At 40.0% G+C, this 576,716-nt stretch overlaps 2 protein-coding genes and 2 pseudogenes across 11 annotated transcripts; 1 reads left to right on the forward strand and 3 right to left on the reverse strand.

Moving 5' to 3' along the window:
• The first annotated feature begins 4,446 nt into the window (after window positions 1-4,446).
• On the forward strand, window positions 4,447-183,929 carry CLVS1 (clavesin 1). The gene is made up of 6 exons (XM_004484324.4): window positions 4,447-4,715; window positions 19,607-20,229; window positions 80,415-80,589; window positions 150,719-150,829; window positions 153,708-153,943; window positions 181,301-183,929. Exons 2-6 carry the CDS (start codon window positions 19,775-19,777, stop codon window positions 181,386-181,388), a joined length of 1,065 nt encoding a protein of 354 aa, XP_004484381.1. The 5' UTR covers window positions 4,447-4,715; window positions 19,607-19,774; the 3' UTR covers window positions 181,389-183,929.
• ASPH (aspartate beta-hydroxylase) lies at window positions 183,010-402,523 on the reverse strand. Of its 10 annotated transcripts, none has more exons than XM_058275562.1 (27): window positions 401,149-401,454; window positions 377,763-377,912; window positions 370,458-370,502; window positions 369,007-369,075; window positions 357,297-357,338; window positions 342,881-342,973; window positions 339,724-339,798; window positions 335,846-335,971; window positions 333,428-333,460; window positions 332,442-332,498; window positions 331,881-331,928; window positions 331,409-331,441; window positions 327,582-327,620; window positions 327,176-327,211; window positions 318,872-318,916; window positions 303,136-303,177; window positions 260,786-260,871; window positions 256,012-256,098; window positions 245,373-245,523; window positions 242,143-242,279; window positions 235,257-235,355; window positions 233,136-233,225; window positions 227,061-227,198; window positions 205,472-205,607; window positions 198,298-198,389; window positions 197,440-197,573; window positions 183,010-185,203 (listed from the first exon to the last, which is right to left on the reverse strand). In XM_058275562.1, exons 1-27 carry the CDS (start codon window positions 401,270-401,272, stop codon window positions 185,053-185,055), a joined length of 2,358 nt encoding a protein of 785 aa, XP_058131545.1. In that variant the 5' UTR covers window positions 401,273-401,454; the 3' UTR covers window positions 183,010-185,052. The 10 variants fall into 10 exon arrangements, with proteins under 10 accessions (XP_058131545.1, XP_058131551.1, XP_071063928.1 ...); XM_058275568.2 differs by lacking the exon at window positions 401,149-401,454 and adding an exon at window positions 383,441-383,592; XM_071207827.1 differs by lacking the exons at window positions 357,297-357,338; window positions 401,149-401,454 and adding an exon at window positions 402,013-402,523.
• A 42,699-nt stretch (window positions 402,524-445,222) lies between these two features.
• LOC131273382 (meiosis-specific nuclear structural protein 1 pseudogene) lies at window positions 445,223-445,853 on the reverse strand (annotated as a pseudogene).
• A 51,418-nt stretch (window positions 445,854-497,271) lies between these two features.
• Window positions 497,272-497,861, reverse strand: LOC101430726 (hypoxanthine-guanine phosphoribosyltransferase pseudogene; annotated as a pseudogene).
• Between the last annotated feature and the right edge of the window lie 78,855 nt (window positions 497,862-576,716).

The raw sequence follows: 576,716 nt of genomic DNA on the forward strand, positions 1-576,716 counted from the left end.
TAAGAAGTGAAGCACTATATTAAAAAATAAATTATGGTGTTGACTCAGTGGTTGGCAATATACACTTAGAAAACTGATTTTGAAGCTTGGGAAGATAATAATCCATGTTATTTAGGGTATACCATTTGGTAAAGCTGTCATCTGTAATAATTTAGGAGTAATTTATACAATTCATATTTCCAGGGAAAGTGGGTGAAAAACAGTAGTATGTCTAAGTTATTGTTTACTGCATTTTGCAAGAGAGTAAAGAAAGATGTAACTAGAAATAAATGGAAAGAGGAACTCCAGAAATGCAAGACCTTGCCATGTTGGAAAAGTCAATTGATTTTTGCTTCCAAAGAAAGAGAAAACAATTCACAGAGCATTTGAAGAAAAGTCCATTGAAAGCACAATTTTGGGCAAGAATCACATTAAGGGTGTAGCCTTCACAGCTGCTTTAAAATGTCTCAATGGTTTAGAAAGTCTCAAGAAAAATATCAAATAAAGAATCCAATCTTAATACTACTCCAGAAAGGCCCAAACTATCACCCCCAAATGTTGATGTAGCTCTGAATGTTATAACTAAACCAGTACAATGTGAGGTTTATTAACATCCAGGTCTCAGTTGTATAAAAGCACATGGTCACACCATCACCAACTTCTTAAGGAACTGCCCATGTCCTTTGCTTCCTGTACCTCTCCAGGAAGCATTGAAATGTAAGTGAGCAAAAGAGGTCTCGGGGTGGTCAAGACAGAGAAAGACTGACCAATTCAGGGATTGTTTGTTCACCACTTTTCTAGCTAGCTTAGTCAGTTAGCATTTGAAGGAAATAAATGTTAGAGTTTATAAATGCTCAACTATAAGGTTTGTGTGATTTCTTAGTTCTGCTTCTGCATACTGCCACTCAAAGAACTAGATGATTGCTGTGACCCAAGTAAAACTGAAATTGAAATTCAAATTAAACTGAGAGCATTTGCTATAATTCTCATTTTGAATATGGCCAAGGTGCATAATGGAAAGAGAAAAAAAAACCAAGGCCCTCCCAGACCATGGCTCCAGGGGTCATGGAGAACAAAAGACAAGGAAGCTTCTTCCAGGACTCAATCAAAGAAACCCCCGTTCCCCCTGCTTAGGGGGTTTTCCCCTCATCTGTTGGGTGACTTCAGAATTGCTAGGTTCCCTGACTGCCAGGTCTCTCATTCTCCCCTTTCTGAAGAGGAGTGTTTAGTATAACGCTGTCCTCTTCTAAGCATAAAAGTATATTGGATGTGTTGCAGGGAGGAATTTGCAGATCTTTGATTTTTAGTGTATACGTCTCCAGAAAAAGAGGATCCCTATCTGGATATATTATGTGGAGATCAGACAACTGCATACATCTAGAGACTTGGAACTAGGATGTAGTGACAAAAGGAATCTTCTGAGATGGATTGAGTGCGTTCTTTGTGTGTGAAGAAGGGAGCTAAGATACTTTGATAACCGCAAGGGCAGACTGGGCAGAAACATTCATCCACATGATTGCCCACATTTCCCAGCCCTCTTGCCTACAGGGCTGTGTGACTTGCTCTGGTCAATGCACTGTGAGCAGCAATGATGGGTCCTTTACTTCAAGGCTAGAGCAAAAGAGCAAGCCCAAGTTGCCCACATATTACTATTCTCTGCTGTGGCAATTTGTGGCTTTTCAGATGACAGAGACTTCCTCAGCTTGTCCTTGTGTGACTAGATGGAACAAAGCCCCAGCTTCCTTCCTTCCCTACCAGAAGCTTTTGGTTTGCATTATCAGGCATAAGATTGACACAAAGACATTCTGGGTCCCATGAAACAAAAAGACAGACCCAACACAGTGAAAATGCATGTACTCAGTTAAGGGCTTTTGGTCTAATATAGGAATTTTATTTTATTTTACTTTTTAAATTATCTTTTTTTAAAAGTTAATAGATCACACAAAACGTTACATTAAAAAACATGAAGTTCCCATGTACCCTACTCCCCACCCCCATCAATTTTTTTAATTGTATTTTTTTGAAGATACATAGATCACAAAAAATATTACATTCAAAAAATACAAGAAGTTTAATATAGGAATTTTAAACAGCATAAAAAGAAAAGCATTATTATAAAAATTACAGGGATAATACTCAGGAATATAGAGGGAGATGGTACACTTTGGTGCTTGGGAAGAAATAGGTTTCTAAACTTATTGAACATAACTATTGCAATAATCTATAAATGCAACTTATTAAAATAAAAAGTAATATTCTTTCTCTGGCCAGTGTAAACAAATTTAAAGTTTTAAAAAAATCTTTCAGATTTTTTATTTTATTTTTTTAAATTATCTTTCTGACTTTATTCCGGTAGACTTTCGTTTTTGTGGTTACGCTCCCCACCTTGGTTGGTCTCATCAAAGAATCAGGCAGGAGCTTCCTGGGTCAATGACTTGTTCTCCTAGAAATGAGAGTAATTTTCCTTTCTAAAGGTCTCTCAGGAAGGAGAGTATAGACATATATATGATTTTTTTTTCTATCTCACAGCTTAGAAAAGGTAGATAAAACTCTGCTGAGTTATCACAGATGTCATTCGGGAGTCACTATCAGTAATAAAGAATAAGCTGAAAGGAACACCAACTGAGCAGAAGTATCCAACTTCATTTTAAACTTCAAAAAGGGATTTTTAAATCATAGCTTTCTGAAACACTTGGCTCTTGGTTGCTGTTTCTGTTAGTGGGGATTGAATGGAGGAAAGGAGGAACAGAAAAGAATGATTAACATTAGAATCGCAGAAGAAAGAAGCGTCTTCCAAACTTCTGAAGGGATCAGAATCAAGAAAAAATGAAGAGTATTTGAGTGGAAATTAATTGGAGAAAACGTTTTCTTCTTTAAAAAATTTGCATTTGGTGCCCCTTTGAAGCCATGTCCATGATTCGCTATACTTCTGAAACTACCATTTAATTGAATTTATTTGATAAAAATTCAGAGTCCACCTCGTACCATTTGTGAGTTCTAAGCCTTTAAAAAAATTAATACTACATGGAACTTATAGTTTTATAAAATATTTAAAAATATGTCTGTATGAGGGGTTATGTCATTAATTAATTCATCCTTATTTCCCATCTTCCATCCAACAAATATTTATTGAGCTCTTATGATGTTCTACACGCATTTCTAGGTGCTTGGGAAGCAGTAGAAAACAGAACAGGCAAATTTTCTGTTCTCCTCGTGCTTTCACTCTTATTGGAGGGAGAGACAATAAACAAATGAGCAAATAGCTATTGATGCTATGTCAGAGGTGGGATTCTGACAACTTTAAATACTGTTTAAAAATATTTCACAAGATTTTTAGCAAATATGGAAAATTTAGAAAAAATACAAAGAAGAAAATCAAGTCATTCAACCTGGTAAAAATCAAAGTTTCCTATAATCTCATCCTACAATTATGATAAAAACTAACTTGATAACTAGGGGAAATGTTTTCTTTACTTATAATTTTGTGAGCATTTCTCTTTGTCATTAAATAGTCTTCAGAAATATGTTTTTAATGGCTGCAAATGTTACAGACTATACAAAAACTTTAATGCTTTTATTTTTTTGACAATTTTATGACCATTGATGAACTTTATGTACATAAATTTTTGCTTGAGTATATGATAATAGTATATCCTCAGCAAAAGGGGTCAGAAGTCGAATTATTTGGCCTAAATATATGTATACTTTAAGACACGATGTGACCAGACTTACAGAAATGTTGCACTTTCTCCTTGTTTTCTCAATATGAGGTATTTCATAGATTTAAAACCTCAGTCAATTCTGTACCTCAGTGATATTTTAAAACAAATTTCTATTTACTGGTGAGGTTGATATTTTTTAAAATGGTTATTATGAATTCACCTTTCTTCTGTGAACTCTGTCATTTGCTCTTCCTCTTTTTTTTCATTAGGTTGGTAGTGTTTTGATTTATAAGTTATTTTACATATGAAACATATATATTTTGCAATTTTCCCCCAAATGACCATTTATATTTACATTTAGTTGTGATATTTTTTATATCAGAAGTGTTTTTATGTAGTTAAATTTATCAATCTTTTTCTTTGTGATTTCTTCTATTCCTCTTGCTCTTAGAAAATCTTCCCTATCCTGAGATCAACAAAACATTTTTATGTTTTTCTAGTGTTTTGCTTTTTAATTTAGCTCTTTAACCTCTGTGAAATTTATTTTAGTGTATTGTGTGCGATGAAGCTGTAATTTGAGCCTTTTCCAAATAGTTCACTTTCTTAACACCATGTGTTAATAAAAGATCCACCCTTTCCCCCTTTCTCTCATCTGTCTATTTCGCACACGCACACGTACATACACACATGGGTCTGTTTAAGGGCTTGCACTATTCTGTTTTTAAAACGCTGTTTTTAAGGTTGTGGGGGAAGTGGTGGTTCCGACCCTTGCTATCGCAGATATTGCAAAATTACAATAAATCTTGGCACTGCCTTGACGGAACGGAGGAAACGCAAGGTGCCGAGGCATTTAGGACCCAGGGGAAAGCCAGGCTCGGTATAGAAGGACAGAGTCTCGGGCGCACACGCCTCCTACCAAAATCACAGCCCCGTGGAGCCGGGGCTTTCATTCACAGCTTTCTAGAGAAATCTGAGCTCGAACCTGCCAGAATAGGGGACCTCACCCACCCAGCTCCGCAGCGAGGACACCTGCAGAATCCCGTTCTCCAAGCCAGGCTGGGCGGCCGTGTGAAGGTATTTGCTGCCTTTTCCCTCCGCGCTCTCCCCGCGCCCGCGAGGCCCCGGCTGCGGCGTTTCAGCACCGGGGCGCGTGGACAGCTCCCATCCGCAGTCCCCCGCGCTCGCCGCCCGCGCCCCCGGCTCGCCACCGCCTCCGCCGTGCGTCCCCGGCCCGCGCCCGGCCGCCCGCGCTCCCTTAGACCATCAGCACCCCCATCTCCACCATCACCGTCGTGATCGCCCCCCCCACCCCCACCCAGAGCTGTCACTACAGTCAAAACAACTGGGCTTGTCACTCAGACAAAGCCCGGGATCCGCAGGGTAGAGGAAGGGAGTCCAAGTTTTCAGGCGTAGGTGGGAAACTTCAGGTGCACGACACCCCTGGAAACAAAGAGAGACGCCTGCTTAAGGGAAAGTGAAGGCAGAAGGGGGAGACCCAGGGCAGGGGAACATATGGGGCACTTGCTGGCGAGCAGCAGTTAGCCAGCTGCCTTTCAGCAGATTGGGGGCTGCCTGGTTTCGGGGGGTTAACAAGGCTCGGGGCCTCGTGTGATTCCGGTAAAATGGAAATGTAAGCTCGATCCAGTTTCTGATTTTCCAGTGGAGCATCACCGGGGAGGGGGGTGGGGGTGGCTGATGACTCACGTTCACCCACACGCCCGTTTTCCTTCCTGAGCGTTTACTGCGGAAACTCTGGAATTAAGTTTTTACGGAAATGTTTTGTAAAAGGGGAACCTCAGAGGTTCACTCTGCAGCTAGAATTAAACATTAGATGCTGATGGTAACTTAAATGCAGTTCTCCCTGGAAAGGGCTATTTGTTCAAATATCTCTTCTTGTCTATTTATTTTGTTTCAGTTTTCAAATCTTCAACCTCTTTTTGAAGCAGAGAAGATAGATCCCTTGTCCAAATGGCCAAAGTAGTAATGATATTCAGAGCAGATGGCCTGGCTTTGTTCACCACTAGGCAAGGACTGGCGGGATTTGGAAGGCAAGATCTTTGTGTGCTTTCTTAGTAATCAGGCGATAAAACACCATTTTCCTGTAATAGTAAAGGGTAATAGAGTGCAAAAATTGAAAAAGCATTTCATGTAACTGCGTTCTGCCAGGCACTACTTTTAGAGTGCTATCATTTTCTCTCTCAGTTGATGGGAAGTTGGAACATCTTTCAAATACTTGACTAATTTCAACTTTAATATCCAAATCCAACTCATAGCAGCCATTTGAATTAGCCAGAGTCATCTGTTTTATAAGAGCTAACAAACATCAGAAAATAAGTGCCTGAGACTGGCATATGCAAAAATCGTTTGGTGGGTGCTCATTTAATCAGTTTTCACTAAACAGCAAATCAGTGTGCTTCTTTGGCAAATTGTTTTTCATAAAATCAATATCTTAATTAAAAATTAAGACGTGGGACCATATTTTCAAATGGGAGTAATGTCAGAGCACATGTAACAACCAAATTTAAACTGGAGCACAGAAAATTAAAAAAGCAACCTGGTACATTTATTCTGCCTCTTTAAACAGTGAAGTAAGTTTCCTCTAAACCAGCTTGCTCATCATTAGAAGTGTTGTCAAAAATCAAGACTAGTTGCAAAAGGTATCTTCTGGAAGAAGTTTTGAGGAAGAATCCATATTCAATACTCTTCTTGAATGAGGAAAAGCAGCATTATGTCAAAAGTTACTTACTGCTACTTATGACATAAATAGAAGCATAATTTCACTTGCCTCTAAAATTCACTTGCTTCTGATCTTAAACCAAGAAAACTAGTAAAAATATTTCAGTGGAATAGATTTTAGAGAGGAAAAAACTCCATCATCCAAATACTTCTCTAGGATCCACAGTGAATGAGGATATTTACAGTAAATAAAACCTCTGTAGTGCCTGAGCAGCACATTTAAAAAACCCACTTATCTGTCTGCAAAGAATGGTTCAGTCCAGGCAGTTTTTAAAAGTGTTCATATTTACAATTCTAGCTTCTTCTAACCAGAATCTCAGGCCAGGAATCCAGTGCCTCCAGTTCTATTGTCTTCCTGTGCTTAATACAATTTCCTGAGGCTGGGGAAATTTCAAAACAATGTTGCTTTGGTAAAATTTACAGGCATCTGTCTCAGAAGCTGTGCCTTTCTCTGACCAGAATACTATGCAGAGCTTATTAATTTTTGTATAGTGGCAGTATCCTGGCTTCTTTATTCATGTTTTTCTATTAATGTATATCATATTTTGAATAACAAAACTTTATCATTTTTATAATGGATTTTTAAAGTGAACAGAAACCATGGCATTTTCCAGCAGAGTGGCATCATTTATTTTTGTGGACATGTTTACAGAGGAATGCATCCTTTTATAATAAATGACTATACAGTTGGACTATAAAGTTGGAAGGCCCTTTCTTATGGTCTTCATTTCCTATAAGGTGAAATTCAGAATTCTGCAGAACTAGTGATGTCTGTTCTCTTCTGCAGGCTTTACGTTAGTACACTACTAATTATCCCGGAGAAGTCTGTGTGATGACTTTACTCCCTCACTTATAGCACAGCCATCCTTGGTAAATAGATTCAGGCTGATTTGAATCTTCTCTGCTGTTTCTGTTACAAAATGACTCCAACAGAGGTGGTCCCAGAACAGAAGAGGTATAAAAAATACGAAACTTGGCTATATGCAATCAGCCCAGAAATGCTCTCTTCAAATATCTCTAAGAGAGCTATTCCCCACCCTGCCCCTTTTACATATTTCTTCTAAATTTGGATTGTTTTGGTTGTTGTTCATTTTGTCTAGATTTCACAGGTATAAAGTTGTTTTGGGAGAAGGTCCACACAGTGCGAATTACTCCAAAACTGCAACTCTAACTTGTTTTAGCTTTCTAGGGGAAATCATGCTTAATTTCCAATCCAAGGTTTTCTTACTTTAAGAGAAGTTTATGTTCTTTTGTTTGCTTCTTCATGTACCAGTTTCCCACCCTACCCACAAAACCCATCATTTATTTAGATAATAAGAGCATTATCCTTTTTTTAACCTCTGTTGCCTCCCATATCCCTTTATCACCCATTTATCATTTCTTCTTTGGTCAGATGTTTTTTCTCTTTGTGGACTTGTTATCATGTGAAAGGGAGGATCAGAGACAGTTTCCTGTGTGATAGCTAAATTTCCATGAGCATTCTCCTTCTTGACTTCAGAAGCAGTAGAAATTTCCCCATATGCATTTGAGATGATCCACATTTTTTTTTTTTTAGGTCCTGAGGGCTGGGGAATGAACCTAGGACCTTGTATGTGGGAAGCCAGTGCTCAGCCACTGAGACACATCAGCTTCCCTGAAGTTGTTTATTTTGTTTGTTTGACTTGTTTGTTTGTTGTTGTTTTTTCTGGAGGTACTGGGAACCCAACCTGGGTCCTCCCATGTAGAAGGCAGGCACTCAACTGCTTGAGCCATATCTGCTCTGAGATGATCCACTCTTGTATCCTAGACTCTTTTAGCCAAATCCCCAATTTCTAGATGCTACACAGACCACTGAAGACTGCCTTCTCCAACTCTGCTCCATAGAATAGCATCACTTCAGTTCAGCTTTTATTTCTCAAATATGTTGAAGGAAGTTCTATTCCTTTATGTGTATCCAGTACATAGCGCATCCAGTGCTCACTATGTTGTAGTTTTGGAGGAAGTCAGGGGGAAACTGTGGGCTTAGAAATGGCAGCTGGGGGCTCACATCACAGGCTTCATAAGTAAAAGGCTCTAATCTGATATGAGGTCAAAAGAAAACAAATTAAACAAAAGAGATTTTTTTTCCGTTCTCTCTTCCTCTTTCCCTCCCTCATGCACCTTCTCTTGCTCTCTCCTTCCCTTCCTCCTTCCTTTTGGTATATAGAGCATGTAAGAGTCTATGAAAACAGGTAATGGGTGATATGACAAGATGTCTTGAGTATCATTGCTCCAAGAGGAATGAGTTCTTTGGGAGGGCTTTCACACTCTCCTCTAGGACAATGCATCCCTGCTGCCCACAGACAGTGTGTCCTCCAACCTCAGGCAATTCTTCTCCCTTCTCAACCTCTTTGATTGACTATATATCTTCTAGACCAGTGCTTCTCAAACATTAATGTACACATAAATTGCTCAGGGATTCTTTTACTGATTCAGTAGACCTGGATGGGTCCTGAGATGGATTCCTAGCAAGTTCGCAGATACTACTCACGCTGCTGATCCACGGAAGCAAGGGCAAAGCACAGTTTTCTTCTTTTTTATACCACCCTCACCTTTATGTCTGATTATTAAATATTGGCACTCACATTAAAACAGAAATTGCTCCAGCATCTGCAGTTGAGGAGCGAGGTTATATAAAGCCCCTTTCCTCTCACCTCTCCCTAAGCACATTGCTGCACCTCACTTTCACACTGGGGTTTTCTTAAGTCTGATTCCTGCTGCTGCCCTCATCCCCCCAATCATCCCAGAAGAGTGGTCCTAGCCTCACCGATGCGCTGGGTGAAACAGAGAGGAAAAGGGGCAAGTGGATTTAAGGTCCATCATTGGGTATGACTTGCCCTTCTCACTCTTTCCCAGATCTCCTTCCTTGGAAAAAGAAAGAGTCCAGTCTCAGAAAATACCCTCTTCCTTTGAGAAAAGAAGGGCCAAGTATAGTTTTTTCCCTTCCCATTTTTACTTCTAAGAAGCACGGTTAAGCTGTTGTTAAAATCTGGGTATTGACTGCCAACAACTTCTTCAAGGGATAGTTTAAATGGCATGAAAAATCTTTCCAGTTCTATTTTTCTTTATTTCAGTAAGTGTTTTTCCCTTATAAACTCTCTTTATTTAAAATACAATGAGATAGAAGGTAAAATGTTGCTTCAATTAAAACCTTTTCAACCTAACATGGTGAGGAGGCAGAAAAATCCCATACCTTCCCTAGCAATTAGCTTTCCCTTTAATTCCTTGTGTCATTTCTCTAAAATCAAACTAAAATAATAAAGGCCATATAGATTGCTCTGGAACACAGGACATGATCCTCTATTACAAGGATCTGCTTCATCTGAGTCCCAGTTATTTTAACTCTGATCTGACACCTATTTTGGGAAGAAATTCTCAGTGTCTCTACTTTGATGGAATCCATTCTCATTCCCTTTTTAACCTTTCTTAAAAGCAGGAGCAAATGGGAGCAGGTGACTGTGTGCTTGGTTGCTATTTTAAAAAGAGCCAAGAGAATCTACATGGTGAATGTTTATGTGTCAGCGCTAAGCTCTGGGCTAGGCCTGGGCTAAAGGTGACAGAAGATTGACTGCGAGCCAGCAGTTGAATTCGGGTCACTATATCCTTTCAGATGACTAAACTTCTCCTCTTTATATTCCAAGCCTACTCCCCCTGCCCTGGTGAGGTGCTTCATATCTGCATGGTGGCTAATTTGATAGGAAGTCAATGGAAGGACTTCAGGAAGTCCTACAGGAACTGATGGTCAATATAAAAATTGGTCAGTTGGAAAAGAGACTCCTTTCTGGTTAGCACCAGAGAATGATTAAATCAACCAACCTCTGAGATTTAAATGGAGGCTCTACTGGCAGGAAGGGAGGATACAATCTTTCAGGAAAGATTTCAAATAGAGTTATACTTTTTAAAAAAAAGATTTTTTGCTCCCTGTGATTTCCAGTGTTAGTCTAGATGTATCAGCAGCATCTATTTTTATTTCGATCAGTATAAAATTTCCTTTTGGCATTCCTGGGGGAATGCCTATTCAGTTTAAAAATTTGAAGCAGGGTTTTAGAAAGGTGAAGAGCTATACTAATTCAATGTACACGTAAAACCTGGAAACATAAATTTCACCCTTACTGATGGATGAGGTCGTTGTATTTTCATGTAGGGAGTTTTATCACTGAGATTCATTTTCCTTACTTTCCTTGAAAGAGAAGACTACAAAACAAATGAGAATAGTTTTCATTTTGTATTAATATTAATTTACATTCATGCATACTTAAAATTGTTCATACCCAAAATACTGGGGAACTATACAATTTTGAGGCACTGCTCATTAGTTATCAATGTTCTTCTATTTCAAACAATACTTAGGCTTCATACCAAAGTATTATCTTTCTGACCGTGACAATAATATACCCTTTCCTTCCCAAATTTGGTCAATTTTATGACATTCCTTAGCTATCTTCCTTAGGACTGATGGTGTATGGGAGACAGAGACGGGCACTGGCTGGAGAAGGCAGGGCAGTAATCACAGAACATGAGCTTAGGGTCAGGTGGGTTTGGGTGAAAATCTTTACTCTTCCATCCATACTTAATGAGTCCAAATCTCAGATATTTCCTTTTGCTTAAAAAGCAGAGTAATAACCCAACATTAAGGGCTTGTGTGGAGAATAAATCATATAATACCAAAGCCCTTGGCACATAAATACTGAGCAGGTGTTTGTTTTTCTTTCCAACTTTAACACTAGCTCATTGTCTGACATTAGACAAGTCACTTAGCTGTTCTCTGTCTCAAAATCCCTTTATTTACCTGGAGGCAACATAATTTTGATATCAGCAAGAGTACTACAGTAGATATAAAATGGAGCTTTTCATTTCAAAAGCACTTTTGCCTAAGTCATTTCACATGATCTGTAGCACGTCTCAGGGAATTATCTTTCTTCTACCTATACTGCAGTATCACTGTAACAATAAAAAAATAATTAGTAGAATGCTCTGATCTAACACATCTATACACATACATATTTGTAGGCATGACCCTTCTATTATTCTGATTGTTACCCATTATTTTAATGTGTATCCTTAAGATGATCATGAAACAAATGAGAGCATTAAATTATAAAATAACCAAAATAGATTTCATTAGAAGTGTTGTACTTTCTGAAAGCATTTTCCCACCAAGACCGATCCCTAAAGACTAAGGTGTGTGTTTGTGGGCACGTATGTGTACAAATGCACTAAGACTGAGTTCTGTATAAAGAAATATTCACATAGATATTTTCTAATGCAAACGTGAAATGAAGCCTAAGTTTGGAATCAATGGATGCCCTGATTTCAAATATCACACAACATGGAGACTTTTTCCCCTCATAAAAAATATGCCACTACATAACTTTCTGGTCTATTAGGGAAGTCACAGATTAGAGGTGGAAGTCGCCTCTGCCTTATCCTTCTAAAAGGGTGCTGCTGAATTACTCTTCATATTTTTGTAGCAATCTGTAAATCCAGAATCATTTGGACCCCAACCAGCAGTGGGGCCAATGGTTTCTGGTGCTCACATGAATCTGCCTTAATTGCCCTTAGTGATTATCAAGCACATTTCAAATCCCTGGCACGCTTGGTGTTCTGCCAGGCATGGTGAAGAATCAATCCTTCTTCTGATACAATGACAGCATCTTTGATCTGGAATGTATATAAGGGAAGAGCAAAAAGTATTGATAGCTGGAAAAAGCACAGACAGCTAGATTTTAACACCACGACATCCATCTTCCAATGAAGAAACGAGGATAAGATGGTAAGTAGACATCTACTATTAGGCTACCTAAGAAAACGTGTTAACCCATTTGGCATATGCGGCTTTGTAGAAGATTGAATGATATCCCTGACAAAAGCCATGTTCAAATCTTAACCTCTGGTCCTGTGGGTATGGGCCCATTTGTAAACAGGATCTTTTTTGTTTGTTTCTTTAATGGTGACTTTTGATAAGCAGATATTATTTTGTTGTTGGTAAAGTCTAGTTTCTTTTATGGTTAGTGCTCTGTGTTCTGTCTAATAAGTCTTTGTCTACTCAAAGGTCACAAAGATATTCTTCTCTTTTATTCTAGAAATTTTATACTTTTAGCTTTTATATTTTTAGCATCTACCTTGAACTATTTAAAAAAATTTTAAAACCTTTTATTGTAGTAACAAATATGCAACCTAAAATTGTCCGTTTTAACCACTTTCAATTGTACAATTCAGTGGCACTAATTGCATTCGCAATATTATACTACCATCACCAAAATCCATTACCCCAACTTTTTCATGACCTCAAACAGAAGCTCTGCACCATGAAGCAATGACTTCCTCTTCCCTCCAGCTCCCCCAGTCCCTGGTAACCTATAATCTACTATTTGTCTCTAAGAAAATTTGTTCTTCTAGGTATTTCATATGAGAGACACTATACGATACTTGTCTTTTTGAGTTCAGCTTTTTTTCCACTCAATATCATGTCTTTAGGGTTCATTCGTGTTGTAGCAGGTATCAGAACTTCATTCCTTTTTACATCTGAATAATATTCGTTGTGTGTATATAATATTTTGGATTTCCTCATCATCTATTGATGGACCCTTGGGTTGCTTCTCCTTTCGGCTGGTGTGAATAATACTACCACAAAAAATGTTGTACAATTATCTATTTGAATCCCTGTTGCCCATTTTTTGGACTATATTTCAAGAAGAGGGATTTCCAGGTCACATAATAATTCTATATTCAAGTCTCTGAGGAATGATTAAACTGATTTCCGCAGAGGCTGCACTCTCTTACAATGCCACCAGTGTGTATAATTTCTCTGCACCCTCATCAACACTTTTCATTTTCTGTTTTTTAAATAATAGCCATCCTAGTGGGTGTGAAGTAGTATCTCACTGTGGTTTTGACTTACTTTTCCTCAATGACCAATGATGTTGTTCAGTTTTTTCATGTGTTTATTGGCCATTTGTAGATCTTTGAAGAAATGCCTATTCAAGTCCTTTGCCCATTTTTTATTGGATTATATATCTTTTTGTTGTTGATTTGTAGCAGTTCTTTATATATTCTGGATACTCAACAGATAAGGGGTTGCAATTATTTTTTCCTATCCGAAAGTTGTCTTTTCACTTTCTGATAGTGTCCTTTGGTGTACAAACATTTTTAACTTTGTCCAAATCTATTTTATCTATTTTTCTTTTTGTTACTTGTGGTTTTGGTGTCATACCTAAGAAATCATGGCTAAATCCAAGGTTATGAAGGTTGTCCCTGTGTTTTCTTCTGGAAGTTTTATGGTTTTAGCTATTATGAGCTTGGAATCTATGGATGACATGATTTCAAGTATCACACAACATGGAGACTTTTCCTTTATGCTCTTGATGTATTTACAGTTAATTTTGTATATGGTGTGAGGTAGGGGTCCAGCTTCATTCTTTGCAATTGGATATCCAGTTTCCCCAGCACCATTTTGTGAAGTGACCATTCCTTCCCCAATTAATAGACTTTGTATCCTTGTAAAAAATTAGTTTGCCATATATGTATGGGTTGATTTCTGAAGCCTCATTTTTATTCCATTGATCTATATGTCTATCTTCATGCCAGTAACACACTGTTTTGAGATCTGTGGCTTTGTAGTAAATTTTGAAGTTGGAAAGTATGAGACCTCTAACTTTGTTCTGTGAATAGGACCTTTGAATGTATTACTAGTTAAGGTGTGGCCAAAGTTAATGAGGGTGGGCTTAAACAGATATGGATGAAGTACTTATAAGAAAAGGAAATTGGAAATGGAAAGAGGAAACCAAAGGAGGAAACACATAAAGACATGTCCCCATGTGATGGAGGATTGCCAGAAAGCTACAGACTTTGGAGAAAACATGTCCTTGATGACATCTTCCAAAATTGTGACCTGATAAACTCCTGTTATTTAAGCCAAATAGTGTGTTATTTGTCATAACAGCCATGGCAAACTAAGATAGGCTCATAGAAAAGTAAATCTGGAAAGGATTTTAGGGGAAGAGAGTGAAGTTCTGAGAAGAAAGAACTCTTCTCTCTTGCTTGCTTGAAATGACTTGCTAAAAGCCAGGTAGCTAATATTAGTAAATACTAGAATGTCTTTGCTACACACTAGAGGCAGATGAGCATAGTAGTAAAGAGCATGGCATTTGGAGAAAGATTACTTGGATTTGAGTCCAGTTTTGCCTCTTACTAGGTGTGGTTCCTTGGGCAAATCATTAATCTCTCTGTGCCTCAGTTTCACCATCTGTAAAATAGAGATAATATACTCATTTAATACAGTTCTTCTATGGATTAGATATTGGCTTAGTTTCTGATGGCTTCTGTAACAAAGGACCACAAATTGGATGGCTTAAAACAACAGAAATTCATTGCCTTGCAGTTAAGAGGCTAAAAGTCTGAAACCAAGGTGTTGGCAGGGCCATGCTCCCTCTGACACCTGCAGAAGAGAATCCTTCCTGGCCTCTTCTAGCTTCTGGCGGTCATCCACGATCTTTGGGGACCCTTGCTTGTGGCAGCCTCACACCAATCTCGGCCTCCAGGTTCACATACTCTTCCCCTCACTGTGCCTTTCCCTTTGAATCTTCAAATGGCTTTATCTGTTTTCCCTCTGTCTATGTATCTACATTCCCTTTTCTTAGAATAATTCAATAATTCATATTGAATTATGTCCCACCCTCAGCCATTTTGGCCTTATCTTACCCTATCACAACTACAAAGATACTAATTCCAAATAAAGTTACATTCACAGGACTGGGAGTTGCACATACCTTTTTGAGGGACACAATTCAATCTATACAATATTGTAATATATAGAAAGAGGTTATGCAAGTGGCTTGACACAGAATAACCTCAGCTTTAATAAATAATAAATTACAACTATTATTATTATTAATACCACCAGGACAGGAACCTGCTTGCACTTCTTCATGTGATACTAAGTCTGATTTGCTCTTTTATACTTGTTTGACCAATTGAGAAAAGTTTAATAAGAATCAAATCCTTCATGTAAACAAAGGATTACATGATACCCAATCAGTTAAAAATGTGGCATCCTAAACATAGGAGATTGCCTGATATGTGGTTGAGAGTATAATGTTGAGAAAACGTTTTCAAAAATGTAATAAGGAAGGCTACCTGTTTAAGATGCTTAAAGGGGAGAATCTGACACAGGACAGGCTTCCAGGGAGTGTGCGAGTGCTCATTTTGTCATAGTGGGTTGTATCATTGGATGGAGACCCATACAATGAGAGTGAAGGTATACCCACATTCTGGGGAGGACTGATGTTCTTAAATAGAGGGAATTGTATCTCTCAAGAGAAATGGTGGCTCCCAATGCGTTAGGGCAGTTGAGCATGTCAAGCCCTCGACATTGTTGCAAGTATCTCTGAACATGGCCCTTCAAGCAATGAAGAGTGATTGTCACTGTGGGCCCTGAGGGGAGGGGGAAAGAGGTATTGAATAGATGGAATCAGTGCAACTCTGGGGCACTGGAAGTGTTCCACAAGATTATGCAAGGATGGATATAGGACATGTTAAATTACTCCAGAAATGTGTGGGGGCCTAAAGAACATTCTTGTATAGCACCGCTTTTCAGTGCCCTAAATATTATCAGTTGAAATTGTTATATAAGTAGTGGTCTATTCTGACATCTGAAATGAAGGCTAAACCCTTAACAGGAGATACTTATTTCATTCTAAATATGAGAACTTAGTGACCCAGGATTGGGTATTCTCTCCCAGAAACTTCTACTCTATGCTGAGCACAGAGTAAAGATATAGAGAGAACCAAATTTATTTCAGATAGCATAGATTGGAGGCATAGCTATGTGTGGAAGCAGGCCATGAAAAATGAAATCTCAGCTCTCTGCTTGAACCCATGGCAATTTATCTTGGAAACATTGTTGAATTCCCTGAACTGTAAGGTAAGTCACTTGCTCCAAGCAGCTTTAAATCTTCTGTGGTAGAATGAGCCTCGCTGTGCCTTGCACTCTTATTGCTTTGCTCCATGACTTGGAACTGTGACAATTACCCAGCAGCCTTCAGGAAGGCAATGATTTGAAAATACAATGTGTCCAGGCAATGTTTTTCTAGGGGAAAAAGAAATTTGTAGATGAGAGAGGAAATTAAAAGTCTGCTGTATCTTCCTCATTTAAGGGGAAAAATTCTGGAGGTAGCCAAGTAGAGGGAGAAACCCCACTTACTCTTCACTAATTCCAAAAAACGTTTGACTACTTTGTTTAGTCAGCTTTCTCTCTGTATTTATTTGGAACCTACTGTGTGGCAGGTACTGCTCTAGGCACTCAGGATACAGCAGTGAACACAACAGAATCCCTCTGCTCATGGCATAGTGCTCTTGTGCCAGGCACTGTATTTGATGATACACAGGTGAACTTGTCTGCAAGGAGTTCAGACTAAAGAGGGGAAGAAAAAATGGCAATGAAATGTGAACTGTGGGGACACATATGAGGGGGCCTAAATATGGCTTCTGAAGGTCAGGACAAGGCTTCCTAGAGAGGGCGAACTTGAGGCCAAATGCCGAAGGGTAAAGTGGAATTAATCAGCAGCCATTCTAGGCAGAGACGGCAGCTTTAGCCAAGGCCAACAGAGACGAGAAGGAACAGCAGTTGCTCTGTGTGGCTGTATGGCCAGAGAGGTAAATCTGGAGAGAAGGAGATGGATCCATGATGAAGAGTCTTGGAAACCATAACACACAGTTTTATATTTATCTTAGAACAATGGGAGGCTATTGATTGATTTAATCAAGGAGTGATACAAGCAGCTTTCAACTGCCATACCGACAATGGATTTGAAAGGGTCAAGGTTGGCAGCCAGGGTACCAGCTAGAAGGAAGCCGCAGGAGTAAACAGAAGAGATAAAGTGGCCTGAACAGAGAGAGTAAAACTGGGGATTAAAAGAGGCAGACAGATTTAAGAAATACTGTGGAAGCCATTGCCTGGATGTGGGTGGTAGAGAGAGGCCAGAACGGCTGACTCCCATGCCTCTAGCATGGGGATCCGCAAGGAAAATGATACCATAGACTAAGAGACAGAGGTGGAGGAACAAATCCAGGATGAGCAATTATGATTAGTTCAATTTGGAACATATTGAGTTTGGGATCTTTATGGGACATCTAATTTCAGGAGGCAGTTGGATGAGTAGACTGAAGATCAGGAGAGAGAGAGGGATCAAAGTTATCTGCATATAGACAATCAAATCATGGGGTAGGGACCTGGAAACAGACCAGCACTGAAGTGATGAACGCAGAAAGAGGAAGACTGCGTAGGCATGGCCAAAATGCTGGGAGAAAAATCAGGGCATTTAGAGTCACAGAGAAGAACAGGAGAATGGGTGAGAGACAGTTTTTAGAAAGATGAAGTAGTCAACGTCTAATCTTGAATGGGTACTGAAATTCGTCCGTTGGATGTAGCAGCAAAGAGGGCATTCACTGGTGGAATGCCTGTCTGTCTGGTTTTGCTTGGAACTGTCCCAGTTTATGTCTGTCATTCCAGCACTGTTATTGTCCCCTGGTGTTTAAGCTTGGACATTCAATTATGTGATCTTTCCTGTTATTGAGGACTTTGGCCACAGCAGTTTCAGCAGCATGTCAAGGATAGATTGCAGTGGATGTAGGGTCACTTGGAGGAGGAAGACATCAAATGAGGCCATTTCTTTTGATGGGTCTTTGGTGAGACTATTAGAGAGGGAATTTTAACATCAGATGGACATTGAATTGGTGGATTTTTAAGCTTCTTGCAATCCTAGAAATCTAAGATTGTATATCATAATCCTGTTTTTCTTTTACTATTCTGAGTACTTAAAATCAGTGAGAAGCAAGATTGTTCTATTTCTTGTTTTCATATGCTAGAGAGTGCTACCTTCCTAAAAAATATTTTTACAAAGCCAATATTTTATAAATAAAATTATTTTTATTATTCTGCTGTATTGAAAATGAATGCCCATTTTTTGAACTGTTCTTTCTCTCCCCCAAGATCTGAAAGGCATTATAAAGCAGATATATGTGAGTTGATTGTCTCCCTTTAAAAATTACTGCTAGTCTTCAACCAAACAGGATAATTATTTTGCCTTTTAGGTTATTTTAAGTGATAAAAATTTATCAATAATAATTAGACAGAGAGTGAATATTCTGTCTCTTATTTCAGATAATGTGACCTACAAAGCTAGGGGGAAAAATCCATGCTTCCATGTTTATTTACACCAGTGTCTCTTCTAATTTTTCCAGGTTAGACCAAATCAATGTCTGAAAGAGTTTAAGCATTTATATTTAAAATAGGGAAGGCACAAATAATATGGATATGTCTCTAGATACCATGTAGGTGTAGAAATTTTAAGAGGCAAATCCCAGGGGATTAGAACACTCATTATCATAAGCTAAACATTATCTCTGGAAAACAGAAAAATCACATTGACTGTTTTTTTGTTTGTTTGTTTTTGTTTTGTTTGTTTTTTATGGGCCAGGACAGGTGCAATAAAATTGACTGGTTTTAGATCCTCGTAGGGAGCCAAACAAGAATTTCAAGTCCATTTGCCTTTCCTGCAGAAGAGTGACAAACAAATAGTACGGCCATTTTTTAATGTCCACACATGCGCATACTTTTTCATTGCTACTGAATTGGATTTTTGAATATCAAACTTTGGTCCATACTTGTGCCCAGACTCACCCCTGTTAGAAGACAGCTTTGAGTAATTAGATACCTGTGGAGTTAGGATAGGGTGACATTTAATGGTCCCATTGTATTGCTAAAATGCAAAGGGCTACCTTAAAAAAATTTTTTTTAAGGTGAAGGAAGAGTATTTCTGTGAAAGATACTTGTTAATGGGAAGCAATAAATTAAAGTAGCCATAATTTCTCTGTCATACCTAGAACTGTGCCTTCCCCATAAAGCGGGCTGTAAAGACAGGATGTTAGAGTAATTAAGACAAGAGTAATCTATTGCTCATCTCACCAGATACCACTATGTTAATGAGTTAATGCAACTAAAAAGTTCCCAGACATGTTTAAAATATTTGCATGTTATGCATTCATTCACATTGTCAATTTCTAAGACAGTGTACCATTTATTCTTTGAATATCTGATCTAATCAGAACCCATGGCAAAACAGACTGCTTTTCTAACTAAGCTCCATTTGATTTACCCAGACTTTCTTTGTATCATCTCTGCTTTGTTTCTCTTGTGTGCCTTTGTTTTGCAGGAAGCAATGGCCTCCATTTTGCTTCCCTTTTGGATGGCAACCACCACGTGAATGTCCTCCTGCTTTCCAGGAACAGAAAGAAGACCCTCTATTTGTTTTGTTCGGCAGCCACCTGGTAGGGAAAAACTACTGTTGAATGGGCCACGGTTTCAGCAGACCATCAGGTGAATGGGACCGGCCTCTCTTCTTTCCAAATACCAGAAGTTAAGCACTTGGAAAGGAGATCTGGACGAGATGACCCACTTACAGGCTGGACTCAGTCCAGAGACTATAGAGAAAGCACGCCTGGAACTGAATGAAAACCCAGATGTTTTACATCAGGAGATTCAGCAGGTCAGGGACATGATCATCACCAGGCCTGACATTGGGTTTTTACGTACAGATGATGCCTTCATCCTGAGGTTCCTCCGAGCCAGAAAGTTTCACCAAGCAGATGCCTTTAGACTCCTGGCCCAGTACTTCCAGTACCGCCAGCTAAACCTGGACATGTTCAAAAACTTCAAGGCGGACGATCCTGGCATAAAGAGGGCTCTGATTGATGGATTTCCTGGAGTGCTGGAAAGCCGCGATCACTATGGCAGGAAGATCCTTCTGCTGTTTGCAGCCAATTGGGATCAGAGTAGGTAAATGTAGATAGTGTCTTTACTTGGTTTTTCTTTCTATAAGCATAGTCATTGCATGTTGGGAGCCATATGGTTCAACCGGAAGACGGCTTTCACTTATTAAAATATTTTTTTCACTCACGCAAAGTAAGTATTAAGACCGTAGGTTTAGTGTCATTAAAAGGCAATTTCAGATTTGCTGCAGTGTTTTGGAACACCAGAATCATAGTGTTGGACTTGTAAGAGACCTTAGAAGCTGCAATTCTATTCATCGAAGTGGGTCATTTATTGTAATAAAATTGAAAGCTGGTGGTACTAAAAGAATCATATATTCTTAGGGTTCTCATCATTACCAACAACAATAATGGAAACAGGTTCAATAGGTGGCTTTACATCAAGGGTTCTCAACACATATAATAATTTCTTGGATCCTCTCCACGACTTTAATAGCCTATATTTCTTCAGAGTGCCAGGTCGTTCTATCTGAATGCCTGCTAGACATTTCTCCCTGAAAGTTCTATAAAGAACCCCAAACTCAACATGTCCCAAACTGATGCAGCATCGTCCCCACCGTGCCTGCTCTCCCATCCATTCAGTCTCTCAAACTCGAAATCTAGGCGCTATCCTGGCTGCTCCGGGCTTTAGTCCTCACAGCCAATGAAGTGCCAAGTCCTACCCTTTCCTTCTTAAAAAATCTCTCAGACCTCTTGACTTGTCTTGGTATTGCCCAATGCTATTGCCATAGCTTAGGTTGTCATTACTTCTCACCTATGTCACTGCAGCAGCCTCCTGATGGGCAACCCTGCCTCTTAGCTCGTCTCTTCTGAGACGGTCTAGTCTGCACCGTGGCAGACCCTGATTAAATTCTTCAATGACCTGCAAAGCTCCCAAGTCAAGTCAGTCTTCATGGTCTCCCTTCACCGTCTCCTGCTCTGCTTCATCCTCTCTCCTTCTTCATGTTCTTTGGTTCAGTCAGATTGAAGTGTAAGCCTTGCCTTGCATAGTTATGGTTCTTTTTTTTAAAAAAGATTTATTTCCACCCCCCCCAGTTGTCTGCTCTCTGTGTCCCATTTGCTATGTGTTCTTCTGTGACTGCTTCTGTCCTTATCAGTGGCACCAGAAATCTGTGTTTCTTTTTGTTGCATCATCTTGTGTCAACTTTCCACATGTGCAGTGTCCTGGGCAGGCTGCACTTTCTTTCATGCTGGGCAGCTCTCCTTACAGGGCGCCCTCCTTGCATGTGGGGCTCCCCTACGCGGGGGACACCCCTGTGTGGCAGGGCACTCCTTGCACGCATCAGCACTGTGCATGGGCCAGCTCCACATGGGTCAAGAAGGCCCGGGGTTTGAACTGTGGACCTCCCATGTGGTATGCAGATGCCCTATCCATTGGGCCAAGTCCACTTCACATAGTTATGGTTCTTAATGTCTCCAAGCCTTTGAAGTTGCCCCTCAGTCTAGAGGAGAAACTATATACCCCCATCTACTGTGTGTATTGAAACTATACACCCCCATCCCAACTCCAACCATCCCAGACATAGTCCACCTACTGATTCATATCCATGTTCATGGTTCTTCAGCAAAGTGGCTTTCATCTACCCCCCGACTCTAACCTTGTTTTAGTAATATACCATTCCTCCACTCATCTTAAAACACAGTCCAAGCGACAGTACCACTGTGATCATAGCTAATATTTTAAAATACTTATCATATATGCTGCTACATATACTCACATACACATACTCATTTATATATATATATCTCAATTAATCTACCTCACAACTTTGCATGATATTATTATCCCTTTCTTACATTTGATAACACACCTATGTAAGAAGCAAAGGGACTTCTCAGTGCCACACAGCTAGTGAAATAGGGAGTAGAATGAGCCTTAGTCATCTGCTTTTATAGATGATCATATTAACCTGGATTTATAGCAATCAAGAGCTTACTTGTGTGCTTCCCACCATGACTACAAGCTCCTTTTGGAAAGAGACTGTGCCTTTTTCACATTTATCTCTTTGGCACATGGTGCAATATTCAATAAATGTTGAGTGATAAAGAATGACTATATTAATTTCCAATACTTCATCTGTGATTTGAGCTTTCAAACAGAGAGTATCATTTAAAATTTTCTTTTACTTGGGGAGACATAGAACTAACTTAAAACATACACCAAAACACCCTCAATATCATTAAAAAGCATTTCTAGGGGACCTTCTCCACTGCCTCGCTTCATTTCTCCTCCTCTCATACACGGCTATTTGATGGCTGGTATATTGGGGTAGGGCAACTTAACCTTGGAAAGGTATTTGAATGCTTGAACGTCTTGAAGCTAGAGTTTGGCCATGTCTGCACCTGGGCTGCATTTCCATGTTTCTGCTTTGTCATTTCATAAGCATTAATGATGAATCTCTCACTACATTGCTCTACTGATTAGAAGGATTTCCAGATTTTTACACAACCCATTCGTCCTTCATTCAAAAAACATTTGTTGAGTATGGACTTTGTGTCAGGGCTTGTACTAAGGTACTGAGGACAGGAATGAAAACACATGGGCCCTGCAGCAAAGAGCCCGTTTTCCGGCAATGGTGCAAACATATACATTGCCGGTTACATATACCATATGAGACACAACACAGGACATCAGTGTTACAATAGAGGAACTGGCTTTCCTCCCCAAAACAGCACATTCACATTTGAGATCTTGAAACAGGAAAATTTTGATCATTCTGGAAAATGACCGTGCTGACTTCATTTATGCTTAGCTGTTGTGTTCTAGAACTTCCCTCAGCTAAAAGAAACCACATAGAACACAAAGAAGTGCGTAAAATACCATATTTTTAAAAAGACTTTGTTCTATATATATATCTCAATACATGCTGCTAAGGACTAGGGCTAAACAAATCTCCAAGAGAATAACCCAAAAGTTTATGATGATGATAACCTTTACTTCTCTGTTCCTCAGTTTCCTCATGTGTAAAATAAGAAGCTTGAACTAGATAATCCCTGAGATGCCCATCCAGTTCTAACAATTCATAAATGTGAGGCTTGATTGGCCTGATCCTATGGATGGAAAGAGATTTTAAAATTCACTTTACAGACTCCTAATTCACTAAGCTTTTTCAAATGCTCTCACTCTCTTTGTCTTTATCTGTTTCATTTTCTCCTTTCCCCTGGCCCATCTCTCTTTCTCTCTCTCTCCATCCCCACCCCCAAAGCCTGTTCTACATGAGGCACTTTTCTTCAAACTATATAATAATATTTGTTCAAATCAATTGGGTTTTAACAAGACGGGGGGAGGATAATAAGGCCATCCCATTGATAGTCAAAAGTCATTAGAAACAAACAGACCCCACTTTGAATTCAGATATTGTCATGTCACTTACTGGTTACTTGACATTGGACAAGTAACCTCTCAGAGCCTCAGTTTCCTCATCTGTAAAGTGGTAATGATGACGATGCCTATCTAATAGTGCAGTTGGGAGGTTTGAAAGAAATGCATTTACGGGACACGCTCATTGCTTGGCACATGGAGAATGCACACAACAAACATTAGCTTCTGGTATTCGTATTATTATGTGACACCGTAGTGCAAAAATAATAGAGCACAGATGCTAAATAAATTAAAAACAGAGACAGGAGTACAATATTCGAAATGGAAGCAGGATGATGAGTGCAATCAGCCTGCTCGCCTGCTCTGAGTCCCTGTTTGTTTTCTCCCCAAACATTCTTCCTGTCACACAGACCCAGCCTACTGGGGCCCAGAGGAGCTGGTACAGTTTTGCAGAGTGATTACTTCCTCCTCACTGGGGGCCTGAGATGACTGGGAAGTGATTTGAATGTCTCCTCTGAAAGGCTGACGGAGATTAAAATGGTCATTAATATTTATTAAAACTGTGTAAATCTCATTCATCTAGACCCAGACACCATGAAGCAGAAGCGCAGCACAGTGAGCGATGGGAAGCACTTACCTTCCAAAGCGGGTGCCGGGCGCACTCCTGCTCGGGTTAGGTGGGGGACCGAGGCCACCTGGGAGGGGCTTTGGAGTGCCTGAGCCTCCTCCAGAAATTGGGCTTCACCAGAGCGTTATCTGACTTTGGAATTTGCTGAGGCCCCAGACCAAACCAACATGAGTTAGAGGAAATCAGCACCCAGGTTTGCTCAGAGTCAGTCAAGTTCACATGTCAGCCCACACCCTTGGCATGAAATAGAGACGGTGCTCAGTGAGCCCTTTGATCTTTCTCACCTAAGCTCATAACAGTTCTGGCAAGAACTCACTACTTGTTCCTTTAAGATCCTACCACAAATACATTTATTTCTTGCTTCTTTCCTAGCCACATCCTCCCCACTGGTCATACACCTTCAAATGCCCTGAAGTTGGAAAGAGAAGTCTGAGCATTGAAAGGCACATTTACTTTTTTCTGATTTTAGCTCAGTTTAAATGAGTAAAATGTGGTCAAGATAGTTTACCTTCTTGAGTTTTGATTTCATTCAGGGAAATGGAGATACTATTTGGCTTGTGGGGCTATTGCAAGGAATAGCCCTAGACTAGGCCTGCTCATGGCCAAGAGGCAAAATAGAATAGCAGTAAAATGCACAAACTCTGGGCCCACAGGGTTACATTCAAATCCCTGCCACCGCCATCCCCAAGCAGCCATGTGAGCCCAAGTGAGTTGCCTACATTCTTACTGCTGCAGTAGTAGCATTTTCTCACCTATAAAATGGCTGCGATGATGGCAGTTGATGAGCGCTAGTTGGTGCTCAAAAATGATGGTTGTTTCGTAAGGAAAAAAAAAAAATCAAATCAGGCCAAAATCTAGGATACTGGGTCACAAGATGTACTCTCTACGGGCAGCAGCATTTGATGCCATTACCAACTTTCTTCTACCTTCAAATGTATAAAAATACAACAGAGTCCCCATGCCACTTGCTCCCAAATCCCCTCCCGACAGCTCAGTGGTGTCTGGGAGACCCTAAGTCTCCTGATCTTAGTGCTCCCACATATTGGGTCGACCCTATTCTCAGGATATAGACAAGAATTTGGGGGGATTCAGATGAGAAAAGCCTTGCATTATACCACAATCACATCCATTAGTGCTGTGTGAAGTCCAGCTGGCCCCTAAGCATCTTAATGGGAAAAAATAATCGGAAATTACATTTCCAAGCCTGAGTATGTAAAATCACACTGAACATTATTTTTGTCAGTGTATGGCTTGTTTCTCACAATTAAAAGCACAGATACCAGTAAGCCAGTTGAAAACAGTTGAAAATTTGGGTTCCTTAAGGAAGACGGGGCATTCTATGGAAGAGTTGAGTTAGGGTAATTTTGCAGAGAGAACAGGAGGCTGGTGAACAACTTGATTACTACCTTCAGGTCTATTGAGTTATTATAAGAAGGTGATGATCCAGTAGGTTTTCTCTTCCCAGAATACAGAACAAGAGACCAAAGTTTTGGGCTGAAGCATGACAAGAATTAGTGACCTGAGCTGAGACCTCTGACTCAGGGCTGGAGCAGAGGCGAGGGGGTGAGGCATTGGCCTTGGGTGTGAGAGTTAAGGGGACACACACAAAACTTAGTAATACAAATAAATAATGTTGCAGCACACTCTTTTAAAAAATCAAGCTCAATGCAAAAAAAATCCTTGATGAACAAATTATCAAAATTTTAAAGAAAGCAGGATCAGTAGTATTGATGTTTTCCTTTGGCCTGAGGCTCCAATGAGGCTCTGATTGTACTGAGACCATCTGATGTATCAGGGGAAGAGTTGTCAACTGGCTCCTGACTGTGCATAACATTACATTGTGTAGTTAAACCTTTCTACTTCCAAACATTTCCATGTGCATTTTCTTATTTAATGCTCTTAACTATTTGGGGGAGTTTCAGGAGCATCACTAAGCTTCTAATGACAAAAAAGAGGTTCAAGGAGAAGCTTTCTAACTGTGGAGTGGTGTGACCCATCAGTGGGAAACCTCAGGCTCAGACTCGGAGCTTCCACTTCCAAGTTCATTCCAAAGACACTTGGAGCCAATTGTTCACAGCCTCTCAGTGGTTACATATTTCAAAATACCCGTGGAGCTTTTGAAAGGCTGTAGGTGGATTTCTTGGTGGTGGGCGAGTCTGTGCAATGAGTGCAAATGAGTCAGAGTGAAGGAGACGAGGGTCTAGAAGTAGTGGTTCTCAAAAGAAGCATGATTAAGATTTGAATCTGCTTCTTCTTAAGGTACAGGACTGAGGTGAGCATAGTGGCATGCTTCACATTCCCTCCCCCAGTCTTTGTGACAATCAAAATGACCACCTCCATATTTCCAAAGACATTAGGAGTCCCACTATTGAAAGCCTCTGGTGGGTACTGTCTTAAAAACATCCTAATATCAACATCAACAACTACCATTTGTTAACCACTCATGTGCCATGTACATATATATTTTATATACATAATTTCCAACCTCTACCACAACCCTTCAAGGATCTACTTTATATACGTAGGTAATATATAACAGAGATGGGATTCTTCCCCCGAGTCTTGTCTGAATGTAAAGACCATGCTTTTCCAGTAAACCATATCCATGGTCTCATCCCACCTCTGAGCTCCGAGTTTTCAAAGCCTCTTGCAATCAAAATCTGAGTCACTGGTGTGCCCCTCAGTGATGGACAGGCCCCAGGGTCCAAATTTGAGGGTTTGTTCGCATTCTCCCTTCAACTCTCTCTCCCAGAAAGAAGCACAGGATGACTCAGTGCAGATGATAAAACCATTCCCGAATGGCACTCAGTAAGCAGTGATGTGCACTAGAAGTCAGTGCACCAGAAGTTGAGATGAGTGAGGAGACTCTACCACCAGGGCTTGCCCAGTCCCTCATGTGAGTGGGAAGAAAGGAAGTTGGGAGGGACTCATCATTTTGATACCAGCAAGTAAGAAAGTGGATGGAGCTGCTAACCAATAGGCAAGACCCTTTCTTCTTTGGTGGGGTGTACTGAACTCTCATTCATTCCTTCATGTGTTCATAAAAACCTTGACAGGCTCCAGAAGTCCTGGCTCTGTGTGAGTTCCTGGAAGTCCAAAGGCAGAGTTCCTTTTCCAAAGAGTCCAGAGTCCTGGGACATCTCAAACCAGTGCCTTCCAGTCATTAAATGGAATGGGAAGATCAATGACGCTAGAATAGTTGAACTTCTTGCCTTCTCAATTCTAAACACGAGGACCACTGTCATATTTACTTTGTAACACAGAAAACCACCTGGAATCAGTCGGTTCTCAGGGAGTGGGTGATTTTCCACTCACCTTTTTGAGAGACCTTCAGCTGTTTCTAGCACCTCATGCCATGGGGTAATTTATCTGATGGGGACGCTGGATTCAGCAGCTCCTTCAAATGTCACAGTCGATTGCTGACCTGTAGCAACCTCCAGACGGTGATGGGACAAAAGCACTGCCAGCTCCGTGGTGCGATGCCACAGCAAATGGCAAGCATTAAGCAGGTTATCTCTCCTGATTAAAACCCCCAAGGGAGCAAGTGAGATAGAACTCTTCCAACTATAAATACACCAGCTGATTGAGGTTCGCCTTTGGCTTCTGCGAGAGCATGCAGGAGCTTTTAACAAGTAGCAGGAGGTCTGCGCCTCGTTCAGTTCCATTGTCCTTGGTATATGAACTTGTGGCATGAGAGGGACAGATCTCTGATGTATCAATGGTGGGCAAGATGAGAGGAGACCAGCCAGGTGGATTTAATGCTTTTCACTGGGGCCAGGAGATAACCTCCCTCAACAAATCCCAAGATCTATGAGGAGAGGTCCACAAAAATGTTCAGCATTCGGTTCTTCCCCCAGAAACATTGTCAGAATTGCTCAGCCAGTGATTAGTTTTCCAATGGGTATGGGCTTGGGAGTGAGCCAAAGTGAGCTGAAGAGAGGGAGAGTTTATTACAATAGAAACCAACAATATTCAGCGTTTGCCCTGTGCCAGACAGAAATGCTTTTAGGTAGGAACTATTTATATCCATATTTTACAGATGAGGAAAGAGAGGCTCAGAGAGGCTAGGTCATCTATGCACAGTCACACAGCTGGTAAGTGGCTACAGTGGGCTGCATACTGGACCTAACTCTACAGTGAAAATACCATGCCGCACAGCTCATCACTGGAAATCACTTGCCAATTCCAGGATGGTGGGGGTGTTGTATACGAATCAGACATATGGGTGGTCTCTTGGTGAGCTGTCAGCAAGCCTCCGCCAGTCACTCAAGGTCTCCAACAAGCAAATCCTGTTCTCAACTACCCCGATTTCACAGAAACCAGACAAACCAGGTGGTGTAAAATCCCCTCCAACCTCGGCCCCAATTAACTGACAACAATGACAGTGGCAGGGAGAACAACAAAAACGTTGCATTTTAAGACTCCCAGTCAGAATACGTTGTATAAAAAGTGGCCCTAATATGAGCATGATTTAAATGGAAGAGCTCAAAATTGCCAGTCCTTTCCTTGTCATAAAAACAAGTGCACACACATACACATGGAGGCTGTCGGTTGCCAAACAGAATCTGAGCTTTGCAGCTTACTTAGGCCCATGACCTGGGCAAGATATAGGATTTCCTGTCCCGCAGTTTCCTCATTTGTTGGGTGATCGTAAGTACAACTGTGAGGATTAGACGAGATCCTAGAGGGAAAGGGGAGTCATTTTCTTTTTCCTCCATTCAGCTCATTTTCCCATTTCTACCTCATCCAAGTCTCAAATGCCCAGGGTAGGAATTGTCATTCAGCTGAAGGATCTCGTAAAACAGAATGATCTCTGCTATGTGCTTCTAAAGCGCTCTTTATTGGTGAGGAAATGAAGTAAGAAAAGTTTATAATGTGCCTGGCCTGCTGCTTCCTCAGGCCCCTGAAAGCGTGTCTGCCTTTTCATGTGGGCCAGCCAAACCATCCTTCGAATAGTTCTTTTTAATCCCCTTCTTCCTCCAGAAAAACTCCTTACCAGCCCTACCAGCCCTATTTAATTCCACTCAGGTCAGGGTTCGCCTCTTCTCTGCCCCCGTCAACTTCCCCCTTCCGGGGCGCTCTGGGCGCTGAAGCTGGCTGGTGTGAGGCTGTCAGCCGCGCGGTTGGAACGGGTGGATGACAGAGCAACGGGTCTGCGGCTCTGGCTCCACGAGGGATGCGGGGACAAGAGCCATACAAGTCCCTGCCTTTCCTGGGCTGCATTCCAGGAAAACACCATCCACCATCGGGAGTCCCAGGGTTTCCACAACCTGCTCTAAAGACAGGGGTGGGGTTTGCAGCGGGAAGAGGAGCTGGCTTTTATTTATAGCATATCTTTCCAGCCCGGCTGCTCCTCAAACCTTCTTGCTTATAAACCCAAGAGTTTAAAACACTTGTCCCTCATTCCCCTGTAGACGCGGTCTCCTCTAGTGGTGGAGATTCTGGAGTACCTAGAAATAACTCCCTCCTCCTAAGAACCAGGCGGCCAGCACAGGCGGCCAGCTCTGAGCTTCTCTCAAGGACTTGAAGCCCTCCCACAACCCGGGGCCCTGCCGTGGGCCCCGCCGTGGCTGCTCAGGAGCCGGTCAGGCCTGGAGATGGCCCGTCCAAGGGCGTCCTGAGCCCCCGCGCCCCCGCGCCGGTGCGCTGCGTTCACCACTAGGTTTCCTAGAGGCACAGCCCATCTCCCGCAGGAGCGCGTTGTACAGCTAAGCGCTCCTTTCCTGTACCATCCGAACCTCTTCTGGGCTCTTCAGCGCTTCCCCCAGTTCGCCATCAGACGGGAGAGCATCTTTTGACCACTTTACAAAGAGGGTGGCGCCCCGGAGCTGGGAAGGGAACCCCCCAGCTCGCAGCCGGCCGCCAGCCCCCAGTCCCTGGCCCTGGCCCGCGGCCCTCGCTCCACCTGCCAGCTCGCCTGGTCTGGAAAGATGGTTCCCAGCTAATCGCTCCTGAACGGCGATCTGCGGAGCCTTAAACAGCAGCTGGGAATGATTAAACGCCCCCGCTTGCCTGGGGTTGTAAATCAAGCTCAGAAGCCATTTATTGTGAGTGTGCTGTAAAGCAGGAGAAGTTATTGCTGCTATACTGTAAAATGTAACTTCAGGCAGGAAAATAAAGAGAGGGCGAATTCTGTCGTGACGGTTTTATAAAGCGATGTGTTGGTTTTTCTTTACACCATCTCCGTAGCTCATCATTTTTCTCTCCTCTTGACCTCTGTTTCTTCCCTATCTCCCAACACTTCCTCCCATCCCCACCCCAGTGTCTCTGGCTCTAATTGCAAATATTTCTTTTAAATAGCACCCAGTGTCCTCCTGGATTGGAGGAAAGACTGTTAATATCAATAATGCCTCCAGGCATTGGACGGCTCCCTGGGCACCCGGCTCACTTTTTATTTAATCCTTACAACTCATGAAGGAGATATAATTATCCTAGTTTTATAGAGAGGGTATTTAACCTGCACAAAGTCACACAGCTGCCTAGGGCTTCTAGAGGATTTCTCTTGCCCCTTCCTCACGCTGCTGGATTATGTGGGTTCTGCTGTGGGGTTAGTGGACGGCTCAAAATTGGTTGCAAAATCGCTGCTCAAGAATATTTAATGGTTCCCTAATGAATTGGGCTCAATCCCTTTACCATACATTTTTACCATATCAACCCTTATCATTTGGCATTTCTTTCCTTATTCAAAGGACATCTTCCCCTTGAGTCAAATGGGTCTCACCCAGTGAACGCTCCTCGCTCCCCTCTCCTCCCTGCTCACCTCACGCGTCCCCACTTTGGCTTGTGTAGTTCTTCCTCCTCAGCCTCCATTCCTAGCATGAGGTAAGCCTGGGTGTTCCAAGAGCAGAGATAACAGTCAGCCAACGCAGAGAGACAGCTGGGCGTCCTGGAAAGCATCCTGGTGACATAATCTAACTTAAAGGAGGAGTAAGAATGAGCAGATGAAGAGGAAGAAATTGAAGGATGCTGTTTGCATCAGTAAGCTAGGATCAAAAGGGAGAAAGAGAGTCTCCCATTGGGAGAGTCTTGACTGGTTCCATTGAGCATCAGCGATAAGGCGTTCAAATGGTGAAGAGATGAGATGAGGAAGTAGGCCGAGGTCTTGCTTGCTGTAAAGAAGTAGGGCTTTATGTTGAGGGCAATCCAAGTTCTACTCATCTTTCAAAGCCCATGTCCACACCAAGAAGCCTTCCCCATGACTGAGGTGGCATCGAACTCTCCTTTGTGCTTCCATGAATGTCGGTCTGACAAATCTTTCCTACACGCTTTTCCATTCTTTGGGGAAGCTCTTAGAGACAGGATGCTGGGCCTCCCTTGTTCAGATCCATGGGTACAGCGCAGGGCTCTGTGTGTCCTGGGGTGGGCAGAAAGGCTGGAGCAAGGGACAGTCCAAATGAGGGAGGCTCTTTCTAGACTCTTCCCAATGGCAATATTCTTTCTGAGGTGACTGGACTTGTGCGCCACTTCAGAATGAGGGGGGAAGATCCAGGGAGCGTCCATCTATTCCTGGTGCAGTGCCTCTCAGCGGGAGATAATGGAGACAGAAAGTGTGGCAGAGGCAGCAGAGCATGGAGGGGACTGGGATGGGGGTCCAGCATCGCGGATTCCACAGCGGCTCTGCCAGCCATGTGACGAGCTCTGGGCACTAGTTTTTCACCTAAAAATAAGGATGTAGATAAGTACTTCCAACATTTTTCTCAATTCTTAAATTCTATATTCTACCAGTCTCATTGTGCCCAAGTCCAAGTTAAGGAAGGTTTTACTTTATAGGAAGCTCTATAGTTTGGGAGTCTACCCTTCTGCAGACCTCAGGGAACTGGAGCTTGATGCCAAGCCTGGTTCTTTGTGAACGGCTCCTTACTTCCACTCCAGGTCCCCCTCGCCCTGACGTGTGTGTGTGGATTCCACTGCTAACGCATTTCCTCATGAATTTCTGACGGGTTAATCCATCAGCTTATTTTGTAGAATGCATATTGATTATTACATCACGCCACCTCAGGTAGAGTATTTCAATTTGCTATTTGATCTGTGAAATCTCCCCCACATAATACTACAATGTATCATTTACTGTATCTTTTTGGAAGGGAAGAGGGTATTTGAAGTAGTCCTTTCAAGGATCAATTTTTAATGTTTATTTTATTCATTCTGGAAAAAAAAAATAACTTTAGGATGTGTGAGCTGCTCCCTACGTTTTCTAAATATAATTTAATACTTTCTTCCTGATAAATGGTAACTGTGGTGAATATAAATGTTTGTACCCTACTGTGACACGACCAATATGATGAAGATTCTTAAGGTATATAGGGCTTTGTCCCATGTTACATGGCCCAGACTGTGCTGTGATTTATGAGTTTTTAAATATCTTATGCTTTTGGTTACTTCATTCTCTTATTATTTGTCAATTCAAGTTTTCTGTGGATCAGGAAGCCAGAAACCTAAGCTTGTTGAATAACATGCTTTGGGCGAGGACCTATGGGGAATCCCAAGAAATAAAGTAAATGAGCTGTAGCAGTGCATGAATTTTATAGCATCTCATCTGTATGCTCAGAAATACAGTTCTGCATAATGCACCAGCAGGCAGGGCATGAAGCATTTTCTGTTGCAGCATCCATTTGGAACTGTACAAAATTGAAAGCCTGGGCAGTTCTTCCAAGGTTTCTCCAACCTCGGATTCATGCACCACATCCCCCTCCAATTTCAGTATCTTTCTTCTCCTACTACTCCCCTTAGCCTAACAGAAAAGGACCTGATTATTTCATTAGCACTTGGACTCAAACCCACTCCTACCAAAATGGTGACTATCTTTTGTGTCTTCATTGTTAGACTTTTCTAACTTCAAGATTTTATCAGGCTAAATAAAGTAGCTTGTTCTTCCGTTTCCATTTTACTCTGTCTTCCCTCCATACCTACTCTAAGGCAGTGGGAATCCAAAGAGCATTGTCACTGTGTCCATTTCCTTTGGTCCCCTCACCCCCTTCTCCCTTCACAGAGGGGCCCTCGTGTTGTGTGTGATCATGTCCACACCACATGGCCACAATATTGATGGACGTAATTTTCTTCTGCTTTGCCTCTCCAGTCCCCAGACATCCAGGCGCAGGGCAAGGACAGGAGCACGGCAAAGAACACCTGTTCAAAGACCCCGTGGTGGGGGAGAAACTCATGGGAGATGCTGCCTTCATTTTCCTCCACAGTGACCTGGGTAATTGAAAGTCCTGGATAAGTGAGGCCCATTAACCTGGTTTGTTCTTAGCCTGAGGGCAGAGATCTTTACTCTATAATTGGCTAGTGAGAATACACTGATGCCCTGATATTGTATACACATGTACACAGGTGGGAGAAAAGATGCATAGCCTCCATCAGGGTCTCCAAAGGTTCATGACCCAAACACCGTATGGAATGACCACAGCTAGGGCATCCTTCTACTGGTGAAACCATGAGTGCAATTCTGGGTGTACAGGGGAAATTAACATGCTACTGGGATAGTATAATAGAATGGTTTCTCTACCTTATACATGAAGTATTCTGTGATTATAGGAATAAGCATTCTTGTAGGAGAAAATAATGAAAACGGATATAGTATTAGGGGATTAAAAATCATCCATAATCCTACCATGTAGATATAACCACTATTTACAGTGAGATTTATTTTCCTTATGCATATACACAAGTGGACTTATGCTGTATTTATAGATTTACGAATCTAAACAGTATAGCACAGTGGTAAAGAGTTTAAGTGATCCGACCGGGCTACCTGGGTGTTAATTGGAGTTCCACCACTTAGTTGCCTGAACCTAGGCAAGTTATTTCAACTCTCCATGCCTCGATTTCCACACCTATAAAATGAAGATACTGATGCTATCTATCCTAAAGGGTTGTAGTGAGAATTACTACAAGTAATGGCTCACAAAATGCCTCACCCATAATTAGCACTCAATAAATGCAACTCTTTCTATTTTTCTACTTTAATCATTTAAAATTATATCATGATTGCTTATTAGGCTACTAAATATTCATTAAGCACAAAATAGTGACGGGTAATTCAAACTTGGATTTAATTAAAATTTGTTAAATGACATATTTAACCAATTTTTCATTGCTGGACATTAGACTATTCCCAGTTGTTGACTAAAATAAATGATTGTGCAAAGAACACAATGAACATCCTCATACATAAATATTTCCCCAAAAGCTTTGATATTTTTCCTCCTTAGGATAAATTCCAAGAAATTGAATTCCTGAGCAATGAAATTTGTATGGCTCTCAGTATGGATTGTTAAAAGAGTTTCAGGATGTTGTTCCAATCTCTTTTCCTTCCAGCAGTCTATAAGAGCAAAACTCTTGCCTCAGAGAGTATTTCATTATTATGATATTCTCCTTGAGGACTGCCTTTTATTGGTCTGATCAAGGTTTCTTTGTTCCTGCTTCCCCTAGCCCCATACTTCAAGTTTGGAAGTTATCTATTTATTTTATAGGTTATTTTAGTATGGATTTTAGTATGGATATGCTTTACCTGTAAATTTTGATAAAAAGTCCCAAACTGCTTAATTTCTTTATTCTCATCCAGAATAAAGGAAGAAAGGACATTGGAGTACTTTAGCTTCACTCTGAACTCTCACATGGTTTAAACCAGGGCTGTCTATTTTTTTGTTGTTGTTCTTCCAAGGATTCAACCTCAGTTAACTTTTTTGTTGTTGTTATTACTTGCATTTAATGCCTGTTTAAGTTTACCAAGATGTTTTATCAATTTCTTTGCTCATTGGTGTATTTTGTACCCAACTCCTCTTCCTGAATTCATTTTCATTTTTGCTGAAGTGAGGTTCTGCAGCTAGGAAACTACTTAACAGTCTTTGTGTCTTTGAAAATGTTTTATTTCATCTTCATTCTTAAAGAGTAATTTAGCTGGATATTTCATTCTAGATTAAAATTTATTTTCTCTTAATACTGAAGATACTCATTCATTGCATTCTGGTAGCTTTTAGGAAATGTGTTGTCAGTCTAACTGCCGTTACTTTGCAGGTAATCTGGTTTTTCTGCCTGGTGGCTTTAAAATTTTCTCTTGTTTGTGTGTTCTGCAGTTGGGCAGATGGGTATTTTTATTTTTTAATCCAGCCTGGTACTTGATATACTTTTTGTTTCACTCATTTTATTCATTCTTTTAACAAATATCCATTGTGCATCTGCTACAGGCCAGATGTTTTTCAGATGCCAGAGATAAAGAGTTGAACAAGAAAGTTCCTGCTTTCAAAGAGCTTATGTACTAGTAGAGGAGTTTAGATTCTGATGCTTAAACTTTTATGGATTTCCTTAATTCTAGAAAACTCTCCTTGTGTATCTCTTCAATTATTGGCTTTCCTGAATTATGTTTATTTATTGTCTCCCTGTGGAAACCTAATTGACTTACATTGGAACTTCTCGTTCTATTTTTAAGTCTTTTAACTTTCTTTCATGTTATCCATGTTTTTACCTTTCAGGGAGACTCTTCAGGTTTGCCTTCCAGTTACCTAACCAAATATGGTCTGTTTTTAATTTAATGTCTATACTTTTGGTTAATATAATTTCTATTCATTTATATTTTTCAATTCTCCCTGTTCTTTTCATAATGTTTTATTCTTGCTTAATGCTTTCTCTTTATTCTTATCTCTCTGAATACCTTTATACAGACCTAATTTTAAATTGCTTTCAGAGTGTTCAACTAGCTGTAGTCCTGGGGTATCATTTTCCCCATCTCTTGTGTCTGTTGACTCTATCAGGGCATTGAACTTTATCACATGCTTTGTGGTTTTTGTTATGAGCTCATTTTTTTGGGAATTATTTTTGACAGATACCACAATGTGTTCTGTGCTGTGAGAGCAGCTGTACTGCCTCTTTCTGGGGCTTAAAAGGATTCACTAATTCTGGACCCATTTTTACATTAGTTCCTAAGATTAGGATCCTTACACCAGAATTTGGCAGTGCATCCACTAGCATAAGGACAAATTTTTCCTGTTGTTTACTGTGTTTTTTATTCTGGACCTAGTCAAAAGTCCCCATCCAATATGTCATGTCCAAAGATAGATGTAAAATTTTCTTTATTCCTTGTTCAAAACTAGGATTCCCTATTTCCTAGTTCCTGGCTTTATGTGGAAAGACCAATTTTAGCTCCTCTTTGCACACACACCCAAGACCTTGACTTCCATCCCATCACCAGGAGAAAATGAACCTTTACCTTCTAAGGGATAGATCTTGTTCAGTTATGCCTGTGTGCCCTAAGACTTCAAATCCCCTGCCCTTCTGAAGAGTCCGTCTTCATTTCTTTCACTTGGAGATTTCATTTTCTTTCTTTTGACTTCAGCTGTGAATTAATCTTTTAAAATTATATTTTATCTCACATTTCTTTGTGGTGGTGGAGTTTTTACTTCCTGGTATTCGCCTATTCTGCCATCTTAAGCAGAATTTCTAATATGTAGCAATATGTCTTTGTATATTTACTTTGTATCTATCTATTCACCTTATTTAAGTTTCTTACTTCCTAGGTTCTCAAGCATATAATCATATTGTCTCAAAATAATGATAAATTTCTTCTCTAATTTGACCTATTGTTTTATTTGCTTCTATTTCATTTGTCCCCCTTTATGGAATTTTTATAAACATAGGTTGGGGCTTCTGTATTAGTCTCACCATTATTTTTATTTCTTATATTTTACAGTAAAAATGTAAGTAATGAGATGAATCTGTAGCAAGATAGAATTTTCCTGGCAAAAAGAAATATTCCAGTTAGAAAATTCAGAGTGTGCATTACATTCCAAGAAATCAATAGGTCATGATAAAAACCACTCCTAACCATAAGCAGGAGAGATTTTTCAGTATCAGATAGGAGAAGGAGGAAGAAGAGGAAGAGCAAAAGAGAATTTTATAAGGCATGCAGGAGGGAAAAATCAGATCACTCAGGAAAAGATCCACAACAAAATCAGGTTGTCCTCAGAGCTCTCAGGAAGTCAAAATGCTATAAAGTAATTTAACAAACTGCTACAAAACTCTGGGGAAAAAGCCTCTGAGCCTATACCCAGTCTGATCATCCTTCAGGAGGGAAAACCACAAAAGCATGCCCTCAGCAACTCAAGCACTCAAAATTCTCCTGCAAGGTAATCTTCCTGAGTCAGCTATCAGAAAATCTATGCCAGGAAAATGAAACTGTATGAAAAGCAATGGGCCCAGAAGGGGGAAATCTTGGTGGAAGGGCAGACATTGAATAGAAAAATTAGTAAGTTGCCGAGATGAGTTTAAATGTCTATTTTAAATGTGGCTATAAAATTATTACCAGAAAGGTACGCTTTAAAAATGAATGAAATGATTGCTTTTGTATTCAAGATAATAACAAGCGGGTTTTGGCATCCATAATCACAAAGAAAAATGGAAGAAAAATGAGGAAAATGGTGGTGGCAGGTAGAAGAACACGGGATTCTATTTCTTGTCTTCCATAAGGAGTGCTTTTAAAATTACTAGTGTGTTATTAGTGTGAGAATTAATTTAATACAAGTCTAAGATTGCCTTTGGAAATCGAGCTTAACCATTATTAAAACTGAAGGCACAAAGTTTATCGTTTAAATTTGCTTCAGGAAAAAAATAGCAATTAAAACAATATACTGCAAAAATAAACTACAAAAAACACATAAATAAATAGGAAAGGAAGAAGGCAATCTAGCAAGAAAGGATTACTTTTATTATTAACCCTGCAAATATTTGTTGAGTACCTACTATATTCCTGGTACTGCGTTAGAGACTGGGGATTCATACAGCAGTGAACAAGTGTTGCAATATCCCAAGTGTTACAGACTCCTAAGGAAGTTTACAATCTAGTGGGTGGGAAGAAAGAAGAAACAAGTAAATACATAAGACAATTGCAGATGATGATAAGTGTTATAAGATAAATATACAGAATCAAATGTGGTTTCTTTAAGTAACTGGGGGGATTATGTGCTTTAGAGTGACCTGAAAAAAAGTCACAAGGTTTCAGTGGGGGTAAAGGTAAACCCAGGTGCAAAAAGCTTGAGATGGAAAACAGCTTAGCATGATCAAAAACTGTAAAGGAAGCCACTGTGATAGAGCAAAGTGAGAAAGCAGAAGATGTGTAAAAGACGAGGGTGGAGGTAGGCTGGAGATCCAGGCAAGGTGTAGATGCTCTAGGGCCTTTTGGACATTGGTAAGGAGCTAGATTTTATTCTGTGTGCAATGAGAAGTAACCAGAATATGGCTAGAAGTTGGGGATGGAATGGAGAAGCTAGTGACATGGCCCAAGTCACATTTTTAAGGGAGTTCTAGAGATTCCACTGTAGGGACGCCCTGAAGGAGGTAAGAACACCAGTTAGGTGTTGCTACAGTCCAAGCAAGAGATGATAATGAGTTGGACCAGGGCAGGGTAGTGTCAGTGGAGGCAGAGAGGTGGGCACTTACAGGACTAGACATGACTTGGTGGATCAGATGCAGAGAAAGAAGGAGAGGGAGACCTCAAGGCTGACTCTTAATATTTTATATTGAACAATCATTTGGATGGTATTCCCGTTTCTCTAAAGACCAGGGAAGACAGGTATAGAGGAATGACCAAAGCTTTGTTTTATGCAGAATGTGTGTGAAGCACCTATCTGACATTCAAGTGAAGATGGCAAGTAGCATTTGTAGATAGAAGTCTGAAGTGCAGGAGATGGTTCCAGCCTGGGGTTACAGGTTTGGGACTCATCAATAAGCACATATGAAGTTCTAAACCCGAGCAATTTCATCTAAGCAAAGAATTTAGATTGACCAAGACCTGGAGTACCCTGGCATTTAGGAGTTAGGTAGGGGAGGGGCTAGGTCACTCTGACTCTGACAAGGGATTGATGATAAAGAACTGTGGACTCTAAGTTAGGAAAAAAGAGATGTGAAGGAATTGGAGCCCATGGATAGGCAAAATAAATATAAAAGGGACATCTCCATCACACCAAACTTATTTCCTTTAGTATCCAATCTTTTGTTTAATATTTCTTCTGTTTATTTTATTGTGAAAATTTCAAGTAGATACAGAAGTAGAGAAAGTAGGATAATAAATTCCATGCACCAATGGCTCATGGCCAATCATATTTCATCTATGCACCTGACAGCCTTTTTTCTCCTCAGATCATTTTGAAGCAAATCCCAATCATCATTTAATTTCATTGGTAAATACTTCTGCATGTTTGTAAAGGATAGATCCTTAAAAGACCTTAACCACTATCACATCTTAAAAAAAAACAAACATTAATTCCTTAATATATTAACTGTGTAGCCGATATTCACATTTCTTTCTGTTGTCTTATGACTTTTATTCACTTATTTGAGCAAATCAGGTCCTCATGTTGCCATTTCTTCCTCTCTTCTATTTTTATTCAGCCACAGTGTTGTATAAGTTCACACAATCCTTCTACCAGATTGGCCCCTCTTCACACTAGTCTTCAAGTCCTATAGATGCAATATTCTCTAAGATTCTTTTTGAAAATCATAAATGAGAAAATTTCCATTTTTTTCTTGTTTCTTACAGTAAGTCTACTTCAGAGGCAAAAATATCCCTGATCCTTTTTCTCCTCTCTCAAGTCTTTGCTCAAATGCCATGTTTTCAATGACGCCTACACAGACCATCCAATTTAGAACTGCAATCCCTCCCCTACATTAGCACTCCAGTTTCCCCTTACTCTATTTTTTTCTACTTTCTATGCGCATATAACTTTCTACAATATTATGTATTCTATTTATTTATTTATCTTTTATGGTTGCCCTTCTTTCACCTCAAAAACACCCCTACTAATATAAACTCATAAAAAGAGAACAAGGACTTTTGTATGTTTTGTTCTGTAATACATCCCAAGCACCCAAAACACTCTCTAGCACATAGTAAGTGCTCACGAAATGCTTATTGTGTGAATGATCAAATTCTTCAGTACACCTAAATATCTGGGGACTAATTTTTTGTTTACAGATATGTTCTTCTCTAATACCTATTTAAAGGCATGTAGAATCGAAATACAGTAGAGCCCCCTGGGGCCTGATTTGGATCCTTACCAAGCTCTTTCAATCTTGATAGAAATTTTAAAAAGGCAAAATACAGATTACTCTAAACTGGAATCATCACTCCAAGGATTCTCAGCTAAAATGAGGAATGAGAGACTGAATGACAAGTAAAAAAGGAGTGTATTCTCTGTCTTGGAAAACTTTTTCTGTGTGTTTGATGTGGGTGCCTATGAGAAAGCAAGTTTGCCTATAAGTAAGCCTTATGGACCCCCAGGGCCATTGGTGGGTCAAAATTCTGCCAGCCCACCAAAAGAGGGATTTACTTGTCTCATCAAATAAAGAAAGGTAAGTTGGTCATTAGCTGAAACACAAAGGTAGAGTAGCTTTTCTTTTCTTCTGGAAACAGAGAACTGGCCATTGATAAGTGCATTGTCAGGGTTCTCCAGAGAAATAGAACGGACTGGAGATACAGATAGATGAGATTTATAATCTCTTATTTGTATTTATTATAAATCTTTATATAAGACATACATGTATGAGATTTATATATATATTATATATATATATAAGAATTGACTCATGTGACTGTGGGAATTGGCAAGTCTGGATTCTGTAGGGCACCTCACAAGTTGGAAATGCTAATAAAGGTACAGTTTACATTCCCCAGGAGAAGCTGATTGAAGTTTCTGGCTTTTAAGACCTCCAACTGATTGGATGAAAAGACTCCCACATTGCTGGAGGAAATCTTCTTTGTTGATTGTAGATGCAATCAGCTATAGATGCAATTAAGTGACTATAAATGCAAATCCATGTAGGAAACACTCCCACAGTAACAATAAAGCCAGTGCTTGCTCAACCAAACAACTGGGCATAATAGCCCAGCCAAGTTGGCATATGAAATTAACCATCACAATAGGTCAGAATGACTCATCTCATCTTCCTTGGTACAGTCTTGCTCCTTTTGGAAGCAATACTCTTCTCATTTCAATTAATCAATAAGGAGAATTAATGACCCTCCCCTCCAAGAAAACTCAAGATTTCTGCGTGTGTTTCCATCTAGTTAAAACACTCTTCAAGATTCAGTTTAACAATTGTCTTCCCTATAGATATTTGCCAATCTTACCAAATATAATTGTTTGGAAACATAATTGTTTTCAAACATAAACACAAACATGCATGTGGCCACATTTAGCAGGGGGTCAGGGATCTTCATGTGGGCAGTGGGCTCAGCTGGAATAGGTGAGATGGCTGGACTTCTCTCACCACATGGTTTTCCACCCCAGGTTTCTTCACGTATGGCCTTCTCAGGTCAGTTTTCTAAGAGGGATAGGAAGAAGGCCTAGACTTCCATGTTCTCACTTGTCACTAAGCCAGCCCAGATTCAAAATGGAGATGAACAAGAAGCACATAGCAGTCACTAGGCTACAGCAATTCTGAAATCTAGCTTGGGCCCATGTTACAAGTTTCCCTATTCCAGGGACAGATAATGTTCTTTGAGTAGGGATTATTTCTGCTCCTTTGAAGTGACTTCCTGTCTTTTTATTGTCCTTGGCTCTTAACTCTGCCTTCTGGGCTCTTGATTCTGCCCTGAGACATCTCTCCTTGTTTATAAGAAATGCCCCATATTTGCAGATGAGTAGATTTCTCAGCCTGATTCTTGCTTGTAGAACATTAGGGTCCCAGAGATTTCTTTTCATTTTGAACTGGCTCAGGCTCTTTTAGTTCAAATTGTCAGGGTTTTTATCAGTACAACTCTCTTAAACATTTTTTGAGTCTCCTATGAATCTTATCAGTGTTGATGTCATACCACATAAGCCACATCCATAATTCTCTACTAGGTAGACTTCTGTGAGACTGTATACCCCTGAGTTTCTCAGATGTTCTCTTGTCAAGCTCAGAGTGTCTATTAGGCACTTTCATAAATCTTTCTGAGATTTTAGCAAAGGTCCAAGAGCCACAATCTTGATTTGACCTATACATTGAGGGTATTACTTACTTTGAGTAAATAATTTCTTGCCAGCAGGACAGACTGAAAATATGAAATAGTTTTATTTTCCAACTGAAATACCCAGGGCCTTTCACATTTCTTCTAATTTATGCTTGAAAAAAAAAAAAAGAAGAAGAAAAAGAGTTCTTTCCTTAGCTCATCCCTCCCTTCACATCATATATCACACATAGCCTAAAAGTTCTAATTGGCACTTTCCCCTTTCTGCCTGAAGCGCTCTTTAGCCTGATCTACAAGTCATTAGGTAATTCTCTATGCTCTATGAAACCTCAGTTAACAGTCTTGCCATTGTTCCACCATTCTTTAACATAGGTTGTCCTCTCTCCAGTGTGTGTTAACAACCTTTTCACTGCTTTTCCAGCCTTTACCTGAAACCCACAACCAAAGCCAATTGCCACACACTGTAAGTTTGTGTTAAAGCAATACCCCACATCCAGGTTTTGATTTGGGTCTGTTGTCTATTGTGGCATAGAAAATCGCACCAAAATTTATTGGCTTAAAGCAACAATGATTTCTTATTTCTCCTGATTCTGTGGCTTGGCTTGGTGCTTCTTTGCTGGTTCTGCTTCAGATGCATTCAGCTACAGGGTCAGCTAGGGATGGGGCTCAGCTATGACAGCTGGAGAGGTGGGTCTCTATCTCCAAGTAAGCTTTAATTTTGGGTTTCTTAACGGTATGGTGGTTGCAAAGTTTCGAGAGAGTAACAGCCAAAGCTGCAGTCATGAGGCCACAGCAATTCTGAGGTACAGATTCTTATGCCACATTCTATTTGTCAAAGTCACCTGACCAGCCCAGGTTGCAGAGATGGAGAAAGACTCCACCCCTGGATGGGAAGGCAGTGAAATCACATTGCAAAGGGAGATGTCTCCTGGGATGGGAGGAGTTTGTGACCATTGAACAACTGTCCACAAAAAACAAGTGGTATTAATATTTGTATTCCTCATGGCATCAAGCAGAAATAGGTGTTAAAATAGATACTTGTTGACATGAAGGAAAAACTGAGGTAATTCCAAATCTGATGTTCTTATTTAAAATTGACTTTGCTTCCAGATACTTTCAAAGGCATTTTCTTCTGATGATTTAGTGATTTTGGAATTTCACTCCATATAATAGCTGCAGCCAGAAAAATGCTGATTTTATCTTTAATACTTGAAAATCCTAAAAACATGATTCTGATCAGCTAAAGGATTTTCTATTTAATAACTCTCATTATACAGTATTCAGGCTATTATTAAAAGTGAGCTAAAGTAGATCAATTTATATAGGCGACAAAGAAAATTCACGTACATAATTATATTTTTTTCGTACATGTCTGTGAATTATACCATTAAGAAATGCAAGATGAGAGGTGGAGGCGTCTTTGGGACATGGAGCTGCCCTGGATGGTGCTTCAGGGGCAATCACCGGACATTGTAAATCCTCACAGGGCCCACTGGATGGAATGGGGGAGAGTGTGGGCCATGGTGTGAACCGTTGACCATGGGGTGCGGGGGTGCCCAGAGATGTACTTGCCAAATGCAATGGCTGTGTCATGATGATGGGAGGGAGTGTTGCTGGGGGGGGGAGAGGTTGGGTGGGGGTGGTAGGGTTCAACGGGACCTCATATACATATATTTTTAATGTAATATTATTACAAAGTCAATAAAATAAAAAAAAATAAAAAAAATAAAAAAAATAAAGAAATGCAAAAACATGAGAGAATTGGAGGCAAACTCCAATAAGGTCATTTTTCTTTTTATTCAAGAGAATATGTTTCTCTATATTGCAGTACATTTGGTAAAATTTTTAGAAAGCCAAAATGACTTTAAATCCTAGTAATTTAAAATAGAACCTCATTTTACATTTCTTCTTATTAAGAGAGAGAACAGTGAACAGGAAATTTCCAAATATTTTTGGTACTATTACTTGCATATAAATATTCTCCCTCCTAAATAATAAGCTCTTTAAAGGCAAAGACTATCAGCCACCTTCCCATATCTAGCTCAGGGCATCACACTCAACTGGCCCTCGATAACTACTAGCTGAATTAAATTGATTTGAGCTTCTAGCTCCAATTCCAATGATGACTGTTAAAAGCTTCAACTTTTCTGAATGGCTTATTACTATGTGCACATTGGAAGTCATTGTTTTTCTAAGGTTTTCTGGGCATTTTTCTCTTCCTCATGTAAAAGGGTGTTCCAACATGGTAGAACCACCAAATCCATGGATCTGTGTCCTTCCTCTTGGGACAAGATGAGTCAGTGGCTCCCCCACCGTACTCCCATCACCATTTAGATCCACTGAAAATAGCATGTGTTTCTCTTTCTCTCACCAATTGACTGAGCAGTAGTCTTTCCTGTCTTGATGGGTCTACATGGATTCAGTAGCACCTACCATGTGCCAGGTGCAGCACAGTGAGGAAATCGCTATTCAAGGTTGGAGTCAGGGAAACCATGTTAGCGAGTGGTGACAAAGACAAAACTATTACCAGAAGGAAAAAAACAAAGTCCCTACTCTCGAAAAATGTGTAATTTAATTGAGGAAAGCAGTTTTGCGTAAACAATCTTGCTAATAACGATAAAAGCAGCTACTGTGTCTTACACGACTCTTCGTCAGGGATGTCACATACATCATCTCCCATTCTTCCAAGAAGGCTGCAAATTAGGCAATCAGTGTGCCCAATGTGAAGATAGGGAGGCTGGAGCTCAAAAAGTTTTGCAAACTTTTCCAAGACCACAGCTGTCCTAAGTGGCTAAGTGGATGAAGTAAAACTTCAGACTCAAATTCAATGTCAAAGGCCAGGTTCTCTCTGTGCTGCCTTCCTACCCAGCTTGATAGGACATGGCAGAAAATACTGAAGTAACTGAAATGAGTGTGCCAGCTCCAGCGGAAGGTGAAGATGATGGAGAAATCACTGTTGTCCGTCCTAATGGAGTACGTTTTGTGGCTTTGTCAAGCTTGCCTTGGATGGTGGAGGGTCAATGTGGACCCACAGAGGATGGAATTAACACAGGCAACATCGAGTGGTCCAGGGTGGGTAGCTTGTCAGATTCCTTCAGCATAACTCATGCGCTCTCTCCTTTGAACATTCCTGCTCAATCTTACTGTTTTTTATTTCTTTCCTCACACCCATTAAAGAACTGTTTTCCTTTCTTTGTTTAATGCATTATACAAATCCATTACTTCCACAGGCTCCTCTGGACTTCAAATTCCCTAATGTCTCAGAACCTGTCCCAGGGCATGTTGGTCTGTGATCTGCCTTAGATAGATTTTTATGTCTCTCATTTGTGTTTTCACATTTTCCCATTTATGTTGGTTGTCTCTCAGCAGGAGCTAAGTTTTCCAGAAGCAAAGATTTGTCTTTTGTTATTAACTCCCCTCCATGGTAGTCCTGTACTCTATTACACTGGACATTTGATAAATGATACTGACAGACTAACTCAGAGGGATGCTGGGAGGAATAAATTAAGGCAATAAAATTAATGAATGATGGCGCATGAAAAGCTTTGCTGAATGATGTACTGTCTCTAAAATGGAATTATCACGAGTGTGTCTTTGCAGATTGGACTTGTACATTCTTTTAGGTTTTTATTTGTCTTTATTTTTATTTTTTAAAAATTTGTGCCCCTTCAATTTGACATTTGTTTTCTCTGTTCTTTCTCACCCTTTTTTCCCCCTCTTTTGGTATTTCCTCTAATCCTTTCTTTCTTCTATTTTAATTTTTATCAAGATAATAATGTAAATAGTTTAAAAAGTCAAACAGTAGCTGTCTTTTAACAACAGACAACATTTCTGCCTACCTCTCCCCATCTCTACCCGCTAATTCTGGTTTTCAAAGACAAACCATTTCAATCATTTTACCTGTATCTTCTGATATTTACTTGCGTATTTCTACTCTGTAGACTTCTGAAACCCAGGCACCTGGCATCCCGTGCCCAAATGTTCCCAAGACTCCTTCTAGGCTCAGTGGAGACCTTATGACAAGAACCCACTGGCAAATGGAGAAGGTTCACACTCCAGGGTCCGCGGGCTGACCCTGGAGCAGGTGTGATGGCGGATTCCACAGGCTCCACTAGACCCCTGGGAAAAAGGAGGAGCTGAGTGCGGAGAGAAGGGGCCTGGGCTGTGGGCTAGAAGCTTTCAATTTATTCTTGGCCAGTTGCAGATGTTAGTGGCAGGTGTGTATGTACTTATCAGCAAATGAAGAACTCAATCTCTCAATTGGTTCAAGCACACCTGCTAATATCTTTATCACAGAAATCCCTCCCAGGACCCTTTCTCGCGGGGCTCCATTTGGACAGATTACTCACTTGCTTGGTTCTATAGCTTTCATCTGTAACTTCTCTTCTTCATCCTTTGCTGACTCTTTTGCTCCTCTTTTTTGTTGTCTCTTCTCTTTTCTGGATCCCATGCCTTCTTTCTTGGATCAGTTTCTTGTTTTAGTGAGAGGGTGCTTGTAAGGTGCGTTGTAGATTAAAAAATATTTTATCAGTATCAAGCTTGACATCAACTTTATTCACCTTCAGATTTTTGAAGTCATTGAATCATTGTTTCCAGGCTTCCAATACTGCCAGTTAAAGAGTCTAATGATATTTTAATCCTTGTTCCTTTACATGGAATCCGTCTCTTCTCTCCCGAAGTCACTCTCAGGAAACATTTCTCGGTGTTCTGCAACTTCACATTCACGTGTCTGACCTGGGTCTTCATTTCATTGACTCTGTTCAGCACACTGAGAACTCATTCAATCTGAAAAGTGAAGGTCTTCAGTCCAGCGACATTCTCTTATATTATTACACTGTTAAATTCCTGCCTTCATTTTCTCGGATCTTTATTTTCATAACTCTTGATTTCCTGGACTTCTAATTTGCTTAAACTGTTTCTTCCACATTTCATTTTGTCCTTTTGTCCTACTTTCTGGAGATTTCCTCAACATGAACTTCCTATCCCTCTGTGAATTTTTCACATATGAGATCATAGTTTTAGTTTCTAAGTGTCCTCTCTGTGATAGTTGTTAATAACAGCAATCTTTTCTCCCCACGAATGCATATCTTTTCTTATCTCGCTGAAGTTATTCACTATATTTCTTTTTCCTACGTTTTCTCACTTCTTCCCTGTTAACGCCCGCCCCCCTCCCCACCCTTGGACTTATCGTATTTTGTTCTCTCCTTATGGGGAACTTTCTTCAAATGTTGGTGATTCCTGGCGGGCAAGGCAATCTTAAGAGTGGGCGCACTAAGGAGTGGTCTGGAAGTTCTGCTTGCATAGCAGGGGCAAGCCCACATGGTGAGCTTGCCCAGAAGTCACCATGTGCAGTGCTTTTTCCCCCCAAGTCAGTCAGCATCCCCAGAGAGAAACTCTCTCAATCTCCTGCTGGCTTTCTGGGAGATGCGTGGGGCACTAGGGCAAGCAGTTGCTAGTTTAGGATTGTCACCTTTCTCTTTGCCCCCTTTTATTGCCCCTCGGCCCTGGCATTCCTGAAGCCTTCCTTGTTCCAACCCTCCTATGCTGGGAGGCTTCTGGGCTTCCAGTTGCTCCTTTAAAGGTGTTCCACAGATGCAGAGCTCAGCCAGTCTCCTGAGCATTTCCAGGAATTCACGGTGCCGACTGACTGGCTCACTGCTGGTTTCCTCTCTCTGGTCTAGTAAGTCAGCAGCTCCTGGTGCACCTGTTTGCTGACTTTCAAAATGAGTTAAAATCTCTCTGCTATCATCTCTTCTGTTCTTGGTTTGTGCATTTTAAAAATTTCTTTACTCTTTTTAAAAATGTATTTCTTTTTAAAATATATTTTTAAAAATACTTGTTTTAAATTGTATTTCCTTTGAAATGGTAAGGAAATACACTCATGTTCAATCTGCCTTGTTTACTGAAAAGCTCTAATGTTTATTTAGTTTTGTTCGTATTTTCTTGGTATTTTCCTGTAAGTCTAATAAAGATCATGTAAGTAAGCATTTAAAACACCTATGAGTTGCCTTTAATGCCATCAAAGTTTTTTGAGCCCATTTATTTTTCTATGCATTTACTGATTATGTTTTTATCACATTGCTTAGGAAACAAAAACATTTTAAAAGATCCTTTAAATTATGCCAGGAATAAGTAAAGACATGGGGAAATTGGAAAGTTTAATAAAGTAGCTACCCAGTGACAAATGGTAAATAGTAACTATAATCAGAATCTACCCCCTACACACACACTTGAAAACTCAAAGCCACATCATCCCACAGCAGCACTTGACAGAATCCTGCAATAGGGGATGCTGATGACTGTATCAGCAAATGAAGCCTGCAAGAACAATCAAACCGAAAGGAAATTTTGGGATAAATTAATACTTGCCAACCCTGGAAGTTCCAAACTCACAAAAGCAGCAGCAGGTTAAAATTTTTATCAAGTGCTCACTCCTTGAGAATAAATATCTGAAGAAACAAAATTGCTACCTCTAAGAAGCTAAGTGGTTAATGAGGGACTTACCTGGGCAAAGTGTTGCAGTAGGATGTAGTAAGTGCTGTGATAAATAAATAGGAGGTTGCCATGGAAATGCGGAAGTGAGGCGCCTCCCTTGGTGGGAGGGGCAGGCAGTGAAAGCTGAGCTGGGTCTTATAGGATGACCAGGTCCCAAACAGGGAATCAGGTCTGAACCAGGAACTATCAGCTGAGCTAGTCAAGACCATGCTTTGTCAACTTTATAGACAAGCTTATATGCCAATGGACGAGGGAAATAATGTTTTTTTTCTAGTCGATGAGAGATTTTTCTCGTTAGGGCTGTTTTGCCAGTTTTCTTTAGAGTAGGAGCCTTATTTGTAAACAGCCAGTAAGAATCACAGTAATACCTATGAATTTATCGAGAGTTTCTTTTCCAGTTTAAGGCTTTTGTTGTTTCCTATCATGGAACACCACATTTTTAAAAAGTGTCAAACTCCTTTACTCTTTTTGAGAAACAGACTGTTGCAGAAGCACATTTCCTCTCTTGCTCCAAACACCAAGACAGGAGTTAGAGAGTCAGATACCTAAGCATCCGCAGAGGGGGTGTGTCATTCTCCTTGGCCTTGTATGTGTGTAGGAGTGGCGTTCTAGAGGGAAGTCTATTTGTGTGTCAGAACTCAACCTGGAGACACACCAAACATGGTGGATGAGGAGCCCTTCTGGGAAGGTCACAGGGTCAGGCACCGATGGACAGCTGTCTGGCTTGAGTACCCTTACACTCACACATTCTCACCCTCTGCAAGATGACCGGGGGTCAGGGGCCTAACAGGATCCTGGGCTGTCCCCAGCAGCTGCTGTGACACCACCCAAGGTGCCCTTCAAAGAACGATGTCTGACAGTCTCACCCTGCATGCGTCCGTGAGAATCTCCAGGCTTTAACCAAATTTGAGACTCACATTTCCCAAAGAAAGGATGGGGTTCAGTTTTGCTAGTATCAGATCTTCGTAGCTTTTATTATAACTTTTATTGTAGTTATAGCACAAGAGAGAAACAAACATTTTTTTCCTAAATATAGAGTATAGGAAACAGGATCTGTCCTAAATTTAGAGCTCAGCTCCAGCCTTGCAATGCATCCATGGCGGAGCATATGGCCTCATTCCTTTTCCTGATTGAGGGAACCCCAATACCTACTAAGCATCAGCCCAGCTCTCTGGGATGATGCAAGGAAAATGGTCTTGGGAAAGCATCTACCAGGGAATCTCTTGCCATCTCTGTGGAAGGGAAGTGTGTGGATGCAAGAAAGAGTGAGTTCAGCAGAAAGAGGAGGCCTGAAGGGAATTCAAAATCAATCAGGCATCCTCATCATCCAACAGAGCAAGGGGGAAGAAGAGGAAACCGAGGCTTTAAAAATCAATAAAGCAACCCAGAAAAGAAATGCGATGGGAGATAGGAAGGCAGGGAAGAAGCAGCCCACAAACATGGAAATTCATAAAGATTGACAAAGTTAGGGTGTGCAACATACAAGGATCTGAGAAAGGGTAAAATAATAACAATAACATTAATAATAATCAATGTAGAATGTGATCTACCAGTAATAAAAAGAATTTAAAATTTAAAATGAATAAATTAAAAAGAATTAACATGGAAACATTCTTTTGTTTCAAAAATTACAGAGGGGATAAGGAGTGGCAGAAAGAACAAACTGGGGTGTATTAGCCAACCAAGGGGTGCTGATGTAAAGTACTAGAAATCTGTTGGCTTTTATAAAGGGCATTATTTGGGGTAAAAGCTTCCTGTTACAAGGCCCTAAAGAGTCCAACTCAAGGTTACTTTCCTCACCAAACTCTGTTGCCATGTATTGAAGCAAGATGGTGGGTGACATCTGCGAGGGTTCAGCCTTCCTCTTCCCTCTTTAGGCTCCATGGGTCCAGCTTCTTCTGATCTCAGCTGCAGGTTGGCATAGGGCTTGTCTCTCTTCCTGGGTCTCATTTCTTTTTGGGCTTAGCTGCTCTGTTCTCTTCACAGGGTTAGCTGTAAGTTTTCAGGCAAATGGCTCATCTCTTTTCCCAGGGCTGCGGGAGCAAAGCTGACAATTTTTCTCCTCTTCCAATTCTGTGGAGCTATCTCTTTTCTTGCTTCTGTGTATCTACTTCCGTGTGTGTCTTCTTAATCGACTATCCATTAGTATAGCACACAAAGGGGGCAGGGACTCAAAATGAGTTGCCCTATTGACATGGTAGAATCAAAGCCCTAATCTTAACATAATTTCATCAAAGGCATCTCAGCTGAATCTAATGCAATCAAAGGATTTCATGCCCAGAGGAACAGACCTGTTTACAAACATAATCTCTCTTTTTCAAATTTATAAATAATATCAAACTGCTCCATGGGAACACAAGGTACAGTCAGGATTGGCCTGTTGGTAATTCATTGTTCTAGGGTAAACTATGTGGCTTTTCTACCTTCCATTTCTCAGACTGTGAAGTCAGAACAAGCCTGAATAGTCTTATATAGTAACTAACAAAGGTGATGTCTACCCAACCCATATTTCTGTGTTGACTACCGATCAAGGAATCCCTGTTTCTACTCTGATGCTTTTCCTGCCCAAAGTTTTGGACACTTCTAAGTGGCAGTTGGCCCTATCCATGCGTTGGGGCCACCCCAAGCCAGGTATCACATGCCATAAGTAGGTGGATTATGGAATAATTTCTCCTTGGGGTGGAACCCAAGAGCCTTGTTTTCGCCCTAATACCCATCAGGTTTGCTCTTTCCTTCCAGTTCATTATTGCCCTCCAGTTCCCAGCTAGACTTGAAGTATGGTTCCTGGCTGGGGCTGACTCATTGCCTATCCTAGACTGTCCCTCCTCTTCTGACTCCCCCAGTTGCTGAATGGGCCTGGCTTCACGTGGACTGGCTCCTCCCATGCTCCCTGCCCTTCCACAACCACAACCAAGACCCCGGTGTTCGCCTTCTGGAGTAGGTCCCTCTGATCAGAAACCATTGGCCATATTGTGATTCGTGATGTGGGCTGTTGGCTGAGGCTCTTCCCACAACCATTTAATCAGCTTATGAGATGGGATCTAGTAGGTCTTTACTTTAAAGATGAGGGAACTGCCGGCAAGAATTGTGAAACTGTTCAGCTAAGGATGTGGTTGGGCTGGGATTTGGGTCCTGGTCTGGGTGGCATCTCGAGTTTTCTTGTTCTACTGCATCAGACCAGACAACCAGAGAACATTTTATCCAGCCCTCTCACTTTAAAGAAATAATAATAAAGACAGCAAAAATGGCAGAAATTGATTTGCCTAAGATTATACAAGTGGTAAGTGGCAGAATTGACTTTTAAAAGGTCTCCTCAGGGAAGTGGCTGTGGCTCAACCAAGTGGGCTCCCGTCTACCATATGGGAGGCCCTGTGTTCACTTCCCAGGACCTCCTTGTGAGGGTAAGCTGGGCCGCACCTGCAGAGAGCTGACGGCCCACATCTGTGGAGAACTGGTGCAGCAAGATGATGCAACAAAGGGAGACAAGCAGACACAGAAGAACATGCAGTGAATGGACACAGAGAGCAGACAGCAAGCAAGTGGGGGGTGTGGGGGATAAATAAATAAAATAATAATAAATCTTTAAAAGACAAAAAAGGTCTCTTTACTCCTAGACTAATAGCTGGTAGTCAGAGGCCTTGGCGTATGGCATGGTAAAATGATGCACTTTCAAGAATTTCTAGCTTTCTCCAGAAAGGTCCAGACCCTTAACATGACACACAAAGCTCAGTATAATCCACCTTCTCTTGCTCCACTTTGCAACCCTAGCAATTATCCCAACAGAGGCACAGAGCCTCCATTCTTCCAAATATTTTGTTGAATTGTTATGGATTAGGGCAAAGGTTGTATTTTTTTATTTTTTAAAGATTTATTTATTTATTTCTCTCCTCTTCCCCACTGTCCCGGTTGTCTGTTCTCTGTGTCTGTTTGCTGTGTCTTCTTCTTTGTCCGCTTCTGTTGTTGTCAGCAGCACGGGAATCTGTGTCTCTTTTTGTTGCGTCATCTTGCTGCGTTAGCTCTCCATGTGGGCGGTGCCATTCTTAGGCAGGCTGCACTTTCTTTCCCGCTGGGCGGCTCTCCTTATGGGGCGCACTCCTTGCACGTGGGGCTCCCCTACACGGGGGACACCCCTCCGTGGAACGGCACTCCTTGCGCGCATCAGCACTGCGCATGGGCCAGCTCCACACGGGTCAAGGAGGCCCGGGGTTTGAACCGCGAACCTCATGTGGTAGATGGACGCCCTAACCATTGGGCCAAGTCCACTTCCCAGGGCAAAGGTTTTGAAAGCTAATAACTTCTTCATTTCTGGATAGAAAGAGAGGGCTAACAAATTTGCCACTCTCCAGATACTGTGTTAGACCACTGGTCCTCAAGCTTGACCATGCTTCAGGATCACCTGGAAGCTCATTAAACCAAAGACGGTAGAGCCTCTCCCTCTACCCTGTCCCAACCCCAAGTTTCTGGGATGGGGTCTGAGCATTTGAGAGTCTGCATTTCTAATAAATTACCAGGTAACACTGATACTGCTGGTCCAGGGAACACACTTTGAAGATCCCTAATATAGGTGACTTACCTTCATCCTCTCACTGAACCTTCTGATACTATTATCATCTCCCTTTTAGAGAAGAAAAAATTGAGGCTCAGAAACACTAGATAAATTCTTAAGATCATCCAATTAAACAAGAAAGCAGGATCTTTGCACAGAACCTTTTGGTTCCAAAATCCTCTCTTTGTTCTTTCCAAAAATCACACTCTTGCATTAGCAGCAGATTCTCAAAAGGCAGCCAAATCATGCCTCTACTTCCTGATGTGTGAAGCACACAAAATTCCCTGCACTGAGGGCTGGGCTTTGGAACACTTGGAGGGACCCTTGCTCCATTAATGTACTACCTCTGCCTCACAGAGGCCCTCCTCGCTTGCCGGTGTGTTCGGGCCCACGTGACAAAGCATAGAGCCAGCCCAGGTCTAATGTGGCTTACGCTTCCCCTTTCTCCCAGGGTCGGTGGACTTGGTGAAGAAAGGAAGTGTATCAGGCAGGGCTCTCCAGAGAAACAGAACCAAAGAGCCAACAAGATACATATAGAAAGATTACCTTAAAGGAACCGGGTACCATGATGGTGGCACTAACAAGTCTGAGCTATGTAGGGCCAGCAGGAAGCTGGAAATTCCAGTGAAAGTGCACTTGAAGTCTTGAGTTCAAAATCCAAAATCCGTACAGGAAACCAATGAGCTGGAAACTCAGAGAAGAGTTGTTGTAATCTAGAGCCAGAATTTCATCTTCCTGTGGAAATCTCAGTCCCTTGCTCTAGAGGCCTTCAGTTGGTTGGATGAAGTCCATCCACGTTTGTGGGAAGTGTCTTCTTTACTTAAAGTCAACTGATTGCAGATGCTAATCCCATCTACAAAACACCTTCCCAATAACATCTAGGCCTGTGTTGGACCGAACAACTGGATGCTATCACCTACCCAAGTGGACACATAAAATTAACCACCACAGGAAATGTGTGTGTGCATGTGTGTGTGCTAGTTTCTTCGGGGCAGGCAGGGGAGTGGGGGACTTTGGGGACCCATCAAGAAAGCGCATCAGACCTCCCACCCCTATAGCATCCTGGGTACCATGCAAATGGAGAACAGACCCAGATGGACAAAGCAGCAGGAAGATGGCCAAGGTTTCAAAGTCTAAGGGACTTTGAGTTGTGCCTAGGAGGCAAGTGACCTTTATAGTCAAGCAACCGAGATCCAGGCCGAGTCTGACTACCTGTGTGCAGCTCTCAGAGCTTGGTGAGGTGTTCAAGGGGCCTGGCCTGAGCTGGGTCCCAGGAAGGAGGCTGGGCCACCTGTCCCTAATGGCCACTTGCTTGTTCGCGGAGGGGACCTCATCCCCAAGGCCATAATTGAGGAGTACCATCCCAAATCTGAACAAATGAAATGCTTGGCCTTTATCTCATCAGCAAACGGGTATTCAGAAGAGTAAATCTCAGGCACACGGATGGACCACAGAAGGAAGAAATTAAAGAAACTTCTCTCTTCCTTTTCTGGCAATGTTGGCTTACATTTCTAATTTGCGTACATTTCGATTTTGTAAAGTTTGAAAGCAAACAGAAATTTTATTTCTAATACTCTTTCTTTAAGAAAAAATTTGATCCAATAATTTTTAAACCCTGTCCATTCTGCCAGCTCAGCACAAATATCACAGGCAGAGCACAGGCCCTGAAGAAAATGGCCTTCTCTTAAAAGTACTGTCAATAAAAATATATATGCACTTTAAAATGCACTGAGAAGAATAAATTATGCCGACTGGGTAAATGGTAGAAACTCCCTCCATTTCAGCTCCTTGATAATTTCAGTGTTTGTCATGTCTAGCCTCAAAAGAATGAATTCACCTCCACATGTTGAGGGCCTGAAAATTGCACTGGGACTGAAATTAGATGGAAGCGCGAAGCTGTTAAAGATAATAGGCATGTGCTAAAATGCCCAAATGAATGAACGTTCCTCCAGCCTTCCAGCGTCTGCTCATTGTGCTCTGCAGTACATTCTTCACACATAAAAGGTGTCACAGGTGGCTGGCTCTTCTCTTTGTGGAACATTTGTGAATAGGCACACCCAAAACCAGAGGCATGCTTTCCAGGCTTGGACTCACGTTCATAACCCAAGGCCTTGAATATCTATGAGAGGAACCCTATCACTTCTACACCCACCATCTGTTACTGGCGTTCCGCTGGGCCATTTCTTACAGATGCTGCACGCCTCTGTGAATGCCAGTCCACGCTGATTTGCTCTGAGCAGTCACCAAGACAGGCCTTCCTCCTGGGGTTAGAATTTTGTTTCAGGTTGGGAAACAAAAAAATTATATATATATATTTTATATATATATATATATATATATAAAATTTTGTTTCAGGTAAAAAAATATATATATGTATATATACACATATATATAAACTACATGAGAGACACTCTGGCAGTGTTTTCAACCTTTAGAAGCTGGAAACAAAAGCAGCAGTTATACCAGCAGATTAGGAGAAAGCTACTGGAATCAAACTGATTGCTTTTAAGGGAATTTTGAGAAGCCCTTGTGTAAAAATATCTCCTGCCTCTTCTCTGGAAATTAATGCTGAATTCACTTGGCATGTCCGGGGGAGGGGAGGGTCTTTGAGTGCTGAGGATTTCAAGAGTGGTAAGTTCCAGAAGTCATGCTAGCTTTGCTAGTTGGCTTTCTGATGGAAAGTGAGAGAACTTCCAACCATCAGCCAGTCATCCCTGAACACCCCAGATTCCTGAGGGGTGTGGCAAGGAAAATGCTAAGTGCTATAGCCCCAAATGTGGTGGCTAGGGCCTGGTGTGGCCTTCTCTCTTTGAAGCTTCCAAGGGGCCCACTGAGCAGGACCCCCTCCTCTTGCCCTAGTTCACCTGCTTCCATTCTAACCTCTGCAGAAGGCGAAGACCAGCTCCTCAGCCAGAGGGGCCTCTGCATCCTTGTAATTGCTCTGAGCAATTGACCTGACAGAAGAGAGAAAGGAAAGTGGGCAGAGCAGAGCAAAGCCCTGCCAAGTAGAGAAGGTGTTGGGAGACAGAATCTGGGACTCTTCCTCCATCCACCTCCAGGTGGTCTTAGCTCCTCTCTGGCTTTGGCAGCAAAAAATGTTTCTAGTATTTATTGCCTATAGCCTCTCTACATGGAAGTCTCCAAGGAGAGGAACATGTCTGTGTTTTTCACTCTCTCGTTCACCCTGGCACTTACCACCAGATATACCATGGTTGGTTTCCTTCTTTGTCTCGCTCGAATAGTGCAGAAACGGTTCTTTCTTTGTTTCTGTGGCCCCTGCATCTGGCGCAGTGCTTGCCGTGTGGGATTCAGTTAACCTTGGCTGAAAAAAAATGAGTTCAATGATAACAAATTAGGTTTGAGAAAGCCACTGCATACATGAGACGGCGCCATTTAGGAAAGAACTCTGATACAGTGGAGCAGGACTTTTGGAAGCCCTTCAGCAATCAAAGGTACGTGCAGAGCAGATTTTTCAAACCACCCCATAATGGTGATTTGTTATAGTTCAACTCTGGAAAGGTGGAATAATGTCCCCTGAAAAAGAGGCTGTGCTGAGAACCAGAATGATCAGAAGAAATCATGGTTGGGAGAAGAGTGAAAACAGAAGAAGAAATGCAGGCACAGCATTTTAAAAATCTGAGTTCTAGTTACCCATCTGGTTTTGGATTTGAACATCTGCGTGATCTTAGGTTCTCTACACTGAAGCAGGTCAGAGAGATCTCACTATTCTACCCAATTTAATTAAACAGATATGATTTCAAAGCAACTTTGGGGTTTTATTTAGCATGACCTGACGTAGCACTGATTTCCTTCAAGTATATAAACATGCTTTCTTTGGATTGATTAGCAACTTCCCATTCTAATTTTCTGATGGACTTTGGATTCATAACAAAATGTTTCATTGGTTTCCAAAAGTCAAACATACATGGGATTGATTCACTTGCTGAAATTCCCTTTCAGTATTAAAATGTAAATTTTACTATGGCTCTAGTGGTTAGTGGTTAAGGATCCAACTTTAAAACAAGTCTAAAGAGTGCAAACTATGTGTTGACAGCATTTTAACAAGCAAAGGATACCTTGCTACTGCCCTGGTTGGGGCTTCCCAGGCATTTTCAGAGTAGCTTCTCCAGAGCTAATGATCATGGATCTTTACCACTTCGGCACTTGTAAGTGAGTCTGAGTAATGAGGAGAAGCACTCCAAAAACAAAGAGGAGGCTATGAAAGGTAATGCCCAGAAATGTTGATATAAAACCAACTGTGAGCAACTAGGGGACGGGACTCAGTCTTGGGATCTGTTGCAAAACTGATGCTGAATGAAGAGTGTCTCATTCCTTCTGAATCCCTCTAATTCTCCAAAGCCAAATCTGCCAGGGACGTTTTTAGAGAAAGTTCTTCACTGTGGTGATATGTTTGGGGGGAAATGTTAACATTCTGATATCATCCTAAGAAAGTTCTGTATCAAAGAACACTATACATTTCTTATTATTACCTTTAATTCGCATCAAATCACAATGCTAGGGGTTAGGGGTTTAAAGAGAAATAAGATGCATTTCCTGTCCTGAAGTTTATTGACCATGATTATATATAATCACACACATATACATTACATTACCATATATATAATATATTATAATATCATATTATATTCATTAAAAATATAAAGTACAATATGATACTATCCCAAAGGGCCAAAAAATGCACTGATAATTACTAATGTTTATTATGCACTATGCTAGACCCTCTTCTAAGTTATGTAAATATATTTATTCTTTCACAAAAACCCTAAGGACTTGGCATCATTATCATTTCCATTCTACAGATGAGGAACCTGAAGCACAGAGAAATCACAGACACACAAAAGCTTACATACACACAAAAATACTTGACTAAGTCAGAGCTGATAAATTGGAATTCAAGCTACCCTTAACTACTGTGCCAGACAGCGGATTGTCAGAGAAAGAATAGTGCAAGATTAGTCTCTTCTCACCTGGCCCTGATAGGACCAGGAACTCAGAATTCTGTTCTACTAGTCCTTAACTCAGTAGAACTGCCAAACACATTCTTATAGAGGTTAGATAACTCCAGAAAGTGGACTTTCTTTTACTGTTGGATACCCTCTTGCTAATCAGTTGAAACTCCTTCCTTTGTGGCCCACCCCTCAATTCTGGCATCTTGCTATATATATATACTGGAATTTGTTCAGCTGCCCTTCTGGCTCAGCTGTCCCAGCATGGAGCACAGGGCCTGGTACATAACAGGCATTCCATAAATAAAGGAATGAATGACTATCCAAACTAGTAGTGGAAATACTTTCTCCCTTGTTGAAGGAATCGGCTCTACCTTTTTCCTTGGTTCCAATAATTGCCTTAACTCTTTAGGCATGAGCTATGCTTCCTTGATAATTAGGGATTATTTTTACCCCTCTTAAACTGAGGTTTTGCCAATGGCATACCTGTCAGGTGGTACTGGACTAGCCAAGAATATGCTCTATTCCAAAGAGAGTGAAAACATGCCATATGGATTGGACAATATGGAAAATTACATCCGTGTGACCCACTGTGTTGCCAAAAGGCAAATGTGTGTTTTGTTGGCTTGGATTTGCTCAACTGCTGCTATGCTTCTCTCCCAGTGCCTCTTTAGTAGTTATTTTCTAAACTATCCTTATGTTCAAGAGTTTTAATAAACAATGAATCTCCCTGATTAACCTATATTTAAGGGTTTGTTGGTACTAAAGAGCAAGGACACCTGGTGGCAAATCCAAGCAGCCAAGATGAAACAAGTTCAACTTGATTCTCATTGCCATGTGCTCCCTACATTTATCAACTATGTTTTCATGTATTGCAATCCTTGCGAGAACTATATTGTCCCATTATTGACAATAACCAATATGACAATTACCTGTAAAAATCACCTTTGCACTTTTGTTTTCATTCTCAAAAAAAAAAAAGTAGGTTGATATTTGTAATCCTTATCTGAGTACACTCTATGAGGATGCTTTGACAGGTGGCAGGGCCACTCATAAAGATCACAGAGCATGCTGGGGAAGCTGTCTTCTAAAAACAAGGGGATGCTCGAAACAGGCGCAACGCATCAAAGTCCTGGATGAGAAAGCAGCTCTTTGTTGCATTTGGCTAGTTTGATGTTCCTTAGCATATGAGGCCTGCTTTGTTCCTTCTTTCTGGAAAAGGGGCTTGTAGCGTGTGTGTGTACACATGTTTGGCAGCATGCATGCAAGGATAGTGTTCAGCTGTTATAGGATGAGGACAAGTCTTTGAAAGGCACATCCTTAACTAAGAAAGAATAGAAGTTGAATGGGGAAGAGGTAGAAAGAAGAGAGGCAGGGGAAAGAAGGGATAGAGCAGAGGAAAGGTGGTTGAACAGCTTCCTCTCTTAGCTGAGAAGGGCCAAACATGGAGACATCAGTTATCTGAGGAACGGGATCTTTGGATGTCTTGGGGTTGGTAGGATTCCCTAGCGAGCCGGGACTGGGGAGGGGCCTTAGCTCAGCCAAGGGTGCAGGGATTTCAGGACACTCAGCCAGAGTCAGCTCACATGTGATATTGTTGCAACTTCTTACAAGTGAACCCACTGCTCCAAACCCGTATCCAATATTCATTCCTTAGTCATGATTTTAGACAATAAAGCAGGGTGTATTTAATTCTATTGAATATACTTAAACTACGCATATTTGTCCAATGACCTAAGGGGAAAAATTGCCCATCAAATCTCAAAGAAACTATTTTTTAAATGAATGGACTTGCAATTTCCCTGAGTAGGATGTTTCCCTCAGTACCAGTACTGAGTCTAAGGCAGAGTTTCTAACCCAGGCTGCCTGGCACTTGGCCCACAATAATTAAATCAGAATCTCTGGAGAGGAGAGGGGCAGCAAGAGCACCTGTATTTTGGAAACCTCCTCAAATGATTGTTATGTGAAGCCACAAATGAGAACCACTGCCTTTGGGAAAAGTAGAGTCAGAGATGAGGAAACAATAATCAAAGAAAAATCTAGGATGGGAGTCTTGCAGAGACCCTTCACGCCTATACAGATATGTTTATAGTCACTGAAATATAATAAAGAACTCCTACCAAACACCAGTGATAACCTTTTATATATCTCTAATTAGTTACGAAACAGAAAACAATAAATTTCCATTTGTCATCCCTCTGTCACTTGCAAACTTTCAGGATTGCCCTGACTTGAAGTTGTAAATTTCGTTTGCCTTTTCCCCCTTGATAATTTATATATTCATCAAACATTGAGCTCCTCTTCTGTGAAGATGCTGGCTAGGAGCATGGACAAATAACAGTCCTGCACTCCTGGAGCTTCCATTCTGATGGAGGAGCCACCCACGAGAGTAGTCATCCCACAATTAATATCCCATTTAATTGTTTGAGCACAATTGTGTTAAATATTTCAATGAGATCAAGGGACTAAGAATGGAAAACAAGTGCTTTCTGTATACAGTAGGTCAGATATTCAAGAAGAGATACAAAAGAACCAGGGCTAGTATTGTAGATCAAGAAAGCAGTCTGTGCAAATGTCCTAAGGTGGTAAAAGTCATGGCATATTTGGTGATCGGAAGAAGCTTAATGAAACAGAAGAGCCAGAGTTTGATAGAGAGTGGCATCCCATTTTGTATAATTCCAAGGACTGTTGCAGCACAAAGAGCAGTCCCAGGGTTGCATAAGGTGATGGTGAGGAGGTAGGCAAGGCAAACGATAAGAATCTTGTAGGTGGGCCTAGGACATTTGGATTTTATTCTAAGAGCAGTGGGAAGCAAAAGAGCGATATGATCCATTTAGTCTGTTTCAAAAAAGAAACTCTTTGGCTGTTGTGCTGAAAATTTGAAGGGTTTCAAGAATGAAAGCAGGAGGCTCCTTAAGCAGAGAAGAAGGGGAGATGGACTGGGGTGGTGGTGGTGGAGATTGAGAGACGTGGTCAGATTGAAAAGCTGTTCAGCGATAAAATCATCAAGGGTTGGGGAAGCAAGCAGCTGTGGCTCAATTGATTGGGCTCCCGTCTACCATGTAGGAGGCCTGGGTTCGCATCCCGGGGACTCCTTGTGAAGGTAAGCTGGCCCACGCAAGCCACAGAGAGCTGACACAGCAAGATGACACAACAAGGGGAGACAAGCAAATACAGAAGAACGCACAGTGAATGGACACAGAGAACAGATAGCAAGCAAGCTACAAGGGGTGGAGGGAATAAATTTTTTTAAAATTCAACAGGGGTTGGTGGTGGACTGGATATTGGTGGGAAGAAGAGAGGGGTCAAGAATGACTCTAATTTCTGGCATGAGAAACTAGGTTTGTGGTGGTGCCATCTCCCCTGTGCTGGGGAACAATGGGAGGATGAGTTTGGGTGCACACCAAGGAGATTGTTTTCCTGTTTGAGCTCCCATTTGAATGCTCAGAACTTACTTGATTTTACCACTTAAAGTCACTGAAAGACAATTCGATGCGGTTTGCGATTCTAGGGTATTTGATCCCAAACTCCCAAAGCCTACTGCTTTGAAAATTCCAAAAAGAAAAACTATATAGAAATCCTGAATGAGCCTATGCAAATTCAAGTTTCACATGGAAGGAATCGCCAATTGGTGAAGGATCACTCTAGGAACTTTTACATCAAGCTGTCTTGGATTCTAGAACTCCCCAAATGTAATGTGGCATTACTCTATCTGCACCTTTTAAGTGTCATTCAAATTATCCCTGAACGTCATGATTGAGGCAAATGCTCTTTTTGCCATGCAAGGAATTTTTTTTTCAGAAAGTTTTAATTTTATGTCTTGCATAGACTAATAAGTCTGTGGACTATTCAGTTAACTGAAATGCATTAAACTGTAGCTTCTGTCTCCTTGCCTCCCCACTAGGTGTTTTTGACCACAGAGGAGACTCAGGGGCCCTGTGTGGGTCATTGGGACATCCACGGCCAGAGGTCTTGTTAGCATCCCTCACTCCTTGCATTTTCTTCACTTCTTTTTGTTTCTCAAGTGAGCTATTTCTCTTGCAAGTCTGTGCATTTGGCATTATCAGATCTCGTATCAGAATATGCTTTTCTCCTTATCGTAAAGTACTATCATAATGCATTGCAAGAGGGAAACATTTCAATAAACCATTAGAAGATTTTTGGCTCCCGAATTGCCATTTTTATTGCTCTGAAAACAAGCTAATGCTGTGATATACCGTCTTGTTAAAGGGACACACATATTTGAAAAATCAACAGATGCTAGGCAATTTAGAAAATACATATTCTCATTTTATCCCTCTTATGCCATCATATAGTTTGCTTGTGTACACTGAAATCAAAGGTAAGGCAAAAACGAAGAAATCAATTACTGTATTGAGTAGGGGAAATAAAGCTGAATGGAAGCCTTTAGTTAACTGTGTGATTCCCACTTGTCCTCGCAGTGACAGTGACAGGGGCTGCTGGTCATCTGCTCACTTGCTGGGGACCTTCCTTACTGCTCTCTGCTGTAGAGCTGATAGAGAGGGTATACTGCCTGTCTGCTAGGAAAGGTTGGCTGATGGGAGTTCCTAGAAAATCTGGGGTATATGGAGATTGGGGGAAGACAACTACATGTCCTCATCTCTTTCAGGAAGGTCTGGTTGACATCAGGATGAATCTGATTCAATCTATAACTGTTGAACCAAATATACCCTGAACCTGGACCCTCCTCTCTACTTGTTCAGGTCTACACTCCTCCAAGAATGTCCATATATTCAGAAGCATCTCAGGAAGGTACAAACTGGTAAGGTCTTCTCCAGGAGATCTTCACGCCCTACTGAACATCCACTTTCCCCATACAGGTTGTAAATGAGCTGCGCTGGGCTCAGAGGGAGGTCCCAGGGCTGTTGGATCTGCTCAGGCCCTCTGGGTCCAGCCCCAGTGTTTCTTCACATACAGATGTTTACTGAGTGGCCTTTTTATGCTAGACACTGCTCTCAACTTGGAGGAGTCAGAGGGAGACCATGCCCTTGTGGAGCATCTGTTCTTGAAGCTATCTAAGCTCAGGGCTCTGACGATTATGACAAGTCTGTGACTTGGGTCAGGAGGAAACAAGGGAGGTCAGAAGCTCAACCGTGCCCAGTCTTGGAGTGTCTTTGTCCTCATGGGCTCAAGACTCTTCTCTCCCTCCCACAGAATCTGGGGCAAGCAGACAGAACCATCTGGAATCGGCTCAAATAGTATTCAATGGGTGAATGGTTAAAAAAACAAAACAAAACAAAACAAACAAACAGACAAACAAAAACTGTGGTACATCCATACCATGGAATACTACTCAGCAATAAAAAGGAACAATTTATGATACACTCAACAACTTAGATGAATCTTCAGGGGATTATGCTGGGTGAAAAAAAGTCAGTCCCAAAGGTTATATACCATAAGATTTTATTTATATAACATTTTGGAAATTACAAAATTGTAGAAATGGAGAAGTCAGTGGTTGCCAGTGTTTAGGGATGGGAGTGGAAGGTGGGGTAGGGGTTGGGGGGTGTGGGCACCAGAAGGCCACACGAGGGATGCCTGTTGTGATGGATGTGTTTCGTATCTCTACTGGGATGGTGGCTATGCCAGGCTTCACATCCGATAACATTATTTAGAACTAAATACACCTACAAACATACAAACACAAATGAGTATAACCACATGTGAATCAACATTTACCTCAATAAAAAATATTTTATTCTCCCCTTTTTCTCATAAATATGTAGCTGTTTCCACTCCCTACCCAAGCCCACAACATCCATCTTGATATCGTTATCTGCTGGATCTGGGCATGGCCTTAGATTATTTCTCAGCACAAAGCTTCTGACAGCCACCATCACTTGATCAGCACTGACAGTGAATTCAAAACTACAGGAGCATCATCATCTATAAAATATTTTCTCCAGAATTATTCCCCAGATCTGGCTTCTCCAGGTGTGCTCAGATGTGCACAGGGAACACGGCTGGAGCTTGGCTACATGGATGGTGGTCTCCATCCCTTTGCATGCAGGGCTCGTCCTATGTCAGAAGAGCTTGAAGGTGGGCTGCAATGGGGGGGTATGTCAGGGACTAGGGCTTCCTTTCTTGGCAGAACCACAATCAGGCATGGGGCTCAGAAGATCCCAAGAATTCTAAATTAGAACCTGGACTTCCAGGTCATCATGAAAGTCTCTTTGTCAAGATAGGGGCTAGAACATCCTTCATTGAAGAGCATGTCAGCTTGATTTCTAACCTTTAAATATTTAGACATGTGGTATTGGACCTCCATTTAACTCTTATCCCAGGCTTTGCAAATGTTAGGGGCAGACCTGTTGGTCAATGTTTAAAAACTGGGTAATTTCACATAAAAAGTCCCAGTTTCTAACTTTTCTCAGAGTGGGGTCATGGTCATTTGCAGTGGGCCAGCATCCCCAGCTGCCCCATTCATGCGTCATGTCTGACTCATACAGGCATTTGAATCGTCAGCGGCTATATCCTGTGTCTGGAGCTGGAGCTCCCTTGCTCTTCTAGCTAACCTAGCACCAGCTGTGAACATGACTCTGCACTGAATACAGTGGTGATACACAGCCCAACCCTCAGAACAGCTTTCAACTCCACAGAGCTCTCTGTGGGCAAGTCTGGAGAAGTTCGGTGGAAGTGTGCCGAGGACGACAGGACTCTGTGTATTGAAATCTGGAGGAAAGAAACAGAAACTACATGGTCACAGTTTTCAGTTAGAAGGAACAGGTTGTCATGACTTTTGCCACCTTCCTAGTGTTCCCCAGCAACCATGGCTTGCTCTGTGTAAACAGAGAGAAGTTGGTAAAAGACACTCCTTCAAATCAAAGTCAAAGTTTTACCGGGGCCCAGGTGATTCTGGAAGGTCCCTTTGTCCCTTGCCACCTGGAAATCTATTAACTGTGGAAAGCATCTTTAGCAGGTTGAATGGTGTCCCCCCAAAGTCACGTTCACTGAAACGTCAGAATGTGACCTTATTTGGAGATAGGGTCTTTGCAATGTAACTGGCTAAGTCTCTCAATGCGAGATCACCCTGGTCCCTAAATCCAATGACTAGTGTCCTTTTAAGAAAAGAAGAGGATATAGAGACACAAAGAGAAGAAGTGAAGACAAAAAAAGAGATGGAGTTATGCAGCCACAAGCCAAGTGACAGCTGGGCTCCAAGAAGGAGGAAGAGGTAAGGAAGACTTCTCTGCTAGCAGCCTCAGAGGTCATGCAGCTCTGCCGGATCCTTGATTTGGACTTTTAGCATCCAAAGAGAAAGATTAAATTTCTGCTGTTTTAAGCCACCAAGTTGGTGGTAATTTGTTATGGTGGTCCTAGGAAACTGAGACAGCATCCCACACTCAGAGAAAAAAACACCTGGTTATACACACTTTGTATGCATGCACTTAAAGCAGAACAATCTGTCAATTTTAAAAAATTGAGAAAGGTTCTAAATCCATCCAGTTTTGATTACAGAGAAAGGGAAAGAGAAGATCCCTGAAGAGACGAGAATCTTGGGAGCTGTGCAAGGGGCACCGAAAGAAGAAATCTGTGCTTATAAGAATGCCAAAAGTATGGTCTGTGCCTTAGTTTGCCAGAGCTGCTATGACAAATACAACATGGCATAAGAGTAAGAATTTATTGGCTCTTGGTTTGGAAGGCTAGAAGTCCACATTCGAGGCATCAGTGAGGACATGTTTTCTCCTTGAAGTCTGTGGCATTCTGGTGTTGGGTCACCACAATCTTTGGGGTTCCTTAGCTTGCATTTCTGCTTCCCATGGTGATCACTCTCTCCTTATGTCTGTTCTGCTTTCTGCTGACTTTTGGCTTCTGGCTCCTCCTTGCAACTTTCTTTCTCTAAGGTCTCTAGTAGTATGTATGAAGACCCACTCTGATTTATTTAGTCACACTTTAACTAATAATAAGATCTTCGAAAGGTCATTTTTACCAATAAATTCATACTCACAGGAATGTAGATTAGGATTCAGAACATGTCTTCATTGGGAACACCATTCATCCTGCCATAATTGGGTGGAGGCTGTTTTCTCCCAGACACTTGGGGTGAAGGGAGGCTCCAAGGGCAGGCATTTATCCTTTCTCCAGGCTGCTGCAACTGCAGCATATAGGCTTTCCTCCTAATCAGATATATCAAGACTTTGGGGGGCTTGTCAAGATATACAAGTTTTGACAACAGACCCACACACCCTGCTTGTGATTCCTTGGAGAATAGACTCTGGACTTTGTAGTTAAACTTGCGGTTCCAATCTCTGCTTATCTCTTTGCTGTGTGGCTTCCCACCAGTGACCTTACTGAGCCATGATTCCTTCTCCCGTGTGTGTGCTAATGGCTATTTTACAAGCTTGCTGTGAGGGCAAAAGAGATGAAGGGTGTGGAGGACATGACATATGGAACCTGGCACATATATCAATAGATGTCAGCTCCATTCCTTTCTCTCAAGAGCTATCAGTCCAAATGTAGGTCTTTGGGCCTGAAAACCAAGAAACTCTGTGCCCTTCTGAGACAGTTTTATTTAAGTGACCTGAGCCATATAAAATGAGAAGTTCCTGTTTTGTTAGGTTTCAGGCCTGGAGGCAAAAATAAAAGTCTTAAGACATTTTTTTCTTGACTATTTTGTGTCAGACTAAAATGAAGATTAGAGAAGTTGTCATTCCATAGCATCTGGTTTGGAATAACAAACAAAAGCTCTCCACTGAATCTTGAAGATTTTATGACATCTTGCTTAAGTAATAAGCAATACATGCTACAGTACATTTTCTCTATCAGATTGCTTCAGACTTTCAACTGTGACAAGTGTGTCAGAGAAGAATGCACAAATGAGTGGAAATGAATGTGTCCAATCAGTGTGGAATAATAACTGAAAAGATTTTGTCCTCCTCCATACTATCCTAGTCTTTACTTTCATCCACATAATCCTGAGGTATCAAATCATCTCCTTTGTAAATAATATTTCCCAAATGATTGTCTCCAAGCCGAAATGAGACCTACCTTCACTGTCCTATAGATTGACACAAGTGGCTGCTTTGACTACTGATAGCTCATCAGCACAAAGAGATGGACACAAGCTTTCCCAGAACCGGAGTTTGGGAGTCCAGGGAAGCCTTCCAGGGTCAGGTGATGGAAGGAACCGGAGATCTCCGTTGCAGAGCCACTCTGTAGGGGCACTTCACCTCATCCACTGGGCTTCTTTCTCTCCAAGCTTCTAGCTGTACTTTCCTCTATGGGACACCTAGCTAGATGGCTCACATCAGAGATGCATCCATTAGAAATATATTTATTTATCAATACCCTGTTACTTCCTATGGTAGGAAGCCCTTTCTAAGAGAGTGACATTTGACCCAAGATTTAAAAGATGAGAAAGCCTCAGCCAGATGAAGAGAAGGGGAAGACGATCTCAGGCAAGGGAGAAAGAGCTCAGTGCAAGAGAGAAACAGCGAGGGATATTCTCAATTCCTTAAGTTGCTCAGCCTCCCATTTGAGTCACTGTTTCTTCCCTTGAGTGTTGTGTGTCTCAGAGAACTGCTGTCCTAGGAGTCAGGAATTATTCTGCAACTGACTGCCCGTGTGGTTTCATTGAACTTCTTTATATGAAATGAAGAGGTTGTAAGCTTTGGGGTGAGTTCTCATTCTGTGAGTACTGCACATGGCAGGATGTTTAGCATTACTATCCTTTGCCCAACATATACTGGGAGCATTCTCTAAATATTGTGAAAACCAATAGCAGGCTCCCCTTCCCCATAAACACATTACCAGATGTTCCTGAATCTGGGAGGGAATGATACCACCTCCAATTGAGACTCAGTGGGTAATCACAAGGATTCCTGTAAGCGTTCAGCTGCTTCATTCTATTTGACTTGCAAATCCTTTCTGGAAGAATGAGACTCCATCTAAATTCCTTCAGCACCCCTCCCTCTTTCCCCAGTAATATTCAGGGTGGGGCTGTGGTAGGGTGGAGGAGTTATGGGCTGCAGGCTCTGCCTTCTGCTTGCTGCAGTCAGCAATTACTTACAATATTCATGGGCTGCCTTATGGTCCAGAGAATTACATAGGTGGGTAAGTATGATTCTTGATTCCTGGATTTGGGAGAAGCAGGCAGAAAGCTCCGGGAATGTTCTGGATGACCTAGAACTAGGAAAAACCTCATTACGCATTGCTTAATAGAAAAGGAATGGGCAATGGTCTATTCTTTGTGGCAAGTGAAGATTAAAGCAGGAGGGAAAATACGGGCTCCGTCTTTCCAGAGACTGAGCATTTAAATGTTTTCCACTTTTCGTCTTTGGAAATTAAATTGCTGATCTTTTTTAAAAGTCCTTTTACTTGAGTGTTTTCCAGTTGTCACTAATCTCTGAGATTTTGTTAGGATTTCGTATAGGAACTGCAATCCTCCTTTAGCAAAATTCGAAGTCCTAAAATGTTTTACTCTCTTTGAGTGAATATTGAAAATATATAAATAATGTGTCTGTATACATATATAATATGTTTTCCAAATTCAGCTTTGCTATTCATAATGTAGGATATTTTGGACCTACTTTGAGGATGAATGTATACAGATATATCTTCTACAGTATCTATAGTACCTTTTACAGTATAGCTGATATTGAGGGGCAGCAATACATAATAATCACTAGTTCTAATTTGCTTAGAGAATTATTAAGTGATAATCTGTGATGTAATTAAGTAAAAGACACTAACATTGCTTTAACCAGGTTCATAAAAGAATTCTCCAGAGAAGCATTAGAGCTTCCATGGGGAGAGTTACCGTGAAGAACAAAATTAACCCTCCAAGCATACCCAGCCTCTGGTAGGAAGAGACAATGAATGCTTGGGGTTTGTTTTTTCCTTGTTAAATGAACAATGTTGACTCTCTGTTGATTCTTTTGTGAATGTATAAAACATTATATTTTGTTTTGCTTCTGATTCCATAGAATCAGAATTCCTGGAATCGTAGGGCAAAAATAAGGAGCTTTTTTTCTGACCTGGGATCAGAAATTGGTTCCAGTGGAGCTCCCAGCTCACTGGTTTATGAAGAAGATACCACCACTCTTTGATCTCAATTACCTGCGTGGATTGGGCTGTGTCAGGGTTGAGTGGGTGGGTAGGTGGGCCCTCTTATAGGAAAATCAGTCCCATATCTCGGTTCTGCCACGTCTGGTCCTGCCAATTAATTTTGATAGTCACAGTTCTCTAGACTGCCACTGTCTTCTGAAAGCTCTGAAATTTCTGCTGGAGATAAACACAAAATTCAGTTGAGGATGGAAGTGTAGCTGGGGTAAGCAGAAGGTTTTTCTCCTTCTGGGCTCTGGTAGACCCTGGTTTCAGAAGGATACTCAAGTTGCCTGTTATCATTATTATTTGTGGAACATCACTAAGCATTAAATGAGCTAATCAAGACCAAGAATTCTTTCCATCAGGCTTGTCAAACTGATGCCTAAACTTAGAAACAGTGTAATCAGTGGAAAGTATCTCCCTGAGCCTCGTGGTTGTGAAGGTCAATGGGCAGCCTTAGGTCCTTATATCTCCTTATATCTTCAAAAATGCACCTTCTTTAAGACATCTTGAGGAAGATGAAAAAACTGAAGGTGATTACCAGGTAAAAGAAGGCCAACTTGGAAACCAGCCAACAAGTTGCATTTCTGTCAAGGGAGATGATAAAGCTTATAAAGCTGTCCTGAATATACTACCTATGAAATGAGATTTTTCTTTCCATTACATAATGATTTCCTGTAGCTCCCTCCTTTTAATCTTTCATGAATTTGATTTCTTGCTGCTATTTCAGTGCTTATGATTCAGAAGCTAGAATTTTTAAAAGGGGAAAGGATAAACCAATTTGGAAAACTTTGATCGTATTGCAGACTCTCCAGATTCAATCCATCTCTATTAAATCTTCTGATGTCAATTACCCATCTTTTTCAGGGCCCAGATTCCTAGTTTGGGCGATTAATTTTGGAGCTTTGGGAATTCTCTTGGCTTTAAGATCTTGTTATCTTGCCAAGAAATATTGAAGTTTAGAGTTTTTATTAGAGGTAGACAAGTTTCTGAGTTAATTAAAATTATGAGATGTTGCATACTTCCACCTCAAATCACAGCTGTGCTTTCCATGAAGTTCAGCATCTATAGAGTTGTTTTACTAATATACTTTTTAATTCAAGTTGCCTCACACACTATCATTAGAGTTTGTGGTTTTGGGAAGGAAGTTCTCGATTGCAAGAGTAATTGCAGCATATCACATAGAGTGAAGGAGTTCTGGGAGGGTAAAACCGTTCAAGGCAATTTAACACCATAGAATGCATGTTTTCCTAAGATGTCTTCCCATCTTATTGTTCAGTTTACTATCCTGAAAGTGATTTTATAGTTATAAGGGGAAGTAATGCTCAAGAAAAAGAATAATTGCTTTCAAGTGGTAGCTAGTATATGTCTTTGAACCTTGTGTACGATCTAGAAAGGCTGATAGTATTCTGTCAGAGGAGTAATGTGGCCATCCTCATGAAGTCACCCAAATTACGGGGACATCTGGCTGTTGGTGACCCCTTAGAGCTGATAGGATCCCAGCTCAGTGCCTAGTGCTCAATAAATTATTATGAAATGATTAATAAATAAATTCTTAACCTAAAAGTGATCTTTTATGGTATTTAGAAGATGCTGGTTTTTGCTGTGTTTGTCTTTCCTTCACATCAACTGCAAAGTCATTTTCTCGAATTCTTTGAACAAGAAATTGGAGGCATTTGGCAATCCTACATCTGTTTTCAGTTTCTAGATGTAGAAAGCCCTGGAGTGAGCTTTGGTCAGAGATAGGATGACTGAAATGCAAGTGCTAAAATCAATGCTTATTTAGCTGTATTAAATACTTATTTGCATTCTTGAGATTCTTCCTAGTTTTTGCTTTTCTGAAGCTACTCAGTTAAGGGAGTTACCAGAATAGACAAGCATGAAATTAATTTTTCTTGGTAGCTTAGTAATGGATCGAATGCTCACAGCTTTTTTCCTTTCTCTTCCTGCTTCTCCCTATAGACACCAGTCCAATCCCTCATCCATAGGGTTGGATGAAATTAACCCCTTACCCACTAGAAACCCAGGGTTTCTTAAAGTGGCTTTGGGGAACACTTTTTTCCCAAAAGACTAAGAAATCTCATGGAATATCAAGCCTCCTGTCTGTACACAGCCTCCCAGCATTTATTACTAACTATTCTAGGTTATCATTTTCTCAGCATCATATTTCATGCCTGCACTAACTTGATATGAATGTAGACATGTCCCTCTCCTAAACCAAAATCAAATTTTAAGGCTTCCTTTCCTTTCCTCTTCTTGGGTATACGGTATTCTGTAACACATGATTCTCTAGAAACTGGAGCCATGATGGAAAAAGTGCTTAAGAATATATCTGTCATCAGCACATCCAATCATACATAGAGCAGACATTGAATATTAAGGAAATTTACCTACTGGTGTCCCCAGAGTGGGCTTCCAAGTGGGTGGTTCAGTCTGCCTACTTTCTTGCCTTCACTAAAAGACATGGCACCTGCTAAGAATGATAGTTTATCCCATTTGAGCCCCAGGAATGCAGACCTCACCAAACCATGTGAGTCTAGACACTCATTTTCCAGCCCTGAGTATCCATCGTTGCTCTGAGTGGCCATTCTTTCTGTATAAGAACCAGAAACCAATGAAAGCATATCATCTCAGTTCTAATGTGGCAGTGCTTCTCTTCTCCTTAACCAATCCTTGCCCTCTCTTTCTTCACACACCGTATCTAATCGACCCCTTCTCACATCTGTCTCCTCTCCATTTGGCCCGGTTTAACCTCCCACCTAACCTATTACAGTCACCTCCTCCTGCTTAACTCCAGGTCCTCCAATCTACCCACTCCCTGTGTCCAGTCCAACTTCTGAAGCACAACTGCCATGGCTTCCCTCCTGTCCCAGAAACTTCAGTACTTCCCAAGCAAGCAGAAAGGGTCCTATCTTATTTCTACATTCCTCTTCTCTCACCCTGTGGCATGCGCAAACTTGCCATTGTCAGCTCTTATGCTGTTTATGGGGTTCTTCTGCCCTTTCTCTTCTAGTTTCCTGTGTCCAAAGCTCTCCATTCTTTACAGCCCAATTGAAGACTTTCCTAAACTCCTCAGCTGTAAGTGATCTGCCAGGCAATTTGTAACCCGTATTACTTTCTACCTGATATCATCTTTATTTAAGTGCTAATCAATACCATCATGACCTCATCACCTTCTAGGTATTAGTATGAGCTAGTTGCTCAGCTAAGCATTTATGTAAATTATCTCATTTCATTCTTTCCAGTGAGGTGGGTGCTAGAATCTTCTCTCTACAGGTGAGGAAATTAAAACAGTAACTTGCTAAGATCACATAGGAAAATCAGATTTTGAATCAGTCTGCCTAACTCCAAACCCAATGCTTTTTTTTTTAACCCTATACTTTAAATGACTGCATCATTGCCTCCCATGGACATATTTTTAAAAATCTCTTGTTGGTTTCCATCTACTAGCAGAAAGGTAGAAATATCTTTTTATCCTTTGTTCTTCCACAAAGTAGAGCTGCATTGAATCTTTGCACTACCAACTCCTGACTCTTTATTCAGTACCAGATATTTCTAAAAATTTTAAAGAGGATATTGAATGGTAATTAATTGAATTAACTGTTGAAGTGAGCACATAAATGCATTTGATATTTATTTCATTCTCTTCAATTCTTAAAATTCAGAAGTACAGGGGCCAAATATGATAAAATATTGGTTTTATTTGTTCACACCATCTCTATTTAAACAAAAAAAATGAAATAGAAGGGAAATGACTTTAGGGGAATTAACAGTAAATGATGAAACATACACACACACAATTTATACTATTCTTTTCCACAGAAACACAAACAAGGAAGTACATTGGCAGATTGGAATCTGTGAACTTCAGTTTCTAGTATATTTTTTTAAAGGAAGCTTTAGATTACATAAATGTTGTGTCAAAAATATAGGAGATTCCCACATACCCCACCCATTCTCCCTCCCGTATTTTCCCACCTTAACAACATCTTTCATTAGTGCGGTACATTTGTTACAACCCATGAACACATATTGAAGCATTGCTACTAACCATGGTCTATAGTTTACACTATAATTTATAGTCTGTTTCACACAATTTTATACATTATGACAAAATGTATAATGGCCTGTATCTGCCATTGTGATGTCATGCAGGACAATTCCAATGTCCCAAAAATGTCCCCATGTTATCCCTAGTGATGCCCACTCAGCTTCCAATTGAGAGGGGGCTTAGATCGCACTGGGCAGATGGACAGAACTATCTTGCTTGCAGTTGTAGATACTTTCTGTTTTTTGAGATGGGTGTTGCCCATCATTGTCCTTTTGTTATATCAATACTTTGAAATATGGTGCCTATAACCAGAAATGGAGAAGCCTGCAAGGATTGATCTAGAGAAACAGTCTTTTGTCTTCATGCTTCACTGGAATGAAAGAATCCTCTCTTCACCATTTTCATTGCTATTTTCTCTAATATAGTTCTAATATAATCGGCACCCTGTTCAGAGACAAAATGATCAAGAAACTGACTCTTGTGTTCTGTCCTCAGTCAGCAGAAGTTTGGTTTGGGGGAGGGGTTGGGGCTGAGGATGACTGCCTGTTACTGTTTCCTTATGCTTTTGTCATACTCACAGAGAGAAAGACGTATGAAATGGCTAGTGTTTTTATAAAGCATACACTCTTTTAACTGAGATTCTGAGACTTGAACTGAACCAAAAAACTCAGGAAGCAGATGGAAATACTTTCGATTGCCTCTTATCCGGAACTCCACTCACAGGAGCTTGGCCTTCCATCCTGTAAGATAATTGATTAGTTTACAATGCATTATTCTTTTTATACGATGCTGAGGCTTTGAGAGTCTAGATAGTCTCATATTACAGCTATTAATAAATCACTAGGTAATTCATCATTCTGGAATTACAAAGAAAGTCATGCAAACAAAAATCCAAAAGTTTTCTATATTGAGCCGAATAGGATTAAGCTGGAATAGATGAATATTTGTTTGCAAGGTCCTTCCTTCCTCCCTCCCTCCCTCCCTCCCTCCCTTCCTTCCTTCCTTCCTTCCTCTCCTTCCTTAGCCTTCTTTCCCTTCTCCTCTTCATATTATGTCCTTTATCAAATCACGTGAGTCATAGTTAAATCCAAGCTTCTGTACTTTGGGTGACCATCCCTGCTGAGAAAAGTAATTGTCTAATTTGACTTTCCAGCTAAGATTCAGGAGAGCAAAATCAAGCTTAACCTGTTGCTAATATTAATTCTATTACAACAAAGCCAAATATTTTTGTTAGCATCCCCATTGCACCTAGTACTTTTAGAATGCAAAGCAATATTTTCACTTTTTCCCTGATGATCCCATTGAGAAATAGGATTCATGTGCATAGAGGATGATGAGACAGACTGTCCTGCTAAAATCTGACACACATAGGAATTATTAAAAACCCATATAAAAATGCATCACCTCAGTTCTCAATCTCAGAACAGTTTCCAAAGACCTTCAGGCATAGTGGATGAAAAAATAGGTTCATCCTGACCGCAAGGTCAAGAGATTTTATGTTAGAATTGGCCAAAGAGTTTTAACTACTGATATCAATAGACTTCCAGCTGTAGCATAAAAATTAACATACGAATAGACATTGTGATTTCTGAAATGCCTAAATGCTTGCCCACTGGCCCTTTTGAAGATGTAGAGTTGCTTGCAACCAACAGCCATCATATCCTTTATCTCTACATCTAGTCAATATAACCTGTCTTGTCTTGTATGATTCTAGCCCTGGGGTCTAGGTTCTAGACTCTCCACTACAAATTCAAAGCACAAAGGGGTCACTTCTTGAAACTTAAGTATCTCTGCATTGGTAAGAGCTTGCTATTTTCCACTATTTACATCTCATTTGTATTATGCCACAGACTTAAGTTTTTGAAGTATTAGGTAACCCTGGTAGGTGCTCAAAATCCATAATGGGCCTAGAGGAGCCCCCACCAAATCTTGGTGTGTATTTCTGTCTTTCTCTCCTATTTCTCAGCAAGGTCTGTTCTTTTCCCCTATTTCCCAAGTAAAGTCTTTTTACTGGCCTAACTAAAAATGACAACAACAACAACAAAATAAAAACATAAAAATAAGAAAGAAAGAAAAAAAAGATTAAAAAAGAAAACCAAAATGACAACACTAGAACCTAAAATGAGTCACATTAATAATCTCTAATTGTTCACAGTATAATGATGAAACCTCTGTAAATAAACTATTGCTAAGTCCTGGTTAATAAGAAATTATCCTTTTTGGGGGAAAATTTCAAAGTTTTTTATTTTTTGGTAATGCAGCTCTTTACATTTCTTTGGCAATTTGCAGTTCACATGGCATTTTCAACATACATTTGAGAATATAATTATCAATATAAAATTGATATCATTCATAAATGACTATGTAAGCACAATGGAAAGTATAGAAAAAGATCAAAGAAATGTAAATATCTATTTGTCATCTAATAATTCACTCTGATACAAGTACTAAAATATTCTGATAGAATTGTAATTGCAGGCAATTAAAAGAAAATAAAAATTATTTTTGCTTGGTTATCAGTGTTAGACAATGTATAAATCTAAATGAGTTGACAAAATGAGAAAATTCTGGAAATGTCTTCTCCCATTCTCATTTCCACAATTTGCAAGAAGTAGCTGAATTATTTATGATAATCATTTTGGTTTGCTTAGAAACCTTGAGGGAAGATTCACAGAGAATCATCAGGTATTTTTTTAAGTAATTTTTTTTGTCTAGAACCATTTTAGATACACAGAATTATTGTGAAGACTACCTTGTACCCAGTTTCTCCTATTTTTTAACATTAATTACAATTAATGAACCCAAATTGATACATCCTAATTATAAAGTCCTTACTTTTTCCAAATATTCTTTGTTTTTACTTATTGTTCCTTTTGCATTCCATGATTCTTTGTAGAACACCACATTGCATTTAGTCATGATTTTTCCTTGGCCACCTCTTGGCTGTGACAGTTTCTCAGACTTTCCTTTTTTATTGATGACCTTGACCATTTCGAGGAGTACTAATCAGGTATTTTTGTAGAATGTCCTTCAACTGGGATTTCCCTGATGTTTTTCTCATGATTAATCTGGGGTTATGGGATTTGGGGAGGAAGACCAGAGAGGTAAAATACCATTTTCATCACATCTTATCAGGGGAAAACACTGTCAACATGATTTATCGCGTTGATGTTGACCTTGATCACCTGGCTGATATAGTGTTTTGTCAGATATCTTCACTGTAACTTTACTCCTTTTCCCCCTTTCCAAACTGTAATCTCTGGGAGGAAGTTACTATGCTCAGCCCACAATTAAGGAGTGAGGACTCATGCTCCAGAGGATAGAGTAGCTGCATAAATTATTTAAAAATTTTAAAAGATGGGAGGATTTCACGGGTCTAAAGTGCTGTAAATAAGAAAGAGGAAAAAGACGAGGAAATCCAAGTGAGGAAGCCGGGAACTAACCAAGATGATGACTGCAGTTGAAGTAGTCCATGGGGCCACACTCCCCAGGGGAAGTACATCTCAAGACTCCAGACATGTGCCATTCGAGTCTTCCCTGCCACCCAGTTCCTTAGAAAAGTGAGAATATTCAAACATTTGGACACTGTAATGAAGTCCAGAATCCTTTTACTTTTTCCCCGAGATCATCCGCTGAATACACCACTCCATTCACTGCCAATGTTTATATCCTCTAATAGGGCTTTGGTCTCCAAATGCATAAAATTGTTTTTCCGGGTTTCCCATGGAATGCAATGTTCTTTCTTAAAAGTGGATACATGATGGAGAGATGTACTGTCTCTCATTTATACAGGGAGTAAAATGAAGTGGAGATTAGGTGATTTTCTAAAGATATTCATAATTAAATATTTCAACTTAATCCTTAGCACTGCCTTAAAACTCCCCAAGAGCTACTTATTTCCAAACACAATGGCCTATCTACTTTCTTATTCTCCTTGATCTTTGTTACATTTGACTTTGGTATTGGACAGCAATTGCTGTGTGACAAACCATCCCAAAACTCAGTGACTGAAAACAATAATCATTTATTATTGTTCATCCATCTGCAGGGAGCTGGAGTTTATCTAGGCTGAGTTCATCCTGGTATATCTGCTTCTCAGAAATATCTGCTAGTTGGCTGGGAGGTCACTCGTTGCATGTCTCTCATCCTTCTTGGGAGTCCAGCAGGCTAGAGGGGGCATGGTTTTCTCATGGCAATGGCAGAAGGGCAAGAGAACAAGTGGTAATATCTGAGGTCTTTGAAGGCCTAGTCTCAAAATTGTCACACTGACATTTCTGTCATCAGTTAAAGCAAATCACATCATCAAAACCAAGGTCAAGACTCTCCAGTTCATTGGACTTCCTCAGGTCGGCTAACAGGAAGGTGATGATGGTCAACCACTACACCAGGGAACTGAAAGGGTCTACAACTGCAAGCAGGAGAATCCCATCCATCAGCCATGTGGGCTCTAAGCCCCCTCTCTATGTAGAGGTGGAGTGGACATTGTCATCCCAGGGTCCTCAGGATGGAGGAATGAAATATGAATTAGAGTGAACTTACTGGTATTCTAGTATAGAATTATTGTCAATCTAGCAATGGAAGAAATTATATCATTGATGTGGAGACAGTGGCCATGACAGTTGCTGAAGGCAGGGAGAGGGAAAAAGAGTTGTGATATGGGGACATTTTCAGGACTTGGCATTTTCCTGAATGATATTGCAGGGACAGATGCAGGACATTATACATCCTGCCATAATCCACTGAATGGACTGGGAGAGAGTGTAAACTACAACATAAACTGTAATCCATGCTACGTAGCAGAGCTCCAAAATGTATTCATCAATTGCAATGAATGTACCACACTAATGAAAGTTGTTGATGTGGGAGGAGTGGAGGGTGTGGGGACTGGGGTGTATGGGAAACTCTTATATTTTTTATTGTAACATTTTGTGTTATTTATGTATCTTTTTTAAAAAAAGATTATTAAAATAAAATAAAAAGCAAAAAACAAAACAAAACAAAAAAACAACCAAGGTCAAGGAGCAGCAAATTCACCCTATCTACCAAAGAGCCATGGTTAATATGCTGATGCAGGGAGAAGTGAAGAATTGGGGCAAGTGATACAATCTATTATACCCATACTCTTGAAACATTCTCCTCTTCTGCCCCTCCCTCCCTCCCTCCCTCTCTTCCTCCCTTCCTTCCTTCTTGGTGCAATACCATCCTGATCCTCTCATTTTTTATTATTTCTTTAGTTCTTTATCTTCAGCCTCAGCACTGAATGTAATTTTTACCTAAGGCTCAGTCTTTAGGGCCTTATTTTCTCCACGTATATCTTCTTCCTTGGAAAGTTTATGCAGGACCAGACTTCCTAATGGCCAGATAGTCATTTTCAGTGACCATTTGGCATTTCACAGTTTCATTTGAATCATAACCCCATGTGCATAATCTTTGGTCCTACTCTACTGAAATCAATGTTTCTTCCCAATACAAAACTTCATCTCTGAAGAAGACTTGGGTCTTTAGATAATTGCTTTCATGTGAATGAAAAAACAAAATAAAGCTCTGATGAAGACATACCCTATATTAATAGTAGTATAACATCTCTATTAATGAAAAAGGAACAGGTCTGAAAGAAAATAATAATGATGAGAATATTATAAACCATTTCTGATGAGAAATGGTTAAAGCTACTAAAATTTTTTTTAAATCTAGAGATTATATAGGGGTCATGAAAACCATCTTTAGATAATTGAAAGTACGTAATGTGAGAAGACCTGAGGTTTTTTCCTTTGTATCAGAGCTGCATCCATTGGGAAAGAAAAATTTAGCTCGATATAAGAAAGAAATATTTAGTAAGAAGAATTGTACAGAAAGGGCTGTATATCTTTATCACATGTGACACTCCTCTCTCCTAAAATGTCTCACTCTTCCTTCTCCCAAGAATCCATCAGAATTCTAACCATATTTCAAGACTTATCTCAAGCCTTCTTCCCTCCATAAACTCTTCCCTGACTACTCAGATTTTATTGATTCCTTTCAACTCATGTTGCTAATCTCCCACCCCACTGCAACAAAATTTAGAGCTCCTTGAAAGTAGAGAATGTGGTAAGAAATGTAAGGCTGGGCTTATAATAACCCTTCAGTACATTTTTACTGGTTAACTATTTGATCACAGATTTCCTGATTTTTAATCTGGGGTTATTATGTTTCGTTAAGATTTGAACCAGGTTGGAATGCTTAGAATCTTATTATTTCATTTCATAGGAAGATTGGCTTCTGATTTTAATGATAGCCTCAAGGGAATAGCAGATTTTGCCATCCAAGCTTATATTTTCCAACTCACTTGTGGGAAACACTGAGTTTAGATATCCTTTAAGATATTAAATTTACAGTGCAGATAATTTGCTGGGTGTACAACATTTAACACAGAGCAAATATGTCAACATTTCTTCATGTCTGAAAATTATATAAAACCAAATCAACTGGTGACTGAGAATTACGATATGGAAGAACACACACAACACTGAAGAACTGTCACTGTAGTTTGTATTCAGGTCTGCCTGTTGTCATAGTTACCAATGTACTCAATGAGATTTCCCTTCTGAACCACACTCTATAGACCTTCAACGAAAATAAGCTATTCCCCTTGCTTTATTTTTCTCTATCCATGAATTAAAGCTAAAAAGAAAAATAGCGTCAATTGCACAGGTGGTATTACACTTTTTGCAAAATTTTAAACATACAAAAGGAAAAAATGAGGTTTAATCAAAATAAGTGCATCTGATTGAGGTTGTACCTCATTTGTTCAGTAATGAGGTACTAGGGACACAACTACAATTGCAGCCTATTCCCTTACCCACAGAATATAATGCATTTCAATGAGATGACATCAGGGCTGTGGTTCAGGCTGCCTGTAGAGACCCATGGAAATTCAAAAGAGGGACTCCTCCTGGAGTTAGAGGGTGGAGGGGTCAAATCTAAGGGAGACTTCCATCTCATGAGTCTCGAAGGATGGTCCCTGTGGAATCAAGTCAATGCATTTTTTGGTTGCTCTGGGTACAGGACACCTGATGTTGCTTGCAGGCTGGGTTCTTGGAACAAGGAGGTAGAAGAGAAGCAACGGCACATGTAATGTGTTATCTGTCCCCTGCCAATTGTTCACAAAGAGCTTCTCCTTTCTGCTCTGGCCGTAGGAACTCCTTCACCGACATCCTGCGTGCCATCCTGTTGTCGTTGGAAGTCCTTATTGAAGATCCGGAGCTCCAGATAAATGGTTTCATTTTAATTATAGACTGGAGTAATTTTTCCTTCAAACAAGCCTCCAAGCTGACACCTTCCATCCTCAAATTGGCCATCGAAGGGTTACAGGTAGGTTCAACGAATATCCCATGTGAGACTATGTATGACAGTGTACGTTTTCTTATTATTGCAACCAAGAGAAAAATAAAATTCACCGGTGAATACTCCATAATCTTACCTCAACCTGAATTTCAATGTTTGTTGTTTTTTTAATTATCTTTCATTTTCATTAATAACTCTAAATTGCTGTTGCCACAGCACAAATTACCCACTGGAGCAATTATGAATAAAGCTTGGAGACATTTAGCCTAATCCACCTGAGAGTTCACAAAAATTAAAACTAGAAAACATCTGCTTTATGAGCATATCCTATGCAGAGGTGATGTGGGAGCTTTCCAGATTTTCCAGGAGCATCTCTGTGCCCCAGAAATGTACCCTGTGGATCATCACTTCCCAAAGCACAACGTATCACAGTGTTTGTGCCGCAGTAGATAACTCTGGTGCAAACAAAGGAAGCAGATGCCATGCTCCCTTCGGTTTCCACAACCAGTTGTCAAGACTTTGGGGAAAGATTTCTGTGCTGGGCAGAAGTTTTGGTAGTTAGTGTGTGGGATCCCCTCTACTTTTAAGGATCAGTGATGCTGCGAAGAGTGAAGCCAGAGAGGAGATGCTGCTTAGCATCCTAGGGATACATTTCTATAGAAGAGAAGTGAAGGCCTCTTTCAAGGAGATTCAGAACCAGCTAGATGAAAGTCATGTCCCTTCTTAATTTCTGAGGAGCACAGAGTCAACAGGTGACTACCCTCTCCCTGTAGATGGCAATTATATGCAGCCATGTAAATAACAAAATATGGTCATTGGATGCTTCTCAGATCAAATAGCCATTACTAATGTTCTTCAAAACGATGGTCTAGGAAACCCATTTCATTCATTCCCCTGACTCCAGTGGGGTGAATAGTTGAGGGATCTGTTTTTAAAACTGTGGCTCATTCCTATTTGGTCCCCAGCAAAAGTTTGGCACCAAGTAGGGCTCTGATACACATGTTTGTTGAATGGATGTCGTTTTATGGAAATGGTTTGTTCATTTCCCAGGAGAGGAGGGGTGAAGCAGGCATTACTTCTCAGAAGAGGAAATGCAAGTACACTGTCTGCTTCAGAAATGGCAGATAATACTGGGTTCCTATATCATGCAGGATGTTGGGGGAACTTTCTGAAGTTGCTATTGCATTTTTAGACTCTGAGCATCCTGCCTTGACTTAAAACTCCCAACCATATATGTGCATGTTCTTTGCTCCCAATTACTTTCACTTAACTCAAATTCCCCTTTACTCCAGTCTCCTCTTGTCTAAGCCCCCAAATATCTGATCTCTCCCTCCTTCAAGCTTTTTTCAAAAGGAGTTTTAAAATAAGCTGCAGGGTTTATTTCATGGCCTAGAGTTACACTGTCCATATATCCAGGATTTTCTGTGCTAGTACAAGCATCATGTAATTTTGTTCTTTTCAAAATAGGTAATTCATGACATGCATAAGTAGATGTGATTCAAGTTATATGCCTTTGTACCACTTTTCACAGATCAGGAAGGAAAATGTCCTTTATCTGACCCTATGTTCCAATTTTATTTCTGAAAATGTGTTGATTACATAATGTGTCTCTTGCCAATTTCACTAGTCTGATGTGGGTCTCACCGAGTTAATGCATACGAGTGTGTTTTAAAAGGTAAAGCTAGAGGTAAATGGAAAACTATTGTGACAAGAAATGCTAGGTGGCCTTTGGCAGGACAAGTTGGGTCTCTTCTCGGCTTCCATGTGTCATGTTCCAGGATGCAGGAGGAATTCCACAATGTCACAAGCTTGAGTTAAAGAGTAGTCTCTCCTGGGGCCAGGGTTGGGGGCTGTCCCCCCAGCATCTCACAGAGAGGTGGCCAGGCTCCTTTGTTTCTCTTCCTTTTTATAAGGCAAGGCCAACACTCTTTTTTCTTTTTAAAAAAATCAGTTTTATTAGAATGTATTCATAAACCATACAATCCATCTAACGGGTACAATCACATGGAAGGAAGATTATGAATTTATTACTATACACTACTGTCCATGGTTTGCTTTGATTGTATTTTTGCCCAAATATCACCTTGTTATGAGCACCTTGTAACAGTAACGTTTCAGAGAAAAGCATTCTGATATATGCACTATTAGCCATACTCATTTTTCACACTAGGGTTTGCTATGCTAGATAGTTCCATGTTTCATTTTTTAGCTTTCCTTTTAGGGATATACACAAAGGTCGGCATTCTCGATTGTGAGGAATCACCAGGGCATTCCAGGCATTCTGGAGTCAGGCTGTCGAATGGGGTACAGCATTCTCTGGGACCTCTGTGTGCCCAGCCCCTGGAAGCTGGCTACCTCCTGCCAGGAGGAAAGGAGGCCTCTGGTCCCAGGAGAAGCTGAACATTAGTACGGCGCCTCCATCTCAGGTACAGACACTCCCTTCCCGTGCTGTTTAGCTCACTGGCTTGGCACCTCTGAAGAAGCACTCAGGGACTCTGTGTCCAACACTGCTTGTGCCCCACAGTGGTGGTTGGCTCGGGAGGTCGCTGGCAGCTTTTCTGTCCAGGTTTTCTTCTTGTGGGGCTTTGGGGACATATAGATGCCAAGATCGCCCCACCACTGGCTCTCCTAGTGACCTCTCTTCATCACCGGGATTTTCTTCATCCCCAGAGTAGACATGGATCTCTCTGACCTTTCCAAAAAGTCATAACTGGTGCTGAGCAGAATCTGTCCCTTTAAGGTCCCCGCTATTGTGAAAAGAAGGTTCCATAGGGATCACCGCTCATCAGGCATGAAGGTTCAAGATAAATTTCACAGCACCACGGCATGGGCGGGGCAATAGACGGAGAAAGGGAAAGCTTACACAAGGCCAGTGGCAACAAAAGAGGAGAAGTCACGGCTCCTCCTTCCTCCCATCAAAGCTCAGAGAAGAATGAAGAAGCCAAGGTGCTCTGCTGGACAGGCAGGGGTGGGATGGAGGGCTGGGGAAAGAGACGGAGGTCCCGTGTTCCACTGAAAGGAACATGCTCTTTCTCTCTCGCTGCTGTCCTGCCTTTCATAGGGTGTGAGAAAGTAGCCTCATCAGGGGTGAATTGTCAGCTTTCTCTGTGCTACGCAATCTGGTCTGGGATTTTGACTATTTGTAGGAGTTGTCGAGGTTGACCTGCTCCTCAATCCCTGGAGAATTTGGGACCCTGGGATATTATAGGTCCCTCCCAATAGGGTGTTCCTCCACTCCTGCAGGGAGAAGAGCGTGGGGTGATTCCCAAACGTTCACTGTTCAGGCAATGAGGATCTGAGAATCGTTTTTGGTCTACCCTGCACCTGGCCTCACAAACATGTTCTAGAACTCTGACTTTAGCCCCATCACCTGGTTCTTACTTCTACATAAAGACAGGCTTTCCACAAACCCTTTCATTACTAACAGTCACAGGTTGGGTTCTTTGGGGCTACTGATGTGGACAAGGAGGTATATGTGCAAGGAACTCATTAGGGATGGCTTTTGGGTTCAGCACCTGTGGAAGGGAAGCTATGGAGGAAAGTTCAGCAGAAGGAGAAGCTAAGCTGAGATTCCATCTCAACAAAGGCTTCAGCCAACTTACCCAGCATCCTGATGCAGGGATGAACCTTCAGAACCACTGGGGCCAGTGGTAGGGCCTTCATACTTCCAGACTTCTGTCACGGATGCAGGATGCACCGTGAAGGGGTTGTGGTCTTAGGCAGAGTGGCTCTCTTCGGCTGAGGCAAACTCCAAAGTGCTGCCAACTCTGAGGACTTTCTTCCCAGCAGCTGGGGATTCATGAATAAATCCTTCATCTTGGACAGCATATCACAGCTTCCACCTTATGCAAAAGCTGCTTGGAACATCCTATAATGCAGTATTAAGAGATTTCCTTATTCTAAACCTGAATATAGATATGTTTTTTTCTTGCTTACAATGGTCCCAATTAATCTGAAAGTGGAGGTGATAGCAGGTAACATGGAGGTGATGGGCAGTGGGCTAGCAAATCAGAGACAGGGTCTTTTATTTGGTCTACTAATTGCACTTTTGTGATTGAAAAGGTAATTAAATTGTCTCTGATGACAATCATCAAATAAATGGCACATGCATTGAACTTTGGTTACCCTCTTCATCAGCTGAATGAATGAGTCCTAATAATAATCATAAGGAAGGCTGCTCTTCAAGGAATCATCAGATTTTTGCATCAAAAGTAACCCTGTATCAACCAGGCACGAAATGCTAATATATACACAATCCTCCTTTTAGAGCAATGCTTTGAGTAAATGTCATCATGGTTGAGACTATTATGTTGTCCCAGTTATCCAAATATTCCATGAATATTAGTTGAAAGAACGTTAGTTCAAATACTAATTTGGAGATTGGCTGAAAGTCATTTCCTCTTGCTCTGCGGCTTGATCTCCTAAATGTGTCAATAATGTCTAAAAGAGCTGTTATATCTGCTCATTGTGACTTGTTTAAATTTTAATCAAACCTAAAGTAATATTTCTGCCGCCATTTTAATACAATACAGCATTATTCTCATTTCAGTCAGGGAATTGTGACAGAATGAGCGACACACTGAAGTCCTGCTCTCAAGTTATGCAGTGTTTCCAGAATCAATTTTTGGAATGATTTCTTGTAAAGCACTGCAGTCCAACCATAACAATCAACACAGTGTTTATCAATGTTCAGCCAACCCAGATACTTCCAGAGCTTACTGTGCTGAGGAGTTTTACTTAGAAAGAGCGGTAGCCTTGTGTTATTTGCAAAATATTTGATTCCTTTAAGGACCCAAACATTTGTTAAGTGTTTATAGCATCTACTTTCCACTCCCTGGAGAAGAAGGTCGAAGCAGTCTTCTTTTTTTCCTCCTTCCGTCTCTCCTCATTTCATTGCTCATGTTTTATCCTCTGGCCAGTCAGTTTCCTTTGTCAGCTCATTAACTCTTCAAGGTCTACGGCAGGCTCCCTCCATCCTCTTTTCAAAGATGTTTTCATAACATTCACATCGACTTCGATTCAGACTCTCCCAACCGCTCTGAGCCCGTCTGTTGGAAAAGGGGGCCCCGTGTTTCTCCCCGCTCCGCCAGGCTGGGCCACGTCGAGCAAAGCTCCCAGGCTCACCAACAGCGGGGCCGCCAGACTCCTTCCCGGCCCTTGCCTCACACGGCCTCAGGCTTCTCTTCACTCTGGCCTCCCGCCCACATGCTACTTTTCCCTCCTTTTACCAAAACAGGTGCTATGTTCGCTCCTCCTTCGGGAATCCAAAGAGCCGTAGCCCCTTGAAAGATTAGTGCAGTTACAAGGCTGTTAAACCAGTGGGGCACAGGACAGGCCCTGAGGGAAGGGGTAGCGTTGTGATTAGCAATGTGGCAAGGCAGGCCCAGCAGACACATTTTAAGTGAGCAGCAGCTTCTCGTGGAGTTTACAGTCGGTGACGCAGACCTGCAGACACACTGACTCACGGGGCGTCCGTTCAGCATAAAATACAAGGATGGCAACGGACAGCCAAGCAAGCCTGGCTTCCTGGAGTTTACATTCTACTGCCTTGCTCCTCGAAGTGTGCTGTGCAGACCAGGACTATCAACCTCTCCTGGAGGCTGTTAGAAATGCAGATTCTCAGGCCCCACGCCAGACCTACTGAATCAGAATCTGCATTTCAGCAAGAGCCAGAGGTGATTTGTATGCACGTTAAAGTTGAGCAACCCTGCTCTAACCTATGGTCTTACAGTATCGTACAATGGGTCTCTCCATTAGCAGAGCAGCTGGAGGGCTTGTTACAACTCCAATTGCTGGGCCCACTCCCAGCGGTACTGATTCAGTAGGTCTGGAGCGGGGCCCAAGACTTCACCGCTCTAGAAAGTTCCCAGATGCTGCCATGCTGCTGCTATGGGACCACACGTTGGCACGGGTAAGAGCAGAGTCCCACTGGCCTGGTTTCAATCTTGGCTCTGCCACTTGAAGGCCTCAGGCAAGCCCTTGAATCTCAGTTTCCCTCATCCGGAGGTGAAATGTGGTGTAATAAGAGTGCCTCCTTCACAGGTTTATGATGAAATGAGGCAGTCCATGACAAGTGCCCGGGACCCAGCGCCTGCTGAGCGTTGGTTAATTTCGGGAAGACTGTAGACCAACCCTTTTCCGTGGGCTCTGTGGCTCTAATATACTGATTTACATGAAATCACCAGTGCCTGCCCCACTCCTGCCCCCAGCTTTGTGAGTCTGGTTACCTGAAAATTGGGTCTCAATGGCCTGTTCACTGAACTTGAATGAGAGAGCTCATCCTTGGGCACCCTAGGTAACGACGTAAGTGCAGATTGGGGTCACCAGCCAGGCAGTGGTACTGAAGGTGCCTTTTGACTCCATTCCTGGGGTGCGATCCTTTTAATTATTGCCCAGAAGTCCAGGGATGACTCTACTCCCGAAGCCTTTGCAGTTTGGTGATTAATGGGGCCAAAATGCACCTCTTTCATCCTGTAGGACTCATTTACGGTCTTTTATTGATCCTCCCAGTTTTTATGTATTAAAAAAATATTAGATAGAACTTATGGAAGGAAGGGAATATCTGTATTTCACCAAGGCGGTGCTTAATTCCTGTTTCTAACTGCTCCATATATTGAACACTTTCCCTCTAGGCAAACTTTTTATTTTACTTTCTCAGGCCACTAGGCCATAATTCTGGATTTGCAATAATGCAGGATATTATTAGGCGATATTAGAGGAATAAAATATTTCCTCCAATCCTCTACCTTATTAAGTACCAATTAAATTCAGGAAGATAATTAGGGCTAATGACACTCATGTGATTCTGATGGCAAACAGTATGGGCCATTTAAAAAGGTTCCAATTAAATAGGTCTACCCCTGGCATACTTTTGATAAAGGGTTTTTCAGAAACACATGAGTTATAGACCTGGCCAACCCCTGATGCAGCCATTCAAAATATACCAAGTCTTTACTTTGAGCCAATCTCCAAGGCAAACGAGACACAGTCTCTGCTGTCAGGAAGGCCACCGTCCAGAACGGGGGCAGCAGCCCTATCAGCAGATGATGAAAGCACGTGGCGTGTGCTAAAAGTGTTTTATGCACAGGGTTACTACTATCTCAGAAGAGGCACCTAACCCAGTCAGGAAGAGCCAGGATTGGCATCCTGGGTGCGACCCCAACTCAGCTGATTCTTAAAGGATGGGTGGGAATTAGGCAAGTGAAGGCAGAGTGGGAGACAACCTGGGCCAAGACACCAAGGTAAGACAGCTCAATAGGAGAGAGAATCAGGATAACTTCATGTTCCCAGAGTGCTAATGTGCCAGGCAAGAAGCTTGTGTGCCCATGTGCCAGGCTGAAGAGCTTGATCTCTCCTTGCAGACATTGGGACCACTGAACCTCTTTAAACAAGATGGCAGCATGGATTGATGTTTTACACTGGTTCAATTTGGTGACTCTGTGCAAGGAAGGTTCCAAGACAGGGAAAGCAATTGGGATTGAGAAAGTGTCTTTATTTTGGTTTCTGTGGGAAGTATGCAAGGTTAGGGCAGGGCCATGCCAGTGTGAATAGGCTGGCAATATTGGAAGTGGTACCCCCACAACTGGAGCCAGAGTTATCTAGGCATCACAGGGGTGGAGCTAGACCACCTAGAGATGTTAAAGCGTCAATTTACAGAAGTTTAAAATTGTGGTTAATACACCATGATCTGGGTATTTATAGAAAGTGACTCCAAGCGCTGCAGTCCACTGTTCATGATATAAGAAATAAGGAGAGTAGTCACGGGTGTCACTGATGTCTAAAAGCAGGTCATATTTTTTGGTTTAAGTTAAAAATAAAGCAAACTATTGATGATAAGGAGGACAATGCCTACTATTAGTCTAGAACTTAAAGTACTTCCACATAGTGTCTTATTTGATCTTCTCAACAGCCTTGCAAAATAATCAGAGTGGGAGACTGACAAATCATCACTTTAGAATAAAAATATGAAAATAATTGATTGGAAGAATTGATCAGACATCAGTTCTAAATAAGATTTTCATTGCCTTGGAGGCTAATTAAAGACCCCAGGCTTTTTGTTGTGTCCCACCATGAGAGAAAGTGGACTTTGTTAGAATAAATAGGTTACAGTCCATCTCCATTGTTCCCAAATCGTAGTGTTTATTGCTAAGAAACCAATTAGAATTGTTAACCCTTTAGCTCAAAAAGAAAATTTCAAAGTCTTTGTTTTTTATTTTTATATTTAGAAACCCAGAATTTTGCAAAAATATATCTTAGTTACGTGTCATATACATCCAGAGCACCACATAAATTGTACAGGTGAATTTTCAGAAAATGAGAGCATCTAAATAACCAAACACACATCGAGAAAAGAATACTACCAGGGACCCAGAGCCCCCGGGCTCCCTCCCAGAACCTAACCCCCAAAGATAGACACTGAAATTCCAACACCCTAGATTAGTTTTGCTATAGTGCAGTTTAATTTGCAGAAGAACGAAATGATTTAATCCCTAAGACCAGGTGTTCCTGCCTGTGTTGATCATTCTTTGGTAGTATGACAATCTTTTGGCGTCCCATCTGCCTGTACCTTTTTTCATTAATGAGTTCATCTTATTAATATCTTTATTTGGAATATAATAAATAAAATTATTCTAGGGAAAACATTAAGGCTAAGAAGAATATAAAGTAAGTGTTGCAAAATTGCTGCATTGAATTTATATACTATGTCCTTAAGGGGGTCCCACAATCTTTCACTTAGAGGTGATTTATTCTCATTTACACATGAGTCTAGGAGAGTTTTTCCTGTGATTTCCAAGCCCCACCGCACAGTAGAAGCCTCAAACAAGAATTTGGTTAAGGGGCTAATCCAAATTAACAGACAGACTATATCAAGAAATAACAGCTGATAACCAGGGAAAAAACGCAGAAACCAACAATTTTACTACTGAAACTAGAAACCATCAAGACTGAGGCTGTTTGTCAGATAATATGTGCAGTCATGACCCTAAGTTATTAGGAAAAGTTTATTGAAAAATACCACGGAGCTATATTAAATATTAGACAGATTTTTAAAATTTTTTTCTTTATTTTTAAAGGAACTTTAGATTACACAAATGTTACATTGGAAATATAAAGGATTCCCACTTTTCATCTAAAATAGTTATCATGTAAAATTAAACATTTACAGTTTGAGACAAACCCTTAGTTACTTGCATGATTACGAGCCTCAGAAATTATCAATTCTCTGAGAACATAAAGGTTTTATATATCATGAAAAAAATAGTTTCCAAATTACCAAGGAAGATATCTTTAAAGATTTGACTTGAGATTCTCTGAATTGGGAAAAATAGATGCTGTAAGCACCTCTTAGCCATTGACAACTGTAACATTCTCTAACTCAATTTCTACCCCAAATCCCCACTCTTGGGGGCTCATTATTAAAACAATTTTTAAGGCTGCTAATAATGGTGAATAAACATACGGAAATGCAAAACTGCACACAATCCCCCTCAGAAATAAACGTTTTAAGCTCCCCAAAGCACTATATTAGGATACCTGCTCTTTTCACTTTACTGTACACAGTGAACAGCTTTCCAGTTTTAAAAATATTTTAACTCATTGTTTATAATGACTGCATAGTATTCCATTGTTTAATTATATGATAACTTACTAACCAGTTCCCAACTGCTGAATGTTTAGATTCTCCCCAGTTTTTCTCAGTATGGTATAAAATGCCGCCATGAATGTCCCTTTAGCTAAATTTGGGGGCACATCAGTTACTTCCACAGTATTATGTCTTAGTTTTGCCCGAGTAGCTAAGACAAATACTACACAATGGGCTAAAGAGCAGGAACTTAGAGGCCAGGAGGAGGCCACAATCATGGCGCCTTCTCCCTGAAGACTTCTGCGCTCTGGTGCTGGCTTGTCGCACTCCTTGGGATTCCTTCCTAGAGCCTCTGCTTCCCGTCAATGGCAGTGTCCTTCCGGGTTCCCTGAAGGCCCTGACCTCATTCAGCCAGGCCACACCTTCACTGAAAATAGCATCACACCCACAAGAATGAGGAGTCAGATTAAGAACGTGTCTAAATTGGGGTACATATTTCAATCTACCAGAGATAAGTTTCCAGAGGTGAAATGCATATATTTTTTTGAAGAGTTAGTTATTTATTTCCCACCCCACCCCCCTCCATTGTCTGCTCTCTGTGTCCATTTGCTGTGTGTTCTTCTGTGGGAGAGAGGCGATCATTCTCTTGCACCACCTCAGCTCCCTGTTCTGCTACGTCTTATTGTATCTCCTCTGTGTCTCTTGTTGCATCATCCTGCTGTGCCAGCTCTCTGCGTCAGCCGGCACTCCTGCACAGGGCAGCATTCCCAGGCGGGCTGGCAGTCTGTGAGGGTCAGCTTGCCTTCACCAGGGGGCCCTGGGCATAGAACTCTGTACATCTTATATGGTAAACGGGAACCACATCCGTTTCCCCTGAAATGCGTCTTGAAGTGATCTATAGAAGAGCTTTGAAATTCACTAGCAATACATGAGAATCTGCTTTCCCAGCTAAAACCACCACTGGGTATTATAAACAAGTTTTTGTTTGTTTGTATCCTCCCCACACTGCCCCTGCCACACAGCTTTTTTACTTTAATTTACATAGTCTTTAACTACTACTGAGGTGAAACACTTTCTGTACATTCATTTGTCTTTGGATTCTCTCTTCTTCACATCACCTCCTAGTGCAATTCCCTCATTTTTGGTTGGGCACATTTAAACTTGTTTTGTTATTAATTTGTAAGAGCTTTTTATTAGTTAAGAAAATTTACCTTTTATCACTTAACACAATTAATTTTTAACAATTTGAATTACAATGAAGTGTTCATTTTGCAGTGCTTATTTAAGGAAGTTTATAAAGTTAATAGGCTTCTCTGTTAAACTGCCTTTGCTAAGACTTAGAAAGTCCTTATTTATGCCAAATATTACGTAACGTTCACTAGCATTTTCTTCTAGACTTAGATATTTTAATTCAATGTTTTAATCTATCTGAAATTTATATTTGAAAAGATGTGAGGAAGGGATCTAACTTAACTGTTTCTCCATGCATTTCTATTCATCCTCATACTGGTTGTTAGATAATGCATCCTGAAATGTACATTAGAAGGTGGATACATCAATGCTGAGGGAATATTAAGAAAATGAGTGATCAGAGTAGAATTATTCATTAAATACTCTCTGTAAAAAATTTGAGCCAACTTTTGATAAGCATGAGTAAAATGAATTGGCAAGGATGGGAAGATAAACTCACTTCAATTCAGCAACTATTTATTCAACCTACCATGCACCAGAATTCCAAGCAGACGTAAGTGGAGCACCCAGCTGGCCATCCTCCCAGGACAAGGATTAGCTTGGTGTTGCTTTGGAGCCATGTGGAAGAATAGGAAAAATGAGACTGGCCAGGTAGGCACAGGGCAGTTTTTATAGGGCACAAAGGGTGGGTGGAAGAGTTTGGAAAATACCTTTCTTTCCTAAGGAATTAAAAAATATACCATCATAGAGATCATTTCCCCTACTTCAATAATACTAGCATGAAATTTTGTGTTTTAAGGATGTTTAGGGGAGAGTATTAACAAGTCGAAAGAACTTAGAAGATTAAGCTAATCTCTACTGAAATGTCATTAGTTGAGAACAGTAATCCCTAATGCTTTTATCCCTGGACTCATTAAGGAGTTGGAAGAAATTATGAATAACTTTTTTCATTCACTGAATGAAGTCTTAGTTAAGGTATTCCTGGAAAAAGCCCTAGGTATTCCTAGGGCAAAGTTAGAGTGGATTTAAGACTTTGAAAGGTGGAACTCAGTTCTAAATTTATAGAAGACCTGATTCAGAAGCTATGAAAGAAATTACATCTTGATAGATCTAAAGCATGAGACTATTTTGAAATACTTTTTCAGGTCCAAACATTTATTGTTGAATGCTTTGGTCCATAGTTCTATTTCTTGATTGTTCTTGTGGTTTTCTCCTATAATGCCATCATTTCTTTATGTTTACAAAAATTGAGAGTCTTACATTTAACAGGTTTTTAAAGAAAATTCACTACATATAATAACTCTGTTAATCCTGAGTGTGATTGGTAAGTCATGAATATTATTAGCTCTAAGGATAAACCTAATATCCAATATTTAAGAACTTCCAAGAGCTGCCATACTCTTCTCATCTACTGACTTTTTTCTCCCGTTTCAGCTACCGAATTTCCTGCCTGATTACAAATAAATTATAAAATTTTCTATTTCTGCATTCCTGCTGATACCTCAGCCTGGAATGCTGCCCACCGATTCCCACCCCTACTCTCGTAACTTCTTAAAATTCTAGACGTCCCTTTCGATAAATCTGATGGCATATTACTGAGTCAACTCTCACTTCTTCTGTGAAGATTTTCTCGAAATGTTTTAATTCTTGGTGGTCTTTTCCTTCCCAATGCTCTTCTAAGTCACTGAAAGAGAACTTGGGGAGTATATACAGCAGTGGTTCTCCAACTTTAGCATGCTTCAGAATCCACAGGATAGCTTTAAAAAAACATTGCTGGGCCACCCATGGAATTTCTGATTCTATAGATCTGGGGTAGGACCTGAGAATCTGCATTTTCCATCAGGTTCCCAATGATGCTGATGCTGTGGGTCCAGGGTTACTCTTGGAGAATCACTGTTACAGACAAGTCTTTCAGTCTACAGATAATAAATCAGGAATTAAAATGATTTGCTCAATATCACGGAGCTAATTAGTGATACAACCAAGACTATCATAAACTTCAGGAGCAGGTTTTCAAGGAAAGAATTTGTGACTCTAAATATGTGTAAAGACAACTACCTCTTTTAATTAAAATTGGGTGTACATAACAAATGTGTTTCCCACACTTGTTAGTTATTTCTAAGAGAGTGAAAGTCTTCATCATTTACCTACTTATCCCAAAGAGGAATCTTGACTAAATTCATGAATCCATTCTTTTTCTCATCCATATAAATGGTTGCCAGTTCCAAAAGATTTTATCTTTTTAATAGTTTTCAAATTTTATCTGCTTCTGTCCATCCCTGGAGCCATCATTTTGGTCCAGGATCACACTGGTTCTGTCCTAGGTGACCAAACAGTTTCCTAACTGGCCTTTCTGCCTTGGTCTAGGCTTGCTTCCATCCATTCTGTTTCATAATCACCTTTCTAAAAATCAAATCTGTCATGTTTTATACACCATTTTCTTTTTTTTATTTTGAAAATATTTTAAGTTTCAAAAAATAAAAAAAGAAATAAATGTTGGGAAAAATTGGAAATTTTCAAAGAGTGTGAAGAAAATAAAAATTAAACCATAGTGCCATAGGTCCCAGAGAACCACAGTTCACATTTTGGTGTATTGTGTTTTCATCATTGCTTTTTAGCACATATACACATATATATGCTTTTAAAATTTGATTTGCTTTTTAAAAACAAGTATATTGGTGTATAGTCTACATACAATATAAATCACCAATTTGAAGTATACAGTTAGTGGTTTTTAATATATTCACAGAGTTGTTCAACCATCACCACAATCTAATTTTAGAACAATTCATCATGCAGAAAATAAATCCCATACCCATTTCCAGTCATTCTCAATTCATCATCCTCCATGCCCGCCAAACCATAGGCAACCACTAATCTACTTTCTGCCTTTATAGATTTGCATATTCTGGATGTTTCATATAAATGGAATCATTCAATATGTGGTCCCATGTGATTGTCAGCTTTCATTGAGTATAATATTTTCAAGACTCATTCATCTTGTAGCATGTAACAGAACTTCATTCTCTTTTATTGTCAAATAAATATGTCTGTACCATTTTTTTTTTAATCCATCAATTCATCAGTTGACGACCATTTGGTGTTTCTTCTACTTTTGGTCATTATGAATAATATTGCTATGAATATCTGTATACAAATTTTTATGTGGCTATGTATTTTCATTTCTCTTGGGTATACCTAGGAGTGGAATTGCTAGATAATATGGTTACTTTATGTTTAACATTTGAAGAAATGTAGTTGCACCATTTCATTTTTTCCACAAACAGTGTATGAGGGTTCCAATTTTTCCACACTCTGGTAAATCTCACAGCATCATTTGTTGAAAATCCTATTCTTTCCTCTTTGAATTCCCTTACTACTTTTGTTGGAATGAATTGACCACAAATGGGTTTATTTCTGGATCTTCAATTTTATCCATTGATCTACATGTCTATTCTTATGACAGTGCCACACTGTCTTGGTTACTGCAGCTTTGCAATAAGTTTTGAAACTGTGAAGTGTGAGTTCTCCGACTTTGTTCTTTTTCAAGATTTATTTGGCTATCTTTGGTCCTTGCATTTTTATATGAATTTTAAGCCAAAATTGTTAATTTTTGCAAAAAGAAAGGGGGGAAGCTATAATTTTGAAAGATGCTGTGTAGAACATATAAACCAGTTTGTAGCTATGCTACCTTAATAATATTAAGTGTTCCAAATCGTGAACATGAATGTCTTTCCACTTATTTAGATCGTCTTTAATTACGTTCAACAATGTTTCGTATTTCTCACTATATGATGCTGGTACTTCTTTCATTTCTTTTAAGAAATAATATTTCTTAGACATTTTATTTTTTGATGCTATTGTAAATGAAATTACTCTCTTAATTTCGTTTTTGGATTCTTTATTACTAGCGTACTGAAATACCATGGAGTTTTTTGTATGTTATCTTGATCTTTCCACCTTGCTGACCTCATGTATTAGTTCTAATAGTTTTTAAAAATTGTATTGCTTAGAATTTTCTGTATGCAAAATCATGCCATGAGGTCATAAAGAGTTTTACTTCTTCTTTTTCAATCTAGATGTCTTTTTTCTTGCCTAATTGCCCGAGCTGGAACCTCCAGTACCATGTTGAATAGCAGTGGTGAGAATGGATATCCTTGTCTCATTACTGATTTTAGGAGGCATGCATGCAGTCTTTCATCATTAAGTATGGGATTAGTTGTAGGCTTTTCATAAATGCCCTAAATCAGTTTGGGGAAGTTCCCTTCTACTCCTTTGTTCAGTTGCTCACCATCATGTCTTTTAAACTCCTTCAGTGGTCCCTATCTCTTAGCCTGGGACAGAAGACCCCTCCAGACCTGACCCTGCTTCTCTTTCCAGCCTCACCTCTTGACACTCTCTCTGCTCCATCATTTCTAGCCTCGTCTCCAAAATATTAAGCTCTAGTTGTGATAAACTGGCTGGATAAAATGCCATCAGAGAATTTGTCTAGGCTAGCTAGGATGAAAGAAGGGAAGTGCCAGCTGCACTGTAGATAATAAGGACTGTGGCCATTTGGTATTTAGCACTTCTGCCTTCAGAGCTCAGAGTCCGGGTCTTCTCACAAGAGCCCACCCAGTCCATGTGGTGACTGTTATGCTGTATAAAGGGGGAGATTAAATGTCAAGGTCAATACCAAGCCTTGGCTAGGAGAGTGGGACAGCCATGAGAGGTGCATACCAACCAGTTATCACAGAGTAGAGGGATTCGCCACCAGAACTCTGCTCAGGATAGGCTGAAGAGAGAGGGCAGCTGCTTGAGTTGCCAAGAGTGCACTACTGGGTATGTGTGAATGTTATTAATAGAAAGAGCTATCTGGAGGCAGTGAGCATATGCTCATTCACTTAAAAATGGTTCTGTTTTAATTACTACACAAGCCATAAAACTGGTCTCTCTGCTTTTGGCCTTGGCTGCTTTGCTTTATAGACTCAAATATTTAGTAATTGATTTTATTAATTTTTAAAAATATATTGCTTATTTATTTTTAAAAGATACTTAGATTACATAAAATGTTACATAAAAAATATAGAGGATTCCCATATGCTCCACTCCCCACACATCCCACTTTTCCCACATTAACAACTTCTTTTATTAATGTGGTATATTCATTGCAATTGATAAACACATTTTGGAGCATTGCCACAGAACATGGATTATAGTTTACGTTGTAGTTTACGCTCTCTCCCATTCCATTCTGTAGGTTATGGCTGGATATATAATGTCCTGAATCTGTCTTTACAATGCCATTTAGGACAATTCCTAGTCCCCAAAATGCCCCCATATTACCCCTTTTTCCCTTTCCCTGCCTTCAGCAACTGCCGTGGCCACTGTCTCCACATCAATGATATAATTTCTTCTATTGCTAGAATCACAATAAATCTACAGAAGAATATCAGTAAGTCCACTCTAGTCCATATTTTATTCCCCAATCTCGAGGATTCTGGGATGGTGATGCCCTCTCCATCTCTAATTGAGAGGGGGCTTCGATCCATATGGCTGATGGATGGGACTCTCTTGCTTGCAGACTCTCTCTGTTCCTAGGCGAGTCCAACAAACTGGAGAGTAGTTGTTGCAACTTCACTAAGGCTCAGGGCCCAGCTGGCACATGGACAGCCCAGAGATTCTAGTAATTGATTTTAAAATACTGTCACTTGTTTTCCTTGAAGTGACATTTTGAAGAAAATATCTGCCAAAAACCCAATTCTGAATATCCATAGCTTGTCTTTTAGTTGTTCTTTCACCTAAAAATGGTGTTCATGTAAAAAGTGAGCTCCCAGGTCAAACAATTGCATAAGAGCTTTCCCTCAGAACAACCGTTGCACTTCAGTATGTATCAGAAATACTTCAGGTATGCCTCCCATTTTGTCATGCAGAATATTAAAAAGATATACACATGACGGTTGAGTTTGAATAAATTAATAATTTTTAATGCTTCATCAAGGACACCGTTAAGTGGGACTGGCATGTTTTACTCTCAGTGCATGACCTGGACAATCCAGGTTGAGGCATTAGCACTTCTCCTCACTGTAGCTTTGTATTTGGTGCAAATGGCAACAGCAGGCTTAATGTAAGGCTTAAGTGAAAAAGACAAATAACGTCTTAATATTAATATAAAAATAGTTTTGAACTGTGGTCCGTCTAAAAGGGTCCCAGAAACCTCCACGGAATGGTGAACCACAATTTAAGAACTGCTACTTCATACAAATTCTTTTGAGCCTCTTGAAATCCTTGGGTCAAAATCTACAAATATTTTAAGACTCCTAATACATATCAACAAATTGCCTTGAAGACTGGGTCGCCAATTTACACTTCCCTCTACAGCCTAGGAGAGTCTATTTATCAGTCAAACACTGTACAGAATTATAGCCCTAACAATGTCCTGCTTATAGGTAAGATAGAGTCCAAATTATAACCCATGGCTTTGTGTTGACTGAAATTAAGGCAGTATTTTCTCTTCAATTTCCATTGCTCCTTCTAACTTGTATATCTCAGCCATTCAATACATACCTCACATGAACTCCAAACCCTCTTTCAAAACAAATACCTGTCCTGGTTTGAGTCTTTTGTGGATCCCAGAAAATCTGTTCTTAAAGCAAACCCATTCCTATGCCTGTAAACCTCTTATATATGGTGAGACCTTTTGGTAAGATTCCATTAAGGGACCTTTCAATAAGATCACTTTGGATTAGATTGCTTCAATTAAGGGACTTTGATTAGATTGTGGGGCCCTATGTTTAGACTGAATTCAGTTGGGGGACCTTCTTTGGAGTATTTCAGTAAGGTATGACCCAGGGTGGGTCTCCCCCCTCTTGCTGGAGCCATTTATAAATGGGAGAAACATGCAGAGACACAGAGAAAGAGAACTGCCATTTTACCCTGCCATGTCAGAGAGGACTCCAGCTGCAGGAAGACAGAGAAACCTTGAGAGGCTGAGGGAGAAGCTGGAGCCTGGAATCAGTGAAGCAGCCCAAAGCTGAAGAGACAAGGCTTGGGAAGAGATGAGCCATATGCCTGATCACCCACAGCTGAGTTCAGGGAGGAAGTGAGCCTGGAGGAGAAGGTAGAGAGAGGCTGCCATTTTGTCTTACCACGTGGTAGGAGTCCAAGATCACCCAGCAGCCAACCTTTAGTGAGACAGCATCTCTGATGATGCCTTTATTTGGACATTTTCACAGCCTAGGATGTGTAAGATTTTACCCTAATAAATTCCCACTGTAAAAGCCAACCCATTTCTGTATTTTGCACTGGTAGCCTTTAGCAAACTAAAGCAATACCCACACAACAGATCCATGAGATTAGAGAAGGGAAAGAATAGTGATAAAAATAAATATGTGACCCATTACTTTCCCTCCTCTGTGCTCCAGGAAAACCCTTCTTTTTCACTTAACTCACTAAAACAGAGCCTAGTTATCACCTCTGTTTCAGGTCATTTGTTCTAAAATGTGATCTTTAGTACTATATAGTCATTATAATAAAATTCCAAGACAACATCGTTTCATATATCATCATAGGAATGGAAGAAAACATTAAGATGGTTCCTGATTCCATGATTCCAGAAAGTTCTATGTAAAAATCTTTCTCAATGAAATTATCTTAATCAAGAAAGTCTCCAAAAGACATGATCACTGGTTTTACTTTATATTAGAACTTCATTATTATTAGTGATAAATTTAATAGAATATAGATTTCACTTGGACCACAATCAAAGGAGTAAACTATATCACACATAATAGTCCTTGTCCTGTGTCCTGTGGTAGATTCCACAAAGTCCAAGTACCTGGCAGAAAATTCCAGAGAACATTTGGTTGGAACTCAACATAAGAAGATTACCCAGCACTATGTCTAACACATGTCTAGACACTCAACAGATGTCCATTCCCCTTTCCAAACCCCAGTTCACCATCTATAATTTAACTTCATCAGAAAAGGACATATGTTTGAGGAGGAAATGCTCTTTCTAAATAGGGATTTAAGCCTCATTTAAAAATCAGGGAATCAGCTGTGGCTCAAGCAAATGAGCACCTGTGTACCATATGGGAGGCCCTCGGTTCGTGTCCCAGGGCCTCCTTGTGTAGGCAGGCTCACCAGCAAGCTGCAGAGAGCCAGCTAGCCTGCAGACACTGCAGAGGGCCGCCTGGCCGCAGACGTCGTGGAGTGCTGATGTAGCAAGGCGACACAACAAAAAGAAGGGAGACAAGCAAGAACATAGAAGAGCCGGCCGGGAATGGACACAGAGAGCAGACAGCAAGAAAGCCACAAGGGGCGGGGATTAAAAAAAATAAAAGCCATTAGTACTAATAAATGTAACTAATGATATTTACTGAACTATTAATATTGTAAATATAGCCTGGTAGTTAGGATTTACTAAACCAGCATATCAATAAACTCAAGTTGTTTATACCTTAAAAATCTTTTGCAACATTTATGATAATTGCCTTTGAAATTGCAATAAAATACCTAGAGAAGTAGTTCATTGCTGATGACAAAGGATTTTGTGCAATTGATTTTTAAATCAGTTATTTCAGGGAATATAGATTTGGTGTTGTACAAGTTCCATTGATTCTCAAGAAAAAAACAATTATACGTACAATAAAGAATTTTTCTGATAGCCAAATAAGCCTTTTAAATTAAATAAGTCTTTCAGTGCATATTGGGCCTTCTTAACAAATATTAAAATTAGAAGAGAAATCCTTTTCTTTGCCAATTTGAGTGTTTCAAAAAGCAACGTCTATCTGTAAAGAGATTACTTGATATATTCATTCACTGAATGAGTATTTATTAAATGTCTTTCATTTGTTCAATCTTGTGTACAAAACCCAGTTAGATGTGAGTCCTTATTCTCCATTTATTCATACAACAAATATTCATTGAGGTTTTACTATGGGCCAGACACTGTTCCAGGCACTGAGAACATGGGGGAAGGTAAAGCAAACAAGGCCCCTGCCCTTCTGGAATTTACAATCTAACACAAGTTAACAAATGAATGAACTAAATCATTCCGGACAGTGCTCTCAAGATGCTAAAGCAAGATGATGTGATAAAGTGACAGCGGTTATGGGGAAGCGGTAAAAGTGTCTCTGAAGGGATCAAATCTGAGAGGTCAAATTTGAGCTTAGACCCAAATGCCAGGAAAATTGATCTGTTCAAGGATCCAGGGGCTGCGATTTCTCCCGTAGAGGAAGCAAAAAGTGCAAAGACCTTAAGAAGAAGGAAGTAGAGGGAACAGATTGGAAAGACAGACAAGTGGAGGCTTCCTGCCTCCCCCAACTCCTGGGTTCACCTCCCCAGGTTTGCTTTATATACCTGATGTTAGGTCCTCACTCCTCTTCTCAGGACCTAGAAATCTCCCCTTCCAGCCAGGTAACAGATTGTGTATATATGTATATATACACACACATCACTGTCCATACACCTGCAGGCTTAATTTTATGTCATCTACATAGTTGTAGTTAAAGATTCTTCTGCTTCACACGGAAGAGTTAGCAGATCAAATCATACCTAAACCACTGCTCATGATGGAGGAAAATTAACTCAGGCCCATAAGCAATTTATAGACGGGGCCAGGGTTCATATACCTGGAACCCTGGTGCTATCCCTGTCAATGAAGCGCATCGTCTTTACTTTCTGTCACTCTTGGCCTGACACATGACAGTTGTTGATCCACTTGGGTGTTGTTCAGCAGGTTGGAAACAGTGATCTATAGAGTAAAACCTCAGTGCATGAAGAAAAACTATCATCTCGGAGAAAGAAACACAGAGTTAATGCAGCAAGGGTGGTCTGCAAATTGTTGACAGAACACCCCACGTCCCGAGGCCACTCCTCGGTCAGGTTATTTATCTTCTTCCTCCAGTCAAAGGAAGAAATACATCACGCTTAAAAAAGCCCTAAAGGGAACAGAAAAGAGAGACACGATCATTATAAGAAGCAGTTTCATGTTCTGTTTTTTGTTTCTTTAAGGAGGACTTTTTTGGAGGCTACTAAAATCATATTTCAATATGACTGACAGATATATATAAAATTTTGAATAAGTAATCCATTCACATAGCTTATAAATCAAAACAATATAAAGAGGTATTCAGCAAAAAGTTTCCATTTTATTCCTTGACTTCATCCCACAAGGATAACTTCTTTTAGTAGTTTCTTGTGTTACAAAAACAGAAATGTATGTTCTTAATTTTCCCCTTTTTAAAATTAATTAATTATTTCTCTCCCCTCCCCCCACCCCGGTTGTCTGTTCTCTGTCTATTTGCTGCGTAGTCTTTGTCTGCTTCTGTTGTTGTCAGCAGCACGGGAATCTGTGTTTCTTTTTCTTGTGTCATCTTGCTGTGTCAGCTCTCCGTGTGTGCGGCACCATTCCTGGGCAGGCTGCACTTTCTTTCGTGCTGGGTGGCTCTCCTTAGGGGGCGCACTCCTTGTGTGTGGGGCTCCCCTACGTGGGGACACCCCTGCGTGGCACGGCATTCCTTGCGCACATCAGCACTGCACATGGGCCAGCTCCACACGGGTCAAGGAGGCCCGGGGTTTGAACCACAGACCTCCCATGTGGTAGACAGACTCCCTAACCACTGGGCCAAGACCGCTTCCCAATTTTCCTTCCCCTCTTTAAACAAAGATTGCATACAATATATGGTGTTATAAGCATTGCTTTATTATTTAAACAATATGTCTTGGGGATATTAGCATATAATTTTATAGAGGGAAACTCTTTCCATATCAGTTCGTATTTTCTTGTACTTATTTTCTTGTACTTGTGCATAGTATTCCATTATATTGATGTATCACAATTTGATAAACCCAATCCCCTGTTAATGGAGATTTGGTTAACTCCATCTTGTGCCATTACAACCAGTGCTGTGATAGTAAGTTTGTATAATGACATCTGCAAGATAAACTCCCAGAAGTGAGAATTCTTTATAAATTTAAAATTATTCATTTCTAAATTGCATAAATATGACCAATAAATATGGGGGATTGGGAAGAAGCAGATGTGGCTTAACAGATAGAGTGTCTGCCTACCATATAGGAGGTCCAAGGGTTCAACACCCAGGGCCTTCTGGCCCATGTGGTGAGCCGGCCCACGCGTGGCGCTGCTGTGCGTGAGGAGAGCCAGCCCACGAAGGGATGCCCACACCTAAGGGTGCCACCGCAGCCCAGGCCCCCCCCCACCCCACCCCCACCGCACAAGGAGAGCTGCCTTGTGTGAAACCATAGCCTGCCCAGGTGTGGTGTCACACACACAGAGAGCTGGCACAGCAAGATGATGCAACAAAAAGAGACAGATCCCCAGTGCTGCCTGATGAGACTACAAGCAGACAAAGAACACCAGTGAATGGACACAGAGAACAGACAATGGCGGGGAGGAGAAAGAAAGGAATCTTCTAAATAAATAAGGGGGATGCGCGCGAACATCCACTACCATCAATAACCCACAGCCTTGCCAACAGAAAGTAGCCACAAAATTTTGGATGTTTGACAATCTGGTAGATGAAAAATGTTGTTTCAGTGAAATTTTAATTTGTATTGCTCTGATCATATTAAAAGCAGAACATCTTTTCATGTATTTAAATAGACTTTTAATTTCCTTTCTCCTAATTTTCTGTTCATTTCTTTTGCCCCCTTTTTTTTTTGTTTTGTTTTGTTTCGATTTTGGCTTTATATTTTGAATGAATTGTATGCTTTATTAATATGTATCAATAAAATTGATTTGTTAAAAACATATATACATTTCTCAATAAAATTAATTGGTTTAAAAAAAAACAAAAAACCTTCTAATCCTCATCCAAAGGTTTCATTGTTAAGGTTTTGGTATAAAACCTTCCCAGATTTTTCCACTGAAAGTAGCATTCTATTCTTCCTCCTCATATTTAGGACCTGCTGAGCGACAGAGCATTAGAACAGCATGGTCATCTGAATGGAAGTGACAGGTCACCCAGCAGCCCTGCCTTACTTCCCCACTTTCAGGGTGACAATCCACTCCGCGGGTGGGAAACGGGGGTCCTGAGGCCCCAGGCGTCCAACACAGCATCCATCCTGCCCTCAGGGTCACAGGGGCACCATGGGAGCGCCTGGCAGGTCCTTGGGGCCCCTTTTCTTTATTACATGGTTGGTCTTCTTTTTTTTTTTTAAGAGTTATTTATTTATTTATCTCTCTTCCCTTCCTCCCCATCCCCCCGCCCCGGTTGTCTGTACTCTGTGTCTGTTTGCTGCGACTTCTTCATCTGCTTCTGGTGTTGTCAGCAGCACGGGAATCTGGTCTCTTTTTGTTGAGTCATCTTGTTGTGTCAGCTCTCTGTGTGTGCGGCACTATTCCTGGGCAGGCTGCACTTTCTTTCGCGCTGGGCGGCTCTCCTTACGGGGTGCACTCCTTGCGCGTGGGGCTCCCCTACGTGGAGGACACCCCTGCGTGGCAGGGCACTCCTTGCGCGCATCAGCACTGTGCATGGGCCAGCTCCACACGGGTCAAGGAGGCCCAGGGTTTGAACCGTGGACCTCCCATGTGGTAGACGGATGCCCTAACCACTGAGCCAAGTCTGCTTCCCTGGTTGACCTTTTTCTTATCGATTTATAGTAGAGAGCTTAACATGTTGTGACATGAATTGCAAGTGTTTCTTATAGTTTTTGTTTTTTTAAAAATAATATTTTTTGATTTTTAAAGAAGCTTTAGATTATATAAATGTTATATAAAAAATATAAAGGATTCCCATATGCCCTTCTCCCTCCCCTTCCCACACTTTCCCACGTTAACAACATCCTTCATTAGTGAGGTACATTTGTTAACAATTGATGAATTTATCTTTTGATTTTACTTGCAGATTTTTAAAATGTTTTGTTTTGGTTTTGCTAGGAGAGAGTTTTTTGTTAGAGAAGTTGCAGGTTTACAGAAAAAGCATGCATAAAATACATCTACCTATATGCCACACTATATTCTTTTTTTAGAGAAGTTGTTGATTTACAGAGCAATTATACATAAACTACAGGTTTCCCATATATCACCCTATTATTAACATCTTGCATTATGTGGAATATTCGTAACAACTGACAAAAGAACATCTTTATAATTGTACTATTAACTATAGTCCATGCTTTACATTAGGGTTCACTGTGTAGTACAGTTCAATGTTTATTTTTCTTTAATTTTATCCTAGTAACTTATATACAACTTAAAATTTCCCCTTTTAACCACAAATATATAATTCAGTTCTCTTAATTATTTTCATAATGTTATGTTACCATCACCACCATCCATTATGAAAATTTTCCATCACTTCAAATGAAACTCTACAATTTAGCATAAATTTCCCATTTCTTACCCCTAAGCTGGACCCTGTTAACTTATATTCTAGTATCTGACTCTGTGAATTTGCTTGTTTTAATTATTTCATATCAGCAAAATCATATTATATTTGCTCCTTTATGTCTGTCTTATTTTGCTGAATATGATGTCTTCAAGGTTAATCCATATTGTCACATATATCAGAACTTCATTCTTTTTACTGCTGAAAAGTATTCCATTGTATGTATATTCCACATTTTATTTATCCATTCATCAGTTGAAGGACACTTGGGTTGCTTTCACCTTTTGGCAATTGTGAATGATGTCACTATGACACACCATTTTATATTTCCACCAACAATAAATGAGTGTTCCTATTTCTCCATATCCTCTCCAATACTTGTACTTTCTAATTTTTTTAATAGTAGCCATTCTAGTGATTATGAAATGGTATCTCATTGTGGCTTTGAATTGTGTTTCCCTAGTGGCCGGTGAAGTGAGCATCTTTTCATGTGTTTTTTGGCCATTTGCATATATTTTTGGAGATATGCCTATTCAAGTCTTTTGCCCATTGTTTAATTGGATTTTTTGTTTTTTGGTGTTGAGTTGTAGAATTTCTTTATATAGTCAGAATATTAAACTCTTATCAGATATGTGGTTTCCAAATATTCTCCCTCATTGTATCAGCTGCATTTTTACTTTCATCATAAAGTCCTTTGATGTGCAAAAGTTTTTAATTTTGAAAAATACATTTATGTCTTTTTCTTTTGTTGCTTCTGCTTCAGATGTAAAGTCTAAGAAACCATTTATATAGATATAGATATATGTTTACATCTAGGAGTTTTATAATTCTGGTTCTTATATTTTGGTCTTTGATCCATTTTGAGTTGATTTTTGTATATGGTGTGAGGTAGGGATCCACCTTCATTTGTTTTGCATATGGAATCCAGTTTTCCCAGCACCTTATGTTGAAGAGACTGTTCCTTTCCCATTGAGTAGATTTGATGCACGTGTCAAATGTCAGTTGGCCATAAATGTGAGGGCTGATTTCTGCACTCTCAATTTGATTCCAATTGTGTATATGTTTGTTCTTGGGCAGGTACTATGCTGCTTTGATCACTGTGGCTTTGTAATAAGTTTTAAGATCAGTAAATGTGAGTTTTCCAACTTTGGTCTTCTTTTTCAAGATGACTTTGCATATTTAAGACCGCTTATCCAGCTATATAAATTTCATGATTGATGTTTCCATTTCTGCAAAGAAGACTCTTGGAATTTTAATTGGGATTACACTGAAACTTTATTTTTTTAAAAGATTTATTTATTTATTTATTTCTCTCCTCCTCTCCCCCCCCCCCCAGCTGTCTGCTCTCTGTGTCCACCCACTGTGCGCCCTTCCATGACGACTCCCATCCCTATCAGCGGCACTGGGAATCTGTGTTTCTTTTTTGTTGTTGTTGCATCATCTTGTTGCATCAGCTTCCCATGTGGGCAGCGCCACTCCTGGGCAGGCTGCACCTTCCTTTGTGCTGGGTGGCTCTCCCTATGGGGCGCACCCCCTGTGTGGGGGGCTCCCCAGCCCAGGGTACACCCCCGCATGGCACAGCACTCCTTGCACACATCAGCACTGTGCATGCGCCAGCTTCACACTGGCCAAGGAGGTCCAGGGTCTGAACCACGGACCCCCCATGTGGTAGGCGGATGCCCTATCCATTGGGCCAAGTCTGCTGCCCACACTGAAACTTTAAATCATGTTGGGTACAACTGACATCTTAACAATATTTAGGTTTCTGATCCAAGAACATGGAATTTGACATCTAAGGGAGCGTGATGAAAGGTCTGAATCAAAGAAAGGTAAAAGCTAAGTACTGTGAAGACTGGAAAAAAGCAAATGACCACATATAAATGGAGAATTTTTGAGGAGGATATTTGACTCAGACCTTGGAAATGCGTTGAATTATGACAGAAGCACTGTGTAGGCATCCACTCTTCAGTTATTGATTAATTAACTGATTACAAATAAGGATGTGGTGGTAAGGCATTCCATAGTATTATAGTGAGTCTCCCTTTCTTGTACAAAACCCAAGTGCCCTCAGGTATGTGGCATTTGATCCATATAACAACCAGGGAGGGGCAAGTTCCTTTTCCACCTCTCTTGACCCTCCACTGCTTATGTGACAACCTGGCAGGCAGACAGCGCATGTTCAAGGAACTTCAGGGAGCCTGTTTGACTAAGACTGCGCTGTACGTGAGGAAAGGTCAAGAAAAATACGGCCGAGAAAACAAAACAATTTATAGCTGAGTGAAAGAAGCTAAATTTAAAAAAATGGATGCATACTTTATAATTCAATTTACATAAAATTCTAGGGAAAAACTAAGGCTAAGATCCAGGTTTGACTTACTTTTTAGAGGACCATGAATCTTAACTAAGGAATTAAGGAATATCATTAATTTCTAAATTCCTTGGACCTTCCTAGACCTTCCCATCAGTTTGACCGTAGAAATCCCTAAATTGAAAATCCTTATTCTGCTTTAATTAAACCTGGTTGGGTTTTTTGCCCCCACTAATAATAGATACCTATTATTTCTTCTTCAGTTTGGCTTTGGGACATTATCGGAGTTAATATTTTGATTTTACCTCCGTGTGAATGACTCTTCTGGTCTTGACAATTTGTAATTTTGCTGAGGCTTTTGGATTAAGCACATTGAGGGTATGAAGATTTAACCTTTTGGACAGTCTCAGTTTCCCTGAGTGAGCCTGCCTCAACCCAGCCTTTACATCTCAACCCAGTTGGAGTTGTGTTTCAAACTCCTAGTCAAAGATTCATTTTATGGACAATTCATATGTTATAATAATAATCATAAGATATAAGCCCTTAGCACTGGAACAGAATTGCTTTTGGTTATTCATGGCTAATATAGAGAGTGCCTCATTGATCACAAATATATACTTGGAGGGAGTTGTTGATGATTCCAGAAATGTAGCTGCCATTCTGGACATTGAATTTATGGGAAACTAAATTTCTACTTTAAATCAACTGATTAATAAATTAGTCTGGGGGACCTAGTCAATCTATACTGTGCTAGATACCTAAAAATAACAAGACAAAATAGGAGGAAGGAGAGGAGGAAAGGAAGAAAGAATAAATAAATGATCTGAGTTCCTGCCTCAAAGTGGCTCTCAGCCTTGTAAGAGAGAGAGCGGTGCACTAATACTTGTAATAAAAAGTAAGAAGTATTATAATAAATGTGTGCCCAAGAGGCTATGCAGCTCTGAAAAAGAAATACGTATCTTGGGAGTTCAGGTAATTAGAATAAGGAAGGCTTCATGGCTGAAATGGGGTTTATGGGGGCTTTAAACAATAAATTGGGTTATAAAAGACAAAGAAGAAACATGGGCACTCCAGGCTCATTTGGAATTTACCAGAAACTTTGTTTTTTATTTCCCATACTTCAGGACTTTTTTTTTCTTTTACTTATAATGCAGCTGGAATCTTTTTATGATACAAAGTGGGGATAGATGGCCCATCATTAATAAACAAAGATGTTCTCATGACCTGCCAGGTCCCAGAATTGTTTTCCAAGTGATTGACAAACGCGCTCTTCTGCGGCTGGTGTGGGGTCTATGGTGGGGTGAAGCTTCCAGATTTGTCTAAGGAACCAGCCCTTCCCTTGGCCTCTCCTATTATTACCAGGCTGTTAGCAGTTGAGAAAAGGCGTAGGAGAAAGAGAGGTCGACAGGGGGAGAGAAAGGGAAACACTGCTGAGGTGCTGAGAGCAATACGATTACAGTGAACCAGTGTGCCAGGAAAACCATTTCTGAGTTCTCCCTGGCAGGTAGCTCTCCCCAGGCCTTTTGCACGAGATGTGCAACGTGCCCTCTAACTTGGGCAGCACCTCCTTTGAGGGCTCCCACCAGGAGCCCTAAGAGGCAATTTATTAACCTACTTTATAGATTCATAAGGTTTAACTTATTCTCTCAACTTCACAGTAAGCCACAGACGGAGGCAGAAGCTAGGTTCCACTTGGGTGATGGGAAAGGGGACAGTTAACTGAAGCTTCGCAGGCTAAGGAAACTGGAAACTGAAATACTGCCCTGGGCGACGGCCCAAGGCTTTTGGCCTAATTGTACTCGCTGGTTCTTGCCTCATCTCTATTCAACGACCTTTCCCCCAAACCTCTTCTCTCTGCATTTCTCTGCTCTCAAAGGCTTTGTCCCGTCACACCAGACCCACTGTTCGCGTTATTTAGTTTCACCTTTTACTCTTTTCTGAGCTCAGGAGCACAAGGGACAGCCTGTGCGGTCACCCACACCGAAGCAGGGGCACCTGCCGGAAGCTCACGGCCTTAGGGCTGCAGTGCTCTCAGCCTCACCATCTCCTGATTCCTCTGTCATCAGTTTTCTGCGGGCAAAGTATCTTGTAGAAAAGGGCAAGAAGAAAATATCGTCCCGAGGAGACTTTCAATTGTCCTTCAAATGGAGATGGTTAAGTCACCTCTGGGTGTAGAACTTTATTCCAACAAATAAAAGGAATCAACTCTTCAACAGAGTCCCCCCTCCTAGGCATTACAAATTTCTGGGCAACTGTGAATGACATTGCAGAGCTCCTGAAATACAGGCAAGACAGAAAAGGCCTGGGACCTCAGCGGAGCCTCCGGCGCTCACAGCACCTTCCACTGGTGGCCGGAAATGCTCCAGACGGTGGGCCCCAGGAGCAGTCACCCACCCTTTTCCTCCAGGAGATGAACACACTTCAGAATTAAGAAGGCAGCGTAGCATTCCCCGGATGGGGCGCCAGGTCACACTCTGATGTCTAGGAAGAAAAAACTGTATTTTCAGTTTTCATGGATTTTACCCCATATTCAATTTATACATTTCAGAAAAGTTTATACATGATCAGAAGAACTTATACACTATTTCAGAAAAAAATTATCCACTATCAGAAAAGTTTAGAGACCCCTGGGCTAGACCCCAACAATTGCAAAAATAAAGCCCAATGATGACCCTCAAAACATAGAGGAATGCCCTATTGCCAGGTCTGAGTGGACAGGAGAACCGAGACAATCCTTGCACGGGAGCTAAGAGTAACCCCAGCCCCCCCACAGTCATGGCGACATGCCCTTGAAGCTCAAGATATGGAGCTTGTCATAGGAGCAGATGAGAAATAATCATCTTGTTTTGAATAATTTCTGGGATCAGCAAATCTTGTTCTGGATCTGAAACCCAAATATCAAATTTAAGAAGTACATGTTCATTCAGTGGTGATACTCACCTATTATTTGTTTTTCTTTGAGATTTCAGAACTAGTTTCCTAAAAAGTTCTCCTGAACAAGAGAGATGATAGATAAATAGATATATAGGTATTGATATAAGTATAGGTATGTATATATATATATATATTTCAATGCATAGAATAAAAATTAGAGATACTAGGTGGAAAAATGATGGAATTTTGCCTTGTTTCATCCTAAGATGATCTGTTGCTTGTGTCCAGAGTCTTGGTTTCTATTTTGACTATCTTTCCAAATATGAAAGATTTCTGTGTAATACCCTAGAATGAGTCCCATATACCAATATAATGAGAATTATCTCAATCAAAAAAATGGCCCTGACACAGGTCATCAGCGGATACTGCTTCCACTTGGGACAGGAAGCATGCAAACTTTCTTCAGTGTTGTTTTCAGCTGACAGGATTCCACCTTCTCCCATTCTTTACTCTGATCTGCCAGATGACTCTTGCATACGCTGAGCTGTAAGGGGAGATCCTGCTTGATGGGGTGGAAAATTCTATCAACCAGAATGCTGTTAGTTTGGGGTGACTGGAGGGGGTACTTGGCCAAGGGAGGAGGGGGACAGATTCATCATAGTAGTCCGAGTGGAAGGTGTGTGACTTCCCACTACGTGTGGCAGGGGAGACTATTGGTCAAGAGTTTCCATAGGGCAGGAGAAGAAGGAAATGATCAAGAGATGTGCCTGGCACAAAGAGTGAGGAGACAAAGACTGAGAAGTAGGGCACAATGAGCTTCAAAGTGGGGGACAGGAGAGGCAGAAGAGAGCTGGCTTGTTTGGGAGCTACTATAGGACATGGAATGAGATAAAGAATGAGAGGTATTTAAGCCTCATATTAGGAAATGTGGCTGTGCTTGAAGAGAGTACCCCCTCCCTGCATTTGTGTGCTTCTGTGTGCATGTGTTGAGAAACCCTAAATGCAGATGCCTAATTATTTAGGCAATATTTTTCTGCCAGACTTCTGTTTCTGTGGATGCGATACCAAGCACAAAGTGAACCATGTAAAAGTTCTTCATTTAATTCTGCTTCCAACTGCTGGGCTTTCTGGTTTCCTGGAGGTCTGCCCAAAGTGACAGAATGCTTCTGGTCCCTCACCTGCTGAGTTCCAGGTGCATTTCATTTCTGTGATCACCACAGGACGTCACCACTGTAATACTGCCTGCTATCCAAGCCCCTTCCGTGGGAGAGGTGAGGACCTGTGCAATTGAGGAGTGTATTTGTTGAGGGCACCCATATTGTGTGAATTGATTTTCACTGCATCAAATATTAAAATCCATACTCTAAAGAGAGAAGCAGGTTGAAAAACTACCTAAGCATTTCCCAACTAAGCACTCCCAATTCACAAATGTCTCACATCTACACGCCTGCTTCCTTGCAGTGAGGGACTAGGTACCCTGGTGTGAGAGCCCTGTGACCATAGCAGTAGCTATTAGGGGCCTCTAGATTCAGAAGGAGAAAACTTGAAGACATTGTAAAATGACTTGGTGAAGTCAATGTGATGCCCAGAGCCAGCCGTCCACTGTTGATTCCTTGGTCAAAAATGCCCTTTAATTTAATACTGGAGAGTTTTTATTTTCCTTTGGAATACTGCCCCAAATCCTAACAAGCTTGAGTAGGTTGGTTCTATGGAGGAGAAACAGCTGCAGTTAGTGGGAATCTCATTGCCTTCCCACCCAGGTGATTTGGGATGGAGGCCACTGCTGTCTGTTCTCACCCCCATGACCTAAAGCAGTGACATCCCTGCCCCCAAGGACCCTTGCTGTCCCCCAGACTCAATTGCATTGACCATAGAAATGAGGAATCATTAGACTCATAGGATTATTAATTTCTCTGTGTACTTTATAAATTTAAACGATTTCTTTGATATTTTTCAAACTACGAAAGGAATGCATGCTTGCTTTACCTGATGAAACAAGTGCTAACAAAACAAAGCTGCATTAAGGCAAAGTCAGTTTTCTTCCAACCTCCCTGGCACACAGCCTAGAGTATATTCCTCCACCCCTTTTTCCTAGCTCGTATGAACATAGATAAGTAAATGTAGAGGAATTTTGTTTACACCAAAATATATCTGTAATAGATGCATTATTCTGCAATTATATCGTGCAACAAATTTTTTGTTGTTGTTTTCTGCTCAGTCTATTGCTGTTTTGAGGAGCAGATGGAATGAGATACATGAAAGAGCTTGGTAAACTGTAGTCACCACTCTTGGGGGTTTATGAGACTCTCAGATTATCACAGCTTTGTAGGAGTTCGGTCTATTGACTTCCTTTCCCTAGCGACCAGAGATTGGTTGAATGAAGGTATGGGTGAGTTGAATGAAAATCAATAAAGTCCTAATATTGTTGCAGAGTATGCAGAATTGTCCCCTCTGCCATGCCCTGGTAGAGAGGCAGCTGTGCAAGGGGCTCAGGGATGGAGAAGAAGCAGTACAGGACCACAGGTCCTTGTCTTCAACCCAGAGCCAACACATGACCCGGCTGGACAATACACACGAGATGAATTGGATGAGATGGGAGAGAAGTTGGCTAAATCAATTAACAAATCAATGAATTAAAAAGGAACAAATGAAGTTACCAATGAGGCTGCAAAGAAGGACAATTTATTTAGGAAGTGTTATGTTGAAAATAAGGAAGAAAATAATGAGGGTACATGGGGAATTTTCTCTAAGAGATGCATTTGAATAAGCAATGAAAAAAAAATGTGCTGACCTGCTGAAGGCTGCTGACTAGGGACCTGTAATTGTTTCACCAGCCAGGGGAACCCCAAAGCTGAATCAGGAACTGGGCTCTCCTGTTACCTTCTTACAGTAATATGCTTATTAGTCTTTGGAAACTTCCTCAGGGAATACTCTTTCTGGAAGCAGCAGACTCATGGAGCTGGATACCTCAGTACACGATTCATCTTTCTTTAGATCTCTAGAGGCTCTTGGGTTTTTTCAGCACAACTTTCTGATAATAGAGATTCTTCATGCTATCCTTACCTGTGCATCTGCAAGCATTACATTAAAGACGTAATGCCCAAAGTGTCCAAGACAAGCTTCTTATCTAGAGTTTGCAACCATGTTTAAGCTAGCTCAATAAGATAATGGACAAGTAATGTATCCATTATTCATACAAGTCTGGCACCTTCATCTGATTCTTCTTATTAACTATCTTTCAATAGCTTTCCTACCTTTTAATGCAATGGCATTTAGAGTCAACATCGGAACTCTAGAGTCAGCCTGCATGGATCCAAGTCCTCACTCCAAAGCATATTGCTTGTAAGTTGTTGGGTAAATTAGTTAACCTCTCTGGGCCTTGGTTTTCTCATCTGTAAAGTGGGGCTAAGGATGTTATTCATAGGGTTATTAAGAAATTTAATTGATGCACTTACAAAAGTTCATAGTAGGGTGCCAGGCATGTGGAAACATCCATAAAGATTTTAAAAAGGAGACTTTTCATAGTTGTTCTTATTTTAAGAATGATTTTTATTAATCATGTATTTTTACATTTTAATACTCAAAATCATGCAACTGTATATTCAAGTTGAGATATAAAAAATTTAAAAACCGAGCATATCAAATGTGTTTTGTTTGCTTGTTTCAGGGGGTTGGTGTTTTAGTTGGGCTGCAAATTCTGTTTTGAGGCAGACTCTTAAATATTAACAGTAGCTGGAAGAGTCCCTGGGAACTCCTCAGTGGATCCCAGCTGACATCCTTGCCCACAGTGTGCACTGAAGAGCTGTGAAAATGGCAGCTCTGTCACCACAGCATGTCTCTGTTTAACACCCAGGAAATGGTGATTGCGGTGGTGCAGCCAACTAGGCTCAGTGAGGGGATGGTATAAAGACCTATTTTTAAAGTAGTGAGACATGAGCAAAATGGTCTGCTCTGGTTCACTCAGAGTTAGCAGGGAGTATTTGGGGTAGTTCTTCCCAGGATGGGGTCTTCCACAGACGGGAGAGCTCAGGCTGGTGATTCTGATGACAGCAATTTCTGACCTGAGCTGCACTGATTTTGAGATATTTCCAAATAAAACCAACTATGACACCTAGCACTTTGAAAGTGAGGCAGGATAAAATAGGGACCTAAAGAGGAGAGGCAGATAACCCAATATAAATTTCCACATAAACACCACCCAATAGAAAAGACTGAAACAACAGCCTGCTGGACACACATAGGCAAGTTATCAGGAGGCAGCTTGCAGCATTCACCCATCAGCTGTGGAAGCCTGCTGATGTGCACAAGCAAGCTACAGGAATGCAGCTTGCAGCATTCACCCAGCAGAAAGGAGAAAAACTGGAAACTCACACACTGTCCATCTATTTTCATAAGCCCCTTGTGCAACAAACTCCAGCAGGGCTCAAGAGCAATAGCCAGAAGCCAATTGTCAGTTGTTTTTAGGGAACAGCAACCCCTAAAAATCAAATGACCCAATGAGTCTCCCCTGCTCTGTCTTAAATACACCAATCAGTAAAAACCCTAAGCCCTGGATTAAACAGGGAACTCCAGAACAGGAGGTACACATCTCACCTGTAGCATGCCCACACCCGTGTCTGGGGTTTATGTGCTATCTCTTTTCTAATTTCTTAATAATCTCTTTACTCCCTGGCTTACCCTGTGGCATGTCCTTAAGTTCCTTATGTGACATAGCCAAGAACATAGAAGCCTGGAACCCAGAGCGTTCTGCCAATAAAAAGGTTTAGCCTTTCCCAGTCTGTGATTACCGAGCTATAACTATTACTAGAGGCTCAGCAGGCAGGTCATCCTCTGGTAGATGTAGCACCCAGCAGAAAAAGCTGCTGAATGAGTTCCAGCTGATTATACTGCCATCAGCAGCCTCTCAGTCAATTGCTTTCTCTTTCTCATGGTGGGGGTGGGGGGATCTCCAAACAATAGGAGATGCTATTGCGGGCTTTTCATATTAGAAGCAGATTCTTGTAGTTGAAGGTGAAGAGATAACCAGAGAGATACCCAAATCTTACTTTGATGCCCTGGAGTGATCAGAGGAAGGCTTCATTCTGAAGAGAAGTAGAAAGATTCCGGTAGAGTTGAGAGCACCCTGAGGCCAGGGTCTTAGGGCAAGACTTCCTGCTGTGAATGCTCAGGCTGATGTGCAGACCCACGTTGGAAAGTGCTCGGCTTTCATCAAGAAATATTGTCCAGTTAATGATAGAGGATTTTCTTGCTTGGGGAATGATGTGAGCTGGATGATTCTACCTCAGTTCTAAATGCACGACTCTTTTTTTCCAGCTTGAATTATATTCTTTTGACGAGCATTTTCAGTCAGCTCTGAAAACTTTCAGAAATAGAGTGGATTATGTTCAACTTTCCAATTAGAAGCAAGGAATATAAAGCTTCAAGGACTTTTTTGATAATCTAAATGAATTTCAATGGAAATACATATATATGTAAAACTGAAGATCACACATGTACTAATACAACATTCATTCATTTGTACAACTGCTACTTACCAAGCTTCTTCCCTATGCCACATGTTGAGTTGGGTGCTGGATTTGCAATTTGAAAAGCAAATGTGATCTCAGCATCATGGGCACTGAGATCCAGAGGAACTTAAAACAATTAAATATGTAATTAAAGATTATATTCAGTGCTGTGAAGAAGAGGAAATAAATCAAAGTAATTCGGCATGGTAAAAAAAAAAATTCTCCCTAACTAAGCTTTACTCCTATTAGTCTCAGTTGTTTTTGCTAAGTGCTCTATTTTCTTTCCAAGGCCTAATTGGTACCCAGTGCCTAGGTTTCCACCCAAGGACGCAAACTGCAGTAGTTCCAATGAAGAATAATATAAAACAAAGAAGGTCACAAGGAAAAAGAAGAAAAGGAGTGTGATGAAAGTAAAACACTAGAACAATCATAAAGTGAATCTTCATTAAAGGAAAAACATCTTTTTTAAAAAAGTATTATTATTTTAATTAGAGAAGTTTACGTTTACAGAAAAGTCATTTAAAAAATACAGCATTGGGAAACGGACTTTGGCCCAGTGGTTAGGGCATCCGTCTACCATATGGGAGGTCCGCGGTTCAAACTCCGGGCCTCCTTGACCCGTGTGGAGCTGGCCATGCGCAGTGCTGATGCACGCAAGGAGTGCCCTGCCACGCAGGGGTGTCCCCCGCGTGGGGGAGCCCCACGCGCAAGGAGTGCGCCCGTGAGGAAAGCCGCCCAGCGTGAAAAGAGGGAGCAGCCTGCCCAGGAATGGCGCCGCCCACACTTCCCGTGCCGCTGACGACAACAGAAGCAGACAAAGAAACAAGACGCAGCAAATAGACACCAAGAACAGACAACCAGGGGAAGGGGGGGAATTAAATAAATAAATCTTTAAAAAAAAAAAAAATACAGCATTGCCATATAACCCCCTATTGCTGACACTTTGCATTAGTGTGGTACCTTTGTTACAATGATGAATGAATAGTAAATAGTGCTATTAGCTGTAACCCATTAATTCACATTAGGTGTATTTTTTCCATATGCCACCCTCATAGTAACACCGTGTAAGTGTCATACATTTGTTGTAATTCATGAAAGAACATTCTTATACTTGTACTATTAACCCCAGTTTATCATCCACAACAGGGTTCCATGTTTTACCCTCTAACTTGCATTCTAATCAAATACACAACCCAGACTTCCCTTTCAACCACAACACGTGCATAGTATACCACCATCACCACCAGCCACTGAAAAGCATCTTTGAAACCAATGATCAGACATCTGTGCTCTGGAAGTTTAATGGAAAGAATAAAACCAGAGGAAATCTGCTAATCCAATCCTAGTGCCCTCTCAGGACCTGTTGAAATAACAGGAGACATTTCAAGAAGAAAAAGAGGCTTATTTATATGGGGCAAAGGTCAAAGGAGACCAAGATGGGAGTAGCCCAAACCACCCATCCCTCTGCTGTCTCAGCCCCATCCCACGCTAGACCATGTCCCAGCTGGGGATGCTCCTAAGGAGAGCTGCTAGTGGAGGTGTGCTGGTGAGTGAGCTCTCCGGGGTGCTGAACTGACAGCCACTGACCTCCAGTGCCCACCGCCTGTTCTTACCTGGGAAACTACACGGACCAAGATGCATCTTGAAGCATTGTCAGAATAAGGGGGGTAACAGAAGCCCTTTGCTGCATCATTCCCTCCTGTCTGGCCTCACCCTTCAGGTAAGGTCGCCTCCCACTGGTCCACCCTCCACCCCCACCCCCGGGGCTGTCGCATCAGAATTAGTCTCTCTTTTTTTTGGCTGTATCAGCAACTAACTGTATGGCTTTTTTTTTTTTTGTCTTTATTTATTTTTTAAATGTTACATTTAAAAAATATGAGGTCCTCATATGCCCCCCACCCCCCTCACCCCACTCCTCCCCCATCATCCTCCTCCATCATCATGGGACATTCATTGCACTCAGTGAATACATCTCTGAGCACTGCTGCACCTCATGGTCAATGGTCCACACCATAGCCCACACTCTCCCACAGTCCACCCAGTGGGCCATGGTCTTTTAATTCTTCATTAGTTCATGTAGTCATGACACTTGTTAGAACAAGAATCTAATTGCTTTAACATTAGCAAAGTTTAGTATTACTAAAAATTAAAATGTTCTTGAAGTCAAGGCCATAGAGAAAAGTATCCAATTCACAGAAACTGTTAAATATAATGATGCACTTTAGTTGAAACTAAAACAAATTCCATATGGTTGTTTCTTCTTTTCTAGGGCAGGACAAGCACAGAAAATATTCTATAGAGATTTTTCCCTTCAGGGGATACCTGCTTTCCTTTCTCACCTAATTATAAAATATCTTACAAAGTATAATCTGAGCATGTTATATAATTGTACTTAAAAACATTTAATGAGGGAATGACTGGTGATGGGGAGCTTTGTCCTAAATCTGACCAAAGGCATGTCAGAAAATAAATGTATAATTATTAACCTATTTTTAAAAATGGAAAATATATATTTATGCCCTGAGCTCTACAAAATGGGCATAAATACACTGCCCTCACAGATTTTATACAGGTTCTAAGTATACTGTGAAGTCCATTTATTGGCCAAAACAGACCCACATACACAACCACCTGCAAAACCTAGTATCTATCAATAAGATGGGAAGCAGTCATTTTGCTTGATTTCTTAAAATTTAGAAGAATTCTTTTTTTTTCCCCAAAGAATGATTTGTATTATCTAGTTTCCCTTAAAACTTTTTTCAGGGGAGTGAATGTAGCTCAGTGGTTGAGAGCCTGCTTCCCATGTATTAGGTCCTGAGTTCGATCCCTGGTACCTCCTAAAAAAAATGATTCAATTAAATCAATAAACTCTTATTTTAAGAAACCAAAAACTCTGTTCAGGGGGGTTTCAACTATGCCTTCTTTTTCTCCCAATAGAATTATCTAGTAGACAGCAGAGGCATTCCAAATAATTTAACTATTTGGATATGTTACTATACAGATAAATTTTCCCAAAATTGCCCCAAATTTTCCCATTCCACCACTTGTTAGCAAACTATGCTTGACCAAAGTGTCTTTTAGGCAAGATTGGACTGAACTGAAATGGAAATGGAGCTCAAGCAGTATCAAAGGATTAAAATGGTTAATTTCCGATTATGGGAATAATAATTTTCTATTGGTAGCAAAGGTGTTTACTTTACAAAGAAAGAATAATCCTCAGAGACCTGGAAACATTTATCAGCATTTTGTAGGATTGTAATGTGAGGCTCCAGAGCAAACACCAACTCATCTATCTTCATGGCTCCCCATCTCATGTGCTCATGCATGTTGAATGAAGCATCCATCCCAGTGCTATATACAGACTGTTTTCATTTGTCAAAGGGCTGCAAATGCAAAGTACCAGAAATGGGTTGGCTTTTATAATGGGCATTTTTATTTAGGGTAAAATCTTACAGTTCCAAGGTGGTGAAATGTCCAAATCAAGGGATCAGCAGAGATGTTTCCTCAGGGACCTGCCACATGGCGAAGCAAGATGGCCACTGATCTCTGCTGAGGTCTCTGCCTTCTCCACCAGAATCTACTATCTTCTAGCGCTCAGCTGTGGGCAACCAGGCATAGGGCTTGTCTCTTTCTGGGCCTCCTCTCTCAGTCTCTTGGAGCTTCTTTGCCTTCTGGTAGCTGTAGGAGAATGTGGAGTCCTCTCTCACATGACAGAATGAAAAATAGCAGCTTCCTTTTTCTCTGTGTCATTCTCTCTCTGTGTCTCCATTTCTATCAGTCCCAGCAAGATGGTGGAGAACCAACCTGGGTTATGTCTCACCAACATAGTCCAATCAAAAGTGATCTAACCAAAGTCCCTTAACTGAATCGAATGCAATCAAAGGGCCTCACACCCACAGGAATGGATTAGTACAAAAGCATAATTGTTTTCTTTTTGGGAAAAAGAACTTCAAACTGTCACACAGACATACATGCTGTGTTTTCCATCATAATAGGGAAGATTCACAAATTTATTCATTCAGCTTGTTTTTTCCCCAAAAGTTGTCAGCCATAATCATTTATTTTCCCAAATGGTCTGCCTTTACCATCTTCATGAGTGCCTCTCAGGTAATGCTTTACTTTCACAAAGCTCTTACTCTGAACTCTGGAGCAAAGCCTCCAACCTCCTGAGAGCTGTGGTCAAAACATAGAATTTTCCTTTTTAAATGGCTGCTCTTCAACAAAGAGTCCTAAAACCAAAGATGAATTCCTAATTTTTTGTTCTGTACCTCCAGGAGCAAAGAAACCAAAACATAAGCACATGAAAACTGAAATAGCTTGGACTACCCTCCATCCCTAAAGTATAATTAGTAAATTATTTATTTATTGTAATGCAATAGAAACCTTGTTAACTAAGTAGAAGTCTACGTAGAAGTGACTTTACTTTTAAAACAAGACATATTTTCCTAAATTCTCTTGTACACAAATATCACAGTTATGTCATGTATAACATTGCTTTTGTTAGTAGTTTTCTGATATATTTTCCCCACCAAACTACATGTCTCTCAAGGGAATCTACAGAGTCCCTTTGTCTTTGTAACTCCAGTCCTAACCTAGACATTGTAGGTCTTATCAGATAAATGAAAGCTAAGAAAGTGATGTGCATTTCAGGTACTCTGGAAAGATTTGGGTTCCCTTAAATTGGAAATTCACATAGAGGAAATGTACAGAGAATAAATGCTGAAGATTGCATCCCTACATTTTGCACAATACAAATTGCAATTATCTCTTTCTTTGGGCTCTGAGCTCTTAATCTACATGGATATTAAGACTACAGTTTCAAAGTGGCTATTTATATCTGGGCAAAGGGCTCCAATCGTGTTTGATCTTCCTGTGTATCTGGTTCAACTCCCCAAAGCATCAGACGGCAACTGTAAGTAGCTGTAAGCAGCAGCAGCGATTATGGATGGATTAGGCTTCCAAGTACAATCTAGACCTTGGCGTCTGGCTATGAAATTTCCCTAAGGTCAGCTGTGATTCCCTTTTCAAAAAGGAGTCTTAGTTATAAAATGGTGTTAACATTTCAGAATGACTGAAGGATTAAGTCGGATTTTAGATTATCTTCTCAAACCTGATTCTTATCATTTGCCCCCAATTATGACAAGTCATTAAAAAAAGTTAGTATACCAAATTCTGCTATGCTTCTCTCTTCTTCTCTTTTGATTTCCTCCTTTGTAGCCTTCACAAAGCAGAATTCTCATTAACTGAGTCAATTGTCCCTTACTAAGGGAGTCAATTGTCCCATCCTAAGGGTAGGGTAGTGGTGGGGGGTGGCGGGGGCAGGTGTAATATATTTTATTTAACTCAACATATCCAAAACTTTACCATTTCAACATGTAAAACATATTTTAAAATATTAAAAAGATAGTTAAAGTTTATTTTATGTACTAAGTCTTGGAAATCCAGTGGGTGTTTTATACTTACAGCATATCTCAGATTGGGTAAGACACATTCCAAGTATTCAACAAGACACGTGGCTTGTGGTTACCTAACTGAACAGTTCATCTGATGACAATAGATGGAGAGCAAACTGACAGTATTTCTGGTTCATAAATGTTAAAGGAAAGTCACTATGTCTGGGAAAGAACTCCCATTTTTTCATCTCTGGAAGCATCAGGATTTGTGGTCAAGATAAACCCAGTTCTGTTATACCTGTTTTAACTCCCCACCAGTTTTCTTCTGAGAGAGGTCCTGAGTTTTACTGTTTTTTTTGGAGACAGACTCCCTACATCTGGCGTGGGATATACTCAAGTAGACTCTGAGCCTTTCAAACCCGTCCAATGGCCAATTATCTTGCCACCACTGAGACAGTTTTTTAGGGTCCTAGAAAAACACTGCTACTCAGATTTCCCCATAAATGTTTGTTGGATGAATGAGCAAATGAACCAGTAGCTCACCCACCAATTCCCTCACACATAAGCAAAATACTTTCAGCTCTAGATGAATGAACCCATGTTCGTTTGCTTGATATAGTCCATTTTAAATGCTTCTGCATCTCCAAAGAATAATTTTTTTCTCTAGTCTAAGGTCATGATTTCCATTCAGCTATAATATAAATTCTCTATTTTCAAAAATAAAACAAATTTATTACACTATGCACAATGGGCTGTATTTTGGGTTATTGACTTAAAATGTATCTCTTGAAGACTGAATTGCTAGTGATTTTTAAATAATAGCCTTACGAGATGTAATTCATATACCACAAATTTCACCCTTTCAAAGTGTACAAACCCATGGTAGTTCCTATATTTATAGAGTTGCCCAACCATCAGCACTATCTAATTTGAGAATATTTTCATCATTTCCCCAAAGAAATCCTATTCCCAGTCATTCCCTGTTCTCCCTCTCCCCAAGCCCAAGTAGCTACATTCCAATCAGAAAAAAATCATCATTAAGGCTAAGTTTAAAGTTTTTCCAATTAAAAGAAGTGGTGGACTTTTTGTTGGTGTGATGGTTTATTACCTCTGTGCCATTCACTTATTTGCTCTATAAATAGTTACTATGAACCAAACATAGTGTGTGATTCAACAGAAAATGTTTCATGTATCAGTATACTTGAGAAATGCATGTTTTTATTCAACTGTATTTTGTTTTTATTTTTTAATTTTTGTTTATATTTTCAATTATTAAATGTACAAAATAAAGTTAAAAAAATTTTAAAAAATAAAAACATCGTTATAGAAAAGTGTCTAGGATATATGGTTGGGAGAGGGTAGATGATTTAGATGTAAGATGTGTTTCTCTTTTTATCTTTAAAATTATGGTAGACCTAAGTTTAAATTCCGGTTGCACTGCTTACTAGCTACAAAGCCTTGGATAAATTACTTAACTGCTCTGAGCCTCAGGTGTGGTTCTTTCTTTTTTTCCAAATGATTTTATTAAAGAAATTTTATGTTTACAGAACAATCATGTATAAAATACAGGATTCCCATATCCCACCCCACCACCAACACCTTGCATTGGTGTGGATCATTTGTTACAACTGATGATAGCACTTTTAAATAATTGTACTATTTTTTAACTGTATTAACCGATTTTTATACAGAGATTCTATGTTCTAGGCACTGTGTTGAGTAATGTACATGGATTACCTCATTTAAAACACCTATACATAGGCTTCTGTAGTTTACAGGAAAATTATGCAAAAAATACAGCATTCCCATATATTCCCCACATTGTTGACACTTTGCCTAAGTATGGTAGCTTTGTTACAATTGATGAAAGACTATAAAATAGTACTAGTTAACTATCATCCATAGTTAACACTGTGTATTTTTTCCATATACCATCCTAGTATTAACACCTTGTATTAGTGTGGATCATTTGTTACAACTGATGATAGCACTTTTAAATAATTGTACTATTTTTTAACTGTATTAACCGATTTTTATACAGAGATTCTATGTTCTAGGCACTGTGTTGAGTAATGTACATGGATTACCTCATTTAAAACACCTATACATAGGCTTCTGTAGTTTACAGGAAAATTATGCAAAAAATACAGCATTCCCATATATTCCCCACATTGTTGACACTTTGCCTAAGTATGGTAGCTTTGTTACAATTGATGAAAGACTATAAAATAGTACTAGTTAACTATCATCCATAGTTAACACTGTGTATTTTTTCCATATACCATCCTAGTATTAACACCTTGTATTAGTGTCATGTATTTGTTATAATTAGTGAAAGAACGTTCTTATGCTTGTACTGTTAACTGTAGTCCATCATCTACAATAGGTTTCACTGTGTTATTACAGCCCTATGCTTTATCTTTTAATTTTTATCCTCCTAACATATGCAACCTAAAGTTTCCCTTCTAAAGATGGAGTTCTTTCTCTAGGTAAGCTCAGAATACACAGACTAGGTCTCCTCTCTGCTCTGGGCTACTGTAGGGTCGGATGCAACACCATTTTGTATGAAGATAGTGTCGTAAGTCACAAGTTATATTTGGCCCTATAGAGCTGGGGCTACATAGTTACAGAGATGTATATTATGCCTGTGGCCTACATGTTTATTTAAAGTTAGAACCTGGTTCCAATCAGGCAAGATTGGGGGAGCGGGGAATTGTAAGGGAGGAAGTATGACCCACTTCCAGCACCACCCTTGAAGCCAGAGCAGGTTATGGCCAATGAACTCCAACCCATCATTCCAACCCACTCATGACCGTCTTCCCATGGGTTCCTAATGCCACTTAGAATACTCAAAACGTTCTTTTGATCATTCATGTTTGTTGCATGAATTCTTTCATGTAGGAAATGGTTACCTGCCAGGTGATGTCCACTTATAATTTTGCACTTCCCTGTATATTGTATTTGCCTTATCTTCCCAAATAGATTAGATTTCCTTGTGAATACAGAGCTGGTGTCCCTATGCTTCTTTGTCCCTAACCCACCCCCACCCTTTGTCCTCGTGCCACCGATACATGACGGTCGACGTAATGGGTTCAAATATGAGGCAGAAAGCTGTAGGCTGAACCGACTTTTCTCCTGACTTGCATTTTATAACAGTGTCCGGTGGGAAACTGGGTTCCTGCCAGGAGATGCTACTGTACCCCTGTACGTGGTCTCAGCCCAGGGCCCTTGAAGACTGGGTTGGCTTGACGATTGAGCTCCTGCTGTGTGCCAGGCTTTAGGCTAGGAGATTGAAGGGAGCACCCCTCCTTTGGGCTCTCATCTTACCTCCTGATTGCTATCACTACATTTTCTCCATGGTGTAATGGAGTTTTGTTTTCCATCTCCCTCCCTAGACTGTGAACTCCACGTAGGCAGGGTAGAGTCATACCATGAGCCTCGTACTCATGGGTAATCACTGTTTGTCATGTAAATAACTAAATTTAAAAGGTAGGTGTTACAGTTTTCTGCCCAGACTGAAAAGATGGCACATGTACCCTTGAAACAATGAGAGAACTGGATAGTACAATATAAAGTGCTGATTATGTGAAGCAGAAAAAGCTTCACATAATAAACCAAATAAACTTCAGGGTTCCATATCACTTGCTATAAGCAAAACATTTTTTCAAAGTACAGTCCAACCACTAAAACTAACTTTAAAGTAAATTGGATTTTTATCTGCATGTCTCAAAGAACTTTAAAGAGGGTCTAATGCACAATCAGCAGCAGCACCTCATAAATTCACCTTTCCTTTTCTGCCCATATTCTTTAACTCCTATTACTCTGTAGCCTCTCACTCTCCAGCCCCCCAAAATTCTCCCACACTCAACTAACTGGCACCTATTTTCTGAACATCTCCCCACTTCCCTTACTCTCCACAGCAGATTGACTCAGCCTCCCTGTCTTTTATTCCCTCTTTATCACTCATTACCCCACAAGGATGTATGGCAAAGAAAAGCCTGCAAAGCAAGAGCACTGTTCAAAACCCTTTGGGAGATGGGTGAGCTGGGAGGCGAGAGCAGTGAGGAAGAGTTATTTGGGGGAAGACCATGAATACTCCAATGATAATGTTGGTTCCTTTTACAAGTGCAATAATATTGGGAAATAGAACCTTCCAGGGCTAGTCATTCGCCTTCCTCTCTCTTTGGGAAATGTCCCAAATGTGATACAAATAGCAGGAAGTGCACAGATGTATTTTGAAGACGGTGTAACTCTAGGGATGGAGTAGACACTCTGCTATGAACCCTGTCCTTCCTCCAGTGCAGAATATTAACCACACCGGTCAGAGAAGAGCTGCTCTGCTCTTGGCTTCCTGGTCATAGGTCTTCACTGGCCTTCTCCTGTGGGAGTTTCAGGTGGAAGAGAGGTCTGTATGAATCAGCAAAATACTAGACATTGGTTGGTTTTTATAAAGGGTAGTTATTTGCGATAGAAGCTTACAGTTACCAGGCTATAAAGTATTAGTTACTTCCCTCACCAAAGTCTATCACCACATGTTGGAGCAAGATGGCTGCCAACATCTGCCAGAGTTCAGGCTTCCTGGGTTCCTCTCTTCCCAGGGCTCATTTCTCTCTGGGCTCAGCTCCTCTGTTTTCTCCACAAGGTCAACTGTAGACTATGAGGTTCTCTAGGCTTTGCCTCTCTCCACAAGGCCAGCTGTAGACTATCAGGTGACCAGCTCTGTCTCTTTCCCCGGGGCTTGATTCTCTCCTGGCTCAGCTGCTCTCCTCCTCTGTGTGCTTACTTCCCAGGTTCCAGCTCAAAATTCTAGCATCAAAACTCCAACTAATTCCTCTCCTCTGTCATGTAGTTTTAATTTCCTACTGATGTGGCCCAATCAAAACACTAATCATACTTTAATCATGCCCAGATAAAGACTAGTTTACAAACATAATCCAATATCTATTTTTGAAATTCATAAGCCATATCAAACTGCTACAGGGTCCTCTCCAGGGACACCTCACACTCCTCTGCTGTGCCTAACAGCAGAGTCATATTAAGCCTCCTTATACCAACTTGGCTCTGTAATGGCTCCATTTAGCTGAGGAATCTAAGGAGTCACTGATTTGAAATTCCCTGGAGCAGGTTTTTCCAACTCAGAGGCTAATTTAGTAGTGTTGATAGCACAACATTTGTGTCTCTGTTAGAGTCCAACCAGGAAAACAGAAAACACTAATTATTGAAAGCAGGGCAACAACTTTGTACAAGGAATTGGATATACCACATGGGTGATGGACAATCTGCAAAGCCAAAAGGGGCCAAGCAGCAAGCTAGAGACCAACAAGAATAGAATCAAGAGACCTACCTCAGGTTGAGGAAGAAAGGGTTACTGGAGCCACAGCAGAACTTTCCTGAGGGGCCTACAGCATTTGAGGAACATCACCTGCTAATGGGGAGACCACCCAAGGTAAAACCATATTGGGGGGACATGTCCTGGTTTTCCCTTTGTGGTGGGTTGAATTATGTACCTTAGCATAGCAGTTTGATATTGTTTATGAATTCCAAAAATAGATTGGATTATGTTTGTGAACTGGTCTGTTCCTCTGGGCATATTAGATTGGATTGGATTCAGAGATTTCACTTTTACTTGATTAAATAATGACTAAGGCTTTGATTGGGCCATGTCAGTAGGATGTTGAGAGGGTGGGGACTCACAGGCAGCAACATGGCAGAGGAGAAAGTTAGAGTTTTAATGCTGGAGCCCTGGGAGGTAAATACACAGAGAAGCAGATACACAAGGAAAGACAGAAGTCTCCATTAGACATGGCAGAGGTCCTGGGAAGAGAGATGAGCCATTTGCCTGATAGTTACAGCTGGCCTTGTAGAAAGAGCAAAGCAGCCTAGCCCAGAGAGGAATGAGACCCAGGACTGAGATGAGACTTAATCCAACTTATAGCTGATATTGGAAGAAGCTGGGACCAGCTTCTTAAGAGGAAGAGGAAGCCTGAACCCTTGCAGATGCCTGCAGCCATCTTGCTCCAACAGGTGGCAACAGGCTTTGGTGAAGGAAGTAACTTACACTTTATGGCCTAGCAGCTGTAAGCTTCTACCCCAAATAAATACCCTTTATAAAAGCCACCAGATTTCTGTTGTTTCACATCAGCACCCCTTTGACTGACTAATACACTTAGCAAAAGGCATGTTCTTAATCTCAGTCCATATTCCTGTGGGTGTGAACCCACTGTAAATATGACCTATTGAATATACTCTTTGTGAAGGTATGGCCAATTGAATCAGGGTGGGTCTTAATCCATATTACTGAAGATCTTATAAAGAGAAGAAACCAGAAGCCAGAAATCAGAGAAATCCACAGGGAGGAAACAGAAGCCAGAAATCAGTGGGAAATGAAAGTGAAGACCCCAGGAGAGAGATGGGTATGTGATGGGAGACAGAGATGCAAGCCAAGGAGCAAGGATTATGGCAAGGCAGAACCAGAACACTACAGATTTCAGGGAGAAGGCTCTGAATTTGGACTGTTCACCTCTGAAACCATAAGACAATGAATGCTCATTGTTAAGCCAACCCATTAGGAGGTAGGAGATCGACTAAGACAACTCTCCGCCCCACCTCACCCCCACTTCGGAGTTTCCACTAATAATTCCCCTTGGCTGAACTCAGCTGTATTAGCCAGGGCTCTCTAAGGGAACAGAATTAACCGGAGGTATATATTATGTAACCATTATGAGAGTTTTACAAGAATTATCTCACATGACTATGGGATGTACAAGTCCAAATTCCATGGTGCAGGACACAAGCAGGGATCTCCAATGAAGGTTTTCAATGAATTTCCCATGAGAAGCTTGGCTGACTGACGTAGAGAGGAAAATGCTCTCTTCTGACTGATAAAATCATCACTTCTCATTTTAAGGCCTTCAGTGGATTGGATGAGACATCTCTAATTGTTGAAGGGCACCTCTTCAGTTGACTGTAGCTGGAATCAGCCATAGATGCAATCAACTTATGATTTAAATCCATGAAATATCCTTACAGCAACATTCAGGCCAGTGCTTGCCTGACCAAAAACAAGTCGACACATGAATTTAACCATCATAGCAGCAGAGCCAGCCAGTGGAGGAATCTGGGGGATGCAGCCAGCAGCCCAGGGTGGGATGAGTGTTAGTGATGGGTGGACCAGAGGGCAATGGGCCCAATACCTGTGCATTCTGTATAAGCTATTAGAGATAAACTTGAAAAAAAAAATAACAATAAGGGCCAGAAACAGACATCAGGCTGTAGGAAATGGCCTTGTCTCTTGGGCATGCCTAGACAGACTTCTAGAGAGGGGTCAATGTGAGGAAAGGATCAGCAGAGGGAAATGCTGGGTGTGTTCCAGTTGCCCCGCTCTGCAGATCAGACACGCTATTTCGGCTAATCCTCACAATATCTGCAGAATCCTATGGGCCAGTTAACTGGGCTCTGAGCGATTGAGTAACTTGCCCAAAATCTCATTGTGAGTAGCAGAGCCAGAACCCATGACCAACTGCAGAGTTTCCAGTCTGCCATGCTGTGCCTACAAGGCAACATGACATTCTCAAAGGTTTGCACAAATACAGCCCTTACAGTATCCCATTAGTGGGTAGAGCTGGTGAAATTGTGAAGCAGGAAGAGCTTGCCCTTAGCACTTTTCCACCTCCCATTGCATACCCACAGCCCTACCCTAGTTAGGCACAACGAGTGCTGCCAGCCTTAATCCTCTCCCCCGACTAAAAACAGCCACACCCATAAACACACACCCGTAACTCCTCACAACCTGCTCCCAGAGGAAAATTATTGGGATGTTACCCTGACAGTGGTGCTTATATTTTAACAGGTGATAAAATTTTAAGCCCAAGGAAAGATTCATTAATAATGGATGTGTCAAGTTTCAGAAGGGAGTGGGGATGGGCTGTGCCTCCTGACATCATACCTCCAGAGTCCTGTCTGACCCTACCTGCTGAGAAGGCCAACTCTTGAATTCTTTTCTTTTGTAAATTTGAATGCCTTTAATCCTGAATTTGGGAGCCCTGTTGATAAGCAAGAAAGAGAAAACCTAAACACTATAGACACAGCAGTGTGTGTATGTGTGTGTGTGTGTAGAGAGAGAGAGAGGGAGGTGGGAGAGAGAAATGACACTTTCATTGGGAAATGAAACTTTTATTAGGTGCTAATATTCAATCACAGAACTGAGCTAATGAATAAAATGTTAACATAAAGTGAAGATTTAAAATGACCCTGAATAAGATCCGGTGAAATGCTACATATGCCATTTGAGAGTCTTTTCCCTCAAGTTGTGCATTTCTCATCTCTCATATAAGAACTCCATGGAGGGTGTGCAACTAGGACAGCAAATATGAATTGTGCTGATATAGAAAGACACTTACTTCCCCTTGTAACTGATTGAGACTCTGATAATATTATCCTCCAGGTAAATATATGTGTGTATGTATATACATATGCATATGTGTGTAAATGTTATATATCTAAAAACATTTTCTTGAAGATTATAGCTGATTCTGAAAGTCTCTAATCTGAAATAGAATCATTTAACAGTATAATTTTCAATAACTACAGTATTTCTTGCTGGTGCAAAGTATGAAATACTTATGAGAATTTGTATAATAATAATAATAATAAACAGAAAGCCACTTTGCCAAGTTTTATTATATGGCGGTGGCAAATTTTCTGTAATAGAAACTATTTAATTTTAATAGTAATAATATTCTCTCCCTTGGCCCCTAATATCTGAAGATGCTCATAGCTCAGTTAAAAGCACTGTTGGTAGAATTTAAAATTTAACAAATCTCATTGATGAGCTGGTTTCTTTCCCTCCAGGATCATTTCTATCCCTTTCATTTTTTAAAGCCATTAATATAAGCTGCTCATTCCATGACAAAAAAATTCTCCCAATATTTATAATAGTCAACATTTATTAAGATGGCAGTTGTGCTTTTTGAAAATTAAAGATAAAACAGTGCTCAGGCCAATGCAACATGCATTAAGTGTATAAGGATTGTTGTAAAGTCTACACACCAGTTGTGTTAGTCCACCCAAGGGGTGCCAATGCAAAGTGCCAGAAATCTGTTGACTTTTAGAAAGGGAAGTTATTTGGAGTAAAGGCTGACAGTTACAAGGCCATAAAAAGTCCAACTCAAGGTTGCTTTCTCACCCAAGTCAGTTGTCACCTATTAAAGCAAGATGGTCGCTGATCTCTGGCTGGTCTCTGCCTTCCCCTCCAGGCTTCCTCTTCCTCTTGAGGCTCCGCCGTTCCCTGTTTCAACTGCAGGCTGGCATAAGGCTTGTCTCGCAGGGCTTCTGATACCTGTCTCCTCTCTTCCCAAGCTCAGCTGTAAGCTGTCAGGCAAATGGGGTCGTCTCTCCCTGGGACTTAAGCTGTTTGAGCTTTCTCCTTTCTGTCACATGGCAAGAAAAAAATGAAAGAGTTCTCTCTTCTGTGTCTTCTTTTGTCTGTCTGTCTGTGTGAGTGTCTGTTTATTCCAGACCTAGCAAGGGGTGAGGACTCAAACTGAGTCATGCCCTCTGATGTAGTCAAATCAAAACCACCCCCTAATTGTAACAGGCAATCTAATCAAAGACATCTCAGCTGAATGTAATACAATCAAAGACTGTATCATCCCAGAGGACTGGATGAGTTTACACATAATCTTTCTCTTTTGGGGATTCATAAAATAATCTCAAACTGCCTTACCAGTCAAAACTCTTTTGCAACTACTTCTGTGGTTCACAGATGTAAGAGTGGATCAGAACTCTAGAGATGTGTAAAGGACACTAAATTTTATGGAACGATTAGGGTAGTAGTGTTGTGATAGAATTTTCTTTGATCGGGTAGAGTAAGTGGTTTCGAGACAGTATGGTTCCTGTCAAGCATGGAAGACAGATAAGGAGAAAAAGGAAGTGATATGAGATGATTATTCAAAGTGGAAGGGGAAATAAAACTCTCTCAGTGTCCAAAACCAGAACTGAACATCTGTTTTCTTCCCCAGCAAAGCAAAAACCTCTTATCTAGGTGGCAAAAGGTCAACACCCTCTGTATGTGTGTAATGACTCTTGAACATGCTTGACACGTTCAGAGTAAGACATCAAGCCTGGCTCTTCTTGGGGGGATCACAGTGACCTGCCTGCCGTCCCTGTGGACTCTGATGATGTCAGCACCTGGCTCTCCATGTGACACCAAATCAGAGCTCAATTGTATTCCCATTTAAATGAAATATTATGCTTTATTTTAACATCAGATGCACGTTGGTGGCATTTAAACTCTAATTGACAGTGCAGTTATTTTCCAAGACCTGAGATCAAAAAACTGGAATGGAAAAATAGACTGATTCCTCAGATGACATAATGGTTTAGAGTGATGTACCCCAGAAAAAATATGTTCTTAGCCTTAGTCCTTTCCTGGGGATGTGAACCATTGCAAATAGGACCTTTTGATGAGCTTGCTTTGGTTTAGGTGGCCCAGCGGAATCAGGCTGGGTACTAACATATTACTGGATGCCTTACAGAGAAGGACACAGAGAAAAGCCACTGGGAGCAGCCGGGAGCTGAAAGTCAATGGAAGCTGGGAGGGAAAGGAGAAGACACTGCCCTGTGTATTGTCAGGTGACAGAAAATCCAAGGCCCCCCCAAAAGATTGTGGGCTAGCCTGTGACCCTGGGAGGAAGCAAGCCTTCTAGCCCTGGAAACAGTGAGCCAATAAATTCCTGTTGTTAAACCAACCTACTGTATGGTATTTTGTTTTACCAGCTAGGGAACTACAACAAACAGCTATTCAATTTCTCTGTTGTTACTTGGTTCTAGCAAGAAAATAGTCAATTTCTCTTTCTAAAGACCTAAAGACCATGGTCGAGTTGGGTGAAATACAAATAATAGAGACTAACGTGCAGTTCTGATTTAAAAAGAGAAAAAAATTACTTCCCTGAAATGGCATGCTTGCCCCCATTGTGACTTGCCTAATAAATTAGACTTGTTGAAAAGAATATATTGCAATATTTAATCATTTTTGCTAATCCAACTCTGAAAACATATTGGTTGCTGACTTATACAGAGGGAGTCCAGTAAGTCCCCAAATTTCCCCTTGTGGATTTTCTAGAATATTAGTTCCAGGTTATTAGATAACCTCTAAAAAATGGATTCTGTGATCAAAACCATTTGAGAAATGCATAAAACAAAGTTCATCACGTTTCTTTGCTATTGGACTTTTTCAAAGGCTTTAAGTACGCACATACGTCCCTTCATTTTCCAGTAGGAACCAAGCGGGCAGAATGAGTATTCTGGAGAACTTTGAGAAATGCTAGTTCTTCAAACATGGTAGGTATGCACTCACTGCCAGTTGTTGGCACTCATTCATTCCCTCTGCCTGAAGCACTGTCCTCCAGGGAGCCACCTGGTGGTTTCCCACAAAGCCTCTGCGGCTTCCCTGAGAGATCTCTTTTCCAAGCCTTCCCTGACTGCCTTTTAAAAAATCTCAGTCTCTCCCTCCACTCTCCCTAGCCTCTTTCCTGCTCAGTTTTCCTATGCTGCACCTTCTAACAATTTTCCACTTTTTAATTTTATTATCTTTCTCTCCCAACTAGAACATAAGCTGCTTGAAGGCAGGGACTTTATCCTTTTCATTCTTTGATGCATCCCCTGGACCTGGAAAAGTCCCTGGATAGAAGAGCCAATCAATAAATATGTACTTAATAAAGAAAAGGAAAATTTAAACTAACCATGTCAGAAAATTCCGTAGATTTTTTTATGCTTTATTTATTTATTTATTCCCCACACACACACCTCGTTGTTTTGCGCTCACTGTCTGCTCTCTATGTCTGTTCATTGTGTGCTCTCTATGTCTGCTCGTCTTCTTTTTAGGAGGCACCAGGAACCAAACCTGGGACCTCCCATATGGGAGGGAGGCACCCAATCACTTGAGGCACCTCCACTCCCTGCTTGTAGAGTCTCTCATTGTGTTTCCTTGTTGCATCCTCTCATTATATCAGCTCGCCTCACCAGCTTATCATGCCAGCTCGCTATCTTGCTCATCTTCTTTAGGAGGCATCTGGAACCAAACTTGGAACCTCTTATGTGGTAGGCAGGTGCCCAACTGCTTGAGCCACATACACTTCCCCCCTAGTATTTTTATGTAGTTAATTTGTTTACTCACTTAAAAAATTATTGAAACCTACTGTGTGCCAAGTTCTGTACTTAGTGCCAAGACATCCTTTTTAGTGGAATAAAAAAGAGCCAATATTGTTTGATGCAAATGCTATCTACATTTTACGACAATTTTCAATTACCTCTGTGCTTTCAGTGCCTGGATTTGGCCAATCCACATCTTTCAGTCTTATCTCATAGATTTTGTCTCCCAAACACAATACTTACATATGTCTCGATAAAAGCTATTAAAAGATCTTGATGGGATTGAGTAGGAAATGTGAGGTCCCTTTCAAACGAGGTCGGTTAGCATTTAGACTAAATTCCGGGAAAGGAACTAAACTGGTACAGCTTCCTTGCTGGAACCTATGACATCACAGTCCATTCAGCAATTTCAACAGAGCGTTTTGAGCACCTATTATGTAAATAGATATAACACAATCTTGTTCCTGACCTCTAGGAGCTCACAGTTTGAGATGACAGAAGTAAATAGAGAATTATAATTCTGCATGTCAGTCCTCACACAGAGATGCTCACACAGTTCCGTGGAGCAGGGTATACCAGAAGTGCTAACTCGGCCTGGGCCTTGGAGTTACCAGGGTGTTACAATAAAAACTTGTGCACACTTTGGTTAGAACTCAGTGAGTGTTATTGAATCAGTTCATAAAGTGGGGAAACTCTGATCACCATGAGGTAGAGAAAAGTTCCACCCAACAAAGAGAGCAACCTATTTTCATAGAATAAGCAAGTCCATTGGGAATTTTTATCGGCCAGTGTGGACTAGTTTCCTAACTGGTCTGTGCAGGACGTTGCTTAGGAATGAGGAAGTGGACTGGGGATAACTGATTGGTTGTATTTAAATTTGGTTTTCTAGGCTAGCCAGGCATCTACAGAAAATAGAAACTTGCTTAGGGCTTTGGCTTTGCTGATGTGGGCACTTGCATGTTAGGCCTACTAGATTTTATTTATATGGGGAAGCTGCGAGGATGTGGCCCTTGGACTGGGTTTGAAGAATAGGTAGTGGTGGGGATGGGCTGTGTGAGAGGAGGGGCCACTGGATTTGGGGAAGGTTGGCAGGATGGAGAGAGCAGTGTGTGATTGGAGATGGAGTTGGACTGATAAATAGAGATTAGATCATTGAGGGCTTTCATCTCCTCCAAAGACCCATGGGTTTAACCAAAAGGTTAGGGAAGGTCACTAGAGGGTTCTAACCAAGGTCATCAGAGGTAAATTTCAGGAAGAGTATTTAGGAAGCACAGGGGAGACCAGAGTCAAGGAGACCAGCAGAGAAACTCGTATCAAAATTCATACAAAGAATGGTGAGACCCACAGCCAAAGCAGATGTAAAGAAGAAACGTTTAGGAGACTAAATATGACTTTAGACTGAGTGAGCACTCATGAAAAACATGCACACACGCATGCTGGCGGGAGGTGAGGTTGGTGGAGCCATGGGATATGGGTGTTCTTTTTCAAAACTTGGGTTAATTTCAGTAGGCACCTCTGATTGTGTCTTCTTTAGATGTCTGTCTTCTTAAAAGATGTTAGCATCTAAAACAGTAGCAAATTAGAATAGTCTCTCTTTTAAAATCTCCTTAGAACCATTATCAGGGTAATTTCCTGAATAATATTCATCCGTTGGCACAATTCAGTTGAATTCCATGAACATCTGAAATTTTATTATGGGGTAGCCAGGCTCTTGGTCTTGGTTCTTCCTTTATCGTGTTAAATCCTTTTTAATGTGGTTAAGATATTAGGTTGCTTAAAAGGGATGACACATTAATTAATAGTGAAAAGACTGTAATAGTAAGAAAAATATTTTACACATGTTCAGAACTTTACACTGTTCAGCACATAATCATTATCTCATTTGAACCTCCCAGCCACTCTGTGAACCAGTTAAGAATTACCATCTGTTATACAGAAAAGAGACAATAGGAATATAAAAGTGGAAATTTTAATTTTTATTAAGGTTGTTGTAAGTCATTGTCAGGAAGATCAAAACCTTTAGTAATTACTCAGTGCTGGTAGGTTTTGTGGATCTTCTAAATCTTTTTTTTTCCCCTGCTGATAAAAGTAATAATTGTTCATTGTGAAGGAAAAAATTATAAGGTAGGAAAAAAGAAGGAATAGGAAAAAAGGAAACACCCTATATCCAACCTCAGAGATTAATACTGTTAATATTTTAGTGTACATATTTTATAGGTTTTGATGTATTTTCCCTAATGTTTTAAGGAAGTGTGGCAATATTATATATTATATTTTGTATGCTCTCTTTTCATTCAATTACCTCATGAATTAAATGGGAGAATGGTCACATATTATTTCCATTGTGCGACGATTCTATAATTTATTAAACCATTCCTCTGTGATTGGGCATTTTCATAATTTTCACTGCTTTGGTAAACATTTGTGTGCATGTGTGCGCACGCATATTTGAACGTGTGTATGTGTGATAACCTCTGATTAATTCCTAAGAGTGAAAATACAGAGTTAAAGAGTATGATCATCTTAAGGCTCTTGAAACATATTTAGCCAAATTGATTTCCAGAAATATTTCACCACTTAATACTCCCAAGAATGAGTAAGTTGTTAAAATGAGAGAAAGGAAGTTAGAAAAGGGTGGCGTACTGGCAGTCCTCCTACATTCCTCCGTGAATTCGCCCTTCCACAGAGTTCCAGGAGCCTCCCACCCACCTGGCCCCTCCCCGCTTAGTCCTCCAGCACCCCTCCCCCCACCTCTGCTGATGACCTTGCCTCTCGTTTCACAGAGGAAACACCAGCAGTTAAAGAGAGTGGCTGGCCACTTGGTCTCATCACTAAAGACCAGACCTTAATGAGCCTGATCCTTTGTATTCTGTGTCGTCTGATTAGCATGGAGTAAAGGCTACAGTGTTTTTTAAGGCACTTTACACTGAATTCCAACCCCACATCCTTATTCAAAGACCTTACGCCTGAAAAAAAAAATCAACCATCTCATATGCACAAGTGGTTATTTCTTTTCTACTAGATAATTACCATCAACTTAAAAATAGAGTGCAACATATCCCATCTTAAAAAAAAAAAATCACCCTTCCTGCCACCTGCAATCCATATAGTTCTTTGGCTACTGCCCTGCTTTTCTGCTCTCTTTTACAGGATAAGTCCTCAAAGCATTTATTTCCACTTACTCTCTTGTATTCTCTCTTCAACCCATTCCAGGCAGGCTTTTGCTCCGTCTATACCAATTACCTTCCTGTTGTCCCATCCAAGAGACACTTCTCCGTGTTCATCTTATTCGAACTAACAGGAATCCTTGACACAACTGATCTGTCAATTGTAAAAACGCTGCAACATTCTGAGACTCCCTCTTCTCTTCGCCTCCAGTGCATCCTGGCCTGGCTCTTCTTCCGCCTGACACAGCTGGTCAGGATTCTTCTCTCAGTCCTGCCCTCTAAACACTGGCGAGGCTGAGGGCTTGGTCCTGGGCTCTGTTCCCTTGTCCAGCTTCATGCACTTCCTGGGAGACCTCACTCAGCTCATGATTCCTCCTTGCACAGTTAGCATCAGAGCTCATGACAGAAAAGGCTACACTGCGTTTGGTTTTTACTAACAGAATGAACATTTATTTCTCACTCCCACAAAATAATGGTGCCCCTGGGTAGAAGCTGTCCTGGGCAGCGAGCTAGCAATCCTCCAAGAGGAGGCTCCTCGATGGAAGCTCCTTTCTCATTTTGGGGCTCTACGGTCTTCTAGGACCTTAGTATCCTTTACTGACAACTGTATAGACGAAGGAGAAAGGACGGGGAAGATTGTACTGCCATTGCATGTCTGGCTCGGAAGTGGCGGACTTGCTTCCATCTACATCGAGTCTCTAGAATGTAATCACATGGCATGTCCCTGAAGCAAAGGGGCTTGGGAAAGGTAGTTTAGTCCCTCTCCCAGGAAGAAGAGGAGAGCAGGATATTCGTGAACAGCAGCTCACTATCACACCGGGGGCAGGGGGAGCACCGCAAAGAAATTTCATGACTTTGTCGAAGGACAGACTCCTCTCTAATGTTGATTCTGGAGATGGGTTATTGATAGCCTTAGAAATGGAGAAGTGGTATATATTTAGTGATTAGAAAATGAAATAGGCTGAAAAAAACAACAACAAGGAAGTCCCAAGCTACCTCAAATCTTCTGGAAGACTGTTAAAATGAGTGTAGCTACACAATAAAATGTGCAATGTGTTCCAATAAGACTGGAACAATATGGAAATATTTAGGTTCATCTGTGATACTTCCAGAAGACTTATTAAAAATACTTGTTCGCTCAGTTCTTACAATAGCTTTCATTCTCTTTAAAAGACAATATTGGGAAGGGGCTGTGGCTTAAGCAAATGAGCTCCCATTTACCATATGGAAGACTGGGGTTCGATCCCTGGGACCTCCTGGTAAAAAAAAAGAAAAAAGAAAAAAGGCATCCCAGACCTGCATGGCACAGAGAGACACAGGTCCCCATGTGGCAAAGCGACACACCAAAAAGACAATCACGCAACCAGATAAAATAAATAAATGAATGAATGACAATACTTTTGAACCATGAGCTTGCCCTGTTGTCATAGTCATGGAAAGAGTGTACAGCTAAAACAAGAACAAGAAATCTTAACTTGGATTTGAAGCATGTGCATTCTTAAGACTCTACATGAAGGTGTTTAACAGTCCATAAGTTTTACCAATGTGTAGGGTTTAAATGAGCCTATCAGTAGAGCAACATAGTAGAAAAGATGGGAGCTTGCACTATAAAACCTGACAGGCCTGGGTTTGAATTCTACTCTGCTTCTTATTTGCTTTGTGCATTTAGGAAAGAATTTTCACTACTCTAAGTGAAAGCTATATTTCTTCATCTGTAAAACTGGGATAATATATTAATGGCAACTACATAATACTGACATGAGTATTAAATAAGATATACAAAAAAGTGCTTAGGCAAATTCTCTGGCACATTCTAAGTGCTCAATAATTCTTAGCTAATAAATTACCTTTACTGATTTTAATGTTTTCTCTTAAATGATATCTATTAACTTTTTAAAAAATGTATTATACTTGCTTATTGAAATGTTACAGACCAAAGATGCTTGTGTGGTTAAAAGCTTAACATTTGCTAAAAGCTTTGCTGTGAACGACTTCAGCGTTTCTTGTATCATACTCCCTTCTTCCAGAAATGCTGTGATTTTGTGATATGCACTAAACGACAGGTTGAATCATGTGAAGCCTCCTGTCTGTTCTGGCATTGATTTGCTGGGCAAATCAGTGAGTCTACCTATCTGGGTTTCTCCATAAATGGGCTTTTAAATAATGAACAACAATCATCTGTTTACCACTTAGGAGCCCTTTGGGAAACTCTTAAATGAAGATGAAGTATTTTGTACTCACCACAATATATTTGCCATTTCATAGCCAAACACAAACCCTCTTTGAGGTCACCATGGTCAGGGAAGCTGGAGGTGATTTTGTGGCCAATAAAACTTAGCGTGCCTGAGCTGGGCTGGACGGGTTTTCCTGCCAGCATGCTCTCACAGCCGGAGCAGTCACCTGCTCGGTCACCTTGCCTGCCGGCTGTGGGCTCATCGGTGCCAAACAAGGAGACAGTTCTCCTATCTGAAGCTCTAAATAGGAAGAACACAAAAGCAGTTGGGATTATCTTGTTTTTCCTATTATTAAAGACTTTCCTACCAGGCACAAGGCAAATATCGAGGTGATCAAGATATTTTAAAATTTAAAGTCACATTTTCTATCGTTTTGACCAAAAGTTGACAGGTCTGCACCAAGAAATGAATTTTCACTATTTTTCCATCTTTCCTTCCTTCCTTCCCCTCCCTCCCTTCCTTTTTTTTCCCCCTTCCTTTTTTTTAAATTACCAGGGCCAGGGATTGAACCCTGGACCTTGTATGTGGGAAGCCGGTGCTCAAGGTATTTGGTTTTCATTAAGAGATCACCTTCATGCTTATTCTTGGAGGAAGAAGGTGTTGAGCAAAATGTAGGGACTCCTCATAGCAAATAAACTCTTTTGAAGACTTTCAAACGTGAGTACATGTGTTTAATCCTCACCAAATCCTTTGGTAGCTCTTCTATTTAAGGCATTTTAATTTGGCCTCTGTAGGACATCCCGGCCTTCCCCTGATCCTCAGCTCTGGTTAACTAAGCTATTTCATAGCTCTGCCTCAAGAACCTACCAGAAAATCTAAACCCTGAATCCTAAAATTCTGAATCTTTCCTTCAAATAAAGCGTGGTTGTTTCCCCGTGTCTCCCATAAGCAATGCTCTGATTGAAGGTAAAGAGTGTAATATATGCATCCCTGGATCTCCTGCATTTTACTCCTAAGAAGAGCTGAATAAATGCTTGTGGAACCATTGAGCAGAATCGAATATGAGAGGGGACGGTTAAGGAATATAGTTCAGATCACAGCCAGGAAAGGATGCAAGCCTGATCTTCTTGGCTGGGCCAGTTTGGCAGAAGGCCATTTTTCCTTAATGTGGGAGAATTACCAGAGTTCAAACCGTTTCAGGAACTGCAGAGAAAACTTTATCCTGATCCCAAGCCCCTCCTAAACTCAAGAGAATACGAGGGTGGTACAGCTTGTCAGAAGTCAGCAATGACTTCTGGGAGCATGTATTCTAAGAAAATCCCATCACCCCTTATCAGATGGAGCCGCTGCCTAACTGCCTTCCTAATGAGCACATTCTCTTCTCTCTCATGCTCGCTACTGATATGTTTTAAAACAGGCATTTGGTGCGTAACTGCTATTGCATGAGCTCTCCATCTCCTTGTGAATAGGTGGATACGTGACTTCCACGCTAATGGCTACCCCATGGTTCGTAGGTACCCATCATCATGAAATATAGGGTTTTTAGAAAGCGCTCTTGGCGTCAGTGAAGCCCATTTATGCAGCAGAAAATGATTTTATATGCCCGCTTTGGTGTGGGAGATGGGGGTCATTAGTAGGACAGGGATGAACTGAGTAGATAAAGCTTAACTTATTGTGTGTGTGTGTGTGGTTGCACCATCTGCAAGATCGAGGCACACGCAATACGGGAACGATGGGATGGAGTACTAAATGGAAGGAGGCAGGTCTAAAAGGCGGCTCACGTGCTCATCCTCTCCTTTTTCTTTTTCGGTTACTAGGAGATTCTTAGTATCTGGGGGAGCTGGCTGTGTCTGTGAATTTGAGTTGTCAGGTTTTAGTTTCCCTGTGAGAGCAGGAAAGAAGAGGTGAGAACAGAAGAGAGTGAGAGAGGGCTACAAAAGGGAACAGAGCTCGGCAAGCTTCGTAGGACAAGGCGATTCTGAGGTCAGTTGCCTTTTCAGCCCTGTTGTTAAGTATGCTACCCTGCCGGCGTGACACATCTTAGAAAACAGCACTAGTAGGTGCTTCATTTTCCAGCAGGAAACTGAGTCAACTGCCACCAACATCTGTATCTGATTGTCCAAGAAAAAGAGAGAAAATAGCTTTGTCTTTGCCACTCACTTCCAAATCCTGATCAAACACAAGAAAAGCAGCTGAGCGGTCCTTGAAAACTGCTAGTGTGAAAATGAAGTGCCCGTTAAAAGATGAAGGGCATTTCTGCCATACTCGAATCACATAACACTGTCCAAGATTCCCACAGAAAACAAAGAAAAGTCCCTTAGCGAGAATATCCTGAAATGTAACTTGGGTTCAACACTTTATCTTCGGATTTTTTTTTTCTTCAGCACTAGCACTTCACATACAGCATCTAAAAGATTAGCTTTAGACATGCTTCTTCAGTACTTTTTAAAAACTGGCTACTTCCATTTTGGGGAGTTTTGAACTTTTCATAATAATCATGTATCTTTTAGTTTTTTATTAAAATTTTATTTGAGATAATTGTAGTTGTTATAGATAATACAGAGAGATCCCATGTACTCTTTATGCAATTTCCCTCAATGAAAACATCTTGCAAAACTATATAATATTAAACACAAACAAACAAAAAGCTATATAATATTATCACAGCTAGGTTATTGAAATTGATACAGTCAAGATATAGAAAGTTTCCATCACGATAGGAATCCCTGGTGTCACCCTTTTATAGTCACACCCACTTCCCTTAAGTCCTGTCCCCCCCTTAACCCCTGGCAATCACTAATCTATTTTGTTTCTATCATGTTGCCATTTCAAGAATGTTATATAAAATAGAATCATACAGCCTGTAACCTTTTGGCATTGGCTTTTTTTCAGTCAGCAGAATTTTCTGGAGGTTCATCCAGGTTATTACGTGTATCAGTAGTTCATTCTTTTTTATTGCTGGGTATCAGGCCATGGTGTGAATATACAGCAGTTCCCCCACTGCAGAACACCTAGGTCATTTCCAGTATTTGGCTATTACAAATAAAGCTGTCGTAAACATTCATGAACAGGTTTATACATGACCTAAAGTCTTCATTTCTCTGGGATAAATATTCAGGAGTGAGGGAAGCAGATGTGTCTCAACTGATAGAACATCCGCCTACCATATAGGAGGTCCAGGGTTCAATCCCCAGGACCTCCTAACCCATGTGGTAAGCTGGCCCACACACAGTGCTGATGCATGCAAGGAGTGCTGTGCCATGCAGGGGTGCCCCTGTATAGGGGTGCCCCACACACAAGGAGTGCACCCCACAAGGAAAGCCGCCCCACGTGAAAAAAGCACAGCCCACCCAGGAGTGGTGAGCTGACACAGCAAGATGACGCAACAAAAAAGAGACGTGTTTCCCAGTGCCACCTGACAATGCAAGAAGACACACAGTGCATGGACACAGAGAGCAGACAATGGGAGAGAAGGGGAGAGAAATAAATAAAATAAAATCTTTAAAAAAAAAAAATTCAGGAGTGCAATTGCTGGGTCACATGGTAGTTGCATGTTTAGTTTTAAGAAACTGCCAGACTGATCCACAGGGACTATACCCTCCCACTGGTTATGTCTGAGTGACCCAGAGTTTCTGCATCCTCACCAGCATTTGGCGTTGTCACTACTATTTTACTCAGGTAGGTATGTGGCAATATCTCATAGTTTCAATATGCACTTTCTAATGCTAATGATGTTGAACATCTTTTCATGTGTTTATCTTCTTATCTCGAATTACCTTCTTCAGTGAAATGTCCCTTAATGGCTTCTGTCCATGTTCTAATCAGATTGCTTGTTTTTTACTATTGAGTTTTAAGAGTTCATTATATATTCTAGCTACTAGTCTTTTTTGGATATGTGGTTTGCACAGAGTTTCTCTCAGTCTGTAGCTCTCTTTTCATCCTCTTCACCTGAACTTGCACAGAGCAAAATTTTTAAATTCTGATGATATCTAATTCATCAATTCTTTTCCTTTTATAAATCATGCTTTTAGAGTCAAGTCTGAGAAATACTTGCCTAGCTCTAGAGCTCAAGGATTTTTTCCTGTTTTATTTCTCTAAAAGTTTTACTTTTATATTTAAGTCCATGATCCATTTAATTTTTAAGTTGCTGTTCAATTTTTTTGCCTATAGATGTCCAATTTCTCCAGCACCATTTGTTGAAAAGGCTATCTTTTCTCTTTTGCAATGCTTTTGCACCTTTGTCAAAAATCAGTTGAGCATATTTGTGTGAGTCTATGCCTGGGTTCTCTATTCTGTTCCATTGATCTATGACCCTACAAATATATGATCTACATTCTTCCTTCAAAACCACACAGTCTTAATAACTGTAGCTATATGATGTGTCTTAAAATTGGGTAAACTGATCCCTCCCACTTGTTTCTTCTTTTTCAAAATTGTTTTATTGTTCATTTCTTTGCTTTCACACATAAAGTTTAGGTTAATCTTGTCTCTTTTGCAAAAAAAAAAAATTCTTGCTTGCATTTTGATCTAAGTTGCCCTAAATCTGCCAATTTGGAAGGAATTAACATCTTTACTGTATTGAGTCTCCCAATTTCTGAACATGGTATGTGTCTCCATTTATTTAGATCTTTCATTGTTTTCATCAGCATTGTGTAGTTTTCAGTATACAAATCCTATTATATTTACACCTAAGGATTTCCTCCTTTTTTTCTGAACAATTGTAAATGGTATTATATTTTTAATTTTTGTGTCCACATGTTTATTGCTAGTATAGAGAAATACAACTGACTTTTATATGTTTATCTTGTATCCTGAGACCTTAATGAACTCTCTTGGTAGTTTTAGGAGAATTTTTTGTAGATTCCTTGGGATTTTGCACCTAGACAGTTATGTAAACTGCAAATAAAACCATGCTTGTCTTTTCTTTCCAATCTTTAGGGTTTTTATTTTATCTTATTTATTTTGGTTTAGTGCAGTGGCTACAACCTCCAGTACTATGTTGGATAAAAGTATGGAAAGTAGACATTTTTATCTTGTTACTGATCTTAGGGAGAAAGAATTCAGTCTTTCACTATTAAGTACAATGATAGCTGTAGGACTTGGGGCAGATGCTCCTTATCAGGTTAAGGAAGTTCTCCTCAATTCTTATTTTTCTGAGTTTTTATCATGAACAAGTTGTTGAATTTTGCCAAAGGCTTTTTTTCTCCATCAATTGATATGACAATGTGATTTTCCTTATGTACCTTGATAATACGGTGGTTAATATGGTTAATATTATGGCTAATATTGATAGATTTTTAGGTATAGAAACAGCTATACATACATGGAATAAACCCCACTGGGTCATAATATAATGATTCTTTTATACATTGCTGAATTTTACTTGCTAATATTTTGTTAAGGATTTCTGCATCTATATTTATGAGGGATATTGATCTATAATTTTATTTTTTTGGAATTGTCTTGTTTTAGTAACAGCATAATATTATTAGCTTCATAAAATGAATTGGGAAGCATTCCCTTCTCTTCTATTTTTTTGGAAAAGAGTGTGTAGAATTGGTATTAATTCTTCTTTTAAGGTTTGGTAGAATACTTTAGTAAATCATCTGGTTCTGGAGATTTCTTTTTATGAGAAATTTTAACTATAATTTCAATTCTCTTAATAGTTATAGGACTATGTACATTTCTATTTCATATTAGGTGAGGTGTGGTAATTTGTTTTTCAAGGAATTGGCCCATTTCATCCAAATTGTCAATTATATGAGCATAGAGTTTTTTGTATTATCCTTTTGATATCTGCAGTGGCTGTAGCAATATCCCCCATTTTATTCCTAATGTTGTTAATTTGTGTGTCTTCTCTCTTTCTTTGTCAGTCTTGCTAGAAGTTTGTCAACTTTATTGATAGTTTCAAAGAACCAACTTTTTTTTCATTGATTCTATTGTTTCTTTTAGTTTACTGATTGCTGATCATCTCTTTATTATTTCCTTCCTTCTGCTTAGTTTGAGTTTATTTTGCTCTTCTTTTTCTAAGTTCTTGAAGGTGGGGGTTCAATTTTTGATTTGAGATTTTCCTCTTTTCTAATGTATGTAATAAATCTCTAACAGCACTGCTTTAGCTGTGTCCCATGATTTTGACATATGGTATTTTCATTTACATTCAATTCCATGTTTTTAAAAAAATTTCCTTTGAGATTGCCTCTTTAACAAATGGGCTTTTTAGAAGTGCATTATTCAGTATGAAGTGTTTGGAGATTCTCCTATTGTCTTTCTCTTAATGATTTCTAGTTTGAGTTCACTTGGCCAGAGAACACAGCTTGTCTGATTTCAATTCTTTCAAATTTGTTGGAGCTTGTTTTGTGGCTCAGGAAATGGCATATGCAGGTACACATACCAGGGACATACTATGGGCACTTGAAAAGAATCAGTATTCTTCTGTTGTTGGATGCAGTGCTCTGTAGATATTGATTAACTCCTATTGGTGGAGGGTGTTGCTGAGTTCTACATCCTTGCTGGTTTTCTGTTTGGCTTTCTGTCTAGTCTAGTATGTCTAGTTGTTTTTGAAAGGGAAGTGTTGAAGTCTCCAACTATAATTGTGGATTTGTCTGTTTCCCTTTTCATGTTTATCAGGTTTTGCTTAACATAGGTTGCCACCTATATTGTTATATTTGAAGTGAGTTTCTTGTAGATAGCATGTATAGTTCAGTTTAAATCCATTCTGTCAGTCATTGTCTTTTAATTAGTGTAGTTAGACCACTTATGTAATTATTGATGTGGTAGGGCTTAAGTCTGCCATTATATTTTTTGTTTTCTGTTTATTCTGTTTTTCATTTGTTTTCTTTATCCTGCCTTCTTGTGGGTTACTTGGACATTTTTTAAGAATTATATTTTCATTTATCTATAGTGTTTTTGAGTGCATCTCTTTGTATAGCTTAGCTTTTTTGTTGTTACTACAAATATTACATTTTGTACACATTACTTATCAGAGTCTGCTAGCGTTGTCATATTACCAGTTCAAGTGAACTATAGAGACCTTATTTCCATTTATGTACCTTTACCCTTCCCTCTTTAAAGTATAATTGTCTTAAATATATATTCTTTTACATACATTTAGAACCACATCTGACAGTGTTATAAGTTTTGCTTTAATTTTCAAACATAATTTAGAAAATGCAAGAGAAGAAAAGCCTATTTATTTACCCTCTTTTATTACTGTGTGCTTTCTTCCTTATCATTCAAGTTTCCTTTCTGTTTAGAGGACTTACCTGAGGCATTCTTTAATGGCAGGACTGCTGGGGGGAAATTTTGCTTATATTTCCTTCATCTAAGAATTTCCTGATTTCCCTTCATTCCTAAAGGATATTTCCCTGACTATATGTTTTCGGTTTGACAGTTCTTTGCCTGAAGCACCTGAAAAATACTGTGCTACTTCCTTCTGTGCACCATATTCCTGATGAGAAATCCATGGTCACTTTCATTGTTTTACCCGCACAGGAAAGAGTCACCTTTTCTCTGGATCCTTACAAGCTTTTCCATCTTCAGTTTTCAGAAATTTAATTACTATATCTCTTGGCATCTTTTTTTTTTTTAAGTTTATCTTTTTGAGGTCCACTCAACTGCTTGAATTTCTAGGAATACATCTCTTGCCAAGTTTTGGAAGTTTTCTGTCATTATTTCTTTGAGTACTCCTTCTGTCCTGGCCTCTTTCTCTTCTTCTTCCAAGATTCTGCTTACACAAATATTAGATTGTTTGTTATAGACTCACAACTCCCTGTGGCTCTGTTCATTTTTTTTAAAGTTCATTTTCTCTTCGTTGTTCTGACAGAGTAATTTGTATTGTTCAATCTTCTGAGTCACTAACTCTTTCCTCTGTCCCCTCCATTCTGCTGTTATGCTCATCCCCTAAGGCCTCTATCCATCTGATTGTTCTATTTTTCAGTTGTAAAATTTCCACTTGGTTCTTCTTTATGTCTTCTATTTCTAAGACTCTGAATCTTATTTAAATTTTCTGTGTTAGCTGATTTCTCTGACACCACTCCAGCAGGGGAAGACAAGGAGCTGCCTCATTTCTGCCAGATGGAGGCAGAAGTCCAGTTTCTTCACTTGGTCTCCATTCAGAGGTCTTGGGTATGACTCCTCTGGTTGGTGATCCAAAGCTAATGAAAAACTGCATGTCACTGAGTAGGAAATAATGAGAACAGTGGTTCATGTACATTTGTCTGTCCCCTGGAGCTAGAAGCTGAGATCATTAAAACTGGTCTTGATAGAGTCAGATTTGTCCCTTTTTTCTAATCTGAAAGACACAAGAAACACAGGGTAGTTTTAAATATAAACAGATTTACTTCAATACAAAAAGCTGAGATTGCCCCAGGCAAATTAAATCTATGTCTCCCAATGCCTACATTGGACAACGAACTCTATCAGTTCCCCCTAGAATTCTAAAGATTTGTACCAGAAAAAAAAAAACCTCTAGTACCAAATTGTTTGACACAACATTTTTAGAGCCAGCCCAAACATGGACCAGCTGGTGAGATGTTAATCCATAACTGACACATCGTTCTACTTTTTTGTTGTACTTCTTTCTTTGACTTCTTTCATAGGAATGAGAAGGAGATTGACCTTTCCTCCCTTACCTAGAATTTTGGGGTGCATGTGCCCAAGTGTCACAACTATTCTAAAGAAAAATATTAGAGAGTGATTACAAATACAAGAGAGGGAAGAGGAGGGAGGGAAGGGGCAGAGAGGAGAGGGAGGGGAGCGGGAGGGGGTAGGGAAGGGGGAGCGGGGGTGGAAGAGCCCAGTACTCTGAGTGCTGGTCTCCATTACTTTTGGTCCTTCGCCTACTGGGCACATGGTAGAATTACACTTCCTGGCACCTTTGAAGCCAGGCACGCGTTTGGCCTGTAAAGGGTGACAGATGCAGCTTGTCCTCTCCAATGACGGACCTTAAGAGCTTGGCGTGACTGTGGTTTTCCTGCTGTGGCCAGCAGCAGTGTTCTGGGTGGGGGCGGCTGAGAGCAAACCAAATAGAGCCCCTCCTCCCACCCTCCCAGTGCAGCAGGGGCATTTAGTGTGAGCAAGAAATAAATCTTTATAGTTTTAAATGATAAAGAAGCAGGGATGGTTTGTGACTACCACATAGCATCACCTACCCTGAATGATAGCAACAGTGTGTCTCTAGCGGTGGAATTAGAAGGGACTTTTCTTCTTTCACATCTTCTTGCAGTTTCTATTTTTTTTTTAGGAGGTACAGGGGACTGAACCCAGGGCCTCTTACATGTGAAGGAGGTGCTCAGCCACTGAGCTATACCCACTGCCTTCTAAACTATTTTTAAATTCATAGAAGTGTATTTTTCTCCTAATAAGAAAACAAATAAAATCAATTTATAATAAACTAGGGTTGGGGAGCAGACAAATTTTGCAATTTGAATATGTTCATAAATTGAAACAAGGCTATATTTGTTTTCATGAAAGTATAAAATGTATAGAAATTAATGACGCCCTTTTTGTGAATCTGAAATAGGCTTTGGCGCATACTCTTTTGTCCCCAAGACCTCTGAAAAAGAGGTGTGACGCTGCCACTGAATCAAGCCCGTCATTGGGTGATAGGTCTCTCCAGCTTCGAAAAAAGGCCCCACCTAAGGGTGATGGACCCCCTTGAGGTTGTGTGACAGACAACTCCCCCTTTTTCTGCAGCTTAATAATGGGACCAGGAGAGGTGAGGGGAATGGGAGGGGGAGGGGAGGAGAAAAGAGGGAGGGAAAGGAAAGTGGGGGACCAGCAAAGGGCATCAGCAATGATGACCATTGACAAAACAAGAGTTGTGTTTGCTAAGTTTCCCCTCACTCACCCTTCCCTGCACACTTGCACACACACACGGATTATTGTTAATAATGTGTCTGCATATTGACTTTATTGGACAGGTTTGACTTTCATTTGAATTTTATAGGTGGGGACCTATAAAGTGATCCTGTTTTTACTCTGGCCTGAAGCCAGAACTCCGAGGCACTGGGTTTTACTTGTGTTTATGTGCACAATTCACTGGGTGACTTGAACGAGATCAATAAAAGCCCATACAAGGGAGTGGAGGTAGCTCAAGGGGTTAAGTGTCTGCTTCCCAGGTATGATGTCCTGCGTTCAATCCCCCGGACCTCCTGGAAAAAAAAAAAGTCCATACCTTTGAGCTCTTTAAATTTTTCTCTTTAAATCACCCCTGACACTGTCATAAGAGAGTTTGGTTGTTTGTAATTTTTTGTTGAAAATATTTTACATTTTCCTTGCACTTTTTTAAATTAAAGAAGTTATAGGTTTCCAGAAAAATCATGCAGAAATTTACTGAGTCCCCACACACAATTTTCCATGTTATTAACACTTTGCATTATTGTGGTGCCTTTGTTACAATTGATGAAACAATATTATTATGATTTTACTAGTACCTATATTCCATAATTTACTTCAGGGTTCACAGTTTGTGTTATAGAGTTTTATGGCTTTTAAATATTTTTATTCTGGTAATATATAGGCAACTAAAATTTCCCTTTTAACCGCGATCAAATTATACAATTCATTAGTGTTAATTTATCCACCACGTTGTGCTACGATCACCACCATTCATTACGAAAACTTCCCCGTCGCCCCAGCAGAAACTCGGACCCAATTAAGCATCGAGGCCCCATTCCTCACGCCGCCTGGCCCTTGATAATCTGTATTCTCGTTTCTGACTCTATGGGTCCAAAGACAGTTGTGATGCCTTTGATGACTGAGGTTCTAAAACTAAGAGTCTCTAAATATATTTTAAAGGTTGATAATTTCTTTGTGATTTTGCCCAAGTGCCTCTAGAGCCTTAGAGTTTTCTTCTGCTTTATTAACCAAAAAATTTATACTGCAATAGACTCGCAATAGAAATAAAAATCCTCTTATCAGCCCTATTTAAAAAGACAGTAAAGTGGGGGTTGTATAAATAACCCCTTTATTCTCCTTCTTCTACAGGCCCTCAGAACTTAAGCTTGGCATGTGGGATAAAGGATTACATTTCTGAATAGGAAATTCAAGGATGCCAAAAAGAGTGAGGCTACCACGCAGCACTTACACAAAGGAAAAGCTTTTAGACAATCTCTTTTTTCAAGAAATTTTTAGATCTTCAACTGAATATAAAAGAGAAAAGAGAAGAGATAATCTTATTAAGAACTTTAACATTTTTAAAATCAGTTTTGGAATAGTGAGAGACGATAAATTTAGAAATTATTATAAATAATCTCTCCACCTCTGTACTTGGTGGTTTCACTAAGTTCTTTAAAATACAATCAACAAAACAAAGTTTTTTAAAAAATCCATGCCTTGCAAAGCCAAGATCTTTTATTGGAATTTTCTAGTTGAGCCTTCAACATATTTAATTCTTTTCTACTCTGGGAAATTGCTAGGTAGGGGGAAAAAATTTTAAGTTTCTCTAATGTCTACCCTTAAGCACAGTTCCATGTACTACTTTTGAGATTAGGTCTCTGTGTGGAAGACGCCCAGAGGTCCTGTAGACTCAAAGGATTCTGGGGAAAAGAAAACTCTCTCTCCTTGTAACTAATAAAGACCCAGGCAAGGCATTTCATACACCCAGGGAAGAGCTCAGACAGTCAGGCTCCTCAGCTTTCAACTTTTCTTGCTAGCATTTTATAAAGATGTGTTTTGCAATGAAATCGATTGACAGCAAGCTTAGCAATACAAAGAGAATTTGGACTTTTTTTTTTTCAGTTCCCCTCACCAAGATTAGCCCAGTCTGCGGAGGTCATTCGTTAGAAGCGCAGCTCTGGTCCTCTGAGACTAGTGCAGAATTTGTGGCCAAGGCCCCTTTTTCTGTTTCTCTAATTAGCTCTGAGAATGGCTTCCCAGCTTCTAAAACGAGAGTTTATGCCCTGATCTGGAGTCATCATCTTCTACCATTTGCAAAGTGTGTTGATCTCCAGCAAAAGGGGTCCAGATTCCCTCAGTTAAGGGCCTCAATTAACCCACCAGTCAAGAAGCATCTTTTCTCTAGGGTCCCCCGCGAGCCCTCACGGTGGAGTAAGGGCTGGGGCTGGCCTCCGTGAGAAAGAGCGCCGGTCGCCTCCGGTCATTTGCAGTGCTTTTCCAGTCCTTTCCGGCACAGCGCTCGCCCACCCCGAAAGCTCAGCTCTGAAAGACCTCGTGGGGACAGCAGCGGTGGTTCCCTAAGGCTGAAGAATTCGAGTTCAGTCCCCTTCCTTACCCAGGCCCCTGTAGGGAGGCCCCTAACTGTGGCACCGTTTTAAGATTCTGGACTCAAAATGGGAGCAGGGAGGCAAAGGAAACAGAGGAAACTTGAGCGGCCAGGGAGGAAGTGCGCTTTCCTCCTTTCCCCAGCTAGCCTGTGTCCATCAGAGATGAGAAACAGAGAGTTCTGTGGGGTTGTGTTCCTGCTGGTTTCCAGCTAACGTGCTAATTGGACTGTGTCTCTCTCTTTCCACCCCAGGACAGCTTTCCTGCCCGTTTTGGAGGAGTCCATTTTGTCAACCAGCCCTGGTACATTCACGCCCTGTACACACTCATCAAACCATTCCTTAAGGACAAGACGAGGAAAAGGGTAATGACACTAATGCGTCCTGTGAATTCCAACTGGGGAATGCAGAATGACAGTTACGTCGCATCTCTCTCTCTATCTCTCGCTCTCTTTCAATTGTCTCTGTGACTTTTCTGCAGCCACTGAGCCTTTGAACCTCAGCTGGAGTTTGCAAATGGCCTGGATTTAATTAATAATTCAATAGAACTGGGTTATTTTCAGCATCTCAGTAACAAACTAAAGGAAACTTTGAAGGCATGCAAATACCAGATGCTTTTTTTTTTTTTTTTCACTGTAAGTGCTGGTGGAAGCTATTGGGTCAAGCAGCTTCCCGTTCACAGAATATTTTAATAGCTAGCATTCTGTTTTGTGAATATATTATCACTATGAAGGATGATCATCCTTTTCCCCCCATGGCTGTTGGGTGTTAGCTGCCAACTCCAACACCCTGTCATGACGGGAAAGTAGTCTTCACTGGAAAATAATTATATTCTTAGGAAGGACACTTTTAAAAAAATCTTGGTTGTGTCAGCTGGTGACATTCGGGAAGGCAGCATCTTCCATCGGAGCTGAACTTTTCCATCACACTCCAATTAGCTGAGTGCCTGGACAATCTTTAACCACTCTGGGTCTCAGTTTCCTCGTCTGTAAAATGGGAAAATGGGGGTTCAACATCTCAGACGGGTTGGGGTCATTTAATGAAGCGGCATATGAAAGCAGGTAGCCTAATGCCAACTCGTGCAGTAGAGACGCTGTGACTTTTATTTCCCTTGACCATTCTGTTCCTTTCTCTCTGGTTTCCACTACCTCCTGGTTGGGGAATGCCGTTCTACCAGGGAACTTGGCCAGGGTCGTTCTTATAGCACCTCACGCACACCCCTCCACCCAGGACACCCGGCACTGGGAAGGAGCTCTGGGAATTCAGGGAGCCTGATGAGGTGACGACCCCTCCCCCCAAACACACACACTGCAGGGCTCCTGACTTCTAAGCCTCAGGTGCTTCTAGGGTATGCAAGGGGCAATCTCTCTGCCCCTAAACAAGTGTGGAACTGGGACCTAGAACTCTGCAGCCTCAGGAGGCAGAGACATTCTCTTCTCTTTTGCAATTTTGCATGCGGCTGAGGACAATGCCAAGGCCAGAGAAGTGTCCCGGCCTGTTCCCAGTGTGGTTTCAGGCATCCCACCCTCTTCATATTCTACTCAGGACGGCGCGCGTAGGTGTTCCTCCCACAAGGCAGTGGACTCTTGCTGCTGTGCTGTTGAAGGGAGTTTCTGGAGTCCTGGACACAAAACAGAATATGACAGGTGCAGCATCCAGCCTTTCACTGGCCACTTACCCCCAAAAGAGAGGGCATAAAGACCTGTTGGAAGAGCAAGGTATTGGTAATGGGGACATGTTTGGGAGCCCTGTATGATATTACACATCTTTGTTTCGTAAGTTCCCAACTTTCACTATATACTTATAATTGATGTATGTTCATGTGTAAATGATGTACTTCAATAAAAATTTTTTTTAAAACTGTTGCATGGGTGGGTATGAATGTTTCCTCTAAACTGCAAGGTCAATATTTAGTTCCAGCTTTTCCCTGCTTCAGATACAACGGTCCCCCTTCTGAGGACGTTTGCAAAAGAAAGAAGTCTTAGTCAAGGCCAATCACACCCAATTCCAATGTTAGAAAATTAACATTGTTTTCTGAAGTGCTATAGGATTATTGGGAAGAATTTAACACTTTGCTTCTTGTCTCCTTCATCCTTAAATGATGGTATTACATCATATATTAAAATTGGTCCAGTGGAACAAAGTAGCACGTGTTTATTACTGAAGTCCTGTATTTAAGTATTTAAAAAATCTTGTTAATATTTCATCATGGTTAACTGTGAAGTATGTGTGTGGTTGTGATTGGGTGTATATGTACAGGTCTATGGGTATATTTGGGGTCCTATACTTGGGTTATTAAGCCTGGAACGTAAAGATGTGTCGTGATTGATGTTGTTACACAGACACACTTTAAATAAACTTTCAGGAGTCGATTCCTGAATTGCAGCCAATGGCAATCATTTACTTGTAGCTTATCCATTTGGTGAGTTTGTCTGAAAATAGTTATAATTTGAGAGCTCTTTTTCCCCTGCTTGACCAATTTCCATCATCCTCCCTTGGATGCTCAGAAAAGGCAAACTTATTTGGGTATTCATCTCCAGTCCAGACAAAAATGGATAATCCCAGCAAAAATAGCCCACAACAAATTTCCAGGTCAATGCCGTGGAATAAGGATTGACTTGAGCACCTGTGTTGTGTCCACACCACCCCGAGAGTCAAAGAGGGTATTAAGGGAGTGAGAAGGCACCATCCCTCGCCTTAAGAATTCTCTCTCCCTTTGGGGAAGCAAGATAAAAACAAACCAGGAAAAAAGATAAGTCAGCAGATGGTGATGAGTTAGAGGGAAGGAGGGGGGATCAGAGTGGACAGACGTCATTGGGTCAGATCGAGGAAGAAGATGTAACCTGATCAAGGCCTGAGAAAGATGGAGCCGTCCTGGGGTGGTCCTGAGTGGGAAAAGGGAGGCCGGCGGAGATGACGTGATAAGTATGATTGGTGCTTTGACGATGCCTCACTGCTGCTTTCATCGGCAGGATAATTGGGAGATGACTGTATGTTTCATCTTGAGCCAAGTAAGATCCGATTTGTTCATAAACTTCATTTTTAAGGACTGTTAATTCAGCCCCTTTTTTGAACAATAAATTGGCATTTTATGAAGACTGCATTACAGACACAAAAATGAATGTCCCTTTAAGCACCACGATCATCAACAACATATCCAATTTGTCATTGCGCAATTGAGTATTCGATGAAATACTTGGTCAAATGTTTCCCATCTTTCACTGCTATTTTCTTTCTTTCCAGATTTTCCTGCATGGTAACAATTTAAACAGCCTTCACCAGCTAATACACCCTGAATTTTTGCCGTCTGAATTTGGAGGAACTCTTCCTCCTTACGACATGGGAACTTGGGCTCGGACGTTACTGGGTCCTGACTACAGCGATGAAAATGAGTATACTCACACTTCCTACAACGCAATGCACGTGAAACACACATCCTCCAATCTGGAAAGAGAGTGCTCACCCAAGCCGATGAAAAGGTAAGGCCTGGGATAGCAGAGCCTTCCCGTCAGAGGCCAAAATACAATTTTGATTTGGCCCTTATTGTGGCTTAGGTAATCAAAGACCTTTCTGGGTAGAGAATTGGAATAAAATAGAAAGCAGCACATTCTCAGCCAATTTCACTAGAATTGAAAACAAATGGGGCCTGGCTGGCCCCAAAATATGGTTGTCCCTTTTGCACAAAAGGAACAGTTACATGGTTGTAGCTCTGATTTCTCCTGAGTCTGCTGTGACACAAATGAAATGCTGGACCTTTGAGATGCACTAGATGAAACAACACCTATAGAAAGTGTCCCTATCATTCATTTATTTGGAACCTTTTATTGAGCATTTACTTGGCTCCAGGTACCCATTAGGTACTGGGAGTACAAACATGAATAAGACCTCAAAAGAACAGAAAATCCTCAGGAAAATTCTCCAAATAAGACTTTTTGCAAAGCATTTACCAAGTGGGTGACTTTGGAGATGAGCTCTGAAACTTGAAGGTCAGCAACCCAGGAGTGAAAAAGAAAAAGGAGGAGGAGGCTTCCAAGCAGAGGGGACAGCCCAGACAGAGCTGTGGAGGATAGGCACAGGCGTGTGTGGGAGGGGAGGGGTGGAGGACGGATGGGAGTGGACATGGAAATAAAGTTCACTTGGACTCAGATGGCACCATGACTAATGTATGCAATGGAGCGTCATGGCAGAGGCATTGTTTTAAATGATACACAAGTAATATATGAGTACACTTTCTCGTAAAAACTAAAACCATTATTTTAAGTAGGAAGTCCCTTTCAACACCATCCCTAATCTGAGTCCCAAACCCTCTGCAAAGATAACATTGTTATCACTCTGACCTGTTTTCCATGTATCCCGGTCTTTGCATACCCAAAGAATCTATATAATATCATCTTGTAACATCTCTCCATGTCAGTATAGCTAGATATATTTCATGGTTTTAATGCTACATAGTGTTCCAGAACATGGTAAATCACAATTTATTTAGCGATTTATTGATGGGCATTTAGGTTGTTTTCAAGTTCTTTCTCTATTCCAAGAAAAGGATCAATGAATGCCCTTGATATGCCCTTTTGTTAGTCAGGGTTATCCAGAGAAACAGAACCTACAGAAGTGCTGGGGTGTGCATGTAAAGAAATTTATTATAAAGAATTTGGCTCATGTAATTGAGGGGGCTGGCAATTCTGAATACCATATCGCAGGTTGGAGGATGGAAACTCTGGTGAGAGTGATGTTGAAGTCTTGAGTCTGAAGACTTCGGCTGGAAACTCAGGATGGGGTGGATGGTGTAGTCTTGAGACAGAATTCCTTCTTATTCCAGAGCCCTCGGTTCTCTTCATTTAAGGTCTCCAACTGATTGGTTGAGGCCCACCCACATTATGGAGGGTCATCTCCTTTAGTTAAAGTCAACTGATTGTAGATGTTAATTCCATCCACAAAGCAGCATTGAGGCCAGTGTTTGACCAAAAAACCAGTTGCCATAACCTAGCCACATTGACACATAAAATTAACCATCACAAAAGAAGAAAATAAAATAAAACCAAACAAACAAAAAATGAAAATAAGCAAACAAAAATTAACAATCACAGCCTCTTTCATTCTTATATGAAGAGTCCTCTGGGAAGACTCAGAGCCTTGTATCTGACAGTCATGGGGTACATTTCAAATTTTAGTCCACCCTGCCAAGGGGCCCTCCAAAATGATTGTACCCCCTGACATTTCCACCAGCAGTGTGTGAAAATCTCTTTCACCAGACTCTTGATACTTGATATTACCAGACTATGACTTATCAAACACTGTTAAGCAGAGAAATGACATAAGAATTGTGTTTTATAAAGATCCTGTTGGAATCTGCAAGGAAATGGTTTGTGGAGCAGAGACTTACTTAAAGGCCTTCAGAAGGCTGAGGTGGGACGATGTTGATTTCCCACCACTGATGCTGAATCAGTGGGAAGCAAGTTGAGATAACTCAAGACTCTCCCAGGAAGAACATCTAAGCTCTAGAGATGTTTGGATGAGAGGGAGGAGGAGGAATCACAGTTGAAGTCTCCTTGGGTAATGGGGAGTATGGTGAGGTCCTGAACCCAGCAACTATGTCCAGGGGAGAAGATCTGCATTCCCTGCCCATTGCAAATACCGCTCCACATGTGTGGAGAGCTCTCTCGGCTGGGACTTGGAGAGGCCCAGGTATCCCACTATGCTCCAGATTTGCAGGTGGCCTACCCTGGGAAATGCTGGTCATGGTGACTGTAGGGTCAGTTTCGTGATTCTGTCCCTCTCTATTTCCAGAGACTTTAGGAGGCCACCATATGCTGAGATATGTCTGAACTTCCAAAGCCAAATGGCTTAAATTAGAGTTTGCTGCTTTATCCCTAGAAGATCAGAGCCACAGAGCTATATCTCTTTCTGGTGACCACACATGTGGTTCAAGTTCCATTTCTGAGGTGATGCTAAGGGCCAGAGCAGGTGACAGCCTCCATTATTAGACAGTGTGTTCTGGAGGATAAGGGTTTTGGGTTTTTTATGTCTTATTTTTTATCCATCTTACCACCCCTAATGCATCCAACTCAATGTCAAACACAGTAGACACAGAGCAGATATTGTCACATGCTTGTAGAATAACTGAATAAATTAATATTGAATGAAAACTGCTGTCTTCAAAACCCATCCTTGGTGTCCTTGTCCAATTGCTTTGACCGAACACTCAGCCAATTAACACTGTCTTGACAAGGCTCTGATAGACTCCATCTTCCATGATCTTAGATCCCAGTAGGGGAGATAAGACATGCACCCAAATAGCTATAACAAAGAAAAGAGGGATGAAAACCTGCCCTAGTTTTCAAGCAAGCATCCACTAATTTCAACCAGGAAGAGTATTAGAGATGTCTTCATGGGAGAAGAAGGCAGAGCAGGGTGGGATTTGGGGGGATGAGTGCAATCCTTTAGCTATCTGCATCTAAATTCAAGACTATCCGTCCCTGTGCCTGATGGCTGGCAATCCCATGCACAGCTCATTTCCCCACCAAGTGAATAAATAAATGAATGAACAAATGTTTTTTCGGCCAGTTGCCTCACTGAGTGAAGTCCTCAGTGATGGGAGAAAATTACAGGAACAGAATGGCGAAGTTCATAGGATCTTTTTGACCCCTAAGAACCCTTAGGGACAGGGGAAAATTGAAAACAAAATTGGAAGAGACCTTAGAGGTTATCCCTTCCAATTTCCCACCTGATAGAGTGGACTGTTCTCCAGCAACCCGTACAGAACGTCTGCCAGAGGGTGAAACCACCCAGTGGCTGGCCGGCAACTTACGGGGCAACTTATGGGGCAACTTTTCCCTGTTGTATAGTTGTGTAGGTGGAAAGTGCCTCCTTATTCTGAACACAATGACATCAGTCTGTCTCTTGCAACAGCGCTGGAATGTCCAGAGGGTAAGAAGGGTGTATTGTCTTAACCCCTCCGATAGTTCCCAGCATGCTTCAGGTCTATTTGGTGTTATATGGGTTACTGTGAACTGTCCTTGAGACCCAATCACTTTTTATATTGTGGTTTCTGAATTCTAAGCAGCAGTGCTGACCAACCACATTTTGGAAGCTACGTAGAGTAAAATCCAAGTTATCTGAAATGCTCAGGGCATGAGTGGTTCTAACAAGCTCTGTTTCCAGATAATTGAGGCTCAACATTGTAGGCAGCAAAACTTAAGAAGAAAAAAAAGAAAAAGTAATCATCTTACTTGGAAATTTCTTTAAACATATTATTTTGATATTTTCCTGCTCTTTAATACAATGCCTTTGAGCACTTTTGATGTTGATGGTTTTCTCTGCTCTGACACTAAGTGACCCCAAGTTATATATTTTTAACTTTCTGTTTGCGTTTCTTAATTTCATCTTGTAGAGTCTATATCTTTGCTCCTAGGCACTTTTTGTCTGTAGGAGTGTGTCCATCTGAAGCACCCATTTCCTCCTATCTAATTTGTTGCTTTGAATATATTTTGCTAAGTAGATAACCAAACTTATAAAACTGTGTAACAAAGAGTAGTAAATGACATTTGTATTCATTATGATTACTTTGGCTACAAATAAGACAAAACCCCGGTGGAATTCCTTTCAATAATAATGAAAATTTATTATTTCATATAATGAGAGATCCTAAAATAAGGTTTTTATTTCCGTGGTTCAGGGATGTCAACCCAGGTTCTCTCTATCTTTCCACTGTGCCCAGCATGACTGGAGACTCATCAGGAGTTTACCCCTGAGTCACAGGGCAGGAGGATGCTCAAACCAAAGGTGCTTTTGCCTGCTAGGGAGCTGGAGGGAATGGCTTGTAATCGGTGCATAGATTTTGTGATCTCTCTTTCAATTATGAAGCAATATTTTAAATTAATTTCTGGTTTGCGCCCTTATTTCTGATAAAGTAATTAAAATGATTATAGATATTATTAAGAAGGCATGTGTACACATGCACACATAACTATCTTGAAGTAACTACCAGTTATATATATATACACACACCCATGAAAAAATACATACATGTATACGCACACATACATATTCAAGGTTACCTGCGATGAATCTAATGCAATTTTATTTTAAGTTCTTGATTGATACAGAGTAAGGCACTTGATCAGTTTTCCTGAAGTTGAAGCCGTCTATGTGTAGATTTTTCTTCCGGGTAGGAAGTTTTGGTCACAGTGCTGATTGGATCCAACACTAAGCAGGAAAAGTTACAGTGAGTACTCGAGTAGCAGTCTAGAGATCACAGTTTGCTTCCAGATCATCATTTCATGGTTCCATTAGTTTCTTCTCATCTTAATCCTGATGTTGCTAAGGACAGTAAAGTGCATGATCTCAAAAAAAGAGCGAGCCTCTTTCTTGGTGTTTTTGGACAAGTGAAAGGGAGAAGTCTGAATAACCAGCTTCTGTCTCTGCCCTTGAGCCCCGCGCTGTGCCAGGGAGAGGGTGTGTGCTGATTTTCCAAGCCTGGGTCTGGTAGAGGCAGAGGTTCAATCCTGGACTAACCACAGTAGTACAGAAAAAGGAATGGATAGTTTTGAAAGGATGGGGTGGGAGTAGATTAAAAACTGCACCTCCACTCCATATGGGAATTGCAGGTGCTCTCTGACGGGGCCACAAGGAGAAGAAACCACATAGTCCAGGCCATCCTGTCCTTGATCTTCCGTACATTCTTCTTAGCTCTACTACAGCAGGCAGCCTCTGTTTGCCAAATAAACATCCTCCACACAAAACCACAAATGTGTATCAAATTTCAAAGTGTTATATAAAATTGTGTATAACAATATATTTTATCATTCTCTTTATCATCAGGGACTTAGAAAATTTTAGAGTTGGAGAAAGTCTTTATAGGTCATCTAGAGGTTACCAGACCTTCCACCTCAATTTATTGCCTCTATGGGGCATCTATAGATACGTGTTGAAAGATGTTGGCTACCAAAGAAGATGCATTTATTAAGGAATCACAAATACCTGTGATTATGATGTAATCAGTGTTATTTCACAGAATTATCCAAAGATCTTTAATGTGAACAAAAACCAAAGTTAGTTAAAGTTTTGTTTAAATTTCAGTCTTATAGATGGTAAACCTAATGTTTGCCATCTGTAACTTAAGTTTTGCCATTAAGTTTTTGGAATATTAAAATAATGCAAAAATACCTGTCCCTACCCTCTTAGACATTATTGTTTTATTTTCTTTCGTTTTTAAAAAATTTATCCTTTTGGCCCTTTTTAAGTATACAATTCAGTGGCGTTGATTATATTTACCATGTTTGCTAGCATCACCATCATTCATTACCCAAACATTCCCCCAAACAGAAACTGTACACATCTCACTGTTTAAGTGAAGTAGCTGGGACTCAAGCTCAAGCCTCCCTGAGCTGGGGATTTTTCTGTACATTTGCACTGCTGGTTTCCTCCACAAGCATGGTGTCATACATATAGCAGATGTTGCATACACATTTAACATTTTTGGTTGAAAAATAAAGGTACACAATATAGAGATGTGCCCTTACATTAAGTACTTTTACATGCTTACTAAGTGTTTTTAAAAGTATTTTTTCTACATATAATTACCTTTTTGAAGGTCCTAAGGAGTCTATCTATGTAACTAAACCTATTTTATTATAGAATTCTTTTAGGGTAAAATAGCTGTTAACATCTCATGGTATACTTTTCTCCCAGAAACTAACTACAGTATGGAAAACACTGCTGTAGTGTCTGAAATGTAGCAGAAGGAAATTGATCTAAGTTCATGGACGTCCCACCAGTCTGAATGTTAACTAAGAATGTTCATCTTCGCTCTTTCCCCGAGGCCACCTTATTGGTGAGCTCAGATGCATCTGCGCTTTGGTCTAGCCTCAATCTGGCATCCTGGCTATACAAGGAAAGGGATTGTTAAAAAAAAAATCTATCTGGGTAATGGATGTGGCTCAAGCAGTTGAGTGCCTGCTTCCCACCTGGGAGGTCCTGGGTTCGGTTCCTGGTACCTCCTAACAAAAAACAAAAACAAACAATAAGCAAACAAATGAAAAAGCCAACTCAAGAGAGCTGATGTAGCTCAGTGGTTGAGCACTGGCTTCTCACTTACGAGGTCCTGGTTTCAATCCCCGACCTGGTACCTCAAAAAAAAAAATTCTATCTGGTATTCCAGCCCCATTCAGGTAGCTAATTTACCAAATAAACCCTCATGTCTCAACTGAAAGAGAAACTCCAGACCTGGTGATGGTGAAGCCACCACCCTCCTCAGGAGCCCAGAGATTACTACATGCAGAAAAAAAAATGTCCTCTTCTCCTGTACATCAAGCAAGCTGGATAGAGCCTGATATTTACACCCCGAGGTGCCATCCTCTGCCTGGGACTCAGTGGCACCCAAGCACCCCAGCTTCATGCAATGAGAGTGAGAGAAAGCAGAGCCAGGGTGGCTGAGAAGACATTGGGAGACGTAATCCAACAGGTATGAACCTGAAGCACATCCATTCAACAGCTATTTAGTGAGTGTCTACCTTGTGCTCTTATCTTTCATGGAATTATAAAATGAGTCTGGAAAGCACCTTAGTACAAAAGTGACACTATTGCACCAGTGTGATATTTGGTTATGAATTCCATACCTACTTTCCAAGTTGGCACAAATTAGCAATGTGTCTGCTGCCTTGAGCATGTGTTTAGATTTAAAGAGGTTTATTCCCAGGCTTTTAAATATATATGTATTACCATTCATAGGAAATAAAAGCTTTCAAATCTTATAATTTCCAGGGGTCCTGAGGTTAGCTTTCAGCACAGCTACACTTAGACAAAGATTGTCTGAATCCATGTCATAATTCTTCCTTTTATTTGCTTATTGAACTTTAGCACTTCCCAGGGATCCAAAAATTATTCTGTTTTTAATTAGAGAAGTCATGAGTTTACAGAACAATCATGCATAAATACAGGATTCACATACACCACCCCATCTTGCATTGGAATGGGACATTTACTACAATTGATGATAGCACTATTTTTATAATTGTATTGTTTTTGTTTTTTAACATTAGTTACCTTTGTTGCAATTGATAAAAGATTACTAAAATAGTTCTATCATCCATTATTTACATAAGGTGTATTTTTCCCCATATACCACCCTTACATTAACACCTTGTATTAGTATTGCACATTTGTTACAATTCATAAAAGAACATTCTTATATTATTAATTATAGTCCATTGTCTAAAGTAGGATGCATTGTGTTGTATAGTATGTTTTATCTTTAAAATATTTATTCTAGTAATATATACATCCTAAAGTTTTCTCTTTTAAGGACATTCACCTATATAGTTCAGTGCTGTTGATTTCACTCTCAATAATGTGTTACCATCACCACCATTCATTTCCAAATCCTTACTGTCAGCCTAAAGAGAAATTCTTTTACAAGTTACGCATCAACTTCCCATTCTATAACCCCAATCTATCCCCTGGTAACCTACATTCTAGGTTATATCTCTCTGAGTTTGCTTATTATAATTAGTTCATAACAGTGGGATCATATAATATTTGTCTTTTTGTGTCTGGCTTCTTTCCCTCAACATAATATACTCAAGGTACATCCATGTTGTCACATGAATCAGGACTTCATTCCATTTTATGGCTGAATAATATTTCATTGTATGTATATACCACGTTTTGTTTATCCATTCCTTGGTTGATGGATACATGGGTTGCTTCCATCTTTTGACAATTGTGAAAATGTCACTGTGAACATCAGTGTGCAAATATCTGTTTGAATCCTTGCTTTCCATTCTACTGAGTATATACCTAGTAGTGGGATTATCAGATCGTATGGTAATTCTATACTTACCTTCCTGCGGAAATGCCAAACTATCTTTCTCAGCAGCTGCATCATCAATGTATTCTCATCAGCAATGAATAAGTGTTCCTATTTCTTCACATCCTCTCCAACATTTGTAGTTTTCTGTTTTTCAAGTGGCCATTCTAAATAGGTAAGAAAGGATACCTCATTGTGGTTTTCATTTCAATTTGTCTAATAGCTACTGATGTTGAGCATGTGATTTTTAGTCATTTGTATTTCCTCCTTGAAGAAATTTCTATTCAAGTCTTTTGCCCATCTTTTAAAACTGCATCATCTTTTTATTGCTGAGCTGTATGATTTCTTCATATATTCTAGATGTTAAACCTTTGTTGACATAGCTTCTAAATATTTTCTCCCATTGAGTAGTTTGTCTTTTCACTTTCTTGACAAAGTCTTTTGGTGCACGGAAGTTTTTAATTTTGAAGAAGTCGCATTTATTTATTTTTTCTTCTGTTGCTTATGCTTTGTGTGTAAGGTATAAGAAACTTACCACAAGATCTTGAAGATACTTCCCTATATATTCTTCTAGGAATTTCATATATTTAGGACTTGGATCCATTTTGAATTAATTTTTGTATAAGGTGTGAGATAAGGATCTTCTTTCATTCTTCTGTATATGGATATCCAGTTCTCCCTGCATCGTTTTTTTTTTCTTTTTTTTTTTTATTGACTTTGTAATAATATTACATTAAAAATATATATGTGAGGTCCCATTCAACCCCACCCCTCCCACCCCCCCTCTCCCCCCCCAACAACACTCATTCCCATCATCATGACACATCCATTGGATTTGGTAAGTACATCTTTGGGCACCTCTGCACCTCATAGACAATGGTCCACATCATGGCCCCCACTCTCCTCCATTCCATCCAGTGGGCCCTGTGAGGATTTACAATGTCCGGTGATTACCTCTGAAGCACCATCCAGGGCAGCTCCATGTCCCAAAGACGCCTCCACCTCTCATCTCTTCCTGCCTTTCCCCATACCCATCGTCCACCATGTCCACTTTTCCCAATCCAATGCCACCTCTTCTATGTGGACATTGGATTGGTTGCCTGCATCGTTTTTTAAGAGACTATTATTCCCAGCTGAGTGGACTCGGTAACCTTGTCAAAAATCAACTGGCCATAGATGTGAGGGTCTATTTCTGAACTCTCAGTTTGATTCCATCCGTCTATGTATCTATCCTTATGCTAGTACTATGCTGTTTTGACCTCTGTAATCTGTAATATGCTTTAAAGTAAGGGAGTGTGAGTCCTCCAACTTCATTCTTCTTTTTCAAGGAGTTTTGGCTATTTGGGGCCACTTACCCTTCCAAATAAATTGGATAATTGGCTTTTCCATTTCTGCAAAGAGGTGGTTGGAATTTGAATTGGGATTGCATTGAATCTGCAAATTAATTTGGGCAGAATTGACATCTTAACAATATTTGATATTTAGTCTTCCAATCCAAAAACATGATATGCCCTTACATTTGTTTAGGTCCAAAGGTTATTCTTTAGGCCTAAAAGATCTTAATTGTGTCTCCACTTGCAAAAAAAAAACCAAGCAGAGACTTTCAAACCATTTACTCAGATTAATTTTTGGTCAATGCTTTGGGACCTTGCTTGACTAGCTGTACCAAAGTGGGCCTACTTTTCATTGTTTTCAGCAAGCATTTTCATCCTTATAATACCTTCTTAGATCCCACTTGAAGAAGAAGAACGATTTCATAAAGACGTTGTGGGCCTCTGATTGAAGGGGCAGGGTTTGTGCTTGGAGTGGGTACAGATTTCTGAGCTACAAGATCTTAGACCATGTTGTTTCCTTTTCACCCCTGCCAGGGTGATAGAAGCCAGTATAACCATTTTCACCTGCCAATAGAGTTGACCATGGCCTTGATGATCTTTCAGCCTGTAGTTCTCTTTTTATAGTTGAGCTGATGCAATTGCTGGATAACTACTCATTTCCAGCAGAAGTCGTATATCATCATGAAATAAAATCCACATGGAAAGAGTGGGGCGTGGCCGTATGGGACCAGGGGGGCCCTTGTCTTCCGAATGGTCAGGGCAAGTGGCCTATTTTACCGTGTGGCTTAGGAACCAGATGTCCCATATGAATGTTGACTTCAATAAAATGATGTAATACATCATTTCTTAATAAATGACCCAGAGTCTTTACTGTCCTCTAGGTTGTCAGGTATCTGGTTTCTAGCTCAAACAGGATCAGTCTTCTTAGTTTTGGTGGGATGGGTCACTCCCAAGTCAGGCAGCTAATGCCTGACATGCCATTGCAAATACCGCTCAGATAAGCCATAAATGCCAAGTGCTTTAGGCTAGTTATTGGATTCTGGAGTGTTTCATGGATGCTGACAGGGATTTGTTTGCATTTTTTTAAAGGATGAAGAAAGATAGTTGCAGAACCTCATCTTTGCTTGTACATCAACAGAGGAATATCCTGCCTTTATTTGGCTTTCTTTTCTGTGGCAGAAATAAAGGAGGCCATCTCCTTACAAGCACATCCCATAGAGCCTCGCAACATTAGAGTGAAAGAAAATCTATACAATGAATTTGGTCAATAAGAAAATGAATGGGGCTACTTAAAGCATTGTGTAGAGGGACATGTTTTCTCTGCTTTTTAAAGAATGACATGAAAATTTATGAGATCAAAAGCTCTAAGCTATGGGCAAAACAAAGAAATAAGATTGAATTTGAAGGAAATGAACAGATACAGTGAACCGACTGAGTGTAGTTTCAAAAGCAAAGTCTTTGATTACTCACAGTGCATGTGTGAAAAAAATTCCCATTTGCTGAAGCAGCATGCTCAGATGCAATTACTTGGAAAAGGAGAGGTAGCCTAGGCAAGGAACATTTATTTCTTGTGAACATCTTACTGCTTGTAAATAAACATTTTGCCCCATTCCAAGAAAGCTCATGTTGTTTGTGTCCAACAACTAACCCACCACGAATTTCTCTCATGAGCCTTAATGTTCATATGGCAAAGACAAATACCCAATTTAAATGGAATAGACAGAAAATAAAATAAAACGGCATAGAAATCCCCATGCAAAGTCCCTCTTAAAAACATTGTGCTGCTTGCGTGCAGTATTACAATCCCTTTTAGGTTTATCCAAATCTTGTAGGGGCCAAACCCTGGGATTTAAGTTTTTATCTCCATGCCATAGAAGATCATTACTGAGCTTCAAGCATTTCATTGGGAACGCCTTCAAGACCCCACTAGGATGTGCCTCTCGGGGTTCCTGCTATCCTGGGGACTGGCCTCAGCCGCCCCGTTTGCTTTGCTCTGCTGCTCTTCAAGAGCGCCTCCACGTCCGCGATGCTGTGTCCTGACTCTGACCTGCTTGCTTCACCACTGTGACTTTGAGGCAGTAGTTAAAGATTCTTTTCCGTTCCATTTTCCTCTGCCTAAAAACTCTTCAAAGACTCCTCCTGGGCCCCTCCCGCGTTGAGCCTGCTTCAGTGCCTGACCCCATAGCCAGCGGCTCACGGACACACAGCCCTTTGCAGCCGCACCAGCCTCCTTCCGCTCCCTCCCGTGCCAAGCTGGCGCCTGCTCGGGACAGCTCTTGCCCTGCCCTGGGAGGCTCTGCCCGCTGCGTGTGGCAGACCTCCTCCATCAGGCCTGGCTTCCAACTAGCTTCTTCCCACCCTGCCTTCTAATCAGTGCCCCCCTTCCCACCCTCTTCTCTATCTCAGTTCAGATGACCATTCTGTAATTATTTATTTGTTGGCTTACTGATTTATTACATCTCCTCCTCTAGAGGTTATATGCTCTCTGAGAGCAGGAACTGTGGCTGTTTTATTTCTCAATGTGTATCCCATGCCTCGCATATTTCCTGGCATATAATAGGTGCTCAAAATAGGTGTATTTTGAAGAAGGAAGGAAGAAGGGGAGGGAGGGAACAGAAAAGAGAAAGAAGGAGGGAAAAGGGAAGGAAATAATTTGATTGTAAGTACTCTTAGGAATAGGGTGCTTCGGAGCATGGCAAGGTAAGGATTTTAAACCACCCGTTAAGAAATAAAGGCAGGCATCAGGGCCTTTGTAATCAGTGTTTGATTAGCATTTGAGATGGTCCCTAAGATTACAAATAACCAACTCCTTAGGCTTATTATTTCTGCTAGTTTCTGGATTTCCGTTAAAAATAGATATTTACAGTACTAACCTTTTTGAAAACTGTATTCATTTGTTCATTCGGCAAATATTTCTTGAATACCTACTCTGCACCAAGTATTAATATACTATAGTGTAGAGAGAAGTTAGAAGAACAGGGTCTGGAATCAGATTCTACGGGCTCCAGTTACTAGCTGGACCACCCGAGTAGCTACCTATCTGCGCCCCTGCTACCTCTCTTACCTACCTTACTCATGTGCTATGAGGATCGAATGAAGAAATATCTGTAAACTGCAAGCATTAGCTGCTGGGGACAGAGTGCTTATCAGGCGGACACTGCTTCTGCCCCCTTTGAGTCTGTAGTCTATTAAGAGAAACAAACTCAAGCACATTATTAGACAAACTACTAGTTCATTATCATCACGATCAGTGCTTTGAAAAGTTAGTGTGCCATGAGGGGGCATCATGGGGGGTGCTAGCCTATCCCAGGGGGTGGCTGGGAAGGGCTTCAGGAAGTCACACTTAAGCTGAAAGTGGAAGGATGAAAGTTTTCGAGGCAAAAAGGGACCGCGCGGAAGTGGAAGCAAAATCCTGACTCTGCGTAGGACAGGGCCAGTTCCAGGGACTCCTGGGTTCTGTAAATTATAAGATGCAATTTTTTCACATGAAAAAAAAAGTTTCTGAAATCAGGACATGCCCTACAATTGATGGCATCTTCATTTCAAGGAGATACAGATTAAAAATAATACAAGACCAGAAAGTCTGGAGATGGGAGAGCCAGGGGGACAAACGGCTGGGAGGTGTGCAGATGCCGCTGCACGGCAAGGACGGTGCTTGACTGTGAAAGCGAGGAGAGGGATGTTTGTATCTGAAGGCCCCAGAGGGTTTTATTGTTGTTTTGTTCTGTTTCTCTTTTTTCTCTCTCTCTCTTCATCATCATCATCTTTGTCTTGCTCTTCCTCTACATCTTCTTCTTCATCATCTTCTCTTCCTTGAAAATGGGAGGCTAGCTTCTTTCCGTGCCAATAGCAAGGATCCAGGGAAGCGGGAGAGTTTGAATACAGGAAGGAGAGGGACTAAGAGCTCATGCCAAGCGGGCGAGAGCGGTTAGGGCCCAGAGCCTGATCGGCGGGGATCTCTGCCCTGTCAGGCTTCCCAGCAGAGGCGGGAAGCTGGCGGAGCATCTGAGGCTCTGCTGGCTCCTAGGTCCCAGTGAAGTGGGGAGGTCCCAGGCGTGAGCCTGGAGTGCTGTGGACGAGGAGGCTGGCCTAACGTGGGACGGAGGCGCGTGGGCTGACATTTGTGGAGAGCTCGGGAGGGTTTGAAATCACTTTGTGGCAAACATAGAAGGTGGTGGCCGTTTTAAGGGCTGAGAGTGGTGACGATGGTGTTGCAGGGACCTCCAGATTCCTGGGTGACGATGAGAGCTGGCTGAGACAGAAGAATCACATTGCTGGGGGCATCCGGGGCCGCGGTTTGATTTAAAGAAGTTCAGCTTTTTGTTAAGAGACTGAAAGGCTGGCTCAGGTACTATTTCAGCTTGCAGGGAGGGAAGTGGGACTAGGAGGGACCCATGGATAAGGAGACCTGGGTGTGGTCCTGAGAGGCTAGAGAAGGCGGCAAGGACTTTCTCAGTCCCTGGCCTGCATGACCTAAAGGAAAATGCGCAAGTGTCCATCACCTGGTCCGACTGGCCGCCCCACTGTGTGCCCTTGGGGACCTTTTGTACGTCTCTGTCTCACTTCCCTCAACTATGAAGTGGCAGAAATAACGCTTGCCTTTCCCTTTCCACATGGCTGCTGGGGTGAGATAACATTAGGAAATAGAGATGAGAAGTTTGAAAATCAACTGATGTAGGTATTGAGTACAAGCAAAGTTTATTTAGCACATATTACTTGTCAGTGACTGCAATAGGCACTGGAAATAAAAAGATAAGAAGATTGACCTCCCCCCATGTATCCATTTATTTCTTACTTACTGAATGTTGCTTATGGGTTGCTGCTTTTATGGCAAGACAAATCCTGTTAAATTCTGTAAACTCGGAAACACAGAGCGCTGGTGGAGCCCATGAAAAGGGCCAAGGACTTGTGGGGTCATCTCAGCATATAAGAAAGGGGGTACTTGGTGGAACAATAGCCCAGAGGAGGCCAGATGGAATGGGAACACAAGCGCAGCAGGAGGCTTAGCTTGGAACAGAGTACTAGTGGAGGAGGTGGCATGCTTGTTTTCGCTGTGTATGATTTCCCAGCTCCTACCTTAGAGGTAGATTAAAAATAGATATCATCTACATATTCATTGGATAAAGAAGGAATGAACAGAGTCACTATTAATCATATTCTCATAAGCATTTGCCAACTTCAGGTGTTTTTATAACCCTACTTAACTTGTGGTGTTTAGCAAAATCAAAGGTCAGGCGACAGACATGAATGCATGATTGGAAAACCTGACTTGTACGCTATTCTCAAAATCAGCCAGCACCTTTCCCTTGAACCAAAGCACAACAATGATGCAAATGAAATCACAGTAATCCTTCATGTAGATAAAATCACAGATATGGAGCATTTTCAAAGTTGGCATCGCAGTGTTGCATTGCAGCATTGAGAAGTTACCTGTAGATCGGTAACTTCAGGAGAAACTGCTAGGGAGGGGATATATCTTGCTCCAGGTGGAAGATACAATGAGGTGGGAAAACTGGACCCACTCTAGACACAGAACACTTCTGGAGCCTTATTGTGATGGAGGCACATCCTCACTAAGGCATTGGGACCCTTTCCTTGCCTGCCCTCTCTGTCACACTGCCCTGATTCATCTGCTTCCCAGCACATATGTCTTTCTACAGAAAACCTTCCCATTTGCTGACTTGTTCACTGTCTGTGTCAGCCTGGAACAAATAGGTACTCAATAAATGTTTGTTGGTTAGGTAAGACACAGTTCTGACTATCCTAATATCTTAGTTTTCCAGGGCTACTATGACAAATACCATGCAATTTGTCGGAGTAAAGAATGGGAATTTATTTTTCTCATGGTTTTGGAGGCTAAAAGTCCAAAGTCAAGGTCTCCACAAGCCATGCTTTCTCCTGGAATCTGTAGCAATCTGGTGCTGGCTTGAGGCACTCCTTGTAGTTCCTTGGCTTGCATCTCTGCCTCCATCACATGGCCATCTCTCTCCTTGATCTCCTCCTTGACTTTCTCTGGCTGTCTTCAAATTTCCTCTGCCTTATAAGGACTTCCATTACATGGATTAAGGGCCACCCTGATTCAATTTGGCCTCATTTAACAGGACCTTCGAAGTTCCTCTTCACAAATGAGCCCACATCTTAAATAGTAACATCTTCAAAGGTCCTATTTACAAAAGGGTTCACACTCACAGGAACACAGATGAAAACTGAACTGTCTTTATAGTGTTTCTTATCTGCATGAGAGCTGTTGACCTGACCTCTAGGTCTTGGGTCCTCTGCTGAATGAGTGTTTAGACAGCTGCAGCATGTGACAGACAGGTGTTTTTATATAAATTTCTGTCCCTCACTATGTGTGTCCCTCAAAGGTTGAGGTTTTTTCCTTGCTCATTTAGCATGTAGTATATGCTAAATATAAAGTCATTTTTATATAACTTCTCCATATAAATTTACTCATGTTTATATTTGAGTGGTGTGAACACTGACAAAATGTGAAATAAGAAAGCTGGGTGGTCTCAATTTCCCAGCTTTGAATTGCTGAAATGTTGTCCTTTCCCCCAAATATTTTCCAGTATGAAGTCAGATTTTTCTGATCAAAGAGCTTGTCTCTAGTACTAAATTAGGCACTTTGTGAAATTTTTTTTAAGACTGTAAGACACTGAATAAGGTAGTGAACAAAATCAGGAATTAATTTTGTTTGAATGAGCCACACCTGATAAATTCCCACAATTTTTTTTTTTTTTTTTTTTTTTTCTGGTGTGTGAAAGCAGGCTGCCTTTCTGGAGAACCTAGAAGGAGGAAGGTGTCTAGCTGAACCAAGGTTAGTTTAACAGGCAGAGTCAGCTCCGCAGCAGTGCTTTGAAATTTTTAATATGCATATAAAGCACCTGGGAACTTGTTAAAATGCTGATTCTGAGATTGCACATTTCTAACCAGCTCCCTGACCATGTCTAAGCTACTGGTTGTTGGCCATGACTTGGAATGGCCAGACCCTAGAGGAGGTAGTTTCCCACGTGCCAATGCCAAGCTGAACAACTGCTGTCCCCTGGGTTTGTTCTGAGGGTCCTTGAAAACCAAACCTTTCAGGTCTCAAGAATTTTAAAGTATATATATATAAGTATATAAATAGGTCATTTAAAAAACAGATTTAATAATAGTTTAAAAAGATAAATTATTGGGAGTGGATGTGGCTCAAGTGATTGAGCGCCTGCTTCCCACATGGGAGGTCCCAGGTTTGGTTTCTGGTGCCTCCTAAAAACAAAAAAACAAATAACAAGCAAACAAATGAAAAAACCAACTTGGGAGCCAATATGGCTCAGTGGTTGAGCACCGGCTTCCCACATACGAGGTCCCAGGTTCAATCCCCAGTCCCAGTGCCTCAAAAGAAAAAAAAAAAAATATATATATATATATATATACATATATATATGAAAATGATATGGGGGTAATTATATATATTATTATATATATATAATATATAAATATATAATATAAATATATATATAATTATATATATATATAATTACCCCCATATCATTTTCATATTATAGATAAAGTGATGGAGGCACAGAGAGCTTAAATGATTTGTCCCAGACCTCAGAGTGAGTAGATGGAGAAATGTTTTAAATTCAGATCTCTTCCTTGCAAGTCAAAGGCTCTGCGTCCTGTATCACATCTGTTCTCATACTACTTGTGCGTTCATTCATTCCTTTATTCATTTCACAAGGTTTATAGACCCCCTTCTTTGGGCACTTGCCTTTGTTCAAACTACTGCAGGTATACTGAAAGCCTGCCCCCCACCCCTGCCTGTGCAAATTCTAGTGTTCTTTAGACACAGTTAAAAAGCAAATTCATACAAGATACTTTCCATGCATTCTGCTGTCTCCAAACCCCATTTTGAAATGGGAAGATACAGATACTCAGAAAGTTGAGGTTCAGGTTCACCTAGGAATGCTGAAGAGGGTTCATTAGCATACTGCCATTTGACTCAAAAAGTAGGCCTAGCAAGGTTGTTCTTATGGAGATCACCAGCCACACATTTCAAACTCACCCTGCAGACGTCATGAGACATCATCCTTGTCTTAGCTGTTGGCAGCTTCTGGCACTTCTCTGCCTGTTTCAGGACATGATGTTCATTTCGCTTCTCTGAGGCGTGTGCCACCAATTTCAGAGGGAGGATAACATTTAGGAATGCTCTGAAACTCACTGACAGCTTTTTGTGCCAGTCTCATTCCAATGAAAAAAAAAAATGCCTGTTCGGAGCAGGTGTTCCATATAACTGTACCCATTTGCTGGGGTGTTATCTGTAAATTGTGACTCCAGAAATATCTGCAGGTTAGAAATACATGATTTTAAGGCTCTTTCCCATCTCAGACACCCTGACCTCACATCAAAACATATGTAGCAGCGTATTTCATTCTATAAAACGCTAGCATACAACTAACATACAGTGGTTACTAAATGATTTCAAGGATATAGAATGGGTCTCAGGACTTCCAGACACCTCCCTCTGAAACTGCAGGTTCCTGCTAAGGATTTGGGCATGACACACCAGCTATGATCTTGAGTACGCTCAGACTTACAGGTGCGCGTGGGTAGCTCTCCTTAAAGGAATTGTTCAGTAAGTTACTTGATAAAACTTAAGAATATTTTTGCAGTGTAAACAATCTACTGCTCACTCCCTATCTATTTTCTAAATTTGCATTCTTTTCTTTGGCGTTCATCAAGTGGGAAAAACATGGTTATCCAATAAGGCAGATCATGAGTAACTTATGAAAGAATCACACTCAAGGAAATGTTGATAAAATGACAAACACATCCAATTTAAATAATTTCTCTGCCCAAGAGCTCCAGGCCCTTTATTGTATCTTTATATTTCATAGACCTGTGGAGAATATGATGATATTTATCCTCACTTTACAGATGAAAACAGAGATAGGTGCATTAATATGACAAGAATACATGGTTTTGTAAAGAGCAATGGACCACGTTGTAAATAAATTAAGGAGAATGCCCAGTTGCAGCTGTCCATTGCCACCATGGACTTTTTTGGCTCCCTTTTGCATTTTTTCCTGCTCATTTTCAAGTTCTTGGACTAATTTGTCTTCTGGCACCCGAGCTCTGTTCTCAAAGTCTAATCTGCTGCCTGTCCCCACTTTAGTCAACTTTCAGTGTTGACCAATTGTACTTCTGGACGTGTGCTCCCAGTACAGAGTGTACGCTGTACGTCTAGTAGACAGGACCTGGAATATTATTAAATACTATGCAGATCACCACAGATAGAGTTCTAATTGCATAACCTATAATGTCCTTTTTTTTTCCTGAATGAAGGTCTGCAGTTTTCTTTTCTGATTTCATTCATTGTGCCTAAAATAAAGTTTCTATATATAATAGATGATCATGTTAACTATTGGATTCATCAAAGCCAATATGAGATGCTTGTCTGAGAATTCGAATATTAACATTTCCTGATAGGAATCTATGTCCTTTGGTTTCTTACCAAGTTGTAGGCATTTCCTGTACAATGTAGCAGAGTGTTTAAGAGTGTGGATTATAGAGTCAGGTCTGGATTCAGATCCACAACCAACTGCGGAATCTTGAGCAAATTATTTACCTTTTCTGGGGCCCAGTTTCCTCATCTGCAAAATGGGGTTAACAACACCATCAAAGGATTATTGTCAGAATTAACTAAATGTAATGGAGTGCATTGAGTGCTGGTTGTTTTTGACGATGATGATAATAAAGATTTATGGGATTGGGAAACTCTCCTTTAGTGACAATTCTAAAACTATCCAAATAAAGTGTATATTGAAATCTTTCCCAGTCTCAAACTGATTTCAGATGCAGCAGACAAGAGTTCCTAAATGCTGATTGGAATTTTTGTGCACATCTGGAACACTCTAACTGGCTATAGACAAGATTGAAGAGAGGTTGATGGGAGCTACTCTCTCTGCAGCAGGAAACTGTGACCTGCGTACAGATCATTTGTAGCAATAGAATACTTTAAACAAAATAAAACACTTTGATAGTGACACAGGAAATTAGTTATCAGGTAGCACCTGGCCGCTTTGAATTCAACATGTAGAAACTGATGGAAGTGAAAAATGTTCAAAATGGTAAATCTTTTTGACTCATGAAACCTAATTATATTGAACATATATTAACTTTAAGAAGGCTGTCCATTAACAAAATAATTTCTAGTGTTTCTATATTTAGAAAGAAGTAAAACAAATGCTGAGGTTAGAGGGGTTCTTAAAACTATTTGAACAAATGCACTTAAATTGTATTCAGTCTGAATAGCAAAACTTTGAAAACTAAAATCAAATTAGGCCAAGAACAAATGGTGTTTATAACCTGGTCTGGTAGAGTTCATGAAATCTCAGGGCTAAAAACATCATCTTGTCCAAGACTATAGTTTTACAGTTGAAATGTGGGAGCAGAGAAGCCGCGTTAGTGATGAGGTGTCTTAGTTTGTCAGGCTGCTCTCACAAATTCCACAAAATGGTTTAACTTCATGAGAATTTACTGGTTTACCATTTTGTGGGTAGGAGAAGTCCAAAGTCAAGATATCGACAAGGCTTGCGTTCTCCCTGGTGCTGGCTGCCAACAACCCTGGGGTTCCTTGGCGTGTATCTCTGTGTCACCTCACACGGTGATGTCCTCTCCTTTCTGGCTTCTTTGACTTCTGGGTTCTCTTTGTAAGCCCTCCAGGAATCTGGATTAGGACCCAACCTCATCCAGTTGGGCCACATCTTAACAGAAAATAACATCTCCAAAAGGTCCAATTTACAATGGAGTCATACCCGCGGGGTGCAGATTTGAGAACATGTGTTTGTTAGGGGACATAATTCAATGAGAAGGACACTTAACCCCTAGCCTAGTGTGTTGGTTTGAAGCTGTAGGTACCCCAGAAAAACATGTTTTTAAATTGAATCCATTCCTATGGGTGTAAACGCATTGTAAGTAGGACCTTCCGATGAGGCTACTTCAGTTAGGGTGTGACCCACCTCATTCAGAATGGATCTTAATCCTTTTACTGCAGTCCTTTATGAATAGAATGAATAGAGAAAGAGAGAGAAAGAGTCACAGAAGAAGAAGCTGAAAGCAGTGGAACCTGGAAGAGAAGGGAGAGCCCAGCAGATGCTGCCATGTGCCTTGCCATGTGGCAGAGGAGCCAAGGATGGCCGGCAGCTGGTCTTCAGGAAGAAAGCATCACCTTGATGGTGCCTTCGTTTGGACATACTCCTGGCTTCCAATTGTAAGCTCATGAATTCTCATTGTTTAAAACCAACCCCTTTCATGGTATCTGCTTTGAGCTTCCCAGGAAACTGGAACATCTAGGTCTTGACCACTAGTCTATCCTGCCTGTGAAAGGGCCTGCTATAATAAACAGCAGAATGCATTTGAAGTTGTGGCATAGGGTTAATATTAACTTTACTGTAACATGGTCCCAGAGAACTTATTGAAATTTCTTCCTGAAATGTTATTCATCTTATTAATTCCTTTACAGATAAACAAAAGGTAAATTTTCACCCCCATCTAAATGGCCACAAAGTAATGGAGTCTAAACCAATGAAGTTGCTTTCTAGTTGGAATTCAAGCAACATCAGTAAATACTCAGAAGAGAGCTCTCATATCCTATGAGGCTCTGTGTGTAAGATGTGAGGATTAAAGGACACGCAGAGGGCTCAGACAGTGAATATAGTGATGACAAAGACAACAACATCTATGAGGCTTTTGCTGAGGTTCTCTAAGATGACTCTGAATTTCTAAATGAGGACTAGTGCATTCTTCCTGGCTCAGCCAAAAGGAGGCTCTAGACCAGGGCTGTCCAATGGAAATATAACATGAGTTGCATAGGTAATTTTACATCATCTAGTAGCCAAATTAGAAATTTAAAAAAATAGGTCAACTATTTAAACCCAGCCTATCCAAAATATTATCATTTTAATATGTACTTATAAAAAAACTATTAGAGATATATCACCCTTTTTTCCTGCTAACTCCATGAAATCCAGTATGTATATTAACTTTATAGCCCATCTCAATTCAAACTCACCCAATTTCAAGTCCTCAGCAGCATGTGGTTTGTAGCTCCAAATTGGGCTGTGCAGCTCTAGTTCTACTTAATGGAAGCCCTCCTGCATTAAACCAACCTGCTTCCATCCTTTCTGAAGGTGTATGTATTTTCTCTTGGCTTGTTTTTCCTTGTGATAAGTAGGAGAGTCAGTGCTCTGGGTGACCACTATAAAATATAAATAAGGAATAGACTTTTAAAATGTGCATTGTAGCGCATATAGGCAAGAGCTGTGAGTTGAATGCTTGGCTCACTCTAAAAACAGTTCATTTAAAACGAGTGAGAAAATACTTTTTTGCAGGTTGGTTTCTTTGTATTTCCAGTTCAAAAAGTTGTGGCAAATTATATTGTCAAAGTAGAGAAAGGTTTATTTTTCAATTGCTCACTCTGATAGGAAAGAAAAGAGGGTTGCTGCTTTATATGAGAAATACGTAGGCTATCTTTATCAAAAATGGATTTACTTATCTACTCAATAAATATTAATTGCTCTCAGTGAGCATAATCATTCTGATGATGAAGAGTTTGGAAATGGAACAGAAGAATACGTCATAAATATTTCTTAAGACTCCTCAAGGACATTTTACAAGCCATTATAAATGGGTTTGGGAAAAAGCTCATGTTACATACTTGGAAGCAACTACCAACACACTAGTAATTATTAATCAAATGGAAATTTCCGTGTCACTTCTAAAAATTACAAGGTATAAGGTAATAAGGTTAGCTTTCATGAGGCTAACACTTTCATCTCTTATTTTAAATTTTTAAGATATCTGTCTTTCATTGTTAAAATGTTAGTCTTTCATTTAGTGTTCGGTTACGGGATATGTCAGTACATGCAATTCTTTCTTCGATGTTTTATAATGGGGCTATGAAAACTTTGAGTTTCATTTGTGCTTTGTGGCTAAATTTGTAAATGAAGTCAGTATTTCCAGATCTTCATTTTCTCATCTGTAAATGCGGAAGAATCATAAGAGCGAAAAACTAATAAGGACTTATACAAAGCTGACACCAGCCTGAACGCTTTCCCTCTCTTATTTCCTGTGATATTCATGACCACCTACGAGGAAGGCACCATTGTACCTCCATTTTAGAGGGAACAAATTTGTCCCAAATCAAGTCATTGCAGCACAGGCTGGAAAACTCATGAGTTGCTGCTCTTCTGTTATAGGGAGAAAAAAAAAACAATAGAATTACTTGGAAGAATCATTCACAGATACCATTTTTAAAAATCTCTTTCCCTTTGGAAAGCCTTACACAGGCTCACTAGCATGTTACAGTCTGTGCTCTTCCACAAAACCCAGCCCATCATTGACTTTATGAAACAAAACCAGAGCTGATGAAGTGATGAGATTGGTCTCTGGAAAATTAAAGGGTAGAATCTGATTAAAATGAGGGGTGTGAAGGCCACAACATTGATGAGATTGATGGGCTTTGCCTGAGGTTCCTTACGTCTCTGGCCTTCTAGGATGTTCGGTGATGCCTGAGATTGAACGGCAGAACTCCTGTGATCTTATCTGGGGTCTACACAGCTCAAACCAGGCAATGGCTGTTCAATGGTAAGAGGAAGTCTTGGTGGTTGTGAGCTATTAAGGTCACGAAATAAAGGTTTGGAAAATAGACTTCTGCCAGAAGAGTGGAACTCTCAGTCCAGTTGTGGGTCTACACAGAATGGACTGGTTCATTGTCATGCTTTCCATTTTCATTTTGATTTTCCCTGAATTTAATTGCCTTTGGCATCAGTAAATATTAAACTGCAGCTATGATCCATGATGATATGGAGTGTGGAAACATTTGGAGGGAGGAAAGGGGAAAGGAGAAAGGACAGAGGGAGGTAGAGCAAGGGGAGAGGAAGGCAGGCAAACAAAATGTGGCTATCAAGGCTAGAATGTGCCCTTGGCTTGGGTTGCTGATTACCCACTAAGATGATGGTGGCGGAAGTAATTCGAAACACTCTCTTGCTTGACCTTGGGGTTAAGCTGGCTTTCAGTGTTGGAGAAGGGGCACAAGAGGAAAGTCTGAGATGCTTATTTTAGGAGAAATCCTAAGCTTCTTGTGGGAAAGCAAAAGGCACTGAATGGGGGGATTACTATCAAGAATGATCCAACAATGAAGCCTGCTCCAGGCAAGGGGCTCCTGGATGCTTAATATACGAACACTTCCCAAACACTCTGTTTAGGAGACATGGAGACTTTTTTTAAAAAATCATTCATAGTTCATCAGTCTTCCCAGGGAATATTTTGACTTGGTTAAAGAGATTGAGGGCACAATTTAAGAAGGGCGTTAATTGGCTTTATTTTTGATACTAGATATTTTTAAGGCAACATTTGCTTTCAATTTTTTCCCGCTTCAATCAAATGTTCATTTGTGTGATTGGGTAAATGATTCCATGTTGAGAGAGAAGAGGCTCTGGTCACCTTCTCAGTAAGGGAAAATAGAGATTAGAAACAGCCAAAAAAAGGGTATATCTGGTTTTTCATGCTCAGAATTGTATTGTTACTGGCCATTAACTCAAGGCATAGTTTATCGACTGGAATAAGAAAACCTGGATTCTGGATTCCTGCTATCATACATGTATTGAAAAGAATAACATAGATCTGAATTTGACCACACGTGGAGGGGAGAGTGAATGGCAGTCACCTGAAGAACCATCAGTGAAGTTGCTATGTGAAAGGTAGAGTTTCCTTCCTTCTTTTCCTTCCAGCTCTAACTCCATCCCTCCCCCAGGCTGTCTCTTCTCTTCTGGGATCCCAAGTCTGTTTCCAGGTCAATGGCTGAGTAGCTGATGCAGTGTCTCCACAAAAGAATGCAGGTTCTTGCACATTTTCTCAGTCCCTGGCCTAGAGCAGGAGACAGTTATACACATTTCTTAGCATGAGTGAGTGTGAATAAATGATTTTTACTTGAAAGTTAATTATTGGATCAATTTGTTGATTTTTTTTCCATGGTGGCTCCCAAAATAATGGCAGGGAAATTCTTGAGACAAACCTAATCCTCTCTGAAATCACAGATAATAATTTGGATGGATAACAAACATCGAGGTCTAAAAGGATGTAGTCAGGGTTGAAATGGGCAAATCCAAAAAGATGAAATTTAATACTCAACCACGCATGTTCAAGATGGGCAAGGTACAGCCTGTGCACAATCAGATCGTTCTTCAGCTGTGTTATATGCGTGCCAGGAAGGCTAATGAAATTTTAGGTGACCTCAGCAGCAGTGTACAGGAAGAAGGAAGCAATAATTTCAGTCTATTTTGAAGTGACACCAGGAATATTTTGTTCAATTGTGGGCAAACACCCAAATGATAAACAGATGGAGGAGAGCACCAGGTGCTACGTTTTAGAAACCATGGCACAGAGGAACCTGGCTCACCACGATGAGGGGAGGGCTGGTGTGCACTCAGTCTTCAGTAGGCCATGTATGGAAGGGACGGATTTGCATGTTCTCTGGCGGCTCTAACAGGCAGAACCAGGCTGGTATGTGGAAGTTTCGAAAAGACAGATTTGAGTTCAATGTAAGGAAGAACTTTCTGGCAGAGTTGCCCCTCCAGGGGCATGAAGGAGTGGGTTCCTCATGGGGGGGTATGTTCGCTAAGAGGCTGCGTGGCCCCTTACTGGAGATATTCTGTTCGGTTGTCCAGAACCGTCACTAAAGGTCCTTTAACTTTGAGGCTGTGATCACTTGTAATGTTGTGTAATAAAGGGAACTCCCATGAAAGAAGGAAAATGCAGTTTAGGGTCTCTAAAGTGAAATGGCCCTCAGTGCACTCTCTTTTCTAAGGATCGTGGTACAGCAGGTGGGGGGAGGGGCTGCCCAAGGTGCTGGGGGTAGGTGGCCCTGGCTGGTGGTCCAGCTCCTGTTTTTATTGATGTTTGCCAATATTTGTATTAGCGTCTTCTGGGTTCTTGGTTTTCCTGTTTTTTTTTTTTTGTATCAATCCTCTCACCACCCCCCCAACACACCAGGCCCTTAAAACAATGCATAGGAAATGTCCCAGAAGTAAATGAATCCGGTTCTCCTTTGAAAGTTAGGCTGGGTTTCTAAAGTTGGGCTGAACACATGGACTGTTTGAATGGATTAATATTTAGAGTAGAAACCAATTGTTCTGTGACAACTATACTGCTTTGTTTCTTGATTTCTTGATTTTATGGTTTCTACAGCTCATATATTAATATATCCTGAATGGTGGTAAGAATCTCCGACAGAAAATTAACTTTTGCAGTGAGATGAAATGCCTCACTGAAACAGCTCCTTGGACTTAAGTACACTCCAGGGCAGTGTGGACACTAGGTTATGAAGTTCATCATCCCATTCTCCACCCACTATTTGTGTTACTTTTTTTTCCATTTAAAAAATTTATTGAAGTATATCATTCATAAATGACGGTAAGTGTATATTAAAAGTTGTGAACTTATAAAACAAACATGCATATCATCACACAGAGCTCCCAAATATCACCCCACCGTATGCTACTTGACATTTTGGCCTCTTGGGTTTTTCCCCATCTGTAAAATGGAGACAATAATAGCACCAATCCTCAAGGTTGTCATGAGGATGAAATATTTTAATACAGATAAAGCCTTATAGCAATACCAGGTATGGACTTATCAAATACAGTGTTGCTACATATGTAAATTTTGCTTATTTGAACAATCCATTGCCACTATTTTCTTAATGCTGTCAGTGCTCTTTTTTGGTTTGTGAATATTTGTTGAATGTCTACTGCATGCAGAGCTCTTCCCTTTTCTATAAAATGAAATATAATTTCAGTGTCATCCAAATTATAAACACAGGGGAAAAATTCATTATTAGTCTAATGTAAAGGATATATCAGAAACTACTCCCTACCACAAAAATAATCATGGTACAGCACGCCATAAACTGTATCTAAAATTGCCCGTCAAATACTTTATATCCTTAGCAATAACTGTGTGTGATGGGGTAGGTAATAGATCTTTTGTTTTATAGGCCAGAGAATACGGGTCCAGAGAGGTTCAAGAATTTTCCCAGAGGTACCCCAGCCTGTAAGGCACAAAGTCTGCACTCTGATTCCAAAGCCCGCCATCATGATGATGGTTTCCGTGATCTAAGGAACAAAGGCAACACCCGAAGAATGTATTCTGAAATATTGAAGAACCAACACAATTTGATTTTATGCATCTCAAGACCTTCAAAGCGTTAAGACACTGGGGTCTGATAGGTTAATAATTTTCCCAGGGACACACAACTAACACGGGCAGGGTTGTGACTAGAACACTTGTTTCTTCTACCAATGTAAGATATTTCTGCAAAGATTATAGGCTTCCAAGATGCCACTCTGCATAAAAACGTGGCACAGAACACACAAAGCCAAGCAAAATAGAGATACGGAAAAAAAAAAAAAAAAAAGGAAAGTCTATGTAGTTGTTTTGAAAGTCTTAAATAAAAAGCAAAGGGGATTTTAAAAAATCCCTCATTCAGAAAAAAAAAAAGACTATTCTATAACAAAAAATTTAAAGAAAACTTAAAAAACAAAACCCCCCCAAAAAGCAAAGGGGAATATAAAATCTGAAAGCCCCCAAGTTTCTGGAGTTGTTGCCACCTTGAATTGTTGGTAATTGTGTCTTTTCCTCTCCCCTCTTATTAGGTCTCAGTCTGTGGTGGAAGCTGGGACCCTGAAACATGAGGACAAAGGAGAGAATGAGAACACTCAGCCACTCCTGGCTCTGGACTGAACACCCAGTCACCCAGATGCATCCCACATCGCCAGCCTTCAGTGCCATCAGCCACCCTGGGAGCACGGGTGCAACTGACCCACATGGACACGTGTGTTTGGCTTGACACGGGCCCTTCACTTGCGCCATCCAGTAATGACTCATCGCCCATCAATCTGGGCAGCCAAAGTTGAATAAAGACTTGGGAGATGTATTTTTTTTTTCTTTCCCCAGCGAGGGGATTAGAGGATCAAGCAAGGCACTGATGTAAACACAATTCCCTCTCTGCTCCCCGCCCGCCCCCCCCCCATATTTATGGCATTAAATGGACTGAAGAAAGAAAAACTAAATTTGATGCACACATGCATTAGGACAAGGATTTTTCCTGAGTATCACACAGAGATCCTCTCCAGTTTTTGCAAATTAAGATTAAGTGCATTTTTAAGTAGATACATCAGAGTTAAATTGTGCAGACACAGTTGTCAAGTTCAACGCATTTTGCAAAGCCCTGGGACAAGCATATCTTTAGTAATTTCCATTCTGATTGAATTTTTTCTTTGACCTCATCACCAGCATCCAATTGTTCCCTCTAAGAGCATGTTTTCATTGCTCTGGCCATGTGCAGAGCTGGCTTACCAAGATATCCTGTAAAAGTGAGTTTGACATCACTTCTTTTATCAGACCACCAGCTGACTAGAATGAGCTGATGTTAAAAGAAGACACACACCATTTGAAATATGATTATTTCATCTTAACAGTGTGATTTCCCACAGGCAGCCCTAGAGCCCATTAGTCCAGTGTGTGTCTGAGGAGAGAGAGAAATCTCATGGAAAACTCACGGCAGTGATTAATGAATCCATTCAAGTTGCCTCACTTGGGTTACTACAGCAAAAGAATGTGCTACCAACCCATTTAACCCCACCCTCCTGCAATCAGTTAAATGTGTTGCTGGGAGGGTAAAAATTCAGTTGTGGAGGAAGATGTTTATTCTTGAAGGAATGGCTAAGTATGCAAGAACTGAAAATAAGAGAAGACTAAGAATGCAGGATGAAATGCCAAAGATCATTGTATTCCTTTATTTTCCTTAGAAATGGAGTCCCCAACCACTCTTTCAAAGGGAATTAGATATAAAATAAACTGAGGTCATAGGATATGATATCCTTACTTGTGCCATGTTTCCCAAAACCAATTGTTTATTTTTAGAGATCTCTTAGTCTCGACGTGCCATGGGCATTTATTCACTTGATGAGTTGGTGCTCAGTGTCAAATGGAAAATGTGATTTTACATTTTAAGCATTTGGGAGGGTTAATAATAGCTGAATAAGTGAAAAGAAAGAGGTGATTCACCTGGCCATAATCGCCCCCAATAGAGAGTACTGTTCATTGTAACCACTTTCTCAATGGATCAAATGTCCTAATTTTTCCTACTGGTAAGAGATAACAAGTAATCTTTATATTCCAATACACCCTTGATGAAATACAATTGAAGTAGAATTAAAAATATTTCTCAAACAACTGCAACACAGTATAAATAAAACCAATTCATTTTGTGTAGACACTTCAGATCACAAAATATATTGAAATAATTCACTTAAGTACTTTTCTTAAATTCTACGATGTAGCAAAGAAAGAGGAACTCAAGTGAAATAGGCAATCCATTTTATTATTTGGGTTTATAATCCAAGAATTATTGACAATATTTTACAACAATAACAATAGTTCTGGCTTTTCAAATAACATTATTTAGAATCAGGCTGTAGGGACCCAATTTTTAGTACCATATTTTATTTACTAAGTTAATGAGAGCTAGTTTTTACTCTATCTCATAATTTCAGTAAATGAATGTAAGATGATGATTCAACCATTACAATTTATGTTTGAATTTTCTTTGTGTATGCATTATACACACGAGAACCAAATTCAATAAGCAACATGAATGTTATTTCATGAGCTTTGGATTGTATTGTCCTTCGTCCAATCATTTCCTCTGTTTAATAAATACTGATGGACACAAATATCTTTTTTATTTTTTAGGAGTTTTCTTTTTCTTCTAGATCTTGGTAATTGATTTTGATATCTGCCCTCCCATGCCTCTTCATTTATTTTACTGGGATTTTTGAACATTGGCAAAGCAGAAGGGAACAGGACAACTATTTTGCAGAATTGTGTATTGGACGCTAACGTCCTTAAGGTCAAGCAAAATAGGTCAAATTGAATCTTAAATTACTGTTTTTTAAATGAGAGTATAAAAGCCTTCTCCATTGTCCTGGGATGGAAAAGAAAGCACAAGTGTTTTCTCTACCTGTGAATACAAGTTCATAAATTATGCGCCATTTCTTCAGCGTTTCTGTTCACCTCGGCTTAGAATTCAGTGCATGAATATCATTACATTCTTAGAGCTAACATGTCTAGTTAGCTTTCATTTTAAAAATACAAAATTTAATGCATTAATACTTTACTAAATTAATGACTTGATCATCTTTGGAATGAGTACAAAAGATCATTTTTTCAAATGTTATTTCTATGTTGTGGTTAATATTAAAACTCAACTATGGACAACAACTGCTATTTCAAAGTGTTGCTTCATGTTTAAATGGCAGAAGTTGCTGATGCCAGGGAGATGGAAGAGTCTTCCAAACTTTTCCAAAGAGGAAAGCAATCTTGACACCCGACATCCAGGACAAAGTCCCCCACATTCTTCCTGACCTTCCACTTTGCCATCCTTTGCCTCAAAGACCCAAGGGCTGTTTTTCCCATGATCTACCATAGGCAGGCACTGTGGATTCCCAGACCCTGCCCAGCAGACAGTGAAGAGGCTGTGAGCTGGGTGCCTTAGCAGTCACCTCTCTACCTCATCCTGAGAGGACCCTTTCCTGTTTTTGTCCAAGCCTAATATCTGGCATTAAAAAAATACATGTGACATTTTTATCACTTAATATAAAATGATCCCCTGTCCTTTTCCACCGTAAAAAGTTCCTTTTAGAAAGAAATAAGCTTTTGCCACTACGTCCACCATTAGCCAAGTGATGGGGAAAATAAATTGTCACCCGCTCTAAATGATGACAAAAAAGGAAAACAGACTCCATGTGTAGGGCTTGGTACGGTTCGTAGACACTGGCATAATTACATCTTTCCCTTTCCTATTAGGAAATTAAAATGGCTTCTTTCATATGAATATCTTTTACTAAATAGAATTAAAAGAGGGAAGTGTGAGTTCACAGGAAAATTATCATTAAACAGCCGGGAGAATGTTCACAGAGCTTATCATTAAACAACAAAAAATTAATGACAAAATAGTCTGGCTATCCTAGAAAAATATAATTGCATAGAAAAATTACAACTAAAGCTCTCCATTCACAGTTTCTACATATATTCTCACTGTACTCCAGTTTAGATCTATTCTAGGTGAAAAGAGTATCTTTGGCCGGCAAGGTAGAAGCTATCATATATTCATCATAAATACATATATCTGCTCAGTGCTGTCATGGATGAAATAAACAGGGTATTTTCTAAATGAATTGGAGCTTGACAGATCTTCCCTTTAGTGTCTTCTAACCCTAGGAATTTTTCGGCTACAAGTGAAGGGAATTAAGAGCCTTGGTGTCTGAATAGCTATCCCTACTTCCAGGGAGATAGAACCAGAAAAATAGCTTCTGTCCAGGGTGTCCCAAGCCTGTAAAAGACGCTAAATTGCAGGAAGGCTGCGCCTCTGTTGGGGTGTCAGTTCAGGGTGCCACACATCCACGATGAAGATCAGCCGGAAAGTTGAGGCGTCCTGCCACACTTCGTGCTCAAAGGAGTCGTCAAAGATGAGCACTTTGCCTTCTTCCCAGGTTCTGAAACAGAGAAACATGGACTCTTGAGTATAGCTTTGGATAGTGATAAGTCAGATGTCTGGAGCTAAATCATGTCTTTGTGCAGGAAGTCACTTTTATGATATCTGATCAGTATAGCCAAATAAATGGATATACCTAGCCAGATTCTAGTCTTTCCTTGATGATTAAAAAAGAATTCCAGGACTCTTATGATGAACACTGACGATGTACAAAGGGCAGGGGCTTGGTGATGGACGCATGCTGATCTTACTGCGTGCCCTGAAATCATTCTTGACCAACCCCTAAGGGAGGCTTGTTTAGTCAAGTGAGTACCCAATGCATGTCTGGCAGCAGCTGCACAGGACTTCCGTGATCCACGGCTCTGGAAAAGGCCATCTTCCTGGGCTTACAGAGACCCATCTAGACCGACAGACATGACTGTGTCTCAGGCATCTCTGTGCCCGTTAGGATACAGTGTCCAAACACCTCCAAATAATTCTCATTTCAGCTCCTTCCATCTGGTACAGTTTCATTTTATGGGGAAAAAAAGGAGTTTAGGAAATAATGCTTTACTAAACCCAAGGACCAGGAGACAGATGACCAAATTAGGTGTTTCCTACTTAGGAAGAAAATGGGAAGATCGGAAATTAATTTTGTTTATACTTTCAGTGTCATCTGCTATTTCTAATCAATGCTACCAAACACCCTTTAGGGCTTCCAGTACTTCAAAAGATACATGATAGGGACTAAAGTCAAAATGCAGTGTTAGCCTAGACAAGGTGTTAAAGAGGGAAATATGCAAGGACAAATGCACAGAACCTTTCAAATCCAAAGAAATTGCATTAGCTATGCTAATGTTCTCTTCTTTCTAAAGTAGATATTAATTGGTAATATATTCAATGCTAAATTACATTTCTAAAATGAAAATTTTACTAGGAAATCTTTAGATATCCAAATTCCACTCAAGCGTTTGAAATTTGTATATCCTGGATTAGCAACTAATTAGAAGCATAGCACGGAAAATGCTAGATTGATTTCAGGTTACTCTGTTATTATTATAAAGATGTTTTCCTTAGGAAAATGGTTTCTGTCTTCTTATGCACTTTAATAGGTGATTAATCAATCTTAAGTTAAGTAATATAACACATCACAGTTTCTCGAAGTCAGGACTGTTGACAACTTGGGTTGGATAATTCTTTACTGGGGGGAGAATGGGCTTCCCAATGTTCAGCCTGTTGAGCAGCAGTCCAGGCCTCTAACCACTAGAGGGCAGTAGCACCTCCCCTGCCAAATAAGGACAACCAAAAATATCCTCAGACCTCCCAAATGTCCCCTGGGTGAGTGTGGGGATGAGGGTGAGGGTGGGGGAGGGGTGGGGTTGTGCTGAGAAACTGCATGAATCTGACAACAAAATTTCCAAATTATTTAAAGGAACTAAAAAAGGTAATGTTTGCAAGTTGGGACCAAACTTCTAAGCAGGCTACTGCCTTTTCCCACACTGCCCCACGGTTATGTGCTGTCTCATGCACCCGCCTAATGACTTGCGTTTAGCGTGTAGAAGTCAATGGACTCTTGGATACAATTCCCCTGGAAATTCAAAAGCAATTGAGTTCCATCCAAGGGTGAACAAGGACAGAAGTATACAGAGCAAAGGAAAGGATAAGTCAAAAAGGCATTCACATGTAAAACCAAATGTGAAAAGAAAGGCAAGCTAAGAAAAGAAAAAAAAATGATGATAAGAAAAAGAAGGGCAATGATCTCTACCTAATACAGAGTTCATAAATCCCTTTCTAGGTCTCAGTGTTTTCAGAAGAACTAAGCAAAGTCAACAGGTACCACCGACAAGCCTACAGTCTAGGTAGGAGCAAAGGGGGAAGAGAGCATTCCCTGTGGATCGGGAGAAGGTTTTAGCACTGGAACATGTGGATTTTCACAGAACAGCAGTTATTAGAAGAGTGGAATTTGAGAATCATTGGTTTGTGGCTTTTCAGATATATTAAGCTAATGGTGGGCTAGAGTAAACCATTAATTAACCAATTTTTAACAGGAAATATGGGTTGTTAAGTACAATTGTTTAGGATCATAAAGACTGTATGGGAACTGTGACTTATTTGACTTATATTTGTTCTTCCATTTGCTTTCAGGTATTTTTCCAGAAAACAGCAAAGATGCTCAATTACTTATTATTCCAATGTAGATTCCTTCTAGATACGCTTACAATGATGGCTTTTAAACAGTTATGGGAGCGAGAACTGAGGGTGCAGCGCTAATGGACCTAAGGGGGAAAGGGAAGGCAGTCGGCCCTCATCCAAGTGGGTCTGAGAGGAGAGCGCCCTCCTGGGGAAGGATGAGCACTTGACACACGCAGGGCATGAAGACGGCGAAGGCCTTTAGATCCCTTCTGAACCAAAAGCAGAGACTCTCATTAGAATGCAAAGTAGTCAGCTTTTTAGGCTACTCGATTTGTAACAAAAGCTCTACCAAACAAGACTAAACTAAGCACAAATTACGATATGGAAAAGCTCTGAAGGAAAGGTCTTCAGAGTAGCCTGGAAGAGTTTTTCTGAAGGCCCTGCCTGGCCATTCTCAGGGGCTTAGGAAAGCAGGATCCTGGGGGCTGTGGGCCCACCCCTCCTAGAATTTCACCTTCCCATTCGAGAGAACAAAGACTTTTTTTGGTTTATCATATCTGACCACAAGATATAGCAATATTATATAATCCCTCAATTGATCAAACTACTATAATGATGATAATAATAATGATATAATGGTGGGAACATACTTAATGACTACAATTTTGCCATAAAATTGCCATCGATACTAATAAGGCTAAGTAATGATACTAGGCCATTACAGAGTTTTCCGCCTAAGAATCTTACAGATAATGTTGCAGGGATCTTTGCTTAAATGTTGTGAGGTAGGCAAAGGACATTGTTCTCATTTTCTAGCAAAGGAATAACATGGAGAAATGAAGATGTCTGCAATGACACTGTGATTCAGTGATAGAAGCTGAGTTACTGGACTTGCTTCGTTACTGCCCAGGATTCCTGCCCCCCTTTCTTTTTAAAGATATATAGTCATAAAAAATGTTACCTTAAAAAATATAAGAGGTTCCCATATACCCCACTCTCCATCCCCCTCACCCCCCCCCCACTGCTCCCACATCAACAACCTCTTTCATCATTGTGGCACAGTCACTGCACTTGGTGGCTGCACTCTGGAGCCTGCGGCACCACCTGGACTGCAGTCTACATTGTACTTACACTTCCCCCCCAGTCCACTCAGTGGGTTATGGCAGGATGCACCAAGTCCTGCATCCTGCAGGAGCTGGCATTCTCAGCGTGTACACCTGCCACAACGAGGAGGCCTGCGCGGCATTTAAACAAGGTTAAGTGGAATACAGAAAAGGGCTAAAGAGATCAGGAATAAGGATATGGGACGCAGCTTGTATTAATTCCAATTAATGAGAAATTCCTCACTTCTGACTCCCTTGGGAATCCATGGCTGTAATGATAATGTATGATTGTATGATCACCAGTTCCTCTTCTCTCTTTCCTCATACACAGAGATGAAGCACACTCACACACACTCACACACACACACACTATCTATGAACAAAGTCTGTTTTCAGGGAGCCAGGGCATCTCTGCTCTGGCCCTGCCTGCTGCCAACTAGCTGTGTGCCCACAGCAAAGCCATACCACCTCTGGGCCTCAGTTTCCCTACTTGTGCAATATTGGAGGTGGACAAAGTGGCCTCTGAGGGATCCAGTGCTAACATTCTGTTAACTCTCTGAGCAAAGCTGGGAATTAGGACTTCGGCCTTCACATTGCATTGCCCATGACATATTTAACAAGTTTTCATTTGGAAAAAGGGTATAATATCTGCTTCTTTCTTTATTGTCAAATTCTGAGCTTCAATAACTGACGGCTAACTTCACAAAGAACGACTTGTACCAACAGGCTCTGTATCGCTACAGCCCTAGCTGGCCCCTGCCAAGAGGTCTCTCTCTCTCTCGACCCCACAGGCATTAGAGCTACTCCAGCAAGGCCAGCACAGGGCGGCCCGGGCTCCCACCATGCCTCCTGTCCAACCCCTCTGCTACCTTTCCCGATAGCTTTTTAAATTTTATTAGAGAGGTTGTGAGTTACCAAACACTCCTGCATAGAACAGAGGGTTCCCACATCCCGCCCTATTACTAACACCTTGCACTGGTGTGGTACATTTGTTCCAACTGATGAAAGCAGTTTTGTAACTGTACTATCAACTATAGTCCCTGGTTCAAATTAGGGTTCGCTCCTGTACTGGGCAATTACATGACTTTTTAAATTTTTTTTATTTTTTATTTCTCCCTGTAGCTTTTTTTAAGGAAGTACAGGAGATTGAACCCAGGACCTCGTACGTGGGAAGCTACAACCGCACCCCTTTCCCTGTAGCTCTTGAATTCCCTTTCTTGGCCCTGGATCACCCAGGTGCAGAAGGGCCTGTGGCACATAGCGGAAGGCCGAAAAAAGGAGAAAAAGAAACGGAAGAGGGAGAGGAAACTCAGGAGGCCCCTGAGAGGGAGAGGCTACCCTGGTCGCAACCCCTCCCAGGTATCTCTCATTCCATGGTGGGGGGTGGGTGGGAGAAGGAGAGACGGGAGGGAAAGCTCTCAGGAGCCGGCCCGTGGCCCCTCATCTCCGCCGGCATCCCGCTCAGCCCCACCCAACCACAGCCCCTTCCCCAGCCCTGGCCCTCAAGCCCCACACTCATCCCCGTCTGTGCAGACCCAGGTACAAGAACCAGCTCTGACCGAGCAGGAAGGCTTGGCGCCACGCCCCGTCTGCAGCAACGAGGAAGGAGGACGAGAACAGCTCAAATTTAACGAGAGCATTACTACCTGATACTTTGTAAAGACAGGGCCGAGTGTATTCCATATGGATTACTTTAACATCCAGAACCACACAAGGCATTCTTTTACTCTTCCCACTTTACAGATCAGGAAGCTGAGGCTTAGGGAGCCTATGCAAGATGCCTAAAGTTACAGGGGGAAGACAGGATTTGAACCCAGGTCGGGTGACTTCAGGGCCCTTAACATGCTTTTATGAAAACATTCGATCCTAAAACCTGAAGTTAAAACTCTGATGCATTTTCTCGCGGAAACATCATAATATATGGTCACTGGTCCAAAGACCTAATAATAAACACGATGAGTTAAAGAGATTTGGGGCGGGGGGGCTGGCCCAGGAACCACTACATCATTTAATGTTGTCATAGGAAAATGCATTCCAACTTCCCATCAACCAATTCAACAGATGACTGGAACACAACCAGTTTCAATGCAGGAACTTCCAGTCCCTGTGGAGGCATCCACATTTGTATATGTGTGCATTAATTATATCTGCATGTATAAAAAGGCACACACACTACCATGCTAACCTGAATAGAGGTCAAACAATTCTATTGATGTTAATTCACTACGTTTCTTAGATGAAAGAGAACAGAGGACAAAATTACTACTCAAAAACAAACCTTCAGAAAAACATTCCATTTAGTTAAAAAAACACCATATTACAAACTTGGATGGAAGAGGGGTGTATTTTGTGGAACAGGACATCTCTGGTTTCAAGGAAACTAGCAAAGAAAGATGGAAGAAGAGAAAATACTTGGCTGTAAATGATTTGGTAATTGATGGGCTCCATAATATTCAGAAATGGTAAGACTAACTTTATCCTCTCGGATGCTTTATGAAAAACAAAACAAAACAAACACTGTCCATTGAACAATAATTCTTGATGGATTAGAAAATGTTACACCTATCTTACTTGTTAATATATCAGCCTGACTTCCACACAATCTTCCTAATTGGAACCTGGAGAGGTTAATGAAAATATGTACTATGAAATATTTGAGGTCTGGGGAAAAGACTAGTATTTCTACAGGAAGACAGAGAGGAAGTATATGGCTTATTGCCACTTGATGTCTTCGGTTCTCCACAAAGTGGCAGATGCGTGGTTTCCTGGACATGTGGTTTGCCCAACATTTCAGGCTGATGATTCACAGGCAATAAGGCGGAGTCTCCAGGAGAATTGCCTGCTCACCACTCATGGTTCCCTCCTACCTGGGAAGGCTCCGCTGGAGACTCAAAAGAATGATTTTCTCCCTAGAGTCACCCCAAGCTGTTACACAACAGCCACTCCCTGAAGGTAACAACTCCCATTTGCTGGTGGCATGTTTATCCGCTGACTCAAGTCCACTCAGCTCTGGGTAAGATCACTCATGAAAATAGAGAACTACTATGTGACTCGGCAATCTCACTTGTAGGCATATACCTCAAAGAATCGAAAGCGGGCACTCAAACGGATATTTGCACACCGATGTTCTTAGTGTTATTCCCAATTGCCAAAAGGTAGAAGTAACCCAAGTGTCCATCAACAGAAGAATGGATAAACAAAGTGTGGTATATCCATAAAATAGAATATTGGTACAGAGTTTCTGTTTGGGGTAATGGGCAAGTTTTGGTAATGGCTTGTGGAGATGGTAGCACAATATTGTGAATGCAATGAACACCAATACATTCTATATTTAATTATGATTAAAAAGTGGAAATTTTAAGCTGTATATATGTTACTAGAATTTTTTTTTTAAGTGTGGAACCCTAATTTTTAAAAAAGCTGCTACTGAGCTTACCTAACAGAGGCCAAAACAGGGTCCGCCTGGGGTGACACAAATGGTCCAGAAACTCAGACTCTGTGGCTGCTCTGTCCACTTGCTACCCAGCTGCCTCTGTAGGAAAACCAGCACTGACGTGCTCACTTTGTCAGCGCAGCAGGAACTGAGTCTTGTAAACAACAACAACAAAGCCCAAACAAGTTCAGAGGCTACGAGTCTGTGGCTCAGGGCACACACTTTCAAGCCGGAGAACAAATTCCAGTTCCAGTATCAATATTTACTGAGTGGCCTTGGGCAAGTTACTCAGTATCTTTACGCCTCAGTCTCCTCTGCTGTACATCTGGATTTTAATAATCCCAATTATACGGGATTGTTGTCAGGATTAAGCAAGTTAATATATGGAGAACGCTGAGAACAGAACTTGGCACACAGTAAGTGCAACTGCTACCTACAGCAGCAGCAGTAAGTAGCATCACGAATGCATCTATATTGAAAAGTGACTGGGAAACATCACTGGTATTGGAAGCAAAGATGAAATTTACTTTCTCATTATGCTTATCTGTATTTTTCCAATTATGAACAAGGAACATGTATGAATTTTGTAAATCAGAATGCATTTATTAATTTTACATGATGACTGTATTTACAGTGACAAAAAGCTATAACCTGTGAGCTCATCTTCAGATAAAAGAGCCGTGATATGTTTCGCAGTGATGGAATATTTAAACCTGCACACTGGCAGAACTCCCATGGCTTGGAAGAAACATCAGTCTGATTACTAATACCTGAGAGGTACAATGCACAAATTGTTACAAGTAACCTACTGTTTTAGAAGTCGAGGAGCTCTGAAAAACGGCTTCCCGATACCTAGCATGGGGAAGCCTGATTTCCTGGCGTGTGTTTCTCTTTCCATGTCAACTGTATTTCCACAAGCCCAGCATGAAATTTCCAGATTTCATTCCACACGCCTTCTGTCCTCAGATATTTATAAGCCAATGGTCTACTATTCAGATAGCTATTTTCACTACAAACATTACACAGCACTTTAATCTAATTGACTCACTTCTCTGTGAGAAGCACTGTTTTTTGTAATGAAGTACTAAGCCCAATCCAACCATCCTTGAGCTGAGGATGATGAAGAATGAGAATATAATACAACATAAAGCAAGTACCATAGTGGGGCTATGGAGAATGACCGGCAACCACAAGCAGGAGGAAGGGCACTGACACTTAACGGGCCCTACAAACAGTGTAAGGACCACTGGTAAGAACTGCCCCCACTCAACTTCTCTCTTCCTCTATTAGGCCATGTTACACTAATCTTATCTTTGCAGAAATAGCCAACTGATCAGAATAGAATACAGTTAGTAGCTGTGGTCAGAAGCTAACTGCAAAATCTAGATATCCACAAAATGGAGCTTTCTAATTTTCAGTGTAGACTCAGTAGGATAGTAGAATGAATTAGCTGAATTTTAACTCACTATAGTAGTAAATTCTCCATCTCCTGGTGGAGTTTAGATGCCATTTTCTGTATATACAATGTATGACCAAGCATACATCTAAAGCATGTAGTGCTACAGAGCATGAGCAAGATGCAACCCTCCCTGTCAATCTTATAACCCAACCCCTTAAACTCCTCCTCTACCTCTGCTGTTCAGAGAGGCAGATTTGAGACTTACTCTCCTGGCCTCTGCCAGCTTAATTAAGCTCTTTCCCTTGTGTGATCAACCTTGGTGTGGGCTTCAATTCTCTATGCCGGGCAAGAACCCAGAGAACGTGTGAGTCCCCTTCAGCAGGGCAGAATGTGAAGCATTTAATCCCACCTAGCGCAACTGTAGGTAGGTGAGTGGCAACCACTTTTTAACCATCACTATGAATTTGCAAACTACAAGGTCTGCAAGTGACTATCAGCAGTACCTTACTGTCATGGGAAGTGGGTTGTATGGAGGGAATGGAGGAACTGCCAAATTGATGTTCTTATTCAAGATCACCCTCAGAAGAAGTTGCAGGATTTGGTTTAGTGCCATTTCCTCTCTTCAGTAGGTGAAGACAGTGAACCTAATCATGTTTTGAATTTGAGGGGAGGAGTTGGCAGCTATTTTCATTGATCAAACACAGTCCCACAGGTATACGCTACGACGCTGCTGGCGACGACTTCACCTGTTGGTGGGTTGCTAGGGTAGGTCTCCCAGCATTCTGAGCCCTCTGGGATTTCTTCCTTCGGTCTCAGCCCTGTCCACCTGCTCCGCTTCTTGACTGCCATTCCCATCCTTATTGACTCCGGCCACTGGTGAACAGGATCAGTTCTACACTGTGGGCCTCTCCCCTCCTATTTCTAAGTGGATTTTATCAAGTGATTTTGCTCCAAGTATCTATAAGCAAAATAGACAGGAGATGAAAGAAGGAAGGAAAGAAAGAGAGAGGAACATAGGGAGAAAGGAAAGAAAGAGAGGAAGAAAGGGGGTTGGAAAGGAAAGGAAAGGAAAGGAAAGGAAAGGAAAGGAAAGGAAAGGAAAGGAAAGGAAAGGAAAGGAGAAGAAAGGAGAGGAACAAGTCTTAAAATCCTAAGACCTGAGGCTCTTAGCCGTCCTCATGACTTGACTTACTGCTCTGCACTTCCGCCAACATTTCTCTACCTTTCTCCATACTTCCTGGGTTCTCCCACAATGTCCCTGTCCCATTTCCCTTTGGTATAGGGATCCTGCAGACCCAAAGAAAGGACACTATTTGCTAATAGTTGCCAACTGAGTTCCCAAAGATTCCATGAAATGCATTCCATCTTGGAAGAAACTTCTACCTGTCCACCCATTTCTATCTCCTCCTCTCGGTCCTCCCAACCCTGCCCTCTCCTTCCCCATCTCCTTCTTGGTTTTTCTGACTCTTTTTGCCTTTTAAATGTAGATGTGTCCAAGGATTCTTTTTCTTTTTTTCATCACCCCAGTGCCTCTCAAGCTTCCTCTAGAACTTTCTGCTAAGCCTGACTCTCAAATCTTATCTCTAGACTTGACTTCTCTCCTGCGTGTCAAACCTCTATTACCACTTTCATGATATTGCCATTGCTGTGTTCCAATGGCAACATAAATGAAATGTATACAAAAAGAGAACCCATTATCCTTTCCCTGAACTTGCCTCATGCTTCCCATGCTCCCAATATCTGCTAAAGCATCCTCCTCCTACTGATCAAAGACGGAAACTGGAGCCATCTTGGACTCCCCTTTCCCTTGCACCAGCACAAGATTCACTTAAGTCAAACTTGCTCTCTCCTCTCGATGCCTTTCCGGAGTACTAATTCTACCTCTCATTACCTCTTGGCTGAGTCACTGTGACAGCCTAACTATTAGGACATCTCCTCCCTTTGGATTCCACCCATGATTGCCAAAATAACTTCCCAATAAAGGTCTAAGTCTACTCATCTGGTATTCAAAGTCTTCCATGATTTATCTTCTAATCCACTCTTTTGCTTACTTTCCAATCTTACTCTTTATGTTGTCCACACTCTCAGTTGCTGAAAACACTCAATAGTTCTCCTACCTGCCCTATCATTTCCAGTCTCTGTGCCTTTGCAGATGCTCTTCTTTCATCCTGGGTGGTCCTACCCATCTTACAACCCACCACTGTCATGATTCCCAAGTGTCAGCTACAAGTGGGCTCTTTTCCCACTCATTCACCTATAGTATTTTATCTGTGTCACTCTTATGAATCTTATGACATTTGTTCCTGAGTTAGAGTCATTTATCTGACTGTTTTCCCAACTAGACACGTCCAGCAGAGGGAGGCCCCAACTGATTTACTTCTTCATTTCCTGCAGTGCCTCATGCCACAGTGCCATGTCCATTCACCAAATGAATGGCCACAGAGATACCCAGACACTCATCTTTCACTCAGAACTGTACTAGGGGCGATGAGAAATGGGCAAGAAGACAACCCCTTGGTTTCTGCTCTCCAGGAGCTTCCAGCTCAGCTGTGGAGAACAGGCTAACAGACACTAAATAATAAAAAGTAACAGAAGGTACTGTATCAATGCTAAGGGGCAACAACAGCAAGCTACAGGGGGTATGGGATTTTCCCTTTTGAAGTGATGTATGTGTTCTAGAAATGATGAAAATGAGAGCCACTGAATATACACTTTGGATGGAATGTACAAATCATGGGAGTGTACAACACAGTGAACCAAGTGGTATGTGGTGGACTGTGGTTAACAGCACAGATATGAGAAGTTCTCTCATGAACTACAACAGGTGTGCAATACTAACACATGGTGTTAGTAATAGGGTGGTTAATGGAAAAAATACACCAAATGTAAGCTATAAATTATAGGTAGAAGTAATATTTTGATGATGTTCTTTCATTATTTGTAACAAATGTGCCACAGCAATGCCAGGTGCTGGTGGTGGGGATGTAGGGGAGTCCTGCGCGGTATGCATGATTGATTTGTAAGCTCACAACTTTTCTAATTAAATAATAACAAAAACATTATGTTAAATAATAGAAACTAGACACAAGTACTACATATTATATGATTCCATTTTAATAAAATGTAAATATAAATACATCTACAGAGACAGAAATAGATGAGTGGTTATGTAGGACTGAGGACGGATAGAGAGATTGAGAGGTGACTGCTGAAGGGCAGGTTTTTCTTTTTGGAGTAATGAAAATGTTCTAAAATTGAGTGTGGTGATGAATGCACTGCTCTGTGATTATACCAAAAGCCACTGATTGTACACTTTGGATGGACTGTATGGTAAACAAACAAATGAACAAACAGTAACAGAAGACAGAGAACATGATTATGGAGCACACACACTGCACACAGTCTAAGCGGTCAGAGAAGTTCCATTTTTCGGGAGCTAAATGGGCTCTTTCTGGATAGGTAAGGAGGGTGGGGGAGTAAGAGGATTAGAGGATCGAGGGCAGCGGGAAGGGGCTGGCTCGCAGGACAGTGCATTAACCTGCTGTGACTAGAGCATGGAAAGGCAGGGGAGCAGGTGGGATGTAACCTCCCCACATCCCTGCTGACGCCGGTGCCTCACAGGCATCCTTCACTCAATGCCGCCAGGCTACGTTGGGGCGGCCGCTGCCAGTGCTGTAAGCACCAAGGCTGAGGCTCAGAGATGCCTGCCCACGGTTCCCAGGACTCCGGGCAGAGCTGGGACTGGAGCCAGTCTGCCTCCATTGCACCGTGCTGCCGCTCCAGGGCAGGATGTATAACACGACCAGCATTTTCTCTGGAAGGGGATGCACTGTATTTATGAATAATTCAATGTGGAGAGCAAAAGCACGGGGCCCAGCCCAGGCAGACGCTCAGCACGTCAGCTGGCCCTGAACGTGGATCTGTCCATCCTGGAGGGAGAAGCGAAGGCTGGTCAGCCAGGAAAGTGCTTGGGGAAGACAGAAGACGGACAGCCCAGGACTGCGCAGTACTCCCAGACAAGAGGAGACTCGGAGGGGAGCTTGCCAAAGAGGTCACATGAGCACCTCCGACTCCAGTCCATGTCAGCTACGGAAGAAGATAAACAAATCCACCTAGACGCAGCTTTGCTACGACTGGACACACACCCTCAGAGCTGACGGGTAAGCAGAAAACGACGGGAGGAAACATACTTGGTCTCGTTGGCACACCGGATGCTGCAGCCTTCCTTGGGAATCACCAAGCCCAGGTGCATCCGGAGCCTGCAGTTGGTGGGCCCCGTGTGCGGCCACACGTGAGTTCCTGGGAGCATGACGGAATATTTGATCTGTGCAGAAAACACAACGTTCCATTCAGCCATTACCATGGAGGGGAGAAATTTCTAAATTAAAGTGACAGCACCAGGGAAGCAGATGTGGCTCGAGCAATTGAGCTCCCGCCTACCACATGGGAGGTCCTGGGTTTGGTTTCTGGTGCCTACTAAAGAAGATGAGCAAGACAGCAAGTTGACATGACAGGCTGATGCAATGAGTTGACACAAGAGACACAAGGAGGAAAACATAATGAGAGACACAACAAAGCAGGGAGCAGAGGTGGCTTAAGTGATTAGGTGCCTCCCACCCACATGGGAGGCCCAGGGTTTGGTTCCCAGTGCCTCCTGAAAGGAAGACAAACAGCAAGCACAAACAATGAGGGGGTGGGGAGAAATAAATATATCTTTATGTACATTAAAAAAGTGACAGTACCAAATAATTGTCGGTTTGGATCTGAAAGTCTTGTAAGACTCAGAACATGTATTCTCCTCCCCTTATTTCTTTGGGAAAGAACTAAAAATAAGCACTCTTAACATTTTTCATGAAGTGAGAAACACCAAGTGTTTTCCACCTTCAAATCAGATGTCAACCATAAGAAAGTGCATCATTAAAAAGTGGAAAAAAAACAAGAGGCATTCACTGGGCCAATGGAAATAATCATTTCTTCATAAAGGTCAGGATTTGCCCATTTATAATAGCTCATTGTGCTATTCTCAGTACTGAAAATACGGTAGGTACCTGTCCTCTTCTGCATCCTGTCGTCTCTGGGAATTTTTCTAGTAAAGCACAGGTTTTAGGAGCTCCTTTACAGGCATTTTCATTTCTCCTTCCTAGAACAATAAATGACAAAGCTATCGTTAGAAACAAACCAGAGCAATGCTTTCACTCACCCAGGCTTGACTGTATGCCATCAGTGCTGTCATCCTCACTTTAGGAATGAGAAGGTGAATAAACTCGAGAAGGCAGTGTCTTCGCAGACAGTGGTTGGCAGAGTGTAAGCCAGAATTCCCCACTCAGTGATGGATTAGTTATGACCATGGTAGTCTACTATGCAGAGCACTGCGGGATACTTTCTCCTCTACCCTGTGGTAGGCAGAATAACTGTCTCCTAAAGATGTCCACATCTTAATCCCCAGAACCTGTAAATATGTTTTGTTGCATGGAGAGAGAGACATAAGGGCTGCAGATGCAATGAAGGTTGCTAATCAGCTAACCATAAAATAAGGAGACTATTCTGGATAGAAGAGAAGAAGAGAATTAAATGGAAGAGTCAGTGTCAGAACGATGCAGTGGGAGAAAGACTCAACCAGCCATCGCTGGCTTTGCAGATGGAAGGAGTCGTGAGCCAAGGAAGGCAGGCAGCTTGTGGAAACCGGAAACGGCAAGAGAACCAATTCTCCTTACAGCCAGAAGGAATGTGGCCCTGCCGACACCTCCACTTAGTGCCAGGAGACCCATTTTGGATTTCTGACCTTCAGAACTGTAAGATAATAAATTTGTGCTGTTTTAGGCCACTAAGTTTTGATAATTTGTTCTGGCAGCTAGAGGAAGCTCATATTCCTGCTAAGGAAGGAAAACAGCCTAGATCATATTTCTAATCTAAAAACGTTTTTCTAGGACTATATAAAAGAGTTGCCTGCACACCATATTTTAAAACTGGAAGTGGATGTTTTTTTCAATGTACAGAGCATCCTTCCTATGTCAATAAAGAATAGGAAAAGCGAAGGTGAGGGAGAAGCCTTTGAGAGATGGAGAACGATCCCTGTTGTCATGGTTCCAAATACCCAGTCAAGGTACCGAAAGTGAGTACATCAGCCAACCACATGCTCCTCCATCCTGAAGGGCAGGGCCTTCTCACGCCCAGCTCATCCTGTACCGCCACCACTCGGCCATGCTGACTGAAGCCAGATTCTTAGCAATCAGACTCTGTACCTCAGGCCTATTTTCTATGAGGAACTGTGTCAGTAATACAGATTCTGAGACAGGACCTTAAGCACCCCTGGGCTATACGAATTTCATCACCATCTGCAAGAGATGTGCTTGGAAATACACAGCCTCATTTGCTCTTATGGGGAGTCAAACAATGGATTTTTAAATATATATATAAACTATGCAAGTTTCCTACAGGGGAATGCTGCATCCAAAGTTGAGTTTAATTTTATTTAAAATAATTAGTGCTAGCTGTGTTCTGTACAAAGATAATGATGAACTGGGAATAAAATGAGAGCTAAAGGAAATGCAAATGGATCTTAATCCTTTGGAAAACAACTAATCTATATTAGATTACTTTTTTTTTAAGATTTTAAAAAAATTTATCCTCCCCCTCCTTGCTGCTTGTTTGCTGTCTGCTCTCTGTGTCCACTTGCTGTGCGCATCTGTGTCTGCTTACTTGCCTTTGTTGCATCATCTTGCTGCACTAACTCTCCGCTGGGCACGGGCCATCACCTCTCTGCACGTGTGGGCCAGCTTGCCTTCACAAGGAGGGCAAAGGACATGAACCCAGGGCCTCCCATATGGTGGTAGATGGGAGCCCAATCGATGGAGCCACATCTGCTACCCTGTATTACTTTTTTAAAAAAGATTTTTAAAAATTTATCTCTCCCCTCCCCCCGCTGCCAGTTGTCTGCTCTCTGTGTCCATTCGCTATATGTTCTTCTGTGATTGCTTCCACTTCTATCCTTATTAGTGGCACCAGGAGTCTGTGTTTCTTTTTGTTGTGACATCTTGTTGTGTCAGCTCTCCGTGTATGTGGCGCCATTCCTGGGCAGGCTGCATTTTCTTTTGCGCTGGGTGGCTCTCCTTACAGGGCGCACTCCCTGCACGTGGGGCTCCCCTATGCGGGGCACCCCTGCCCTGCGTGGCAGGGCACTCCTTGTGAGCATCAGCACTGTGCATTGGCCAGCCCCATACAGGTCAAGGAGGCCCGGGGTTTGAACCGTGGACCTCCCATGTGGTAGATAGACGCCCTAATCACTGGGCCAAGTCTGCTTCCCTAGATTACTTTTTTATACGTAATCTTTTTGCCTCTTGACTGAGTAAAAGATTAGATACTACCTTTTAGTTATTAATGGATTGCCCCAAAGGAGTTAAGTGATGTCATCTGAAACCAACATATTCCTGCACAAGCCAGCATAAAGGGTTTTCGAGCCCTAGACTTCCATACCTTCCCGTTTGCAGGCTCTGGGGATGGCGCGGTAGGAGAGCCCACTTCTGGGTTCTTGTCATGTCTGGGCAGTGGTTATGTGAAGCTTGGCAGCCCGAGGAGGAGCCAGAGGGGGCTGCGCTTCCCACAGGTATGGCGGCGAGGGCTGAGCATGTGCCACTTGAGAACAGGCGTGTCTCACCTATGGCACCTCTAGGGACTCACTATTTAGACCCACATCGCTTTTCTACTCTGTAGAGAGGAGATTTTCTTTAGGGGAAGAAAGCTGTGTAGCAGCCTGTTGGCATTCATGGGTGGCCAGTACTAATTCTAAGTGTTCACCTATGATCCTGAGGGTGCGGGAATGCAACGCCAGCTCCTTGGCGCCCACCACGGGCAGGAACCGGTCAGCACGCTTTATTTGCACAGAAACACTGATCTGAGGCCCACGGCCCACGGGGAGGGAGACACTACCAGTGCTGCATTTAACAGAAGAGAAACGAGACACAGAGGGCTCACTCAGCCAGCAGGCGGCAGAGCTGGGATTCGATTCCACCAGGCTGGACCCAGAGTCTGTGCTCTTACCCATGACCGTGAACTGCCTCTCCAGTACCGTTACTACTACACACTGTACGATTACTGTGCATTATAAATATAATAGCATTTATCATTTATTAGGTAACCGTGTGTGAAACTCTTTGCAAAGTGCTCACCGATTCTAGTAGCAACCCCATACATACTAGAGGCACTGTTTTCACTGGCATTTTTCCAGATGAAGAATCCGAGGTCAGATAGCTTCAGGAATGTGCTCTCACCATACAGGTAACAAGCAATGCAGCCAGGACTCCAGCCCGGGGAGGCTCGTTTCCAAAGCCCATGCTTTAGAACGAAACTTACTATTTTGCCGCAGCTGTGCAGGAGCTAATCACTGTACCATGCAAAGAGCATTGTCAGCAATTCACTTCAGTGTGGCTTTAGAGGCTTGGGTTTTTTGTTTGTTTTTAAATTTCTCATCAGGTTTAAAGTAACTCTTAAGAAGTGATGAACTTCGTTTTTTTGGGAAAAGGGACCAGAAAAGAAATGTAATTGCTAATGCCGATCTGAAAGACTCACTTGAACACTTCATTTATACTTGAATAAACTTTATAAGGGATAGTCATGGAATTGGGAATTGAGTTTTAAAGGCCTTGGGTTGTATTCTTAAAGTTCAAGGCTCTGTTGCTAGGATAACAATAGACTCTATTACATAATGACTCTCATTAATTGATAAAGGCTGCCGAGAACAGTGTGTTGAGAAGGATACAGAGGTTCAGTCTGAGTTTATCCAGAAAGGCTACTGGGCTCAGTTAGCACTATTTCCTATGGAGTCTGGGAGAATGACTGCACCTGTGTGGTTTATGGCATATTTTGATGTTCTCTTTTGGTGACATTATTAATATGTGAGAAAATTACATGATCCTTAACATCACGTGGCAATTTAAAAGCATATTTGCAGAGAAAAAAATTATTTAGATTCTCTGATTCTTTTTTCAAAAACTCTAATAAGCTGATCATTTCTTAAAGGAACATAGTTCAGTACTGATTAAGCTACTGAGAGATCTACCGTGATTTCCACTTCTCATATGGAGAGAAACAAGGCTTCCTTCCAAGAACAGTTTCAAGGCCTTCAACTACCTACCAGCACCCTATCCTACGGAGAAGGCCTCTAAGTCTCCAACATTCATTGGCCTCTTCATCCTCTTTCCTTCCCTTCCCCACTGCCCCCTGTGCTCGCTCTCCTCTGCCTCCAAGCTCTGCCTCAGGGAGGCCATCTGCCTTCCAGAATACCACCTCGTCCAATGCAAGTTATGCTACTACTTGCTTTCATAACTATTCTCAAAATTATTAATTGGTATCTGGAAAATAGTTATAGGATCCTTCCCAGAAGCCCGGACCTACAAATCGAAGGCCACAATAAAACTTCCCCAAATAGAAATGTGAGCTATATTCTCTTGTAATAATAATAAAATGCAACTATATACACTGTGGATAGATTGTATGGTATGTGAATATATCTCAATGAAACTGCTTAATAAATAAATAAATAAATAATGTGCAAGAATAGCCAGAAATAGCAGCTATGCACAGCAAGGGAAACATAGAAAGATTTAGAGATGAAGAATTTTCTTGTTTGTCTGTTATTATTATTATTGAAATAATGAAAATGCTCTAATAATGATTGAAGTGATGAATGTACAACTACGATAATAACAAATACCATTGACTGTACACTTTGGATGAATTGGATGCTTTATTAATATCTATCAATAAAATTGATTTGTTTAAAAAAACACCTCAATTTCAACATAAAAAAAAATACAACTAGACATTTGATTTTTTGTTTATTTGCTTGTGAGGTACTGGGCTGGGGATTGAACCCAGGACCTTGTATGTGGGAAGTCAGCACTCAATCACTGAGCCCTATCAGCTGCCTTGAGTAGAAATTAACTTTTAAAGTCCAAGTAACTGGGAAATGCTCATGAGAGACAGACAGATAGACACATACATACACACACACATACCTAAATTACTTTGAGACAAAATGTAAATCAAGATACAAATGCAGTTTTTTGGGGGGTGCAATTACACAAGTAAAAATACCATACATTACAGCTTATGAAATAAGTCCAAAGCTATATCCAGAGGTCAGTACATAGCCTTTAATACTTTTATTAATGAAGAATGAAAATAAATTAAGGTATTCCAATTGAAAGGTTTAAAAGGATAATAAAGTAAACAAAAATAATACAAGTTAAATATAAAAAGCAAGAATTAGAAGACAATCATAATATAATGAGAAGTAAATTTATGCATTTTTAACATGATAGAAATCTATCAAACTTAATAAAGGAGAATAAAAAGAACATGCAAGTTCCATTCATTAGGAAGAAGGATTTTAACAGATACCAAGAAAAATAGAAAAAAAACCCAACAATTCTAAGAGATAATTCTAGATAATTCATGGACTCGAAATATATTAAAACTTAAAAGTCAAAATGTTTCCTCCAATTAAATAATTTTACTCTATTATGCATGTTTTCCTCCCCCCCTTTTCCCATTTATTTATTTATCTTTAAAGATACTTAGATTATACAAATGTCACATAAAAAATATAGGGTATTCCTATATGCCCCACTCCCCACTCTTTTCCTTCTTAATATGTTTAGATGCCTTGTAATACTCTGTACAATTCAACTTCATCAAAGCACTTCTTTTTTTTCTGTTTTTATTTGAAGCAGAGACTACAGTGTCTGGAAATTACTGCCAGAATGCTACTATTCTGAAGCATTCCTTTAGGCAACCCAATGGCTGCCACCAAGCATAAAGATACTAATGCAACTGAGGTACGAGATGTATTGGTGAACTCTGAAGAGTCACCAGAATGGACTCAGCTTAGTGAGATGCCAACAGATAAATTAGCATGTTGCTCACAAACTGACCTCACAGCCACATTAAAATATCCTGTTGGCACTTGAAATCACAAATTTGATCTCTTTTCCGGTGGATGAATCCTTGCAAATATTACTAATAGAGCTCTTCTTTCTTTTATGTGTAAACCATTCTGAAAGCATCACTGAGAATAACCACCGTCCTTATTTTCCTTTACTGCAAACTGACTGCTCACATCCCCTCAATTTATTTGGTGGAGCTGAAGATGTGCAACTTGAGCTGGTTTGTCTTCAAAATGGATTTACTTCTATACAGCTATTGTCAACCCTGGGTTAACTTGATTTTTCAAGAAGAGAGATGGAAATAACCTTTCAGAAAAATTCAATGCCCCTCATTTATAATACAGATCTATATATTAATCCATTGAACATACACATATGGGAGCCCTTTCCTTGTGCCTGGGCAACAGAGTTGCATAGGAACCACTCCCTATTGCTGAAGAGCTCAGACACTAGTTAGTATATCATTGTATATCCTAGTTAGTATATCATTTTAACCACTCTAACTCTTGGCAATTTCAGTGCAGCATGTAACACCATGAACACTTTATGGGAGGAAATGAAGCTCAGGGGAGCTCCTTTTAAAGCACTGGTAAGGAAAGGGTGGGATCCTCACCTGTTTTGGAGTAAATCATGCTCCCCCAAAAGATCCTTATAATTCCTAACTCCATGTCCTGTAGCTGTGAACTCATTTGTGAAGACATCTTTGAAGATGTTATTAGTTAAGGTGAGAACAAACTGAATTAGGATGGGCTTTAATCTGTTATGGCTAGAGTTCTTATAAGGGGAGGAAATTTGGACACAGTAGAAGACAAATAGGGAGATAGATGACCATGTGATGGAGGCAAAGATGGATTGCTGGTGACCCATCACCAGAATGCTACAGACTTTGGAAGAAGCATGATCCTGCCAGCACTTGATTTTGGACTTCTAGTCTCAAATTGTGAGATAAAAAATTCCTGCTGTTTATACCAACTAGTCGGTGGTACTTTGTAACAGCAAATCTGGCAAACTTAGATACCACCAGTACCTATCGTTAACCATGAAAGTCTAGAAAAAAAAATCCTATTTATAATGTTTATTCAAACATATATGTGCATATGCAGACACATACACACACACACATATATTAACAAGTACTCCTAAACAGTTGTTTAAAAACCACCAGTGAATTTTTGTAATCTAGGTATTCTGGGCTGTTTCCTCTAAGTCTGGGAATGCTGATGCCCGCCTGTTATCTGGTTCCTGGCTGCAGAGAACAACCTAGAAGTCAGGAGCTCACCTTGCTGCCACAGTGTGAACTGGCTCCAGTCACCCTTCTCCCTCAGGTTTTCATCTTCGGGGAGGAAGAGGCCTTTGGCTTGATCCATCACAGCAAGCCCTTCATCGCGGATGAGCTTCCAGTTTCTTTCTAAGGACTAGAGGGAACACTCTAGTTTTATCAGACTGAAAATATGCCTGGCAGATAATGATGCTTAAGTTTTTGTTGTCCAATAAAGAAACTAATATTTTCCCTTATTATTATTTCAATTTACTCTGGAACCTCTTTTCAAGGGTATTAAAAAAAACCAAAACATTGTTTTTCAGAACCAAATTCATTTGCATTATAAAAACAAAAATAATTCCTGGAAACCTTAGAGAATAGTCCTCTCCACAATTTGTTTTTAAATTTGCCTTTTTTTTTCAGTTACAACCTAATAAGAGTAGTGATCTTGATCTCATTATACCAGTACCCTACAATAAACTGCACGTGACAACTGCAGCATCCAAACTGGAATACAAACGGCTGACAATTTCACATTTCAGAAGCATTCTTCGTAAAGATGCCACAGAGCATAGCAAACGTTAAACTCTGAAAGACATTGGAAATTTGTCTGTTGGAACATTTGATGGATTAGAACACTGAAAGCAAAACAAAACAAATCAATGTCCTCGTGTTGAGAATTCAACCAAACAAAAATATTTCCTCAATTTCTCATCGATGTGTGTGCTTCGACCCCTGTCAGAAAGCAGCTCGTGACCAGCACTGCCTAAGAGGGGCTGGGCAAGTGCTGGCGTATCAGGGGGAAGAACAAGTGTGCCAGGGCTCTCTCCTTGGGGGAATTCTGACTAGCACACTGAGCTGTAGGTTAGGGTGGGTCCTATTCCAATATGACCAGTATCCTTATAGATAGACTCAGGAGGAGAATGCCAAACGAGAAGAGGCGTGGAAGAGATTCTTCCCTATGGGCTTTGAAGGAAGAGTGGATCTGCCAAAACCTGGATTTGGACTCCTGGTCTCTAGAACTGCATAACAATAAATTTAGGTGTGTGCGTGTGTGTGTGTGTTTTTAAGAGCTACTTTCCTACTATATGAGACTAAATTGTACAGATAAACCAGGATTTTGAAATGTTAATAATTTCAAATGTTACTATGTTAAAATGAGAAGTGAACATGGGTAGGTGGGGAGGGAGATCTACAACAGGTTATTTCAGCAAGAAGTAGGGGTTAGATATACTCAAAGAGGCTCAAGAGGATGGACCTAGAACTAACAATATTTTGACTTAAAAATGAAAACAGCAACCGAAGCTCTCTGAAAATGCATGGAGTTGATAACTATGGTTCTCTCTCATTTGAATTAGTCAGGCCAAAGCTGATGACCAGTTATTGGATCGAGCAGATCACAAGATGATGTGGAAGGTGTTTTTACCCACCCATGCCTCATGAATTCATGATTCCAGGCAGGAGAACCAGTAAGGGGTCAGGATGATGGCACAGCTGGATATTCTCAGAGATTTGGGAGGAAACATGGTGCCAACCTCAGCCAAATGTAGGGAAAATGTTTTATATAGTGTGAAAACATTAGGTTTACTAAAATATTCTAGGGTGAGGGATGGACTTTATGATTATTGATTTTATAAGTTCCCTGCCTCTAAAATCCATCATTAATTTGTGTCACCCTCTGTATCTGCTTCTATCACCCCCCTGCTATTGATGGTGGTGTCCATTTGTTCAGTGGTTGGTCCACCAACTTGTTTCATCATCATTCATCCCAAGTAGATAGTCGAAGACTGTTTTCCAATAAAGAAAGAGAAACTCAAACACCCCCATTTTGGCAGGTCCCCAGAGTGAGAGAATACCATGGCTTTGTCAAGAATCCCTAGATTATGGAAAGGAGAAAAATGCACCTCTAGGATTTTCAGTATGTTCATGTCTTTCAAATACACACAAATTGTCAATACTCACTATGGTTATTGTAAGTTGTTCAAGTTGCTAGATAAATACATTAGAGTCTGGTTAAACTTTCACATAGACAAGAGGAAATTACCTCTCTGGCACATGAAATTACTTTTCAAATGAGACTACTGGCGCCTTATACAGGCAGGCTCTTCCTCTATTAATAGAAGTTTCTTTTCTTACTTCCCCCTCCTCTTCCCTTCCCTTCTTTTTTTGTTTTTGGAGAGAATCAAGGTTTTATTCAGTGACTTATCTACATTCAGATTTTAGAGAAATGTTCATGAATTTTATAACAAGGGGATACTAAGGTGCTCAGCAGAGACTGGAAAATCAGAATTAGGAGTTTCTATTATGCACTGTATACTTAGTGCATTTTTTTTTTTTACTTTTTATTTAGAAATAATGTCAAACTTATAGGACAGATGCAAAAATAATACAAAACCTGAATAGAGAACTCCAACTTACCCCTCCCCATCCTGATACACTGATTCACTGACTTTGAACATTTCCACATTTGTTGTATCATCCTATTCATCTACTTATCAATCCATTAATCCACCTACCTACCTTTTTATTTTCTAAACACTGGCAAGTAGGGTGTATACATCATGCTCCTTAAATACTTACTACTTCCATGTACCTTTCCTAAGAACGAGAATACTCCCTTACGTGAACAGCTTACATGCAGTTATCAAAGCCAGGAAATTAACACCGATATAAAACTTACAGTCCATATTCCAACTTTTTTTCATCTGTTCCAATTCTTTCATTCTTTCGTTTACATCCAAAATATTTATTTATTTTTTTTAAACTTTCATTTCTTTTGATAGTTGATTTTAGGTGCATCACTTGAAACAGCTGATCTTTTGTTACTGCACTAGGGCACAAAGTCCCAGGGAAAGAACGTGAAAATGACTGCATCTCTAAATAAGAAAAGGATTAATCTGACTTAATAACAAGCTGTCTTGTGTATGTGAGATGCTGTCATTCCTGGCCTCCTCCCTGCTCTCTTCACCCCTCCCCCCTGCCTTCCCCCAGGAAGTGTTGCCAAGATACTTTTCCAAGAGTAATAATTATTTTTAAAAACTCTTTTTGTGTTCCCTTGTTCTGCATGGCATGCATGTGTTGAGTGACAGAATGACACTCAAAAGGTGCAAACTGGTGCTGGATGCATCTCTGCGGACCCAAATGCTGAACACATGTGCTGATGCCAACCGACAAATGCCCAGGACTGACCAAGCTCTGCGCAGATCTCCAATTTGTTTTCCTTGTGAAATAGTCACTCATCCTTTTCTCTTTGGGGCTCAATACTTTCTCCTAGAACTGTAGAGCCAGAAGGATTTGCCGTGTTAATCTAGTGGGAAGGTTTTCACTGCAGGGATGACCAAGTGACTCCCGGAGAAGTTAAATGTCTGAACATCTCCTAGGCTAGTGACCAGCAGCGCCAGGGCTAGAAACCAGCTCTGCCATCCACCCCTGGATTACCTATAAGGTCCCTGTGGGAGGAGACAGGGTCCCTGTGGCCGCTGCACTGTCAAGCTGCTTTGGCTGCATGCTGAGCTCCCTGCAGTGGGCTCTGGGGGTCCTACTCCCCTTGGGAGCCTGCCCTACACCTCGGAGGAGCATGAGAGCATCGTGGGGTCTCACAGTCCCTAGGCACTGTCTTTCCTGGGCACCTGTTAGGAGCAGACCCCTGTGACACAATGGAGAAAAATGTGTTCTCCAGGTGCAACGTGCAGATGGCACATCTTAAAGAGAGTTCGCATCCTGGACAATTGGGGAAATGGGGTGACCTAAAAGATCACCCCAGTTCAACCTGGAGACATATAGAAAAAGACAAAGATAACGGCAGTCAGGATCTCCTGCAGGTTTAACTTAAATATTTTCTGACCAAAGCAATGACTGCCCTTGGGGATGGTTTTCTACGTTTGGAAAAAATATCAGAATCATTTTTATGGATATTAAGGAGAAATCTAGGGGTGGGACCTTATGAATGTTCTATTTAAGCACACACAAAGAAACCACATCACGTAACATCCACTTGGTTACAGGACATAAAAACCAAGTATTGACAAAGGACATGTATGTGGGGTGGGTGGGTGTGGGTGTGGGTGAGACAGAGAGAGAAGGAGGGTAGGAACAGAGGAATATCATTCAGTTGTTAGAGCTGGCCAAGAAATTCCAACAGGAACTCAAAGGCGTGTACACAGCAGGCAATGCCTACATTTTTAAGAGTCTCATTTGAAATATCTTTTCCTTGACCCTAAACTCATGCATGTCATAAAATTGAATGGAGAAACTAATAGGAATAGTATTTGAATTGGTGACCTAGAACACAACAGCTTCTAATTCACATATTTTCTTGTGGCTATACTGAGTTTAAGAAAGAAGGGACTTAACTGGTTTTTTTTACATTGCCACATGGCTCCATGAACCCATCAGTAGTATATGCCTTTGTGTTAATGCTCAGCTATATTTGGCACTCTAGTCATCTATAAATGGACTTCCCAGTTTCAAGTCTCATTAATTCCATACTACTCCCCAGTTACCCTTACTCCAAACCCTCTGCTGAGTTAAGGACAATTTTCTCACCTTCACAGACATCTTACTCATCCTATTTGCATGGCACTCTTTTCAACAGCAAATTAGGTGAAGCCCTATGTAGCAGTTTGATATGGTTATGAATTCTAAAAATAGATACTGGATTATGTTTGTAATCTGATCTGTACCTGGGCATGATTGAGTTATGATTAGGGCTTTGAGTCCCCACCCCTTGGTGAGTGGGGACTCACAGATAAAAGGCATGGCAAAGGACAGAGTTGAGGGTTTCTGATATTGGAGTTTTGATGTTGGAGTTTGATGCTGAAGACTTAAGCTGGAGCCCCAGAAAGTGAGCTCACAGAGGAAAGAGAAGCCAGCCCCAGGAAGAAAGAAACCTTGAACCCAGAGAAAAGCAAGCCCTAGGAACACAGGAACCCAGGAAGCCTGAACTCTCTCAGACGTTGGCAGCCATCTTGATCCAAACAGACTTTGGTGAGGAAAGTAACTTATGCTTTATGGCCTGGTAACTGTAAGCTCCTACCCCAAATAAATATCCTTTATAAAAACCAACCAATTTCTGGTATTTTGCATCAGCACCCCTTCAGCTGACTAATACACCCTATTTTAAAAGTCTGGTCCTAAATTGGACCTCTCTCAGAAAGTTTTTCTTTAGAGAAGCAACCAATAGTCAAATTCTTCTCTGTTAAAGTATTTCCCTTACTAAGATTTTTCATTCAATTAATATATCTTCTGGTATTTATCTCCTTAAATCTAAATAATATACTCATAGTGTTGTTTCTTGATGTATCAAATTTAGAACTTGTCAGTTGCCTTTCTATTAAGGAAGAGTAAGATTTAATAATTTGTTGCCCCCTTCCCTACTGTAGCCTCTCAATACAGTTAATCTCATAAAACTTCCATTAATCTGGTTAAATCCATATTCAGGTTTTAGAATATTATGACAATGAGGTATCAAACACAGTTGAGTTGCACTGCAAAAATTAAAAATTTCACAGGCAGCATTGCTGTTTATCCTGTACCCTATCCCCCTTTACTCAGCTTAATCTTCTAACGCATCCATCACTGTTTCTTTACTAACTCTGAAATCTCCTGATACTATCCTACCCTTTGCCATACAAATCATACAGTTTCTCTCCCTTTATCCCCCCTCCTCCCCTTTCTCTCTTTTCTGAAGATGACCCTTCAGGAGCCATCTGTCTCGCTCTGATCTGGACAGGCTGCTGTCTAGCCTTACTGGACAACTGTTATCGTGGAAGTTCCACAGGTATTTACCCTAACTGCTCTCACTGTTCTTTAGAAAGGACACACACTGGTAAAACTGAATTTCTGAAAATATTTCAATTTACTGATTGAAGGCTCGGCTATGTGCAGAATTCTATATAGCAAACAACTTTTCTTTAGAATTTTGAAAGCATTGAGCTTTTTTTTCCCCCAAAGCTTTCAGTGTTGCTGTTGAGGAATCTGATCCTTTTGGCTGCCTTTTTTTTTTTTTAAAGATTTATTTATTTATTTATTTCTCTCCCTTCCCCGCCCCCCCACCCCAGTTGTCTGTTCTGTGTCTATTTGCTGCGTCATCTTCTTTGTCTGCTTCTGTTGTTGTCAGTGGCACTGGGAATCTGTGTTTCTTTTTGTTCCGTCATCTCGCTGCGTGAGCTCTCCCATATGTGTGGCGCCATTCCAGGGCAGGCTGCACTTTCTTTCGCGCTGGGTGGCTCTCCTTACGGGGCGCACTCCTTGCGCGTGGGGCTCCCCTATGCGGGGGACACCCCTGCGTGGCAGGGCACTACTTGCGCGCATCAGCACTGTGCACGGGCCAGCTCCACACGGGTCAAGGAGGCCTGGGGTTTGAACCGCGGACCTCCCATGTGGTAGATGGACGCCCTAACCACTGCGCCAAGTCTGCCGCCCTTAGGTGCCTTTTTAATTTAATTTTTTTCCCTCTCTTCTAGAAGCTTTAAGTGAGTCAGCATTGTATAGTGGTTAGAAGTGAAAAATCTGGAGCCAGGTCTCCTGGTTTAAAAATCTGACTCTGATTTTGGGCAAATTACTTAGTCATTCTGTAAATTAGATTCCTCATCTACAAAAAGGGTAAAAATACAACTAGTACTCTCATTGAGTGGCTGAGAATATTAATTGTGTTAAATAATATGTGTCGCATCGTAAGTGCCTTATAGCAGTGCAGCTATGAGTGGGAAGACTGTAAAACCTTCCCTTTCCTTCTGGCCTCCTGACATCCCATGGAAACATGCCTTAGTGTATGTGCTGGACACTCTGGTCTCCTTCAATATGAACACTGGTTTTTCAATTCTAGCCTACATTCTCGCATTATTTATTTATTTATTTTCCTCTATTTCCCTCTCTTCTTCTGGAACCTCTTCTGCTTGAATGTTGGATATGTTAGACTGAGCCTCTAATCTTCCCAGCTTTTCTATTTTTCAATTTTTTTGTCTTTATGCTTTATCGGGTATATATTCTTGACTTAACTTTCAATATAGCCATCAAATTCTTCTTTCTGTGATAATATATTTTTTTTAATTTCCAAGAGAGGTTCCTTAGTCTTTTTTCTTTTTTTGTAGTACCCTATTCTTGCTTCACATGTATGTTATCTTTTCTTATTGCTCTGACTACATTACAGGTATACATGTATTTTAAAGTTTGCTTCTGCTCTTGCATTTCCTGTTTCTCCCGAGCTACAACATCCTTTGGTTTGTTTTGCTGTTTAATATTTCATGTTGAAGGGTTTCCTCAATGTTCGGTGATCCTTGGCTGTTACTCCTATAAACTGACATACACAGTGGCAGCTCTGTAGGAAAGGGTGTAGCCTATGACTGATTTCCAGGCATATTATCAAGCCTGCTTTTTCATCAGGGATCCTGACATGTCAGCATAATTAAGCCTATTCTTGAGCCCACTGAGTCTCTTCAGTTTCTGTTGTACCTAGTACCTTAAATGCCTTCTTCAGAAGGCCCTTCTGCAATCTGTTAGGTTTTAGCTTTCTCGGATCTTCCAAGTCACTTTTCCTGTTTTCCATTTTCAGAAAACCCTGATGATATCCTTCATCTGCTGTTGTTTCCCCTCCTGTCTTTTGTTTGTTTGTTGTAGGTTTATATCATTTTTATTTTTTTTTAGATATATTTTATTTACTTCTCTCCCCTTTCCCCCACTGTCTTGCTCTCTGTGCTCATTCACTGTGTGTTCTTCTGTATCCACTTGCATTCTTGTCATGCGGCACCAGGAAACTGTGTTGCTTTTTTTTGTTCCATCACCTTGCTGCATCAGCTTTTCATGTGTGTCGTGCCATTCCTGCACAGGCTGCACTTTTTTCACATGGGGTGGCTCTCCTTGCCGGGCACACTCTTTGCGCGTGGGGCACCCCTATGCAGGGGACACCCCTGTATGGCATGGCACTCCTTCAGCACATCAGCACTGCGCATGGGCTAGCGTACCACACAGGTCAGGAGGCCTTGGGTATTGAACCCTGGACCCTCCATATGGTAGGCAGACACTTTATCAGTTGAGCCACAACCGCTTCCCTCATTTGTATTTTTTCATTATCATTTAAGTACATTTTCAAGGGTGGGTGTGGGGTAGACAGAGGGGGGTTAAATGCATGTGTGCAATCTCCTTTTGCGAATTCTTCTTCATTCCCATTTTCTATATTGAGCTAACAACTGATTGTGTTGACTGCTTAAGTTCTTTTCTCTGAGACTAGAAGGACCTTATAAGATGTAATTTGAACTTCTAGTGGAGTTCAGGGGAAAAAAGTTCTATTAACCCTTAAAACTCTCTACCAGTCCCTCAAACATTTCTTCTTTTTTTTTCCCCATCCCCAACTGCCCTGCTGTTTTTTGCTGTCTAGGTCCATTTCCTGTGTGACTTTCTGTGTTTACTTCTCTTTTAGTCTATTCTTCTCATTTTTCTCCTCTAGGATTCACCGGGATTCAATCCTGGGGATCTCTGACGTGGAGAGAGGTTCCTGGTTTCTGTTGTGCCTAGCCTTGACTCTCCCCTTCATCTCTCTGTCATTGTGTCATCACCTTGCTGCGTGACTCACCTGCATGGGCACTGGCTCGCCGCGCAGGCATTGGCACCACATAGGCAATCGGCTTGCCGTGCAGGCACACTTTTTTTTTTTTTTTTTTTTACTATGAGGCCACAGGGATTGAACCCGGGTCCTCCCACGATGGTAGGTGGAAGTCCCAGCACTTGAGCTACATCTGCTCCCCTCTTTCTTCAAAAGATCATCAACCTCAAAGTAAAATGGGCTGTAGGATAGGGACATGTGATAGAGAGGGCAAAGTAAGGAAAAGCTGTCATATCATATTTACCATTTTAAATCAAACTCTGCTAAACCATATAGTGGTTTCTTTCTTTTGGCCTCTTGGTTGGCCTATACACTTTTCTTGCATTACTTGATTGGTATACACCCAAATCCATGAGGTACTCAGATGAAACATGAGGCTAGGCTTGACATGAAGTCACTTTAACTTTATCTTAATCAAGCAAAATTGGTCTAAGTGAGCTTTAAATATTTTCTTCTGTGTAGAAAAATAAAACCTTTCAGAGAAGCTATTTTTTGCTGAAGCAAGTAGTAAATGTTTCAGATTGCTAAACAAAAGGAGATGCTAAGCAAAATTTGCAGATTCAGATTAGCATTAGCTGCCCCTAAGGAAACAAACAACAGAAAGAAGGGGATTGGGAATAGATTTACATCAAAACGGGGTTAAGTAAATTTATAGGAGCAAAATAAAAACCTAGTCCTGGAGCAGGGAGAGCTGTTTTGTTTTTTTTATCATGTGAACACAAAGTGCTACAGGAACACTTAGGGGGAATAAAAAAGAACTCAAGGCTCCTGAGAGTAACATAAGCAAGGTGGGTAAGTAATGGTATGATTAGGTTTTAAGAAAAAGGGCATTGAGAAAACACAGCCAGTGGCAGTTGAAAAGAGGCCCAGAGATTGGTATGTATCTTGAAAGGTTCCAACTCTAAATTAAAGAGAAGGTATATGGCCAAAGATTATTTTAGGCCAAGTTTATGCATTCAACTGGAGTTAGAGTGAATTGATAACAATAGTGCATTAGCACAATGAATACCAATTTTTATCGAATTGGCTAATCATATGCTTATTATAGTTAATTATTTTAGGATTTATATATCTTACTTTTCAGAGAGAAAAATCATCTCATCTAAATCTTAGCCAAAACACGCTTCTGCTTTATACCGTGCTAATAGATGGACGGGTAGCAGTGTCCGCTGCCTGCACAAGACTACTGTGAGAGGTGGGTGTGTTCCTCCCAGTATGACGTTCTCAGAGGACTGTCTTTGTGATAATTTTAATAAAACCTCTGAGCAAATTAGTAGCACTAAAGGAGCGATCTTCCCCTGGCCCTAATGCATTTTAACCAGACGATCTTGCTTTTCAAGCCTGTATAAAAAGATAAAGGAGAGCATCTGCCATTTCTTTCCCTTGCTGCAGGAAAAGGATAACACACGGTGCTTTGTATTGGTGCAAGGGAAGAGTTTAGGAGAACTGCAGTTTGCTCTTTCTGGACAGTGGAGGAAAAAGGGTTTCTTCCCTGGGAAAAAGGACAAAAGATAGTCTGGGTTGTCGGCCCAGGATCTGCAGCTATGAGCAAGCTTATCTCAAGGGGAGGAGAGTCTGCAGAGGAGATTTTCTGCATATATGTAAAATCAATCACTTGATAAAATGAATAAACAAGTAAATTATATGTGTATATGTATATTTAAGACATCGATCCATGTCTAGGTTTACTTAGACATTAAGTATAAGCTAGAGGGTTATTAATTTTAGAACCCCAAATGGAGTACCACCCTATAGGTACAGTATGCAATTAATCTGAAATATCAGGCACTGTACTGTAAGTCCCCAAAAGGACCATAACTAAAGCCAAATTTTAGATATTTTTTTTTTCTCCTTCACATTGACAAATACTGAGAACTCACTGCTTTTCCTTTGCAAAAGAAAATGGCCTTTTGGCTTGAACTAACTTAGACTATGAAATATTTTATTCTTCTGATACACAGTCATATGTTAGGAAATTACTCGTTTGTTTCTATAACCTTAGCAGAGTGGGCTCTTATTGACGGTTCATGTTTAAACAGCACAGCAGACGTCCATGGATTTTTTATTTTTTTTTAGCCTACAAAAACCTTGTAAGAGGAGAAACTGGGGTAATTATTTTGAATTTAGAGATAAAGAAACTGCAGCTCAGAGAGGTTAAGTGACTTGCCCAAGGAGACAGAGCTGAGGGCAAAACTAATCAGCTTCTAACTGAGGAACTCCTTTTAAAAATTTCACCTTTGACTCCCATAACCAGCAAACTCATGAATTCTCTGGACTCCTGCTGTTTCTGTTGTCATTTTTAGTCAAAGTATTATTAAAGTCAAAAAAGTTTAAAGCTTGATTTAGAAAAATAGGATTAAACTATTATGCTAATCTTAAGGAGTTGCTTTCAGCACTTCTTTATGTTACGATACTTAGTTTTATATTAAATTGCTAATCCTCTTTATTTGCAGCTTAATTCCCCCTGTAAAATCTGACATTTCTTCTTTCTCAATCCATTTAGTTTCAAAAGCAGTTTGGTGAAAACCTCCAAATATTTAATCACACGGAAAGAAATGCTGAACCATTAACATATTACTGTATGAGCCTCACTTCCATCCAGGTGACATTATTCATACATAATGGATTTCTTAATTAATAAAGCCACAGTCCCAGTGAGGATGACGATGAAGTGCCATTCTCACCAATCACTCCTATTCACTAACTATGGTCGCACAGTTGGCAAAGCATTACCAGGCTCCGCTCCAAATGAAATCAAACCACAGTATAAGAAAAGGCAAACTTATCTGTGATGCTGTTATACTTGTTTATATCAGAGCAGAGGCTCTAAAAATCTCAGGAAAAAAAAAAGGATGAAAAGGTTTTCCTTCTTTCCAGTGATCAACGCAAAGAGTTATTAGCAAGGAAAACAAACACACGTGGCTATTTTAAACTATAGTTTCAGTTTGTTGTGGCTCTTGTTGCAATTTCTGCGTTAAAGATTATGGTTTCTATGCATACATGTTTAAGTCTCAATTAGCCATGCAACAGGGTTGATCAAAGAGCTAATCTCAAAAGTGGATGAGCAGGGAAGCGGCTGTGGCTCAATCAGTTGGGCTCCCGTCTACCATATGGGAGGCCCTGGGCTTGAGTCCTGGGGCCTCCTTGTGGAGGCAGGCTCCCTGCAAGTGCTGCGGAGAGCCGCCAGCCCGCAAGCACCGCAGAGAGCGGACTCAGCAAGGTGGTGCAACAAAAAGGGAGACAAGCAAAAATGCAGAAGAATGTGCAGCAAAAGGACACAGAGAGCACACAGCAAGCAAGCTGTGGGGTAGGGAGAATAAATAAATAAAAATAAATACACAGAATGCACAGCGAATGGACATGGAAAGCAGACAGCAAGCAAAAAAAAAAAGCTGGAAGAGGAGGGGGATAAAAAAAAAGGTGGATGAGCAAAACTCTTAAGTTATGGGGGATTTTCCATGGTTAGAAGAGATCTTTTCTATGATAACCTAGCATTTTTGTTTTGATTTCTTGGGACGTTGATATCTGTGGTTTGGGCAGCAACCTATTAATTTTTTTTTCACTTTTTTTATTTTTTAAAAGATACTTCGATTACATAAATGTTACAGAGAATATATAGGGGATTCCCATATGCCTGGCTCCCCACACCTCCCACATTTTCCCACATTAACAACATCTTTCATCAGTGTGGTACATTCACCGCAATTGATGATGAACACATTTGGAGCACTGCCGCTAAGTATGATTTATAGTTTACACTGTAGTTTACACTTTTCCCATTCAACTCTGTAGGTTATGGCTGGATATCTAACAGCTGGTATCTGTTGTTGTAATGTCATTCAAGCTGATTCCCAAGTCCCTGAAGTGCCCCCCTATTACACCTGTTTCTCCCTCTCCCTAACCCCAGAACATCCACGGGTCACTGCCTCCACAACAATGGCATTTCTTCCATTGCTAGAATCACAATAAATCCATAGTAGAATACTAGTAAGTTTATTTTAGTCCATAGTTCAATTCCCAATCCTGAGGACTCTGGGATGGTGATGCCCACTTCACCATTAATTGAGGAGGCCTTCGATCCCATACATCCAATGAATGGAACTCTCTTGCTTTAATGAAAATAATCCCCAAAGAGCAAACTGCCCTGGTTAACACCCCCAGTGCAGAGTTGCCAAATGGCAAAGTACACTATGAGGGGGCTCCATGACAATGCAACATAAGGGAAAAACAGATGATACTTTTTACTGAATCTGTCACGTGCCTTTGAGAAAACTGCACACTCTACATTTCACCAGAACATACAATGAGAATAATTTAAATGAAAATGTAATATCTGTAGTATAGTTAACAGTCACTTAAAGGCTAGAATCTGGATAATTATTCTAAAAGGATTTTGGCCAAACACTGCAGGCAGCTACCAAAGGTAGGAGGATTGGGGAATGTAAAATGGTGAGGCTACTTTAGCAAGAGGAAAGCACAATCCCACAGCACTGTATTTTAAACACAAGGTGTCCTTGCTTTGGGAAGCCTGTGATTACAGCTCGAGGCTGGTTTATCTTCTATCCTACAGCAAAGCTTCAGAGAGGTAGGACTGAAATTCAGGTCTCCAGGGAAATGGAATTTTGAAATAAACACTTGGTTGAGAAGGACAGAAGTTCTAAAAGCAGACATCCCTAACTCTGAGGGCAGTATCGGGTCCTGGCAAGGATGTGGACTTTGAAGACAGGAAACCTCAGTTCAAATCCCAACCCTATCGCTATTATTTATTGGGTGTTGGGCATTCACTTCTTTAATTCTTACTTTACCCCTATGTAAATGGGCACAGTAATATCTATCTTACAGATTTGTAGTAAGCACTAAAAATATAAAAGTTCTCAGCACTTTGATTGTAAATAGGAGGCACTTAACACATGGCACCTGTTATATTTAATAATACATAATATTTCAAAGTTGCCTTTCCACATCATTTTCTTTTCAAGTTTGAAAGTAAGTTCCTAGGAAAACAAGGTAATAAAATTACAAATAATAACAAAAATATTTATCGGGCACTTTCAATTTACTTCTTGATTATCTGAACAAACCATGAACAGCCATGAACAGCCATGAATGGCTATTGCCACAGACATTCTGCAGATAGTGAAACCAAAACAGAAGGTAGTATTACTCAAGGGCTTTCTCAATATCAAAGAGCTAGTAAGGTAAGAATCAAAAATTCTGGAGCCTGTACTCTAAACTGCTTCACCATACTGCTTTACTGAAGATTAAGTTAGGTTTCTTCCCCAACATTCAGAAGCCTGTTCATTTATAATACCCCTGAACTATAATATATTATCATCATTTCTCATTTTAACACTTATTGAGATGAAACTCTCATATCGTAAAATTCACTTAAACTTTGCAGTTCAGTGGTTTTCAGATTATCCAGAGTTGTGCAATCATCATCACAACCCAATTCTAGAATATTTTCATCATCCCAAAGAGTAACCCTTTACTCCCCTCCACCCCCATCCCCCAGTCTCTGGTAACCTCTTAACTACTTCTGGTCTCTATGGATTTGCTTACTCTGGGCATTTCATATAAATGGAATCATACAATAGATGGTCTTTTGGGTCTGGCTTTTTTCACTTAGCAAAATGCTTTCCAGCATTTCAATTATGCTGTAGCATGTATCAATACTTCATTTCTTTTGATTGTCAAATAATATTCCATTGGATAGACCATATTTTGTTTATTCACCAGTTGATGGATATTTTGGTTGCTTCTACTTTTTGGCTCTTAGGAATAAGGCTGCACTAAACATCATGTATGAGGTTCTGTATGGACATGTTTTCATTCTCCTGGATACATACTTAGGAGTAGAATTACTGGGTCATATGGTAACACAATATTTAACATTTTGAGGAACCATCAAACTGTTTTCCAAAGTGGCTTCCTCACTTTACATTATCCCTCCTCTTTATACTAATGAAATTTTTAGACATTATAAGTCTGCCAATAAGTATTTTATAATTATTGTTTTAAGGAGTTGTTTTTAAAATGAGATAAGAGAAGAAAGGAGTAACAAAAATACACGTTCTAGGGAATGGATGTAGCGCAAGGGGTTGAGCTCCTGCCTCACACAGGAGGTCCCAAATTTGGTTCCTGGTAACTCCTGAAAAAGCAAAAACAACAACAATAAGCAAAGCAAACAAAAAACCAACTCAGGAAAGCCTATGTGGCTCAATGGTTAAGTGCTGGCTTCCCACATGCAAGGTCCTGCGTTCAATCCCTGGCTCCCGGTACCTCAAAAAAAAAAACAAAAAAAAAACACCATGCTCTCTCTTTTATATTAATTCATTGAGTTTAATTTCAGTGAGTCTCTATATTTTGTTATGTGGATTTGAGCTACTAGCTAGTGTCTTTTCATTTCAGCCTGAAAGACTGCCTGTAGTATTTATTATAGGGCAGGTCTGCTAGGGACAAATTCTCCCAGTTTTTAATTTTATAGGAATGTCGCAATTTCTCCTCCATTTTTGAAAAAGAGTTTTGACCCGATATAAAATTCCTGGTTGCTAGTCTTTTTCTTTCAGTATTTGAATGTCATCTTACTTTCTTCTGGCTCCCATGGTTCTAATGAGAAGTCAGTTTCCACTCTTAATCAAGATTCCTTTTATATAATGAGCGGTTTTTCTCTTTGTGTTTTCAAGATTCTTGCTTTGTCTTTTGACAGTTTGACTACTGTAGCAGTTTGATATTATTGATGAATTCCAAAAAGAAATATTGGATTATGTTTGTAAACTGATCTTTTCCTATGGGCATATTAGATTATATTGGATTCAGAAGTTTGCTTGATTAAGTAATCATATAAACCTCTTGTGCCAGTAGGGTGCCACAAAAGGGTGGGGAACTCACAGATAAAAGGCATGGCAAAGGACAGAGTTGAGGGCTTTTAATGTTGGAGTTTGATGCTGAGGTCTTAAACTGAAGCCCCAGGGAGAAAGAGACAGAGCCGTTCACCTGAGAGTTTACAGCTGACCTTGTGCAGAGAGGCAAAGCCTAGAGAGCCTCATAGTTTACAGGTGACGTTGTAGAGAAAACAGAGGAGCTGAGCCCAGAGGATCCCGGGAAGCCTGAACCCTCGCAGACTTCGGCAGCCATCTTGCTCCAACATGTGAAAACAAGACTTTGGTGAGGGAAGTAACTTACGCCTTTATGGCCTGGTATCTGTAGGCTTCTACCCCAAATAAATACCCTTTATAAAAGCCAGCCAATTTCTGGTATTTTGCATCAGCACCCCTTTGGCTGACTAATAAAACTACCGTGATGGTTAATTTTATGTGCTTGTAAATGTATACGTTTATTTGGGCTATGGTGCCCGGTCCAATGCTAGTCTAAATGTTGCTGTGATTCTGCAGATGTGGTGAATGTCTACCACCAGCTGACTTTAAGTAAAGGTGGAGACCCTCAAGAATGCAGGTGGGCCTCATCCAATCAGGTGAAGGCATTAATGGCAAAAACCGAGGTTTCCCAAAGAAGAAGAAATTCTGCCTCAAGACCGTAGCATAAAATCTTGTCTGAGTTTCCAGTTTGCTGGCCTACCTATAGGTTTTGGACTTGCCAACCTCCACAATCATGTGAGCAATTCCTTAAAAATAAATCACACACACACGTATCCTATTAGTTCTGTTTCTCTGGACAACTCTGAGTAATATAAGCATGATTTCCTTGCATTTATCCCACTTGAAGATTGTTGAGCTTCTTGGATATGAAGATTAATAGTTACCATCTCATTGGGAAGTTTTTGGTCATTGTTTCTTCAAATAATCTTTCTTCTCCCTTTGCACTCTCCTCTTCTTCTGGGACTCCCATTATGCATATGTTGGTACATTTAAAGGTATCTTACAGGTTCAGTTTTCTTCATTTCTTTTTTTTTTTTCTTGCTCAGTGTGGATCATCTCAATTGATGTATCATTAAGTTTGCTGATTATTTCTTCTACCAGATCAAATATGTTATGGAGCTTCTTTAGTGGTATTTTAAATTTTTAGGTTATTGTACTTTGTAACACCAGAATTTTTATTTGGTTCTCTTCTCTGACGTCTATGTCTTTATTGATAGTCTCTATATGGTAAGACAGCATTGTCATAGTTTCCTTTCATTCTTTAGACATGGCTTTCTTTAGTTATTTGAACAGCTATTTTTAATAGCGATTTAAAGTGTTTGTCAAATAAGTACAGCATCTCAGCCCCTCATGGACAGTTTCTAGTGACTGCTTTTTACCCCTGGTATAGTTTCTTGTTTCTTTGCAGGTCTTGTAATTTTTGAAGACATGTTAGGTAATATAACGTGGCATCACTAGAATTCAGAGCCTCCTCCCCCAGCATTTGTTGTTGTTGCTATTGGCTTACTTAGTGATTTTCCTGAATTAATTATATAAATTTTCTATTAATTTATATAATAGAGCTATATAAATTCTATTATCTGTAGTGAATGGACACTGAAGCCACTTCTTGGTTAGTTTAGTAATCTGTTAATGGTTGGTCAAGGATTTCTCCTAATTCTTCCTTCTTTTGTCAAGGGGCCCTGTGGGAGCATTAGGGCATGCCTTCAATGCTCAAACAATTTACAATCTGCTCTAGCCATCACTTCTTCCTTATGCAGGGCCTCAAGGTCAGCCTTTTCAGGTACATGCACACCACCCTGTGCATGCATACGGCCTTCCACATCTCCAAAAAAGTGTCAGAGCTTTTCAAAGGCACTCACGGACACTGTATTCTCCAGACCTTTTTAAGTTTCCTTTTTCCCAGTCTCTTGTCTGTTCCAATCTGTAAGGCCACAAGTAGGTGTGATGTTAAAAAATTGCCACTGATTGTTTTAAGAAATGGTGGCTTAGGGAGAGAGCTTATCATGCAAGTGAGGTCAAATAACAATGCCCTGAGAATGCGGTTTTCCAGGGAGCATGAGATAAGTCAAACAGCGACAATGTCTAGAGGGGGAAGTGTTTGAAAAGCTCCAAACCTGAACTGTTGGCTCTAGTGGCTGCAAGGCTGCTGGTGTCATGATGCTGCCAGTTTTTAAGGGTATCCTGGAACGGGAAGGGGAGGATGGAAGTAGGTCAAGTTACAGTAACATGAACCCTACTGTTCTTACTGAGGTCCTGCAGTTTTTCTTAAATAAATGCTCTTCAGATCGTTGCAAGTCTTTGGTTAATTTACAGGGTTCTGAAAAAGTTGGTTTTAGCAATTTTTTCTCAGTGTTTTTGTTGCTTTCATTCGGGGCAGATTTATGAAGATATTCCTTCTACCCTTCCGGAAGTCTTGCCCCATCCCCCAATATTTTTATAAGCTATTTTAAATACTTTTGAAAACAATGGTTTAAAAGCAAAGTTCAACAGGCATGCTGGATATTTTAAATATCCTCCCCTATTTGCAACAATTTCTAGGAAGGAATGCTCTTGTCCACTGCTTCTGAGGTATCTGTGAGGGAGGATTATTTTCTTCTTTCGGCCTCCTTCCCCCAGTGCAGTAGCAGTAAGAGAATTTCTCTGAACTACAGGCAAGCCCAAAAAGGATGCCAATTATGATAACACTTTATATGTACGGGATGCTAAATAGTAACACGCTGTCTCTGATATTTCTGACACATCTATAAAACTACTAAAAAAATAAGAGGTTTCTAGAAATTCACACAGCAAACATAATATTCAAGCTCCTTTCATATGCCAGAAACTAACAGGTACCTGAATTAAAATGGACATGGTCGCTGCCATATTAGAGCATATAATCTCATGGTGCTGCAGAGATATCAAGAGGCTATTAAAATTAGGTGTGTTAATATTTCAAGTAAATGTACTTTTGGATACATGCAAGTAGGGAATCTAGCGTATCTTCCTAGAAGAAATGACAAGTTATCCAACATCTGAGGATAAACAAGAACAGGCTGTGACAGTGACTGGACAGAAGGAAAAGGGGAGGAGGTAGGAAAGAGATCCAGGAGGAAGGACCACGATGCGGGAAGGTGGTAGAAGGGATATTGTCTGGATTAAAGCCAATACAGGACACTGGTAGGAGATACAGACAGACTGGCAAGCCAGGTATTTTGAGTAAAGCTGAATCGCCAACCAAAAATACAAAGTTGGAAGGGAGTATTAACCATGGAATTAAATCATGAATTAATTTTCACGTTGAATGTTAATGTCTTTACACAGTTGGGAATAGAAAACAGAGAGTGAGAAGTCAGTCTGCTGAGCTGGAATTTGCATGGCAGTTCAACTAGAGTGGAAAGGTTTCTTAGGAAATGCATGACATGAGAAAGACAACAGAGAATGATGGATGGGTCTGAGCACACACCCACAGCCAGCGGGGTCCTGAATGCTGTAAGTTCCCAACATCCTTTGTGCCCCCTGCTTCTTCCTAACAGAACCCTGATTTTGTTCAGGTGCCCATCCTTCCCAAGATAACCATGTGATTTAGAGGAAGCCGATCCAGTCACACCTCCAGGGGATGGTCTGTTGGTTTAGGGATAATATCCCAGGCCCTTGCCAGGGACGAAGCCAGAGCAGAAACATGACTTAATTTGGCTCAGGCAGACTGAAGGAAAGATTTTTTTCCCTGTTAATAGAGAGGGCACACTCTCTTTCTCCCGCTGGAACCCAAAAGGAAGCCTGTTGCCCAGGTGCTGCTGGCAACCAGCTTGCAGGAAGCCAGCAAAAGGACAAAGCCGACTGAGGATGAAGTGCAGAACCAAGACAATCTCCCCCCTGATCTTACGGTATCTGAGGTCTGCCCTACTATTGGGCTTCCAGTTATGTGAGTCAATAAAATTCTTCACTGTTTAAACCAGGTTCAAGTTGCATTTCTGTTACTTGAATCTGGAAACATCCTAAAAGGTAGAGTAGGGTGGGGGAATCCTCAAAAGACACCAAGAGTAAAGACTAGATAGTAGAGGACCATTAGAAGAAGTCAATGTCATACGATCCTAGGAAAGATGGAATTTTACAAAGGAGAGAATCGCTGACAGTGCAAAATGTGGTAGATTTATTAAGTTATCAAGGAAGATGTTCTTATACTAATTTTTGCTTTGGCTATGGAAATGGAAACTTTCTAAGTCAAAATGCAGTCACTGTCACCACACCATGGTTTTCTGATCCACAAATATGCAAAGGCTAAATGATGGCAACCTACTTTACATTTGGATTATGATTATTATAAAGTATGCTTTTATAATTAAATGCAGAATAAACATAGGTAAGATCTGTTTAAAGTAATTACATTGAAACCAACTGAAACTGCTCTTTTCTCCCAAATAGACCAAATTAATCAGCAAAATGTTTATGTCTTAAAGATGCATTATATTCAAGATGTGCTTTAACAAAAACTTATGAAAATATTTAAACATATACCTAAAGGTAGAGAGAATAATAAACTTCCATGTAGCCATCATGCAGATTCTACAGATTTATCAATATTTTGTCACTCCCTCCCTGCCTCAGGTATAAAATCAGTTATTTGAAAATTAGAATATATTTTCTTATATAAACAATGCATAAGTTATAGATTCTCGGACCAGACCACTGGAGTATATTTAACCTGTAAGATAGAAGACATCATTCACATTTTGAATGGAAAAAAAATATTATTGAAACTATAAGTTAATCTATCTCACATTTTATTGATGTATCTAAGAAGAAGAAAAGGGCTTACCTAAGCAAATGTAAACTTCAAATCAGCCTCTACCAAAATCACAAAGTATACAGCCTTATAGTTCAGATTTAATTTACCAATAGAAAAGTTTCCATTTTTTAAAGCCATTAAGTTATTAGAATCACTTAAGTTTTTCTTTACTACATATGTGCCACGACATTTTCTAAAAATATTTATACCTAATATTTATCATAGCCTGAGGACCAAAGTATGGTTGAAGGGCATATGGGGATTACCTGGGCCCTTTCCCAGTGGGTCTGCGAGAGGAAAACTATTTTTTGTTTATACAGAGATCTTATTTGGTCTTTTCACTCTCATTCTCTCCTGGGCACACAGTGGAGTTTTCCAGAGGTTCCATGATGTGGGCTAACATCCAGCCCTGATGCTTATTTGTACATGAAGTAGATGTGAGAATCCCCATCTTTATGAAGTCAGACATTAAAGAAATTTGTAAAAGTAAAAACCATTTCAATCTTCTCACTACATTTTTTTTTGTTTTAAAGCTATGTAGTTCTTAATATTTTTTTCTTTATTAGAGAAGTTGTGGGTTTACAGAACAATCGTGCATAAAATACAGGATTCCCATGCGTACCCCACCACCAGCACCTTGCATTGGTGTGGAACATTAGTTACAACTGATGATAGCACATTTTTATAATGGTACTATTGATTCCAGCTCATGGTTTAACCTAGGGTTCATGGTTTGTATATGTAGTGCCATGGATTTTATTTTAGTTTATTCTGTTACCATATATACAATCTAACATTTCCCTTTATAATCATATTCAGATATATATTTCAGTGTTCTTAGTGGTGTTCACCGTGTTGTGCGATCATCCCCAGCATCCAATACCAAAACACTTCCATAATTCCAAACAGGAACCTGTACATTTTAAGCCTTACATTCCCATTCTCTATCCCCAATGTTGTTTTTTTAAAGTTATGTTAACAGGAAATGGGGACACTGTTATTTTCAAAGAATTCATAAAAATTTAAAATTCCTCTTCAGTTTTAACTTCTAATAAAATAAATATCAGTTGACAGAGGCCACATAAACAAAAACTCCTTGGGATCCTCAGTAATTTTTAAAAGAGTAGAGGGGGAATAAAGTCAAAAGTTTGAAAATGGCTATTCTAGACAAATTTCCATCTTCATCATCTAAAGCAAACTTTTGGTTAATGAGATGAAAAGATTCTTTTCCAAATATCTCCTGCAAATTTCACTGGAAATGAGTTTTACCCTCTCTGACATTCTTTTCCATGATGAGCATTCTCTGATATTGAGTAGGAAACAGACGAAGATTAAGATGGTGTCTAAGTTAACACTCACCTTTACTAAATCTGTATAGCCCGTTTCTTTCATAGTCCACCAAGGCTGAGCTTTGAGCCCATTCACATTGTAGAGTGATCGCTGCCAAACAGATGCAAAATGTCCTCTCTTGTGCCCAAGCTCGTACCATTTATAGGCCTGAAGGAACAGAAAGACTGAGTTCCAAATCATTCTTTTAAATTAGGCATTTTTTCTTAATTTTAAAATTAAAGACACTATAAATAAGGTGTAGCTTTGAGACATTTAAATAAAGAGCTTGCCAGGTTGAGTGCCCAAACCTATTCACCTTGGTGAAGATACTGCTGTTCCATGGGGTTTCCGAGTACGATTACGAATTAATGTGTGCATTCCGTTTTCACTCAGGCTGAGAACTCTCTGGATGCAGGATTTATGCCTCACTCATTTCCACCTCCCCCGGGGTGTCTGTCTAGCACAAAGTTTAGGACTTATCTGTTGAATGGATAAATAATTTAAGATGCCGCAGGGGCATATATCTATATTTTAGCTTTCATTTAAGTTCTACCTTTATGTTTCCTTTAAAAGGAAAAGGATTATGATTTTTAATAATTTCCTCAAAGCTACTGGCAATTACCTATGTCCAATCAATTAACTATGTCCAATCAACTATGTCCACAAGAAGGTTGCCCTCAGCTGACAGTGAATTTTCCATTAAGCAGATGGAAAGGAAGTGTTATTGAGTTGGCAATAAATATAGTGACGGCCCATATTAGACTTTTTGTTCCTAATATTTTCTTCTGCCTTAAGGAATACCATTTGCGGCTTTGAGATAGCTATGTAACACGATATGACTTGCACCCAAGATGCTTTCTCAGGGACAACAGGCTGTTCCACATGCCTCCTTCAAATGGCGGACGTCCTGATCACATGCCTCAAAGTCGCCCTCCCCACAGGCTCCCGGTTCCACGCGTGCCCGCTGTCTTTAGAACCAAAGGCGTTTCTAGCGATTCACTAAATATTAGCGTCTCCATTATTATAAGTCAGCTTGAACAGATATTGCTGAAGAATGATTCAAATATATTTTTTGATTGCTACAAACAGGTAATTAATTTCAGCTTGAATATCTGACTCATAAAACTCCAAGTAGGGGAAACGGACTTTGGCCCAGTGGTTAGGGCGTCCGTCTACCATATGGGAGGTCCGCGGTTCAAACCCCGGGCCTCCTTGACCCGTGTGGAGCTGGCCATGCGCAGTGCTGATGCGCGCAAGGAGTGCCGTGCCACGCAAGGGTGTCCCCCGCGTGGGGGAGCCCCACGCGCAAGGAGTGCGCCCGTGAGGAGAGCCGCCCAGCGTGAAAAGAAAGAGCAGCCTGCCCAGGAATGGCACCGCCCACACTTCCCGTGCCGCTGACGACAACAGAAGCGGACAAAGAAACAAGACGCAGCAAATAGACACCAAGAACAGACAACCAGGGGAGGGGGGGAAATTAAATAAATAAATAAATCTTTAAAAAAAAAAAAAAAAAAACCTCCAAGTAGACTTTAGATGTACAAAAAAAATTAACTTTTACAAGCTGTTTAAAATTCCTATTTAAAAATTTCCTTCAATAGAAAAATGAAGGGCGAGGGCAATAACATGCCATATTTTTAATAATACCTTACAGTTTACTACTTTTTTTCACATATAAACTCGGTGATCTCTCCAATAACCCCAAATATCTTTGTTTTATAAATGTTGAAACTGAGGTTAAGAAAGGCTAAGTATCTTGAATTAGATCCCTTGGCAACCTGTCCACTTTCCTTCTACCCTTGTATCATTAAAAAACAAAAACATCAAAAACTATTTTCTTATTTAATCATCTTTCTCCATAGTATCTCAAAATAAGAATGTATACACTTATCATTCTTATATGCTTTCCTTGAAATACATGTAGTTGGAGCCATAAAGTATCTTAAAATCCAGGAACTGACAGTGGCTAATTATTGTTTTAATTAAAACAAAAGAAAATAAATTAACATTTAAAAATAATTTGACTACCTTAGTTATTTTTGTCCCATTTAAATTTAGGATTCTATTTCCTATGCTTCCTGGTATTAAAATGAATAAGGTTACTAATTAAAACAGATGCCTTTCTTTAAAAAACCTGACAAATACGGGTAAAACTACATATATAAGACTATTTTATTTTGAAATTGAACAAATGTATGTTAACACATGATGTTAATATCACACCAAAAAAAAATAAATGCTACGTGAAAGAAACCAGACACAAAGTACTACATATTGTATGATTCCATTTATATAAAATGAAAAAAAAAATCTGACAGTCATTAATTTTTGAATCACCAGTTATTTATAAGGACTAGGCCTATTGTTATAATAGTGAGGTTAAAAAAAAATTATTATAGGAAAACCAAAACTGCAAATCTTAACTAGTTAGGAGTCAGGAGTCTTCGATGTGAGTCTGGGCTTTCAACTCCCCCTGCAGGAAGCCTGGAAAGTCACTTAACTTACATGTGATAGTTGTTTGAACCCTCCCTAAGGTCTTTCCTGACCCTCAGAATAAGCAGTACTGCACCAAACAGGACCCTTAATTCTGCACCCCTTTGCATTCAACTTTTAGAATAAAGAAAACCTGGACAAATGGTCTATCAGAAATGTTTAGAAATCAAATTTAATCATATTACATAGGGAACCCAATTAATTCAGCCAGGTTGCTTATATGTTTATTCTTACATCTAAACTTCCTTCAAGAAGAACAGCTAGAAAGGTAATGATCAAGGTAGAAACCTCTGAAAATGTCCTCTTTACTCTTTTCCTTTAATGCCCCTAATCAGCAACACTAAAATAGATGGCTGGGACACTTGAAAGCGCTTCATATCAATGTCCTCTATGCTTTCTTTAAATTATACCATGTAGGGATCTTTCTCCCTTTCCCTCTCCCTCTCCCTCGCCCTCTCTCTCTCTCTCTCTCTCTCTCACACACACACACACACAGAAATAGTATATTTCAAAAGATTCCAGCTCAGAGAGGCCAAGACCTTGTCAGGCTGCAGCTGCCTGTGGAGGATCACGGCAGCCAGAGCACGGAAAGGAGGTTTCCTCCTGCACTGCGGGCTCGGTGGGCATGGGATGGGACTGGAAAAGAATCAGACTAACGCAAGAGACAAAAGCAGATTCTCACAGCCACCACTGAGGTGAAAGGCAACACAGGCTGGAATTATACCAACCAGGCAAGAAAAATAATGAGATTCGGGCCAAAGACATGAGGAACCATCCTTCATGGGGAAGCAAAGATCCCAGAACGTGGTTGGAGCAAGGATGAGGCCTGTGGCAGGTCAGTGAAGAGGAGAAGATAACCCAGACGCTGAGGCTGGGAGGCTGGCCGTCTCATTAGATAAGAGAGGGAACCTAGGAGGAGGAAGACACAGTGAGCTGTCTCTGTGGTGGTGGATACCAAGCAGGCAATAAGACTTGAGTCTGGACTTTGGGAAGTAGACCGAACTAGAAAAGTAGATTGGGGTATTATGGAAATGTTGGGAACAACCGACATTGAATTGCTGCAAAACTATCAATTGCTGAACTGTCCTCCTTCCTCTTGCCCATACTAAACACACCTGCTAAATAAAAAAATCATCCTCAAAAGGCACTTTATTGTCAGCCTCTGGAGTGCAGAGACCAAGTTTGCTTCTGGTGACCCATCTTCTTTCGAAGCCTGAAGCAGAAATTCCATGCTTAGAACATACAGCACGGTTGCTTCCCAGTATATGCAAACTCCGAGAATGACAATCAATTGTTTCACACCTAATAGTGTGAATATACTACCATGGGCTTCTATAGGCTTGTTTTTTTCTCCTGTAAAGATTAGTGCTTGTGAACTCTTTGAATTCCAGAACTGTGCTTTTTTTTTTTTTTTCTGCTTATTAACGATAGCTGTGGTTTATAGAACAGTCCCATATGTTTAAATCTCAAGCCCTTGACAAGCATTTAGTGAATTCTTTGCCCTTGAAGTAAAGGCTGTTTTCATCTAAGATGTGAGATAACTCATAGACTTCTTTAATCTGTCTTTGTGCTGAACCCTGAAAGGCTCAAAGATAAATTAATTAATGACAATTACATTTACAGCAATCAGCCATGAACATTTATCCAATATGCAATACTGCAGCAAAATTTTTCTTATCCCTCTCATTCAAAGGAGGTACTGGTCATTTACATCTAAAAGAACGAAGGAACATAAAAATAATGATTACTAATCAGCAATTTCTTCTTCTTCTTCTTTTTTTTTTCAAAGATTCATTTTATTTCTTTCTCCCCACCCCCTCCTTGTTTGTGCATCTTCCTTTTTTTTAGGAGGTACTGAGACCCAAACCCGGGACCTCCCATGTGGTAGGTGGGAGCTCAATTGCTTGAGCCATATCTGCTTTCCCCTCTTCATCTTTTGAGGTTTCATTGTATTTCAATTGTCTGACTAATAGGCTAGAAGGGGAAAGATACAGATAAATAAAAATGCATGATGAAAATACGTATTTTCAATTATCCAAACTGAGATTATCCATTTCAATTATCCAAACTTCTATTACTCCAAATTGGTTCACGCATTTAGAGTCCTTACCTTGTTACAAATATCCATGCTTCCCAGAACCCTCAATTGTCCAAAAGACTGTGTTCTTATTAATTTTAGAAACCAGAAGCTTGGTGGCTCTTCGATGTCACTTTATGACACATATGGATGGTAATGGTTATAAACACCCACGGTCTCACTTCAGTCACCCTTTTATCCATTGACTCCAAAGGGTGCTCACCCCAGAGACACTGCATAGTGCAGGAGAGGAAAGCAGGGCTTCACCGTCCATCAGCATGAGTAAGCCATGGTAGATTGTGAAATCGCTTGAAATTTATGGTACACAATATCATGATCAATGATCTAATATTACGGTTATAGAAGCTGTCATTACACCCAGAAAAGTGTAATCATCACAAAGAAAACATAATTGCTTGAGCAACTACATTTTTTGCATGTCAGTGTCTGCCAAATTACTACAGCAGTAAGTGTTCATCTTAAACTTCATATTAAATATTTCAGAAGGTACATGACAGAGTTAACTATTAGCATCAGTGGGCATTGCAATCAGTTGAATAAAGACTACACTGCATCCAACATCCATGTGGAATCTAAGCCCCCTCTGGACATAAAGGTGGAGTGGACATCACCATCCCAGGTCCACAGGATGGAGGAATAGAGCATGAATTAGAGTGGACTTACTGATATTCTACTATGGACCTATTGTGATTAGTAATGGAAGAAATTGTAGCATTGATGTGGAGAAAGTGGCCACAGTAGCTGCTGAGGGTAGGGAGAGGAAAGAAGAGATATGATGTGGGGGCATTTTCAGTACTTGGAGTTGTCCTGGGTGGTACTGCAGGGACAGATGCTGGACATTGTATGTCCTGCCATGGCCCACTGGGTGGACTGGGGGAGAGTGTAAACTACAATGTAAACCATTACCCATGTGGTGCAGCAGTGCTCCAAAATGTATTCACCAAATGCAATGAACATCCCACAATGATGAAAGAGGTTGTTGATGAGGGAGGAGTGGGGTGAGGGGGGTTGGGGGTATATGGGGACCGTTTATATTTTTTGAATGTAACGTTTAAAAAACAAAATAAAGAGAGGAAAAAATTATTGAATAAAGAAAAAAAAAGACTTCATTCTAAAGATAACTATTTTTAAATATTCAAAATAAAATGGAGAAAATCTAGGCAAGCTATTAAAATATTTTCAAATATTTAAACAATCTTATTGACATCTCTTCATTTCATAATTTTTGAAATACTTTTTCATGGCAACATCCATACACATACACAGACAACACACACCTTGTGATTCTCAGGTACTTTCTTAAATGAACCATAGAGTCAAATCCCCAAGCTTCTTTATAGGACTAAATGGGAGATGGGTTGTTTTGAAAAGTTTAAATATAATTGTTTAAATACTTAAACAAATTGAAATCACCACCTTAAAATGTTTAGGCTCAAAATATTTTTCAATATCTTTTCCCTAGAAATAAAGGTTTTCCCTACTTCTTGGAGAGAACAAGAAGTATACAAATCCATTACCTCCTTGCTTCCAATCCTTTGCATAGCATCCCCCAGGTGGAAATAAAATCGCCCGTCATCAGTGCCAGGATGGCCTGATTCTATTCCTTCCTGTAGGAAAGGTTCAAAGGAAGAGAAATAAAAAGGAACAGACAGTGTTAGCGTCGGTGAAAGAATTAAGTAACAGATTTAATTCATTGATTTATTTGATCTTTATAAAACCATATGAAAATCTAAGAACTAGTAAAAGACATCTCAATATTGAACTCGAGCAGTTAGGTTACTGGTCAACATTCACAATGCATAACCAAAAGGAGATCATCGAGCTAAATTTAACACTATGTTTATCATTAATTAATAGTGGAATAAGCCAAAAAATTGGTGCGCTACTTTGTGAGTCTTCTCGGCAGGAGCAATCATATTTCAATAGCCCAACGAATCTCTCTGACTGGGTATCATCACATGGATTTTGTTCTCCAATTCTACCCATATGCCATCTACAGGCTCTTTGTTCCTGAACCCAAATGTTGAATTCCTCACAAGATGTTTGAAGTGAAAGAGACACAATGGAAAGTTAATATTTCTTTCCACTCAAAACAAATGTGCTCTCGCTTTTAAATAAAATCTTTTTTGCAAAACATACAATAGGCTTCAAGCCAATTTGAATCTTTTAAAATGTAACTATTATTAAACAAATCCCACTCTAAAACCTTTAGCTGATTTTCTCCCACATAAGAACTGAAATTGAGATTGAAGTTTAAAAAAACGAGAAGAGAAAGTAAGAGAATGAATTTAGAAAAGCAAAAGGACAAAAGTCACAGGTATTTAAATGTCAAGGGATTCTTTCTAAAAATCTGCAGCTCTGGGGCTTCTTTGTGGGCGATCCATTGTCTTCCAGGAGGAGGACATGTTCCCCGCATCGTGTTGGAAAGGAGCGGGATGGAATGGGAAGAGAAGCCTCCTCAGGTGGAGGAAAGCCAAGCTCGGGGCTCTTGACTGACCTCAGCACCTAACTAACATTGCTCTCGGTTTCCCCATCTCTGGAGCAGGGAGCGCACTGTTAGACCTTCATTACATCAAGTGGAACACTTTCAATCAGAGACACCCACCTGCCCACAGGTACTGGCAGGTAATGTAAAGTTTTGTGCCAGCCCAGAGAAAGCCAGGACAGACTGAGGGACGTGCTGCCACGGCAAGGGGGTGCCACTGCTCGGCCTTGTGTGCGGAGCTGGGGTCCAGATATGACTTTTTAAGAGAAACCAGAAAAGTGCCTTCCTTCTATAAGATGTTCAAATCCTCAAATAGTGCAAATAATTATAACTGCTTTTTTAAAATGTGGCCAAATAAAACATGGCTGTAAGTTGCTTGCACCCTGTGGGTTGCTCTTTGGGATCTCTAATTTAAGTCATCTGAATGAGGGAGGTCATAAAAGTTAAATGTACTACTTAAGAAAAGGTCCTGTCCAACATGGCAGCTGCTAGCCACATGTGGCTATTCAAATTAAAACCAAATAAAATTTTAAAAATTCAATTCCTCAGTCACACTAGCTGTATTTCAGGTACTCGATAGCCACGTGTGGCTCATGGCCTCCGTACAGGACAGCCTAAAGTACATTGCCATCATCATAGAAAATTCTATTAGACAGCCCTGAGTTAAACCAAGAGTGACTTGGGTAAATGGACAAGGATAACGGAAATGTGAAGAAAAAAATAAAAGCAGATTTCAACAGAACATTTTGCGCTATCAGGCTATTTTAGGTTTAACCTATTCAGTCTGGGTGTGTTACCTCACTTTATGGATAGACAAGACCCCTGGTAAAAGTAGATTCAACGTAGAATTCATTTGTAAAAGGAACATTTAGTGCATTATTCATATTTTAAAGTATTATGTCAATAATTCTTCTCAATCTTTGCCTTAAAAAAAAGAAAAAACTAATCAACTGCAGCTTTAGGAATTTGTTTGTATCTTTTCCAAATTGTCTCTGCTCACTTGTGATATTCCTGTCCAAGATCCTCTCAGCTGCAGTGGGGGACACATATGGAACATGGACCTGATGGTCAGAGGGTGGAGGTTTTGATGATGGAAAGACTCAGCGGGACATGCCATGCATGATCACAATGCACGATTGGGGGAGGAAGTTACCTTTAAATAGGGGATACTCTCAGCAATCTTGTTCTGCGCCTTCAGGATAAAGCCATAATGAACTTTAGCAAAGCCATCGTCAGGTGTCATATTCAGAACCTAAATTCAAAGAAAACAAAAGAGTGCTGTGATTGACTACTAATTACTGTGGAAACAAATTTTAATTAGCTTTGCTGTACTTGGAGTGGATTATGATGTTACAGCTTAAAACACGACAGCAATTTGTCTCACTGCAAAATTACTGGCTTAAATGGCCCCATTTCTACTCAATTCAAAATGCTTTCACGTCTACACAGTGGCTCTTTAAGAATGAAGACACGAATTAGGCAATAGCCATTTAAGCATTGCTTAAACAACACAAATCAGCAAATCTGTCCATCCTTATGTCTTCAATATTGTTTTTAGTGAGCTGGTGAAAATTACTTTAAATTTGCTAACCTTGAAACAAATTCTGAACGGTTATATACATTGTTTTACATACATGCTTTATACAATGCCTCAATTAAGAGAAAACTCTGATTTGCATTTATAAATATATCACCATCCATTCATTCAGTGAAAATCTATTGAGTGCCCACACCGTTTTAAGTACTGTGGGTCAAGTGACGGGCACCTCCATTATTCTGTGAAAAAAACCCAAGTAAATATTTAATATGAACCACCTCCTTGTTTCTTCAGTGCATTTATTATAATTAAAGATAAATGATGCAAAACACCCATAAATAAAGGTTAGCAATGTGAAATCAAAACAATCTTTCAACTTGCAAAGCTGTTTCGACAAACTAATGTATGGAACAAGAGAGAAAGAAGGTCTGAGCTGGGTGCATGTGGAGAAAAGATAACGGCCCTGTTCGTCATCCTTAAGGCTGAGGACAGGGAAGTGGCAGCCAGCATGGGGTCCTGACACAAAAGGAGCAAGTGTGTGCGGAGAGATGTCATGCCCTGGGTGAGTGCACACAGCACCGCTGCCTTTGCAGTCACAGTTTTAACACAGCTTGCATCCAGCCCTGCCTTTCATCCATTAGCAGAATCCTCGGCCACACCTTCCACATATATTCAAATCACTACCTGTCCTCTTCCACCTTGGTCCAAGCCACACCATTTCTTCCCTCCATTCTGACAATCACCTCCCAGCTGCTTGTTACCTGCATCCCAGTCATCTCCAATCTCCTGGAGCCCACTCTCCACGCAGGGTCCAGCGTGAACTCAAGTCCTGGATCAGATCACCTCTGTCCCCTGGTCAAAACCTTCTGTGGGCCCCCTTGGCCAAGCAAGAAGGCAAGGTCCTTGGAATGGCCTCCAGGACCTCCCTTGACCCAGGCTCTCCACCTCTCTGGCCTCCTGTCCACCTCCGTCTCCCCCAGCCACTCCTGGCAGGCACCCTGGATGCCGTGCTGCTCCACGGTAAGCCAAAATGTCCCAAGGGCGGAGGGAGGACCAAGCACCTGGATCAGGGGGCAGTGGTGCCCTCCCTTGCTTGCTTCTTCACCTTCACAAACCGTATGGATTGTAGCTTACATGTGGCTGCTTAAGAGGGTGTGCAGATTTTATTATCTAACCCTCTAAAAATGATGTGAAAGCTCTGAATGAGAATACTACTAATATTGCACAGGCTCTCTCCTTTGCACTCCTTTTTCTCAAACATGCTTCTCCAGACATCCCAATGTCTTACACCATTATCTGGAGAAGTCCTTGCTCAAATGCTATCTCTGTGAAGCCTACCCCTAGCCACTGATGCAAGACTTAACTTCTTTATCCTGACTTATTTTTCTTCATAGCATTCAACACCATCTGACCTATAATTTTTTTTTTTTTTTTCAGGTACCGGGGGCCAGGGATTGAACCTGGGACCTTATATGTGGGAAGCTAGCACTCAACCACTGAGCCACATTGACTTCTGTTGAGTAGGTATTTTCATTTGTTTTGCTTGTTTTTTTTTTTTTTTTCCAGGAGGCACTGGAAACTGAACCCGGGACCTCACATGTGGGAAGCAGGCGCTCAACCACCTGAGCCACATCTGTTCCCCTATGATGTTTTTGACTTCCTCCCACTAACATCTAAGCTCTGCATGATTTTGTCTGTTTTGCTCACTGCTGAACCTCAGGGCCTAGAACACTGGCAGCACATAGTAGATGCTCAATGAATCTGTAGTAAAAGCACGGATGGGCACGTGCCAGGGTTCCTCTCTAACCAGACCTCTGCAAGCATGGACTCTGCATCATCTACTGCCTCACTAGCCTCTGAGCAGCAGCTCCCTAACGCCTCTGGGACTGGACTGAGGTGGGCCTGATCACGTTTCTGCCAGCATAACAATGTAGTAATTATCACAATTATTAAGGCTAAACATAGTACATGTCTGTCTATTGCAGGTACACAGCTATCACCTCAATTAATTAACCAATCTATTCATTTAATAGACATTTTAGAATACCCAGGACCCTTCTAGGCCTTTGGACATATAACCATGAAAGATAGACTCTCTTTCCTAGGGGGCTCTCAGTCAAGTCGGGGAGTCAGAGCCACAGCAGACAACAATAATGCAACATGGTCAGTGCAACCACTGGAATAGGTGTAAGGCATGCATGGCATACAGAGCAGGGACACCCATCTCACTGTTGGGTGGGCAAGGACAAAGTCTGAAAGGTGTTTAGGGATGAATAGGAGTTCACTAATGAAAGGGAAGATGGAGACCCTGGAGGAGGAAGCATTCTAGGCATAGGAGAAAATGAGTCAAAAGGCATAGTGGGTCTGGAACAGCAGAAGGGAGTGTTGCAAAAGTAAAAAGTAAAAGAAAATGGGAGATGAAAGTAAAGACGCGGGCAGGAGCCAAATCACACAGATCCTGTTTGGCATCGTGTGTAAGATAATCCACTGGGGAGTAGAAAGAAATTCAAAGATTTCTACTTGTATTCATCTCCTAAATTTTAAATTATATTTAATATGGCGAGAGCTTCCGGGGCTCTCCTCTCATCTGCATGCCAGGCAGTGATATGTTCAACTTGGCAATCACACTGTCCCAAGGGAGGTGAGAGGAGCAAGAACCTGGAGCATTGGACAGCACTGCCCCCCTTGCTGGTTTCTTTACTTTCATGAACAATATGTATTATAGCCTACATGCAGCTGCTTAAGAGGATGAGCAAATTATGTTATCTAACCCTCTGAAAATGATGTGAAAGCACTGCTTGAGAATAATCCTAATAATATTGCACAGACAGTCCTCACTCTTCCTCTCTCTATCTCTGTATATACACGCAAACACAAGACATATAATGACAAAAAAAAATGGTAGCGTGGACATATCTATCCCCAGTGACACATTACTAGGATTAAAAAACACACACACATACTCATAAATGACATTCCACATTAATCTTATTAAAATATTAACTTTTTTTGAGAGTGAAGGTACTTTGGGGCAGGTAAACAAAATTTAAAAGTAATTTCAATGTTTCATTTCACTTCATTTAAAAACTTTTTTGGGGAGTGTCTAACTTTTATAATGTGTATATTATATTGGTACTTATACATAATACATAAATGTATTAACTTGCATATCTCAGGTATTTCCTGGAGCATTTTTCACTGGTAGGGTATGCTATCAAAAATGTTTGAAGACCACTGCTGAAGGCAATGGGAAACCAATGGAGAGTTTACGCAGAGGATGAGATGGCCAGATTTGTGATTTAGGGCTGACAGATGCTAGAGAAGAGCAAGATTGGGCAGGAGAAATTTGTCTTAGTTTAGGCAAAAGCTGATGACTGCCTGGGATTAAAAGGGAGGAGATTGAAAACACACTCAGAAGGTAAATTTAGCAGAAATTAGTCATTTGGTTCCAGATTGTAAACACCATTAAGGCACATTCTGTATTTGTTTCATTAACTACCATCTCCTGAGCTGGTGCGTGGGTGTTAAACGTGGGCTGATGAAGTGAAAGGATGTATGTGAAGGGGGGATGGGGGAAGAGCAAGGAGTCACGAGTGGGGCTCGGCTTTTCACCCACGGGTGTCCTGGGTAACTGGGGGAGCACCAGAGGCGCCCTGGAAAGCTCCAGATACATGCAATCTGCTTCAAACCATTCTAAGTCAGTCTCCTTGCTGAATCCACAAGCAACAAAATGCAAAAAGGGGACTGTCAATGATTTTTTAAAATGTGCCTAAAAAATAAAAGTCAATATGAAGAAAAACTTAAAATTATAATATTAGTTTGTTGAAAAAGTTTTTTGATTATAAGCAGTGAAAAAAAATCCTAAGATCTCTGAGATAGACACATCAAGGAAAAGCTTGGTTAAGGAGAGAAAACCTTAGAGCTCATCATGAGCTCTAAGTGTTCATGAATTTGTGAGAGGAGGAAAAAAGGGCAAACCCCATGCCTATCGTGGCAGTCTGTTATATGAATTCTAGCAATGTATTATGTGTGTAAACTGGTCTGTTCCTCTGGGCATTTAGATTATATTGGATTCAGAGGTTTCATTTTTACTTGATTAAATAATGATTAAGGCTTTGATTGAGCCACATCAGTAGGATGTGCCCCTTGGTGGGCAGGGACTCACAGAGAAAAGACATGGCTGAGAACAGAGTTTGAAGCTTTAATGCTGGAGCCTCGGGAAGTAAATACACAGAGAAACAGATACTTGAGGAAAGACAGAAGGCTCCATTAGACATGGTAGAGGCCCTGGGAAGAGAGACACGCCATTTGCCTGATTGTCTACAGCTGGCCTTGTGGAGAGAGCAGAGCAGATGAACCCAGAGAGAAATGAGCCCTAGGAGAGAGATGAGACTTATCCCAGCCTACAGGTGATATTGGAAGAAGCTGGGACCACAGAGCCTCAAGAGGAAGAGAAAACCTGAACCCTTCTAGAGCAGCCATCTGGCTCTAACACGTGACAACAGATTTTGGTGAGGGAAGTAACTTACACTTTATGGTCTGGTATCCGTAAGCTTCTACCCCAAATAAATACCCTTTATAAAAGGCAACACAATTCTGGTATTTTGCATCACTAACCCTTTGGCTGACTAATATACCTATTTTCAGCCTACTGATGCATCTTTTAAAAAACAACACCACTTACTTGAATAATTTGGCAATATTTTAGACTTTATGCAGTCTTATGCTTGTGCAGATGAGATTATGATTTCAAAGTTATAAAGGATTGCAGGTAAACTTTAGTTTGAGATAAACATTAACAATGTTTCACACATGTGAGATTTAGTATCAGGTAAAAATGATGGATATACTATATACTCAAGGAAGATTGTGCAAAGGGGAGGAATGACAAACCATACTGGGATAGAGAAAATAGGATGATTTTGGATCCTTCCCTTAATTAGGTCAAATGTGCTTGGCATTCAGTTAATACTTGTGTTTGTAGAAGGAAAGAGGGAAGGGGGAGGGAAGGAAAGAATTCGACAATTCTATCTGTAGATGTCGAAGATTCTGCCTCTGACAGTGGCAGAATAATGAGGGAAGGGCCATGGACAGGTCTGGTACAGTTTGGTGGCTTTTAAAAATCGTCCAACCCTGAAATGCACGATGCTTCCCTTAACCAAACTTTGCAAGAAAGGAATGTCAAGGTTACGGTTTGGCTATTAGTGAATATAAAGCCCCAGATGGAATTCTTTTATGACCTGGAACAGACACTTATGTGGTATGTACGGATGGTATGTATTTTCAGTGCTGTAGGGCCAATCCACTCTGGGTAGATACTAGAGATGCTGCAAACAGCCAAGGCCTTATTCCTTAGCTCTCAGAAAATAAAAAAATTATGAGAAAGGCTAAAAAGACAGCTGCTCCAAAACCCAGTGATTTGCAATCGAGCACCCACAGCAATCACCAAAAGAAATCGCCACTTTGAGAGTGGACAGAGGGTACCATTGCCAGACGCGACAGCATTTTAAACACAGATGGAATTGCTGGCTGTTACTGAGTGGTGCTAGTCTTTTAATGTAAACTGTACCAGTGTGAAACCTTTGACTTCCAGGCCTAAATTAAAGAATAACAAGTAAATGTGTTCATTTTTCTTTTATAGGGATGCTACCATTCTCTGGCCTCAAAGTTTACAGTTACACTGTTTATTCTGTACCAATTAAATTCCCCCATTGCCTGAGGAAGTCACAGTGTTCTAGATTGTATAGTTACTTGTGCCTTAGAAGTTATCTATTAAAACATCCATTTTAAGGTAGAAATCCTTTGAAAGGCATCCTTACTAGATGATTAGAAAGTCAACGAATGCCATTCAAAGGGGCAAGGAATTTACCCCACACACCCAAGAATTCTCGTTTTGTGTCTCTATCTAGACGGAACTTTTAGTGAAAAAAGAAAAAAAGAAAAAGATGATGTTTTTCTTTCCAGTTCATTGAAAACTTCAGCTCCTCCTCCTGTCATAAAGAACACTTTCAGACATTCCTTTCAAAACTGATAATATATGAAGTTTCAAAAATATCACAATTACAAGTTGAAAGTTTTGGTAACAAGTGCCAACTAAAATGTAAAATCTGTTCTGATTGAGGAGGAAAAAAAAACCAGTATGATATAAACCATGCTGTGTAGCAATGCTCCAAAATGTACTCATCACATGCAATGAATGTATCACACTAATGAAAGAAGTTGGGAGGCATCGGGGGTGTGGAGAGTGGAGCATACGGGAACCTTTTATATTTTTTAATGTAACATTTTGTGTGATCCATGTATCTTTAAAAAAAAAGATAATAAAAATAAAAATTAAAAAAGATATATGAAAACAAAATGTAGACTACCTCAACTATAATAATACTTGGTACTTAACTGAAAATAAAGTGAGAGACTGGGCATGTGAAATTTTATTTAGAAATAACATTAGGTAATAATGTTCAAAAGCATTTGACTTAGTTAATAGAAAGTTGTGGTTTACCTCTTCGTAGATCTTCTTGGCATTATCGTTATCACCTATCAAGAGGTACCCCACACCAAGGTCATTCTTTAAGGAAGTATCACTGGGAAACAGCTGAACTAATCTCTGTAAGGTATGCAGGGAACCTCTCAATTGACCTGATTTGTTGTGGAGGAATAACAACAACAAAAAAAGAAAAACAGATTATGTACACCTTTGTAATGAGAATGCAAATCATCAGATTACTTAACATGGAATCCCAGCTTTACTTTATATAATTATGGTTAAGTATCTATTAAGATTTAATTACACAATTGCAGTGCTATCATTTTCTACTACACGGAGATGCCAAATAGAAAATTAAGTAAAAACATTTTAAAGACATCCTCATGTACTAAATTAACCAACATTTACATATTTCCTGCTTAAGAAATTTTGGATACCAAATTTTTATTAAAATAATGTTCTACTAAGCTATTTTTGATTTACTATTATTCATGTTTAAATTATGAATGGAGAACAATGAAAAAGTCTAACAGACTTCAGGGTCTGAACCAATATCAAATTTGAAGAGGCACCGAGGTACCCAGGACAGTGTTTAATTGCTGACGCTGTTTCCAATGAAGAGAATCTCCAGGAAATGACCTACTCAGTGAGCAGAAGAGACATCACCCAGTATTATGGGACCCTCTGGTGGATGATAGGATACGATGCACTACGTGTATCATGAAAACGCCCAGGTTCAATTCATTTTTTGCTGTCTGATGGAAATTTAAAATTTCCAGGCCAATTGTCATTACTGCTTGTCGCGGTTGGAGAGGCACATGGTATAAGGGGAAATGTGCAAATCAAGACTAGTACACATGAATAAAGAATGACCTAAGGGGCTCCCTTGTCCACAAGCTGGGTATTAGCCAAGAGTGTGGGAGGACAATGAATCAGCTAATGCAGTGGTGTGCGCCACTAACAGAGACCAGCTGGCATTAAACATCGCCGGTTTATCCCACAACCTGCTTCCCTCCACCGGCCACTAGCATTCCAATGAAAATTACATTCAGAACTCAGGGATGCTTTTGTTCAGCCATTCATTTCCTCACCAACCAAACTAAGTCTACTTTTCAGGGTCCTTCCTTCCCCTGCCTGCTCACCTTAGGCTTGTACTTTTCTTCTGCTTCTAAACTTCCCCTATTAATCACAACTAAAGGCTCAGGGGAAAATCCCTCCCACTGCCACCTCGCTCTGTCCCTTGTACTGCACATTATGAATTCCTGTTCTATTGGGAGTGAGCTTTACCTACCTCGTCACTTTCACTGAAATCCTCTGCACACCATTCCCTCCTAGCCTGCTCTAGCCAACTTGATTTTGACTCACTGAGGGGAAAGGACTATGTTCAAATATTGAAGGATCCCAGAGGAAGAGGGTGACTTTTATTTGGTAGGTGGTCTTTTCCCCAGGTTCAGGGCCAGGGTGAGGGGAGTGAAGGGAGGGAAGGGAATGAGGCACTCACCTCACTGCAAAATTTAAGGGGGCACCAGAAATTCAGTAATGAAAAATAATACTGTAACGCATTCTTTTAAAAAATAAAAATTTATGCCCCAAATTCATGACATGCAAAACGTCAACGCTTTAAAGATAGACGCAGAAGCAGTGCCCAGGCTAGCCATCCAGGCGCCTGCGGCAAAAGGAAGACTCACTCCTGTGGATCTTGTGCTCAAGGCATGTGCCCGCCACTCGGTCCCTCGAGTCCCGGCCCTGCTTCCTCTGCCCTGTGTTGCTACACTGTTCCCCTGGACTGGCCTGTACTGAACGTAAGTCTAACTCACCGTTTCTTCTAGTTTCTCATCGTCCCTTGAGTTCTGCTTCTGTCACAGTTTTTGGGTGATCTGAAGATGACACAACTACCTGAACTCCATCTCTCGGAGAGTATAAGACAAGTGCCAGCTGGACCCGAGAAACACTCAGCAGGCCCTCTCCGAGTGACGTTGACAAAGCACCCACGTAACTTTCCAGCTGGCTGAGCCTTAGCAATTACACGTGGCATAAATGCTTTCCCCCTGGTTTACTGATGATGCGTCAGGTGGGAGGGAATCACACGCCAGCTTAAAACAAAGCCAGGTTACCTTTAGTCTTACTTGGCTTTGAATCTGGAAACCTGGATCCATTAGAGAGGATGCTTCTTGCTTTTCAGAGCCTCTGAAACTTTATTTTGCCATTAACAATTTTTCCCAGCATATTTCTTGGTAGAGCATCAAACCTTTCAAAAAGTATTTCCAGAATGCTTAGAACTCCTAACATTCCTTTATCAACATTCTTCCACTTACCATTTCAGCCTCCATCCAACAGATGATGATAATTTTAAAGTGAGGAAAGAGGGGAAATGGACTTGGCCCAGTGGTTAGGGCGTCCATCTACCACATGGGAGGTCCACGGTTCAAACCCCGGCCCCGGGCCTCCTTGACGCGTGTGGAGCTAGCCCATGCACAGTGCTGATGTGCGCTGATGCCGTGCCACGCAAGGGTGTCCCCTGCATAGGGGAGTCCCACGCACAAGGAGTGTGTCCTGTAAGGAGAGTCGCCCAGCGCGAAAGAAAGTACAGCCTACCCAGGAATGGCCCCACCCACACTTCCCGTGCCACTGACGACAACAGAAGCGGACAAAGAAACAAGACGCAGAAAATAGACACAGAGAACAGACAATTGGGAGGGGGGGATTAAATAAATAAATATTTTTAAAGAAATAAATAAAGTGAGGAAAGATGGGGAGTAGGTGTGGCTCAGTGGTTGAGCACCTGCTTCCCAGGTTCAGTCCCCACTTCTTCCTCAAAACAAAACCTAACCAAAAAACACTACCATGGACTATCTATGCAACTCCCCATGACTCTACAATTATTTCAAAATAAAGTTAAAAAACAAAAACAAAAACAACCACCAAATCACAATACACCATTATTAAAATAAAGTGAGAAAAAAATTTCACATGGTGGGATGAACCAGTAGCTATCATTTCCTTAGGTAAATAAGCCAACCTCTCAGCATCCTACTGGCCTCATGTGTAAAATGGGGGATGAAAATATTACCTACATCGTCGTCAACTTTAAGGTTAGGATGTGTATTTCCATTTTAGAGATGACCATCCAACACACAGTTGGAGAAATTCCTTGAAATTGGTTATAAAACTCAGGTTTCCTCCCCTTCATAACCTTCAAGATAAAAGCATACCATTCCCCACCACCAACTCTTATCCTATCTCACCTAGAAATTGTTGTCTTTCTGACCGTCGCTTCAAACTCAGCTTCACCAAGTCTGCGGGGACATCGGGCAGGCTGGCCACCTCTTCGTAGGTCTTGATGGCCCCGCGTAACACCTCATTGCTCCTCCTCTTCTCGGCCAAATCATCTTCACACTAGGAAATAAATGCCACAAGACGAGCTATATTTGTAATCTTCTAAAACATTTGTGAATGGTTAACTTTTGAACATGCTTTCAAAGAAATTCAAGACAAAAAAGCAAACAGGCAAAAGAAAGCAATGCAACAGGCTATTTTAATAAGATGAAGAAAGTTAGCTACTAAGCTACAGGGGAGAAGGAACATCATAAAAACAAGATAAATATGTGCTAGCGCTGAGGGAAGTTCACAGCGTATTATAGATAAACATTCTATGGACAGAACTCCAGGTCATAGTTCCTGCTCTTTTGTTAATTCTTCATTTGTTCATTCATTCATTCAGTCATTTATTCAGCAACTATTCTGGGGGCCTTTCTCATGCCAGATATGTTCTAGGCATGTGGCAGACAAATGGAACAAAACAATTTCTCAACTTGCTATCCATCTGGAAAGGAGAGGAAGGCCATAGACACATCATGATATCATATGAGAGAGGCCATCAGGTGCTGTGGATAAGACTCAAGCAGGCTCAGGAGAGTTGTAGGAAAGTGGCTGGTCTCATTGGGATGTACGGGGAGGAAAGAGGTAAGGGGACAAGGCTTGAGGATATCTGGCGGAAGAATGTTTCTGGCAGAAAGGGAACTCCTTGAAGTGGGAGGCTGGAGGAGTGAGGAAGGGAGAGGGTGGGAGGCCCTCAGATGATGTAGGGCCTAATAAGTGGCGACCAATTCTTCAGCACTAACTGCAAGTGAGATGGAAAGACATTGAGATTGTGGGTGGGAAGTGTCATGATTTGTTTTATGTTCAAAGATTGGCTGCAGTATGGAGAATGGACATGAGGAGGGTACAGCTATAAGCATGGAGCAGAGTTATATTGCTTTGGCAGGAATCTAGACACGAGACGATGCTGGGTTTTAGCAATGGAGGTGGTGAGAAGTGATTGGGCTACAGATATATTTTGAAGGTCCGATAGATATATATATAGATGGAATGCAGGGTAGGAGAGGAAAACAAGGGGCAGAAATCAAGGATGAATTCAAGATTTTTGGCTTGAGCGATTTGCTGAATGGAAATGGAATTGCCTTACCTGAGAACGGAAGAAAGGACAGAAGCAGATTGGGAGGGGAGGGACAGGGGGTTAGAATATGGAATCAGGAGTTCAGTTTGGGAAATATTAAATTTAAGAAGAACCAGCAAGATGGTGGGGAGTAAGGCACTCCTAAAGTCAGCTCCTGCTACAGGGCAATTAGCAAACACGCTGGAGCTCTCTGGAGCCAGCTGAAGCACCTTGTTTGGGGGCTCCAGGAGGCCAGAAAAGCATCCTGCAATATCCTTGAAGGAATGGAAGGAGGAGATTGTCCATCTGCAGAGAAGACATGTAAATAGAGTGCTCTACTCCTCGGAGGCCAGTGCCCATCCTCCACTGGAGGCACAAGCCGCCTCAGGAGCTATTCTGCGGCTGTAACTGAAAGCTCCACTTCCCAAAAATGGGGGAGGAGGAGATGGTTGGGCACCAAAACTCAGCAACTGATGAGTAAATTCAGCAGGCCACAGTATAATCCTGAGCACAGCTAAAGTTTGAGCCATCCAAGTCAGAAAGAGGCCAGAAGCTGCCATCTTAACTCCGCACCTGAAACAAGGGGAAGTGGGGCAGACTGAAAATCACCATGCTGGTGGGGACCAGCTTCTTTCCATCCAGGCTAGACTGCAGCACTGGCCTAGGCCCCAGTGCCACCTCCAGCAGGGAGGAAGCTGCAGGGACCGGTGCCAGCCTCTCCAGGAAATTACCAAGCTCAGTGATGATCCTACTCTGGCAGTGCAAGCTGCCCTGGGAGCTATTCTATGACTAGAATTGGAAGCTCCATTTCCCAAAAACAGGGGAGGAGGAGATGGTTGGCTGCCGATGTTGGCTACTGATTGGTACACTTGGATGGCTAAGATATAATCCTGGGAAGAGCTGGGATGTGAATCTGTCCAAGTTAGAAAGGGGCCGGTGGCTGCCATTTTGACTCTGCCCCTGGCCTGAGGGGAAGCTGGACTGACCAAAAATCACAGTGACAGTAGGAACCAGTTTCTTTCACCCAGATTGGCCTGTAGTCCTAGATTAGGCTTCAGCCTTACTTCTGGCAGGGAGGAGGCTGGTGGGCCCTGCACCAGCCTATCCAGGTAACTGCAGGTACCTTTGGCTAGCACAGACTGAATAATCCGAAGTCTACCAGGGCAACTGCAGTCATCCAGGACCCGCACTGCATAGATTGCTGCCCACACCTGCAGCTCCATCCCCAACCCAGGCAGGGGAGAAAGGGCATGAAGCTTCATCGGTCTCTCTGGGCAACTAGAGTCTAGGTCTGCACGACTTGGATTATTCCACACAGCTGTGACTCTGTCCCTACCCCTGACAAAGGAGAAAGTTGAGAGAAGCTTCATTGGTCCCTAGAGCAATGAGGGCAGCTTGAGCTTCCATAGCTTATAACACCAATTACAACCTTGGCTGCTACTGCACAACCAGCAAGGGAGAAAGGACAGGAAGCCCTGAACTAAAGAGAAAAACTGCACCAGAATAAATACTCTAATAAGCCAGATGCCAAGACACCAACAAAAAATTACAATCCACACCAAGAAACAGGAAGTTATGGCTCAGTTCAAGGAACAAGATAAGCCTCCAGATGACATGAAGGAACTGAGAAAACTAATCATAGATGCTCAAACAAATCTCCTCAATAAATTCAATGAGATGGCTACAGAGATTAAGGATATCAAGAAGACACTGGATGAACACAAAGAAGAATGTGAAAGCATACTTAGAAAAATAGCAGATATTAATGGGAATGAAAGGTGCAATAAATGAACTAAAAAAAAAACCATTGGAATCTTATAATAGCAGATTTGAGAAGGCAAAGAAAAGGTGAGCTTAAAGAAATGGCCTCTGAAAGTGAACATACAAAAGAACAGATGAAGAAAAGAATGGAAACAATTGAACAAGGTCTCGGGGAAATAAATGATAGCAAAAGGTATATAAACATATGTGTCATAGGTGTCCCAGAAGGAGAAGAGAAGGGAAAAGGGACAGAAGGAATATTTGATGAAATAATGGTAGAAAATTTCCCAACCTTATTGAAGGACATAGATATCCTTGTCCAAGAAGCACAATGTACTCCCATCCAAAAAAATCTGAACTGACCAACTCTGAGACACATACTCATCAGAATGTCAAATGCCAAAGACAAGTAGAGAATTCTGAGAACAGCAAGAGAAAAGCAATAATGCAAGGGATACTGAATAAGATTAAGTGCTGATTTCTCACCAGAAACCATGGAGGCAAGAAGACAGTGGTCTGATATATTTAAGACACTACAAGAGAAAATCTTCCAGGCAGGAATCTTATATCCAGCAAGACTGTCTTTCAAAAATGAGGGTGAAATTAGAATATTGACAGATAAACAGACACTGAGAGAATTTCTAAGCAAGAGACCAGATTTTCAGGAAATACTAAAGGGTGTGCTGGAGCCTGAAAAGAAAAGATTGGAGTGAAGAGAGTCTAGAAATGAAGATTGTATCAATAAAAGTAACTAAAAGTGTCAAAAGAGTGGTAAAAATAAAATATGACAGATAAAACTCAAGTAGTCAGGAATAAACTTAACCAACAATGTAAAGCACTTATATTCAGAAAACTGCAACTCAATGTTAAAAGAAATTTAAAAAGCCCTAAATAACTAGAAGAACATTCCATGGTCATGGATTGGAAGACTAAATATCATTAAGATGTCAATTCTACTCAAATTGATATACAGATTCAATGCAATCCCGATAACAAATGATACCACCATTTTAAAAAAATTGAAAACATAATCATCAAATTTATTTGGAAGGATAAGTGGTCCCTATAGCCAGAAACATCCTAAAAAGGAAAAGAGAATCCTCATCTCCAGACTTTAAATCATATTACCTAGCTATAGTGGTAAAAACAGCATAGTACTGGCACAAAGACAGACACACAGACCAACGGAACCCAATTGATGGTTCAGAAACAGACCCTCACATGTACGGTCAAGTAATTTTGACTATCCTGTCAAACCCACAAGGCTCAGCAGAACAGTTCATTCAACAAATGGTGCTAAAAGAATTGGATATCCATAGCCGAAAGAAGGAAAGAGGACCTCTGTCTCACACCTTATCCAAATTAACTCAAAATGGATCAAAAACCGAAAATGAAAAGAAGAACCATAAAACTTCTAGAAGAAATTATAGGAAAATATCTTCAAGACCTGGTGGTAGGTGGTGGATTCTTAAAGGAGTTAAAGGGGGAATGAGATGGACAACTGATGTTTAATGTACGTAGAAGTTTTAACTAGCTTTACTGTAAACGTGTGGAAAAGTACAGAGTGGATGGTCACACATAGTGAGTAACAGCTAGTTTATAAATGGGGATGTGACTGAAAATGGTAGTCTAGGTATGTAAATGCCAATTGACAGAATGTTAGAGAATAATTTAGGAACTGAATAGCACAGCAAACCAAGAAGTGGATGAGAATTGTGGGTGATGGTACAGATACAAGAGTGTCCTTTGTGAGCTAAAACAAATGTACATCACTACTGCAGGGTTTTGGGAATGTGGAGAAGCATGGGAAAAATACAGCTGGAGTGACCGATGGACTGTGATTAGCACTAATAATATAATATTCTTGCATCTATGTGAAAGATGTACCGTGTTGATAATTAGGCACTATGGAAAATGTGAGCCTAATGTACATTATGGACATGGTAACAATCAGATGATATTATCTTACCTGTAGCAAATGTTCCATCATTGTGTGTCATGTTGAAGGAGGGGTGTTGTTTTGGAATTCTGCACATGTGCATGATTGTTTTATAAGTTTACAACTTCTGCCATAAAAAATATGTTTAAAAAATAATAATAGGGTATGTTGGGGGGAAAAACACATCAAATGTAAGATAAGGAATATGATTAGTAGTAAGATTTTGACAATATTCTTTCATAATTTTTAACAAACGTCTCAGGACAATGCAAGGTGTTGGTGGAGGGTTGACGTATGGGACCCATGTATGATGTTATGCACGTTTGCTTAGTAAGTTCACAACTTTTACTATACAGTTAATTGTTTATGTATGTTCATATATAAATGATATAAATATAATAATAATAGGGTTGGGTTGGGGGAAAATACTTTGGTTAGTAGTAATATTTTGACAATGCTCTTTAATCATTAGTTATAAAGGTTTAACAACAATGCAAGTTATTGGTGGTAGGGTGACTTATGAGAGTCCTTTATGATGTTATATATGTTTGTTTTGTAAGTTCACAATTATTATACACTTATTGTTTATGTATGAGTGATATATTTCAATAAATTTATTTTAAAAATGCATGGTTGATAATGAAGTGGAGATGCTGAACAGGAAGTTGCATGTAGGAAAATGGAGTTCAAGGGAGAGGTCAGAGTTACAAACGTGAATGTGGGAACTGTCAAGGATGCAGATGGTACTTACAGTGATGTATCTGGAAGCAGCTGTGAGTACAGACAGAGCAAAGAAGAGGCTCAAGACCTGAACCCTGAGGAACTTCAAGGTTTAGAGGTCACTAGAGATGAGGAAGACAAGGGAGGACTAGGAAAAAGGACCAAGTATGAGTGAGGAAGGAAGAAAATAAAAGCAAAAGAAGTGGAAGCCAACTGAGAACAGATTTCAAGAGGGAGAGGAGCAACTGTGTTAAAAGTCAGGTTGGGTGAGTTGAGAGCAGAGACCAGTTCACGCTGGCTTGGGCAGTGAGGCGTCCCTGGAGGCTGTGACAAGAGAATTTTCACTGGATTGCTGGGGACTTGGAACTGAATGGAGCAGACTCAAGAGGAATCAGGACGGAAGGAGGTAGAGACAACTTCAAGGAGTTTCACTGTACAGGGGGGCAGAGAAATGGGATAGTGGCCAGAAGGGAATTGAAGACAGGGAGAGGTTTTGAATTATGGGAAATATTACAGCATGTTACTAAGCCAGTGCAGATGATTCAGTAGAGAGGGAAATCTGATGATGCAGAAGGGGACACAAAAATTAGAATGATGTCCTTCAAAAGGCACAAGGAGATGGGAAAAGGAATCAAGAACAGTTCTTCTGCCTTCCATATGTCCTTGAAGGCAAACCATATGGAGACAGGTATAGGTAATATGCTAGATCATGTGCAAGTTCTCTTTGGGAGCTTCTTTTTAGCTAGTGAAATAAGAAGCAAGAGTACTAGATGGAAATTGAGAATGGGAATGAAATAGTGGCAGTAGGAAGAGAGAGAAGAAACTGTAAAGTGGTCATCAATATCCCATCAGATTGAGTGGACTACAATTTGAAGATTATCATTTGAGGAAAAATTATACCAGCGAGATGCTAAAATAGCATAGATACTTTTTTTCCAGAATAGTCCATTTAAATGTTACCTTACTAAAATAAAGTGTTGGTTATAGTCAACATATAGATGCTTACAGAATCCAAATAAAGCATAAATCCAGAATTTGAAGACATCTTAAGAAAATGATCTGTTCCCCAACCCCATGCTCCTAAATGAAAAACGAACAAGAATTAACACAGATTTGTTTTTTAAAGAAGATCTCTGTGGGTAGCTTTCTAGAAAAGAACACCTCAAAAACAAAACAAAACAAAACAAAACAAAACAAAACAAAACAAAACCACCTCTAAATACATACCAATTAGGATAAGTTGCCCAAGATGATGAAGGGCTAGAATTGAAGCTGTAGGGATACAGAAGTGGACAGACTTAGGAGACATTTAGAATGTCAAACTGATGGGACAAAATCTCTAGATGGGAAAAGGGCAATTTGCCCTTGCTTGATGGAACTATGCTTCTGACCACACAATTCCCCTTTCAAATCTGTAAATGATCTCCAGAATGGAGATCTACCTCGAGAAAAAGTCCAATGTCAACAACCCGTACTGGTCACTCTGACGCAGTAACCTTCCATTGTACCTTCACATGCTGGCTTTTCTGTTCATGCAGGTTTCTTGTGAGTTTGGTTATGATGAATTGACTCCCCAGAATATCTTTCATAGATGAATTCACAGAAACTCAGAGTTCTAGAACTGAGAGTCCCTCTGAGACCACCTAGATCATCCTCTTCATTTTGAACCTACAAAGCTATCCTGGAATTGGAGGTACTTCAAGGTTTATGGAAGGACAAACGCCTACAAAATAATCCTTCTCTAGAAAGACAGTTAAATATCTTTAGCTAAACTCAGTGTGAAAAGAAAGATGATACAATCTATATGCCTTGTCCCCAAACCCTACCCCCACCGACACCAAGGTCCTTTATTTTAGTGAAGTATAAACATTTTACAACTTTCAGAATTGGGAAAATATCTGTTTTAAAATGGCATATCATACTTTAAAATCTCTTGAATGAAAATGATAGGCATTGCTTTGAAAACCAGAGTTGTACAGATTGATTTTTATCCATCTAACATCTCTATATAAAATGAGCTGAGCTGAAAGTGAGCATTTGTTATAGGATGTTAACATTGGAAAACCTTTTGTTGACTCTTAACTAATTCATCCATCCAACCCTCCTAGGAGATGTGTCATTTTCGCCTCAGAGGTATTAATGGTTTGGATGAATTAATAAAGTGAATTGAGTTTATAATTCAAGATTTTGTGTCCAATGTTCAGGGAATTTGGTCAAAATTGATTTTTACAGTGATCCAAAGAAAAAGACAATACCAGTGCGGCTTTACAAATGATAGATACGATAACTTGCATTTAACTTAATGTTGCTTAGTTTTTTAATGTGTTGGGATATTCTAAAATAATTGTTAAATCTACTAACAAAGAATGATGAAGTCATAATTTATTTTATTTTTAAATTAATTTTATTTTTAAACCTCCTATGAATTTAAAGCTTCTTTTAAATTACTCCATTAAAATTTAATGTGACACATCTAAACTGTTCATGTCACAATATTGTTAATATCAATAACATCTTATAGCAGAATAGCTTAACAATAAAAAATGGTGACTGAAACTACATTTTAAGTTTCCACTGTTAAATAAATAAATACAGCAATCACCATGTTTCAAAAGCACTGCATTTATCTAGACTTGGCTATCCACAATCAATATCATATATAAAAATTCAAAAGAACAAATATTTTTGCTATAATTTAATTAGCATTGCATAAATCATTTTTCTTTATAGTTAATATGCTTTCCTTAATCAAATGACTGTTAATATTAGTGATGAAACATTGCTTGCTTGATTAGGGATGATCTTTTGGTAACAAACTCATTCTCTCTTGCTTAGAAATTGTAAAGAATTACTAAGCAAATTGATTTCCAAAAAGGATCCAGCTGCTGTCTCCTAATCCTGGCTCTACCATGGGTAAGAGAAACTTATCTGCATTAAGTTTTCCCAAAATTAATTTCAATTGTCAATTAGTACAATTTTAATTAATTCCTTTGTATTGAGGAGACAGGAAGAATTTGAGCATCTGGATCCCGAGCAGCTTCCACCATTCATTCGGAGGAAACATAATTGTTTCATGTATAGATATGTTACTTCCTATGTAATTGTCAGGCACAAGTATGTGTGGCCCTCTCTCCAAAGGGGTGCTATAAGCTTCCCCTGGGTTCTGGAAAATATTTATAACTCTGCGTTTATTATTTCTTAGCAGGGTTGATGATTTTGTCCAACTAGGCATGGCTGTGGGAGCTTGACTACTTGTCACACGTGTACATCCAGCCCTGACTTTTACTCTTGAGCCCCAGGTCCCATAAATTCAGGGGTCTACATGATGTTTCCACTCGACTGTCCATCAGGCATCACAGACTGAACAAAACCTGGAAAGAACTCTTGATGTCTGCACATCCCCCAAACCTGTTTCTCCACCAGCCTTCCCAGTCAGTAACCAGCCCGGGCATCCCTGAATCCTCTTTCCCTTGCTTACATCTGATTCATCATTGAGTCCTATAAGCTCTTCCATCTGCTCGCCATCCCCATGGCCATGACCATGCCATCATCATCACTTATCAACACATGCATTAGTGTCCTGCTCTCCTTGCTTCTACATATATCCCCATATTCCACTCTCCACCTACGCAATAGTTACAAAAAAACAAACAACCATCAGGTTGTGGCCATGCCTAAAACTCTCCCAAGGCTCCCCAGCACCCAAAAATGAAATCTGCAAGTCCCTGCTCTTATTGTCCCTCTCTACCCTGCCTCCCCAGGCCCCTTCTTCTCTCTCGAGTTTATATGCCTTTGCACTTGCCGTTCCCACTATCTGGACAGCTCCTTCCACAATCTTTGTCAGGTCTTACAGATGGTGCCCACCCCCCCCACCCCCCCGCCAGGGGCCCTTTTTTGACCTCCTGATCTAAAGTGCCAGCTATCTTATTTCTTTCAATCACATTACTGGTAGCCAAAAAAACTTACTAAGGATGCTCCTGATCCCATACCCTCTTTTCCTTATATTACAGAATTATGTGATACGATATGGTATATTTAATACTTTATGGTATTTTCTAAATACATGTTAATTTATAAAGATGTTCCGGGCTTTACTCAAATGTCCCCTTCCCTGGGAGACCTTTTCCTAGCTATTCTATTAAACATTTCAACCCCCTCACACACATCCGAGGCCTGCTCTCTGCTCTATTTCTGCTCTCCCTACCACTTATCGCTGGCAAGGGTATGGATTTTACTTATTGATCTTACGCATTATCTTCCCCCATTACAATGAAAGTGCTGTGGAAACAGGACTTTTATCTGTTTTGTTGACTGCTGTGTTCCTAGCACCTAGAATAGCATCTGGCACATGACAGACTCTCATGAAACATTTTCTGAATAAATAGAATATAAGATCCACAAAGGCAGTGTCCACTTGGCCATTCCCAAGGTCCCACAAGTGCATGTGGTAAAACTTTAGGAAATAAGGTATTGTAATATGGAGAAAGTCAGATAAGGAAAGAGAGGGTGAGGGTAGGACATGGTGAGAAGGTGGCTGGGTAAGAAAGGAGTCAGTTGAAAGAAACCATGAAAAGAAAGTCCATTAACCTTCACATTGGAAAAAAACAGTCTGTCTTAAGTATACTTTCAACCTCTTGGTTATAAAACTGAGGTTTTAAAGTTCTGGGGAACCTCAAATGAAAGTTGTATGGTGAGCCTAAATGGGGCCGAGGGGTGATGGGAAATAACTACACAAGTGTTCATCTTTATTTTCTCTTCACAGAAAAATCCTATGGAGGGGTGGACGGGAAAAATGTTTCCCAGTTCCACAGGACACAATTGCAAAATAATTCATTGTCTTACTTAAAACAGAAGTTCTTGCTTCTGTATAAATAAATATCTTTGCATATGCAAAGATGAGAAATTGGCTCTGAAAAGAAATTAGAAGAAGAAAGAGAAAATGCAAAAAGCAGGGCATGAAAAATTCAGTTACACAGAACACACAGACATTAAAACAGTGAGTTATTCTAAATGGAAGGTTTTAGAATACCTGTGCCTTCCCATATCTCGCTCGTGGACTCTGTGGGTATCTGCGTATGAGTTCTTCAAATGCACTCACTGCTTCTTCAATCTTTCCCTGTTAAGAAGAGGCAATTATTACAGAAACACAATAAACTCAAATATAGAAACCTTATACAATACAAGCAATGTTACCAAAAATTCCTGACAATTTTATCTAAGATTTTTTAAAAAATTAACTGTATTATGGGAGTTATAAAAACTAAAAATGAATATACTTTATTTTTAAAAAGGACAGGTACCTGACAAATGATGTGATTTGAGTTTTTTTAGAGAAATGACATTTTACCTTTAATGTATGTGAACAGTTCCTACATGCAATCCTAAAGAAAGTATTTAGATTGTATATGTATGTGGGGGGGGGGGGCGGGGTACAGCTTGCAGCTGGAATGCTTTGAGTCTTTTAGAGGCTATAGGAAGTCACCTGTGACTCAGAGGCTCAGAAGCACCTGCAGAGGCTCAGAATCACCTGTGAAAACAGTGGAGGCTAAACCCCACACTTGGCCTTGGCATGTCACCATTGAATCTCAGGGTTGATTCGGCTTGTCTGGCTGATCGAAGCACCCACCTGCCTCTGGCCTACCACCTCACAGAGCCAGCAAGGACCCTTTGAAAGATGAAATTTCTGATAGATGTCTGAGCACAACTGCATGAAAATAAATGAAGGACGTGCAATGGGTAACCTGGGTAGGGGGTCTCAGCTATGGGAAGGGCCCTCTTCCTCCTCATCCCAGCCAGTGCTATTCCACAGCATGAAATATATGCTTCCTGGTTTCTACTGGATGGCAGCACTTCAAGGACATTGGGAACCATAGCATAGAGATAGTTTAGCCAAACGGAAACTTCCCAGATACTTGAGCTGTCTGTGAACTGGTGAATCCATTCATCCTGTGTGTAAAAGCAAGCTCGATGCGACTAGCAGGTTTTGACTTTCTGTGTTTCCCTTAAAAATATGCATGTCCTGGGGCCCCTCCCCAACATTAGGAAAGGGGAGGAGGAGGAGAGGTCTTACAAGGCTTAACCCCACGTGTACAACTCATCCCGCACCAGGCCCGCAAGCCACGTCTTGGTTTGTGTACTGTTTTTCTTTTCTTGTTTCTCAATAAACTCGTCATTCCCTTGCCTATGAAAAAAAAGTGCCTGTGAAAATAAAAAATAAAGTACGACCCACTGTTATTTACACCTACTTCTGAAAGGAGCTAGGCAGCATCAACATTAAAGCTCCTTAAAACCAGTCTTTCAGGTCTATATCTAAGAAAGGGGCTCTCTTTCCCCCTCACTTGCCTCCTGGTGAAGCTGAGGGTTGGTGGAAGATATATGCACCATGCAGTGGCTGTGAGTGCAAGTTGCAGCGCCAGACTGGTTAAAATCTGGGCTCCACCACTCATGAGGCGTGTGACTGTAGTGGGTTGAATTGTGTCCCCCAAAATCTGTGACGATGCCCTAATCCCTGGTAGGGCTTTGCAAATAGGGTCTTTGTGGATGTAGTGATGTTAAGATGAGGTCGTACTGGATGAGGGTGGGCCCTAAATCTAATGAAAACTGCCCTTAGAAGAGAAGACACAAAGACATCAGGGAAGAACGCCAAGGAGAGGTGAAGGCAGAGAATGGGGCAATGCAGCTACAAGCCAAGGAACGCCAAGGATTGCCCTGGAGCCGTCAGAAAGAGGCAGGAAGGATTCTTCCCTAGAAGCTTCTGAGGGAGCGTGGCCCTACTGGCACCTTGATTTCAGACCTCTAGCCTCCAGATCTGTAGGAGAATACATTTCTCTTGTTTCAAGCCCCCCCCCCCCGCCCTGCCCAATTTGTGGTATTTCTTACAGCAGCCCTTGGAGACTAATACAGTAGGTATCTCCCAAGGCGGGTGTGAAGATTAAATGTAATATGCCCAAAGTACTTGTTGATACCGCAGATAGCATAGAGAGTACTGAAAAATGCTAGCTATTATTAATTATTATCTGTGCAGGGGCAAGATGAAGGGGCCAGTCATGAAAAAGTCAAAGTGTTAAAACTAATAGACTTTTTTTTTTTAATTTTAGGAGGTATCAGGGTTTGAACCCAGGACCTTTTTCAGGGGAAGCAGGTAGTCAACCACTGAGCTACAACTGTTCCTCAGTGAGAGCTTTTTCATTTATTTGTTTTTTTCATTTTTAGGAGGTACTGGGAATTGAACCCGGGTCCTCAAACAAGGGAAGCAGGCACTCAACCACTGAGCTACGTCCACTCTTTTGGCTCTGCTACAGGCATGCCTTTGGACCTGCAAGACCTTCCTAAGTGGTCATCAGCCCTGCACTCACCTCCACGGGCCAACAGAGTAATTGTCCTTACTTTTAGCCTAACAGAATTTCCCTTCCCCAGGTTCTTACAAACGAATATAGTTCCCAACACTACTGTTCAATGGATATTAAAAAAACTCAAGAATTGTCTGAAAAGCATCTGTTTAAATTTTATTCTAGGATCAAGGGAGTTCATTGAAAAGAGAAGTACTTGGGCCACACATTAAGAACTAGACCCATGAAGGTATTATAGAACTGGTGTGATGTTAGGGAGGAAAATATTCAGTATATCCATATACCCTTTTGGACATCTACAGCAGAATGTTTCTCCCTGGACATCTATTCTTATGAACACAATCGTAACATCTGGTTCTACCCCTCCTTTCTGCCAGTAAAGTTTAATTCCTGGCTAACACTTGGTTAGAGCCTTGTGGTGTGAATTTTCATCTATTGACTTTAATCTGGTATGATTAATTTTCCATTTTTTCTACTTATAATCCAATGAATAATAAATTCAACAAATAAGTTAATATCTTTCAATATACCACTTCGAATTCTTTTTGGAGGGCTTAAACAAAAGTATTAATTTTAAAAAGATGATAATATATGATCTGTTCTATACATTTGGGGATAAAAAAAGTGACCACATATTTTCATGTATTTGAACCTTGAACCCGAGACTTGAACTGAGAAGAGATGGGCTCTGCTGAGGGCTTGACTTAGCAGTGCTAGCACGGGCCTCACCTATTCCAATGCAGAAAGCTTCATCATTCCTTAAGACCAGCTATAAAATACCCCTAAAGACTTAATTATGCTGATAATTCCATCAATAATATGTCTCCCTGTTGTTCTGGAAGCAAGAATTGCATATGTGGCCACTTCTTCCTTCATTTACCCTGTTATATTAAGAGCCACAGTGTTCCATGAGGAAGGTATCGTAACTTCTTCAAATCTACTAGAACCAGAGAACACCCCATGGACTGTTCCTGTGCTTTTTCCCAATGACTTATCTGCTCCTTGATAACGGAACCCTTCTTTATCATTAATTACAATGAAATAAAAATCCCTTCCTAAAGCTCTTTTCTTTGTTCTTCATTCCCAAAGCCGCCTCGGAAATAGGCATCTAACGTTTTTGGATACGGCATTTGGTAAAGAGAAAGTGGAGGGTACAAAAAAAAAAAAAAGTGATTGGAAAAGAAGAATCTTGTTTCATTTCCATTCAGAAATTCAAGTTTCCCACAAAGAGAAAATGCTTTCACTTCATGAAGTTAAACAAGATGGACTTAAGAAGAAATCATTCTATATGGTTAAATTTAGGGGCAGTGAAAAATGACTTTGCTACCATACTATATGGGGTTACTACAATTTTATCTGCTTGGGAACAGGGAAAGGCCAGCCTATGCTTAGGAACCTTGTCTAATGCTAGGTTAGAGAAGTTTACATGCTCGTTGGCATATTTCCAATAAGTGTGGGGGAAGAACATTCTCCCACTTATGTTATTAGCTGGAGTTTTTAAAAAATTGTTTGTTTATTCACAGTCCCATTACTCATCTTCTATAGCCAAAGGCTACTTGATTCAAAAGAATATTACAGAAAAACTAATGGGCATTACACAGAATCTGAATTCAAGTACAGAGTAGAGAAAGAAAAATTACCATGAAAAGCAGGTAGATAATTGAAACTGTGATTAAATACATTATAATAAATTTGTTTGGCCCTGATAATTAGACGAAGTATGATTGAATTAAGGTAAGAAATAAGTTCAATCTAGTGCCAGTTCATTGTGGACAAAAACCCTAATATCTATAAAGTAATGCAAATGACATTTCAAATTAGCTAATGATACAGTAAAACATAAAATAGTTACCCTGAAAGCTGGGGGCATGTGAGGTGAATCTTAAGTGAGCAGAATGTTTAACCCACTATCATTTCATCTAACAGTAACTATCCTGAGAGTACTGGACTAATCTATTTATTCTTTCTGCATCAAGATACCATAAAATTAAAATTGCATGGTGCTTGACAGTGTTAAGGTTATTATTTTTTTTAATCTCACTTGATCTTTATCAGAAGTAAGAAAACTTACTGTTACTTTTAAAATAAGGAAACAAGTTCAGAACGGTTGATTTACCATTTCTTGGCCTTCTGGCTAAGGTCAAGTTGCAGAATGGCTGATTTGCCCAAAGTCACACAATTAGAAGCTAATGGAGATGTACTAGAACCTAAACTGGCTGACCTAAATTTAGCAAGTTCTATTTCAATTTTGTCATTTCAAGGCAGCAGTTCTTTTCCATTTGATTTACTTCATCGAGAATGCTGATGCGCCTGGGGGAAATCCAGTCTGAATATTCAAAGGCTATTTTTTTTTCACATTTGTTTTTTAATTTTTTAACCAACTCAGGAATGCCTGAGTTTATTTAACAACTAAACCATTGCACATTACTGTGCAAAACAAAAAAGTCAACCTACCCTTTTGCGGAGTTTTTCTGCAGCATCGAGTTCAGCTTTAATAGTCTTATCAAATTTATTTAAAAGTTTGGGCTTCTTTTTCTTAACTGAAAGAAAAAAGAGGTGTTTATTTCTTTATTTTCATCTAGAAATAGTCAATAATAGGGATTTACAGGTAGTGAGAAATGCAGAGTTGGTCGTGAACGTGTAACTGTGAGAGCCAGTGCTCTCCAGCTCCCCTTCCTGTCTACCTCCTCCCCCAGAATAGGACAAAGTCAGCAACTGCAAAGCCACAGGGGCCCCCAGAGTCCCTCCTTAGGTGCTCGAGCACACTCTTGGGACTGGGTGGAGATGGGCATCCTGAAACCTGCAGCGATACTGTTTAAGTTTCTGAAATGAGAATGGTTGCTGCTGTGATTTCTTATGTCTCATGACCAGCTTCTTGGCTAAGCCAAGAGGAATACTTAAAATCATTTTTTACTATGTCTACCACTTTTCTGAAACAGATAGAGATAAAAATGGGCAGCTATTATCAAGGGAGGTCAGCAGAACAGAATTTCTTGGTCTAGCAGGCAAGGCCCTCTGGGGTACTAATGACCTACAGCCCTGGCTATCTTCCCCACTTCCACTAGCAGATCACCCCACTTTCATTTCCCAGATAAGCCCAGTGATGTTTCTCATGCTACTTTCTCTAAATAAAATGACCTATTCCAGGGAAGCGACTGTGGCTCAATCAGTTGGGCTCCCGTCTACCACATGGGAGGCCTGGGGTTCGCGTCCTGGGCCTCCTTGTGAAGGCAGGCTCGCCCGTACACCGCTGAGTGCCACCTGGCTTGCAAGCGCTGCAGAGAGCTGACTCATCAAGGTGACGCAACAAAAAAGGGAGACAAGCAAAAACAAAGAAGAGCGTGCAGCAAATGGACACAGAGAGCAGACAGCAAGCAAGCCACAAGGGAGAAGGGGAAATAAAAAATAAGTAAATAGAGACACAGAAGAACTCAATGGACACAGAGAGCAGACGGCACACAAAAAAAGCCACAAGGGGGGATGGTATTAAAAAAACAATGACCTCTTCCATATCTTTGTGTGTCTAAAACCTGCCCATCCCTTAACAACTGGCTCAACACCACATGCCTTAGAGAGTTTCTCCTGGTATCAGTCCGTATAGGGTTCTGCTCTCTCCACCCCCCACCCCCCAGGAAGTCCATGGCACATTTTTTTCTGTGGCACTTTCCCCTTATGTCTTCTATTGTATTATTCATATTCTTACGCTAGTCCTTTTCCAAACCCACAAGCTCCTGCACTGTGCATCACATCTTAATGCAGAAACCAATTTTGTTTTTCTGCTTATTTAACATTTTTAAAGTAGCTGCGACATGCCTGACTCTGTGCAAGACCCTGGAAATCAATGTTCGGAGCCCTCGTCTCCCACGGCTGCCACATCCAGCCACTGCAGCCCCCGGCAGGGCCTGCTGGGGTGGACGGGCCCATGGAGTGCACCCCCAGGGCAAGTGATCCTGCCCGAGGGGCCAGGAGAGGGACAAGGACGGGCTGAGCCTGGAAGGATACACGGGATGCTCCAGATAGAGAAAGGGGCTGGAGGTAGGGACCAGGGGTTGGGGGGGGGGAAAGAGAGAAACATAGCAAATATAACAACACATAATTATAAAGTGTTGTGCCAGAGTTGGGACCAAACATACCAGTCATAAAAATAAAGAGAGGAGACTTAACTCACCTATTAAAAGATTTTCAACTTGGCTTTCAAAGCCAGACCCAATCTCATACTGTGTTCAGGAAACATACTTAAAGAGATTCAGAAAAAATAAAAATTCCAGGCAAATGGAAACAATAAAGAGAATTTCCTCAATTTTCTGACATGAAACCTATATACTTCACTGCTTCTGACCTTCCCTGTCACAGAAGCGGATGAGACTCGTCTTCTGAAGAACACCTCCTCGACACACACTTGTGCTCTGCTTTCTACATCACCTCAGAATGGTCTCCGGCTCCCTGGTCTCTCCTGAGTCTTCTTCAGCATTTAACATGCCAAGTCTCAGCCATCTTCAAACCAACCAACCAACCAACCAAGACCTTGGCCACTCCCTCCACAGTGGCCCCTCTTCACGACCCCCCCCTCAACCCTGGCCCCCTCTCAACCCACCACATGGGCCTGCCCAGTCTCCCTGAAGGAAGGGGAGCTCTGTCACATCCAGGAACTGTGGCCTGAGCCAAGGCACAAAACTTTCCTGACCGTTACTGCTCTCATCTACGCAGCGGGGAGAGCGTTCGTGAGAAGTCAACGCCATACAGCATGTGAAGCGCTTAGTGAGTGCCTGGCACTCAGGTAAGTGCTCTACGGAGAGCTACTGCCTCCTGACTTCTCTACAGATCTGCGTGCTCCTTACCTGACCTTCCTCAGCATCTGTCACAGCTGACTGCGCCTTCCTTCCCATGACGTCCTGATTGTCTGTCTTTCCTGTGTGCCCTTCCCTCCAATCATCCCCAAGATGCTGGTTCTTCAGGAATTGGTCTTCAGCTCTCAAAGGGCTTTCACTATTAGTTATCAAACTGAGCTAAAAATGAACTAGTTCACTTTTTCCTGCTTTACAAAAACTATAAATCCAACTGCCTGCTAACACAGGTGCCTCAAATTGGATAGATCAGAAATTAAATTCACCACCCCTCACAAATCTATTCATTCTCATGTACACCCTGTGTGCAGGCCTGTTCCATATTCACCAGTTGTCCAAATTAGGAACCCCATTAGGGATGCCAAGTAAAGTAAGGGCAAAGAAGGAACAAAAGGACTTACCCAAAGAAGACAAAATGGGAGTGCTATCATTTATCTCGCACTCGGTCTGTGCCAGGACCACGCCGAGTGCTTAACATTAATCGCATTTTATTCTCGCAGCCTCCCAGACACAGGGAAGTTGACCCCACAGATGAGGCCACTGAGCTTCCAAAAGGGGTGGTACCTTCATTCGTCCCCTCTCAGGCCCCCACGGAGAAAAGGAACATGTATTTCTCACTCCCGAGGTTTAAAAAAGGGGGAACGTTTCCTAGAAACCCTTAGGCTCTTGCCCCTGTCCCTCGCCCCAAGGAAGGTGGTGTAACTTTTCTATCTGCTGACCTGGGGAAAGAACAAGCTTGAGCAGCGCAGTCTCACCTCGTGCTCACAGGCTCTTGCGCCACACTGTACAGCGAGAGGCCCCCACGTGGGAGAGCCAGGGTTGCTCTGTGCTGCCTGGACAGGTAGGTGTCCTTCTAGGGTTCACCAGCAAGGAAACTACCACTCCTGCTCATCCACACTCCCATCCTTCAATTCAGTTCTTATTAGCAATAAAGCTGACAATGTGATCTCCTCCCCTTTATTTCATTTCTTATGCCTTTGAAATTTTTGCAGTGTGCTTTTGTTGTTAACTCCACCCTCCTCTTCTTCCCTTCCTCAATCCCCAGGCCCTGTGTTGTTAGAAAAGAGATGCCTAAGGCAGAGGCTGAAGAAAAACAACAAAATGGGCATTTGCAATTACATGCCATTATATATTAGCGTATCTGCTGAGGAGCTAGAAATAGGACTTGACATTCGACTGCAATGTGGATTTATGGTGGTGGGAACTGGTGTCTTGTCATCTCCCTGACTGATGCCTGCCAATTCTTCATTTTGCTTTAGGAAAAGTGCCTGTCAGCAGCTGACGGCGGGACCTTGAGGAAAGGCCGGCACAGACCAGTGCAGAGCCCTTTACCACAGGAAACAGCATTCCTTCCTGATGTGTCTTTCAGGTAATAAAGGTCACATGAAATTTAGTGGTGAAAAATATGTTGGCAATTGAAGACATCCAGAACAGTCAACAGTGAAACAAGATGTTCATTAGATAGCCATACTGTAAGGTTTCTTAATGTCAAAATTTCAGTAATGTCACCAAAGATAGACAATATCTTAAAAATGCCACTCCACCCATTACCAGGTATATGTCTCTCCCATGTTTTCCTACATCTTTAAGTTTAATAACTCCTAACTTGTCCTCCTTTCTTCGAAGCTCTTCAAGTTGTATCCAATCATTATTATTTTTATTTCAAAGGGTGTAAAAAACCTGAGGCAATCTTCCCAGTCGTGGAAACAACACAGACCCATCTCCTCCTGGTTCGGGGGAGGCACAGGCTCTGGCCTCCAGAAGGTTCTTCCCTGGGTTCTCGAGATGGCTCTGGCCAGTTCTAGGCAGGGGACACTGGGGAATTCACCCACACTCCCAGGGCTTAGATTTCTCCTCTACAGAATGAGTGACTTGGGCTGACACCTCTTAAAGTTTCTTTGAACTCAAATCCCGTGCTCCTCATTTTCAGTTAATTTTAAGTAACCATAAAGATCTTTCTGAGGTGACACATTAGGTCCAGGAAGGACTTACTTATTTTATTGAATGCAGATTTTTAAAAATGGTTTAGGAAGAAGCTGTCTATTCTATGTTAGAGCTGATTTTTTAAAATCCTTGTAATTACAAGTGTTTTACCCTTTATCAAAATCACAAAGAAGGGTAAAAAAAAAGCGGCCAGTAGCATTTCGATTCCTTACATCGTGCCATGCCATGCCATGGTTGAAACATCAAGATAAAATATAATGGCAAAAGAAGGAAAATAAAATAATTAAAGGCACGAAAACAGAATTAAATATGCATACTTACGTTGTATGAATATTAATGCTGACTCCCTTTCATTTTCACTTAGTCCACAAAAATGTTTTTATATTATGGAGCATGGGAGAAGCAGACCACCAATAAAAACAAACAGAATCTTTGCATCACTTTATGTCCCACCCTTATTCCTCAAGGTATATATCTCCCACAAGGTGGATGTAAAAGCAACTATTCCGTAAGGGAGCTCCCTGCCTGTGCTCCATGTAGTCCCGCGGGTCTTCCTGAAACCCAAATCTGTCCATGTCACCCTCTGCTTAAAATGCACGGATGACTCCTCAGAAGGTGCAGAAGAAAAACATCCTTGGCGTGCCACTGATGACAGGCTAAGTTACATCCCAGCACACACTCGGTCTTCCTAACCGGCATACCCCTGCGTGTGAACCCACTGTCCGTAGGACCTTATGGAGATTGTATTTTTAGTCACAGTATCGCCCAAATGAATGGGGGTGGGTTTTATTCCAGATCATGGAAGGCCTTATTAGGAGAGCCCAGAAATCAAGTGGAGAATGGAGAGGGTATCGCCACTGGACCAGACGCAGAGATGCAAGCCAAGGAAGCCCAAGGACTGCCCGGCGCCAGCACCAACCTGAGTTTCAGAAGAGAGCACGCCCCGCCAATATCCTGATTTTGGACTTCAGCTAGCCTCAAAACCATGAGCAATGAATACTTTCTGTGTAAGCCAACCCACTGTGTGGTACCTGTGATAGCAGCCTGGCAAAAGAAGACAGCATCCTAGCAAGCCTACCCCAGAGAAGTGAAAACATTGCCCACACAAAGACTCATACACGAATGTTCAGTACAGGATTGTTCTTAACAGCCAAAAAAGCAGCAACAAACGTCCACCAACTGGAGAAGGAATAAGCAATGTGTGATATATGAATACAATGGAATGATGCACCAATAACATAGATGAATCTCGTATGCGTTATGCCCAGTAAAAGAGGCCAAACTTAAAAGGCTACCCGCTGTATAAGTCCATTTATCCAGCACTCTGGAAAAAGAAAATCTGTAGGATCGGTTGTGGCCTGGACTGGGGGTGAGAGAAAGGGTTGAATACAAAGGACACGAGAGAATTGGGGGGGGGGGAGGTGATAAGCTTCTATATTTCAGTAGGAGTGAATAAACAAATCTTTGCATATGTCAAAACTCACATAACTGCATGCTAAAAAAGGTGTGTTTTACTCCATGTAAAAACCTCAATATTTCTGACCTAAGAAATAAGTTATAAGGAAAGAAACAAGTCCTATGATTCTCAATAGTCATTGCAGGTACGACATGCATGAAAAACATCTGGGCATAAAAACATCTATCTTTTTAAAAAGAAAATAAATCAGGTTCTGAGCACACTGTCCTACCCCGCAAGACCTGTTGAGAGATAAACTCGATCTCAATCATGTTTAGGGACCTCCTCCCTCCAAAAAAGGAAACGAAAAATTTGGCCATTTTTGGCCCAACTGGGCATTCAAAAACATTGTATCTTTCTCTTATTATTCTAGCTACCTTACCTACCCCTGACTCCCCTCTTTCTCACTATTCATTCAGCCTCCAAGCACCTGGCAGACTTCCGTGTTTGGCGCTGTACCCAGAGAGCCCCAGGATTCCAGACTGAGACCAGCCTTGCTCATTGGTTGTTCCTTCATTCATACGAGTACTGAGTATTTATTAAAATGCTACTGTGTTCCAGGTATTGTGCTAAGTGCTGAGAATTCAACATCACCTTCCTCAAGGAGGCTACAGTCTTGAAAGAAAGACATATAAATGGCAATGAACATTTAGAGGAAGGAGGGTAATTAAGTGTAAGGTCTGACCAGCAGCCGGCTGATCCATTTGGGAGCCAGGAGGGAAGGCTCCCAGGGAAACTGAGAACTTAGATATACTCAGACAGAGGTAGCTTTTTGGGCAGAAGAAAGGGTATTTATTTTAATAGTTGATCACAATTGGGAAATAGTACTTCTATTATCAGTTTTTCTTACATGTAAAAGACTAAAAAAACAAACAACAACAAGAAATACCTCTTCCTGCTTGGATGCTAGGGTTTGGTGACATTTATATGAATTTTCTTATCATGGGAATCTGGGCTTTCCAGAATTTTGGAAAGCTGAAGGTGGGGATATTGTTCAGAAATCCCAGGTACTGCTTTACTTCCTCCCACAAGCAGGGTTACGCATGAGGGACGCTGAGCCTGCCGCGGAGCCAGGAACGCCTAGAAGAGCGCGGCCAGTGCGCGCCGGCTCTTGGAGCAGGGACACACACCCCAGGGCAGTGCAGAGCAAGGCCCGGGCTTCCCGGGACAGGGAACACGAAGAGCAGCCCGAGGTGGCTCCCATCCCCACCCAGACGAGGGCTCTAGAGGCCTGGGGAAGCCAGTCTGGGGACCCTGCAGCTGTTCCTGTCCTGAGCTGCAGCTTCGGGTGTTTTTGTTGTTGCTGTTTTCAGGTACCAGGGCTGGGGACTGAACCCGGGACCTTATACATAGGAAGCCAGTGCTCAACACCGACTCTCCCAAGTTGGTTTTCTCATCTGCTTGTTTGTTTTGTTTTAAGGAGATACTGAGGATCGAGCCAACCCGGGACCTTGTGCATGGGAAGCTCAAAGAATTGAGCTCCCCAGCTTTGCTTTTTTTTTTAAAGAATTTTATTTTATTTTTTTTTATTCTCCCTTTCCCCCAGGTGGTTCTCTTGTCTGTCTGCTCACTATTTGCTCGCCTTCTCCAGGAGACATCACACCCGAACCCGGGACCTCCCACATGAGAAGTGAGTGCCCCATGGCCTGAACCACATCTGCTCCCCACAGGCTACAGTGCCTGCTGGCTTGTGGCAACTGCTCATTTAGGTGCCTGCTCATTGTGGTGGTTGTGGTATCTGTGTGTCTTCTTTAGGAGACACAGGGACCCAAACCAGGGACCTCCCGTGTGACAGGCAGGTTCCCAACTGGTTGTGCCACATTCACTTCCCCAGCTTTGCTTCTGATACAATTTGACGTAGTGAATTAAGTGAGGACCTTGATTAAAAATTTTTTTTCTGTATGCATGTGTGTAAAAGTCTCCCACCAACCCAAGAGCCACCTGAAATGCTGCAGGCATTCACAGACACAACGTGCATCTTCAGCACTTGGGCAACTGCATTTCCTTAAGCCAGCTTCACTATGCCTTTCACAAACTGGCACCCACTCTCCATTTTCATTTCCTGTCACACACCTGAAAACAGTTTACATTCTTTTATATATTCTTTCAAACATAGCATGTACTTTGACACCGGCATGACTTTTCTCATAGTGTTCTCTCTACCTGGAAAACCCTTTCCTCTATTTCTACCAGACTATACCCTGCATTTCAAATTTGAGACTAGTTTAATGCCATCTCATCTACCAAGTCATCTAAGACATTCTCATGCAAAAAAGAACTTTCTCTGCTGGGCTCATATCACTCTGTGTTTCTATAAATTGGAAACTTTTCAAGCTGTATTTAAATTAGATGTATATATAGCTCTCTGTCTCTCTGACTAGGTAGACAGTTAATTTCTGGGAGGCAAGGACTATATTTTACACTTCTGATTTCCAGCATCTGATTTCCAGCATTTAGTACACTGCCTATCCTGTAGAAAGTTCTCAACAAATGTTTTTGAAGGCATGAATATAAGTAAGCACAAATGAATGAAGACACTGTAGGAGGAGACAGAGCAAAATCAAACTGTGGCCTCAGTATGCCAGCTGTTGGAAAAGAAATCAGGAAATTATGAGCAACCAAGATGGAAGGTGAACTGAGAGAAGCCTGATTTATAAAGAAGCTCTGTACTAAAAGTCTCAGAGGGTAAAAATAGAGAAGACAGAGGAGGAAGAAGAGAAAAGAAACAAGGTACTGTCCCCACTGAAAATATTACGGCATATGCTGATATTTATTTCACGTCTGACTCCTTTTAAGTTTTTCAGTTGGGAACAAAAATGGCAGAATACAAAGAAAACCATCCTATAAGTCCTTGGGCTGCAAAGTTAAACTCAGTGGCTGAGTTGGTTTGAGTCTTTTATGTGAACCCCTGAAAACTATGTTCTTAAAGTGAACCTAGTGCGAACCTTTTATGAGAGTAGATCAGTTAAAAGCCATATGATTCGATTACTCTAGGAGTGTGGAGCCCAGGGTAGATCTTAATCCTCTTACTGGTGCCTTTATAAACAGAAGACTAAAGAGCTACAGACACTGAGAAAAACTGCTGATATAGAAAGAAGGAACCCAGGAGCTCAGAGAGGAAGCCGGGAGAGAGGAAGCCACAGTCGGAGCAGCCCAAAGCAGCTAGCAAGGAGGCCCAGGGGAGGGGGGAGAGGTGTCATCACTGCGCCCTGCCATGTGACTCATCACCCACAGCTGAGCTCAGGGAGAAAGCGAGCCTAGAGGAGAAAGCTGAGACCAGCAGAGCCCCACTGTGCCTTGCCACGTGGCAAGAGCCCAGGATCTCAGCCAGCCGACTTGTGGGGAGAGAGCTGTGTGTGATGCCTTGACTGGCACACTTCCATGGCCTCAAAACTGTAAGCTTTTAACCTAGCAAATGCCCATTGTAAAAGTCAACACATTTCTGGTATATTGCTCCCACACTAAAACAATGCCATACCAAATTCTTTACTGTTAATGATAGTTGACAGTTACTGTAGCTACAGTAAATACACAGGTAGCTCATCCACTACATGTATAGTATATAGACACGTAGCTCAATCAGCTCATCCAGGCTATGCAAACTGTAAATAGTAGAAGCCAACGTGAAGCTTGGGGTTGTCTCAATTCCAATGTCTATGGTCTGAACCATTTGCCACATTTCTGGCATCTAGCCCAGAAGTTAAGAAACTAGGGTATTCCTAAGGGCTTTGAAAGTGATGACACAGTGGAATTAAAAGTATTAGTAGGGAAGCATTTGTGGCTCAACTGATAGAGCATCCGCCTACCATATGGAGGTCCAAGGGTTCAGTACCCAGGGTCTCCTGACCCATGTGGTGAGCTGGCCCTGCGCAGTGCTGCCGCGCAAGGAGTGCCATGTCACGCAGGGGTGTCCCTCACATAGGTGTACCCCACACACAGGGAGTGTGCCCTGCGCCAAAAAAAAAGCGAAGCCCACCCAGAAGTGGTACCACACACACAAAGAGCTGGTGCAGCAAGATGACACAACAACAAAAAAGAGCAAAAACAGTTTCCTGGTGCCACATGACAAGAAATGCAAGCGAACACAGAAGAACACATAACAAATGGACACAGAGAGTAGACAACTGGGGGGCCAAGGGGGAAAGAGGGGAGAAGCAAATAAAACGAATCTTAAAAAAAAAAAGTACTAGTAAAAGTATTATGTTGTGTAAAGAAAGTAGCTGAATTTTGTATTACTTATCTCAAAGGATAAGGATAGTTAAATAATCATAGTAATTTTCCTTCATTGTGTGTCTCAAAGACCAGGGGTTTACCAATTACACAGAGACAGCTTGGCTTAGGAGAAAGATCACAGGGTATAAAGTCTGGAGGGAATGATGGAAGTCTCGGTTTTGCTCCTTCTTAGGGGACTTGCTTAATTTCGCAAAGTCTCCGACTCCTCATCCATGCAAGAAGGCTAATATTTGACCCCACCTCCTTACTGCAAAGGATAGTCCTGGAGCACAAAACATCATATAGATGTTAACCATGATCTCCATCTATAATATCTTCTTTTCACTCACTTTAAAACTCTCTAAGTTAGAAATGCGTACAATACTGTATGTTACTAAATATTTGAGATTTTTCTTTTAAGATTTGCAATATGGTCAAACATTTCCCTGGTGGCGATTCTGGGCAAATGTCAAGTTTACTATCACCATACTTGCATCAAATGTGTAATTCCAAAGGCAACAAAGGACTAAGGAGCTGTGGGGGGAGGGGAGGCGTAAACACTATTCTCTCCTTGTTCCCCTAAGCGTTTTTAAGCAGGACTGCATAAAATATGACAGATTCCTTCTTGTTGCAGGTACCCAAAGGTAGAATTGGATGAAAAAAAAATCTCAAGATCAAAATGAATTAAGGGAAGGAAAAGTAAGTCCAAAATAAGATCCTGAAGGAAATAAAAATAGGCTCTATACCTGAGATCCAGTCTGAAGCTTAGAAACAGTCTTATAATACAACTTTATCACAGTATTATTCATGTTAATGGGCAGTTACTCCAAGACAGACCCTACTCTATATTTTAATCTTCCTATATTAGATTCAGGAATAAGTTTTGCTTTAGTTTTTAACATCAGTGAAGATTTCAATATAAAAATGAAAAATTAAAAAAATCTCTGGCAGTGAGGAAAATCTATATATTAAGGCAAGTGATTAAAAAAAAGAAGGGAACAATAGAGGAAAATGTTCAAGAACAAGAACCCAGTACTACAATTTTTGATGAAATTTTCTCAGCTGGGTGCAGGGGAAGTAAGCCTGTATCTGCGAATGTTCCCCCAAGGCCCAGGCAGGGGGTGCTGCTAGGAGTCTGACGTGGTATGAAGCTGAGTGTGCCCCAGAAAGACATGTTCTTAAAAGCAACCCATTCCTGTGGTGGGAGCCCACTGCAAGTAGGACCTTGTGGTGAGGTGACTTCAGGGAAGGTGCGTGTGGCCCAGCCCAATCAGGGTGGGTCTTAATCCTCCTGCTGGAGTCCTTTTTAAATGAACACAGAGAGTGAGAAAGTCACAAGAAGGAAAAAGGTGAAACGGAACCCAAAAGAGAAGGAAGAGACTGGGAGATGCCACCATGTGCCCTGACACGTGACAGAGAACCAAAGATCACAGGCAGCCAACCCCAGGAAACTACAGTCTTCAGGGAGAAAGTATCGTCTTGGTGACACTTGGATCTGGCCATTTTTCCAGCCTGAAACCAAGAGTAAATAAATCCCCATTGATTACAGCCAATCCATTGCATGGTATTTACTTGAGCAGCCTAGGAAACAGAGCCCTTGGTTCTTTTCTTTCATTTAAAAGTAGGAATTATACAAAGTATTTCTGACTGCTCTGCTTTACTTTGGGGTCTAAAATAAATCTGCTCTCATGTCAAGAGAGAATCACGTTACTTGCTGTTAAGAAACGCAATCAGCAGATGTGCTTCTGGAGGAAACTTTTTATTATCAACAGTGAGAAAGGAAAATTAATGTGTTTGATTCAAATATACCCACTTGTGAGGCTACTTTCTCTAATGCTCTCTGCGCTGTCGACAAATATTATTGGGAGAAGAGGTAAATTTGGGCAACTCTGGAAGCTCTTACCTACCAGCTTTTGCTACGGATTGGTGGGAAGAGATGATAAGCTCTCTTTTTGCCTCCTACAACTAAAGAATAATGGACTTTCGTTCTTCTCAGAATTAAATATCAGCTACATACCAGCAGGAGTTCAATTTTCAAAGCCTAAACTGAACAGTTAACATAAACATTTTTCAGCTAAGAGACACTAATACAACACAGTAAACAGTACATAAAGGACAAATGTTTTCATCCACCCCTCTATTGAAATGATGGGGGATTCAGCTGGGAGCATTCTATGGGGCCAGCAAGTATTTCAGTTTATTAAATGTAGTCTGCCATCTCCCCATAGGGTTATTTTAATAAATTATACATCACTCCCCTTCTAGAGTAATAAACCTTTAACAGATGTGACCCCATATGTTAAATTAGAAACTTCATAGAGGCTAAATGATCTGTTTTCTAGACATAATAGACACCCCTTCAGTGCCAAGGAAGTCCACAGCCTTTCCGACAGCCTCTTCGGGCATTACAGTTTTCATCTTCATGTGCACTGCTCCAAGATCAACCCCAAATCTTACCTTCTGCATGTCCTCCTTACTGGTTAAGTGGAATTAAAGAAATAATTTTTCCCCTTGTTCAATATAATGACCAACCTCTTAATTTAAAAGAGGGGTGGCCTCAAATTTCAAGTCCTAAAGTAACATCACATTTTCCAGAGGAACACTTTTCATTGCCAATTTCACTGCTTTACATCGCAACAATCACTGTTTCAGGTACAACTGGAAACTTGAAAATAACCAAAATAGATGTCACAAAGCCCCCATCCCAAAGTGCATTTACGGTACTCACAGGAGGGTGAGTGGCAGACCTGGGAGAACAGCCACCCTCCCCAGTCTTTATTTCAGAGACAATTCTCACAATCATGATCATCTTGCTTTTGAGTCCTTAAACTTATTACCAGCATCAAACGTGAAAGAGGGAGTGAAATTGTCTGAATTAGGTAAATACTCAGCAACAGGAAGCAGCAGCGGATGGAAGAAAGACAAAACAGCCCCAGAAAGCATTACTGAACAATGCAATAACCGATGTTTGTGAAAATAAGCATTGCAGCCCCATTCATCGAGAAAAGTTAAATATGTGTAACATAAAATTATGTAAGGCAGAGATGCATAAGAAGTATTTTTAAAATTTATCTGCCAAAAGTTGTTAATTTTGTTTAAATGATGCTTAAAGATATTTAAAAATCATTTTGAAATATTTGTTTCTACGAAATACTGATCTCCCAATGAAGTCAAATAGAACAAAAATTTTCAAACCTGGCTGTGTATCAGTATCACCAGGAGAATTTGAAACAAAATAGAGATTCCAAGCAAGCTCAAAGAAAAACCGCCAAGTGGCAGGGGAGGAAGGGGCAAGTAACTATCCTAGAAAACAACAACAAAACAAACATTATATAAAGATTGGTGGATAGCATTGGATTTAGGTATTTGTAAGCAGAGTTTCTGATGCTACCTTATTTTCTGTTTGGTTGTTGAGATGTAAATAAAGGTCTATAAGTTTGACTGGTCTTTGTCAGCATTGATATTAGCTGGTTTTTACTATCATATCTTTTAAGACAGGTAACTGCTTGATACTTTTTCAGATATCATCTGATATTTCACCAAACCCAAGTAGGAATTCCTAAATACAATTTGATAATCATAATAAGAGAAACCCCAAGAATTTCTCTGTGTGATGAAAATGAAAACCTGGTATTAAAGAATGTATTAATGTTAGTTTGTAGGAGTAGTAACAGATACACTAGGATGATCACAAAGTTTCAACACACAACCCAGCTATGAAGATCTGGGTTTCCAGAGAATGAAAAATAGCTGAGCTTATTCAGGCAAAGCAGGATGATAATGTAACAGATTAACTCTGATATTTTAACAAATTGAGAAAACAGGTGATTAACTGGCAAGTTTATCATTCTAGATAAATATGAAATGGGACTAGGAACAGAGAAAAAAAATTTTAACTCAATATATTGAGAAAAGTATAATTTAATATATTAAAAACAAATTATGGTGGCGGACGTGGTCCAGTGGTTAGGGCATCCGCCTACCACATGGGAGGTCTGCGGTTCAAACCCCAGGCTTCCTTGACCCGTGTGGAGCTGGCCCATGCACAGTGCTGATGTATGCAAGGAGTGCCCTGCCACGCAGGGGTGTCCCCGCATAGGGGAGCCCCATGCACAAGCAGTACGCCCCATAAGGAGAGCCGCCCAGCACGAAAGAAAGTGCAGCCTGCCCAAGAATGGCACTGCACACACGGAGAGCTGACACAACAAGATGACGCAAGAAAAAGAAACACAGATTCCTGAGCTGCTGACAACAGAAGCAGACAAAGAAGACACAGCAGATAGACACAGAGAACAGACAATTGGGGTGGGGGGGAAGGGGAGAGAAAGAAATAAGTAAATAAATAAATAAATAAATAAATAAATCTTTAAAAAAAACAAAAAAAATTATTTAATTCAATCATTGCCTTTCTGCCTTTCTGAATAGACATAGTGGAAAAATAACAAAGGTGAAGAGGATGGTATCTTCAAATACTAAGGTAGAGAGCACAGTTTTTAAAATGAAACAAAATTTCTAAATATTTCCATATCACAAATGAAACTGGTTTGCAAGACACTGTATATTATGTAATAAAAGGCAGTGATCCCTAAGAAACAGGACCATGAGGTGCAGCAGTGCTCAGAGATGCACTCACCAAGTGCAAAGAATGTCTCATGATAATGAAGGAGGTTGTTGTTATGGGGGGAGGAGTGGGGTGAGGGGGGTGGGGGGGTATATGGGGACCTCATATTTTTTTAATTGTAACATTAAAAAAATAAAGACAAAAAAAAGTAATTAAAAAAATTTGAGAAATATGAAAAAAAAAAAAAAAAAGAATATCCTAAAAGCACAAAGAAATAATAGACATGTTATATACAGGAAACAATAGTAAGGATAATGACAGATTTCTTGCCAATAAAACAGAAAGGAGAATAGAATGGGGCAACATTTTAAACATGCCAAAAGAAAAAAATGGCAACTGAGAATTCTATACCCAGCAAAACTATGTTTCAAAAGCAAAGATGAAATAAAGGTTTTTTTCAAATGTTGAAAGCTGAAAGACTTAATCATCAGCAGACACACACCAGAAGAAATGTTAAAGGACATCCTTCAGGAAGAAAAAAATTATCCCAGATAGGAATACGGGTCTTGAATGATACTATTGCAAATGGTAACTACATGGGTAGATATGGGTTTTATTATTATTTCTCTTAAAGATAACTGACTATTTAAACAAAAGAAATAATGACGTAGTATGAGGTTTAGAGGATATGTAAAAGGAAAATTATGACAACAATAACAAAAGTTGGAAGGGTAGAAGTGGAAGTATGTTATTCTAGGTTTCTTATATAGTTTATATGAAGTTGTGCAATATCACTTGAAGGAAAGTATAAGTTAAATATGTATACTATAAACCCTAAAGCAACCACTAAAGTAAGGAAACAAAGGGTTATAGTTAATAAGCAGCAAAGAAGATAAAATAGATTAATAAAAATATTAACTAATTCAAAAGAAAATAGAAACAGGAAAATGGAAGAAGTGACAAATAAAAAACACACTGAAAGGTGACAGACTTAAACCTAACTATATAATTGCAGTAAATATAAATACCTCAATTAAATATCTCAATTAAAAGCCAAATCATTTCAGCATGTATTGAAAAACAAAACCAAATCCAACTATAAGCTGGCTAGAAGGAATGCACTTCAAATATAAAAACAGGGATAGATAAAAACAAATGGATGCAAAACGGTAGGCCATGTTAATAATAAAAGAATGCTGGAGTGGCTTCCTTAATGTTGAAATAAATTTCAAAACAAAGATTTTTATTAATGATAAAGAAGATCATTTCATAATGATAAAAGGGTGACGCAATTAAGGGGACATAATAATCTAAATGCTTATGCATCTAGTAAGAGAGTATCAGAAGCCATGAAACAAAAACTGACAGAAGTTCAGAAAAAAATAGGAAAAATAGCAATTACAGTTGGAGATTGTGATATGCTTCACTAAATAACAGATAGAACAAGCAGGAGAATATTGGCACTGACAGAGAAGATTTGAACAGTATGAATGAAGTTGACCTAATTGCCATTTATAGAATACTCCAACAAACAATAGCAAAAGACATATCTTTTCAAGTGCCCACAGAAAATTTTCCAAGATAGATCAAATCCGGGACTATAATACAAGTCTCAAACAATTCAAAATTATTTAAGTTTGTGTCAAGTATGTTCAAATTAGAAATCAGTAGGAAGAAGACTTCTGGAAAATCCCAAAATACAGGGAAACGAAATAATATACTTCTAGTAACCCATCAGTCAAAGAAAAAATAAAGAGGAAAACTATAAAGTATTTTTTACTGGATGAAAATAAAAATGCAGCACATTAAGATTTGCAGGCTACCACTAAAGCAGTGCTTAAGGAATATACAGCACTAAATGCCTATATTTAAAAAGAAGATCTCAAATCGGTGGCCTCAGCTTCCTCTTAAACTAGAAAAAGAAGAGCAAATTAAACCTAAAATAAGTAGAAGGAAATAATAAAGATCAGAGCAAATACCAATAAAGCAGAAATCAGAAATAGAGAAAATCTATGACTTTAGAAACTGATTTTGAGAGAAGACAAATAAAATTGATAAAAATCCAGCCAGATGGATCAGGAAAAAGAGAAGAGAGAAATTAATAACATCAGGAAGAAGTCAGGTGACACCACTCCAGATTCTACAGGTACTAAAAGGGTAAGAAGGGAATATTATGAACAATGTTATGCCAATAAATTCAACAAATTAGATGAAATAGTCTTAGTTCTTGAAAGGTAAAAACTACCAAGTTACTAAAAAAGAAATGAATAATTTGGATATCCTATATTTATTAAATCAATTGAATTTGTTGTTTAAAACCTTCTCACAAAGAAAATCTAGGCCCAGACGTCTTCGCTGGTTAATTCTAACAAACACTCGAGGAAGATATAATACATAATACAAAAATTCTTGAAGCAGAGGGAACAGTTCCCAATTCATTCTGAGTCAGCGTTATTCCAAAACCAAAACCAGACAACATATCATAATAAAAGAAAACTACAGACTAATATCCCTCATGACACAGATGTAAAAAATTCTAAACAAAATTTTAGCAGATCAAGTCTAACAACATATATAAAGGGCAATGCATCATGATGAAGTGAGGTTTACCTCAGGAATGTACACATAGCTGGCTTAAACTTGAAAATCAGTCAATGCAATTCATCATATGAAGACACTAAAAATGAAAAACCACATGATCATCTCATTAGACACAGAAACAAACTTTGACTAAACTCTAAGTGATATAGAAATAAAAAGAAACCTCCTCAATTTTATATATGGCATCTGTGAAAAATCTACCAAAGAGCTACTAGAACATATGAGTTTAGCAAGGCTGTAGGATACAAGATCAATACAGAAAAATCCATTTTACTTCTATACATGAGTAACAAACAACAGAAAATTGAAAATGTAAAATAAAACAACCTATAGCAATATCCAAAAATATGATGTACCAAAAAATTTGTAAAAGAGATATATGTGGATAATTATAAAAAGATGCTAAGAGAAAGGTAAAGATGTAAGAAAATGGAGAGAAATACCATGTTCATGGATTAGAAGACTCAACATAGTAATGAGGTCAATTCTCTCCAAACAGATATACAGAGTCCAGGCACCCTCACTTAATATCCCAGGAGGCTTTTATACTTTTTGGTAGAAACTGAGAAACTGATTTAGAACTTCATATGGAAATGCAAAGGATCTCTAACATAGCCAAAACAACTGTGAAAAAGAAGAACAAAGATGGAAACCTAACATTCTCTGATTTCAAGATTTATTATAGAGCTACAGTAATCAAGACATTGTGATACTGGTATAGAGATAAACAGATCGATGGAACTGAATAGAAAGTCGAGAAATAGATCCACACATACATGAACTACTCATTTTCAACAAAGGTGCAAAGGCAATTCATTGAAGAAGGAGTAGTCTTTTCAGCAATGCTGCTGGAAAAATTGCAAAACTACACATTAAAAAATGAACTGCAATCCACGCCTTTACCAAAAACAAAAATAAACTCAAAATGGAACATAGCCCTAAAATAAAACCTAAAATTATAATACTTCTAACAAAAAACACAGGAGAAAATCTTTATGACTCTGGGTTAGACAGGACTTGAAGAGCAGGATCCATAAAAGAACAAATTCACAAACTGGGCTTCATCAAAATTAAAAATTAAAAAACAAAACAAAACAAAAACCAACATCTATTCTTCAAAAGACACTGTTAAGAAATTGAAAAGGCAAGTCCTAGACTGGGAGAAAATATGTGCAAATCAAATATCTGATCACCGCTTTGTAACAAGAATAAATAAATAAATTTCAAAATTCAGATTAAGACTATAAATAACCCAACTCAAAAATGGGCAAAAGATTTGACACTTCATCAAAGAAGAGAAAAGGATGGGAAATGAGTTCATGAAAAAACTGTCAACATCAATAGTTTAATGCAAATTAAACTAAAATGAAATACCACTACACACGTATTGGCATGGCTTTTAAAGACTTCCCCGGGAGGGTGGATGTGGCTCAAGCACTTGAACGCCTACTTCCCACATAGGAGGTCCCAATTTCGGTTCTCAGTGCCTCTTAAAGAAAATAAACAAACAATGAGGAAACAAGAGGGGGGAGAAAATAAGCAGACAATGAGCAAAAATGAGCAATGAGCAAAAACAATGAGCAGATAACAAGCAAATAACTATCAAACAAAAGAGAGAGCCAACTCAGGGGATCCGATGTAGGTCAGTGGTTGAGCACCGGCCTCCTGCAGGCTGCCCACATCAAGTGTTGGCAAGGATGTGGAGGAACTGAAACACACATTGCTTAGGGAAGCGGACTTGGTCCAGTGGATAGGGCATCCATCTACCACATGGGAGGTCCACGGTTCAAACCCCGGGACTCCTTGACCCATGTGGAGCTGGCCCATGTGCAGTGCTGATGCGCGCAAGGAGTGCCCTGCCACGCAGGGGTGCCCCCGTGTAGGGGAGACCCACGCGCAAGGAGTGTGCCCCATAAAGAGAGGCACCCAGCACGAAAGAAAGTGCAGCCTGCCCAAGAATGGTGCCGCACACATGGAGAGCTGACACAACAAGATGACACAACAAAAAGAAACACAGATTCCCATGCCGCTGACAACAACAGAAGTGGACAAAAAGAACACATAGCAAATGGACACAGAGAACAGACAACTGGGGGGGGGAAGGGAGAGAAATAAATAAAATAAATCTTAAAAAAACCATACACACATTGCTGGTAAGAATGTAAAATTGTATATCCATTTTGGAAAAGAGTTTGAAAATTTCTCAAAAAATTGAACATACATATACTATATGATGCAACCATTCTCCTTCTAGGTATTTATCCAAGGCAAGTGAAAGAAAATGTCCACATGATGAGTAGTACGAATGTTCATATCAGATTTGTAATAGATAAATAATAATAATTTATTAGATTTATAGATAAAAACTGGAAACAACCCAAATGTCCATGAACAGTCAAACTGATAAAGAAACTGTATTATATTGATAAAATGGATACTACTCCTTAATAAAAAGGCATGAAGTATTAATACATACTACAACGTGGATAAATCTCAAAGTAATCATTGAATGAAAGAGGCCAGACAAAAAAGACTGTGTATGATTCCTCTTACATAAACTTCTAGGAAATGCAAACTAATGTACAATGACCTTAAGCAGATCAGTAGCTGCCTGGAAATGGGGCAGAGCAGAAGAGATGAACATAAGGGAAAGAATACAAAAAGGCAGGAGGAAACTTTTGGGGGTCATTAGATATAGCCATTATAATGACTGTGGTGAGAATTTCATGGTTGTGTACATGTTAAAACTTACCAATTTGTACACTCTAGTGGCAGTTTATTGTATGTTAAATACACCCCCAAAAAGCTATTACAACAAGCACATAAAAACATAAAACACAGAACACTATTATGATATCTAAAATGAAGTTAACAATAATTCCTTACTATCACAGTGAGGTAATTTCCCTGGATAGTCAGAGTTCACAGACCTCTGATTGTTTATGAATTTATAATTTTAGAATTTCTTAGTCTGCCATGGGACACAAATAAGGTTCAAAGTCTGCAACTGGCTGTGTCTCAAACAGATAAATCAGAACTCCCAAAGAATCTTTTGAGACACTGAATGTCCAGTAAGAAAATATTTTCATTTTGTTTTTATTTTGATATATCTATTGTCCAATAATAACAAAAGAATACTAAGAAAAGTTGAGGACATCCAAAGCTATGGTGTGGTAGTTTCATAGAAAAAATAAAATCCCACCTAGAATTTGACCATCTGCTCGGAACTGTTAACCTAAATTTCCCCATTGCATTAATTTGATTATTATGAATTCTCAGGAATATGTATGCCAGTTTTCAAAGCATTCTGACAAACATTTACTGAGCGCTCAAATATATTATGCCCATTAGTTTAAGAGAGACAAAAATGAACGGAATACAATCCTTATCCTCAAATAAACTAGGAAACAGAAAGTGAAAAAATATAAACTGATAACTAGAAGAGAAGGGTGAAACTTACCAGGCAAAATAAGAATTAAAAAGTGCTTTAGGAATACAAAAAAGCAAGGCATCACTTCTAACTGGCCCATAAGGAAAGAATTAAGGAACAATCTGGTGTTTGAGCTGGGTCTTGAAGCACCAGTCTAACATGGGATGAGGAAGAAGGACCTGAAAACAAAACTCTCAGGAATAGTGATATTTGCAAAGAGCAAAGAAAATGCTTAAAAATTTTAAACTTCTCATCAGAAAAACTTATATTCAGATGAATCTATTTGCACTTGCATAAAAAATACCTACATCAATTTCATAACACCATGCAATATGAGCATACTGCCACAATCTAAAACCTCACAGACTACTCTCAGCCCCAAAGACAAGATATATGTTAAGATTATTTTTATGAATAATGTGCAGTTTATTTTTAAGCAATGACACACCACATGTTTTGGTTTTTAACAGATGGCAAACTCTTTTTACCAGGGCTTTAAACTTGCACACTGGGAATGAAAACTATTTACACAGTAAACACTTTAGCTGATCCGATCTTTGGACACGTTTAATTAAAGAATGAGATACCAATAGCACAATAAAGAGGACTCGTGGGAGGAAGAAAGAACTTGCTTCCTTGCTGAATATGTTATTTTACCCAAGCAATTTAAAGCATGTATGTAAATTAATGGGACTATTGAGTTTTGTAATAAATCCCGTAAGCATTTAGCTCTTTTTGTTAGCTGTTTTTAAACTCAGTGTTAATAAAGCTTTAACACCCAAGGTAGAAAGAAAATATAACTTACTTTCTAATGAAAAGCCACTAGGAGCATTCCTAAAAGGGCTCTCCAATATTTTTCATACCTTATTCAGTTTGCAGATGTTCATTTTCACATATAAACACTTCCTAGCAAAACAGCTCTGAAAAACCAGTATTCTTCTCTTTTACTTAAGACATTAAGTCTACTGAGACACCATAGGGATCAAGTTTACCAAATACACCAAGAACCTCTCAGAAAGGGAGCATATACAAAAAAACAGTATTGGATTATTGTATTCTTACCACTGCATCTGGATTTAGAGATAACAAACATTTTGTATAAAACATTAATAGGGGGAAAACAGGTAATAGTTCCTCATATCTGTATACCATGATACCATCAACAAAGCAAAATCATCATCAGACCTACACAAAAACTTCACAACAGAAGGAAGCAACATCTCCACATTTCACACACAGAAAAAGGTTAGTTCCAAGGCGCAGAGAGTTCAAGATCAAATGGCACATAAGGACTGGTAGAGATGAGACCAGAACTCCTGGAAAAGAACCTCTTCCACTGCAATGCAACATATTTCTCCTTTTGAACAAGTGGCTTTCCACTAGGAAGAGGAATGGTAAATGCCTACAAATAAAACATTCATAATGGGGGGGGGGGAGATGGCTACTTTAAAGGCTGACACAGGCTGAAGAATATTCTTATTATTCCCAAATGTCCTCTAATGTCAAGATGGGTCCCAATCTCCAAACACCACATTCAACCACACACTTTAATCTAAAAATGAAATGACCGGTGTGGAGCTGGCCCATGCACAGTCCTGATGTGCCCAAGGAGTGCCCTGCCACGCAGTGGTGTCCCCCGCGTAGGGGAGCTCCACGTGCAAGGAGTGCGCGCCATAAGAGAGCCGCCCAGCACGAAAGAAAGTGCAGCCTGCCCAGGAATGGCGCCGCACACATGGAGAGCTGACACAGCAAGATGATGCAACAAAAAGAAACATAGATTCCCAGTGCCGCAGATAAGGATAGAAGCGGTCACAGAAGAACACACAGCGAATGGACACAGAGAGAAGACAACTGGGGGGGGGGGGGGGGAGAGAAAAAAAAAATTAAAAATAAATAAATAAAAATAAAACGAATCAAAATGAAAATGAAAACCCAATGATGGACCAAGGTAGAAAAGTCAAGCGAGTATATCTGTCACTCTGACACCCACTCACTAAGCATGTTTTATAATTTTCATCTAAAGGCAATTAAAAATATTCCCCATTTTCCTCTTTCTTTCTCACACGTCTCTTTACTTGTGTTTTATCATCGCAGGGAAATACCCCAGGAAGTATGTCTCGCTATTATACTTCTCAGGGGGTAAAAGACAATCTGCCACTGGTCTCCTTCCTCACAGCACTCAGAGGTATGCAATTAATGGCACAACAACACACACCCTGCTGTGGCCGGTACTGCTTGACTCTCATGGCTGTTAGCAAGTGCCCTGAAAAAATATACGGCAGAGAAATGCACGAGGGGTTCATGGCAGCAGTTAAACAGCAAGATCTGGTATGAATCAAAGTGACAAGGCACAGTAATAAAAAGCTCACCCAAGTTCACTGGTTTTATATTGAAGCTGTAATTTGCAATTAATGCTCCTTCCACCCTCTGACTAGCTGAATGACACTAGGAATAACATCCCTAATATGGAGGTAAGCATGCACAAGGAAGCCAGTGATCCTTGGGGGAAAGAAGCCACATTTCAGTGAAGTGCGAAAAATCAAGGTTATTACAGAAACATATCTTTATCAAACCTTGCCTTTCATGTAAAGGATATCAATTAAAGGTATCAGGTTGTATAAATAGATTGCATCTGCCCTTGTTTCAAATATGGCTTTGAGTGTGCTTTGCACAATTTGAGCCACGTTTGCCGCTAACTAGCCCTTAAGTTTCCAGATAAATAATACAGATGGTCTTAGAAATAGACTCTAACTAAATCCATTACATGGAAAGGAGCAAAAGGAAGACAGTATCATCAATGGCATTGAAGACTCAGAGGAGAGAGTGGTAAAAATCACTGAGTTTAGGGGAAAAAAAATGAATTAAGACAACTTGCACAAATGGTGGCAGTGTCAGAATTTCAAAAAGACTCTTAATCAATTTAGCCTGCTTTCTAAAGGGCATCTCCCATGATACTCCAGAAGTGTCGCTCTGGGAATAAGGATCCGTTTGCTGTGTGCAGAATACACGTGAGAGTTTTTTCCACGTCAACCTATTACCACAATTGACGAAGTATCTGAATTCACAGGGACTTGCAAAGAAAATTCAGTGAGATAAGCCTTGCTTGCTACTTGAAGGTCAGCTCAGATATCCAGGCCCTGATGAGGACTTTAGCTTCTTTCTATCTTTACAGTTTGGTATTCTTTCCTAGATGCCCCTACAGCATTTTGTTCATCATTTCTACCTCCTTAGACTTATTTGCCCACATGGTCTTCAGGGCCCTGAACACAGCATGGCACACAAAAGAAGCTCAAAGTTTCTTAAATAAGTGAATTATCTCCCTTAGCAAGAAGCTGGTATCCCTTTCCACTCGGTTCCCATTTCCTTTCTTTAAAAAGGGACAGCATGCAGGGGGCTGGCAAAAGTCCCGGTACATGTACTTTCACCCAGCACAATCCCCTGTAAAATAAAATGCTAGAATATATAAATTTGTATGTATGCTTCTCTCCTTCACGCACATACCTGATTGCTTAAAAACTGACTCAAAGGGAAAAATCAGTATTCTCTGATTCTACCATAACCAACTGGATGAAAAAACTTCTGATTTGAAATGAGTTTAGAATTTATAAATCTAGGTTGCTGCCTAGTCTCCTTAAGTGACTAATTTATCTAGCAGGGAGCAACTTGGCAGGGAGGTAGGGTGGGGCCAGAACCATGAGGCAGATGCCTCTAATCACCTCGGTGACACTTTCTTATTTTACTGATAAGAGCTGCAAAAAGTTCTCCCTGGCCACTCACGGATAGGTCCATGGCAATGACCTGTTAAACCAAATGCTCTCCTTGCTCAGGGCACAGCCAGTTCCTGTTCAGAAGAAAGCCAAAAGGCAAGACAATAAATTGGAATGAATTTTTTTTTTGGTTATTAGGTTTATATTTTTCCCCAGAAAATGTTTATCCCATAGAGAAACAAGTCTATTAAATGACTTGTTCCAAAACCCCGAGTATTTTGTAACCCACACATGAGAATTAAATGAGTACCACTGAGCAGTCAAAATCCCAAAGAGAACAATTTCTATGCCCGGCTGTTGTAGGAGGGTGGGCAGAGAGTCCCTGGGTTGGGGGCACTGAGCGGCAGGTAGCCTAGAGGCAGTGGTCTCCTCCTCAGCTTTCTTCCCAGGAAGTATATTTGCAACACTGGAAGAGGCTTGCTTTTCTCCAGCATTTGCGGACATCAATTTCATAGTCGTTGAGGATAACAGAGAAAGCGAGACAAAACAATTTTCTTTAATCCCTGAAGTTTGAACATACGTAGATGGCAACTGGGAATTCGTTCAAATTATTCTTAGTTTTTGCAGTGGTTTGGAGCTGTCTTAAACTTAATCCATTCCTGGGGTCTCAACCCATAGGGACCTTTTGATGAGGCGACTCCAGTTAAGGTGCAGCCCAGCCCCATCAAGAGGGGTCTTCATCCTATTCCTGGAGTCCTTTATAAAAGAATGAAATTTGGACAGAGAGGGAGGAAGCCACAGATGGAGCAGCCAGAAGCTGAACATCAACAGAACCCAGAAAGAAGGGTGAGACCAGGAGACGCCGCCTTGTGCCTTGCCATGTGACAAGCCAAGAACCAAGGATTTCCAGCAGCCAGCCTCAGAACACCAGTCTTTAGGGAGAAAGCATCACCTTGATTACCCCTTGATTTGGACTTATTCCTGGCCTCAAAACCATGAGCTAACAAATTCCCATTGTTTTAACCCTCCATTGGAGTGGTATTTGCTTCAGCAGCCCGGGAAACTAAAACAGTCTTGATTCAAATTTGCCTGGTGTGGCAAAGGAATGGGCCAGTGTGAGGTGAGAGGAGAAGCCACAGATGAAAAAAACATGGGAAATGAAAGCATTCGAGCCCACACCAAGATGAAGATGGGATATCTCATGATCCACCTTGTCATATATTTAGGTTGGTGCAAAAGTAATTGTGGTTTTGCATTGGTGAGATTTGCCATTTGATACTGGCATACATTCTTAAATAAATGTGGTTATGTGCATTTCTTGCTTTATGTTTTTTTTGCTAATGACTTACTACTTTATTTTCTATTTATTTTAGACTATGTAAATGATGTTAGACAAAAAGCAAATTCAAGCAATTTTATTATGTGGGTTCAAAATGGGTCATAAAGCAGCAGAGACAACTCACAACATCAACAACACATTTGGCCCAGGAAGTGCTAACAAATGTACAGTGCAGTGGTGGTTCAAGAAGTTTTACAAAGGAGACGAGAACCTTAAAGATGAGGAGCATAGTGACCGGCCACTGGAAGTTGACAAAAGCCAATTAAAAGCAATCATCGAAGCTGATCCTCTTAAACTTCATGAGAAGTTGCCAAAGAACTCAACGTCCACCGTTTTACAGTCGTTCGGCATTTGAAGCAAATTGGAAAGATGAAAAAGCTTGATAAGTGGGTGCCTCATGAACTGACCAAAAATTTTAAAAATCGTCGTTTTGAAGTGTCGTCTTCTCTTATTCTATGCAATAATAACAAACCATTTCTCATTTACATTGTTACATGCAATGAAAAGTGGATTTTATACAACAACCAGTGATGACCAGCTCAGTGGTTGGACTGAGAAGAAGTTCCAAAGCACTTCCCAAAGCTGAACGTGCACCAAAAAAAATGTCATGGTCATTATTTGGTGGTCTGCTGCTGGTCTGATCTACTACAGCTTTCTGAATCACGGCAAAACCATGACATCTGAGAAGTATGCTCAGCAACCTGATGAGATGCACTGAAAAGTGCAACACCTGCAGCTGACAGTGGTCAACAGAAACAGCCCAATTCTTCACCATGACTAAGCCTGACCACACCTCGCACAACCAATGCTTCAAAAGTTGAACAAACTGGGCTATCAAGTTTTGCCTCATCCGCCATATTCACCTGACTTCCCACCAACTGACTACCACTTCTTCAAGCATCTTGACAACTTTTTGCAGGGAAAACACTTCCAAAACCAGCAGAATGCAGAAAATGCTTTCCAAGAATTCACCGAATCCTCAAGCACAGATTTTTACGCTACAGGAATAAACAAACTTATTTCTCATTGGCAAAAATGTGTTGATTGTGTGGTTCCTATCTTGATTAATAAAGATGTGTTTGAACCTAGTTATAATGATTTAAAATTCATGGTCCAAAACCACAATTCCTTTTGCACCAACCCAATCCTAATACCCCACAGAAGAAGCACTGCTAGCTACCTCAGAGCCATGCTGCAGCTAAGGTTGCTTACCATTTGTGGCTCGTGTGAGTGATCTTCAAGATGGCTGTTTAATAAGTTCGTAATCAATTTTTTTCCATAGTATAGGTACCATTCTTCTCAAACAATCTGTTTTTGTTATTATTATGTTATGTTAAACTCAAGAATCACTTTAAGTGGGATTCAAGTATTTTCAAGTTGCTGAACCAGGTGGTCCCAATAAATTTTTTTAGTTAAGATCCTGGTACACAGACCAGATTGGCCAGGTGTGCGTTGCCCTGTATCAGGCAGTTTTCACCCAGGACTGTGTGCATTAGTTACTAAGGCCCAGATCTATGAAATCAGCACAGCTGGGGGAGCAGCCCCAGGCATTTATTTTTTTCTTAAAGCTCCCCAGTGTGAAGCTAACATGCGAGCCAGGTTGAGAAATGCTGCAATATACACTGGTGCATAAATGGCCTGGTTTAGTTTAGTTTTGTTTTGCGGGAAAAGGGGTGGGTCATTTACTTCATGAGCAATTAATTATTCATATATTAGCTTCAAATGATGTAAATGGAAGGCGAAGAGGAAGAGGCAAATGGAAAGTTAAATAAAGCGTTATGGCACTTGGTAAACCACAAGTGTTACTGATATGGCCGTACTCTTGGACCAACTCCTCAGAGGACGCAGCGGAGGTAAGCGATGGGGCTGGAGGACGCTCTGGCCTCGGCGGAATTGGACACTCTTCCTCCGAATGGAAATCTTGCTTTCTGCCAGCAAGCATCCTCCTGCTAACGGCTTTACTTGAGGTCTGTCCCCAAATTCCTGTGATGACAGACTTCTCTCCGTTGCCTGCAGCCTGATCTCTCTCCACCACCTGTTGTTGTGCCTAAATTTCTGTCCTGTCCTAAGAGTCTGTTCCCAGGTTCCAGCCACTCCCACCCAGTTCTTTGTCACTGCTGACCGGGTTCAGGAGCAGCAAAGGATTGGAAGGTCTGAGTAGATGAAGAGGAAGAACGAAGAACATGCTAGCAAAGTATGAATGATATCCTGTAATGGCAGGGATAAGCAGTGGACCAGCTTCACAGGCAGAAGGTGATAAAATCGCCGAAACTGGAACATAGAGAGGATCTGACATATTTAATTACCAATACTTTCTATTGTCAGTGCATATTTGGTTTTTAAGTGAAAAACACATAAACATATGGCAAGAATTACCACTATAAATGCCAGTACAATCTACCATTGTATTGGAAGAAAGAAAAATGCTGCAGGGAAGAGCTCTGCAATCAGACTAATGTAATTTTCTGTAATGCATTTTTCAAACTAATGTACTCTCCAATTTGAAGTCTTGTTTAAATAAATGAGCATATTCAACTACCCGTAGTGCTGCCTTTTTATGACATATTTTTTGTACTATTTTGGGCTTTATGTGATGAATATATTAATCTTTAATTTGCCTTAGTATACAAATAGAGAATATATTAATAGACACATTAATAAACTTTTGGATAATAAATCCAAATAAGGAGACTTCATCTGACTGGAAGACAGTGTCACATTTTCCATCAATTAAAAAAATTAAGAGCTTCATGATAATTTTAAAACATGCTAATATCTGAGGTTTTTTTCTTTCAGAAACATGTTTTACTTTCTTGATCACATTATCAGAATCATTACACAAATTAGCTTTGCAAAATGTTAAGTGCTCAATGGGAAGCATTAGAATGGGATTTTAATGATAACGAAGAATTTGCTATTATTGTCCTGTGGTGTGTTTGACTGAAGGTTCACTCTGGTGGAAACAGGTGTCCTAAATTATCACTCGTACTACCAACAGTTAAAATCATGAGACAAAAAATAAAAACAAAGTAAATGTGTATTTCAACATAACTTAAAAATTCTAGTACACTTGCTGATACCAATAATATATGCTGAGCTTATTTAAATGACTAAAATTGCTGTAATTAAACTTCTCTTTAAATCAGACTTGTAAAGAGTCAGAAATCTCCTATAATTAACTTATCTGTAGAAGTAATCAGACAATAACTGCTGGTATATTTTAGGAACCACGAAAACTACAGTAGCTGTTGAATGAAATGACTATAATAAATCTTTAACAGCAGTTATCTCATAACCTCCGTTCACAGCTGTAAAGCTTTCCTTTGACTTGTTTTAAATGTGCTGTGGCTACCTTGCCCTTGTACTATATGGAAAATTACCAAGGCATGGTGGTGCAGCCTCAGCCGAACCACCGGCTTGTGCTACAACATCTGGGTGGGCTGTTAGTACTAAGCGTTGAGGAATACTTAGTGTTTAGGGACTGCTAAATACAGTGAACTCATGCAGCTAAAAGACAGCAGCCCTTACTAAACTGGCCATGCAGTAAATATATTCAAGGCAGTGATGACATGTTAAGTCCATGTGCATCAATGTAAAGGACCCTCAGACACTGAATGACTAAAGCTAGGTGGCAGGTGTCCTCACAACCACGTAATACAGTTCTTATCACAATAAGATGAAAGAATGAACTCTTTGAGGAAGGGACATACTTCCCAAGCTTCCAAGTCAAAGCTGTATAGATAAGACCCATCTGAATCAGTACTGCCCAGGGTTTTGGTACATAGTTTGTTATTTTGTATAGAAAAATATATCAAAGCAAGGAGATACTGTGTGAGATCTTCTCAAAGTACTCTAACAGACTAGAAACACGATTTTCTTTCATATATGCATTCATGTACACATTTATTCCCACCATTATAGATAGTAAACAGATAAAGAACAAACTGGGAAAAAGTATTTGCAATATCAAAAACCAACAAAGCATTAATATCAATAATATAAATGAAACCTCTGAAAATCAAGGAAAAAAATAGCTCAAAGGAAAATAGACAAAAAAATATGAACAGGCAGTTCATAGTGAGGGAATCAAGAATGGCTTACAGTTTTATGAGGAGTGCTCAAATTCTCTGGTATTTGCAGAGTATTAATATTTCATTAAGTCAATGAAATAACATTTAATACTCATTGGGTCAAAAAAATTCAAAAGATGGGAAGACACCAAGTAGACTGCTGAAAACTGACTACTGACTGTGTTTGAGGCCATTAGTACTGTAATAATGTTAACTTTCCGATTCTGGTAATCATATTGTGATAATGTCAGAAAACATCATTGTTCTTAGGAAATATACATTGAGAGGGTAGAGGGATATATCGTCAACTTACTCCTCAATTGTAAACCAAACATACAGGCACACACATATTCATATATACATACAAATACACAGAGAAGAGAGAGAGAATGAGAAATCACATGAGAGAAAATGTTAACAACTGGAAAATCTAGGCAAAGTTTCCATAGGGCACATAGGGGTTCTTTGAACTATTCTTAAAACTCTTTTTTAAGTTAAAAATGATAATACGAAAAGTCAGAAAAACAAATGGTAAAATGTCAACAGTTACTGGATCTGCCAGATGAATACATGGGTGTTTCCTGATTCAAATATTCTTTGTATTATAAACAAAAAAGTTGAGTAAGACAAGCACCCTTATAAAACTTATAGTCTAGACAAAAAGCGAGACAAGTACCACGAGAAATACCTTACAAGGGATCCTGGCATGGAGGAGTGTTCAGTGTCTGCTGAATTAATATCCATCTATCTGAATATAAGGGAAAGATTGCTGGGCTCTTACCAGCTTTACCACCTTCAAGCTCTGTGGTTCTCAGCAATTCTCTTATAACCACCCTGAACCTCAGGTTTCCTTGTTTGTAACTTTAAGAATGAACAAACAATTCCAAGGCAGGACTTCCAGTAAGGGTAGATGGAGGAAGTTGTGTGATTCTTCCCACAAACATCAATTATTAAAAAACTGGATAGAAACATGAAAAGAAGTATTTGAAGGCACTGGAAAGGCAGGCAGCAACCTGAGAAGAGCTTCTTCTTGATAGCCTGTTTCAACACTGGGTAGGGATGGTGAGTTTGTGGTTCTCTTTACTGGGGTGTTCGCCAATCACCCCAGGTCCAGCAGTGGAAAACTGCAGCTTTCCCTGCTGAAGGGTCAGGTGGTGGCGTTCACAACAGCCAAGCAGGTGAAAATTTAAAGGTGAAATTTTGGAAGCAAGAGATCCACAGAAGGAAGGAGATCTAAAATCTGAGAATAAACTCAGCTAACTGATAATCCTTCCACCTGGACAGTGACACCAGGGAGCCTGGTGGAAAAGCCGGCAGCAACTAGAGGGGAATGCATTAGTTGTTATCGCTGCAAAACAAATTATCCCAAAACTTAGCAGCACAAAACAATCAAACATTTATTACCTTGCTACATGGACCTCTCCCTAGACCTACTTGTGTATTCTCATGACAGAGCAGCTGGTTTGCCCCAGAGTGAGTGATCCAAAGGAAAGCAAGGTAGAAGGTACAATGTTTTTTATGATGTAGCCTTGGAAGTCACACTGTCATTTTTGCAATATCCTACTGGTTACACGGGCCAGTCATATTCAATGTGAGAGAGTATGAATACAGGTACATGAAAAGCAGGAGGCAAGAATCACTGGGGACCTTCTTTCAGACAAGATACCACAAGGATCCACCCTGGGAAGACAGATCAGCTTCTGGTGATATCTACATTTGTTTTTGTTTTACTGAGTGCATTTTCCGTTACACATGCAGAAAAAGGAAGTGCAAGCCCTACTGGTTTGAGGTATAAAAGGGCAGAATTCGTGGCAGCAGAGCAACTGAAAATTTAGATGGTGAATCCCAGAAGCAAGGAGAAATCCCAGAAGCAAGCCCCAAAATCTGAGTATAAATTCTGCCCTAATCTTTGGCTGACAGCTAAACTATGCAGGCGCAGAGAACCCCACCCTCATCCCCCACTTTGACCAGAGATATGGCTTTTTAAAAAGCAGCTGGAAGCCAAAAAACTGAGCAGAAAAAGTCTTTTTGAATAGTCAAAAAAAACAAAAACAAAAACAAACTGAGCAGAGCCATTAGCTGCTTCACACCCCAGGGGAGACAGAGTTCAGTGAGAGTCCAAGTGAGTTAAATGTCTACTAGATACCATAATCCCAGGGGAAAAAAACAAGCAATTTCAGTGTTATAACACCATATTATATACAGAATTCAATTTTCAATTTAAAAAATTACACGTGCAAGACATGACCCACACTCAGAGAAAAAAAAAGTAGTCAACAGAAACTGTCTCCAAATGTGCCTATAGGCAAGGTTATTTAGATTACAAATATGTATAAAGAATTCAAGAAAAGCATGGCTTAATGAGTGAACAGATAGGGAATCTCAACAGTGAAATGGAAACCATAAAAAGAGCCAAATGGAAATTAAGAGATGAAAATGAACAGTAATTGAAATGAAAAATTTTCAGATGGGCTCAACAGCAGATTTGAAATGGCAGAAGAATCACCAAACTTGAAGAAAGCAATAGAAATTTTGCAATCCAAAGGAAAGAAAATTGAAGAAAAGTAAACAAAGTTTCAGAGACTTATATTACCAAGCAGTCCTACATAACATGTATTTGGAGTCACAGAAGTAAAGTGAAAGAAAGAAGAAAAAATATTTGAAAAGAGAAATAATGGCTGAAAGATACTTAACTCAGAAGATTTCTTTGGGGCAAGAATTAAATGAGAACCTATGTGGAAATAATTTGCTATGTGGTCTACTGTTGACACTTAAACATCATTGGATACTTTGATTTCTGTTTACAAGCTCTTCCTGTCCACCATTTAGACTTTTTTGCATCTCATATTTTCACCATCAGATGAAGAGGCAATTAAATCCCAGAAGGGATAAACCACATATTTTTAAATATTACAGCTATATATTCAACACCTACTTTGTAATTGTTAAGTGTTGTTGAGAGGGGGATGGGATCTTGGTTCCAACTTTTATAAAAAGCAAGTTGTTAAATCTTAAACCAAAAGCACAAGCAATGAAAGGGAAAAAATGGATAAATGGGACCTCCTCAAACTTAAATACTTTTGGGCTTCAAAGGTCTTTGTCAAGAAGGTGAAACTGCAACCCACTTATTGGGAGAAAATATTTGGAAACCTAATATCCAATAAGGGCTGGATTTCCATGCTATATAAGGAGATCACACAACTCAACAATAAAAGAGCAAGTAATCCAATTTAAAAATGGGCAAAAGACTTAAACAGACACTTCTCACAAGAGGAACTACAAATGGTGAAAAAGCACATGAAAAAAATGTTCAATATCACTAACCATTAGGGAAATGCAAATCAAAACTACAAAGATATATCATGGCACACCTCACAGAATGGCCATTATTAAAAAACAGAAAACCACAAGTGCTTGAGATGATGTAGAGAAATAGAACACTCCTTCACTGCTGGTGGAAATGTAGAATGGTACAGCCCCTGAGGAAGATAGTTTGGCAGTTCCTCAGGAGGTTAAATATACAACTGTTGTATGATCTGACAATCCCTCTACTAGGAATATACCCAGGAGAAATGAAAACAGTGACACGAACAGACATTGGCACACCAATGTTCATAGCAACATTATTCACAATTGCCAAAAGACAGAAATAAACCAAGTGTCCATTAACCAATGAATGGATAAACAAAATGTGGTATATGTATATGATGGAATATTATGCTGCTGTAAGAAGAAATGAGTCTGGGATGAATATGCATGGATGAACCTAGAGGATATTAAAATAAGAAAATAAGCCAGATACAAAATGACAAATACTGTATGGTCTCACTAATATGAACTAAATGCAAAGAATAAACACAGGGAGTTAAAGCCTGGACTATACTAGGAGATAAGATGAGGACTGAAGAGGGGTACTGATGCTTAATGTATGCAGAATTTTCAATTAGCTTGACTGTAAAAGTGTGGAAATGGGGGAGTGGGTGTAGCTCAGTGGTTGAACACCTGCTTCACATCTATGAGGTCCTGGGGTCAAGCCCTGAGACCCTCTAGGGGAAAAAAAAAAAAAAAAGGAAATGTGGAAATGGATAGAGTTGATGGTAACTGACATGGCTGGTTTATAAATAGGATTGTGGCTGAAAGGGGTGTCTGGAGACATAAATGTCAATTGAAAGAAAGCTAGAGAATAATCTAGGCACTGAGTAACATGGTGAAACTGGAGGTGAAAGGATTGTGGTTAAAAATACACGAATGTTCTTCTATGAACTAGAACAAATGTACATCACTATTACAAGGTAGTAAAAATACAGTGGTGCATGGGGAAAATACAATTAATGTAACTTACGGACTATAGTTAACAGTAATATTGTAATTTTCTTGCATCAATGTCAAAGAAGATACTATATTACAGCTAAGGGTTAGTAATGGGGGCTATGGGATTTTTTTCTTTTGGACTAAGGAAAAGGTTTACTGAGGTGATGACTACACAAGTCTGTGGTGAGAGCCACTGACTGTACACTTTGGACAGAATGTACAAGGCATAAGAGAGTATAACGTGAACCATGTGATAGAAGATGGACTGTGGTTAACAGCAGAAATACGAGAATGTTCTCTCATGAACTATAACAATGTACAATACTAATACATGGTGTTAATAACAGGAGGTATATGGAAAAAACATACCAAATGTAAGCTATGTATCTTAATGGTAGTAGTCTGATCATGTTCTTTCATAATCTGTAACAAATGTTCCACAACAATGTAAGGTGTTGGTGGAGGGGTGATGTATGGAATTCTGCACATTATGCATGATGGCTTTGTAAGCTCACAACTTCTCTAATAAAAAAAAGAAACTTTTTAAAAAGCAAGTTGTCTAGAAATTAATGGTCAAATTCAAATACATGCTAAGAATCTGTCAGCAAAGGATCCCATGGAACACAGAAATGTGCACTTCTTCAGCTGGGGTAGGAGATGGGGTTGTAGTCAGGGAAGATTTCCCAGAAGAGGTAGCCTCTAAGCTCGGTTCTAAGGAATAGGAGTTTGCCGGGCGAAGAGGAGTTGGGAGGCAAGGAAGGGCATTTCAGAGAGGGGAAGGCCAGAAGCAGGAGCCAGGTCCTGAGATGCTTTATGAGCTGGATGAAGGAATTTAGGTTCTTATCTTCAGTGGGGAACAATTTTGCTAAAATATGCTACATACAATTGTTAAGAACTGGAGGAAAAACTTCAAAGGTGATATGTTAAAAAATAAGTAAAAGGAAAACTTCTGAGGCTTATTATCTGTGTTTGTTCCATCTCTGTTTTCCTTATGATCACAGAAAACTAGAAACCCATATGAGATACTAGCTGCGACATGCTGATTTATTGGCTATACTTTAAGTATAGCTCAGCCTTTCTTTAAGTTGCTTCACAAATGTGATTTCTATTAAGTACAAACATGACTTGTTTTCTAGTGCCATCTGGTGTTTAGTTAGGACACTGATGACTACTTTTAAAAAAGTTAAATTGAAACCTGTAAATCTTTAAATGCCTTTCTAAAGACATTCATGAAATATGCTTAACTGTAATAAATGCTACAATTGGATATTAAGAATTAGTCTAAATGAAAGACCAAATTCAGGAAAAGTGTATGATCCAAATGCAATTTCATCTAACACATACACACAAGCAAACACACAGTCCCTTTCTGAAGTCATAGTATTTCATTGTTCCTCAAACATCAGCAACTAATAGCTCACATTTGTTCTATATTAAATAAGTAAAATGTGGCCTTTTATTTTCAAGCACTTTGTCAAAGCATACCTTTGTAAGGACTTCGCCTTTGACTTCTCTCTCCTCTCACACCCATCCTATCCATTAGCAAATCTTATGGACTATACTTCCAAATATACGTGCATATTGAGTATATGCAAAATCTAATGACCACTCATGACCTCTGCCCCTTCATCCTATTCCAGGTCATCATCATCTCTTCCTAGACAATTGCAATAAGCTCCAAATTGCTCTCTCTCCTTCCCATCTCATACTCCTATAGCCAAAACGAGCATTTTAAGAAGTAAAGCAGGGAAGCGGACTTGGCCCAGTGGTTAGGGCACCACTTACCACATGGGAAGTCCGTGGTTCAAACCCCGGGCCTCCTTGACCTGTGTGGAGCTGGCCCACGTGCAGTGCTGATGCGTGCAAGGAGTGCCCTGCCACACAGGGGTGTCCCCCGCGTAGGGGAGCCCCACGCGCAAGGAGTGCGCCCCATAAGGAGAGCTGCCCAGCGCGAAAGAGAGTCCAGCCTGCCCAGGAATGGCGCCACACACACGGAGAGCTGACGCAACAAGATGACGCAACAAAAAAAGACACAAATTCCAGGTGCCGCTGACAAGAACAGAAGCGGACACAGAACACACAGCAAATGAATACAGAAAGCAGACAACTGTGGGCGGGAAAGGGGAAAGAAATAAATTTAAAAATAAAGGAAAAAAACAGAGGTAGAGTACTTTATATTTAAAAAATAATAATAAGTAAGGCAGATCATATCAATCTTCTGCTCAGAATCTTCCAAGGGTTTCCCATCTCACCAGAGGTAATATACGAAGTCCTTACTATGGCTTTCAAAGCCTTCTGTGATTTGGACCCCAAGCCCACTCTGATCTCAGGCCCCCTCTCATGTTCCTCACCAGCCACACTGGCCTCCTTCTAATCCTCAAACGTGCTAAGCACGCTCCACCTGAGGGACTAGGGCTGTGCTGTCCCCCCAGTGGAACACTATTCTCCCAGACGGCTGCACAGCTCACTCCCTGGCCTCTTCAAATCTCAGCTCAAATGTCATCTACATAGTAGAGCAGTAGCCTCTGCCCACTGCCATTCTCTGTCCTCTTCCTGTTTTGTATTCCTTTTCACATATATTACTATATAAAATTATATTCTAATTTTAAAACATTACCTATCTAACCCCATTCCCCTCACAATAAAATAGAAGTACAATGAGAGTTGGGACTTACTTTAGTGACTGTTTCAGCCTCAGTGCCTAAAACAGCACCCAGCTTATAAGGTACTCAATAAATATGTACTGAATAAATGAAGGAATAAAAATAATTGCTGGAATTTCATATCTAACAATCCATTTTGTGCTCCTCACTTACATTTTGGACTTGTGGAATATGGAAGCTGTGGGAAAAGATGACATCCAGTGGAGAGAAACTGATACAGCAATTTTGCCTAAAACAGATATAAAGGATCTGTTTCAATTTAGGAATCTAGCCTCTCCAACTAAGGGTTTATTTTGGAATAGCCCTATTCCAAACCTGTGGCTCCATCAATATAAACTAAATCTGATTCTCTAAAAGAGGAAAGGGATTGTGTAAGTATTAATCTAATCACATTCCATTCTTTCACTACATCTTCCAGAAGCTGAATATTTTCCTTTTGCTCTTCCTTAACAGTAAGCATTGATACATGAATCTATTTGAGTTGAAAAATAAGTAGTATCCCCAAAGCTGATTAATTTTCTAGATTAGGATTTTCAATTTATGGTACCACTGATTCATTACTCCTTTTAATTCTAAGACAATCCTCCATTCCATTCTTCGTACAGTATTTTAGTTATAAACATCTTTTGGTTGATACTAATATAAACTGCTAATTTTAAATGATCAGAGCAGGATCAACCAAACAAGCCAATCAGTCACACTGATTCTCCCCCACGGGCTCCATGAAGAAACCTGCCTAGAGGCTCTAGCCCCCCACTCCCCTGTAAAATTCCCTTTAGGATCGTAACCCCTGGAGGCTAGACCTGTGCGGGGTGTGCTGGGCCGTGAGAGGAGGCAGGGGCCCTCCACGTGTGAAATGGAGCTTCTGGCGCCTGAGCTGTGCAGATACAGGCTGTGACATGTTGTGGAAGGTCTGAGGCTGGATTAGTATGTGTTCGTTTGGCCTGCAATAAATGCCCACAATGCATCTCCCTTTTCTATACCTTTGTAAGATTAAACCTGGTGGACCTCTGATTTCCTAATGTTCCTGGAGCAAACCAGTTCAGTGTGTGAATGAGAAAGGCATCTGGTTTGCACAGAGACCTGCATGGGCCAGGTACAGCATCCCCCTACGCGCAGAGAAATGTCCAGACTCCCTGCCACGGTCTCCACGGCTCTCCGTGGGCTGCAACCTGCCCCTTTCTCTCTGATAGTGCCTCATACACACACTGCTTATTCAGGGCATGCCTTGAGCCTTTCCTTCCTTCCTCAGGACCTTTGCACAGACTCTTCCACTGTCCAAAATGCTCTTACCCCAAGGCTTTCAGAGCTGCCTCAAGCGCATCCTTTTCTTCCTTCTCTTCCTCATCTCCACTTCCCCCTCCAGCACACCATCCTGCTCTCCTCCTTCCAGCCCAGTGACTGCTCTTACAGTCTTTGTGTCTATTGCTGTTCTCCCCGCTAGAATGGGAACTCTGTGAAAGCAAAAACCTTGTCCACCTTGCTCATGTGTCCAACTGCCAAGAACATAGAGTAGGCATGCAAGTTGTTTGAATGGACAAATTGGTATACTTCATGATGAATGACGGGAAACCAGGCAGTTTTTAAAAATATATTCTGATGTAATCATGGGACTGGATACCCTATCTATTTAGGTGGTAGATGAAGACTGTGGTTAACAGGATAAATGTAAGAATGCTCTTCTTTACGAAGTGTTAAAAATATGGTGATACATGGGAAAATTACAACTGATGTAACTTAAGGGCAACAGTTAACAGAAATATTGTAAGTTTTTGTAGCAATGGCAAAGAAGATGTATCAATTTTAAGGGGGAAATAATGGAGTATGGGATGTTTTCCTTTTGGAGAAATGAAAACATTCTAAAATTGGCTGAGGTGATGACAGCACAACTCTGGGATGAAAATTAAAGCCACTAAGTGTACGCTCTGGATGGACCGTACAAAACATGGGACTATATAATGCAGGGAATCCAGTAGGGGAGATGGACTGTGGTTAATAGAAGAATTATGAGAACATTCTCTCATGAACTATAACAAATATGAAATGCAAATACACGGTGTTAATAATCATGTAGAATGGGGGAAAAATAAAAAAAGTTAAAAAGTTAAAAAATAAATATATATATGTGTGTGTGTGTATATATATTCTGATGACCTGTCTTTCTAGCATTGAATAGCAGCTATTTTCTAAAATATGGTGGTGGATTAGAGTGGTAAAGTCATTTGGTGACAAAAAAGAATAAGACAGTAAATGTCAAAGATTGCTAATTGCCTCTTCTCAATATTTGACATTCCCTTTTTCCAAGCAGAACCAGACCTTCAATTTTAGATTTAACGATATTCTGTCAGTGAAATGAAGTACCTAAGGAACCTACTCCTTCCTGCTTCCTGTTACCTGGATATGGATGTAATGGTTGGAGGTCAACCAACCACTCTGGAACATAAGGCTATACACTAAGGCAACTATCAAAGAGAGGGAAGGGAGAATAGTAAAGATAGGGGGCTTTTGAGAAAACCTGGATTTTACTGAAAAGTGTTCATTTTCCTTACCAATGTAGGACAGAAATCAAGAATAAAGAACAAAGAGGATTTGTTTTTCTTTCTCTCTTTTACACCCCAGGATCTAGGATCCTAAAGAGTGAGCTATGGTTGAACTTGATCCCGGAATATCTACTCCCTTGGTCTCTACAACTTTGGGTCCAAGGCAAACAGGAGTGCGGATGATCTCAGGGAGCTTCTCACAAAGTTACATTTATTCGACTTAAAAATATGACCTTTTTTCTTAAATTATATGTTTCCTACTTTTGGGGGTAGACATACATTTACTTTTCTAATTGATTACAACAGTAGATGTAGGTTTTTTAAAAGACCTGTTTTAGCAAAATAAAAAAACTGGCACACCTATGTTAGATCTCCAAATAGAGAGCAAAAAATCTACAAATGCCTTATCCCATTATACATTCCCAGAATACATTCTCTGATCATGGCATCCTGAATTCCAGGATTTGGATAAAACTAATAGCAGCAGATTGCATTTATTATTTGCAGATAATACTTTCATTTTATCCTTATGCAATAAAGTATACCTTTTAAGGTGTAAGAATTATTATATTCATTTCTGCATGAAGAAACTGAGGGGTAAAGTGTGTTTAAATATCAACATCACTAGCTGCTGAAATTCTCCTTCAAGCTTTGCCACTATCTAGCATGTCATGAATATATCAAAAGGTGGAGGGAAGAGTCTGTGTGAGTGTGAAGACAGAGCTAAATCCCACTTCTTTATAGAATAAAGCCAACTGACAGTTTCCAATATTGAGAAGAAAATGACAGTGTTGATAAATTATTTAGACATACATAAGTAAGTATTAGTAAGCAGCTGCATAAAGTCAAGGAGTGGGACTCAGGTAATACAGGAGAGGGAGTAGGAGAGTATTAGGGTAGAAGATCTCTGTGTTTTTGTTTTTTATTTTAATTAGAAGCCTTAACTTTTAACACTATACCAGTTTATTATTTAAAAAAAAAAATTAATTAAACTAGTGAGAAAAAAGGTATATAATCTAGTTGTCTAGTTCACAACCTATGGGTTGTAAAATTACCTGCTGTGGCAGTTTGAGATTTTACAAATTCCCGAAAGAGAAAGATTATGTTTGTAAACTATTCCTCTGGGTACGATACCCTTTGATTGTATTAAGTTCCATTGAGGGACCTTTGATTAGATTACTTGATAAAATTGCTATAGGGCTTTTTACTGGACTATGTAATAAGGCATGACGAGTTTGAGTCCCCTCCCTTTTGCTGTCTGCTATATACAGACACTCAGACAGACACAGGAAAAGAGAGCTCTGCCAGCTTTGATCCTGCCATGTGACAGAAAAGCTCAAACAGCTGAGGCCCTGGGGAGAGATGAGCCATTTACCTTATAACTTACAGCTGAAATAGGGAAGAGAGTAGAACAACTGAGACTGATATAGGAGGCCTGGAAAGAAACAAGGCCTATGCCAGAAGAAAGAGGACTACGGGATTGCTTAAGTATGAAACCTTAAGAAGCTGGGCAAGAGGAACAGCTCAAGAGGAAAGGGTGAGCCCATAGGGGAAGGCTGAAACCTGGGCAGAAATGGACTGCCATCTTACTTCACCACGTGGCAGCACACCAGGATCAAAAGTGACTTCAGTGAGAAAGCACCTCTGTGGCCTTGGTTTAGACTTTTCATAGCCTTGGAACTATAAGCTTTTACCCCAAATAAATCCCTTTACAAAAGGCAACAGATTTCTGGTACCTTGCATTAGCACTCCTTTGGCAAGTTAAGACACATGCCAAGGCCAGCAACTCCATCAAGTTTTTACACATTAAATAATTAAGAGCTTGGACATCGTATTGGTCAGTCAAAGGGGTGCTGATGCAAAGTACTGGAACTCTGTTGGCTTTTATAAAGGTATTTATTGGGGGTAGAAGCTTAAAGTTCCAAGGCCCAAAAGAGTCCAGCTCAAGGTTGCTTCCTTACCAAAGTCTGTTGCCATGTGTTAAAGCAAGATGGCAGATGACATCTGCCTGGTCTCTCCTTCCTTCTTCCTTTTAAGGCTCTATGGGCCCAGCTTCTTCTGTTCTCAGTTGGGGACTGGCATAGGCTGCTTGAGCCTTCTCTGTTCTGTCACGTGGCAGGACCAAAATGACCACGTTCTCTCCTCTTCTTATCTTCTTCTGTGTGTCTTCTTGAGTAAGTATCCATTTTTATAGCCCACCAAGGGAGGGGACTTAAACTGAGTTACACCCTATTGATGTCATCAAATCAAAGCCACTAATCTTGATTTAATCAAGTAAACATTAAACCTTTGAATTTAATGCAATGAAAGAGAATCACAGGCCAGGGTAAACAGTAAAATTTAATGCAATCAAAGTGTAAACAGGCCAGTTTACAAACATTGTACCTTTTTTGGAACTCAGAAATAATATCAAACTGCTACAGAAATTATATGTACTCCTATGCTGACTACGAATTAAATTAGTGGCATTTCTGAAATTGTAATAATTTTAATCATTAAAATTTTTATCATTCAAGTGATACTAAAAGTATAACTACTATTCCATGATCATCCATATAATTTTCTGTTAAAAATAATCCCTCATTTTGAGCAAGTTTAGGAAATTCTGTGATGAGTTAAAACACTAGGGTTATTAAGTTTATTAAAATGCCTTTGTAATAAACTTTTGGAAGGCAGAGATCATTCTTTCTATATGGCTGTAATTTTGTTGCCTGTCTTTTTTTGGTTTGTTCCTTCCAACATGTCAGAGGTTCTTGAAAAGGGAAATTTTGTTTGCATGTCTTTTTTCCTTGAAAAAAAGAACATATGTAACAAAAATAATATTTCACGTTTCCTAAGTGCTTTCCCTGTGCTGGACATTAATTTAACATTTGAAACATATTTTCACTTATTATTGTGGAAACACATTATGAAGTCTATGCAATTATTATTTCTAATGAGACAGAGACATTGAGAACTTTCCCAGACATACATATAGTGAATGCCAAGATGTTTGTTGGTAAAATCATTGAAATAATATACCTAGTAGCAATTTCCTTTAACTAGTAATATAAAATCATGTTATTCTTGGGTGGTATAGTGATGTTTTCTTATGTATTTTAAAGTCCATTTATTTGATCATCTCACCTTTCTCTTTTTGTTCTGGGTCATCTGTTTTTCTATTTGTTTCTGAAAATTAAAAATAAAACAAAATGAGCATTGTGCAAATCACCATTCAAACACCTGAAAGCATAGGACTACATTTAAATAAACGTGAAGAAATATAATTTAAGAAAAATACTTCTGGGCATACAATTCAATTAGACCAGTCTTAATTCTTTCCACATGAAATTTATTATCAAATATTAAAATGAAGCTCATTTAAATTAGCATTGACGACGGTATCAGGCCACAGGCTCCGTGTTCCTCCTCAGCAAGAGAAGTTTGGACAGGGGGACCTCTGCCAACTCCAAGAGTCTCTGCAGGTTCAGAGGGAAAAAGCCCTCATCAATGCTTGCTCGATACTTTGATTGCATCCTAAAACCCTAAGACGACTTTTCCAATTGCCAAGGTGTGCTTTGAAGGAATGCAGCCTATCATGCACATACAAAAGCAGTCTTGCTCCTCCAAGGACCCCAGATGTCGGGTGGGGGCTCTTGTGCCGCGCCCGCGTGAGTAGCCATCAGCGCGTCTTAACGAGACTCCTACAATCGCCCTTGTCAACATCGCTCGGTTAACCACGGTGTGCTCGTTCCCTCAAAGGGGGCGAGGCGGGCAGGGAAACTAGGCAGGAACCTCCGGGGGCCAAAGAGCACCCACCCCACGCAGACAACAACGGCCTACAACTCGGTGTGTTCAGAACCTCCCATCAGGCCTACTGTTTAACATGGATGAGGAGCAATGTAAGATCTAGATGCTTAGAGTCCTTGCAGGTACTGCCACATTCCTGGGAAGAGTCTGGGTATTTCTAGGAAAATGTGTATGGGGTGTGGGTGGGGCAGAGTTTGGGAGACGGATCAAAAATCAGACACTGTCATTTCCCCACAGGAGACGCGAAAAGGTGTGGGTTCCCTTGGGAGTGTGCAATCAAGGCTACATCCACACATGTGGCCAAATTCAGTCGGGTCCCAGTTTCCCATATTCATTGGCAAAAAGCATTTTTTGGAGGTGAAAAATATACCCGCAGCAGAATTCTGATTCAGGGAGGCAGTTTTTACAGGTCAGGCATTTTTGTTTCTTTGAGATCCTGGGGGAGAGGGAGAAGAGGCAACTACTGTTGACATCGAAAGCGTGCCAGGCATCTTGCTAAGCACATCATCTGTGGATTCTCCGGACACCCTACGGGGAAGGTATTACCGTCTTCTTTGTGCAAATGAGGAAGCCTTGGCTGAGGAAGCAGAGGACCCAAGACCACCAAGTTCAGTGGTTTACATGGCTCCAGAGCACAAGCTCTTCCCCTCTGTCAATCTGCACACCTCTTGAAAGAAAGGAGGAGGTAGGGAAGTGTCGGTCTTAACTTTAATAAAACTAATGGGCTTTACTGAAGTTGCCATGCTTCTAGCCAGTACTGCAAGAGGTATGCAGGATATGAAGAAGACTTCTAGGTCTCCACCAAATGGTCTAAGAACTTGTGATCTTATTAACTATTGACCTAATTATCATAAAATTAGGTGGCTGAACTAGACCAATCAATCTATCCACTCAATGTTAATAGAGTGAGTATCTAATGTCCACCTGGCACTCTTCTAGGCATCAAAGATATACCAATGAAGAAGAGAATAAAAAACCTCAGCCCTCAAGGAACTTTCTAGTGGCATCAGCCATGCCTTTGGGGAGGCTATGAAGGCAACCCATTACCTGGCACATGTCAGGTATGACTTGGAAAAAAAACCCAGGGAGTGCAAGTTTCTAACCTGGCTAGAGAACAAGTGGGAGCTAGTCACAAAGGGGAGATCTCCAGGTATGGGGTGGGGATAGGGGTTTTCAATGAAATTCCGTGTAACTCATTAGAGTTCTGCACACTAATGGTGATGTGTTAACTTTGCTTTATACCATACTCTGTATGGTATGCTTCTATGTATGGGTAAGCTTCCCCACGACAATGAAAATAACCCACTGAGTCAGTACTATAATGCCAGGGATAGTTCTAACTACTTCATATTGATTATTTCATTTATTCCTCTCACTGAGCCTAGGAGGTAGTAAAAAAAAGGTCATTAAGGCTTAGAGAGCCTAAGGACACTTAGGTAGCAGAGAATGACTGATTTTAGAGGCCAACCTCTTTTATCAAGCTTGCTTGTAACTCAAGCTCAGTGTCTTACACACATACCTATTCTCAAAAAGAAAAGATGTTACAAAGTGCTAACATTACCCTTTTTTTACTTTTTTTACTTTTTAACATTAATTTAAGAAACCAAGGAAAACCTTACTTTAAAAAGGATGAGACGTGATCTTTTTAAAACTGTCATGCAATTGTTAAAAAAAAAATTCTCAGTTTTGTGGATTCCTGTGCACTGAACCCTATTACATTCCAGGCACTGTGCAAAGCTGCCTGCTGAGCAACTCTTGTTGGACACAACACAAAGCTACCATCCACCCAGGCCTATCTGTCCTTCTGAGTTCCTTTCCCAAGACCCAGCCCTGAGACCTTCTACCTCATACCTTCTTCAAGCCACATCATTCTCTCTACCAGGATTTCCTTAGACCAGCCCATATCATAACCACCTGGACTATAACTAATTTCCTAACTCCTCTTCTGCCTGCTCTTTGGCTTCCCTCCAATTTTTTTTCACATTCCACCTGCTTCCCAAGTGTTCACTCTAAAATATAAATCTGATGCTATCACTCTAAGATTCTTCAGTAGTTTCCCATGGTTTCCAACAGTCCCTCAATGATTATTATTTTCTTAGAATACACGCTTCCTTTAGAAATCCAATGTCTCCCAAAGAGAGTTTCAATGGTAGTTACAAGGGTCTTTCCCCAAGTGAAAATCACCAAAACTGTAGGATAAAGACCTGTATTATCTGTGGTAGATTGAGTTTTGTACCTCAGTTCAGACATGTTTTAAATTTTGGGTGAGAACTCATTGCAAATAGGATCTTCCAAAGATGTTATTTTTAAAGTGTGGCTAACTTAACCTGGGTGGGCCTTAATCTGGATTATTGGAGGCTTTGTAAGGAGAAGACCACAGGGAGAAGCCGGAAATCAGTGAGAACCCAGAAGAGGAGAGAGAGGACATCACCATGTGTCACGAGGCTCGAGTACAAGCTAAGGAACGCCAACAGTCCCCGGCAGCCACACCAGAAGGCTGCCCTGCAGGAGACAGCAAGCCTTGCTGAGAGCTCGATGTTGGACTTCTAGCCTCAAAATCATGAGCCAAGAAATCCTCGTTTAAGCTAAAACCACTCTGTGATATCTGTGACAGCAGCTCTGGAAAACTAAGACAATATCCCATTGACCAAAAATGTTTGATCAAATTTTACTTCTGATAGTTGATATTACTGTTTTTTTTAATTGCCAAAGACAGCAGACCAATAAGTCTGCATTTCAAACTGCACACACTCAGTGAGGATTCTGATACTCATTACCTCATCCCTCCCCCTGCCCAAATTGCCCCGAAGAGTCCCTTGTTTACAGGATAAAACTCAAACTTCCTGGCATGCCTTCTAGAGCATTCCATGGTCTGGCCCTAGCCTTCCTCTCCAGTCACATTTTTCACTGTCTCTCTCTTAGCTCATCCTAACAAATGGCTTATGGATTTCTAATCACCCACAACTATTCTTCCATCATATTCAGACCAAGCACTACCCTACCCTCCAAAGCCTCTCCTGACACACCATCTCCCATCCAAAGGCTGGACGTGACCCTCTCTTGTATTGCCCTCTACCAGCAATTCTCTTCAAAGGCTCAAGGGCAGGCTCAAGGGCAGATATTAGACAAAGTTCCTCACTGGTCCCAGGTTAAACCACTGCACTATTTATAACCTCTGCACATGCCTATCACAACACTTACATCATTTTAGTGCATTTGTTTTTCTGAATCAAGTAAAAGAAAGACCTTACCTTTATATTCTAGATAACTAACAAAGTGCCTGGCACCTAGTGGGTTTTGTGCTTTCTTTGAAGTTAAATTCAAAAATAACTTGAGCTCCCACAATCCATTAGGCAGGGCTACGTGCGGGGGTTACAAACACATCGCACATAAGAACATACGAGATGAACATGTGGGAAAGATGCTCAACTTCGCTAGTTATGAGGAAAATGAAAAGTAAAATCACAGTGAAATACCAGAAAAGCTAAAATGGAAAGGCTGGAAAGAACCAAGTGTTAGAGAGGACATGGAGTAATTGTAACTCTCAGACACTGCTGGAAGGAGGACAGATTGGTACAGCCACACTGGAGCACTGTTTTACAGTATCTACTAGAGCTCGACCTTCATGTGTCCTATGATCCAGCAATTCCACCCCTAGGTATGTGCCTAACAGAAATATAAACACACATGTTTACGAAAAGGCATCTACCAGGGAAGTGGATAAGGCTCAACAGATAAGAGTGTCCACCTATCATATAGGAGGTCCAAGGGTTCGATACCCAGGGCCTCCTGGCTCATGTGGTGAGCTGGCCCATGCGCAGTGCTGATGCGCACAAGGAGTACTGGCCCACGCAGGGATGCCCCCATGTAAGGGTGCCCCCCCGTGCAAGGAGTGGCCCCTGTGCAAGGAGAGCCACCCTGCGCAAAACTGCAGCCCACCCAGGAGTGGTGCCACACACACACACAGCTGAAACGCAGCAAGATGATGCAACAAAAAGAGACACAGATCCCCAGTGCCGCCTGATGAGAATACAAGCAGACACAGAAGAACACACAGCAAATGGACACAGAGAGCAGACAACAGTGGGGGGAGGGGGTGGAGAGAAATAAATAAAACTAAATAAATCTTAAAAAAAAAAAAAAAGGCATCTACCAGAATGCTCATAGCAGCGCTACTCATAATAGCTAGAAATTGGAAACTACCCAAATGCCAATCAACTGTACAATGTACAAATAAATTGTGGGGTACGCAATGATGAGAATGAACAAATCCAAACCAAACCCGTAAATGGATTTCACAAACAATATTGAAGTAAAAAAACAAGAATACATAATGTATGATTTCATTTATATCCTATTTAAAAGCAAGTAAAACCAATCTATTAGGAGTTAGAAGTTGTTACCCTTACTGGAGGCTCTGACTAAAAGGAAGTAAAAGGGCCCTTCCAGGGTATTAGCAATACTCATTTCTTGAACTCGGTGCTCTTTACAGTGTGTTCAGTTTGTAAAATGTATTGAGCTGTATATTTATGATATGTGCATATCTTCTGTAAGTATACTTCAATACAAAAAAAATTTTTTTAAGGTTCTGTTCTCAAGAAACTTCAAGTTTAGAAGAGTAATGCAGCCTAGTAAAATCAATAAACCTTGATTGTTACAACAAGAGGAAGCAGACTCAAACATTTTGAAAATTTTCAAAGATTTGGATGGTCAAGAGATAACTGTAACATTCAGAAACTGGAGATTAGCTAATGTGAGCTGGGACAATAGAAGGTATATGTTATAGTAGTAAATGCAGCCTGAGAAAGGCTGGAATTTGCAAAGCCTGGCTGAGACTGAGTGGCACACACTGGGGGTCCTTGTGGAACTTCCTCTGTGTAGGAGAATCACGTCTACAACTGTCTGGCATATGCACTGTAACTTAAAGAACTCCAAAATCAACAATTCTTGACCATTTAGGAGGCCCCAGGACCCTTCAATAACAGGATAAAAGGTATCAGCTATCGCCACTCTTACCTCTAATGCACAGAGTTCAGCTATCCGTAGAGTGGGGGGAGGGCTAGAGGAAGGAACAGGTGAACTCTGAGGAGATAGAGCACTGTGGTGGAGTATACAATTGTGGGAGTGTTCTTTTGGCAGCTAAGGCAGGGGAAGGCTACTGGTGCAGGGTGTCGGTGGTGGAGGGATGTATGGGAAAGGAGGCATGTGGAACATGCCTTTGTGGAATATGAATGTGTTCATGTGGTCACAGGATTTATCTCAGTGGGTGGAGACCCACATAATAACCAACTAAATATTAAATTCCTATCCTGGGGAGTCCTGCTACATTCTCTAATAGAGGGGCAAGAATCTCTTAGAGTATATAGGCAGTGCCTAATAAGAGAAAACTGACCAATATGCCAAGCCCTTGATATTAATGCTTGCACTTACAAACCTTAATTGAAGCTTAGCCTAAAAATATCTATTGCCTAAGAATTACCCCCTGAAAACGTTCTTGTTACTTAAACGTGGCCTCTCTCTAAGCCAAACTCAGCAAATAAACTCATTACCTTCCACCCAGGATAGGACATGACTCCCAGGGAAAAGCTTCCCTGGCACCAAGGAATTATTACCAGGTGCCAACCAGCAAGGCATTTGGATAAAGACCTTGACCACAAGGGGAAATAAATAAAACAAAAGAATTTTTGTAGCTAAGAGATCTTAAAGTGAGGTCATTCCAGAGGTTACACTTATGCACATTTCAGGCAGATCTCACTGCCACAGTAAACAAACCTCTGAAAGGGATACTCTTAAGGGTTCTAAAGGCATCTGAACACTATAGGCAAGGCATACAACCCTATGAAATCAGTAGCCCATCAGTGGGCCTTACCTTGGAATATATGATAACCTATTTCCCCACTGTAACAGAGTTAGGTTCATTTATAATTTCCCTGAACATGATTCTGCTACCCTTTTTATTTGAACCTATAATTAGCAGTATACCCATTAAATATATGCCTCCAGAGACTTAAATCTTTGGTCTGTTCATAAGCCGGTGAAGCCCAGAATCACAGCAGAGTTGCAACCAATACGTATTCTCCAGTTCATCAGACTCACCCAGGACAACTAACAAAATGATGATGATGAACAACCCCCAAACCAAAAATCAAAGAATATCTATAACTGCAAGCAAGATGGTTCCTTCCATCTGTCCCATAAGATCTCAACCCCCTCTCAATCTGAAGCAGAGAGGGCACCATCCCAAAATCCTCAAGACTGAGGAATGAACAAACATAAGGCAGGAATGCAATCATGAGTCACAGTAGACTTATTAGTATTATAGTAACAAAAGAACTTGTTACATTGATGTAAAGACACTGGTTACCAGAGGTTCTGAGGAGAGGGGGATGAGAGAAAAAAAGGTGGAACACAGGGCATTTTTAAGGCATTGGAATTGTTCGCATGATACTGCAATGACAAATACAGGCCATTATACATTTTGCTAAAGCCTATAAAATGGTATGGTGCAAAGTGTAAACATAATGTAAACTAAAGACCATGGTTAGCAGCAACACTTCAATATTAGTTCATTAATTGAAACAAATGTACACTAATGAAAAATGTTATTAATAGGGGAAAATGTGAGGGGAGGGTGGTATATCTAGGAATCTCCTACATTTTCAGTATAACTTTTCTGTAATCTAAAACTTCTGTAAAAATTAAGTTTAAAATGTTTTCAATAATTTTAGGGTTTTCATGGATTCCCCTGCAGCCCATCCATAGAGCCCTAAGTATAAACTCATGATTCTTCTCTAGTGGTAGTAAAAAAGTAAACAGAAAACAAAAAAGGTGATATTAAGGAGAAACACACAGGTGCCCACATCTTCCTTCACCCTAACCACTGATAGAGAAAGTGAAAGTTCCCTATTCACCAGAACTTTTAGAATGTATCACCTGAAATAATGATTGAGTTGTTGACAATATTAATTTCTAATCTACATCAGAAGTCTGACTTCTTTCCAAACTTTAACATGACTCAGAAACTCCTGAAGTGAGTGTTTTTGCATACTAATATTAACATTTACCTCTCTTTAATGAGAAGTCCCATTAGTATACACTGTTTGATTAGATCTAGTATCTGATGTACACAATAACATTTAAGGCTCCACTTTTACTTCCAAGAATGCATTTACAAATTTCATAGTGAGGTTTTCATTGACTTCTGAAATAATTACACTAGCATTCCCATACTATCCATACACACCTATGTGACAAAGGGGACATGGGAAATCTTTGGCAAATAAATGAATTCATTAAAACTTTATTTTTCTTATGATACAAACATACATTATACTCATAGATGCCACAAGAAACCTAAGTAAACATGAAGTTTTTTTTATTAACAAAAAAAAGGTTTCCTTCTAGTTCGAGAACCACGTGGCTAAGCAAAACAAGGGGAAGAGCTTTTTTTACTGTTCATCGAACATGGCAGGCAGGTTATTTTAGCCTCTTTGACCCTTAGTTTACTCATCTGCAAGCAATGATACTGATGTGCCAAGAAAACGCAACTCCCTTAGCAGAGAGAATGTGTTCAGCCATAGTGAGAGATGTGCTTATGCTTAGAGTCTTTTTTATTGTTTCTTCCTGGCATGTTGGAGGTGAAAGAAACAACAACACCCTTTCTAGAATCCTAGGAGTTTTTGCCCTGTCTGATTCTACTTTGCTCCCCCAGAAAATGAAAATTGCAAGTGGGAGAGAAGAAAACCTTCCATCCATCCAGACTATTTAATCCACCTCACCTATGATGAAGATCATGTTCTCCCACTGTCACAGCCACGGAGGGTAAGAGGAGTATGGAAAGGGGCAGGGGAGGGCTGACCAGAGAATCGCCAAAATTTAAGGTTCAGAACAAAAGTCCACTTTATAAAGGAGGTCCATAAGGGCTACCTCATTTTAATCTTGCCCCAGGCAACATAGCCTAAGAGTTAAAAGTCAACAAACTAAGTATTACCAATCAAGGAGAGATTAAGAAAGGTGCTAAAGAGATTCCTTTGTGATTTTAGCCATAAAAAATACCTTCATTTTCTAAAATACCGCTAAGTATAAATGAATCTATTTTGCTCTCCAACAAAATAAAAAGTATTGTTATATTTCAAAATAATGACAATGAAGAGAAGAATTCTTCTGCACTTTATTGCACTCAAATAACATTAAACAGAAGACATTTAAGTTACTTTTTGAAAATCCACTGATGTTGCACAGCTTGGCACATATTTGTAAATACAAGGCTCATTAATTAAGATATTTCGAATTGAAAAGTAGTTGAAGTTGACCACAGGATAACGAATCCTCAATTTCCAGAGTTCTAGAGGTGATTATATACATAAATTCAGTAAAACTTATTTTACTGATTTATCAATTGTATGTCACCCCTAAGTTGCCCTAAAAAAATATGGCTTTATAAAAAGTAGCATCCTATAATTCATAATATGAATTAAGAGCTTATTCAAATTTGAGTATCAACTCTGTGTCACCCATACCACAGCTTTAGAAAATTATTGCTTTTCTACCAACTTATTATTTGGGGTTCTACTACACATTGAGTCAGCATGCAGAACTCACTACATGGTAACTATGATCTACAATGATAAAAATATAAAATCTCTTTGATTTTAATCCTACATGCAGGAAAAAAAGTCACCTTATCAAGAGCTGTCCCTGACACATAAATGAAATCACTTCTTATGGCTTTTTAAACTCATGGCTCTTTCAAAATGATATTGTATTCTTTTTAACAAATGAGTATTTCCATTACAGCAACTATTTCTGAGTCAAAAATAAACCACATATTAAAAAAGGAGGAGGAGAAAGCCTTCAGTGTAAAGAAGAAAAGGCTCATACGCTGTGAAACAGCAGCAGGGAGCAGCTGGCTCTGGAAGTGCCTTTCAGACATCCTAAATCCACTTGACTGGAGCGTGACTTTACCTAGTAAGAGCATGGCAGTCTCTAAAATTAGCTAGAGAGTATTACTTAATCGGCCAAAGACAAAACAATCTTTAAATTATGCACCAGAAATTTATAGAGATTTTCCAAAATTTAAATGAACACCAAAAGGAAAATAGCAATGACATGATCAACCCGAGGAGACAAGAAATGTTTCTGTTCTATCCATCAGGCCATTCTTTACCTCTATGTACTAATGAGGGATTTTAGTTCTCGTCTCTCATTTTGAAAAATAAGTTAGCCATGATAACTTAAAATTTCTATCAAACTATTAATTTTTTTCTAATTACCCAGCTAACAGCTTCAAAAATCTCAAAATTTGAGTTTTAACCTGAATATTCAAGACTAATGCAGAAGTTTTGGTGAGATATCAGTGCAGATATATACAACTCAAACCTTCACAGCTAACGTTGATGTCTATTAGTGTTAAGAATGCTAATGCAAAATGCTCTAAACGGCTTCTAAATCGTGTTTAACACAGTTTACACAAATCAGTTCAACACAGTTCATGTTAATTACTAATAATATATATTAAAACCCTGCCAAGACGATTGTTGCTACATCAATATAATTATTAACTGCTGCCTGAAAAACATAGATAAATGCAGATAAAAAATCCACCACAAAAAGAAAAATAATGATAAAGAAATAGACTAGATGCAATTAATGCTATCTTAAAAGGACATGCAGGAATGTAAAATCACATGTAATTTTTGTTTCTTAAAAAAATATACTAAAATGACAGTGGACTACGAGTCATTCAAAACATCTTTAGTGTTCATTCCCAAAGATCTTGATCTGCTCAGGAATTACTTCACAAGATCTATCACAGCCATCTTTTGGAGCATAGGTTTAGGATGGTCCTCTTGTGGTAGTAAGGACAGTCTTTTTGAAGCTTTAAGTATCTGCAAAAATAAGGGGAAATCTAAATTAAAGGACCAACCAGACACAGACTGTGAAACTGCTTCATTTTCATTCTACTTAAAAAAAAAACAAAGAACGACAGAAGTAAATGCCTCTTTTTAAAGGGCAACTTGATAACAGAATGGTGAACTGCTTAGAGAAATCCCTGGAGATTACTTGCAAAGTTGCTGATGAATTGAGGTTCTTTAGAGTACCTGAGAATTAAAATGGAAGAATTTCAATCTTTTGAAAAACACAAGCATCAGATTTCTTTCTCCCATCAATGTTTACACTGTACTAAAAAGAAAAACAATAAATAAAAAATGTCTAGCATGGTATTTGAAAAACTAATAAAGGATGAATTTTCAAGGAGCAATTGGGTACTGTAAACTACATTTGAAATATATTACTTTAAAAAGTTTTCTATCAATTTTTAATGTTATTGGCAATATAAATGGTTAATAGGAAAAGCATACAGTATTTTAAAAGAAGCAAAATTCATTCCTATCCAACTTTTTATAAATAATGTTCTCATTCCAAACTTTGATACCTGATTTATCTTACTATTAGAGCACTGGACTTACGTTACAAAGAGATTAGAAGAGGGGCTGGTGTACCCAGAAGCCCAGACAAATTTTAATATAAGTTTAATAGCTAGACTAGGGTATATTCATTCATTCATTCATTCATCCATCCATCTGACTATCTGTATGTTTCAATAGAAAATGTTTTTTTTTAAATGAGTGTGATCTCAGGTTCTCCTAGAATTTAACAATTAGCTGGACTTTGATAGGACTGATCATTTTTGTAGTCTGTGCAATCAAAAAGTACCTTGAGACTATGGGAAGTTGTTCAAAGTATAATGATGAGTATTAATAAAAAGGCAAGTGAACTAAAGGTCTGGCTGCATTTTGAACTACTCAAATATATGCTCCTAAATATTTAATCAGAGGACCCTACTCAGAAGTAGTTTACCAGGATGCAGGCCCAGTATCTCCAAACCAGGCCTGGCCCCTCCATGGCTGCCATCCCACGGCCCTCTGTACCACCAAGGCTCTCCTGTTCATCTACAAGGACTCGTCAGGAGCGGAGTAACCGGCCTTGATCCCTGCCATCCAATGACTTCCCACTCAGCTTCCCAGAACTCAACACCTCTTCTCTGGTCGCTGTACCACCATCAAGCCCCCCATTTCTGTCTGGATTAGTACAGGCCTGTCTCCTGACATAGTCTCATCACCTCATTGCTGGGCTGATTCCTCGGCTTCCTGCAGCTTTTAGGCCCAAGTTCAAACACTTAAACAAGGCCTGTGAAACACTTCCAGAAGTGATGCCTGCCTGCTTTTCATCTGAGCGTCCTACACCCCTAACGCGGCCCAGCGTCTCGCTCTTGGTTCCATAAGCACTTGCTTCGCCTGCTCCCCACCTGCCGACCCTGGTAACGTCCACCTGTACTTCAGAACTCAGCTCTAAGACAACGCGTGGGACTCCTTCCCTCACTCCCTGCACCCCTCTGCTGCCCTGGGCACCGCTCTCTTTGAGCAGCTCATGACACTGTTTTTGCTTTATTACTCCACTGTGTACCCCCTGGTCTGTGAACCACCATCGGGCAGGGCCAACACTGTCCATCACGTACCTTCACTGCCCGGCACAGGACTGAACCATAGGGGCCGCTCAACAAATAGTTCTTGAAAAAATGAACTATCAAATCAATAATATGCATCACGGGCACTTATTAAATACTGACCCCTAAGAATCCCAAAGACAGTCTTTGCTCTTCCTCAGACATTGGGCGCTGCCAGCCTAAAGCTTGGCTGTTAGACTTAAGTGATCAGGGCTAAGAATGCTGGTTCACCAGGGAGACATGAGGGAAAGTTCTGGAAGCACGCAACAGAGGGAAATCCTTACCACTGCCAGAAAAGTCAACAGTAGAGGGAGTTAGAAACGTCCTCTCCATTTCCAAACAGACAGGAACAGCAGATTCACTCAGAAATGCTGATGCTCACACGTCAACAGTTTGAATGATATGATTTCACAAAACATCAAAGTATAACTATTTTGTTTTTGTGGGTTTTTTTTCCTGGCAGGAACTTACAGAAATACTGTTAATGGATCCAACTGGTCAAAGGGCCTAAGTATTGTCTGGCAGGAAGTTTTACTCGGATAAATGTCATAAATGATTCCTTCATAAATCACTATTCCATTTGTGCTATGTATATTTATGCTTCAATATTGTTAGAAATATGCTGCATAATTTCAAGTAAAAGTGACTTTGAGGAGAAAGCTGAAAATCTGATAAAGGAGTAGGGATTCTAGAATCAATTAAAAAATAAAACAAAATCAGCTATTTGGAATGACTGACTACTATTCTTAGAAACTGCCAATTCATAGAATTAACAGTTTCCATTTTCCAGCCTTGCCATGAGCACACATGAAAAGTACTTATAAATTAATAACTATTAAAGACAGCAACATTTAAATATTAAACAACTTCATTTTCTACCAGGAGTAAATAAACATTCCTGAGTCCTAATGTGTAATAAGAAATAGATGTCTAAGAAAATGATGTCTCTAATTTTATCACAACAAAACTGTTCTAAAAACCCTTTTCAGTTCTTAAAACCTTCTCTAGCAGAGCAGTTAAGAAAGAGCATGGCCTCTGGAGCCAGACTGCAAGGTTCCATCCTGGTTCTAACACTTGTTAGCTCACCGACCTTGGGCAAGTTACTCTGCCTTGCTGTGTCTGTTTTTTCAATTGTAAAATGGAGAAAAAAGCATGTCTACATCTCAGGGTATCTGGAAGACTAAATGAGTTGAATCATGTAAAGTGCCTGGCAGCTGAGCTTAAATGATTATCCTCTACTGTGTGGCTGAAGACAAGGGTGAACTGAGACCGTCCCTGCCTTGTGGAATTACCACACAGAAAAGGCAGGATGATACATTTTAGAAGCAATATTAAGACCATATAGTCCAGTCCTGGAATGATCAGGGAAGGCAAAGCAATCATTACTTAGGTTCTGAGGGCCAGGAAAAAGTTAACTAATAGTCAGCATTTTGCAGAAGTCCTCAGTTTGAGTTTTCTATCAAAAACAAGAATTTTAAAGATTGAGAGGAATTAAGGAGATGGACCCCACAGTCAGTGTTTCTGGAGTTTCTGCAATCAGGTACATAATTAAACATTACTGCAAAAAGAGCCAGCTTATTGTATATAAACATCACTAGTCTAGATTTATGAATATCATTATTTTGCTACTGAATAATTTTAAAAATGGCAATATGAACCAAGACTAGGAAGATAATGGGAAATAAGCAAACCAAGTACAATTATTAAAAATAACTATTGCTAAGTCTTAGGTTCTCTCCTGGCAAAGTCAGATTACGACAGGCCGATCAAATCTGTATAATGTCTAGGGTGGGGGGTATACGGGAACCTCTTATTTTTTTAATGTAACATTTAAAAGAAAATAAAGAAGAAAAAAAGGATGCAACTTCTTGAGCAAGTCTTTCCAAATGTAGCTTCCCTTACTCCACCTCAAAGATTAGGCTAATTAATCAGTAAACAATAACAGCCACAGCCAGTAAGTGCTGGGAGTTCACTACAACCAGGAACCACGCATATTAACCAAATCTTCATTTTTATGTGCTTCATTTCTAACGTAGCTCATTTGAAAAAAATACCTTATTGTATCACCCCAATCCTTGGTATTTTATATTTATGTTCCAAGGAAATTCTTGGGCTCAATTTACAAAACACTGAAATAAAAGCATGGAGCCTTTTGGTCAGAATATTAACTTTCATATCTTCACTGAAGGCACAGCAATATTTTTAAAAAGAAACTGTAACTAGAAATATATCCATGTCTTAAAAACTGATTTTTAGGAATGTTTATAAGGTAATATTATTAAAAGAACAGAATAGTAATTAAAATGCAAATTCAGTAACCTGCTTAGCCTCCTCTAGACAGAAACAGGGCATTATATAAAGCTTCACTCAGCAATAGAGAGGAAACCAACAAGAAAAGCATGACATAAATATCCCTTTCTTTCCCTGTCCCTCTTTTCTAAACACAAAATATATGTATCCAGTAGTTATCATGTAAAAGATCCGTTTTCCCATGGATTCCTTTTCTTGTTTACATCACAACACCAACATATCAGGTTTTCTTAATAAAACAATTCTTTTACATATTATAACAAATATATATGGTATGGCAACTATAAAAACCTAAAAGATTCCAATCATAAAATAAGCAAAGATAAGCTGATGAACAACTAAAAGTATTCTATGGCTACCAAGGTAATTTTTTTTCTTGAAATTCAATATTTCATAAATTTTGGCAGGCACAATTATTTCTAATATAATCAATAGCAATGTTATAGAACTCACACTAGGTACAATATGAAAAATAATTCACGTAAAGACTGAACAAATAAATAGGACACAAAAGGAAAAAAATGAAGACAACTATAGAAACAAGAAGAAATACATTCAAGAAAGAGGTAGGACATGGGAAATCCTTTCTTAATAAAACACTCTTCCCCACTGTGAGAAGAGATTAGTGATTGCAGGTATGGTCAACATCATCTCTAAAATACATTTGAAGGCCCAGGCATTAGCTAAAAGGTTCTTCCCATGCTTTTAAATTCACTGATGACTAGAAAGGACAGGTGGGGGGGAGATAGGGAAAAGCAGAGAAATGAGTTTAATATGTCGAGCTAGAAAGGACAGAGCACGTGGTACGACAAGCCCTGAGAGCAAAGAATGATGCTTTCAAGGAAGCTGGGGAATGGGAGAACGGGGAATAATATCCCAAATGTATGCATTATTAAATTTCCATCTTAGGCCAATTTTGAGACCATATCCTGCATCAAATAGCTTGTGAAACAAAAAGGGAAAAAAAATCTACCTTCTACTATTACGACCACCTTTAATGGTATTTTTATCATTAATACTCCTCAAATTCTGTTCAACAAAAATGTACTAGACTGAATCTGATGCATATTTTCCATCACTTTGACTCAACTGATCAAAACGTAGGAATATTTTCTCCTTAAATTTAAACACAGCTAATCCTTCTGTCAGGACTTTTACCCTTCATAAATTTATTTCATGAAGCTGGTGTTAGCATCAACAGCATATTCTGAATTAAACATAAGGGGAAAGTACAGTACATTTAACAAAACATCATACCTGGTGGTACTTCTTGTTGTTCTTCTGCAGGGGGGATATTTACTTCTAAAATCAAGAAAAATTACAATCTCTTACTTGTTGTTGACCAATAAGTTAACAATAAGTTCTGTGTTTAGTAGTACAGATTACCAGTATTTAAGTATGGGGACTATTTTTACAAACTCTTTTATTCATAAAAACATTACATTTTACATCATCACAACAAAGCAGATATAGATATAACTTAGGGAAATGTTCTGTATTTCTCAAATTTCTGTACGACAAGTACTACAACATTATGTCCCTAAACAACCGCAGAACTCAACTTCCCATCAAAAAAGATACTAGGATAAAACCTAGGTTTGAACCTCAATCAGACTTGATAAGAGAGCTGAGAACAGACACTTAAGCATCTTCTTTCTTCTTTACAGTGTTTTACCAAATGACTCGTTTCAAGATGAATAAATAATGCAAGGAAATAAAATTGAAATAGATTCTTAAAATCAAACTCTATTCTTAATAAAGTTGTTTTTGAAAAGTAATGTTCAAGATAAAATATTCTAAAATACCCAAAAATATGAATGTGAACTTTTAACATCTTATCTTTGACCCTGACTGCTTCAATCCAATTATAACTAAAGATACTGTAGGCATCATAAATTGCTATAAAGACATATTGAACTGATGATTGACTTTATGAAATGATATCAAATGCTAACATCTTCATACAGGAAAAACCATTTAACAGTTTCTTAATCCAGAAGTAAGATGATGACATCTTTCCTTTCGTGCTCTAAAAATTGTAATAAGTTCTGAATAAAAGGAGGAATTTTTAATAGCATCTTCTAAAATTCAAAATATTTATGTAGCTATTTTAATCACTTTTCTTCTTGCATTAATATGTTTCTAATTATAAAATAATGCATGCAAAAAATAGATTTTGGAAACAATTCACAAACAACAATTTCTGAAAATATGGAAATATTTTACATAAAAATAAACCAAAAAAAATTATACATGTTCCCACTAACCACTGTCCTACATTCTTCTTATAGAGGCAACAGAATGAGTGTTTAATAGCATGGTTTTGTTTTATTGGATTATTTTGGAAACAAACTGCCTGGGGTCAAGTCTCAGTTGCTGAAACAAAATAAAAGAACTCAATAAATGTTAGTTTCTGCTATGATTCCAGCCTTTTTACTACCCCCCACCATAACTGATAATATACAGTAATTATAATGTTACCTCATGTCTTCAGTGGGTTTTCTTTGCCTTAGCACACCTATTTTCCTACATCTTAATTACTCTTGCCAAACATGACTTTAAAGGCAAGGTAATATTCTGGCACACAGGTACATTTCTATAACCAGTCCATTATTGTTCCGTATTTTGGTTGTGGCAATTTTTTTATTATTATAAAAATACTGCTTCTAACTCTTTAATATTGTTATAGAATCCTATTGGTTCTAATTTCTGTTCCCTTAGGGTTGACGCATAAAAGAGTAATCACATTTTTAATGGACATTGAAGACCCTAATAAATATATACAATTTTTTAGAAAGGCTACATCAGTTTTTATTTCTCTCAGCAATGGCTGAGGTGTCTGACCTGCTATACTCTAATCAGCACTGATTTTACCAACAAAATAAGAATTGTAATTTTTGTAAATAAGAATTGTAATTTTTATTACAAAGAATTTTAAATGCACTGAATCCTTCAATTCTCGTTCTCATAACATATCTTTTCCTTTACTTCTACTAAACTTCAACATATTCTTCTTATTGCTTGAACAACAAAGAAGTTTCTGACTTTCAATTTTTTTGAAAAAAAATTGTAATTACTACCCAACATTTAAGCTGGAAACTTTCCAAACTCTAAATATTTTTTTAACAAATCAATTTTATTGATACATATTAATAAAACATAAATCCATCCAGTATAAATACCATACAATCAATGGTATTCAGTGTAATCACATATTTATTCTTACTTTCATTATTCCAGGAATAATAATAAACAGAAAGCAAACTCATCACATCTCATTCTCTCTGTGCTTCCCCAGCCCTACATAGCTGTTATTCTGTTTCCTTCTCTCTAGCATATTGGTATTTGTATTTTGTAAAAACAGCCATATATGCAATATCATTCATATTTGTGTTTTACATGAGGGTTTACGATCTTATACAGTCCTGTTACATTTTTCAGCTTTACTTCTAGTATATACATGACCTCAGACTTCCCTTTCAACCACTGGCATACCGATATAATAGTTCTACTAGTTACAAACACTATGATGTGCTTTTACCATTTCTATTCATTTCCAAAGATTTACAAACAACGTTTTTACCAATTCTACAAGGATTAACCCTCAGCTTTCTAGTCTCTACCTTCTATTTTCTAGTGACCTATATTCTAATTATTAACTCCATGAGTTTACACAACATATTTAGTTCATAATAGCGCAATCATATGATATTTGTCGTTTTGTGTCTCGCTTGCCTTACTCAACATAATGTCCTCCAGGTTCATCCATGTTGTCATATGCTTCATGACTTCATTTCTTCTTACCACTGCATAATATTCCATTGTGTGTATACACCACAATTTGTTTATCCACTCATCAGATGATGGACACCTGGATTGTTTGCAACTTTTGGCAATCACGAATAATACTGCTATGAACATCAGTGTACAGGTATCTGTTCGTTCCTCTGCTCTCAGTTCTTCCGGGCATATACCTAATAATGGTATTGCCAGGTACCATGGCAAGTCTGTATTCATCTCACTGAGGCACTGCCAAACAGTCTTGCACAGTAGCTGTACCATTCTACATTCCCACCTACATTGAATAAGCATTCCTATCTCTCCACATCCTCTCCAACATTTAGTCTTCTGACTTTTTAACAACAGCTAGTCTAATACGTGTGAAATGATAAATCATTGTAGTTTTGATTTGCATTTCTCTAATTGCTAGTGATGTTGAACACTGTTTCATGTGTTTCATCACCATTTGTATTTCTTCTTTAGAAAAATGTCTATTCAAGTCTTTTGCCCATTTTTTAATCAGGTAGTTTGTCTTTTTACTGTTGAGTTGTATGAGCTCTATGTATATCATGGATATTAAACCCTTATCAGATTTTGATTGCCAAATATTTTCTCCCATTGAGTCAGTTGTCTTTTCACCCTTTTGACAGTCCTTTCAGATGTTAAAGTGTTTAATTTTGAAGAGGCCCCATTTATTTTTTCTTTTGTTGCTTGTGCTTTGGGTGTAAGGTTTAAACCACCTACCACAAGATCTTGAAGATGTTTTCCTACATTTTCTTCTAAGAGTTCTATGGTTGTAGCTTTTATATTTAGGTCCTTGATCCATTCTGAGTTAATTTTTATAGAAGGTGTGAGATAGAGGTCCTCTTTCTTTCTTTTGGATATGGCTATCCAGTTCTCCCAGCACCATTTGCTGAATAGACTCTTCTGGCCCAGCTCGGAGGGCTCAACCATCTTAGCAAAAATCACTTGACTATAAATGTAAGGGTCTACTTCTGAGTTCTCGACTTGCTGAACTCTAATCAGCACTGAAGTTTACCAAGTTTTTTAATCACTGCTACTTTAATAGGTGGAAATTTAATTCTATGTAATTTTTATCAGCTCTATTGAAGTATGATTTTCATATAATAAAATTAATCGATTTTAAGTGTGCCATTCAATGAGATGTGGTAAATGTCGGTAGAGTTAAGTAACCACCACCAAAATCAAGACTTAGAACATTTCCATTACCTTAAAAGTTCACTTGTATCCCTTTATAATCAAACCTCATTCCCAACCCCTGGCACGTACTCATCTATTTTCTGTAACTACAATTTTGTCTTTTCTAGACTTTCCTATATAGTCTTCTGTGTCTGGCTTCATTCACTTGTGTGATGTTTTTGAGATTCATCCATTACGTTGTATGGATCAAGAGCTTGTTGCTGTTAATTGCTAAGTATTAGGCTGGTGCAAAGTAACTGCAGTTTTGCATTGCTGAAATTTGCCGTATGATACTGGCATACATTCTTAAATAAATGTGGTATTGTTAGACATCACTTTTTTTTAAAGATTTATTTATTTATTTAATTCCCTCCCTCCCCCGGCTGTCTGTTCTCTGTGTCTATTTGCTGCGTCGTTTCTTTGTCTGCTTCTGTTGTCATCAGCGGCACGGGAAGTGTGGGCGGCGCCATTCCTGGGCAGGCTGCACTTTCTGTCGCGCTGGGTGGCTCTCCTTACGGGTGCACTCCTTGCGCGTGGGGCTCCCCTACGCGGGGGACACCCCTGCGTGGTGCAGCACTCCTTGCGCGCATCAGCACTGTGCATGGGCCAGCTCCACATGGGTCAAGGAGGCCCGGGGCTTGAACCGCGGACCTCCCATATGGTAGACGGACGCCCTAACCACTGGGCCAAGTCCGTTTCCCTGTTATACTTCACTTTAATGTGCACTTCTCACTATGTTTTTTTGCTAATGACTTATTATTTGTTGTTTATATTTATTTTAGACTATGGAAATGATGTTACACAAAAAAGCAAATTTGAGCAATTTTCTTATTTGAGTTCAAAAGTGGATCATAAACCAGGAACTGAGGTGGCACAGCTGACAGGGAACCTCCCTCCACATCAGAGGTCCCCAGAATCAAATCCCGGTGAATCCTAGAGGAGAAAGACGAGAAGGCAAGAAGAGAAATCGATACAGAAGATCACACAGCGAATGGACACAGACAGCAAAAAAAACAGCAGGGGAGGGGAGGGTCATAAAGCAGAGACAACTCGCAATATCAACAACCCACTGGCCTAGGAACTGCTAAGGAACGTACAGTGCAGTGGTGGCTCAAGAAGTTTTGCAAAGGAAACGAGAGGCTTGAAGATGAGGAGCATAGTAGCCAGCCATTAGAAATTGGCAACAACCAACTGAGAGCAGTCATCGAAGCCGATCCTCCTAAACTACACGAGAAGTTGCGGATGAACTCAACATCAACCATTATAGAGTTGGGCATTTGAAGCAAACTGGGAAGGTGAAAAAGCTAGAGAGGGGGATGCCTCATGAACTGACCGAAAATACAAAAAAACTGTCATTCTGAAGTGTCGTCTTCTCTTATTCTGTGCAACAACGAACCATTTCTCAATAGGATTGTGACAAGTGATGAAAATGGATTTTATATGACAGCTGGCAATGACCAGTTCAGTAGCTGGACCGAGAAGCAGCTCCACAGCACTTGCCAAAACCAAACTTGCACCAAAAGAGGTCATGGTCACTTGGTGGTCTGCTGCCACTACAGCTTTCTGAATCCTGGAGCAACCATTGCACATGCAAGTATGCTCCGCAGATCAATGAGATGCACCGAAAACTGCAATGCCTGCAGCCGGCATTAGTCAACAGAAAGGGCTCAATTCTTCTCCACAACAGAGCCCAACCACAAGTCACACAACCAATGCTTCAAAAGTTGAACGAATTGGGCTACAAAGTTTCGCCTCATCCGCCATATTCACATGACCTCTCGCCAACCAACTACCGCTTCCTCAAGCATCTCAACAACTTTTTTGCAGGGAAACGCTTCCACACCAGCAGGATGAAGAAAATGCTTTCCAAGAGTTCCCCGAATCCCAAAGCACGGATTTTTACACTACAGGAACAAGGAAACTTATTTCCTGTTGACAACAATGTGTTAATTGTAATGGTTCCTATTTTGATTAATAAAGATGTGTTTTAGCCTAGTTATAATGATTTAAAATTCATGGCTCAAAACCACAATTTCTTTTGCACCAACCTAATAGTATGACACTGTTTGGATATATCACATTTAGCAGCTGATGGACACTTCGGTTGTTTTCATTTTTATGGATACATGAATAATGCTGCTATAAACATTCAGGCACAAATCATCATGTAGACATGTTTTCATTTCTCTTGGGCAGAGTAAATATATGTTTAATTTTTTCAACAACTCTACCTAATTTTAATTTGTACATTTTTTACTTGTGAAGATGAACATTTTCTCTATTTTAAATAGCTAGTTCCTGTGTTGTGACTGTTAATAAACTGTTTATCTGTTCATTAATAATTTATAGACATATAGTGCTTTACCCACTTCACCAATATTTTCCTCAGGATTTATTTTTGTCATTTGAGGTACATTTTTATTGTGTATCTCAAAATAGTAATCACTTCTTCTGTTATTTCCACCACTTATGCTATATTAAGAAAGCCTATTATCACCAAGTAAATTAAATTTTCACCTAACTTTATTCTGAAAATTTAACTCAACTGAAATGTATTTTGGTTATGATGCAATGAGATTTTTTAAAAAGAAAAAGCTAATGAATTGCTTCAGGGCAAATTGACAATTATCTAGTCATACAACCTGTATTTTTAGTCCAGTACTGTGTTTTTTTTCACCACCCCCCTTGCAGGTTTTTGCATGGTGTCTGCTCTCTGTGTCCATTTGTTGTGCATTCTTCTGTGTCTGTATTTAGCTTTTATTTATCTCCCCACCCCCCGCCACCACAGCTTGTTTGTTCTCTGCTCTCTGTGTCCATTCACTGTGCGCTCTTCCACGTTTTTTTGCTTGTCTCCCTTTTGTTGCGTCACCTTCCTGAGTCGGCTCTCTGTGGCACTTGCGAGCTGGGCGGTACTCCACAGTGAGCAGATGAGCCCGCCTTCACAAAGAGGCCCCAGGACGTGAACCCAGGGCCTCCCATATGGTAGACGGGAGCCCAACTGATTGAGCCACAGCCGCTTCCCTACTCCAGTACTTTTTGAACCCACCTCAGAATGGTTTTCACCACTTTACTAAATAGCTTTGATAAGATCACCAACAATCCTCACCTTGCCAAACACAACTGCTACTTCTCAGTCTGCAATTCCCAGGCTCCTCAGCAGCCTGGACATTACTCATTCTTTCCTTTATAATGCCTTCTTCTCCATGGGTTCCCCACCTGCCTCACTGGCTGTACATCTTCCACCCAACCTCACAAAGTTGGGGGGTTCCTGTGAGCTTAGTCCTGGGACTGTGCCTCTACTCTCTGTACACTCAATTCATTTCCAAAATAACCACCTGAGGTGCCAGGGATTTGATACCATCTTCTTGATTATGCCTCCAAACATGTATATCCATCCCCGATCTTGCCCACCTAGTTGAGCCTGGCCTATCCAACTACCTACTTGACATTTGTACTTTTAATACACAGTAGTGATAGAAGCAGAAGTGGAAAGAAAGGCCAAATTGCATCTTTTGATGATATCTCTTTTACATAAAACAATATATATAGGGAGGGTTGGATGTGGTTCTAAGGGATTTTAGGTTTTCCATTTCTCATTCTAACTGAATAAAAAATGGATAATCAGCGTATACCTCAGAACATTAATAGTTTTCATACTAAGAAAATTGAGTAATGGGAGGTGGGAGAAATCCCAGCTCCATCCAGGTGAGAATACGGAGATAAACCGTGCTTGCCCACATCAGGTCTCTTCTAAATCCCAAGTTGACAATGGAGAGGATTTCACCACCCCCCAGTACCTGCACACCTGCTCTTCTCTGTCTCCCCTCATTTCAGTTGACTATACCATTATCCATTCTGTCTAATCAAGCTCAAAAGCAGTGAAGTTTACTCTGAAAACCGAAGGCTACCTAATCATAAATAAATTCTATGAGTAATTCCCTGGGCAGCTCTCCATGATATGCTGCTTCCGGTGGCCACCTGCTGTGGTTTAAGCACATGCCCCACCTGCAGGCTCCGTCAGGTCACAATCCTGGCTGAGTGCTGGTTTACCACTTACTGGCCACGTAACCTTGGCCAAGTCACCTGGGCTCGCTCAAGTCTCTGTTCTTCATCTGGAAAATAACTATAAAGATGTACTTGCCTGACCTCCCCCTCAGAGTCTAAAATAATGCACATGAAAGAACCTTGTAAACTCTCAAGAAATCATCCCTCAACATAAGGGACCCAACTCCCAGCCCCTCCCTGCCCGAGGAGGCCCTTCTCACTAGATCGCCTCCTCAGAGCCGCCCGCCAACTCCTGCTGGTAGAGCCTCCTCGCCCCCATCAGCTATTCTCTAGTGTAGTGCCCTGTTAATCTCTGCCATTGACTTTTCATCACCTTAATTAGATTATTTATCATCTGTGCCACCACTAGGATGCAATGCTGGCCCCAGTGAAAACAGGAACTCTGTGTGTCTTATTTATTCTTGTGCACTGCTCCTGAATACCATATGATGTCAAATAGTGAGTGCTCAAGAAAACTCATTAAATGAACACAATTTTAAAACGGGAAGTAAAACCAGTTCTATAAAATTAACATACCTTCTAAAATTACGTTTGAGTCTTCTACAACATTATCTGAAAAAAAAAAAGGAAAAACTTCTTACATTAGCTCACCTCCACAGAGATCCCCAAATTAACTCATACCCACACAGAGGCCTAAATTTGGCTCTTATTGACTGAGTTTTCTTAGAGAGATTCACAAGTATTTATATTGGAATATCAACTTTAATTTCTATTATAATGTACATCAAATAGGGTGATATTATTATCTCCAGTGACACAAAAGCTTGTATCATAAACAGAATAAATACATTGGCAATACCCAATTACTTTCTCAGTGACTTGAGAATTTCTTTAATATCTTACAGACCTAGTCTTTATTCCACAAGTTTAACAAATACTGGGGCCTGACTTGCAGGAAAGAGTTGCACAGAGAAAAATTTACCTGAAATTTCTATCCTTTCGTTTTCTGAAGGTTCATACACTATAAAATAAACAGAAAAAAATTACCCTTAAGTGTTGTGTAACTTTCACAGTAACACAAATGTGACCACACTCTGCGCCTCGGATCTCAGGGACTTAGTCTCTGGGAAGGGCAGGCTACAGAGGCAGGAGGTGGAAGTTGGGTCTGGAGTAAAAGGGGCCTGGGGTCAAATTCTAGGTCAGCCTCTTAGCCGTGAGATAGGATAATTATACAGACTTCCTTTCTATAAAATGAGTAAAATAACAGTTCCTGCCTAATCACCTGTTGGGAGGATTCATTCATTTGTCTTACTCCCCGGGGCACTGAATTTCCTTTTGCAATTTTCTGCATGTCTGGGGTGGAGCTTCTGAGTCAACTAAAGCGCTACCCTGCTTATCACTCCAAATCCAAGTTTTCACCAGGCCAGTGCACCCTGAGGAACAACTCACATCTTTCACCCGGGACAAATCCTGCGCTGCCAGCCCCTGAGAATCAGGCTCTACCAGCAGGCTGGTGAGTCCCATTGCCCTGACCTTGGCCCACAGCCCATTTCTCCTCTTACTAAGACACCGGCCTTACTGCTTCCCCACTGCTCTGCACAAGGGAGGGCTTCGGCGGACCTCTCTGTGCCCCATGGGTGCGAGCTTTCCCAGGCACTCTGATCCCTGCTTTTTCTGTCTTCCCACATTGCCTCAAATTTTCTGGCATGCTAAAAGAAACTTTCTTATTTCCTTACACGGTTATAAATTTGTTCTTTTTAATTCATTTAACAACAAAAAAGTTTAAGCAGTTAGTATGACTCAGGTGTTATTGCCAGTCTTGAAGACTAGCAGGTAATGATTTTTCCCCTTCCCCTCCCACCCTGCTGTTTTTGCTGTCTGTCCATTCGCTGGGTGATTTTCTGTATGTATTTTTCTTGTCTTCTCATTTTTTCTCCTCTAGGATTCACCGGGATTAGAGCCTGGGGACCTCTGATGTGGAGAGACGTTCCCTATCACTTGCGACACTTCAGTTCCCGGTTTCTGCTGCGCTTCACCTTGACTCCCCTTGTCTCTCTTTTGTTGCACCATCTTGCTGCGTGGCCCACTTGTGCGGGCACTGGCTCACCAAGTGGGCACTCGACTCGCCACAGGGGCGCTTGCATGAGCACTCGGCTCACCACACGGGCACTCGGCTCACTGCGTGGGCGCGTGGTGAGCCAGGCGGGCACTGGCTCACTGCAAGGGCACACTGTCTCTTTTTCTTTTGTAACCAGGAGGCCCCAGGGATCAAAACCAGGTCCTCCATATGGTGAGCAGAAGCCCTATCACTTGAGCCACGTCTACTTCCCAGGTAATGATTTTTAACACATCCTTTTTTGTCCTTTCTAATGACATTTAGAAGATGGAGGAGCAGTGCATGTGTGCTCATTGCCACCCTGAATCCCCAACATTTAAATAAGCTCAAGTCTCTACTGACTTAAAGCAACTAAAAATCCCCTTCTTGATCCTGCTTCCCCTTGTCCTCTCTCACCTCTATATCACATCTGTTTCTTCGGAGTTATATGCACTCGCTGTCTCATTTCCTCACTTCCTCTCCTCACCACACTCCAGTCTGTCTTAAGCCCTGATGTCACCACTGGAGCACCCCTTTTAATCTAGTGGGCATCTTGTAGCTCTTACTTTACATGGCTAGCAACACTTCTTCCTTTTCCAAACCTACAGTACCTGGACTTCAACATGACCATATTCTCCTCTCAATCTTCTTTATCACTTGATCCTTGTCTTACCACGCACACGCACCACACTCTCAAGACTACCTACCACTTTCCAGGTACCCTTCCCCTTGCCTGGTCAATTGCCCTAACATTCAACTCAAACTTCAGGAGAGCCTTCGCCAGCCCTGCAAACTAGGCAAGGTCTCCTTATTATATACCCTCATTGTACAATGTACTTATTCTCCACAGCACTTACCACAATTGTAATAAAATACTAAATTAAAATTATTTAATTTCTATCATCCTGCTAAAATATAAGGTCCATGAGAATACGGACCATGTACAAATACACACTAGATTTGCTCTGGTGCTAGAGATTTTGGACACAGATACTAAATGAATATCTAGAGTATAAATAAATTAATTAGGTTTAAAGACTTAACTGTAGCTTCCCAAGTACACCTGGTACATTCCAGGATATCTGCTCTGGAAAGTTGGTTCCCTCTACAGCTCTATCAAATCACATGTTTACAGGGTTCTGAAGTACAGAGAGTTTAATACAGAATATATTCTGTTCTTTCACTGAAAACTGGCTTTGTTTTCACCCTACTTTCACGTTTATTTGGTCACTTGGCTTCCCTAGGTTGTTTTCTCAGTTTCTACAAAGTTATCTTTTTGTCATATAGTGACAATTTCTTTGTTCTATTAGATCTATTTTGTTTGAAGAAGTTTATGTTCTATGGCCAAACTCACTAAATTTTCATATCTCTTGGGTTATATTTATTACCCTTGGTTAAAATTTTAAATTACATTATGATACTGTACATATGAAAAGATATTTAATTTACAATAACCTTTTTTGCATGGTATCTAATTTTATACTCTTTCAAGTAGGATTTTAAAGTTCTCTACATGTAGCATGCACACTGCACTCTATACATGTTCTTTCCAGTATGTTTAGAAAAACACTAAACTGACTGGCAAAATTTAGATAACTTTCTCAAATACCACCTATGTATGCAACTTTTAATTTCCAAACCCTATTTTCTCCTCCAAATTCAAAATTGAAAAGAATATCTACACGCAATTTCAATGGCTAACTTCTTTAATTTCCTATTTAAACAAACAAAAAATCAGATACAACCCTGGTTTCTTCCAGTAGTATCAATCAAATCCCATTAGAAATAGCCAGTGTGGGGGGTGGTCTTAGCAGGGTTTCTAGTCCTAAAAGAACAGTCTTAATAAATTAGCCTATCAGGTCTACACGCAGCCACTCCTGATTTTCTTCCATTGAAATCTGCCAGCTCTCATGAGATTACCCTCCACTGTTATTCATATTTGAATTCCAAGCCCTAAAACTGTCTAGGGCATAGAAAGACCTTTATACACAGATCAATCACTACACGTCTCTGCATACTTTTTTGCTTTATACCCAAAGTTATACCCAAGAGATTCCTTTCCTTCTATAGTTATCGTTGCAGACACTGAAATAACAATGGTATATCACTGGCTCTATCATGCTTAGTGACATGATGTTGAGCAAATTATTTTTGTTCTCTGAAACTCACTTCTCTCATCTGGGAAACAGGGAAAATATAATCCATTACATGGCATCCAATAAAACAGCATGTGAAGTGCTAATATTGAAGGGGCGCTAATATTGACTCTGATGCTGCTCATGCCACAAATGTGCCAGAACCGTTTTCTTCATACTATCTTTAGGCCCAGAATCCTATTACTTCTGTATATTCTCATTTGTGGCAGACAAGTCATATTTACCAGAGGATGGGGTTAATTTGTAGAAACAGCTAGAGTGGTTGAACTCTTAACTAGTTGTTCAAGCAGCAGATAAATTTTAGTCGAAAGACTAAATAATTTGTAAATGCTTCCTAAGGTACCTTGTAAAGAGTTTGAGAAATTATTTAGGCACTGGAGAAGTCACTGGAATAGGGAAACAATCTCCCCAAGTGAAGTATTTAAAAACTGCCATTCATTTGGATGTTTTAAGTTATGATGTGTATAGCCTAAAACATTATTCTCCATACTCAGTAGTCAAAATCTTGCTAGATTATGAAACAAATAGGTTACTTAAGGTTAAGCAGCATTTTCAAACCTGATTCATCATAGTCTTGGTATGTTACATCATCTGCAAAAAAAGGAAGAATAAAACCAAAAATAAGTATTACATGAGTCATTTGGTGTAACCACTTAGCTAAAAAAGGACCTTAATCCCAAATACAGAATTCTGCTCCTTTAAACATTTATGTCTGCACAGCCAGTGATAAATAAATGACCCTTCCAGAAGCAATTAAAAGAAAGGCAGGTACATTATTTTCATTGAAATTCCTCAAATTGGCATAAACAGAAGTAGCATTAGGTAGTAACATCCTGGTTTGCTGTGGCGGCAGTGGTACATGAGATGAAATAGGAAAGCATGAAATTCTTCCTCTTAATTTGTTACAAGGCAAAAGGTCACCTTAGAATTACTTGACGCCTTTGAAATGAAAATCACTGTGTAATCATAACATTGCAACTGAACAGCATTAAGTAGCATTAAAAATTTAATAAAAACATCCATCTAATACCTGCATCCTGGTGCAGCTGCTCACCATCTACTTCTGGTTCACTGGAATCTAAAAAGAAAAAATAGATACTTTGGTCAAACACAAAGAAATCTTTAAAGCCTTCCAGACTCCACTCTGTAAGATTCACATAATTCTAATCCCCACAACCTTGTAAGATAGGTATTACCATCTAGGAAAGTTTAAGCTGAGCAAAGTTCCACAATTTGCTTGATAAGTCACAAAGACAGAAAGCGGCAGACCTTGGCTCTGCCCCCCTCTCTCTCTACCACATCGTATTGCCTCTTAAACACCGAACATCTCCCCCAGAAGCCTGCCAACAAGGACTACAATCTCTATGGTGGTTTGAAAAACATCTCTTTTCCCCCCGTAATTCTTCCATACAATATTTAACTATTATTCAGAAATTGCTATAAATATCTGGGAATGAAAAAATGACTGAGTACTATAAAGAGTTTTCTGATTTCCATAAAGAATCAGTGAATAGTCAGTCCTGGGCTAAAGTGGCCTTGGCCAACACTTTAAACAGAAAAAGAGGTATCAATAATCTTAATAGTCACAAACCTGGATTTTCCTCTTCATACAATATCTCTTCTATATCCTGATTATAGTCCTGTGAAGCTATAAATTAGGAAATAATTAGGAAATTACAGCTATGGTTCAATTAAGAAGAATCAAAATAGACATCCAGAACAGAGAAAACAATTTCTAGGGGGTAACAGAAATGTACGCTCAAATCATAATGGTGTCCAAACTTACATTCACTCATGAAACAAACAGGCACTAACTGTGCTAAAAGCCAAGTACAAAGATGAATAGTCTCATCATTTGTAGGTTTATAATCAAACCACAAAATAGTGGGGCAATATTCTTATTTAATTTTTTGGAAGTTTAACAATATTCAACAAAACAAAATTGAGAGAGAGGGTGAGAAAGTGAGGGAGAAAAAGAGAGAGAGATGGGGGAGAGAGAGGGAAAGAACCATGCAGGCGAACTCTGCACCATTCCGCTCCAGCTCCATGCGCATATGCTGCGGGGAGCGCCTGGGCGAGGCAGCTCCGACTTTCCTCTCCCCTGTAGACGACTTTCCTCTCCCCTGTAGACGCAACACTCAAGTACTTCCGGTGGAGTGTGCTCTCCCAGAGTGGAGTGCATTTCTAGTGTTTACAGATACATATTTCTGAATACGAGTCCTAAATTCAAGCCAGCCCCATCACATGGTCCTCGAGCATGGAAAGCATGATCTATTCCAACACTGGAAGAAAAACTGGCACCACAGCTCACTGAAAGGCAATGCATCAGTTTCTGGCGTGGCCTTACCTTCTAAGGGACATGTGAAAATACACAATATTAAGCGTTCATTGACTTTACAATTTAAGGCTGCAAAGGTGCAACTGCACTGTATCATTTAATCCGACTACTGGAAATTCATCCTCAGGAACAATTCAAAAGCACAAAAACTGTATTCACCAAGATGGATAGACAGATAGCTAATCTTTTTACAGGAAAAGACCCATTTTAATCAAAGAAGACTAGTACTTAAATCTCACCTGGCTCTTCCACGTGGTAACTATCCTCAGTTTCTGAAAAAATAATATTAGTATCAGTATTGCTATTTTCACAAAATGATATGTGAATATATACTGTATAGACTCTGCAAATATTCTGTATATTTTTAATCTGTTTATTATTTTTATTTTAAAAGCATATAACTATTAAAATAAAACATGAATGTATCATTTAGACATCTGCTAAAACTCCTTCTCTCTCATTCGGTGCACATTTCATAGCGTTTTACATATTCTCTTATTTGTGCCGTGCAACAAACCCAAGGCTGAGAGATGCCACTGCCTGGGCTAAAGAGAGAGGTGGATTTATTCAGAGTAACAGTAACCAAGGCTTAACTAAGAATGGAGCTAATTTCGAGTCCACTTCACATTCTCCTGCGGTGTTCTATTTTCCAGACAAGCCCTACTGCTTTCTAAACCACAAGTACTGTCTATAGGTGGGAAACACCAATGAAGAAAGGAGGAGACTTTGTAAGATTGGGGAGCTAAAGGGTAACTGTGTTGACAACACAGCCCACATACCCCTAACAGCTAAACGCTGCAATCATACGAGGCTTGCCTTCTCATCGCTGTGGTTTATTTTATTTAACAGATATATGAAGGTAGAATGCTTTAATTCTAAAGACTTTCAAAAGGCAACTTTTAAGTTCAAACTGATCATGCAAAGCATGGTATGATGTGAACCACAGGAAAAAATAAAAAGCAACAGTCTAGCCAGGTTTTTCCTCAACCCTGGCTGAACCTTAACATCACCTGGGAAGATTTTTAAAAATATCCGTCCTTGTGGTCTCACAACCCACAACCCAGACTTTCTGATTCACCTGATACAGGGTGGGGCACAGGCATTGTTTTAAAAAAATTCCAGGCTAGCTTAATTGTAGTCACAGCTGAAAACTATTTAAGATGTTCATCTTATCATCTTATGTGTGCCTTGTTCTTACAAGATCCTGTCTCTGAATCCATGAATTCAGAGACATCCTACCTTCACTAGCACTACAGATTTGATCTACTGTCTGCTTCTCAGTTCTGTCTACCTCCCTGAATCTTACCTAGTGTTAGCTAATCTTGAACCCTGCCAGGCACCTCTTGCTCAGGTCTTTTGTGGCCTGTCGTACCAGGGTGTTGCACAACCAAATGCTCCAAAGACTATTATACAGAATAAAGAATCATGTAATGTGGTTAATTTTGTGTGGGTATTATCAATGATTTCCCCCCAATTTCAGCAGTGAATTTTCTTTCATTACTTTTTAGAATTGAAACATGCATCTTAAATAAACAACAAATCATTAGTACTTAAAGTAAAAAAACATAATTTATATTTTCATATATTTTAAATAAAATTACATAATTCAGTCAGAGTAGAAAACGTGTAGTTTAAAACCTTTCAAGAAGTTATCAAGGTCTTAACGGACTACTTTAAGGAAAAAGGAGAGAGAATAGCAGAAGAACAAAGCATGTGCACTTAATTTAGCAGGGCGTCATAGAAGAGTGGTGGTCTCACATTTTAAAGTATACATGAATTGAAAAAATGTTCATCATCACAGAAATTACTTCTCTATAGGTCAATAGTAAATCAGCCTTTCCATAAAGCTGACTCAAATATTTCTTCAGTTGTTTGAATTTCTTATGACCATTGGCATCCTAAAAGTAGAATAACACACAAGTAGTTTGCTGAATTATTTCACTTACTTCTGGAGAAAAAAAATTATATTTTCTGAGAGTTTCCTTGACTCAAATTCAGTATCCTTATTTTAGGAAAAGTTCATTTTAAGTGAAGTTTTTAGCTTCAACTTAAAATTATTTTAGGCACTGTAGCAGTGTGATATAATTATAAATTCCAAAAATAGATACTGGATTATGTTTGTAAACTCGTCTGTACCTGGGCATGACTGAGTTATGATTAGAGCTTTGACTGGACCACATGAGTAGGGTGCTGAGTCCCACCCCTTGGTGGATGGGGACTCACAGATAAAAGGCACAGCAAAGGACAGAGTTGGGGGTTTTCAATGTTGGAGTTTTGATGTTGGAGTCTGATGATGAAGTCTTAAGCTGGAGCCCCAGAAAGCAAGCACAAAGAGGAAAGAGAAGCCAGCCCTGGGAAGAGAGGAACCCAGGAAGCCTGAACCCTGGCAGACATCAGCAGCCATCTTGATCCAACACGTGGAAATAGACTTTGGTGAAGGAAGTAACCTGTGCGTTATGGCCTGGCAACTGCAAGCTCCTACCCCAAATAAATAACTTGTATAAAAGCCAACAGGCTTCCGGTATTTTGCATCAGCACCCCTTTGGCTAACTAATACAGGCACAAATTAAATATTGGTCTTAAAAGGATTTAAGAAAAATGTCAGTAATTATAAATTTCCTATTGTATTTTATGGCTAAAAAAAAAAACTGCCCTACCTTCATGAAATGTTCCCGTTTCTAGGTTCTCGAATTTATCATCTCCATCCCTGGCTGTAGGGAAATCTTCATCTTCCGGTCGCTGTTCTCTTGTGGGTTCCTCATCTTGTTGTTGTAGGTCCTCTCCTTTAACAATGGCAATGAGACAAAGTCACAGCAGTCTGTAGTCAGGGTCCACAGGCAGCAGCCCGCCTAGACACAAGCCCACTGGAGCGGCTGCCCCCCCCCCCCCCCCCCGCTGTTGCCAGGGACTTCCACCGCCCTCCTCTGGGCAACTCATCCGAGAGAACAGGCTCCCACTAGGACCGGGCTCCCGAAGGACTACTGTACTCCCAGAACCGAGGACCACGCAGAGTCCTAGGAGGGGCTCATTAAATATTTTAGGAATGCATGAATCAATGAATTACTGATTGTTAGTATATTTGCCCTTTTCAGAACAAAGGACACTCTATGACCTTTCATTGAGAACTGACACAAACTGCCAGGTAACAACTCTAAATGACTACACAAAAGTTCTACAGCAGAGAACAGCTAACCACATCCCTAAACTTTGTGCTAGGTATCAACTGCACACCTGCATTAGACTGTGAGCCAAAGGTTCCTATTGTTAGCCTTTAAGTTATGCAAAGATGTCCATTTTCTCAAAAAGATTAACTGTTATAATGTGTAGATGTTAGATATGGTGCTCTACTACAATGGATTTAGCTTGTCATTGTGCTATAAAAAATTCTCCCAACAGTAATCTGATGTGGTTTCAATCAGTTTTTCTTTCATAGACTCTAATCTTCAGTGACTTGAACTCCATGGAGCAGGACAGTGTAGTGGTTAAGAGTGTGGGCTCTGGAACGCATGACTGCAGATACAGTCTCTTGTACACCAAGCTGTGTGACCCTGGGCAAATTACTTAACCACTCTGTGCCTAAAATTTCTCTTCTGGAAAATAGGAAGAATAAGAGTACTTCTTCACAGATTGTTTGGAGAACTAAGGCATTTAAAAAATGCACAGCCCCTAATAAGTATTCACACATAATTTTATGATTATTACTGACTACTATTACTGTAATCAGAATAATAATATTACTATTTCCACTGCTACAACCACTAAATGGCAGGTTCGCTTATTACTCTGCCTTTAGTGTGGTATGAAGATATCCTCAAGTATGAATAAATTTTGTAGGTCTATTTATTTCTAGTTATTTGTTTTCTATCATCTCATTATGGCCTGCTGTATTGTTTCTTCTCATCTCAGATTTTCTGCTGCTTAACAAACCAATTACCAATTCTAATTCTGTCACTATTTTTTCTTCCTACCATATTCCTTTTTCTTACTCTCCATTCGCTCTCTCCAGTACCATTTTATGGTTTTACATTAGCAGAATTTAGCTGGTGCAGCTGTCACTCTTCAGTGGAAGGTCAGCTCTCAGGAGGGACACTAAGCCAGCACGGGCATCGCCTCTGGGTTCCTGTGCTCAGCCAGGGACAGAACGGGAGGATGAAAGGCAAACAGGCGGCACTTCCCGAGGCCTTCCTAGATTCTGTTACACCAACCGAAGAGGTAGTATTAGCCCCCTTTAAAAAGATGAGGAAATCGGGGTGCTTTGCTTAGCACACAGGTGATAAACGGCAGCTGTGAGGTCTGAACCCAGGAATGAAATACAGGGAGGGGCCGTCCCGGAGGTGGCAGTGAGGGAGTCTGTTCCAGCTGACAACGATGGCTGGGCTAGAGGAAGTGACAGGGAGGAGAAAGAGCCAGGACCAGGGAAGGCACAGCCGGGACAGGCCATCTCAGACACGAGTTACAGAGGAGTGGGACAGAAGCAGGAAGCTCCAAGTGGATGCAACTGCAGCTGTCATGGCAAGAGAAGCTGGCGATGGCCGGTGCTCTGGAGGTGCAGGGTGTGTGCTGGAGACAAAGCCGGCAGCACTTGCTGACAGGCTGGATGTGAGAAGTAAAGAACAGAGAGAAATCAAGGAAACTCCCAGGTTTTTGGCTTAAGCAACTAAGTGAATGGGCAAGCCATTAACTCCAATATAAAAGATAGGGGTACGACCACATTTTTTTCATGAGGGCAGGAACTGTGAGATGCAGAGGAATCAAATGTTCTCTTCTAAGTCTGTTTCCAGTACATTTAAGCCTGAGATGCCCAAAAAAGCACCCAAATGGAAATGTCAAGTATGCAGCTGGATGAACCTGGTGTTAGGTGAGAGGGCAGGGTTGCAAGTACATAATCAGAAGTCACCAGCAGAGAATATTTAAAATCAGGGATTATAAGTGATTTTGTAAGGAGAAAGTCTCAAAAAGAAGAGAACAGATGCAAAAAAGCATGGGTGGTAGACCTGATTCCTCCCTCTTTTTTCTGGCTTCCCCCACACACCTGCCCAGATCTCCACCTCACCTTTGCACTTGCTCCATCACCACCTTCGGCTAAATTTAGTTTGATTAACCATCTCAATCAGTACAACCTCCTGCTGTGCACTTGGGTCCCTCCACCTGCTTTTCGAGCTGTGGATGGGACACAGCACTCCTTAACCCCCTTCGGAGATTTCAATCCCTCTTGGAATCAAGTAAAGATACAGACGGAGCCCTTTCTCTCCTCACTCTCCACCTACACACAGTCGGTGCTGGCCATGCAGGAGCACTCCCGGATCCTCAAGGTAAGGGCTCTCTGCCTGTCGCTTTCAAAGGTGCCGTGTTGTACAGCATCCTCAGCTTCTAACTGAAAGTGTCATTTCCTCCAGAAAACCTCCTCTAACCCCCACATCCAAGAAACACCCCACACTGCCCTGTGCTTCACCATCACACCGTTCATCTCATCATGCTGAAATCACTTATTTACTTAGACTGCATCCTCCTTGTATTAGGTTAAAAAAGAAGGTGCAGGATGGGAAAGCCTGGGTTTGCTCAGGTAGGCAGATATGTAATAAAGGCAAGTAGGTTTCCTGTCTGAGAAGCAGCCAGTAATGAAAGGTCACCAGCTCCCAGAGATGTAACGCCATCAGCAGACAGCTTCAAGGCAGTGTCCACTGGTCTCAACAGAGCATCTGCATGAGACTTTACACTCAACCCCAAGACCCTTAACACGGGATAAAGTGTGGCTAGAGAGGCTGTTTAGTAGGCCAGGTAAAGCTCAATCTGTCCGCTTTTAAGAGACACATGCATTTTCCCCTTTAGGACTCTGGACCACACCAAACCACCAGGAATATGAGAGTGCCACAGTCTTCTGCCCCGTCAAAGCTCCTTCCTGAGTTACATTTTGGTGTTAAGCCCTCTGCTGTTATCAAGGCACACAACAAGAAAAAACCATATAAAACCCTAAGACATTTATCTCTAGAGTCTCATTTAATACTCTTTATAAAGAACTTCACTTGAGAAATTTTCATGGAGGGAGGGGGAGTCCTCATATTTGCTGAGTAACCAGCATGGTTTTTCCCCCCTCTTTCAATGGAACTATAAACTGAAAAGTTCCTCTCTTTTTGCTTTGGGCCAACTAGTCAAGCAGGATGCAAAATCTGAGGGTCTACTCGGGCACCTGGACAGCCCTATACAGCTTGCTCAGTTGTGTTCTACTCTCCTACTCCCTGTTCTTTCCTTCTCTTCTTAGTGCTCCATTTGGTCTCAATTTCTTTATTCTCACTTATCCCTACCATTACTTTTTTAGATGCATGCAACAAGCTTTTTTTAAAAAGACATGGGGTATATATAAAATAAACCGAGTGCTATTTCAGAAATAATACTTGCCTTCATAACTTTGACTAAAAGTTCAAAATCAAAAGCTATGACTCAACATTTTTAAATTTTAAAATAATGTCCAAGTCATTTTATATAATTAAACATTATTTTAGTAACTCATAACAAAAGAGTAAATTTTAATTCATACCATGTTCTCTTGGTATCATTTCATGGAGAAGAGACTGTATTTGTTCTTTCAATTCATCTTCGATGTCCCGGTGTTCTAAAATAATTACAGAACATAATTAAGTAGAAAATTTCTTAACATTGATTTGGAACTCAAACATAAAATATGACTTTATGTATACACATTAAAATGAATATTTGGCTGATAAACTAGACATCTTTATCATATCAGTTTACAGATTACTTTTTTTTACATTGGCAAATATGGTATTTAATATTTATTTTGTAAGCAAATGTAAATGTTAACAGACTTATCCTTAAGATTTTGTAAAAAGCTAATCTGAGTGCAGCTTTTTTCTTTAAAAATAAAAGGCTCACTCAGCAAAACGACACTCTCTGGTTTCTAATTAACACAATTCATGATAACGACAGAATAAAGACATTTAAAGATTAGTAACAAACTTAATCAACCCTCAACTATTAGTATCCTATTAAGGATAATAAATACCTAAACTTTTTTTTAAATTAAACTTTTAAAAGCATTTATTCACATTATAAAATGTTAACATGCAAGAAATGGCAAACCTTTTACAAAGGAAAGTACAAGAGAAATAAAGATAAAAATGTGAAAGATAAGGAGAAGAAAGATTAAAATATGTGGCCAACCCGTATCTTTACTCATTCCTGATGACTGGGGATGGCCAAAATTGGATGAAATACTTTCAGCAGTTAAGAGGCCTGAGGAGAGACCTATATTATAACTGACAAACCTTTCATCTTTGGAGAGCCCCATCTGACAGGTTACTACAGATTAAAGTAAACGTAAACCACAAAAGTAAGCAACATTGACAGTGACATTCTGACAACACAGTGCTTATCAGATTATCAGACTTAAACATCACACAATGAGTAAGAAGTTATGGTTACATTGACACTACTATAAATTTCTAACAAACATAATCCATGTTTAGTGAGAATGAAAGTAACACTAGACTGGGTATGATAAATGCTGTCATATGAAATAATGCCTATGAAATCAGTTATGTTGAAAAGCTCATCTTCAGTGACAAAAACAGAATAAGTTAATTTGAACTTCTGGCAGGAAAGAAAATTAAATGCAATATCTATTATGCCAATCACACTACAAAACGGTTTCTAAAGCACAAATAATGCTTGATATTTTTGTAGATGTTTATAGTTCACAAATCATTTTTACATGCAGTGTCATATAATTATAGAAGAGTCCTCCCTCCTCATTTCTCATAATGCCCATGAAAGCTTCCTAACTGGGTTCCCAGTTTCACAACCGCTGAAAGCACCCTGGAAAGGGGATAAAATAAGAGTTATGCAACACAGGATGGGTGTGCACTCATTCCTTTAATTAAATCTTAAATGCCTTCCTTTGTTCTATCTTATAAAAATCTAAGCTCCTTGGAACAGAATGTAAGAGTTCCACAACCTGGCCCTCACACACTTCTCCAGAATCATCTGCTGCCTGCACTGGCTTTGGACCTGGCTGTTTCACCTTTCCATGGTTCTTTCCGATGGAGAGAGTTGGTAGAGGCAGAAGACAGACTGCAGTGGGTAAAGAGTAAATGGAAAATAAAGTGAAAAACAAGATCCTTTTCTCAAAAACTGGACTAGTGGGAGCAGATGTGGCTCAAGCAGTTGCGCGCCCACCTTCCACATGGGAGATGCCAGGTTCAGTTCCCAGTAAACAAACAAAAAGACCAACTTGGGGAAGCCAATGTTGCTCCATGGCTGAGCACCAGATTCCCACATACAAGGTCTGGGTTCAATTCCCAGCCCTAGTATCTCAAAAAAAAAAAAAAAATTGGACTAGCACAGTGAGGAAAGGGCAGAAAGAAAGAACTGAAGGGGCTGAGGGGATTTTATTTTAATGAGACACATGTAACTATATTTATATCATAGGTATGATGGCATCAGAGAAGAAAGAGAAAGACCTACTTACATAAGAGAAAAGTTGAGAAGGCAACATTTAAACCAAAACAAATACGGAGAAGTGGAGAAGGATATGGACTGATAATGAACTGATGGATTAGGAAAATAACATAAGTCATTTGCAAAGAATAATATTAACAACAAAAAGAGTGAAAGCAAATATCAAGGCTCTTCAGAGTAGGTGTCTGCTTTTACACAGGTCTTTAAATTCCAAATCTATTTAGTGCAAAGCAAAATTTGAGGTGCGAAATCTGAATACACATTTAAATTATAAAACTAAAAAAGAAAAATTACTCCCAGTTTTGGAATCACTCCAAGTTTTGGAAGGTGGACATGATCATAGCAACTCTAAAGTTATAGGAAAGACAGTAAATTTCCCTGAGTTTATGATTTGAACGAATAACAAAAATCAGATCTTAAAAAGAAGAAAGGAGAAACAAATACCCATCAGTACAAAGCAATAAAATGAGCCAAAATGTCATTTTGACCCAGTACTTAAATTGCCAGTAAATGTGTTCTACCTAATACTTCCAATAGGTGGCAGAATGAGACCAAATTTCTTGAGTACTGTGTGAATGAAGTATTTGCAGAAACAAGAGTGCTTTATAATAAATACTGTAGCGTAAAATAGTAATTGTAGACCAAGATTTCATTTGCCAATTTGTCTTAAAACCCCCAGGATTTTCCAACCTGTGATTCACAGGCCTGTGCATGACCAGGGAGATATTTGAAGAGGAGATATTTGAAGAGATCTATGAATTTGTCTAGAAGCAAAACGGACTTCAGAGACCATCATGCGGAAACCATATTCAAAAAGACTGGGAACCCACTGCATCTGCTGTTAAATAATGTGTCTATGTATGAGAAAGTGAACAGTGTCTATTTTTACATTCAGTGTAAGATGGTACAGGAGTGCTGGAACTGGAAGCAAGAAACAGCCTTATTTAGAGTTCATGAAGTTCCTAGCTGTGTTGTCGGACAAGGAGCAACCTTCTCTGCCTCAAGTTATTGATCTCAAAAATGAGAATTATGGTCCTATGTAAATTTTTACTAGAAAATAGGTCAACCATAAAATCTAAGAAGGAACTGTATTTCATTTATTCCACACCCAAAGTGACACAACGGGTGGGTAACAGGATTCTGTTAAGCCAGGCACTGGAGTCAGGGGGAGGTCAGTTTACCTGAGGTCAGCTTACCTGCATGTGAGGTCAGCTTACCTGCATGCACTGGAAGCTCCAGCTCCTCCTCCGCCTGCAGCTCTGCCTCTTCCCCCCGTATTGTGGGCTCTGAATCAGCTCTTTCTTTAAGGCCTGCATTTTTATTCACATAGTTAACTTAAGCTTTTTTTTTGGTACACATTAACTCAGGAAAAATAATATTCTCAAGCATTTAGTTCATCCAAGTAATTCAACGTTCCCAATACTAGATACTAGATGAAGTTTTTATGTTTAGAATTTGAAGTAGGAAAAAAGTTAGCTACTTTTAATTTCATGTGGGCCTTTAGTATCTAACTTAATCTTCTGTTAAATAAAAAACAAGACAATCATTGTTAGAATGTTCATGAATCTCTAAATAGTTGTGTCTACACTTGCCAAAAGAAGTTCAGTTTGAGTTCAAGCTCCTCTTTTGTACATAAACATCAGATTAAGTGACTAATATAAATTCCCAAGTCCTGAAGTCTGTAGTTCAGCAGTGAAGATGCACTGGAGTTTCCTGTGCAGTCTTTGTGCACTCCGTATTTTGATTTATATGGAATTAGTCATTCTTCCTGAAAAACTACAAATTGCTAAAGATAAGAAGAAATCAGATATACCTCACTATTTACAATCTTCTCAAGTAATATTATTCTGTAACTATTAAAAATATGAAAAAATTTCCATTATTTTGTATCTTGAGGAAAATTTGACATCATGGTTAATTAAAATGAGAACTAAAGTCAAAATCTGTCATACTAAGTTAGCTTCTTGGTATATTATATGTGGAACATTAAAAGATATCCTCAATTAAATATAACAATTCAGGAAACTAAATTAGGCTCAGGAGTGTGATGATTCCATATACTGAATCCTGACCATCATCACCGCCTGGAGAATCCCATCCCTCAGGCTGTCCCTGGAGGGAAAGCACTTTGCATGACAATATTCATGTCAATTATCTTCTCCTACACACCTTTATACCACTCAATATACACATATAGTCTAGAAAATTCTCAGTTGACTGTCTTTTACTCTTCTGATTGTTTTTCTTTACCATTCCCTTTTCTATACCTCGTTTTTACCCTCATTGATGAAAGCATATTCCCACTTTCCTCTCCTAAATCATAAAAAGACACTGACACAGAAATACACAGGACCCAACCCTCTCAATTGTATTTCCTCTGGTTCCTTATTTCCAAATAGACTACCTCTACACCCAACCTAACGCTAGTAAAATGTACATCAAACCCACAGTTGTGTTCTACTCCTAGGTGACTTTTAACTATAGTTTCCCAAGGAATTGTGCCCAAGTACCCACAGATTTCACCTGTAGTTCAATTCCAGGTGGAGGGTAGGAAAACAGGAATGAAGGCCTGCTAATACAATGTATTCCAAAGTCAGGGCCGAAAAACACCCCTGCCCTTTCCCATTTAAATGATTCATTCTTACATCCTTCAACCGGTGATGGGAAAGGGGTGGAACTATTAGTTTCTAAATTCTGCTGAATGAATGGGGTAAACCTGCAGTCTTTAGAATTGGATTTTTAACTTGGAGCACCTCTGGTAACTCCTTTAGCACAGAAGGCACTTGAAGAACACTTGTGAAAGGGCTAAACACACTTGCCCTTCTACATGGCAAAGGAGAATCCCAGCAGGGCAAGAGTGGGTCACAGCTGTAGAGGTGGGGAAGTGGACTCATCAATTTCTCTACTGCTATTTATCAGACTCCTATCTATCCTCCCGCGTCCTTTGTTAAGAGCCACTGACCCCTGGGATCATCGCCTGGGATGGTCCCAGATTACGTGTTTGGACCAAGAGTATCTCAGTTTGAATGAAAAGTTGTATGGTCATCCTTCACAATCCCACATGTAAGGCGGCTCTCAAAGTGCTCCATGGGTCCAATAGACAAGAAAGTATTTTCCCACCAAGCAAAAAAGACTTAAACTGCCTGAAAATCCCATTCGTAATTACTGGGTTTTGGAAAAGGTTTCAATTGAAAAAAACTTCTCTAATGCTAAAAGTGAAAAATGCTAATATATCTATATTCAGACTCACAATGCCCTGCATATCTTTCCCTAAGACAACTGGGGATTGTCTCCAAAATGTAAATTGTAAAACGTGAACAATATCACAAGAGAAAGCAAAAGCATGTAACAGGAGAACACACCGAGATTGCTCTTCTTTCAATTCATACTGGCAGCTGGATTCTTAATTTATTGGTATCTGGCCCCGGCTATTTCCAGAGGTGAGATCAGCAAAGTTAAACTATACTGTCAACTCCTAAGAAGCCAAGGATGATGTTAATACCACTTCTTCCTTGGACCTGCATAAACTTAAAACTTGAACTGTTTAAAAACATTCTAGAATAACTCTTATCCTTTTAATTAGCCAGGTGAAAGAATTAGACCTATAAAGCGGTCTTTTTTTTTAACCATCAAAATTCATTTTGGTCCATAAATAAGTGTTCTCCAGAAAATAGTAGTAAAACCATGCCAAGATTTGAGGGAAAATGTAAAACAAAAATTTTAAAAGAAAAATAACCACAGAAAGTCAGTTCACAATAAAAGAAAAGGTTTTCAAACTGGATTTATTATGAGGCACAAATGAAAGGATGTAGCACTGAAATAAATATTTAAATGAATTTATGAAATGTGACGTATCTGTTTAGATGCTCCTGGAGCCGCATGTAACAAAACACCAACTCACAAGGGCTTGAGCAATAAGGAAATTTATTTTCCAACTGAACAAGGAGTGCAGAAGCAGGTGGCTTGGCTCAACACTGGCTTCATCCACAGGCCAGGAATCAGACGGCCTCTGCAGCAGCAGCAAGCTTCTCTTTCAGACAAGTCGAAATCCAGAAGCAAAGGGACCGCCTCTTGCTTTGCTTCTCTTAGGCTTCAGGAGATCTTTCCAAGAAGCTGTCTTCCCTTTCCGTTTTAATATTCAGAATCAGAACCCTCGTTCAGAAACCAATCACTGGCAAGAGGAAGAGAATGACAATATCCTTCGAGTATTATCTAGACTTGAGTGGGAATGCTGAGAGTCAATCAAAATGATCATCATAAAATTTGGAAAATAATTCCCTTAAAGCATACCTTGTTTTGAATTCTTTAGGCTCATGTGGTAAATTAGAAAATTTTTTAAAAGTTTGCATTTAATAATTATACACGTTCCTCCAGTTTTAAGTAAAAAGCATTAAAAAGTAAATGAAACCAGCAGTTTAAATCAACCATTCATAGCAAATTTGAGCATCTGACACAACCAGCTTAGCTCAGGATTACCTTACTTCATTCACTGTTGCCCAAATACACTGGACTGTAATTGGAAAGAATAAATGTATTTTCTTCCCATAAAGATAGCTATACACTTACTGAACTACATAGTGTATTCATTCATTCACCAAATATTTATTCAGTGCCTACTAAATGCAGGGCATTGTTCTAGGTCCTGGAAATATATCAATAAGTAAACACACAAAAAGCCCCACCAAGCCCCACCTTCATGGGGAGAGAAGATTTTTTTTAAAATTAACATGAAAAATGTAGAGTATGTTGGATGGTGATACATGCTATGGGAAAAACTAAAGCAGAGAAGGTGGGGATATGGTGCCAGGACCTCAGGGAAGGGGTGAGGGGGCAGGCATGCTATCTAAATTAAATAGAGAGGAAAGGACTCTCTGAGAATACTGGAGCAGGCTCCTGAAGGAGATCAGGTGCTAGGCACGTGCGTTAGGTTGTTGGGGAAGAGTGTTCCAGGTACAGAAAGTACAAAGGCTCTCAGCCGGTTGGCGTGCGGGTGCCAGGAGGAGCCAGAGGCCGATGCTGCTGCAGGCAGGTGGGCAAAGGTACGAGGCACCAGAAAGGTCCTGGGAGATGAACCATTGCAGCCTTTAATGTGTGAAAATGAGTGATTCACATTTCCTGAGAATTATATACAAACTGCTTCCTTTATACAATAAAAATAATCTGAGAAAGCAAGAATTATAAATAGTATTTTGCTATGTAGGGTTTCATATACCTAGCAAGAGAAAACAAGAACTAGGAATTTTTTTCTAATTAGTTTAGCAAACTTCAGTTGACTGATTTAATGGTGTACAGAGTGAAAATTGTAGTTCCTACGGGTTACTCTAGCTGCTGCTACCCACAAAGGCTAAGTGCTCAGGACTGCTCCTGCTTTAAATGCAAGTATTCCAACAGTATAAATCAACACACCCTGAGAATAGCCTTAGTAAATATGTGAAACTTAAGGAATATTCTGGAAAATCGATAAGCCAGGAAAGCACGCATAATAATTGACCGTGCTAATCCTGGTTGCTCTTCCTGCCCCGTATCAGCAGCAAATACAGACCTTAGCAGGTACACCAGCTGCAGTCTCGGAACTTATCAAAATTCTTAGGCTCCCAGGAACTAAAAAGAGCAGTCTCATGGCACACAATTAGAGCCATTGCAGATTCAAAGCATCATGGCAGGAGCCCAGATAGACAGGCAGAGTTCAGAAAGAGGATGACCTAAATCACAAAAGAATTAAATGCTGCCAGAAAAGATTCCTAATAGCCTGGTTTCAGAACCAATGAAGGGATACCACAAAGATTAGACTGGAGTGAATTCTCTTTATTTAACATTTTGCAAAATAAAGTTCAAGGATGTGCAAAATGGTCTAATATGTAGGAGCTCAGGGCGACCCAGAGGAGCCTAAGTTTGCTTCCCATCTAAAGCACTATGCAAATACAGAAGAGGTTTTGAGAATTAAATGCAATCATTTAAACCCAGCAAATATACATTTTTACAATCTTTCTTCTAAAGAAATGAATTTACCATCCTTCCTGCATGCACACACACTCACGCCACACAGCAACATGATCGCAGTTATAGACAACTTCATTAGTTAAAACATGCTACAATCATTTAAGTCTTCTGAGTGTTCTTTCTTTTCAAAAAAAGTTAATATTTTTCTTCTTTATAATATTATTCAAATTAAAATAGTATATATAGACCTGGAATATTTTTTAATGATCTGTGTTTTATGTATTCATCACCATTTAATAAACATACATTGATGCCTGTTATTGCAGTTACTATGACAAATACTGGAGCATACCCGGGTTCCAGCACCCTGGGAACATAAGAGAGACATGTTGGTTGAACTGGGCCCTGCAGAGGGAGAAGTTGGCCTGTGACGCAGAGTGGGGAAAATGAGTAGTCCCAAAAACTGCTCGTTGATTTCACAGCACATCCATTAGGGACTGTACTTACCTTGAGCATTTGTATCCTCAGTGCCTAGCACAGCCTCTGGCACATTGCAGCTACCCATTAAATATTTATTGAAAGCATAAATGGGAAATGAAGATGACAAAGCATAGGAATGTTTACAAAATTATAAAACAAAGGCTGTAAAAGAAATAATGTTTGAGACAAGGAAGATGTGAATAAAAGCTAGATCTTGATAACATACAGTCTATTGTACTTAATAGAATAATATATAAAATGATGCCAAATGAGTTATGAAATGAGAAAAGAAAAGGAAAATAGATGACTTCATGTTCTTTAGGGTTGACCAAATCGAAGCTTTTGTGGAAAATGATTTCTACGTAAAATGATCTCCAAACCCTTCACAGACATCAAATTCACGTGGTTATGTCCTTCAGCAAAGGGAGGGGGACGGATGAAACTGAAGATAGTTACTGAAGAGTTTTTCAGATTAACGCAAAGATTTTCATAAGAATAACTCTTACAGGTCTGTCACGGCTTCAGTTTCCTAAGAACAACTTTCTCTCTAGATAGAACCAGGGAAAAATGGCAAGAGTTTAATAACGAAGTAAACCTCGTTTACCTGATAACTAAATAGTATTTATCATTACGCCAATATTCTTACACATTCTTCGACTGTCCAGCACCATTGCTGCACAGGGGTTTCAAGGGGTAGGATTTCTCTGTTCTGCATAGCTTCGCACCCTGAAATATCCATTTCTGTATATTCAATTCAACTCTCTGTCTTATGGCATGGCAAAAGAGAAAGGGAAAACTCAGTAACTTGCCTGCAGTTAGTACATGTGAAGTGCCTCACATTCGCAGCCACTCTGTTACCCTGGCCTGCACCTGCTCCCCCTTCTTCTGGTAAAAAAAAAAAGTCTAATTTTCTTTTGGACAACCAGCATTCCTTTAGCTGACAGTTTGAAGGACAGGGGCTCAGAAGAACCAGGCCTGCCAATCATGGATTTGAACTCGTGGCCACCCAAAAGATATGATGCGCCGACCTGTGGCAGCATGCGTGAGAACGAAGGCCACGTTCTGGGGGAGTCCAGGGATGGAGAGAGGTTTGAGCCTCTAGACCAGGGGTTCTTAACTAGGGGTCTGTGAGCTTGAATTGAAATTCAAAGAAACATTATTCTTGTGGGGATGTGTTTGTGCAGGTATGATATATTTATTATTAAATAATACACAGTATAGTGTGGACTTAGTAAAGAGTCATTGGTTTTCACCTGACTGACAAAGGGGTTCGTGGAACAAAAAAGGTTAAGAACCCCTGTTCTAGACCCAGTATAACCAAAGAAAAGCCACAGCTACCCCTGGGCTGTACTACCACAGGAGCCAAAGAACATTCTTTGTTTATATAAGCTATTTTTGAATGGATTTTACGCATAGAACCAAAAGACTTGTGGAAGTAAAAAAATATTCTACTATCCTAACAATGCCGAATGCTTTTTCTCCATAGAAACATAGTTATATTGAAACTTGCAGAACTAGACATTAGAGATAAAATATCCTAATGTTTGTGGACTGGAGTAGAACACCAAAAGGCCATAAAAATGTTTCCATAGGAAAACGTGCTCTGAGTACAAAACACATTATTTAAGTTTCTCACAATTGGGCTGGTTATTAAACCTTTCAATTATACCATATACTTAATACTACAGTTTATTACTTTATAACTTTTTTCTAGTATTTACGTTTTTTTTTTTTTTTTTCATTACCCAGACCCTCGTACATGGTAGCCAGCGCTCAACCACTGAGTCTCATCGGCTACCCTGAGTTGGTTTTTTTGTTTAGTTTACTTGTACTTGTTATTTGTTTTTTTTTTATTTTAGGAGGCACCAGGAACCAAACCTAGGTTCCTAGCAAGCACTCCACTGCTTAAGCCACATCTGCCTCTCAGTACTTACATTAAACACCTTGTGTTTTCATGTTGCAGGAGCATCCTTTAAATAACTAGGCATTCTTACAGCTTTATATATAAATCATCTAAAATGTCTTTCATTAGTCCTCTCAGTTATCTTAATAGAACAAGTCAGAATTCAGTATCCCCAGTTCACGAAAATATATTCATTACAAAGAATAAAGTGCTCAAGTATCTGTCTCACAATCTGCTGACAAAAGTAGGAGGAGGAATCAAAGCACTGATGCTTCCAAGTTGTAACCACTGACTTACACACTTTGTTTTAGTTATTACCATTGTTCTTCCAAAGGAAAAGGGGAGCATGAGTTCCTGCAAATGGGTCAAGTACTTACACATATACAAAATCAGGTAGTTCTCACAACCACTTTGAGAGACACGTATCGTGTCCTATTTACAGAGGAAAACCAGCATTTCCATGATAGATTTCACACAGAAGTAATGCATTATGGAGTTCAAGAATTGTTTGTTACCAATGGGCACTATCAGAAGGAAGAGTTGAGGACACCACGAGAAAGGAACCAAAGTCAGAAGACAGCCCAGCACAGACCCAAGTCATGTTAAGTGATTACAACATGGTTAATAAACGTTACAAATTAAGTATCACATTTGCTTGCCACGTTCCTTTCTTAATGGAAGTATCCACATGGTGTCCTTATTATCCAAGTAATCATAATCATAATCTGCAATTGCAAAGTTTTACAGCTAAGCAAGTCATAATGATACAAAATATCCACTCTGAAGCAACCATTTATGGGATTAACTCAAATATTCCTCCTGGATTAGCGCAAACATTCATCCAGACAGAGTAAAATGAATTTACCAGTCTCCCCCTCATTTTGAAACACTGACAGGACCATGCAATTCAATAATAAAGTAAAACTGAAATGCAGCTGTATAACATATAGAAGTTGATTATACATTAGAAATCACTAAAATTCACACACACAGCTATTAACAAATGACACATAAAAGACATTACAACAAATGAAAAGAAAAACTCAGTGATAATCTAAGTGCCTCAAAAGAAAGTAATTTGAGTATTAAATGATGAAAGAAGATTCTTAGAAAAGTTACAAGCTCTCAAATATGAAATATTACCATTCAAATTTTAAGGAAAATTATGCCAACAATATTTTTTAATTTATCATCTCAGAGTGCTATTTACACTCATAATTTTGTGAATGCTAAGAGAAAATAAACTTATATTCTTAGTATTTTTCACTTTTTGGGTCTTACTCAAAAGTTTCCCTTCGTTACTCATTGTCCCTGTTTTTAGCAGATTTGTTTTAAAAGGATAGCCATTCTGATTCTAATCATCCTTAGATAATATGAAGTGGAAGAATGCAGAAATAAGTGTACCCACAGAATAAAAACTGAGTCAAACTGAGACTACAAGCATCACTTTAACAAATTAATCATAACCAAAAGCTTATTATCTTGCACTAAATTTTAGTTGAATCAAGTGGCAATGCAGTTGGATAAATTGTAACCTCAACTTCAGCAAAATTTGTTGAAGACTTTATTTACTAAAAAGAAAAAGAAAGGAATAAATGGGGAAAAGGGGGGAAAAATCAAGTTGCAGCTCATAAACATTCTTGAAATATTTTTAAATGTTTCAGTAGAAAGCTTCAGTTCCTGCGCTGATAAAGGAAAAAGCAATGCTAAAACTAAAACATTTCAACGTTAAGGTTTATATGCTTATACTGATGAGGTTATTGTAAAAATTCTTTTCACTCATATGCTTAGAATTCAGCAACTATCTACTTTCTGCCTAATAAACCATTGTTCTTAAAAAAAAAACAAGTTAAAAATTCCTTGATTGTCCCTCAATAAACACAATTATAATTCTTTGCCCAAGGAAGGAAAAAATTCAACCCATTCATCTCAGCAGCAAGACCTAAAATCATACTTCTAAAAACCTGTAGCTGTTATTTCATATGAGGGGTAAATATGTGCTTTGCTTCTTGTTCTGCCCAGTTCTCCATCAGAGCCTCCCTCTTCCTCCCAAATGTCCTTTGCCCAGTGGGAAACATTTCATGTGGTTTGGCTGAAACAACTCAATCCCCCAGCCCGAAGCTTTGTGCACAGAAGCCAGCTTTGGAAGACTAACCCCCCCCCAACCAGGAATGGTTCTGAGGCGAGGGGGCATTCTCCCAGGAACTTTTCTACCAGCGCCATCCCAGGAAACTACCTCTGCATTAGGACTGCTAACCTAGAAAGATGTGTCTGGAGAGCCTGAGGGCCACCTTGTTCCTCAAGCAGGAAACATTCCATATAGGGTAAAGTCAAGTAGAAACCTGCTGAGCCAAGGTCTGGGAAGACAGCTAGGAAGGAAGAGGGCTCTGGTTACAAGTTTGGACTCTGGATTCATTCTCCTGAAGCCAGCATTCCTGTTGGTCAAGCAAATGAGCCATAAAATCTCCTTTCTGGCTTAAGTTTAGAACTGTGCTCCTATAATATATAAAAACGATAAAAACAAAACCCCAACCAATCAACACATAATACCCGAGTTAATATATGTGACAATTTCTTTCAGCATCTGTTTGTAAGTAATAAAATAAAATTGGATTAGATAATTCTCTAGGGTTTCCCTCTGTATTATTGTATTATTGAAACTTTTGTAAGCTACATTTCTAAGTGATTTCAAGCAGTAAAAGGTGCTAGCATATAAGAAAAAAAACATTTACGACCCAATGATTACTCATTTCTGATAGGAAATATCTTTAATTAGGCCCAAAACCCTAACTTCTAAGCCCTTTATATAAAAAGTTAAAGAATTACTTAAAAAATAGAATCTTTGTGGCAGTTTTTTGGTTCTGTTACAACAAATCAGGTTGTTTTTCTCTTCTCAAGATCATCTAACTGAATTTCACCAGTAATCACAATTAAAGATTCAAAAAAAAAGATTTAAGAGTTCATGCGCAGAGTAGTACAAAACCAGGTGTAGAAGAAATGTGTTTCTCATTGAAATTTCATTTTTATTAAATGTTTTCTGATGAGCTAAATTCTAATCTATAGTTGAAATATCAAATTTGCAGCTCCTTAGAAATGGTAAACAGTTACGATACAATCAAATAGGAAAATGATATGCCATTCAACCCAGATAATTGAAAAGCAATGTAATAGAAAAATGAAAGTATATTCTAATTTGAAATAACGGAGGCCTTTCTGAAACTATTCAGAGACTGTAAAGATGTCTTTAAAATAAAACTATCTGAAAATGGTTCTTCTAACGAAATCTGTTTCTCTCATTCATGACTGCATCCCCAGTTCTCAGAAGTGTGTCTGGCACACAACAAACATTGAGCATTTGTTGGAGGATGCGGGGAGAGGGAGGGGTGGCTGTGCAGAGGTAAGGAGAGGCATGAAGGGGTGAGAAAGGAGGTGAGAGGGCACGGCCAAGAGTAGAGTCTAGAAACCGGGAGATGGCTGGAGAAAGGAAAGGCAAACACTCAAGGGAAGAGCTTAAGGGAAGAGGCAGCCCCCATGGAGAACCTTGGGGAGGAGTGAAGCTGCTGAGAGCTGGGTAAGGGAGGAGTGAGGAAATAAGGAAGGAGAAAGGAGAACAGGGAGGCAGGAAGGGAGAAGGAAGGAAAAAGCAAAGAGCAGAGAGAAAGAAGAGAGATTCCTAAGGACCTGAGTACTTATCATAACTTAAAGTTGTAACTCACTCTGCATAGAAATACTACCTAAACTCTTAATATTCTTACCTAATGCCAATAAAATTATTTAGTATTTTAAGATTGAATACAATCCATACTATACATATAACATCCATCTAAGTACAAGACCAATAAAATTAAAAATATGCTATTGCATCACTTTTATTACCTATCTTAAAGGTTTCAACTTTTAATTTGGAAGCATGGGATAGTGTATTTAAATTTCAAAGCAATTTCTTGCTGAGCACCAATAAATACACCCAGTGGCTAATTTACACATCTTCTTCAACCAGAACAATACTAAATTTTCTGATGTCCTGTAATAGCAAATCACCATCTCCTATGTCAGTGATATCAGAGCTCTAGTTCTTTTTTTTCTGGTTGTTTCCCTTTGCTAAATGTGCTTGTTTAAGAGAACCTTCCTTTCTGTCGTCTTTGTCTCTGGGTGCCATTTTACTAGAGATATCCTTTATATTTGTCGCTTTTTTCCTATTTTCCTTGGTTTTGGCACTTTTATCTAGGCCCCCTTTCTCCTTTTCTCTGTCCTTTTTACCCTTGGTAGAGTCTTTCCTGGATATATCTGAGCCAGCAATTTTCTTATCCTTCCGGTCATCTTTTTCTTTCTTCCCTTTTTTTCTCTCTTCACTCTTACTTTCCTTCCTTGACTCAGGTCTCTCTTTTTCCTTCTTGAGCTCTTCTTTAATTAGTTCTTTAACTTTCAGGTTTTCCAATCAAAGGAAAAAAGGTTTATTGAAGGCATCTCTTAATTCATATAAAACAGCAACTTCATGCAAAAGTATTGTCTTTCATTTATCTCATCCCCTATGCACAAAATGCTCATTCAAAAAGTGAATTAACTCCACTAGCTTTTAAGTTGACTTAAAATAGATGCAAATCTATATAAAATACCAACTACAAAAGAATTGCTAGAAACTTGCCATCAAATTGTTCAGTTTAAAACAAGGCTGACATGCAATACTACTAAAATGAGTTCAACCATAAAGGCAGTGCTTTACCCTAAGTGGCAATGAGTCACAATTCACAACCACAATAACATAATTAAAGGAACACTGAAAATTTAAAGAACAAAGTTTCATAACATTTAAGTATTTATATAAAGATAATTAAAATATTTAGCTCCAAAACAAAGTATCTCCTTAAGACACTTCATGCTTACCATCCTTGGAAACAAATATAATGCATAAATGGAGTATTAAACACCAATAACCTTCTTAGCTGTGTAAGCAAAAAATTTCCATGTATGAAATTTTAATTTCATTATCTCTAGAGTTTAAAATGACAAATAGAACCCCTTTTCTACTTGCATTTAACAGTATGGAATCAGTATTCCTTTAAGTATGCTTCTCTGTTAATTTATGCATAGCCACTAAGGTCAACACCCATCTTTTCCATGCTTATTGGGGAAAGAGCAGTTAAATGGAAAATCGAAAAATATGGATCATTCCAAATCTCATTTAAGATATTGTTTTCAATGTGCTTTACATAAAGTTTAATAGAACTGCTAGCAAAAAAACTTTGAATATCACCTTTTGGCTCGCTCATTAAGGAAACCATAAGAGAAGCAAGAGGTTTACTGTGTAATGTGGCATTTAATTAGTAACAAAGGAAATTAAATATTCCATTGGCATGATAAAATATGGCAGTTATTTTTGCCCATCACAATCATGTACAACTCCTAGCACAAAATTCCACTCAAAAGGAACACTTGTTTTGTGTGCTTATTAAAATAGAGGTATCATATATTTCTAGAGAGTTTAATAAAATCTTGATTAATCAAGAAATATAGAACAGGATGTCTCAGTTCATTTAATTGCCTGGGTGGGCAACCAGGAAATTCTTCAATTCTTGTCAAAACTCTTAACAGAAATCCTGTAAAAATGCAGAATAGCATTCCTACAGAATCAATCCTTTATCCCTTCATTCTATTCAGGATTGTTTGTAGGCAGACATTGCAAAAGAATAGAATATTTGTGTGATGCTATTAAGATTTATTCTCATGCTGCTTTTAAAAATTTAAATCTTTAATGTGTAATTTGCCTTTCTATGCAAAGAAGTAAAATTGTACTTCATTGACCACTTATTTAATAATTTTTTATGCAAGCCCTGGAATTATTTACATGGGATAAAATGTTAAAACATTAAAATTTCCTAATTCCAAAATTAAAATATAAATTCCAAATCCTGCAAATCACACAGAGCACTGTCAAACTGTTCATGTGACAAATGGAAAAATGCAGTATGTATAATTTCTTATTACTAAGTAATTTATTTTGAAAATATCTAAGCATCTTATCTCCTACACTTTTCTAACTTTGTATTCTAGGGAAGACCTTGGTAAAATCAAATATTAATGTGGGTACATCTGCAGTATATTTACTTGCTTTTTTATTGACAGCAACCAGGAAATTTTAAAAGCTCAGAGCAGGTTTTCAAACAGTAAACACTTTCCCTTCACTGATTCTTGGCAGCTCTGACATGGTTCACCAGTAGGGTGATGGGGTGATGGGGTGGCCAGCATGAGACTGGGTCATTCTGTCCTTTTGTAGATCAAGTTGTTCTTTACAACTCATAACTCACTGTTAGCACCTTGTATTATCATGGCATTCTGCTGAAGATCAAAAGACTGGACCTAGACCCCAGGAGGACTAGACTGGCTTAGAGGGATTCTGTTTCCTAGCTTGCCAAGAGTGACTTGTATTTAAAAGGAATTAAAATGGCAAAATCTACATCCTGGACTTAAAATGAATTAACTTTAAACATATTTCAGAAACAAACAAAAAGTCATTCAATTTGATTCACTCTAGGCTAATTTGAAAAACAGTAAAAGTCTCACCTGTTAATGCTCCAAAAAAAAAAAAATATATACCAAGCACTTGAACACAAATAATATAAGTTTAGAAAGAAAAGCATGCACCTCCCCATGCCTCTTCCCCAAAAGACAGAACATTTACATAAATGAACAAGAAAAACTGAAAGAGATACAAAACAAAACTGTAATAAGAAGTTAGCCTACATATAACGGTTTATAAAGATACTAATTTTAATTAGTTAAAATATCAAACGCAGTAAATTCTCTGTCAATATAAAAATGCAGTGCTCCAGATTAGAAATACAAGCTTTCCTGTTACTAAAAACTACAAGTTTGATTGCACTGGCATTTATTCTGCTGTAAGACTGTGATCACAGCTTTTAGAGAAAATCAATCCCAAATTAATTAATCTTTTCTACAGCAGTAACTCAAAAATTCAAACTAAGAAAGGTTTTAAGTAGGAAGGATATATATGTGTGAATTCAATGTATATTTTATAATATGGTTATTATAATATATATGTTCTTAATTTAAAGACAGTTACCCTGTCTTAATAATCTAAATTTTTAAAATTGACAATTTACAGGCTTGAGACAGAATATTCTTTAGTGAAGTCTTTATAAAACTACTTATGATCTAAGTGTGCCCAAAACCAAAAAGTAATAATGTTTAGCATTAGTAGCTGTATTTATTAAACATATCCAGAAAATCCCATGCATTTTCAAGCATTAAACTTGAGTCACTCTAGGCTAATTAAAAAAAACACAAAATACCTTTAGCCTTAGTTTTTCTCTTGGCTACCCCACCAGGTCCTTCTGTTGGTATTTACAAGATGAAAATAAGTTATTGAACAGAAAATATAAAGGGAATTCAAAACTAAGTAGCTATAAAATAGTTTAAAGTGGGCCTTCTAGTAAACAAGTTAGGTTAATAAATTCACCATTTAAAACCACTCCTTTCAACATATAAGTATCTATCACTTATATGTCAATTCAAAACCTTAATTTTACCATCAATGACCCAAAAAAAAAAAAAAAGCATTGTAGTCAGCCTATGATTTAGTCAATTCACCATCTGCCATGTACTTGAAAGAATCGCTGGCTTTGGAAGTACCAATTACTGCTGGGAATGGCCTTTCTCTCTCTCAGTGTGCCTTGATTGTCAGTGTATTTCTGCGCCAGTAACAGATTTTTCAATTCCTAAACACTGGTGGGTAAAGGACCCAAGAACGCAAAGACCTGACTCTTCCCATCCATCACCATCCAAAATAGGATGGCATACTTTTGATAGAGTTTGAATCTTTGTTTCAATGACCAGTGCCTTTTCTTTCTATCATTTCAAACTTTCTTTTAAAAAATAAGAGCAAGGCATACTATTATGTGGGTACATATTATATTCTTGCTCTTCATCTAAAAGCTTTGCAGTATTTTTTTTTTCACTCTATTAGCAAATTAAAGGTTTGATGATGGGTTTATTTTGGACCCTCTAACAAATGCCAATACCATAATACCTCTCTGTATCTCTTATTCCAACCAGGCTGTACTTAGCATTCATTCAAATGATTTGACCAATTCTATCTCCAGCAGATGTTTAAACATTACTTTATATTCATAAGTGGGAAACTTCCTAGGTGACATTCCAAGTTGCCAATTCATTTCTTTCTCCCCATCTCAGGGAGGAAGGTATGGGAATCGCGGCTCATCTCCTGTCAAGGGTGCATGAGGCACAATCCGTCACCCAAGAACTAAGGTCCCAAGTGCAGTCCAAAAAAGCCCCTGAGTTGTCTTACATTTATTCTTACTATATGTTTTTTTAAAAAAACATAACTAAACTTCTACTTTCAGTATCTTGCTATTTTCAAATTACCCTCTATTTCCAAATTCCCCCTTCCCTCTCTATTCACAGCAGACTGTTCCTCTCAAACAGTGAAAATCCGTTTGAGAATGTTTATTTTGGTTAGAATAAATTATCTGGTTGAAATGTCACCATCCCCATATTGAAAAAAAAAAGCAGAGTACTAGTATGTTGTACCCCAACTACGTAACAAAAGAAAAATGTGAATGAACTGTTCCATTTGGCTATATTTGTCCAATTAATTACTATACATCTATAACCATTACCTGTGTATAACTGTTCTTTTTCTCAGATAAAAGTTGATGTTTCCCTTTAACTCTGTGCGAAAGAGCATACTACCATATAATACTGAAATGTCATCTTGGCTCACTCCTCTTTTATAGAATAAAATCACAAAATTATTCTTGTAATAACTTTTTAATAAATGGATACTATCCAATGTATAAAGGAAAAAAAAAAACATTAAAATACCCTTTTTTTGCACTGAACGTTCTCTCCTGCCTCCTGCATGTTTGCACAGGGCAGATCCCACTTTTCCTGTTAAAAAGTAGAATAGAGGGAAACAAACTGCTGTCCCCCATCCTCACCACTGTAATATATTAATATACATATTGTCAGCACGAGCTATACTGATGAAAAGGCTAGGGCTAAATTCTGTCTCAATAAAACAAAATACTAAATTAGGATTAGATCAGTGAAAGAAAATTAATAACAAGTATTTAAAACTTCTCCAGTTTGGGTACAAATCTTTAAAGTGACACTAATTTACAATGTGCAAGGCACCATACAAAATTCTAAAGTATTCATTTCAGCTACCTTTCCTGACCTTCAAAAGAATATAGTGAATAATATCTCAGTATGTTTGAGTTGATAAAGACTGAGCTAGTAATTTAAACCACAAGTATCATAATCAGTCCCTAAGGCAAAGAGTTTGGAATTATAAGAAAGCACAGCACTAGGAAATCAGAAATTAATTAATTAAAGAGGCCCTACGTCATGATGAAACAAGGAAGGTCAAGAAAATGCACTGTTCTAAATGCCAAAAGAGCAGCTTTAAGAAGGCAGGTATTAACAGAGGTGAAAGATATGGACACAATTTTATTGTGAAGATGCAATCGCATTACAACAGAAAAGAAAACATAGGTGGCAAGAAAGGTGAGCTAAAACCTAAGAAAGTGCTCACGGGAAGGCTTCCTCAGACATCCTTAGAAGATAGTGATCCTACACGGAATGTTCTTAGATTCTGAGGCGGCAGAATGGGAATGAGGGTTTGAAGGGTTTTATTTGTATTTATGTTTTGAAGGCTGGAGGAAACACAGGCAGGTCTATAAGAAAAGAAACTGAGTTGGTGAGAAAGGGGAGAACTGTTGAAGCCAGGGAGAAGACATGAAGACTTAGCAAGCTTTGGAAACTAGAAGATGCAAGGTCTGAAAAAACGATGAATGAGAGAAAACAGTATGTATTTTTTTAAATCTAAAGCAATAAAGAAAATGTTGTAAAGTATAAGGAGAAGATAATGGAACCCAAGTCAGAGTTGAACATCCTAGTAAAGCAGAAAGCACAATTATCTTTCATGTGGAATAAAATGACCCTGGAAGACTGAAGAGCATTTACGTTCTGAATACCTGCGAAAGAGAATAACTCTTTCACATAGCAGTCATACAGAATTCAGAGGTTCCATTCAGGTAAACTTTCCAAATATTCTTTTTTTTATTTTTATTTTTTAGAAATTTTAAATTTTTAAAGGGATGATTTAACAATACCGCAGACATGTTTGAAAAAAGGAAGCTGTAAACTCACCAACTTCCAATGATGAGTGAGGACAGGAAGAACAGAATAGAAGGGAATTGAAAGGCTGAAAATATAGGAAGGGATTAGATCCACAAACTGAGTTTGAATGAAGATAAAATGCAAGTTAGAATACAAATGAGATAATGGGAAGGATCAGCTGAAGACCTTTGCTAACATAGTTGCAACTTATTGCATGAACTTCAAAATATACAATAATTTAAACTTTTCACTTATTTAAGCTACTCTTCAAAACAAAGAAGGAAACACAATGTGTTATTATTTATGTAACCAGGAAGTCTTGAGGCCCACGGGCCTATCAGAACTAATCCCAGTTACAGCAAAAGTTGGGCTAAACTTTGAATGAGGAGGCAAAAGGCTATCCCCTGGTTCCCGGGCTTGGGACATTCATAGCCTGGTCAGTATATCCTCCAAGGTAGTATGTGGTTAGTTCAACAAATAAGAGGCAGAGAATTTGACATACTTGCTCCATCAACCAACCTGTGCACATGAATTTTGAATCACCGATTCTTAAAAGTACTCCAAATAGGCACTTTGATCCAAGAAAATTCTACAACCTAAGTCACAGAAATCTCTTCGTATGTTTTGAAACATAAGTGGCTAATCCAAAAGTCTTATTTATAGTAATTGAGTATCTCTTCTCAGAGGTGTAACTACCAAGAGATCAAATTAAGAAAAATCCTGAGATCAACCCAAATTACATATAAAGCACATATAAAGATGTGCTCCTATGAAGAAGCTTATGCCAATTCCTGCTTTTGGTAATTCTACAGTTACAAACATCAGGATAAACAAGAAGTATTTTGTCCAGTTTAGATAATTACAAATAAAAACAAATCAGAGTTCAATACCACCCAAAAAAAAGCTGTTCTTGCCCCTCTAGATGCAATGCTGTGAGAGAGGAAGGTAATTTCTGGAGTAAAGAATCAAGTGTAAGTGAGGAAGTAGGACGACCCAGCATTCCATTATGCTCAAGACATCCAAAGCATCCCCAAGTAGCAAGTCGGACACACTTAAATCCAATACCAACAACACCTCTCCAATTGACTTACATTCCACCACGTGTCCTCGTGTCCCAGGGAAAACCAGGGCTGAAAGAAGTTAAAGTGCAGAAATCCCACAGACCGCCACTTCTGTGTTTTTGTACCAAGTTCAAAGAACCCAGTGCCTTTTTACGAGGCAAATTGCAGCTTATCTGAAGAAGCAAGAAATACTCTAGTCTGGAAACAAAGTCTCTTTGGTATATAAAGATCCAAATGTATAGGGTATAACTCTGAACTCTTTAAGTTGCTAAGTTAAAAAGAAATGGAAAATCACAATAAATCCTCAGAAAATTAAGAATTACAGCATATACACTAAATAAACTTAGGTGAAGTTATTTTGATCAGCTTCAAAATATTTTATACCACAGATTGGCAAGCAAACAGTTTTTATTTTTTTCTAACCAAAAAAAAAAAAGCCTTCAGGACACACAGTTGAAGGAAGTCACAGAAGTCAGGGGTTCATCAGCTACATGCATTTTACCTTCATCAGAGGCTTTTCAAGGGGGCTGGCTAGAGAGGGTACTAAATAAGTGATAAATTATCTCACATCCTTGTTTTTCACTTACAAAAAAAAATAAGGCATAATTAATTTCTGTACACAAGTATCATGACAAGAAACAAAGCCTGATATTAGTGAGTCCAAATACTTTTAGCACACACACTTAATTATTTGCTTCTTATAAACACCATCTAGAGTTAGTAGCATTGAAGCATTAAGAAATAAGATTGCTTTAAAAATCTCTCAGACATTTGGCCAAGTGAGTTTCATAGATGGGGCCTGACTGTTTTTAACTTTAAACCTTCTAAGCTTTCATCTATCACTGAACTCAAATTCAAAGGGAAAGGCACAAAAAATATGGACAAAAACTGAATTAACTTTCAGAAAGCTCATTATTAAATCGTAGTTATTTGTTGCAGAACATTCTACCAAATAGCAGCTTAGCTCAAGTACTTGAAGATTTTAAAATCAGACATGTTAGACTATAAGAAACATCAACAGAACGAAATGTATTTCATTAATAGTTGGGGACAAATGAGAATTTTTAATAGCCATTTAAGCTTTAGGAGAGTACTAGTCAATGTATAATACACATGTCCAAGTAATTATAGAATAATGCTTTAAAAATAATTAAGATCAACAAATTGGATGGTCTTCCCTGGCACATGGAAAATGGTGAGTAGAAGGGGAAGTTGATGTATGTCCTATGTTCTGATTTGAGACGTTTACTTTCAGGCTATTGTTCTGATAATCTACAAGAATGACTCCTAACAAAAGAAATTAAATTTGTCATAATTCCCTACAGAACAAAGGGAATAATAATCTACTTATGAAAGTAATTTGATTAAACATGTAAAACACTGAATGAATATTTGAGAAGTAGAACTTATTGTAGTTAAATAAAACCTAAAAATGCAAACATTTTCACATTTCAAGCTCTATAGAAAAGCCAAAGCTAAGCAAAGTCTGATAGAAGTGCAAAAAGATTTAAAAACATGGAACACCACTCCTTCAAAGAAACCGAAAGATCCCAGGTGTATTCCTTTCATGCTCTAAAAGCTTTGGTTCAGGGAGGGGTTAGGGTGGTAGACAAAAAAAAGAAATCTCATTTTTAAAAATGCATCATATATGGTTAATACAATCGCTTTTGCTATTATATAGAGCAAATTCATTTTAAAGGAATTCATTTAAAGATGTTTTAAAAATATCTCCAAATATGTTTACAGCAAAGGCTTTCTAGTGAGAAAATTTTATTCTCCTAAAAACAGTTAGCATTTCAATAAATTTAATCTACAAATCTGAAGATCACATCATATCTAAACCACGATTTGATAGCCAATTTATAAGAAAATGCAGGAAAAAAAAGAAAAAAGACTATTACATAGGATGAATACTTTTAATATGTACAACATTATTAAAGATACATATTCACAATCTCCCTCTTGTGTAAAGGGCCTACTTTAAAAAAAATATGAATTACTTTCTTTGGATGTATATTTGGAAAACAAATTTAAAGTTTTGCTTTCAAAGATGGAAATATTCTGGCATACTACTATCTGGATACAATAATTTAACTATCCTAAGGCAAAAACATGGGTTTATTTTCAAATTATTTTAAAAGCACCATTAATACAGAATTTTACATTGTAATTCATATTAACCTAGCTGACAAATCAATTAACCTAAACAAATGACAATAAAAATATCAAGTTTTTAATAACCATTTTACAAATCAGTTACGTTTAAGATCAACAGAGAAGCACTTAACTTATGAATCATGCCAGTAATACTTTTATAATCATCTTAATTAATGGTGTGTTAGAAAGACAAGTATCAAGGGTTAACCACAAAACAATGTGCTACAGTTAAGTTCCAAAATTTTAGTTCAGTGAATACATAAATTGAAACAAAATGATACAGAAATCAATTATACCACCAAGAACATCATTCTCAATGTACTCTAAGAATGAGCAATGTCAGTTTCTTCACTAAGAGTGGGGGTAGCCGAGGAGGGGACTAAGCAAGAGAAGCAGCTCACACAGTTGCTGGCTTTTATTTTAGGATCACAACTGTCCCACTGCAACATAAGCCCTGGAGAAGCAGAGGGAAAAAAGAAAAGGGAAACTGCTTCGGGTTTTCATAAGCCAATGACTTCAGTTCCTGAATCAAAGTTACTGATTATGTAAATCCAAAATGACGCAAGTCTTTCCCTGAACCCCTTCATTCTGTGACGTACCATCAACACCATCTGCAGTTTCGCTTTCTTCTTCTTCTTCTTCTAGCATTTCAAAAGGAGTCATTATATCATAGAGAAATGAGAGGAAACCATAAAACCAATCAGAACTTTCCTCTGCTAAAATATTAAGGACTTCCTCAAGAGAATCAATATTTTCATTACTGCCATCTTTGGTCAAGCCTACATAAGGATAAAGGAAGAGAGAGAGAAAATAAGGAAAGCAATTAGGAGAAAAAAGAAGTTGGGGAGGAGTGATCTCAAAAGGGATGTGCATCATGGATACAGAGGTTTACAGAAAAGATACATAGGAAAATAAAGATATCAATCGATTAAGATAAACATCTTACAATCAACTCTCAATCATGTGCACTGAAGGAACAACCATTTGAACAACCTAGCTATTCCACCATTCCCTGGTCAGGTTTCACCTTTTTCTCCTTAGAGAATCTTGAGTTGAAGAGTCACTAAATTAATCAGCCAAAATTGGCTGACCGTGATGGGAAGAGTGAATAAAAGCAGTTTGAGGGGGAAAAAGATAAATACTTCTGACAATTTCAAGACTGTCTCATATACCAAGATATTATTATCGAGAGTTGATTATATAAACATTTACATACATCAATGAACATTCATTGAAAATAGAAAACTTATTTCCTCAACCTTTTCCTCATGGGACCTTGAATCTCTAGAGTTAAGAAGACTTAGCAGGACAAGAGTTTATAGCATCCATAGATAGACACGAATGTACTCAAACTATGTTACTTAAGCAATTAACTTAAATTTTTACACTATAAAATGTTAGCTCTATACAGCACCCTCTGGCAGCTGACTCCTAGTCCTGTAATTTTAGCCAATAGTAAGAGTCAGTAATTAATAATTCACTCTGCCTTATTGATATGAACTTTGATTAAGGCCTTAGCTACTTATCCACAATCATTCTAAGCCATACTTCCTATCAAACAATAAAAGAAAGACCCAACTGGTAACTTTAAATACTGGTCAGAAAAACAGACCCATATGATATATAGAGATTAAAGTATGTATGTTGTTGTTAGCATCTGTTTTTTTCAGTGACAAGATGGCTTTGGGTGGGAAAGTTCTCTTGGCTGCAGTAGCTATCAATCTCCACAAACACTGCCAGAGTTATACACTTGAGGCCCAATAATTTTGAGGAGGTAAAAACAGGGAGGAGACTCTAGCTGTAAGAAATGGGAACATCCACGATCACAGGGTTTTTAAATTACAGCCACCTAATTCACCCATTTCAAATTTTAGCAATACACCATTTCTCCAAGTAGCAAGTAGCATAAATAATCTCCAAGTAGCATAGCAATCACATTTGGCAGGTAGGGGTAATAATAAGACAATTAGTATAAATATAAATGCTTCAATGAATTCCCTCCACTTTAGTCAACAGAAGAACTACATCATGTCATTCTTCATGAATTTGAAAAATAATCTTCATTTGTCATTAAAAACACAAATTGGAGCTATTTAAATTATTTTCTGACAAGCCGAGAGTGTCTTTTCACAGGATTTAACAATTAACAAGTGCTATGAGCTGAGGAGATCTATATCCACACTCAAGTCTCTGAGTGAACAATGTTTCTCCTTCCCACATTAAAACACTGCAGCTTTATATTTAGTATATATACATTTTTTCCACTTTCCAATATATCCTATTGACTATATAAAAAGTAAAACTAAAACGTCACTGCCTGTCAGTATAACAGGTGGCTGTGCACAACAAATATGTACAAGTTTTAAATACAACTGTTTTAAAACTGTTTAGCCAATCACACACCTTCCTGTACTTCCTAAGACAGAGAGACTAGTCATAAAGAAGAAATATTCTGGGACGAGTAACTTCTTAACCTCAGAGTAGGCCCATCCTAAGAGTTGGGTGCTAAAGCCCTTGGCTGAGCAAGGTCCAGTCCTCTCCTCCCTTCAGCTGCCTTGGGCACCCACCCCACCTACATATGTTCATCAAGGTCTGATCATTGCTGGATGGCTTCCCCCTTGCTCTCCAGCCACACCTGATATGGCGCTAACCAGGTGCTAGTCATAGGGAAAAAGGACAGCCATGTAATTCTTAGTGGTGTTACTCTAAGATGACGTAAGTCTTGCCAAGTCCTGTTGATTTTATTTGGAAACCAAGGTTTTAAAGAACATATTTTCAGACAATGTAGTTTTCATTAACCAAAATTTAAATCAAAGATACTTTAGATAAATTAGCCACTAAATAGAAAGCTCTATAATTGAGAAAAGGTTGAGCGTATTTTGAAAGTATATCACAGAGCTTTGGCCAGAAACAATAAAATAATAAAATTAATGATGACTATTAACTTGATTTATTCAACACCTATTTAATGCTCTCTATATATATTTCACAAGAAAAGCCACAAAATATAAAAGAAATATAAACATGAATCTGCATATTTCTCCAAATTGAAAAGATTTATACATATGCAGATTTAAGAATCTAGAAAAAAAAATTATGAACCAAATGTCTAATTTATGAAATCTCAACATATCTCATCCATTACTAGAGCTGCCATGGCAATCTCTCTCCTATTAATACCTCCCTCCCTAGCTCTGGAATCCCTCTGTTTTAACTCAAAGTCCCACTGTGGACCACCTCTCCAATGGCAGCATACTCACAGGGTCTGGATACTATTTTTGGGTACACACTCACTGAATTTCCTTCCCCTAATCACCTCTCTATGGGTGATGCCTCTATATCCCAATCACTTCACAAGACCAATCTTTGCAACCATATGCCAGAAATAAAGGTACAACTAAGCTACAATGTCACAAACTAGAAAAAACTTTGGTCATAAAATTCAGTTCAAGTTAAGGATGAATTTCATGCAGAGAGTTTGAATACTACAGAAGCAATAGATGAGTGTGATGGCTCACCTTTGGTTTGTTTCATCTTCAGTAAAGTCACAAGGCAACTGTGAAATAGTACATGTATATGGGAAAATAGTTCCTTTATTTTCACCTCAAATGTGCATTTGAGAGGTCAATTACCAAAGGAACACTAAGCTTCACCAAATGTGATTCTAACTCAGAGTACATAGTTCTTCTAAAGGGAATGAATTATGATTTGCCCATACCATTATATGTCTACCTGCACAGGGCAATTTTCAAAGTTATAATTAACCGGCCTTATCATGACTGACTAAAAAGCTTTAAGAGAATAAACTCCTGATAGCTAAAATACAATACTGAAAAATCAAGTTGTAACGTACTAGTCTGCTGCAGAAAGGGGCACATTCTAAAGAAGCATACCACACCTTATACTTTTTAATGGCTGACTTTTCCTGTCTGCAAGACTAGTAAGTTGATGTTAAGTAAAAAAAATAAAAAAAAAAAAAAGAATTCCCAATAAAACAATACAACAGAGTAGATAAAAAGTAATACTTTTTCTAAAAATGAGGAAATCTGATCCACATGAAGTTATCTTTAATAAAATAAGCTTCACTAATCTTTAACATACTGAATAAGATATTAAGATCTTTATTAATAAAAGAACACACTTGACTATAATAAATTTCAAAGATTAGTTGTACAAAACAATTGATCATCTATTTCAGAGCCCATCATTTAAAGTTACAAAGTAATATAATTGAGTTCTTAACTATTTATAGGCAAGTATATTAGCATCATTCTGGTATGCTAAATTCTACAAAATTTCATTCTCCCACATGACTAGTATTACATTCTTCTCAGGCTGTAAATTACTTATAAAACTCAACTTTAGATATGATATGAAAGAATTACAAAGAAAATTCCATGAAGGTTAAGCCAGGAAAAGAAATTTCAAGGACAGTCGACTTCTACTGTTAAATAATAGACCCAATTCCCACTGAGCAATAATAAGAAAACATACACTAAGATCAAAATTAAGAAATTATACTATATTTTATCACAACTAAAACCCTGTTTTCATATTTAAAAACTTATTGTTTTATAAGGAGATAAGAATAACCTAGGGAAAATAATTTCATTAGTTATAGATGTGGCTTCTGCAAGTTTTTTCATATCCATAAAATGAAAATGAGATATTGGGTCTAGACCAAAGATTTCAGGGGGCTCTGTCAGCTTGAACTGAAATTCAAAAAAACATTACTCTTGTGGGGACACACTCATGTGGGTGTGATATATTTATTAAATAATATAGCATAGTGTGGACTTAGTAAGAGGTCTGTGGTTTTCACTTGAGTGGTAAAGGGGTCTGTGGTACAAAAAAGGTTAAGAACTTCTGGTTTAGAATTTCTTCAAGTCATTGTTTTGAAAAGCTTAGCGTATAATACTTTGCAGTGTTCATCATTTTAAAGTTTTAATACAAAATATGCTACATACTAAAGCAAAAAAATGATGATGCTTATAAAGCAGAAATATATATCTCACTAGGTCAGATTATATAAAATTTGCAAATTAAAATTAGTAACATCCTTTCTCGTTAACAGCATTTTAAGAAGAGTAAGGGAAAACCATATCTTCTTTTATTACAAGTAACAACTCAATGATAAAGACAGGTAATTCTGGTGCAGCAATTCTGGGTTTAAAACTTCCTAAATATTTTTACCAGCACTATTTTATTTCTAAATGAATTTAAGAAATTTTAAGCCTTTAGAAATGTACACTTTTAAATGTAAGTGAATTATGTTAAATGCTACTAAAGAATGGCTGTAATTATGATATTTTAAAACAGACTAGGACACTGTCTGTATATTCAAATAATAAAAGTTCAAGAGACATGAATCCCCAATATATGAAATTATCATACTTATTAAAAATATATGTGCAAGAGCTATTTGTCTATCCATTTTTAAAAGTAAATTAAAATGTGAGAGCTTATGGGGAAAATTTTAAGCCACTTAACAGCTCAACAAGAATGAAATAACATGATTTAGGTGGGAAAATATATCTTGAATAAAATACATAACAATCCATATAGATATTATTAAAGCAAAATATTCTTTAATCCCCAGCGCTTTACCATCAGTAATAAAATAAATAAAATGTGTACTTGCCTAATAAAACTTTGGCATCATCCACATCAAAATCCCCATCGCCATCAGCATCATAGATTCCTAGTTTTCCTATAATAGAGGAAAAATGATGGGTGTGGGAACAAAAGGAAAACAAATTTATTCACTATTATCACTTATTGCAGAGCTACATATTAGCCATAAATGCTACCAATCAATGTAATTCTTTGCTCTTTCAATGTGGCAAAGCATCGCCACATGACTATCTTACCTACTCATGATAGGAATTCACCTAGAGGTTGAGGGAATTTTCATCTAACAAATTCTAAGAAGTATTAACTAAGGTAATTTTCTATACAGGTTTAACAATATCTGATTTATCTCCTCAGAAAGATATTTTATTACACTGATTAAAAATACTGCAGGTAAAATTTTCAACACATATAAGAAACCATATTGATCCATTTCTAACAGTTAAATGAAACATAATGTTTCCAAAGTAGGACCGTACCTCACACCATCAACATCTGAAACAAAACAAAAGGCTCAAATAAAGACCAAAAATAAATAAGATGATAAGTACTAAAAATGAAAGTAAATTTTATATTTTATAATAATTATTTAAACAGAAACTTCATGAATCAACCTTTAAAAAAAAAGACCATTCTGGAAATAAAGTATGTAAACTGGAGGTGGCTTCCTGAAATAAGGAAAACTTATAGTAATCCTACTTAAAAATTTAATTAGTACCAGCTACCTATAATAAGAAGAAATAAATAATGCTTAAATAGGTATGCTGAAAAGGCAATACTATACCAAGGCTTTTACTCCTCTAGTACCACAGATGTATGTTTCAAGGTTTTAATGTTTTATCATTTAGAAGTACCGTATATTTAGCATTTTAAATATGAGTCAAATACATTCTACTCCCTAAAAAGTCATCCTAAAATCAGTATGATCTATAATTCGTCACTGGACAATGACCACAAAGAACCAATAATGTACAGCAAAATCTTAAACAGCATTCATAAATAAAGCATAAGTAATAAACAATGAGTTGGCAGTACTGTTACCATTTCTTTAATAAAAATAAATAACACGATTGCATTTATTTTTGCCAGCAAGACTTTTGGAGAAGAAAAGTCTCCAAAAGCCCTTTTTTATACTTAGGAAAATGATTAGCTTGCTATTTAGAAGACTGATTTACAAAGCACTGCCACAATTAGAAGAAGAAGGAAAAAAAAAAGGAGGGAGAGGAAGCTATCATTTCTACTATGAAGAAATGTAAATGAAAATATTGATCTGCAGATCAAGGATATACACAATACAGAGCGAAAATAAGTTTAAAAATGTATAAAATACTATGCTTGCTGACAAACTTATGAGAGAAGCTTGGTCCGACCCACATACATTCTGTGATGTGATAACTAAATTAATATGAGGAGGTTTTAGAAACTAACACAAATATACTTAAAATGCATCTCGAAGCCTACCTTGAAGTACCTCTGACAAGTTATAACGGAAGTCCTTTGCTTTGGCTGCGTGCATGTAAAAACATGAAAACTGTTATTTGGGCTTAAATGAACAAATATTTCAGATGCTTCTTTTGTTTAATATACTTTCCCTAGGACCATATCATGGTAAGTTAATAAAAGCACAAATCTACTCAGAAGTTGGTCTCCAAAGTAAAATTTTTCCTCAACAGCCTAACAATCAATCAGAGACAATTTTGTTAAAGTAATAAAAGTGAAAAACTTCAATGTAAGACAGATCACATGTAAGCCTGTTTTGCGTGTCTTCTTATTTTCTCCTCTCAGAAAGACGGCCATAATCTAACACGTGATGTAGGAATCTAGGAGGTTCAATGGAAGGGAAAGTACCCATAATTTCATCCAAAATTGTACATAAAGATGTGCAGTTCTTCCAGTGACAGAGTTCATATATTTCAATTAGATTATTAACAAGGAATGACATTATTTATTAGTCAAAAAGTGGAAACAATCCAAATGGTCATCAACTGATGAATGGATAAATAAAATGTGGTATATCCATACAGTACAATATTGTCCAACCATAAAAGGGAATGAAGTAGTGATAAATGCTACAGCATGGGTGAAGCTGCAAAACATGATGCTAAGTGGGGAACGAAAAAAAAAAAACCATACTCAAAAGACCACATACTGTATGAAAAGTTGAGACTAAATCATACAAACAGAAAGTAGATTAGCGGTTGCCAAGGGTTGGAAGAAAGGGAGAATTGGATTGACTGCTAAACCACTACACTGCACATTTTAAAATGGTTAAAATGGTGAATTTTCTCTCAGTTAAAAAAGAAAAGACTTCTGGTGAGATGAAAAGAGAAAAAAATGGGGGTGGGGGTGGGGGGAGAGGCTGTGATTCCAAAAAGATATAAAAGTATTAATGTAAAGAATCATGAAAAATAACAGAGATTATGGGGAGGAAAAGGGAAAAAAGAGAATAAAAGGGGATATCATCAGAAGAACCTCTGTTCAGCATACAAACCCTACCTTCCCTTACACACACGTCCATACCCACAGAAAAATGGGGGGTTGTCCTTGAAAAGATCTCTAAGGCAGGGTTTTGCAAATCGTGTGTAAACGTGGGTCCCTAAATAAATGTACTGGCCCGCAACCAACATTTTAAAAATTTGCAATGTAACAAAATAGAAAGACAGAGTATCGTACTTGGTAAGAGTGAACCCTTTTCTTGGTGTGAAATAACACACAACAGAAATTTTTTACTCCAGGTCATGTTTTCACAAAGTTCAAAAGCCACTGCTCTAAAATGAGTTTATATGGCTACGAGTTTCTAAAAAAGAGTCTGGAGGCTGGCAGAAGGTTTGCCCTCATGCACAACTGAGCAGAGTCAGAGAGACAGATAAAGCAGATACAACCCCCAGATATTGGTTCCTTTGAGGGCTAAAGAGACCCATGGGAGTTATGGTCATGGCCGATGGGGTTAACTACCAGGGCAGATGGCCCCTCTTTGGAAATGGTGTTTATGTGTGATGAATCTGGACTCAGATGGGATCTCCCTTCATAAGACTTTCATGCTAATGTGCTGGAGGTGCAGTTAATGTTGGGGTTTAAGATATATTTAGGGGATTTGAATCTCTGGACTGACAATGTGATAGCCAGATCCTGAGCCTCAACAGACTCCAGCACCTACAATCTGATTTATTGGACTTACCACACTCAGCTAAGATGGAGGTGAAGAAGGACAACCACCACACCATGGAGCCTAGAGTGATTACAACTGAAAATGGGAGGATTGCATCCAGCATCCAGGTGGAATCTGAGCCTCCTCTTGACATAAAGGTGCAATGGACACAACCAAACCAGTGTCCACATAGAAGAGGTGGCATTGGATTGGGAAAAGTGGACATAATGGACAAAGGGTATGGGGAAAGGCAGGAAGAGATGAGAGGTGGAGGCGTCTTCGGGACATGGAGCTGCCCTGGATGGTGCTTCAGAGGTAATCACCGGACATTGTAAATCCTCACAGGGCCTACATGATGGAATAGAGGAGAGTATGGGCCATGATGTGAACCAATGTATATGAGGTGCAGAGGTGCCCAAAGATGTACTTACCAAATCCAATGGATGTGTCAGGATGATGGGAACGAGTGTTGTTGGGGGGGGGGGGAGAGGGGGGGTGGGGGGGTGGGGTTGAATGGGACCTCACATATATATTTTTAATGTAATATTATTACAAAGTCAATAAAAAAAAAATTAAAAAAAAAAAAAAAAAAAAAAAGCCACTGCTCTAAGATAACCCTGCTAACATCCCCTTTTCTTCCTACCTGTTGAGAATCAAGAAAGGCAACAGAATGGGCAGCAGGTTTGCCTCAACTGACAGAGCGTCTGCCTACCATATGGAGGGTGCAGGGTTCAAACCCAGGGCCTACTGACCCGTGTGGAGCTGGCCCATGTGCAGTGCTGATGTGCGCAAGGAGTGCCCTGCCACGCAGGGGTGTCCCCCACGTAGGGGAGCCCCACACACAAGGAGTGTGCCCTGCAAGGAGAGCCGCCCTGTGCGAAAAAAGCACAGCCTGCCCAGGAGTGGTGCTGCACACACGGAGAACAAGGTGACACAACAAAAAGAGTCACAGATTCCCATGTCGCTGACAAGAATGCAAGTGGGCACAGAAAAACACACAGAGAATGGTCACAGAGAGCAGACAACAGGTGGGGGCGGGGGACAGCAGAGAGAAATTAAAAAATTAATTTTTAAAATAAAAGAAAAGGTACAGAAATTAACAGCACAAAAAAGATGATAAAAATCTTTCCAATTACTAAGGGTATGTCACCACTTCTAAAAATTCACCAGAAGCAAGATCAAAATTCTTCCCTAGGGCTCTGCCCCAATCAAGATGGAGGAGAGTAAGGTTTTGAACAACCAGCAAGAACGTTTCAGAAAACAGGTAAAGGATTACCATGACAGGGTAAGCCCTGAATCAAGGAAAAGACAGGATGAGCTCCTGGCACCTGGCTGACCCCTCCATCCCGCACCAGCTCGGGGTGGACCTGGCCTGCACTTGCAGTGCGGGTTTCTCATCTCTGTTCTGAAGGAAGGAGAACAACTCTCATGTGTAATGGAAGCGTATGTCTAGTGCAGGGGTTCTCAACCTTTCTTGTTCCCCGGACCCCTTTGCTGGTCAGGTGAAAACCACACACCCCTTCTCAGAAGGTAGCAGCAGATAGTTTTATGACACTCAACATGGGCATGTCTTTAAATTAAATTTTAGTATTATTCAATATTACGCTTTACAACTTTCCCATAATTTCAATATCTGAAAACACGGTTCAACATCTGTTCAAATGGTCATTTTCGGCAAACGTCTAGAAATTCGAGTTTTTCCCTAGCATCATAAAACCACCTCCCCCAATCCTTATCAAATTTTTTGCAGGCAGTTATCCACTGCACTCAGAACACACTACATCAAAATAAAAACACACTAAGCCCACACTATACTGTGTATTATTTAAGAAATATATCACACCCACACCAACACGTTCCCACAAGGATGTTTTCAAATGCATAAAATAAAATTTCAAAGGAAATCAGTTACATACATTGATTACAGTTAATAATTATACATTAGTTACTAAAATTAAAAACATGATACAATACTACACATACGAGCTTCTTTATACAAATGTGTATCTTTAACACATTAATCCAATACATCAAAAATACAGGAAAGTTAAAAAATTTAATTTTTTAAAGACATGTCAACGAGCAGCCTATTGCTGTTTATCTTGGATAAAAACATTGAACTGTGGTGTAGTGTTTGACAAGGCAACATGCCTATCATTTTGGACATCTAATCAAGCTGATGTTTTTCTATTCAAGCTCAACAGACGCCCCCTGAAATCTTTCCACGGACCTGTTGGGGTCTGCGGGCCCCTGACTAAGAATCCCTGGTCTAGCCCAATCTCTTTGATGGTGGCCTGAGGGAATGACCCAGGATATGTGTTACAAGCTAGTTGTCCCAGAACTTGCCCTGCCTATAGAAGGCAGCTCTCCAGGGAAGGCGATGGGGCAGCAGTCTTAGGCGCCTGAGGGAAGGGACTGGTGGATGTAGGTTACACAGTGCAGAACCTGGAACCTTAAGGAAACTGTTTCCTAGGAAAGAGGGGACACTCATATCTGTGTACACAGGGGAATTCCTAGGGCCACGAGCACATGCCCAAGACAAGTACATGCACAAAAAAGGATCAGGGAGGCTCCTACACTTTCACTTGGAATTATTCTCGAAACTATGGATAAGCTACGAAGGAATTCCTAGCACAGGTCATCTACGAAAATGGGAAAAGGTATTTTTCCTCCTTTTTTTTTTCAGTTAGCTCCTAGCATCCAAGGAAAGTTCTGTTATATAGCTGAATACAAGCTTAAGGAACAGAGGCCTCAGAGTCTAAATTCCAGTGATAGCACACTAAAATATCAAAATATCCAGGTTTCAACAAAAGATTACAAAACAGGAAGAGAGAGCCCAGGCAAAGGACAAGATTAAAGCATTAGAAACCATCAATGAGGAGGACCAGACCTGGAACATACCAGACAAAGACTTTTTAAAAATGGTTATAAATATGCTCAGAGTCAAAGGAAAACCTGGACAAAGAACTAAGGAAATCAGGAAAACAACAGATGAACACAAAGAGAACACCAATAGAGAGATGGAAATTATGAAAAGAAACCAAACAGAGCTGAAGACCACAGCAACATAAATTAAAAATGCCCTAGAGAAATTCAACAGCAGATTGGAGCTGGCAGAAGAATCAGTGAACATTAAGATAAGACAACTGAAATTTCCCAGTCTAAGAAACAGAAAGAATGAATGAAGGAGAGTGGGCAGAGCTGGGACACCATCAAGCATACCAATATATACATTGTAGGAGTCCCGGCAGGAAAAGAAAGAGAGAAATAGTGTTGTAGTATAATGGAAAACCTTGGCTGGTCATTCTCCTTAATTCCTGGGAGAAGTACCTCTGAATCTCTGAAATCTCCTGTGATAGGAGCATCTTTTGTTCTTCATGGTGGGCCCTGACCACTCCTGATATTTCACATGCTAATGGATGACCAGGAGGGGCCAACCACACCTGCAGTCTTAGAGTGCAGGTTGGCCCCACCAGAAAGAAAGACCAACCATGACTTGGAGGGTTGGCTCTGGGTCAGGTGGTATCAGCCCCACCTCCCCAACCTCTGCCAGGGGAAGAGCTACAGTCTGAGCTCAACCATATGGGCACTGATTCTATCAGTCATGCCTACACCATGAGACCCATATAAATTCAGGGTACTGGAAGCCTTAATGAGCTTCCATGGCTGAGAAAATGTATTGTTACTAGGCTGGCAGGGTGACACATTCTGACTCCACCTGGAGAGGAGATGGAGGCTTTTGCCTGAGAGCCTCCCAGTGTTTGCCCTATATGTCTCTTCTTTTGGATCTTTCTTGTTTGCATCCTTTCACTACAATAAAACTATCATCCTAAATATAGCACATTCAGTGCATTTTGTGAATCATTCTGGTGAATTACTGAACACAAACAAGGGGGTGGTGGGAACCCCCAAATTTTCAGCCAGCTGGTCAGAAGTGCAGGTGGCCTGGACCCCCAAACTTGTGACTGATACCTGAAGGGTAGTCTTGTAGAGGACTGCCCCGAACTAGTGGGGTCTGACCTAACTCCAGGTAGTTAGAGACAGACTCAAATTGACTGAGACACTGCAGTCTTTGCAGTTGGTATCAGAAACTGTTATGGAGTATAGGAGGATTTGAATAGTCTTCACAGATGTAAAAAGAATATTTAAAGAAATAATAGCTGAAAACTCCCCAAATTTAACAAAAGAAATGAATACATACATTCAAGATGCTCAACTAACTCTAAGATGGATAAACCCAAGGACATGCTATAGACAAACTGTCAAATGCCACAGAGAAGAAACACATCACAGAAGAAAAAGGGAGCCTCAATCAGATTTAAGTGCCAATTTCTCATCAGAAACCATGGAGGCAAAAAGGCGGTGGAATGACCTATTCAATAAACTGTCAAGAACTCTGGAAAAACTTTCAAAAAATGAAGGAAAGATTAAGATATTCCCAGATAAAAGCTGAGGGAGTTCGTCAGCACAAGACCTGCCTTACAAGTGATGTCAGAGAGTTCTGCAGGTTGAAAGGAGAAGACAATGAACTGCATGAAGAAATAAAGCTCTCCAATGAGGGCGACAACATGGGCAAATATAAATGGCCATACTATTGTATTTTTAGTTTGTAACTCCACTTTTTACTTTCTACAGGGTCTAAAAGGCAAACGTATAAAATGTAATGAAAAAGCAGTGGTTTTGGACCCAAAATGTACAAACATGTAATTTGTAACAAGAACAGCATAAGGGTGAGTGTACAGAGGGCACAGGAATATAGTGAGTGTATGCTATTGAAGCTAAGTTGGTATTACAGCAAATGAGATTGTTATAGATTTAGGATGTCAAATTTAAGCCCTATGATAACTACAAAAAAAAAAAATCACAAAATATGCACGCTTACAGAGACAGTAATTAGAGTACAGGTGAAAAAGGGCAGGGGAGTGGAAGTTAGTGCATCATGCTTGTCAAAAGGTTTCCTGGGGCTGAAGGGAAAGTTTTAGCAATGGAAGGTGAGGAGGGTACTGCGACACTGTGAATGAGACTAATCCCACCAAATCGTATGCTTGGAAGGCATTGAGATGGGAAAGTTTATATTGTAAATAGGTTCCCACAATTAAAAAATAAAACACAAAGAAAGAGCGAGCAACTAAAGAGACAACAACAATGAAATTCAATACAAGATCCTGGATGGGATCTAACAAGGTAGGAGAAAAGGCTCAAAGGGACACTATTGTGATATATCAAGAAACTAGAAGACAGACTGTAAGCTTTAAAGCAATGTCAAATTTCTTGAACTTGGTAATTATATTTAAGGTGGATACAGGAGTGACTATCCTTATTCTTGGGGAATGTGCATGGCAGTGTACGTGTTTAAGAACCATGATGTCTTCAACCTATACCCAAAGTGTACAGGAAATAAGCTGATAAATAATCAAAAGATGGGATAGATGGACAGATAGATGAAAAGACAGAATGAAACGACAAATGTGACAAAGTGTTAAAACTGCTGAATCTAGGTATCTGGGAGGGATGGAGGCAAGTTGGAGTTCTCTGTGTGGTGTTAGTACTATTTCTGTAACTGTCCTACAAGTTTGAGAGTATTTCAAAATAAAAAGTTTAAAGAAGAAAAGTCTTACCTAGAACTTCCTCGTAATCAACAAGCTCAAACCAAACGACAGCTACTGATGTCCAGACTCCCAGCAATGCAATCACCATAAACCACGTGAAAAATGAACTTCCGGAGAGCCCTCCTTTTCTCCCATTCTTGTGTCCTCCATGTTTTGTCTCTGTTTAAAAAAAGGATCATTATAAAGTGTCATTCATCATGTAAGAAAAAAACGCTTTATTACTCTTTGGCACTGAATTATTTCTCCAATAATTGATAGTACTTACAATGGTAGATCATTTAAAAAATGGTATCACTTAGGTTCTCAGAACGTGTTACACAAAATAAAGGCTTTGAAAACAGAAAAACATCAGCTTAGACGTAACACCATGTACGTTAAACCCTAAATTTGAGGTAATGGAGGAAATAAACTTCTGATTGGCTAAATAACAGACTTTTTAAAAAGTGAGAGCTTGTATAATTTGTGTATTTCCTTTGAAGTTTTTAAATCAAAACTACCTGAACACTACCTCCTTCAAAGTTCAGAGCATATCAACAAATTATCATACAGAAATGTAGCCAGTGCCTTTTCTCTGTACTGATTTAGTTTTTGTACAAGTTAACTGCCACAGAAAATCTCCTCCCCTCTACACTCCACCAAAAAAAAACAAAATACATGGGGAGCGATGTAGCTCAGTGGTTGAGCGCCTGCATCCCATGTATGAGGTCCTGGGTTCAATCCCCGTTGACCTCCAAAAACAACAACAACAAAAAACCACCTTTCCATATTCTTAGCCAAAGAGAGAGGGAGAGAAGAAAGAAGGACACTGTTTATAGGAAGTAGAGGTCAGGGGAAAAGAGAAGTGAAATAGCCTCGGCAATTCAGTCCTGCTCCTTCACTGAGACCTAGAGAAACAGGAAGGGGTTCATTTGCAACAGAGCTCAATGCAAGAAAGAGTTTTGCAAACTGTTTTCCACCATAAGTGCCATTTCTTTATCACATTTGATATAGTATGATGTTCTTTCAGAAATATTCTTCTTACAGCTAAAAATAAACAAAAACAATGCAAGAGACATTAACAGAAAATAGTTAACATTGTTAAGAGCAAGGATGGCAATATTCACATTTTCTAACAAAGGAATGTAATAAGTCATCCCAAACTGTCAGCTGAGAAAAAGGAAAAGTTGGCAAAGCAGGGAGAGAGGCAGGGCAGTGCCTCCTGCTTGCGCAGTACTTGCAATCTTCAAAGTGCTTTCGCATGCACAGCTGCACACGTGCCCACGGTCTGGCCAGCGTTTCTCCAGAGGACACCCCTGGTTTCCACGCGGGGCGATTCTTCCTCCCGTGGGACGGTCTCTCCCACCACAGGACATCTGACATCCCTGGTTCCCCTGATCCCAAAATTTATGGCAAAGAAAAACATTTCCAAGTGCCCCGCAAGAAGTGCAGTGCCTGTTAAGAACCACTGAGGAACTGCCCCTGTTTCACAGGAGAGAGATTAAATGACTCACGCAAAAGTTACCAGCGCAAGTTGGGTACGTTAGGAATGCCGCCTGGCCTCACGGTCCTGAGCCCTGGTCCAGAAGATCAGAGGGCAGCAGGACAGGGCTTCAAAAGGCAGTGCTGACTGCCAACTACAACCTAAACCTTAGGACTCCCAAATCCAATTCTAATTACAGAACACCAGTAGTGAAAATCCTGCCTATGCTTCTGAAACCAGAAGCGAAATGAAATTCTTGTCAAAAGGATATGCACATTTTTTTAAAGAACCACGAGATCAACTTTTCAAAAGGGGCCATAAAAATTAGGTCAATCTGGGTGTGTATATATGTTTGTACACACAAACATACACATATATTTATCTATACACCTGTATTTCATTGTATAAAACCACGACACAATAAAATTGATTTTTAAAAAATGACAACTGAAGACAAATGTCATTCCTAAAGAAAAAGTCTAATAATTCCCTTTTTCATTGTTCTTTAAATATTAATGGACCTAACTAAAAGGGAAATTTCTAAATAATCATATGGTGAATTCACAAAACTATACTAACTAAATAAAAGTCTGTTAAAAGCCAGCTATATAACAACACAATTTCTACATTAAGGAAAATATCTGCTGGGCATAGAAGATATTGCTTATATTAAATCCACTTAAAATACAGCCTTCACTGTTTCATTATCTGAACAGCCTTGGGAGGAGGGACAGTCAGTGAAAAATTCTGCAATATCAGTGGGGGTAAATGAGGATTACTGTATTTTTATGTGTTTTAAGCATATAACCTACAAAAAGAACAATAAAAAATAAATTACCACTAAGTTTTCCTTTTCTACAAACCCACTAAAATTTTTAAAAGAAAAAAGCTGACAGGGATAAGGTGAAGCACCATTAATTCAGTAGCGGTATTTTGTGTTTCCTAAAATCTAGGTACATAAATATATTTTTTCATGACTTTATATTTTTAAAAAAACTAAACACCCTTATTTCTATACAGACACATACATACCCACTGGTATGTAACACTAATTATAATAAGAATAATGCCTTCTGAAATATCCATTGATTTCCAAGTCCAAATATAGAACTATAATAATGACTGAGAATTTTCCTCCCTTAGCTACTCGTTGCCTCTAAGAATCAAATTTAAATTTTCATTTAAAATGAGCACAAAAATTGCAGTCAAGTTGGGTTTTCATCTTTTCTCTTCTTGGACATTTATTTTATGATTGCACCAGTCTCCTACACTATTCCTCACTAAATGGAAAATAACAAGGCTAGGTCCTTCCTTTTATTCAGTCACTCAATATGTTTCAGCACCTCTGTTCAAGACATGTTACAAGTACTACTTAATAACTAAGTTTCCAAAAGGCGTACATCAATAAAAGTACATTGTAAAAGCACCCAGGTAGATCCTACTTAAAACAAGCCTATAAGGAAATGACAAAGTGAAAGAATAACTTGAACTCAAAGTTAAATCTTTCTATATTTCAATCTCTTTTTCTTAAAGGAAAACCGGTGAGTTTCTCAAAAGTAAAGTATAGGGAAGCAGATGAGAGCATCAGCCTACCATACAGGAGGTCCAAGGGTTCAATACCCAGGGCCTTCTGGCTCATGTGGTGAACTGTGCCCACACAGGGATGCCCACACGTAAGGGTACCCCACGCGCAAGGAGAGGCGCCCTGTGCAAAACTGTAGCCTGCCCAGGAGCGGTGTCACACATGGAGAGCTGACGCAGAAAGATGACGCAACAAAAAGACACAGATCCCCAGTGCCTCCTGATGAGAATACAAGCAGACACAGAAGAACACACAGTGAATGGACACAGGGAGCAGACAACCTGGGGGGTGGGGGGGAATAAATATATCTTTTAAAAAAAGTAAAGTATAATTTGTGCACAGTAATCAGCAGTACTCATCTACCTGAATGACCTGCTCAGGCGAAGCCAAATATGAGGGGGAAAGTAGGCAGAAAGCTTTTTTAAAAATATTATGTAAATACACACACCAAAAAAGAAATAAGAATGAGCTGAAGCAAGAAAATGCTGACAGGAAGGAGGGGCTATAAAGGAAGGAGGGGCTATAAAAGGCAAGAATGCAATTAACGCAGTAGAAGTTCTAGGAAACCAGAAATGCATCAAAGCAGGATGTCATTTGTTATTGATGCTAATACTACTTAATAATAATCTTTAGTACAAGGCATTAATTGCTACTCATATTGTCATTAAAATGTTGCTTCAATCAGTTTAAGCATGCAAGAAATGTATACTTAATTCCAGAAAGATTTTCACTCAACGTAGTTTTTATTAAATCGATTTATCACTTTAAATGGTAAATGTTACTTAACTAGAATATTCACTTAATTAGCAATACATTATCCATCCCTCTATAATGCTGAATAAATGAGGTGTTACTCTACTATTGTTGACCCTATTACTGTTAATACTTTCTAATTTCATCAAGGAACATAACACTGAATTACAGAAGGAAGTCTTTCCTAAGACATCTTTTCTGGGGAACTTTATCATCAACAGTATATTTTGATATGTCACTTTATAAATACAGTGTGCCTAGTCTCAAGGGTATATCAGGTTTTGTCCAATTAAACTGAAGAAAGCATGCTAAGACAAATCCTTCAGAGAGCTGAAAACCCCCTAGACAAACCTGAAACCAGTGCGCTGTTCCAAGGGTATTCTGAAAGTACAATTAGTGTTTGTCCACATTTTCTAAAATCAGAAAAAATCTTAGCATCTTCATTTCATTTTATGGGTCCATGTTAGACCTGTGCTCCTGGGGATTAGTCAAAAAGATTTTGTTAAATGAGGGAAAGAAAAAGGCTAGAACTATTTGATTCATTTCTTCCATGCTGCCGCATCAAAAGTACATGACCTCCAGATCAGAAAATGGTGCTATATATTATCAAAGAGAAAATTGTGACAAGTTAAGGGGAAGTGTTCCCCTCCAAAGTGAAGAATGGGCTAGGGAGAACAGGTAATTTTATTCATTGATTGAAGAAGGGCAAAAAAGAAGCTACACCTAGCACCTGAACAGTAGCCAATTATTTCTCTGGACTACTGTCAACTGAATTATGAATCAACCATTTATGAGTTTAGCTAGCATTATGCTGGGGGGCTTCATGATATATATATAATCTGTACATGTTAAAAGTATTTTTTTAAAAAAAAACATAAAAACTGTGAAACAACTTATCAATCATTATTTTTACATTTTACAAAAATGTGACTCTTTGAAAGCCAAAAACTGTTAAAAGTGGGTCAGAAGTAAGGGCTGATTTCACTTCACTATACTGACTTTGTAATCCATGGAGAAGGGGAAAAAGGTGTTTTAAAAAATACTAAGAGTTAAATCTTTATCTCGTATTCCTCTTCAAGGCTACATTGGGTTACTTTATCAGACTAGTCAAGGTACACATTCTACCCATTTATTCAAACCACATTCAAGGTGGAGATGGTACTATTCTGTATACTAACAGCAGAATCCTTTCGGTTATTATGTAGACAGTTGAGAGGCTGGAAGTGGTTTTCATACGTCTGCTATTTATATATACTTTTTCAGCATAATGAGCAAATGAAGTTTGTCTTCAATTAAGTGGAAAGACAACTCACAAAGTAAAGCAAAAACATACATAGGAAAAAGTCAACCCATGCTTAAAGAACACTTGAAGGTTAATGATTCAACTTAAAAAAAAATGAAATCCTAGTCTTTGGTTTGCAGTTATTGCCAGCTTCACAAAAAAGTAGGTCACTTTCCATATATAGTAAGTTTTTGCTTGAACCAATTAAGTCTGCCCATTAACATAAGACTGAACTTACATATCCCCTAAGTTTCCTACAATTTTATATGAAAGCTGAATACACAGAATTCTTTAAATTCATTGTAATTAACTTCAAAGACTAAGGAAGTCTGCTTGTACAGTTTTTGAAGTTTGCAAAAAGAAGCCTCTGGTAGTACAATATAAGAAAACATATTCTAATTTAAGATACCAAAACATATATGGATTAAAAACGAATACATTATTCCATGAACTATCCAACTACTGCGAAAAATGGATGTCTCCAGCAGTTCAAAATAGAAATGCAGTCAAAGCACTAAGCCAGAAATATTTTAACAGAGCACAAGTGAAGATAAGGCCCAAGCTGTCAGCTAGATCTAAAACCACTTCTAACCCAAACACCACAAATATACCTGTATTGTCAGCCATTTAGATTTCTTCAATCCATGAATTATAAATCATATATATGCAAGAAAAAAAAATCAAAATGCCATCAGCAGTTATCGGGCCTGTTGCATGCCCTTTCCACACCAAACTGAAACTGGTGAACCCCACGGCAAAGGCCTCAAGAACTGAAATTGGACCTGACTGCAAACCCTGTCACCAGTTATTTTTAGAGGCTTCTTCCTCATGGTCAAAAGGCTGCCAATCGCTCAGGCTGAAATGCTAGCCCAACCATCAGACAGCCTTTCTCCCACTTACAGGATTCCACCTGCTCTATCTCCAAACCCTAAAAGCTAGCATGCCAGAAAAAAATGAGGCAGAACATATTGTGCAGCCAGTTTTGTTTCCTGGGATTCAGGCTTTAACGGCTTCAGCCAAAGCACCAAATCATTTTAAACTGAAACAAAATGACCAAGATCAAGACTTTACTCTAAAATATGGTCCCAGGCCCAGAAACAGCTTGATTTTGCCCTACTGAATCTTCTATCCTATTCCTTCATAAAAAGACCATTACTTAAGTTTGTTTGAATGAAACAGAAACCATAAATGGTAGAAATTAAGCAATGCTTTAGAATTCTGATTCACAAAGATTACTGTCCCAGGAGCAATTCCTTCAACCTTAAAAGTAAGGCAACAACAAAATATTCCACTAAGGGAGGGAGAGAAGGATGGGGGGAAGGAAGGTAGGAGGGAGTGAAGACAGGAAAAGAGGCAAGGAAGGAGGGAAGGAGGAATAGAAGGAAGGCTGGGAGAGGAGAAAGGTAGAAGGAAAGAAAGAAAACTAGCAATACAGGTAGTGACCAAGGAAACATCATCTCAGAAAGGGAAATAGAAAATGTACAACCACATTCTGATTTTTCCCTACTTTCCCCCATTCCCATCATCAAGTTCCTCTTCCCAGAACTAAAAGCAGCCCAACAGTAGTATCATTCTTTCACTGGAATGGTTTGAGACCTAGATTTGATTCCCGGTTTCTCAATTAAATTTGATTTGGAGGAAGTCATCAAACTTCTGTACCTCTATTTCCTTGCTTGAAAAATATGTCTTGGTACAAAAACTAGGCATGTAAACATTTGTTGAAGTCATTCATGCAGTAATTTTTAATTGACTCAATCAGGACTAGCACACAAATCTCCTTGCCCCCAATTCATAGCTCTTTTTAGAACCCTAGGTTGGCCCCAAAACTGCCAAAGCTGCTAGGGTTTCTTCTCCTCTCTCCCTGGAGGCCTAAGCAAGGCCAGCTGCTTTCTAAAAAAATAGATCTGTGGCCAAATGCTAAATTGAGACAAGAATCACAGCTATTAAAATTGGGTATACCTCAGCCCTTCAACACAGCTCCGGTTATTCTGCCTTGACAAATTTTCATTGCATATCCTACAGTTAACCTTCTCCTTTGTCTTTTGCAATAGTGAATGATCATTTCAAAGAAGTATCTTCCCTCCTCAGTTTCCCAATGATAACAACACACCTGTTATTCTGCATAGGGCAATCAGGATAAATGTCTCCCGCAAATCTTTATCACACTATTTTTAAAGGAGAAATACATTCTGAATTCCAAGCAACTATCTCTTGCAGTAGCAACTCATTTTTATGATGAGGAATATTTAAGAAAAATTTTTAAAATAAATTTAATTTTTATATAGCAAATCATGTTTTAAAAACACTAACAAAGACTACTAAAGAAATATTAATCTAACTAGTCCTTACAAGGGCAGCTAGGACTAAGAGCAGCTCTCAGGGCCAATAAAAGCCTGAACCTCTGACAGGTGCTCTGAGACTACAGCTATCTGCCTGGTGGCACCCAAGTTCAATAGAACCAAGATCCATGTCCACTAAGCCCACAGCTTTACCTCCCTCCAAAAACACTACCATGTTAAAATCCAGCCGATGTCTCATGGGTCAGCACACAATACTTTGCCCCCCTCACTCTCAATCACCCGGGGACATATCTAAACAGTTTGCTGGATCCTGCCCCCAGAGTTTCAGGGTCTGTAGGTCTGAGACAAGACTGACAGTCTGCATTTCTGACAAGTTCCCAGGAGATCAGATGCTGCTGGTCCCAGGACTGCTCGTAAAGAGAATCACTGCACTACTGCACGATTCTTCCCCAGTTCTCAGGGTCTGGAGGAAAGTGGGAGCTCTGGCTACCCACTACAATTTCCAGACCATTATTTGCCCCACTCCCTTAAAAAGAAAACAAAACCCTGTTCCTCTAAGGCTCATACCATCCCATCTTACTGTGCTCCGCCCTGCCTCACCCCCCATCCACCACCTTCCAGGTATCCCCCATCCTCTGTGAAGACTTCTCCTAAGCCTCAAGTCCAGCCACAACCAACCGATTTCAACCTCCACGAGGCCAACGTCAGACTCTCTGCCCTTCATTTCTTCATCCTTGATCTTTCCTCCCTCCATTCTATATCAAACTCTCATTCTTACACCCCTATCATGGATCTGGTCATAAACCCAAACCTAAGTCTTCTTCTAAATCACATTTTCATTCTTGCAGAAATAGCTCTGTAGCTATCCTGGAACAATAATTTAACAGATTCTGTAACTGTGCCAAGAAAGCCCTGCTTGACTGGACCTGTTACAAGAACTGCGGGACATCACAAGATACCAAAACCATGATGTGGGGACCCAGGCTCCCCTCCTAGACCCTCAGCACATAGTCACCTGCATGACCTAGACATAAGTTAAAGGTTAACTACTCTCCCTGGAGGGAAAGAATGCACAGATGGTATCATAAAGTACAATCTTCCCAGAGCAGTAACCGTCCTGGTAAAACGTCCTTCTTGGCATAGTGAAAACATCACCTCACCCCATGTGTATACATGACCCTAGCAGGAACTCCTCTCTTTCACCCTATGGAATGTCCTTGCTCTGAAATCCTTTACATATCACCCCTCATTTTCTCGTCTCTTTGCGGAGTGCTATCTTCATTCTCTGAACCACCACCTTCAGAGACTCTCCTGTCCATAAATCCCAAAAAACTTATGCCTGACTAAATGCCAGGTACGTTCTTTGGTCTCACAGTCTCACCAAATCATGCCCTACAGGAGTTGGGTTGGAACACATGGTTCTTTCAATAACAACAAAAAATTCCTCTACATTGAGTCTCCAGGGCAAATATGAGTTATACCATTCTAAACCTATTTTTAAATAGCCAGAATTACCAAAGCAGACTTTGAGCAAAACCTACTAATACACACTTCCCACAGGTGGAGAAAAGTGCCTCAACATACAAAAGCTTAGGTTCTCCTGTATGAAAGATGCGCAGAATGAAAAATTCACTCTTTGATCACAACCTCCTACTTTTCCATCTTGTTTCTTCAAGCTTCTTCTTGGATCCCATAGTTCTCTTGCTCCCACTTTCTTCCTACGCTCTCCACTGTCTGTATGTCTTTCCATATTCATCTTCGTTCGCTGTCTAAATCACTCCCATGGCTCACAAAACTCCCTTGCTCCTCTACCCTTTTATCTTGCCGTAACTGCCTCCTGGATGAACACAACTATTCATCCCCTGCACCACTGCACGGGCAGTTGAACAACCAAATGAAAATCATGCAACAGGCACAGTGGAACCAGACTCTACCAGGAGGCCCACGTCAGCACTGCCTGTTGAGCCTACCACACTCCTATAGAACACTCACGTTCCCGTTCTCCACAAAAACTACTTCACAAGTCTCTGCCCCTGAAGTATTCTACTCTCCCATACTCAGAATATGACCTATGAGGCTCTAAATTCACAGAGAAAACAGAACTAGCCGTAGGAAATTGTCTTGACTGTCCACTGCCAACTATGAACACGCATTCACTTTTATTCATTCTCTCCTAATTCCTCCACCAAGCCCTTCCCGTCTTCTCAAATACCTTATACTCTTTTAGTTTTCTCCTCACTCTCCTATACCACCAGGTTCTCTGCCTTTACTATATCCTACTAAACCCCGATGGCTAGCTCCTACCCCAACTCCTTCCCATCACAGGTAAGATTCTCAAAAGAGTTGTCATTTCACTTCTTTCGTTTTCTAGCCTCCCTCTCATTCCTCACATCTTCAAGGTTAAAATCATCAACCAGGCTACTGGACAAGGCTCCAATGAAGTAGCTCTAATATCATGTCAATGACTTCCATGGCATTAAATCCAATAGGAAAGTTTTAGTCCTTATCTTACTTGACCTCTGGGCAGAATTTTAGATAGTGGGCAAAAACCTCCTTAAGCCTTCTCTTCCCTACATTAGAATCTCTTGGTATTTCTTGCAACTATCTGAACCTTCTAATTCTTAGCCTCCTTTGTTTATTCATCTTCCTCTACCTATTAAATGTGCAAATTCCTAAAAAAAACTTGGTGCTGTATCATCTCCTAGTTGCTTTTAGCTACCATCTATGTGGTGCTATTAAATTTCTCTCTCCTTTGAGCTCCACACCCACCTATCCACTCACCGTCTCTTCTGTGTTCGAAATCTCAGAAGCACTGCCAAGTAGCCAGGTGCTTAAATCAAAAACCTGGAATTCAGCCCTGACTCCACACTCCTCTTCTTTTCCCAGGTACCCCAAGTTTGATCAATTTTCCCTCCCAGTTCTCAAATTGGAGCTTCTCCATCAGGTAAATGGGTTACAGCTATGCCAAGATATGGATTCTTCTCAACCTCTGGGTCACCTTGTTCATCTACCCCAGTAAGTGTATGTGTGTATTTTTTTTAATAGCATTTTTGCATGTGCCATGACATTTAAAAAGTGGGAAACTCTATCTCAAATCACCCAAGTCTCTGTCTTTCTAATACAATCATCCAAATCCACACTATCATTTCTGATGCACTACAAAACCTTAACACAGCCTTTGTTGCTCCTTAGGGAGCACTACCAAATAACTAACCATATACAAACTATTCCAGAGAACAGAAGCAAAGGAAACACTCCCAAATTCATTTATGCAGTGTTTCTGATAATAAACCAGCTAAGAAAATTCCAGCTCAATTTCACTCAGAGATATTAACATAACTAATCCAAAAATACTGAAATACATATAGCATTACCAAGTTGGATTTATTCCAGAAATGCAAGAAAGATTTTAAATGAGAACATCTACTACTAAAATTTACCGATTAAAATATAAAAGGAGAAAATCTATATTTATCATCATCTCAATAGAGGCAGAGAAAATACTCAGGACCAGTCATAATTCCTAATAAACTATATATTGAAGGGAAGTTTTTCAACATTATGTCAGTTAACCACCAAAACTCTCATCACACCTAACAGTGAACATACTGGAAGCAGTCCCTTTAAAATCATGAACTAGAAAAGAATTCTCATAACTCAAAATTAGTCCTAGCCAGTAAAATAAAAAAAGAAAATAAAAAACGGAAATTAAAGGTGTAAGTACTGGAAAGGGAGGGGGGAGGGAAGAAATTGACATTGTTTACACATAATGTAATTGTCCACAATAACAGAAAAAATGGGAATTAATTAGAAGATATAGAAAGGTCAGCCAATATAAAATCACTATGCAAAAATTAATTGCATTCCTATAAATTAGCAATAAGCACTTGGAAAGCACAATTTTTTCAAATGTTACCAGATACTTAAAGATAAGTAAGATAGCAGCACAATACTTGCTTTAAAAGCAGTTTGCCAGACTGGATAAAAAATCAAGACCCAAGTATAAGCTGTCTGCAGAGACAAACTTAAAATATAAAGACATAGGTTGAAAGTAAGGATGGAAAAAGACATCATAAGAAAGCTAGATAAAGGCTACTTCAAGAACAAGAGTATTACCAGAGATAAAAAGAGACATTTTATACTGATAGAAGGGGCAATTTATCAGGAAGCTAAAGCAATCACAAATGCCTATGACCAAATAACATACCTTCAAAATACATGAAACTAAAATTGACAAAATTAAAGGAAAAAATAGACAAATCCACAATCATAGTTGGTAGATACAACAACAACCTCTAGGTAATTATAATAATTCATAGAGCAATTACAAAAAAAAATAGTAAGGGCATAGAAAACTTAAACTACACTAGAATACACCTTGACCCCCAATTGATATTTATTTTAAAAGTCCACTCATCAACTGTAGAATACAGGCTTTTTAAGTGTATATGATACGTTCACCAAGATAGATCACAGGATGTCCATAAAATAGCTCAATGAATTTATAATATTGAAATCTCACAGCATATTCTTTGACCACAAAAGAATAATACTAAAATTAAATAACAATAAAATATCTAGAAAAACCCAATCATAACACGAATACCAAAATCTCACAAATACATTACAAACGAACAAAAGAATAAAAGAAAATTACAGACCCATATCTCCCATGAATACACACAAAATCACTGAAAAAAATTAGTAAATCAAATAAAGCAATATATAAAATGGATCATATAGCATGACCAAGTGGATTTATTCCAGAAATGCAAAGTTGACTTGACATTCAAAAATCAATAAATATAATTTACCATATAAGCAAAATAAAGGGGGAAAAATATATGACCATTTCTATAGATACATAAAAAGCATTGGAGGGAAGTGGATTTGGCTCAATGGATAGAGCATCCACCTACCACATTGGAGGTCCAAGGTTCAAACCCAGGGCCTCCTGACCCATGTGGTGAGCTGGCACACACGCTGTGCTGATGCGCGCAAGGAGTGCCATGCCATGCAGAGGTGTTCCCCACATAGGGGAGGCCCACGCACAAAGAGTGCGCCCCTTAAGGAGAGCCACCCAGTGCAAAAAAAGTGCAGCCTGCCCAGGAATGGGGCCACACACACAGAAAGGTGACACAGAAGAACACACAGTGAATGGACACAGAGCACAGACAACAGGGGGACAAGGGGCGGGGGGGGGGGGCGCGGATAAATAAACAAATCTCTTAAAAAAAAAAAAGACATTTGATATAATTCACAAACTAGAAATAGAAAGGAGTTTTCTCAATCTGATAAAGAGCATCTATGAAACACCTAGAGTTATTCTTATACTTGTTTAACAGTGAAATTTTTTCATCATTAATTTTGCTACTAAAATTGTAAGGCAAGACTATCCACTTTCATCACTTCCAGTCAACACTGTACTTGAGGTTTTAGCCAGTGCACGCAGGCAAAAAAAGAAAAAGAAAAAGAAAGAAATAAAAGGCATACAGATTGGAAAGGAAGAAGTAAGACTGTCTCTATTCATCGATAATGTTTATATAGAAAGCCCCAAAGAATCTATTAAAAAAATAAAATCCTACAAGAATTAATAAATGAATTTAGTAAGGTCATATGATAGAAGGTCAACATACAAGTATCAATTGTATATCTAAACACTAGCAGCAAATAATTGGGAAATGAAATTTTCAAAAATACCACATTAAGATTCCTATTCTCCCAAACTTATTCTCTAGATGCAATGCAATCCTAATCATAAATCCTAGCAGGTTTATTTTTGTAGACATTGACACGCTGATTCTAAACTTTATATGGAGAAACAAAGGGCACAGAATACCCAGAGCACATGAAAAAGAATAGCAAAGGTGGAGGACTTCCACTACCTGGTTTCAAGATTCACTATAGCACTAGAGTAAGAAAGACTGTGTGATGCTGGTATAAGGATAGACAAACAGATAAAAGGAAAAGAGAGTCCAGAAACAGACCCATACTTGTACTGTCATTTGTTTTCCAACAGAAGAGGCAAAAGCAATCCAGTGTGAAAAACAAAGTGTTTTCAACAAACAGTGCTAGAACAACTGGATACCCATATGGAAAAACATAAACCTCAACCCCTGTATCAAGGGTTCCTAACCTTTTTTGTTCCATCGACCCCTCCACCAGTCAGGAAAAAACCATGGATGCCTTACTAAGTCCACACTATACTATGTATTATTTAATAAATATATCACACCCGTACCAACATGTCCCCACAAGAATGTATTTTTGAATTTCAATTCAAGCCCACGGACCCCTTGTTAAGAACCCCTGGGGGGAAGTGGATGTGGCTCAAGCAACTGAGCTCCCATCTACCATATGCAGGGTCCCGGGTTCAGTTCCCAGGGCTCCTGGGGAAGGCAAGCTGGCCGGCACAGCGAGATGACGCAACAAGATGACGCAACAAAAAAGGGACACAGAGGAAAGACAATGATACAAACCAGGGAGCTGAGGTGGTTCAAGCGACTGAGTGCCTCTCTCCCACATCAGAAGGCCCCAGGACGGTTCCCAGGGCCTCCTAAAAAGAGAAGATGAGAAAAGAAGACAAGCAGACACAGAAGAACACGCAGCGAATGGACACAGGGAGCAGACAGTGAGCACAAGCAGCAGGGGCTGGGGAGAAGGCAGAACAAATAGATAAAATACATCTTTCTTAAAAACAGAAAGAAAAACAACCCCTGGGAGAGGATGTGGCTCAAGCAGTTGAGTGTCGGCTTCCCACATACGAGGTCCTGGGTTCAATCCCCAGCCCCAGTACCTCAAAAGAAAAAAGAAAGAAACAACCCCTACCCTATATCCTCCACACACAAACACTAATTTGAGAATGATAACAGATCTAAAAGTAAAAGGTACAATGAAAAAGCTTCTAAAAGAAAAGAGAGGAGCTGTCTTGAGAGTAAGCAAAGGTTTCTTAGGACACAAAAAGCAATAACTATGAAAGAACACACTGATACAGTAGATTTCATCATTAAAAATTTTTGGTCTTCAAAAGATACTATTAAGAAAATGAAAAAGTAAGCCATTAATTGAGAGAAATAAGTACAACAATCATATGTAACAGAACTTCTATCCAGAATATATCAAGAACTACAATAACAAAAATACAAAAAGAAAAAAAAAAGGAAAGGGAGAGGCAATATCACTAAACAGAAACTTCATAACGGAAGATAATGTGTATGACAAGAAGCACAAGACAACATTAGTCATCACATGCTATTTAAAACTACAATGAGAAGGCCATGTACACCAATCAGAATAGCTGAAATTAAAAAGATCAACACCACCAACTGTAGGTACAGATGTAGAGCTAGAAATTTCCCCCATTGTCAGCGGGAGCATAAAATAGATCACTTTGGAAAATAGTTCAGCAGATTTTTATAAAATTAAACCTACACCTACACTATAACCTAGAAATTCCTCTCCTAGGCTCTGCATTTGCCCAAGAGAAAAGAAAACATATGTCCACCAAAAAAAAAAAAAAAGAACCCACATGTCCACGCTGAAGAAAAGAAGTGCACATCCTATATGGTTTAATTTAAAAGGAGTTCTAGAAAAGAGAATAGTTGAAAAAATCAGCATACTGTTAACCTCTGGTGGCAGAAGGAGTGGCAGGGAAGGCTTGAGAGAACTTTCTGGGGTGACGGAAATATTCTGTATCTTGACAGGGTGTTGGATTACATTTGATACACATTTATCAAAACTCATTAAATAATACACCTAAATTTGTGCAATTCACTATTTGTAAATTTTACCTTGGGGACGCATGGGAAGAATCACAACAAATAGTAGGCAAAGCTTAACAGTTCAAGAGTAAAATATACGGACATCTACAACTTACTCTAATATGCCTAAAAAAATAAGCTTGATTGATAGTTGTAATATAAAATATATCAAAATATTAATCACTGTAGAATCTAGATGATGACTATACGAATGGTTACTGTACAATTATTTCAATGGGAGCCTACTTTAAAACTGTCAAAATAAATTACTGGTTAAAAAAATAGTAAAAATAAAAAGGCCCTAGACTAAACCAAATAAAAGGTGTACATGAGTTTTAGATAAAATAATAAAACTTCCTTATAAAACCTAAATAATTAGGAAACTATACCATGTTTATGCACAGAGACACACAAAAGTACAAACATGTCTCTCTCCAATTGTTCTATAAATTCAGTATAATTCTCATCAAAATCCTGAAACTTTCTTCATGCAATTTGAAAGGCAGATTCAAGATGTATGTCCAAGAAAAAGTCCCAAAGAACAAAGAGAGTGGTGAAAAAGAGGAGATAGAAGTACTTGCCATATCTGAAAGGAAGACTTTTTACAAAGCTCCTTCCAACAAGGAACAGAACAGAGCTCCACCTATGGGAACTTGATGTACAGAGCTGATGCTGCAAATCAGTGTAGAAAGATGACACTGCAATTAATGGTGCAGCAAATGCCCATCATCCATTTCTCAAAAATACTGAATTGGATCTCTACCTCTAGTATATACACAGTAAAAATCTATACCAGGTGGCTTAGAGATCTAAATGTGGGAAAGTAAAACTTAAAATATTTTAGAAGATTATGAGAGGATATTTTTATGATCTCTGGGTTAGAAAGGATTTCTTTAAAAAATCACAAAATCACGAACCATAAAGTAGAAAACGGAAAAATTTCACTATGAATACAGGAAAAAACTCTACAATAATAAAAGCATAAACACCCAAAGAAAAAGAAGCAAATATATATGAACAGGCAACCCATAAAAGAAATGCAAATGGCCATTCTCAATAGTAATTTCAGGGGTAATCAGGAACTGCAAATTTCAACCACAAAGTACTATTGTATATTCACTAAACTTACAAACACTAAAGGTTTGACATTACCAAGTGTTGGTGATATGTTGACACCACAGGAACTCATATACTGTACTGTAGGTGGAAGTATAAATTGGTACAATCCCTTTGGGGTAAAAAAAGAAAAAAGACAGTATCTAGTAAAGTTTACAAAAATGTTCTAACACATGCAAAACAATTATATACATGTTTGTTTATATATATACACACACACAGAGAAATATAAATATACTTCCTAAGCAAAAGTTTCCACATATACATGTTGCTTTTTAAGCCAAATATATTTTACAAGCAGGTATATATAATATATAATAAATAACATATCATTATATAAGATAAAATAAATATATATGAAGTATGAGGGTACGCTAAGCATGATGACATCTACAAATGTTTGGGAAGAGATAGCAGAGGAGAGGAGAATCCAAGAATTGTGTAACATTTTATTTCTCCACTGTTAAGTGGATACATGGGTATTCAATGAATTACACTTTATTTATATATCTTAAATATGTCTCAATGTTTCAAATAAATAGTTTCAAAAAGAAGCACATAGAAATATCATTTTTATCCTAAAGTTAGAGATGGTTCTCTGCTAAAAACCAAGCCCATGAAGCAATTTACAAAAATCAATTAGTAACAAGCATCTCTTCAGAGTGATCTGAGCATGGAAAAGTAAAGCTAAAGGCTAGATATTCTTTAAACAAATATTTACAATATAAATTATCATCATGCAAGAAAAAATAAGTTAACGGCTACTAAATAAAATGTACAGATGAACCTAAGACCAAAAGGGCTTTCCAATATAACATTTCAGTAAAGTTGAAATTAAAAGCAAAGAAAGGGAAGCAGACTTGGCCCAATGGATAGAGCGTCTGCCTATCACATGGGAGGTCCAAAGTTCAAACCCCCGGCCTCTTGACCTGTGTGGAGCTGACCTGTGCGCAGTGCTGATACGCGCAAGGAGTGCCCTGCCACGCAGGGATAGCCCCACGCCAAGGAGTGCACCCCGTAAGGAGAGTCGCCCAGCACGAAAGAAAGTGCAGCCTGCCCAAGAATGGTGCCCCACACACGGAGAACTTACACAACAAGATGACGCAACAAAAAGAAACACAGATTAGAAGACAGAGCAAATGGTCACAGAGAACAGACAACTTGGGGGGGGGGGGGGTGGAGAGGAGAGAGATAAATAAAAAATAAATCTTTGAAAAAAAAAAAGAAATATATGACTAACACAAGAAACAGAAGTCAGAGACAAAACTGAACAACAAAAGAGCAAGGAATCTGCTCCATGGAATGGCAGAAAAGGTTGTCAAGCCTATTATAAAATAGGAGAAAAGTGGTCACAACAATGCCAGTTACGGAGCAAAATTATTTTACCAAGCAATATTCTCCCACTTTAAAATTAAAATTGATCCTGGCTGGCATCCATACACAATGACTCACTGGGTTATCTCTGCGGGCACACAAATCAGAAAGAAGCACTGACATTTCTCCAAGTACAGCAACAGCACCTTCTACCACCAGGGCTGTCCTTGGAAACCCTACTGTAAATGCTGTGATTCATCAACCCCCAGTTGCATTCCTGACCCTGTGGTCTTTAAAGCACAGGAAGTATCTATGGCAGATGACGTTGGTCCTACGCCACAGCCGGAAGGACCAGGCAAGCCATCTGGGTTTTAAGGCAGGATAAAGAACAGCCCAGACCCTTTAAAATTTCCTTTAATAGATTATCTGTATCAAATTTGTCCTTACCCATCATCAATCTTAACAGAACTACATCACATTCAGTGACTGGCCATTAAAAGATAATTGCATCAATGGGAATCCTGTATGGTATGTATGACTCTTTTCTTAACTCACAATTTCTCAAATTAAAAAAATTATCTAAATGCAAATTGAATCTAATTATAGATTAATGTAAGCTACTGTTAAAAATCCCATATCTGTAACAGTTACTGAATACACTCATAAGTAGTAAAACTGTAATTCTTTAAAGTTAATTTAAAAAAAAAGATAACTACATCAGTCAAAGGTAACCAAGACTCATTCCAGAAAAACAGATATCTAATATGGACCAAATGCCTGAAGCACCCCCATATCAGAGGAAAATACAACTTAAAAAAAAATTTTTAGACTAATAATGATTGACAAGGAAACACCATCTTGGTTTCCAGCACACTCAGAAGAGAGCAAAAAGGTTCAATCAAAGCACTGGCCTCCAGAACACACCCCTATAGAGATACATAGGGAAGAAGAGCAGGAAGAAGTGAACACACTGAACTCCTGGTCCTCTAATAAAACTGGCCAAACGTTGAAGAGGAGCAGGCACACATCCACCCAGACAGACTTCGCACAGCTACGAGGGATCTGCTGAGCAGAAACCAGACAGGCAGCCCTCAGGCATGCGAGAAGACCAGACACCACCACATCTCCCCAGATGGCAGAAGGCACTTCCCCAGAGACTCGGGTAAGTTGTAGATGGGGTCTATGTCCACACACGTTTTACTAAAGGGCGGTTAATTTAAAATAATGTTTTTAAATGCCCTTGTATAGTATATCCAGGCTGCCTTTGAAGGAGGAGATGCAAAGGATTCCAAGCCATAAAGTTACATATTTTCATGCATTGAACAGTGAAGTGTAATAGCATCAAAGGAGTAAAATGTATCTGGGTTCTAGTAAAATGACATGTTACAGACATCTGAGAGATTACAGGGCAAATCAGTAACTTCAAGTCTAATGTGCACTTCAGAAATGATCCAGTGGTACTCAAAGCATACATTTTACTTAAAACACAGATGCTACAGAAGAGAACTTTAACAATAAAACCTAAGAAAGGCACCCAATGGCCTGCTTAGAGATACATCTTTACGTTCTCCAAAGTTATGCACTCACCCCTCCCATCAGAGGTACTTCAATGGAAATGTCTGAGGACCAAGGTATATCTAAAATTGGTCTTGTGAGGGCAATGGATCAAGAGTAAATAATACATATTTCTAAGTCACCTACATTCATCTCTGAACTTAACACACTCTGAAAGGAAAGCAGAGAATTATTAATTCTGTGGAAAGAAACTGGATTGGGCAATTTGTAATTGACCACATTGCTCTTAAGTGAATATGAATCCAGGTCATCAGAATTTTCCCCCAAACTACAATGCCCTTCGGGAGAAAAAGGATTTTTTCTATTGAGATCAGAGAGTTCAGAAATTAAATCGCTCATAAAAAATAGGGTGGAGAATACAACTGGGCCCTTGTCCAACTTACTCTGTTGGTAACTAACAGAAAATAAGAAACTAGTCATTTATTTTCTAGTAATCCTTAAGAGACAGATAATTTTTAAAGCAAGACTATTATATTGACCTTTCCTTTCCCCTCTCAAGCCTATGGCAAATTAATAGGTTTGGTCTTTTGAAAGCATGCTAAGAACTCCTTCAGAACATGTTTTAGTACTTGGTTTCACATGATCTGACTAGCTTGAGCAAAATGCTGTTCACAGGAACACAAAATAGCACACAGTCCTTGTAGTGGAAGTATTATGAACGCCCTATCTTTTCATCCCAGAATGACTAAAGGAGGATTAAGCAACTGGCCCTGACTGATATCTCTAACTAAAGGAAGTAAATTTCACCAAGGCTTTCTCAGCCAAAAGAACCAGAATACAATTAGCAGTGTATTGTATCAGAGAGTAATTCAGTAATCTAAGTAACTGAGAGCAGAAAAAGGAAAGAATAAAAAAAGTAAGTTTCCAAATGAGCTAATACCCATCAAATGAATGTGTGACAGTATCTGGTTTACAGACAGTATATTAATTCTAGTAAAAGGCTGCTAGTGATAAACCCTTTTACTATTAAATACATTTCAAAATATGCTTCTAGAGACTTTGAGAGAATTAAACATTAATGACTAAATTTTTAAGGAATTGCTCAGCAGTAGTTTAGAATATGAACACAACTGGTTAAAAATACTAATTGGTGTTATATAATCTGAAGAAACAAAAAGGAGTAAAAAGTGTTCTACAGGGACACCTATTGGTAAAGGGTAATGTAGCATGACACTAGTAGACAAAACAAGCATTCAGAGGGAAAGCATGATTGGAGGTACAGGGAAAGAAAGTGGGTGATACTCAAAAGAGGAAAAGTAAACAGACAGACATTACACATGCTATTGTCTATGTGCTACAAAATAAGCCCAAGGGGCATCATGAACCTTCCACACCAAAGATTTTCAAACAATCCATATGAAAGAGGCTCCCCCCAGGCCGCAACTGGCCATGCAAGTCATATTTTCATGTGTAAGTTAAAAGCAAAATGCCTAAAATTTACTGACATCTCTTTTATATTTTCAAAAGTAAAACTGAAAAAGGTATAACTGAATTCTGGAGGATACAAGACATATAATCATTTTTACACAACTTGAAGAATTAAATGAAAATCAGACTTGCTTTCAAAGAAAAAATCATTGTTACATAAATTGCCAAGGCTCCAGGGTTCAAACATCCCTTTTCAATAAAATGACCAAGCTAAACAGTCTGGCCAGATAATGAGTTTTTCACTAAAATGCATGTTTCAAAGGATTGGTTCCTTTTTGCCCTATACTTCCATACTAAAGCTTAAGAAATAATGTTTAGTGTGACTGGAATCATTATTAACTTCAGACTGTCCATAAAAAACATTTCAAAAAACTTATTATTTGGGTCCACATATCTCTTTCCAAACCCAAGATTTCCAAATAGACTATTTCAAACATAATTTTAGCCAATGGGAGTCCAATGATATGACAAAAGCACACTTTACTGAAGCAACTAAGTATCATATGCTATGGCTAGAACCAGAAAGAAACATATGCTCCTTGATTCCATGAGCTCTTACATATTCAAAGAGTATAATATAATGAATGAATAACAAAAAACCTGTGTTCTGGTCTTGGTCTTTCCAGTAAGCAGGTGGGTTTCCGTGAACTAGACAAACTTTATGAACATTAATTTCCTCATCTATAACATTAGCAGATGGAAACAGATGGGTATCCCAGTGATGCCACGACCAAAATTTTTTAGTTTCTGTAATTTCTTCAACAGATGGCAATAATTTGCATATCAATGTCCATACCTCTATGACCAGATAAACATAGGAAGAGAATATTTGGCTTTATTGTTCAGGCATATCCTACTATAAGAAAACAATATAAATAGACTCACACTCTCACACTGCTATGTAACTGAAAGTTCATTTCCATCTCCATAGCCTTCCAAAGCCTCTGGTAGTCAGAATTCAGTACTTACTGAAGAAATGACTGCGGAAAAAGAATACTCAGCTATGCAAAGTACAGGATTCCAATACCAACTCTTGAATTTGTGTGTGTGTAACACAGGTTTTTGTTGTTTTGCTTTTTTTTTTTTTAACATACTATGATTCTGTTTCATGACAATTATGGAAACGACATGTAAAATGCTTAAAGGACCACAGATTCTCAAATATTGACAGAGCTTGCCTAAATATAGAAGTCAGAATAAATTAATTTAGATTCTAACATTTCCTAAACTTATCACCTGCCTATTCAAGCAGATTCAATTATTTCTTGGGTTGGGGCAGGAACACAAGATTCATTTCCCAAATATAATTTTTACCAGTCATAAAAGTGACTTTCTCAAATGCAACCACTGCCTCCACCCATGTATGCAAAGGATACATGATATGTAAGATGAAATGAAGATGTGCTGCATTTGTAAACAGCAACAGAAAACTTTCGATAACAATTAACTTCACAGTCTTGTCCATCAGCTTTTCCTGCCCTGGCACAGAGCCGGATGGGCTCTTGAGAAACAGGAGCAGCCTGAAGTAGTTCTTCTGTGTTTAAGTAACTGAGTGGCATTTAAAGACAAGTGAAAGGGAACACAAACCTTTACTTATGTCAAAGGTGAAGTAATATGCTTGCTTTGAACTTCACTGGACTTTGCTGTGTGTGGACTGTGAGATAGCTCCTTCCATTTAGAAAACAAATATTAGAATGTAAATTTGTGCAATGACTTTTATTGCACTACTTCACTATAAAATTTATTAATTCATTCACTCATCAAATATTTATTGAGCACCTATTATGGGTCAAGACCATTCTCTTAGTTGGGGGATAAGGAATGAACAAGAGTGGGGGCAGGGCAGAAAGACAATATACGAAAATAAGACAACTACGCATGCTAAATGGTATAAGGGCAAAATATTTCATTAAAGTATAACTATAATTATATGATTTATCTTCCTGAAATATATGAGCATATCACATACAGATCTCAGCAGAGAGAGTCAAAATCATTTCAAGAAAAGTTTACAGCTCACATTCAATACACATGTTCACTCATTCCAGTTTCAGCATCCTAAATGAGTCAAGGGAAGCATAAAAGAAACGGAGAACCACTGAAATATGAGACGAAACAGATTTAAAACATCTGTTCTCTCTCTTTGCTGGGTAAGCACATGGAGAAAGGTGGATATCCAATAGACCAAGGGGAAAAAAACAGAGAAGGTCGTCCAATATTTTATGGTATTGCGTGATATTTTAGACAACTGCAACCCCCCGCACAAAAAAAGTTACAGAAAAGCAAAAATACATTAAAAGTTAAATTTCCAAGAATATCCACATCACTACCACCTTCCGTTTTTCCCTTTGTATTCATTCCCTTTTGACTTGCTTTTAAAAGCGGCCGATTAGGCATGAACTTACTTTCCCTGACTTTGGTTCTTTTCCGAACTCCGCAAGATATGCAAGGCTAAGACGTAAATTGTCCCTCTTCCTCCCCATCTTTAATTCCACGGAAAGCCAGGAAGGGGCGACCCATCACCCCAATCTCAGCTGCGCCCTGCAGGTGAGGGAACGGCCGGGACGCGGCTTTTCCGGCGTCAACGGCCCTGGCCGGCGCGGACGCGGCCCCGGGGCTCGGCCCCCGCTCCCCCGGCCCCTCCGGCGGGACCCCCGGACCCCCGCCCGCCGGGCCCCAGGAGCGCGGCCTCCGCCCCGCGTGCAGAAAGCCGCCGCGCGGGGACGGAGGCGGCGCGCGCCCGGCGCTGGGGACCACGGCCCCGGCGCCGCCCGGCCCCACCCCTCGGCCAGCCCCGCCAGGCCCCCGCCCCGCCGCGCCGCTGACCTCGCCGGGCGCCGGGGCTGCTGCTGCCGCTGCTGCTGCCGCTGCTGCTCGTGCTGCCGCTGCCCGAGCCGCCGCCGCTGCTGTGGGCGCCGCCGCCGCCCTTGGCATTCTTGCGCGGGGCCATGGCGCGCTCCGCCGGAGCTGGCGCGGGTGTGGGGCGCCTCGGGTGCGCTGCAGCGGGCCGGGCCGCGCTCCTACCGCAGTGCCGGCGCCCGGCACCTCCCGAGCGCCCGCGGGGACTCTCACCGGCTGCGCGCGCACGCACACCCCTCGCCGGAGCCCAACCTGCGACTCCCCGCCGAGGTGAGCGCGCGGCTCCGGGCTCCCTCGGCCACGCCCCTTCCCGCCCGAGCCCCGCCTCCGCCCCGCCCGCGGGCGCCTGAGTGACGGCAGGTGCGAGCCAATCGCAAGCGCCGTTGAGGGGGCGGGCACTCTGCCGCGCTTTCCAGCGCCCTGCCTGGTGCGGCTGTTGGGGCACAACAAGCCGCCCGGGAGCGTGAGCGGCTTTCGGCTCTCCAGACTGTGGCGGTCCTCAGGAACGTGGCAAACGAGGAAACGGAGCGGGCTCTCGCGAGCGTTGGCGGACCCCACTGGGTGGGAAAGAGGCGGCGGCGGGGCCAGGAGGCCACGTGTGCGGCGCCCGGTGGAGCGCGCCGCCTCTCGGCCCGCGCGCGGGTTTTTATTCACGTCCCGCCTCCCCACACACAGAGGCGCAGCTTCTTAGGAAAGAAATCCTTGGGTTTGGGGCTGTTTTTTTTTAAGTCAATATTAGCATGAAAGGATTTCTGAGATGGCGCTGTCAGGACTAGTTGAATGCGCAAAACCAGGCGTAGTTTATCTGTTAGGTTAAAAAGCAGGACTTACCTTGTTTGTGCCATTCATAGTATTTCCAGAGAGTCAGTTTAGACATGCAAATGTAAATTGATGCATAAATCTCTTCTTTTGGACTGACGCCTACAAGTCGTCTTTCCTTGCTACTCCCAACCCGGGGTCTCCTCGCGTGGCCTGGCTGCCTGGTGCCCACGCTGATCCCGGCCCGGGGATGCCTCATCAGACAGGACCGCGAGCCCAGGCCTGGGTCTAAAGCCTCTTTGTGTCTCCAATGGCCAGAAACAGTGCATGGTGTGTGAGAGGAAACTAAGAAATGTTTGGTGATCCGATATATTATTGACAGCTTCCGAAGACCTTCTCCCCAGTTCTTGGCCTTGTTTCCGATCTCCCCATTATTCCCCGCCAAGCGCCCTGGGCAGGTCCTCAGCCTGCCGCCCTTCCTCCTCTGTGAATGGCCTGGGTGCTGCCAGGACACACAAAAGCCCACCAAGAGTCCTCTTAGAAAAGGGGAGAGAATGCTTCTCTTCATTCTGTGAAATAATGGTAGAAAGTTATCAAGAGCAAGCGGGGCAGGAGGGGGAGCTCGCAGAGTTTTTTCTGAAACAGCTTTTCCAGTTTTTATCTAATGGCAGCTCTTTCTGCCTCTGCACGTTCTTTCTCCCATCCAGGACACATCCAACCCGCTATGGACCAAGGGATTTTTCCTGGCGGTGGATTGGGGGGATGGGCAGACAGAGCTGGGCAACAAATCTGTGTGATGGTACGTAAGATAAAATTGTAAATGAGAGCAAACGTTCAAAAGCCACTATTCTAAATCCTCAAGATATTTTAACTGTTAAATGCTCATAAAGCCCTGTTATTGTGTACGTTTTAGAAGGATGAAATGGTGAGACCCAAAAAGATTAAACAACTGATTTAAAGTCACAGAGCCAGTAAGTGATAGCACAAGAATTTGGACTCAGGAATTCTGGCTGCAGAGTTGATGGCCTAACTTTTTCTCCTCTGGCGAGGATTTGTTTTAGGTGGAGAATCTCTCACCTGGCACCTCTTCCCTTAGCAGATTTGTCTCCCTAAAGCTTCCTTGGTCCAATGTGGAAGTGACACCTGGCAGCTCACTCTACTCGTTCACCTAGCACACAAAAATAGGTCTGAAATCTGATGATGAGTGCTTATCAAAGCCCACCTTTTTCAGGAAATCAAGTTGCTCTGTTCCTACATTTCCAGAAACCAAATCTAGTACCCCGGCAAGGTACATCTGGCTGTACTTTAGGCAAGATCAGGCCAAAATAGAGGCTGTGGGAACATAAAACACAGGTAGAGGTTACCTACTTCCTGCTTGTACCACAAGGAAACAGCTACAATGACATTTATATACCCTGTATTATAAAATAAAACTCTTAATAGCAGGTACTCTCAGCTGTATTTATAATTTTGTTTCAGGGACCAAATTCCCCCAAGCCAAGTATCAGGATTATACATTTTATGTTCTGTTTATATTTCTCGTTTTATGGGCATTAATAAATACAGAGCTTTTTTACATAGGACCTTTTCTCAGCCCATGGGTAGAGGAGATTAGGGAAGTCAAAATATCTTTGAAATTAAATAAAAAGCCAAATATCCCTTGCTACTTTATCCTTATTTCTGTGATTTCTGGGTTAGCTGTGAATGAAGCTTGGATGAAGCCATATTGAAAGAACCATAAAGAAAAGACTTAACTAGGACAATATATTAAAATACTAATGTAATAGGGCTTTTAAAGTAGGCCAAATGTGCCTTTCAGAAATTTCTATAAACTTTCCATTGGCTTCACTGGGATTTGCAAGTGAGAACTTGAGGACATGATTTGTCCTAGATTTTTTTTTCTTTTGTTGACCTTTCCTGACCCCTAGTTAAACACTTTCCAAATTAGATATTTGTATGCTTACCAATATTAGTAGGACAACTACTTTAAAGTTGCACTTTAACCTGCTTCCTAGAAAGTGCCTCTTATTTACACACAATCTTCCTAGTGTGAAATCTTACTATTTTAAACTAAAAACAAGTATTTTCTCTTCTTCATTTAACATAGTAAATTGTGTGAGTGGGGAAAAAAAATGAGTTTCAACTAGTTGTGATTTCAGTTGTATGCTTTCATCGTACAGTACTGGGATTTTTTGCAATGAAGGCTATGAGGGTAAGTCAAAGATAATTTTTAAGGCATTCTCTACCCAGTGTGTTCTCAAAGCAATTATTCCCATATGAATTATATCTCAAGAAGTAAATGAACTGTCACTTTAACCAAACAGCTTGACTTTATATTACCATCGAAAAAATAAATCTGGCTAGTAGCTGTATTATAAAAACATAAAATGAATTTATAGGTAAGCTAAGATGAACAGAAATAATTTTAAATCTAGTCAAAGAATAGATTAGAATTGAAAATAGTGTTGTAATATGAAAAAATGATCTGAAAACATGTTAGCTAAGAAACATACTTTCTTTTTTCATTTCACTTCAATTCTTTACATTTGCTATCACAATTGGTCCTTCTTAGCACTTAAATGATGGCTATTGCTGGGTCTTAACATGTTTCCTGGCTTACAAAGCTGATAGAATTAATTGACTCCTCTTACTTTCAAACCTAATGCTAGAAAGAACCTAAATCAAGGAGGAAAAAAAGATGAATAATTAGAGAATATCAACTGATTGCAGGCATGACAATTCTGTGTTAAATGGAAGAAAATATCGGTGTGACTTAGGTGTCGTTAGAAAGTAATGGAGACAACAAGAAAAGGAAAAAAAAAAGAAAATGTGGAGAGGCCTGAAGGATTCAATTTGTTTGCAAGATCATTTTACTTAAACTACATTTGCTTCAAGGCTCTAGTAAGTCTGTGTATGTATGTGTGTGCCTGTGTATAACTAATATAATTATTATTATATCTTTCATGAAATGATTCTTTGCCAGTGGAAATACTTCTCTGATACCAAGAAAATTATACTGAAACAAGCTTCTAGGTTCTTCCAATTTCATCAAGTCTAAATACATGAGGCAATGGATTTGCCTTAAAATGAAAAGTGTTATCACAATATGCAAACTTGGATCAATTAAGTAACTTGAATCCCTTATAAGTTGATGGGAAATCTTGCACACCCTATATAAAATTAATATTGACTCAGTCCTTTTTGCACTGTCACCATTCTGACTTGAATCTATTTTGCAATTTTCTAAGCACATGATAAATATTTCTGAGCCTGCTTCATTTTTAAATCCAAGAGACTTTGCCAAAGATCTTACCACCATGAAAAACAGGGAGGTTCTCTCTGTATCATTGTATGAAGATTTTATTTAGCTAAAGACCCTGGCTAATATATTTTAAATTCTACAATATTTCTTTACTTAAAAAATACAGCATCCGTTACTTTTAAAAAATTTTAGCATTATGTTGTAGCTCAAAGCTGGTAGTTCTGAATATTTTATAATTCTTCATGGAACTGCTACAATGCTGACTTAATCAAGTGATGAACTCACTTTTCTGTTGGCAGATCCCTTTGAGTTAGAGACACATCAGCATTCTGGGTATTCACCCAGCCTCGTCCTCCCAGCTCCAGAACGCATTTCAATCCATTAAACCTGGTGGAAATTGTTTCTAAGCAGCTATCACACAAAATTGCATATGCTTCCATTTTCTCTGCTTTTTTAAGGTATGTGAATTGGACTTAGTTTTTCTAGCTACAGGATATAAGAAGAATTGAGGCATGAAGCTACCAAAACGTTGAAGCATTTGTGTATCGACGTTTTGGTGCTTTAGACGTATCCCAAGGGATTTAAAAAAAAATTTTTTTTTTTTTTAATTCTCTCTCCCAAATTTAAGAAAATGGAAATCAAAGCTAGGGTAGTGGGTATATCTCAGTGGTTGACTGCCTGCTTCACATGTAGAGGTTCTGGGGTTCAATCCCCAGCATCTCTTAAAAAAAATCAAACATAAACCATTTGGCATGGTGCTTGGACTTACGTGAAAATAAACTCAGTTATAAACAATATTTACGCAACTCTGTGAGGGCTATCAACCAGGGTGTGGTTGTGATGGCCTCATCTGTGTATCCCTGGTGAGCAGGATACTGGTTGAAGCAGTGCAGATACTAAATAAATGCTCTCACCTAGTGTGTTTTGTACTTGTTTTTCCTTCTGATGGAGGAGAGCCATATACGAAATAGTCCCAGTGGCCCCCAGACTGCTCTCACGTCATCCTCTCAGGTTGCCCAAGTTCTGCAGTCTCTCTCAAGTTAAAACAATGTTGGGAAGCACTCTATGCATAGCTATGAAATGATAGGTCGTGAAAATACACTCTATGCATAGCTATGAAATGATAGGTCGTGAAAATACTTGGTAGCTGCAGGTAAGGGTTTATATTTGATAACAATGCAGAAGAAGCATAAAGTCAATGGAAAAAGGGGGCAACGTCTTCAAGAAGAAGCAATCAACTGAGAAGTAATTATTTTCTTAACAGTAGATAAGGTCATGCAATGTTTATCCATGCTGTCCCATGTGTTAATATTGCATTCCTTCTTACAGCTGAGGAATATTCCACTGTATGTGGATACCAAAATTTGCTTATCCGTTCTCTGTTGATGGACACTTGGGTTGCTTCCAATTTGTGGCAATAGTGAATAATGCTGCTGTGAACACTGATGCACATATATCTGTTCGTGTCCCTGCTTTCAGTTCTTCTGGGTATGTATCCAGCAGTGGGATTGCTGGATCATTTGGCAATTCTATAGTTTCCTAAGGAGCCTCTAAACATTCCTCCACAATGGCTGCACCGTTCTACATTCCCACCAGCAGTGAATGAGGGTTCCTATTCCTCCACATCCTCCCCAACTCTTGTATTTCTCTGTTTAATTAATAGCCACCAGTCTAATATGTGTAAAGTGATATCTCATTGTAGTTTTGATTTGCATTTCCTTAATAGCTAGTGATGTTGAGCATCTTTTCATGTGCATTTTAGCCATTTGTATTACCAGTTATGAAAACTGTCTATTCAAGTTTCTTATACCATTTATATAAAGACAGTGGTCACTGGAGGATCTTAGGGCAGGTAGAGGGAAGAATAACTGTAGCGTGGGGCATTTATGAGACACTGGAATCATTCTGCATGGTATTGCAATGATGGATACAAGTCATATGCACTTTGTCAAAACGTATAAAATTGTGTGGTGCAAAGTGTAAAACATAATGTAACATGCTTAGTAGCAATGCTTCAATTTGTGTTCATCAATTGCAACAAATGTACCACACTAACAAAAGATGTTAATAGGGGAAAGTGGGGAGGGGGAAGGGGAGGGAGTGGGGAATATGGGAATCCCCTGTATTTTCAATGTGACATTTATGTAATCTAAAACTCCTTTAAAAATAAAGAAAAAAATAAAAGTAGGTAAAGGCAGCATATTTAACATTTATCCTCTCACACCACTGTGGGCAGCTGTGAATGAGCTAAAAAACGACATTTTGAAACGAGTATGAGAATGAACCATTATGGGAATCTGTGCAGTAAGCACTTGGGAAATATGGTAGCCTGGGGTTAAGAACTACATAAATGGGTATCTACTTAACACTTAAAATCTGATCAATTATTAACAAATGGAAAAATCTATACAAGTAGAAAGAGTGCCTCAAAATGATGATGTGACTCCCAAAATGGACCAGCCAGCACAGGACAGAGAAAAGAAACTGTGAATGACAAAAACAAGGATGGGAAAGAAGAAATATTTATCCCATTAGCTAGGTTTGTCTGCATCTTTTGTTCTAGGTTCATAGTAGGAGTGGTTGGATTCAACACCAGAATTGTGCTCCATGTTATTGATAGTTGGTTGGACATGTGAGCCTATGCATTAACATTTGGTAAATCTCACATAAGCTATTAAATACTATCAGTTAAGATTTTCATCTAATTCTTCTCAAATAATAATGAAGTTAAGTCCCAAGTTAAAAGAATCACTTTGAGTAACTCAGACTCAAAGCTGGGTTCCTGGCCAAGGTTTTGTGGCCCAGAAGGAGCAGATCTTACGAGTAGCAATCCTCATTGAATTTGCTTCTTCTGGTCCAGTTCCTGATCGTGAGTGCAGTATAACCCTTAACACAGGCTGCTATGGAGAGAGGCGTGACCACCACCCAGCCCTACAAAGTGTCCCTGGTGTTCATCATCGTTTGTCTCGAAGCATTAAGGAAAGATGGGAGGGACACCTCTCCCTCTCCCCCTTCTGCTATTCTCTAAAGAGATTTCCCTTCAATACTGCCCTTGGTGGTATCCTCCTTGGGCTTCGAGTCCCTGGGTGGGTGCAGAGTAGGGTTGCCTGCTGGTCCTTTACTCTCTGGACCTTTCTCCCTGACCTGACAACAATGAAGGCCTGGGTTTTTTGTTCAGCCTGGGAGAGACTGTGAACTCAGAACTCAAACATTTCCATATGGGAAGCAGATGGGGCTCAAGCGGTTGGGCTCCCGTTTACCAAACCTGGGTTTGATTCCCAGGGCCTCTCCTGGTGAAGGCAAGCTGGCTGGTGCAGTGAGCTGGCCCACGTGGAGTGCTGGCCTGCATGGCGAGCTGGCCCAAGCAGAGAGCTGGCCCACGCAGGAGAGCTGGCCTGAGGAGAGAGCTGATGCAGCAAGATGATGCAACAAAAGAGAGACACAGAGGAAAGACGATAAGAGATGCAGCTGACCAGGGAGCTGAGGTGGTGCAAGAGATTGAGCACCTCTCTCCCACTCCAGAAAGTCCCAGGATTGGTTCCTGGTGCCACCTAAAGAGAAGACAAGCAGACACAGAAGAACACCAAGTGAATGGACACAGAGAGCAGATCACAGGGGGGATAAATAAATAAACAAACCTTAAAAAAAATGTTTCCATAGTTGAGGCCAGAAAGCTGGTTTAAAAGTCCCGTCATTCTGGATAAGACTCTCTACCAATCAACAGAAAGTCCCACTTCCCCAGTAAAAATGCAAATTATGAGGGTGGAATGGTGGGGGATTCAGCATGACTGGCAAAGATTTGGCCTGCATCTGTCTCTGGTTCTACAGAATAACAGAGCTGTAATAAATAGGGTACGAGGCCAAGAGAGACTGGAATGGGGCTTGGGGAGGCCTTGGCAACAGGCATTAGGGCAAGGCCTTCAGGGAGCCACCACTGCCACAGGCCAATCTTCCCTGAGCAACCCCCTTCTCCTGCTTTCCCCAAGGCAATGACAATAACCATCTCAGAAGCCCTCCCTCTGGACCCTGCATCCGTCTTCTCTTTACTCTAGCAGAAGTGGGGAGGGCTCTCTTGCAGTTGCTACCATCTGCAGGTAGTAATCACACTTTAAGATTGTTAATGAGAGGACCCCATATCACCCTTTATGTTCCACTCCCAGCATTTAGCACATAGCCTCCTAGAGGGTAGGATAGCCCTTTGACCAGTGGTGGCCAAGGGAACAACGCTTTATGACATTTCCTTGGAAAGCTTCTCTGCTCTGAAAGGCCTACCAGTCTCCAAGGCCATAATTCTTCGACTGCTTTAAATACCCTCCAACTGTGTTGAAGGATGCTCAAGCACTAGAACAGTAGCCAAGAGAGGGATGCGATATTTCTCCCAATCACTCATAATCTGTCAAAGACAGTGAATGATGTTTGGCTTCCCCACACTTTCTCTGACATATCAGAGCTTCTCCCACATTTTTTTAGGAGGTACTGGGGATTAAATCCAGGACCTTGTACATGGGAAGCAGGCACTCAACCACTGAGCTACGTCCACTCCCCTCATTTTCTTATTTCGGTATCTTCCTCTCACTCAGAGACCAACTACAATTAGAAGACCTGTAAAGAAGATCTCTGGAGGTCCTTGCCTAATCCCATGGAGCTTTTAGGCAGCTGCTATGGCCACATCTCTTCTGAAGTAACAGGGAGCAGAGCCACAGTTTCATGCCACCTCCAGTGCCATCGCCCTAACTCCACCTCTCTCCCATCCCAGCACCTCTCCCATGCTCAGGAACCTTGGTGTTCGCAATGTTTAACTTCACTCAAGCCCTGCGATCCTAGAAAAGAGAAATTGCCCACACTTTGCCTTCCAGAAAACAGCTTACTATAAAGAGTCACCCTTCCCATGTGAATAGAGGAGACTCAAGATGGCCCCTGGTTATCTAGGACAAGGCCAGACACCGACCGTCTGCATTCCCATTCTTTGCCTCATAAATGATTAGCCGAACTGCTTGTCCCCACTGATCAATCGGAACAAAATGTTTGTTAACCAGACTTTGCTTACGCTTCTTTCCTTCCTCCAGACCCTTGAACTTTAAGAGTGCCTCCCAGAAAATAGTCTGCTTCAACATAAAATATTCTCAGATCTATGAACTGTTCACACCGACCTTTCATCCCACTTCCCTACTCCTGGTTCTTTCCTCTCATAAAACAAAAGTCCTTTATGCATGCCTAACTCTTGAAACACTTGCAGAGCTCGTGGTCAGAGTGGTCTCCCTTTTGCAATAGTACCCTCTGTTGCAATAGACACTTTTGAATAAAGCCCTTACCAAATCTGGTTGTTTTTTTTTTTTGTTTTTTTTTTATGACTGCTGTCAAAGATATTCTCTCATTTTCTTCTCCATCTCTCCCCACTCCTGGGTGATCAGGAATTTGCTGGAAGAATGGGAAGCAGTGCTTTCTACACATCAGGGAGCTTTGTTGGCTACATAGAGAATACACTCGTGAGGCCCAGCTTGATTTTGAAGCTGGTGCTTCCTTGCCTTGGATCCATATCTCTTTATTCCATTTTTCAGAATTGTGCTATGCCAGGAAGCATTCGGATATTTGATTATTTGCAAAGAAGGCAACTCATATTTGTTTTATTTTCTCCGCAATTTGAGATTTTGGCAGTTTGCGAAATGGACATAACAATATTGTCAGAGCTTTGCTTTTTAATATCATGATCTTTTTCTTGAGAAACAGTTTTCATGGTGAGCAAGTATAGATACCTGAAGCTCTGAATAGAAGAAGGAACCAGATTAAAGGATGAGGATTGATGAAGTGTAAAAGGTTGTTCTAAAAAAGTTAGCGGATGTGGCTCAAGTGATGGGGATCCCATCTACCAAATGGGAGGTCCAGGGTTCAGTTCCAGGGGCCTCCTGGTGAAGGCAAGCTGGCCCACATGGCAGGCTGACCCGAGCAGAGAGCTGGCCCATGCGGCTAGTTGGCCCGAGTGGAAAGCTGGTGCAGCAAGATGGTACAACAAGAAGAGACACAGAGAAGAGACAATAAGAGACTCAGCAGACCAGGGAGTTGAGGTGGCACAAGAGATTGGCACCTCTCTCCCTCTCCAGAAGGCCCCAGGATCGGTTCTCAGTACTGCCTAAAGAGAAGACAAGCAGACACAGAAGAACACACAGCAAATGGACACAGAGAGCAGACAACAAGGGGGATAGGGAAGAGGAGAAATAAATAAATCTTTTTAAGAAATTAGCTACAATTGTTTATTTTGACTAGTTAGGCATTTAATTAATTGCATAGCCTTAAATTGCCTTCATGATTATAAGGAAAAGATCTTTTTTTAAAAAATACTGTTTAGAAAATTAGGGAAGAATCCCACATACAATAACTGAGGGGAAGAATCCCACATACAATAACTGAGGAAAATCATATTTCACATAATTCAACTGACATTTCCTTTCAGAAGTTTTATCCTTGACTTTTTTTTTATCCCAACCGCCCCCCCCCCGGTGGCTTTTTGTGTGCTGTCTGCTCTATGTGTCCATTAGCTATGCATTCTTCCATGTCTGCGTTTATTTTATTTCCCCCCTCTTGTGGCTTGCCTGCTGTCTGCTCTCTGTATGTTGACTTTTTTTTTTTTTTGCTTGCCTACTTTTTTTTTTTGCATCACCTTGCTGAGTTGGCTTTCAGCAGTGGCAGGCTACAGGCGAGCCTGCCTTCAAAAGGAGGCCCTAGGACTTGAACCCAGGACCTCCCATATGGTAGACAGGAGCCCAACTGATTAAGCCACAGCTGCTTCCCTTTTCCTTGACTTTTATATGATTTTAAGCTTCTCAGCATCTTTACTTCTACTTATTATATATAAAAGTTAAGGCTGTTCCAGGTTACAAAAAAGATTTGCTTTCATTTTCTTAATTCTTAAAAGCATGTCCTTTGCCCTAACCATTTCCAAGGAAACTGAATATATATGTTAATCTGTAATCATGTATCATTATACGTTTTATTCAAATTTTAATGGGCATCAAATTTTCTCCTTGTGAAAAATTATTTATTTTCAGTATACTTTGCTGAAATGATATAATTAAGGCAATGCTCATGCTAACTCATCAATCAAATGCTGAATTCTCAGGAGACTAAGCAGGTCTGTGCAAGGCCCTTTCATATTCTAAGTTTGGTGACACATGGATTGGGGTTCAAAATGCATTGTGCCTGAATGCATTTGAGCAACAGAAGAAATGAGTATTTAACCAGGAGTACTGCAATTCAGGTTTGCCTCTAAGAAGCTGTGCTGTGAACCCCTGAGAAACCCACTTGGTGTCTCCAGGCTCAGTCTCCTCACACTTGAACGGAGGGTTAGCATCACCAAGCCCTTCCCCTGGATAATCTGATGAAAGCTTTGGACCATCAGGAGAAACATTCTCATAGCCAAAAAGTTTTCTTTTCAATTTGAGGGGATTCATGTACCCAGGTGATAAAGCTCCTTCTACCCTCTAATTCATAGTCTTGTCTTAGTAGCTACAACTGGGGATGGTCCTTTGTATTTTCTTAGTTTGGTTGCCAAGGGTGATGGTACAGCAAATAGATTATATAGTTACCTTGTATCCATGGTGAATTGGAGCAGTTACCAACTAGTGCTTATAGAGACCCCTTAAGACATCAATATAAGATGTAAATGCGGTTGACAAAGGCATGACCTTATTGCTGGTTCAGTAGATTTACTGAGAGTAACTGCCTTTTGCACTAAGTACACCTTTTCTGGAGGCTGCTATGAAATAATGAATGACAAAGTCACAAACTAGGAAGTGCTTTACAAATGTAAGTAATTGTTTCTTCTTAAATTTTATAACATAGATGGGTACAACAAGGAGCATAATATTTTCAATGGTCTACCAGTCAGGGTTCTCCAGAAAAACAGAGCAGATAGTAGACAGACAGACAGGCGGATAGATGGCGGGTAGGTGGATAGATGGAAATAATAAGAGCTATATTATAGGAATTGGGGATTAGCAAGCCCAAACTCCATAGGGCAGGCTACAAGTTGGAACTCTAATGAAGGTAAAGTTGAATTCCTCAGGAGAAGCTGGCTGACTGACGTAGATAGAAATTCCTCTTTGTGACTTCTGAAATCTTCAATTCTGGCTTAAAGACCTCTAAGGGACTGGATCAGGGGACCCCCCTCATTGCTAAGGGCAATATCCTTTGTTTATTGTAGATGCAATCAGTTGTCAATACAATTAACTGATTATTAGTGCAAATCCATCTCCAAAATACCCTCACAGTAACAATGGGGTCAGTAGTTGTTTGACCAAACTACTGTACACCAGACCCTAGCAAGTTGACACATGAAATTAACCATCACAAATGGTGATATACTTATATACCCATTATGACCAAGCATATTAACTGTTCTGCTGGATTTATGACAGAACAATCTGAGATAGAGCTAAAGGAAATATAAAATTGGTAACAATAAGTCTGCTCTGTCCTTTTCTTCCCATTTACTCTCAACTTTCTTTCTTTTCTTAAACATTTCTTGATCCCTTGACATGTCACACATGGCCCTGAGAACTGTAATATAAGGCACGTGTCACTTAATTTCATGGTACCTGAGTTAGACTATATATTGCCTTCTAAAATGTCTAAGGTCAGCAATTTTCCCAAGTTCAATCTGCAGATACACTGGGGTAGCCCATTCAGCAAACGTCCACTGAGTGCCTGGTTCATGCCAGGTACTCTACCAAATGCATGTGGATTTGGTCCTCAAGGAGTTCATGGGTTTTTTATTTATTTGTTTGTTTGTATTTTGAGGGAGACAAACATCAAACTAACAATCACAACACAGCATGATACTTTAAGTGAGGCAATAGGGGAGCAGGAGGTAGAGGGCACCTACCTCTGCCTGCAAAGCTGGAATGGACACAGGGATAGGAAGGGCAGGGGAGTCAGGTACCATGGTTCCATGCTGTGCTTAGCAGAACAATGAACCCACAACAATACAGGTCCTAATCCCTGGAACATATGAATGTTACCTTTTAATGAAAATGGGTCTTTTGCAGATGTATTAAGTTAAATTGCAGATGGAGGGCTTATCCTCACTTATCGTAAGTGTCCTTATAAGAAAGAGGCATTGTGACCACAGAGTTTTAAGTCACACAGCCACAAATCGAGGAATGCTTTCAGTCAGCAGAAGCTGAAGAAGCAAGGAGGGACTGTGCCCTGCTGACACCTTAATTTTGACCCTGTAATACTGATTTTGAACTTCTGGAATTCAGAACTGTAAGAGAATAAGTCTCTGTTGCTGTAAGCACCAAGTGTGTGGTCATTAGTTACAGCAACAATAGGAAACTGAGACACATGCCTGCTACGGCATGCATAAAAATGCATAACCTTCAAGAGCTTGTTGTGCAACCTCTTCCTTTTCCATATGAGAAAGCTGAGTCTCAAAGAACAAAGGTGACTTGCAGAATGTTGTGTAGTCAATTAAGGCAGAACTTAGAACTCAAGGCACTCTACAGTATACATTCTCAACAGAGGTGATGCTGCCTGCCAGGAGGAGAAATTAGTTCTTGGGAGGGGATGGATTTTAGATATGGCAGCAGTTTGTATCCTTCCAGAGGGCCACAGTACATAAACATGCACAGTATATCTGTGACATTACATTTTCATAGAGAAGGAGGGCAATTTGGAAAAAAGAAATATCTAAAAAGCTCCAATAAAAGGATCAACTCAGACCAGCAGAATATCTCAGCCTACATATAATATCAGGTGTTAAAAACTGCTTTTTGACCTCGAATAAAAGGGGGAAATGGAAAGGACAAATGAGTTTATATGGCTATGAGTCTACAAAGAAAGAGCTGGGAGGTCATCAGAGGGGTCATTCTTACACACAGCTCAGCAGGGTCCCAGAGACAGCCAAAGTAGATACAACCCCAGGTACTGGTGCTCCTGAGGGCTACAGAGACCCACAGGTTCTATGGTCATGGCAGATGGCTTTGGAGTTCAGTACCATTTCAGTTTACCCTACTTTGGAGTTTGTGTTCCTGAGTGTGATGGAGTTGGACTCAGATGTGACCTTTCTACACATGCCTCTTCTGTCACTTTTACTGAACCTGTGGTTGGTGCTGGGATTGGTGTATACTCAGGAGACCTGAATCTCTGGACTGTCCATTTAACAGCCAGGCCCTGAGCCTCAGCAGACTTGGAACTTCTACCCTCTGGTTTATTGGACTTACCCCAATAAGCCAGCGATCAGGGAGGTGAAGAAGGTCAACCACCACACCAGGGAGCCAAGAGTGCCTACAACTGCAAGCAGGAGGATTGCATCTGTCATATATGTGGAATCTAAGCCCCCTCTTGATATAGAGGTTGAGTGGACATAACCATCCCAGGACCCACAGATTGGAGGAATAGAGTATGGATTAGAGCAGACTTACTGATATTCTACTATGGAACTATTGTGATAAGTAATGAAAGAAATTGTAGCATTGATGTGGAGAATGTGGCCACAGTAGCTGCTGAGGGTAGGAGAGGGAAGAAGAGATATGATGTGGGGGAATTTTCAAGACTTGGAGTTGTCCTGAGTGGTACTGCAGGGACAGATGCTGGACATTGTATGTCCTGCCATGGCCCACTGGGTAGACTGGGGGATAGTGTAAACTACAATGTAAACTATTATCCATGTGGTGTGGCAGGGCTCCAAAATATATTCACCAAATGCAATGAATGTGCCGTGATTATGAAAGAGGTTGTTGATGTGGGAGGAGTGGGGTGAGGGGGGTGGGGGGTATAGGGGGAACTTTTATATTTTTTGAATTTAACATTAAAAAAGAAATAATAAAGAGAGAGGGGGAAAAAAGCTCCAATGGGTGGGGGCAATGATGAAAAACTGGTTGATAAACACAGTCTTACCCCCAGGCAGAGCTAACCTCTACCACTCAAATTCAGAAATAAAACCGAACAGCCTTCTGTTTTGATTCCTCATTTTTACTCCACGGTCCTGAATTTTATTTTTCTCTTGCCTAGCTTTCTTTTGTCCCTTCTTTCCTTTCTTCTGCTTTTTCATTTTCTCTTCCTTTTTACCTTCCATGAAACTATTACAGTCTACATGGTCTAATTCCTTGACCCGTGTGGAGCTGGCCCATGTGCAGTGCTGATGCGCGCAAGGAGTGCCCTGCCACGCAGGGGTGTCCCCCGCGTAGGGGAGCCCCACGCGCAAGGAGTGCGCCCTGTAAGGAGAGCCGCCCAGGGCGAAAGAAAGTGCAGCCTGCCCAGGAATGGCGCCTGCACACACTTCCGGTGCCGCTGATAACAACAGAAGCGGACAAAAGAAACAAGACGCAGCAAATAGACACAGAGAACAGACAACGGGGGGGGGGGAATTAAATAAATAAATAAATTTTTTTTTAAAAAAAAAGGAGATGACTTATGTTCACTGACATGCACCAACATATTGGCTTAATTTAGATTATCCCTTTACCAGTGAAAGGTGTACAAATTAACAGACATAAGAAACACACTCAATCTTTTCACTTTAATCTTGTTCCCAGCCTCCACCCCAAATCCCTATTTAAAAATCAAATTCAAAAAGTCTTCCTAATCTTTTTTACAGAAAAAATCTTTAATTTTTGGTTCTCCATCTATGTATCTCCATGCATACTAAGAGTAGTAGACGTGAGTGTTGGGTAAATAGTGCTTGCTTTATGTGAATTAACTCTCATCAGCAGCATATCAACCCTATCAAGTAGAGGCAATGATTATCTTAGTTTTACAAATGAGGGAACTGAGGCACCAAAAATACTCCAAGTCGCTTATCTAATCATCAAGGTCACACATCCAGTAGGTGGCAGATTCAGCATCTGGCCCCTGGCAGTCTGGCTGTAGAGCACAAGCTTTCCAATGCACACTGTGCTGATAATTATTATGTGGACTTGGAGGCTCTCTAGGGGGTTGTGAAGCTGAGTTCTTGTCTCCCTGGTAACAGGATTTCGGCAGATCCGGACTCACTGCCTGCAGTATTCCCAAGAGCTTGGGGAAGTGGAGTGGAGGGGCTGGGATGGAGAATTCCAAAGAGCTCCGACGACACTACACTAAGCAGCTGAGGGGGGTGGTCCAGAGGTCCAGGTCAAGAGTAGGCAGGGTAACAGAAGTGTTCCAGCCTGCCTGATGTTGAGCTTAGCTGCCTAAAAGGCCTCCTTGCAGAGAGGCCACGTGCTCTATGTGCCGCAGGGAAGAAACGCTGGACCCTGAGGACTCCCACCTCCCTCGGGGGGTCCTGCCAAGGTCCTGCTGGTCTCTGGTACGGGCAGCACATCATTGAAGGTCCTCTGAGAGGTGGAAACAAGAGATACTTAGGCATGCAACAGCTGTGTGGAGGATAAAGGGGCTGGGAACAGGAGTGATGGGGAGAGTCCTCTGCCTGTAGAGTCTGGCTCTTGTGAATGAGGAGAGTAAAGGAAAGAGGGTTAGGCAGGAGGAGCTGCAGGTTGTTGAGAGGAGCAAAGCCAAAGTTTGACCATAGAGGAGGCCGTGTCAGGCAGAAATGGCCCAGCTCTGACACTTCCGCCACGTTTGGTCAGTAGCTGGGAGCACTGGCCTTGGAGCAAATCCACAGGTGTGGCTGCTGGAGGTTGTCAGCCTCTCCATGGCGACACAGGCACTTAAGTCCGTGCTGTTTTCAAACAAGTCACGAGGAAGGGGGCATCATCCCCACTGAAAGATGGGGAAACATGCTCAGAGAGGCTGAACCATTTCCCAGAGGTCACCCCAAAATGACAAGAGACAGGATTTGAACCAAACTTTGTTTTCTGGTGGCCATTTTAACACATGGATAGCCTCTCTAGTGTAGCTAGAATTTCCCTGGAGTCCTTAAAAGTAGGCAAGGGAGACTTTGCTTACCATAGAGCAGTGGGTCGGGGGTCTCAGACAGCAGAATTTCACCAATAGCATATCTAGTGTGAAACTAATTAGCAGGAATGGAATATCATCAATTCAGAGAGTAGCTCATGGATGTTCATGGATTTAACATTCATAGTTTTCATCATTTGTGAGAGTCCCTGGCTCATAACCAGAAATAATTTCCAAGTTTACTGATTCATATGGTTGACATCCTTGGGGTTTAGCAGGCTGGTATTCCTGAATGATCTAATTAGCCTGGAGAGAACCTCATAGCTCCCTTGGCAACCTTGTCTCCATTGGTTTTCTTGTGCTGAGTCACTCTTCCCGGTGCAGAAACACTTTGATGGTGATACAAATTCTGTTGTGGGGAAGGGACGGCCCAAAAGGAAACTTCCTGCCAATGCCAATGATAGAAGGGAAATGCCTAAAAGAATCTTTAGCAAAATATGAAAACGTGGGGATAAGTTAGAGTGAAATGTCAACATCATCTGTGGAACAGATGACCGCTCAATGGGTGCCCCAGTGAATCTACGGAATAAGAGAAAGACATTTGTGATACCATTCCAAGTGAGTGCTCTAGACGCCGCCAAAAAATAATAATAATAGTAAAATAAATAAATAAAAAGGAGGGCTCTCTGTGGGACTAAAAGGGAAAAGTCCACTTTAAGTACAATTTATGGGAAACTGTAGATACTTATGAATTTGGTGGATTCCTGAAAGTCCTATACCTCTCCCAAGAAAATGTTAAGTTCAGGTATCTGGTGTATCCGGTTGTCTTGATTTCTCACCACAGAGCTGCGCCTTCTTCAGTGTTCCCCATTTCAGAAAGTGGCACAACCACTGCTCAGTCAGTGACTCAGGCTCAAAACACTGAGCATCTCCCACCGTCAATGCCTCCGTTTTTCTCACATCACTCATTTAACCGACAATTCTTATGGCTCTAAATCGAAAATAGTTTCTGAATCACAGTTCTTTTCATCCCCTCTAAGACAATTAACTCCTCCTTCCACACTAACTGCAAGATGCTTCCTGAACGGTCTCCCAGTTTCCATACATATGGCCTAATATTGAATGTCTTCCACACAGCATCCAGACTGCTTGTTGTTCCTTGTAAGTCAGATTTATGTTAAAAAGCAAGTGCTATCAGTGGCTTTCCACCTGCCTTAGAATAAATACGAAATCATGTTTGTGGTGTGAAGGCCACGCATGATTTGGTCCTTGGTCCTCTCTGACATTATCACCTCTCCGGCTCACTCACTCTGGTTGAGCTATACGGGCTTCTTGGCTTCCTTGTATACACTCCTGCCTCAGGGCCTTTGCAATTGCCTGGCGCTCTGCTCTATTCTTTTATCTGTCCTTAAGTCGTCTCTGTTCTCAGGTTTCTAATCAGAGGTTACCGCCTCAGAGAGACTTTCCCTGGTAAACTTATGACCTTGTCACTGCTGTAATTCTCTACTTCCTTATCTGACTTTTTCTCCACGGTATTTATCTTTATGGCATGACATTTCTATCTTTCTTTCATATTTATTCATTACCAATCTATCAACATAGGTGTATAAGTACCACAAGGGCAGGGAATTAGTTTTGTTTTGTTCTGTCTCCCTAACACCTAAACCAGTGCTTGTCACACAATAGGTCCTCAGTAAACATTTATGGAATGAATAACTGATGAATCGTATCTGGACAATGTTGTGTCCATCTTTATTACTCAGACACTGGAAGGAGTGGAGGTTTTGTGTTTGGAACAGCACAGATGGGCTTAGTGGGAAGCACTGTTCCCATTTCTTCTCCTGGGGCCACCCTGAGGCTTCCCGAGCCCCAGAGGGCAGGGTGTGACAAGCTGGGCGTCGGAGACCCATCCACCACCCTGGGACTACATCCTCCTGAGGTGGTTCGTGAAGCTGGCTGGGAAGAGGAAGGTATGGGGAGAAGAATCAAGCTGTGGTAGAAAGCAGGCTCAGAGCTGATACCACATGTTATGATAAACTGAAGTTTCAAGATTGTTGAGGCTGATGGGTGGAATTTTCATAGTTTTCCTGAACAATGTTTGCATAGCAGTATATAAACAAGATTTTATTATTCCTGAAGCTGGACACTTCTATTAAAATTTCGATTCCATTCAAGATAAATCTATGCTATTCATATTGCTGTGGTTTATTTTAAACATGAAAAACACATTTTACACTCTATATAAAACATTCACAGTAACGAAAAATAGCATAGGCTTAAATTCTGTAAGAGGCAGTAAAGTCACCTTTCCCTGAGACAAAGCTATTGTAACAATCATATATTAGATGCCAATGAGCATAGTATATCTGCACGTTTGGAATATCTGTTGCCTATCTAATTTGCCACCAAGAAACTGATGGTTAAAGAAAAATATTAATTCATGGCTTAAAAGAAATCATTAAGCCAAAATACTTATATCAAATACAAGATGAGTTTAAAACAGGGTGATAATTTTTTGATAATTCAAGATCTGCTCATTTGCTGTATTCATTTTGCTGGTTGAAATGTTTTCCTGGGAAGCGGACTTGGTCCAGTGGTTAGGGCGTCCGTCTACCACATGGGAGGTCCACGGTTCAAACCCCGGGCCTCCTTGACCCGTGTGGAGCTGGCCCATGCGCAGTGCTGATGCGCGCAAGGAGTACCCTGCCACACAGGGGTGTCCCCCGCGTAGGGGAGCCCCACGCGCAAGGAGTGCACCCCTTAAGGAGAGCTGCCCAGCGCAAAAGAAAGTGCAGCCTACTCAGGAATGGCGCTGCCCACACAGAGAGTTGAAGCAGCAGGATGATGCAACAAAAAAAGAAACACAGATTCCTGTGCCACTGACAGCAACAGAAGTGGACAAAGAGGAACATGCAGCAAATAGATACAGAGAACAGAAAACTCGGGAGGTGGGGGGGGGAAGGGGAGAAAAATAAAATAAATTAAAAAAAAAAAAAGAAATGTTTTCTCATTAGAGTTCTTTTTCAGTTAACTTCATTCAATACTTTCAAGATTTTTTTTTACAGTTCAGTGAGTTATGATTCCCAGCCAACCAGTCAGATATTACTTTTAGAAAAAAAATCTACATCCCTGTCACCAAAATATGAACGTAGTTATGTTGTATAAGACTTGCAGAAGTTTGTATTTAGGGACAGGCTCTATTCATATTTTGAATGGAAAAGGTCCTTTTATAGAATCTACCTTAATTTTTAAATCATATTTACCTTAGCAATCTGTGTACAGTAAAGATTCATTTAATGCCAAGTGATGCTAAGACTAAAAAGAAATTCTGACTTATTAGGATCCTCCTTTCCTGTTTCTTTGGCTACAGGGACCAGCCACTATGTGTCCATATGATGAGTAAAAGAAGTTATGGTCATTTATCCCATAGAAATGAAAAAAAGATGGACTAGTTCTGTATCTCAATTGCTGTGGTGGTTATATGGCTCTACACATGTGATAAAATGGCATAAAGCTGTATACACACCTTGTACCAATGTCATTTTCCTGGTTTCAATAGTGCACTAGAGTTAGGCAAGATGTGACCATTGAGGGGAACTGGGTATAAAGAGTATGTGGCACCTCCCTGTGTTATCTTTGCAACTACCTTGAAATCTATAACCATTTCAAAATTAAAACAAAAGGGAACGGATGTCACTCAAGTGACTGGGCTCTCGTCTACCATATGGGAGGCCCTGGTTCAATTCCCAGGGCCTTCTGGTGAAGGCAAGTTGGACTACACTGTGGAGAGCTGGCACAGCAAAATGATGCAACAATGGAGAAGAATGGACACAAAGAGCTGACAGTGAGTGCAAAATAACAACGGGGGTAAATGGACTTGGCCCAGTGGCTAGGGCGTCCATCTACCACATGGGAGGTCCACGGTTCAAACCCCAGGCCTCCTTGACCCGTGTGCAGCTGGCCCATGCACAGTGCTGATGCACATAAGGAGTGCCGGGCCACGCAAGGGTGTCCCCCACATAGGGGAGCCCCACACGAAAGGAGTGCACCCCATAAGGAGAGTTGCCCAGCGCGAAAGAAAGTGCAGCCTGCCCAAGAATGGCGCCGCACACACGGAGAGATGACACAAGATGACACAACCAAAAGAAACACAGATTCCCGTGCCACTGACAACAACAGAAGCGGACAAAGACGACGACGCAGCAAATAGACACAGAGAACAGACAACCGGGTTGGGGGGAGAGGAGATAAATAAATAAATAAATAAATCTTTTTTAAAAAACAACGGGGGTGGGAGTGGGGGGGATAAATGAAAAATAAATAAAAGCATGCTTTCAAGGCTTTCTAAAAAATTAAAACAAAAAGTAGTGATGCTCATTGAGAAAGTGATTTTTTTAAAAGTGTGGTTTGTCTCAGCTGAATTAATTTCACCTTTAGTAGTCCTGCCAGCTATGGCTCCATGATCCCTGGTAAGACTTACTAAAGCAGCCCTCTGTAAGTTTTGCCAGCTGTCACTCCATGGTTCTGCCATTTCTAGGGAGTCTCACTACAGCACTCCTCTATAAGCCTTGCCGGTTGTGGCGCCATGACCCTGCTTAACTTTCTTAAAGCAACTTCACTATGAGTCCTGCCAACTGGGGTCCATGGTCCTGGCAAGCCTTGTTAAAACAGTCTGTCTGTAAGCTCTGCCAGCTGTGGCTCTGGGTCCCCACTGAATTGTTTAAAGCAGCCCTCTACAATTGTTGCTGGTGAGGTATCTCTTTCATTTTCTGCCATTTAATTATCTTTCAAAGGTGCTTAGGAGTTTAGTTTGCCCATTTTATATGTTGGTTTGTTTAGTTAAGTTTCCCAAAGGAGAGACAAAAAGGGCAGACAGTGGAATGAGTGAAGCTGGGTTCTTACCCCTTAGTGGTGAGCTGAAGACTGAATACCAGGTATTTCAGGACAACTGGGATGTCAAAGCTGAAAGGAATGTCAAATGAATATCTCGACATTCACAGAACCAGGGGACAAGGCTCCATAAATTCTGTTTTGGTTGAACTGAGTTGATTATATAGACACTGGATGTGCCTAGGAATAACTTTGGGAGCTTTAAAAGAGAGCCATGCCTATATCCTCCCCTGATGGAGGAAAATCAATTTCTAACTTAACAGATACTGAAGATACATGAATATATGTACGTGTATCTGTATATTAGATTTCACATATGCCAGTGGTATTGATACTATGTTAATAAGTGCTATGAGGGAAAATAAATTTGATAAGGGGGACAGCAAATGTTCGCATGCATATGTTGGGGAGGCTGCATGTTTAAATAGGATAGTCAGAATTCTTTACCTGCTTGCTTTTTTCTTTTGTTCCTTCATGAAAACCTCTCAGTACAATACATAATCCTTAGAAAAGGAAGTCTGTAATATATCAATGACAACTTGCATTTATTAAGTCAACATTATCAACATAAGGAACTTGTCTCAGGAGTAAATATTTACAAGTGTAAATAATTAGGCTTGATTGCTATCTCATAGTTTAAAATGAGCCGGAAAGAAAGTGACTCATTGGAATTACTGTTTGCATTGGGTTCCCTATACTAATACATCGCAATTATGTTCTGTACTTCAGGATATTAGTTCCTTTAAAGACTAAGATATGGTTTTGTATCCTGAAAGAGGAAAGTTCTTTTCAGGTAAACTATTTTCTTTTTTATTATAAAATGTATTGCCTTTTATGATTATATAAATACTATTTCATCATTGTACAACATTTGGGAAATAAAAGGGGGGGGGGAAGACTTACTCATGTTCTCACTGTTGACCATTTTGTTTATGTCCATTTTGTCCTCCTTATTCTTATATACACGTGTACAGTTTTGCCTTTTATTTCCTCCCTTTTGTGTTTTCAAAGCATGCCGGGCATGTTTTACAAATTATGATTTAAAGTATAAGTAAAGCTCACTTAAGTGAAATATTTGAGAAAGTGGGTATTCTAGAAAATGGTATGTTTCCTCAAGCTCCCAGTTTCTTGGCCTCCTCAATTCTGAAACTTTTTCTCCCATTTTGCCTCAGTCACCCATACCCTTGGCCCCACTCAGACCTGGTCATCACCTATTCCAACTCTGAAGACTCAAATTCCAACACCTACTCTCTGACTACCACATTCTAGTCTTCCCCTTTTCTCACTTAGTTTTGTTCACTCCCTGATTTTTCAACCTCATTTAGCCTCCCAGTCTTTTGAAACTTCTATTTTCTTCCTACGAGCCCCCTTCTCTCTTCCTTCTCTATTTTGCTCCAATTTTGCAACCACATACATATTCATCTCCCTTGATCTGCAGTTTTTCTATTGCACCCTTCCAGTCCCCCAGTCAAGAGCCAATACAACTGTCCACTTAGCTAATTGTGAGCAAATCTGGGATCTTAACATTGCTAGAAAGAGTCACAAAACCACACAGGTTTATTCCACTAAACCTCAAACGGGTCCTCAACAATGTCAGAACAGCTATGTTTCAGGATCCAATTTCAACCATGAAAAGCCTCCTCTGCTTGCCTTTAATTTCCTCCCCAACTTTTCCCCATCCCCCTCAGCAGATGACTTTTCTTCCTCCTTCGTAAAGAAAATACAGACTGTCAGACAGGAACTCTTCAACTTCCCCAGATAAGTCAGCCCTCAGCTTACCTACTTCTGAACCCATCCTTCTTCCCTTTCTCTTTCCAAATAGAAGAAGTAGCTCTCTTGTTCAAGGCGAAGCCCTCTGCCTATGCTTGAGAACGCCTTATTTCGATGATTTTCTTTTCTTTCTCCTTCTCTCCTGGTTCCTACCCTAGACCAGTGACTCCAAAGCTGGCTGCACATCAGCATCACCTAGGGAGCTTAAAAAAAGTACTGATACCTGTGACTTACCCCAGGCTAATTATATGAGAATGTTTGTGGGCAGGGCTTGACCATAGGTATTTTCCTAAAATGTCCCAGGTGACTATGTTGTGGCCAGGGTTCAGAAATATTGCTTTGGTCATTTGAACATGTTCCAATCTCTGCTGTACAAAAACCCTACCTTGAATTCCTGTTCTCCTCCTATTTTCTCCTTAACTCTTCCACTTTACAACCAACCTTCTTGAAAAGGTGGCCTACCGTTGCTTGCCAGCTCCTCTTCCTCATTTATCAATTCAGTTATAAACTCAGTGCATTCTGCTTTCTGCTTCTAGTACTCCTCTGAATCCCACAAACTCTTTGTTCCTAAAATCAAAGGCACTCTTCATTCCTGATTATACTTTTCCTGACTTTGATATTGTTACTGGATTTTATTTAGGTTCTTGACTTACACTGCAGAAATGAATTTCAAGAGCATGTCGGGTGAGTTAGGCCAGTAATTTATTCAGGTAGGGAGGGACAAGAAATGGGAGAAAATAACAGATCAGAGGTCCCAGGTAGAGAGGAAGGGGGTGAGAAGTGATAAAGGGGGCTGATTTACAGGCTACAATTCTATAAATGCCCAGGTTTACTTGTGTGGCCACGTGGCAGAGGAAAAAAACGGAGAAAGCGGTGTGCAGGGGGCAGGGGCAGGGTCCACAGGCAAGAGGGCGCATCAGAGAGCGTTCAGGCCTTACCTTACCGTCTCGTTTTGAAACCATCAATTATTCCACCCCTTTGTTAATGGCAGGGGAGGGGTTCCAGCTGTTCACTGTTTGACTGATTATCCCACCTATCAGTCCCCCAGTGAGGAACCAATGATAGAGTTCTTGGGAATATCCGGGGCTTTTCCGGGCTTCCGGAAGAAGTCTTTGTTCTGAATAGCAGAATCTTGGGGGTGGGGGTCTTCCAGCAGCCATCTCGGGGGGTTACTGACGTCAGTGTGGACTTCTTGCCAAGTTTCGGATCCATCTGTTGATTCCCTTTCTTGCTAGCCTGCTTCAATATTAGGCCATTCTTTCTTTCTTGGAACACCTGCTTTTCCTGGCTTCTCCAGTCTACCTTCTTGGGGTCTCTTCTTCCCTTCTCTTGCTGCTCCCCAAAATTCCTTTGTGGGCTCTTTGTCCCTGCCCCTTTTTTGATGGTGGACTCCTTCACAGTGCTAGCTTTAGTCTTGTCTCTTTCTTCCTCTGTTGGGTTCTTTCATTAATTTCATCTGCTGCCATGGCTTCAACTGCCATTTGTAAACTGATGATCCCCAAATATCTCCCTGAACTTTCAAACCAGCATAGCCAATTGCCTTGTGAACATCTGTATTTTTTTTTTAAGTTTCTATATGTTCCTGAAATAACAGAGTGCACCTGGTAAGTATTTAGCAAAAGGAAGTTAAAAGTCTCAACAAAGTGATAGACCCTTAAAGCTTCAATGGACAAACACTAATTCTCTTTCAAATATGAATTATCAGCACCCCATTCAAAAAGCACCTTGAAGTTTGCTACTAAAGACCATCATCCCCTTATGTCTGCTAAGGCTCATTAGGGCTTCTGACTCTACGTGACTTTTCCTCTGCAGCTGGCACATGACAACTCTGGCAAGAGTCTTCTGTTACTCCTATGTAAAAGGAAGCCTATGGCTTTGATGGGTTAATGAACTATAGTGATCCATTCCCAGGTTCTACCAAAATTATGGTTTAGCAGGATTGCTAGAACCCCCTCTCCCTCCCCGCCCACACACACACAGGATCAACCCTGGAGGAATGATAGAAGGAAAACCGTGACCTGGGAGGAAACCGAGAAAGCCCAAGGGAGGAAAGAGCGTTTTTGCACTGAGGGGGTGGGTGGGTTTGGAGGGCGCAGGAGGCAGTGGGGGTGCTGTAGGAGGTTAAACGGGAAGGGGGCCGTGGAGTCCTGCTCTAGGTCTCCCTGCTATTGCCTTGGAGCCAACAGTGCCGGCCTGCACCCCTGCAGAGACTTAGAGCTCTGGTTCAAGGGTCCTGTGGAGGAGAAACAGGGCAGAGCAGAAGCGCTGTGCTTCAGAGAAACCGAGAAAAATCGGAGGGGACTGACTCTGGGCATCCCTCTTCCCTAGACCCTAATTTAGGGAATGCCTCAGGCTTAAAGACTGCTGGGAGTATGTGGAGGGGGAGGGGAGGTTAAGAGGGAAGCCCTGACTCATATGCATGTTTGTTTTGTAAATTCACAACTCTTATTATATACTTACTGTTTATGTATGTGAGTGTATGTGTGATACACTTCAATAAAATTTTATATATATAAGAAAAGAGTGAAGCCCTGAGCTGCGTGTTTCCAGGTGTGAGGGGTGGCTGGCTGACCTGATGTGGTTTGGGGGGGCTTGCTCCACCCTAGAGTTGCTCGGCCCCTCCTCCTCTGAGTTCACTGGGCTCATGCCCTGCGGGGTCTCACTGCAGTGCAAAGGAGCTCACCCATCAGATAACAAGACTCATTTCAAAAGATGACCTCACGGAGTTACTATTCTCATAAGAAGCAGAGCGATTAGGATAGAGGGGCAAAGGGCTTTAAATATAGCCTGATAAGAACAACAAGTGAGATAAGGGAAGGTACTAGCAATAAGATAATAAGATTTGAGCAGAAATAGTAGGTATTTCTACAATTATACTTTTCCTAAAGAACACTATGTGATAAATGACAGAATGGATACAGCTGAGTAATGAATTAGCAAATGGATGACCAGATTGGGGAAATCCACCAGAAGGAAGGAAAGGGGAAAGAAATACAAAAATATAAAAGAAAAGTTAAGGGGATATGGAAGATATGAGTAGAATATCTAAATAATAGGAGTCCTAGAAAGAGAAATAAGGAAAAATGGAGAGGAAGAAATACTTAAAAGAAATATTTGAAGAAATAATTTAATTTCCCAGAATTAATTAAAAAAAAAAAAGAACAGGTTTTAGATTGGAAAAGACACAATACTAAATAGGAGAGATAAGGAAAAACATCCACACATTATAATGAAACCAACTTAACACCAAAGACAAAGATACAAAAAAATGTAAAACTCCTATATATAAAAATATAAAACTACTATGTAAACTATATCTAGAGAAGGATACAAAAGAACAAAAGTCAGATTACTGTAGTAGAGTAGTATTTTAAAGGTATTGACAGAAATAACGTAGAACATAGAGTTTTATATCCACTCAAACTGTTATTCAAATATGAAGGTACAATAAAAAAAATTCTCAGACAGGCAAGACTTTAGATACTTGTTCTTACTCAAAATAATGTTATTCTCAGATGCTTGATGCTCTGGTGGAAAAGTGATTATTAATCATGCAAATAAATCATTTGAATGTCCAAAAAATAACATTTTGTATGAAATATTTAAATACTCGGGTAAATCTAAGAGCTGTTCCAAGAGATAATGTGAAAAAAAGATAGCCAAATATTTTGATAAGGTTTGTTGTCTTGAAAGATTGCTATAACAGCCGAAGGTTTGTATGGTATCAGTTTGAGGACTATTGGGGGGGGTAGCGTGTTGTCCCAAGGGAGGTCAAATCACGCTAAAATTTGTTTTTTCGGGTGATTAAAAAGAAGCATAGGAAAAAATGAGAACAAACCAAAATAATAAAGCTGGTAGAAACAGAAATATATATCACTAATTACAGAAAGTAAATGAACTACACATACCAGTTAAAAACCAAATATTGACAGATATAAATGCTGTTTGTAGAAGACACACCTAAAGATACTGGATACAAAGGTTGAAAGTAAGGGATGAATAAAACAGGTCGTCAGTAAGATGAACCACAAGAGACCTGTTATATTTATAGCATAAAGATTTTAAGATGAAGGGATGAGGAGCGCAGCTGCATCATGATGAAAGAGCCAAGTCTTTAAACACATCCTCTTTCCAGACTAAGCTCTCTAGGTACCGGCTGGGGCTCCTCGAGGAAAGGCGTGGCCGCGGGTGGGGGCGGGGCCTTCCCGGCGGAGGCAGACCCTGAGGGGCCCTCTGCCGCCTGCACTCTCACATCCGGGCAGTAAGCCCTTCCTGGAAGGGACCCTGCGTAGTGCAGCTCGGCGGCTGCTGCGGGTTTGTTGGGTTTAAGAGGACAGACATCTCTATTCATTTCAAATGGTTTCAGTCCTTCCAGTTTGTGCCTCTGTCTCTAGGCAGCAACCATTTCTCCATTGCTTTTGTGGCCCTCCCAAACATAGGGCCAAATCACGCATGCACAGCTTCTCTGACCTCCGTCATCACTTGGAACACTTGTATTCCAGGTCAATGTTCTTGCCAATAAAAAACTTAAAAATCTCACCCCTCAGAGAAACTTATATAGATAATACAAGAGAAAAAAAAATCTGTAGATCAATTTCACTTATGAATACATATGCAAAAATCCTAAATAAATGAGTACCTATAAATTTTTAAAAATACCTAATGGAATTCATGGCAGAAATAAAAAAGTAGGTATATTGTTAGGAAATTCATCAATACTATCCACCATGTTAGAATATATATAAGGAGAAGTATCACGTGATGTTTTGATGCTGAAACGGCCTACAATAGGATTCATTGCCCATTCCTAATAAATTATTAAAAAATAAAAAGTAGGTGAACCTGAACCTTCTTGTAGAGCCAAAAAGCAAGGACCTGTTCAAAGATTGACAGGGATTGGTCAAAAGCCTCAGTAGCTGCCTTGGAGTGACTTATGGTGGCCAAATTTGGGACAGTATAAGTATCGATCATGTTCTGATAAACCAGTGAAAATCAATTCAAAATTATATTTAGTGAACAATACTATTTATAATAGCTAAATATGAACTTAATGTTAACTTCAAGAAGATAAAAAACCACAAAATAATCACAAGAAAACAGAGGGAAGAAAAATATATAGGATGAGAAATTAATAAAACAGCAAATATTCAAAAAGAAAATTAATAAAACTAAAACTTGTTTTTTTTCAAAAGACCAATAAAGTTGATAAACCTCTATCTAGGCTGATTAAGAAAAAATCAACTGGGCACAAATTATTAATATTATGAATGAAAAATAACACAGAATATAATACAGACATTGAAAGATATTAGGACTATCATTTGTCAATAAATTTAATAAATTAGATGATAAAAATTCTCAGAAAATCATAAGCTATGAAAACAAACACAAGGAAAAAATAGAAAGTCCGAAAGATTCTATATCAATTAAAGACAGTGAATTTACAATTAGAAGTATTTGCACAAAGAGTCTTCTGTCTCAGATAGCCTTGCCGTATTTAAGAAATAATTTTAATAATAAACAATTTTGCTGGGTGTGGCAGTTTGAGATTATTTATGACTCCCCAAACAAGAGATTATGTTTATAAACTGGCCTTTTCCTCTGGGTGTGATACCCTTTGATTGTATTAGATTCAGCTGAGATGTCTTTGATTACATTATGTTAAGATTAGGGCTTTGATTCAAGCACATCAGTAGGACTCAGGGTTGAGTCCCTGCTCCCTTGGTGGGCTGATAGAAACAGACACTCGCTCAAGAAGACAGAGGAAGGAAGATACACGGGAAGAGAGAGAGCTCCGTAGACACACCAGAGAACTTTGATCTTACAGCCCTGGGAAGCCTGATAGTTTGCAGTTGAGCCCGGAAAGAAACAAGCCCTATGCCAGCCTGTAGCTGAGAGAAAGGATGGCTGAACCCTCATAGAGATTCTACATGTAGCAAGTGACTTGGGTGAGAATGTACTTCTTATGATACCTAGAGTTGGACTTTCCACAGCCTCGGAACTGTACTCTCTTACCCCAAATAAATACCCTTTATAAAAGTCAACAAATTTCTGGTACTTTCCATCCGCACCCCTTTGACTGACAAATATACTGGGGTTAAAACAAGAGGGAACATTTTTTACTAGTTTTTTGAGGCAACCATAACCTTGACATCAAAACCAGAGAAGCACATTAAAGTGAGGAAATTTTCAGGCTAATTTGCTCTCATAAACATAGGTACAAACATCCTAAGTAAATGTACCAGTAATCTGTTGGTTTTTATCAAGGGTATTTATTTGAGGTAGAAGCTTACAGTTGCCAGGCCCTAAAGAGTCAACTTAAGGTTGCTTTCTCACTGAAGTCAGTTGCCATGTGTTGAAGCAAGATGGTCTCTGACCTTGCCTTGTCTCTAAGGGCTTCCTATTATATATCAGTCTCTGGCATAGGGCTCGTTTCTTTCTGGGCCTTCTAGCTGCTCAACTGCTCTGTTCACTTCTGCTCCAAGCTATCAGGCAAAAGGCTCATCTCTCCCCAAGTCCCCAAGATCAGACATGACAGAGCACTCTCTCTTTCCGTGTCTTCTTGAGTGAGTGCCCATTTACATCAGCCTGCCGAGGGGTCAACCTGAGTCATCCCTTACTGATGTGGTTGAATCAAAAGCCCTAAATTCATTTTATCAAGTAAACTTAAAACCTGTGAATTTAATACAGTCAAAGGGTATCACACCCAGAGGAATAAGTTAGTTTACAAACATAATCTTCCTCTTCTTTGGGACTCATAAATAATCTCAAAATGCCATACTCTACCCTCTGGATCCCAAAAAGGCATTAAAATATCCCAAAAAACTTTAAATCCTTCCAGTCAACAATGCAAAGTACAAAATCACATCACAGTTATAGAAATACAGTTCATCTTGGGGCAAAGTCCCCTCTGGCTTGTAGACCCTTGAAACTTACAAAACAAGTTATCTGCTTCCAATATAAGAGGGATAGACAAAGGAAGAAAATTTTTATTACTACAAGGACAATTTGGGAGGTAAACATGCATCACAGGTCTCCAACAGTTCAAAAACCTGCAGAGCACACTCCATTAGGTTTCAAAGTTAAGAATCATTCTTTTTGTTGGTTTTGGAGGCACTGGGGGCCAGGGATTGAAGCCAGGACCTCATATGTAGGAAGCTGATGCTCAACCACTGAGCCTCCCTGAATTGGTTTTTTTCATTCGTTTTGCTCATTGTTTTGTTTTTGTTTTTTCAGGAGGCACCAGGAACAGAAAACTTGAGACCTCCCATAAGGGAGGTGGGCATTCAACTGCTTGAGCCACATCTGCTCCCTGAGAGTCATTCTTTTTTTTTTAAAATAAAGATTTTTATTTTTTATTTATTTCTCACCCCCCTCATCATGTGCTAGCTGTCTGCTCTCTGTATCTGCTTGTCTTCTTTTTAGGAGGCACCAAGAACTGCAGACCTCCCTTGTGGGAGGGAGGCATCCAGTTGCTTGAGCTACATCTGCTCCCTGGTTGTTGTGTCTCTTATTGCATTTCCTCGTGTCTCCTCATTGCGTCATCTTGTTGCATCAGCTCACTGTGCCAGCCCATTGTGTCAGCTTGCTGTCTTGTTTGTCTTCTTTTAGGAGGCACTTGGAACTGAACCTGGGCCCTCCCATGTGGTAGGGAGATGCTCAGCTGCTTGAGTCATATCCTCTTCCTGAGAGTCATTCTTAAGATGATGGTTTCTTCTTCTTGGGGCCTCATTGAGGCCCACCATTTCCAATGCCCAATGGTCATTTTCTTGGTTCCACCCTCATCAAGCATCTGGGTGGTGACCAAGCACTAGACCCCACCCTCCAAGAACATCAGGGTGATGCCCACACTGCCCCCAATCTCTGCAGTACAGTCTCCACCCCCTCAACACAGTGAGGTGGTGGCAACGTTCTTCCTAATCTCACGCGTACAGGCCCAGCCTCCTCAGAGCAGTGAGGTGGTGACCTCGCTCTCCCCCACCCAAGGGGAAAAGGCCCACCCCCTTCAGAGGAGTGGGGTGGCAACCTAATTCTCCCCTACCACTGGGGAATGTGCTCCACCCTCTCTGTAGCCTGGTGTGACAAAACTCGTCCTGAACAACAGGCTGGAACATCCACCATCTTCAAACGCTGGGGCAAAGTTATCCTTTCTGTATGCATGAGTGGGGTCTCTCTCTCGGCCCAGGGAGATGTCTGACTTCCAGACCGCAGCTTCCATGGTTTTGCTCTTAAAGCCTTTTTCCCTTCCATTTCTTTCCTCACTGTATCTTTTGGTCCTGGCTGATGGTGGTTTTATTCATACAGATCTTGCAAAAAGGCTTGTTGGTTTAGCATGCAAGAGGCAGGGGTCCAAGCCATCAGACAGTAAGACTTTTCACAAGTCTTTCCTAGATAACTGATTCTTCAATCCTGATTTACATGTTCCAAATTTAGTTAAGTCCTCAAATGGGGCACTATTGTCTGGGGGCTTGATTTCCAGAGGTTGGAATTTCTGGAATCAGTTTCTGGTTTCATTGTCCTGAACAATTTAATTCTCATCTTATTTCTCTCACCTAGCATTTTACTATAAGCTGCAAGGAGAAGCCAAGTCGCACTCTCTGAGTTTACTTTAGAAAGTTCTTCAGCTAAATGCCTAGGCTTGCCATTTTCAAATTCTGTCTTCCATAAAGGTTGTGAGTTAATCTTGCTAAGTTCTGTGACTTTAAAACCTTTCCTCCAGTTTCCAATAATAGTTTCATCATTTACTTCTAAGGTCTCAAAAAAGTCTCTTTAGTGTCCACATTCCTATCAACAGTCTCTTCAAAGCACTGTAGGTCTTTTTCATCAAGCATCTCACAATTCCCCCAAAAAATATCCCTCACCCATTTATAAAACCATTCCAGCATTTTGGTAATTGCGAAAGCACAATCCCACTCACGGTACCAAATTCTGTATTAGTCAGCCAAAGGGTTGCTGATGCAGAATACCAGAAATCCGTTGGCTTTTATAAAGGTTATTTATTTGGGGTAGAAGCTTACAGTCATAAGGCCCTAAGGAGTCCAATGCAAGGTACCATAAGAGGTACTTTCTCACCCAGAATCTGTTGCCATATTCTGATGCAAGATGGCAGGTGATGTCTGTGAGGGTTCAGGGTTCAGTCTTCCTCCTCCTCCCAAGGCTCTATGGTCTAAGCTTCTTCCAATCCCAGCTGCAGGCTGAGACAAGTCTTGTCTCTCTCCCAGGGCTCATTTCTCTCTAGGCTCAGCTGCTCTGCTCTCTCCACAAGGCTGCTGTATACTATCAGGCAAATGGCTCATCTCTCTTCCTGGGACCTCTGCCATGTTTTATGGAGCCTTCTCTCTTTCCTCACATATCTGCTTCTCTGTGAATTTACTTCCTGAGGCTCCAGCATTAAAACTCCAACTGTCTCCCCTGCCATGTCATTTTCTCTGTGAGTCCAACCACCAATGGATGTTGCCCAATCAAAGCCCTAATCACAACTCAGTCAAGTAAAAGTGAAACCTCTGAATCCAATCCAATCAAATATGCCCAGAGGAACAGACCAGTTCACAAACATAATCCAATATCTATTTTTGGAATTCATAAACAATATCCAACTGCTACACTTCCCCACCACCAAAAATCAATTTAGAATTAAATTTAGTGAACAATACTGTTTATGGTAGCATCAAATATGTGTAATATTTAGGAATAAATCTAGCAAGGATTTCCACACAGAAAACGACATGATGTTATTGAGAAAAACAAATGGAGGATTGCAAAATATTCTAAACATGTTAATCCTCCCCAAATTGATTGAGTCCATGTAATACCAGTCAGAATCCAAGCAGTGTTTTGTGTGTGTATTTCTATAGGGAGAAATTCACCAGATGATTGTGAGATTTATATGGAAAGGCAAATGTTTAAAAATAATGAATTCAGTCTTGAAGAAAATGAAAAAATGAGAAGACTAACACTACTGGATATCAGGAATTATTTTAAAGTTACAGTGATAAAGAGAGTAAATTAATGGCATATAGATGGGCAAATATAATAATGGAACAAAAAAAAATGTCCAAAACATTTTGGCACCTTGATGCGGGCAAATGGTCTTGTAGGTCAGTGAAGGAAAAATGGACTTTTAAATAATGGATGCTGGGTCATTGTATGTTGTATTAATGAGAGTCCAGTGAGGAAAAAAGAAATCACACCATTTATTTTGGCAGGGAGAAGTTAACATAGGGAACGTGTTAAACAGATGCTGGAGAACTGATATGGCTAAAAGGGAACAGTTCGGTAACACAGAAATAGCATATAAGAAGCAGCTGCCACTGCACGAGCTTAGCAGAGCAAAAGGAAGAGCTTGTGACTATTAAAACCCAAAAGCTTGGAGGACAGGCACATCAGAGAAGGGACCCAGGCCTCAGAGAAAGGGGTCCCAGCTGCCTTGTGTTGGTTTCTCTGAAGGGACACACTGAGATTGGTTCCAGGAGTATGGGGAAAAATCCCTGGAAACTATAACGACTGCTGCTAGAAACTGTTCTGAGCAGTCAATGCTGGAGTGACGCTAATAGGGACAGGAAGCTAAAAGGAGGGAGCAAGTCCCTGGGTTTGCTCAAACTTCTAGTCCCCCTCTAGTGCCCCCTCTTGGTGGAATGTGGCAAAGGAGATGAGTGATTTGTGAGTCCTAGTCCCAATAATGAAGGAGAGTATAAAAGGATGGATTTGTAGTTCAGAAAATAGTTTAATGGCCATCATTGATATCCATATGTATTTTTCAATGAATCTTGATCCCTACAACATTATACACAAAAAAATCTATGGATGATTTTAATTTTAAATGTGAAAGGTAAACCATTATTCTCTAAGAAAACACACAGACTATAGGGGAATAGCTTTGAGAGAGCATAGGAGAGAAAGAGAAAGCACAAAAGTGACAAAATATTGAGAGAAATCTCAGTGAAGGGTATTTTGCTGTTAATTGCACTATTTTTCAACTTGATATAGGTTTGAAATTTTTCAAATAAAAAAATCAGAGCACAATTAAAGGACAGTGATCAATGACAACTAAAAATATATAGATAAATCCCCATCTCGTAAATTATCTCCTAGCCTGTTGCACATCGACAGAGCAAATGTTTGTAAATCTGCTTGTTTAATCCTAATATGACTACACTTTGCCCAACAATTTTTTTTTAAGATTTATCTATTTATTTATTTCTCTCCCCTTCCCCACCCACCCCGGTTGTCTGTTCTCTGTGTCTATTTGCTGCATCTTCTTTGTCCGCTTCTGTTGTTGTCAGCAGCACGGGAATCTGTGTTTCTTTTTGTTGCATCATCTTGTTGTGTCAGCTCTCTGTGTGTGTGGCATCATTCCTGGGCAGGCAGCACTTTCTTTCATGCTGGGCGACTCTCCTTACGGGGCGCATTCCTAGCACATGGGGCTCCCCTATGCGGAGGACACCCCTGCGTGGCAGGGCACTCCTTGTGCGCATCAGCACTGCGCATGGGCCAGCTCTACACGGGTCAAGGAGGCCCGGGATTTGAACCACGGACCTCCCATGTGGTAGACGGACGCCCTAACCACTGGGCCAAGTCCGCTGCCAACAATTAACTTAAATTATTCTTTACCAGTAGAATAAAACTTAAACCTGAAGAGCAACTTAATATTCTTAATCCTATGGGAAAGTAATTTTCTTTCAGTTCTGATGGAAACGTATATAAGATAATTTAACTATGTCTAGGGTCAGTCCATTTACTTAGAATCACATTTAAATTAACAACAGCATGGTGGCCGAAAATGACTGAAAAAATATTTCATATCTTTACATTCTTAAAGAACAATCTAGAGGAAAGGCAATCAAAACTAACAACTTCTTGAAATGCTCTTTCTCCATTTCTCGCTTTCTGTCTCTTGCACATTCCAGAGCTGTCAAAACCCTTCTCGGAACCTGACACCATTCTCATTGCTCAGCTCCAGTGCAGGTTTAATCCCTCTTCTCCTTCCCCTCCCCCCACAGTTTCCCACATTTTAAAATCCATTTTTCCCCCTTCTTCTACTATTTGTATTCATTTTCAATGTAAAGTCTCACAGCCATGTCCCTGATTTGCTCCCATCTTGCTGTTCTCTTTACCTTTGTTAGTTAGTATAAGATGATAACCTGCTATAATGAAGAGATCCAACCATCAGTGACTTAAAGAACAGAGATATTTTTCGGATGTAACAATTCTGAGGTGAGTGCTCCAGGTTGGTGGGTCAGTGCTGCTTCTTGTGGTCACTGGGTAGTCTAGGTTTCCTCCATTGGATGGCTCCCCGATTCTCTAAGACTTTGTGTTCCCATGCATGGATGAGGTCTGAGGAAGCTGGGTTCAATAGACAGAAAGGGGGAGATAGACTATGGGGGAGGCAGACCAAAGCTGAGTCCAGAAGTGGCATATATAACGTCCACTAGTGAGAATTTAGTCATGTGGCTACACTTAAATATAAGGGAGCCTGGAAAATATGCTCTAATGAGGTACCCAGGAAGAAGAGCTGAATAGATTTGGTGGATAGTCAAAAAATCCTGAAGGTTATTAAGAGTGTGTGCATGTGTGTGTGTGTACATGCGTGCATGTGTTTGGGATTGTCTAGGGTTGTTGTGAGTGTGAATAGGCCAATATTTTTTATGAGTTCCTTGTTAACTACAAATGATTTTCATTCACATTGATCTGTTCATTCAACAAGACTTTTTGATCAAATTGTTTGTGCTAGGTACAATGTTAGGCATCAGCAAAAGAAAATTTGAATAACACATAATGGGTGCCCTTGGGGAGTTTACCATCCAGTGAAAGAAACACACATAAAAAGGTGATTTTAATATAATAAGGTATGTATAAGGGAGTTTTTGATTGACGAAGATACACTTCGTTGAAAATCCTGGTTTTTATTCTCAAGCAAAATAGGTTTCTGTTCACATTTTTCTGCAGTTGGTAATTGAAGTAAACTTTTCTGCTTGCACCTCCCCCTTTTTCTCTAGTGTTCCTTCCATCCACTTGGTCCAAGAGGCAGCCAGCCATCAGTCAAAATTCTCTTCTGGGATTTTTCACAATTGATCTGGGAAAAAAAATAGCCTTTTCCTCCCAGGTTGCTGAGCTATTAGAATACGGGTGTTTAGCAGCCAACAGCTACATCCTCTGTCATTTGAAAAGACCTTCCTGCAGTTGCAGAGAAGGAATGTAACTTTCAGAGAAAATCAGAAATAAGAGGCAGCGATATTTCCCGAAGGACTGCTAGTCCTCAGTTCTCATTATCCCTAAACCAATGTAGTCCAGGCATCCAAAACAATAAAATACCCCTTTTTTTTTAGTTTAAAATAATTTGAGCTCTGTTTCTATCATTTGAAATAATCAGAGTCCTATATAATTCAGTAATGGCATAATATTTCAGGATATGGCTAAATATTTTAATATAGGTCATAATATTTTTAGGTAGAATTTTCAGGGATAAAATTATTTGTAACTTCTGAAGTAGAGGCAAAATGAAAATAAGATGCTATTTTAAAAATGGAAAATAATTAAATATGAAATATGAATAAGAATGACATAAATAACCACATCAAAGCAAGATGCACAGCATCAAATGTGTTTAAGGTCTATTTCTAAAATCTAAAAATTCGCCCCAAACCATATGAAAACACAGAATCTGTAAATTAGACTTTTAGATACTGTAAGTGGGGATTTTATTTTAAGTCAAGTTTGGTGGCCTACTATTTGCACTAGGTTCTTTATTTATAGCGTTAGGGGATGATTCAGTTCCCAACATTGGTCCTTTTTTAATATTATTATTATGATAGCTGAAGCAAAACAGATGTTTAAAAAAGGACATTTAAAACTTGCAATCCCTCAGCCTGAATTAATTGAACCAGCCATATGTTAAATATTATACTGTGTTAAGATGAAAAACGGAGTCAAATTATGAAATATGTATTTATAGATAGTAATTGAAAGGATAAACATCAAATTCTGAAACAAAGAGTACCAGATACAGTTTTAAAAATCTAATTTGTTTCTCTACCTTCTCCTATTCTCTGCTTGCATTGTCTTCTTTGACCACGTCCAAATTTAAATGTTCTCTTTGGCTCTTATTTCTAGAATGACTAATCATTCTGTAGGCAAAGCATCCTCCAATCTTGTTTTCAAAATCCTCTCAATTCTTTCACCAGAGTCCTAACCTCTCCAAGTTAGCTAGGGCCAGCTTCAACTAGACTAGGAATGCTTATACATTAGAAAGTGTTAAATCAATAGCACTTTAGCAGAATATTATACAATGTCCTGAAATGTCACTTAGAAAATTTACCAAATGGAATGATGCAATCACTGCCATAGGAACTGGCTTTTGGATAATGTCTGGAATATATGACATGGCTTTTAAAGTCTTGGAAACCTGGTGCCTGATCAGGTCACAGATCTCAGTTCTTTTTTATTTTTATTTTTTAAGATATTTATTTATTTATTTATTTATTTATTTATTTATTTCTCCCCACCCCCTTCTTGTTTTCCCCTTGCTGTGTCTGTTCATCTTTTCACTTGTCTGTTCATCTTCCTTGTTTCTTTAGGAGGCATCAGGAGCTGAACCTGGGACCTCTGATGTAGGAGGAAGATGCCTAATTGCTTAATCTACCTCCATTCCCTGCTTTGTTGTGTTTTTCATTATGTTTTTCCTCCCTGCATCTCTTGTTGCGTCATTTTGTTGCATCAGTTTGCTGTCTTCTTTAGGAGGCACCGGAAACCTCTGCTCCCTGCTTTGTTGTGTCTCTCATTATGTTTTTCTTCTTGTGTCTCTTATTGTGTCAGCTTGCCATGCTGCCCATCATGCCTGCTTACTGTTCTTCTTTAGGAGGAACCAGGCTCTGAACCAGTGACCTCCCATGTGGTTGGCGGGAGCCCAGTCGCCTGTGCCACATCCGCTTCCCAATCTCGGCTCTTTCGACATTTCCCCTCGTCACTTACCCCTCCAGGTATGCTGCGCTTCTTTCCATTTCTTGGGTCTCTATTGCCTTGGGACCCTTTCCTCCTCTCTGTGTTTGGCTGACCTTTAGATGTCAGCTCAACCATTGCTTCCTTAGGGTGGCTTCACTCACTGCCCCAGGGAAGTTTCAGTGCCTGTGTTTAAAAAATAACAAGCAAACCTTGCATTCCTGCTAGAATGGAAAATGCATGAGGGCAGACATCATATCTGTCTGGTTCAACACTCTATCCCCAGTGCTTGGCATGGACTGGCACAGTAAGCACCTGTAAAATACATGAGTTAATGTTCATGTTGACTACACACCATGAAAGAGATTCAATTAATAAGAGAGATCTGGAAATAAATTTCACGACAGCTCTATCATTCAATAGGTACTCTCTCCTGGGAGAATTCCTACCTGAAAGTTTCTTGTTTCAAAGATTTAGGTGCCACATTTCCATGGAGAAGGGTGAATTTGCAACATTCAGTTAGGCCACTGGGTGGTGGATTCTCTTGCAAGGACTTGCTTTAACAAGGGAAATAAGCACCATTGAAAAATCCCGAGTTATTTTCAAATAAATGTATCCTGCTTAAAATATTTACTGAAGCCCTATTAATAACTGGCACTCAACAGAAGACATAGGTAAATACTATTGCAACTCGCAAGAGATCTTAAAAATATCTAGAAATGTTCTCCATCATCTCCATCATCATCACAAGCCTTACATACTTTTTGATGTTAAATTACAGTGAAAACCTATTTTTTTGATTAAAAAAAATTTTTTTAATTAAAAAAAAGATGTTTAGATTATATAAGTGTTACATAGAAATATAGGGGATTCCCATATGCCCCACTCCCTTCTTCACCTTCCACATTTTCCCACATTAACATCCTTCATTTTTGTGGTACTTTCATTACAATTGATGAAACATTTTGGAACACTGACACTAAGCATGGATTATAGTTTACATTGTAGTTTACACTCTTTCCCATACAATTTTGTAGGTTATGGCAAGATATGTAATGGCCTATATCTGTCATTGTAATGTCATGCAGAACAATACCCAAGTCCCCAAAATGCCCCCATATTTCACTTATTTTTCCCTCTCTCTGCCCTCAGAACCTCCAGTGGCCACTGCCTCCACATCAATAATATAATTTCTTCCATTGCTAGAATCACAATAAGTCTATAGTGGAATACCAATAAGTCTACTTTAGTCTATAGTCCATTCCCTCATCCTGAGGATTCTGGGATGGTGATGCCTACTTCACCTCTAATTGAGAGGGGGCAGGTGAATGGGACTCTCTCACTAGCAGTAGTAGACTCTCTCAATTCCTTGGGATGGTCATTGTCCATCATCATCTCCTTGTTAGTTGTCCTGGGTGAGTCCAATAAACTGGAGAGTAGGTGTTACAACTCTAAGATTCAGGGCCCAGCTGGCACATGGAGAGCCCAAAGATTATAGTCTCTTGGATGTACATCTGTAACCCTAGTACAAATTGTAGGTTTGAATAGAAGGGTCAGAAGAGCCATGTTTAGGGAAACCACAACTGAATCCAACTCTGTCACACGGGAATTCGAAAGTGGAACCCACTGGCAAGGCAGCAAACTCTGAAAATCTATTTTTACATGGAAACTCTATAAACGTGTATGTGTTTGTGTATATATGTCTAACTGACTATACCTTCAGATATAGCTAAGTGTGTATATCTATGTACATGTAGCAAAGTTTCACAAAGCAATACTTACTCTTGACCACACATGATATGCTCTGATATTTTCTATTTTATTCTATTTCATCAAAAATAATGCTGGCTACCAAAGGACAACATTGAATTTTCTACTCATTAATGGGTCATGACCCCAAGTTTGAAAAGCACTATCTAAAGCACTTTACCTTTTCAAATGCTTGCAGCTTTCGTATCCCCTCCCTTACCCTTCTTTGTTCTCATATAATCCTTTAGGCAAACATTCTCAGGGTACATTTGTATCCGCATAATCCTGTTGAAAGCTATTTAAAAGGAATAAAATGCTGCCACTCTTTTCTAGTTGGGCTCTTGACACTGTCAACCTGATGAGGATAGCAACAAGTCAATGACTTTTTTTTGCATTTCACCGTTAAAAAAATTTATTTTACTTTTTTATAAGAGATGTTGTGAGCCTATGAAACAATCATGTATAATGTGCAGAATTCCGTACATCACCCCTACCCCAACACATTACATTATTATGGAACATTTGTTACAGATTATGAAAGAACATCATCAAAATATTTGATGATATTTGTTGCCATTTGTACTTGTTTTTTGGTGAATTTTGTTTTCATAGCCCTTTCCATTTTCCTAATAGGCTTCTTTTTAAGCAACTTTGTGTTAATTATACATAGTAAACCTTTATTTGCTGTCTATATTAAACTATTTTCTCCAGTTCTCTCTGGAGTTCTTTGATGAACCAGTCCATGACTCTTAGCCTGAGTTTTTGCATCTGCCTGCTGCAGATACTGACTTTCTGATGTCAATGCGCTTGATACCAAACCCTTGCCCTATCGAGTTGTAAGTTGTCTTTGGGGTTTTATTTTTTCATTCTTTTAATTTTCTTTATCAGTTTTTTTCTAAAAGGGTTACCAGAGAAAATACAGGATGTCCAGTCAAACTGGAATTTCAGAATACAGGTATACTGTATTCACTTTCTAATTGAATTTTCTTTTTGCATTTTGAATTTTGGATACGAAAGTTGTTTGGCTAGTTCTCAAAGAGTTTCTACAAACATTAGATGAAAGCAGGCTCCATACCCCATGCTGGCAGCCAAATACAATTTGCCTAAGCTCACACATTTATCAAAAGATTTATCCAGGAATGAACTGAAAATCCTTGTCCCAACTCAGGGACATACCAGCTCCCAGAACAAATGATTCTGATGGACAAATGAGGTAGACCATGACCATGGCCAAGAGAAATAGTTTAGAACACATACGCCTATTCTGTACACATTTCTAAATGAATTAAAGATTTTTAGGAAAGCTTTGGTGCTGTCCAAAGTTCAGATGTGTATAAAAATGACAATTTAAAGTTAAAAACACTTGATTTCAAACCATGTGTTAGGATTTTATAACACCAGGCTGTGTAGTAGGTGCACTAAGGTAATTATCTCATTTAATAGTCAAACTAGCACTCAGAAGGATACATTATTTCCCATAAGTAAGGTAACTGAGGCTCAGAAAGGTGGTGTCACATCACTCAACATGCAGAGAAAACCTTAAAAATGCCCCTTAGCCACTGCTGCTCTCTGGATTGGATTTAAGATCTGTTCCCTTGGTTTAATTTGACCTCTCTTTACCTCTGGCTTTAAATGGACTGCACACTCTGGTTATAATCCTTCTCTTACAATTTGTCTGTGTTGTAGTGCTCAAACGTGTGCTCTCCAGAGTTTTAAATGATGTTGTGCAGCGACAGGTACCTCAGGAGATACATGAACTGACTCTCCAACAACCAGAGGAAAACCAAACACTTAGAGAAAATTTACACATAGTCCTGGCATAGGACACAGTGGCTCACATCTAGATTGATCATGTCCCCAGGCAGTAAAAGTCTATCCTCCAATTTAGGCCAGAAAATTTTGTCTTCCTTTTTACTGTTGTCTGTTCTAGTACTCATATTAGTTTCCAGGCTGCTGATAAAATTGTATAGAGAAAGCCCTGGGGACCACTTAGAGCCAAAAAACCCATGCCCTATTTCCTCTGTGAATTCCCTCTTGAGTTTCCTCTTTATCATTTGGAATTTGAAATCCCCACCAAGGCAGCTGACCCAGATAGCCAATCAAGCTCCGAGTTCATTACGTTTGACCCAATATGAAATAAAGCCCACCTGTCCTAAACCCGCCCCTATAAAACAGACAATCCCTCGCCCAATCATTAGGAATCAAGCTAATTTCCTTTTTATGTCTATAAAAATTGCTTTCCATCCCTAGAACCCAGAAGCTACTTTTGTTCTTGCAGGTGATCAGGCTTGCTTTGCTGCAGCAAAACTTTGGTCTCCTGAATAAAATTCTGTAGTCTGCAAACCCGACTCCGATTTGTCTTTCAACACTGCTAAAACAATACCATACAATGGATTGACTTAAACAACAGGAATTTCTTGGCTTACGTTTTGAAGCTAGAAGAATTCCAAAACTGAGGAGTCAACAAGGTGATACTTTCTCCTCAAAGACTGGCATTCTGGAGCTGGCTGCCTGCAATCCTTGGTCCTTGGATTTTCGGACACATGGAAATGCACATGACAGTGTCTTCTCCTTTCTCTTCTGGGTTCAGTTGACTTCCTGCTTCTGACTATTCCCCTTGGCTTCCTCCTTCCACGTTCAATTTCCTCGACGTATGACCTGAGCCATACTGGGTTAAGGCCCAGCCTCACGCAGTTTGGGCACACTTTAATTAATAGCACCTTCAAAGGTCTATTTACAGCTGGGTTCACACCCACAGGATCAAGGGTGGGAACCTGGACATGCCATTGGGTGTGGGGGAGGGAATGACCACGTGATTCAACCCCCAACATTTCCATTATCCAGGACTTGTGTTCCCTGGCTCTTGGTCCCCACTGCTAACCATCCATCTCTCTCTCTGTTTCTCTCTCTGTCTCTCTCTCCATCCATCTCTCTCTCTAGATACCTACAAATACATACGTATATAAATATATATCATCTATCTACTTTATTTTTTGTTTTTGTTTTTTCAATTAGCAAAACATTTAGCTTATAACGTGGTCCCTACTTCCAGACTGACTGCTATTTTACCTGATTAAAAAAATGACCACAGAAAGCCAGTAACATTTCCCTTTCAAGTGAAACTTGTATTTTGTTCCGTTTGTCCTCTGCAGCATTTTCTTCCTTTATTATTCTCTCATGTTCTTCCATCATGGTTTTGGCTATTTCAGTACCACTTTTCATTTGACCTTCTGCACAGTGGACTTTTTCTTTACTTGGAAATTTCTTCAGGAAATTTCTTGGCAGATTAATGGGGGTGGTAATTCTGGGCATGTATTTCCAAACCTACCTCTTGTGAAACGGGGTTTCTTTCCTGTGAAATTTTGCCTTGCACCTGTTTTCAGCTCTGAAGACTATTGGGAAGTTACGTTGGATGCCTGGAGTAAGATTCTTCTAAGAAATTTCATCTCTCCCAAAGACGGCTCTGACGCAGTATCTTTGGGCTTGGAAGTGCTCTGGAGGGTGTCCTCTCCAAACACCCAGGCACATCACTGTTAACAAATTAAGACATTGAAGCACAGAGAGGCTAAGTTGATTTGCCTGAGGTCACAAAGCTATTTAATTGCAAGGACAGAGCTAAAGCTTGCTAAATTCGCTGCTTTTTTTGTACTGTGAACTTATGACTTCGGTGGGAGAAGACTTTGCTCATATCATAAGAACTGTGAAATTGAAAGCCATGATAAAACATTTCAAATAATACTTCTCTAGAGAAAGGGACCTAAATCAGGCTAATTATATTGACTGTAATTGTTGTGGGAAACTGGCTTACCTGTTCCCTATTTGTTGCTTCCTGTTATTGTAGATGTTGCCTTATTGTAGATGTTGCAGTTGTTCCTGTTTTTTCTTTTCTAGTTCTTCAAGCTGTTTCTCTAAGTCACCCATAGTATTGTGCTTTTATTTTGTTGCATTTGTCCTCTGCAGCATTTTATTTCTTTATTACTCTCTCATGTTCTTCCATCATGGTTTTGGCTATTTCAGCATCACGTTTCATCTGTTCATATTTAAGGATATCCTTTTCAGCAATCCGAGCTGCCCTTTCTTTATTCATGTATGCTGCTTTTAATTTGTTCTCCAATACTCTGAGTTCAATACTGTTTTCTCTTGTTGCCTCATTTTTTTCATTCTTTAGGCTTTCGTGTTTTAGTTTTGCCAACTCTGTAGCCAATTTTTCTTCTTGTTCAAGCTGGAGTTCCCTCAATCTTTTGTTTTCTTCTGCCTTTTGAATGGCCTCTTCCATATCCAACTCAAACTGTTCATTCTGTAATAATTTGAGAAATCTCTTGCATTTAACATAGCCATCATTTTCATTTTGCGCTTTCAGGTCCCTGGTTTGATTCTCTATCTTTTCTAGTGTCTGGACTTGCAATTTTTTAAAGTAGTTTTCATCTACTAATTTCTGATGCCTTTCACTGAAGCTCAAATGCATCCTTCTGGAAGTCATTTTGGTTGATGAAAACCTGTGTCTCAGCCCCAGCAGTCACCTCCTACATACAGCAAATGCAGCAGCCAGTGGCACCACAGCCCGCTTGGCTTGCTCTGGTGTTTATGCCATTACACCACCTTTTAGTTTCACTCCAAGCAAGACTTCTTCCCTTCGGGCACCATATTGGGCACCAGTTGCTGCGCTAAGTCAGCAATCAGTTGCCTCGAAGGGAAGGTGATGCAGAACTGAAGAAATAAAAGGACAGAAAGACACAAGAGAGGAAATAAAAGATGGGACCAGGGGATGCACAGCTTCTGAAACTGAGAGACTCAACCCTGGTTTCCACATCATATTTATTTAGAAACTAACAATCTGCATTTGCTCTCAGAACTACAACATCATCTACAATAATAGGAAGCAACTGCAACATCTACAATAAGGCAACATCTACAATAACAGGAACAACTGCAACAGCTACAATAAGGCAACATCTAATAACAGAAAGCAACAAATAGGGGACAGGTAAGCCAGTTTCCCACAACATGTAATAAAGTCATTTAGTAACTAATTTTGGGGGGAAGTGGACTTGGCCCAATGGATAGGGCGTCCACCTACCACATGGGAGGTCTGCGGTTCAAACCCTGGGCCTCCTTGACCCGTGTGGAGCTGGCCCATGCGCAGTGCTGATGTGCGCAAGGAGTACCGTGCCATGCAGGGGTGTCCCCCGCATAGGGGAGCCCCACGCGCAAGGAGTGCACCCTGTAAGGAGAGCTGCCCAGTACGAAAGAAAGTGCAGCCTGTCCAGGAGTGGTGGGGCACACATGGAGAGCTAACACAACAAGATGAGGCAAGAAAAAGAAGGACAGATTCCCAGTGCTGCTGATAAGGATAGAAGTGGTCACAAAAGAACACACAGCAAATGGACACAGAGAGCAGACAACCGGGGGGCAGTGGGTAGGGAAGGGAGAGAAATAAATAAAACATAAATCTTAAAAAAAAAAAAAGTAACTAATTAGATTTCTTAGATGACTAGAAATTGTGTAAAGGTCTTCATTTGGGAGGGTATCTATCAATTTATTCTTAAGAAATGTATGTCTCTAGCAGTTTGTGATGCTTCTGTGGACATTATATCATTTTTTATAATGCTTTAAAATAAAACATTTATGATGGGGAGCCGATGTAGTTTAAGTGGTTGAACACCTGCTTCACATGTAGGAGGTCCTGGGTTAATTTCCTTCTACCTTCTAAAATAATAATAATAACAACTACAATACATTTCTGAGGCATTAGTCCTGGAAGGCGTATAAGTGAACCCCTGTTCTAAATCCCGTACTTTGTTAATGAGGGATGAAGAGACTCATCTATAATTACCAGAGTCTAAATGGTGGGGTCATACTTGTATCCAGGCCTTCCTTCAAATCTGGTCCTCTGTCTATTATTATATCAGCACCCTTGAGCTAATCCAAAGTGCCCTGCCACCCATATAATTCTATATGGCTTTACATGTGATCTATTTTTTAAACAAGTAAATTTTATTGATACATATTAATAAAGCATACAATTCATCCAAAGTACAATCAATGGTATTTGGTATAATCAAGTGGTTGTGCATTCATCACTTCAATCATTATTAGAGCATTTTCATTATTCCAATAATAATAATAAACAAAAAACAAAAATAATAAAACAAATTCATCACTTCTCAATCTCATTATGCTTCCCTTGCTGTACATAGCTGCTATTTCTGGCAATTCTTGCACATTTATTTATTTTTTAAGCAGGTTTATTGTGATATATTCACATACCATTAATCCATCATAATCTGTTTGTAAAGTGCATTATAACTCAATAAAAATGCTTATCCTAGGGAGTGGATGTGGCTCAAGTGATTGAGCACACATGCCCCACATAGGAGGCCCCAGGTTTGGTTCCTGGTGTTTCCTGAAAAAACAAAAACAAAAAACAAGTAAAACAAATGGAAAAAACAACTCAGGGGGAGCCGGTGTGGCTCAATGGTTGAGTGCCAGCTTCCCATATGGGATGTCTGGAGCTCAATCCCTGACCCTTGGTACCTAAAAAAAAAAAAAAAAAGAGGTTATCCTGAATAAAATACCTCACTAAGTAACATCATTACTGAAGAGGTTCCTTTTCTTGCCATAGTATTGAATAGCTTTTGGTGGCTTAGTTTGCCAGGGCTACTATGACACATACCACACAATGGGGTGGCTTAAACAATGGGACTTTATTGTTTCTTGGTTTTGGAGGGCAGAAGGCCAGCATCCAGGTCTAGATGGGCCATGCTTTCTTCCCGAGTCCACAGCGTTCTGGTGCTGGCTTGCCACAGTCCTCGGGGTTCCTTGGCTTGCAGCTCTGCCTCCATCACATGGCTTCTCCTTTTGGTTTCCACCTCTTCTTCTCAGTCATCTTTGTTTCTGTCTAAATTTCTTCTCCTTAGAAAGTCTTCAGCCATATGAAGTAAGACCAACCTTGATTCAATTTGGCATCATCTAAGTAAGATTTTCAAAGGTTCTATTCACAAATGAATCTAAACCTTGACTAAAAATAACATCTCCAAAGGTCCTATTTACCAGTGGGTTCACACCCACAGGCATGTGGCCTGAGACTTAGACATGGCTTTATGGGGACGCGTTTCAATCCCCGAAAGTGACATTTCCACAGTAAATCTGACACAAGAAAGAGTCCAGTGGCTAGAGAAGACATAAGACCCTGAAACTCAAATCATCTGTCACTACTAAAGACCTGAAACTCCTCTGTCACCTAAAATTCTCTGTCAACCATCCGCATGCACTTGACTAGGGTATCGGTGTGTGATGGCTCAGTTCAGCTGGAGAAAAACCATGATGGGCGGAGGACTGTGGATTATTCTTGTGCTCTTGATAAACATAATCAGCAGGCAGTTTTTCTTGTTCTTTAAAGGCAGTGCTTTTCTAGAAGGTCAACCAGAGGCATTAGCAATGGAAGGTACACAAATATTAAGTTCAAAACAAATAAAATGGGTGGAGCAGTTCTACAACTGTATTTTCTGAAACATACAGAATGGCTTCTTACAAGCTTGGGTGATATGAATTGAAAGTACTGATAGCTTATGTGGTTTTAACCACATCGGGGAAACTCACCTGTAAGAGTTGTTGTTTTATTTTTTTAAGATTTATTTATTTATTTATTTATTTATTTCTCTCCCCTTCCTCCCCTCCCCCCCTTTGTATGCTCTCTGTGTCCATTTGCTGTGTGTTCTTCTGTGTCTGCTTGCGTTTTTGTCAGCGGCACTGGGAATCTGTGTCTCTTTTGTTGCATCATCTTGCTGTGTCAGCTCTGTGTGTGTGTGGCACCACTCCAGGGCATGCTGTGCCTTTTTTGTGCAGGGCAGCCTCCTTGAGGAGTGTACTCCTTGCACATGGTGCTCCCCTGTGTAGGGGACATCCTTGCATGGCAAGACATTCCTTGTGCACATCAGCACTGCATGTGGGCCAGCTCACCACACGGGTCAGGAGGCCCTGGATTTGAACCCTGGACCTCCCATGTGGTAGGCAGATGCTCTATCAGTTGAATCAAATCCACTTTCCTAAGAGTTGAATCAATTCCTACATAGTCAGTACTTGCTATAATAACAGATCTAGTCTGCTAGACAGCCAAAAGCAATATACTAGAAATGGATTGACTTTTATCCTGTGCATTTATTAATTTCAAGATTACAGTTTTGGGGCTGAGAAAAATGTCCAAATCAAGGCATCATCAGGCAATGCTTTCTTTTCAAAGACTGGATGCCAATGATCCTTGGCTCTTCATCATGTGGCAAGGCACATGATGACATCTCACTCTTTGCTTCCAGGTTTTATTGCTTTCAGCTTCTTGCTTCCATGGCTTTCTCTCTCTCTCTCTCTCTGTATTCATCTCATTTATAAAGGACTGCAGTAGGAGGATTATGATCCACCCTGGACCATGCCTTAAATGAAGACCCTACTCACAATAAGTAAGGCCCTACTTACTATAGGTTCACACCCACAGGAATGGATTAGCTTTAAGAACATAATTTTATGGGGTCCATATAGCTTTAAATAATCACAATAACCTAGTAAGATCTAATGGGAACAATGAAGTCTTGGTTTAGGAAAACAAAATACTAATAATTGGAAAAAAAAGAAACATCTTTCTTTTTCTGAGCGTCAGGTGGTAGAAAGAACTGAATAGGTCAAGGTTCATATTTTCTCCTCTTCTTAGCTCCATAACTTTTATGTCAAAGCTGCTGAGGTTATTGAGAAATTTTTCACCAAATTATTTTCAAGTTAATCAAGATGGCAAAATAATTGTCTTTATAAAATAAACATGATAAATGTGATGTTTAACTCATACATTGTTCTTTAGACTTTCCTTTAAGGTATCTTCCTAACTGTAATAATTATTAATGGAGTGGAAAAATATGGAGTGGCTGACTTCACAATTTTGGAAAATGTTCTTAGGAAGCTATCCTCCAAAGAACAAGCCAAACAGAGCAGGCTGATGGTGCCAGATCAAAAGGTATTTCTCCAAGAAAGGTAGAACTTTGTTTCTTCCTCCTTTTAAAATAAAGCATGAAGAGTGTGAGCAGACACCATTTAAAATGGACCTAGTTTGAAGGGGTCTGATTTTTAATAAGCCAGGATGGGCTCTCCTTCCTCCCTCCCTTTCCCCCTTCCTTCCTTCCTCCCTTCCTTTATTTATTACATTTGTATTGATCCTCAACTATGTGTGAGGCTACTGATATCTGGGGATACAACAGAAAAGAAAACAGAACCATCTTCATGGAACTTACATTCTCACAGAAAGACAGGATTTAACAACCCATCACACTGTTAGAGAAAATGCATAAGCTTTTCTTTTGACGTTCACTACTCCCATTGATGGTATCTTATAGAAAGAGATTCTTTATCAGAATGGGGCAAAGAATGTTCTTTATGAGATGCCTGTATAGGCTCAGTGTAGAGACTGCTAAATCCTGGGCCTGGAGACTTTGTTCTTTCCACACCCAAGGCCTCTGCAGCAAGCATGTTCTTCCAGATCCTTGGTCAGACCAAGTAGCCCCCGACATTGATCCCACTCTGTATTTTCTGGAGTCAGAGGCAGTTGTGCAGCACTGGATGCCTTGCATCTGGTAGTGTTCAATCCAGATGTCAGTTGTTGTGGGAGAAAGAATAACCCAGAACTAGGTCCCAATGAGCAATACAATTTCTACTCAGTGAATACGGATTACAGCAAACTGAAGAAAGAAGGCCCAGATTTCTAAGTGAAATATTTCCCTTTAAAGCAGCTTACCAGGAAGGTCTTCCAGAAGCCATCCATGCAATTTTCCACTTAACCCAGAAATATTTCCTTTCTAAATACACAAAATCATGTTGGTGTATCATCTTGGAGTTTATGCTATTAATAAATATCTGAAACTTGAAAAAGAGCTGATTTTTAGCCAACTTTCCTGATTATTGGGGTAGACTTCACTCTAATTATCCAGGTATCATCCTTGGATATTTAAAAAGCTATCTCCTTAAAAGGACATCACAGTGTGTGTAACTAGCAGAGCTATTACATGGGTATGACAGTGGTGGAAAGGGAAAATCTAAGGTCATCTATATCATTAGAAGGAAAGCTAAAAACTGTACCATGGGATTGTACAACATAGTGAAACCTCATGTGAAATACAAATAAGGGTAATATTGTATATATAAGATGGTATTTACAAAATATAAATACATATAAAGTAGAGAAATGGAAACATAATAGCAGCTATGCACGGCAGGAGTAGCATAGAGATTGAGAGGTGATGAGGATTTTATTTGTTTTATTATTAGTAGTATGCTGAGACCAGCTCAGCAATGGGTTTGCATGAAGGGAAGGTGATGCAGGACTGAAGAAATAAAAAGACAGTAAAGAAAGACACAAAAGAGCAATTAAAGATGGGACCAGGGGACTCACAACTTCTGAAACTGAGAGCCTCAACGCTAGTTTCCACATCGTATTTATTTAGGAACTAACAAGCAGCTGTTTGTTATTTACTATAATAAGGGATGGGTGTAACATTTATGATCATAAGGTACAGGTCATACAAAGCTCAAATGCCTCCTCACGCAAACATTTTTTAATGCTGACCAGACAGTGTTCCATCTAGTCAAGGCCCAGGGTTCCTAAGCCCACACTTTTTGTCTGCGTTATTGAAATGTTTCAACTTCAAACCATGTTCCTTACTGTTTTCCCACAACAGTAGTAGCCATATAGAAATAATGAAAGTGCTCTAATAATGATTGAATTAATGAATCCACAACTATGTGACTATACCAAATACCATTGATTGTACACTTTGGATGGATTTATGCTCTATTAATATGTATCAATAAAATTGATTTGCTAAAAAAAACCACTTCCTCTAGAAAAGTCTACATTCATGAAAGCTTTTATAAATTCCTTAGTATAATAATTTTTTTGTTGTTTATGAGTATAAATAGGAAAGTAAAGCAACCAAAATTAAATATCACACCAGCAGTATGAAGTATTTAAATGCTTAATTATCAAGGTATTTATAATTACTTTCCTCCAGGGAAAACTGATATTTGAATATTTCAGTGTATAGTTCTACTGCTATTTTAATATGTCCGTCCTGTGGATTCGGCACACTGATGTTTTATTTATTTTCCTCTATACAACCCTAATTATGGATCTGTATTCTCTGAGCTGAGGAATCCATTTTTCTGGTAGTGTTTGTTGAATGTTGTTGGGAGAATGAATATGAAGGGTTTGGATTTTTGACATGGGGAATGTATCCCAAGGGAAGCCTTAGGTTAAGCTTCCAGATATATATGAATAAAAAAGGAAAATGCTAGAGGAAGGATGTATAGTAAATATTTAAGTGTTATTACCCCTAGTGGTAGAAATAAGGTGGGACATACTGCTTGTAGCAGTTTGATACTATTTATGAATTCCAAAAAGAGATACAGATTATGTTTGTAAACTGGTCTGTTTCTCTGGGCATGATACCCTTGGACTGATTTAAATTCAAAGGCTTTACGTTTACTTGATTTTATTAAGATTAGGGCTTTGATTTGACCACGTCTTAGGGCATGGTTTACACTTTGTACCACATAATTTCATAGGTTTTGACAAAATGTATGATGGCCTGTATCCGTTATTGCATTATCATGCAGAACAATTCCAATGTCCCCAAAATGCTTCCTTTATACGCCCTCTCTCTCCCCTCAGAACCTCGGGTGATGATTGTCTTTATATCAATGCCAGAAGTTTTTCCAAGTAATAATTTTTAAGGAGGTGGCCAAAAAAACCCAGCAGGTCTTTCCTTCACCTTCCCAGCCTCACCCCTTAGCTCAGGTATCAGGCATCTTGGGTTTCAATTCTGAACCCTCCCTGCTTCTCAAGTCTGTCTCTTCAGGTTTCTCTTTCTCTGAGTCTAGTCCCACATTTTTGCTGTACATTTCAACCCGATAGCTCAATACATTCCTAAGCTCCTCATCCCTTCAGTCAGAATTCCATTTACCTTCTTCCATATTTTGTAGTGTTGCTAATAGTGTCACTAGTTTTTATTCACCTGGATTTAAAATATAAGCATTTTCCAGGTTGCCTAACCTCTGGATTGCCCTGACTAGCTAACCTGAGACCAAGTATCAATGGCCCAGGACCACACCTTTTCCTATAAAACCTGATTTGCACTTCAGGTCCTTGTTGCCTTCTTTTTTTAAAAAAAAAAAAAAAAAAAAGATTTATTTTATTTATTTATATCTTCCCCTCTAGTTGTTCACTGTGTCTGTTCATTGTGTGCTTATTTTCTTTTTTTTCAGGAGGCACTGGGAACTGGACTTGGGACCTCCCATGTGGGAGGGAGGCACCTAATCACTTGAGCCACCTCTGATTCCTGCTTTCTTGTATCTCTCATTAGGTTTTCCTCCTTGTGTCTCTTGTTGCGTCATCTTGTTGCATCAGCTCACTGTCTTGCTTGTCCTCTTTAGGAGGCACTGGGAGCCAAACCTGGCACCTCCCATGTGGTAGGTAGGAGCTCTATTGCTTGAACTGCAATCTCTTCCCTCTTGTTGCCTTCTGCTTGGAGAACATCCCTGATTGTTTTGTCTGTCCTCATACTGTCCCAGTCCATCTTTCACACTTCAGTCAAATGAATGAGACTGGGTTCTGGTCATTTCACTCTAGTTGCTGGGGGTATGTGGATGATCAACACTGTCACTGTCCTTAAAGAGTGCAGGCAAGGGGGGGGGGGGGGGATAGACAGTTAAGCAATTGAAATCTACATGGATTGGTTTTTTGAGAGGGAAGTGTGGGGACCACCAGAAACTTCACAGGGAACCCCAAATAATTGGGGCGGATTATTTCTCTGAAGAAGCTAGATACCGAGCAAAAGCAGGTTCTTTCCACCTGATGCACTTTAAAGACCAATTGCTGAGCCGCTGGTGTTTCAAAGAGGGAATGAGTTCATGTGTAGAGCAAAGGAGGACAGTAGCCTAAGGGCGCCCAACGACCTCCTGGAACTGCAGTAATCCGGAGAGTTTTATATGTCCAGGTTTAGTTGTTTATGCTAATGAGCAATTGGGGTGGGGCTGGCTCAGGTGCCTTCATTAATAAATATTAAGGAGCCGAACAGGATGGGGAATGGGTACAAAACAGGGTGAATAACAAAGTTATTACAATCACAAGACAATCATTACCAGAGATCAAGGTATCTGAGGATAGGAAGTGGGTACAGCACCTAGGGTCAGTTATAAGGTTTTTCTTATGGATTTTAAACAGAGGACAGTGGAGTGGTTACTATTTCGATAGAAGGGTTCCAATACAAGGGTAAGACCATTCTGGAATAATCATCATAATAGCAGGTCTTAACTGGAAATGAACATAAACAAAGCTAAGAAGAGTCATCATAATAGCAAGTCTTAGTTAGATATGACTATATACAAAGGTAAGATCCATCTGGAATAATCATCACTATAGTGTTTAGTTGGAAATGACCATATCCAAGGTGTAAGGCCGCACTAGCCAGTTTCAGTAACAGCAGATATTAACCTTTGGCTATTTTATAGTACACTGGAAGAAAAAGGCACCTGTATAATGATTCAGTAATCATAATTATTTGCTAATTCTTAACCCTCAATTACAAGCCGAAATGTGTGAAAGTTAATCAATAGAAGAAATGCTTTGATCTAATTTGCCTCTTAGAAGGCCTACTCAGGTAGTGGCATAGAGAAATGATCTGAGGGACTCGTTCTCAACCTTTAGCTGCGTCAGAATCCCCTGGAAAGCTTGTTAGAACTACCACTGAGGGAAGCGTCCAGTGGTTAGGGCTTCCTCCTACCACATGGGAGGTCTGTGGTTCAAACCCCGGGCCTCCTTGACCGGTGTGGAGCTGGCCCATGCGCAGTGCTGATGTGCGCAAGGAGTGCCCTGCCACGCAGGGGTGTCCCCCGTGTAGGGGAGCCCCACACACAAGGAGTGCGCCCCGTAAGGAGAGCCACCCAGCAGGAAAGAAAGTGCAGCCTGCCCAGGAATGGCGCCGCCCACAGGAGAAATGACACAACAAGATGACGCAAGAAAAAGAAACACAGATTCCTGTGCCGCTGACAATAACAGAAGCAGACACAGAACACACAGCAAATGGACACAGAGGACAGACAACTGGGAGTGGGGGAAAGGGGAGAGAAATAAGTAAAATAAATCTTTAAAAAAAGAAAAGAACTACCACTGAGCCCTGCCTCCATAGGAGCTCTGGGGAGAACCTGAGAATTTACATTTCTAAAAAGTTCCTAGGAGACCTTGGGCACACATACAGAAACACACCCGCACACATGCAACCATGTACACACACATACAAACACATGCATACCCTATGGCTCTTTCTGTAGAGAACACTACTGATACAGTAATTCATACATGCTCATAGAGGCACAGGCTTATGTGTGGCTTATTAATTCAGTAGTAACACATTGTATGAGCAAATGCTCTATTGCATTGTTGTCTACTCCTTGGGGAAACTATTTAGTGGTAAATGAGAACATTTGAAATTAATCTGCTTTCTAGTTGTAATAGAAAATCCACATTTTAAAAAATTGAGTGTAGGTATCTTTCTTTTCACACACACACACACACACACACACACAGGGTTGTTCTCAATAATCCACAACTCTCAGTTCTTTGTTGATCTGCTTTAGAGGCATTTGATCATGTTCGAAACGTGGCATTTGCTCTTGCTAAAGAAGCTCGTTCTCACCCTCCTCCTTCACTTTTACTGATGAATATATTCCAGAATGTCTCTTATTACAAAACAAACTGGAATAAATCCAAAGCATTTACTGAGAAATATTTCTTCATCATCTTTTTCCCTACGGAGGGGTAAGTGGATTACAGCACTCAAAACAGGAATAACTTGTAAATGGCTGAAAATCCGTGGGGCAAGAGAGTAACAGAAAACATTACTCTTTTAAAGTTCTCTCCAAAGTTCGTGCGTGCTTTTGGGAAGGAAACACATGTAACACTTTTCTTTCAAATATGCAAGTTCTTTCCTTCCTTGTGGTTAAAAAAAAAGACATAAAATGATACAATTTATGATTAAAGGAAGTATTTTACTATTAGGTCTTTGCTGATATAATACATTCCTATGGACAGTTCTTTCCTTCTAACTCTGGATCAGCCTCTTGCCTTGGACTTGCCTGGGCACGAAATGCTTATCTCTGCTCCCTTCTGAATTTTCCAAGCAACTGCCCTCCTGCCCAGTGGCACCAGCACACCACTTCCTGTTAGTTAGGCTTTGCATGTTAAAAGGAATGTGCATCATCTGCACGGTTTGAGAAGGGCCGGGGAGGGGCAGCTTTCGAGGACCCTCATAGTCAGTGTTTCTCCAATCCCCCGACCTTCCCGAGTTCAGACAGAAACACGTAGCAGCCGCGGGGCACGCCTGCAGGCTTAACGACTTTGGTTTTCCTGTTGGCAAGAATATTGTGAAATGGTTCACCTGATGCTCGTCATGTATTTTCAATGCACGAAAATTAGTACAGAGCTGTTACATAAAAGACAATCCTCCAGTACCAGCTCAGTTCCCTCAAGGGACCCATTGTGGTCTGTTTGGGGAAACACCGACGACCGCGGCGGTGGCGCGGCCAGCTCCTCCCCGCCTCCACCTCGACCCCCGGCTCGTCTTCCCACCCGCAGCCCCTGCCCAGGCGTGCTTCTCTCCCGGGGCCAGAATCCGTCCACCTACAGGCGTTCCCTCCCAGGCAATCCCTGCAGTGGCTCCTGAAGTCTCACAAATACTGCTTTCCTTTTTCCCTTCCTGGTTTTCCCTCCGCTCTTCTACAGGGGGTCCCCGAGGTCCTAGCTCCCTTCTTCCCTGACCGGAGGGCGCCCACCATCTCGGTTTCAGTTTGCCTGGGGCACAGGGAGTTTAGCACAGCCGGAAACTCCTTTTTCCTGGTCTTATCTTTGAGTGGTTCTTAAACCTGCTGGTGCCCTCTCACCTTCACTTAATGAGCTCTCTTTCCCACGTTATTCCTACAGTTGAGAAACCCTCTTAGCCTGGTGAAATCTCAGCTTGCTCGGAAAAGGCCAGAAGGCTTTTCCTGCGATCTCCGCATAGGAACAAAACTGGTTTTCTCACTGACTGCTTCGAGTAGGCTCAGCTTTCTGAAATACATCCTACCACCGCTGTGTGTGCAATGTACCTACTCGGCTCAGCGGCTATGTATCATCTTCTGCTGCATTCCCCAATAATTCCGTGTCACCAATCTTTACGAAGCGCCTGCTTTGTGGAAGGCCTGGAAGGCATCGGTTCCTGCTGAAAATGGTGCAGAGATGATAAGGGCCAGTCCTGCTTTCAGTCGCTTCCCGAGGAGGCAGAAGCAGCCACTCTTACCTGGCTGGGACTCGCCAGGGGCGAAGCCGCCTTCATTTCCTGCTTCACGTTAATTTTCCCGAGGCACTTGCTTTTATCCTAACAAGTGCAGAAACCATAGTTCTGCAAAGATACGATGCCATCCAAAGGAAGGTAGCACGATCTAAAGGTGAAAATGTGGAGTAACTTGAGCTAGTAGTTTGCAGAGTATCTAACAGTTGTTGGGCAGCAGCGTGTTTCTCTTGAAAATTCCAATTCGCCTGCATTATCCCTGTGAGTTCTTTCTGGCACCCGGGGATGCCTCAGAGCACAGTTTGGGAACCATGGACATTTAAAATGAAATCAAATTGTTATGATTATGCATTTCCCATAATGTTGTTGTTGCTCTTTAGTGGCCTATACCAACTTGCCACCTAGTTTAAATGCATGATGCCTGCCTTCCTGTGTGTATATCTCAGTGTTTTAAATTGAATTACAATACTCATCTCTACATGCCTAAGCCTTGGAGGAAGCCAATTGCTGCCCTTGGGTATTAGGTCAGAAAGCTAGGCACTTAATTTTATTCAAACACTGTAAAAGAGTGAAAAACTTTTCTCCACTATCCGTGGTAAAGATTAACAGATTTTTGTGTCACCAACTATTGTGAGGTTTTGATAAGACAAATGACAGATGGGAGGGGTTACAAGGGGGAGTGAGTTAGCATCTACTAATGCTGCAGGTGGGTTGGTGTCTCACCTGTACATAGGCCGGCACCCTGCTCCCCACCCAGCCTCTGTGGGCACTGCTCTATCTGGGATAAGGGCTTGGTTGCACAGAGATGGGGACACTGGGACCATGGCTACAGAAGTGGATTGAGGGGATACCTCCTTTTCAAGCTTACTGACCTCTGCCACCTTGCCTTTTTTTTTTTTCAAATTAAAGATTTATTTATTTATTTCCCCCACCCCCTTGTTGTTTGTACTTGCTGTGTCTGTTCATCTTCCTTGTTTCTTTAAGAGGCACTGGGAACCGAACCCAGGAACTCCGATGTAGGAGGGAGGCATCTAACTGCTTGAGCCACCACTGCTCCCTGCGTTGCTGTGTCACTCATGTTCTTCTTCTTGTGTCTCTTGTTGCATCAGCTTGCCACACCTGCCCATCGTGCCAGCTCGCTGTCTTCTTTAGGAGGCACTGGGAACCGAACCAGGGACCTCCCGTGTGGTGGGCAGGAGCCCAATGGCTCGAGCCACATCCGCTTCCCATCCCTTGCCTTTTGAGTCCATGCAGGTCAATTCTGAGGTAGGAATCTCCTCCACCACCGCCCTAGCAGGCCTAGTCCATGCGTATAACCATGAGCACATGCTTTCTGGCAGTGTTCTTTTAATCTTTATTAGATGATTCAGGAGGGTCCTGTGAAGATAGGATTTGCTTCTTTTCTTGTTTTTATGGACACCTGCTCTCTCTAGTAGGTGTATAATTACTGGAAGAATTTAATGAGGGTAAGCCACTCTTAAAATCACTGTTAATGTACGAATCGGCTGTTTAGAATCATGTTTGGCACTGTGCTCGCACATCCTCGGGAGGCTGGGTGAAGACGAGCTTCAGGGTCCTTCACTACACGAGACCATTTGCCTGCCCATGGGCTAATTATCAAGGATAAGATAAACAAAAATCACAACGGACACATCAACTTCATATCAGTATGTGTATCTTGGTATCTTGGACTATCGTTTCCTAAGAATGCTCCATAGGGTACATGCAGTCTTTCCTTATAATAATGAAGTATTATATAAACTAACAAATGCTAGGCTAACCAAAATTTAACAAGTTCCTCTACTGCAGGAATTCTCAGAGCATTTAATCTACTCATGCAAATAATGGCCACGCTTCAAAGGAGGCTGCAGTCCTCAGTATTTTCCTAAGTTAGCTTATTCAAGAACTTTTTACTACAAAAATAAAAGCAGCTGAGGTTGACAGAACCTATGTTGGAAGCTGTGCTTTCTTGAAAAGCTTGTATTAGGTATGACGACCCAGACATTTGGACGTTCCCCGCTTAACTAAGCTGAGCCATGCTTTCTTGCTGGTTAAATGGAAATTACCACCACCACAGGCCTGCTGGGAGAGGTGGGGTAACATTGTCACCAACCAGTTTTGTTTTTGCAGAAGATAGAACATTATTTTTCAACTGTACACCTTATATAGTGCCCATCTTTATCCATTCTTTATAAAAGTGAAGCCATAATTTTATAAACTTTGCTTTCAGATAAAAAGCCACATTTTCAAGGAGCAGCTTTTCTTTGCACTGTGAAAGAATTTCAGTAGCAACCATTATATCTGCAGTCTGCTTGCTGGATTGGTAATTGCCTACCAGAGCTCACTGAGAACTGCTGCTTACCACCAGTAAAAAAGGAAGACTCCTTAAAAATTATCTCCATCCACACAATCCCTCTCAATCTTTAATTCCCTATTAGTCAAACTTTTACATTCTTGGTTATTTGGGATGTTTTGCCAGAATTTTCTGGCACACACTAGAAAATAACTTAAACTGTGATTACAGGAATCAGACTTTACTCATGTAAAGATAGGAAAGTTGTACACAGCCCATTTTACAATTGAATATAGCACCTGCAGGTATATTGAAACTCTGTATATGCGTGGAGAAGTTTGAAACATTTTAAGGAAATCACAACAAAGAGAATACAAATGCGTAAATACTTTTAAAAAGGAATTTTGGAAGATTTGAATTGAGAAACATTCCCACTTAGTATTTTTTAACAAATCAACTTTATTGATACATATTAATAAAGCATACAATTCATCCAAAGTGTATAATAAATGATATTTGGTAAAATCACGTCATTGGTAATTCATCACTTCAATCATTATTAGAGCATTTTCATTACTTCAATAATAATAAAAAACAAAAAATAGGCAAAAAGCAAGAAAATTCTCCACCTCTCCATCTCTCTGTTTCCCCTGCTGTTAGTTTGGGCTATTCTTGCGCAATTATTTATGTATTTATTAAGGCATTTTACTGAGATATGTTCACTTAAGTTTTTTTTTAATAATTAAAAAAGTAGTTTTTTAAAGATACTTAGATTATATAAATGTTACACCAAAAATACAGGGATTCCCATATGCCCCACTCCCCACACCTCCCACACCCTTCCACATAAACCACATCCTTCCTTAGTGGGGCACATTCATTGCAACTGATAAACGCACCCTGGGGCATTGCTGCTGAGCATGGACGGTAGTTCACATAGTAGTTTACACTCTCTCCCACGCAGTTCTGCATGTTACGAGAAGATATAAAATGGCTATATCTGTTGCTGCAATTTGTCGCCAATTGGTTTGAGATACTGTGGTTGACAGAATGGCCCTCCCAAGATGTCTACTGTACTAATCCCCAGTATCCATGAATATGTTATTTTCATGGTGAAAGGGATTGTGCAGATGCAGTTGAATTAAGGATCTTGAGATGGGGAGGTTATCCTGGATTATCTGGTTGAGCACAATGTAATCACAGGACTCCTCATAAGAGGGAGGCAAGAGGCTTGGAGTAGGAGAAGGGGATGGGACGGTAGATACAGAGGAGGGAGCAATGTGTTTTGAGGATGGAGCAAGGGGGTCCCGAGACCGGGATGGCAAGCAGCCTCGAGAAGCTGGAAAAGGCAAGGAAATGGACTCTCCTCTAGAGCTTCCAGAGAGGAACCAGCCCTGTGACATCTGTGACACCACTAAATGTGTGGCGATTTGTTACAACAGCAATAGGAAATAAATACAGACCCAGTATCTTTTTTTGAGGTACCCAGGCCAGGGATGGAACCCTGGACTGCGTATGTGGGAAGCCAGAACTCAGCCACTGAGCTGCATCTGCTCCTACAGTATCTCTGAAGACAGAAATTTATTTTGAAGGTCTTTGGAAAGAGGTGGGAGAATGATTTCAATAGACTGTTCCCGAGCTCAAGGGAGTATGAAGTGCCACTAAGGAGAACCATGGATATTTTGGCCCTGCAGATTGCTCTATCAGCTCTTCTAGTAGAAATGTATTACTTAAATGAAATAGTTTTAATAAACAAATATATTTATAGAGAAACAGCAAATAATAGGAAGAAATTCTAGTTAGATAAGGACTTTAAAGCTTTTTTGTAAAATCTACTTAATGCTCAGTAGAGGTCAGTAATAGCATGGCCAAAAAAGAAAGAAATGAAAACAATAAAAATGAAGAATTCGGGAACATATTAAAGTTTTTATGTATAATTCTTAAAACTGACTTAGAGACATACCTTAGTTTCAACCATAAATACATTTTTGTAATGTGCATACCTCTTTGTTTTTTTAGTCATCTTTATGGAGGTTTACATTCAAGTTTTACATTTATATTCAATAAAACAAAAGCAAACAATTCAGGGAGTTTTGACAAAAGTATGCGCCTGTGAAACCACCACCACAATCAAATATGGAGCATTCCCATCGACCACCAATGTTTCTTTGGATGCCTTTTTAGTTATCCCCAACCCTAGAGTTCATATAGATGGAGCTGCATTTAACTTTTAATTTCATATAAAATAATATTTTAAATGTCATAGGAGAGCCATCTATAAAATTATGGCTTAAATTTGATGGTGATATATAGTAATTTTTCAGTATAAATTATTGCCTCTGAATTCCCAATAGTTAAGGAATTGCTTTTTTTAAATATCAATGTATTTCTACTAAAATAAATCTCTAAACTTGAAAGTTTTTCTTTCCATAATATTTTCAAAGTCTGGACATTGATAATATTTTAATAGTCTTGACATTTTTCTTCTTATTCTATGATAAAAAGTAAGACGTGATCAAGGTTAGTGCTTATTTTTCAAGGAAGCAGTCATGGTTGTTGACAGAGCCTGTGAGGATTAGCAGCAAGCAGAGCAGAACATTTTGGAATGATGTCCAGGTTGGGTACATGAAAAAGATTTTTAAATAAGCCCTCACATTTTCCAAAATAAGTTAAGAATAATAATCTAGTATTAATTAATATCTGTATTAGAAATGCAATATGCTGAGAAAAAAGTAGAATTTAAAAATGTGTGCACACTGTGTTTGTTCACATTTCTTTACTACATCTTCCAGCTTTGATGACTCCTGACCACAGTATGTTCTAATGCTCCATTTGGCTGTTACTGGTTTAAGCAAATTTTGGACAATTGCATCTCAGGAAGGAGGTTGCAATAGGTACTTCACATGGGATATAATTGTGAACTCAGTTCTAAATTTCTTTCTCAGAAAAGTACATCTTTTACTTCTGATTTTTTTGGTCAAGTTAATAATTGAATTACAAAGAAAAAATATCAAGGGATGTGCATATGAACTTGAGTTATTTCATCTCTCTTTGCCAAAGTCTGTCATTCAGGGACGAAATTTGGAGGCTCAGCAGCTTTCCTAAGCTAAGAACTACAAGTGCCAACACAGTTCTAAAAAGTAATCACCAAGACAGATTTAATCAACAGACTGTACAGAAAGGCCTTTTAATGTGCTCATCAAACAAACAGAGCTAAATCCTCTTGGCCCTCACTGAGAATCAGGCTACTTTTTGTAAACTGACAGTTCTCAAAGGTAACATGTAAATTCCAGGTTCAAAGAAAATGACCATTTCCCACATCAAATGTCAGAAATTCTCAAGTTGAGAAAAAGCAGTGAAAATGGACACAGAGGCCAAAATAGATCTCTGAGAAACAGTGAATGATGGAAATGACACGTAAAAAGGTGGAAATGTCCAAGTGACTTGGGCTGAATAAGGGCAACGTAAGGTCAGTGCTACATGACAGTGCCTTAACAGACAACTGGAAACTTGCAGTAATCCATGGTGTTTTAGTTTCCTGGTTGCTAAGACAAATACCATGTAAAGGGTTGGCTTAACAATAGGAATCTATTGGCCCACGGTTTCAGGGGTTAGAAGGTTTACTTCCTCCCAGTGTCCGTGTCTTTTGGCTGGCCAGCAATCTTTGGGGTCCCTGGCTTTTCTGTCACATGACAAAGCACCTGGTGGCATCCTCTCCTTCCTCTTCCATTGACATTCAGGTACTGGTTGCTCCCCATGGCTTCTCTCTCTGCCTTTCATTCTGCTTATAAAGGACTCCAGTGATCTGGGTTCAAGCTCGATCTGGGCCACACCTTAACTGAAGTAACATCTTGAAGAGATCTTATTTACAATAGGTCACACTCCCCCCGGATACAGACCAAGATCCTGAACATGTTCAAACTGGGGTACACAATTCAATCCACCACACGTGGGATGGGTTGGATACATAGCCCCATTCCTGGGCGGTGTTCCTATCAGGTCAAACCATCGGTGGACTTCGGTGTGTGTGTGAGTGTGTGTGTATGTGTGGGTGTTGACAGCCTATGGGAAAATTCCTGCTCTTGATCCTCTTTCTGACAGTCTGTCCCAAGTAGTCAACCTGGCTGGGAGTGGATGGCCTCCATGTTTCCCCTTGGGAAGTTGGGTGAAGGCGCCTTTCTGCTGTCAGTAGAATGGCCCCATGGTCAGGACTCAGTGGAAGGCTGGAGAAGCACGCTCTGATTAAACTGGAGGGTGGGAATCCACCCAGGCTACAGGGCTTCTCAACGCTCCAACAGTTCCATTTCTGTTACTCGTAATTTTTCAAACCAAGTTTGTGGCACTTGATGTGCTTCAGAGCACTTTTGTGTATACCATTTGGATGCAGCTTAGTACGTGAGGGAGTTCAGTTTGTTCCACAGGTCACACACTTCTTAAACCACACTAGCTGGATTTATCAATTTTATATATTAAGGATCTGGGTAATAGTTTGAGAAGAGGTATCTAGTTAATATTTAGATGAAAAGGATGAGCTGCTGAAGAAAGTTTACAAAACACTAATGTAGTAAGTTAAGCCTGAATTTGAATCCCGGCCCTCCCACTTTCTTGCCAGTGTCTTGTGCGGTTCAGGTCATCTAAACTATAAATTATTCATCTTTGAAATAAGGGCAATATTATTTCATGGGGTTGTTGTGAGGACAAGAGTTGATGAAAATACAAAGCTACCATGCCTGATGCATAGAAAACACTGAATACGTGATGGTAGATGTATTAGTCAGGGTTCTCTAGGGAAACAGAACCAACAGGAGATATCCATAAATAGAAGGAGATTTTATGAAATTGTCTCATGCAACCATGGAGACACACAAGTCCAAATTCCATGGGACAGGCTGCAAGCCAGGGACTCCAATGAAGGTCCTTGATGAGTTCCCTAGGAGATGCTAGCTATCTGAAGTAGAGATGGGAATTTTCTCTCTGAATACTGAAGTCACTTCTCTTTTTAAGGTCTTCAACTGATTGGATGAGACGTCACTCATTGCTGATGGCAATCTCCTCAGTTGATTATAAATGTAGCCAACCATCTAGGCAATCAACTCACTGATGCTTAAAGTCCATGAAATGCCCTTGTATTACAATTAGCCCAGTGCTTGCTTGACCAAACAACTGGGCACCATTACCTGCCCAAGTTGACACATTAGCCTAACCATCATAGCAGTATTAATGCCCTTATTATTATTTCAGCTCTAGAAATTCAATAAAGCTCTGGAATGATCTTCAGCATTCTGGGGTCACAGTGGTCCTTTGGTCTGGTTTTAGCACAGAGCAGAGTCTGGTCTGAAATGTGTCCTGGGACTAGTCACAGACCCCCTCTAGAAAGGCCTGGAGTCCTTGAAGCAAGATTGTTTTTAAGAAAGTGAACTAATGGACAACCAGCCACACAGAGTCTACAGAAATAGACTCTGGACAGCATAAGCCTTCAAAAAAATTTTTTTTTCTATTTAGTGACCCACACGAAATTGCCATGAATTTTAAACATATGGTTCCATCCGTCCTGTGCATACTTTACATGCTTTTTTTAAAAACAGTTTTATTGAGATATATTCATATACCATACAATCTATCCAAAGTGTATCATCAATGATAGTATAATCAAAGTGCAAAAAATTTTAGAACAATTTTATTATTCCAAAAAGAAAAACTCTATACCCCTTAGCAGTCACCTCTCAATCCCTCCATCCTTCTCCATCCCTACATAACCACTAATCTAATCTCATCTTTAAAAATTGACTTATAGTTACATTATTTACGAATGGAATCATACAATATGTAGTACTTTGCGTCTGGTTTCTTTCACTTAGAATAATACGGGTTTTTCTGTCTGATATTAACATGTATTTGTTTAGTTCCAAAGAAAAAAGTCTTATATATGCAATATTACCATATCCATATTTCACATGAGGTTTGACAATGTTATACAGTCCCATGTTACATTTTTAGCTTTCATTTTAGTAATAAACATGACCTTAGACTTTCCCTTTCAACCACTGTCATACCCATATAGAAGCACAGCTAGTTATAAACATTATGTTGTGCTTTCATCTTTCCTATTCATTTTCAAAGATTAATACACACCCTTTTTACCAACTCTGCACAGGTTAACTTGTTAACAGGTTAACCCTCAGCTTTCTATTCTCTATCCTCATTCTATTTTCTGGTGACTGATACTCAGGTTATTAACTCGACAAGATTACACATTATATTAAAACTTATTTCATAATAGCGCAATCATACTGTATTTGTCCTTTTCTGTCTGGCTTGCTTCACTGAACATAATGTCCTCCAAGTTCATCCATGTTGTCATATGCTTCACGACTTCACCACAGTTTGTTTATCCATTCACCAGTTGATGGATACCTGGGTTGCTTCCATCTTCTGGCTATGCTACGAACATCAGTATCATGACTCTGTCACTGTTCTCAGTTCTTCTGGGTATATACCCAGTAGTGCTATTGCCCGGTCATGTAGCAAATCTATATTCAACTTCCTTAGGAACTGCCAAACAGTCCTTCATCATGGCTGTACCATCATACATTCCCACCAACAGTGAATAAGTGTTCCTATCTCTCCACATCCTCTCCAACACTTGTAATTTTCTATCTTTCTAATAAGTGGCTATTCTAATAGGTGTGAAATGATATCTCATTGTAACTTTGATTTGCATTTCCCTAATTGCTAGTGATGTTGAACATTTTTTCATGTGTTTTTTTTTTTTGCCATTTATATTTCTTCTTTCAACAAATATCTGTTCAAGTCTTTTGCCCATTTTTAAATTGGATTGTGTCTTTTTATTCTTGAGTTGTAGCATATCTCATGGAGATTAAACCCTTATTGGAAATGTGATTTCCAAATATTTTCTCCCAATGAGTTGGCTACCTTTTCACTCCTGTTCACTACCTTTTCAACAAAGTCTGTTGAGGAGCAAAAGTGTTTAGTTTTGAGGAGGTCCCATTTATCTATTTTCTCTTTTGTTGCTCATGCTTTGGATGTAAGGTCCAAGAAACCACCACCTACCACAAGATCTTTTAGATGTTTCCCTACATTTCTTTTAGGAGTTTTATGGTCCTGGCTTTTATAGTTAGATCACTGAACCATTTTGAGTTGATTCTTGTATAGGGAGTAAGATAGGGGTCCTCTTTTTTTTTTTTTTTTTTTTTTTTGGTTATGGATTTCCTCTTTTCCAGCACAATTTGTTGAAGACACTGTTTTGTTCTGTTAACATGGTCTTGGTAGGTTTGTGGAAAACCAGTTGGCCTTAGAGGTGAGGGTTTATTTCTAGATGCTCAGTTCTATTCCACTGATTGAAGTGTCTATCTTTATGTCAATACCATGCTGTTTTGACCACTATAGCTTTGTACTATATTTCAAGGTCAGGCAGTGAAATTCCTCCCATACCACTTTTCTTTTTTAGAGTGCTTTTGGCTATTTGTGTGCACTTTCCTTTCCAAATAAATTTGGTCATTGCCTTTTCTATTTTTGTGAAGTAGGCTGTTGGAATTTTGACTGGTATTGCATTGAATCTATAGATCTATTTGGGTAGGATTGACATCTTCTTGATATTTGGTCTTCCAATCCATGAACACAGAATCTCTTATCATTTGTTTAGGTCTTCATTAATTTCTTTTGGCGTTATTTTATAGTTTTCTGCATATAGGTCCTGTACTTCTTTGTTAAATTGATTCCTAGATATTTGAGTCTTTTTGTTGCTGTCATTAATAGAATTTTCTCACTGATTTTCTCCTCAGATTGTTCAATACTAGTGTACAGAAACAGCATTGATTTTGTGCGTTGATCATGTATCCTGCCACTTTGCTGGATTTGTTTATTAGATTACGTAGCTTTGTTGTAGACATTTCAGAATTTTCTAAGTATAGGATCATGTCATCTGCGAATAGTGAGTTTTACTTCCTCTTTTCCTATTTGAATGCCTTTTCACCCCCTTGTTTAATTACTCTAGCTAAAACTTCTGCCATTTAAACGTATTTACAATACTTATGACACCATGATATCATTTACTTTAGAATTTCTTTTTTATTGAACTAAGGTGAGCAGGGGGTTTAGGAAAATATCCCTGCAGTCTGAAATAGCTAAAAAAGCCCTATGCAAATCTTTACAGGATCATTTTAGTTTTGTGAATCATATTTAACCTTTTCTTGTTAGTACCTAAAAATTTATAGATGCCATAATAGCTACTATTTATTACTTTACTTACATTTTTATTTACATTCCCATAACACAGTGCAAGGTAAGTAATATTAGCCACATTTGAATATAAGACACTGATATATGTTAAGAGCATGGCCCCAAAACCAAAAGCCATAAAGTAGCAGAGCCTGAATTAGAACTCAGGTCTGTCTGATCCTAAAACTCAGGCTCTTTTTGCTCTACCACCCTCTTGGTTTCCCAGAAAATAGAACTGAGCATCTAGAAATAATCCTTACCTCTACAGCCAACTGGCTTTCCACAAACCTCCTCCTAGACTCCTAGAGGACGGAGCCTTCCGCTCCGGGCCTATGGTGTTTGAAACTATATGTGTTTGAGAAAAGCATGTTCTTAAAGTTAATCCATTCCTGTGGGTGTGGATCCATTGTGGGCAGGATCTTTTGATCAGGCTACTTCAATTAAGGTGTGACCCACCTCATTCAGGAGGGGTCTTAATCCTTTTACTAGAGTCTTTATAACAGGATGAATACAGAAAGAGAAAGCCAAGGAAGCAAGAAGCTGTAAGCAATGAAGCCTGGAAGAGGAGGAGACCAGCAGATACAACCATGTTCCTTGCAATGCTGCAGCCTGTCTTCATGAAGAAAGCATCACCTTGATGACGACTTGATTGGACGTTTTCACAGACTCTAAACTGTAAGCTTGTAAGCTAATAAATTTCCATTGTTAAAGCCGTAATTATTTCATGGTATCTACTTTGAGTAGCCTAGGAAACTGAAACAGATTTTGGTACCAATAGAAGAGTGTTGCTATTGCAAGTACCAACAATATGGAAATGGCTTTGAAATTGGGGAATGGGTAGAATATGGAAGAATTGTGAGCTGCTTGATAGAAAAAGCCTAGATTGCTTTGAAGACTCTCTGGGTAAAAATATGGACTCTAAAGGTACTTCTGATGAGGACTGAGACAGAAATGATGAATATGTTATTGGAACTGGAAGGAAGACAATCTTTGTTTTAAAGTGACAGAGAACTTGGCAAAATTGAGTTCTGGTGTTGGATGGAAGGCAGAACTCAAAAGAGATAATTTGGATATTTAGCTGAGGAGATTTCAAAGCTAAATGTGGCAGAATCATGGAATCTGAGATCTGAAGCAAAGACATTTTCTTGGGTCAAGAGAGTGAGTCCCCCCATGTGTGTGGAAAGGGTTAGTCTGCCCTGGCACTTGGAGAGGGCAGGTCTTCCACCTCATTGTTCAGGAAGATTGCTGCTGACCAGGCGTCAGAGAGGATGGAGAATATTCCCTGGGGGTGGCAGAGAGTCTGACTTCCACCCCACTGTTCTGAGACGGTTAAGCCTATTCCCCAGAGATTGCGGAAGTCTGGCCATCACCTAGTGTTCTCAGAGGTTGGAGCCTTCACCCTAGTGTTTGGGGAGAGCACGGCTCCTGTGCAAGCACTTGAGAGGGTGGGGCAGCCACTCCATCAGGCCTGGAGGACAAAACATTGCTCCACACACGACACTCAGACCTTGAAATCTAATGGAGTATGCTTGCTGGGTTTTGGAACTGCTTGGGACTTATGACCCATCTTCCTTCCAATTTCTCCTTATAGGAATGGGAATATTTATCCTATGCCTGTCCTTCCTTTGTATTTTGAAAACTGATAACGTGTTCTCTTGGTTTCACAGGTCCACAGGACAGACCACACCTATGACTGATTTCCATGAGACTTTGTACTTAGCATTGCTGAGTACAACTAATGTACTTAAGGCTTTAGGGATATTGTGATGAGTTACAAAACATCTCTCATTTTAAATTTTACCGCAAAAGTAATTACAAGAAAAAAAAGCTTTGGTGAAACTAAACTTGAACTTTAAAAAAAATCATACAGATTTGCAACTTTCAAACAAAACTGGATTAACACTTCTTGCCTGCTTAACTACATGACAGATTTATTTTCTAGTCCCCTTTCTCAAAAAAACTTCATGTGGAGCCAAGTTAAAGATAATGATTCTTCCCTGATGGAGTTGGGGGAAAGGGAAAGGCCAGAAATTTCTTTAGCAAACAATTCCATTCATGGCTGTCAGAGAGTGACTGCTTTGTGTCAAGTACAATATGCTGTAATGTTCATACTTGAACCATCCTTGTGGCAGCATCCTGCTGATTTCTGTTGTAAGAATTTGTACTTCCATTATTATGACACAAAATGTTAAAATTTAACTGAAAAAAGGAATACACACTCTATAGGATGGATGTAGATTTGGTGACTATTGAGTCTCACCTCTGTCAAAGGTACAGAGGTGTGGTGTTCCTATAGGAAATCCCTATAGGAACAAATACCACTGAGTGACTCATTTTTTTTCCTTGGAAAACAAATATTCAGCCTCAATCACTGTTTTGGAGGATGGTAGTCAATGGGTAAGACTAAACAGAAAGGTCAATTTCATATCTGAGCCTAAAATCTGATCTTGGTTGCAAGTAAACATTCAGAGAGAGGCACCGACCAGGAGAGAAAGCTCTGGTGAAGAGCAGAGTGGCTGACACTGCCACCTGCAGCTGTGCTGCTCCTGGCTGAGCTGCTGAGAGTGCAGATGAAATCCTGATGGTCAGGAAATGAGTCCAGCAGAAATACTACCCTGCGGTGCAGCACCCAGGAGACAGCTTAACAGTCTGACTCTGGAAGGGTTTTGTTGCCATTTTTAGTTAGGATCCCAATCAAATAAAGACTGTTCCCACTAAAAAGAGCTTGACATGGTTATTAGTTCCAATGTATCTCAAAAAATAATGTTGCTATAGAAGAAGACTGTAGACCCAGGTCAAAGAACGCTCAGCTTGTAAAGGTCACTACAAACCTGAGTAAACAGACGAAACTACTCCTGGGATAATAAATAACAATGAAATCAATTGGAAAAGAGCTTCCTTAAAGCAACCATGGAGCATGTGTAGATGTGAAGGTAAGGACTCACAAACAATAGTAGAAAAGACCCTAATGGAACAGAGAGAGAGGTTATAGTTTTGTGTTCAAGATAATGTTTCACAACTATTTTTCCACTATCCAAAGCTGGGTGTTTTTCCTTCCCAAATATTCCATGTTATATAGACTGTAGTTAACAGTAATGTTGCAATATTTTTACAACAATGGCAAAGAAGGTATTATATCAATGCCAAGAGTCCATAATGGGGGGTCTTACAAGAGGATATAGGATTTTTCCTTTTGGAATAATGAAAACATTCTGAAATGGTTTCTGCTGATAACAGCACAACTCTGTAATGAAACTGAGAGCCACTGAAGGTACACTTTGGATGTTTTGTACAAGGCAGGGGACCATACAACATGCTGAACCCAACAGTGAATGATGGACTGTGGTTGACAATACGAATATGAAAACATTCTTTCATGAACTATAACAGATATACAATACTAATGCATGTGTTAATAACAAGACGATTTGTGGGAAAAATACACCAAATATAAGCTGTGGACTAGAGAGAGTAGCATTGTTATGGTGTTGTAACCATAACACTGTACACAGTGTTTGTAACAACTGTGTACAACCATGTAAGCAGGTAGTGGTGGGACACTGAAGTCTTGTATGGTATGCATGTTTTATTAACTCACAACTTTTCAAGTAAAAAAATCCCCAAACTCAGAATTGTTCATATCCCTTTTTTCTTTTTATCTGTCAAGAAAAATTATATATACATTGAGAAACAGAAGGTAAATAAAAGAACTTAATAAAGCCCAACATAAAGATAAAAGAGAGCCCCATGTTAAAGTCCCTGAAAGAGCAGCTCTGGACACGGTGTCAGGTTCAATGGGAATTGGAGGTGTTCAATGGAAATGTGTCATTCCTCCCTTTGGGGAAGAATTTCAAATGAAAATCAGGTAGACCATCAAACCAATTTTTTTTTTCTGTTATAGGGACCTAGCCAGAAATGGAGGATCCAGATAGGAGGAAAAGTTAGAAAATCTTAGAAAACAGATATAAGCAAGTGGATTCTGAGCAACAGCTTGTCAGGGAAGCCAGAGAAATGACTGAGACCTAGGAAGTAGCTGCGGCTTTCTTACAGGTACCTGAGGCTCCAGGCATTGGGGTTGGGAGGAGACCTGCATGTCATGACCTGGATGGCATGGAGTATTTCTGTGAGTTATCACTGGACATCTGAACCTGACAATGCAATGATGATTGAGTATTTCGCATGATTCTGCAGGTTCGCAGTAGGGGTGTTTCTTCAGCTGGTCGCAACCAGGATCACTCATGAGGCTGAAGTCATCTGATGGTGACTCCCCTGGGGCTGAGATATCCAAGATGGGTAGTGACTCTGGCAGTTGGTGCTGGCTATTGGCTAGAAAAATCTGGTTCTTTTCCACATGGCTCTCATTCCTCTAGAAAGTCTAAATCCAGCGTCTTTCACAAATGTACTTGACTCAGGTTTCCAAGAGGGCAAGAGCAGAATCTGCACAATCTTTTAAGGATGAGGCTTTGCAATGGATATAATGTTTCTTACATATTCTCTTCGTCAAAGAAATTTACAAAGTCAGTCCAGGTTAAAGTACTGGAATAGACTCTACTTCCTGATGGGAAGGGCGGGAACAACAAATTGCCAAGGAGGGTGGATGCCAAGAAGTTGTGATTCATTGGAGACCAACATGATAACAATCTATCACATGGAATGTGGGGGTTGGCATGGCTGATTTCTTTGGGAAGTAGGCATTATGTTGCATAGATAGTTCTTATTCTCTCTTTTTATTTTATTAATATCATACTGTTCTTTTAAAATGTATTTAATAAGCATTTGTTAGGAACCTAGTACATTCAAGGCATTGTGCTAAATGCTGGGTGCCTTAATTTGCAGGGCTGCTATAAAAAACACCACAGACTGGTCGGCTAAAACAATAGGAATATATTTTCTCATTGTTTGGGAGGCTCGCAGTCTAAAACCAAGGTGTCAGCAGGATTACGGTTTCTCCAAGGTCTGCAGCATTCTCATAGTGACTTGCAGGCAATCTATAATTCATCTTCTACCTCTGTCACATGGCTGTCTGTCTGTCTGTCTCCTACTCCTGACTGCGTCCAAATTTCCTCTGTTATAGCCTGGTCGGATTGGATTTAATCCCACCTTGATTCAGTTTGGCCTCCCCTTCACTAATAGCATCTTGGAATATCGTATTTATACATGGGTTATATTCACAGCACAGGGCTTAGGACTGGAACATGTCTTGGGGGGAGGGGCATGATTCAATCCATAACTGGGGATATGATAGAGATGAAGACCAGTTTCACATTCAAGGAATTTTCACTTTCTAACTTATAAAATGAGTAGCTGAGAATGTGGGTGGGCTAGGAGGGGGGAGAAATACCACCACACATACCATGGTAGGAGGGATCTAAGTAGAAAGCCAGGAGGTAGGATGGAAAGAAGCAGATTCACAATCTCTGAATTCCCCCAAAAGCTGCCTGTAAAGGAGGATTTTATTTTTCCTGCTGTGAAATTAATTTCCCCCCTTTTCCCTGGAATAAACTGACTTCAAAGAAAAGAAATGTCAGTGCTGGGAGCTCTTGGTCCTAGGGGGGGTAGTTTTAATACTCTGGGATATATTTCCTAGGAAAAGGAAATGGCCAGTCATGACTCAAAACTACAGGAAGACAAAAAGAAAACCATCACATACAAGGGAAACTCCATAAGATTAAGTGCTGATTTCTCATCTGAAACGATGGAGGCAAGAAGGCAGTGGTATGATATAGTTAAGGTACTAAAGGAAAAAAAATTCCAACCAAAAATACTCTATCCAGCTAAACTAGCATTCAAAAATGATGGAGAGTTCAAAATATTCACAGATAAACAGAAACTGAAAGAGTATATCAACAAGAAACCTCCCCTTCAAGAAATTCTTAAGGGAGTTCTGCAGGAAGAAAGGAAAAAACAGGACAGTCAGAGATGGAGGAGAGTGTAAAAGCAACAAGAAAGACAAAAATAGAAGGGGAAAATAAAATAATACAAACAAAATATAACAAACACAAATCCAACCAAAATATGGCTACCATAAATAACTCTCTAAACGTAATAACACTGAATGTCAATGGACTAAACTCACCTATCAAAAGATTCAGACTGGGACACTGGATAAGGAAATACGACCCATCTATATGCTGCCTACAAGAGACACATCTTAGACCCAGAGACTCATGGAGGTTGAAAGTGAATGGCTGGAAAACAATCATACAAGCAAACAACAACCAAAAAAAGGCAGGAGTAGCTATATTAATATCAGACAAAATAGACTTTAAATGCGAAACAATTGTGAGAGACAAAGAAGGATACTATATTTTAGTGAAAGGGACAATCTGTCAAGAAGATCGAACAATCATAAATATTTATGCTCCTAACAAGGGCGCCTCTAAATATGTGAGGCAAATGCTGGAAAAACTAAGTGAAAGAATAGATGCATCTACAATTATAGTGGGGGATTTTAATACACCACTATCAACTCTGGACAGAACATCTCAACAGAGAATCACTAAAGAAACAAAACATTTGAACAGTATATTAGAAGAGCTGGATCTAATAGACATATATAGATCATTACACCCAAACACAGCAGGATATACATTTTTCTCAAACGCACATGGAACATTCTCCAAGATTGACCATATGCTAGGCCACAAAGAAAGGCTTAATGAATTCAGAAAGATCGAAATCATACAAAACAATATCTCTGATCACAGTAGAGTGAAGCTGGAAATTTGCAAGGGACAGAGACCCAGACTCCACACGACAATTTGGAAATTAAACAGCACACTCTTAGAAAAACAGTGGGTCAAAGAGGAAATCTCAAAAGAAATCAATGACTACCTTGAAACAAATGATAATGATAACACAACATACCAAAATTTATGGGATGCAGCAAAAGCGGTACTGAGAGGGAAATTTATAGCCATAAATTCATATATCAAAAAAGAAGAAAGAGCAAAAATTGGAGAACTAACTGCACTTTTGACAGAATTAGAAAAACAACAACAAAGTAACCCAACAGGAAGAAGAAGGAAGGAAATAACAAAGATAAGAGCAGAACTAAATGAAATAGAAAATAAGAAAGCACTTGAAAAAATAAACAAGACCAAGAGCTGGTTTTTTGAGAAGATCAACAAAATTGACAAACCTTTAGCGAGACTAACAAAGAAAAAAAGAGAAAAGATGCAAATACACAAAATAAGAAATGAGAAAGGTGATATCACCACTGACCCCACAGAAATAAAGACTATCATAAGAGGATACTTTGAAAAACTATATTCCAACAAAAATGACAATTTAGAGGAAATGGACAAATTCCTAGAAACTCATAAGCAGCCCATACTGACGAAAGAAGAAATTGATGATCTTAACAAACCAATCACAAGCAAAGAGATAGAATCAGTCATTAAAAATCTCCCAACTAAGAAGAGCCCAGGGCCAGACGGCTTCACAGGTGAATTCTACAAAACATTCCGGAAAGAACTAACACCAATCCTGTTGAAACTATTCCAAAAAATCGAAACAGAAGGAACACTGCCTAATTCCTTCTATGATGCCAACATTACCCTAGTACCAAAGCCAAACAAAGACACCACAAGAAAGGAAAATTACAGACCAATTTCTCTAATGAACCTAGACGCAAAAATACTTAACAAAATACTTGCTAATCGTATTCAACAGCACATTAAACAAATTATACACCATGACCAAGTGGGATTTATTCCAGGTATGCAAGGATGGTTCAACATAAGAAAATCAATCAATGTAATACACCATATAAACAGATTGAGAGAAAAAAACCACAGGATTATATCTATAGATGCAGAAAAGGCATTTGACAAAATACAGCACCCCTTCCTGATAAAAACACTCCAAAAGATCGGAATACAAGGAAACTTTTTGAACATGATAAAGAGTATATATGAAAAACCGAAAGCCAACATTGTTTACAATGGCGAAATCCTGAAATCCTTTCCTCTAAACTCAGGAACAAGACAAGGATGCCCATTGTCTCCGCTCCTATTTAACATTGTCTTGGAAGTACTTGCTCGAGCACTGAGACAAGAACCAGATATAAAAGGCATTCAAATTGGAAGGGAAGAAGTCAAAATTTCATTATTTGCAGATGACATGATCCTATATATAGAAAACCCTGAGAGATCTACAACAAAGCTCCTAGAACTCATAAATGAGTTTAGCAAAGTCGCAGGTTATAAGATCAATGCGCAAAAATCAGTAGCATTTCTGTACACCAATAATGAGCAAGATCAGGAGGAAATCAAGAAACAAATACCATTCACAATAGTAAATAAAAAAATCAAGTACTTAGGAATAAATTTAACTAAAGAGGTAAAAAACTTATACATCGAGAACTATACAAGATTGTTCAAGGAAATCAAAGAAGACCTAAATAAATGGAAGAATATTCCCTGTTCATGGATAGGAAGACTGAATATTATTAAGATGTCTATCCTACCAAAGCTGATCTACACATTCAATGCAATCCCAATAAAAATCAACACAGCCTTCTTTAAGGAACTAGAAAAACTAACTACGAAATTTATTTGGAATAGAAAGAGGCCCCGAATAGCCAAAGACATATTGAAAAAGAAAAACGAAATAGGAGGAATCACACTTCCTGACTTCAAAACATACTACAAAGCTACAGTAGTGAAAACAGCATGGTACTGGCATAAGGAGAGACACACAGACCAATGGAATCGAATTGAAAGTTCAGATATAGAACCTCATGTATATAGCCATATAATATTCGATAAAGCCACCAAACCCTCTCAACTGGGAGAGAATGGCCTATTCAACAAATGGTGCCTGGAGAACTGGATAGCCATATGTAGAAGAATGAAAGAGGATTACCATCTCACACCTTATACAAAGATCAACTCAAGATGGATCAAAGACCTAAATATAAGAGCCAAGACCATAAAGACCTTAGAAAGCAGTGTAGGGAAACATCTACAGGACCTTGTAATAGGAAATGGATTCATGAATATCACACCAAAAGCACGAGCAGCAAAAGAACAAATAGATAAATGGGACTACCTCAGAATTAAAGCCTTCTGCACCTCAAAGGAGTTTGTCAAGAAAGTAAAAAGGGAACCCACACAATGGGAGAAAATATTTGGCAACCATATATCTGATAAGAGACTTATAACTTGCATATATAAAGAACTCATATATCTTGAAAACAAAAAGATAAACAACCCATTTAAAAAATGGGAAAAAGACTTAAACAGACACTTCTCCAAAGAAGAAATACAAATGGCTAAAAAGCACATGAAAAAATGCTCCAAATCCCTAGCTATCAGGGAAATGCAAATCAAAACTACAATGAGATACCATCTTACTCCCATAAGATTGGCAGCCATGAAAAAAACAGTAGAATACAAATGCTGGAGAGGATGTGAAGAAAGGGGAACACTCATCCATTGCTGGTGGGAATGCAGAAGGATCCAACCATTCTGGAGGACAGTTTGGCGGTTTCTCAAAAAATTATCCATAGATTTGCCATATGACCCAGCAATACCACTGCTGGGTATATACCCATCAGATCTGAAAACAAGGACACAAACCGATATATGTACACCAATGTTCATAGCAGCATTGTTCACTATCGCCAAAAGTTGGAATCAACCCAAATGTCCATCAACAGATGAGTGGATCAATAAAATGTGGTATATACACACAATGGAATACTACTCAGCTGTAAGAACCAATACACTACAATCGCACGTGATAACATGGATGAACCTTGAGAATCTTATGTTGAGTGAAGCAACCCAGGCATTGAAGGACAAATACTATATGACCTCAATGATATGAAATAAGTTAACTGCCTCAGAGAGCTAGAGTCTGGAAAAGTGGCTTACAGGAAATCGGGGGGTGGAGGAAGGATGTGAGTTAATGTCTGCAGGGGTGGAATCTGTGATGAGCTGGCGGTAAGTATGAGCACAAAAAAGGGACAAAATGGGGGCAAGGGGTTACCTTCGGGTGGGGTTTTCTGGGTTTGAGGGGGGCTGGGGATGGGAAGAGGGGTAATATTGTCCAAGAAATAGGTGGGAGGGAGGGGCAACATACGAATATGGGAGAGTGTCAGAAGTTCGTTGAGAACTAAATGTTGAGTAAAACGTATCAAAGTATAAGTAGGAGGGTTACCTGGTTAGGACGCTCAGGGGGTATGGTCTGATGCGTGATGGACTCCGGAGGGAATAGCTGAAGGCTCATTTTGCCAAGGTGGGTTCAACCATTGGGTGGGGTGGACCCATATCCTGGGGAAGACTAATGCCGTCGAATAGAGAGAACTGTATCTCTCGTGAGAAAGGACGGCTCCCAGGGTATTAGATTGGCAGGCGTTGTGGGCCCTAAGGGGAGGGGAAAATGGATGTGGAATGGATGGAACAAAGGTAAATAAGGGGGCAAAAGAGGAGTTATGTGAGAGTACACGAGGATGAATATAAAACAGCTAATATTACACCAAAAACATATAGGGGACGACAGACTAATAATGAAAACCATAAGACAAAACATAGGATAACTAAAAAATTTAGAAAACTGTACAGCCTAAAATATGGACCACATAGTAAGCACAAATGTCACCTTGTTTGAAAACTATAGTGTTGGAATCTGTACATCAGTTTCAGGAAATATGATATGAATAAGTTAAAAGATTATTGCTGTGCAAGGGAAAAGGTTTTATGGTGGATCTGGGGAAATACTGTATATTGTATATATGAATTTCAGTGATCTAAGACTCTTCTGAAGCTGACATTATGTTGGGATTCACTTTACGGGAAGTTTTGGATCACAGAGTGGTTCAACAATGGCAGCGGAGGAATACTGATATGGGATGTTATTGACAGGATATATATGGTTGACAGGGAGTTATACAGGGCATATGCCCAGGGTATATGGTAATGTCTATATATACTCATAGTGGAAACAAAAACAACAGCTGGGGGGGTACTGGGCTCCTGGCCGGGGGGTCACTGTTGTGGGCCCTGGGAGAGCAGCGGCAATCCTCCAGGTGCAACGGCAAGAACCAGGAAGGAAGGAGGGCCCAACAGTGGGCTCGTGATACTAATGGTTACACTTTTGAGCCTATACACCTGCAATAAGAACAAGGCCTAGAGTAGCATTGTGCCTGGGGGTTTCCTCCTGACAGCCTGCATGTTACTCAAATGTGGCCACTCTCACAGCCAAACTCAGCGTGTAGATGCGATGCATTCCCCCCAGCGTGGGACACGACACCCGGGGATGAGCCTCCCTGGCACCGAGGGATCACTACCACATACCAGCTGAAGAAGCAACTATAAAATGACCTTGAATTAAAGATTCAATGCGGAACAGCAGAATATACCTGTCTACATATAATAACATGACTTCGGGAAGCTGTTTGACCTAATGTAAGGGGGAAATGGAAAGGAGAAATGAGATTATAAGGCTGTGAGTCTCTAAAAAAGAGTCTGGAGGTTGTCAGAAGGAATACCCCTATGTACAACTGAACAGAGTCTAAGAGACAGATAAGGTAGATACAACCCCAGGTATTGGTTCTTTTGAGGGATAAAGAGACCCACGGGTTCTATGGTCATGGCAGAAGGGGTTCACTGCCATGACAGATAGCCCTTCTTTGGACCTGGTGTTTCTGCGTGATGGAATTGGACTCAGAGGGGATCTCTTTTCACAAGACTTGCATGCTACTTTATTGGAATTGTAGTCGGTGCTGGGTTTAAGATATATGTAGGGCATTTGAATCTCTGGACTGATAATATGACACCCAGGCCCAGAGCCTCAACAGACTTCAGCTCCTACACTTTGATTTATTGGACTTACTCCACTCAGCTAACATGGAGTTGAAGAAGGTCAACCACCACAACATGGAGCCTACAGTGTCTACAACTGGAAGCGGGAGGAGTGCATCAAGTACCCATGTGGAATCTAAGCCCTCACTTGACATAGGTGTGCAATGGACACAACCAATCCAATGTCCACAGAGAAAATGTGGAATGGGTGTGGGAACGGTAGCCATGGTGGCTGCTGGGTGTGGGGAACGGGAGGAAGAGATGAGATGTGGAGGCGTTTTCGGGACGTGGAGTTGTCCTGGATAGTGCTTCACGGACAATTACGGGACATTATAGATCCCCCCAGGGCCCACTGGATGGAACGTGAGAGAGTCTGGGCTATGATGTGGACCATTGACTATGGGGTGCAGTGATGCTCAGAGATGAACTTACCAGGTGCAATGGATGTGTCATGATGATGGGAGAGAGTGTTGCTGTGGGGGGAGTGGGGGGCGGGGGCGGTGGGGTTGAATGGGACCTCATATTTTTCATAATGTAATTTAAAAAATAAATAAATAAATAAAAAAGGAAAAAAAAAAAAAATTACAGGAAGACAAATGCAGGTCATCCACAACATTTTCCAGACTCGGAATTAATGCCAAGCAAGTCGATCCCAATAATTGTGCCCCAACCCAGCACTGCAGAAGCAATCTCCTGTGTAGATGGGGCCATGCCATATTTCCTGGGTGTGGTGGTGAAAGGAGAGTCTCTTGCACAGGCAAATCTGATTGGTGTAAACATGCCATCTGTCACTTGTGTGGGCCAGGATTACCCCTTCAAGCATGGCAGGATGGAGTGAAATAGAGAATATATGGACCAGATTCTTTTTTTTTCTTTTTTTGAGCAAAAATGGCTGGCAGGGTGCCATCCACTCAACTACGAAGCACCAGAGCTTAAAACAAGTGAAATCTTCATAGCCTCTCAAATCTCATGCCATATCGTATATAAAAAGGTCTTAGAAAATGTGATATCAGCTGGCACATTGGAGAGATTAAAACTCTGATAATGATAACTTCAATAACCCTCTGCTTCCACAAGCCCTTTGGAAAGCTGAAGGTTTTCTGGGCTTCCTTTGTGAATCCTTGCAGTATTTTTCTGAGGCAGATGGAGAAAACAACTGTCATTACCCAGAACACTGGTACCACTTATACTGAATTATACTGAGAAGCAACCTGTTACATTTCTTGACCTACTGTGTCCTCATGTACTTTGTACTGATGTCAGGATGAACATACGTGGGTGCCCATCTCTTAAACGCATGACTGTTTCTCACAGCTTTTCAGAACATCTGCCAGTGCTACCCAAACAGATCCTGGTGTAATTAGGCACTTCTAATGTAAATGTTTAAGAGAAGCATGGGATTCTCATCTGATTACTTTGCTCCTGCAGAAAAACAGGACTTAATTTAACATTAAGTCTGTAATTAGCAAATGGTGCTGTTTTGCTCTGATAAACTAAATCTTTTGCATTGATAGCAACATATTCAGAATTGAAATTAAACTAAAAAATCATAACCCTACCTTAGAGTACCACACTAAATCAATCTCATGGAGACTGTTTACAGAAAGTAAATATAAATCACCAAATACTAGAGTTGACCTTGCTGGGAGAGGGGAAGCTGCAACTTTATCGCCCCCAACATTGGGATCACTCACTCCTTCTACCTTATTGTTTGTTGTTTGTTTAAATGCACTTGCTGGAGTGTGAGTAGATATTGGCTAGCCTATGTATTTTATTTATTCAAGACAGTAGTGGTATAAAGAATGCATTAGGCCCCAATTCTGATCTTTGGGTGGGGACTCTTTACATAGAACAAAAAGATTCACCATCGTTTTATTTTTTAAGTAGGGGAAGCAGGTTTGACCAGAGAGATGTCTCAGAGTCCTTGGGCATTGATTCCTGGGTATAGCTGTAAGGGTGTTTTTTTTTTTTAAAGATTTATTTATTTATTTCTCTCCCCTCCCCGCCCCCCCGCCCCCCGCCCCCTGCACCCCAGTTGTCTGTTCTCTGTGTCTATTTGCTGAGTGTTCTTTGTCCACTTCTGTTGTCAGTGGCACCGGAATCTGTGTTTCTTTTTGTTGTGGTATCTTGTTGTGTCAGCTCTCCGTGTGTGTGGCGCCATTCCTGGGCAGGCTGCACTTTCTTTTGCACTGGGTGGCTCTCCTTAAGGGGTGCACTCCTTGTGCGTGGGGCTCCCCTACATGGGGGACACCCCTGCGTGGCAGGGCACTCCTTGTACGCATCAGCACTGGGCATGGGCCAGCTCCACACGGGTCAAGGGGGTCCGGGGTTTGAACTGCAGACCTCCCATGTGGAAGACGGACGCCCTAACCACGGGGCCAAGTCTGCCGCCTGTAAGGGCTTTTTTTGATGACCAGGGTAAAAATCTGCTCAGAAAAGCCACACACTGAGGTCTGAGCAGATGCTGCCATCCTTTACTGCAGATATCGGCAATGATAAGATCCAGTGTATCATGGGATGGAGTGGCTGAGGCATAGTGGTGGACAAAGTCATTCTAGAGAGGAGACCAAAGAAATGAGAGGTCAGGGTGTTGTATGGATCATTTGTGTTGTAAACTATAATTTCTAAGGATTACGTCAGGAGAGAATCTCAATTCTTGGGAAGCACAACAAGGACCCATTATCTATACTCACCAAGCTATGGAGGGGAGTGACTGGAAGGTCCACAGGTGACAGCAACATGAAGAGTTATGAGTGGTGCACTAGTCTGCTAGGCTGCTGAAAGCAAAATACCAGGGATGGTCTGGCTTTTACAATGAAGATTTATTAGCTTACAAGCTTACAGTTCTGAGGCCATGAAAATGTCCAAATCAAGGCCTCATCAAGACAATTCTTTCTGAAGACCAGCTGCCAGTGACCCTTTGTTACATGACCAAGCATGTGGTGGCACCTGCTGGTCTGTCCCTGCTCTTTGTTGCTTCCAGTTTCTTGCTTCCGTGGCTTTCTCTTTCTGTGTCTTAATTTCATTGTCTTATAAAGGACTCCAGTAAGAGGATTAAGACCCACCCTGAATGAAATTCTTTAAAAACTTAAATTAAGACCCTACTCATCAAAAGATCCTACTTACATTGTGTCCATATCCACAGGAATGGATTAACTTTAAGAGCATACTTTTCTGGGGTACATATAGCTTCAAACCATCACAATTGGTAGTATTTTATGATGTGGTCTTCAAAGCTGAGGGCTTTTAGAGCAAAGGGAGGGAGAATAACCTAAAAGTAGAAAGATGGAACAAGAAAGAGATCTACTCTTGGAACAGCACAAGGATGATGGGAGGAAAAAGAGCCACCTCTTGAGAAGGTTACAGGGGAAGTAATGTCTTCAGGGAGAACTGGTAGATCAGGAAGGTAAAAATTTAAAGATATGTTTAAGAATATGGGGGATTTTGCTGATGGTGGATGATGGTGTTCAAGAGGGCACAATGGAGGGGTTTCTGGAATTAGAGGTGGAGATTGCTGCAAGAAGAAGAAAGAAAAGGGGACATTCAGAGTCTTACAGGGATTCCCAAAGGATGAATGAGGAATGAGTGGAAGTCTAGGGATTCTAGTCCTACGGATGAAGATAGAAATAAAGGGCTTAATGAATTTAGTTCCTATAGATAGTCAAGACGTAGAGTGTTATGTAAGTATGCATTTGGGGTGCTCCTTCTTCATCACTGATGAGAGGTGGAAGGTGGAGAAGAGAAGAGACCTATTTTGGGCATGCTGCTCCACCTGTAATCACTGTTGGTGGAGTAGGGGGTGTACACCCTCCATCCTGAACCTTACTGAAGGAAGGGAACCTCTGGGAGAAGTCTGGCTTAAGGTCACATAGAGTCTGCTTTGGAGAATGTGTGAAGAAAAGGTAGCTTGTGCCTGTTGGTGATAAGACTGAATCCTTTGTAATGACTTGAAGTAAGAATTGAGTACGAAATCAGGAAATAATTATCCAACTTCATAATGTAACCTGAAACAAGTTTCTATGGGTAGTCAGAGGTCAGAGATCATGAGAGTCAGAAGTAACACCCTTGACTAAATATGCCCCAAAGTGTAACTTTGCTAGTTTGGGTTTTAAAATATCATTGGCTCACTCGACATTTCCTGAGGATGGAAGATTATAGGAGCAATGGAATTTCTTAGTAAGTGGCAAAGCTTTGCAAATTTCTTAAATTTCAGTCGCAGTGAAATGGGTGTCTTAATCATTAGAGAGATAGATTGCAATTTTTCAAGTTGGTAACAGAGGCAAGTTAAATTTTTTTTTTTTTTTTTTTTTACCTCTGGTCAGATCTGTGGCTCTCTATAAGGAGAATCTTCAATCTACCCATATATCCTGAGAATATGCAGGCAATGACTAGGACATATTCAAAGCCCACAGCAGAGAAGGGTTGTGCAAAATCCATTTGGGGGTGTTCAAAGGGACACTGAGGCATGGGATTTTTTTGTCCTTGCCTCACATTTACAGTTTTACTAGGATTACGCTGGTGGCAGATGTAACCCACACCATAGCATCTTTTTTTTTTTAAATTTATTGATTTTGTAAAAATATTACATTAAAAAAATATGAGGTCCCATTCGACCCCACCACCCCCACCACACCCCTCCCCCCCAGCAACACTCATTCCCATCATCATGACACATCCATTGCATTTGGTAAGTACATCTCTGGGTATCTCTGCACCTCATGGTCATTGGTCCACATCATGGCCCACACTCTCCCCCATTCCATCCAGTGATCCCTGGGAGGATTAACAATGTCCGGTGATTGCCCCTGAAGCACCATCCAGGGCAACTCCAAGTCCCAAAGGCGCCTCCACATCTCATCTCTTCCTGCCATTCCCCATACCCATCAGCCACCATGTCCACTTTTCCCACTCCAAAGCCACCTTTTCGCTGAGGTCCTTGGATTGGTTGTGTCCGTTGCACCTCTATGTCAAGAGGAGGCTCAGATTCCACATGGTTACTGGATGCAATCCTCCTGCTTTCAGTTGTAGGCACTCTAGGCTCCATGGTGTGGTGGTTGTCCTTCTTCAACTCCATCTTAGCTGCGTGAGGTGAGTCCAATAAATCAGATTGTAGGAGCTGGAGTCTGTTGAGGCTCAGGGCCTGGTTATCATATTGTCAGTAAAAAGATTCAGTCCCCTAAATATATCTGAAACCTCAATACCATTTGAAGCAATCTTGAGTAAAAGTTCTATGTTAATTGAAATTGACATGTGGTTGACAATGTCCTTTCTTTCTGTGGATCTTAGGTCATGCTCTTGCTGTGCTAGGTAATTTTTAAAAAAAATTTAGGTTCTGTCATTTTTATTCATATAGTACTTAAGAAACTCTGTCTTTCCATAATTAAGCAGTTAATTTATAACTTACATATCTCTGAGGCATTTGTTGCTTTACTGCGTGGCTTGTCTCTTTCATCACAAAGAGAATGAGCCCAAATAAAAACACTCCCGCATTCATAATAATTGAAAAAAATCCCAAACCTAATATATAATCATATTCCTAATGTATAGTCATATTCAAACCTAATATATAGTCATATTCACTAGACCTACATGCAGTCAATCACTGTCAGAAAATTCTATAATCAAAGTTTGCATTCACTTCTTCCCCAATTAATCTTATGTTTATCAACATGTTAACTAATCGGAGCACATCCATCTCATGTTCGTTTTTGTAGTCACGGTAAGCACTAGATGAGGGTGTTTTCTTTTTCTTTTTAGCAAAGGACTACTGTTTATTGATTACCCACTCTGCCAGGCACGTGCCAGGCACTTACACGCACCGTCTCACTGAATCCTCACCACCACACTGTGAGGGAGATTGGAATCTACAGTGCAGACTGCTGGCTGGCTGCTAAAACGCACTAACCTTCCTTCCATAGTACTCGAGCTGCAGCGAGGTATGTGGCCTCCTAGCTGCTGAGAGCATTTCCCAGCCCCCCTGCAGGTGAGTGAGGCCCGGGTCCTTAAGACAGTGGGTGTGCTTCCTCCACTCTCTCTCTCTTCCCCTGCCAGTGAACCCATCAATGGGATATGACCTGCTTTCTGTCATGCAGCCGCTGCAGAGGGCAGAGCCACATGATGGAAGGAACGTGGCAGAGCCACCAATGTCCTGGTACTGCCTGGTGGGGCAAACTGTGGCCTGAGGGCCAAATACGGTCCAACTCCTGTTTTTGTAAATAAAATTTTGTTGGAACAAGGTGCACCCATCTATTTATTATCTATGGCTGCTTTGGTACTAGGACAGACTGGGGAGTTGCCACAGAGGCTGTATGCTCACGATGCCTAAAGTTTTTACTATCTGGCCCTTTACAGACAAAACTTGCTGAACCTTGCTCTAGACTATTATGTCAGGAAGAAATAAACTTTTTTCTTCTTGCAACCACTGAATTTTGGTTTCTCTATATTATAGCAGCTTATCCTACCCTAATAAGCTATGAAGTCTATGTCCTTCCCACTACATCACCACCTCATTTTACCAGCCATAGATTACTCTCTTCTAGAAGGAGATTGACATTTCCATCAACCTTTTCTTCCACTAAGTAGGCCATTATTTCCCAGAGAAGTAGTACCAAATCACTTGTATCAACATTGGGGTGTGTGACTTGTTAAAAATAGAGATTTCTGTTAAAAATGCCCACCTAAGTCCTAATGAATTACTCAGGTGGGGGTAGGAAGGTGGGAGGAACTGAACTCTCCATCTTTAACAAGCACTACAAGTGATTTTGTGCATTCTTAAGTAGAAGAGCACTCACCTAGGAAGTAAGCCTCAAGAAGACAGTAGCATGACTTCTGTTACCCTGTATCTTTCTTGCAACCCTTTGGAGGGTACCCTAAGTGTAAAAGAGGGAAAACAAGGTGCATTTCCAAGTCAGATGCCTGGCCCTTCACTCCCAACTCCCCCACTTTGCCCTGGGTCCGCCTCGGGACCTCAGTTTCCTCATCTGTGGAAATGGGAGTTCTATCTTTCTCACAGATGTGTAGTGAGACTGAGAAAGGCAAGTTAAAGAAGCATTTAGTATTGCTCAATATGCATCAATTTTCTTTCCTTTCCATATACTATAAATGCTTTTTAAGTCCTTTGGTAACATCACCATTTCAGAATTCCTTACAAATCCCCAAAGTTTCCCAAAGTAATTTTCAAACTACAAGTTTCAGTCCTGGAAGGAAATTTTCCCATCTTAGACGATATTGGAGCCACTTGCAACATACGCAACAGTATAAACTCCCTCACTTTTGGGTCCCTATAGCCCTTTGGGGTTCCCCTCACTTCCGAGCACCCACCCCTTTGGGGAGGCTCCATTTACTTGCCCCTCTTATGGTCGCGTTCCCTCCTTCGAGTCCCCATCGCCTCTGTAGCCTTTTGGGGCTCCCCTTTCGCCTCCACGTCTCTTCCCCTCTGGGGCTCCCCTCCCTCTCCTCCCGTATCCCCTTCCGGTCCCCTCACCCTCTGTTCTCCCGTCGTACCCCCCTCGCGTCCCTCTCCCAACTGCGTGTCGCCGGCCGCGCCCCATGCCCCCCTCACCTCTAGAGCCAGGCCAGGTTCTCCCGCTTCTTTTTAATCCTGATACTCGTCGGGATGCCCTAGTCATTCTGTTTTTATTTTCTGAAAATGAAACGTTGATGCCTCATCAGGCAAAGAAATTCACTAGGAGCCTCCCCCTTCCCAGAACTTTCCTCTCTGGTGTTTCCCTCCGTATTTAGTAACTGTAGCGCCTCAGGATACAGCTAAGTGTGCTATTGTAATAAGTTATGTAGTTTCATCAAGAATCCCTGGAAGTATATATGAATTACTGTGATCTAAAACTTTTGTGAAGATAAGCTTAATAATTAGGGGGAAAAAAGAAAAGAAAAAGAAAGGATGTAGACACTGAGGAAAAGACAGAAGAAGTTGCCTTGCCAATTTGCATACAGGGCAACACTTATTGCAGTGATGGAAGGCAAAACATCAAAAACAAAGCTTTTGCATTTTTTAATTTTTTGATACCCAATTTATTTTTACCTTAATTTTTCTAAATTAATATGTATTCTATATCTAACCTTTAAACTCATTGCTATATTCCATTTTACTATTAATGGAACCTGGCAATATATTGGGCTTCACTTTTGAAGAAGTTTTGGACCACAGAGAGGTTCAACAATGGCAAGGGAGGAATACTGGTGTGGGATGTTATTGATAGGGACACATGGTTGGCAGAGAGTTCTACAGGGCATATATCCAGGGTACATAAAAATGTTTGGATATTTTCATAGTGGTTACAATTAAAAACAACAACTGAGGGAGTGCTGAGTTCCTAGCCAGGGGACCTCTACTGCAGTCCCTAAAGGAACAGCAACAACCCCCCAAGTGCAATGGCAAAGACCAAAAAAGAAGCAAGGTCCAACAATGAGCCAACAATGAGCCCTTGATACTAATGACTACGCTTGTAAGCCTGTGCACCTGAAATAAGAACAAGGCCTAGAGCTGTAGGGTGCCTAAGAGTTCCCTCCTGAGAGCCTCCGTGTTGCTCAAATGTGGCCAGTCTCGAAGCCAAAGTCAGCATGTAAGTGCGTTGCCTTCCCCCTAGCGTGGGACATGACTCCCGGGGATGAGCCTCCCTGGCACTGAGGGATTACTACCAAATACCATCTGATGATGTAACTAGAAAATGGCTTTGAATAAAAGGGTCAACTCGGACCAGCAGAATATCTCAGTCAACACATAATACCAGGAGTTAAAAATGCTTTTTGACCTGAATTAAAGGGGGAAATGGAAAGGACAAATGAGTTTATATGACTATGAGTCTCCAAAAAGAGCCAGGAGGTTATCAGAGGGGTTGCCCTTATGCACACCTTAGCAGAGTCCCAGAGACAGATAAAGTAGATACAACCCTGGGTATTGGTTCTTCTGAGGGCTACAGAGACCCACAGGTTCTATGGTCATGGCAAATGGAGTTCAGTGCCATGTCCGTTGGCCCTACTTTGGAGTTTGTGTTTCTGTGAGATGAAGCTGGACTCAGGTGTGATCTTTATTCACAAGCCTCTCCTGTTACTTTTAATGGATCTGTAGTTGGTGCTGGGGTTTAGTGTATACCCAGGGGACCTGAATCTCTGGACTGACCATGTGATAGCCAGGCCCTGAGCCTCAACAGACTTGCAACTCCTACACTCTAGTTTATTGGACTTACCCCACTCAGCTAACATGGAGGTGAAGAAGGTCAACCATCACACCAGGGAGCTAAGAATGCCTACAACTGAAAGCAGGAGGATTGCATCCAGCATCCATGTGGAATCTAAGCCCCCTCTTGATATAGATGTGGAGTGGACACAACCATTCCAAGGTCCACAGGATGGAGGAATAGAGTATGGATTAGAGTGGACTTACTGATATTCTACACATGAACTATTGTGATTAGTAATCGAAGAAAATGTGGCATTGGTGTGGAGAAGGTGGCCATGGTGGCTGCTGGGGGTAGGGAGTGGGAGGAAGAGATGTGATGTGGGGGCATTTTCAGGGGTTAAAGTCATCCTGGGTGGTGCTGCAGGGACAGTTACTGGACATTGTATGTCCTCCCATGGCCCACTGGGTGGACTGTGGGAAAGTGTGGGCTATGGTGTGGACCATTGACCATGAGGTGCAGCGGTGCTCAGAGATGTATTCACCAAATGCAATGAATGTCTCATGATGATGGAGGAGGTTGTTGTTTTGGGGGGAGGAGTGGGGTGAGGGGGTGGGGGGTTTATGGGGACTTCATATTTTTTTAATGTAACATTACAAAGGTAAATAAAGACAAAAAAAAAAAAAGAATCCTTGGAAAAAGAGGAATGTTATGTTGTATACTGTCAGGACAATTTTAATAATATGCAAATCAATCTTTTTGTTTTTAAATGGGGAAGGTGATTTAATTAAATATGGGCAGCACTTCTTGCCCCTCAGGATTCTACAGTTGATAGGACAAACAAGATATTCTAAAACTACTGTTTTTAAACTTATAAACTATAATGATTAGGTTCAATAATTGTTTTTAAAAGACTGCAGGAGCCTGTCTAAATGGAATCTGAGTGATTTCCTCATGTGTACAAGAGCATCAAAACCCAGTGCTTCATTTTGTGATTGTTTGTCTAGAAGTTCATCTTACTAAGTATGCACAAGACCCTAAAGAGACTCTTGTGATGCCTGAAATATTTACAGTGATTTATGACAGAAAAGGGAACACAGAGAACACTGAAGGATTGTGGTTGGCCACTAAGGACTACCTTTTCCAGAAGTGGTGTTCTTCTCCATTACACAGTGCACTTGCCAATATCTGTGTTCTTTCAGTCTTGTTGGGACAGTCATGTTCTTTATCTCCCTCTTTTCTTTATATTAAGATGATCATTAATCTATATAAGCACCCTCACAACAGCCCTGTTTACTATTAAAACATTCTTTATGTTTAGGCCACTCTCTGAAGACATAGAAGGTGACTTTCATGTTCTCATTTACTTCTTTTCAAATTACATTATAAAGAACATTTTTTTTTCTTACACGGAAAATTTCTTAGTATTTTTAATAGTGTATAGGTTCTTGTGAGCTTTCATAAAATGTTAAGTCCCTTTATTTACATAACATTGACCCTGCACATTTCAGCCTAGGTCTCGGAATACATTTTTGGGGGGATTTCCTCAATCCTACTATCATAGTTGGAATCTGGTAATAGAAGAAAAAATACAAAAGCAGAAAAAAAAGTGTTTTAAACTTTGCTCTTTGGAATTCTAGTACTCAAGACATGATATAGAAAGGAATATCAATTTTTATACTAACTTACACTTTCCTTCTCAATAGGGAAAATATGCTAGTGTATTATTTATATTAATAATGAAAATAGTAAAACATGTCCAAGAATGTCTTTCCGTGGGCTGACTGGTGAAGGAAATCTGAAGTGAGAGTTTTGGGATTTCGGACATTTGAATTGACACTGTATTGATAAGCAGAAAAGGAAACAATGGCCTTATATTCTGCACTTTCCCCCTGCAACTTTTATGAGCCTTGATGTGAAACTTGCGCCCACTAAAACCACTGACTTATACCAAAAGAGCGCTCGTCTTCTTCCCTGTTGAAATGCTTTGATTTCCTGACAATGCTAACGGGACCTTTTCCTGAGTGTGCCTTTTCTTATGTCTGAAAAGATTTGAGCTCTGACTGAAGCCTTTCCCACACTCATGACACTTGCAGGGCTTTCCCCTAGCGTGGGTTCTTCAATGTTGATTAAGATTGTGCTGCCGAAGGCGTGTGCACACTCGTCACGTGCGTATGGTTTCTCCCCACTGTGGATTCTCTGATGGAGAAGAAGGACTGAGCTCTGACTAAAGATTTTGCCACAGTCATCACATCTGTGCTGTTTTTGTCAAGAGGCGTTTCCCTGTCTTCTTTCCAACCTGCCATCTTGGTCACAGGTGCTCTATATGTGAAACCCTAAAGGGTGTTAGAAGCATCGTAATGCATTTCTATGCCTGAAGAAGTCTTCGGTCTTGAAGCTTACTCCACGTTGACAGTTTTGTTGCCTCCATTGTTTTGTTGTGAGTGGGGCTTCCATGATACCCACTGGAGCTGCTTCTTGGTGGGCTTGAGTTGGCTACTTGGTAATCTCTGAGATCTTCTCCAAGGTGGCAGCTTCTCTGCAAGCACATCCTCTCTTTGTCCATCCAGTAAGACCTGCTCTGCTGGCCCATCAAGCTCTCTCCACATCCTCCAGTGCAATCACTGCCTCCTTTCTGCTCTCTAGTAGATGCTCTCACACCCAGGCCAGCAGCCTGGAGAATGCCAAAGATTATTCTCACACAGCTGAATTTTTAAATCCAGAACCAATTCTGGAACTCTGTTACAGCCTCTTTGAACCTCTCCGAAGATCTCGAATTATGATGGGAGCCAAGAACTCATTGAGGTTTGCCTGTCTGGTGTTAGGAAGCATCTAGGGCATTTCTTTTAGGCTCTTTACTATCTCTTCTTGTGTGAGTGTCCGCTCTATGACAGCCACCACCTTAGGCAGCATTAAAGCACTTAAATGCTCTTATTTCAGTTGCCAATTTTTTTTTTTTTAGGAGGCACCAGGAATCAAACCTGGGACCTCATACCTGGGAAGCAGGTGTTCAAGCACTGAAGTACACCAGCTCTCCAAATAGGAAATTTTTTTTAAGGAGGTACCAGTATTGAACGTGGGACCTCATACATGGGAAACAGGTGCTTAAACCACTGAGCTATACCTGCTCCCCTGCCCAGTTTTAATTGGGGTTATGGCTGAGGTCATAACCCTCATTGCCTTCAAAGAATTTTAAAATCAATCACTATTCCAAAGGCAGACCTCTTGTGAATGTTTTTTGAAACTCTCTTATCTCTGGCCAATTGACAATCTTTGAGACTTGCTGTCTCTTTTCTTGCACAAGTTACTTTCTCTTTCTGGAGCACCATCCTTGGCTTTTCCATCTGGCTAATTCCTATACATCCTTCAGGTCTAGACCTTGTCTAGGTCCCTTCTCCACTTCCGCCCAGATGGGGCTAAATGCACTGTATATTTGTTTCTCTGTGCACATTTGTTAAAATATATTGAAATTTCCCCTTTCCTGTCTGTCTCTTCTGTGACTGGCAAGTCCTTGTATGCAGGGGTCACGTTTTGTTTACCATTCTACCTACACCTAGCACCTAGCATATAGTAACCAATCAATAAACATGCAGAGGCAAATTTGAGGACAGGGGAATTTATCTAAGGAAAAATGATGATTGATTGCCTCTTTCACAAATGCTAAATCATCTTCATATGTTCGTATTGCAACAAGAGAAAAACAGCTTTTGTCATTTTTATAAGAAACCATCTAAACTAAAAGATACAGTAGTGTAAGTGATATTTCAAACACCTTCTATTTCTCACATCATTTTCTCATATTTTAGCCTCCGTTGTTTTCAGAAGACAGTTCTGTGTAACAAGGAAGAAATTGCTCTCTGGCCAGCTCTGAGGAGCTCAGTGGATCAGTTGGAAACCTGAACTATTAGAGGACGAAGATGTGTATAGGACTAATCTGTTGCTAATCTGGTGCACAAACATCCTCTGACACCTTTTCGAGGATATGTATCATGTCCTCAGGTGTGAACGTTTTGAAATTTGCATTTTATCCTTGACTTGTAATTTAAATAGAAAATCCTATGTGAAAACAAGAATACCATTTTAGTACTGTGTTGGGAATATGTCTAATAACACTCTACAAATTAAATAGATGGGTTCTTCAGAGTCACATATTTTTAAAAACCCCAAAATACACTTGCTTTCTAATTTAAAATTTGCATCTGTGTTATTTTCATGATGAGTATAAAAGCATTTATACATTATCTTGTGCATCAGCCTCAGATAAATCTGATAGAAAGTTTTGCACTTTTCCCATTTAAATGACTGCTTTAACTTTAGTGGAGATTAGGAATCTGTATGGGAGGTATTTGTCATTATGGAAAAACTTGGTGCTGAGCTATTTGGATGATTTTTTTATTATTACAGTTTTTGAATGGATGGAAAATACATACACCCCTAGATACAAGTCAAGAGCTAAAAGTCTAACTAGGTCTATTGCAGAATCAATCAGTTCTATTACAGTGGAAATATCATTAAAAAAACCCCACACAAACCTTGAATTCTTTAAATGATCTCCAACCCTTAACAATATTTCTAACTTAACAAAATCATGTCATAGGATTTCTGTGATATGACCAAAATTCAGAGTAGTTTTATACCAATCTTGTGAAATAGAAACCAGAGTGTCCTCCAAATATGTAGAGGGCACATAGTGCCTTGGAGCAAAGAGAATGTTAGGTCAGGGAAGAAACTCAGCACAGGACTGGCACCTTACTCCTTCAGAAATGAAGCGTAATATCAGTATTCTGATATTAGCATTCATTTATGGAACAGACTTTATGCCATTATTAACGATCAGAATAGACTACTATGATTTAATAGCACTCAAAGTAGATGGTTATTTAAGAAGGAAAAAGAAATAGCTATTTAACCTCATTTATAACACTAACTGGTTGATGGCCTCTTTTCCTCTATTTTTTCACTTGATGGTTATGACATTACTTAATACCAGTGCGATCAGCAAAAGATCACTGGGGAAGCATCCCAGGTAAGAAAAAGAAGTGAATGCTCAATGCCTTAACTTAGTAAATGATATGACAAGCAAGAAAATATTTCAGACACACCATTGATATACTTCTTTCTTTTCTGCTCCCTCATTTAATGTTTCTGCGGGGAGGGTTCACCTTCCTCACAGGGTAGATACTCAAGTGTAGAGCTTAGGCACACAGACTTGGGAGTCATGTTGTGTAGGTTTAAATCCCAGCTTGGCTAATACTAGCTGTATGACCTTGGGCAAGTCATTCAATCTCTTTATGCCTAGTTTGTTAATATGTAAAATGGAGGTAATAGTAGCTAGCTCATAGGGCTGATATGAAGGTAAAATGAATTAATATGGGTGAAGCACTTAGAATGATGCCTGGCATATAATGCATTTGCTTTTATTATTAGCAGCAAATAATTTTACAGGAAGGAAAGAACAATAATATCTTAGTTATTATTGCTCAAGAATATCCTCTTATATTGCTTTCACTTCAATGCTCCATCCACCTATAAGTTTAAAAATAAAAACTTTTTATACCTCCTCTGAGCCTTTTGCAGGATGGAAGCATCTGGGACGTTTTCACCAAATAATTCATCAGAAGGGACCATTACCATTAGTCAAACTAATGGCTACTTGCACCATTAGCTTAAATCAACTCAGGGGCAGCAGTAATTTCCTCAGTCTTTTTTTATGGGTGACTTTTTTCCTTGCTTGGACACTTGGTTTGGTCTAAGTCTAGATGAGTGAGTGAGGATTTCTTTCTCTACTGACAGATATTTTTTAAAATCTTGACAGATACTATACATTTCCTGCTTCCAATTCAGTGCACATCTTTTAAAGCCATTACTCAAACTACAGAAGGAGGAAAACCAAATTGTTGTAAGGGAGGAGAGATGGAGAGCACATTTGTGCAGAGCTTTCTCAATGGTCTGTGGTGAAGTACCAGTTTTTGCTCTTTAAAAATTTCTATCCTGTTGCCAACCAATATTTCTATAAAATACAGCGATGTTGAATTTCTAGGGAAAATGATCGGCAATTGATTGCATAATAATGTCAAATTGCTATAAAAGTTTCTTGACCCATACTGTTAAATTCTGCACGTATTTTGAAATGGACTGGTAACAAACTGTGCAGTCTAGCAGATTCTATTGACCATACCTTGGGTAGCACTGATAATAGGGCATATTCAGGTTGGTCTATTTCTGAAGGTTTTTTTTTTAGGACATCAGATTTGGTTGTTCAAATGAGTGTTAACAAATTTCCATGATCCTTCACAGAACTGGCTTTACATAATTACTTCTTTCTCATTCATTATTTAAATTGGGATTTGAAATCTAATCTCTAGTAACAGAAGGCAGACCTATATTTGCCTGGGGTCAGGATTAAGGGATATTATCTGCAAAGTGTTGTGGGAAACTTTGGGGTGCTAGAAATGTTCTACATCTTGTTTGTGGTAGAGGATGCACACATACATACATTTGTCTAAACTCTTAGAACTTTACAATTTAAATGGGTACGTTTTGCTGAATGTAAAGTACATCTTGATAAAATTGGTTAAAATACAGAATTTAAGAGGTATGTTTTTTATTTACTTTGGGAGGAGTGGACAAATTGAGAAATAAACCTAGTTCTTCCCTGAACCCCTGCAAGATAAGGTATTATGAGCACACACCTTTATCACTCTGTTATACACCATAACCTCATCACCCATCAAATGTCCAGTGGCACTCCTTGGTGACAGAAATCTGGAGTGCTTGTTGGTGGCTGGCAGCTTTTGCAAATGATAAAGTGCCCCTTGAGCACCTTGCCTCATTCCTCTTGGTTGGTCTGGAAAATCTTTCTCCCCTTTGGCAAAAGTTGTCTCTTTGAAACAAGATCTGAAATTCTGTCACAAGGAAGTTTGGACTCCTTTTTTTAGCTTATATTTAATGTTGTTTCAAGGTGAAAGGAACCTGGGTTTCTCAGAGAGTACTTTTTAATTAAGTTTTAAAAAATGAAATAAGGTTTTAGCAAATCATACAAAACATAAATATTTTTGGTGAATGGGTACTCATGCTGCAAAATATATAAATTTGAAATCAATCCACCCAAGAAAATCACAGACTATGTATACAAAGTCCTTTACAATCTTGATATTACATTTCATGACTTCATTATTAGCAAAAAGACAACGTTTTTGGAATTTATTTCTATTTAAAAGGAAGTGTGGACAAAAATTCAGCAGAAATAACCTGAACAAGTGCAAAAATTCCATTAATACTATTGAAATTCTACTAAAATAATTCCAGGACACTTGGTTCAGACACAATAAAATTTCTGTCATTGATAAGAAAGCTGACTGCTTCTTACTTTTCTAAACACACGGTGATGTAATTAACAATATTGAATCATGTCTGTTCTTTCATGAATATATAAAATTAAAATACCAATTAAAAACTAGTAGAGATATTGCAGATGTAGGACATTATAAATCCTGCCATAACCCACTGAATGGACTAGGAGAGGGTGTTAAACTACAATGTAAATTATAATCCATGCTGTGTAGCAGTGCTCCAAAATGTATTCATCAAATGCAGTGAATGCACCACTCTAATGAAAGAAGTTGTTGATGTGGGAAATGTGGGGGATGTGGGGAGTGGGACATATGGGAACCTCCTATATTTTTTAGTGTAACATTTTGCGTTATCTATGTATCTTTTAAAAATAAATAAAAAATATATTAAAAAAACAAAAACAAACTAATAGATCTTCTCTTTAAATGTTCCTTACAGATACATTGTCAATATTTTCCTTCAATATTTAAGTGGATTAGAGAATTTTTCTATTCACTGGTGAAAAGGTAATTCATTCAAAGGGAAATGATAGCCTCTAGGCTCATAGTGCTAATAAAGAGTTCACACTGCAGCAAATGATAAAATTCTTAGAAGGTACATGCACAAACTCTACTAAGCAGATGGTCACAGAATTAGGACTTTTAGTAATTTTACCGGTGATATCAGTGGGACCTAAGATAGTTCCAAACTCTATCACTCAACTTGAACTCTCATCTTAGGCTTGGTATTTTGCTTTTCCAGTTTTGCTAATGATACAAATAGGATTCAAATCCCTGAAGTATTCATTCTAGTCAAGGATATATCCTACAACAAACTTGTCTGGAATTTCAAATCCAAGAAAGTCTGGTCTTAATCCAACACTTTGAGGGGCCCTTTTCACCAGTAACCTTGCAAACTTGACCATCTTCGGATTATACTGCTTGACCAAGGAAAGCAAGGGTTGCATTGTTTTGCCAGAGCTAATTATATCTTCAACAATCATGACATTCTTTCCGGTTAAAGTTGAGAGACTATCTCCACCAATTACTTTTATGTCTCCTGTTGATGGGTCATTACAGTAGCTCTGTAGTCTGCTAAAATCTACAGTCATAGGAATGCATCTATCTCTATTTCTGTTCAGTACTTTGATGTAATCCAGTAAGAGGTCAAAGAATGCATCCCCCTTAAGCACACAGAGGGCTGCAATGCCATGGTCTTCCATCTCCTTCATCACATCTTGAACAAACTGGCTGGTTCTGTCCATAATCAGTCCCCAAGTAATAAGTACCCATTCAAATCTTCAGCATAATGATTAGATATGCAAAATAAATTTTTTCAGTGGCATGAAGATCTTAAAATGATCAGGTGTCTGGGTGAGCTTCAACTTCCAATTTAGCGGAACCATGTGCTACCCCAGTAGAAGCTTGCCTCCACTGGGTGTTTAACAAGAGCTTGTTTCCCCAAAATGCCCTCTTGAATATACCCCATTCCTTAAGCTCCTCTCATACTATGACATTGATACTCTCCCATCAAGAGGTGGGGCTATGTTCCTTTCCTTTAATCTGGGTGGAATATGACCCTGGTAAAAGCAAGTCCATATGGCTTCTGAGGTTGGATATAAAAAGCAAGACAGGGAAGTGGATTTGGCTCAATGGATAGAGCATCCACCTACCACTTGGGAGGTCCAAACTTCAAACACAGGAACTCCTGATCCATGTGGTGAGCTGTCCCATGTGCAATGGTGATGTGTGCAAGGAGTGCCCTACCATACAGAGGTGGCCCGCATGTAGGGGAGCCCCATGCACAAGGAGTGCACCCCGTAAGGAAAGTTGCCTGCATGAAAAAAAAGTGCAACCTGCTCAGGAGTGGGGCCGCACTCAAGGAGAGTTGATGCAGCAAGATGATGCAACGAAAAGAGACACAGATTCCCAGTGCCGCTGACAAGAATACAAGCAGACACAGAAGAACACACAGCGAATGGACACAGAGAGAAGACAACTGGCGGGGGAGAGGAGAGAAATTAAAAAAAAAAAAAGCAATACAGATTTCACCTTGACTTCCTCTCTTTCTTGGCCTTTGGGAGCACTAAGCTGACACAAAAGAAATCCAGCCACCCTGAAGCCACCCTGCTGGAATGACCTCATGGGGAGACTGAAGGCAGAGATACTCAAGGAGCCCCGGACACTTCAGCCGCTGAATCTTCCCAGTCAAGGTTGCAGACCTGTAACTGAATGAAATTTTAAATGATTCCAGTCCTTAGCCTTTGGGCCTCTTCTGCTGATGCTGTTCCTGCCAGGCCCTGCCTAAATTGCAGATTCATGAGAAAAATTAATTTTTTAAAATTTATTTTACCTACAAAAGTTTGGGAGTGTTTTTCTTTTTGTAGAAATAGATGCCTGGAATAAGTACTACAATCTCTAAACTAGCAGAGTCCAGAGACTCTGGGATGGCAGGAAAACATTTTATGAAAGGTGATTGCATTGAATAATGAGGGGTTCAAACCCTACTTCCAGTCCTTGGCTCCGGGTCCTGTATATTCTGCGTAGGAGAGAAAGGGTGCCACCTGATGCTCAATATTTCAGACTATTCTCTATATTCTGCAAAAGAGAACTGAAATTTAATAGATCATTCCAGTGTTCTATAAAGCCAGCTACTTCTTTGTGATGGGAGTACATGTGAATTCCGTGAGCATTAGTCCATGCTATATTTCATTCATTGTAAAGGGAATTTCTTAGTTGGAAGTCATGCAGTGTGCATAACTGTTACTGTATACAAAGTATTATTATTTGCAAAATGGTGGTACCATCCCTGCCATAGGAGATGTGGAAAGCAAATCCAGATCCGGAGTTATTGTCCATTCCATTGATTACTAATGACCACTCACTTCATGGTGGAAGCAGTCCAGTGTAAACAACCACCAAGTAGCTGCTTGGTCACCTTGAACCATGGGACCTTGTCAAGAGCTCTGTGTTAGTCAGTACTTCTGGTAAATTGCAGATTTGGCAGATACTGTGGCCAGATAAGCTTGTTTTTAATCCATTTAAAACCTCCATGGCCACTTTTAAAAATGAATCCATTTAATTAAAGTGTGTGTGGTGGGGGAGGCATGCTGAGGAAGAAACTGACATTCACAGCAAGGATAATTTTGACCACTTGATTCTCCAAAGACTTCTCCACAGTAATAGTCTTTTGGCAGACATTCATATGAGATGTAAATGTTCTCCCACTCTGGTCCAACCACGTATCTCTTCCCCAAACACTTTTGTCATCAGTCCTGCGTTCTTGCTCTTTGCAAATCCTTGACTATCTGGCCAAATGTTAATTAATACTACTGCTCATGAATTAATGTGTTTCCTTAACAATTTATCCCTTCTTCTACAACAAGTGGACCTTAAGAAGTATTGCTCAAAATTCTGCCCAGTGAAAATGTTTCACTTTGTTATTGTCCTTCAAGTCCCTCCCTACTCCCGCCCCAAGTGGGTTGTAACATTGAACACATTGACCTTGGCCTGTATAGCATATTAAACAAATCCATCTGTAAACCAGGCTCATTTTTTTTTCTTCTCCGTTTAACTTATCGTAGGGAATTCCTGATAAAGTATAAGAAAGGGGCTGAGGGAGGGATGGATGGCAGTACTGTTAGAGTAAGCGTTTGGGAGCCTGTTAAACCTGTACATGTAATTGATGAATTAGTGAGGGTGATTCTCCTTGGTGAATAATTAAATTCAAATTTCAGAGGTTTGACACAATAAAGGTATATTTATCAGTCTTATGACAGTCTGGTGTTGGCGTTCTTTGTTGGCAAGAAGTCTTCCTCCATGTGGTCATTCAGGGATCCAGGCTCCTTCTATCCTGTGGCCTGCAATCTTATTAAGACTACATAACCCTTTGCTTCCAGCCAGTGAAAGGGAAAACAGTGAAGAAGGAACAACTGCTTTAAAAAAAAAACTGGGCTCTGAAGAGAAAATATCACTTTTATTCATATTCTACTAATAAGAACCAGTAATTTTCTATACTATGGTACAAGAGTAGGGAGCAAACTGGGCTGCTACTTACATAGCTTTTGGTAGGAGGGGGAATTCAGGGACTTCATTTGGTCCTTTCTACCACAATATCCCTGATCCACGGATCAAGGAGTGGGAATGGAATTTTGGCAATTTCTGTGGAAATTTATTAAAAATAATATGGGTTGACTTAATGGGCTTATGGCAGAGTTCTTCTTGAAGAATATCCTGCATCAGGCTCAGTGGTTGAACGAGGACTACCTCTCTCTACTGTTGTCACTCAAGAGAGGCTTCTGATCTCAAATCTGGATTATTTTCACACAACAATGCAGAACCTTATTGGGCTGCATATCTGTGTTGGTTCCAGGAAACCCATCCATGCTCAGTTGACTATTGCCAATACTGCTGTGATGGCTTGTGATTACCACGCAGATACAGGGTAACCATACGTGCTTTACTTCTGTCTTAAATGCTGCCACTTGACTTGGGACAGTCTGAGGTCCTTGAATTCTTCATACTCTTCATAGCAGAAGCAGTGCAGTCTACAAAAGCCTTCACAAAAAGAATTTCATTTTGGGTGACCATAGGTGAACAATTAATTAGGTTTAATAGCCACTTTATTCCATGGAGTTCTAGATGTGCATCTGGGTTTAATAAAGGGAATTTTTTTTTAATCTTTTATTATGTATACATTTTGGAAGACACATAGATCATACAAAATGTTACATTTTAAAATATAAGCGGTTGCCATATACCCGACTCCCCACTCCCACCCCCACTCCTCCCACATTGACAACCTCTTTCATCATTGTGGCACATTCACTGCATTTGGTGAATACATTTTGGAGCACTGCTGCAGTGCGTGGATTATAGTTTACATTGTAGTTGACACTCCCTCCCAGTCCATTCAGTGGGTTATGGCAGGATTTATAATGTCCTGCATTTGTTCCTGCAATATCGTTCAGGACAACTCCAAGTCCCGAAAATGCCCCCACATCACACCTCTTCTTCCCTCTCCCTGCCCTCAGCAGCTACCATGGCCACCGTCCCCACATCAGTGATACAGTTGATGTTCTCAAACAGAGGGGAGGGTGTCTCTCGAGGGCATGAGTGGCTCCCAATGGGAGAGGACAGACTAGAGTGTCAAGGCTGCAGCATTGTTGCAAGTATCTGTGAATCTGGTCCCTTGCTTAAGCAGTGAAGCTTGGTTGTCACTGTGGGCCCTGAGGAGAGGGGGAGAAGGAATAGAATAGATGAAAGAGGGGGTAACTGGTGGGCAATGGAAGTGTTTTGCATGATCATGCAATGATGGATACAGGCCATGTTAAATTTCACCAAAAATATATAAAAGTGTGTAGTCTAAAATGTAAACTCTAATGTAAAACATAATGGGACCATGGTTAGTAGCTTTGTTTCAGTATCTGTATATCAGTTGCAGCAAATATAACACTCACATGTAAAGAGATCATTTCCTGGGGAAGGGGGAAAAGGGTTTGATCTTGGGTATATGGGAGTCCCCTATATTCTATATGTGACTTTACTGTGACCTAAAACTTTTTTGAAGACATAAAAAAAAAAAGAGATGTAGACACTGAGGAGGAAATGGAAGAGATTGCCTTGCCACTGTACAAACAGGGTAACACCTATTACAGTGATGAAAGGCAAAACATCAAAAAATCTTTATGATATATTTCATTTTTTTAATACCTCAATTTATTTTTTACTTGTTTAGTTTTTCTAAGTTACTATGTATTCTGTTTCTGATCTTTAAACCTATCATTACTATTTCATTTTCCTATTAATTGAATTTGGCAATATATTAGGCTTCATTTTTGAAGAAGTTTTGGATCACAGAAGGGTTCAACTGTGGCAGGGGAGGAGCACTGGTGTGGGGTGTCGGTAACGGGAATTTCATTGCCTTCTGCTTCATCTTAGGCAGATGACTGATCCCGCATTCTCTAAAACCTGAGAGCCTGTTGTTAACAACTCATTCTTAAGAAACAACGTCTGTATCAGGTAGGGTTTGGGCATGCAGCCAAGAGGAACCATCTCTTAGTAAAAAGAAGGGTTTATCAGAATACTACTGGAGATGCTCACAAAACTAATGAGCGTGTTTCCCACGCTGGGTCAGGAAGCCCAAGAGGTTGGGGGTGGGGGCACTTATGGTGAGGTGGGGACAGGGAGGGCTGAGTTCACTATGGTCAAGGTTTCAGAAGTAGGTTCACTCTTAAAATTATTGCTCTTAGCAGGTCTTTACTGCTTTTGATCCCTGCAGACTTCTAAATACAGCAAACAAACTTAAATGCACACACCCTGCAAACTTTTTGAAGAATTTTATTAAAGGTAATTTCTGTTAGCTCTAAAACCTCTTTTTAAAATAACAATAAACTTTAGTTTTAGAGAACTTTTAGACTTACAGAAAAATTATACCAAAATTATAGGGAATTTCCTATAATCCTCTCTCTCCCCACACATAGTTTCCCCTATTATTAACATCTTACATTAGTGTAGTACACTTGTTTCAGTTGATGAACCAAATGTACTTACTACTAACCAAAGTCTATAATTTACATGATGGTTTACACTTTGTGCTGTGCAGTTTTATAGGCATCCACAAATGTATAATGTCATGTATCTATCATTATAATGTCATACAGAACAGTTTCACTGCCCTAAAAATATCTTCTGTTCCACCTACTCATCCTTCCCCCTCCCCTCTGAAATCCTAGCAACCACTATCTTTATAACTATTAAAATCGCTTTTTAAAAAAGATTTATTTTTTATTTATTTCTCTCCCCTTTCCCTCTGTTGTTTTCTCTCTGTGTCTATTCGCTGTGTGTTCTTCTGTGTCTGCTTGCATTCTTATTATGCAGCACTGGGAAACTGTGTGGCTTTTTTGTTGCATCATCTTGTTGCATCAGCTCTCTGTGTGTGGCACCACTCCTGGGTGGGCTGAGCTTTTTTTTTGTGCCGGGTGACTCTCCTTGTGGGGTGTACTACTTGCATGTGGGGTACCCCTACACGGGGGACACCCCTGTGTGGCACAGCACTCCTTGCACGTGGCAGCACTGAGCGTGGGCCAGCTCACCACACAGGTCAGGAGGCCCTGGGTATAGAACCCTGGACTCTCCATATGGTAGGCAGACGCTCTATCAGTTAAGCCACAACTGCTTCCCTTAAAATCACTTTTTATATTCAAATATTCCATCTAGTAGAGAGAGGCAGAAGAGAGCAAAGAAACTAATAATTATCCTCTCTCTACATGACCTCCTTTGAGCCAAATATCAATATTCCTAATGAAAGAATTGAGTGATAATTGGGACACTAAATATGTAGATTTCTGCTAAACAATCAACCTGAAAGGTCATGTCTTGTCTAAAGGATCCTAGAATACCTGAGGGACAATTGCATAGTTTAGAAGTAGAGAAATTAATTAGGACAAAGGTTCTTATTACTTTTGCATTCGGAGACAAAGCTGAGTTTTCTGAAGATCTGAAAGTAGACAACCACCTTTGGGAAAATGTCTGGACACTGACTGAGTCCAGTATCCAGTGAAGAGGAGGAATATTTAGATAAAGAGTGTTGTAAGAATGCAGGTTTTGGGAATTAAATGGAAGCCAGTATGAAATACGAAGGGGCAAAAGATCAAAGGCAATGGATGTTATTTGTCTTATGGAAAACAGCAAAAAATCCCTCAAACAAAAAGAATGGAAGCCATTCTCCCTTTCTGTTTTTGACGCCGTGGCTAAGAATATAACCCACCAAATGATAGTTTCACAGGGGACGACACTCTGCGAAAATCCGCAGAGGCCTTCCATCAACAGGAAGAGATTATCTGCAAGTGGAGGAAATGGTGGAACAAATCTAATGGGCTGAATTATAAGGAGCTATATTTCACAAAGGAAAGCCATACAAATGGCAGCTGGGGTGGACAATTACGAAGCAGCTGCCTTACTTCCCCGTAACAAAAGCAGAAAAGTGTCAATTAGAATTGGGGCTAATCCATGGAATTCTGTGCCTGCCCTTGTCCTTGTCTCATGTGGCTTTAGTCACACCAATTTGTCCTCATCTTCAGGGAGGAGAGAGCGCCTGTTTAGTGGTAGATGCTGGGATGGTGGTGGAAGAGTTTGAAAACCCAAAGATTATCTTTCTACATGATTTGAGATCAGCAGAAGGAGAAAGAACTAAGTGGGGTTGATGAAAGCAGTTCCTACGATGCTCTGAAAACTGCCAGCCCCCTATTTCTACCAACTGCAGAGGCTGCATCAAAATATCTAAGGGTCCTCCTAGATTCATGTTTCTGTGCTAAACATATGACTTGCCGAGGGTGAATTTTTTATACTGGGACTTATTATTATTATTATTTTTAATTATACAAAATGGCATATCCTAAAGCAAATTGCCCAGTTTTTCCTTTGGTGTTTTCAGGCTCCCCACTTACTCGCTGCGAACACCAGGGGTCAGACTAAGAATAGTTTCCATCACTCGCTATTGCCTTACTTTGTGTAAAGGCCAGATTCTTAAATAAGCCATATGAGATATTAGATGTCCTGGGGATATTTAGATGTGTGATTTTAAAAAATGAAATCTTTTGAATTCCCATTTTAATTGCTTTAACATAAATTTACACTTCGTCCTAATGCAAAGTCTTCCAAAAGCTTACAAATAAAATGTAAAAAATATACTTTAAATATTTGTGCCAAAAGTATTCCTGATAACATCACACAATACAAGTAATGGATGGAGATTGGGTATCAAATGGATAATAATTAGCAATCTGTATTCTCTTAATAAATACATAATGTAACTTTTCTTATCCTAACTGCCCCTTTCCATCCTTGTCATATTATCAGTGATGCAATTGCAGATACAGCCAAGATACCAGCTATAATTTCCTGCAATCTCAGAAAACCCTTGAAAATCAAATAAATATAAATCATATTTGGGGAAGAATTAACAGAATTCCTATCAAACTTATTTTATAGATAATTTTAACATCCAGGTGTCCCTTTAGGATCTGAGTATGCTGTGTGTGTATTTTTATTTATCGAACTTCAGTGATAATTAGGGTTTCAGTGTACTATACACAGAACCACACTCGTTTGCAAGGGTACATGGAAATAAACACCCAAAATAGAGGTAGGGAAGAATTTTAAAAGAGTGAAAGCACACGGGAGAAAAACACACATGTAAGTTAAGTGTGAGTTCATTAAAAGAGCAAAAGGAGTGGTTCCATATTCTTGTGACCTCCATGAACAACAAAACTAACAGGGTCACAATCAGGTGAGAAAAGATTCTCTACAGATACAGTGTACCCTTTACATCCTAGGAGAAAAATTCTAGACCGAAGATAAAAATCAGAGCATCCTTTTCCCTTTAAAAGATACATATATTTTCTTCAATTTAATTAATCCATTTCCAGAGAGTAATGACTAAGTATTTTAGTATTTCTTGCCCAACAAAAACCACATACATATGGATCTTTAAGAAATCACTCTACAAGAGAGAATGGATCAAGGAAACATTCTTGCTTTTTTCAGTTGTTTGTTGACCAATATAAACAACCGTCTCCACATGAGATGGTCTTTATCTCAGCAATCATTAAAGAAATTCAAATTCCCTATCATTTTTTTTTTTAAGAAGGTGCCGGGGATTGAACCTAAGACCTAGTACATGGGAAGCAGGTGCTCAGACACTGAGCTCCATCTGCTCCACACTGAGAGCTGGTTTTCTCATTTGTTTGTTTTTAGGTGGTACAGGGATTCCAACCCAGGACCTTGTACCTGGGAAGTAGGTGCTCAACCACTTGAGCTATATCCACTCTCTGCCATCACTTTTTTTTTCTATTATCCTCTAATCTAGGGATCTTTGCAGATGGACACAGGTTGGATACCTCTTGGTCTATGGAAAATGATGACTCTTCTCGGAGCTTAGAGGTAGGGATGAAAGTCCTAGGACGGATGTGAAGAACAGAGCAGCTAGTCCCTCTCTGTTTCTGATCTTGCTGATAGGAAAGGAAAACTTCTATATCCTTTTGCTTTGGGTAGACCGCTGTAAGTTTATTTTTTCTTCTCTATATTTTCTTTTAAATGTTACATTCAAAAAATACGAGGTCCCCATATACCCCCCACCCCCCCACCCCACTCCTCCCACATCAACAACCTCTTCCGTCATCGTGGCCCATTCACTGCACCGGGGGAATGCGTGTTGGAGCACTGCTGCACCACATGGACAGTCGTCCACATTGTAGTCCACACTCTCCCCCAGTCCACCCAGTGGGCCATGGCAGGACCCACATGTCCAGCATCCATCCCTGCAGCACCACCCAGGACAACTCCAAATCCTGAAAATGCGCCTATCCTCATGCAAGTTTGTAATTCCCAATTGAAAAATATGTATCCCCCTCACCAGGAATATTTATAATTTTAGCATCCTCTGTACTCTTGTTATTTCCTCTATACTGGGATGACCAGGTGAGGCGTTTTCCTTTAACTCTTGTCCTTGAGTAGCTCTTCCACCCTGACCTCTGCATCTTAGTGGGATAGATCTCCAGGGTAAACTGTGTCTGTCCCCCATAGCTAAGAAGAACTTAAGCTCACAGGGGGAAGCAAAAATCAGAACAAAGGGGAAGCGGCTGTGGCTCAGTCAGTTGGGCTCCCGTCTACCATGTGGGAGGCCCTGGGTTCACGTCCCGGGGCCTCCTTGTGAAGGCAGGCTCACCCGCACACTGCAGAGAGCCCCTGGCCTGGGCACCGCAGAGAGCTGCCCAGCCCACAAGTGCCACAGAGTGCCACCGGCTGGCAAGCACCAGGGAGAGCCAGCTCAGCAAGGTGACCCAGCAAAAAAGGGAGACAAGCAACAATGCAGAAGAGCCCACAGCGAACGAACACAGAGAGTAGACAGCAAAACAAGCCACAAGGAGGGGGGGAAATAAAAAAAAATCAGAACAAAGGACTATTTAAGATATTTCTTCATTGCACCTTGCATAACAAATCTTTAGCAGCCCTGAAAAATAGCAGGTTGGATTAATTTCTTTTTCAAATTCTACTCAATTTATTCATTAAAAAAAATATTACATTCAAAAAATATGAGGTCCCCATTCACCCCCACCGCCCCCACCCCACCACTCCCCCCACTGCAACACTCTCCCCCATCATCATGACACATCCATTGCATCTGGTGAGTACATCTCTGGGCATTGCTGCACCCCATGGCCTGTGGTCCACACCATAGCCCACATTCTCCCACGTTCCATCCAGTGGGCCATGGAAGGGCATAGAATTTCCGGCAATTGTCCCTGCAGCACCACCCAGGACAACTCCAAGTCCCGAAAATGCCTCCACATCTCATCTCTTCCTCCCACTCCCTACCCCCAGCAGCCACCATGGCCACTTTCTCCACACCAATGCCACATTTTCTTGATTATTAAGCAGGTTGGATTATTGACCTCAGAGTTGTTTTTATTAATTTATATTTTTTAAAAAGATTGTATTTATTTATTCCCCCTCCACATTGTTTGTGCTTGCTGTCTGCTCTCTGTGTTCATTCACTGTGTGCTCTCTGAGTCTGCTTGTCTTCTCTTTAGGAGGCACTGGGAACGGAACCCAGGACCTTCCATGTGGGAGAGAGGTGCTCAATCACTTGAGCCACCTCTGCTCCCTGCTTTGTTGTTTCTCTCATTGTGTTTCCTCTTTGTGTCTCCTTGTTGCTTCAGCTTCCTGTGCCAGTCCATCATGCCAGTTCGCTGTCTTGCTTTTCTTGTTGTCTTGTTTTCTCCATGAAGTACCTAAATGAGGACCTCCCACGTGGTAGGCGGTAGCTCAATCCCTTGAGCCACATCTGCTTCCCAGTGTTATTTTTTTAACATAGAGGAATATATGAAAAGAGGGCAGCAAGTGTAATAGAACCTGGTTTCATTCCTTTCCCCTTTTCCTGAACACTTAGTTTCCCTCAAAGAAGGAGAGACTCTGATAAGACAGATTTATTTATTTGTTTAATTTTTTTTTTTTTAGAACTTGTTGTCTCTCCAAAGTAAGCTAAACAGCATCCAAGTCATGGGTTTTAGTGCCTCAGTTTATAATTGTAATAGATAATGTCTTCCATTCAGTTCATTTTGAGGGTATTTTGCACAGAAAATATCTTTCCATCTGTCAGTTATCCCAAATTCTGCTCCCCACTGTGGTAGATAAAATAATACACCTCAGGGTGGCGGACTTGGCCCAGTGGTTAGGGCGTCCGTCTACCACATGGGAGGTCCCCAGTTCAAACCCCGGGCCTCCTTGACCCATGTGGAGCTGGCCCATGCGCAGTGCTGATGCGCGCAAGGAGTGCCGTGCCATGCAGGGGTGTCCCCTGCGCAAGGAGTGCACCCTGTAAGGAGAGCCACCCAGCGGGAAAGAAAGTGCAGCCTGCCCAGGAATGGTGCCGCACACATGGAGAGCTGACACAACAAGATGATGCAGCAAAAAGAAACACGGATTCCTGTGCCGCTGACAACAGAAGCGGACAAAGAAGACACAGCAAATAGACACAGAGAACAGACAACTGGGATGGGGGGGAGGGGAGAGAAATAAATCAATAAATCAATAAATCTTCTTTAAAAAAAAAATCATATCCCTCAAAAAAAAGACATGTGGTTAATTTAATCTGCATTCCTGTGGGTGGGAACCCGTTTGGAAATAGGGCCTTCGGAAGAGGTTATTAGTTCAGGTGTGGCCAAACTGAGTCAGGGAGGGTCTTAATCCATGTGACTGGAGGCCTTGTCAAGAGAAGTAGCTGGACACAGTCAATACTCACCAGCACCTGGAAGACGCCAGGAGACGCAGAAGCCGCAAGTCAGAGAAAGCGCCTGGGGGAGACCAAAGGCATGACCACTGAGGGAGGCAGAGCTGCCAGTCTAGGAATCCCAAAGATGACGGCAAGCCAACGCAAGACTGCTAATCATTCCAGGAGAAAGCATGGCCTTTCTGATTTTGGACTTTAGCTTCTGCAACAATGAGCTAATAAAATTCCTATTTTTAAGCCAACCGATGTGCGGTATTTCTCAGAACAGCTCTGGCAAATGAAGGTACCGACTAAGAGAGTACATCTTCCTCTCTGACTCCCAGCCTCATTCCCATCCACATTTTCCCTATCCTGAGGTCTCTGAGACGCTAAGACATCTTCAATGCTTATTTTCACCTCACCTAAAATGTGGGGCCCACACACAGTAAATCATTTCCCAGTCAGCCAGGCATCTCCAGATAAAATTGAATTCTGCGTGCTCAGGACTCTTCCAGCCAGCCCCATCACAGTTGCATCTTTTAAGTAACAATTCCGGGACCTTCCGACGCTTTCTACAGCAAGTGACAGATACTGAAGAAAAAAATCTGGCAGGCTCCCAATCTGTGTCTACCAGTAATTAAAATTCTGATTTTCTTGGGTCCAACAACTCTTTCCTCTAAGAGGCCTAAACTTTTAGAAAATAAATCCCCTTTGTTCTAAAGCTGTGGGCCTCTTCCCTCTCTACTGTGAGGGGGGAGATGTAGAGCTGAGGGGCTTTGCTATTGCAGTGGGTTGAATAGTGGCCCCCCAAAAGATATGTCTGAGTCATAGCCCATGAATGTGACTTTTTGGGGGGAGCTAGGGGGGACAGAAATAAGAGTCTTCACAGATACAATTAAGAATCTCAAAATGAGATTATTTTGGATTTAAGGTGGCCGCTAAATCCAATGGCAGGTGTCCTTATAAGAAAAGAAGACACAGAGACACACAGGGATACGCACAGAAGAGGCAGGGATTGGAACGATATGTCTGCAAGCCAAAGGACTCCAAGGTTTCAGGAAGTCACTAGAGCCAGGAAAGAGCCACGGAGCAGAGTATCCCTCAGACCCTCCAGGAGAAAACAACCTGGTAACACCTTGATTTCAGACTGTTAGCCAGCAAAATTGAAGAAATGCATTTATGTTGCTTCAAACCACTGAGTTTGTCAAAATTTGCTAAGGCAGTCCCACGAAATTAATATAGCTGTCTTTGTCTCGATTAATGGTGGCGGGAGGCATCTGTGGGCTCACAGGCTGAGACAAACCCTTTTCTTTCTTCCCATTTTGATTCGGCTCTGCTGTAAGTAGGACATGGCAAGTCTTAGCATTCAGAGTCCTCCTGTATTTTGGCCTTGCCGAGAAGCCTTCTTTCTGTTGTACCATCTACATCCCTGAGAAGAGATCTAATTGCCTTAGAGTAGCAGGGATGTTGTGCCATTGCATGCCCACCCTGGATGGGGACGGTTCTTGCCCCAGGGGCCACTCTTCTGTGATAGCTGCATGACTCTAAGAGGCACTAGCTTACCAGTTTGTTCCAGCGAATTTAGACAGCCAAGATTTCATATCTTGATCTATGCTTCAGGTATTCGTGCCAACATTTCTTCCTTGTGAATGGAATTGGGCTCTTTGAATGACCATGTCATATACTTTGAAACTGCTTGGCTTTTCCCCTTCATAGCACCTGACATGATACCTCACAGGTCTCAAGTGTTCAGTAGGTTGGGAGATGCCACATGATGAGCTTCTGGAATGTTCAGCAGAAGTACTGGCAGGAGAATGCTTTCCATGGCTTCAGAAAGGCAGGGACGAGAAAGTAAACATGGAAGCAAAATGGAAACCACACATGTTTTAGTATGCTAAAGCTGCTGATGCAAAATCCAAAAATGGGTTGACTTCTATAAATATGGATTTGTTAAGGTAAAAGCTTACAGTTCTGAGGCCATGAAAATATCCAAGTCAAGGCATCATCAGAGGTGCTGTCTCACCAAGGTCAACTGCTAGAGGATCCTGGAGTCCTGCCACATGGCAAGGCAAAATGGCAGCTTTCCTTCTGGGTCTCTGCCTTCTCCTCCAGGCCGCTCTCCCCCTGAGCTCAGCTCTGTGCTCTGCTGATAAGCGCCTCCAGCCTCCCAGAACTTTGTTGTCTTTCTGTGACTGCAGGCAGATCCTGGAGCCCTTTCTCACATGGCAGGGTAAAAATGGCAGCTTTCTTTCTCTGTGTTTCTGCTTTCAATTCTCAGTTTATATAAGACTCTAACAAAAGGGCAAAGACCTAACCTAGGTCATACCTCGCTGACATAGTACAATCAAAGGCCTCAAAGCAATTTAATTAAAAGTTCCCTTAACTGAATCTAAGGCAATCAAAGGTCCCACACCCATAAGAATGGATTAATTCAAAGATATGATCTTTTCTGCGATTCTCAAAACTTTAAACTCTCACAACACTTTAAATCCCCTGGTGATTCAGTTGTATGATCTCACTTATATGATAATGGGACTATGTAAACTCATAGAGGCAGAAATTAGAATACAGATTATCAGGGGTAGGGGTTGAGGTGGGAGTGGGCCGTTAATGCTTAATCGATACAGAGTTTCTGTTTGGAATGATGGAAATTTTTTGCTAATTTGATGATGGTGATGGTAGCACAACATTGTGAATATAATTAACACCCCTGAATTATATACTTAAAAGTGGTTAAAGTGGGAAATTTGTGATTATATATAGGTTTCTAGAATAAATTTTTTTAAAGGTCCATGGAACTGTACAACACAAGGAGTAAATCCTAATGTAAATTATGGACTACAGTTAACAATACAACTATAATAATATTGCTTCAGCAATTGGAACAAAGGTAGTACACTAATACAAAATACTAATAATAGGGAAAACTGTGTGTGTGTGTGAGGAGTATATGGGAATTCTCTACTTTCTCCATGATTTCTCTGTAAACTTATATGTGCTCTAATAAATAATAATGATAAAAGTAGGCTAGAATGGATGACAAAAGCAAAATCCAGAGACAAGTGTTACCAGCCACTGCTTTGTCTCCCTTGGCTCTGCCTGTGCCAGTTCCTCAGATCTGCCTTCAGTTATGGTCTCATAGGCAAGGTGAGTCCTGGCTTAGTTTCTCAGGCTATACCAACCCATCCTTCAAATTTCAAATTCCTTGCCTTCAAATTAAGCCGAGATAAGAAACCTGGTTGAGAAGTGGCCTTTTCCAGAACATGGAACTTTTTCTCTTCTCCAAGTGTTGAGCACTGGGCACTCATCACATAGGCTCTGTCTCAGCCCCCTCTACCCTTCCAACAGTCCTCATTTAGTAGGGACATCTGCCAAGGATCCTAGGCTCTAGGTCCAGAGGCTGACCTTTAGCACCTGCACATTTACCTACAGCCATAGTTCTGTGTCCAGATCTTCTCTGGCCTTCTCTTCATCTTGCTCCTGCTCCCTCGACCTGCCTTGTATGGCCAGTTTTCTGCAGCAACAGCACCTGCTTACCTGGGGTTGGGTCTGCTGGTGGACACTTAGTTGGAAGCCCTAAGGGGAGAGACTCCAGAATTGTAGCTGGGAATCTAGAGCCCCTTGATCAGCTGGGGGCTTGTTTTCTGCTCTGGTGCCAGCCTCAAAAGGCACTTCAGCTCTCCTCAGACAGTTTGCAACTCTAGTAAAAAGATCTCGATGGAAACTTGGGTTCCTCTCTCTGCAATGACACCATTGTTGAGCATCCTTCTTATATGTCACTGAAGCACTCCCATGTTATAACAAGCACAGAACTATTGAAAACGGCTTAACAAAATAACAGGGCAAAGAGGTTTGGGTCCTGAATTTATAATGCTGTGAGACTATGTGGGCAGTGTTGATGTGAACACTTTAAATGTTCACATTTAAATAGGAAAAGTTAAATACTAATTGAGTCCAATAAACTGGAGAGTAGGTGTTGCAACTCTGCTGAAATTCAGGGCTCAACTGGCATGTGAACAGACTGAAGATTTAATTCTTTGGGACATATATTTAACAAGTATAGTGTTAATTATCGGTTCAAATAAAAGGGACAGAAGAGTCATGTGCAGGGAAATTATAAATGAGTCTAACTCTGTTATGTTGGGGAGCATATATTCCAAAGTAAGGCCCTTTGACTGGGTGCTGAATTTCTGAGATTGTCTGCCCTGCTTACAGTGTTTAGATGTCTTTAGAGCCCTCAGGGGACCCACTGTTTGAGGTACTGTTTACTGTAGCAGTCAATGCGATCCTGCTGAGATGTGCATAAGCACAATCTCTGGAATAACCTCCCAAGTCACTTTGAAACCTCTTAGCCATAAAAACTAATTTGTATTTAATATCTCCCCCTTTTGGTCAGGGTTTTTTCCAGATTCATTACTATTCAGTGCTTGGTAATAATCCCTTCATGCTGGGATGCTCATTCCTGGGAGTTATGTCCCAACTTGGGGAGAAGGTAGTGCATTTATATGCTGAGTTTGGCTTAGAGAGAAACCACATTTGAGCAAAAAGGAGGCTTTCAGGAGGTAACCCTTAGGCAATATATAATACCAGGCTGTTTCAATTTCACAAGAAAAGGTTCATAAGTATAGCCATCAATAACAAAGGACTAGGAAAGCAGATGTGGCTAAAGTGATTGAGCTCCCACCTACCACATGGGAGGTCCCAGGCTCACTGCCTGGAGTATCCTAAAGAAGAGAAGCAAGGCAGTGTAGCTGTTGTGATAGGCAGGCGTGGCAAGCTGATGCAACAAGATGACACAACAAGAAACATGAGGAAAACATAATGAGAGACACAATAAAGCAGGGAGTGGAGGTGGCTCAGGCAGTTAGGCAACCCCTCCCACATTAGAGGTCCTGGGTTCAGTTTTTGGTGCCTCCTGAAAAGAAGACCAGGACACAACAAGCAGACACAGCAAATGCAGACAATGAGGGGGTGGCAATAAATAAATAAATAAAATAAATCTTAAAAAAAAAAATCAAAGGCCTGGTGTAATGGTCTGTCCTCCTTCTCTAGGCACTGCCCATGTACTTGGGGGATTCTTGCAAAAGAAAGATGATGGACAACACCCATCCCAGAATGCAGAGAGTGTCTGCAACTGCCAGCAATAGAGTTCCATTGATCTACCCCTCTCAGTTGGAGGTAGGATAGGCAACACCATCCCCAAATTTTCAAGGCTGAGGAATGAACAAACATGAGAGGGGAAAGCAACTACGGACTAAAGTAGACTTACAATTATTCTAGCATTGGAAGAATTTGTATCATTGATCTAAAGGCAGTGGCCACCAGAGGTTATGAGAGGAGAGAGAGGGAAGAAAAGGTGCAACATGGTGGCTTTTTGGGGACATTGGAATTGTCCTTAATGACACCGCAATAATGGATACAGGCCATGATACATTTTGTCAAAACCTATAAAATTGTGTGGGAAAAGGTATAAACTACAATGTAAACTATAGTCCCTGGTTAGCACAATGCTTCAATATTTGTTCATCAATTGTAGCGAATGTACCCCACTAATGAAAGATGTTAATGTGGGAAAGTGTGGGAGGAGGAGGAGATGGGGTACATGGGAATCCCCTATATTTTTGATGTACCATTTATGTAATCTAAAGCTTCTTTAAAAATATATATTTTTAAAAAGTTAAACACTAGTTAATGCCTAACTGTAAATAAAAAGTAGCGCTTAATAGCTCTAGTCAAATACCTCTATTCAATAAGAAATGTTAAAGATGATATGAATATTGTGGTTTTTGGATGTGAAAAGGTAGTGCAAAATTTCCTTTGACTCACACTGTGAGAGACATGCTAAATGAAATCACTGCTTAATGAAACTCGAGGTGTACTGGAGCAATAAAGTATCACCAAATACACTCTGCTTATCCTCAAAGGAATTCCAAACAATTGGAACATGTCAGGTACGCAAATACCAACAGCCTTGCAATGTAAGAACTCAATATTAGTAAACATTTGGGATTGGAATATGAGTCAGCAGGTAAAGGATGCTATGAATAAATTAATATTTATGAACCTGAGATCAGAGTGAAGAAAAAGCCAAAAGTTTCTCCAGCACCATCATTCTAGGTTTATAAACAAAACACAGTTGTTTGAAAGAAATGGGTGAAGGTGGAAAGCTTTTATAATGGAGGTGTATCTCAACAGGGATTACTTCCTATGACCTCATTTACAAGCTTCAGAATTGACTGATTTATATATCCCAACACCAGCTCTAGATACTTACAAAACTATAAAACTCATGGCTCAATAAAGGGAATTTCCTCAAGGTATTAAACCCTAATAGAAGGATGTAATACTAGAGATGGGAAATTACCATGGAAGGAATATGGCCAGAGAGCGCAAGAAGGTAAACAGATATGAGAAGCTAGTATCGAGAAAATCAATAGAAAATAAGCTCTTTCACAAAATGCTGGTGGGAGGAGAAATTGGTAAAAGTTTTCTAAAGAATGCCTTTGTAAAATGTATAGAATCTTAAAAAAATATTCCATTTAAAGTAGTAATTCTATTTTGTCAGAATCTACACTGTTATAATTTAAACAAATATTTAAGTACAAATATTAAGGATAAATATTATTTGCAAACATGTTTATTTCAGCATTATTTGAAATAAAAAATGAACAAGAATGAGAAATACTAGGGCACACAATGTTTTTCTCTCCTTTACAATTTTTTTTTTGGAAGCATTTAAACAGAATTGGTACTAATTCTTCTTGAAATGTTTTGTAGAATTCACTGGTGAAGCCATCTGGTCCTGTACTTCTCTTTGTTGGAAGATTTTTGATGGCTGATTCAATTTCTTTGCTTATGACTGGTTTGTTGAGTTCCTGTATTTCTTGTAGGTTGTTTGTGCATTTCTAGGAATTCGTCCATCTCATTTAGGTTGTCTAATTTGTTGGTATAAAGTTTCTCATAATATCCTCTTATGATTCTTTTTATTTCTGTGGGGTCAGTTGTAATGTTCCCCCTTTCATTCCTGATTTTATTTGCATCTTCTTTCTTTTTTACTTTGTTAGTCTTGCTAAGGGTGTGTTGATTTCATTGATTTTCACAAAGAACCAGCTTTTGGTTTTGTTGATTTTCTCTATTTTCTAAATTCTCAATTTCATTTATTTCCGCTCTAATCTTTTTAATTTTTCTTTCTGCTTGTTTTGCTGTTCTTTTTCTAGTTTCTCCAGTTTTGCAGTCAGATCTTTGATTTTAGCTTTCTTTTTAAAAAAATATAGGCATTTAGGACTATAAATTTTCCTCTGAGCACTGTCTTCACCATATCCCATATGTTTTGATAAGTTCTGTTCTCATTTTCATTTGTCTTGAGATTTCCACCAATTTCTCTTGCAATTTCTTCTTTGACTCAAGATTGTTTAGGAGTGTGTTGTTTAGCCTCACATATTTGAAAATTTCCTCCTTCCCACCTATTATTGATTTCCAGATTCATTTGATTATGTTTAGAGAAGGTGGCTTTGTATAATTTCAACCTTCTTAAATTTATTAAGAGTTGTGTTGTGGCCCAACCTGTGGTCTATCCTGGAGAAAGATCCATGAGCACTTGAGAAGAATGTAATGCCTGATGGTTTGGAGTGCAATGTTCTGTATATATCTGTCAGGTCCAGGTTATCATGTTGTTCAAGTTCTCTGTTTCCTTGCTGATCTTCTGTCTGCTAATGTGAGTGGCATGTTGAAGTTTCCAACTATTATAGTAGAGACATCTATTTTTACTTTAATTTTTCCAGAGTTTGCTTTATGTGTTTTGGGGCACCCTGGTTAGGTGCATAGATATTAATGACTGTTATATCTTCCTGGTGGATTGTCCCTTTTATTAACATATAATGGCCTTCTGCATCTATTACCACTTTTTTCATTTAAAGTCTGTTTTGGGAAGTGGACTTGGCCCAGCAGTTAGGGCGTCCATCTACCACATGGGAGGTCCGCGGTTCAAACCCCGGGCCTCCTTGACCCATGTGGAGCTGGCCCACGTGCAGTGCTGATGCGCACAAGGAGTTCCCTGCCATGCAGGGGTGTCCCCCATGTAGGGGGAGCCCCACGCGCAAGGAGTGTGTCCTGTAAGGAGAGCTGCCCAGCGCAAAAGAAAGTGCAGCCTGCCCAGGAATGGCGCCGCACACACAGAGAGTTGATGCAGCAAGATGACGCAGCAAAAAGAAACACAGATTCCCATGCCGCTGACAACAACAGAAGCAATAAAAAGAAGAATACACAGCAAATGGACACAGAGAACAGACAACTGGGGTGGGGTGAAGCAAGAAATAAATAAAATAAATCTTTAAAAAAAAAATTAAGTCTGTTTTGTCTGACATCAGTATAACTACCCTGCTCTCTTTTGGTTACTATTTGTGTGAAATATCTTTTTCTAACCTTTCACTTTCAGTCTATTTGCATCCTTGCATCTAAGGTGAGTCTCCTGCTGACAGCATATGGATGGCTCTTGCTTTTTTATCCATTCTGCCAGTCTATGTCTTTTGACTGGAGAGTTTAATCCACTACCATTCAATGTTTTTACTTTAAAGGCATACCTTACTTCAGTCATTTTATCCTTTGACTTTCATATATCATAACTTATTTTTGCCCATATGTTTACCTTTTTGGTTACCCTTTCTGATAATCTTCACTTCTATACTCTCCTCCAAGCCTCTTTCTCTTCTCTTTTCTTTTCTGGCTGCAGAACTCCCTTTAGTGTTTCCTGCAGAGCTGGACTCTTTTTTATAAACTCTCTTAGTTTCTGTTTATCTGTGAATATTTTAAACTCACTGTCATATTTGATGGAGCATTTTGCTAGATAAAGAACTCTTGAATGGCAACTTTACTCTTTTGGTACCTTAATTATATCACACCATTGCCTTCCATACTCTACAGTTTCTGAAGAGAAATTGCACTCTTATTGTATGTGACATTTTGCTTTTCCCTTGCTGCTTTCAGAATTTTCTCTTTATCGTTGGCATTTGGCATTCTGGATATTATATGTCTTGGGGTAGGTTTATTTCAATTTATTTTAATTGGAGTATGCTCTGTTTCCTAGGCATTCATATTCATGTCTTCATGTCATTCATGAGAGTTTGAACATTTTCAGCCACTATTTCCTCAAATACTCTTTTTCTCCTCTTTCCCTCCTTGTCTCCTTTTGGAACTCCCATAACATGTATGTTGGTATGCTTCATGTTATCATTCAACTCTTAGAGCCCCTGCTCAATTATTTCCATTCTTTTCTCTCTCTGTTCTTCTCTCTTTTCAATTTCAGTTGTTCTTTCCTCTATGTTGCTGATTTTTCTTCCATGATATCATAATCTGCTGTTGTGTGCCTCTACTGTATTTTAAATCTCACTTACTGTATCTTTCATTCCTATAAGCTCTGTCATTTTGCTCTCCAATATTTCAAACTTTTCTTTGTGCTCACTCAGTGCCTTCTTAATGTCTTTAGCCATGTTGCCTTTCAATTCCATGAATTGACTTAGGAAATTTGTATGAATCTCATTGATTAGTTGTTTCAAGGCAGTAGGGAGGGTGTTTGAGAAGGCAAATTATCTTTAGCCTCCTGCTGGCTCTCAGTGCAAACAATGTTGTGGCCCTACCTGGCCTGGAGGTGTGCACCCCTCCAGTGCCGCAGAACAAGTACCCTGGTGGAAATCTGTATTTGCTGTAGGTTGTGTCTCTCCCTTTCCCTGTTCTTGGCAGGAGGAACCCTGCAACCTCCTCAGCCTGCAGCCATAGCAGTCCACAGCTGCTGCAGGCCACAGACTGCCATTTGTTCTCTAGTGGGGGGATGGGTGCCCACTGCTGTTTTTGCAGGCCTCCTTATGGGATTTTTCAGCCAGCTGAGACTCCCTTCCTTCATCCGTCTCTCTTCTGGATGGTGCTGCCATCCCCTGGTATCCTGCCTGAGCCCCATAGCAGTCCTCCAGACAGTCTCCACCTGTCCTCTAGCTACTTTTTTTTTTCTGGGACAGAAGCGATCCCTACACTTTTTTAATTCTCCATCTTCCAGCACAAAATGTTTGTACAAATAAACATTCATGGTGTTAAGAAATATTTAGGGGACATCATTTTGGAGTATTTAGACTCATGGTTGTCTATCTCAGTTTTCCAGGGCTGCTATGATGAATATCACAAAAGTGGTTGACTTAGACAACAGGAATTTATTGTCTCATGGTTTTGGAAGCTATTAGTCCAAAATAAAGTCTTTTTATTTTTATTTCTCTCCCTCCACCCCCCATTGTCTGCTCTCTGTGTCCATTATCTGTGTGTTCTTCTGTGACTGCTTCTATCTTTATCAGTGGCACCAGGAATCTGTGTTTCTTTTTGTTGCATCATCTTGTTGTGTCAGCTCTCTGTGTGTGCAATGCCATTCTTCGGCAGGCTGCACTTCCTTTCGTGCTGGGTGGCTCTCCTTACAGGGCGCACTCCTGGTGTGTGGGGCTCCCCTACGCAGGGGACACCGCTGGGTGGCAGGGCACTCCTTGCGCGCATCAGCACTGAGCATGGGCCAACTCCACACAGGTCAAGGAGGCCTGGCGTTTGAACCACGGACCTCCCATGTGGTAGACAGACACCCTAACCACTGGGCCAAGTCCGCTTCCCCAAAATAAAGTCTTTTTTTTTTTTTAAAGATTTATTTATTTTATTTATTTCTCTCCCCTTCCCCCCCACCCCTCTGCCCCCGTTGTCTGTTCTCTGTGTCTATTTGCTGCGTCTTTCTTCTTTGTCCGCTTCTGTTGTTATCAGTGGCACGGGAATCTGTGTTTCTTTTTTTTTTTTTTTTGCATCATCATGTTGTCAGCTCTCCGTGTGTGTGGCACCATTCTTGGGCAGGCTGCACTTTCTTTCGTGCTGGGCGGCTCTCCTTACAGGGGGTACACTCTTGTGCATGGGGCTCCCCTACACAGGGGACACCCCTGCGTGGCACGGCACTCCTTATGCGCATCAGCACTGTGCATGAGCCAGTTCCACACAGGTCAAAGAAGCCCGGGGTTTGAACCGCAGATTTCCCATGTGGTAGATGGATGCCCTAACCACTGGGCCAAGTCTGCTTTCCAAAATAACGTCTTAACAGGTCATGCTTTCTCCTAGAGCTGAAGCATTCTGGTGGTATCTTGCTGACAGTCTTTGGGATTTCTTGGCTTGCATCTCTGTCTCCGTAACATGGCTTCATTCTCTGGCTTTTAAAAATTTCTGATTTTTACTTCCCTGTCCAATTTCCTTTGTTTGTAACGACTTCAGCTGTATTGGATTAAGGTTTGCTCTCATTACACTTCAATAACATCACCAAGGTCCTATTTACAAATGTGTTCACACCCACAGAAACGCAGATTAAGAATTGTACATGTCCTTTTGGGGGGACATGATTCAATACCAACATTGTCCTTAAGTGGGAACTTGAAACATTTAGATTTGACTCATTATTTCAATACTCACTGAGATTATATTAGGACCAAGACTTCTACCTTGCCCAGAGGTTTTACAAGGTTTCCACTCAAAACGTGAATGATACCTATATTAATAAGAGGAAACAGCCAGTCGAAGATATATATTAAAAGATTTATTGCAAGGAATTGGCTTCACTGATTTTTGGGCGTTGAACAGGCAAGTCTGAAATCCATAGAGAAGATCATCAGGAAGGGCTGTCTGGGACTTTCAGGTAGGAGCTGATACTGCTAAAACTGGCAGAATTTCTTCTCCTTCTGGGAAGCCTCAGGTCTGCTTTCAACTGATGGAATCAGACCCACCCTTATTATTTCAGATACTTTCTCTTACTTAAAACAAACTGATTATGGACTTAAATCACATCTACAAAATACCTTCATAGTAACACCTAGATTAGTACTTGATTGAATAACTGGGGATTTTATTCCAACCAATTTGACACACAAAACTGACCATCACAGTACCCATTGCAAATGGTGCTCCCTGGACTTGTGCAAGGGGCTAGACAATCTTATATCATATCCTGGTAACACTGTTGAAAAAATATTGGGAATTTGAGATAATGTGAAGGATAGTCATTGTAGGCATATTGACCCTGAGACAAATCTCAATTACCCTGTCTTCTGGTTTTCACACTCTTGTATAATCCCCTAAACTTGAGTGTGGGCAGGACCTGTGAGTGACTTTTTTTTTTAACAAATCAATTTTATTGATACATATTAATAAAGCATAAACCCATCCAAAATATACAATCAGTGGTATTTGGTATAATCACATAGTTGTTCATTCATTTCAATCATTGTTAAAGCATTTTCATTATTCCAATAATAATAACAATAGAAAACAAAAGACAAACAAAAAACTCATCACCTCTCAATCTCTCTATGCTTCCCCTGCTGTACATAGCTCATAGCTGCTTTTCTGTTTCTGTTTCTCTAGTTTATTTGTATTTATATTTTGTAAAAACAGTCTTATATATATATAATATTACCCATATTTGTATTTCACAGGAGGTTTAATTATGTTAAGCAGCTGTAGGAAGAAATGAAGCCGTGAAGCATATGTATATTCCAACATGTGTATACACCACAATTTGTTTATCCATTCGTCAGTGGATGGACGCATGGGTTGTTTCCATCTTTTGGCAATTGTGAATAATGCCACTATGAATATCAGTGTGCAGATGTCTGTTTGTGTCATTGCTCTAAATTCTTCTGTGTATTTAAGTCGTAGAGGTATTGCCAGGTCCCTTGGCAAGTCTCTATTCAACTTCCTTAAGAACTGCCAAACAATCTTCCACAGTGCTTGTACCATTTTACATTCTCACCAACAGTGAGTAAGCATTCCTATCTCTCCTCCATATCCTCTCCAACATTTGTAGTTTTCTGACTTTTTAATAGTGGCCATTCTAATAGGTATGAAACGATATCTCATTGTAGTTTTAATTTACATTTCCCTAATTTCTAGTGATGTTGATTATCTTTTCATATGTGTGCATTTTTTTTTCCATCTGTATTTCTTCTTCAGACAAATGTCTATTAAAGTCTTTTTTCCACTTTTTAATTGGGTCATTTGTCTTTTTACTGTTGAGTTGTATGGTCTCTTTATATTAATATATCATGGATATTGAACCCTTACTGGATATGTGATTGTCAAATATTTTCTCCCATCAAGTTGGCTACCTTTTCACCCTTAAGAAAGTCCTTTGAGGTACAAAAGTGTTTAATTTTGAGGAGGTCCCATTTATCTATTTTTTCTTTAGTTGTTTGTACTTTGGGTGTAAGGTTTAAGAAGCTACCACCTACCACAAGATTTTGAAGATATTTTCCTACATTTTCTTCTAGTAGTTTTATGGTCCTGGCTTTTATATTTAGGTCCTTGATCCATTTTGAGTTAATTTTCTATAAGGTGTGAGATTTTCTATAAGGTGTCCTCTTTCTTTTGGATATGGCTATCCAGTTCTCCTTGTACCATTTGTTGAATAGACTGTTCTGGCCCATCTGGGAGGGCTTGACATCCTTTTCAAAAATCATTTGATAGTAAATGTGAGGGTCTGTTTCTGAGTTTTCAATTCAGTTCCATCAGTCAGTCTGTCTTTATGCCAGCACCATGCTGTTTTCACCACTATAGCTAAGCAATATACTTTAAAGTCAGAAAGTGAGACTCCTCCAACTTTATTCTTTTAAAATACATTTTTGGCTATTTGGGGCCCCTTGTGCTTCCAATTAAATTTGATAATTGACTTTTCCAATTTTGCAAAAAGGCTGTTGGAATTTTATTGGGATTGCATTGAATCTGTAAGTTTGGGTAGAATTGATAACTTAATGATATTTAGTCTTCCAGTCCATGAACACAGAATGTCCTTCCACTTGTTTAAGTCTTCTTCAGTTTTTTTTAATCAATGTTTTGTAGTTTTCTGAATACAGGTACTTTATGTCCTTGGTTAAGTCTACTCCTAAATATTTGATTCTTTCAGTCACTATTATAAATCGAATTGTTTTCTAATTTCCTTCTTGGATTGCTCATCAGTAGTATAAATAATTTCTATTGATTTTTGCATATTAATCTTGTATCCCACTACTTCGCTAAACTCATCTATTAGTTCTAGTAGCTTTGCTGTGGATTTTTTTTTCAGGATATTCAAGATATAGGATCATATCATTAGTACCTAGTGAAAATTTTACTTCTTCCTTTCCTATTTGGGTGTGTTTTATTTCTTTTTCTTGCTTAATGCTCTGGCTAGAACTTCTGGTACAATACTGAATAACAGTGGTGACAGTCGGTGTCCTTGTCTTATTCCTGATCTCAGCAGGAAAGCTTTCAGTCTGTTGATGTTAAGTACACTGCTAACTATTGGTTTTTCATATATGTACTTTACCATATTGAGAAAGTGTCCTTCTATTCCTATCTTTTGGAGTTGTTTTTTTTTTTTTAATCAAGAAGGGGTGCTGTGTTCTGTCAAATGTCTTTTCTGCATCAATTGAGAGGATCATGTGATTTTTCTTCTTTAATTTATGAATGTGGTTTATTATAATAATTGATTTTCTTGTGTTGAACCACCCTTGCACTCCTGTGATAAAACCCACTTGATTGTGGTGTGTAGTGCTTTTAATGTGCTTTTGGGTTCAGTATGGAAGTATTTTGTTGAGAATTTTTGCATCTATATTCATTAGAGATATTAATCTGTAATTTTCTTTTTTTGTAGTATCTTTGTCTGGTTTGGTATTAGGATATAATGTTGGCTTCAAAGAATCAGTTTGGTAGCATTCTTTCTTGTTCAATTTTTTTGGAAGAGTTTTAGTAAGGTTTGTTTCAGATCCTCTTTGAAGGACTGGTTGAATTCATCTGTGAAGACATCTGGTCATGAACTTTTCATCTTTGGGAGATATTTGATGACTGTTTCAATCTTTTTGCTTGTGATTGATTTGCTGAGGTCTTCTATTTCTTCTAGGGTCAGTGTAGGTTGTTCATGGTCCATCTAGTATACATTTTCTAGCTTTTTGGTCTATAGTTATTCATAGTATCCTCTTATGATCTCTCTTATGCTGTGGGGTTAGTGGTAATGTTCCCACTCTCATTTCTGATTTTATTTATTTGTATCTTCTCTCTTTTTTTCTTTGTCAGTTTAGCTAAGGGTTTGTTATTATTGTTTTTTAATCTTCTCAAAAAACCAATTTTCCTTCTGTCAGTTCTCTCTATTGTCTTTTTGTCCTCAATTTCATTTATATCTGCTCTGATCTCTACTATTTCTTTTCTTTGGCTTGGTTTAGGATTAGTTTGTTGTTCCTTTTCTAGTTCCTCCAGGTGTGCAGTTAGATTTTCAATTTTAGCTCTTTCTTCTTTTTTAATGTAAGCATTGAGGGCTATAAATTTCCCTCTCAGTCCTGCCTTTGCAGTGGTCCATAGATTTTGATATGTCGCATTCTCATTTTCATTTGTCTCAAGATATTTACTGAATTCTCTTGCAATTTCTCCTTTGACCCAGTGATTATTTAAGAGTGTGTTGTTTAATCTTCGTATATCATGGATTTTCCCTTTTTCTGTCCATTATTGATTTTCAGTTTCATTCTGTTGTGATAAGAGAAAATGTTTTGCATTATTTCAATCTTTTAAAATTTGAGTCTTGTCTTGTGACTCAACAGATGGTCTATCCTGGAGAAGGATCCGTGAGAACTTGTAAAGAAGGCATATCCTGCTATTCTGGGGTGCAATGCTCTATAATGTCTGTTAGGTATTTTATTTATTACATTATTCAAGCTCTCTGTTTATTTATCCTCTGTCCAGATGTTCTATTCAATACTGAGAGTGGTGTATTGAAGTCTCCAACAATTACTATAGAAACATCTATTTCTCCCTTCAGTTTTGCCAGTGTGTGCCTTATGTATCTTGGGGCACCCAAGTTTGGTGCATAAATATTTATTATAGTTCTTCTTAGTGAATTGCCTCTTTTATTAATATGGAATGATCTTCTTTATCCCTTGCAACAGTTTTGCATTTAGAATCTGTTTTGTCGGATAATAGCATTGTATTGCAGTACTTTTTTTTATTACTATTTGCATGGAAAATCTTTTCCCAACCTTTCACTTTCAACTTGGTTATGTTCTTACATATGAGGTAAGTCTTTTGTAGACAGCATGTAAAGGGCTCATAGTTTTCAATCTATTCTATCAGTCTACATTTTTTGATTGGAGAGTTCAAGCCATTATCATTCAATGTGATTACTGTAAAGGCATTACTTACTTTGTCCATTTTGTCGTTTGGATTTCTGTTGTCATATTTTACCATTGTCCTTTTTTTTAACCCTTTAATTTACCCTTCCTAATAATTTCATTTCTAAACTCCAAGTTTCTTGCCCTTGCCTTTTCCTTTCAGGCTGCAGCACTCCGTTTAGTATCTCTTGTAATTCTCTCAGTTTTTGTCTGTGAAGACTTTAAACTCACTCTCATTTTCACAGGACAGTTTTGCTGTATACAGAATTCTTGGTTGCAGTTTTTCTCTTTCAGTACCTTAAATATATTGCACCACTTTCTTCTCACCTCCATGGTTTCAGGTGAGAAGTCAGCATTTAATTTTATTGCAGTTCCCTTGTATGTGATGCTTTGCTTTTCACTTGCTGCTGTTGGCCCATTCTCCATTGTTTGTGTGACAGAGTTGAGCCCTGCCTGCCTACTTTGATGCCTTCTTCCCAGAACTTCTCCTGTGATTGACTTCTGATGAATACAATATGACAAAGGTGATAGGATGTCACTCCCATGATTATGTTCCATTAATATGATTCTATCTTATGAGAAGGCTCACTCTGGAGTCCTACTCTCTTTGCTGGCTTTGAAGAAGGAAGTTACCACAAATCCTATAGTTACAAGGAAATGAATTACACCAATGTCTTGTGTGCTCAGAGGCAGAATATTCTTCAGATGAGAATCTATCCCTGGCCAATCCCTTGGTTGTAGCCTTGCAGTGGACTCAGCTAAAACCATGTCTGGATTTCTGACCCACAGGAATTATGAGATAACAAATATATTGTTTTCAAGTACTAAGTGAGTAGTTTGAGGCTTTTATGGACCCCAGAAAAGTCCTGTACTTAGATTTAATCCTTTCCTGTGGGTGTAAAACAATTATAGGTGGGATCATTTGATTAGATTACTTTAGAAGGGTGTGACCCAGGGAGGGTCTTAATCTTCTTACTGTGGTCCTTTATAAATGGGAAGAATATGGAGAGAGAAACCCATAAAAGCTGAAAAAGAAAGTCAGATAAAGAGGAAACTGAAGGCAGCAAGACCCAGAAGAGAAGGGAGAAACAGCAGGTACTGCCATGTGTCTTCCCACACGAGACAGAAGTCCAGGATCACCAGCAGCTGTTTTCTGGGGAGAAAGCATTGCTTGATGCTACCGTGATTTAGACCCTTTTCTCAGCCTCAAAACTGCAATCTTGCACCATAATAAATCTCCACTGAAAAAGCCAGCCCATGTCTGGTATATTGCATTCTGACAGCCTAGCAAGCTAAAACACTGTCTGTGGTAATTTGTTAAGCAACAATCAAAAACTAGTATAGCGTTGTTTGAATTCTGTCCTATCTGGTCCCTAACCTTGCTCTTTCTCTACTAAGCTAAAAAAGTAGAAAACTGCTTAGATGAAGATGCTCAGGATCCAAAGCTGAGGCTGAAGACACAGTGCTTGTCATCAATGGAGTGATAAGTTGGAAATATTCCTCCACTGAAATTTTGAGTGACCTCAATGAGAGACTGATGACACACCTGAAACCCAAAGTGAAAATGATTTTGCAGAAGCAGTTGGTTTGAATGCTCTTAAAGATGACCAGAAGGCAGGGAAAGAGAAAATAAATCATCTGATTTTCATAGCAGGGAGGCCCACAGAAAATGAGGAAAATAGAGTTTCTATGAACCAGAGGGAGATAAGTTTGATTAAATCAGGGACAAATGATGACGTGTTCAATTTAGTACTTATTGGTATGAGAATGTAGACATTTCAAGTTTCAGAAAGCTGACAGTGGAGAATCACTATGGCTTTTCCTTGTAAATCATACCTTTAAATGAGATAACGTTAGAAAACACAACAGGAATTGTGATGATGTGAATTCTTTGTGTTTAATTTAGATGCATGGGAATTTCTTGAAGTTTTGAAGAAAGAACCTGGCTGGTTCATTATAAGATATCTCCCACAGACCAGAGCAAAAGTCATTCTTCCTCATTTGTAGATTTCTAGCATTTGATGGGAAATGTAAGAGTAAAAATATTGGGTTTGGGAGCTGGGAATGCCTGACCAATGGGCATTAGATCTCTCAGGGGTCCTAGGCTTTGGCTCAGACATACTGTAATTGTTTCAGCAGCATGGCGTGTAGTTCTAGGGTGCAGCAAGCTGGAGCTATAAACTCCACTATAAACCACCACTCTCAAAGGGGAAAATCAGTGTGGATCTCCAAGTGAACCACTGATGGAAATTCAGAAAGGCTGTGCTAATTAAAAAAAAAAGATTTATTTATTTTACCTCATTTATTTATTCCCCCTCCACTTCATTGTTTCTGCTTGCTGTCTGCTTTCAGCTCTCTGCTGCGGCATGGGCCAGCTTACTTTCACCAGGAGGCTCCAGGAATCGAACCTGGGGCCTCCCATATGGTAGACGGGAGCCCAGTCACCTGAGCCACACCCACCTCCAGGCTATGCTCATTTTTAATTTGTGGGGATATTTAACCTTTAAACCCTTTTCCAGTTGCCAATTCCGTGTTCTTGTTGACATGGGATACAACTTACCCAACAGACTGAATAACACAGTGAACCAGAGGTGGATGAGAATTGCAGTTAATATCACAAATGCAAGAATGTCCTTGTGTGAATTAGAACAGATATATGTCACTATTGTAGTACATCTTTGGCATGTACTGCAAACATGCCAAAGAATGTTACAGTATTGCTGTTAACTATAGTCCATAGGTTACTTTAATTGTATTTTTCCCATGCTTCTCCAATTTCCCACCACCCTGCAGTAGTGACAGGAGAGAAGGCAAGTGAAGTGCTGGCTCTAGGGTTTAATTAGCAGCATCCATTGTAAAATAGTGGACAAATTCTATCCATTGCATTGGTCAATATCTTCGTAGTCCAACAGTGATATATTGGGAGATAGGGGCAGTGACTTCTTCACGGGATTACTGGTGTTTCTCAGTCCAATGCCATGTAAGTTGTCTAATTTTCTCAACTGGGTAATTTGTCACTCCCTCACAGGTCCTCCTAGTACTGACAGTGTAATAGCTAAGCTTCATGTAATATCTAAGGCTCAGATAGAATCAGTTTTGCTGCCAGTTCTACAAAGAACTTGGTTGAATATTATTCTTTTTAAAGATTTTATTTACTTATTTCTTCCCTCCACCACTGCCTGCCCACCCTGCTGTTTTTGCTGTCTGTGTCCATTTGCTGCACCATTCTCCGTATCTATTTCTTTTTGTGTTCCCTTTTCCATTTTTTCTCCTCTAGGATTCACTAGGATTTGATCCTGGGGACCTCTGATGTGGACAGTTTCCCTGTCAGCTGCTCTACCTCAGTTCCTGGTTTCTACTGCCCTTCACCTTGACTCTCCCCTTTGTCTCTCCCTTTTTGCATCATCATCTTGCTGCATGACTCACTTGTGTGGGCACTGGCTCACCGTGTGGGCAGTCAGCTCACCACATGGGCACTGGCTTTCCATGCAGGCATGCTTTCTCTTCTTGTTTTTCACCAGGAGGCTCCAGGGATTGAACCCGGGTCCTCCCATATGGCAGGAGGAGGCCCTATCACTTGAGCCACATCTGCTGCCCTGAACATTGTTTTTGCTTCCTACCCCTTTTCTTGCTTCTTAAACCTCAGAGGGGACCTCTTAATTAGGTTCCCAAGACCAGAGACCAGCCCCTTTCATCTACCATATGCCACATACTTATTGCAAATATTTTCTTCCAGCTTGCTATCAATGACATATTTTTGCAAAGTAAGAGTTATTTTAAAATTTTATGTAGTCACATTTATTAGTATTTATTTTATTGTATATACATATGATACAACTAGATAAAGCCATTCCTTATTCCTGGGTACATAGGAATTTATTTATGTGTTTAGTACTTGCATGGTTTCACTTTTAACATTTATTTCTCACATCAGTTGGAAGTTATTATTGAGTATGGTGTGAGTTATGGATGCAATTTTATCTTTTTTTATGTGACTTTTTTGGATTTTTTTCTCCCTGTGATCTGAGATGCTATCTTTATTATATATTAAATTTCCATGTGTTCTTAAGTTTATTTCTGGACTCTTCTATTCCACTGTCCTGTCAGTCTAGTCAGATGCCTGGACCACTTTATTTTAATTATTGAGGCTTTGAAGAATATTTTTATATTTGGTAGGGCCACACACCTAACTGCTTTTCTTTTCATTGTTGCCATAGATAGTCTTGTATTGTATTTTTTCATATAAACTTAAGTATTGACTTGTCCAGCTCCAGAAAAATGGTTTTGGTTTTTTTTTTGGCTCACTCTAAATTTATAAACCAACAGAGCTCCAGAGAACTGACATTTTGATAATGTGTTGTGTTGTCCTACCTTGAGTACAAAGGGTGTCTTTCTCTTTGTTTAAGTCTATTTTGTCTCCTTCAGGAATGGTTTGAAGTTTTCCTTACATAGGTTTTGCAAACTTCTTGTTTTGATTGTTCCTAAGTATTTTATCCTTTATTTTGCATTGTAAATGGGGTTCTCTCTAATATTGTATCTTCTAACTGGTTATTTTTTTATCTAGTCATTTTTTGTTCTAATTGGTTATTGTTTGTGTAAATGGAGGTTATTGATTTCTATATGTTAACTTGATGTCCTGCTTTATTATTGAATTCTTTTATTGAGCCTAATTTAGTTTTGTCTTCAAAAAGTAAGATTAAAGAATAATTTTTTCAATACAAAAGCACAATATCTCTGGAATATTATGAGTTGAATAAACTGTTGGGGGTTGTCTGAACACAAAAATAACAATTTTTTTTTCAGTAAAATGCATTTTAATTTCCTAATGGCTAAGTTACAAATAAACTTTTAAAATAGCCCATGTATAAATGCATAACTGCTTGGATATTCCAAATATAAAGAAATAAAAAAGTTATATGCCACTTTACAAACAATGTGGCATGATATTTGCCAGTCTCTGCACATCTTCATATTTTTTTATAGCATGAATTTAGTGCTATTCCTTTGTAACTGTTTGATATGGTTATGAATTCCAAAAATAGATATTGGATTATGTTTGTAATCTGATCTGTAACCTGGGCATGACTGAGTTATGATTAGGGCGTTGAGTCTCCACCCCTTGGTGGGTGGGGACTCACAGATAAAAGGCATGGCAAAGGACAGAGCTGAGGATTCTTAATGTTGGAGTTTTGATGTGGGAGTTTGATGCTGAAGCTGGAGCCCCAGGGAGAAAGAGACAGAGCCGTTCGCCTGATAGTCTACAGCTGACCTTATGGAGAGATGCAAAGCCTAGAGAGCCTCATAGTTTACAGCTGACCTTGTGGAGAAAACAGGAGCTGAGCCCAGAGGAACCCAGGAAGCCTGAACCCTCACAGACATCGGCAGCCATCTTGCTCCAACACGTGAAAATAGACTTTGGTGAGGGAAGTAACTTATGCTTTATGGCCTGGTGTCTGTATGCTTCTACCCCAAATAAATACCCTTTATAAAAACCAACCAAGTTCTGGTATTTTGCATCAGCACTCCTTTTGGCTAATAAACCCTTTGAATTTTTTTTTTTAAATTGCACCCTCATTATTAAACAAGGCCATCATTAGTTACACTTGGAATTTGATATGATTTTCTTTAAGGAAAGACATTCTCCATCTTTGTTACATTGAAAGTTTAAACAAACTTTTTTCCATGTTTGTTGTGTTTCTGCAATCTCCACAATGAAATGGTAAATTTCTTTGCTAAGGCAGCAGAACTATTTTACTGCACAGTAAATACTTATCTAGAATATTTTAGGTTTGTTTTCTTCATGACTGGTAGGATGCAATTTCCCTCAACTCAGTAAATTGATTTTAGAGCGTCTATCATAGAGTACCAGGCATAGGAATCATCTCGAGAAGCACCTATTCAATCCCCCTGTCTCTAAACAGAACCAAGGAACTCGGCATAAAGAGAGCCTGCAATTTTCTTCTGCAGCCCATTTCAGTGTTTAATAACTCATAAGACTCTCAAGAAATTCTTCCTTATATCCATCTTAAATTACCAATGGCACATGGATTTTGAGTTTCAATCTTAAATAACTGGGATAAATTACTTTTCCCAGGGACACAGAGATCTATGTCGGATCTGAAGAAGTGTTTGGTGTGAAATAAACAGAAATTATTACCTCTCTCGGCTGCAGGAAGTGGTTTTCAATCAGCAGCCCCAACTCCACAGAGGCTTTGTGCCGTGGTCAGCTGGGTGATTGTCACCAATAATCTTGGCACAGACCTCTTGGGCTCTCGTGAGTAATATTAGGCGTGGGACTAAAACTGACAGCACAAGATGAACCAGGACAGGCAGCCCAGGCAAACCGTGGCTGTGCTGTCGGGGTGAAGGGTTGTGCAGGCAGCCCGGCGTTCCGAGCTGATCATGGTGAGATTCCTGGGTCTGAGCAGATGGAAACAGGCTGAGCCAAGGCTTCTGTTAGCGCTCATTCCATATGAGCCATAGCGAGTTTCTTCTACAGAGACCCCCTCACTACCCTTGCTCCCGCTTCCCTCAATTCCACTGTGGGGCATTTTCAGGGTAGGGTTTCCTTCTTTTTCACAATAGATTATTTTTTAGAGCAGTTTTAGGTTTACAGAAAACTTTGCGCAGGAAGTATGGAAAGCTCCCATATTTCCCCTCTCTGCCTCCCAGAGCCTGTGCACACAGTTTCCCCATTATTATCACCTTGCGTTGCTGGGGTAACATTCGTTATAACTGATGAACCAATTTTGATACATTATTTGGAACAAAAGTCTGTAGTTTACATTGGGGTCACTCTTTGTGCTACACAGTTCTATGGGTTTTGACTAATGCATAACGTTACATATCCACCACTACATTGTGATCCTGAACTGTTTCACTGCCCTAAAAATCCCCTGTGCTTCACGTATTCATCCCTTCCCACGCTGGCACCCCAGGTAACGACTGATGTTTGTTCTGACTCTACAGTTTTCCCTTTTCCAGAATGTCCTATAGGCGGGATCATTCAATTTTATAGCCTTTTTGGACAGCTGCTTTCACTAAGGAGTATACATTTAAGGTTCCTCATCTTTTTGTGGCTTGATGGCTCATTTCTTTTTATCCATGAATAATATTTCATTGAATGGATGTGCCACAATTTTTTTATGCATTCATCTATTGAAGGACATTTTGGTTGCTTTCAAGTTTTGGTAGTAATTCACGAAGCTGCTATAAACATTTGTGTGCAGGTTTTGACAGAGTTAGAGACACAAGACTCGAAAACTTTGTCAGTGACATGTACAAGATAGAGAGGAACTTAAAAAGATAGCAGCATGGCTTTACACATGGCAAGTGGTTAAGAAATGTGTATCTACTACAGTAAATCTGACATTTTACTTTGCAAAAGCCCTGAAGTTTGCTGGTGGAGGGGTATCAGAAGGACTGCAGCTTATGAGTTAATGTGTAATGTTAAACAGGACAGGTAGAAGGAGGGTCTTTTGAAATCGGGGAAACTTGTAACACCAGATGTGGATGGGTGAGGCTCACCATTCATGCCATGAACTGAAGCAGCCAGTAGATGTGTGAGGTGTGTGGAGATGTGCATTTGATGTAGTCTTAGCTTGGTTTATCTGGGTGTGGTTTGCTGTGTTCACTTAATGCTTCTTACAGATCAGCAAACACAAAATTCACCTTGTCATCAGCTATTCCCTAGTATATCATTGACAATGGAACACATTCGCACTTTCAAAATAAGCATTGGAACTGAGTACAATTACAGAAGACAATATGGGAGATAAATAAGGCCTGATGACATGGGTTGGCTTTGCTTGCATGATCCTGGAGGAACCCCTGCGTGTCTGATGGCTGGGCTGGAACTGGCAAGGTTCCTTCCTTTAATCCCTAATCCCTATGGAGTCCTTGCTCTTTGCCAGGACTCCATGCTCTTTGTGTTAAATGCAATACACACAAAATCATTCAACACTTAAAACAACCCTAAGAGGTAGATACAATTTCCATTCCTACTTCATCAATGAGAAATCAAGACATGGATTTCTTAAGTCATATACCCAGTGTCTTGAAGGTAATAATAGACACAGGTAGAATTTAAACCCAGGTTTGAACTACTATGCTACACTGCCTCCCATTTTAAATGGGATTCAAGAGTGTCCTTGAGCATACATCCTAAATTGCTTTCTTCCTCGTCACTGTGTCTCAGGCCACTGCTGCAGGGAAGGACAAGTCACCCGTTCCATTGCAGATAAACGTATCGCATCTGACAAAACGCCGGAAAATAATTACAAAAATAATATTCTTTAATGGCCTTTCAAAATCCATAGCATAACAATGATAATTTGTGCTTGGTAAGATGCATAAGTTTTCCTTTTTAATTTTGAAAAATATCCTGCAAGGCAGCTAGGAATTATGCTTGTTTTACAGATGCAAAGACCAAAAGTGGCCAGAGGTATAAAGTTGTCCAGTCGACTATGCCTGGAAAGCAGAATTCCCAAAACAAGATCTGCCTTCAGCTGGGGGACTTTTTGCCTCTGTTCTGTGCAGAAACCAATTCTTGAAAGAAAATTATCAGAAAGGTATATATGGAATTTTCTGCAGTTGAGATAAACATAAAAGTAAAACTATGAAATTAATAAGAAGACATCCTGAAAGACATCATTTCCCAAGTGGCTTTTCTTCAGTCTCCCTCTGGGGTTCTTGTTTTCACTCTGAAAGCAGTAGAAACAAGGTTGAGACCTAGGTGTATTTGGCTTCTTGTCTACCTCTGTCCTTTAAAGTTACAAATGATAGGGAATGAGATTCCCTGGTTCCCTGCCTCTCATCACCCAGGGAGAATGCTCTGGGCCATACTGGAAGACCTTCACTGTCCTATGACTGCAGTGGGAGGTGGGGGTATGATTTTCAAAATGTTAACAATCTGGATAGCACCAACCAATCTCATAAGAATATGGTTGTAGAATATGGTTGTAGAGCAAATCCAATCAGTTGGGATGATCAACAATTTTTCATCACCTATTTTGCAGCAAAACCTGACCTAAACTGATCTGAGTTCTATTTATGGACAATTTATTAGTCACAGGTTTTATTGCAGAAATATTGTGTTTGATTATGGGGTACTGCCCCAGCTCCCCTCCGCCCCCAGTGGAAGTGTATTTTTTATCTATCTATCTATCTATCTATCTATCTATCTATCTATCTATCTATCTATCTATCTATCTATCTATCTATCTATCTTTTGTATTTTTAAAATATGCATAGATCACAAAAAATGTTACATTAAAAAATATAAGAGGTTCCCATATACCCCATACCATATCCCTTCCCACTCTTCGCACATCAACAACCTCTTTCATCATTGTGGCACATCCATTGCATTTGGTGAATATGTTTTGGAGAACTGCTCTACTGCATGGATTATGGTTTACATTGTAGTTTACACTCTCCTCCAGTATATTCAGTGGGTTATGGCAGGATATATAATGTCCACTGTCTGTCCCTGCAATGTAATTTACAACAACTCCAAGTCCCAAGAATGCCCCCACATCACATCTCTTTTTCCCTCTCCCTGCCCTCAGCAACTACCATGGCCACTTTCTCCACATCAATGCTACAATTTCTTCCATTACTAGTCAAAACAGTTCTATAGCAGAATACCAGTAAGTCCACTCTCATCCGTATTTTATTCCTCTTTCCTATGGACCCTGGGATGGTGATATCCATTCCACCTCTATATTGAGAGGAGGCTTAGATTCCACATGGTTGATGGATGAGGGTATTTTAATATTTGGTATATTCATTGTTTACCCTCATAAAATACACAAAAAAAATCTTAATTCAACTGCAAATCTAGGATTGTGGGAAGATCACATTGGACTAACAGGCAGAGCTGAATGCTCTCCCATAAACAACAGAGCAAAAGCCAAAGCTGTTCAAGAGACCTGCTTTGGGGTCAGCAGACCAGGACTATCCTACACAACTCCCAGGAGGGTAAGGGACAGACTGACAAAGAAGCTGAAATGACAAATATGAGTTACCAAGTCCCCATGGTGGCGGGGAAGGTCTCACCTCCTACAACCCCAAGATATTATGTTGGAGTAAAACCACTGGCTCATTGCAGCATAATGGGAGGGGATTAGATGTCTTCCTCCCTGTCAGCTGTTTCAAGGGAAAAGAGAGGGGAAGTTGGGGATATTTTCCTCAGTGAATTCAGTCAGCAGAGCCTTTTTTGCTTTGACTCTTCACACTGGAGATTGAACACAGGAGCACAGGAAAGCTGAGACTGAAACATCTCTGTGGAAAAGTGCGCAGACTAGTGCCCTCTGCTGGCCAGTATGGAAATTGCATGGACAAAAACTTTTCTCATTCTCTCTATGTCCTTACCTCTGGGAGAAAATCTGCACTCCTCTAGTGAGTCCCTGGTCTGATTTTGCTAACTTAACCCAGGCAATTTTAAAGACTTATAATTAGTTGAACCAAATATCAAAGAAGAGTTGTGAACAAAAACAATAGGAAAGAGAGAGAAATTGGCCATCATAGCAAATTCAATTCAGATGATGAAAAAATGGCTTGTAAAAAATTACAAGCCATACTAGGAAACAGGAAGAGATGGTCCAGTCAAAGGAACTAACATAATATCCTGAAGAGATACAGTATTTAAGACAATCAGCAATAACCACAAAACTCTTCTAAATCACTTCAAAGAAGTTAAAGAAAATATGACTAAAGAAATAAAGGATATTAAAGAAGACACTGAATGATGTAAAGAACAATTTGAAAACATGCAAAGAAAAGTAAAAGACCTCATTGGAATGAAAGACATGATGAATGTGATTAAAAATACATTAGAGAAACATAAAAACATATCTGAATTGCTCAAAGACAAAATTAGTGATTCCCAAAACAGAACACCTGAAATGGAAAACACAGGAGGATAAAAAGAGAAGAGAATAGAAAAAATGGAACAGAGTCTAAGGGAATTGAATGACAATGTGAAATACACAAACATTCATATTATTGGTATCTCAGAAGGAGAAGAGAATGGAAAAGAGGCAGGAAGAATATTGGAGGAGACGGCAGACTTGGCCTAGTGGTTAAGGCGTCCATCTACTACACGGGAGGTCCGCAGTTCAAACCCCAGGCCTCCTTGACCTGTGTGGAGCTGGCCCATGTGCAGTGCTGATGCATGCAAGGAGTGCCCTGCCACGCAGGGGTGACCCCCGTGTAGGGGAGCCCCATGCACAAGGAGTGTGCCCCATAAGGAGAGCTGCCCAGCGCGAAAGAAAGTGCAGCCTGCCCAGGAATGGCACCACACACACGGAGAGCTGACACAGCAAGATGATGCAACAAAAAGAAACACAGATTCCCATGCTGCAGACAACAGAAGCAGACAAAGAAGACGCAGCAAATAGACACAGAGAACAGACAACTGGGGTAGGGGAGAGGGGAGAGAAAGAAATAAATTAAAAAAAATATATTGGAGGAAATAATGACTGAAAACGTCTCTATCCTTATGAGAGACATAAATATCAATATCTAAGAAGGACAATGCACCCTAAACAGACCTACCCCAAGACACCTACTATGCAGAATGACTAATATCAGAAATAAAGAGAGGACTCTGAAAGCAACAAGAGAAAAACAAAGCATCACATACAAGGGAAATTCAATAAGATTAAGTGCTGACCTCTCATCAGAAACCACGGAGGTGAGAAGAAAGTGGTATGATGTATTCAAGGTACTGAAAGAGAAAAACTGCCAGCCAAGAATTCTGTGTTGGGCAAGACTGTCCTTCAAAAATGAGGGTGACATGACTCCCAGGGATGAGCCTCCCTGACACTGAGGGATTACTACCAAGAACCAGCTCATGATTTAACTAGAAAAAGACCTTGAATAAAGGGGTCAACTCAGACCGGCAGCATATCTTAGCCTACATGTAATATCAGATGTTAAAAACTGCTTTTTGACTTTGGATAAAAGAGGGAAATGGAAAGGAAAAGTGAGTTTATATGGCTATGAGTCTCCAAAAAAGAGTTGATAGGTCATCAGAGGGGTGATGCTTATGCATGCCTCAGCAGGGTACCAGAGACAGCCAAGGCAGATAGAAACCAGGTGCTGGTTCTCCTGAGGGCTGCAGAGACCCACAGGTTCTTTGGTCATGGCAGATGGCTCTGGAGTTCAGGGTCACATCAGTTGGCCCTACTTTGGAGCTTGCATGCCTGAGTGTGATGGAGTTCGGCTCAGATATGACCTTTCTACACATGCTTCTTCTGTTACTTTTACCGGATCTGTGGTTGGCATTTGGGTTCGTGTGTACTCAGGAGACCTGAATCTCTGGACTCTTCATGTGACGGCCAGGCCCTGGGCCTCAGCAGACTTGCGGCTCCTACCCTCTGGTTTGTTGGACTTACCCTGGCTAGCTGACAGGGAGGTGAAGAGGGGCACCTACCACACCAGGGAGTGCCTGCAGCTGCCAGCAGGAGAACTGCATCCATCATCCATGTGGAATCTAAGCCCCCTCCTAATGTAGAGGGGGACTGGACATAACCATCTCGGGGTCCACAGGACGGAGGAATAGAGTATGGATTAGAGTGGATTTTACTGGTGTTCTGCTGGGGAACTGTTGTGATTAGTAAGGAAAGAAATTGTAGTAGTGGTGTGGAAAGGGTGACCACAGTGGCTGCTGATGGTGGGGAGACAGAAGAAGAGATATGGTGTGGGGGCATTTTCAGGATTTGGAGTTGTCCTAGGAAGTGCTGCAGGGATGGATGCTGGACATTGTGTGTCCTGCTGTGGCCCACTGTGTGGACTGTGGGATAGCGTGGACTACAATGTGGACCACTGTCCATGTGGTGCAGCAGTGCTCCAGAATGTATTTGCTCAGTGCAGTGGATGTGCTGTGATGATGGAAGAGGTCGTTGATGTGGGAGGGGTGGAGTGGATGGGGTTGGGGGTATATGGGAACATTATATTTTTTGAATGTAACATTTAAAAGAAAATAAAGAAGAAAAAAAAATGAGGATGAATTCAAAGTCTTCATAGACAAACAAAAACTGATAGAATATGTTACCAAAAGACAAGAATTACAAGAGATACTAGAGGGAGTGCTACAGCCTGAAAGGAAAAAAACAAGGGTGAGAGATTTGGAGAAGAAATAAGTAAATGGAAGGACATTCAGTGTTCGTGGATTGAAAGACTAAATATCATTAAGATATTTCTACCCAAACTGATTTACAGATTTAACACAATCCCAATAAAAATCCCAACAGCCTTTTCTGCAGAAGTTGAAAAACCAATTATCAAATTTATTTGGAAGGGTAAAGACCCGAAAGAGCCAAAAAGATCTTTAAAAAGAAGAATGAAGTTGGAGGACTCTCATTTTCAGACTTTAAAGCATATTACTTAGATACAGTGGTAAAAACAGTACAATACTGGCATAAACACAAACACATTGACCAATGGAACTTAGTTGAGAACTCAGAAATAGAATCTTACATCTGTGGTCAAGTGATTTTTGACAAGGCTATGAAACCCTCCCAGCTGGGCCAGAACAGTCTATTCAACAAATGGTGCTGGGAGACCTGGATATCCATATCCAAAAGAAAGAAACAAGACCCCTATCTCACACTTTTCAGAAAAAATAAACTTGGAAAAGTGATGTGGCTCAAGCAGTTGGACTCCTGTTTACCACGTAGGAGGTCCAGGGTTTGATGCCCAGGCCTCCTGGTGAAGGCAAGCTGGCCTGCGCAGCTGGCCCATGTGGAATGTCAGCTCACAGGAGGGCTTCCTTGTGTGGGAATGCTGACCTGTGTGGGAGTGACCCCTGTGCTGGAATGCCAGCTGATGCAGTGAGCTGGCGCGGCAAGGTGACGCGACAAGAAACATAGAGGAGAGACAATAAGAAACACAGCAGAACAGGGAGCTGAGGTGGCTCAAGGGAATGATCACCTCTCTCCCACTCCAGAAGGTCCCAGGGTAGGTTCCTGGAGCCGCCTAATGAGAATACAAGCAGACACAGAAGAACACACAGTGAATGGACACAGAGAGCACACAATGGTAAGGGATGGGGGGATGGGGGTGGATAAATAAATAAATACATAAATCTTTAAAAAAAATTAAATCCATAAAGTCAGGTTTAAAAAAAAAAAAAGAAAAATTAACTCAAAATAGGTTAAGGACCTAAATATAAAAGTGACAACCATAAAACTCCTAGAAGAAAATGTAGGAAAACATCTTCAAGATCTTGTGGTAGGTGCTAGTTTCTTAAAGCTTATGCCTGAAGTATGAGCAGCAAAGGAAAAAAATAGATAAATAGGACCTCCTCAAAATTTAACACTTTTTCACTTCAAAGGACTTTGTCAAAGGGTGAAAAGGCAGCCAAATCAATGGGAGAAAATATTTGGCCACCACATATCTGACAAGGTTTTAGTATCCATGATATACAAAGAGATCACACAACTCCACAATAAAAAGACAATCTGATTAAAAAATGGGAAAAAATACCTGAAAAGGATGATTGTCCAAAGAAGAAATACAAATGATGAAGAAACACATAAAAAATGTTCAATATCACTAGTGATTAGTGAAATGCAAATCAAAATTACAATGAGATATCATTTCATACCTATTAGACCGGCTACTATTACAAAGCCAGAGTGCTTATTCACTGTTCGTGGGACTGTAGAATGGTACAGCCACTGTGCATTACTGTCTGGCAGTTCCTAAGTAAGCTGAATATAGACTTGCCATAGGGCCTGGTAATACCATTACTAGGTATGTACCCAGATGAACTGAGAGGAGAGACATGAACAGACATCTGCACACCAATGTTCATAGCAGCATTTTTCATTATTATCAAAAAGACAGCAAGCTGAGGTGATGGACTGGCACAGCGAGCTGATAGAAAAAGATGACTCAATGAGATGATGCAACAAAGACACACAATGAGGATTCACAACGAGAGACACAACAAGCAGGGAGTGGAGGTGGCTCAAGTCATTGGGCACTTCCCTCCCATATGGGAAGTCCCAGGTTTGGTTCCTGGTGCCTCCTGAAAAGAAGACGAGCACACAATGAATGGACACAAAGAGCAGATAGCAAGTGCAAACAACTGGGGTGGGGTGGGGGGGATAGAAATAAATAAATAAAAATAAATCTAAAAAAATCATGCATGTTATAGAACTTAGTAGAATTCTCAGTTCTTCAAAATGAGTTAATTAACCCACAACTTTTTTTGAATATCTACTTTATACATTGGTATTATATAAACTATAGAAAAATCAACTACCTTAAATTGTTTCAAAGGTGAGTTAACACCAGTTGAACTGAAACAAATGATCCAACAGTAATCCTGAAATTTCTACATTTACTTTGGGAGACTTCAGGAAACATAAAAAGAGAAGAAGATGGCTGATTTTTTTGGGGGTGGATACCAGGGCCAGGGATTAAACCTGGGACCTTGTATGTGGGAGGCTGGTGCTCAACCACCGAGCCACATTGGCTTCCCTGAGTTAGTTTTATCATTTGTTTTGCTTGTGCATCGGGAACCAAACCCAGAATCTCCCAGGTGGGCTCTCAACTGCTCGAGCCATATCCACTCCCCCTCTTTGTTGTTTTTGCTCATTGACTTTTTTTTTACAAGGTGCCAAGAACTGAACCCAGAACCTCCCATGTGGGAGGTGGGTGCTCAACTGCTTGAGCCACATCCAATCCCCCTGATTTGTTTTTTTTCTTGAACTTGTATCTTTATTTATTTGTCTCTTTAAAAAAAAATACATAGATCACACAAAATGTTACATTAAAAAATATAAGAGGTTCCCATGTACCCCACTCCCCCCCCCCTGCACTCCTCCTACATCAACAACCTCTTTCATGAGTGTGGCACATTCATTGCATTTGATGAATATATTTTGGAGCACTGCTACACCACATGGATTACAATTTACATTGTAGTTTACACTCTCCCCCAGTCCATTCAGTGGGTTATGGTAGGATTTATTTTTGACAAGTGTACAATTTAAGTGAAAAGGCAAAAGTGATAGCAGCCAAGAAATGATTCATATAAACAGATAGCAATTGCTAGCTGTATGAGATAGAGTAGACAAGGACAAGAGAAGGAGAAGGTTTCTATTGCTTACAAATAATCCCAATAAATAAACCAATTTTTTTTTGTGTGGGCCAAGATGAACAGGGAAGACCTCAGAATGTAATATACTTTTGAATTTATATCCAATTTTCTTAATAGTTTTAGCCACTCCTCAATACTTCATCCTTCTTTAAACACATTATAAACTCTTTAGGAGACATTACTAGCCTTTTTACTAAAGATACGCAGCATCATCATTATGTTTATAGAAATTGGGTTGAATCCTCTATTTGTTTTTTTTTTAATTAGAGAAGTTGTGGGTTTATAGGAAAATTATGCAGAAAATACAGTTTCCATATACCCCCCCCATTGTTAACACTTTGTATTAGTGTGGTGCATTAGTTACAATTGATGAAAGAACATTTTTATAATTGTACTATTAACTATTTTCCATGGCTTACTTTACGGCTCACTGTTTGTGTTGTATAGTCCTATGTAATTTTTAAAAAGTTTATTTATTTATTTATTTATTTCCTGTTTTATTTTTATTTATTTATTTATTTATTTATTTTTTAAATTACATTATGAAAAATATGAGGTTCCATTCAACCCCACCGCCCCCGCCCCCCACTTCCCCCACAGCAACACTCTCTCCCATCATCATGACACATCCATTGCACCTGGTAAGTTCATCTCTGAGCATCACTGCACCCCATAGTCAATGGTCCACATCATAGCCCAGACTCTCTCACGTTCAATCCAGTGGGCCCTGGGGGGATCTATAATGTCCCGTAATTGTCCGTGAAGCACTATCCAGGACAACTCCACGTCCCGAAAACGCCTCCACATCTCATCTCTTCCTCCCGTTCCCCACACCCAGCAGCCACCATGGCTACCGTTCCCACACCCATTCCACATTTTCTCTGTGGACATTGGATTGGTTGTGTCCATTGCACATCTATGTCAAGTGAGGGCTTAGATTCCATATGGGTACTGGATGCACTCCTCCCGCTTCCAGTTGTAGACACTGTAGGCTCCATGTTGTGGTGGTTGACCTTCTTCAACTCCATGTTAGCTGAGTGGAGTAAGTCCAATAAATCAAAGTGTAGGAGCTGAAGTCTGTTGAGGCTCTGGGCCTGGGTGTCATATTATCAGTCCAGAGATTCAAATCCCCTACATATATCTTAAACCCAGCACCGACTACAATTCCAATAAAGTAGCATGCAAGTCTTGTGAAAAGAGATCCCCTCTGAGTCCAATTCCATCACGCAGAAACACCAGGTCCAAAGAAGGGCTATCTGTCATGGCAGTGAACCCCTTCTGCCATGACCATAGAACCCGTGGGTCTCTTTATCCCTCAAAAGAACCAATACCTGGGGTTGTATCTACCTTATCTATCTCTTAGACTCTGTTCAGTTGTACATAGGGGTATTCCTTCTGACAACCTCCAGACTCTTTTTTAGAGACTCACAGCCTTATAATCTCATTTCTTCTTTCCATTTCCCCCTTACATTAGGTCAAACAGCTTCCCGAAGTCATGTCATTATATGTAGACAGGTATATTCTGCTGTTCCGCATTGAATCTTTAATTCAAGGTCATTAAAAAGTTTATTCTAGTAACATATATACAACCTAAAATTTCCCCCTTTAAATCACATTCAATTTGTATAAATCAGGCTATTAATTATGTTCACAATTTTGGGCTACTATCACCACCACCCATTACCCAAACATTCTATAATCCCAAAGACAAACTCTGTAAGTTTAAGCATTAACTCCCCGTTCCCTACCCCATGCTGGCTTCTGAGAAACTAAATTCCAGTTCCTGATTCTACGAATGTGCTTATTCTAATTGTTTCATATCAGTGAGATGATACAATATTTGTTCTTTTGTGTTTGACTTACTTCACTTACCATGATTTTTTCAAGGTTCATCCATGTTGCCGCATGGACTATTCCACTGTATGTATATACCACATTTTCTTTATTCATTCATCAGTTGATGAACACTGAGGTTGCTTGCATCTTTTGGCAACTGTGAATAATGCCACTTTGAACATAGTGTGCAAATATGTTCAAGTCCTTGCTTTCCATTATTTGGGATATATATTTCATAGATGATTGCAAGTTCTTATGCTATCTCTATACTTAACTTTCCGTAGAAATGCCAAACTACAGAAGCTGCACCATTTTACATTCCCACTAACGAAGAATGAGTGCTCCTATTTCTCCACATCCTCTCCAACGCTTGAAATTTTCCATTTTTAAATAACATCTATTCTACTGGGTGTGAAATGATATCTCATTGGGGTTTTGATTTGCATTTCCCTAATGGCTAATAATATTGAGCATCTTTCACAAGATTTTTGGCCATTTGTATATACACTTTAGAGAAATGTCTATTAAATTATTATGTCCACTTTTTTATTAAAGAAGTTGTGAGCTCACAAAACTTATGTCCATTTTAATTGGGTTGTCTTTTATTGAGTTATAGGATTTCTTTATATGTTCTGGATATTAAACCCTTATTGAATATGTCATTTCTAAATATTTTCTCCAATTGTGTAGGTTGCCATTTTACTTTCATGATAAAGTCCTTCGATACACAAAAGTTTAAATTTTGAAGTTTAAATTTATCTATTTTTTCTTTTGTTGCTCATTCTTTGGATGTAAAGTCTAAGAAACCATTGCCTAACAAAATGTCATTAAGATGCTGCTCTGTTTTCTTCTATGAGTTTTATAGTTCTGGTTCTTATATTTAGGTATATGGTCCATTTTGAATTGATTATTGTTTATGGTGAGGTCTGGGTCCACCATCATTGTTTTGCATATGGACATCAAGTTTTCCCAGCACCATTTGTTGAAGAGACTATTCTTTCCCAATTAGATGGACTTAGCAGCAGTGTCAAAAATCAGTTGGTCATAAAAGTGAGAGTTGATTTCTGATTACATTGGTCTATTTGTTTGTCCTTACGCCAGTATCATGCTGTTTTGATCATTGTGGCTTTGTGATGAGATTTAAGATCTGGAAACATGTGAGCTCTGACTTCATTCTTCCTTGTCAAGGGGGCTTTAGCTATTTGGGACCCCTTACCATTCTATATAAATCTGATGATTGGCTTTTCCATTTCTTCAAAGAAGGTTGTTGTAATTTTGGTTGGGAGTGCATTGAATTTGTAAATCACTTGGTGTATTAGTCAGTCGAAGGGGTGCTGAGGCAAAATACAAGAAATCTGCTGGGCATTATAAATTTTTTGGGGGTAGGAGCTTACAGTTACCAGGTCATAAAGCATAAGTTACTTTCCTCACCAAAGTCTATTTCCACATGTTGGAGCAAGATGGCTGTGAGGGTTTAGGCTTTCTGGGTTCCTCTGGGCTCAGCTCCTCTGTTTCCTCCACAAGGTCAGCTGTAGACTATCAGGCAGATGGCTCTCTTTCCCCAGGGCTCCAGCTTAAGGCTGTAGCCTCAAACTCCAACACCAGAAACATCCAACTCTGTTCTTTGCGAGATCTTTTATCTGTGAGTCCCCACCCCTTGGTGTGGGGACTCAACGACCTAATCATAACTCAGTCATGCCCAGGTACAGATCAGATTACAAACATAATCCCACAATTCTTTTTGGAATTCATCAATGATATTAAACTGCTACACTCCTCCTTCTGAATTCCAAAAAGACATTAAAATATTAAAAAAAAACCAAAAAACAAAACCAAAACAAACCACTTACAATGCAAGTACTAAATCATATCACAATCAATTTATTTTTTATCTATTTATTTTTTTAAAAAGATGTATTTATTTATTTCTCTCCCCTCCCCCCTCCCCACCCCAGTTGTCTGTTCTCTGTGTCTATTTGCTGCTTGTTCTTCTTTCTCCGCTTCTGTTGTTGTCAGCGGCATGGGAATCTGTGTTTCTTCTTGTTGCGTCATCTTGTTGTGTCAGCTTTCCGTGTGTGGGGCGCCATTCCTGGGCAGGTTGAACTTTCTTTCATGCTGGGCGGTTTTCCTTATGAGGCGCACTCCTTGCGTAGGGGGGTCCCCTATGTGGGGACACCCCTGCATGGCAGGGCACTCCTTGCGTGCATCAGCACTGCGCATGGGCCAGCTCCACATGGGTCAAAGAGGCCCGGGGTTTGAACTGCGGACCTCCCATGTGGTAGACAGATGCCCTAACCACTGGGCCAAGTCCGCTTCCCTATCACAATCAATTTAAAGAAATATAGTTTGCCTTGGAACAAAGTCCTGTCTGCTATAGACCTCTGAAACATACAAAACAATTTATCTGTTTCCAATACACAAATGGATAGATACAGGATAAACATTTTCATTACAATAATGAGAAATTGGGAGGCAAACATGAGTCACAGGTCCTCTACAGTTCAAAAAACCTGCAGGGCATCCTCCATTCAATTTCAGTCTGAGAGTCATTCTTAAGATGATGGTTTCTTCTCCTTGGGGCCATATGCGGACCCACCCTTTCCACATGCTTGCCGTATGGCCATTTTCTTGGTCCCACCCTTCTTAAGCATCTGGGTGTTGACCAAACTCCAGACCTCTCCCTTCAAGAGTGTTGGGGTGATTGCCACACCTCACCCAAACTTTGGGTTAGAGTTTTAACTCCCCTCTAGTACAGTGATGTGAAGACAGCATTCCCCCTAACATTTGGTGTAGAGGCTCAACCCTCTCAGACATCAGGTTGACCATCTGGCCTTCTCTAACCTTTGGGGGACAAGTCCACCTCACTCAGGCCTATGGGGTGCTGACCTTAACTGCCCCAATCCTTGGGAAATGTGCCCCACCCTCTCTATACCTTGGAGCAGCAAAACTCTCCCAAAACATTGGACAGGAACATCCACCCTCTGCAACTGCTTCAACCCAGGTGTGCTGGGTTTTGTCAAATGCTTTGTCTGCCTCAAATAAGATGATCATGTGTTTGTTTTTTCCTTTGTCTTGTTATGTAATGTGATGTGTTACATTCATTGATTTTCTTATGTTGAACCACCCTTGCATACCTCAGACAGCTCCCACTGGACTGGAATTTAATTTTTTTGTGTGCTGTTGGAGTTGATTTGCTAGTATTTGGTTGAGAATTTTGGCATCTATATTCACAACAGACATTGACCTTTAATTTTCTATTCTTACCATAACTTTATCTAGCTTTGATATGAAGGTAATTTTGGCCTCATAGAATGAGTTAGGACGTGTTCCTTCCTCTTCAATTTTTTGGAAGGGTTTGAGCAGGATTGTTGTAAATTTTCCTTGGAATGTTTGGTTAAATTCCCCTGTGAAACCACCTGGTCCTGGGCTTTTCTTAACTGGGAGGTTCTTAATTACTGATTCAATGTCTTTAGTAGTTATTGGTTTGTTGAAATCTTCTATTTCTTCTTGTGTCAGTGTAGGTGGTTGTGTGTTTCTAGGAATTTGTTCATTTTATGTAGGTTATCCACTTTGTTGACATACACTTGTTCACAATATCCTCTTATAGTTCTTTCTGTTTCTGTGGGATTGATAGTAATGTCCACCTTTTTATTTTTGATTTTAGCTCTATGGGTTTTTATCTTTTCCCCAGTCTAACTAAAGACTAGACCATGAATGCAAACTCTGAGGCTTCAATGGGGTCCTATAGGGGATCATGAACCCAGGTTTCCCCAAACTGGTCCCTTACTTTAGCCAATCAGATATGTCTTTATGTCTACAGAGTTCTGCAATTCTGTTAGATCTTCTGCTTGTTCACCATCCTTGTCCTGCCTTTCCACTGTACGAGATAAGGAACTCTTTATAAGCTCTGAGGAAGGCTTACTGCATAGTCTTTAAATATTTGTCAATAGCCCTCAAATCTCATTTTCTCTGTGTGAGGCATACAGTTAGTTGGCAAGAGGCAGGCTCTTTATTTGAACCATATTTTTTTTTTTAGGCCCAACACTAATATAACCTCCTGTTATGTTGTGCAACAGATGCTATCTCAATATAAGGACTAAATTTCTGAGATTTCTAACAATTCTGGAATATACTTTTTCATGAGATAGTTCAATTATCCATACCAAAATTATGGCCCTGGATTGGCCAGCAGTTTTGGATGTATTGTAGAGAATATGGAAAAGGAGATTTCATTAGAAAATTTTGCCATCTGGTGATATGCTGAGAGGGCACAATTATAGTTTGAAGATATGACCTTATGACTTTCCTCCTTCTTGTTTTAATACTTTTTCTTTCCATCTTTAATACTGATAGTTATTATGATTAATGTCTTAGCACAGTGAGGTAAGTCAAAACATAGAAACAACCTGCTAACATTTTGGCTTTTCTGTTCCAACAGCTTAAATACTTAAAAGAACTTAGAACTTTGGGAGAAGGTGAAAAAAGAAAAACAAACAAAGAAGCAAACAAACTAATCTGCCCACCTACATTCAAAACAAAACAAACAAACAAAACCCCTGAACTGTGGAAGGAAATTAAAATATGTTAATTATATTATAGAGTCTTATAGTTCTGAGATTCTTTACTCTGCTGGGGAAGATCCTGGAAAATTTGAAAGACCCCAGAAGAAATCAAAATTTATTTCCTGGGTAGACCCTGGAGAAGTAAGGGGACCTAGAGAAGGCTGTCTTTATCAGATACTCAGCGGACGCAGCCATTGACACTTCCCTCCTTGGGCCTATGGCCTTTTAGAAGACTCCCCAAACTTAGATCCGCTCCTGGAGAAGGGGAGGTATCCATGAATGGAAAAAAGTTGAGTAATAGAAAAATTCATTTTTATTTTTGTATCCTGAAATGTGGACTGAAGTTCACCCCCACTACAAGAAAACATCTTAGAAAATCAATATCCAGAATTGTCTAAGATAGGATAAATTTGTGCTGGATTATTTAGCTACTGCCTGCCAAGAGGAATGAATAGAGACCGGGCTATTCAGTTGATGATGGGCATACTTGGTAAACGCTTGAGGATGGCAAATGCATCTGAGCTTTTTCAGGTTCTGGACTGAACCTGTTGAATATCTAATTTTCTCAGAGCCTTGATTCTTAAAAAGGTAGACATCTTGAATGGACATATGAGAGATACAGTATATTAGAGTAGGATGAATATCTCCTAACTCACAGCTGTCAAATGAAGGAAAATGAATCCACTGCCAGATTGGAAATTATGATAAACCTTTTAAATATCTGCAGGATTTTCATTTTGATGAATATTTAATTTGAGGGCCTGGAGACTAAGTCAAACCAAAATTGAAAACTGAATTGTCAGTCCTTTCTCTGTCAATCAATTCAGTGTTTTTCTTCTATTTTCTGCTGATTGAGTTAAAACTAAGTATATTCCCACAAAGAGAGCAGTCTGCAAAGATTATTCTGGATAACCCCAATCTGATATTTTAACAGAATTCACACACTAATGGGGTAGCCTCTTTATTTTGGAAAATTGTCTCTATTACTAATCCCAGGATTGAGGCTATATATCAAATCACTCCCTTTTTACTTCCCAAGAATTCTGTGGGCATCCTCTCACTTTAGTGAAATTGAGGAAGCAGATGGATTACATCTGTTTTTAACTTTCTTTAAGCACATGCTTTCTCTTTAAGATTTAGAGAGATTACCATCATTAATCCTTTTTAATGTAATTACTTCTTAAAGATTGTGGATATAAATGTGAGATAAGCACATGAAGAGCTATTTAGAGAAGGGAAAATTAGAAGAGTAGAGATTGTAAATATAGACAGAAAGGACCTACGTATCATATAAATGATATGCAAAACTGTTGAGAATACTTTAAATTATGTATTTGTCACATTGTCAAAATAGGTCATTTCCATTCACCCCTTAACTATTCTCATGTACCAATTTGCAGATATCCTTTATGTATTCTATTATCATTCCAGTTAAACTTCTTGTGTAAAGAATTTGAATGTTACTGTGACCCTAAACAGCAGTGAAACTTAGAAAATAAAATGAACCTACCTACACTAACTGAAAGAAAAGCAATAATGATAATAATAATAATATTCACTAACGATTGAACAGATAAAGTCTTAGTAGTGATGACTGTTATTAATTCCAAGAGATAATGCACCATTGTAGAATGTCAGTAGGAAAGAATTATACTTATTAAGTTAATTTCCCTCAATTGTGAGGAATAGAAAGCTAATAGAAACTGAATAAATGAGAAGGTACTTTTAAAGCTGATGACTGTGGATGAATATTAAAATATTTTTTAAAATTTTTCTGAACAAATGACATAAAAATAGAGGCTGACTTAAAGATACCACCTGACTATAGCCTGAATGAGCCCAATTTGCCTCCCTCAACTTTCACAAGTTCGGGATATATATTTCCCAGACAGAGAAGATTTTTAACAACCTTTCCATTGTCTTCTCATAATCTCCCCAATGTGACCTCCTAGCCCTGCTTTGGGAGGAAAACCATACCTAGAGAGAGAAGTCTTTGCAACAACTTGGCAACACAGCCTTAAGTTGCACTTGACGGTGAGGGAGTCAAATACAGAGAGACACTAGTCTTCCTGAACACTCCTGAGAGATCTGAGTACTCTCATGTTCTACATACCAAGTGCTGTCAGCTTTGGGGTCCAGTCACAGTCCCCTGGGTCTCACCGGGAGATGATGAACAACACCCCCACCAAAATAACAATATAAGCCAGAGGGAGAAGAGATCCCTTTTTCGAGAAGGACAAGCCTTGTGAGGGTGGGCAAGAGGGTTTTCTCTTCCCCAAATATAAGTAAAGGCAGCCTCAGGAGCATATCTTAAAGTTTGCATGTCTGCCTGGCCACTAGAATTGCTGAGTTTTCTTCCTACTACTGGATTAGGGAAGAAAACTGGTATGGTGGGTTCTGCCATGAAGAGAATAGCCCCAGAATACCATGCTCCTCCTTCTCCTTGAAAACACGTGAGTTCCCAGTTTTCGAGGTGTACGATGACTCCTGCACATGCCTACAGTCCGTGAGTTGATAGTGCATTAGAGATGAGATTTATAACTACAGTTGTGTACATGAAAACAATGGGAGAATGCCTTCTGCTTCTATGACGATGGAGTAGATGTACTTTTCCCTATTGTTCTAGCTAAGTCCAGCTCCAGACCCTTGGTACTATACATTTAAAATTGTAAGAAGGATCTGAAGGTGGAAAAAAGAAAGCAGATTGGTTATAGACTTTGGGACCCATGGAAAAATAGGATGGTGAGTTCCCCTGCATTTTTCTTTTGCCTCATATACCCCAGACTGGACGCTGGATGAATCAGCAATTCAGAATGGCATAGAGCCTTCTCTCTTTTACAAAAGGACCAGGAAAGGGGTAGTAGGAAGTCAGAAAGATTTAGACAATAACTATGCAGCTCTAGTTAAAAACCATAGGGAAAGCTGTGGCCTCACCCCCACCAGCAAGGGTGAATGAGAAGTAGCGACTTCCCTCCTTGCCAAACTGTAACCAGGTGTCTCAAATCCCTACCACTGTAGAAATGGATAAGGATAAGTTATAATCTCGGACTTGCATCCCTGTCAGGAAGTATCAAGCACCCCTCTTCCTTGTAGTATCAGTGGAGAACACGTGAAGAACCCAGACTTGATTTTCACCTGGCAGTACTGTGGTACCCCTTGGCCTCCCTGCTGAGGTGGTTTGAGAGGAGGCAGAGTAGAGAGTAAGATTTTTCACCACGCCTAGTGGTTCAGGTTCAGCTAAACCCTCACATGCAGCGCTATTCTCTAGGGACTCACTTTCCAGAAACTCAGAATTTTCCAACCCATCAGTTTCTGGTTTCTTTGTGCCCAGGAGTTCAATTCTCAGCTTATCCCTCTCCTCTCACATTTTACTATAAAGGAGAAACCAGGCTGCACTTTCCACATTTAGCTTCTAAATCTCCTCAGCTAACTATCCAAGTTCACCACTCTCAAATTCTGCCTTCCATCTGACATTAGAACTCAATTTTGCTAAATCTTTTGCCACTTTAAAACAAAGGTTGCCTTTCTTCCAATTTCGGATAATATATTCATCCTTTCTGTCTCAGGCCTCCTCAGAAGTACCTTTAGCATCCATATTTCTCCCACCACTCTCTTCAAAACAATCTAGGTTTTTCTATCAAGCAGCTCACAATTCTTCTAGCCTCTATACATGAATCAATTCCAAAGCTGTTTCCATATTTTTGGTACTTGCAACAGCAACACTCTACTCCTGGTCTGCTTCAGTTTCCTAGGTTGTTCAAAGTAGATACCATGAAATGGTTACAGCTTAAAAAATGGGAATTTCTTAGCTAACAAGTTTAAAGTTTTGAGTATGTGAAAACGTCCAGTCAAGGCATCATCAAGGTGATGCTTTCTTCATGAAGACAGGCTGCTGGAGATCCTGGACTCCTTTGCTGCATGGCAAGGCACATGGTGGTATCTGCTGGTCTCTCCCTTCTCTTCCAGGTTTCATTGCTTTCAGCTTCTTGCTTCTGTGGCTTTCTCTTTCTATATACACCCTGTTTATAAAGGACTCCAGTAAGAGGATTAAGACCCCTCCTGAATGAGGTGGGTCACACCTAAATTAAAGTACCTCATCAAAAGATTCTACGCACAGTGAATCCACACCCACAAGAATGGATTAACTTTAAGAACATGCTTTTCTCAAACACATATAGTTTCAAACACCACAGTTCCCAAGGGGAGGGTTCCATCCTCTAGGAGTCTGACATTTTTTGGGAAACCAAGAAGGTGGTAGAATAAAAAGAGCCTGAGTTTTAGGATCAGACAGATCTGAGTTCTAATTCAGGCTCTGCTACTTGTTGGCTTTTGGTTTTGGGGCCATGCTCTTAACATATATCAGTGTAGTGTGCTATGGGAATGAAAATAAAAATAGTAAGTAAAGTAATAAATAGTAGCTATAATGACATCGATAGATTTTAGGTATTAAACAGAAAACATTTAAGAGGTCAACTTATGGTAGAAAAATTTTCTGTATGATAAATATATGAAGAGACCAGGTTTTACAAAGGCCATCTCCCCACTCCCACCTATCTTCACCACCAATGCCACACTTTTGCCACTAAAAATGACATATGAAGACTAGTCCATATTTTTTTGTTTTCTTTTTTACTTTATTCTGAAAGTAATATAATGAGATACTTTCTAACAGACATTTGGACAAAACTACTTTTGAGTTGATTCTGTAAGATATCAGATAAATAACATAATATCAACTTTAGTCTAGAACATAAGACAAAGGAGATAAAAATAACCAAGGAAGACTAAACAGAAATCAATTTTTTTTCTTTTTAGAAAGGGTGATGAAAGGAGAAAAAATGTAATCTGGGGTAGTCTTTATTCAATCAGCACAAAATGTTTTCTAAAGAGATGAGCTGTCATTTAGTAATACTACAATTAGAAAATTTAAGGCGACAGCATTTTATCTACTTTAAAAATCTACATAAAGAACAAAAGCAAGCTTATTGAAAAAGCATCTATTGTTCTTATAACCAGCAAGGATGGTTGAAGTATGGTAAAATGATAGGAAAGTCTGTGGTTTAATGAAGATTATACCCTTTATTGAAGCCAATCTAATTCCAAATGCAAATTAAGGTACCATTCTCTCAGAAAAACTTTGGGAAATCTCTACAACCCATGAAATGATTTACCTTAAAAAAATTCCTTTTTCTACATAACCTTATTCTTATTACTGTACTTAGATATGTAACCAGTACAATTTATTAAGATAGAATGGAATTGAGCAAGGATACTATAGTAAGTATTTCCTTACAATCAACTTGCCTCAGGGCACTATTAAATTTCTGAAATTGGATTTTGAAATTGTGTCACAGAGAAAGTAAAAACAAATTTCATTTAAAAATAAACCCACAACAATTTACATTACCACTTAAGATGCAGAAGAAAAGATCTCTATCCTTGGGAAATGGGCAGGAAATTTGTTGAAGCCCAGCATCCTGCACTGATACAAAGCAAAGGTCTGCCACTACTGGCATTGGGATAGGAAGCACACTCCAGTCCATAAAATCCCATAAATACAAGGCAGAATTTAGTTGCTATGGAGGGCAGAAAGTCAGGAACACTGAGAAAGTCCCATCCTGAAGGTCCAGGCACACAGGGCCTAATTAAGACTGAGGCTTCCTCAGTGGGCCTAAGAAACTCCCCTGGTTCCATGATGAGCTTTTCACTGAGTAACAAACCATAGCGGCCCACTGCTGGAGCAGGGACAAGAGTATGGAGAAAGACCCTTCTGTGGCTAGGCATTCAGGCCTCTGTAAAACTAAGGAGAAAGCAGGAACACTGGGAATAACCCTAGAGATCCTCAGAGTCTACACTAGTACAAGGTAGCAATAGCCCACCACTGGATTAATTTGAAATTTGTGCTTCACTTAAGCTAACAAAAGAAAGAATAAAACACCAACTCAGTTCAACAAGTGACTGGATTGACTCAGCCTTTAAACCAATGACCTGACACAAGACAAGATATGTTTGTGTCTGGGCATGCTGTCTGTTTACCTGAGTATCTACTGTTTCTTTATATCAGTATCAGGCATTCACATAAAACTTATGAAAAACACAAAAGAATGAGGAAAAAAACCCATTATTAAGAGACAAAGTAGTCAATAAAATCAGTCACAAAGGTGATTTAGATATTGGAACTGTCAGACTGGAACTTTAAAATAACTGTAACTCATATCTTGAAAGATCTAGAGAAAAGTGTGAGCAATGTGCACGAGCATTTGGGAAACTATAGTAGAGATACAGAAACACAAGTTTTACAGAAAATGGTTAAAAAATTACGAGAGTTAAAGATTTCCCTTGATGGGGTTATCAGCAAACTGCATATAACAGAGGAAAGAATCAGTAACCTTGCAGATAAATCAATAAAAATTATCCAAATTGACACACAATGAGTAAGAAGAGTGAGCAAAAGAAAAAAATGAATCTAAGAGCTGTGGAATAACATCAAAGAAGTTATTTGAGTCCTTCAAAGAGAAGTGAATGCGAATGGAGCAAAAGAAATATTTGAAGAGATAACGATTGAGAAGATTCCAAATTAATGTAAGACAATAAACCAGAGGTCAAAAAGTATCACAGGGGAAGTGGACTTGGCCCAGTGGTTAGGGCATCCGTCTACCACATGGGAGGTACGCAGTTCAAACCCTGGACCTCCTTGACCTGTGTGGAGCTGGCCCACGCGCATTGCTGATGCGCACAAGGAGTGCCCTGCCATGCAGGGGTGTCCCTGCATAGGGAAGCCCCATGCGCAAGGAGTGCACCCATAAGGGGAGCCGCTCAGCGTGAAAGAAAGTTCAGCCTGTCCAGGAATGGTGCTGCACACACGGAGAGCTGACACAACAAGATGACGCAACAAAAAGAAACACAGATTCCTGTACCACTGACAGCAACGGAAGCAGACAAAGAAGAACATGCAGGAGATAGACACAGAGAACAGACAACTGGGGCAGGAGGGAAGGAGAGAGAAATAAAAAAAAAGATTTAATGTTGTAAAAAAAAAGTATCACAGAACCACAAGCAGGATAAACATAGTTGCACTCACACACACACTCACACACATTCACACACACCTAGACATACCATAATCAAAACACTGAAAACAAAAGATAAAGGGAAAAGTTTAGGGTATTAAAATATATAAAGAGAAATAAATGCAGGAAAGAAGGAAGAGAGAGGGAGAGGGAAAAGAGAGAGAGAAAGAAAGACAGATTATATATAGAGGGAAAGTTAAGAATTACAGCAATCTTTTTTTGTCGGAAACTATTCAAAGCAGAAGACAATGAAATAAATTCTTTAAATGACACAAAAATCCTATCAAGAAAGATTTCTATACCCAGCAATATTATCTTTCAAAAAAATGGAAGCAAAATACTTTTTCAGATAAACAAAAGCTGAGATAATTCATGCTGGCAGAATTACATTTTGATAAACACTAAAGGAAGTTCTTCCAAGGGAAACTTAATTCCACATAAAGAAATGAAGAGAAAGATGGGGTAAGCTGGTGGCTGAGTAAGGCATTCTAAGAATCACCTTGTCCTATAGGGCAGTCAGTAATCTAAACAGAGCTATCTAAAGCACCTGTAAAGGGGGCCCAGGAGACCAGAAGAGCATCCTGAAACATCCTTCAAGAGTGGAAGGATGAGTGATGAGTGTGATTATCTGTAGTGAAGATTCATGAATAGAGAAATCCATACCATAGAGGCCAGTGCCCATCCTCCGCTGGTGGCACAAGCTGCCTCAAGAGCTATTCCATGGCTGGAATTGAAAACTCCATTTCCCAAAAATCAGGGAGGAAGAGATGACTTCAGCTACTGACTAGTAAATTTGGGTGGCTAAAGTATAATCCTAAGAACAGCTAAAGTTTGAACCTGTCCAGTAGCTTCCATTTTAACTCTGACCCTGGCATGAGGGGAAGTGGGGCTGACTGAAAATCACAGTGATGGTAGGGATCAGCTTCTTCTACTGAGATCAGATTGCAGCCCTAGCCCTCTGTTCCAGCCCCACCTCTGGCAGGTAAGAAGCTGGGGGGACCTGTACCAGGTTTTCTGGGCAACTGCAGGTGTTTTGGCTGGCACAGACTGAACAGTCAGACACCTGGGGCTCCATCCCTGCCTGCCAGTAGGATAGGAGAGAAGCTGTGTTTCTTTGGCCTCTCTGAGCAACTGCAGGCACTTTTGGCCTGCACAAACTGGTTTATTGAGCACTTCAATTTCCATCTCCATCCCCAACCCCTGCATAAGATAGGAGGGGGCTGGTGTTTCCTCAGCTTTTCCTGGCAATGGCAAACACTTTTGGCCTGCATGGATTAGATTGTTGGGCACTCTGGAGGGTCCATTCTTACTCTGACAGGGGATGAGGGGAACCAGTGCTATATCAGTCTACCTGTGCAGGTGCAGTCATTTTGGACCCACACAGCACAGATTGCTGCCCTCACCTGCAACTCCATCTCTGAACCAGGTAGGGGAGGAAGAGGTATGAAGCTTCATCAGTCTCTCCAGGCAACTACAGATGGTCTTAGCCTGATGACTTGGTTTATTACATGTGGCTGTGGTTCTGTTCCTACCCTTGGCAGAGGAGAAAGGTGGGAAAAGCTTCAACAGTTCCTGAGGCAATGCAGGAAGCTTCAGCCTCCACAACTTACAGCACCAACTACATCCTTGGCTTCTACCACACAACCAGAAAGGGAGAAAGGGCAAAAAATCCCTAAACTAAAGAGAGAAACTGCACCCAGAATAAATACATCTAGGAAGCCACATGCCGAAAAATTACAATCCATACCAAGAAACAGGAACATATGGCCCAGTCAAAGGAACAAAATAAGCCTCCAGATGACATGAAGGAGTTGAGGTAGCCAATCACAGATATTCAAACAAATCTCCTTAATAAATGCAATGAGATGGCTAAAGAGATTGGGTGAGCACAAAGAAGAATTTGAAAGCATACATAGAAAAATAGCAGATCTTATGGGAATGAAAAGCACAATAAGTGAAATAAAAATACACTGGCAGCATATAATAGTAGATTTGTGGAGGCAGAAGAAAGAACCAATGAGTTTGAAGACATGGCCTCTGAAAATGAACATACAAAAGAACAGATGAAAATAATGAAAAATATTGAACAGGCAGTCAGGGAACTAAATGACAGCAAAAGATGTGCAAACATATGTGTCATAGGTGTCCCAGAAGGAGAAGAAGGGGAAAAGGGACAGAAGGAATATTTGAAGAAATAATGGTAGAAAATTTCCCAACCCCACTGAAGGACATAGCTATCTATGTCCAAGGAGCACAATATTCTCCCATCTGAATAAATCCAAATAGACCATACTAATTAAAATGTCAAACACCAAAGACAAAGAGAATTTTGAGAGCAGCAAGAGAAAAGCAACGCATAATATGCAAGGGATACCCAATAAGATTAACCACTGATTTCTCATCATTAACCATGGAGGCAAGAAGACAGTGGTGTGATATATTTAAGGTACTGCAAAAGAAAATTTCCAGTCAAGAATCTTCTATCCAGCAAGATTGTCTTTAAAAAATGAGAGCAAGTTTAGACTATCCGCAGATAAATAGAAACTGAGAGAGTTTGTAACCAAGAGACTGGCTTTTCAGGACATTCTAAAGGGAGAGTTACAGCCTGAAAAGAAAAGACAGGAGATAGAGGTTTGGAAGACAGTCTAGAAATGACAATCATATCAGTAAAAATAACTGAAAGTTATAAAGAGTGGTGAAAATAAAATATGACAGGTAAAACCCAAAGCTCAAAATGGGCGAAATAAGAACTGCCTTTATAGTAATAACAATGAATATTAATGGATTAAACTCCCCAGTCAAGAGACACAGACCAGTAGAATGGATAAGAAAATATGAGCCATCTATATGTTGTCTACATGAGTCTCACTTTAGATCCAACAATACCAATAGATTGAAAGTGCAAGGCTGGAAAAAGTTATTCCACACACACAGTAACCAAAAAAAGCTGGGTATACTTATATCAGAAAAAATGAACGTTAAATGTAAAGCAGTTATTAGAGACAAGGAAGGACATTATATGTTAATAAAAGGGGCAATTCTCTAGGAAGAAATAACAATCATAAATATATGTGCATCTAACCAGTATACCCAAAATTACATGAGGCAAACACTGACAAAACTGAAGGGAAAGGGAAGCAGTTGTGGCTCAACTAATAGAGCATTTGCCTACCATATGGAGGGTCCAGGGTTTAATACCCAGGGCCTCCTGATCTGTGTGGCGAGCTGGCCAACATGAATTTCTGCTGTGTGCAAAGAGTACCATGCCACACAGGGGTGTCCCCCACACAGGGGTGCCTCATGTACAAAGAGTGCACCCTGCAAGGAGAGCTGCCCCATGTGAAAAAGCAGCCCACCCAGGAGAGGCACTGCACACATGGAGAGCTGATGCAGCAAGATGATGCAACAACAACAACAAAAAAGCAACACAGTTTCTTAGTGAGGCATGACAAGAAAGCAAGTGGACACAGAAGAACACAGAGAGAAGACAATGGGGGGGGGGCAAGGGGAGAGAAATAAATAAAATAAATCTTTAAAAAAATTGAAGGGAGAAATAGATATCTCTACAATAAAAATTGGAGATTTTGGAGACTTCAGTACATCACTCTGAACATGGGATAGAACTTCAGAGCAGTAGATCAGTAAAGAAACAGAGAGATTGAATAATATGATAAATGGACTAAACCTAATAGACATATACAGAACACTGCACCCAAAACATACATTCTTCTCAAGAGCTCATGGATAATTCTCCAGGATAGACCATATGTTGGGTTACAAAGCAGATCTCAATAAATTCAACAAGATTGAACAAAGCACTTTCTCAGATCATAATGGAATAAAGTTGGAAATCAACAAGAGTTAGAAAAGGGAAAATTGAAAAATACATGGAGATTAAACAACACACTTTTAAATAATCAGTGGGTGAAACAGGAAATTATGAGTGAAATCAATAAGTATACTGAAATGAACGAAAATGAGAACACAACATAATAGAACCTATGGGATGCAGTGAAGTCCTCAGAGGGAAATTTATAAACCTCAAGGTTTACATTAAAAAAGAAGAAAGAGCTAAAATCAGTTACCTAGTGACACAGCTGAAGAAACTGGAAAAAGAAGAGCTAACTATTCCCAAACAAATAGGAGTGAAATAACAAAGATCAGAGCAGAAATACATGAAATTCAGACTGAAAAAATGTAGAGAGAATTAACAAAACCAAAAACTGGTTCTTCAAGAAGATTAACAAACTCGACAAAACCTTAGCTAAACAAAGTAAAAAAGAAAGATGATGCAAATGAATAAAATAAAAAATGAAAGTGGTGAAATTACTACTGACCCCACAGAAATAAAAGAGATCATAAGAAGATATTATGAACAACTTTACACCAACAAACTAGACAATACGGACAAAATGGAAAAATTCCTAGGAACATACAAATGACTTAGTCTGACCTTAGAAGAAATAGAAGACCTCAACAACCAATCACAAGTAAAGAGATGAAACAGTCATCAAACAGCTCCCCAAAACAAAAAATGGGTTGTGGCTAAAAAGGGTAATCTGGGGATGTAAATTGTCAATTGAAAGAAAGTAAGAGAATAATCTAAGGATAGAATAACAGTGAACCCAGAGGTGGATAAGAATTGTGGTTAGTAACACAAATGCAAGAATGTCTTTCTGTGAACTAGAACAGATGTATGTCACTATTGCAGGGTGGTAGGAATGTGGAGAAGCATGGGAAAAATACGATTAATGTAACCTATGGACTATAGGTAACAGTGGTACTGTAGTATTCTTGCATCAGTGCCAAAGCTGCACTGTGTTAATAATAGGGGGGTATGGAAATATATGTCAAATGTACACTATGGACTGTAGTTAGTGGTAATAGTCTGATGATATTATCTCATAATCTGTAACAAATGTTCCACAACTGTTGTGTGTTGGTGAAGGGATGGTATATGGGAATTCTACACATTTGCATGATTGTTTTGTAAGTTTATAACTTTTGTAATAAAAATATATTTTAAAAAAAGCAACCAAAGAGACACAGACAACTAAAAGCAATAAGTGATCCTGGGCAGGATATAATAATGGAGGAGAAAAGACTCAAAAGGACATTAGTGGGACATATGAAAAAATTGTTTTATACATACTATAAGCTTTCTATCAATGTTATATTCCTGGAACTTGATAAATGTACTTAAAATCGCTCCATATTGGATATCCTTGTTCTTAGGAAAAGTACATGGAAATACTATGTATTCAAGGAGTGTGCTGTATACAACCAATTGTCAATTGTTTAGAAAATAGGTAGATAGATGATAGATAGAGAAATAGAGATATAGTTGGATGCATTGATAAATAGATGGATAGATAGATTGAATGACATGACAAATACGTCAAAATGCTAAAAGTTGGTGAATCTGGGTAACTGGGTTGGGGATACTGTTGGAGTTCATATGGATTTTGTGCCATTTTTGCAGTTTGAAATGATTTCAAAATAAAAATTTTAAAGAAAATGTTTTAAACAATAAATAATGTTGATTTTTAAATAAATAAATTATAGCCATGTGCAAAGAAAATATAAAACCATATCCAATTTTTAAGCTTAGGATCTAAAATATTATATACAAAGATGAATGTGGAGGTTTGGAGCTATGTACCCCAGAAAACCATTGTTCTTAGACTTGATCCATTCATGGGTGTAAACTCTTATAAATGGAGATTTTGATGAGGCAACTTTGGTTAAAATTTGGCCCAGCTGAGTCAGGAAGGTTCATAATCTTATTACTGAAGGTCTTATATATAGAGAGAAGGCCAGAGGGACAGTCAGAAGCTGAAGTCAACAGAAAAGCCAGGAGACATCACCATGTGCATTGCCATGTGACAGAAAAGCCAAAGACCAAGGATCACCAGCAGCAACTCCAGCACACCACAGTCTTCCGGGAGAAAGCATAACCTTGATGACAGGTTGATTTTGAATTTCTCCTACCCTCAAACTGTGAGCCAATAAATTCTCATCGATTAAGAAAAAAAAGAAAATGAAGAGCACCAGAAAGGGTAAAAATGAAAATAAATAAAAAGATAGCTTCTTTATTTTTTTTAAATTGGAAATTTTAAAGGCATTCATTTTTCACTTTTAATTTTTAAATACTTTCAAACAGCAAAAAAAAAAAAAAAAAAAACCCATACAAAGAACTTCAACATTCACCTAACCACCTGATACCCACATCTACCAACTTTAACATTTTGCCACATTTCCTGTATCATTCTATTTATAAATCCATTTTCTGAACACTTGAATATGTTATGTACATCATGCACCTTGAACACTGAATACTTCCATGTTACATTTCCTAAGTGTAAGGATATTCACTTCTGTAACCACCTCAAGTGCAGTTATCAAGTTCAAGATATTTAACAATGATATAAAGCTTATAGTAGTCTATATTTCAATATTTTCATAAGTACCAAAAATATCCTTTTGAGACTTTTCTCCTCCTTTACTAGTTCCCATCCAAGGTCATATATTGTACTTAATTGTCATTGTCTTTTAGTTGCTCTTTCTTATTATTACTCTTTTTATAAATTGTGGGGACACATAACACAACATAAACTTTCCCACTCAACCACTCCCAACATACCATGCAGTGGGAATAATCACATTCACAATATTGCATTCCTTCCATTATTAAAGCTTCCCCCCTCCGCCAGAAGAGAAACCCTAAACAAATTATTCATTAACCCCCATTCCCTCTGGCCCCATTCCCTGGAAACCTGCATTCTGATTTCTGTCTCTATGGGCTTGCATATTCTTCAATATTTTCTTTGTAGTTATCATGGGGCTTACATTTAACACCATAAATCTACAACAATCTTACCTGTGTTGATACCAAATTAGCTTCAATAATATACACAGATTTTTCCTATACTCCTACTTCTCCCCATTTTTAGGTAGTACTTTCCACAAAGTACACATTTGTACATCATGAGTCAAAAAGCACTAATTTATCATTATAGTTTTTGATTTTCATTTTAAATCCTTTAGGAAATAAAAAGTGGAGTTACAAACAAAAAATACAATAGTAGTAACATTCATACTTACCCATATCATAACCCTCCTTTCATGTGACGTCAATGTATTGTTTAGTGCCCTTGCCTTTCAGCCTGTAGAACTCTCTTTAGCATCTCTTATAGGTCCATTCTAGTGATGAACTCTCTCACATTTTATTTATATGGAAATGTCTTAATATATCCCTCATTTTTAAAGGACAGTATTGACAAATGTAGAATTCTTGGTTGGCAGTTGCTTTCTTTCACTGCTTTAAATGTGTTATCCCCTTGTCTTCTTGCCTCCATGGTTTCCGTTAGGAAGTGGGCACTTAATCTTATTGAGGATCCCTTGTATGTGATCCATTGCTTCTCTCCTGCAGCTTTCTGAATTTTGTCTTAATTTTTGCAGTTTGACAAATTGACAATTTATTTATAATATCTGCTGCATGGTTCTATTTGCATATTTATCTTGTTTGGTGTTCCTTGAGCATCTTGGATGTGTATATTCAGTTCTTTGATTAAATTTGCAATGTTTCCATCATTATTTCTTTGAATATTCTTTCTGTCCCTTTCTCTCTTTCTTCTTCTGGGGCTCCCACAGTGCTTGTATAGGCATGTTTGACAGTGTCCCACAGCTCTCTTAGGCTCTGTTTAATTTTCTTCATTCTCTTTTTTTTCTTTCTGCTCCTAACACTGAATGATTTCAATTATCTTTCTATCAAGGTCTCTGACTCTTCTGCCAGTTCCAGTCTGCTATTAAATCCCTTCTACCGAATTTTTATAAAAAGATTTATTCTATTTATTTATCTCCCCCCCACGCCCCCATGGCTTGCTTGCTGTCTGCTCTCTGTGTCCATTCACTGCATTTTCTTCTGTGTCTGCTTATCTCCCTTTGTTGCATCATCTTGCTGTGCCAGCCCTCCACGATGGTGGGCTGTCAGCTCTCCATGGGCGCAGGCCAGCTTGCCTTCACAAGGAGGTTCTGGGAATTGAACCCAGGGCCTCCCATATGGTAGATGGGAGCCCAATCACTTAAGCCACATCCGCTCCCCCCTTTCTATTGAATTTTTCATTTCTGTTATGTAGTCTTCAACTGTGGTTCCTTTTCATAATTTCCATCTCTCTCATGACATTCTATTTGTGTTCATCTGTTGTTTTCCTGATTTCTTCTAGTTCTTTGTTTATGCTTTCCTTCATTCTTTGATTATATTTAGGACCATTTCTTAAAGTCTTTGTCTGGTATGTCCCAGGTCTGGTCCTCCTCATTGATGACTTTTAATGCTTTTTCTTCTTTTCTTTGCTTCGACCATTGCTTTTGTTCTTTGTTGTTGTTGTTCTTTTTTTTTTTTTTTGATGTTTCTTAATCTTTTATTGAAATATGAACATTTTGATATTATAATGTATTATTGCTGGCATTTAGACTCTGAGACATCTGTTCCTTAAACTTGGATCCAGCTAGTGCTATGACAAAGTTTTCCTTAAAATCAACCTTTTTATTTTAACTTCTTTTAAAAAGCCATTGATTGTCTAAAGCAAATACAATATTATAACCATGTATTTTGGGTTCATAGCATATGTAGAAGCACTAGAAGTAAATGCATGAAAATAATTATCATAGTTGATGGGAGGTAGGACATGGAGGTATATTGTTGATCTATAAAACACATATGCCCATGAAAAGAGGTCAACAGTAGTAACTATTAGGAAAACACGAATTAAAACAACAATAAATTATTAGGTTGGTGCAAAAGGAATTGCAATTTTGGACAGTGAATTTTAAATCATTATAACTCTAGGCTCAAACACATCTTTATTAATCAAATGGGAACCACTACAGTCAACACATTTTTCCAATGAGAAATAAGTTTGCTTATTCCTGTATCATAAAAATCCATACTTCAGGACTCCATGAACTCTTGGAAAGCATTTTCTGGATCCTGCTGGTTGTAGAATCATTTTCCCTACAAAAAGTTGTTGAGCTGCTTGAAGATATGGTAGTCATTTGGAGAGGTCAGGTGAATATGGCAGATGAGGCAAAACTTTGTTGCCCAATTTGTTCAACTTTTGAAGCATTGTTTGTGTGATGTGCACTCGGGCATTGTGAAGAATTGGACCCTTTTTCTTGACCAATGCCAGGTGCAGGTGTTGCAGTTTTCAGTGCATCTCATCGATTTGCTGAGCATACTTCTCAGATGTAAGGCTTTCACCAGGATTTAGAAAGCTGTAGTGGATCAGACCAGCAGCAGACCACCAAACAGTGACCATGACCTTTTTGGTGCAAATTTGGCTTTGAGAAGTGCTTTGGAGCTTCTTAATCCAACTACTGAGCTAGTAATTGCCAGTTGTCATGTAAAATCCACTTTTCATCGCACATCTCAATCTGATCAAGAAATGGTTTGTTGTTGAGTAGAATAAGAGAAGATGACACTTCAAAATGACTATCTTTTTGATTTTTGGTCAGCTCATAAGGCACCCACTTATCGAGCTTTTTTACATTTCCAATTTGCTTCAAATGTTGAACGACCATAGAACGGTTGATGTTGAGTTCTTCAGCAACTTCTCTTGTCGTAAAAAGATCAGTTTCGGTGATTGCTCTCAATTGGTCGTTGTCAACTTCTGATAACCGGCCACTATGCTCCTCATCTTTAAGGCTCTCTTCTCCTTTGCAAAACTTCTTGAACCACCACTGCGCTGTACATTCATTAGCAATTTCTGACCAAATGCGTTGTTGATGTGAGTTTTCTCTTCTGCTTTCCCATCCATTTTGAACTCAGGAAACTGACTTGAATTTGCTTTTTGTTAAACATCATTTCCATAGTCTAAAAGAAATACAAAATAAACAGCAAGTAATAGGTCATTAGCAAAAAAAAAAAAGCAAGAAATGCGCATTAAAATGATGCCTAACATAGCCACATTTACTTAAGAATGTATGCCAATTATCAAATGGCAAATTTCAACAATGCAAAACTGCAATTACTTTTGCACCAACAATGCCATTTCTCCCCTACTAGAAAAGTCAAAATGAAAAGAAAAACAATACCAAGACTGGTGAGCATGTGGAGCAATTGGAACTCTCATACATTGCTGATATGGGTGTCAAAACTTATAGTCACTTTGCAAATCAGTTTGGTAGTTTCTTATAAAATTATCATACACATTGGTATATGATCCAGAAATTCTACTTTTAGGTATTTGCCTAAGAGAAATGAAATGTTTGTATGCAATAAATCCTATATGGGAAGGATGACTGCAGTTTATAGCTTTATTCTTTTTTTCTTAAGCCATGTGAAGTTATTGGCTCAATAGAGTCATCTGCAAGGTGATCCTTTCTTCTAGAAGATGGTGGCATCTGAGGGCTGACTACCCTCCGTCCTTGGCTTTTCTGTCACGTGGATCCTCTCCTGGCTTTTCTTCTCCATCTGACTTTTACTGTCTCTTTGGAAGGCCACCTTAATTTCTGTTAAAGCTGAACCTGATTCAATGCTTAACTGAAGTAACACTTTTTCTTTCCTTTCTTTTTTCCTTGGCTTGTTTTTATTGTTGAAGTGATCTTATTTACTATAGGTCCACACTTAAAAGAAAGCAGACCCAAACCAAGAACATGTCCAAACTGAGGTGCACAGTTCAAACATCACAGGTGGGCGGCTTTGGGCTAACGGGAGTGTGCAAGCAACTTTAGATGTGTTAAAAGTGTAACCTTTGAGGTGCTTAAAGTTTGATTCTGGCTCCAATGTTCCTGGCTTGGTAAAGTATAGATCAAAGAATCTTGAGCAAAACTCTGACTCTACTTATGTTTTTACATACAAGATGAAATATAAAACTAATCTTGGAAATTAGAAATTTAGCATATCATACTTGAATATAAATTAAAAGTCACCAAAAAAAAGTTTATTTTCTTATCAATAAGTATTTTTTCTTTATTATTATTGTTTACCTTTACCAGTATTACTACTAGAGAAGTAGTAAGTTTACAGAAGAGTCATGTAGAAATACAGTTTTCCCATTTACTCCCCTAGGTTGACACTTTGCATTAGTGTGGTACCTTTAGTATGACTGAAGAAAGAATATTAAAATAGAACTGTTAAGTGGAGTTGTCCTGGGTGGTACTGCAGGGACAGATGTTGGACATTGTATGTCCTACCATGGCTCACTGGGTGGACTGGGGGAGAGTGTGAGCTACAACGTAAACCATTACCCATGTGGTGCAGCAGTGCTCCAAAACGTGTTCACCAAATGCAATGAATGTGCCACAACGATGAACGAGGTAGTTCATGTGGAGGAGTGGGGTGAGGGGGGTGAGGGGTAGATGGGGATTTCATATTTTTTAAAAATAACATTTAAAAAAAATAAAGAGAGAGAAAAAAAGTAGAGTCCATAGTTTACAATAGGTATATATTTTCCCATATACCACAGGAGCTTTATTCTTAATTGACCAACACTGGAAACCACCCAAATGTCCTTCAACTAGGGAATAAGAAAGCAAATTGTGGTACATCTATTGAATGGTACTTATCAATAAAAAGGAACAAATTACTGGCACATGCAACTCCAAGGGTGAATCTCAAAAGTATTATGCTAACTAAAAGAAGTCAGAAATAAAAGCTATGTAGGAGAGTTGATGTAGCTCAGTGGTTGAGGGCCTGCTTCCCATATACTGGGTTCAATCCCCAGTACCTCCAAAAATATATATATAAAGGCTATATACACTGTCATCACATTTATATGATCTTCTGGAAAAGGCAACATTAAGGGGTGAGAAATCAAATCAGTGTTTACCAGGGGCTGGAGATGGATTGATAGCAAAGGGATGCTTGAGTAATAGAAATGATGTACATCTTGATTGTCATGGTAGATACATAGCTACATTAATTTATCAACATTCTTCTATACTTAAAGCAAATTTTGTTGCACATTTTTTTTTTAAGATTTATTTACTTATTTATTTATCCCCCCCCCCGCCGATTGTCTGTTCTCTGTGTCTATTTGCTGCGTCTTCTTTGTCCACTTCTGTTGTTGTGAGCGGCACGGGAATCTGTTTCTTTTTGTTGCATCATCTTGTTGTGTCAGCTCTCCGTGTGTGTGGCACCATTCCTGGGCAGGCTGCACTTTGTTTTGTGCGGGGTGGCTCTCCTCATGGGGTGCACTTTTTGCACGTGGGGCTCCCCTACGTGGGGACACCCCTGCATGGCACGGCACTCCTTGTGTATATCAGCACTGTGCCTGGGCCAGCTCCACATGGGTCAAGGAGGCCCGGGGTTTGAACTGCAGACCTCCCATGTGGTAGACAGATGCCCTAACCACTGGACCAAGTCTGCCTCCTGTTGCACATGTTATACCTAAATAAACCTAATTAAAAATTCAAACTTGAGAATAATTTGGTCAATGCTCTAGGAAATGTTTTTCAATCCCCTAAACTGTGGCAGCACTAGAGGGCCAAAATTTGTTCGCCTTTTGGCAACTCACTCTCTGCTCTTCCCCAGCCCCAGTGAATTATCCTGAACAGCATGCAGTTAAAATATTCAAGACATCTTTTCCAGTCAAACTGCTGCCTCTACCTCTAACTCAGTTGTAACCCTGAAAGCTGATACTGGACCACTTTGCCCCAGTGTCTCTAATGTGGAATCTTGCCAGCTCCACCCTGAGAACAGCCTAGAAGAGCCTACTCTAGAAGAGCCTCCATTCCACAGATTCCTGTGCACGGCTGCAAACCCACTGGACTATATAATTCCTCCACAACACAGCTTCCAGTTTATAAAAAAAGAGATATAATCCAATCTTTTCATTCCAGTATTTTGTTACTTAGTATAGTCATCCAAATAGTAGCTCCCCAGAAGTGATGCCCATAGTTTAAGCCCTGGAACCCTTGAATTAAATTATCTTATAGGCAAAAGAGGTGATTAAGTTAGTGATTTTGAGAAGAGGGGCTTGTCCTGAATTATCTGGACAGGCCCTAAAAGCAATCACATGTATCCTTACAAGAGAGAAGCAAAAAGCATCTTTTAAAAAAGATTTATTTTATTTATTTATTCCCCCACCTCATTGTTTTGCACTTGCTCTCTGCTCTCTGTGTCCATTCATTGTGTGCTCTCTGGGTCTGCTCATCTCTTTGGGAGGCACCGGAAACTGAACCTGGGACTCCCACATGGGAGAGAGGTGTTCAGTCACTTTGTTGTGTTTCTCACTGTCTTTCCTCTTTGTGTCTCCTTGCTGCATCATCTTGTTGCATCAGCTTGCTGTGCCTGCCTGTCATGCCTGCTCACTGTCTTCCTTGTCTTCTCCAGGAGACACTGGGAACAGATCCCTGGACCTCCCATGTGGTAGGTGGGAGCTCAATACTTGAGCCACATCTGCTTCCCCAAAAAGTGTCTTGAGGAGATGACACACTCAGAATTTAATACAAAGATGGAGGCAGAGATTAGAGTAATGTCGTTACAAGAGATGCCAAATGATTTGGGACAGCCACAAGGTGGTGGGAGAGGCAAGAATTGGATTCTCCTCTGGAGCTCTGCTGATGCCTTGCTTTTGGGCTCCTGGCTCCCAGAAATGTGGAAGAACAAATTTTTGTGGTTTTAAGTCACCCAGGTTACGGTAATCTGTTACAACAGCCACAGGACACTGATATACCATGGAGGCAACATCCATGTCAAAGAACAGAAAGGAAAATGGGTCAATACTTTTGACCTTCAAAAAGCTTAAAACCTGGCACAGACAAAAATATGCAAAGATATGTGATGGATAAGGGCAAAATTTTTCCTCAAAACAACCATACCAATTTCCCATTGTAGGACCAGAGACTGGGCAAAAAGAGGGGAGAACGAGAGGCAAAGCAAAGAAGGGGCAGATGTAGTTTGCCTCTGATGGGGCCCTGGGCTTGGTTACCCTTTCCCATCCATAGAATCTGAGCTGACTTTTGGTATCCACGAGCAGAGGACATCTCTGTTCCCCTGCCCGCGGGTAGTACTCAGAGATAGGGCAAGGTCTCAAAGCTTCCCCACAGCCAACAAGTTGTAGAAAGAGAAGACTTTCTGCATGGTATGGCTGGGAGATGGGTCTCGAATCAGTGTGGAAGCTATAGAACATCTCCTGTGAGCACTAGAGAGGCACAAACTTGGCTGCGAAGAGGGAGTGTGGCCAGGAGAGAAAAGCAGAGCATGAGCAAATAACCAAAGACCAGAAGAGAGAAGGCTGGGTTGGTGGCTTTTGTCCATGGATGACACAGAGATATCAGAGGGTCACTCTCCCCTACTTCCAACCTGTGATCTTTGAACCATATGAGCCTGGGAGACATAATCACCATTCTGGAGAAAGTGGTGGGCAGGACCCTAATGTAAGATTAAGCTTCAGTCACCCAAGAGAATGAGTTCTCCAAAATAGAAATTACGTTGCTAGAGAAATAGGAGGAAAAGGTTACTTTTATGGTATATATGGGTTTGTAGATTGATTTTTTTAACCTGCATTAAGTTCTTAATTTAATAGTAAGAGTCAGAATTTCAACCTAAGAACATGTGGGTACTTTTTGTTAGAGTTCCATGAATTTTCAACAGAATAGCTCAAACTCTCTAATTTATATTGAACCTTTTTACAACCATCCTAGTTTTTACATCAGTGTAGGCAGATCTATGAGATCATCCTCAAAATACTAAAATGTTATAGAACTTCTCTACCTTTTTCAGTCTTTTAAATTTAGTTCAAGACAGTCATTTTCAATTTGTTACCAGATTTCATATTTTGATAAGTACAGCTCTTGGCAAGTTTATGCACTTTGAAATGATTTAAATGAGAGAAATTATTTAAAAGTCATATGTATATATTTTTTCTCACTCAAATTTACTTCCTCAAACTGGTTATTAGTCTCTTGGAAGCTTATATTATGGAAATACTGAGTTTTTATGCAGAGAGGCCATAAGAAATACATAATCTTGTATTAATTCAAATTGTCACTATCATTCACTTCATTCAATATTGAGAAAATTGGAAATTCCTACCCTACAAGTTCACACTGTAACAGTGTGTTCACAATGGTATTTCAATTTGCATTGTCCTGCCTTTGGATATGAGAAATTTCCCAGTATCTTAAAATGTTTAGGAATTTTCCCCCCTAAATAAAGGAAAGAAAAAAATTGGACAGCCAACTCCCTTATCAAGCCACTTGGATCTCTTGACAATTCTGGAAAATCAGTGTCTGTTCATGGGAAATTCTTCCTATTAAGAATTGGTCTGACCTATTGTTCTTTGCTGCTGCCAGATGCATCCTCTTACATCCACTGTGGACCGAGAAAGGCTTCCTGTCAGACCTGGCTTGGTGTCTAAGATGCCCACTGTTCTTGACCTCGCAAATCCACCCCTTCTTCTAGTCCACGAAGCCCCTTCGGCCTTGGCAGAGGGTCTCTTTCCAATTGTTTGCCTGGATACTGGTGTATCTGGTTGCCTTGTCCTGGCTTGTTAGCGTGGTGCCTCAGCCTGTGAAGAAGATCCTGGAATCTCCCAATATGTCTTTCAGGAAGGACTCTCCCCCAAAGGTGTCTCCCTGTCTCCTCAAACCTTGCTTGAGTTTCTTTGGTGCCCCAACCACGCATTCTTTATCAGTATTAGCAGAATTTTGACACATCTAGTAAATACAGTTTAAGCAAATATCTGTGTGTTATAATGATAACACCAATTTTCAATGATTTTTCAAAAATTTCAGTGTGTGAGTTAATAGAAAAACAAAAAGTGTGTATCATTTGGTCAACTATTTTTAAGATATTTTTGAATACCTGGGTAGGTTACTGTGCATTACAGTGACAGTGTTAACATGTCTGTAATGACTATAGTATAAATGACTCAGTCTAGCCATTTGGGTGATTTTTAATAAGTGAGCTGGATCAACATGCACTAATCTAATGAACTATTTGGTGACTGGCTATTATGATTAAGTGAACGGAGTTTAGAAGATATTGCTAAAAAGCTCTTTTAAAATGTCATGTTATGTGACTGCTTATTCAGTTTGTAAGTATTCATCACATGTTTATTGTCCAAAATTCACTGCACTGTAAATAAATAGACTTGATTTTACTTTCACAGGCTTACAGTCTATTACAGAGGTTGTTAGGCCATTGTCTGTTTTTGTGAATAAAGCTTTGTTGGAACCCAACCACACTCATTTATTTATATATTGTCTGTGGCTGCTTTCATGCTACAATGGCAGCGCTGAGAAGTTGTGACAAAAACCGTATGACCTGCAAAGCCTAAAATATTTACTCTCTGGCCCTTTACAGAACAATTTGCTGACCACTGGTCTATTTTAATAGCAGGCTTGTACCAGCCTCTCTAAACTAGAATTCAAGGTAGAACATAATGGAGCCATAGCAATGTCAAAGGAAAGCATTAAAGGGATTGAGAGGAGAGTAAGACCTTAATGAATGTTGTTAGATGTATTGAAGCTATCATTCCATTTAAACTTTGAAATATTTGAACTTGGGAGTGGGAGTTTAATCTAGCAACCCAGTCAAGTGGAATGAAGGAAACAGCATTTCGAAAGGTCTCTGTGTGCTGATCCAATCTACCGTCCCTCTATCTCGCCTCTAATCTCCATACACTTCCTACATCCATCCAGCTAGACTACTTGTTCTCCACTCTGCTTCTTGGATCATACTCAGCTATATTTTTGAATGTCTCTTCTCATTCCTATATCATTAACTTTCTGAGGAATCCTACAATTCCTTTAAGAGTCCCTAAAGTATTATTTTATTCTCATAAATTCTCCCCCACCTGTCCTCATATCTGGAAGCAATTCCTCCCCCATTTGTCTTTTATAAACTTTATCTGTACTTTCCACTTGCTACACTTCACACTCATACCTTGTTCTTCTGTAGGTGTAGTAAACTACTCGATTATAAAATTCTTGGTGAGGAGGGGGGAAAGATTGTGTTTTGCTTGTTGCAGTGCTCCTTGCATTAGTTACTATGTCATAAAGGGCTATTGCCACCTGTTCCCTCCCTGCTTTAATTCTCTGCAGAGGATTTATCATCTCACATTTTCTTATTGAAGATTTTTTCAATGACTATCTCCCACCACCAGAATGCAGACATCATTTGAGCAGAGACCTTGCCTTCTTTTTCATCTCCTTTGTCCCCAGTGCTGAGAATACTGCCCAGTACACCCTGACTGCCCAATCAAAATGCCTTGAGTAAACACATGAATGAATGAAAGCCTAAACCTGCAGTTTCTGGAAATAATGGCAGCGTCTTCATACACTAAGGTATCTTTATTTGGTGGTTAATAATTGCTTTAATAAATAAGATTCCAAATTATCTATGAGGTAATATTCTTATACACAACTTTCTAACTAGTTATATGGGTTTGCAAAGTAAAAGCCATTAAATCTCCAGATATTATTGCTAATTTATCTGTAGGAAGGCATAGTGTTCTTCAAGATTATCATGAAATGTGGACATTTTAAAGTTTTTGTGATTATGCTGAAATGCAGGAGCTAGGAGAACTAGATAATCATCTATGAATGTTTCTAATGCCTGATAAACTCTAATGGAAATATTACTAATATGCTTCATTGTTATCCTTAAGGATAAGATATGATGGATAAGAAATTGTAGGCAATTTTTCTTCTTCTCTGGTATGGTTAGAAGGTACTAGGCAGATAAAGGAGACATTTTATCATGAAAGAAAAGCATCCATTATCTGGAAAAGGTCTGCTACATTTTATCATGACTTAGAGAATATAAAAAGACATTTTAAAACAGTCAAATGCATTTATTACATACAATTGACATGACTGTAGAGATGACAAGATGAAGAGTGTTCTGGTCAGTCACTTGTTTTAAAAGTTTAAGAAAAACAAAAGTTTCCCTTCACTGATTATTCATTTTCTTTGACTTGCTAAATTCACATTTAAATCACATCCATATGTTCTCAGTTTAAACTGCAGCCATATTTCTAACACCACCCATTTCCAGCTAGAAAAATGACTGCACATCACTTTCAATGACTCCTTTTATGTTCCTGTTTGACAGAGAGAGCACATATTGGGAATCTGTACTGAGAGGAAAAAGCCTGAAATGGCAGGGCCCATTTCACCTCTACTTTCCATTGACAGGTGGTAAATGAGGGAGCTCTCAGACAGCCCTGGTTTCAGTCCTGGCTCAGACAACACTAGCTGTGTGCATGTGAACAATTTATTCCATCTCTTTTCTGTAAAATGAGGATTAGCAAAGGCACCGATTTCATAGGCTGTGGTGAAGATTAGGTGCAATAATGCATGAGAGTACAAACAACTCAGGTGCCAACCAGGATACAATGCATTCTGAGTGTTTTCCCTTTTAATCCTGACAATAGCCCTATATAATTGTTGCTGTGATTATTCCTATTCTTAGATGAAGAAAGCGAAGCACAAGGTATCGGTGGGCACATAAGAAGATTAATGAGGATGAGTTGATTAACAGTGAGGTAGGAGGTCTTCATAGCATGGTGGGAGTCCATCTGGACTTTGATACCTGGCTTGGGTTTGGATAGTAGAGGGAAGGAGGAAAGATACACAAAGTAAGGTGTGGAGTTATATTTTAGATATTTTTTAAACTGGAGGAAATAAAGAGATGAGTCCAGTTGGAGTAGAGAGGTTGATTTGGGTAGGAATGGTGGGTAAGTTGGAATAGCCTATGGAGAAGACATTATGGGAGGCCTTGAAGGGAAGGCCAAGCCAAGGAATTGGGGTTGGAAATGCTATCATTCACTTATTGATTCATTCATTCCATCAGCCACCTGACTAATCAATTACCCAACCGACTTGCATTAAGTGGCTGCTACATGCCAAATACTATGCTGGGACTAGAAATAAAATGATGACTAATACAGCACCTTGGCCTTCAAGCCATGGTCTTTTAGTGGAAGCAGACAAGTAAACAGCTGGAATTATACAGTGTGTAACAGTATGTGCTATTTTAATGACTGCAATTTATTGAGCACCATTACATCCCAGGCCCTGCATAGGTAATTTTTTATCTTACCTTTGAAAAGCAGAACTGTGTTTATCTTAGAAATGAGATAACCGAGACTCAGCGAGATGGAGATTTAAAAATGGATTTTAAGGGAACGGAGGTGGTTCAAGTGATTAGATGCCTCCCTCCCATATCAGAGGTCCTGGGTTCAGTTTCCAGTGCCTCCTAAAGAAACAAGGAAGACGAACAGACAAAGTGCAAACAATGAGAGGTGGGGAGAAAGAAAGAAATAAAATAAATTAAAAAAAAAAGGATTTTATTGCTTGGGACATAGTTTTGATTATATAAATTACACAGTACATGATCAAAAATAATGAAAATTTTGGAAAATAGAATTTGCACAGGAAGATAGAAGAGGTCAGAGTGGAAAAATGTGAGAAGGATTCAACTCATCATTGCTGGATTTGAAGTCTTCTTCCCACAGGTCGTGCTAACCATTATTTGACTCCTTTGTCTTTTTTTCTACTTGAAATAGAGATCTCCTGTTCACCTACTCACTGGTGGCAGGGCTGGGTCTATTATCATAGCTCAAAGTCACAGCTTTATTTGCAAATTTGCAGCCTGGACAGGCCATGTCAGGCTATGAGGGATGTTGGTCAGGAATGTGACTAGACAGAAGGAGGCGGGCAGGTATCAGGAGCCAGGGGGACGGGAGACCGAGATCAGCTCTGGCAGGCAGTCTGGGGCCACCTCCAGGGAACTGGTAGGCAGAAGATTAAGAACGAATGGGTCTTGCCAGTATATCCCTATGTGAAAACACCTGCCTGTGAGAGGCAATTAATACCTGTCAGCTCCCTTTTTCCTGTCCCAGCAGGAAAATATATTTTTTGTTTATGGGTACTTTAAAGCAAATAAAGCTACTACAGGAAGCAAAGGGGAAAAATGCCAGATAAATGATCTCTTTTCTAATTTAAAAACAAAACCACAATAACAAGGTCCATATTATGTGTGATTGTAACTATACAACTAGAGGGAAAACAAAACGCACTCAGCCTTGCCACCGGTCAACACAGTGCACAGTGAGCTGGGGAAGAGGGGCCTAACAGCTGCCCTTAGTGCTGCTGAGTCTACATCTGGGACCTGCGAGGCACAGGGAATGCATTACCCATGAGAGGTGTTCGTTTGAGCATTTTTCCAAAGGTATTATGAGGCTTTTTCACATTAGTCGGTGTTTGCTGCACACAGCCTGCAGAGTTATCTTAAACAGGATCACTGTGACACCAAATGGACCCCAGCGATGCCCCAGCTGGCTTCACCCATACTTATCCCAGCTTCTGAGGGCGGGAGAAAGGCTGGGAGATTTGCTAGAAGAGGTCCAGGGGAAGAGATTTCTGACGTATACTTCTGATGTTCCTTCTCTCTGCCCCCTAATTACTGTGTATCTCACTCTCTCATGTATCACACTTAGGGTGGATGTGCCGGTAGCTAACAGACTGAAAGCACCTTCACATGGGGGTCCAAGCCTGATGATTTTTTTTTTTTTAATTAATTTCCAACACCAGTTTGCACAGTGAGAGCCAAGTGAGTGAAAGAGAACCACCTAAGAAGACCAGCAAGTTGAGGAGAAAATAAGCTCCCTCCTGGAAGGCATGGTTTATACCCGAGGCCAGGTGCCTGGCTGAGCCGCTGGACAACACACCCGATGATTCTAGGGGGAGATCCAAAGCAGGCGCCTGTCACCTCCTCCACTCCCACAGTTCCATGGCTTGGGCAGCCTAAGAGTGCACATGGCAGCCTGTGGAGGAGGGAGGCAGGGAAAGCAGAGCTGCTGGTCCAGGTTTCCTTCCTTTCTAGCCCAGCAAAGTTTCAGGATCTCCAACTTCAAAGACAAGCAACAGAGATTTTGCAGGCATCAGTCCCACCACCGGTGAAAATGGGTGAAACCTGGCTTCCCTAATCATTGATATTTCCTATTGCCTGCACAAATCAGGCCACAGTGATTTTTGATGAATTTCTTAGGATTTTACTTTACATCATTAAAAAATGTTTGTGTTCCACTAGAATAGAAGAATCTTAGCCAAATGTATAAGGATTATGGTATGCATTAAAATTTGATTTAGCTGTTAATATTCACCAGGTGGATTCAGAAATACTGATTTATTGATAATTAAAAATAATTGTCAATTCTGAAATAGTTGATAATGGACAAACAACAAAGTTAGTAATTATAAGAGAAAAAGTTTGCTAGAGAGCCAAAGAAATTCACATTTTTCTATGCTTTACAGTTTATAAAGTTCCTGTTAATACGCACAAAAATTCAATCAATATTTTAGATTTTGTTCCATGGATAAAATAATCTGAGACACAGAAAGAATGATATGAAGGAAAATGAGCCCCAGACAATAGGTCACACATTACGTTACTTAAATCGCCAGTTGCAGAAAATTACATCCTTAATGTTTTACAGGACAAACATCGTCATGCTGATCCTCATTATTTTCTTTTTTCTATTTAGGCATAATTTGCTTCATTTTTTCTAGTTTATTAAACTTGATTATTGATTTGAGATATTTGTTCTATTCCAATATAGGCATTCAATGCTATCAATTTCCTTTAAGCACTGCTTTATCTGCTTTCCACAAATTTTCATCTGTTG

This window comes from Dasypus novemcinctus, chromosome 14, assembly GCF_030445035.2.
Source record: "Dasypus novemcinctus isolate mDasNov1 chromosome 14, mDasNov1.1.hap2, whole genome shotgun sequence".
NCBI lineage: Eukaryota > Metazoa > Chordata > Mammalia > Cingulata > Dasypodidae > Dasypus > Dasypus novemcinctus.

Coding starts and splice junctions, on each gene's coding strand:
- CLVS1 (XM_004484324.4), top strand. CDS start 19,775: ATGGGACCGGCCTCTCTTCTTTCCAAATACCAGAAGTTAAGCACTTGG. Junction 20,230..80,414: donor GCCAATTGGGATCAGAGTAG/GTAAATGTAGAT, acceptor CTCTGGCCGTAG/GAACTCCTTCACCGACATCC. Junction 80,590..150,718: donor TGGCCATCGAAGGGTTACAG/GTAGGTTCAACG, acceptor TTTCCACCCCAG/GACAGCTTTCCTGCCCGTTT.
- ASPH (XM_071207827.1), bottom strand. CDS start 402,508: ATGAAGAGAAGCATTCTCTCCCCTTTTCTAAGAGGACTCTTGGTGGGC. Junction 331,442..331,880: donor GCAGCTGCACCAGGATGCAG/GTATTAGATGGA, acceptor CTTTTTTTGCAG/ATGATGTAACATACCAAGAC. Junction 185,204..197,439: donor CGGTGTGCCAACGAGACCAA/GTATGTTTCCTC, acceptor TCTCTGTTTCAG/AACCTGGGAAGAAGGCAAAG.